The 553980-nt window shown below is 44.8% G+C and overlaps 8 protein-coding genes and 1 long non-coding RNA gene across 36 annotated transcripts; 6 read left to right on the top strand and 3 right to left on the bottom strand.

Annotated features, from left to right (window-relative positions):
* Positions 1-23595: 23595 nt before the first annotated feature.
* C21H3orf18 (chromosome 21 C3orf18 homolog) lies at positions 23596-33516 on the bottom strand. Of its 3 annotated transcripts, none has more exons than XM_006053324.4 (5): positions 33406-33516; positions 29839-30200; positions 26742-26767; positions 26075-26222; positions 23596-24844 (listed from the first exon to the last, which is right to left on the bottom strand). In XM_006053324.4, exons 2-5 carry the CDS (start codon positions 30070-30072, stop codon positions 24764-24766), a joined length of 489 nt encoding a protein of 162 aa, XP_006053386.1. In that variant the 5' UTR covers positions 30073-30200; positions 33406-33516; the 3' UTR covers positions 23596-24763. The 3 variants fall into 3 exon arrangements, with proteins under 3 accessions (XP_006053386.1, XP_006053385.1, XP_006053384.1); XM_006053323.4 differs by lacking the exon at positions 33406-33516 and adding an exon at positions 31694-32093; XM_006053322.3 differs by lacking the exon at positions 33406-33516 and adding an exon at positions 31799-32093.
* HEMK1 (HemK methyltransferase family member 1) lies at positions 33451-44292 on the top strand. 5 transcript variants are annotated; one of them, XM_006053321.4, is made up of 11 exons: positions 33451-33624; positions 35372-35749; positions 36040-36131; positions 36433-36526; positions 40676-40810; positions 41118-41182; positions 41458-41507; positions 42403-42511; positions 43358-43453; positions 43613-43723; positions 43870-44292. In XM_006053321.4, exons 2-11 carry the CDS (start codon positions 35543-35545, stop codon positions 43961-43963), a joined length of 1053 nt encoding a protein of 350 aa, XP_006053383.3. In that variant the 5' UTR covers positions 33451-33624; positions 35372-35542; the 3' UTR covers positions 43964-44292. The 5 variants fall into 5 exon arrangements, with proteins under 5 accessions (XP_006053383.3, XP_006053382.3, XP_044790210.1 ...); XM_006053320.4 differs by having other exon boundaries at positions 43610-43723; XM_044934275.2 differs by lacking the exon at positions 33451-33624 and having other exon boundaries at positions 35569-35711; positions 43610-43723.
* Positions 44293-67221: 22929 nt separating this feature from the next.
* On the bottom strand, positions 67222-72814 carry CISH (cytokine inducible SH2 containing protein). Of its 2 annotated transcripts, none has more exons than XM_006053325.4 (3): positions 72505-72814; positions 69046-69266; positions 67222-68804 (listed from the first exon to the last, which is right to left on the bottom strand). In XM_006053325.4, the coding sequence occupies exons 1-3, from the start codon at positions 72522-72524 to the stop codon at positions 68281-68283; spliced, it is 765 nt and encodes a 254-aa protein (XP_006053387.1). In that variant the 5' UTR covers positions 72525-72814; the 3' UTR covers positions 67222-68280. The 2 variants fall into 2 exon arrangements, with proteins under 2 accessions (XP_006053387.1, XP_006053388.1); XM_006053326.4 differs by lacking the exon at positions 72505-72814 and adding an exon at positions 72345-72483.
* A 12388-nt stretch (positions 72815-85202) lies between these two features.
* On the top strand, positions 85203-113844 carry MAPKAPK3 (MAPK activated protein kinase 3). Of its 2 annotated transcripts, none has more exons than XM_044934344.2 (11): positions 85203-85362; positions 85639-85893; positions 105316-105455; positions 106657-106721; positions 107137-107216; positions 109015-109138; positions 110360-110435; positions 110763-110887; positions 111339-111424; positions 111692-111772; positions 112419-113844. In XM_044934344.2, exons 2-11 carry the CDS (start codon positions 85690-85692, stop codon positions 112569-112571), a joined length of 1134 nt encoding a protein of 377 aa, XP_044790279.2. In that variant the 5' UTR covers positions 85203-85362; positions 85639-85689; the 3' UTR covers positions 112572-113844. The 2 variants fall into 2 exon arrangements, with proteins under 2 accessions (XP_044790279.2, XP_006053389.4); XM_006053327.4 differs by having other exon boundaries at positions 85217-85377.
* Positions 113845-136915: 23071 nt separating this feature from the next.
* DOCK3 (dedicator of cytokinesis 3) lies at positions 136916-426534 on the top strand. 11 transcript variants are annotated; one of them, XM_025271937.3, is made up of 54 exons: positions 136916-137337; positions 160440-160523; positions 175844-175884; positions 179272-179327; positions 194615-194711; positions 245915-246063; positions 262296-262380; positions 268917-268958; positions 269811-269965; positions 311966-312047; positions 317203-317263; positions 318473-318620; positions 327300-327388; positions 333071-333196; positions 342704-342828; positions 344302-344464; positions 345136-345242; positions 345779-345950; positions 346298-346395; positions 348584-348667; positions 349866-349966; positions 351094-351175; positions 356736-356906; positions 359914-360106; positions 366954-367081; positions 369479-369583; positions 371937-372035; positions 373887-373981; positions 375886-375961; positions 376449-376549; positions 376798-376856; positions 378925-379073; positions 383867-383952; positions 386365-386391; positions 386518-386613; positions 388488-388548; positions 389031-389124; positions 391334-391482; positions 397488-397574; positions 398881-398985; positions 402917-403058; positions 404036-404202; positions 404354-404440; positions 405166-405345; positions 406116-406199; positions 406300-406416; positions 408598-408719; positions 409934-410072; positions 410590-410737; positions 416763-416881; positions 418046-418133; positions 422090-422212; positions 422731-422813; positions 423579-426534. In XM_025271937.3, the coding sequence occupies exons 1-54, from the start codon at positions 136953-136955 to the stop codon at positions 424086-424088; spliced, it is 6522 nt and encodes a 2173-aa protein (XP_025127722.2). In that variant the 5' UTR covers positions 136916-136952; the 3' UTR covers positions 424089-426534. The 11 variants fall into 11 exon arrangements, with proteins under 11 accessions (XP_025127722.2, XP_025127724.2, XP_025127723.2 ...); XM_025271939.3 differs by having other exon boundaries at positions 369479-369625; positions 410656-410737; positions 416781-416881; XM_025271938.3 differs by having other exon boundaries at positions 369479-369625; positions 410656-410737.
* Positions 426535-427547: 1013 nt separating this feature from the next.
* On the top strand, positions 427548-431426 carry MANF (mesencephalic astrocyte derived neurotrophic factor). Its single transcript, XM_006044991.3, has 4 exons — positions 427548-427704; positions 428459-428586; positions 429365-429506; positions 430993-431426. The coding sequence occupies exons 1-4, from the start codon at positions 427620-427622 to the stop codon at positions 431175-431177; spliced, it is 540 nt and encodes a 179-aa protein (XP_006045053.1). The 5' UTR covers positions 427548-427619; the 3' UTR covers positions 431178-431426.
* Positions 431427-433503: 2077 nt separating this feature from the next.
* RBM15B (RNA binding motif protein 15B) lies at positions 433504-436647 on the top strand. Its single transcript, XM_006045024.4, has one exon. The coding sequence runs from the start codon at positions 433618-433620 to the stop codon at positions 436300-436302; it is 2685 nt and encodes an 894-aa protein (XP_006045086.2). The 5' UTR covers positions 433504-433617; the 3' UTR covers positions 436303-436647.
* Positions 436648-440114: 3467 nt separating this feature from the next.
* On the bottom strand, positions 440115-541279 carry DCAF1 (DDB1 and CUL4 associated factor 1). Of its 10 annotated transcripts, none has more exons than XM_044933913.2 (26): positions 540898-540942; positions 534352-534449; positions 525331-525448; positions 520756-520832; positions 518639-518712; positions 516228-516341; positions 483297-483434; positions 481797-482309; positions 481406-481507; positions 478595-478753; positions 477258-477437; positions 476578-476787; positions 475590-475759; positions 469470-469594; positions 467207-468470; positions 466288-466486; positions 464748-464830; positions 463834-463918; positions 460960-461193; positions 460318-460411; positions 459803-459907; positions 459507-459580; positions 458973-459074; positions 449393-449499; positions 445292-445544; positions 440115-441096 (listed from the first exon to the last, which is right to left on the bottom strand). In XM_044933913.2, the coding sequence occupies exons 3-25, from the start codon at positions 525438-525440 to the stop codon at positions 445304-445306; spliced, it is 4560 nt and encodes a 1519-aa protein (XP_044789848.1). In that variant the 5' UTR covers positions 525441-525448; positions 534352-534449; positions 540898-540942; the 3' UTR covers positions 440115-441096; positions 445292-445303. The 10 variants fall into 10 exon arrangements, with proteins under 10 accessions (XP_044789848.1, XP_044789850.1, XP_044789847.1 ...); XM_044933915.2 differs by lacking the exon at positions 534352-534449 and adding an exon at positions 531662-531713 and having other exon boundaries at positions 540898-540916; XM_044933912.2 differs by lacking the exons at positions 534352-534449; positions 540898-540942 and adding exons at positions 531662-531713; positions 533992-534182.
* LOC102402398 lies at positions 534330-542913 on the top strand. The gene is made up of 4 exons (XR_006547449.2): positions 534330-534423; positions 534727-534844; positions 535727-539029; positions 539578-542913. It is a non-coding gene; the product is annotated as an uncharacterized LOC102402398 (long non-coding RNA).
* The last annotated feature ends 11067 nt before the right edge of the window (positions 542914-553980 follow it).

Genomic DNA, 553980 nt, shown 5'->3' with positions numbered 1-553980 from the left:
GGTCCCCCATCCCAGAGCCTCTTGGAGTTCCTTCTTTTAAGCCCTCCTGCCTTGAAATCTGCTCCCCCCCCCAACCAGCCAGGGGCTATGCTGGCTGATTTCACCTTGAAGCTCCCTTATCACAGTCTCCATCTCCCGCTGGCCTTAGCTGGAGCAAAATTGTTTTCTTTGTGCTTGCCCTGAGCAGTGGGGCCAGAGTGGGTGCAGGGACAGGAATGGGCTATGGGAGGTGGAAATTCAAGTCCTGAGATCCAAGGGTTGCCCCTCTGCTTCCTCTCCCTGCACCCAAACCCTATCCTTGCCCCACCCCTGCCCTGGACCCATGTACAGGCCTGGCCTACCTTGATTTGCTGCTCATGCCCACACTCACTTACCCTTCTCACCCTGGAATGAGCTGTCCTAGCAGACCCCTGGCATGACCCCTTACCCATATGAACGCACTCCTCCAACCCCATGGACTGGGATCCACACAAATGCATCCCCAGATTCCCCTGGATCCCCATTTTGCATTTGTGCTCCCCTTGGGCATGTGCACACTTCACCACAGAAACATGTGCCCACTTGCTTGAGCATATACATAACACAGAGCTCCAGAAGGTCAGAGCTCAGAGAAGCCCAGAAGTCCTCCACTCCCCCAACTCAGTTCAGATGCCTTATTGTTCAGATGGGGAAGCAGAGGCCCAGAGGGGTCCAATGGAAGCAAACGTCCTGGGCGGGAGGTGGGGTTGCAAAGTCCCAGGGAGGAGTTAGGGGTCCAGCTGGTTTCCCCTAAGCTTTGAAGAGAGGCCTCTCTGCTGGGTCATTCACCTGGGGACATTCTGCCTCCTGCCCAGAGCAATGAAGATCTCAGTGCTCTGCCTGGGGTTCTCCAGGCCCCCTGCCTTCCCCACTCTCCTCTCTATCCCAGCTTTCCTCTCAGAGCCACCTCCCCACCAGGCAAATTGTCTCAGGTCCCAGCCAGGCTCTAGTGTCCCAGTCCAGGACCATGCTCGTGACCTCAGGCGGGTCACCTCACCTCTCTGAATCTCCATTTCCTCAGCAAATAGGGATGAGAGCAGAGCTGACCTCACAACCTCACATGATCTTATGAAGCTGAAAGACTCACCTGGAAGGGACTTAGCACAGAGAACAGGGTCTTGTATGGGGGTGCTCAGTCATGTCCAACTCTTTGAGACTCCACAGACTGTAGCCCGCCAGGCTCCTCTGTCCATGGGATTTCCCAGGCAAGAATACTGGAGTGGGTTGCCATTTCCTTCTCCAGGGGATCTTCCCAACCCAGGGATTGAACCCAGGTCTCCTGCATTGGCAGGTAGATTCTTTACTGCTGAGCCACCAGGGAATCCCAAACTGATAACAGCCAAGATAATAACAAAACTACCCTTTCCTGCTCACCCTCCCCGGCCCCACCCTTGAGGATCTTTTTCTTCTCAGCAAACTCCTTGCAAGAGTTGCCTACACCCCAGCCACCACTTCCTGTCCATGCACATGCTCCTAAACACGCATGCCCTCCCATAGGAGTGTGCCCCTCAAACCCACATCACTGTCTAGTACTTACACGTGCTCACACACACGCACAGACACCAATGGTAAACAGAATATAATTCATTTGTAAAGGAGACTCCAGTCCTGCCATCCATCTTAAGCTAAAATTCAATACTTCCCGGCGCGGCCCACCAGGTCTTGATGAATGGAGAAGACAATGGCTCCATTCCATGAGCCTCATTCTCTGGAACCACCAGGAGGGGCCTGGTGGGATGGAGGGGTGGAGCAGGGTCCCAGCCATCCAGAGACTTCCAGCAGTCCAGTAAGTAGCCCAGGTGGGGCCAAAGCAGGGACTTCGACTTCAGCCTACTATCTCTAGCCTCCCATCGGTTCAGACAGTCCCTCTCTGATTCTAAATTTTTTTTTTCCTTACCCTTTAGGAGCCAGTAAAGCCTGACCAGAGGGTTGGCTGAGCCCCGCCCCCTCCCGCCCCCGGCCTCACTACCTGGATACTAGCCCTTACTTTCATCCCCAGCCTCTTCTTCTCTCAGCCTCCCCCTCTGAAACAAAAGTTCCCCTTCTCTGCTTGCATCCACTCCCTTGGAGCCTATTTCCCAGGTACCCCTGACCTTTGCCTAAGCTATTCCCCACCCCAAATTCCCATTCCTTGTCTTCCTAACCTGGAGAAGTTCCCTACAAGACTCAAAGCCCAGTTGGCTTCCTCCAGGAAGCCAGCCCTGAGCCTCCCTGGAGCAGCCAATTCCCAGGCAGTCCATTTCCCAGGGTGTCCAGAGCCACGAGGTGGGATGGGGTGAGGCGGGCCCACCATGCAAGCCCCTACAGCCCAAGAAACGGGCTCAGATGCAACCCAGACATCCGCGGTGGGACGAGGGGCATGGAAGGAATTTAAGTTCAGCAGCCCGGCCAACGTGAGGTGCCTGGATGTGGCTTTAAAAGGATGATGCCAAGACCTTTCCGCACCCTAAGCCTGGGTGAGGAGCCCGGCCTTGGCCCAGGCTGTCAGGGCCCGGCTCGCTCCGGCGGGCGGCGCAGGCTGTGGGACTCGCTGAGCGAACATTCCTCGGCTCGGGGGAGTTTTATGGCCCGCGGTGCTTCCTCCGCAATGGCCTGTGCTGTTTACGAACCCCTCTCCGGCTTGGAAATAGACTGTCTTTCCTGAACGATTTTCTCTTTTCCCATTTACTAAACATTGATTTCCCCCCTCCTGCGCCTCTAATAGAGCAGAAACCAATACGTCTTTGTTTGCTTTTCTCGCGCGTTCGGGGCGCGGGCGGCGGCGGCGGCGGGGCCAGGCGGCTGCTCCGCGCATGTGCGTCGGTGCAGGTGGCGCTGCCCTCCGCCCGCGACCCGGCCGCCCCGGCAACGCTGAGTCGTGCCCGCAGGGTACCAAGTCCGGGACGCCCGGCTGGGTTGCCGGCGCACATCAGGCCCACAGAGTAGATCAGGACTCTCCGAGGCTGCTGTGAGGACTGGTAACGAGGAGTTATGGGGAAGGCAGCCGGTTCAGTTCGCCTCCCAACTCGTTTCTGATGCAATTCCATCAGCAGTGCCTCACCTCCTCTGGAATGTCCTTTGAAGTCCAGGTGCTTCTGGATCAAGGGCCCATTAGTGCCTGGGGCTGAATTCAGTAGTGGCCAAGTGGGGGTGGGATATTCATTCCTTCTTCCCTTCACGCACTCAGACAGAGCATCTGTTCTGAGCCAGGCCCTGAACTGGAGGCTTGGCAGCGGGGACAGAGAGCAAGACAGGAGTGGTTCCTTTCCATCCCGGCACTGCCCTCCCCCTCACACCACTGAAGCAGTAAGCAGACCAGGGTAGGGAGGAAGGACCACAGCTTGATTAACACATTCCCTAGGACTGGTGGTGCAAGCACTCCCCCTATGGGGGCCCATCTTCCTACCACCAGGGAGCTGAGGAGCCTGGCAGACAGAGCCCCTGAGAGATCAGGATTCACAGGTGACCTTGGGGATGTCTTCCTTTTCTGGGCCTCATTGTCTCCATCTGAAACATGGGTCCAACCTCCATTTGAGCTAAAACCACCGACAAAGGCTGGTGCTGCCCATCTCAATCCTCAGGAGCACCAAGCTCACCAGCACCCAGTGACTCACCCCAAAAGGAGCTGCTAAGCCCTGGGTTCAAATTATACTCTGCCCTTATTATCTGTGAGATCTTGGGTACATCTCTTCCCTCTCTGGGGTTGCCGATGGTCCCTACATCATAGGGTGCGCTGAGGATCAAAGGGCTTGAGGACACTCAGCTGCTGAAACCCAGTAATGACCTCACTGGGAGGGCAGAGAGGCTCAGAGAGGGGAAAGTGGGCCTGGGAGGGATGGGGGAAAACAGCACCTGGCCTCCTTGCCTGCTGGTTATGTGGTTACATGTCCACCCACAACTCCAGTGAGCCTCGCAGCAGCTCTGTGAGGGGCCATACCAAAACTGGTCTATTCCCATTTCATAGATGAGCAAAGTGGGAGCTCAGAGAAGGGAAGGATCTTGTCAAGATGCACAGCGAGAGAGGGGCAGCCCTTGGACAGTCCTACTGACTAGGTTGGGGATCTGTGGTCATTGGATGGGTCAAGGGGAAGAGAGGGCATATCTCCAGCAGGCATACCTGCTGGGAGCAAAGGCCTGGAGGCAAGAGCATGTGTGACCCAAGCTGGGGAAATGGAAGGTCAGGCTCCATTTTGAGGCTTCCCAGGAACTTGGCTGGGGCTCGTCTGTGACCAAGTCAAATGTAGGAGAGACCGCCATGGACTCATGGCTTATGGAGAAGGGAAAACCAGAGGCCTGGTGAGCAGACCCCAGGAAAAGGAACCAGGCCAAGGGAGATGCAAAGAGGGGCCTGGGCAGACTGAGGGGCAAAAGATCAGACTAGGAGACCCGCTGACAGACTGGTAAATAGGCAAACAGATGGGTAGGTGGAGGGAATGTGTAGATAGATAGTAGACGATGGACAGATGGATAAACAAATGGACAGACCAGTGAACAGTCAGAGAGCGCTGGGTGGGATGCAGCAGAGCCAAGAGGAGGAAGGGCATCCAGGCAGGAGGCTGTGTGAACAGTGGGTCGGAGATGAAGCTGAGAGTTACCTCTGGGCCTTGGGCAGTGGGAGAGGAGGCTGGTGTTCCTGTTGTAGTGAATCTCGGAGGCCCAGGGCCAGGAGGAAAGCAGGGTGGGTGGTGAGCTGGGAGCTGGGAGAGGAGGTCGTTATATCTGTACCAACCACAGGCAGCCCTCCCACGACAGGACAAAAGCAAGTTCTCAGGCGGGTCTGGCCATTCACATCCCCATAGGGTCGACGTGGGCTTCCCTGGGGGCTCAGCAGTCAAGAATCTGCCTGCGATGCAGGTTCCATTCTTGGGTCCCCTGGAGAAGGGAATGGTTACTCCTTCCAGTATTCTTGCTTGGGAAATCCCATGGACAGAGGAGCCTGGTGGGCTCCAGTCCCTGGGGTCCCAAAGCGCTGGACACGACTAAGCAACTAAACAACAGGATGACTGCACCCACAGCCCCTGCAGTGGTGCCCCGTGCAGTGGTGCCCACTGTGTGTTTGGAAGATGGCCCCTGATCCAGATGCCCTCTCTGCACCAGGGAACAGCTGTGGGGTCAGCCCCTGGAGCAAGGCTCTGACCCCCCGGGGCCGACTGGGCCAGGTGGCAGGGCAGCCTCAGCAATTCTGAGGAAGCCAGCTGCAGCCACAGTCCAGGGAGCCTCTGTAGGGGCCCGGGCCAATTAGGAAAGAAGGGGAGGCAGCAATAATTAAAAATTAAAAGCCAACAAGACAGCAGTTTAAAAATGGAAGGAGTGAGTAAAAACAATTAGCAGAGATGAGGCAATAGGGCGGGCATGATACAAATGGAGCTGATCACAAAGCGCTAATGACATCGGAAACCTAATTGTTCCAGTGTCAGGACTTCGTGATGAAGCACTGGGCCTGCTCCTCTAAACCAGGCCTCGTGCTGTCTGAGGGTCGAGGGACTCCATCACCCTCCACACGGGCGCCTTTCAGAGGGGCCTGAATGGAGGGGTTGGGAGGCAGAGGATGTGGACTGGTGGGGAGGCTTGGAGGCAGGCGGCCAAGGGCCAGTGCTGGGGGGCGGGAGGTGGTCAGAGCCAGGAGACTGGAGACCGAAACCTGAGTTCATGAGGAGGGTGGTGGTATTGCCCCCTCAGTTTCCCCACCGGCCAGGCAGCAGCGGTGAAGTCGTTGTCTGCCACAGCATCCCGTTGCCGCGGAGACCAGGCGACCCTCCTGGCAGAGGGAGGCTGAGTCAGTTTGAGTAATGGCGGAGAACGCTGCCGCTGATGGGGAAAAATACATCTTCATAACAGGGTGAACCTTTTGGAAAATGGAATAAGTAAAATAATTGAGAGAAAGAAAATTGAGTTTTTATTGCTTTTTAAGTGTTTAAGTGGAGGTTTCATTTAGGGAAATTATCGTTGCTTTTATTTTTAGCCACCCAGTGGGGTGGGGTGGGGTGGTCTGGGGGAGCTTTGATTCAGGGTGGGGCTTCAGTCTCCCCCCGCTCCTAGGAGCCGCAGGGGCAGCTGCCTCTCACAAAAGAGAGGAGGCTGAAGCGGAAGTCTCAGTGAAGGTTCTGGATTCGGCTTGCCTCCTATCTCTCTTGGGTCCGTCAGCCTGACCATGCGCCTCCTCTCTTGTTGGTCCTCTGACATCTTTGAACACCATCGTTCACCTCCAACACCCTCTCAAGTGGGCCTGGAGCCTCCCCTGAGCCCCCTCACTCCCCCGAGCCTCCAGACACTCCCCTTGTCATTTCTGGCCTCTCCTGACTGGTTCTGAGTTTCCTATCCCAGTCCTACATGTGAGGGAGGAGAAAGGGGCTTGGTGAAGCCTTAATGACTCATCTGTTCCATGCGGGGAAGGGGTGGGTGTTGGGGAGGGACTCAGACTCTCTGCGGACCCAGCCTCCAGATGGGTCTTCCCATCCCCACCCTGTTCAAAACCATCTCTGGCTCCCTACAGTCCTCAGGACCAGCCCAAGCTCCTTAGCGGGCCCCCAGGCCCACCCTCTCCCGCCACACCAGCTGCCCCAGCCCCAAGCCCATGCCCTGATCCTGGCCCCTCGTCTGCACAGATACACAAGGTGCCATCTCTTGGGGTTGGGGGATGGTTCTCATCTGCCAGGTGCCCCTGCTGACCCCCATGCCCACTCCTGTCCTTGGATAATTGCTCTTATTCTCCAGCCTTAGCTCTGGGGTGACCACCTCTAGGAAGCCTTCTTTGCCTCTCCCCTGGAGCCAGACTCCTTCGGTCTCCTTTGCAGCTGTGGGACGCTGATCCGTGTACCCGCTGTCTCCCGCTCTACTCTGCCCCCTCAAGGCTAGACGGTGAATGATTCCTCTCCATGTCTGTCTTGCCAAACCCTAAGCCTGGGGTTTAGGGTGTGCTCAGCATACATCACTGAATTAGTGAATGAATGAATGACTTTCCAGTGACGGGGGCTTCCACACATAGGGCCAGTTCTGTGCTGTACAAGCTGTGGTGAGTGCAAACACGCTCCTAGGCACCTGGGCAGAGCCCAATTCAGCACTGTCGAGGGAGTAGGACGTGAGGCGTCCTGGAAGCTGGGTGATAGGTCTCCATCCCAACGACTGGCCCTGCTCCACCGGGAGAGGACCCCAGGGAGCTGGAGGACACGAGCACTTCTTTGAGCTCACTTTGGGCCTTCTTTCCACACTGTCCCTTCTGTCTGCCACCACCCAGTCCTGGTTTGGTCCCTTTGGTTGGTGACCTCGGTCAGAGCTCCCCTCCCCTCCCCTTAGCTTCTGCTCTTCTCCCCAGGGTGCACCCCACAGCCTTCATCTCTGGCAGCCACCCTCTCCCACCCAGCCTCACCACCTCTCCATCCCCTCCCCATGCAGCCTCCGCAGCCTCCATTTCCCACAGCCCTGCCATCCCTCAGCCGGCACGGCTGCTTTCCTCCAAGAAGTTAAGTTGAATTGATCTGCTGTTTAATGACCTGATGTGTTCATTGCCCACGTGGCCTGTTGGCAGAGGCGGTTGAGGTGGTGGGCAGGCGGACAGCTGGGGTGTCTCAGTGCCTTGGTGGACACCTGCCTGCCCACCTGGGAGCGCAGCAGTGCAGGTGTGCTTCCTGGAGAGGCCAGGGCAGCAGGAAAGGAGTGCACCCACCCACCCACCATGCATTCACACACACACACGCACACGCGCGCACACACACACATGCACACACACCTTGCGGAGCCTCCACGTGCATAAACACACGCATGCAGTCACGTCTCCACGCCCGCACGAGCTTACTGTGCTTCCAGCTGCAGCAAACAGCTGTATTACCGCCTCTCCTGGCCCTGGCATTCAAGGCCTCCTTGACCAAGCCTCAGCAGACCACTCCAGCCACACCTCCTCAAGATGCCTCTGGGCACAGAGGAGGGAAGGCGCTCCATCTCTGTCCATTTGTCTATCTGTGTCTGTAGAGGTGTCTGCCAATTTGGGGGAGCCTCCGGAACAGACACTCGGAGCTCTTGTATGGGCACCTTCTCTCTGAGCTTGAGATGGGGTGCACCATCACCCCCCTCCGAGACAGAGCTCCAAGGAAAGAGCCCTCACTGAGCACCATCATGAGCGGCGCTTTCACAGCACTGTTGCCTCTGGTCCTTGACCCCGTCTTAGTCACCCAGTGGTCCCTGCCTGCACACCTTCCATCCCACCTCCTCTCACTTATAAGGAGTGAGGTCCCTGGGGAGGGCCCTTTCAAGTCACACCCGGCCTGTCTAATTCCCTCCAGTGTTTCCTAGCTGTTTGACAGGATGGAGTTTTGTAAATCCCAGTGGCATCTCTTCTCTGGGCCAGGCAGGAGCCGGTGGTGGGCAGAAGAATGGGCATCTCTGTCTTTGTCGCCCACTGCTGGCCCGGGTTCATTTTGCCACATTCAGCTGTCACACTCTGATCCTGCCTCCTGTGGTCAAAGCCCATGTGCCAGGCAACTCCTCAGGTCCTCACAGGCCCTGCTGCTAAGGTGTGCCTCATGACCCCATTTTTCAGTTGGGGAGAGGGAGACTTTGAGAATTTAAGCAACTTGCTCTTGATGGAGCTCACAGGTGAGAAGTGGCTGACAGAGGAACTGACCCTGGGGCAGGTCATCTACTGGGCTGGCTCATACCCCACACCTTCCATCCAGATAGGAAGATGGCAGCCCTGAGGTCGAGAATGCAAGCCCTGCGCCCTGCAGGTATGGGACTCAGCGCCTGGTGTTCTTCTGGAACTAGATGAAACACTGAAGATTCCCTGAGGATCAAACTCCAGATTGCAGGGAGCCTGTGGAGGCTGCTGGGGTGGGACACAAACGCTTCCAGCAGCAGAGTTCCTATTTGCATCTTGTCATATGTTCATTCCCAGCCCCTCCTAGCTCCACACTGAAACAGCCCCCGGGGACCTCTCTTTGTGGGGCGTCGTTAGCAGTTCCTCCTCTTTGGAGGGAAGTGGGCCAAGGGATTTCTGAAGGCTGACCTTGGATGAATTAGTACAGTGGCCACTGTCCACAGCAACCCCCCCCCCCAACTCCTTTTTCTCTCTAATAGAGGGTATGGGGAGGAGGGAGAGGAAGGGAAGGGGGAGGAGGGACAAGGTAGGGAGGAGGGGAGGGGGACGGAGAGGAGGATGGTGCAGGGAGGAGGGGGAGAGGGAGGGGAGGACACACACACGCTGACCTGCAGAGAGGCTGGCAGGAGGGGGAGGCAGGCCGCAGGGGAGTCAGCGATGGCTGCAGGAGACAGATAAGGTTAGGGAGAAAGACACGCTCCACTGATGGGAGCGCAGGGATTAGGGGCTCCAAGGGCCTGTCCTGTGCCTTTGAGTGGAAACTCGGGAAGAAAGGAAGCTGCCCTAATGAGAAGGGAGGAGAGAGAAGAGCGATCCCATTTCAGGGGACCCCAGTGCTGTTTGGGAGCGATGAAAAGACCCCACTCCCACTCCTCCTCAGCTGGCTGTGTGGAGAACCATCTGAACAGGGGGCTCAGGGCTCTGGCCTGGGCAGGGCAGCATGGAAGATCTCCTGAGCTCAGGGCACTCCCCCAATCAAAGAAGACAAGCCATGGCGATGGCCCACGCTCCACACGCCAAGCCGACATGCCTGTAACCTGGCAGGCGTGCTTGCCAGCTCACAGTGGCAAAGGGGGACTGTGCCTGCCCTGGTGGAGCCTGGCTACCCTTCACACATGTGTGCTATCCAGGCATGTGCCCACACACTCATGGTCGGACGGGTCTCTGGGATTCCTATACTCCACTTGGTGCCTGTGGCCTCTCACCTGGCGTAGGTGGAGGCTTGCCCGAACCAGCCGGGCTGGGTCCCTGGCCAAGTGAGGCAAAAGCCTTGCATGGCAAGCTCTCATTCACAGGGCTAGATTCAGAGGACATCTCATGTCCTCAGCCCCTGAGGCAGGATGAGGCTGGCCCCTTGTGGAGGTCCCTGGACTCCCAGACCCTCCTGTTGGGCTCCCTGAGTTTGCTCTGGTCATGGGGCTGGGCCTGAAGCCAAGTCCCTCCTGGCCAGGGGAGCACAGCTCTGCGTGTGTGTGTCGGTGGAGATGGGCCTCTGGCCTCGGTCGCTGTGCTGTGCCTAGTTCCCCACCCATGTGGGCACGCAGAGGGCACTCACAGATGTCAGGGTGCATGCATTCTGAGCTGTTAGAAGTTGGGGCTCCCAGGGGCTCAGTGGGAAGGGGTTCTCCTTCTAGGTCCCTGTAGAACTGTGAGGGACCTACCTGAGGTGGCCTCGTCCCAAGGGAGGAGTCCAGCTGATGAGAATGCAAGTCAGGGAAGGATTGCTTCGTGTCAGTCCCGTGGGATGGAGATAGGACAGGTTGGCCCAGAGCCTGTCTGATGGGAGCGGCTGATGGAGATAAATGGTCCCTGTCCTGGGTGGGGGTCAGGACTGGGTCAGGCGGCCTTGAGTCTGATGGATGACTCAGGGCTGGGCCAGGAAGTTGGGGGAGGGGTAGGGCTGGCCCCACCTCGTCACAGATGTGGAAGCTGAGGCCCTGCTGGGCCCGCCACTGCCCAGGGGGCCTACTTCCCTGGCAGGAAGTAGGTTTTACTCAGCATGTTCATCAAGTAGACCAAGACCCTGCTCATGAAGGCCCTCCTCACAAAGACCTCAGGGCTGGGGCTCGGCTGCTAGAGTCTGGCCCCAGCCTCCTGCGTTCATTCATTCATTCATTCCCATGCCTGCCCTGGTGTCCTTTCTGGACTGCTGTAAGCTCCTCTCCACCCAGGGAGGCGAGGCCCTCCCCCTGTCCTGGCATTTCTTTGCCCATGTCACTGTCTGTCTGCCGCATTGACCTGCTGGCTGTTTCTCCAGGAAGACTCTGGGCTGTTGCTTTCACCAGTGTTTTTTGTCTTCCAATCTCAACCCTCCTGCCCCAACCCATGGCCAGCAACTCTTGACACATGCGTGCCCATGCATCACATGCCCTCTCCTCCCTGACTGCCCGTCTGAAGTTGTCCCCCGCCATTGTTGATTTCCAGACAACCCCAGTTTGTTTCCTTCAGAGCCTAAACATACCTTGTTTGTTGGTTCTTCTGTTTATCATCTGTCTCCCCCAGGCATTGGGAGCCCACCAAACCCTCCCTTGGAGCCAGTCCCAGCTGATTTCCTTACCTGTCCGTGAATGCTCATGTCCCCAGGGCTATTCAGGTCAGTGTAAGGCAGGACCCGTTCATGGACCAGTCACAAGACTGTTTCCAGAGACTTCCCCGGTGGCCCCATGCTTAAGAATCCGCCTGCCAATGCAGGGGACACGGGTTCAATCCCTGGTCTGGGAACTAAGATTCCACATGCAATGGAGCAACTAAGCCTGTGAGCCAAATCTACTGAGCCAGACACAACTCAATGAAGACCGTGCATGCAGCAACTAAGGCCCGACACAGCCAAATAAAGAAATATTTTGTAAAACATGCAAAGACTGTTGCCAGAGTAAGAGGCTGCCCATCTCAAGGGTCCCCTATAAAAGTTTAAAGATTTGCCTCCAGGCTGTCGGAATCCAGATGGCCAGGATCTCAAGAACCATACACAACCAGAAAGCGGGTTCCCTAAGCCCTGCCTGGGCATGGCACTCTGGCTGGAGCCTGGGAAAGAGGCACGTGAAGATTGGCACCAAATCTGGGTCCCTCCACCTCCAATGTGATGGAGATAAATGAGAGATGTCTGGAGCTGCAGAGAATGACAGGGAGGCTCGTGTAGTCTGAGTGATGCAGTTTGGGGAGGGGGCAAGGCAGTTGGAGATGAGATGCTGGGAGAATCTATAATTCCTCCAGGACACCCACCGCCCTCTTTGGAGAGGAGGGGAGATGTGGTCTACAGGTCGCAGTGGGGGTGGGGGGAATGGCTTCAGGTCCCAGTTCAGCCTTCGTCCTCAAGGTTCAGTGCCAGAGGCTTTAATGCCACCCTGGTGCTGAATCCTGGATGGGGAACCAGCCTGGGGTCATGGAACCTCACCTAACAGTCGTGGCTCCTTGCCCCACCTAGTCCAGCCTCTTCTCTCCCCCTCTACACGCCTAGCATCCTCAGACTCTGGCAAGGGTCTTCTTGGTTACTATCTAGGAATCAGCAGGCCTGGCTGGGACATGGCTGTGGGTGTCCCTAGTAGCCAAGTTCCTGAGAATCACCCCAGTCTCTGCTCCTTCCAACCAGCTACTACCCCAACAGCCCCCCACGATCCTGGGGAGGTGTTGTGTAAGGAGCCAGGGGAACAAGCCTCTCATTTTTTTGAGATGGAAAGCGATCTTGTGCCTTGCAGAGAATGTGGCCCCATCTTTCCTCAGCTCCGTGGAAGTCTGGGACCACTGGATAACCTTAGGATCTCTTTGGAGGTTAAATCCATAGCACAGAAGAGAAAGAATGGAGTGGGGCTGAATATGGCTTCCACTGCTGCCACCTGGTGGCAAAATGAGGCAAGGCACCGGCTATTACAATTCCCAGAAGAAGGTGGAGGGAAGGACACTCCTTAGGGTTGGGGGCAGAAGCACAGGGGAGTAAGATATTTACACACACACCTGCCACCCCATCTCCAACTAGCATCCTGGCCAGGAACTTGGGCCTTCACTTGCTTTGGATCAGAGCTTCCCCAGGTGCTATCTGACACGAGCCCACCAGAACCTTCCAGAAGGCCTTCAGAGCAGATCTCGGGTCAGAGATGGCCTGTTTGGCCTTCACTGTACTAAGGGAGGACCCAGGGCCTGGATGACATCCAGGGCCATGCCTGATGGGTCTCAGTGGCAGAGAAGAGGGGACGAGTGGGAGCCAGGCAGGCAGCAGGGAGAAGGAGGAGCAGGGAGATGAGGGCAGCCCAGCCCAGCCCTGCCTGTCCTGGGCTTGCTTTACTGGCAAATGAGCTGCTTCTCTCAGCAGGACTGGAAGTGAGTTTCTGCGGCTGTCCTCAGCACCCGCAGAGTCCCACTTGTGTTGTAATAACGCCCCACCCTGCCCCAGAGTGTACACGGTGGTCGAGGGCGGTGAGCTTGCTCAGGACCCACAGGCCTCGGCCAGCTGGGCTCAGCAGAGGGTCCTGGAGAACAAATAGACTCCCTTTCCTGCTCCTCCTTGTTTCTCCAGGACTCTGCCTGCACCAAGGTTATACCAAGGTCACCAAATCTACTGAAGGAATTACGGTGTGGCAGGCAAAGTTAAAACTGGATACCAAAAATGACCAAGGGGAAAAAAATCAAACGTGTCCCCTCAAGTGAATGTTCTTCTCCCTCTTCGCAACCTCCAGAAGTTACGTCCCACCCTGCCATTCCATTCTCCTAGTCTCTCTCTCTCCACCCACTGCAGAACATGCTGTTTCCCCAGTGGTACCTTTCCAAAAGTCTCAATGATTCAGTCCAGAATAACCTCCAAGAAAAAATCGCTGGATGATAGATAACCTTGCAAGGGGTGGGGTGGGGAGAATTAACTTGGCTCCCTACCTCACACCTTAAAACAAACACCAATATCATTTGGATCAAAGCTAGAAGTACTGAAGAATGAAGAACAAATTCCTAGGAGAAAACAAAGGGATTGTTGTCCAACTTTGATTTGTTATGACCTTTTCGAAGTATAATAAAAAACAGAAAAGCCACAAGAGAAAAAGTTGGATACATCTGGCAACATAAAAAATCAAGCATTTCTCTGTGGGGAAAAAAAGTCAAAGTTTAAAAACAACAAGCTATGGGAAAAAAATTGCAAATTTCATATATAAATATATATGAAATATATGGGCTTCCCTGGTGGCTCAGTGGTAAAGAATCCACCTGCCAATGCAGGAGACACGGGTTCGATCCTTGAGTCAGGAAGATCCCCTGGAGAAGGAAATGGCAACCCACTTCAGTATTCTTGCCTGGAGAATTCCATGGACAGAGGAACCTGGTGGGCTACAGTCCATGGGGTCACAAAAGAAGTTGGATACAACTTGGCAACTAAACAACAAACAACAATATGAAATATATATATGCATATATTCCATATATATATATACACATATATTCCCTATAAATCTGGAAGGAAAAGATCAAAATTCCAGTAAAAAATGAGCAGAAGAGATGAACATATAGTTCATATAAGTTATGCAAAAGGAAATCCGAAAGACTCACCCACTGAAACCACGCTCAACTTCCTTCCTCTGAGAGAAATGCAAATTAAGCGGGCACAGCTGTGAAAGGTCAGTGCACATTTCTGGTAAGCATGGGGGAAGGCAGACACTTGTAGTCGGTGGCTTGTTAAGAGTATAAATTGTGTAACCACTGTGAAAGCAATTTGGCGCTATCTATCAAAATTAAAAATGCACAGATCCTTTGGCCCTAGTAGTGCCCACTTCTAGGAATTTATCCTCCAGATAAACTCACGCATGTGAAATTATACCCCAGGGTGGTCACTGAGTGATGTTTCTAAGAGTAATCTATTGGAAACAGCCTACCCAGAGGAGCCTGGCTAAGTCAATATGGAGCATCCTTGCCATACGTTCTTAATAGCTATCAAAACAGATGAGGGTGATGTGTGATGTGTGAATAAGGTGGCGTGTATATACAGGATGTGAACACCACGTTTTTATGTTTTGGGGTTTTTTTTAGGGTTGGGATTCTTTTTTATTGAAGTGTAGTCAATTTACAATATGTTAATTTCAGGTATATAGCAAAGTGATTCATATATATATATGCATATATGTATATATTTCAGATTATTTTCCATTATAGGTTATTATAAGATATTGAATATTATTTCCTGTGTTTTACAGTAAATTCTTGTGGCTTATCTCTTTTATGCATATAACCTAATGCTTTTATTTTTTTTAAAGGAGAAGGGTAACTGTCCTGGAATCCTGCAGTGCCCTCCACACCTCTCAGCCCCCATCCGCCTGGCCCTGTCCCACGAGGCTGGGCTGCATGGGTGGCATCCATCTGCCCTCTTGGTGTTGATCTGGACAATGGGAGCCCACCAGGAACTTAGCAGGTGGGAAGGGACATGATGTTTATTCCCATGTCCCCTCCCACCCCATCCTCCTCTTGATGTTTCTGAACAGAGAGTTGCTCACATCCCTCCCTGTTTGAAACCCTCTGTGGCTCCACCTGCCCTCTGGCGAGAAGCCAGACCCCCACCATAGAACGTGGACCACGAGTTTCCACCATGGCTTTTGAGGGTCTCCTCTTGCCAGCTGTCCATTCTCTGTTCCTCCAAACCAGCATGGTTCCCTCTGCCTGCCACCTTCTTCCCTGCCCCAGGGGACAGCCTCGAAGGACTGCCTTGTCTTCCCAGGGGTGCTCTGTTCCTGCCCTGACTCCTCCCTGCAGCTTCCTTGTGCTCCTGGGAGGCAGTTTGGGTAAATGGACAGAGGTGCCGAAGGCTCAGAGTCCATATGCTGCAGGGCCCAGCTCTAGTTGTTCCAGACTTTGGGAAGAAAGTGGCCTGTTTGACTCTCCTCTGGGAGGCTGGACCAAAAGAGGCCAGGGAGGACCCAGGGGGCTGTGGACCCAAGGCTGAAGGGAGAGCCCTGGTAGAACAGGCTGTGGGTTGGGACAGAGTAGGCATAGACCCGCATGCCATCAGTAAGAAGCCATGTTTTTAAAAATAACTCTGCTGTCAGCAGTGGTGAAACAATATAATAAATATGAGAAATAAATCTCGTTACCATGTAATGAGCTGCCTTATTAATGTGTTAAACTTGTAAGAAATGCTTAAGTATTTAATTGGCACCTAATGAGGGTGCCAATTAGGAATCATTATACATTTCTTTAAAAAAAATCCTAATTGGCAGGGGGGCATTTCAATCAATGCCACAGAGTCAGCTCCTTGGGGACCCCATCTTGGAGATGCGGCTGGTAGCTGTACCTGCAGGGACACACGTTAGTGGCAGCCACGCTGGAGCCCACAGTAAGGTCAAGGCCACCCAGGCTGGACGTGACCCAGACCGACCCGGGACCAGGACTTAGTTTCTCCTGGGCCACCAAATCCTGCTGCTGATTAGAACTCTTATTAAATGGTGCCTTGTCAGGAGGCTTCTCTGTTGCTCCAGCCAGATGGGGGGACTTGGTCTTTCTAGAGGCTTCCAGAGGCTGAGAGGTCACTGGGCAGTGTGACCCTGGCTCTCCTCCAGTGCCCGGCACACAGAACCTCAGCATCCCTCACTCAACGACATCTCATCCTGGCCCCCTTTACGAGCAGCGCCCTGTGCCTGGCAGGGCCGAGGGGAGGGGGACAGGCAATGGAACTAAGAGTGGACTCCATGCTTCCGGCTTCCAGGAAGACTAGAACAGAGCAGATCTATATTCTAGGCCAGGCCGGCAGAGAAGTGTCCTGAGCAGCCAGAACATGCTTAATTACCAAATAAATTATCAAATTAATCACTCGGGTAATTGCCAGAGGGCTGGGAGGAGCGGTGGGGGGTGGGGGGGTGCCCACCAGGGGCAAGGCCCAGCCAGGAGCAGGGTGGGTGTGACCCTGGCCCAGGCAGGAGGCGCAAGAGGGCAGAGGCCGGACCCTGGCTGCAGTCTGAGCAGATGACTTGCGGAGAATGGGAGGCACCCGGGTGAGGGTCTTAGAAACCCAACTAGTGGGTTCCAGAGTTCGGGGGAAGCCTTGCAGGCCTGTGAGTGGAGGTTAGAGGGGCCCTGGGGATAGCGGCAGGCGTGGTGTGGCTGGGAGCCTGGCTGGGATGGCTGGGAGGTCCAGGAACATGTAGCTGAGGGAGGGTCTGAGCCCAGCTACATGAGTTACACCTCTTCCAAGCCAGGCTGCCTGTGGCGCTCCATCACCAGGAATCATTTTGCAGAGCTGCGTGTTTCCTGCTCTCGGCCTCACTGGGGAGGACGACAGTGCCTGTCCTCCTGGGCTACACAGCCTGGCTGCTGCAGCAAACGCCCCACCTCATGTGTTCACTTGTGAGGATGCAGGAGCTAACAAAGAAGGGGGACTTTCTGTGATGTACCCAGGAACCCACCGAGACCCCAGCCCAGAGTGGGACCCAACAGGAGAGAGGCAGGGATGAACCCGACCCATTCAGAGCATGGCCTCCAAGTCCCACACATCTGGGTGCAAATCCTTTGCGACCTAAGACAAGTCACTCAGCCTTCCTGAAACTCAGTTACAGGTGGGACAGATAAATGATCTCCTAAGAACTCCATGAAGGGAATTCCCTGGCCGTCCAGTGGTTAGGAGTCCACGCTCTCACTGCTGAGGGCGTGAGTTCGGAACTCAGTGGGAAGAAGTCTCCATAATAGAGGGAAGGGAGCAATGTTTTTGGCTTTTCTGTGTAAGACCCTGGTGGACACTGAAAGGAGTTAAAATCTGAGGTACAGATGGGACAGGAATTTGCAGGAGAGGTCCCAGGGTAGGCACAAGTGGCCGTGAGAAAGTTCCAGGAGGGAGTGACCTGCAAATACTCTGAGCTTGGGCGAGGCCCACCACAGGGCATGGCCCCCAGCCTCACCTGGCTCAACCTCCAGCAGTTGGTCCTGCCAGCAGGCCAGCCCTATTGGGGACAGGAGAAGGGGATGTTCTTCCCCCCTATGGAAACTGCAGAAATGGCAACCCACTCCAGTATTCCTGGCTGGAAAATTCCAAGGACAGAGGAGCCTGGCGGGTCACAGTCCATGGGATCGCAGAGTCAGACACGACTGAGAACGCATGCATACGCCTGGAAGCTGCCCGGTGAAGTTGGGGGCCCCAGTCCCTACGCCACCTTCAGTGCTTGGCACAGACCCCTCCTGTCTCCAAGTGCCCGCAATGACTGCTCCCTTGAATGGCGAGCCCTTGGGGTTCAGTCTTTATCCCCTGCTGGGAGAAGCTGTCTAGACACCAGGGCAAGGCCCACAGCTTCCAAAAGCAGTGGGGACCATCCACAGTAAGAGTACAAATAACTGCATACATTTCTTGAAGTCTCCGCATGTGCTTTTTCTGTATTAACTGATTTAATTCTCTTAAGTCAAGAAACCACTTATCAATCCTGCATTCAATGAATAGCCCTGAGCACCTAGGAGGTACCAGGCTCCATTCAGGAGGCTCTGGACACATCTGGGAGTAGACATTCTCCCTGACCCAGACCCAGTCCAGGCCTGCTCCTGGCAGGGAGGAAGCAGCTTTGGTGCACCAGGCACCCAGACTCCCTGCTGCTGCTAAGTCGCTTCAGTCCTGTCCAACTCTGTGTGACCCCATAGACGGCAGCCCACCAGGCTCCCCCGTCTCTGGGATTCTCCAGGCAAGAACACTGGAGTGGGTTGCCATTTCCTTCTCCAATGCAGGAGAGTGAAAAGTGAAAGTGAAGTCGCTCAGTCGTGTCCAACTCTTAGCGACCCCATGGACTGCAGCCCACCAGGCTCCTCCGTCCATGGGATTTTCCCCAGATTCCCAGACTCCTGCAAAGAGGGCCTTCAAGGGGAGCGTCAGGAGAGCTCTTTTCAAACTGGCCCCACAAACCAGGCCCCTAATCTGGGCCTGCAGCGCCGCCTGCTGTTCACATTGGGAAGGGCTCCAAACAGTCATCTCGCCTTCCCGGGCCACGGGAGACTGGTCCCCTCAGCCACTGAGGTTTGGGCAGGTTGCCGCCATTGTCACCTGGTGTCCAAACCCAGCACAATGACAGCCTTGCCTTGGTGCTCACTTTGACAACGCATATACTAAAATTGATATACTTGCTGGAATATATCTTCTCAGTACAGAGATTAGTTTGGCCCCTGTGTGAAGATGACACCAAAATTTGTGAAGCATTCCATATATATATATATATATTTTTTTTTTTTGCAAAGAAGGGAGACACAGGCATAGAGAACAAATGGATGGACACCAAGGGGAAAGGAGGAAGAGGATGAATTTTAGGAGATTGGGATAGACTAACACACTATTTGGAGAAGGCAATGGCACCCCACTCCAGTACTCTTGCCTGGAAAATCCCATGGACGGAGGAGCCTGGTAGGCTGCAGTCCACGGGGTCGCTGAGAGTCGGACACGACTGAGCGACCTCACTTTTACTTTTCACTTTCCTGCATTGGAGAAGGAAATGGCAACCCACTCCAGTATTCTTGCCTGGAGAATCCCAGAGACGGGGGAGCCTGGTGGGCTGCCATCTACGGGGTCACACAGAGTCGGACACGACGGAAGCGACTTAGTAGCAGCCGCAGCAACACACTATTGATACTATGTATAAAATAGATAATGAATGAGAACCTACTGGATAGCTCAGGGAACCCTACTCAGTGCTCTGTGGTGACCTAAATGGGAAGGAAATCCAAACAAGAGGAGATATATGTATGTGCTATGCTGTGCTAAGTCACTTCAGTCATGTCTGACTCTTTGCAACCCTATGGACTGTAGCCTACCAGGCTCCTCTGTCTGGGGGATTCTCCAAGCAAGAATACTGGAGTGGGTTGCCCTGCCCTCCTCCAGGAAATCTTCCTGACCCAGGCATCAAACCCAGGTGTCTCTTACGTCTCCTGCATTGGCAGGCAGGATCTTTATCACTAGCGCCAGGTGGGAAGCCCATATATATATATATATATACACATATGTATAGTTATTTACTTTGCTGTACAGCAGAAATGCAACATTGTAAAGCAACTGCACTCCAATAAAAACTTGAAGAAAGCCTCACCTTTGTCCCTAGTCAGGAGTGATGTCTCCTCCTCCTTCCCATCACCTCACCTGCTTCTCTTGTCACTTCCCAGAGAGGGTTGAGTACTTGCTGTCAGCCTCACTGTCCTGCCTGTCACCCTGGGTGGGACTCTTAGGAGGCCAGCTCGCTGTGGGTCCCCCTCAGCCCCAGCGTCCAGCAGAGGGCCTGGGGTGCAGGAGCTGGGGACGCTTGAAGAGAACAAATGAGTGCTGAGAGGAAGGGGCAGCTCTGTCTACAGAGAACATTTTTATTCTTTTAAGGGGAAGAGGTCTTGGGTGTGAGCTCTGGGGGTAACCTACCTGGCCCTGCTGCTGCGGACTTCCCTTTCTGCTGTGTGCCTATTTCCCCATGTGTGATATGAGGGCATGCCTGGTCTCCATGCTCTGGGGCTGCTGAGGGGTTAAATGGGCTCTGGTATTGTCCGCAAGTCTGCAGGAGGTTCACACACAGGCCCTGCCACCCGCAGGTATTTAAGGCAGGAATCCTGCCCCCCTCCCCACTTCATCCGAGGCTTCAGAGTGTCTGTCACCTTACTGAACTGTTACCGAGTTGCTGCTAAATCCCTTAAGTCCCTCATAATCTGCCGTTCTTAGCCTCCTTCAGGGTAAAGAGCATCTCTGCAAGCTCCACCAGGGAGGGGCCCACACTCCCCTGGCCTCCAGCCTGTGGGCCTGGGAGCGGGGGTGGGGAAGGGGTTCAGTGTCTGTCCCCTGGGATCTGACCAAGGGGGGTCTGCATAGTAGGCTGAAGCACCGAGGGCACAGATTTGAGGGGGGGGCACTCACAAGTGTAGTATCAGCGCCCGAGTGAATGGCTTCTGACATTTGGAACCCTAGGTTCCTACTCATCTCTCCCTACTCCTAGTCCTGCCAGATGAGCCCGCAGGTCAGGACCCGCGGCGTGAAGGTTGCTCTCCAGGCCTCAGGAGGGAGAGGCAGGGGAGGGGTCCGAGGATGGAGCGAGCCCGAGTAGGAAAGCCACCTGCAGTGCTTAAGAGATGCCAGCAGATGGCAGCACAGAACCGCATTTGAGGCTGGAAGGCGGCTCGTGTGGCCAAGTGGGCGGGCAATGCCCACTGGGCGCCCCTTCAGGCTTCAGCACCCTCCTGCTTCTCGGTCTTGCCTGCAACTCCTTTTTCAAGCAGTGTAGAGGGAGAGCCAGTCCCCTGGCTCTCAGCCTGATGGCCCCAGTCTCTGGGGGCTGGGTCTCTTCCCTTGTAAGATGAGTGATGGTATACCCCCCAGAAGGGCACTGGGAATAAACTGAGATTGTGCTGGGATCAAACCAATCAAAAGTGACAGTTGCTGGGACCAGATTCTGGCCCTTGAGGTGGCCCAAGCCCCATTGCCAAGGCCGTTTCTGGCCATGGTCCTATGAATGGCAGTGGAGAACCCTGATTTGGCCCTCCCTCTGTGAGCTTGTCCACATACCTGGCACATGGTAGGAGTTCAATAAACCACACTTTATTTTATTTTATTTGCTGTTTTCTAAAGATTTTTTAAAAGCTTTTTATTTTGTACTGGGGTCTCTGACATGGGTCGCATTCCCTGGTCCGGGGGCTGGGAAAGGAACCCCCCTTCCCAGACAGCTCTCAGCCCCACCGACCCACTGTGTTCCATCCCCCACCCCCTTGGGGCCTGGGAGACAGGAGACCCCCTCACTCCTTGTCCCCCAGCCCACATGCTTGCAGCCCACCCTCTAGCTCCTGGAGGCATTGGGGAGGGGTCTCCACCCGCCATGGGCACAGGCACCTGATCTCCCACTCGTGGAATCAAAGTGCCCAGGGGACGGGTGGGTGGCCGGGCCCACTGCCAAGGGCAGACCCAGGCCCAGGCGGGATGGCCTCCGGCACCATCCCCCACCAGGGGGTCTTCGTGCTCCCCTCCCCCCTCCTCTCCCTGCCCTTGTGATGCGCACACTTCTCACGCCCCTCTCAGCATCTCTGGCCTTTCAGGAGAGTCCTCTGTGTGACCACGGGTGCACGTGGCTAGAGTTGCCCCCTGTCCTGAGCCCTCAGAGGCCAGGACAGTGGCTCCTGGGGTTCCCGCAGATACTCAGCCGAGGCCCTTCACCCCGAGGCTGCTGCGGGGTGCAGCTGGACAGGACAGGGTGGCAGTATGTGCTGCCAGCCTCTGAACACCCGCAGGCACACCGGACCCTCCTCCTGCCTTCTTCTTCATGTAGATGTAGATGTAAAGATACAGACATAGAGTGTGTGTGGATACGCATCACACACACACACACTCATCTTTTCTTCCTATGTGACATCTGTTCCCTCCCATCTCAGAAGGCACTGCCGAGACTGCGCTGGTGTTGCCCTCCCCCAACCCCCAAAGGGTGGAGCTCAGTGATGTTTCTGGAAGGAATCCATTGCAAGGTCAGACTGCTCTACAGGAGTTTCTGGGCTCACCCCCACAACTTTCCTCTATATTCTGAAGGTGTCCCTGGCATCTGCCAGCAGCCAGGCAACAGGATTACTGTATTCACTTTGACTCGAAGCGGACACTTCACCTGATTAAACAAGATGACCTCCTGTGAAGGCATCAGTCCACGTCCACCCTGGTACCACCCACTGCAAGCTGCCGTGGCTTCTGCCTGCAGCCCCGGTCACTGCCCGAGGGGAGGCTTCAGATACTACATGTATGCAAGGGTGGGGGGCCAGGGAGCAGCTCCCAAGGGCCCCTTTGTAACAGTCACCGCAAGAGCAAGAACGGCAGACGCGTGACACTGTGTCATACCGTCCGCCTGGTGAGGGTGGTGAGGAGAGTTCTGGTCAACCCGTTAGGCCATGGGCACAAGGACATATCACCAGGAGCCTTTTATCCCAATGTTTATTGATCCCACGCTCTGTGGAAGGCCTGGGAACTCTGGGGGGAATTCGGTTTTCCTCCAGGACTGAGAAAGAGCTGGAAATCAGAAGGTGGGTGGAAGGGAAGAGGGGGTGACTGTGAGAGGATGAAAGAGAAGGAAGTGGCTCCTGTCACCCCAGAAAGCGGCCCTGTGTCCATCACCTCACCAGACCCACCTGCCAGGGCCGGGGCCTGGGGCAGGCAGGGGGAGAAAATGGTAGGGGTTCCTCGGAGCCCCCATCCTGGGCCCTGGGCCCTGGGGCCCACTTTACTCCACAGGCACCATCTTAGGGTCCCTCACACCTTGGTTTTCTGCGGCTCCCACCTTCTCGGGCTGAGGGACTATCCAACTAGATGGGGGTGCATAGCCCATGCACCCCTCCCCTTCACCCTTGGGAATCCTCTGCCAGCCTGCTGAGGGAAGGAGAGCCCTCCACATGACCAGGGTTGTCACCAACAGGCCCGACTGTCTGACCCCAGTGTGGGAGGCCCATGGGGTGCTTGGGGGCCCCACTCTCACCCAGGGCCCTGTCCAGGAGTCCCCGCCCCCAGCCCAGCCCTCCACCCTGGGACTGGGGTTCACCCCTCATTTCCACTTATGCCAGCCTGCAGGCTCCGTTCTTTAGCGGAGGGTCTGGACGTCACTTAAAGTCCTGGTTTGAGATTGTGCAATGCTACAGCTGTGCAGTCCTGAGAAAACCAGGGCATTTGGTCACCCCAGTGACCAAACCCTCCAAACCCTTCTGAGCCCTGCAGGTGGGTTCCCACCCACCCACTGCTGCAAACTTGTGCTCTGGAAAAACACATTTTTTTTTCTCTTTTGTGTTTCAGACACAGGTTCTATGGGTCTCAAGCCCCCTCCCTCCTCTGGTCCCATAGTTCCTGTCCACTTGGCTCTCCAATCAAGGGGATAGCAGGCGTGGTGACACCATTCCACAGCTGAGGTTCAAGGCCGCAGAACAGCCTTGAACTCAGCACCAGAGGCATGTCATTGGACAGATCAAGGAAAGACAGCCGGGCTGCCTCCTTATGGCTGGGATCCAAGAGATACCCTCCCTCCCCGGCCCCTCACCCATCCCACCCCTGCTGGGGCTTCATATCCTCAGTGTCACAGGCTCACACTCTCTTTGTGTAAACGTCTTAATTACATCTTTAATGCTCTCACATGGAGATGCTGTGAGTTAAATTACAGTTTCTGCGCATCCCAAATTACCCGCAGCCCTCCAGTTGGCTCCAATGCTAACGTATTTATAGCATCTAGAGGAGGAAATAAATCCAGAATCTTCCCCACGAAGGCCTCCTAGGCCCTCACATCCTGAGGGTGGTATTTGTCCAACAGAGGGTTCGTACCTGCCACCTTCCTGTCCGCTCCCACCAGCGGAGGACAGCGGCGGCGAGGCTGGGCAAGACGGGGGTGCTGGCATGCTCCTGTGCGCATGCGTGCCCTGCAGAGACGCGCCAGGCTCTTGGGGTCTGGCTTGACCCAGATGCCCCAGACTGGCAGAATTTCTGTGGGGCACAGCGTGGGCAGACCAAAGGTGATCAGAACCCAGACTAGGTCTCTTCTGATCCGCAAGGGGCCATCCCCGCCCTGTTTCAGGCAGTCTGATCTTGCAACCCTTTGACCGCTGCCCCCAGACCGGCAGCTTCTCCCCCAACCCTGGATCCCCAATAAACACTAAGACAGGGGGACTGTTCCCGAAGCTGCTTACTGGCTTGTAGAGCCCAGTGAAGAGACGCAGTGGGCAGTGGACCCTTGGCTCGGCTTTCCCCCTCCCGCCAGTCCCTGAACGCTGATGTCAGAGAAGGGGTGGCCTGCTTGATGTTCCTCTACACACCTTGGGGTGGGGGTCGGGGGGAGGGTGGAGCCAGTGCGGGGGTCTCCATCCTGCCCTCTGTGCTGGCTCAGGCGCGTGTCTGCAGATGGGCACGGCGATGTGCATGCAGGGGGCCTCGCTGCGGGTCTGGCCCCCGCATCCCTCCGCACCTGCCCCCCCACCTCCCCTCCCCCTCAGCTCTCCTCCGAGCTTAGACTCAGCCCATAGCCGGCCAACGGGGAGGGGTGGCTGGAAGACCTCATGGATCCCCGTCATATGGACAGACCTCCTCTTGGCATGGGGGGCAGTGGGGAGGCCCGTTTTAGAGCCTGGAGAGTCGGCAGCTGGGTCCTCAGAACAGCTGGGGCCTCGGCAGGGCAGGTCCTGAGAGTCGGTCTTAGTGATCTTGGAGTGGGCGGCTTTGTGGGCACTGCAGCAGATGTCTTCATCAGACGTCCAGGCTCATCCCTGGGCTATTCATGCATGGATGGCATTGGCCACATCGGTGAACACCAGCCTACTGGGCCTCTGCACTGGGCCTTGAGAGGGGAGCGTGGTCTGCACAGAAACAGTCAGGGCATCAGGGACCTTGACTGAGGCCAGGCCCTCTCTTACCCAGTCACCTCCACCCTCTGCTGCTTACTTCCACTTGGCACCCACTATGTCTTCTGCCTGGAATGCCCTCCCATACGCTCAGCCAAGAAATATGACCTGACTCAAGTGATTCCTCCCATGACTCCTCCTGACAGCCATCCCCAGTCTTGCCTTCTCAGCCAGAGGCAGTGCTTTCCCTGGGGTCCCAGGATTAATTACACATGTACCACCTTCTCCCAGCAGAGGGGGCTCACCTCTGCACCCCAAGCCCCAAAACTGCAGCACAGGGGCTGGCACAAGGGGTGCACAGGAAACGACTGTCAAATGGCCAGTCGTCCCAAGAGTTGGGTGGACAGAGATTCTCAGCCCAATATTCTGAATATCCCAAGGAGGTGTGAGTCCTGATCCAGGTACACAGAACTGGTAGCCAAACCAGAGGGTCTCTGACTCCCAGCCTGCACTTTTCCTGAATCCAGTCTCCCAAAGCTGCCTCTGTGGGGCTAGATTCCTTAGCAATCTGTGGGATCAAGGCCAGGAGGGATGCAAACGGGCATCACGGTGCAGAGAGGCCAGGTCTCTCCATGGGGCTCTGGCCCCCGGACATCTCAGGGACTGCTGGCAAGTGGCCGGGCAGCCCAGTGCCTCTGGCAGGATAACCACACAGGTACCCAACCCTGTGGACATGGGAGGTGTCTGCCCAGGGTCTGCACCTGCCTGGGGTCTGCCAGTTACTGGGAACCCACCGGTCTACTCAGAGGTGCCAGAATCTGATCCCAGTGACAACTCGCTCAGCATGCAATCTCAGGAAGCAGAGGAACCCAGGGTCTCAGCCTCCCAACATTCCCTCCTGCCTTCCCCCTAGTTTCAGGGGTGCACCCAAAGCAAGAATTGGTATTTTTTTCACTTGCAGATGAGAAAACTGAGGCTCAGAGAGGCCAATGGACCTTCCCAGGTAACCAGGTGATCAGGGGCAGAGCTGGCTGGACCCCAAGGCTGCCCCAGCCTGGCTGTGCAGTGATCTGTGGGGGGCCAAGGAGCAATTCCACCCGTTTCTAATCCAACCTGACAAAGCCCATATAGCTGCCACCTGACCACATGGCAGGTGTTAGAAAGCTGCCCGGGAAAGGAGGGAGGGTGGGGCGGGAGAGCCACGAGTGGCCTGCGGGCTGGGTGGAGGAGCCTGCCAGCGCCCACCTTGCCCTGCATGGCCTGCCCAGCGGCGGCGGCCTGCACAGAGGCAGCGTCCCGCCCATGCTCCAGCAGCTCCTGCTCCAGTTCGTCTTGCTCCTCCGTGGGGTCGAAGTTGTACATAGGCATGAGCTGATGGCGTAGCTTCTCCAGCCTGGGGGTGGGGGCAGAAAATGCTGGGGGCTGGGCAGGCCCTTCCCCTCCCACCAGCCCTCCAGGCCCTGCCTGCGCATCCACAGACACAGTCCTATTTATGGTCCTAAAATTTTCCCCAGGATTCAATGAGAGACATTTCTGCGCACATTTCTGCTCCTCGGATGGGTGGCCTGGGAGGGAGAGTTATCCATTCCTGGGGCCAGATGGGGCCAAGGGTCACAGAGCTGTCATCTGTGGGGGCCATGCGGACTGGCTAAGCCAGGGGCTTATGTGGTCCGCAGCCTCTGGGGGGCCTGGGGTGGGGAAAGGGGAGTCGATGGAAGCAGGGCAAGGGTGGTTCAGCCCTCTCCAAGGGAAAGTGGTCACCCCCAATCCTGAGTGGGCAGGAGGGACCCTGACTCCCTGACTAGGCAGAGGGACCTTCATGGTGGGAGGACTCTCCTTCCCAACCCGTGTCCCTAGAGTCCAGCCCAGCACAGCCCACGGGCTTCAGTCTTGGGGGCAGCCGGGGAGTTACCTCTTCTTCTTCCTGATGTACAAAACCTGCAAGAGAGGGAGGCAGCATCAGATGGCCAGGGAAGGAGGCCCTAATTAACCCAGCAGTCCTTAGGACAGGGGACACACGGAGGCTGATGAATGGGAGACCTCTAGGACCCCTGTCCTCAGTGACCCCATCCCATGGACACCTACCTCCTACCCCATTTGGCATTTACGAGATGCTGAAGAGCATCAGAGGTGGGGAGCAACCCTGCCTGGGAAAACCACAGTCAAGACTGGCCTGGGGACTCACAGGCCCATCCTGCCAATACTGACAGAGGCTGCAGCCACTCAATGCCTGCCTCAGCCTCCTCAGGGCTGAAGTGTGTGTGTGTGGGGGGGGGGGGGGGGAGGGGACTTCAGCACACCCCCTCCTCTCAACTGTCCCCAGGCACAATACTTTTCCCCATGTATAGGTAAAAAGTACAGGTGACAGGCAAAGGCCAGACTCGGCAGGGCAATGGCTCTGGGCAAGGCTCTGGTCTGGGTTCCTGGGGTTTCCGGGGAGGTTGATGGTCCTCAGTGGAAAGGGGTTGAGGAGGAGGACCTGAGGCCCTGGACATCAGCCCAGACCAAACTCCTGAACCCTGATGCTGGAGGAACCTAGGAAGACCCCTGGGTCCTCACCCACGATTGTACAGACTTGGAGATAAAGGCCTGGGCAGCCTGAGAAAACATCCGGGACCCAAGAGCTCCGGGCTGGAGCAGGAAAGCCTGGTACAGGGCAGTAGGGGTGGGGGAGGAGGGGGAGGAGGTGGGAGGAGGGGAGGAAAGAAGTGGGGAGGAAGGGGAGGATGGGGGTGAGACACGGGTGACCACCTGGGCAGGGACCCCAAGGACATCTGCCACTATCTTGCTCATCCCTAAACTGGTGTTTTTTGACTCCCAGGAACATGACCACTTCTGCCTGGGGGAAAGCCCTGTTCCAAGAGTCTGTCCTAAATCCGCTGTGGCTCCTACACTCTTGGTGGCTCATTCACAGCTTGAATCTGGTTTGTTTCCAGCCTGGCCCAGAGCTCCTCCTGCTGCTCATTCCTGGGGGACCCCAAAGGTGGGAAGAAACTGAGGTGCCCCTTGCTCCTCCTTCCACCCCCAGGATGTGAGCAGGCCCCTTGCTCTCCTGTGAGTGGGAGGTGACAGGAGCTCCAGGTCTCTGGCCCAGCCCCTGCCTGCCCTGAACCAGCAGCTCCAGTCCCAGTGGTCTGCACTCCCTGACCTGCCCCATGGCCTGGGATACAGAAGGATCTTCAAGAGATGCTAGAACCAATCTCCACCCTTCATCCTTGCTGCTCCTTCTGCCCCAAATAATAACACCTTCCCCCAACACACCTTCCTTTCCAAATCTTTCCCACCCTTCACTGTCGAGCTGCAGCCCCACCTCTTCCAGGAAGCCCTCCAGCACTGCTCCTCTGATGTGAAGCACACTGCCTGGCACTGGTTTGCTCCTCCTTCCACACAGCATGGCCTGGCTCACGGCTGGCATGAGGGCAGATTCCCTAGTACTCAAGGAACCTACCTCTCTGGACCTGTCCCTGGCCCAGGAGCTGTTTCCTGCCCTCCACTGCCTTTGCCCCATAAGCTCCCTATCTCTCTGCTTTGGGACATAAAGCTATACACCCTGGCCCTCTGAATGTGCCTCCAGAATGAAGAGTAAGGAAGTCTTCCCAAGTTCCCAGGATGAAATCTTTGGGTCTAGTCCCTGCTTTATCCCTGAGGTTCTGGTGGCTCTGCCTGTTTAACCACCACGTGGGTGCCAAACATTGGCTTTCTGCCTTGCCCCTGCCCCAGAAGGCTGTGCAGGCCCTGGCCTTGCTCTGTGTGCTGTGTCCTGGCCCTGCCTGCTGGACAGCAGTTGCTCCCTGGCAGCGATCCGGAACCTGTGGGGCCCATATGGTGACCACGGTTTACCAGCAGCTCCAGCCATGATGGACCATCCACAGCCCTATTTGTCAGAGCAACATGCTCCTAGGTCTCAGGCCGGCTGTCAGGGCCCGTGAGGGGCAGCAGGCCGAATGCCACCACTGCCGGGCCTGCTGGGGGACCTACGGTGCACCCTTACCCTTCCAGGTCTCAGCTTACGCAGTCTCCCTTGGTGACATTCTGAGTGTCCATGCATTGTCTTAAAGAGGGAGTCCATGCCTGGTTTTTTTGGTTGCAGGATCTTAGTTCCCAACCAGGGACTGAACCCGGGACCATGACAGTGAAAGCACCAAGTCCTAACCACTGGGCCACAGGGAATTCCCAAGGGAGAGACCATATTTTCAGCGGCAGATCTCAGATCTGGAAGCATTGTATCCACTCTCAGGGGGACACCTGGAGCCTCAGCCCAGCTCACCTCTACCCTGATTCCTGTCCAACTCTGCCCCTCCTGTGACACTGGGGCCAGGTCTCCATTGTGAGGTCTCAGCCCTAATGTTGCCTCCTCAGCTGTCCCTGACCACCAAGTCTAGGAAGGCCCCCAATCCCCACCCAATTCCCCAAGCCAGTCTGTATGGGCTTCCTTGGCACCTTTGGTTGTATCTATCTCTCACTCCCTGTAAGAACTGCAGAACCTTTTCTCCCTCATCCCTGGGGTCCTGAAGGCTTGATCCAGGGCAGGTGCCCATGAATTAATTGCCAAGGGAACGAATGAACACTGCCAGCAGGCTGCTGTGCCCAGAGCATCCTATCCAGACTCTGCAGCCCATGATCTTTCCCAATTATTTTCTGGCCTCTACTCCTGTAAGGCCCCCATGCTCACTTGCCTCGCTGTCCTGCTCGCTGCTCACAGAGCCAGCTGTCTGCTTCCACACTTCTGCCCATCAAGACCCTCCATCTGAAACACCCTCCGCGACAACTCCTTCACAACCCAGCCCAAAATGCCATGTGTTCCTCAGAACCTTTTCTTTTTCTTCCGATTATAGGCAGCCTCTCTGGTCTCTGGGCCCCCATATAAACAAATCCTTGGGAAAGGGAAGGATTGTACTATCACTAACAGACCATTGTGCTCTGACTAGATTCTCTAAAATCTAACTGCTGATCACCCTTCTGCCAAGTGACAGCCATGTGGGCCAGCCCCAGCCTGCCCCAGCTCTCACCATGGCCACAGTCAGGCCGATGACGGTGATGATCCCGAAGGACAGAAGCATTGTGCCCACACCGGTGGTGCCACCAGCCACGTCAGGGATTCTGGTGTCATTAAAGCTGGTGGCTTCTGGGCTGAGGGTGGTGGTCTCGGAAGCTGGCCCGTCTGTGGCAGGCTCTAGGTCAGACTCAGAGGTGGGAGGGCGGCTGCTGATCCAGCCCCTAGCAGATGGGATCCTGGAGTCCATGCTGATGCTGAGAGACTGCTTGTGGTCAGCCAACCTGCCCACTCACTTTTGACACCGGGGGTGTCCCAACCTGCGGCCCCCACTACCCATACAGGGGGCCACGTCCTTGAAAGGGAGCTCCGTGGGTGCTGGAAAGAAAAAGAAAAAAAACAAACAAACATGAGACTGAGGACAGGACTCTGTGGTGAGATGAAGTCCCCCTAAGTTCTGAAGACACAGGGGAAATCAAAGTCTGAGGGCAAGGGAAAGTTCAGGGACCATCGGGATATGTGCTTCATATACTATAGATCCCACGTGCATTTAGGGACGTGAAAATGAAGCCCTGCCCCCTCTTTGTGGGTAAGATGATCACAGCGACCATACTTGGAAGATGTGAAAGGTAGTGGGGAGGCTTGAAAGAAAAAGTCCACTCCCCACCCCAGCCCCTACTCCCCACGCTCTTCATCTTCATTCGTCCTGCCCCGCCACCATCCCTCACCTCCTGCTTGGAGAAAAAAAAAACAACACAAAACTACAGCTTTTTCCTTGCACAACGATCAGACAGGCCTGTCTGTGAATTCCGGTTCAAGCCACTTAACTGAGTGACCCTAGGAAAGTCAACCATCTCTTTCTGCCTCAGTTTCCCTGAGTCTAAGCTGCAGGCATTAAGGGCACCTCCCTCACAGAAAGGGTGAGAGGGTCACTGACATCAGAATGAAGTAGTGCCTAGAAATGACTTAGCTCAGTACAACCCTTATCCACAGTAAGCACCCAGTAAGTGTAAGCTCTTCTCCCTCTGGCCACTCGGGGCCACAGAAGCCCCTGCACCCACTCTGCTGTGTGTTGTCCAGCCTGTGCTTGGAGGGACAGGGACAGGTGTGGCAAGGCCAGAAGACAAGAAGGAGAGAGAGGCTACATTCAGGGCCTCTGATGGGCTTTCTCTGTAGGCTCTTGGGTCCCTGGACCCCTACAAGGGAGCCAGAGGCTGCCAGGGACCAGGAGACAGTCAAGGAGAGTGAATCTTCAGAGGTAAGAATGGAGCTCCCACTCTGAAATGACTTCTCCTACCCATCCCTCTTCCCTTGGGAGCAGAGGGTGGGCAATATGCCCAGTCCAGGCTGTGACTTTGGCCTTCCCAGGCCAAAAGGCCCTGGATAAGACCGAGTGGAAAGAAGTCCCAGCCAAACTGCAGAAGGGCAGGCCTAGGGAGAGGAGGAATGCACAGATCATGGCTGCATACACACGCTGTGTGCTAGCTCATGGGTATATGTGGGATGCCTCCCGTGTGGGTGCATGGGTGTGTGTGAGGTGGGCACACACCCAGGATGGCCCCTTAGGAAGGGGCAAGGCTGGCATAGAAACATGGGATGGGAGAGGCTCATCGCTGGTCTCTGTCCTCTGCCTCTAGGTAGGCTGGGCTTGTCAGGAGTCCCAGGTTCTTTCTTGGTTCTGCCACTGACCCCGAGATGTGACCTTGGGCCAGACCCTTAACACTTGCTCTGGGGCTGTGTTTATTCTTCCTTCCAAAGGAGAGAAAGAGCCCTGCTCATCACTGTTCAGGACTGCCTCATGTTCCAAAGGGCAAGAGAAGGAATCGGGGAGGAAAAGGGTTGGGCGCTACGACCTCCGAGAACCCACATACCGTTCTCCACCAGGTTCATCATTCCTCGCTACTCCAATCCCCATCCCCACCTTCGCCCCTCTGATTCCTCCATTCTTGCACAGAAGCGGCGACCTCAGCACTTACTTAATCCTCTCTGGGGCGCCGAGCTCAGCCGGAGAGGTTAGGGGTGGTGGCGACCGGCAGGAGGCGGGGGCAAGGTTGGGGGGGGACCCCCCAGGTCCTATGGTAGGGGGCGGCGGGTCCGACCAGAGGTCCGCCCTCCCTGGGTGGACCTCCTGGGCTGTGCCTGTGACGTCGCACCGCCCACAGCCGAGCGCTCGCTCTGCCAGCCTGGACAGGGACAGGCCGGGCCGGGACCCACCGCGGGGGTGGGGCTGAGACCAGCAGCCTGGCGTCTCCGCGATGCTCCAGCTATTCTCCTCCCTGCCAGCCCCGCGCCCCCGGCCCCGGATTGGTTGTCAGGCCCAGAGCCGGCTCTGTATTGGTCCGCTGGCCTGCCGCTCAGATCTGGCTCTGCCCCCAGCGAGAGCCGGAGCCGGGTCGCAGTTCTTGCAGACCACTGCTCATTCTCCCTGGCCCACGTAGAATCGCGCGGGGGACTGTGGGCGGTCAGGCCTTTCTTAGGGCAGAACTCTGGCCACCGGCTAGCCCGGGCTTCATCTCCACCCGGACAGACTCGCGCTTCCCTAATGCAGGTGGGCACAGGTTTGGGGAGAGCACTAAACTAGGAGTCCTTGAGCCAGCGTTGAACTCTGGCTGGACGCTCCATTAGCTTGGTGAACTAGAGCAAGATGCTTCTCCTCCCTGGCTCTCAGCTTCCTGCTCAGATGGGCTCTGGTGTGAGGGCTGTTGGTAAATGGTACCCACCTCTGGCTAGAAATGAGGCATCTTTCAGAGAAATAGGGAGATGGAACGGTATTATTATTGGAGAGGAATTATTGGGCACCTGGACCCAGGAAAACCTATATATACCCCTCCATCCAGAGCTCGATTACCTCTAGAGTGAGGAGCTTCCAGATACCTTCTAATTCTCAGGTTTTCAGAGGAACTTTTGGGGATCGCTTGTTAATAGCTTGTTACAAATACAGATCCCTGGGTCTGGGACGGAGCCTCGGAAACTGCATGTTAACAGTAGTTTAGTCAACAGTGATCTAGTTAACAATAGACTCGAGGGCAGGGGGGAGTGGCATTGGCAGGCCACACTTGAGAGACCCTGCCATGAATTTTATAGGAGCAACTGAGGCACACAGAGAGGACCTGGACAAAGCCCCCCGACGAGTCAGCATTCAAACCCTGGTCTACTAATACTTCCAATTTAGAGCTGCCTGCTCCAAACCCTAAAACAGGGGTTAGAGGGTCAAGAGCGGCCCTGGGGTGCAGTCGCCATCTGGTCCTGGACACTGGTCCTGTACAGGTCCTGAACACTGGGTGCCACTCCTCAAATTAGTGCCCGCCCCCAACACTGGGCTACGCCCACGTGCCGCTCTACCCACACATGGTCTGTTAGGCCACGCCCCTGCGCATAGCGCCCGATCCCTTGAACTCCCGGCCAACAGATGGCACGCCTCCGTTCGGGCGGCCTACACATCTCCGGACTCGGTACCAGTCACCGCAGGCTAGAGCCGTATTCCTGCTGTCACCTTCAGGAAGACTGGGAAGCAACCCTAACACAACGCCATCCTTTCCCACCGTGGGCCTGCGGAAATAGTGTGCAAGGCGTTCATACCCACCCCGCCGCCACTGGCCCGCAGGGGCGTCCGAGTGCAACCCAGCGGCTCTAGGAACCCTGGAGCTGGTCGACGGAATCCGTCCGAGCCCTTTCTCAGGTGAACCAACCCCGGAAGCAGAGCCTCTTGTGGGGCGCTCACATCCGGGTTATGCACATCCGGGAGCCGAACCCAGGGCAGTTTCTTCAGGATGGCGGGAGAGTGGAGTAGCCTATTAGAAAGGTATGAGCAACACCCTCGAGACCTCGAGTTCTTCAGAGTTCTGGTAGCCTTCCTCAGAAAGGCTGTGTCCCCGTTGTACAGATGGAGAAACAGCCTTGGTTAGAGGCAGTCTTTCCGTGAGAACTGAGAGGGAAGAAGCTGCGCCTGGCTTCAGGCCTCCCCTACTCCTTGGGCAGCACTCTGGTAGTCAGAGCTGCCTCAGGAGTCCGAAGGATTTGTGTCTTGCCTGGAACGGTTACTAGCTGGGTAGCTATGGGCAGGTTGCTTCCCGTCCCGCAGTCTTCTTTGCCTCCCTGCTTGTCTGAAGAGCGGCACCTAACAGTTGTTTAATAAAGGCTAGTTTGAAACCAGGTCTTTGTAAGAGGAAAGGAAGCCACTGATTTGAAATCTTCAGCTAAATGTGTTTATGATAATTTTAATATAAAGTTAACAAAAATTGTCATCTAAAAGTTATTTGTGTCTTTATTTTTGTTTGCGCTGGGTCTTGGGTCTTCCTTGCTGTACTCAGGCTTTCTCTTGATTCAGTGGTGGCGGGGAGCTTCTCATCGTGGTGGCTTCTTTTGTTGCAGAGCACAGGCTCCAGGGCGTGCGGTTTTCAGTAGTTGTGGTTCATTGGCTTAGTTGGCCCATGGCGTGAGAGATCTTCCCTGACCAGGGATTGAACCTGTGTCCCCTGCACTGGCTGGTGGATTCCCAACCACTGGACCACCAGGGAAGTCCAACAAATTGTCAGATTTTTAGTTGGCATTTTATGCTGGTGTTTAGGACCATGGGTTAAATTGGGTGGAGGGATGATTTTCAGCATACAAAGCAATGATGTGTATGTGTGCTAAGTCGCTTTGTGTCCAACTCTTTGTGACCCTGTGGACTGTTATCTGCCAGGCTCCTCTGTTCATGGGATTCTCCAGGCAAGAATACTGGAGTGGGTTGCCATGTGCTCCTCCAGGGGGTCTTCCCAACCCAGGGATCCAACCTGTGCCTCCTACATCTTCAACATTGGCAGGCAGGTTCTTTACCACTAGCTCCACCTGCTGCTGCTGCTGCTGCTAAGTCACTTCAGTCGTATCCGACTCTGTGCGACCCCATAGACGGCAGCCCACCAGGCTCCCCCATCCCTGGGATTCTCCAGGCAAGAACACTGGAGTGGGGTGCCATTTCCTTCTCCAGTGCATGAAAGTGAAAAGTGAAAGTGAAGTCGCTCAGTCCTGGGAAGCCCACAAATCAATGACAGTACATGCTAAATGTTGAAAGCAAAACTCCCAAGCAAAAGCAGTCTTCTCCCCTAGTATTAAAAGCAGTCTTCTCCCCTAGTAATACTAGTTAAGAGCATGTAACATTGACTCCCTCTGTGTGCTGAGATGCCTCCCAGGCCCTTGATATTCATTGATTGAGGCACTGCTCACCAGGGAGTTTGTGTTCTGTCTTTCCTCTCTTGTATGGAGGAGGAAACTAAAGCTCAGAAATAATGACTTTCCCAAGGTCATATTCTCTGGGTCAAATAGATCTCTCCAGCCCCAAGCCTGCCAGCCCATTTATTATCAGTGACTGAACCATGGATTCAGATCACTTGAGCCAAAGACCTGAAGAAAATGTCACTGACCAAGGCAAGAAAACTCAAATAGGTGGGTGAGGGTATAAAATGGAGTCAGAGGGAACAGCAAAGTATGCCCTCTCACAGGCAACAGGTCAGAGAAGAGGGAGTCCCGCGAGGCTCAGCTGCTGTCCTGATTCTCCTTCCCTATTCCAGGGCAGCCGCGTCTGAGGACCAGCCATGCTGAGGACCCAAAGCCTGTGACCGCTCCATCTCCTTCCAGCTGAGGCCAGTCACCATCCTCAGCAGCTGACATCACAAGAAAGACTTGGGCACCTCAGGGAAGTACTCAAGGGATCCTTTCCCTGAGACGTGGAGCATCTGAGAATGCTGAGGGCCCTCCTCTCTGGCCTGGGATGGAGGAAAGGCATTTGGGGGTGCGCCTTCAGCTCATGGCAACCCCATCAGCCTCCAGCTGGGTTGAGTGCCACCAAAGTGGTCAGCCACTGGACAGCGGTTTTTGAGGAGAAGGGCATCCCTGAGGCCCGGGAATCCAGTGAGTACATCGTGGCTCATGTCCTTGGAGCCAAAACAGTTAAGTGCAGTGTTGTCAGGAGGGCAGGAAGTGGGGGGAGGGAGGCCCCGGGGAAGGGACATCCAGCCTTTTCCACTCCACTGAGAGTGCTGAGCTGAGAATGATGGGATTTTTCTGAAGGAATGTCTTAGGCAAATACTTAAGTCATCCATCCAAGAAACTATTACAGTGTGTGCCAGGAACTAGGGCTTCAGGGATGACCAGGGTGGCCAGTGTTGGACCCACCAGCATCATCAATGAAAGAAACCTGGGTCAGGGGAGCCAGCCACTCATGTTCTCTATGGGTCAGTTTCAGAGCCTGAGGCCAGGACAGTGGACCCAACCCCTAACCCCTTGGCAGCTACAGTGTATCCAGGAGCTGAGTAGCTACCGATTGCAAAGGTGAGTGCCATGGACCAAACCTGAGTGCTCTGTGTGGGGAGCAGGATCCAGCTTCCTCTAGCCCCACCAAGTTCATGGTCAAGGAGGAAGAAAGTGTCCAAGGACTCAGAAGGTATTGGGATGAGAGTGATGAGAGAGGGGTCTGGTAGTAAATAGAAAGAAGATGGGCTTGGTTAGGAGTTCCAGGGCACAGGAGGCGTGACCGTACCTGACACATTTGGCCACAGTGGTGTCTTAACCGAGACATGGCCCTGTTGGTCCATTTGCTGGCACTGATGATCACCTTCTTCCCCCTCTGCAGGATGCCTGTGCAGTACATCCTTGGTGAATGGGACTTTCAGGGTCTCAATCTGAAGATGGCACCCCCAGTTTTCATCCCTAGGCCAGAAACAGAGGTAGGTGTGCCCGCTGGACTAGACAGGATGGGATGAAGGGGTTCAGGGTGCCTGTCTTGTCCCAGACTTCCACCAGGGGGCGCCGGGGCCCCATTATTGCTATCCTTTAGAGACAGCACCCTTCCTGGCTGGCTGGATCAGTGGGGTCAAAAGGAAAGAGGTCTCTTGCTGGCCTCCTTGATTGTCATCATTTCCCAGCCCACTGTCCCAGCCTTTGGCTGTCAGTGGCTCACGATGGCCCAACTAGTGCTGCCCTCCAAGTACTCAGCCTATTCCCGTCATTTTCCTAGGAGCTGTCCCATGGGCCCATAGCCAACCAAACCCGTGGGAAACAAGTGCCTTCTCTTCCTCAGGAGGCAGGGCGAAGTGGAGAGGGCTCCCGCTGAACACCTAGAAGCCTGGAGCAGCTTTGTGACCTCGGGGAGCTTACCGCCCACCCCCTCTGGACCCAGTTAATGAGAGGGTTGGGGTTCCAGACCAGGGAATTGTTCGAATCCTTTTACCTTTTCCATCCACTCTCTAGTCAGATCACTGCCTGTGTTTCTCAGTTTACTAGGACTGAGGAATGTGTGGTCCCAACATGCTTTCTGTAGGTGAGGCACCTTAATCCTGGGAGAAATGCTTTCTAGGGTCTTGGGCTTCCCCTGACCTTGTAGGTGGCAGAGCTGGGAGCCAGAGAGAGCAGAACAGGTGGCAGGGTACGACAGTGGGGGCTGATAGGCAAGTCAGAGGGCACCAGGTTCTGAGAAAAGGCACACCCATTTCTGGGGAAGATCAGACCTCATCCACCTGCTCCAGCCAGGGACCCAAAGCCCCTTCTCACTTTCCTAGCCTCCCCCCGACCAAGAAACCCTCTGAGCCCACTGCCCTCTACATCATGTGGCTGGGAGGCCAGGTCCTCACCTTACCGCCCAGTGTCAGGGTAGGGACAATAGGGAGTCTGAGACCTTGCTGAGGTCACAGGGCTGCCTGGACAGGGGCATGAGGCAGCACTCGGACATCCTGTCTCCTGGGTCAGGGCCCCTTCCCTCACAGGGGCTGCCCCATCTGGGACTGGATGAGCTGGGATGGGTACAGAGCCAGAGCAGGATGGGCCTGCTACCTGCAGGCTTTGAGGGGGCCAATCTGTCGCTCCTCCAAGCGTGCAACATCTGGCCAGGAGGTCACTTACCATCCCCAGCTGCCCAGGGTCAGGGCATTGGAAGGAAGCTACCACGATGACCTTTGAGTCCCTTTAGAGCTGACCTGGCACCAACTGCATGTTTTGGGGTTCTGAGTGTTGGGTGTGGACTTCCGGTTCCCATGTGCGCGCCCCCCCCCCCACCGGCCCCCCGCCTTTCCTGGGTGGATCTGGGCCAGGAGAGTGGCTCCGCTGTCAAGGGTGGGGGAGGTGCGGAGAGGAGGGAGGCTGTGGTGGGAGGCCAGGTCCTTGCCTCACTGTACACACATTTCTCAGAACTTGCCAGGTTGCCCCAGTGTAAAGCCGCATCGGGGGTGCCTTACCAAGAACTTGAGAGGACGTGGCCTGTGGCAGGGAGTGGGGAGAACGAGTGCACGGGAGGGGCCGTGCTGCTTGTGTTCTCTCCATCCACTGAAGGGTGGTTTCTGATGATGGGTGCAGAATTCTGAAATGCAGAGTCGTAGGCGGCATGTGGCCTGCCCAGTTGGGTTTTCCCTGGGGGTGGGGAGGTGCTGCAGTCCCCAGCCTGGTGGTATATACAGTAGGAAACCCAAGGCTGGAAGCGTGAACTGTTCTTGCCCAGCTTGGTGGGATGTGGGAGGCTCAATGCCCTGTCTGTGATTAGCTTACAGGAGGCAATGCCCCCTTCCTGGGGCACCCCATCAAGAACGTAATGCCAGTGTGGGTGCTCTTGGCAGCCAGGTCCTGCTGAGGCCTTGGGCCAACCTCTTGAGGGCTGTGGAGTCCTGTGGAGGCAGTGGCTCCAGGCAGAGCCAACAGCTGCATGCTCTTTGCCTCCTTCCCACGTTCCGCTCTGCTCCCGTCCTTCTGTGTTCTTGGATTCTTCCCTTGTTCACCTGGAAAAGGTGCCCTGCGCCTGTGACCAGCTCGATTTTCAGTTCTTCCAAGGAGCCACCAACTCTCAGATGAAGAGGCACTTTTCTAGATGAGGAAGAGAGTCTCTGGACCTGTTAAGAGTGATCTCCACCCCTACCCACTGTGCCTCAGGTGGTCCTACAGCCAAAGTGATCCCTCCATGGTTTGGAGTGTGAGAGAGGCGGAGGGCACTGGTGGCCCAGTTTCCCGGATTCATACCTTGCCCAGGGTAGCCATTCACACATGTGGTGTGTGTTTCTGAGGTCGGGGTGTCTCTGTGAGGTGGCTGGCCAGTGTGGTTGACTAAGGGGTCATTCTCCAGCCAGGGTAAGTCTACGGAAACCAAGAGAACTTCACACTCCTGACAAGTTTCATCTGTCCGACTGGCTGCTTAGTACTTGGTCTCACCACTGAGACCGCAGGCTCCCGGCCACAGCCCTAGACTGCTGGCTTTGTGCTGGCCCCAGTGCTGTGGACCCAGCTTGCTGCCAGCACTCCAGTTCCCCAGTGGTACCTGGTACAGGGATGGTGGGAACAAGGGAGGGGAAGCCCTTTCTGGCTGGAGATGGGCTGTCTCACCTTTTCGTAGCAGTTTGGTGCAGAAAGGGCTTGGAATAGGAGAGGTTGGACCCACTGGCCAAGTTCTACCTGCCTTGTACTTGCTACCCTGGTGACAGGTGAGCTTTGCTCCTGGGTTGGGGTGCGTGGGAGGATGAAATACTTCTGGGACTCACCACTGAAGAACTTAAATGGAAAATGGGTCTGAGTGATCTGGAGCCTGCTGCCCTGTTGGGCGTAACTGTTGACATTGAGACTTGGACAGACAGGGGAGTCTGAGACTTGGAGGGTAACTTCCTGCAGCCACTGAGAGCTTGCCCAGCCCTTGGCGAGTAGCCAAGAGGCCTCTCTGGGGGCCAAGCTCTGCCCGTGTGGGACACACTGGTGGGATAACCCCTGGGCTTTGCATCATGGAGCGTCCAGTCTGGCGGGAGAAGCACACCCCACCCTAGACCTAGGCCCATGGTGAAGAAAGTCATGGGGGAGAGCCCAGAGGAAGTGGCTCTCTTTCATATGAGGGAAATACCCAGTTCCTGCTGACCCCTTTCCTCATTCCCTGAGCCAACCCTGCCTGGAACCCCAGGAGTCCTCAGCCCCCAGGAGGCCCTCTCCTGCCTTCTTCCAGAGGGCAGGTCCCTTTGAGAAGGGACCGTACTGCCCTTCCCCTGCTCCACACCTGGCTCCTTGAGCGCCCGCTCTACTGCTGTTTGGAAACATTTGGGCCAATGGGCAGCCGTGGCCTGTCACCCTCACCTTCATGCTATATTGGCTCCATGCACAATCTGCAGGTGGCAGATGGGTAAGTGAGACTTGAAACTGTAGTTTCTAAAGTGACAGTGTCTGAAGCTGTTGCCCCGCCACCAAGGCAGGTACAGTGTAGTTAGGCACCTCCTACTCTGCCATGCCCACTTATCCCATGCCCTGTGTATGCCACAGCCCCCTTCAGATATGGGGCTCAGGTAAGGCTGTATCACCGCCCCCGCCCAGCCCCTCCTGGAGGGAATTCCCTGTCCCTTTGACCTTGGGGCCTCTCTGGGGAGGCTGTGAGGAAGCTGGGGACACATTGGCCCCTTGGCCACCATGAGCTGTAGGCCAGCCTCCTGGTGAGACCTTGACCCCTGGGCCTCACTTTCCTCAGTAGGGTTTAATTAACAGATTAATACAGGGAACGTTCTAGAAGCAGGGCCAGGCACAGAGTGGGTAGCCAGGGACCATCAAGTATGATTCTTAACTTTGGTATAAGCACAAAACAAGAGGCTATCTCTAAAGGGATTAGCTGAGGCTGACTGAACACCTACCATGTACCATGCATGGGATCAATGCTTCATGAATATGCTTCTGTTTAATCTCCATTTGTCCTCAGTGAGGTGTGTTATCGTTAGCTATGCTCATATTTACAGACGGAAACAGAGACATAGACAGTGACCTGCCCATAGCTCCAGCTGACATGAAGTTCAGTCTGGCTTTGGTCATCCCCCTCCTCCATTCACACAGGGGCAGATCAGCACCAACTCTGAGATCTGTCTGCCTTGCAGGAGCTGGTTGAATGGGTGCTGGAGGAAGTGACCCAAGGACCCCGTGTGGTGGGAGCTGAAGGCGGCCCCCTTATCTTGGAGGTGGGCTGTGGATCAGGAGCCATCTCCCTCAGCCTGCTGAGTAGGCTTCCCCAGGTGAGCCCTCTGTGCATGGGTAGACTGACTGGCACTCACTGCCCTTGCTGCTGATCCCTCCCCCGCCTCTCTCTGTCAGAGCACTTGGGAAAATAACGGGAAGTAGGAAGAAGACACCTGCCCTGGCCCACATGGTCACAGCCTCTAAGTCCCATGCCCTTTCATCTGGCCAGACTTTGGCTGCAGAGAGGGAAAAGCTATTGAGCATCCCCTTCCTATTCTAGTAGAGGGTTGGAGGAGGGCCCTGGTCCCCAAGCCTGGCCTCTCTGAACATCCTGCCTCCCATGTACCCTTGTTCTTGGGGCAGAGCCGAGTCACTGCTGTGGATAAGGGAGAAGCCGCCATCTGCCTGACCCATGAGAATGCTCAGAGGTAGGTGGGCTTGAGGGCAGAGGGTCAAGGTGGGGGAGTCAGATTTTAGGACCTGATTTCAACCCCTGTCTAGGTATCAAACCCACTGACCTTCAGGCCCAAGAAGGAGGAGGCAGTGGGGGTGGCCTGGTGTAGGTCCCACAGGGTTACAAATAGACAGTGGACACCAGGTTTCTTGCTGGTCCAAGAAGGGTTTAATCTCCCAAGACTTTGTAGCCAGGGGTAGGAGTCTGTTCCCACCCACCGTGCTCACCTCTCCCTTCCTGTCTCTCCAGGCTTCGGTTGCAGGACAGGATTCAGATCGTCCCCTTTGATGTGACCTTAGGTACCTTTCCCAGCCCTCTTCCCTGGGTGGAGATCCTGGGTCCAGGTGCTGCTGGCTGGATGAGGCACTCTACAGAGATGGAGGGAGGGTTTCTCCGACCTTCATTCACTCACCCACACACACAATCTCAGACCAACCCTTGCTGAGGACAGGCGAGTCCCCTTTGCCTCCTGGGCTGACCTGACCCATGAAGGAACCAGCCAGAAGATCTTTTTTACCTTTTGTATCCTCCATGGTGAATGAGTTTAATTAGGGCTTGCTATTGTCAAGAGGTAAGCAGAAGCTCTAGAGAAACCCTGGGGACCAAAATACTTGAGTGTCTGCCTGGCCCATACAGCGTGTCCTGGGAGTTCTGGCTCCATTTCAGATTCCGTCACATCCCCACAGGATCCTTGAGCTTCATGTACTGTCTCCATGGAGTGTGACACCTGGCACAGGATGGGGCCAGTAAACAGAGCCACTAGAAATCAACTGGCACAGGCCAGGCTTGCCCTCCATATACTCAGTCTGTGTTGGTTTTGAGGCAGAGTGTGGCAAGATGAGTGAGGCTACAGAGAACAGAGGCTCTTGCTTGGTCAGGTAGTCAGAGATGGCTGCCTGAAAATGGCACTTAAACAGTGTTGCTTATTGGGGAGATTTTTAACAGGAAAGAGAAAAGTCAGGAACACTCCAGGCCATGTCAGGGCATATACACTCCCACCCAGGCTGCCGGCTGGCGTCCTAGGACCCTAATCTGCAAGTCTAGTTTATCAGGTCCAGAGATAGTGCCAAGATATGTGACTTGGGGTAAACCCAAGATACGTGACTTGGTGAGAGGGATTACCCAAGGGTCACAGTGCATGGATCTTCCACCTTTCACCTTCCATTCTCTGCCATGTGTTCCCTTTGACCACAGTGGAGAGCTGGGCACACCTTCTACCCTGGGGCCCTGTGGACCTGGTCGTCAGCAACCCTCCCTACGTCTTCCACCGGGACATGGAGAAGCTGGCTCCTGAGATCCTCAGGTGTGGGGTAGACCAGGGAGGCCAGGTCTGAGGACTGTTGGAGTGGGTCTGCTCTGGAGGACCACTCTGGGAGGGAATGCGGAGGCTGGGACTGAAAGGAGCAGTAGTGTTGAAAGAGAGCCTCACTCTGGAACCCACAGACCTACTTGGCTTCAGCACCTGCCTTTCCACTTAAGACCACTGAACCTCTCTGAGCCTTGGTTTCCTGCCTCTGAAAGGGGACTGGTGGAGCTTTGTTGGACCAGGGGGTGGACTCGATGATGACTAAGATTGCAGACAACAGTATACGATACTTGAAAGGTGCTCGGACGGGTGCACCATTTTCCAGAAGACTGAGGCCTAGAGACGGAAGGTGACTTGTCCAAGATTGTTTGGGGGCTTAGCTGGAAAACTGGGACTATGACCCTACTCCAGGCTTTTCACTGAGCCATCCTGCTCTCAAATGAGCTGAGAACCAGGGGTCGCCCAGGAGCCTCTGGAGGAGGCCATGGTAATGTGTGTCAGGGTGCTGGCTGGCTTCCCACTTCCTGATTTTTAGGAGTGATTAGTGCCAGCTCTTGGCTTCCCCAGGCCAAGAATAGGAACATGATTGTGGGAAGACCCTCATGCCCTGAGTACAGTCAGTCAGTGGGATTTGCTGAGCATGCCCAGCACTGCTCCATTTGGGGGGTGCTGGTGTAGGGGGGCATTGGAGCTGCCACCATTTAGGGACCTCTCTCTGGGACCTCAGACTTTGACCCCAGAATATAAGTTCCGTAGAGCCCTCTATGGAAGCCCTGGTCAGCTTCTCCATACTTTCTAGATACCTCATCCCAGGCCCTCACCTCCCACTGTTTTCCTCTTCAGATATGAAGACCCAGTAGCCCTGGATGGTGGTGAGGAGGGCATGGACATCATTACCCACATCCTGGCCCTGGCTCCTCAGCTTCTGAAGTACTCTGGGTATGGAAGGGGTGTCTCCTGGGTCTGACCTCTGCAGCCTTCTCCCCTCTGATGTGTACTGGGCCTGCTTTGGCCATCACCCCTCCCAGCTCAGGCAACCCAGAAGTGCAGGTCCAGCCTTGCCCAACTGAGCTGACCCATTTCTCCCTCGCGTAGAAGCATCTTCTTGGAAGTGGACCCACGACACCCAGAGCTCGTTGGCAGCTGGCTTCAGAGCCAGCCTGACCTGTCCCTCAATGTTGTGGCTGTGCGCAGGGACTTCTGTGGGAGGTGAGACTCAGCCCTGTCCCCAGCCCCCATGGACCACCCATGCTGGTCCTTCACAGCTCTGGCCGTGGAGCAGGTGTGCGCTTCCCACTCCCTGCTCATTCACCAGGGCCCAGGTAGTAACTGGCCGCTTGTCCCTGTCTCTCTAGGCCGCGGTTCCTACATATCAGGAGGTCTGGGCCACAGCATGGTTCCCCTGTGGATGCCTGGCCAGGGCGCCAACCTGCCAGAGTGCCTGGCTGACATTTCTATCAGGAATGCTACTTGGAGGGAGGTAGATGGTGCTGTCCAGAACCCCAGATGCTTGTGGCATTTCCCATGGCTCTGAGATTCTCCATGCTCCGTGATTTCTAGGAGACTGGGGAATAGGAGCAAGGGTGGAAGTGTCCTTCCTGGGTCAGCAAAGGGCAAGGGTGCACAAAGACCCACAGTGCAACTCAGGAGCTGAGCAGATCCAGGTTCCCAGTCTGGCCCCATCATGTCAGTGTGGCCAAGGCAGGTTGCTGTGTCTTTAGGGGAATTGCTCTGGGGATGTTGGAAGATAGGCCAATAAAGTGGCAAGAGACCAGCAAGTGATGGCCTAATGTTTTGTTATTGCGATGTGTGGGTCCCCTGATGCTTTGCCCCTAGGCTCTGCTGGGGGTGAGAGCATCCTTCTGCCTGAGCAGGTCTGGCTGGCAGGCCCCAGCTGGTGGGTTTGTGGGCGGCAGTGTAGAGACAGGCACGTGGTTGCTCCTTCTGGCCTTGAAGCTGGGATGCTTGGCACTGAGTGACTCCCTTCTGATGGCTGGCTTAGCCATTCAGTGGCTCGGGTACACTTAACAGCCCCCCCACACCTCCCCGACTGGGCCTGGGTTCTGAGCACAGGAACTTCATCTGAGCTTGAGCTTGGGGATGGCACCTGCTTCCTGGAGGGGGCACGGCCAAGGGGCCTTGCTGTGCAGTTCTAGGGTCACATTTCCACATTTACTTAATTGAAGGCTTGAGCCAGTGAGGGGTGCACAGGGCTCATGTTTGCTTTTTATTCCCATAGTTTCTAGGTAAAACATCCCTTCCAGTTCAGCTTTGGGGTTTCTGAAAACCCCTCTGTCCCTGGTTGTAGCTGGGAAGAGTGAGAAGCTGAGCCAGAGTGAGACCTGCACCCTAGCTCTGGTCTGCAGACGTGTGGTTTCCAGGAGGCCTAAAGGCCCAGCCCTTCTGACAGCAGTGACAGGAAACCTCCAGGCTGGGAGGTGCTGGCGTTAGCCTGCATCAGGGGAGGTCTCGGGGAACATGGCAGGCTAGGCTCGCTCATTCTGTTGAACTCCCCCTCCCATCCGCCCAGCCCAGTCATTTCAAGGGCCTGACCTGGTGATGTGGTGGCCAGAGGCAGTGTGATCTGGTAGACAGCATCCTCTGATGGAGCCAGGAGGCTGGGTTCCAGGGCTGTGTCTTGCAGTGGGACCTTCCCTGTGAGAAACTGGCTCTTCTGGTTCCAAGGCCACTGCAAGGTGGCAGCCGTATTTTGCTCTCAGCCAGGTGAATTATGTATCTGGTATTGGAGGGCCCACTCCCAAGAGAAGACATGGCCTGCCTGAGTTCCTGTGATGGGAGGAGGCCAAGTGGCAATGGGAAGTTAGGTCCCTGCCTTGGGGGGAGTCTGCTGGAGTCACACCTGGCCTGAGCGACTCCCTCGCTGGTCATGGTATTTGCCTTCACAGAGGCCACACTGCAGTTCCCAGCAGCACCCTGTCCTGCTGCTTACCCAGCCTAAGCTGGGTGGACCTCGAGGTGCCCATGGCTTCCTTTGAGGAGGAGCCAGAGACTCCCCCTTAAGACTGCTCCAGAAGGAGCCTGGAAGGGTGAGGTAGGCTTTCAGAGCCCCCATGTGCTCCCAGACCTCTGCCTACCTCACCAGTATTGCCCTTCCTCTCCTTCTACCCCTGTCCTTTGGCTCTAGCTGTCTTCACAACATCTCAGGGTAGCTGCCCTGACCTAGCAGTCTGTTGCCTCCTTATCCCACAACCCCGGCTTCCCTGATGGTCCTACCCTTCTGGCGTCAGGCCCATTACCGAGGAAGGGCCTTGGCAAGCATGTGGACATGGCTTCCCAAGAGGACAGAATGATGCAGAGTGAGAGTGTAGGAGCAGTTGGGGTCACTGAAGCAGGATGCACCCTTGGGGAGAGCTTCCTCCCATGAGGCCTGAGAACCCTGGGAAAGAAGTTTGTGTCAAGTGAACCTCGGACCTCAAGCCTGCAGCCACTGGCTTGATTGAAACTTGGGTGTTGAGGTCCAGTGTTGAAGCCACACCAGCCTGGGTGTAGAACCTGGCAACTGCCTGTCACTAGGGTGTGAGGGGATAAGTGACTTCCCCTCTCTCAGCCTTAGCTTCCAAGTCTAAGAAATGGAACCAAGTGCTTTATCTTGATATGATTTTGAAGAGACCATGGGTTGTACCTTTCACGGGGCACTGTGAGTGCTTTCATTGCCTTCCTGGGAGGGTAGACATAAAGAGGGCTGTGTACCTGCGTGTGTGTGTCTTGTGCTTGACACCAACATGAAATAGGCAGAAAGACATGGCAGTCTGGAAAGGAGGGAGGGCAGGGATTTCAGTCTTGGGCTCTTGACTTCTCTCTGCCCTCTGGAGATGGAGCTACCAAGAGGCTGGTGGCCTGGCAGCCAGATCTCCCCTCAGTCTCTCCTCGCCCTCCTCACCAGGGCCTGAGTGCCCTAGGGTCTACGCCAGAGAAGCCAGTGGCTCCAGCCCAGGGAAGGCCTCTCTCTCCTGCCCCGTCTCCTCCCTCCTTCCTGGGGCCAGAGTCAGAGAGGAGCCACCTCCTTCAGCCTGTGTCACGGAGCCCTGGAGACGGTAGTGGGAGGATGTGGTGCTAATGGGGGAGTCCAGGCTCTGCAAGCCCGTGAGGTCTTAAGGGATCTGCTTGCTGTCCACCCAGTCTCCTTCAGCTGGAGCCACAAGCATGGGCAGAGGGTATAGGAGCCCCTGATGGTTGTATTCTGGGAAAACAGTTCCATCTCCTCTGACAGTCGAGGAAACCGAGACTTTGCCTCAAGTTGGCTGCTTTTCCCAGCAGCCCATGACTCTCTCCGTGGGGCCCATCTTTACTGATATGTATCCTTTCTGCTCTCCCCACCCCTACCTGAACCCTGGGCCGTTAACTGCTCCCAATCCCTGCCCAAAACCCTTGGCTGGCTCCCCATGACCTGAGTGGTGTCTGTGTCTGGCCGAGTCCAGATCTGAAGGGCTGGGGGAGGATGGCTATGGGAAGGTCTTGGGGAGCCCTACCAAACCCTCATCAGTGCTCTGAGTAGGCTTCCGTTGAAACAGAGTTCCACTGCTGACTGAGCTTGGGAACTGTAACCTGTGCAGGCAGCATGTCCCTCCCTGTCCACCTCTGGATTCTTTTTTCCACTGCCCTAGACTCCAGCTTCCCTGTGTAACTCTCCATTCCCCAAACACCCCTCCTTCCTTTTGCCCCGGCTGTACGTTCATCAGAAATGCCCTTGCCCACCCCTGCCAGTCCAGATAATCCTCTCCTTCAAGCTCCAACACAAATGCTGTCTCCGGAACACCCACCCTGACCTCTGTGTTCTCGCCACCAGCCCCTAGGCCACTTCTACCAGTAACAGTGACATTCTGCCCATGCATTTGGGAGCGTTCCTGTCTCTTCTCTCTGGGGTCTCATGTGGGTCTGGTGTACCCTAAGCCCAACAGATGTCCAGTAATCCAACAGTGTGTGCGTTTGCCAAAATGTAGCTGGAATTTCCCATGTGGCTCACATCACAGCCGACAGTAGCTCTTGGGTATTCTGGTCACAGTAGGGAGGGCCTGGCCTCCCACCCAGGCCTGGCAGCTGTTTGAGTTAAGCCATAGCCAGTTTGAGGGCTCAAGTGCACCTGATCTCTGCACAGCAGCTACGCTGAGTACAGGCTGTCCTTGTTGGCAGCGGGGGCAGGCACCAGGTTTCCTGGAGCTCTGGGCCCCAGCAGCCCCCAGCCAGTGTTGGCCAGAACAGCAGCCTGGTCTCCACCCTCCGTGATTTCTCCGTCCTAGGACAGGCCATCATGAGTGGGGATTGGGTCTGGCAAAGCAGTCCTCCCCCTCCTGTGGTAGGCAGGATAATGGCCCCAAAGATGCCTGTGGCTTCATCCCCTAAACCTGGGGATACATTGCCCTACATAGCAAAAGGAACTTTGCAGATTTGATAAAGTTAAGGGTCTTGAAGTGGAAAGATTATCCTGGACTATTCAGGTGGACTCAGTATAATCACAAGTGTCAGAGAAAAGGAGATGTGATGATGGCAGCAGAGGTCAAAGTGATGCCGTTGCTGGGGAGTGGCCCATGAGCCGTGGGGTGCAGACGGCTCGAGATGCTGCAGAAAGCGAGGGGATGGATTCTCCCCTAGGATCTCAAGAAAGAATGCCTGCCGTCTTGCCAACACCTTGATTTGGGGCTAGTGACACTGATTTTGGATATCTGACTTCCAGAACCTAAGATATGATACATTTGTGTTGTTTAAAACCACTAAACTCATGGTCATTTGTTGTGGTGGTAACAGGAAATTGTTAACAGATTTTGGTGAGTCAATGAGTGAGTGAGTGCTCAGTCGCTCAGTCATGTCTGATTCTTTGCGACCCCATGGATTGTAGCCCTCCAGGCTCCTCTGTCCATGGGATTCTCCAGGCAAGAATACTGTAAGTGGGTTGCCATTTCCTCCTCCAGGAGATTTTCCGGACCAGGGATCCAGCCCGTGTCTCCTGTGTCTCCCGTGTTGCAGACGAATTCTTTACCATTGCTGCTTTAATACCTAAAAGCGCAAGTGGCTCTGGAGTTAGAATTTGGAAATAGGCAGACGTGGAAAGAATTTGAGGTGTGTGATAGATTGCGTTGAACACTTCCTCTGAGCAGTGAGGTGGCTGGGGAAGGGGGAGGGAACCCTTATACCCAGGAGACCTGAGCTGCTTGGGCTCCCTTGAGCTGGCCCTCTGCGGGAGTGAGAGGACTGGAAGCTGCCCAGGGTGGGGCTGAGAGAGGCCAGCCTGGGACCAGGCGCGCTGGGGAATGGGACTGGGATTGGGAGAGAGCAAAGCAGCCTCCATAGCCCTTCTCCAGTCTCCAGAGGACCTCAGAGACTGGATCCAGGCCCGGTCCCGACTGCCACAAAGTCACATGGCCAGCCCAGCACCCAGGAGTATGTGAGAATGAGCAGAGTGCAAAGTGAGCAAGTACCATGTCTGTGAATTGAGCACAACAGCCCTTGACTCCAGGCTGATCCCTCCATGGAAGCTGTGGAGGTCCGACTCCTTTCAGCCCCTAAGCAGGGTCCAGCTCCTGCTACCAGCCTGAGCCGGGCTGTGTGGCTGGGATAGAATTGAGTCATTCCTAGGGATCTCAATGTGGGAGACTGGGGTTCAGTCCCTGGGTTGAGAAGATCCCCTGGAGAAGGGAAAGGCTACCCACTCCAGTAGTCTGGCCTGGAGAATATACAGTCCATGGGGTTGCAAAGAGTCGGACATGACTGAGTGACTTTCACTTAACACTTAGGGTTCTCAGCCTCATGATACCCTGAGCTGAAGTGGCTAACCCGAACCTTCGACACATTAGTCCACCTGCAGCTGTGAGTGTGTGCACAGGCCGGGTCCCATGGGAAGCCCTGCTGGTGGTTGTGAGGAGAGCAGTGTTCCCCTTTGCATCCCTCTCTGAGGGGACTGGTTATCCATCACCACCACCCAGAGAACCTTCAGCATCTTTGGCCTCATAACGAGAAAGCTGCTAGGGAAGAGCTTCAGATTCTGGGACTACTCCCCTTCCAGGACACTTCCCTCAGTCATCCTCCAGGGAAACAGTGGGGAAAGGCCAATTTAACAGTTCACAGAGTAGGAAAGACCAGGGAGCCTCCTTCAGCCTTGCTGGGTCCATGAGCTGGCCTCCACCTGGCCCTGGCCTTGACTGAGGAGAGATAGGGAAGCGGCTCAGAGCAGCTCTGCCCAATGGAAGGCGGGCCTTGTGGCTCCTTCCAGGGGCCAAGGTCTCTCTCGGAGACACTGACTCTCAGAGTAGGGAATGCCACCATATTGCCCCTGGTATGCTGGATCTGTAGCCCTCTCCTGGGACCTGCATTCTAGGGGAATGGCGGGGTCAGACTCCCAGCCTGCTGAGGCCAAGGAGCAGATTATGGGGGCTTGAGGCACCCACAAAGATCCCTGTGTACAAATGAGAGCATTGAGGCTCAGTAGGCCGGGGCTGGGACTCAAACCCAAGGCTGTTCTCTGCCTCCCAGCTTCCAGCCCTTCATCCCCTGCAGACCCCCAACCCGCCTTGATTTCCAGGAGTAGTTCTGTCTGCCATTCCTGGGAGTCAGTATGAGGCCAGGCTACATGGGTGAGCAGAGGGAACCCTGAGCTAGAGCTGCCTGGGCCTTTCCTTTGGACTTTGCAGCTGGGCAAAGTATCTGGGCAGCCCCCCAGGTCTGCCTCCTCTTCTTCCATCTTCTTGCCATCATTTCTGAGGCTCCTACTGGGCATTGAGACCCGAGCAACTGTTTTACACTTGGTGGGGTTAATTCTCACAACCCCACAGACTGGGTTTTTAATCACATCCATGATGAGGAAACCAAGGCTCAGCAGCGTGTAGTCACAGGCCAGGTCACACTGCCGGACTGGAAGGGAGGGGAGGCCACCACCAGTGCCCGTGTGAATGGTCAGACTGAGGTCAGCATAGCTAGGTTCTGGGCTGCCCCCGTAAAGCTTAGTGCAGAGGTCCACCACCGAGGCCTGTAGATCCACAGGGCAGGAGCAGGGGTTACCAGGGCTGTTCCCAGAGGGCTTTTTTTTTTTTTAAGTTTTTATTTATTTATTGACTGTGCTGGATCTTCATTGCTGCACACAGGCTTTCTTGAGTTGTGAGCAGGTGTAGCTGCCGTACGCAGTCTTGTTGCTGTAGCTTCTCTTGTCGTGGAGCACAGACTCAAGAGTGCTGGCTCAGTAGTTGTGGTGCATGGGCTCAGTTACCCTGCGGCATGTGGGATCTTCCCAGACCAGGGAGTAAACCTGTGTCTCTTGTGTTGCAATGTGGATTCTTAACCACTGGACTACCAGGGAAGCCTCCAGAGGCCTTGGGCCCTTCTCCTAGGGTGTGTGCAGCATAGGTTCAGGCCTCAGTCTCCCAAGGCCTGCAATGTGCCAGTCTCGTGGGAGATGACACCCCTCAGAAGAGCCTGGAAAATATGGAGACTGAATGGTACACCCTGAACCAAGTGCTTCTGGGATTATATCATTCATTCTCAACATCCCATAAGGCAAAAAGTCCGTGAACCCTCCCATTTTACAGGTGAGGAAAACTAAAATTGGGAAAGGCTAAGGAACCTATTCACATGCAGGTCGAACTGTTACTCCCTTCCAGGCTGAATAACCCTGGGCCTGATGCCATGGTCATCACACCAGGCTTGAAGAGGGTAGGGCCCAGGACAGGGTAGAGCAGGCCTGGAATGAGGACAGTCTGGGCAAAAGCCTGGGAGCCTGAAGGCACGTGGGCAGGAATGTGTAGTGGCAAGGTGGTGATGATGGTGGATGCCCTTGGAGGAGCTCTGAATGCACTTTGGGAACCACAGCCTAAGGTAAAGAGTCTCAGGGTGAGTTACAGGGTCAGGTAGGCCCTGAGGATATCCTCAGGCTGCCAGAAAGAGGGGTTGGGGGAGCAACTGAGCCAAGGTCTAGAGGCTGCTAGGAGCTAGAGCTGTCGACCTTCTGGAATAGAACAACTCATAACCATTGCTGAGGACCTGGATATAGGTTGGGGGGTAGCCAGTACCACAGTAGAGCCCAAGGCTCTGACTGGAACGTGGGGGCCCTGGAGCCACCTTGGACTGGGGACTAGAATGGACAGGGTATCTGGAGATCCAAATGTGACCCTGTGGGGATATAGCCTAAAAGCAGCCCTTTAAATGGAGTCATGAAGACCACCCTCCCAGGTCTGAGTGCTGTCAACAACAGTAACTGGCCTCTCCATGTGTAACGGTGCCAAGTGCCACAGACACTTTGTCATAAATCCTCTGCACATGAGGTGCACCTTCCTTAGCCCACTAGACAGGTGAAGAGACCCGGGTTTAACTTGCGCAACATGACACAAGCAGGAAGTGGCCATGCTGGGGTTTGAACCCAGTCCTCTGACCCAGCTGGAAGGGGAGTGAGCAGGCCACAGAGGCCAGCTGCAGCCCAGGGCCCTGGGACCCAGCTGGGGTGCCCCCAGGGCCCACATGGGGTTCCAGAGCGAAGAAGAAAGTGGTGAGTCAAACAGAAAGCACCAGATGGGGAGTGAGCTTCCTCCCCTCCCAGCTGCCCCTGGTGCCAAACTTTCACACCCCACTGCAGAGGAGCCCATGGGGGAGGGGAGGGCAGTGAAAGTGGCTGCTGCTGAAAGTAGACTGATGTACTCCGGATGTGGCGGGGGGGTGGGGTTGGGGGGGGGGACACACTGAACAGTCACCCAGACTCTGGTTCCCAGCTGACAGGTGGGTGAGGAAAGTGAGTCCTCTCAGCATAACTTGGTATAAAGCCTACCAGGCCAGAGGGGAGCATTTCAGGTCCCCAGACCTGAGAGGTTCTGGGAGGAGATGCAGGTGGATGTGGATGTGCCTAAAACCCTTCTTGGAGTCATTGCACAGCTCAAGAACTGCTCAGGGCTCCCCACTTTCTGCTGGCACAGAAATCCTCTCTTGTCATTCCACCCAGCCCTCCTGCCCAGATCCCTAGAGCTGTGGAAGTTTCAAACCAACTTTTACATGGAACTCAACTATGTATTTTTTAAAAGACAAAAGCAGTGTCTTAAACGTAAATGGATTTTGTTAGTTCATGTTCTCAACACTTGGCATTAGGTCCATCATGGTGAATAGCGATGAGCACGGACGTTGAAACGGGGGCCTGGGGTGGGAGCTGCAGTCTTCTGTCAGCCTCAGCTTTCAGTTTCTTGCAGTATTTGATTTTGGTGGCCCAGGACCAAGTGACCCCACCAAGTGATTTGCACAGACAAGTGGGTACAAATGGGAGTGTGTTTCTGAAGGCCCCCTTGCAGTCTTATATTCTCAGGGACCTCAGAAGAAGCCTTATGCCTTGCTCAGCCCAGACCCAGGACTCTGGACACAGGGGAAGGAGTCTTAACGTATCATAATTTGGTGTTGTGCCCATCTGAGTGTGTGTGTCATTTTTTAAACTGGGTTTTTTCCAGTAGTTAAAAATATGAACGAAAGAGAGGGAGAGAGAACGGAAAGGAAAGGGGGAAGGGAGGGGAAGGAGAAAGAAGGAATTCAGGCTTCTGAGGATGCCCTCGCTCAGGTTCTTGGTGAGGAAGCCCACCCTGACTGCTCAGCCCCCACCTGCCCTGGAGGTTCCAGTGCCGCCTCTTACTCAGTATCTGTCTCAGCAAGTGACTCTGGGCCACATACTTCTGAAAAGTCTTAGGAGTCCACAACTCCTCCTGGTTTCTGTGGGCCTTCCAGGGACTCAGTCCTGGTTCTGGGCAGGGCAGAAGGCCCTACACGGGGGACAGGGAATAGGGGCTTCCCTGAGCTTTGTGTTGTGTCTCCAGAGGTGGGAGGACTGGGGAACCCAGTGCCCCTGAGAGCCTGGGGTTTCTGAACCTTCAGTTCTGGGAACTTGTTGTGCTTCAGAAAGAGAGAAATGAGAAGCAAAACCCTAGGGCCTCAGCGCCACCAACCCCCCCTTCCTGTCTTCCTTCCGCTGAGTCATAGCCAAGCGCCCAGCACCTCTGCCTCCTTCGGGGCCATACGGGTGGGGTGGAATTCATGGTCACGTGAGGACACAGCATCTGGACAAGTCCTCTTTTCCTGCAAGTGTCTGTGCAGAGCCCTGAGTTGCTGAGTGCTAAAGCTGCCTCCCAAGCTTGGAGAAGGGGTGACTGAGGTCTTTAGTATCCTGTGTCTCCCTGCGATTCCCAGGCCAGATGTCCACCTACAAGCATTGAGCACCAACTGTAAGCCAGACAGGGTGATTCAGGTGGGGCCCTGTCCTTGAGGAACTTGTGGATTTGGACGTGAACTCTTCCTCACAGGCCCCTCATGAGTGACTGGGTCCTTAGGCTTGCTCTGGTCAGTGGGGAGCCATGGGAGCCAGGCCACATCACACATGCCCATCATAAAGACCTGCACACGCTATACAGGTGTCCATAGGTACGTGCATGTGCACAGCTGTAGGACTGGGGCACGTGTGTCCATGCCCATGATCATAGATGTCTACGCAGGCCCTGCATTGCATTGCGGAGCTCCAGGCTCTGGTACCCAGCTCAGGACCTTGTGTGTGTGGCCTCTGTGAGAGGCCTCAGGTTGTTGAGGGCTGAGGCTACCTTCCAAGCTGGGAGAAGGGGTGACTGAGGTTCTTAGGGAAGAGATGTCACCCTGTCTTGGAGGCCCAAGTACTGTCACTGAGTCACGAGAGTCCCTGGGAGTTTGAGTACTGTGCGCCCATTTTGTGGAAAAGAAAGCTGAAGCCCAGAAAGGGCCCCTGACTTGCCCAAGGTCACACAGCAAGTTGGGGGAGATCTAGAAAGGGAACAAGCCAGACCTGGGCACCTGTCTACCTCCTTGACCTTTCTGGCCTGGCATTTGGGGCTTGGCCCCCCCGATGATCACACTGCATCAAACTCTGGGTTGATTCAGCAAACCACCTGGGGCCCAATCACAGGGTCCTCCTGCACCTCGCCATTCCCAGGAACTTTCCCTGCACTGCGTCTTTGTCTGGGTGACCCAGCTGCCTGCAGTTCCCTCTCTTTCTCAATCAGTCTCTGTCTCTCTCGGATTCCTCAAATAAGATCCAAACTTCCAAATTCTGCTTAAATGCTTCCTCTACCTTCTTTGACCCCCTGTGACTTTCCCCTACCTCTATCCTCTCTTGGCCTCTGTCCCCCTCATTCCCACCCACTGTTCACCAACCTCCTAAATATAAAATTAACCCATAGAGCCCTAGGCTGGGTGTGAGGGGTCCTTTGAGGCTGAGACAGTGGAAGCCACACCCAGTCCAGTCCAGCCCTCCAGACTTTGCCAATCACTGAGCTGGGAGAAGAGACAGCAACTCTGCTGGGCCTCACCACCTGCCCCCAACTCTGCCCCTTTGCTCAAAGCCCAGACCTGGAGCACTGTACTTGAGGTGAGATTGGTTCCTCAACCCTCAACGTTTACCATTCCGGGTTGTTTATTCCCCAAAACCTTGACTACCCCTCCACTGAGGGCTTGGCCTGTGTTTCATGGGATGGAGGGTGGGGGTCAAACAAAGAGTGTAGAACCCTCAGATTTTTGTTGGGTGTCACTCTTTCGTTGAATGACTCTGGCCAGAGCTGTCTGCTCCTTTCCAAAGCTCTTTCCCTCCACTTGGTCTCAGGAGATGGGTAGGGTGCTGGCCATCTTTGCCCCATGAGGCTCTGAACCCCATCATGCCAGCTGTCCCCTCACTCCTCTCCAACGATGACTGGGAGCCTAAGATTGATTGTTGGACCTACCCTTGGTGCTGGAGTATGAAGGAAAAATGGACAGAGACACTGCTCATCAGGAGTTGATGGCCAAGTGGAGGACAGAGGCAAGTAAACAGGTCCTTATCCTTGCTGCGTGTGGTGTGTGTTCGATTACTGTCTGCTGGGCACTGTGCCAGGCCCTGGGCATGGGCGGTATTCAGATAAGGCCCTGCTCTCATGGAGCATGTGCTCCACTGCTCAGGTTCCCACTCAGCACTTGCAGTGCTCAGCTTGAGGCTTTCCCTACAGCACAGGCCAGCTTAGGAGGTGGAATGGCCAGGGAGCTCACTCGCAGGAGCAGCCCTAAGCCCACGAAGGGTGGGAATTGGTGGGTACACATCCTAGCTTCCTCACCCCCTCGGGTGGGACAACCCCAAGGAGTGTTCTATGCCACCTGTCAACCGGGGACTGACCTCAGTTGCCCACAGAGGGAACATACTCATTTACACACCTGCTCTGGCTTCCTTTCCTTCCCTGTCACGTCCCCTCTCATCTCCATCAGGAACTAGGAAGACTATGATTTCACCCAGCTCCAAAGCTGCCATATTCCGAGGATGCTGGTAGAAGATACAGCTTGGAAGATACTCCTGCTTGAGAAACAAAGGTTAGTTTATTTCCCACAGTAACAGTAGACAGAGGATCAGCATTTTCTTGAACCACTTTCCTGAACCCAGTGCCTGCAGCTTGACCCTATAAGGGCCAGATGATGCCTGCACACGCAGTATGTTGACAGCAGAGAAACCCTGAGACAAGGGAACCCAAATCTTTTATAACAGACTGTAAGCCAACCTGCCTAACCTTTGCCCCAGAGGCAGATACTATCTTTACTATACTATACAATAAATTAATCTGCCTTTTTCCCTGGAAGGAGACATTATCTCTATCTTCTAAGGCTATTCACTGGAATAATCACCCTTGGAAGTATTGTTTGGAACAAGGGCAGTCAGTGCCTCTGTGAACAAATGTACAGAAAAGGGAGACAACCAGGAAGAACTGTCTCCCAGTACCCTATCGGTGCTGCTTGACGTCACCTCCAAAATAAACTATTTGTGTTTGGACCTGTTTATTAATATTTATTATTTATTTGTTTATTCATTTATTTGGCTGCATCAGCTCTTTGTTACAGCATGCCGGATCTTTAGTTGCACATGTGGGATCTAGTCCCCTGACAAGGGATAGAACCCTGGCTCCCTGCATTGGGAGTGTGGAGTCTTAGCCACTGGACCATCAGGGAAGTTCCCGTGTTTGGATCCTTGACCCTGAGCCTGCCTCTGGGGAAAACCCTTCAAGACTGGGAAGATGACACTAAATGAGTGTTAATGGGTTTTCTGATGTGGCTCTCATTTCTCCAGATCTGTCCTGCGAATAATGCAGGGGAGCCACATGAAGGAAGAAGTTTCCTTTCCCAGAATCAGTACTGTTGTGACTTCATAGGAAGGTGCTCTAAAGGACTCTTGGAGTGTCATTTTTCACATTTAAATATTTAGCCCATCTAGAACATGGTGGTTGCCTCTGTGAGGTAGACATTGGACTTCATTTTTCCCCCAAATCATTCTAATATAACTTATGGGAAATTGTGCCTGGTCCATCACTAGTATCTTCTAATCTGCCTGCAACCTATTATGTAGAATATGTCACAAACACACACATAATCCATTCACAGACAATGGACTAATGAACACATGGGCATCACCATCACTGGGGATTTGATACTCAGCACTGGCACAAAGTAAGACAAGCCCAACCCACTCGTGATGACACCATTCAAGCTCCAGTGAAATGCAGGGAGGCTGCGAACCAGCCTTAGAGTTCACAGAGGGCTTGAAGGTGAATTGGAAAGGTTTCTTTCTAAAAAATACGTAATAATTAATGAAAATTTCAAAAACTTGGGGACTTCACTGGCAGTCCAGTGGTTAAGATTCTGTGCTCCCGGTACAGGGGGCGCAGGCTTAATCTCTGGTTGGGGAACTAAGATCCTGCAGGCAGCATGATGTGGCCACAAAATAAATAGTATTTCTGGGGCTCCTGTCCTTGGGCACATGGTCAAGGGTTAACCCGAGGGGTGGGCTGGGACTAGGCAAGAAGCCCCAAGGAGAAAAATCACCAAACATATATATTCCTCACCATGATTCTATATTGGAGGAGGGCATGGCAACCCAGTCTTAAGTATTCTTGCCTGAAGAATCCCCCTGAACAGAGGAGCCTGATAGGCTGCAATGACATGTTGGGGGAGGTGGCTAGCAGGTTTAGAGCTGTGCTCAGTGAGAGCCAGGAGTGACTGGAGGGCTTAAGGGGAGAGCAGCTCTCTGCCCACACCTCTGTCCAGCCTTGACCAGGGAGGGGTCTCCATTCTTCTCAAGGCAAACAGGTCCTGAGTGGTTAAAAGACTGTTCCAAGGTCACCCAGCCAGTGAGGGAGGCCCTTACTTCCTTTCTGTGCCTGTCTAGACATGCCCCCCAGCACCCCTTCCAGGCCCCTGGGACCCATGATAGGAACACTCATGGCCACTCCTCAGAGTGTGATTAGGTCCCAGCCCAGTCCCAGAACGGGGTCACAGCCTCCATGGCTTCCTGAGGGCCCTGCAACTTGTCCTCTTCATTCTCTTAAGTAAGGACACCGAGGCTCCAGTGGGCCAGATGTGTGCTCAGGACTGCACTGCTGGGCACGGGCACTAGGACCACACCAGGTGGCAGATGCTGCAGCTGGGACCTGAACCCCAGCGAGGGGACAGATGCTGGGGGAACAGACTGGCCTGAAGGGGAGACAGGAGTCCTGGCTGGAGGTTGCCTGCTCGTCAGTGAGGGACTCAGTGCTCAGGGCGTGCGCTGGGGTCCCACCTTGCTCTCCCTCCTGCCCCTCGGCCCATCACGACCTGGCTGTTCACCAGCCTGGCCAGTACTGCCACCGAGCATCGCCCAATGTCCTACTTTGACCTGCGCCCCTCCCCTGCACACCGCCCCTCCTCCCAGGCACACACACCCTTCCCCCGTATTGCTTCCCATTTTCCACTCTGTGCCTGTCCTAGGCTGGGTGCTGGGTACTGTAAGATGTTGTACCAGACCTGGGCCTGCCCTGGCAGACTCAGTGCTGAGACAGAGGAGTCGACAGAGGCACCTGCAGTCAGGGAGGGTTTCCTGGAGGCGTGGATTTCCAGCTGTGGCCGAGGTGCCTCCTCCCCCTCACCTGGGTCACTGCCCCTCCTCTAAGCCTCTCTCCCTGGAGTGGCCAGCGGGTTCCTGGAAGCGTCCCATCGCTCTGCAGTGCTGATTCCAAGAACTGCGGCTCCTGGCAGCACTTGCTCAGGATCCTTTCCTAGAATATAGGCCTCGCCCCACCCAGGCTACTGGGGTCTCACTGGGCAGCTGGCTGAGGGAATGAAGGAGGGGTGCCCTGGGCAGGGCCTCTGTAGGATCCAGACACTGGGAGGTGGGCCTCAGCTGTCAGCCCGGAGAGGGTGGCCGCCTTAGCATCGGGGGCAGGAGGTCAATGTGTGTGAAGGCACTTTGACTCCAGTCAGCTGTGGGGGCGGGCTAAGCCCAGGGAGTTCAGCTTACAGCCTCCCTGCACATACAAGAGGCTCACCCATGGGGCCTTGAACTTGGGCTGTGGTTGCTACACTCCACCCTCAGTCCCCGCCCCCCCCTCCCCCTATCCCAGGGTTCCATCTCATAAGTGCAAGGCACAAGCCTTCCTCTGGCCTCAGAGCAGGCCTTCAATCAGATAACCTCCAGAGGTACGGGCCAGGGCACAGGAGTGTCAGGTTCTGAGCAGTGAAGGGGGGATGGGCCAGGGGGAAGGACAGGACACCTGTGTTATTAATCATGTTATAATTTTACCTTGCTGGATTATGATGGAGGAAGTCACCCCATCCCGCACCCTCAGCAAGGTGGGTGGGGGTTGGGGGTGACAGCCCCCGATTCGTGGGCCAGGACAGGGTCCACCTTCCCTCAAGGTCACTGGGCCTCCCCCTCTGAGGCGTGTCCTCCACCCCCGCCACCTCTGAGCTGGCGACAGGCCTGCCCACCCGCCTGGGACCTGCCAGATCACGTTGAGCAACCAGTTCCTGAGAAGCGTTGAAGGCTGTTTGGTTTAAAATTAACTCCCCCGCTCCCCCTCCCCTGCCTGCAGGCCTCCTCTGAGTTCTTGGAAGAGGCGCTCTGCTCTTTCTTCCTGGGAAGAGGCCTCTAGCCGCAGCTGCTGCAATTCTAGCAAAAACACCTCACCCAGGGTGGGGGTGGGGGGTACCCATGCCCCGCCTTCTCTGCCCTCTGTGAGGACACCCAGGGATCCTTCTGGAGCCTAGCTCGCCCCAGTGCATTCACTGACCCCAAGAGGAGAAAGGGGGTGACTGTCAAGGTGCCAAGAGCAGGTGCTGCTGCCCTAAAGCCCACGCCCCCTCCCATTGGCACCTGCTGGCTCTGAAGAGTAAAAGGGCTACAGAGACCCAATCTGGGCACCTCTGGGGTAGAGACAGTGAGTGCTGATCACATAGACGGCAAACCCAGGACTTTGGTCTACTTTGAGGCATGTTTGGCTCAGAGAGAGAAAGCACTGTGCTCAGGGTCACCCAGCTTTGCCTACCTAGGCTCGTCCTGCCCACTAGATGCTGGGCTGACAATGCTGATCCGGCAAGGATGCCCGGAGGCACGCCCTGGCAGGCACTCACACTGGGGTTAGAGCTCTTCTTGTCTCTTCCCCACACTCTTCTGCCTGCCCTGGGCACCCATCGCCTTCTGGATAAGCCTTCTTTTTCTAGTGTCTCCTTGGGCTCCATGTCTCTGGAACTTTGGAGAAAAGAAACCTGCTGTCCTACAGCTCCTCCTACCATAGCCATCTACCCGAAGGAGCTGAGAAAAACAAAGGAATGTTGGCCAAGTGGAAAGGTCAACACACACACACACACACACACACACACACTGATGTTGTTCAGAAGTAGGGCTGGTGGGAGTGGGAAGGGGAGAAGTGCTTCTTGGGGAAAGGCGGACAGAGAAGAAACACTTTTCAAACAAAGCTCTGCCCCAACCCAAACTGAGTGAAATCTTCACCTCTGCTGGAGGAGGCGCCCGGCTCTGGGGACAGGAAATCCCAGGCTGGCTCATGGGTGCTGGGTGTGGGGAGTCCCTGCACCAGGGCTCTGCCTGGGGAGCATTTGCTGGGTGGTACTCCCCTTCCAGCCACACCATCAGAGTGTGGGTCGCCCTAATGAGGACTGTGCAGTGAAACAGTCCTAGAGGACTGCCTGGAGGAGTCGTGGCCATCCCAAGTCCCTCAGTCCTCAGAGGCCACTTCTTGCACTCTGGGCCCTGCCCGCTTCAACCAGGCTTGAGTCATGGAAGCAGCTGTCCTTCCATTGAACAGAAAGCTTTGGCCATACCAAAAGGCTCCTCCAGCTTTGGGCCTCTCACGTCCCCTCCTGCTCATAGATGAGCATCAGCTACCACTCACCCCGTATCCCCCCACAGCCAGGCACAGCCCCGCTCCAACCACCCTGTGGCAGGGTTCTTCTACATCTCTGTCAGACAGATGGGGAAACTGAGGCTCCAAGAGATAAATCACTTGCCTGAGATCCTTAGGGTGATTTTGGAGGGGCTAAAATTTGAACTCTGCCTGAGTTCTTTCCACTTGGCTAATTTGCCTCTTCAAAGACAAGCCCAGGAGACTTTCATGGGAAGCGTGGTGTGTGTGTGTGTGTGTGTGGGAGAGAGAGAGAGAAATTTAGCCAAAGAATGGTTGTTTTGAATTAGTTGTGGAAATTATGTTTTCTTCTCCCCAGGCTGGAGAGACCTGGGAAAACTCAGCCCCAAGGGGGATTCCCTAGGATGCGGTGGGTACCCAACACAGGCATGAATCAGTGCTAGAGAAGCTGAGGAAGACTTCTCAGAAAAGGAGTATTTGAGTTGGACTTGGAAGGGTGAATAAGAGTTTTCCCTGGCAGAATGAGGAAGAGGCACATTCCGGGATGAATGATATCATGGGGAGGGCTGTTTGGAGAGAAGTACAATGGAATGGGCTGGCAGATTGGGAAGCTACATCTTGGAGTCTGGGGTGAGGCACAGGCAAGATCTAAGGGAGCCTGTGAATATCACTAAGTGAGGAAGGCAGGCCACTATCGGGCTTGCAAGCCCCTCACTCTGGAGGTGGTGGCAGGGCTGAGGGGGCCAGTGAGGAGGCCATTAGGTCAGTGACCCATGGTGAGGCCGGATGTGGGCAAGGCAGCCGTGGGGGGCCACAGGAGAGCAGCCTGAGGAGGACTAGGGCCAGGGTAGAGGGACATGGAGACCAGCAGGTCGGGGGGTGCATGTGGGAGTTGTGGAGGTGTGTCTAGGGGACAGTCTGGACAGTTTGTCCAGGACAAGTCCAGGTCTGGACAGGAGGAGTCCTGAACCAGGCTGTTTGTGTTGCCAGGCAGACTCCTGTTCAAGAGTTCTAGGGTGAGGGGGCCAAGCCCTGGCCTGGGATTCAAAGCCCTGGGTTCCAATCCTGTGTGGCCACTTCTCTGGTGACCGTGGACAAGTCACCCTGCCTCTCTGGATATCGGGCTTATGGCTTTGAAAGGGGACCGATGCAGCTCACCTCCCTGACCTGTGACTCACCTTTGAGGGCACATACCGCTGAGGGCTGAGCGAGTAACAGGCCTGAGGGAAACCCACACACCCCGCCTCCCCCAGGTGTGGGCATGGGTAGCAGATGGCCTAGTTTCTACTGAAGTTGCTAGAGAGTTGGGCTGGTCTGGCCTCTACCCCAAGCCATGCAGACACCATGGGTCTGTTCACCATGATGGGAGCCCAAGGCCTTGGTTGGCAGGTGACGCCTGAAGGTGGAGGCCTGGGCTGGCAGCGCAGCACCAAAGCTGGGGGTGGGGGGCAGTAAGGGGCTGCTTATATTTCCAGGGGGTTCCAGCCAGCTCTCCTGCAGCTCCCCTGGGGACTGCAGGGGCCAGCAGCACCTGCCCAGCCCACCTCTCAAATGGGATTAAAATAAGGGACAAGGACTAGTTAGAGTGGCAGCTGCAGCCGCTGCCGCGTTGGACCCTCTCAGCCTCTCCTCAGTATCGCCTCATAAATCCTGCTGGGTCCCCCCATGTTCCCTCTGAGAGACGTGCTGTCCCTCTTCCCACTTCAAAGCTGAGGAATCTCCTGAGGTTCAGTGAGGTTGAGGGACATGCCCCCCAAATCAAGTGTACAGCACGTAATCCAGACTGCAGGGGAGGTTTGGGTAAAACCAGGGTGTGGGGGACACAGGAGACAGGAGTAAACCTCTGGGGACCCTCCTCCATCTCAGGTCTCAGATGTGAGAGCCCCAGCCTGCCTCAGCTTGTGAGGGGACCCCCCCCTACCTTGCAGTCAGGGTTGGGGAAGGACACCTTCCCCAGGAGAGACTGTTGAACTTCTGGCAAAGCTCCCACTTGCTTTATATTAAAACTGGTCTGACAGGTTGGTGTGAAAGAGCCGCCCAGGCCGCGCAGGTTCCACATCTCAAGGAAGAGGGCCTTTGTGAGGTTTCACAACCCTCCGGCCTCCTTGATCAGGACTTACCTCAGGCTCTCGGCCCCTCTGCTTCACCGTACATCTGTGAGGGTTGGGAGTTTCCCATCTGAGAGTAGAACCAGCCTGGCCTGTGTCCCCAGCCCTATTTAGATCCATGTTCAGCCTTGATCATCCAGCAAGATTTGCTCAGTTTGCAGGTTAGAAGCTGAACCCAGGGGCAGGGGGCCCGATAATGATTGCAAGGGTGTTAACGACACTCGGTGATCATGGGCGAAGTCTCCCAGGAAGACCTCTCATTGAGTGACAAGAGAAATCTGAGTGGCCTATGGCATCTCTGTCCCAGAGTTGTCCATCAGAGTGTTTTAAGTCCAAGGAGGGACACCAGATAAGATCAGTCTCTGAGCCCACCTCCCCTGGTCTGACGGAATCCTCCAGGGTGCAATCCCCAGTCCCCCTCCTCCATAAAGCCCTCCTGAATCGCCCCGCCCTTGTGCCTGTCCCCAGCACCTTGTGAGTGCTAAGGCTTTGGCATGCCAGCCCCTGGGACGCAGTGCAAAGCCGCAGGTACACAAACAAGGTCTTGATTCAGGGTTTGAACCCTGCCTCTGTCCCTCACAAGCTGTGTGACCCTGAGAAAGCCACAACCTCTCTCTGAGCCATACCTCTTTTCCTGTAATGGGGACAGCCTCTATTGGTGTGCAGGGCTGCAGGGAGAACTTAATGGGCATGAACTCCCACCCAGGATCACCTCCCCTCCCCTGGTCTCCATCACACCCCACTCAGCCATATCCCAGACCTCTCAACCTCCTTTCTGGCCTCTGGCCCCCAGGCCCTCGTGGGGTCATCCCCACCCAGCTGACAGGTTCACTGCTTAGAAATGAGCATCGGATCGTAGCATTTCCCTGCCGAACTCTGAAGGGGCGCTCCACCACCAGAACACCATTTGTGGGTCCCCCTGTGCCCTTGCCACCTGCCCTCTGTCTCCTCAGCCCTCCAGGAAAGCCAGCCATCTTCTGGTCTCGCCATGTTTGTTCCTGCCTCAGGGCCACTGCCCTGGAGCTCCTTCCACCTGGGATGTCCTTTCTCGATGGTGTCTAGGCTCAGGGCCACCTGGCTCCAGAACCCTCCTCGACCCCCTCATCTGCAGCGGTGTCCCCCCCACCCCCAGAGCACTCTCTTCCCTGACCTCTGCTCAGCTTTCACTTCACTCTCAGAGCTCGTTCCAAGTGTCCACTTGTGCCCTTGTCTGTTGTCTCTCGCCCACCAGCCCATGAAGCCCACAAGGATGGGGAGTGTGTCCATTTTATTCCCTGCTGTATCCTCAGGGCCCAGATGGAGTCCAGCCCAGTTGGTGCCCAGAGAGCATGTGTGCTGGCAAAGGACTGGGTTGGTAAAGGGTTACTATCAGTTACTGTGTGTATGTCGTGCGGGTTCCTGTGTGCCCACCAGTCAGTTCCCCTCTTCCCCCCTGACCAGTGCCGGTGGGCGTGCCCCTTTCACCAGCCCAGAACCGCCCAGGGGTGACTGCAGTCACCAGAGGATATTTAGCATCTGTTAGGCTGGCTCTCTGACCCAAGTCAGAGGGGCCCGATGACATGCCCTTTACTGATCCTGTTCTAAGCAGGCATCACTCACTCCCTTGATAGGGAAATGTGAGAATGAGATTGAAGCTGACTGGGACTTCCCTGGAGGTCCACTGTTTAAGATTCATGCTTCCAATGCAAGGGCTGTGTTCGATCCCTGGTTGGGAACTAAGATACCACATGCCATATAACGTGGCTTAAAAAAAAAAAAATTGAAGCAGAAAACTATCAGGGGTCAGAGGTAGCTGGTAGCCCCTTTTCAGGCAAGATCCAGACCCCGATTTGGGCTGAGGCAAGGGGGAAGGGGATAGGACCCTGTTGGCCAGGCCAGTAGCTCTAGAGACCTTAGCAAGCAGGGACACAACGGGATAAAACCAGCATTCAAGAACAGCTCACCTGAAAGCCACTCCCACCCCAGCTGCCCATCCTTGCCACCTCACGTAGCAGGGCACGGGCAAGGGGGCGGTTGGGAGCCCACAGCCTTAGCTCTGCTCTGTGCCTCGTCCCCTCAGCTGCCCCCGTGCCCCTTCTGGGCTTGTCTCCTCCTCTGTGGAGTGTGGGTGATATTTTGTTGTTTAGTCACCTAGTTGTGTTCAGCACTTTGTGACCCCATGGACTGTAGCCTGCCAGGCTCCTCTGTCCATGGGCTTCTTTAGGCAAGAATACTGGAGTGGGTTGCCATTTCATTCTCCAGGGGCTCTTCCCCACCCAGGGATTGAAGCTAGGTTTCCTGGATTGGCAGGCGGATTCTTTACCGCTGAGCCACCAGGGTAATATTTAGGCCCACTCTAACCCATTCAGCGTTGTAGTGAGCACTGCATAAGGTACAAAGCCCTTGTCTGTTTCCAGCACCCTGTGGACACCCTGACGTCTCCCCTCTGTGGACAGTGAAGGGCTTCCTTCCACTCCAGCACTGTCTGGGACAGGAAGAGCCTGCCTTTGCCCCTCTGTGTCCACTGCCTACTCACTGGATGACTCAGATCTGGGGGTGGAGCAGACACAGGGGTCATCTCAGGCATTCTGGGAGTCACAAAGGGGCTGGGATCTAGGCTGAAGCAATGAGAAACCACAGACATCCCTGGCAGGGCCATGGTGCCCTGGACGAGGTGTGCTGCTGGACCCTGCAGCCAGCCATGGAAAAGGTGCCAGGCGGGACGCGTGGACCTGGTAAAGATAGCCCTCACCCACTTCTTGCTCACTCTCACCCAACAGCAGCTCCATTCTTTGCCACACCTCTCTCTGTACCCCCAGGGTTTTACACCTCCAGAGTTCTTGATTTTTATTCTGTCCTGCCTCATCTTTGTCATCAACATCACTCCTCACAACTTCCTGTCTTCAATCTGCTGACATTTGCCTCTTTGCATCTGCAACTTTTAATTGTCTAATGGCTAAGAAAATAGAAAGGTTAGAACTATTTCTGAAATGAGGGCTGAAAGGCCATGAGTGAGTTTCAGAGGTACTTTCCTGTGAGGGACTCAATGGTGTAGAAAGTTTCAGGACAGAGTAGGATTCCAGGTGCTGAAGTGCTCCAAAGGCAGACCATCAGATAATGGAGTGTTTTCATTTTACTTGCTCTTTCACCTACTTCTGGTATGCAGGACCCTGATTGAAAGAGTCCCCAAACCCCAGTCAGCCTAGGACAGAACCCCATCAGACCCATCCCAGGCCAGACCCTGTGGCCAGCCACTATCCCCAAGTCAACTGTTCTGCCCCGCTGCACAGAATGACCTTCCCTAGGCCTCCTTGTGATCAGGAATAGAAGCTCCCCGGTCATGCCCTGGTGACTTTGCAGGCCCTGGACCTTCTCCTTGGGATGATCCAGCCTGACTTCTCTGTTAAGCCTTGTCATCTCAAAAGACGCTGCCCCCCGGGAGTGGTCCACAGCACCCATACCCCTAGTATTTTCCACCTACATTTAGTTGGCATCTCCTGTTCACACAGCTTTCAGGTCTGATGCTCCTCTGCTAACCTCCCTCACCTGGCACTGGGCAGTGACCCTGCAGGCAGTCCCCACTAGTGCCCTGCATCCCACCCTCCAAGGGGAAAAGAGGGAATGAGCGGACAAGGGCTTCTCCCTACCCCTTCCATAAAACTAACATCATGGTATCTGGTCCCATCACTTCACGGCAAATAGAAGGGGAAAATGTGGAAGTAGTGACAGATTTCCTCTTCTTGAGCTCTAAAATCACTGCAGATGGTGACTGCAGCCATGAAATTAGAAGACAATTGCTTCTTGGCAGGAAAGCTATGACAAACACAAACAGTTTTTTAAAAAGCAAAGACATCATGTTGACAGTAGTCATATAGTCCAGGCTAATGCTTTCCATTAGTCATATATGGATGTGAGAGCTGGAGAGTAAAGAAAGCAAAACACGGAAGAATTGAGGCTTTCGAACTGTGGTGCTGGAGAAGACTCTTGGGAGTCCCTCAGAAAGCAAGGGGATCAAACCAGTCAATCTTAAATGAAATCAACTCTGAATACTCTTTGTAAGGGCTGATGCTGAAGCTGAAGCATCCAGTACTTTGGCCACGTGATGCGAACAGCCCTGACTCACTGGAAAAGACCCCGATGCTGGGAAAGACTGAAGGCAGGAGGAGAAGGGGATGACAGAGGATGAGATGGTGGGATGGCATCACTGACTCAGTGAGCATGAACTTGGACAAACTCTGGGAGATGGTGAGGGACAGGGAAGCCGGGTGTGCTGCAGTCCATGGGGTCATGAAGAGTCGGACATGATTTGGTGACTGAACAATAACAACCCTCTCCACTCTTCACTGGGTGCCCTAGCAGGGCTGGCTCAGCCACACAGGTCTCTGGGCCTCTGCTGACCCAGATGTAAAGTGGGGGATACTGACAGTAAGATCGAAGGGGACAGATGGTATACGACTCAAAAAAGGCCCCTCTGAGGGCTCCATACATGAAAGGTACAATTTTATTGTCATTACAGAAAAAGCAGTGAAAATAAAAAGACTACTAAACTGTTTTAAGTAGTAATTATTTTATAAAGTCTCATCGGATATGGAGTTTCGTTCCCTCTCTTGTGTGAACGCACTTTCCTGGGCAGGAAGCAGACCCAGCAGAGCTGGACCAGTGGCCCTCCGACGACCATGCTGCTCCCTGACCCGGCCCCCGACTCGTGCAGGGCCTGTGCCCCGGCGAGACCAGCTCTGTGCAGACAGGGCTCGGCCCTGGAGGGGCTGAGTGGCAGGCTCTGCTGGGTGCTAACATGTTGGCTCCATGTTCTTGTTTATTCACACATACTCCCAAAACAGGGCTGGAGGCCAAGGAGAAGGACTCCTTCTCTGGTGGATGGGTTAGTGCCAGTACATGCAGGCCCACCTTGGGTCCAGCAGCACATCTCAGGGTGGGAGGAACCAGAGAAGCTGGGGCCAGTCTGGGGCCTCTGGAGTGCTCAGGGCAGAGAGGAGGGGTCGGCTCACCCCGAGACCAACCCAGGGAGAATAAATAAATAAATACTATATAACTGTGCTGTCCCCCAGTTTGGTCTGTGCCCCCGCCTGGGGACTGTCACCATCAACCTCGGTTCCTCTGGCTGATATACCCCCGAGACAGAGGCTGGCTAGCTGGAAGGAAGGGGCCCGCCCCACCCTGTGGATGGAGCAACCAGGGTCGGCCAAGTCTACGCGGTTCAGGAGTCCGCAGCAGGTGAGTGGGGGACTGGGCCCAGCCCACAGGGCTGAGATAAAGTCCTGCCAGTTCCCTCTCTTTTGACACATATGGCCCACCACAACGGAGTTGTGGGGGAGCGGGGGGTGCTGACCTCCAAGTCGTGTGAAACTTCCCCTGACCCCTCACCCCCAGCCTTGTTCCTGCAGACCGTTCCTGGTCTAGCTGCCAGATGCTCACGGGCACCAGGATGACTGGAGGAGGGGTCGTGGGAGCCCAAGTCCAGCTGGGGCCCATGTCCCCTCCAGGGTCCAGCTGGGTGAGGCCAGGCGGCTGCTTGGCCGGGTCAGAGCTGGAAGGGGTATTGTCGGAGGTAGTCAGCCATGCGCCGGGGGAGTGGCAGGCAGTCCACGTCGGCCACCAGGCGGTTGATGACGAGGCGGCACAGGTGCTGCAGGCTCCGGGTGCTGCTCCTGCGCACAAAGGGCTGTACCAGTTTCAGGTGAACGGCCGTGGCGGGCAGGGCTGGGTCACCGGGCGCATCTTCCTTCGGGGTGGGCAGGGCCGGGGTGGTGGGAAGGTCGGGACTGTCACTCCGGGTGTCTGCAGCACAGGAGGCCACATAGTGCTGGACTAGGCTCACCACATCTGGGAAGGCCAGGATGCGTGGCCTGGACAGGCAGTTGGAGTCCAGGCGGAAGCTGGAGTCGGCGTACTCAATGCGCACGTTGGTGGGCCCGCGGGTAGTCTTGACGGACAGTGTGAACAGGTAGCTGGGGTGGGTGCTGTCACGTACCAGGAAGGTACCCTCTGGCATCTTCTGAAGGTGTTGCCGGGCCTCACTGGCCGTAATGGAACCCCAGTACCAGCCTAGGCAAGTGGACAGGAGAGGAACCAACTGGTTACAGTGGAAAGTAGCTGGGTGCACCAACCCAGGGCATGGCAGGGCTCAGCCTCTTCTCATCACCCCTCCCTGGGGAGGGCTGGGGCCCTTCCCTCCCATCAGGCTCTTCTGGCCAGAGGCTTGCCTCTCAAATTAGACTCAACAGGCAGAGCTAATCTTCCCCCGTCAGACTTCCCAGGACAACTCCTCCTCCCTCCTCAGACTCACCAGATTCCCGAAGGTAGGAGAAGGTCTTGGCTATGCACAGCAGGTCCTCCTCGGGGTCCACCACCTTGGGCTCCCTCTCTGGCTGGGCTGGGGACTCCTCTACTGCCTCCTCCAGGAAGGCGCCAGCAGGCAAAGGCTGCATAACTTGTTGGGGCAGCTCCAGGGACTGGGCCCACAGGGGCCGCTGCCCAATCTGCTCCACGGCCAGCAAAGGACAAGGTCTAGAAGGAGGTGCATGGGCAGTGAGTGGAGGCCCTGTGCTCTCTCCATTTCCAGAGATCCCCTCTGCCCCAGACTGGCTATGTGACCTCTGGCCAGTCTATCTCACTGTGAGCCCCAGTTTCCCCTCTGCTCACTCATGAGACCAGTATTCCACCTCCCACTTGTCAGCACAAAAGGCCCTGATGTGATGGCCTCCCCCACATATGAACCCTCTTCTGAAAGAGACTTTCCCACTCTCCTGCATTTATCAAAGAGCAATTATAGTTGGAGCCAGTATCCATGGGGAGATGGTTCCAGGAGATGGAACCTGTGGATGCTTGAGTCCCTTATATGAATGGTGCAGTACAATGAATACATGGGCTCTCTGTATCCCCAGGTTTCACATCTGCAGGGACAAAGGGCCATCTGTAATCTCTCTTCTATTTTGTACCAACCAAATCCATAGATCATTCCCTGTAGGCATCTCTAGTTCACAGTGGGCAGTTGGGATTCCCACCACATAGATAGGATCCAGTGCAAAGAGGCCCCACAATGGTGCCCTCCTGGCAGAGGTGGCTGATTAAATGCATGGTCCTGGTTGAACCAAGGGATGGGTCACATGCTACCTCCCCATGGACAACAGTGTCTGGCAGAGGGACCTTGGTCTACACTGGCCAGGCCTTAGAGGCTAGAATTATCTCCCTGAACAGGTCAGACTCCCATCCTGTTCTCTCCTCCTCCCAGCTGAGGGTCTGGGGTACACAGTGGCCTCTAAAGGCACTTAAGTCCCACCTCCCATAAATATGAGCTCCCACCAAAGGGCAGGGTACTCATCCCACATTCCAGATCCCACTCTGACAGGCCTGCCCTACCAGACACTGTGATTTTAAGCAAACACTGCTCTTCACTAGAGGTCCACTTCCCCACTACCCCAGTGAGGGGTCATCCCAGCCCAGACACTGAGGGGTTGGGCCACACCATATTCTCAGATGACTAGAATTGGGTTGCTGAACTGGCCCCAGTCTGAGTAGTAGCTTCTCTTTAAGAGAAGCCCACCCAGTGCAGTGATCCTGGGGGTTCTTGGGAGTGAGAGGCATGGCCCTGGTTCCTGTGGAAGAGACTGCCATTCCTCTCCCACTCGTCACAAAAGAAATCCTCGGATCTCAGTTCTGGGTCTGGGTCTCTGCCAGGCCTCAAGACATCAGGATCACGTAACCTTGGGCCCTGCCCTAAAGGAGTGCTCATAACCCAAAGTCATAAAAAAGCAAAGGATGTTACAGGGGAGTCAGGGTCAGCCTGCTCCTGAGCTGAGTCTCAGGCCAGAGGAAGGAGAAGCGGCGAAGGCACAGCAGGCCGAGATGACGACATCGGGAAACACTGCCAGGTATTGTTTACACGGCAGGAAGAGGTAAGCAGGAGCCGGCGGCAGGAGCCAGGGAGAGGATCCAGCTCTGATGTAAGCTATAGGTGACTCTAGAAGATGTTAACAAATCAGGGGGCCGGCAACTGCTCATGAGAAAAAGGAGCCATAAGACCCTGGCACACCATAGCCTGGTGACATTTCTTCACCCCCACTCTGGCTGCACTGTGGGAGCTCTGGACTCCCTCTAGAAGAGCTGGAGGCTGAGATCCAAGCAACTGGCTGAGGGCCTCCCTACTGGGACCCAGAGCTCAGCTCAGGCCAGGGGCCTTCTAGGACTATAGGAGGTGGTTAGCCAGTCAGACTGGATAGAGTCTCTGGGGGTGGCCATGTCCAAACAGCTTAGCATATGTGGGTGTAGAGACCTCTACGGATGATGATATGATATCTGGATGTGTGAGTGGCTGTATTGGTCACCACAAGGTCCTGGTGAGTGACTGCATATATCTGGGGAGGGGTGTGTCCACAGCTGTGTTATTGCGTCGTGGTGGTGGTGGCTGTGGTGCTCCAGGCGTAGCTGGCCAGTATGTGAGGGTGCCTGCAGTGCAGCCCAGCCTGTGCATTCTGTTTGGGCTCATAAACTAGTAAAGCAAACTCAACCCTGAGCAGGTAGCCCTCAGCAAAGCTGACACCCCAAACCTACAGTTGGGAATTCCTGCCCCCTGGCTCAGGAGAGCACTAGCTGGTCTTGCTCCCTGACAAGAGCACTGGCCTGATGCACTGATATTCCAAGGGGGCCTTCAGCTGGAGCAAAGTGAGAGACTGTGGGACCCCAGAATTGGCTGGGGTCCTGTGAACAAAGGCAGAAGCATGGGGGAAGGTGTTCGGGAGTCCCAAAGTGCAGAGAGGAGAAAGAGAGATTCTGGAGATGCTCAGGGAGAAACTGAAGCATGGACAGTCTTCCTAGCACCTCCAGGTGCTGGGAACAGGACTGCTCAGAGCTGGGGGGCACTTCAGCCTTGCCCCACCTTCCACCCTTCCTCACTTGGTACCATAGCAGTTTTGATAACAGCAGTCACTGAGCCACCTAGTTCTCTCTGGCTGTGGAGCACCCACTCACATCTCCTTTCACTCACCCTGGAGCTTCTGAGCTCCTGTCAGATGAGTTTGGAGAGCATCAGACCCTTGGTTGAAGGGGACACTGAAGTTCTGGTCAGAAGGAATGTGTTAAGAATGCTCAGCTGAAGCCAAGACTGTCTTATAAGCCCGCCCCCCGCCCCCCTGCAAGTTTTTGGGAAACTTGGAGAAGGGAGGCAGGAGCCAAGGCACTTCTCACATTGGGATCCCATATTGGACTGAGAGTAGGGATGACGCCATTGTGAGGGGGTGCCTCAGACAGGACTGGGTCAAACCTAGTCTCTTCCAAGAGCTGCTTATTTAGCAGGTGCCAACCTGGGTAGAAGTAAGGATCTCAGATTGGTTTCCCAAGAAGAGCCTAACTGCGAGCCTGAGGCAGGAGAGTGGATGGCAGGACAGAAAGGGTCAAGGGCTAGCCCATGGTCACAGTAGGTTATTGGGCCGGCAGGCCAGGTTAGAGCGCTCCCGATCCAGAACGGCTGGGCAAGTGAGCCACGTCTGGGAGGAGGCGCTGCCTGAAGCGCCCACCTTTTCCAGCCAGAACCCAAGCTTAGCCCACCCTGTGTTTCTCCTGTCGCTAGCTGACCCCCAGTTTCCGTACCCACAGTGCCAGTAGAGGTGGTGACGATGTTGTCACCTTTCTTTGTTATCACACTCCCGAGGTCTTTCTCCGACCTTCTTAATACTCGGTGGCTAGCACGAGGCCAGTTCTCCGCCGCGTCCCGGCGCGGAGCTGGGCTGGGGCAGAGAGCCGCGCTTACCCCTGAACGCAGAGGACCATGTCCAGGCAGCGGCAGCCGTTGCTCCGGAGCTGAGGCTCGGCCTGACGGCGGCGGCTGGAGTGAGCCAGTTGGCGCGGATCGCGCTCGCAGGGCAGGCTCCCGGGGTGCACCGGCGGCGGGCCGGGACTGAGAGGTGGCGTCGCGGGCGCGCCGGGAGGGCGCGGGGGGCGGGCCTGGAGGACAGGGCGGGGCGAACAGCCTAATCTTTTGTCCTCTGTGTCCCAGCCCTTCCCGGAAGCGACGTCTTCCTAGAACCGCCGGCTGTGCGGTCGGGCGGCGAGGGGTGCGGGTAGGGGGGCGTCGGCTCCCCTAGTCTGGAGCCGAGGGCAGCTAAAGGAAACACCTTTGACAGATTTCCAAGAACTTTCCAGGAAAATGGGGCGGGGCCCTGCGCCCCGACCAGTCGCAGTGCAGGAGGTGGGGCCGAGTGGTCAGGGAGAGCCAATTAGAGGGCTTAGATTCGAGGCTGACGTAAGCCAAGGGGGTTGGGCGTGACCTAGAGATCAACCGGTGAAAACCAAGTTGAATGGGCTAGGGAGAGGCCGGTGCTCTACCTACTTGAGCTCAGATTTCCTTCGGGGCACTCCGTTTCGTTAGCGACAGGCCCGCTTATCTCTGAATAGGACCGGTGGCAGCACGAGGGAGCGGCAACGGGCCTGTCCGCCCAGCTAGTGGCTCCTCGAAGGCGGTGTGCTGGTGTGCAGGCGCCCCCTATGGGCTGCACTTGGACCCCTGGACCCAGTGTTGGGGTGGCGGGTGGCATGGGTTGTGGTTTGGCGAGAAACATTAGGGGAGAAAAGGGGTTCAGAGAGAGTATCCAGATCCGAGCAGGTTCACGGATGGCCTGCGGCCACTGCAGCCAATAAGATCCAGGCGAGAAGGTTTCCGCTGGGAGTTGGGGAAGAAGGCGCCACCCAAACCTTTGCACTTTGCGGGGCCATCCAGTCTCAGCCCTAAGCTGGCCGAAATGACTACCGACTTGAGGAGACAGGCAAGGATAAAGAGCCCCCAGCCCACCCCACAGGACAGTTCACATGTGTCTCTGGCTTGGTGGGCCCCCTAAAAATATGGGAGAGAGACCTGGAGCTCCAAACCCCCAGAGATAAACTGAAGCTAGGGGATAAAAGTAGAGAGGAGGAGCAGTGACAGCCTCTCCCATCTACACGGAGCTCTGATACATGCGATCCTCAACAGCTGGTATTTCTCCCATTATTGCTGAGCCCCAGGGAAACATGCCCCTACCATTGATCCTTTCCACCTTTTCCCATTCACTGGACTCACCAGGGAGTATCCTTAAAGGGGCTGCACACATATCCTCGAAGCCCATGGGCCAGGAGATGAGAGAATTGGAGCAGTGGTAGGGTCCACCCCACCTTCCCGGTGTGTACCCCCCAAGTTCCCTGGAAAGAAGATAAGCTTCAGGTCCCCTCGCAGGGATGACAGGCTCCTGGCAGTGTCCAGAGGCATAAATGGTAGTATCCAGGCTTTCCCCAGGGCAAACAGGGCTGAGCTTGTCCTGCCTGGGAGGAGATGGAAGACTGAGGTATCCAAAAGCAAAAGCCTGTGAAGCAGGACAACATGACAAAAATAATTGGTTCACGTGAGAAATGGCTTCATGAAACCCACTTCTCTGTCAATTTCCTTAAAGGAACTTGAACTTCAGTGTAGCCCCACTTCAGTTCAGTCACTCAGTCGTGTCTGACTCTTTGCCAACCCATGGACTGCAGCACACCAGGCTTCTCTGTCTATCACCAACTCCCGGAGTTTGCTCAAACTCATGTCCATCAAGTCGGTGATGCCATCCAACCATCTCATCCTCTGTCGTCCCCTTCTCCTCCCGCCTTCAATCATTCTCAGCATCAGTTTCTTTTTAAACGAGTCAGTTCTTTGCGTCAGGTGGCCAAAGTATTGGAGTTTCAGCTTCAGCATCAGTCCTTCCATTGAATATTCAGGACTGATTTCCTTTAGGATGGACTGGTTGGATCTCCTTGCTGTCCAAAGGACTCTCAAGAGTCTTCTCCAACACCATAGTTCCAAACGTCAACTCTTCGGCGCTCAGCTTTTTTTATGGTCCAACTCTCACATCCATACATGACTACTGGAAAAACCAAAGCTTTGACTAGACGGACCTTTGTTGGCAAAGTGATGTCTCTGCTTTTTAATATGCTGTCTAGGTTGGTCATAACTTGGTCATAACATGGCTGCAGTCACCATCTGCAGTGATTTTGGAGCTCCCCCAAAATAGTGTCTGTAACTGTTTCCATCTTTCCCCCATCTATTTGCCATGAAGTGACGCGACCAGATGCCATGATCTTAGTTTTCTGAATGTTGAGCTTTAAGCCAACTTTTTTACTCTCCTCTTTCACTTGCATCAGGAGGCTCTTTAGTTCTTGTGGTGTCATCTGCATATCTGAGGTTATTGACATTTCTCCCTGCAATCTTGATTTCAGCTTGTGCTTCATCCCGTCCAGCATTTCTCATGATGTACTCTGCATACAAGTTTAATAAGCAGGGTGAAAATATACAGCCTTGATGTACTCCTTTCCTGATTTAGAAACAGTGTGTTGTTCCATGTCTAGTTCTAACTGTTGCTTCTTGACCTGCATATAAATTTCTCAGGAGGCAGGTCAGGTGGTCTGGTATTCCTATCTCTTGAAGAATTTTCCACAGCTTGTTGTGATCCACAAAATCAAGGCTTTGGTATAGTCAATAAAGCAGAGGTAGATGTTTTTCTGGAACTCTCTCGATTTTTCGATGATCCAACGGATGTTGGCAATTTGATTTCTGGTTCCTCTGACTTTTTCTAAATCCAGCTTGAACATTTGGAAGTTCACGGTTCACATACTGTTGAAGCCTGACTTGGAGAATTTTGAGCTTAACTTTGCTAGTGTGTGAGATCAATGCAATTGTTTGGTAGTTTGAACATGCTTTGGCATTGCCTTTCTTTGGGATTGGAATAAAAACTGACCTTTTCCAGCCCTATGGCCACTGCTGAATTTTCCAAATTTGCTGACATATTGAGTGCAGCACTTTCACAGCATCATCTTTTAGTATTTGAAATTTAGTATTTGCAATAGCTCAACTGGAATTCCATCACCTCCACTTGGCTTTGCATTCCAGGATGTCTGGCTCTAGGTGAGTGATCACACCATCGTGATTATCCAGGTCATGAAGATCTTTTTTGTATAGTTCTTCTGTGTATTCTTGCCACCTCTTCTTAATATCTTCTGCTTCCATTAGGTCCATAACATTTCTGTCCTTTATTGTGCCCATCTTTGCATAAAATATTCCCTTGGTATCTCTTAATTTTCTTGAAGAGATCTCTAGTCTTTCCCATTCTATTCTTTTCCTCTGTTCTTTGCATTGATCACTGAGGAAGGCTTTCTTATTTCTCCTTGCTATTCTTTGGAACTCTGCATTCAAATGGGTATATCTTTCCTTTCCTCCTTTGACTTTCACTTCTCTTCTTTTCACAGCTATTTGTAAGGCCTCCTCAGACAACCATTTTGTCATTTTGCATTTCTTTTGCTTGGTGATGGTCTTGATCTCTGCCTCCTGTACAATTTCACAAACCTCCGTCCATAGTTCTTCAGGCACTCTGTCTATTGGATCTAATCCTTTGAATCTATTTGTCACTTCCACTGTATAATCGTAAGGGATTTGATTTAGGTCATACTGAATGATCTAGTGGTTTTCCCTACTTTCTTCAATTTAAGTCTGAATTTGACAATAAGGAGTTCATTATCTGAGCCACAGTCAGCTCCTGGTCTTGTTTTTGCTGACTGTATAGAGCTTCTCCATCTTTGGCTGCAAAGAGTATAATCAATCTGTTTTCGGTATTAACCATCTGGTGATGTCCATGTGTAGAGTCTTCCTTCTTTTGTGTTGTTGGAAGAGGGTGTTTGCTATGATCAGTGCATTCTCTTGGCAAAACTCTATTAGCCTTTGCCCTGCTTCATTCTGTACTCCAAGGCCAAATTTGCCCGTTACTCCAGGTATTTATTGACTTTCTCCTTTTGCATTCCAGTCCCCTATAATGAAAAGGACATCTTTTTTGGGTGTTAGTTCTAGAAGGTCTTATAGGTCTTCATAGAACTGTTCAACTTCAACTTCTTCAGCATTGCTGGTCGGGGCATGGACTTGGATTACTGTAATATTGAATGGTTTGCTTTGGAAATGAAGAGAGATCATTCTGTCGTTTTTGAGATTGCATCTAAGTACTGCATTTTGGACTCTAGTTGATTATGATAGCTACTCCATTTCTTCTAAGGGATTCTTGCCCACAGTAGTAGATATAATGGTCATCTGAGTTAAATTCACCCATTCCAGTCCATTTTAGTTCACTGATTTCTAAAATGTCGACATTCACTCTTGCTATCTCCTGTTTGACCACTTCCAGTTTGCCTTGATTCATGGACCTAACATTCCAGGTTCCTATGAAATACTGCTGTTTACAGCATTGGACTTAACTTCCATCACCAGTTGCATCCACAACTGGGTGTTGTTTTTCTTTGGCTCTGTCTCTTCATTCTTTCTGTATTTATTTCTCCACTGATCTCCAGTAGCATATTGGGCACCTACTGACCTGGGGAGTTTATCTTTCAGTGTCCTATCTTTTTGCCTTTTCATACTGTTCATGGGGTTCTCAAGGCAAGAATACTGAAGCGGTTTGCCATTCCCTTCTCCAGTTGACGACGTTTTGCAGAACTCTCCATCATGACCCGTCCCTACACAGCATGGCTCATAGTTTCACTGAGTTAGACAAGGCTGTGGTCCATGTGATCAGATCGGTTAGTTTCCTGTGATTGTGTTTTTCAGTCTGTCTGCCCTCTGATGGATAAGGATAAGAGGTTTATGGAAGCTTCCTGATGGGAGAGACTGACTGAGAGGGAAACTGGGTCTTGTTCTGATGGGTGGGGCCATGCTCAGTAAATCTTTAATCCAATTTTCTGTTGATGGGCGGGGCTGTGTTCCCTCCCTGTTATTTGACCTGAGGCCAAACTATGGTAGGCTAATGAACATAATGGCGACCTCCTTCAAAAGGTCCCATGCATACACTGCTGCACTCAGGGCCCCCAACCCTGCAGCAGGCCACCCCTGACCCATACCTCCGATGGAGGCTCCTGGACACTCTCGGGCGAGTCTGGGTCAGTCTCTTGTTGGATCACTGCTCTTTTCCCTCCTGAATAGGCCAGAAGCTGCTTTCCTGGGATGGGCATGGGTGTGGAGGCCTCATTACCACATTGATGGCTGGGGCTCCTGGAAGAGCCTGGCATAGGGCCCTTGTGTAAGGTGCTGTTTCTCCAGTAGGAACTATCTGCTACCCCACATTACTGTGAAGACAGAGGGGCTTCACAGCTTTGAACCTGAGTCTCCCTGAGTATAGACCCCAAGCTCTCTGCCCCAAGACTACCCCTACCCTCTACCTGTGACTACCATACTGAACACTATGTGCCAGGTGACCTCAGCTATTTCCAGCCCCATTTCATTGTCTAACTACTACATATTGTCCCCTCTTTACAGGTGATGAAAATGAGGCACAGAGAGGTTAAAATATACCCTAGATCTCACAGGCCCAGCCACCCACCCCCCCGACCCTAGTCCACCCCAACACACTTCCTCTCTAGCTCTTGTGACAAGCCAACTCCTAGGCATCCGTCAGGGTCCAACTTTTAGGTCCTCAGTGAAGCTTCCCTGCCTCCAGGCCAGTCAACACCAGAGCACCCCAGGGTCTCCTTGAAAGCGCCCCCTACAGAAATCAGTGATTGTGCAGTTGTGTGTGTAAACGCCAAGGGTTTTGCCCTCCAGCTGCACTTTGTGAAGGGGGCTTTCCTGGTGGCTCAGATGCTAAAGAATCCGCTTGCAATGCAGGATACCTGGGTTCTATCCCTGGGGTTGGGAAGATCCCCTGCAGAAGGGAATGGCCACCCACTCCAGTATCTTTGCCTAGAGAATTCCATAGACAGAGGATCCTGGCAGGCTACAGTTCCTGGGGTCACAAAGAGTCGAACACAATGGAGCGACTAACACACACTTTTTGCCCCTTGTGACTCTGACAGCACCATGCAGCTCCTCTGCTCTCTGGGAAGAGTGGTGCCTCTGTTTTGCTCCAGGTACCAGCCTGCCCCTGGTGTTGCGGGTCCCTCTGGCCATCTCACAGTTTATTGTGATCCACCCAGTCAAAGGCTTTGGCATAGTCAATAAAGCAGAAATACATGCTTTTCTGGAACTCTCTTGCTTTTTCCATGATCCAGCGGATGTTGGCAATTTGATCTCTGGTTCCTCTGCCTTTTCTAAAACCAGCTTGAACATCAGGAAGTTCACGGTTCACATATTGCTGAAGCCTGGCTTGGAGAATTTTGAGCATTACTTTACTAGTGTGTGAGATGAGTGCAATTGTGCGGTAGTTTGAGCATTCTCTGGCATTGCCTTTCTTTGGGATTGGAATGAAAACTGACCTTTTCCAGTCCTGCGGCCACTGCTGAGTTTTCCAAATTTGCTGGCATATTGAGTGCAGCACTTTCACAGCATCATCTTTCAGGATTTGGAATGGCTCAACTGGAATTCCATCACCTCCACTAGCTTTGTTCGTAGTGATGCTTTCTAAGGCCCACTTGACTTCACATTCCAGGATGTCTGGCTCTAGGTCAGTGATCACACCATCGTGATTATCTGGGTCGTGAAGATCTTTTTTGTACAGTTCTTCTGTGTATTCTTGCCATCTCTTCTTAATATCTTCTGCTTCTGTTAGGTCCATACCATTTCTGTCCTTTATCGAGCTCATCTTTGCATGAAATGTTCCGTTGGTATCTCTGATTTTCTTGAAGAGATCCCTAGTCTTTCCCATTCTGTTGTTTTCCTCTATTTCTTTGCATTGATCGCTGAAGAAGGCTTTCTTATCTCTTCTTGCTGTTCTTTGGAACTCTGCATTCAGATGTTTATATCTTTCCTTTTCTCCTTTGCTTTTCACTTCTCTTCTTTTCACAGCTATTTGTAAGGCCTCCCCAGATAGCCATTTTGCTTTTTTGCATTTCTTTTCCATGGGGATGGTCTTGATCCCTGTCTCCTGTACAATGTCATGAACCTCAGTCCATAGTTCATCAGGCAGTCTATCCATCAGATCTAGTCCCTTAAATCTATTTCTCACTTTCACTGTATAATCATAAGGGATTTGATTTAGGTCATACCTGAATGGTCTAGTGGTTTTCCCTACTTTCTTCAATTTCAGTCTGAATTTGGCAATAAGGAGTTCATGGTCTGAGCCACAGTCAGCTCCTGGTCTTGTTTTTGCTGACTGTATAGAGCTTCTCCATCTTTGGCTGCAAAGAATATAATCAATCTGATTTCGGTGTTGACCATCTGGTGATGTCCATGTGTAGAGTCTTCTCTTGTGTTGTTGGAAGAGGGTGTTTGTTATGACCAGTGCATTCTCTTGGCAAAACTCTATTAGTCTTTGCCTGTTACTCCAGGTGTTTCTTGACTTCCTACTTTTGCATTCCAGTCCCCTGTAGTGAAAAGGACATCTTTTTTGGGTGTTAGTTCTAAAAGGTCTTGTATGCAGATCAAATTTGTATGCAGGTCAGGAAGCAACAGTTAGAAGTGGACATGGAACAACAGATTAGTTCCAAATAGGAAAAGGAGTTCATCAAGGCTGTATATTGTCACCCTGTTTATTTAACTTCTGTGCAGAGTACATCATGAGAAATGCTGGACTGGGAGAAACACAAGCTGGAATCAAGATTGCCGGGAGAAATATCAGTAACCTCAGATATGCAGATGACACCACCCTTATGGCAGAAAGTGAAGAGGAACTCAAAAGCCTCTTGATGAAAGTGAAAGTGGAGAGTGAAAAAGTGGGCTTAAAGCTTAACATTCAGAAAACTAAGATCATGGCATCCGGTCCCACCACTTCATGGGAAATAGATGGGGAAACAGTGGAAACAGTGTCAGACTTTATTTTTCTGGGCTCCAAAATCACTACAGATGGTGACTGCAGCCATGAAATTAAAAGACACTTACTCCTTGGAAGGAAAGTTATGACCAACCTAGATAGCATATTCAAAAGCAGAGACATTGCTTTGCCAACAAAGGTCCGTCTAGTCAAGGCTATGGTTTTTCCTGTGGTCATGTATGGATGTGAGATTTGGACTGTGAAGAAGGCTGAGCACTGAAGAATTGATGCTTTTAAACTGTGGTGTTGGAGAAGACTCTTGAGAGTCCCTTGGACTGCAAGGAGATTCAACCAGTCTATTCTGAAGGAGATCAGCCCTGAGATTTCTTTGGAAGGAATGATGCTAAAGCTGAAAATCCAGTACTTTGGCCACCTCATGTGAAGAGTTGACTCATTGGAAAAGACTCTGATGCTGGGAGGGATTGGGGGCAGGAGGAGAAGGGGACGACAGAGGATGAGATGGCCGGATGGCATCACTGACTCGATGGACGTGAGTCTGAATGAACTCCGGGAGTTGGTGATGGACAGGGAGGCCTGGCGTGCTGTGATTCATGGGGTCACAAAGAGTCGGACACGACTGAGCGACTGATCTTATCTCTGATCTGGCCATCTAATTATGACCCCTCCTGCCCTGTCTGCTGGGCCCACACTGCCACCCAGTGGCAGTGCCTCTCCTAGTTTCACGTGCCACATCTCCATGGATTCTTTCTTCTAGAAAAAACCCTCCCCTGCACCCTAGAGATTCTAGTTGCAGGATCTCTTTGCCCTTCCCAACCCAGAACAGTCACAAGGTGGGTCATGAGAACACACAGCAGTGCCTTCCTCAAGTCGAACTCGTTTGATCTCTAAACTTTCCTGTGTGCAGCCTCTCCTCTCCCCAAAGAACAGTCCACATGCTGTGTGTGTGTGTTGGGGCAGAGGGGGTTCACCTGCCCACCCCCCCAAAACCGCCCCGCAGGCACTCACTGGGCCCCATGGTCATGGTGAGTTATTCGAAAACCTCTCGGCCCCCATCCCCTTGGACATACATTTTTCACGGAGGGTTGTGTGGCCCAGTTTGCCACCTTGTATTGACCTGCTGGGCTTCCCTGGTGGCTTAGAGGTAAAAAAATCTGCCTGCCAATGCAGGAGATGTGGGTTCAATTCCTGAGTCAGGAAGATCCCCTGGAGAAGGAAATGACAACCCACTCCAGTATTCTTGCCTGGGAAATTCCATGGACAGAGGAGCCTGGCAGGCTACCGTCTATGGAATCGCAGAGAGTCGGACACAACTTAGCAACTAAAACAACAGCCCACCTGCCCCAACCCAGCTGTCCCAAATACTGAATCCTCCCATCAATGTGCAGGTGGCAGATGCTTGCTGGAATGTGAGCAGCGAGGGGAACTATGCATCCTGGCTCCCCGAGTCAGTTGCAAAACACGTCTATGATGAGCCCATGTGGAGACTGTGTATGCTGTGTACCCATTGGCTTTGGCGTGGACACTGTGAAACGAGAGGCATTGCCATTGCCTACTTTTTAAATTTCTGTATGGTTCAATTTTATTGTAACAAGCAAGTTTGCTTATGCAATTAAAATTTAATAGAGATTAATTTAAAAATACAAAAGTGTTAAAACAATTGTAATCTAACTCTAGTTTTTAGAAAATAAGAGAGTCCAGAGACCACAGCATGCAGAGATGCCCTTGGCTACAACAAGAGGCCAGCCTCCACCCTCAGCTCTCTGTTGTTGTTCAGTCGCTAAACTGTATCCATCTCTTTGCTACCCCCAATGGACTGCAGCACCCAAGGCTTATCTGTCCTTCCTAGCTCCCTGAGTTTGCTCAGATTCATGTCCATTGAGTTGGTGATACTATCTAATCAACTCATCTTCTGCAACTCTCTTCTCCTTTTGCCTTCAATCTTTCCCAGCATCAGGGTCTTTCCCAATGAGTTGGCTCTTGGCATCACGTGGCCAAAATATTGCAATTTCAGCATCAGCCCTTCCAATGAATATTCAGGGTTGATTTCCTTTAGGATTGACTAGTTTGATCTCCTTGTTGTCCAAGGGACTCTCAAGAGTTTTCTCCAGCACCACAGTTCAAAGACATCAATTCTTCAGCACCCAGCCTTCTTTATTGTCCAACTCTCACATCCATACATGACTACTGGAAAAAACATAGGTCCAACTGTATGGATCTTTGTCAGCAAAGTGGGGTCTCTGCTTTTCAATATGCTGTCTAGGTTTGTCATAGCTTTCCTTCCAAGGAGCAAACATTTTTTAATTTCATGGCTGCTATCCCCATCCACAGTGATTTTGGAACCCAAGAAAATAAAATCTGCTATTTTCTATTTTCTCCTCATCTATTTGCCATGAAGTGATGGGACCAGATGCCATGATCTTAGTTTTTTGAATATTGAGTTTTAAGTCAGCTTTTTCACTCTCTTCCTCCACCTTCATCAAGAGGCTCTTTAGTTCCTCTTCACTTTCTGCCATTAGAGTAGAATCATTTACATATCTGAGGTGGTTGATATTTCTCTCAGCAGTCTTAATTCCAACTTGTGGTTCATCCAGCCCAACAATTTCACATGATGTACTCTACATAGAAGTTAACTATGCAGGGTGACAATATACAGCCTTGTCGCACTCCTTTCTCAGTTTTGAACCAGTCTGTTCCATTGTTCCATGTAAGGTTTTAACTGTTGCTTCTTGATCCATGTACAGGATTTTCAGGAGACAGGTAAGGTGGTCTGGTATTCCCATCTGTTTACGATTTTTCCACAGTTTGTTGTGATCCACACAGTCAAAGGCTTTCTTGTAGTCAATGAAGCAGAAGTAGATGTTTTTATGGAATTCCCTTGCTTTCTCTGTGATCTGATGAATTTGGCAGTTTGATGTCTGGTTCCTCTGCCTTTTCTAAACCCAGATTGTACATCTGGAAGTTCTCAGTTCACATACTGCTGAAGCCTAGCTCGAAGGATTTTGAACATAACCTTTCTAGTATGTGAAATGAGTGCAATTGTCCAGTAGTTTGAACATTCTTTGGCATTGCCTTTCTTTGGGATTGGAATGAAAACTGACTTTTTCCAGTCCCGTGGCCACAGCTGAGTTTTCCAAATTTGCTGACATATTGAGTGCAGCACTTTAAACAGAATCATATTTTAGAATTTGAAATAGCTCAACTGGAATTCCATCACCTCCACTAGCCTTGTTTGTAGTAATGATTAAAAGCTGGCTTTAAACTCAATATTCAAAAAACTAAGATCATGACATCTGGTCCCATCACTTCATGACAAATAGATGGGGGAAAAATAGAAATGTGGCAGATTTTATTTTCTTGGGCTCCAAAATCACTGCGGATGGTGACTGCAGCCATGAAATTAAAAGATGCAGGCCTGAAGACACTTTTGGATACTTGGGTATACAGAGGAGATACTTTCAGTGGGACCGAGGGCACGGTGGGACAGGTCCTGCCAGTGGCCTGTAGATGGCAGCAGAGGCCCACACAGAGATCCTGCCCCAATTCAACCCAACCTTCCCTGTTCCAAGTGAGCCACCTCCTTCTGGGTTGTGGGGTGAGAGAGAAGGGCAGGAGCAGTGCAGGCTTGTTCAAGGAGACAGCCACACACCCTGAAGCTCTAGTCGTTTGCTCTTACGGGCCCTCAGTTTCCTTATTTGTGAAATAAGAGTTAACAGTCTGTGATGGGAAAATGAGTTCAAAATATGTAAGATAATCTAAGATGGGGGCTTCCCTGGTGGCTCGGACAGTAAAGGATCCATCTGCATTGCAGGAGACCTGGGTTCGATCCCTGGGCTGGGAAGATCCCCTGGAGGAGGGCATGGCAACCCACTCCAGTATTCTTGCCTGGAGAATCCCCATGGACAGAGGAGCCTGGCGGGCTGCAGTCCGTGGGGTCCCAAAGAGTTGGACACAATTAAGCGACTAAGCACACAATCTAAGATGGGCTCAGAGTGGAAGGGAAAACCACTTAGCTAATAAAGAATATCTGGCACTAGGGTGGAAGGAGAAGACTTCTTAAACATGACACCAGAAGTTCAAGTCATAAGGTGAAAAGTTGGTGGATATGACCAAATAGGAATTTAGGATTTCTAGTCTTAGGATCGGAGAAGGCAACGGCACCCCACTCCAGTGCTCTTGCCTGGAAAATCCCATGGACGGAGGAGCCTGGTGGGCTGCCATCTATGGGGTCGCAGAGAGTCGGACACGACTGAAGCGACTTAACAGCAGCAGCAGCAGTCTTAGGATGCTGTTTTCCAAGGGAATATGAACAAGAGATGCACAGAAGGGGAGAGATACCAGTGCTAGAAAGATCCCAAGAACAACCAGGAACCAGAGAGACGCGAATCTCAACAAAATTCCATTTCATTCTCCCTGTTGGCAAAAATTAAGACTTTAGACTGGCAGTGGGCAACCACTAAGTTGCAAACCTTACACATTGTACTGGAGGGCCTTTTGGGAGCTTCCAGAGAAAACACTCGATTCCAGGGGCTACCTGGGGCTCCAGGAGAAGATTTTCTGTGCTGCCACTTCCTTGGTGGCTTGTACAATTGGCTGCTCGCACAGCTCACCCGGTAGCCGGCTGCTCTAGCGCTGGGTTTCCCCAGCGGCTGGCGGAGCCTAGGAGGTTTCCGCCCCCTCTAGAAGCCACGCCCCCTATTTCTGCCGCCGCTCTAGGCGGGTCCGGCCCCGCCCCGTCCTGCCTGGGCCAGCCTGGCCCTTTAAGGCTGACCCAGCCCGGCTTGTAGTCGGGGACGCGCGGGGGAGGGGAGCGGTCACGTGGGCAGGCGGCGGCGCGACTATCGGCTCTGGGCGCTCAGGGCCGCGGCCTCTGGCGACCCCTGTCCCTGCCCCTTACCGGCAACCACAGTCCCGTGAGCTGCCGTCAGGTACGCCCTCGTCAGGTACGCCCTCACAGGGCCCCCTCCACCTCCCAATCCCGGGACCTCGCGGCGCTTTCCCCTTTTGACTGGTGGTCGGGGCAGGACTCGCCTGGTGCCCGGCTTGCGTGACCACCGCCCCCTGCCGCGGGTCCGTCCTCTCCAGCAACTCGTTCCTCATTCCCAGCCCTGTCCCCGGCCCGAAGCCCAGTCCGGCTGAGGGCGTCCTTGGCTGGAGTGTATTGAAGGAGTCTGAGCGGAACTCACTCTTCGTCTCTTTCCCAGGTGGCCCCGGACGCGCCAGGCTGGGGCCGCCTCTGAGCGCCCCGCGGGGCCATGGACGTGGAGACAGCAGAGGAGCAGGGGGGCCCTGCGCCCCCGTCAGGTGCACCCTGCGGACCTTGTTCCGCCCGGCGGGAGCCCAAGAAGTACGCAGTGACCGATGACTACCAGTTGTCCAAGCAGGTGCTGGGCTTGGGTGTGAACGGCAAGGTGCTGGAGTGCTTCCACCGGCGCACTGGGCAGAAGTGTGCCCTGAAGGTCAGTGACCCCGCGCTCCCGCATGGGCGGGGGCCCAACAGCAGAGCCCTGTGGATACGGGCTATGCCTAGGGCCTCTGTTAAGCTTCTTAGGCTAAGCATTACCGTTTTCTCTTCTTACTCGTGTGTAAGGCTGGGCTCCTGGTCCCTCCTGCTTCACAGGTGGGGAAACTGAGGCTTAGCTTAGCTAAGCTCAGAATGTCCCAGGGAGCAAGGGGGTGTAGTCAGCTGTGGGTAGAGCCTGCTGTACCCGGAAGCAAGGAGTGAGTAATTCCTGACTCTGGGTTTCTGGTTGGGCCTGTGAGTTTGGGCCTGAGGGGGACCTGCATTCAGCTTGGCTGCTCCTTCTATGAGAAACTCTTCTGACTGGAATGGGTTTCACTTACTTTCAGCCTGAGTCCCCACAAAAGCTTGGGGTGGGGCAATTCTCCTGAGGCCCCTGTCTGCCTAGGCTGGAGTGGTGACATTCTCCCAGGGCTGACTGGTAGGCAAGCCTGACACCCATTGCCCCTGTGGGCAGGAAGCTACTCATGGGCTCCAGATGAGTCAACCAGACCCGTGTTGAAAGGGGCAGACCCTCCTCCGACCTGACCCACCCTGTTTCCTGGGCAGAGGGCGGGCCAGCCATCTAGCCACGTCACATCATAGACTCTCTGTGGGCCTGGTTAAGACCTCGCTGATACAGTTGGAGTCCCGGGAGTCTTGAGGGTGGCTGACCGAGCTATGTAGCCCTGGCTTAGGTCATACAGTTTTGGGCTCAGGACCGTGCCCCGTACCTCGAATCCCTTGACTCTGTCCTCGCTGGGAACTTCACTTAGTTGCAGCCTCTGCCAGCGACCTGGTGGATAGGTAGAGCATGGCAAGGAGCGTGGCTCCTGGAGGTTAGAATACAGCTGAAGATCTTCTCATTTTACAGGTGTTGCAATTATGAGCCCGAGCCCAGAGTCCTGCAGTTGTAGCTCTAATCTTTGGCCTGTATTTGCCAGCTCTGTGACCTTGGACTAGATCTTGGACTCTCAAAAATCAGGTTCCTCTGCTCAAGGGTTGTTAAGATACGGAGTTGGTGTGAGCTTGGAATGGAATCATGCATGTAGAGAAAGTGGCCTGGCACAGGCCTGGCGAGGTTACAGGACTTGCTTAGGGCACAGAGTCTGCAAGTATCTGAGCAGGAACCTGGGCCCAGCTTACCAGGAGTGATAGAGGGGGTCATCTCCCCAGGGTGGTCTTGGAAGGGATCATGAGGATGGGTCTGGAAGATCTCAGGGCTGGGCTGGTGAGGCTGGGTCTCAGGCACAGCTTCTTTGCTTACGAACCCAGCCACGGAGTGGGGTTGGGAGCCCTTCTGGAGCCCCTGGCAGGGGATTCTCCAAGTCCTTCAGGAAAAGGGTGGCTCTTCTGAGGGAAGATGGAGCTAAGGAAGTGAGCAGTGACAATCTTCATTCTCTCCTTCAGCACCATCTTGGCCCTTTCACTCCTGCTTGGGTCAGGGTGCAGCCTGGGTGGGCAAGGGGCCATCTGAAGCCTCTTAATACTGAGGTTTTGGCCCTGTGAGCCAGGGCTGAGCTCTGACCACCCCGTGTGGTACTCCAGAGGCTGTAAGTGAGACAGGGATGGAGTGGGAGGCTGGAGTTCATGGGCCCAGGCAGCACTGGCTTAAGCAGGACTGGCTCTAAGCCTTTTCCCGCAGGTGCTGTGTCTGATAAGTGACTTGGGGGAACTTCTGACTGCAACAACTTTCAGAGCACCTGCTCTTGAATCTAGGGCCTCAGTGGTCCCTGTTGTGGAGTGGAAAGGGGGCAGATGCAGAACAGATTCTCCTGTTGTTCCCCTTTAGGCTTTTTGGGTGAGCATGGCTAGAGATGTTGGCTTGGGATCTTCAGAATTTGGTGTTAGGTTGGCCCGCAAGGGGGACATGGATTCCATGAGGCCCCCACCCCAGCACCTTCCTGTTCTTGCCACCCCCCACCCCACTCCAGTGACCAAATCCCCACCCAACTAGGCAGGTCCTCTCCTGCTTCCAAGATGGGACAACCACAACCTCTAGCACATCATACCTATATTATGAGTGATGGCTCTAGTGAGGCTATAAACCTTTCTGTTTATAGCCTCTGCCGCTGCACAGGAGGGCCAGGACCAGGAGACCTCAGCACATGGCCTGTCTTGGGCCCCGGGAGCTCAGTCAGTCCCTGAGTGGGTCTCAGCCCTCTCTCTGCTTCTGCCTAGCTGTTTCCCCAATTGCCCCTGGTCAGCCTAAGCAGAGGCCCTGGGCTCTGGCCTTTCTGCTTCCCTGGACCTACATCCCTTCCCAGGCAGACCTCTCCTTGTCTTGTAATCTGGCTTTGTCCAGGCCGTCTCTGCCATTTGTGGACCAGGCCTAGTGTCCTGCCCTCTCTTCGTGCCTGTCTTCCTGGCCCTGTTGCTCAAAGTGATAGATAGTGCTTGGCATGAAGCCTGGAACACAGCAGACGCTCATAAAACAGGAAGAGCTGTGGTCAGTGTCCCTGTAGCCGTTGCTGTTCTTTGGGGGCCCCAGAGAAGCAGGCTCCTCCTTCCTGGGGAGCTGGGCCTCTTCTCCTTTCCCTGAGCCCCTGACCACTTGGCCTGATCCGTCTTGTCCTCCCTCACACTCAGCGACTCTCTCCCGAGGAAGCTTCTACCCCCAGTGCCGACATTCCAGTCTCCACACCACCCTTAGCACCTCTGTAGTCCCTTTGGCAGGAACTGGAGGTCTGCCTGCCAAGTGTCTGGGGTAGGGGACTGCCTCCTACTGACCTCTTGTTTGTGATCCCTTCCAGGGCTAACTGGTTCATTGACACCCCATATCTTCACTGCTAAGTGGACGCAGCCACCCCTTCACATGGAGATCCAGTCCCTCAAGCCTTATCCATATAAGAAAGTCAGGACCTGGAGTTAGTTAGTGGTCAGAAGCCACATGACTTGATTGGGATGGGAAATTATAGCAGAGACCAGAATCATCTCCCCTCCTGACTTTCTGCCAAGGACACGTGTGGTCCCTGGCCGCCTGGCAGGCAGAACTGATAGTGACAGTTAGATAAATGGAAACAAAGGCTTGTGGGAGGGAGGTTCCAGAAGGAGGGAACGTATGTATACTTATGGCTGATGCATGCTGATGTGTGGCAGAAACCAACACAATATCGTAAAGCAATTATCCTTCAATTAAAAGTAAATCATAGAAAACAAAAAAACAAAGGCTTGAGTAGCTTGAGGGGATCTGCAGTGGGAGTCTTCTTTCCCAGCCCTGCTCTCTGGCCTCTGGGTCCACTAAAAAATGTTAGGCGCCCCTGGGGCTCCCAGTGCCCTCCTCGTTCTGTCTTTGTCGGAGTGGTGTTTCGGGGTGTTGAATCCACATGCCAGGAGGTCCCTGCGTTGCTCCATGGGTGGGGCTGGCCTGTTGGAGCTGGTGCTGTGGAGCTGGATTTGAGGCCGGGTGGGGCTGCCTGGCAGGCCAGGTACTTTCTCATTTAGCAGCCGCCACCCCTTCACCTACCACCTCCAGACCGGTCAGATCACCGTCTGCAGGGCCTCGTTTACTGCGTTGACACATCAGGAAGCGTGTGGAGGGCTGGCCGCCTCATACAATGGAGTCCCCGCTAGTGGTTTTACTGCATCTCTCCAGGCCGCCCCTCTCCTGAAAGGAAAGAATCTGAGTAACTCCAGTACTACCAGACTCAAGTAGCCTTCTGAACTGCCAGAAGTGGGCAGTTTGTTTTTTGAAATGAGGATCTTAGGGAGGGTGTCAAACCCTATGAAATGCGAATAGCAGGATTTGGGGACAGTTTGAAAATTATTTCTTTATTTTTCGCTATGCTGGGTCTTCATGGCTACACGAGCTTTTTCTCTAGTTGCGACGGGTGGAGGCTACTCTCTAGTGGCGCTCAGGCTTCTCACTGTGGTTTCTCTTGTGGCAGAGCACGGGCTCTAGGGCTCACAGGCTTCAATAGTTGGGGTGCACAGGCTTCTCTGACCTGTGGCATGTGGAATCTTCCCGAATCAGGGGTCGAAACCACGTCCCTTGCATTGGCAGGCAGATTCTCTTCCACTCAGCCACCAGGAAAGTCCCAGAGGGGGATTGTTTTGAGATGCTTCAGGCCCTGCCCAGCTGGCCTCCCTCACAGCTTCAGCAGCTGTGCTCCTAGCCTGCTCTCAGGATCCCCTCTGCTGGGACTTTCAGAATCATTTTCCCACCCCAGGCGGGAACTGATGCCATCTCTCCAGGCTTCAGGCCTTGGTGTTGTGGGGTCTGATACTCCCAGGAATGGCTGACAGTTTTCCGGAGTGTTCTGTCTGTCAGGCCCTGGCCCTGTGCACAATACACGTTATCTTACCTAACTCTTTTCATTCCCATTTTATGGATGAAGACACTGATACTCAGAGAGGTGATCCACTTGCGCAAGACGGCCGGCTGCTGTGTGGCAGGACTGGGACATGTGTCTAGGCAGTTTGATCCCAGAGTCTTAGTGCCTAACTCACCTCATGCCTCATGCAAGTCTGTGGGGACGTAGGAGGCTCTCTGACACTCGGCTCCTGGAAGAAGGCTAACAGCGTCCTCCATGACCGCACTGGGCCCCAGGCGGTCCTGCTGCTGTTTGTCTGCGTCTGTCTAGCTCTCCTTATTGTGCAGGGTGCTATGCTTGGGAGTAGACAGGTGGTGGTACCCCGCCCCCGCCCCGCAAAGCCAGCGCACAAGGACCGTGCTAGCTGTGGGAATGCCTCAGAAAGGGTGTATGGTTCATCTCAAGCCTTGTGAGTCTCAGACAAGCCCAGCCCAGCAAAAGTCCAGGGTGCCACAGGCAGGAAGTTAGGTTGGTGAGTGGGCGAGAGGAAACTGTCAGGACTGGGCCAGCCAGGGGAGGTTTCCTGGAAGAGACTGCCAGCTTTCATGCAGGCCTCTGGTCTGAGAAGCATGTGGATGACAGAGGAGGGCACAGGGTGTGTGTGTGTGTGACAATATGCCTGGTTTGCACAACTCAGCACTTGCTGTGGGGTACTGCTTCCCCACTCCCAGTCTTGTGTCCTCGTAGGATATGCTCATCTCAGCAAGTGGTGTCCAGGCCCTAACAAACTCTGGGGAGCCGTGGAGGGACCAAGGGGCCCTGTGGAAGAAGAGGCAGTTAGGTAGGGTTTGAAGGATTGGGGAAAGGTCAGCGGTGGCTCTCCCTAGCCATTTGTCACAACTCAGATTCATACGTCATCCCACTAGACTAGAAAGTGAAATTGAAAGTGTTAGTTGCTCAGTCGTGTCCAACTCTTTGCGACCTCATGGACTGCAGCCCACCAGGCTCCTCTGTCCGTGAGATTTCCCAGGTAAGTGTACTGGAGTACGTTGCCGCTTCCTTCTCCAGGGGTCTTCTCAACCCAGGGATCGAACCCAGGTCTCCCGCATTGAGGCGTCTGTCTGTCTTTGGTGCCCTCCCTCACTAGGTGGGCAGAAACCTGCCCTCCTTCTCCCAGAACTTTCTTTTGTAGTGTCACCAGGACCCTTGTGAAATGCTATTTCCAGGGATGCTGTAGGGTCTTCTGGGTCACCTGGGCTATTGTTCAGCCCACAGCCTGGTCTCCCTGACAACAGAGGTCTGTTACGTGTCTGCCTGGTCCCCAGGTTTGCCCTTGGGGAAGTTGCTCTCCTACTCGGATCCCTCATCTTCCTCTCCCAGGGCCTCCTTGGGACGTCCTCGTAGGAGGCCCCTGCGAGGGTGCAGCAGGTGGAGCGTCTGGCTCTGCAGGCCCCCAGCCTCATCTGGTCCCAACCTGGCAACTGGCTGCCATGTGTCCAAAGATTATGACCACCAAGCAAGGACTGGGGACAGCGGTTGTCCTTGGGTGAGGCACCTTGCCAGCACACCTGTGCTGTAAAAGTGGGTGCCAGGCCCTATGTGGATGGGTGGGTCTGCTGCTCTAGGGGTATGGAGACCACAGCCCCAGTCAGCTCCCACAGGCTCCTACCTTTTCTGAGGAGAACTTTGCTGCCCTCCCTCCTGCCTCTTTGGGGCCTTGTGTGGCTCCACATGAGAGGCTGCCTGGGCTTGAGAGAGGACCAGACTCTGGGCTTCCTTCCGCCTTCTCCCCGAGTAACCTTGGAAAAAGGCAGTTTGGGATTTTTTTGCAAAACAGTTGTCTTTGTGGCAAGGGGTTTGGATATGTGGTGGGAAGCAGAAGTTGGTCTTGGTGGCTAACATCCCCAGGATCCTGTCATGAGACAGCAAGAGGTTGTAGGTGCAGGGCTCTCATTTGGGGCGGCCTGAGTACATTTCTTTGTTGTTGTTGTTCAGTCACTCAGTCGTGTCCGACTCTTTGTGACCCCATGGACTGCAGCACGCCAGGCTTCCCTGTCCTTCACCATCTCCTGGAGCTTGCTCAGATTGATGTTCACTGAGTCAGTGATGCCATCCAACCATCTCCTCCTCTGTCATCCCCTTCTCCTCTGCCTTCAATCTTTCTCAGCATCAGAGTCTTTTCCAATGGGTTGGCTCTTCGCATGTGGTGGCCAAAGTATTGGAGCTTCAGCTTCAGCTTCAGCATCAGTCCTTCCAATGAATATTCAAGGTTGATTTCCTTTAGGATCAACTGCTTTGATCTTGCAGTCCAAGGGACTCTCAAGAGTCTTCTCCAACACCACTGTTCAAAAGCATCGATTCTTTGGTGCTCAGCCTTCTTTATGGAGCATTTCTTAGCGGCACATTCTTAGCCTTTGTCAGGACTCCCTTGTGTTCACACTGCACCTGGGGCAGCCAGCCGCTTCCAGGGTTGGAAAGAATGGTGTGAAAGAATCCCCTCCCCACCCTCTGCCCTTCGGGAACTAACTGGATTAGGCCCAGTGTAATTGTGATTAAAATCCTTCTGTGTGGGAACTGTGGCGGTGTGTTTAGGGCAGGGGTACCAGGTGGCTCTTTGGGGGAACAGGGCGCTTCAGGAGGCCTTTTTAGCACTGGACAGGTCAGAGACGCTGAGAAAATTGATTTGGGTTTTATTTTTTGCCGGTTTTGGATTAGGATCGCTCTTCTCTTTTAACTGTGGCTTTGTGCTTGCTGCTTTCCCTTTGTGATGCTCTCCCTTTCTGTCTTCTCCGCCTCCTTGTCCTTCCCCTTTCTTCTTTCCCAGCTCTGTTTCTCCTTCTGTCCCTTGGTTGCTCCCCTCTCAGACCCTGCCCCTCTGTCCTGTGGGTTTCTGGCTTGGTTTTGGCTGAGGGCAGGCAGAGGACAGATGGGGGCTGGTCCGGTGCTCAGGACTCATCCTAGTCTGAAAGTCTGCCCCACCCCCAGGGATTGGACGGGGGTAGGACAAGAAGGAGGAGCCCCGCCCACACCCTTGCTGCTCAGTGTTTCCTCCTGATTCCGGCCTTGACCGGGTGCTGCTGGAGCAGCAGCGTCAAACCTGTAACCTGAGGCGTCCCCTTGGGGTGTGGGAAGTCAGCCTTGGCTGTGGCCTCCGCCGGTGGGTCTCCTTTTATGGCTCAATGGTTGAGCCTTTTGCTTGGGACAGTGGTGCAAGACGGGGACCCCCCCAGGATTCCTGGGTTGAAGTTGGGGAGAGAGGGGCTGAAGGAGCTTGGGGTGGGGCTCCGAGACTCGATGGGGCCACCTGTGAGACTGTGCGCCGCCCCGCGCTCCTGGGCTGAGCACCCCTGAGCCGCTGGCCCTCTAGCCTGCACCCGGCACCTGCCCCCACCCCCACCTCAGTGTGGCTCACAGTCTATTTCAGGAGTGTGAAGGGCTAGAGCCTTGACCTGCCACTTTCACTGCCCTGTTCTTAAGGGCTCAGCCTCCGAGGGATTTGCCAGGCAAGAATACTGGAGTGGGTAGCCATTCCCTTTTCCAGGGGATCTTCCTGACCTAGAGATTGAATCCGGGTCTCCCGCAGATTCTTCATCTGAGCCACCAGGGAAGCCCCCAAGGAACTCATAGTTTATTCCATAGCTGTTCCGTGAACCCACACAAGCCCCCTTCTTGGGGTGTGCCTGAGGGCCTGGCCGGTGCTCTCCATGCCCTCTGGCAGGCAGTGGCACAGGGGGTGAGGGTGAGGGTAAGAGCACCCACTTGTCCCTTTGAATGCTTCCAACATGCTGAACACAAATACAGAATCCGAGAATGGGTTGTTATCACCACCTTGTCACTGATACGGAGATTGAGATTCGGAAAGGTGAAGGAACCCTGGAACCCTGGCCTGTCTGGCAGCCAGATGGTGGCTGTCAGCCTTCCTTCCCTGTGTGCCCTGTCAGTGGGGGTCAGGAGTGGGGCCCCTCTTGCAGGTCAGTCTGCCTGTCAGTAATGTAAGGGGCCGGGTGCTCTGCTTCTCAAGGGCCCCCCTTCTAAGAAGGCTATGAAGAGGATGCCCCAAGATGCCGCTCCTGGGCCAGCTTGGCAGTGGTGTTGCCAGGGGAACAGTCAGCTGTGGTGATACCACCGGTTGGGTATGTGTCCTACTAGGGACAGAAGCTGGGCGATTATGACTCAGGTTCGAAGACCCCTCTCCACTGCTCTGTATGACGGTTCACGCCCTGAGTCAGCTGAGCCTGTACTGGGGTGTGTCCTTACCCTTGGAGGCCTGGGAGAGGGAGGGTGAGTCACTTAGCCCATTCCCGTGGCAGGAGTATCCCTGCTGCCAGGCTGTCACCCTGGCTGCCCACAGGGCGGGGCCTTCCTCCCCTTCTACTTCTTCCTCATGGCTGTGGCTCCAGAGACTTCTCCCAGGAGCTAGGGGTCGGGTGTCGAAGGCCTGGAGCCTTGTAACCCAACAGGAGCAGCAGAGAGAAAGGGGCCAGGTGCCAAGTGAGGCTGGAAGCCTGGGCAGCCGGTTTCCCTGCCTCCCCAGGGAGGAGCCTGGCTGCTGGTGCTCACCCAGGCCTGTGTGGGGAGCTGCAGGGACGCAGATGAAGCCAAGGGAAGCGGGAGAGATGCAGAGCAGATATGAGGTTGGCTGAAGCCAAGGCAAGCGGAGAGATGCAGAGCAGATATGAGGTTGGCTGAAGCCAAGGGAAGCGGGAGAGATGCAGAGCAGATATGAGGTTGGCTGAAGCCAAGGGAAGCGGGAGAGATGCAGAGCAGATGTGAGGTTGGCCGAAGCCAAGGGAAGTGGGAGAGATGCAGAGCCACTTTGTGTTCCTTTGTCATCTTCGTCCTCCGGGGGAGAGACCAGCTGTCATTCTTGTGAGAGCTAGGGTGTGCTGGGTGCCTTCTCCAGAGCTGACCACAGCATGGCCAGCTGGGGGCCTCTGCAGGGGTCACTTGGGCATGGCCTCAGTCACCCTCTCCACACCCGCCAGTCCTCTGTAGCCCCGCACGGGCTCTATGGGCACCGCTGGCCAGCTGGGGGCACAGACTTTGTGGCCAAGGTGGGGTCTCTTCATGAGGAGGGACCATTGAAGAGACCCTCCTTTTTTTTTAATTTATTTTTTATTGAAAGAGAATTGCTTTACAGAAATTTGCTGTTTTCTGTCAAACCTCAACATGAATCAGCCATAGGTGGAAGAGACCTTTTTGAGGTTAAACTAAAACACATTTGCTAAGAATTTTCCTGTCTTAGGATGAAGATGTCTTATTTTTATGCTATCACAGAAGAAACAGAACCAGGGTAACATTTCACCGTTATGTAGCTGATTTTGACAGAAAAATCCTCTTTTCCTCTAAGAAGTTAGACAATAAGAGAAGCCAGACCCTCTGAGTATGTGCTCAGGGGCTCGCAAGGCACCTGTATGGCCTCTCCTCACCCGCTGTGGGAAGGCTGTGGGCCAGATGCTGGGGTCTGCCACCTCCTGGGGCAGAGGGAGCTCTGATCCTGCCACTTACACACTGTGTAACCTCTGGGAGCGGAAGGAGGTTCTAGCTCTTTCTGGGCCTCTTTCCCTACCTATGAAACAGGTGCCCATAGTCTCAGACCTGCCTGCTCCCCTCCCCTCAGTGCCATAGGTGAGGAGACTGCAGGCCCATTTCACAGATGAGGAGCTGGGGTTCAGGTCATTAAGGTCAGGGTCACTACATACTCTGCAGAAGGGGACATTGCTTGAACAGAGGCACTAACGAGTCCAGGATGTAAAGGTATCTGCCACCTGGGAGAGTGGGAATGTGCCCCTACCTCCAGTCTGCCCAAGCTGAGGGCCAGGTCAGTCCCCTGGTTTAGGTCCCTAGCACTCAGCCGTGGTTCCTATGCCCCAGGGTCCCTTCCCTGAGATCAGCCCTGATCTTCCCACACCCTGGAGAGTCTGCCCCTCCTCACCGAGTCTTTCACAGCAAAACGGTATCCATAGACTTTTTTTTTTTTTAATGTGGACCATTTTTAAAGTCTTTCTTGAATTTGTTATAATATTGCTTCTGTTTTACGCTTTGGTTTTTTGGCTGCGAGGCATGTGAGATCTTAGCCCAAACAGGTATGGAGCCTGTACCATACCTCTGGATTGGAAAGGCCTAACCACTGGACCACCAGGGAAGTCCCAATATCCATAGACTTTTGACTCGTAGTCTACTTCTGCACAGCCTGGTCCTGCCCCTCTCAGGATCTGTTTCCTGTGACCTGCTGGACTGGAGGGGATCAGCCTCCCTGGGTCCTAGAGGCTGTGCCTGAATTGCCCCCAATTCTGGTGACCAAGGAGGTGAAGAGCATGAGGCCACATCAGAGCAAGACCCAGGGGGACTCGTGAAGCCAAGCAAACCTCAAAGCCCATTTCTACTCTGCACTTGGCACTGTGCTTGTCTGAGCTCTCTGTGTGTTCTCAGTAAGTACTGTCACTGTCCCCATTTTCCAGATTGGTTCGGTACAGATCGGATGTAACTGGCCCCTGCATCCAGTATGCAGGTCTGTCTGACCCAGAGCCCTGTGGCATAGCTGGTCCTTCATATGCATGGGACCCGCACCTGCTCCAGCTAGCGCTTGTGTTCCCACCGGCCCTCCCCCTCCGTCCCTGGGAGCCTGGCTTAGCTTCCTCTTTCCAGAAGCATTCTTCCCCTACCCCAACCCTCACCCAGACCTGGCACTTCTACCTTCGTTTCTAGGTTTTCTGGGGCTGGTAGGAGGCAGACAAACTGAGGCCACCAACATTTAGCAAATTGAAGGAGTCTTGTGTTCTTTAGGTTTTTTTTTAATTGTTTTATTTATTTCTTTTTGGCGGTGCTGGGTCTTCACTGCTGCACAGGCTGTCTCTAGTTGGGATGTGCGGGCTTCCCATTGCAGTGGTGTCTCTTGTTGCAGAGCAGCGGCTCTAGAGTGCAAGGCTTCAGTAGCTGTGGTGCACGGGCTTCGTTGCTCCAAGGTATGTGGGATCTTCCCAGGTCAGGGTTTGAAGCTGTGTGTCCTGCATTGGCAGGTGGATTCTTTACCACTGAGCCACCATGGAAGCCCCCTGAGATTTCACAATTTCAAAATGTGTGTTGGCTCTCCTGCTGGCAGAGCCTCCCAGGCAGATACTGGGCTCAGAGCCCCAGCCACTCCCACCTCCCAGGACTCTGGTGGCAGGTGATTAGGGAGGCTCCAAGCCAGTCAAGCCACTTTCCTCTCATTCCCAGCCATCAGATACCCCAGCCTTGGCCTGGTTTGGGAACAGCTCTTTGGGGGCCCTCCTTGTTCCTGGTTCTGCTCTGCCAGGTTCTAAATCTGGAAAGAAAGAAAAAGAGAGGAGAAGGATCCAGGCCCAGTTCCTTAGTGCCTACATCCTCATCAGGCATCCTGCTGCTAAGTCACTTCAGTCATGTCTGACTCTGTGTGACCCCATAGACACAGCCCACTAGACTCCCTCGTCCCTGGGATTCTCCAGGCAAGAACACTGGAGTAGGTTGCCATTTCCTTCTCCAATGCATGAAAGTGGAAAGTGAAAGCGAAGTCGCTCAGTCGTGTCAGACTCTTTGCGACCCCATGGACTGCAGCCCACCAGGCTCCTCCATCCATGGGGTTTTCCGGGCAAGAGTACTGGAGTGGGGTGCCATTGCCTTCTCCAATCAGGCATCCTAACCAGCAGTAACTCATCCATAGACCCCCAGGTCCTGGGGAACAGTGTGTGGCAGCATTCCCAACTTCAGCTCCAGGCCTGGCCCCCAGGCAGGACCAGTAAATGTTCGTAGAGGTCAGGAAGAGATCTGTAAAACGGGCAGTCCTCCCTGGGCATGAGGGTTGACTCCTGGTTCCCAAAGGACTCCTAGACTCAGAGGTGGCCCTGTGTGAGACTTGTGACCCAGAGAAGCTATAAAACCTTCCTGAGCCTCTGTCTCCTCAGTTGAGAGTGATGGTCAGTGGTGTCCTTGTTGAAGGACAAAAGCTCAGGTGTGTGTAGAGCGCCTGGTATCCAGGAGGCGCTCTGTGAACTGCCGCCGTCGCCGCCGTTGTTAACAATCATTAAATGGCAGAGCCTGGTCTAGCCCCAGGGTTGTGGAGCTGAGCTCCACGCACAAAAGGAGCACAGCAGCTGCCTGCCTTGTCCTCACTGCCTAGAAGCCAGCGGGTCTGGGTCTAAGTTTTGTTTTTTTTCCAAAAAATTTCAGGATAATTCTGATATGCATCTGGATTTTAAAAAGTGATTACAGGTTTTTCTATTAAATCGTAGGTTTGGCAATGTAGAGTTCTGTTATTCTTTCATTGCGGGTCCCAGTTTTGACTCTCACGACCCAGTGGTGTGACTCTGGGCAGGTCACTTCACCTCTCAGAGTCACAGCTTCCCCACAGGAAAAGGACGATGCTGGTTCTCCTCAGCAGATGGTGAGTCCTGAATGAGGTGGTGTCTGTGACCAAGCACTGTGGCCAACGCAGCACTGGCCGAGCACCAGGGAGGGACAGTTGTTGCAAAGGGGGTGTAACTCCGTCAGTCATCCGGCGTTCAGACGGGGCCCAGGCATCTGGGGTCAGGAGCATCATGTGAGCCGACCTCCCTGGAACTCAGCCGCTGAGGAAGACAGGATACAGCCAGAACTTAATGAAGCGAGGTCTCATCTGGCGTGGGGCCAACTCATCCATAGCTGCAAAATTGGTTCCATTAGCTCCCTTAATGAGCTACGAAAGCTGGGGAAATGAGTGCGTGAGAGAGTAATGGCACATGTCTGAGGCTCTAATTTGAGACCGTGGTTAAAAAGTCAAATTTGACGTGACCAACAACTCTCCAGTAGCACTGATGCCCTTGCAGGGAAGGAGAGGGTGAAGCCAGTGAGGAGGGGGCGAGTCTGGCTCTATAAAGAAAATTGTTATTGTTACTTAGTGGCTCAGTCATGTCTGACTCTTTTGTGACCCCATAGACTATAGCCTGCCAGGCTTCTTTGTCCATGGGATTTCCCAGGCAAGAATACTGGAGTGGGTTGCCATTCCCTCCTCCAGGGGTGCTTGACAACTCAGGGGTGGAACCTGCATCTCCTACGTAGGCAGGTGGATTCTTTAGCATCTGAGCCCCCTGGGAAGCCCTTATAATGAAGATACTGAGACCTTAAGAAGGAAATTCCTGCTTAGAACCCTGAACTTGAGGTCAGTCTATACCATTCCATCAGAGGCTATGCTCTCCGTTCTAAGTAGGCAAAGCAGCCAGCACGGGTCCCATGAGCTGGCCAGGGGCCGGAATGCCATGCCTGCTGCTGATGGCACAGGGCGGGTGGTCTCAATATCTGGCTCTGAAATGAATCCTGCTCTTCCAGTGGTGTCTCATAAGGCTAGATATGTCCCCATGGGAAAATAATCCCAAATAATTACAGAGCTCGGAGCCAGAAAGAACCTCAGATATGGTTGAGTTGAAAACTCTTACCAAGAGGGGGTTTAGTAAGTCCAAAGTGCTTTTTCTCACCTGTAACCTCCCTCCGTAGAGAATTGGGGTTCTCCACAGTGGAAAAAAAATGTCGCAAACCTAGATTTCCCCATAACATTCTGTGCAGACCCACTGCCTGAGTGTTTGACACCCAGCGTGCGTGTTGTGGTGTAATCAACAACCCAGAGATGCCACTCCTGAGAATTCCAGCCTACCCCTGCCTGAGGCTGGGCTGAGACCCCGGCGTGGGAGAGAAGGTGTTGGGAGAACTCAGCAGTCCTTCCTGCCTCTCTCTCCTCGGGCACCAAACAAAGTTGGAATTCCAAGAAAGTGGAAATCATGGGAATTTGCTGACCCACAGATCAGTGAGAGGAAGTAGATCCCTGGCCTCTGGGAGGTTCGGGCTGTGGGCCGTCCTGAAATCCAGAGTTCATATTTTTTAATTTGCTGCTGTCTCACTGATGGGAGAGATTATAAACCAGCTATCTTCCCCCAGAAGGAGTGGGTGTTCCGGCAGAGGCCCCAGCAGCTTGGCCAAGGCTGTAGGTTAATTGGCTGGGAGTGTGGAGGTTGGGGTGGAGTGGGAGAGGCTGCTTGTCCAGCCCAGGGCCTTCGGGCGTCCTGTGTGTGCGTGTGTCTGTGGGAGAGAGAGAGGGCGATACTGTGAACATTTTTACTAGAGAAGATGTCCAGGGGTGTACTGGCTATGTGAAGGGGCATGTGGGTCTGGGAAGGTGGCCTTTCCTGGGCTGGGAGATGGCTGAAGAAGGGTGATGGGGGTTGGTCCCTAGGCTGTGTCTTACAGAGTCACTGCAGACACCCCAGATCTGTCTGATGCTCTGGGAAGGCAGACAGAGGGCTTTCACAGCTCTGGGCAACATGAGGTGGAGGGTCCTGCAGTGGAGATAGGATCTCAGTGGGAGAGGAGGTCTGAGCAGAAGGGTCTAGGCTTGGTCACCTGCCCAGGCAAGACTGTCACAGGTTGAGTTGTGGGAGCAAGACCCCAGTATTTCTTGGGCACCTGTCTATGCCCAGTTCTCTGCTTGACACTTCAGAAAAATAGAAAATATTCAGAAAAATAGACAAATAAATGGACAGATTGTTGTTGTTTAGTCACTAAGTTGTGTCCAGCTCTTTTGCGACCCCATGGACTATAGCCCAGCAGGCTCTTCTGTCCATGGGATTTTCCAGGCAAGAATACTGGAGTGGGTTGCCATTTCCTTCTCCAGGGGATCTTCCCAATCCAAGAATGGAACCCACATCTCCTGCATTGATAGGCAGATTCTTTAGCACTGAGCCACTTGGGAAGCCCAAATGGACAGATCGATGGGCCTTATTTTCAAAGTTAATATCACAGAGTTCAGAGACACACACATACCTTGGCCCACACACACTGACACACATTCCTCATACCCATACACACCCATGCACGTACCCCTTGCATGCACGTACTCATGTGTCCAGGTACCCATGTTTCCAAGCACGTGAACACACTTACACACACACTCCCCTGCTCGTGTGCACGCCATGCCCCATGCACACATTTATTTTGGAGCAAGATTCCCGAGTCTTGCAAGCAGTAGTTTTGGCCACTGCCTCTCTGACTTGGGGCCACCCTGGCCTCTCATCCCCGCTCTGGGAGGGGTTGTCTGGATGCTCTGTGTGGAGTCCTGCTCTTCCAGCCTCACCTTACTCCAGCCTGGTGGCCCCAGGGCAGTGACTTCACCCTCCAGAGACTCTTTGCCTCAGTCTGCAAACGGGGGCTGTTGGTTCCCGCCCTGCTTGCCTCACAGGGTGGCACCAAGCATTCCCACGAGATAAAGGAAAAGAGTGTTTTGTAAACTGTAAATTGTTTTCCAAACAGTCAAGTGCTGCAGTTGTTTTCCCAGCTCCTGAACTCAAGAATCCCTCCACCCGCAGTAAACCCTGTGCTTGGGTGGGAAGAGACACTGTGTGGAGGTAGTCGAGCGGTCTGGCCGATTCAGAGGCTCTATTACACCTGGAGAGCCAGAGGGGCATGGGCAGCTGTGTCTCTGGGAAGCAGGCTCCTCTGCCCTCAAGCTGTGAGGGGGTCTGCAGTCTGGTGGGGTTGGTCAGCATCTCGGCTGTCTGACTGTGGGCTCTGGGGGTTGATGAGAAATGGCAAAGGAGAGTGAGGCGAGAAGGGAGAAGTGGAAACCACTTCAGCACAGTCTGTAACTAGAGCATTGTCATTTGATCAAGGAAGTGTCATCTCAGATTCAGTACTTACCTGACATCAGTGGAGGGGGGGGGGGGCGGGGGCACACCTCCAGCACAGCTGGGAGCCGTCCCAGAGGAAGAAGCCAGGGTTCCGTCCCACAGGTGTGCAGGGGAGCCTGTTGGGCACTAGCTGGAACCGTGGAGCAACTCAGGAGACATCACAGACCCTCCCAACTCTGGTGTACCTCTGTGGGGGCTCGGGGGCATCGGGTGGGAGTGAGACCAAGATGTGGATCTGTTGGGCACCCCATCTTCTTTTCTTCCCAGCTGTGACTGGGGACCAGGATACTGAGTGGCCTCCAGCAGTTTCAGGTATTAGGATATGGGGGTCAGTGGAGACCCAGAGACTGCTCAGTGAGCACAGTAATGTTGGAAGGGGGCTGCAGTAGGTATTTTGAGGAGCCCCTGACCAGAGGTCCCCTCTGTGGTTCCCATCCTTCCAGTGCAGCCCAAGCCCTGCGTCTTAACACCAGGGAAACAGAGGCACAGAGAGGCAAAAGACCAGCCCCAGGTCACATGGAGAATAGGAGTAGAACCCAGGCCTCCTGTCTTAGCCCTGTGCTCTTTTCCATGCCTGGGAAGATGGGGCTCTTGCTTGAGGACCCCTTTTATGAAGAATAGTGACCCCTCAGGTACTTGCATGAATGAAGCCTACCTGTAGCCATGGGCTTGTGGGCTGGAGGAGTCAGGATGGGCTTCCTAGAAGAGGTGAAATCTGGATCGCCAGAGGGCACAGGTGAGTACAGCGGAGAGGAAGCTGGGCCGGGTTTTCATGTCTCTCATTTGTTGAGCCTTCCTGGCTCCTCCCTCAGTTTCTTCTTATTCTCTCCTCATGGTGGGTTGTGAGGGTTTCTTCCCTTTCCCCCCACTTGATAGGTTTTTTCATTAAATCCCCAAGTATTATCTGAGCCAGTGCTCTGTGTCAGCACTGGAACCCAGACTGGCCCTGCCCATGGGGGCCCACAGTCTGAAGCCGGAGACGGCCCGGTGCCGGCCTGACTGGGGAAACGGCCGCATGATCTGGGACCAGTTACTCACCTCTCCCTGCCTCCATGGTGGTAATAAAGTCCCTTCCTCCTAATATTTGTAAAAGGCTCAGAACAGAGCCAGGCATATTGAAAGTGTATTGTCTATATGTGTATGTGTGTGTTTATAGAGTTATCAAAGGAACAGGCTAATTGTAGGTCATGAGAAAGTGATGCACAGGAGGGAACAGAAAAGGGAGATGATGCAGGAGCTTTCTGGGGAGCGGGCAATGTTTTCTTAAGATTAAAAAAAAAAATCTGTATTTATTATTTATTTATTTGGTTGCACTGGGTCTTAGTTGCAGCGTGTGGGATCTAGCCACCTGACCAGGGATCAAACCCATCATCCCATCCTTTGTTCTGGAGCTCAGTGTTTTCTGCCAGGCCCCAGCCGGGGACTCCCAGGTTAACCCCACCTCCCTCTACCTTCATGCTCCCTCCGCCCTGGTGGAGGTGCAGAGGCAAAAACCACTGAGGGAGGTGCTGGGAGGACTTCTAAGAGCAGGAGACATCTGAACCAAGCCCAGAACGTTCCTCAACAAGGGAGAGCTGGCCCAGTGGAGAAGGAGATGGAGCAAGAGAGCACAGGGTATGGGCAGAGTGTGAGGCTTGTTTGGGGCCAGTGCGTCCGGTGTTCTGACCTGAGCCAGGTGTTCTGGGGCCAGGGCAGCAGAAAGGGAGCCGGGAGAGGAAGGCGAGCTCTGGATGCCAGGGAAGAAGTTGGTCTTTATCTGGAGCATGAGGGCTGGAGATTTAAGGAGTGAAGGTGGGGATGGGTGGAGAAGAGCCAGAGAGGAGGAGGCGGGACTGAGGACCCCACAGAAAACCTGTCAGCTGTGGGCTGGGCCTTTGAGGAGAGGAGAGAGAGGACCCTGGTACAGGGGTCGGGGTACCAGAAGCAGGACAGAGTGAGGGTCCAGGAACCCTCCTGGAGGCCCTGCCAGGACATGGTCAGGTCAGCTAGGGAAGGTGTTGGGAGGCCAAGCAGAGACGAGGTGCGGAGAGGACAGAGCAGGGAGGGAAAATGCATCTTTGATCCTGTGGTTGAAGCCTGAGGCACCTCAGGACGCAGTGGGGGCAGGGGGAGCCGATGTGACCAAGCCTCTTTCCCCCAGTGCTGTTAAGTAAGAAGCTGGTGCATGGGAGCTGTGTGGGCAGAGAATAGAGGAGGCAAAGGCAGCACGAGCAAGGGATCCATGGTTTCCAGGCTGGGAGCGTCTGCCTACAGCCGCCTCTGTGTGCCCCATTCTGGACTGTTAGCGGAGCGGGAGCCCCCAAGCTGGTGGAGGGGCTTCCCTACCTCCTTGCACTCCACACTAGGGTCAAAGGGAACAGCCCCCCAGACCAGCATCAGACAGATGCGGAGACCCACTGTCTCCCTCTCCATCCCAGTTGATCTTTGCCTGGATAGCTTGGTCCCAGAGGCTGCCCCGCACATGCCCTAGAGGACAGGAGACCATCCTGCCCAGGAGGAAAGCAGGGCCCAGGGTCCTGTGGGTACTGAGCCAGACAGAGCTGGGCTCAGCCTGTCTTGGTCTGCAGCCTTGCTCTTCAGCCGTGTTCGACCAGGAAGCAGATGTGAGCAGCCTTACCGGGGGATGCCTCATCCCTGTTCTCCCCATTCTGGGCCGCCTCCCCCAGAAGGCCAACTTCTCCACCCCCTCCACCTCTGAGCATGACCATTTCAAGGTCTTGCTCATTTCCGGCGATTGGCCTTAAGGTTGGCAGCCACAGTCTGGGGCTGAGTTAACCCGAGCAAAGATCCTGACGCCCACCCACCTGCTGCCTGCTTCGCTATGATGCATCCTGTGGGGATGACTGTTATTACTCCATTTTACGGAGTTGTGGGCTGTGGCTTGGAGCTGTGAATGTTTGCTTGAGGTCACACTGAGTCATGGAGGAATTTAACCCCAAGCCCGGAAACCTCACCCCACCAAGGAGTCACCCCCATCAAGCAGGGTCCTCCTTCCCGCCAGCCTCTACCTCTGGCCCACAACCCTCATGTCATCCCACTGGAAACATGAGGCTCTACGGATGTGTGGCTCCTGGCACAGGGTCTCACACTGATGTGTGATTTGACTACAAAATCCTCTCAATTTCCACCTCAGTTGCTTCCCCTTGGGAAAGGAGGCAGGGGCTTCTCTGGCCTCTGAGCCCTTCCAAGCTTTCAGCTACCTCCCAGGCCTTCCCGAGCTACGAGCTAAGCTTGCTTGAAGCTGACCCTCAGCCAAGTGCAGGGGCTCATTGGACCACGCATCCAACCTGGACTGGGATCTTCCTTTTGCCCTTCATCAGCTGGGTGACCTCAGGCAGGTCACAGGCCTCTCTGAGCCTGTGTGTCCTTGTCTGCCAAGTGAGGGCAGTGGCACTGTCTGGGTGGCTCCTGGGGAAGTGGATTCTGGGCCTGACACTGTCTGTGCCTCCCTGCCCTCAGCTCCTGTACGACAGCCCCAAGGCCCGGCAGGAGGTGGACCACCACTGGCAGGCCTCTGGTGGCCCCCACATCGTGCGCATCCTGGATGTTTATGAGAATATGCATCACAGCAAACGCTGTCTCCTCATCGTCATGGAATGGTATGCCGCCCACCCTCCCTCAGCATCTCATTGGTACCCCTGTGCCCACCCCCCCCAACTCCCGCCATTCTTTAGAGGTCTCTGTTCTTCAGATAGCAGCCCCGGGAGGGCCCCCCAGCCCCTGAAAGGTGATGGACCTGGGCAGCTGGCCCCAAGGGCACTCCTGCACGGGTGGAATCCTCAGTGGCTGTAATATGGCTTCCCTGGGTGTGATTCCCCCTCAGTGAGGAGGGGCTGGGAGAGCTGTTGGAGAAGGCCACCAAGCCCTGAATGTGGCTGGGATGGGGGAAGACTGGGGGAGGAGTGGGATATGCACTGTCCCCTCGGCTTTCTCCTCGCCTGGATTTGCACTCCCATGGCTCCCCCCCGCCCCCCACCCCCGATGTTGGGTGATCCTGGCCTGGACCCAGGAGCCAGCGGCCTCCTCCATCCTAGGCTTCTCCTGTGAACACTGTGGCTCAGCCCTAACCTTCCTCAGAACCTGGGCCCTGGGTCTTGGCCTCCAGCTCCTCCCTGTCTGCCTTTCAAGTTCCCCCTCACCCCGTAGGGTAGCAGCTCTTGAGTCAGATTTAGGGTGCAGATCCTGACTCTGTCACTCAGTAGCTGTGTGACCTTGGGCAGGCCTCTCACCTCTCTGGATCGCTGTAACTTCCATGTAAAGTTACATGGAGGGAGATCTTAGTGTGGCATTCACCCTGTTCATTCTAAGTGCTCTGTGTGTACTGCTGAATCAGTCTTCCCAACTCTGTGAGGTTGGTGCGCTAATCCCTGTTTTATCGAAGAGGAAGCTGAGGCACAGAGAGGAGAAGGGATCACCCAGGATCACACAGCAGTGCACACAAAGGGTTTGCCCAGGGCACGGCACACAGTAGGTCCTCAGAAAATGGTGGTCATGAGGATGATAACTGACATCTCATTCCTCACTTGGGTAAACTTGGATAAAGGAGGGGCTGCCAGATCAAGACAGTGTCCCTGGGAACATAGATGCTCCCTGGGGAAGATCCTCCCCTAGTTCGAAGAGTTGAGTTCAACCCACCCAAGCCAACAGCCCACCACATACCAGGCTCTTCAAGACACGGTGAGGCTGACAGTGACCATCCTCCAGGGGAGCAGCAGCAGGGCTGGAGGCCTGGGCCCATGACCTGGGGCAGGGGCAGGTCAATGCCTGATTCTTCCCCTCTGTCCCCACTTTCTCTGACAGCATGGAAGGTGGTGAGTTGTTCAGCAGGATTCAGGAGCGTGGTGACCAGGCTTTCACTGAAAGAGGTACGTATGTGCTGCTGCATGGGGAGTTTGGGCTGAGATGGGGCACACAGAGTTTCTTTGTGATGCTGGGCAAGACCCTGTCCCTCTCTGTGCCTCAGTTTCCCCACCTGAACAAGGGTTGGGGGGAGAGTGTTCTTCCCCCAAGGGGTTCTGTGCATCTGTGGCAGCTTGTCAGAGATGGACTCCCCATGGGCCTGGGATGGAGGCCTCAATGCTTCTTGGTGCCAGCCAGCAGCTCAGCTGGGGGCATCTCCAGAAGAAACTAGGAGGACCAGGGTTGGGGTCTGAGGTGGGGTCCTGGGTGGCAGGAGTGCACCATCTTGTGCTCTCCAAAGAGGGGTGATGGGGAGGGGCCCCCTGGGTTGCCTGACCCTTGAGTGGCATCCGTGGCCCCCTCCTCTGCCCATGTCTGCAGAAGCCGCAGAGATCATGCGAGATATTGGCACTGCCATCCAGTTTCTGCACAGCCGGAACATCGCCCACCGAGATGTTAAGGTGAGGCTCCAGGACCCATGTTGGGGGACCAGGACAAAGAGTGCCATCCACAAACCCCAGTGGTCCCAGCATCCACTGGATAGAGGCCACGTTCCTTGCTTGGCATTCCAGGCCTCTCCCCGCGGCCCATACTGCATGGCTCAGCCTCTCCTCCCATGGTCCCAGTGTGTTCATTGTGCTTTAGCCAGATAGGTCTCCTAGTTTCCTTCAAGCATATATAATCCCAGTAGGCATAAGAATAAACTAGTGCCTACCTTGAGCCACTGGGTCCTGAGAAGCATCTCATTTAATCCTCTCCCAGCCCTGTGAGAGGGTGCCATTACCCATTTGACAGATGAGGAAACTGAGGCTCAGAGAGCAATTGTCTTGCTCAAGGCTCTGCAGATGCCTCACTGGGGATTCATGCATTCGTTTGTTCACTCAGCAAGAATTTTGTGAAGACAGTGTGCCAGGCTTCGGTGACGGCTACCCAACACTGTTGGAGCTTGTGTGAAGTAACAGCCATAGTTCCCGTAGGCAGAGCCTCTGATGGCAGCATTTTAGGGGAAGGAGGCCCTTTGCTGGGCACTGGACAAAGGAGCGGAGGTGATCCTAGCGGCTGGACCTGCTTGTCCCTCCAGTGGACGGGCTTGAGAATGTTCTCTCCAAATTTCCTGTCCAGGGAGGACTGGATCTTACAGGTGATCAGGATCAGATGGAAGAAACGCAAACCGAGGCAGCTTCACATGCACACACACACTTCACCTGCATGTGCCAGCCACTGTCAAAGCAGAATTACGACTCCTGGATCCTTGGCCCCCTAGGGGGCCTAGACCTAGACCCTGACTGCCCTGTCCCCCAGACTTATTTCCTCCTAAGACCGGGCAGAGGAGACCTGAAGGTCCAGCTGCTGCATCAGGTTCTTCCCCTGGCTGAGTATCACCAACTCTTGCAGTTACCCTTTGATTTTGGATACACGTGGAGCCACAACAGTCTCACCTTCTGAACCATTGCTTTATTTTGGCCCTGGCCCCCTTTTTTTTCCTTAAGGGGAGAAAAGCCTTCTATGGAGAAGATTCCTGTACAAAAACTGCTTCCCTGTTTTTCACCCCAGTCCAAGTTTGGATCATCTCAAATAGAACCTGAGAAATAGCTTTCACTGGCTCCAAACTGAAATTCCATGTGCCACCCCATGCCTCTGCCCCAGCTCTGCTGCTTCCCTCTGTGGGCCTAGGTCCTACCCATTCATTAGAAAGCAGCTTGAGTGCTGCCTCCTCCATGCAGACCTCCCCACTGCCTTCATCCCTCAGACCCTCTGTGCCCTACAACCAGGAAGACTGGCCTCTGTGCAGCTCCCGGGGCCTGAGTTCCCCAAGCAACCTCAGGTAGGGGCCTGTCGTACAGGCTTGTTCTGGGCTGTGTACAGGATATGTGGTTGGCAACACTGGCTCATGAGAAGCCCCCCCGTTCCCCTGGAACCCTCATTTTGGCATCTCATGGTAGCATCACCGACTCAAGCTCAGAAGTTCCTACCCCTGGGCTCTCTGTGGCACTCAGTTATCCCCAGCTTGGTGGAACCACTGCCTCAGTTTCCCCTCTGTGAAACAAGGTGTCACCTCTCAGCCACACTAGTCTCCTCCACCTTTGGCCCACATCATTGGCGGCCAAGACCCAGGTCTTTTTTAGTGAGATGGATCCAGCTCCTCCTGCCTCAGTCTGGATGAGGGAAGGAGGAAGGAAATCTGACTGCAGATCACTGTGGAAATCTGCCCCCACCTGGTGCCTGACTCCAGACTAATGTTTTCTCTCCCTGGCCCAGCCTGAAAACCTGCTCTACACGTCCAAGGATAAAGATGCGGTGCTGAAGCTCACGGACTTTGGCTTTGCCAAAGAGACCACCCAGAATGCCCTGCAAACTCCATGTTACACTCCCTACTATGTGGGTGAGTCCCTGGGATGTGGCTGGTACCTCTTTATTGTACCCCGCCCCCCACCCCCGCCTCACTGTGGTCTGGGGCAGCCTGTGGGACGCAGAAGCCAGAGGGTTAAAGCGCTGTGAGGAGGGAAAGGGAGGGGGGTTCTGTCTGTGTGGAGGTGGCAGCTGGGGGGCCGGAGGCTGCAAAAATATTCTCCCAAACTTCAGTTTTTGCTTTTGAAAATAGATCCAGGAAAATTCTGGCTCTGGCCTGTGAGCTGAATGACATCACAGTGGCTCTAAATATATATGTGATAAAAGGCTGCCGTCGGCTTGGGATGGAGCCCAAGTGCGGTTGTTTTTCTCCGGTTTTTATCTTCCTGGGAGTCATATTCAGAAAGTGGGCAGGCATGCCCTCCTACATGAGAGGGAAGCAGGGGGCTAGCCACCTGCGTTTTGGGAAAGCGTCCCTTAGGTGAGGGCCAGGATGGGCCCCGGGGCTTCACACACACTCATGCTTCCTGGAAAAGCTCCCTGCTCCCCTGTGAGCAGGTAGCCCCTAGACCTGGAGAAGCCACCCCCCCCAACCCCCGGAAAGTGCCCCTTCGTGGAGAGTGGGGTGATGACTTGTTTACAGACTACTCTTCTCCCTCAGGATAAGCCTTCCAAGAGCTGTTGAAGGGGTGGGAAGCCCCCCGAGACAGCTGGAATGGCACTCTGTTTACCAGGACGTGTTTTGCAGTATTTTGACTTAGCAATTTCCTGGCCTACCGATCTCATTGCACAGATGGGAAGACCAAGGCCCCATGGGATGGTCGCCAGGTGAACAGTGGAACCCAGAGCCCTGGCCATGGCCCTTCCTTGCCCATGACCTAGGCTGTCTGTTCAGGAGGCAGGGGATGTGGGGCAGCTGCTGGGCTGGGACCCTCTCTGCTATGGCAGGACCCCACCCAATCCCGACTGTCCTTCTCTCCTTCCCCTACCGCACCATGGCTGAGATTGGCCCAAGGTAGCTAGGAGGTTATCATCTCTCACAGCCCAGCCTGAAAGCGGGTTTATTTTATCTGGGAGCTGTTGTTCCTCCCCCAACTTCACACACATGCTGCCTTCCCAGAAGGTGCCAGACACCAATCTGCTCTGCCCCATCCCCGGCTCGGGCACCTATTCCCACCTTGCCCAGGCTGTAGGCTCCTGCCAGTGCCCCAAGACCCTTGGACTGAGGGTCCTCCTGTGCCCTCTGCTCCGGCAGCTCCTGAGGTTCTGGGTCCAGAGAAGTATGACAAGTCATGTGACATGTGGTCCCTGGGCGTCATCATGTACATCCTGTGAGTACCATTGCTTTCCTGCACCCGCAGGTACCCTTGGAACCACTTCTGCCCCCACCTTGCAGGGTGAAGGGCTCAAGCGGGCCACTCTTCCAGCAGTCTGCTGTTCCCTTCTGGTCATGGGACACCTCTCCTTCAGGTTCCCCAAAGGCCTCCCCATGCCAAGGGCAGCTGGTGTTCCTGGAGATGAATCCCCGAGTTCAGGGGGCTGATATTATTGCCCTGGTGTCTGGCTGCCTGTCTCCCAGTCAGGGTCTTGGGGAGGAGAATGGGTCCGCCCTGGCGCTGCCCCCACACCCGTGCCGAATGACCTCCGCCCTCCCCCAGCCTGTGCGGCTTCCCGCCCTTCTACTCCAACACGGGCCAGGCCATCTCCCCGGGGATGAAGAGGAGGATCCGCCTGGGCCAGTATGGCTTCCCCAGCCCTGAGTGGTCCGAGGTCTCCGAGGATGGTGAGTGACTCTCTGCTTAGCTCGCTCCACCGGACCCCAGCCACCTTCCTTCCAGGAGAGACCACTTAGGTGTCAAACTGACCTGTGTTTAGATCCTGGCTTCCTCCACATCCCAGCTGTGTGATCCTAGGCAAGTCATCTCACCGTTGGAACGTCCTTCTCTATGTCTGCCAAATGGGCTCGAAACCTGCCTCCTCAAAACTTCCCCTAGTTCTTGTCCTTCATTCATGTTTTCCCTTTGGGGACCATGAACAAAGCTGGCCTGTATCAGTTATTTATGGCTGCCTAGCAAATTACCCCAAACACTAGTGCCTTACAGCAAGAAGCCCTTATCAGCGCACTGTTTCTGTGGGTTAGGAATTTGGGGGCACGTTGCAGAGCTGGCGGTCTCTGGGAGGGGGGACTGGCTCTGAGCAGCTCCACAGCCTCACCACTGCCCTCTCTTCCCTAGCCAAGCAGCTGATCCGCCTCCTGCTGAAGACGGACCCCACCGAGAGGCTGACCATCACACAATTCATGAACCATCCCTGGATCAACGTGAGTGCCTCCTTGTCCTTGGCGGGCCGGGTGATGAGCTTGAGCAGGGCTGCTGGGGGGGTGGTCGACGGCTCCAGAGGCCCTGGGGTGGGCCACAGATATGCGGTAGTGCCCCGCCTTCACCTGCTCCTGGTCTCATCAGGCTCCTTCACCACCCTGAGCCTGATTCCCCATGAGCCCAGAAGAAAGGGGTTCGGGGTGGGGGAGCAGCCAGTGCTGTCCCAGGTGCCTGCAGGGTCTGATCCATGGGCTTGGGGCTCCTTCCAGCAATCGATGGTGGTGCCCCAGACTCCACTCCACACGGCCCGAGTGCTGCAGGAGGACAGAGACCACTGGGATGAAGTCAAGGTGGGTGGACCATCTCCCCACAGGTCTCAGGGTTTTGGAAAAAGGGACTGTAGGGTGGTGACCTCCCAGAACCTGGGTCTTAGGCCCCCTCTTGCCTCGTGTCAGTGACCGCATAGTGGTCTTTGGGCCACATTACCCTATTCAGGGCAGTGCTTCTGACTTGTTCTCTCAGTGAAGTGGGGCTTTGGCCTCAAGCTTTGGCCATAATTGCTCTTATGATCTGCAGCGTCTGGGAGGGTGGTCAGCTTGCTTTTAGACTCAGGAGAGGCCAGATTTGAGTCTGTGGGGCAGTAGCTCAGAGCCTGGGACAACCTGGGCACAGTCTTCAGGCGCTGGTAACCTGGGTGCACAACACGATGGTGTCCCCTGAAGGCCTTTGGTCCAAATCCCTGTCCTGCTTACCCCTAGTGTAGTCCCAGGGAGTCACCACACTTCCTGTGCCTTGTCAGGTAAGCTCAGTCTTTACCACAGAGGACTGGAGTGAGGACTATGTGAGGCAAAGCGATGGGCCCAGAGCTGGGTACGTGGGGGCGGTCGGGCAGCAAAGGTGGCCACTGCCGTCACTGACACTATTAAGGGGCCACTCAGGCAGGAGGTGAGGTCTCTTGAGGTCAGTAGACCTGTTCTCTCCCATCCCCATCCCCAGGAGGAAATGACCAGTGCCTTGGCAACCATGCGGGTGGACTATGACCAGGTGAAGATCAAGGACCTGAAGACCTCTAACAACCGGCTCCTCAACAAGCGGAGGAAGAAGCAGGCAGGCAGCTCCTCGGGCTCACAGGGCTGCAACAATCAGTAGCTCCTGCGACCTTGGGGGAGCCAGAGGACACACTGGAGTGGGCTGAAGCCCTGACCTGGAGGGCTCAGGGCCCTGTTTTTTTAACAAAAGAGTTGTTTGTGCTGTGTTGCAATTTGTCACTTGGAACTTCGGGATGGGGGAACATGACCCCAAGTCCTTCAGAATCGCATCCCGGGGTCAGGCCCTAGAGAAGGGCCACAACCTGGGCCCCAGGGAGCCATGTGCTGCAGCTCCAGTGCCTTTGATCACGGCGGCCTGAATGCCCTGTGGCTGCATCCTGCTCAGGGCCTGGCCTTAGAGTTTTAGGCCCCTCGGCATTGTGGTTGGTCTTCCCTCCTGTGAAAAAAGCTCCCCAGAGGGTGGGCAGATGGGCCTGGCCTTGGGAAAGGCATCTGGCCACTGGTTGTCATGGCGACCAGGGACAGAGTTGCCAGTCTCGAATGCTGAGTGAGTGAGCAAGGGAGGGAGGGGGGCAATTGAGGGTCTGCCTGTCTTCTTGGGGAGGATGCTCTCCTTGTGCCACTCACCCCTCTCAGACTCCCCTCCACCCTTCCGTCTTTGGTCTCCCTGAAGTGTCAGGGTCAGTCTGCCTGGCTCCCTGGGTGGTCCAGCGCTGTGTTGCTGCAACCCATCCCACAGGGCCCTTGGAAGTCTCCTTCCACAGAGTGCCTGAGCCTAGCCATCCTGTTACGACACCCCCCCACCCCATCCAGAGTGGCCTCTCATCTCAGTGAGGGGTTTGGGGGGGCAGATGTTTTTAACCCTTTTTTTACTTTGGAAAATGTCACTGTGACAAAAGCCAGTACAGTTACCCTGCCCCCACCTGCTCATCGGATCCCAGGCAGGAAAGCCTGTGCTTAAGGGTTCACCCCCTACTCTGTCCTGGTTGATGACAGGGCTTGTCTCCTGGTGTACTTTTGTGAGAGTGGATGGCTGGAGGCAGGGCTAAGGGGCTCCCCCTTAATCCAGGGCCTCTTTCTGTAATTTGGGTCAGACTCAAGGTAGTGGAGGGCTGCTGTTTAGAGGGTCTGGTCCTTTCTTTTTTGCCTGAGTCGGAGCAGACAGGGCCCCTCCCTCGCTGCTCCAGGCCCACACTTCCCTGGGAGTCTCAGGATGCTGAATGCCTGATATGGGCCTGGCCAGTGCCTGGCCCCAGCCTGCTTCCCGGTTCCTCACCCTTCTCTCACTGGCTGGGAAACCCTAGACCATGTCAGGGAGGACAACACTGCTGGGTTCTATATCCAGGTATTAATAAACAGCATTTTGGCATTTTTCCCTTGTTCCTGGGTTTCTCATCTACACGAGTGAACAAAAGCAGCCCAAGGGCATGTGCTCACACCCACTAGTAATTTCACTCCTGGCGGACAGGGTGCTTCAGGCCTGGTAGACATGCCAGGCTGGCTCCAGGGCCATGGCCTCACCAGCTTGGAGAGGTCAAGGGAGCGAAGAGATGGCAGCTGCCCCGTGTCCCCAGCTCTGTGCCTCCCAGTGCACCGTGTGTGTGACACCCACCCCCGGCTCGGTGTGCGCTGGCGTCTGCCCACAGTGGCCACCCCCAGCTGTGTGCCAGCCTGCTGAAGGGCGGGCAGAGCGCCTGCTGCAGCGCTGAGCTATTTTCAGAAGCTGCCAGATTTCATTTGGCAGCGAGAGTGTCGGGGAGGGGAGGGGGCGGGACGCTGGAGACTGTCTTTTGACTACTCCAGCAACAGAGCACCCTCCGCCCCCTGGGAGCCCTTTTGGGCAGCCCAAGTGGGGCCCGGACTGTGGCAGATGCCCCAGCTTCTGTCCTCCCGAGTCCCCAAGAACTCTGGAACCCGCAGCGTTCCCTCCCCACCTCCCTTCCCCTCAGGCTGTAGGGGAGGGTGATGTTAGAAGGCCGGACAGGCAAGTCGCCTGAGCTGAGTGCCACTTCCTGGCCTGGCGACCTTGGACAAGCCTCCCAGCTTTCCCGCCTAGATTTCCTCGACTGTGTAGTGGGGTTGTCCACCGTGGGGAGGCCACAGGGTATGTAGGCATATGACATATGAAGCACTCAGTGGGGTGCCTGGTGCGTGGCTGGCCCCCATTTGCCACCCTAGCATCCTTAGCTGTAAGGAAGGAGAGAAGAACCTGAAGTTTCTCAAGGGAAAAGCAGTCCAGCCCCAAATCTACCTCTGAGACTTTCCACCTGAAATTCCACCTTTTTCCATCCATAGGGGTCTTACTCCCAAGGGCTTGCTCTCCAGAACAGCATTGTATGGGCTTCCTGGACCTTGGTTCCAGTCCTGGGCTTCAAGGAGGGTGGCCCCTCCTTCTGAAGGGCCCCTGGACTCCCTAAATGAATTCTGGGGACCTCGCAGAGCCTGTGGTTCCGACCAACCCTTGTCATGCACTCAGCTCAGTAAAATGCTGGTCAGATGCGAAGGCAGGTCAAGTCTGTCTAGTACAAAGCTGCAGCAGTAGAGACCGACTCTTTCCCTTGACTGCTCAGTGCACACCGCTGGAGACCCTGTGCTGCGTGCAAGAAAGGCAGCAGGGGAAGCTGAGGATAGAGTCTCAGGGAGTTTAAACACGTGAGGGAGAAGGACAAAATACCTCACAAACGCATGTTGAATCATGGGCTTGATATGATCCCCAAAGAAAGGCAAGGCTTGAGAGGATTTGTCACTGTGTAGTTTAAATTAAAGAGGCAATTTATTTCCCAGGGTCTGGGGAGGGTGCCTGATAGGTTGCAAGGTTGAAGGCAGAACTGCAGGGAAAACCAGGGTCTTAGAGACAGAAAGACTCAGTGTGGCCCTCAACTCTGCCAGTCTGTGCTTCTCCCGGGGTCTCAGTGCTGCTGTCTGTGAAATGGGAGCAAATCCTTACACTTAGCTGTTAACCAGGTGAACTAAGAAGCCAAGGGGCCTCATGTTTCACATCAGCCTATTCAGACACTTGCATTCACATGGACTTCATGTGGCTTCCCTAGGAGCTTTCAATAAAGAATCAGTAAGAAGTATATTCACGTGTGTGTGTGTGTGTGTGTGTGTGTGAGAGAGAGAGAGAGAGAGAGAGAGAGAGAGAGAGAGAGAGAGATTTCTTCCCAGGGATGCTCCCCCTGACCCAGTTGACAGCAGCGTTCTCTGTCTTGCAGACCTGGTGCTGGCCGGTTTCCAGTGTCCTGGCTCATTGCTATTCCGCACCAGCCCCTCTCCGCCCTCGATTCAGCCCCTCCATTGCAGTGTCAGAACTGAGCCTCAAAAACGCAGCTTGCCGCAACCTCTGCAGGGGTCTTGATGCTTCCAGGTCTGCTAGAAGCTCTCTCTCTCTCTGGCAGACATGGGAGGGGCACAGGTCGCTGTCTCCCTCCAGACCTGGCTGTGTTGGTCTGAGCCTTTGCAACCCCAGTGGATTCTCGCAGATGCCCACAAACCCAGCAGCATAAAATCCTCTGCTTTGTCCCTCTGGACAGCCTGCATGTTCACCCTTTGGAATCAAGGCCAGCAGGCAAGGAAGGGTCTGGGAAGCCCCCTCCCACCCTGTATGTAGGGTAGGGTGGGGTTATTTAGTTTAGAGCCAGGATATCTCAGCTCCAGTTTACATGAAGCCTTGGGCAAAGCTGTTTGTTCCACTTTTTGATGTCCCCATCAGTAAAATGAGACATTGATTAATCAGGGCCAACTCTTCTCTGCACTTTGGCGGACATGCTGCCACTGGTTGGTGGATTGTGAGAATGCTCTATGGTCTCAGTCAGGTAATGCACTTTGTTGAGCCTCAGTTTTCTTACCTGTTTAATGGGAGTAATACTCCTAAGGGTGGGGAAGGGCTGCAGTGGAAAGGGGAGTGTTAGTTGCTCAGTTGTGTCCAACTCTGCGACCCCATGGACTGTAGCTCACCAGGCTCCTCTGTCTATGGGATCTTCCAGGCAAGAATACTGGTGTGGGTTGCGTTGCCCTTCTCCAGGGGAATCTTCCCAACCCAGGGATCAAACCCAGGTCTCCTGCATTGCAGATAGATTCTTTACCGTCTGAGCCACTAGAGAAGCCTGGAAAAGGGAAGGGGTGATCAAGCCCCAAGACCTTGGTCACCAATGCAGATTAAGTGTCTACTAGGTGCCACATCCAGTTACGAGGACTCCGCCACTTGGGCCTTCTCTGTTTCCCCTGACCAGGAGGAGGAGCCAGTGGAACCAGTTTACTGGGATTCAGAGGTGCTGGTCAGGGCAGGTTAGTTGGGGTGTGGGGCCACCTGCTGGTCACCTGGTGAGTATTCAGTAGACACCTACTGTGTACCAGAGCCTGAGGCATCTGTGGTCCTGCCTAGGTGGAGGGGGAGACCATAGAATCATAACCAAATGGCTGCTATTTACTGAGTGGCTATTGCATGCCAGGCCCACTTGGGTGCTTTGCCTGGATCTCACATTCCCATCTTACAGATGGAGAAACTGAGCCCTCAGTCTCAGCCGGAGGGGGTCAGAGAAAGGGGTGCTACTTTTGGCTGGGGACAATCATAGAGGGCTTCAAGAAGTGGTGACGTGAATTTGAAGGGCAAATCTGGATAGAAGAGGTTTGGGAAAAGGGCATTCAGGCTGGCAGGTATAGGATGAGGTGAGGCAAGAAGGCAGGAATGGGCTGTGCCATGTGAAGACCAGAGAAAAGTCTGTTTAAAGAGTGAGAGGCAGGAAGTCTCTCATTTTCTCATTCCATCTCCTGTAGGAAGTCAGGGTGGGGGCCTTAGGGGTGAGAAGCGGGCACCTGGTGGCATTCTCTGTCTTAGCACTCCCAGGCCAATCTTGTGTGTGGAGGTTACATTCCCTCCTCCTCATATCCACATCTCCCTCTCCTACAGGGATACCTGGCTCTTGATCAACAATGTGTCCACCTCCTGTTGCTGGTATGGACTTTTCATGTGGCTCCAGAGTTGAATCTTTTCACACTGGCCTTCCTGGACCCTCAGGATGTGGCCTGTGCTTCCAACAGAGCTATTTTCTGTGTTGTATTTTCTTCTGAGGTTTAATTTGAACAAGGGTTTGTGTACTTTAAAAAGCTTACGGGGGACTTCCCTGGTGGTCCGGTGATTAAGACTTCGTTGTCCTAATGCAGGGGACATGGGTTCAATCCCTGGTCAGGAAACTAAGATCCCACATGACACATGGTATGGCCAAAAAATTAAAAAAAAATCATGGGCCATTGAACAAGACACTTAACATTTATCTTAAATCCTGCCATATGACCCCATTTTACAGATGGGAAACTGAGGCTCAGTGTGACTTAGTAGCTTCCTGAGGTCCAGGACTAGGCTCTGATATGGAAAAATATCCTCACGATTGTCCTTTCTTCCACTGTCCTCAGAGGGTCCCGACTCCATGGGGACAGGCAGAGAGCAGCCACCTGCACTGTCCAATGAGCGCAAGTGGGTGCTAAAAAGGGGAACAGAGATGATGTGGTGATCCTCGCTGTCTTAGGCTGGATTTCTTTCCTCTTTCTGGTGGAGAGTTGAGAGAAGGTTGAGACAAAGAGGAAGTGATGGAGATGAGGAGACATTGGGGAGGAATTGTGGATCCTACCTCATCCCCAAATACTTGCCCCTGCTGCAGGGGCTGTGTGTATAAAGCAGACTACATGCCCAGACGCATCCCCAGCCTTCAGCTGTGCTCACGACAAGACAAAGAGACCCACAAACCAGTCAGCCATCAGACCTGGCAGAGATCCTCTGTGCAGAGCAAGGAGGGCCCTTCAGGCGCCCCCTGGAGTCACTCCCAGTGTGGAGAACCTCCCTAGTGCAGCCTCGCTTCTAACTGATGGAACCTCGACCATGGGCCACGCGTCTCCCCACCAAGGAAAGGCTCAGTGAGTGAGGAGCCAGCCTACCCAGCTCAGGGCCTGGCCTGCTCCAGTCACATGCTGGAGCCCGTGCTTCAAGCATCTGGAGTGAGCCAGGATGTCTCATATGTGACCTTTACTTACTTGTCTTTCCTAGGCAGGGGTGATGCTCATCTTACAGATGAAATCACTGAGGCTTGAGTAGCATGGGGGTCAAGTGCCCAAGTTCCTACATGTGGTGAGTGGCAGGGCAGGGGTCTGAACCCAGGGTCTTGGGACTCTATGTTGTTAATCACTAAGTCATATCTGACTCTTCTGCAACCCCATGGACTGTAGCCCACCAGGCTCCTCTGTCCGTGGGATTTTCCAGGCAAGAAAACTGGAGTGGGTTGCCATTTCCTTCTCCATGGGGTTCTATGATCCCTAACAGAAATGCTGTCCCTGCCCAAAGAATGCCAATCCTGCCTGACCTCTTCCCTGATCTTCTGTGCCCCTGGCTGCCAGAAGAAGGGCCCTCGGAGCTGGGGCTCCCCTGCTCTCTGGCCCCACAGCTTTGGCAGGGAGTGCCAGGCACCTGTCAGCATGGTTTTAAGGCCAAGGCATTTCCCTGCAGATGAGATGGAAGCTGAGCTGGGTTACACAGCCCGGGGCCCCTTCCAGCTCTGCTATGACCATGGACAGCTCCCTTAACGCCTCTGAACCCATCTCATTAGAACATGTGGACAGCGACATCTGCCCCCTGGGCTGTGAGACTGGGAAAGGTAAGGCAGGATGCCCTGAAGAGCTCTTAGCCTATCATAGATCCTGGAAAATGTCACGTCACACAAGAGGCCATAGTATCTGATGGTGTCTTGGGATGAATTAGGCTAAAATCTGTCAGAGGGGAGGATGTCTTCTTGGAAGAAGCTGCAGTCAGTATGCTGCCCACCTGCCCTGGTGACCTCTCTTTGGAGGTCCCTGTCAGGCCAGGGCCCAGTGGGCTCTGCAGCGGGTTTGGCCAGGGATGCTGGGGCGACAGTGAGGAAGAGGAGGCCACCAAGGGAGGTTCACAGAACTCTTCCTTACAGGGTCTTGAAGGTATCCAGGGAATGCACGGCACAGGGCTGGTCACCATACCAGCCAGATGATGAGAACAGCCTGGCCTAGAATGTCTGCTTAGGGCAATCCTCTCGGACTATCAACTGGGGCAACCTAAGATGAAACTTCTTCTTTAATGACAAGAGTTCATAACCAAAGTGGGTGACAGACAGGGATAGGAGGGTCAGAAAAGGTTTCTGCAAAGGGGAATGAAGCTGAGGAAGAATGACCAGAAGAAGTTGCTGTGAGATCAGGAGGAAGGGTATTCCAGGCAGAGGGGAAAGCAAGTGCAAAGGCCCTGGGGCTGAAAAGACCTTCAATTATCTGAGGAGCAAACATGAGTGTAATATGCCTGGAGAGTGCTGGTTCAGCCTCTCTTGGACAGAAGTGAGTGTGTGGATGGCCTTATGGGGGCCCAGGAAATTGGGCTTTTTGGAGGTGCCTTTTTATAGGCTCTGCCACTGACCACCCAGCACAGGGTCTGACCCAGGACTCAGGGCAGCTTGGCCAGATGTGAATCAACCCTCGACTCCCCTGAGATGATGGCTTTAATATCTCACCATTGACAATAATTTGAACTCACCAAACTGTGCGTGCAAAACTTTCTGGGGCTGTTAATATCAGCAAAGCCAGTACTGTGTCTATTTGTGCATGGAGAAGATGCAATGACATATAACTTAACTCTGGATATAGATTCTAGAGAGCTAAGGCCCTGACTTCTGGGCCCAGAAGTTAGTTAGTTTCTCAGTCATGCCTGACTCTTTACCAACCCATGAACTGTGTATCCCACCAGGCTCCTCTGTCCATGAAATTCTCTAGGCAAGAATACTGGAGTGGATTGCCACTCCCTTCTCTAGGGGATCTTCCTGACCCAGGGATCGAACCTGGGTCTCCTGCATTGCAGGCAGATTCTTTACCATCTGAGCCACCAGAGAAGCCCTTGGGCCCAGGAGAGACGGGATCAATTCCTCTTAGTGGGCTCCTGTAAATGAGGTTTGATCTTACTGGAATTGTGTGAATGTTTGGGTGGGAGATCCTGGGGTGTAGGCTGTGCAGAGATTCTCGACAATGGCTGTGTACAATAATCTCCATCAGCAGGAGACAAGGTTTTCCCTTCTCTGGCCCAGGAATCAATGCAGTCTAGGGACCTGGGCTGGGAGCACTACCAAGGAATGAGTGGTCCCACTCATTCCTACTTTTTAAGGGTCTGACCTGAAGGCTTTCTTCCATTACTCTGGCAGTCTGGTGGGTCTTCTCAGAGAGCTAATTCTGAGGAATACATCCCACTCACCTGAAGTTGGGAGGGGTGCCTGGAGATGGCGAAGATGCAATAGATGGGAAGAGGTTTGGGAGAAGGACAGGCAGACAGGCTCTGCCCTCTGGAAGGAAGGCAGTCTGGGGTGAGCTGATTTGTCCAAGATCATACATGGTTAATATAGTAATGAAGTTGTGAATAAAAGAAGGCTCCTGGGAGATACCCCTAAATTTGGGGGTAGGGAAAGAGGGCGTCAGGACTGGAGGGACATAAAAGAACTTGTGGGTTCCAGCTTCAGGGATTCTGATGTTTCCTCTTCAGAGTCCAATTACCTGAAGGGAAAAGTGGTAACTCTTGGGCCCCTGCACTTTCTCCCCTCCATGTGTGCCTTCCTGAACTGGCCAACCCCAGCCCTCCAAGGATGGGAGTAGATCCTGGAGTAATGAAAAATCTACACAGGTGTGGTTCAGACATGGCTTTGAGAGCTGGAATGGATGAATAGATGGAATCTGAGAAAGTCAGAGCTGGAAAGTGCCTTATTGCATTTAATCCCCATCTTATAAATGAGTAAATGTAGGCTCATAAGCCAGCCTTTCAACCTAGACTGCCCACCACGTGCAGCCTCCCTGTCTGCTAGCTACCTGCTTTCTAGGAGTGAGATTCTGAGTCCAATAGTCAAGGCCTGGCTTGGTCCTGATGAATGAATCACATCAAATACATACCGTGTGCTCCCAGGCCTGATTTATCCAACCCCGCCAGACCCCATCCATACTATATCCATACTATATCTATATCCATACTATTTGATTTTCAAAAGGAATAGCATTGGGTCTATGATGGGGCTTTAATAACAGCCCATAGGTTTGCTCGCCACTGTTACAGGCAAACGAGTAGCTTCCAAAGTTTGATTCTTTGGTATAATTTATACAAAATAAAATCTTAAATGTAAAATTAAATAATTTTACATATGGTAATATATATGTTTCCATGCTACTCTCTCAATCCTCCAATAAAAATGTTTTTAAAAATTAGATAATTTTAAACTAGTGTATATACGCATGTAACCAGGATCCCAGTCAGGATAAAGAACATTTTCATCACCTCAGAAAGTCTCCAATAACCAACCCCTCATCACAGAATGCTGATCTGATTTCTATCATCACAGATAAATTCTAGACATTCATATCAATGAAGTTATACAGTATGGAAGTAGATAGCTTTTTTGTGTCTGGCTTCTTTTGCTTCATTTGAGATTCATGCATGTTTATGGAGTAGCAGCGCTTTCCTTTTTATTGTTCCTTTTTATTGCTGAAGAATATTCTATTTTACTAAGGTACTACAGTTTGGTGGTTATTTGATTCTGGTTTTTGGCTACTATGAGTAAAGCCGCTATGAATACTCATGTACGTGTCTTTGTAGGGACATATTCTTTCATTTCTTTTAGACTGAAATGGCTGCTAAATACCTAGTGAAGTCTCTGGACATATACTAAGTGTATGTTTAACTTTTTGAGAAACTGCCAGATTTCAAAGTGGTTGTGTCATTTTACATTCACACTAGCAGCTTACGAGACTTCCAGTTACTCCACATCCCCATCAACATTTGGTATTATCGGTCTTTTTTATCTTAACTATTCTGATGGATATGGAATATTATTTCATTGTAGTTTTAGTTTGCATTTTCCTGATGATTAATGATGTAGAGGACTTTTTCATGTGGTTACTGGCAATTGACATATCTGTTCAAGTCTGTAGCTTATTTTCATGCATTGGATTGTTTGTCTTTTTATTATTAAGTTTGGGGAGTTCTTTATATATTCTGGATATACATTCATTGTCAAAGGATATGAGTTAGGGAATGTTTTTTCCTACACCAGGGCTTACCTATTCATTTTCTTATGGTGCTTTTGATGAGAAGGTTTTAATTTTTTTTGAAATTAAATTTATCATTGTTTGCTCTTATGATTAGTGTTTTCTCTGACCTGAAATTTTTACTTATCCCAAAGTCACAGAGATATTCTTCAATTTTTTTTCCCCTCTTCTAGAATCTGTATAATTTTAGTTTTTGCATTTGGGACCATGTGCCATCTGTAATTGATTTCTGAATATGGCGAGAGCTCAGGATTGAGTTTTATATGTTTCCATATGGATATCTAGACAGCAGCATTTTTTTTTTTTTTTTAAACTTTTGGCTGCACTGGGTCTTCGTTGCTGTGCACAGGCTTTCTCTAGCTGCAGTGGGTGGGGCTACTTTTCTTTGCTCCATGTGGATTTATCATTGTGGTGGCTTCTCTTGCTGCGGAGTGCAGGCTCTAGGCACATGGGCTTCAGTAGTTGCAGCTTGCAGGCTCCAGAGCACAGGCTCAGCAGTTGCGGTGCACAGGCTTAGTTGGCCCCACAGCTTGGCATGTAGAATATTCCCGAACCAGGAGTTGAACCAGTGTCCCCTGCACTGGCAGGTGGATTCTCAACCACTGAACCACTAGGGAAGTCCCAACAACAGCATTCTTGAAGAAAAATAAATATTTCTTACTATGGCACTCATCAAAAGCCACTTGCTTGCATATAAATCTGGACTCTCTTCTCCTTCATTGATTGTCTATGTATTTGCCAATACCATACTGTCTTGACTTTGCTCAGTCCATCAACATGGCATATCTTCCTATTTATTTAGGTTTTCTTTAATGCTTCTTAGCAATATCTTATTGTCTTGAACATCTAGCATTATGTTAATTCCTACCTAGTATTTTTAGTTTTTGGATTCTATCGTAAATAGAATTAAAAAGTATTTAATTTCCCAATAGTTTTTCACTATTTTATGAATAGTTTATAAAAATACAACTGATTTTTATATATTAACCTGTATTCTGTGACATTGTTAAATTTTCTCATTAGCTCTAGTAGTTTTCCACTTTCACAATAACGCTATCTGTGAATAATGGGAGCTTTACTTCTTTCTTTCCAATCTTTATGCCTTTATCTTTCTTGCCTGTGCTCTGGGTGGGATTTCTAATACAATGTAGAGTAGTGGTGAGAGCAGAGAAAGAGCGAGTGTGGCTGAGGCTTTGTTTCTTGGAAGGCCATTCTATTGACGCCATGCTGTGAGTTACACTTAAAATAAATTCCTCTGGCTGCCTGGGAAGAATTGTAACAGCAAAAGGGGAAGCAGGGAGATTGATAAGGAGGCTGCAGAATTCCAAGTGAGAGAGGCAGGTCGTTTAGGCTGGAATGATGGGAGATCTGGGATGTATTTGGAGTTGCAGTCACAGAATTCACTGTAGGGGAAGGAGAGGGGAACCAAAGATGACGCGGGAGTATGGCCTTGAGTTGCTGGGGGGAATGGGGATGGAGAGGCTATCGACTGAGATGAGGAAATTGGGGCTGAGGGTGCAGCTTTGACCACTTTCTTTTTTATTTTTGTTGTGCCGGGTCTTTACGGCTGCGAGGGTTTTTTTCTAGCTGTGGAGAGTGGGGGTTACTCTCTAGTTGTGGTGGCTTCTCTTACTGTGGAGCAGAAGCCCTGGGGTACGTAGGCTTCAGTCGCTGTGGTTCCCGGGCGCTACAGGACAGGCTCACTAGTTGTCGTGCATGGACTTAGTTGCTCCTTGTCTTGTGGGATCTTCCCCACCCAGGGATCAGATGTGAGTCTCCTGCATTGGCTGTAGCCTCTCAGTCATGTCCGACTCTTTGCATTCCCATGAACTGTAGCCCACCAGGCTGGAATTCTCCAGGCAAGAGTACTGGAGCAGGTTGCCATTTCCTATTCCAAGGGATCTCCCCAACCCAGGGATTGAACCTGGGTCTCCAGGACTGTGGTCAAATTCTTTACCACTGCGCCACCTGGGAAGCCCCTTGACCACTTTCATTTCCAAATACTGTTAGACTTTCAAGGTTTCAGGAGGGCAGCTGGAACGATGGAACTTGAGGCACAGCTTTTGCGTAACATCATGATTTAGATGGACTCTAAAGCCACAAGACCAGACAAGAGAGGAGAGAACGCAGAGAAGGATGAAAAGGAGACTTCATCCTGGAGTAGAGGGTAGGAAGACCTGAAGGAGCCAGGAAAGTAGACCGCGAGGGGACAGTGAGGTAGGAAGAAAACCAGAAGAGTATAGTTATTTGGAAGTGTCTTGAAGCAAGTGTTCCCAGAAAGGGATGGTCACTGTGTTGGATGCTGTTAACCAATAAAAATAGGAGGTTAGAGAAACACAAGATGTTCTGTTGCAGGCATCTTGGTGACCTCAACACAGGCATTGATATGGAGTAAGGGGGCTGAAAGCCCAGCTGGGGAGGTGGGAAATGTAGACATGGAAGCAGTGGCAGTGAGCACAGAGAAGGGAGTGGCAGCCTTTCTCCAAAGCACCTGGTGAGGAGCCTTGAGGGCTCTAGGCATTTGCTGAGAGACCAAAGCTCTCACTGGCCACATGAAAAGAGAAAAGTGAGCCCTGTGCTTTGGAAGTTACAGCCTGGGCCAGCTGATGTGGATGAGTAGATGAGACAGGCTGGGGAGAGAGGAAAGGATGAAATAGGCACAGGATCCATGCCCAGCACTGTCCCTGGCTTGATATCAGTCCAGCTTTAAGAAGTCCTCTATGCTCATCACCACGAGGCATGGGCTCCAAGGAAGGGGGGGAGGGTGGACTCATAGGGCAGCTCCATGTCCTTTTGTATGTTATTTTCCTGAGAAAGCTGCACTGGTTTATACAGGTTAGTTTGTCCTAAGAGCACCACATATGCATTGGGAAATTGCAGAAAAGAGGGAAAGGTTAACTTCTTGGTGTATTTGACTCTGGTTTGTTTCTGCATGCAATTGTTCTTACATAATTATAGCCATGCTGTGAGCAGAGTTTTGGGCCTGATTATTTTTCACTGAATGTTACATAATAGACATTCTCCATGTTGTTATATAGCTTTCATTGTTGTTATCAGTTGCATAAAATTGTATGTGGGAATGCTCCGTGTCCAGTTAACTCATCCCCTACCAGTGGTCATTGGGGTTACTTCCAGTATTTAGAGACAGTCCTGCATTGGATATCTATGTGTGCGGAGTTTTCCCTGGATCCATTTTTACAGAACTAACTTTTTTGGGGTTTGTGATACCCACTTGCCATATTGCTGGTGGGGAGTCAGCTACACCCACCCTGCTGAGAAAACACTACATGAGGCAGCCTACTCTCATATTCCTAACTGCCTGCACACTGTCATTTAAAATGTTTCTTTTTATTTGATGGACCCAAGATGGGGTCTCATTCCAGCTCCAAGCCGTCTTTTGGGGAACTTCCCTGGTGGACCAGTGGTTAAGATTTCACCTTTCACTGCAGGGGTGCAGGTTCAATCCCTAGTTGGGGAACTAAGATCCCACATGCCTCGCGGCCAGAAAACAAAAAAAACAGAAGCAATGTTGTAACTAATTGAATAAAGACTGTAAAAATGGCCCACATAAAAAAATCTTTTAAAAAAGCTGCCTTTCTTGAAGGTTATAGAAGATACTCATTTTCCTATATGTTCACTTACTGGTTCTTTTTCTCCTCATGGGAGGAAGCAGATCTTATCAAGGGACCCACACCTGTACTTTTCTGAGTGGGCTCTCTGATTCCACCCTCCATGCCCTTCCACTGCCCTAACCAATTTTTGCGGTCACATCTTTCCTCCTCAGGGTCTCATGTAGTTCCTGATGCCCAGTTTTCAGTGTCCCTCCCCAGGCCAGACCCACATCCCCACATCAGGGAACCGTGGAATAGTTACAGCAGTGTCTCAGCCTGCTGCACAGACTCTCCTCTGAGCCATCATCAACTCTGCCCTGGCTGCTTGCCCTGGACCTGGCAGAGTGTTTGGGAAACATGCCTTGACCAACTGACCAATCTAGTCTCTATTGACTGCTAGGAACTCTGTCATCTGCTTCCACCCACCTGCTGCCTGCCCCAAGGACCTCTTGGGCTCCAGTCATCCTGGCCTTATTACTGCTTTCTGCATGTCTTTGCTTCTCCGTTGCTCTGTGCCTGGGTTTGTGAAACCTCCGTCAAGAGTGCCCCTCTTTACGCCTGAGCCGTGTTCAATCACTTTTGTCATCTGTGATCTTGCCTCCTCATCTGAGCCTTACCTGGATTTTTCTGGTCTACCAAGCCTCCTGTTTCCGAATGTCTATAGCATATATAGTTTATAGGGGCTTTTTGAGAGGGTCTTCAGTAAGTCATCCCCTGTCCTCTATTCAGCTTCGGAAGAACTTGGGAAATAAAAATCCAGTTGGAGGCCAAAGCATCACCTTCTTCACTGATGAAGGCTGAGGGGGAAGAAGAAGCTTAGTGTGAGGACACAGGGGCTGGTGAACTAAGCCCAGAACTAGGCTCACCTCTTCCCGGTCCCCTAGTCTCACTTTCCTTGGGTGATTGAGGACTGGGGTACCACAATCCATGGGGACTTGAACGTGGAAGGGAACATCAGAAGAAAGTGAGAAATCCACCCTCCCCCACAGTCCAAACCCCTAATCGTGTCTTGAATTATTTTCTAGTCAATTTCAGGTGGCTCAGATGGTAAAGCGTCTGCCTACAATGTGGGAGACCCAGGTTCAATCCCTGGGTTGGGAAGATCTTCTGGAGAAGGAAATGGCAACCCACTCCAGTATTCTTGCCTGGAGAACCCCATGGACAGAGGAGCCTGGTAGGCTACAGTCCATGGGGTTGCAAAGAGTTGGACACGACTGAGCGACTTCACTTGCTTTCTTTGTCTCTTTACTTCCACTGTGAGCTCTAAAGCTCAGTTATGCATAACTTCTCCTCATAGTGCCTTCAAGTGGATGAAGAGGACTTACTTTAGCAAGCCCCTCCTTCTTCCTGTACACATGCCCCAGCTAAGTTAGAAATTCTGTTCTGAGGGCTTCATTTCTCTATCAATGCCGGCCCTGGTCGATGAAGACCCTATAGGAGTGGGTAGGGATGTAACCACTGTCAGGCCTCCTGAAGGCAGGCTTCCATGGGGGTGCAGGGCATGGGAGTGCAATTAGTCTTGGTGTCCTTGTAGTAGGAATCAGGAGACAGCCAAATAAGCAGTTGGGATGGTACAGACATGCTCCGTTTAACTCACGATTGTGCTGAGAACCTCCTTTGGGCCTTTCCTGGACCGAATGATGAATGACTGGGTCGTCCAAGGTCTGGAGGATTAATTATTTTTGTCTGGGCAGGGGATTCCGTAGACAGAGCCAGGTTACAGACCGTTGTTCCATTGGCTGCTGCTGCTTTCCAGAGGAATCTGAGCCCTCACACAATTTGGAGCCCACCTGGTAATGCTTGGATTCCAGAGCTGTGGGTGCACACACATCATTGCACCATGTAGCGTTAGAAAAAGATTTCTCTAAAAATAACTACCGAGGAATATTTAATTTGATAGCAAGACTGTGACTAATGCATGAAACAGAGAGAGTCTGTGTGACAAGACACAGTACAATAATGGGGAGAAATTCATGTTTGACCTTTCCACCAGTGCAAAATGAAACAGACCTGAGCCTTGGCAGGTGGGGCTCTAGGGGAAGTGGCTGTGAGCAGGGGGTATGATGGTCATGGAGGAAACTGATGGGATATGCAGTTTTCAGTAGTGTTGCATTATGGAAATAGCTCAAGGAAATCAATACCTTTTGGTGTTAAATAGCAGGAAGGGACTGGGGCTGAGCTAAGTGCTGGCTGGTGAGAGGTGGATCCAGGAGGCCAGCCCAGCTGGATGGGGTGACAGAACCAGTTCTTACAGGCTGGCTCGGAGGAGAAGTAGGTTCCCCAAACAGAAGGAGACCCAGTGTTTCTGGGAAGCAATCTGAGCTGATGGGATAGGAGCAAGGTTACAATGTTGAGCGAACAATTACCTTCTGGTAGGCTGGATGCAGGTTTGATTTCTGGGTCGAGAAGATACCCGGAGGAGGAAATGGCAACCCACCCCCAGTATTCACGTCCGGGAAATCCCACAGATGGAGGAGCCTGGTGGGCTACAGTCCATGGGGTCTCAAAGACTCGGGCATGACTAAGTGACTAAATAGCAGGAGCAGGCTCTGTGTTGAAAGCCTCCTAGGCATTCTCCTCAGAAGAATGCCTGATATAGAAGCTGTTATTGTTTCCACTTGACAGAGAAGGAAACTGGGGTCACCCAGCTGGGAAGTGTCTGGAGCTGGGTGCGAAGCCAGAGCCTTCAAACTCTTATTTGCTGTTGCTTGGTCAATGACAACTTGAGAAAGCTCAAGGGCTGGCAGCAGCCTCAAGTGACAGGTCGGGGTCGGGGTTGGGGGAGGCTGAGTATGGGTGATGGTTTTGGCATGAGCCACCTGGTGACAAGTTCTCGTGAAAATTTGCCATGGCTCTTGGCATGGCAGGTTTCCGGGTTGGAGTCACTTCCACGATTGTTCCATAATTCATGACTGCATATTATAAATTCTGATCCATCACCTTCAGTGCTAATTGGAGAACAAAATAATCTACATTTCTTAGAGTTGTTTTTCCTCAGTGGTAAGAGGGTGAGTACTGTTGCTGCTTCTTCGATCAGGGTCTTACACGTTCTGAGTACTCACTTAAGGTTTGTTCTCAGGAAAGAGTCCTTCTTTTTTTTTTTTTTAAAGTTAATTTATTTGTTTGACTGCATTAGGTCTTAGTTAGGGAATGTGGAATATTTTAGTGTGGCATTCAAACTCTTAGTTGCAGAATGTGGGATCTAGCTTCCTGATCGGGCATCGAGCCCAAGCCCCCTGCATTGGGAACTCAAAGTCTTAGACAATGGACTGCCAGAGAAGTTCCACAGAGAGTTCTTTAGAGGTTTTTGTTGTCTTGGTGTTGTTTTTTTTTTTTTGCATCCTCTTCTAAATGTTGGGCTTCCCAGCTGGTGCAGTTGGTAAAGAGTTTACCTGCCAGTGCAGGAGATGCTGGTTCAGTCCCTGGGCTGGGAAGATTTCCTAGAGAAGAGAGTGGCAACCCACTCCAGTATTCTTACCTGGGAAGTCCCATGGACAGAGGAGCCTGCCAGGCTACAGTCCATGGGGTCTCAAAAGAGTCAGACACGACTGAGTGAGGACTCATTATGTTCCTCAAGAAAGAGATTAGCAGTGGTCCCTGATCAGATTCAGGGCCAGTTGCTTCTTGGCATGTTTGGTGATATTCTTGCCCTAACCCCTTGGCATGGGCAGATCCAGGGGATAAACCAAGAGTTGAGGTCACAGTTAACCAGTGGGCCCAGGACCCCTTCTAGACTCTGGGATGTGCTCTGTAGGAGGTAAGTTACTCTTCCCCTCTGAGCCTCAGAGATGAGGGCTAAGTCTCCATTCAGGTGTGAGAGAATCAAGGAACGGTTGACTCAAAGAGGGGAGGGCAGCCTGGAGTGGCCCTGGCTGGGGAGTGGTTCTGACCCACAGCCTGGCAATGGTTGGTGTCCCAGTGTCACGAGACCCAGTCAGGTCCCAGGACCTGGCCCTGCCTCCCACTCCAGCCACATCTCTCCCCACTCTCCACTTACTTGCTTGCTCACTCATCGAATCCTGGTCACACTGGCCTTTCCATTCTTCAGAGACGCTGAACTCCTTCCTTACTCGACCTGCCTCCCCAAATGCTGCTCCCTTTGCCTGGGGCACATCCTCCCCTTCTTTACTTGGCTGGTTTGTCTGCATTGTCAGGTTCCAGTTTTTTTTTTTTTTTTACTTTTGGCTGCGCTGAGTCTTTGTTGTTTCTGCTCTAGTCGCGGTGCATGGCCTTCTCATTGTGGTGGCTTCTCTTGTTAGGTCCCAGTTTAAACATCATTTCCTCCAGGAAGTCTTCCCAGACTTGTCAAACTAGGTCGGTTCCCTTGGTGAATGCTCCCTTTGTAAGTGTACTCTTGTCCTAGTACTTCTGTCTCTAATTAGAGATTTGCTTGTGTGATAATTGGTTCAGGGTTTCTTCCCCCCAACTGAATGGTTAAACTCTGTGACGGGAAAGACTGAACAGCTGCCCTGGACCTGGTCCACAATAGGTGCTCAATAAATATTTGGTAGATGAATGATTAAAATTTTTCATAAACTTCGAGGTAAAAAGTATGAGGAGCTGGTGAAAATGAAGCCTTCCCTTTCTAGCTCCAGCCCCACAGCAGTTCAGAGATGGGGTAGGTGGTGCTACACCAAACAAACAGGCTGCGTTTCGCACTTAAGCGAAATGGTAAAGGCTTTGCAATTGGTTGCTTTTTATGTGTAGAGAAATTACCTCTGTCCTGATTTGCAATATCTGTGCTATTTTGGGCTGTTTTTCTCTTTTGGGCCTATTTGTATTGGAGCAATAATTTCACCCTTTGGCTACGCAGAGGCCCAATTAATATTACAAATAGGGTCCCATAAAATTCACTTCTTGACATTAGAATGTTTTGTTGCTAATTACTCTCCAAGGTTTTTAATTTCAATTCCTCCTTGATGACTTAGTGCAGAAATTCAAGGGCACAGTTATTTCCCCCAAAGGGAAAGGTGAGCTAAGTGATGCCAAGCTTCTATCAACTTGTTCCTCCTTCCAAGGGGTATCTTGTTTTTGATTCTATCTCTTTTTATTTTGCTAGCCAGAAGCAAACAGGAAACAAACAAAAACCATACTGGAACAAAGATTTACATTTCTTGGGGGAGGGGGAAAGCACTTATTCACTAATGCATTCATTCAAGCAATATTTACAGAGTACATACTATGTGTCAGATCCTGTTAAGCACTGAGGAAGCAGAAAAAGAAAAAGCCATTGTCTCTAGGTAGCTCATAGTCTTTATTCATTTATGGCTGCACTGTTGCAAGGGGTTTCTCTAGTTATGGCGCACAGGCTTCTCATTGTGGTCTCTTCTCTTGTTGTGGAGCCCAGGCTCTATGGTGGGTGGGCTTCAGTAGTTGTGGCTCCCAGGCTTTAAAGCACAGGCTCAGTAGTTGTGGCGCATGGGCTTAGTTGCTCTGCAGCATGTGGGATCTTCCCAGACCAGGGATTGAACCTGTGTCCCCTGCATTGCAAGGCAGATCCTGAACCACTAGACCACCGCAAAAGTGCAGGTCAAAGTCCTGAATGGCCAGGAAGAAGGTGCTGAGGTTGTGACACATCCCAAGGTGCTTCCCCTGGTGAGGCTTGATCGCTACAGCCCATCCAGGAGTGTCACATCAATTTCTGGTGGTTAAAATCAGGGAGGCTTTGGTCACTTCTCATTTGAAAGACCCTGGCTAACTGCAAGTAATCTGCATTTTGACGATATTTTGAATGGGTTGGTAAAATAGGAACAGATGGTTAAAGTTTGTCATTTTGGGGAAAATAATGAAATATTGCACTGCTTAATCTGTCTCTTTTTCACACTCTTCCCTGTCCCCTCCCCACTGCAAAGATATTCAGATGCAACAAAATTTAAAGGAAAATACTAATAATATCTTTGTCACTTAGGTCTCTTCACCTGAAAGGACCCTAACTTTGTCAGCCATCTCTGTGTTAACCTACTCTGTTAGCCTTTTATTCTAGTGTTACCTCCCGAGAGAAGGTTTCCTAAAAGATGTTGCTTTGAGGGAGCATAAGGGGTGGTGGTGAAGTGAGACTAGCTTACCATGAAGGAAACCCGCTCTGTAGATGCTTTATTAACCAGAGCAGACCCATTCCTAGTTGAGCCCAGCAGGGGAGAGAGAAGTTGGATAACATGTATTCTGAGCCTCTTAGCCACCTGTCCCCGGGGTGCAGATGGCCCTAAGCTGTAGCTGCAGCACCTCTTGACGAAGAGAAGGCGAACTGTCGCCACCATCACCTGCACTTCGCTTGGGCTTGCCTCTCTACCTGCTGCATTTCTCTGAAGCTTTCCCATCATTCTGCTTGGACAGAGCACCAGATGAGCTCAGCTGCTGGGTGAGGGAAGTGAGTGCTTCTGGCACCATGGCCAAAATCTCTCTGGAGAATGAGCATCATGTACCGCTTGCCTTACTGCTTGCCGACTTCAGTCGCAAAAGCCTCCAGGATGCTCCTGGATAAACATCATCTTTGTGGCCACACATTGTTTTATGAGCTGAGTCATCAGACTGGCTGACTCCTTAAATACTGCTGTCTGATTCTCCAGGCAGCAGAAAATGAGGAGAGGAGATATGAAGTGTAGCTCCTTGAGTTTATAGAGGGCCAGTCTCATTCACCAAAGATAACGAGGGGGGATCATCGTTACGGAATTTGCTTATGTTAAACAGTGGTTGATTAACTTGAGTTCCACTTAAGACAAAAAGATGATGCTGTCCACATTTATGTTACTACAAAATCTGTTCGGTTATGGGCTATTTTTAAATTTTTAAAAATCTTTTTATTTTGTGTTAGAATATAGCCGATTAACAAACAAGGTTGTGATAGTTTCAGATGAACAGCGAAGGGATTCAGCCATACATATACATGTATCCATTCTCCCCCAAACTCTCCTCCCATTCAGGCTGCCAGGTTGACGTTGAGCAGAGTTCCAAGTGATGTACAGTAGGACCTTGTTGGTTATCCATTTTAAATATAACCTTGTGTACATGTCCATCCCAAACTCCCTAGCTATCCCTTCCCCCCATCCTTCCCTCCAGCAACAGTAAGTTCATTCTCTAAGTCTGTGAGTCTCTTTCTGTTTTGCAAGTAAGTTCATTTGTCTCATTTCTTTTTAGACTCCACATATAAGGGATGTCATATGGTATTTCTCCTTCTCTGTCTGACTTACTTCACTCTGTATGACAATCTTTAGGTCCATCCATGTGGCTGCACATGGAATTATTTCATTCTTTTTAATGGCTGAGTAATGTTCCATTGTATATATGTACCACACCCTCTTTATCCATTGGTTTTAGGCTATTTTTAATAGTCACCAGTCTTAAAGAATATCCTGTTGAAAACTTGATTCCCTCTTCACTCATTTATTACAATGTGATTTATTATGAGGTAAGCAGTTCGATCCAAAAGTAATAGTGATGTGTTAAGTCAAACTGTTTGAAAATTCTCCATTTCTCTCTATTTCTTAGATAAATTGCTCTGCCATGTTTATCTTCTGAATAGATACTCAGTAACATGTCTTGATGAATTTTTAATTAAAGCCAATGTGCCTGTATCAGAGAAATTTACCCTAATTAACTCAAGTTTCTGAATTTGGAGATTTGTAACTCCCTGAAGTAAATTTCTCAGTTCTCTTTCCCAATCTACTTCATTACGTTCCTTGAAAACATACAAGATCATCCACCCAAGACTATATACCGAATTCCTGTTAGGTGGCAGGCACCATGTTAGTCTCTGTGTGGGGTAAAAATAAGTGAAGAGCAATCTTTACCACTGAAGGACACAAATGTTTGTCAATGTGTAAGGTGGACATATTTGATCTCTTGGAGGAGGGTGGGATGGGTAACGGCTACAGGAAAATTCCTTATGGAAGAGCAAAATCCCCTTTAGCCAGAGGCAGCTGGGGAAGTTTTCCTGGGGAAAGCAGTCCTTGGAGGGTGAGGAGGATCCATGAGTTTCAAGAGAGGAAAATACACAGGCTGAGGGATACTGTATACAAAGGTCCAGTAAGAGCCAGGAAATAGTATATGGTTGTGTCTGGAGTTGGGATAGCCCCACGAAGAGTTGGCCATGACTCAGCGACTTCACTTTCACTTTTCACTTTCATGCATTGGAGAAGGAAATGGCAACCCACTCCATTGTTCTTGCCTGGAGAATCCCATGGACGGAGAAGCCTGGTAGGCTGCAGTCCATGGGGTCGTACAGAGTTGGACACGACTGAAGCGACTTAGCAGCAGCAGCAGCAGGGACTTATAATTGGAGAAGGAAATGGCAACCCACTCCAGTGTTCTTGCCTGGAGAATCCCAGGGACAGGGGAGCCTGGTGGGCTGCCGTCTATGGGGTCACACAGAGTCGGACATGACTGAAGCGACTTAGCAGCAGCAGCAGCAGCAGGGACTTATATGAGAGCAGTTTCCTGGAGGTGACAGTGTCAGAAACCAGAACATAGGGGACTGAGAGTCAAATACATTGTGCTGAAATAAAGGGGTTCGGAATGGATAATTCTTCTCTGAAGTCAGGGCGAGAGAAAAGGACGCAAGAGGGAATAGGGGATGAGAGTACCAACAGGTGTTCCTGGGACCACAGAAAGAGCCTGTGGAGCACAAACGGTGAAGATGGGGGACAGGGAGCAACAATGGTGCAGTGGTTTCCTGGTGGTCAGAACATATGGAAGAGTGTGTGGAAAGCAAGAGAGGGTGGGGCACTGAGGGTCCTGATTTTCAGAGGCAAGCTGGAAGTCGGTTCATATGCCAGAAGCGGTATGTTTGTGCCGGGTGAGAGTGGATTGAGAGCCTCCGTAGGTGAGTGGACTGAGAACCTGAGGAGAGGCTCAGAGCAGATGCTGTAGGTATAGGAGGGCAGGTGCATTGTCCTGCTAAATGCTGATTTTCCACAACCTGTGCTTTGCCCTTTTGCTTCAACTCAAGACAATGTGCTAAATTTAGTGCAAACAGCAAGACTGTGGGAGTCTGGGACTTATCAGATGCCCTCCCTCTCACCTTGGCCCCCTCTCTTCTCTGCCAATTGGGATTAAAGCCCTCCCACCCCTGAGCTGAACTGTGGAGACATGGATTGGAATTGTCTTTATATGGGGAAGTCATCATCTAGGATGGATTGAGACAGGGAGTACGTGAACTTTGGGAAAACTAGTTCTTAGGCTCTGAGATTATCATCACATATATCAGTCAATGGGAGTAGAACTACGGGATGAAATAAGAGCTCTTAAAATGTTGTTCAGAGGGTCTGTGTAGCTTGGCACCTCTTGTTGGATAGCTCCCTGGAGAGAGCTTTGTGGGAATGGGGCTTCATTCTGTGGCAAACATCCAACAGTGGCCACTGGGCAGGGGTCTAGCTCTCTGGAAGAGAAAGCAACATAAGTGAGGATATGTCTTTTAGTATGTTCTTGGGTCAAAATGTATCAAGCTATTAAGAAACTCAGTCATTTACAGAACATTTTTCAGGGGGCAGGAGTGGGCAGCCTTCATTGGTGGGAGGTGGGGTGTATAGGTGAGGAGATGGGAGTCTGTGGCAATGATCCAGATGAGCACAATCAGGCCTGGGAGGAGTTATGAATCATAAAGAATATGGTGAATGAAGAATCAACAAGATCTGTTGATAACCAAGATATTCTTGTATTAGCCTCACTTCCTATTCAACAAGTGTGTGTCAGGTGCTGGGCTGCATCATGATGGACCAGAAAAGTAACTGTAGCCTGGAGTTTGCCTTTTGGGAGCTGACAGTCTTCCAGGAAAAGTAAGACACAAAGGCACACAGCTTGAATCCCAGACAAAAGAAGGATCCAGTCTGCTAGCTGCAGGATCAGGGAAGGTTTTTCTGGAGGTGATGCCTTGGACTGGCTTTTGAAGAGTCGGAGTGCTCAGGAGTGACAGTGGGGGGTGACACCAGGGTTTTGACTTGGTGGTGCTGGTGACAGCGATGTACGGATCTGCTGTCATTAGGGCTAAGAACACTGTGCCATCCAGATGCAGATGGAAAGGAGAAGTCCTGCAGTTGCCAAGACCTCCCTGGTCTTTGATGAGCCACTGATCTAGGGTCACGAAGTGATATCTGCAGACCTAAGAGTGAATGGATTCTTAGGGAGGAGAGAAAGGAGGAAAGTGTCAGGACCAAACCAGAAACTCAGGATGGCCTGTAAGACAGAGACCTAGGAGCAGCAGAGGCGGTGCCCAGTGCAGGAACAACCACTCCTTATCCCCCACCCCCACGCCCCCAACGAACAAGTGCCTCCTTACTAGGAAGGGTGCAGTGATTGTTCTGACCCCAAACATCTACCACACAGGCCAACGCAGGGTGACAAGAACCAAGGAGTCCCAGAGTCCAAAGAGCGAGGGCCATGAGTGTGCCCGACTTCGTTCACCCACGGCGACCTCGCCCTGCGGGACCAGGGATCTTTCTAGGGATGGGGTCGTGACAGGGCTGTGGATGAAAGCGGAATGGGTCTTAAAGCGGTATTATTCCCTCTTCCTTGCTCTCTCCTCTCCACTTGCGATCTCTGGGTGCCTGGCAGGAGAAATTGGACATCGAAGCCCGTGGGGGCCCGAGGGCATCCCACCTGTCCAGCCCCGCCTCCTCCGGAGCTTGGGGCCACCCAGGGCTTTAGGCCTGCCTGAGAGCCAGTCCTGACCCCGCCGGGCCGTCCAATCGCCTCTTGCGGATTTCCCTCCGCTGGCGCGCGGCGGCGCCGGCGCGTGGGGGCTCGCGCGCGGGCTCGGGCGGCGCGAGCCCCCGCGCGCCGGGGAGCGGCGCATGCGCGGGCATCCTGCGAGCCCGCTGAGGCGAGCCGAACCGCGGCGGCGCCGGGAGCCTAGCAGCGAAGCTGTGAGGGACGAAGCGGCGGCGCGAGAGCGGCGGGGACGGACAGGTGGCGAGCCCTCACCCGCGCCGACCAGGACTGCCGGGCCGCCTGCGGAGCCTCACGGTCCGGACGTGGCGGCGGCGGCATCCCGGACGGCCTGTGAGGGATGCGCCGCCCACTGCCCCGCGCCGCCTGACCTCCCCCGCCTCGGCTCGCGGTGCGCCACAGCCGGGCCCGCGGCCGTCCACGCCGCGCTGTCGCCCGGTCGCCGCGCCCGCGGGGCCGCGCCCGGCCAGGCCATGTGGACCCCCACAGAGGAAGAGAAATACGGCGTAGGTAGGTGAGGCTCAGGCCTGGTCGCGGCGGGGGTTCGGGGGACGCGCCCCTGTTCTCGGCCTCGTGCGGGCCCCGCCTCGACTCGCGCCCGCGCGCCCCCCGCCACGGCCCGCAGGCTGCGCGGCCTCGGCGCGAGGTGTGCGCGGGGTGGGGGCGGCGCGGGCGCGAGGCGCGGGGGTGGGAGCGGGTCTCTAGGCGCGCGGAGGGCGGCAGGGGGCGCTGGCAGCGCAGCCTCGGCAGGTGCGGCCGGCGGGAGGGGCGGGCAGGGCCCCGGCGGCCGCCCGAGGCTTCTGGTGCGGGGCACGGGGCAGTTTTACCCAAGAAGCCAATTTCTGAGAATCTGTTTTCTCTGCTCTCGAACCTCAGTTTTAATGAGTTTCTGACCCTGAGTTGATGAGCCGGATGACTGTTTATTTTTGGACTCAACCTTAAGGGAAAAAAAAAGGGATAAAATACGTTGACATCATTTTCTCTATTCAGAATTTTGCAGACATTTGACTGGAAATGTTTGATCCGTTTTACTTTGTTTTGCCTTCAATATTAGAAAGAGTAATTACGTTACAATAGGAAGTGTTCTTGCACATGCCCCAGTGTTTAGTGTATATTATAGTCATGGTTTTGTTAGGAAACAGATGAATCTGTTTTTAGATGAGACCGTTATTCCTCTTAAAATCCCCTTTAAAAAATCTGTTACAAGTGTTAAACTCCAGAAGCTAAATAATTCTTACAGTGTTGAATTATTTTGAAAAGAATATTCAATAATTTAAGGGCTTGAACATTAGTTTTACAGTGTGTTTTGTGGTGATTATGCAAGAGAGTTCAGCCACATTGCATTATTGTAAGTCACCTGTCATCTTATTTAGTTAGATCGAAAAATGAGTGTACAGGTTTCCCCCCCTGAAGTTTTAATGGAAAATTTTAGATAGTGAAATCTGTCTGAACGTCGACTTTTGTTTCCCATATTTTCTGCAGCTCAATGAAGGTTTAGTTCACAGTTAACTACAAAGTAACTTTTTAACTGTCAGTTGTAACAAACGTCTAGGAATCCCATCAGGCAAATTATGTAGAAATTGAATTATTTAAATTTAAGGACCTGCAGAGAGATCTGTGCTGGTAGAAAATCTTGTTTTGAAAGGCAACTTTCTCAAGTTTTTAATCTGTTATGCTCTAAGGGCACAATGGGACTTCCCTGGTGGCTCAGTGGTAAAGAATCTACCTGCCAGTGTGGGAGACATGGGTTTGAAACCTGGGTCAGGAAGATTCCCTGGAGAAGAAAATGGCAACTGACACCGCTATTCTTGCTTGGGTAATCCCACGGACAGAGGAGCCTGGTGGGTTACAGTTCATGGGGTCGCAAGAGTCAGACCCAATTTAGCAACTAAATGACAAGTGCACGTTGATACAGGCTAGGATGGAAGTGTTGAAAGGAGCCCTAGTGCTAGAGTCTATTGAGATGGGATTGGGAAATGATGTGAAAGCTAGGATTCACCTCTGGGAACGTTTTATCCTTTCTCTTGGAGCATTCCCTAAATACTAAATATATTCTGTGACATGAAGAGTTGGTGGTGTATCTTTCCCATAATTTGCTCTCAGACCTGCTTAATTAGAAAAACAAATAATTGATGTGAAAGTGATCAACTGTCCACTGGCAGCTAAGTAGTAATTTCTTTCCTTCTGGTAGGAACCTCTGAGTAGCAGAGTTGGCAGATTTCTGAGTCCTGGATTCTCTTTACAGGTGTTGTGGGCAAGTTATTTAACATCATTTTCTTCTTCTTTTTTTTTTTAAACATCATTTTCTTAATGTGTAAGTTGGGGATAATATTTACCTACAGGATTGTGAAAACCAAATGAGAGCCTACCAAGTGCTTAATAAATGTTAATTTCTTCTTTTCCCCTTAGTACAGTACTTAGAGTAATAACTGCCCTAGGCATATCCTCTGGTGTGTGGGTTCTGAGATGGAGACAGTGCAAGGTCATCAAGATAGGCATATGTGAATCTCAAAGCACTATGATTTGGTGTGTGATTTACTCAGGAAGATGGGAGGAAATTTCTGCATTTCTGGGACTGTGCGTTTAGCTTTAGAAAAATTTTTCCCTGTGGAGGGGCACAGCATTGGGCACAGGATAGGACTTAAATGCTTCTTAAATGAGAGAGACAGTTATTCTGAAGACATTAGCAATTGTAATTTTGTGTAGTTTATTTGTCCTTTCTGCCAAAGAAACTCCCTTCCTATTTCTCTCATAGCTTTCTTCTACTATCTCTTACTCAGCTGTGGTCTGAAAGTTCCTGTGTGAATTGTTCAAAACCCAGAATACATTTTTTTTCATAGGCATATTAGGGTTACACTTCTTTGCCGTTTCATAAAAGCCAGTTCAGTCTATAAAGTAGCCTAAACATTATATTTATAGTGAGAAAAACAGTCAATTAAAAATGGGAGTGTTAGCTGCATTGTTTAATTGCTAGCCTGAAAATCTGTTATCATTAATTCCTATGAGAAAATGTTTTGCATTTCAACTTTGATTTTTACGAGCAGATTGGCGCACACATTTCTATCTCTGCTTGCTAATCCACAATTCTTAAAGCAAGGAGGGAGAACTTAGACATTCTTCCCACCAATCTGGATAAGTTGCTTAGATGTTGGTGAGGAAAGGAGTCCTCTGTTGCAGCAGGGCCGAGGAGTCTCTCCCACTGCAGCTGTTCATCTGTATTTGACCTCGATAAGATTTTTGAGATTCTGTAGCAATACCTTAATGCCTTTAAAATCTTTTATGATATACAAATTCTGTACAGGTTGTGACATTTTCAAATTATTTGATTTATTCACTAGGGGCTAAGTGATGTCTGAATTTCTCTTTTCCATTGTAATGTTCTGTGATTGAGTTTAGAGGGAGGGGCGGACACTACTCTTTTTTTTTCCCCCCACGAGAGTTAAAGATGTTTATCAGTTTTCACAATAAATAGCCAGACAAAAATGATCATTACAGTTACAAATAATTACATGCAGTTTGGGGGGTTAAGTAGAGTCATGTGGCAAGTGGAAGTGCATACATGCATATGTTTTCATCTGCCCAGTCTATGTCTTTTGGTTGGTGCATTTAAGTTTGGTGCATTTACAGTTAAGGTAATTATCCATATGTATGATCCTATTACCGTTTTCTTAATTGTTTTGAGTTTATTTTGTGTAGGTCTTTTCCTTCTCTTGTGTTTCCTACCAAGAGAAGTTTCTTTATCATTTATTGTGAAGGTCATTTGGTGGTGTTGAATTCTCATAACTCTTGCTTGTCTGGGAAGCTTTTGGTTTCTCCGTCAAAGCTGAATGAGAGTCTTGCTGGGTAGAGTATTCTTGGCTGTAGTTTCTTCCCTTTCATCACTTTAAGTATATTGTGCCATTCCCTTCTGGCTTGCAGAAGAAACTACCCTTTTTTGAAGATCAGTGATGGGCTGGTCAGTGCTGGGGGTGACAGTCCTAAGGTTGTTTTCATTATACAGATGATGAAACTGGATCTCAGAGATTGTTAGTCCTTTTTGTCCTTCAGCAGTTGAATATTCCTGTTAATTTTCTTCTGGTAAGTGGGTAATGTTTTGTCATATACTTGACCTTTTACTGCCATTCTCTAGTATTACAAGGAGCTGTTCTTTACTGAACCCTTGTAACCTGTGTTCTGACTCCTTAGGTCTCTCTCTCCCTTTTAGAGATTCTCTGCTTTCCAGTTCTGTTGCCATAAATAACTTGGAAAGCCTTGCATCTTTCCATTCTTAATTTTACCTTTTCAAGAAGCTTCGTATTCTAAAGTGCATTAGGTGAGAAAAAAATCCAACCATTTTTGTGAAACACCTGTCTTTTCCCATGTTGATTGCACCCAAACTACCAAGTATAGAAACCAAAGAGCAAGCAAATACTTTTCTCACCCTTTAACAGCAGCAGCAGCAGTAAACACCACCAATAGATGAAATGAGAGTTTGTAATTAAACTCCTAGAATAGAATAGCAGGTTTGAGTATATGTGTTTTAGTTTGGCCACTAAGTGGAAGCTACATCATAAGTCGTCTTTTTTATTCTACTGCATGAGGTAAATTTTGTAATGATTTAAGAGTGATTACTGCTTATTCTTTTTTAATCCCCACTTAGCAGTCTATGAAAAAAAATTTCCTCATTACTGACCAGAATACCACTATTTTAGTTTTGGGATGTCATAATTATTTCTTATTTAAAAACAATGCATATTTTCTGCCTGATTTTTACCTGATTTCCTTCTGGTTTGATTTTCCCCAGATAGAAGAAAAAAATAAACTTAAAAAAAGCCCTGATTTTTAAAAGAAATTTAACTTCTAATAAGCCTGTGCTGTAGAGGCATGTGAAGGTAGGAAGGGACTAGGTCTATGAAACCAGATCGAAAGAACCAGTGTTCCCAGAATCTCACTAAGTCTGCTGTTAAATGGACACAACTCTGAAACAGTGGGCCGGCATGGGCTCTTCGGTTACTTGCCTTGTCAGGGAATCCTGTCCTTTGAAGCCTCTGAAAGGGCCCCGTACCTCTCAGAGGTAAAGCATCCATCAGAGGTAGAGAAGATGTCACATACCCAGGACTTAATTTTGTTCTGGAAAGTGGGGATGTGCTTGATGTTTTATGGTCAGGGGTTTAGTGTTTACAGGGAAACTTCCATGTCATGATCCTGCTTGAGCCTGACACCATAATATCACCTGTCCCCACTTTTTTTTAAACAGATGAGAAAGAAACTTTAGCAGAAAGAAATCAAGTGACTGACTAAAGATACTTAAGCCAATGAAGTGCCGATTTGAGATTTGAACCTAGGACTTTGGGATTCTGATCCACAGCTGCTTTTGTTATACCATGTTATCTCTGAAAAGAATTTGTCAGCAGTGTGTGTCTCTGGCTCAAAAAATAAAGGCTTCCAAACTTAAATTGGATAGTTATATTTAAGAACATTTATTTCTATACTAGGCATTTTTATAAGACTGCATAGTATTTATTGTTCTGCTTCTGGATATAATGATTTGCATTGCTGATGGGAACAGATTCAAGGCTTGACAATTCAGAAGGCAGGTTTTTAACAGCCCTGAGGAGTATGTTGGGTACTATTACCCTCCTTTTTTAAAAACTTTTTATTTTATATTGGAGCACAGTTAATTAACAATGTTGTGTTAGTTTCAGGTGTACAACAAAGTGATTGAGTTGTACATACTTTTTCAAATTCTTTCCCCCATTAGATTGTTACAGAATATTGAGTACAGTTCCCTATGCTCTAAGTAGGTCCTTGTTGGGTTATCCATTTTAAGAATAGCAGTGTGTTTAAAAATACATGTCAATCTCAAACTTCCCGACTATCCCTCCGCATCACCTCCCCCTGCCAACCATAAGTTCCTTCTCTTAAGTCTGTGAGTCTGTTTTTGTTTTGTAAATAAGTTCATTTGTATCATTTTTTAAGACTCTCCATATAAATGATATCATATGATATTTTTCTTTCTCTGTCTGTCTGACTTCACTCAGTATGACAATCTCTAGGTCCATCCATATTGCTGCAGATGGAATGATTTTATTCTTTTTAATGGCCAAGTAATATTCCATTGTATGTATGCATCACATCCTTTTATCCATTCTTCTGTCAGTGAACATTTAAGTTGTTTCCATATCTTGGCTTTTGTAAACAGTGCTTGCAGTGAAGGTTGGGATGCGTTTATCTTTTCAGACCATATTTTTCTCTGGGTATATGCCCAGGAGTAACTATTGTCTTCTTTTTAAAGAGGCATTTTTAGTAGAGAAGAAAATCGTTGATTTCAGCAAATGTTTATTGAGTGCCTCCTTAAATCAAGATGGCTTTGTTTTGATCTGCCATTCTGTAAGCAGGAAATAATCAGCAGGAAATTATCAACATTTTAACAGAAAAGTCAATATGGAATAATATTTTATAGACTATACAAATGTTATGGCTAATTTTATCATGCAGTGTTATGAGAGAATGTGCTTTAGAAATAAAAAGCTTAATTGTAAATGACACCGTTTTCTGTCATTTTTAGACACATTCTGAAGCATGATGTCTCAAAAGAATGGTCATTGAAGTTGAAAGTACTTTTTATTCATACCATACTTTTACACTGGTGCTGAATTTCAGTTTTTAATGGTTTGTATTATGAATCTTTTTTGAATTATTGCATCTTTATTCTTGATGAGAAGAATGATCTGAGTTTATTCGCAGTGTGTAAGCATTATTGGATATGCTATATTAGGACTTTAATTGCAATGTTATACTTTTACTATAATGAACAAATCTGTTTATTATGATTATGCTTTAAAGACTCTTACATAGCCCCTCTTGACAGATTTTGTATAGAAAAGCAAGATTTTTTTTTTCCACATAAAGGTTCTGGGAACTTTAAAATTTTTTTCAGAAGTACATTGCCAAATTATTTTAGCTGTGGCCCAAGTATGTGAGTTGACTTGCTATATCACACATTAGGACATTCTAGTAAAAATAATGACTACGTTGGGAACTGTCATTCAGAAACTTTCTGTTTTTCCACTTATCTACAATAGGAGTAAAACCCCAACCTCCTGTTTCCATCTGTTTCTCCCTCTCTTTTCAGAACTCATTCATGAGCTGTTGTCGATTGATGAATGAGAACAAAAATTGATGGAAGAATTACTGTATGATAAATGAAGAACTTTATATTACAGACTTAGTATCGTACTTTGACTTTTCTTCAAATACATCTCATGACAGTGCCCTCACCACTTTTTGAGATGGCCCATTTTATTGTTAGCTGTGATGAGAACATTCTTCCTTGTTGAATAGACTCCTTGTAATTTCTTATAAGTTTGTGTTCTGTGTCTACGTATAAATAACTTCTGTCTTAGCCCTTCAGTTATTCATAAAATTTTAGAATTGTGAGGCATCTTAAAGATGATCTGGTTTAAGGCTCCAGGGATGGTGAATAAGACCAGTGGCTAAGTGTTTGCTGTGTGCCTAGCACTTGCATGTTACGGCTCAGATTTGATTTTTCAGCTGCATTTGCTGACTTGCTTGTACTTTACACTTTAGCCAAACTGAACTTTCCCCAAGTTCTTCTGTCTGGACTTAATTATACCATTGCTGCCATGTGCCGGTACAATCTGTGCCACCTATTAAACCCTTCTTGTTAATTGCTGCTTCATGTCTTTGTTCATTTTATTTTATTTATTTATTTTTTTGGGGGTGCATGTATCTTTTTGTTTTTTTCTTTCTTTTTTTTAAATTTTATTTTATTTTAAAACTTTACAAAATTGTATTAGTTTTGCCAAATATCAAAATGAATCCGCCACAGGTATACATGTGTTCCCCATCCTGAACCCTCCTCCCTCCTCCCTCCCCATACCATCCCTCTGGGTCGTCCCAGTGCACTAGCGTTTTACATGCGGTACCTCCTCCCAACCCCATCTTCGTCTCAGATTCTTTCCTATCTGTTAAGGCTGTGTCGTATATTACTGTCTTTGTACATCTTTTTCTAGACCCTTGACCATACCCCTGTCTTTCTCCAACCAGGTAGATTTTATTCAAGTTCTGTGATACTTCATATCTTATAGTGATATATTTAATTGATCCTCTTCCATAAGATTAATGTCCTTCTAACTTTTGACTATGATCTATAATAAACACATTTAAAATATTACCTCTTATGTGTATATGTTTACACTATACACACACATGAAAAAGTTAGAAGTTTCATGATATAGTACTTTGTAGAGTGTACTCTGGTGTTTCTGTTCGTTTCTACTTCCATTAAAAAACATGGGTGGCAACTCAGTTGATATTGTGACCCATGTTTAAAAACTCTGCTTTAGGCTGTAAACTCTTTTTTTTTTTTTTTTTAATTTTATTTTATTTTTAAACTTTACATAACTGTATTAGTTTTGCCAAATATCAATAGGCTGTAAACTCTTAAAAGTAGGGATTGTGCTGGGACTTCTGGCAGTCCATTGGTTAAGACTCTGTGCTTCCAGTGCATTTCATGGGGCACGGGTTTGACCCCTGGTCGGGACTCTTAAGAGCTAGCCTGGTGTGGTTAAAAAAAAAAAAAGAGAGAGATTATGGCTTATTTACAATTGACTCTTGAATAATGCAGGGGATTGGGGGCAACCTCTCATACAGTCAAAAATCTGTGTTCTATTTCTGTCTCAAGGACAAAGGAGTTGGTAAATGACTCACCCTAGGGCAAGAAGCTGAAACAATTTGAATAGAATCAGAACTTCAACCGTGGTTCCTTTGATTCCACATATTGTGATCTCTAATTAAATACAAATTTTCCCACACATTTAGTTGATTTAGAGATCTGTAAAATGAAAATACAAGTACTGTATTTACTGAAAAAATTCGCATATAAATGGACCTGTACAGTTTAAGCCCGTGTGTCACAGGGGTAACTGTTTCTTTGTGTTCTTGACAGATATTACTCAGTTCCAGGCATGTAGAAGGTTTCATACACATATTTCTAGGATTGAATTGGATGTTTTTTGTTAATGTGGTATAAAACCTGATATTTGGAGACTTTTCATCTGCCATTTCACACTAATTACTCATATTGGTTTCATAACAGCTAAGTTCTAGATTTTATTTCATATGAACTGAAGTCAAGCTAGATCTCTTGCATCCTGAATGTGTGCTATTGATAATAGACATGAATGTAAAACTTTAGTTTCATTTAAAAAAGATTTTACATTTATTTTCGTTACATTTCATTGAGGGAGAGCGTATTTGGCTCCTCATGTTGGTCCTAAGTTGAGGAGTAGGTTCCCTGTATTTGGCTTATTAGTACAACTTGTCAAGTCTTTTGTAGCTTGGGTTTGTCATCCCACCTGTTATTTCCTTGAACTTTTTTACCTGTGCAACTGATAAACCTGCTTTTTGACCTTTTCCAAGTGAGCTGATAAAAATGTTGAACAGAATAGGGAAAAAAAAATTTATTACCTAGAGTGAAGTGTCCAGTTTATAAAGGAGTAGATTCTGCTTTGTTGTGTTTTGAGTGCATATTATTTGGGTGACTTACGGAACATTTCTTGACAGTGCCAGCCGTGCCTGTGCCACCTGTGAACCTGAGAGTGTTTGGGGTTGGGTGGGCTCCTGGCCAGAGTGGGGTTTATGGCCTTGGAGGAAGGGTGCTGCTATGAGGTCTGTGTGGCCTTTCTTTTCAGTGTGGGAAATGACGAAGATACATTAGCATTAAAAAGACCCGAAGTCTGTTTCCATCTTCATGAACTGGAGGAAGGGAGGCACCAAGCCTTTCTTAAGTTTGTTTCTGTTTTCTTTCCACATCGCCGACACCTTAGATACGCTGGACAACTCACCCTTTTCCAGACAAACCTAACACTTTGCTACCTTTGTCACTTTGCTCAGTTCTTATAATATGACAAGAATGCAGCGACTACCTTTCTCTGCCTGAGGAATGCCACCTTAAAAAACTGAAATGTCACCTCTTCTTTGATGCCTTCCCCAGCTCTGCCCAGTAATAAGCACTGCTTTTTGCTCCTGCAGCAGTTGGTACCAACCTCTAGTTATGGCACTTATCCCTTTAGATCATGCTTAATTGCATCTCTTTGCCTTGAGGGATTGAGCTTCTCAAGGACAAGGAATTTTGTCTTCACGTTTTGTAACCCCAGGACCTAGCACATAGTGAGGGATCAATAAATGCTTAATTAGGAGTCCAATTTAGTGAAGAGTTTTATTTTGCTTTGTTGATCCTGATAGTATTTTAAAAGTCAGGCTGTAAGTCTAATAATATTTACTATTAGAAATTTGTGACATGAATACAATTTTTTTTTTTTTCTCAGCTTTTCTCTTTCTTGAACTTATTAGGAAGGCTTACTGCCTGTGGCTGAGTTTAGATGACTGATTTTTGGGTGGAAGCCTGTAGGATTCCAGTGTGAATCCATCTCACCTAGAGTTTCACAGTTATCATGGCAGTGATTCAGAAAACTTGTAGCAGATAATTGGGATGCAGTTTGAACTAACTGCAACAATATGTCTTTCATCTGACACCTTTGGGGAAGCTGTGTTTTAGATGAATGACTTTTCCTGAAAACTAAAGGTTAAACCTTTAAAAATACCAAGAAAAGATTTTTGCTGGAGTTTACTATAAATAATATGTTTTGTTCTGCCCTGTATTGTGAATTCAATATGTTGAATACATTTGAGGTTTTTCTTTTTTGTATAACATTTCTGCTCTGATTACATAAGATACAGGTTCATTATAGATATGTCAGTAAATACAGAAAAATACACAAAAAAGAAAATAAGGGTGATATCTTATTTTTAAGATACGATTTATTTTCAGACATAACCCCTCAAAACATGCTGGAATATCTTTCCAGTCTTTTTTTCTGATGCAGCCATTTAAAATAAATTTAGGACTGTACTGTTTATATTGTCATAGAAGTCTTTTATTTTTTAAAGCACAAGTAATTTATTTTTTGGCCAGGCTGCATGGCATGTGGAATCTTAGTTCCATGACCAGGGATCGAACCCATGCCTGCTGTAGTGGAAGTGCAGAGTCTTAACCACCAAGGAAGTCCCAACAGTTTTTGTTTTAAATCTGTTCTACTACAAACCTTTTCTTATAACTGGAATGTCATTGTTTTAATGACTGCTATTCCATCAGGCATTGTATTAGGTACTGTGATTTATCTAATCTTCTTCTGAGCAGTTGGTTGTTAGAAATTAACTATCCCCAGGACAGTAAGAGTACTTGCTTTTCTGCATTCTCAAAAGTATGGGGCATCATTTTCTCCACAGATTTGTATCTTCAGAAATTTCAAAGTTGATACAGCCTTGGAGGAATAAATTCTGAAGCATTACAAAAATAGTGTCCTGTACTACCATTTCAACTTCTTTGGCATCAATTGTTTAACTGGATTTTCTGACTATTGGATGTTGTTAACGCAAACAAGTCATTATAACAATAATACAGTGATGCTTGTTTGCTTTCTTACTGAAATCCCAAGGAAAATCATGAATTCCAGTCAGTGGTTCTCTCGTTTGTTTATTACTTTTCTCATCTGGCTGTGATGCTTTCTGGGAATTTGGGGGTGGTGGTGGTGGTGGGAATATAGACTTCCCAGGTGGCGCTCAGATCAGATCAGATCAGATCAGATCAGTCGCTCAGTCGTGTCCGACTCTTTGCGACCCCATGAATCGCAGCATGCCAGGCCTCCCTGTCCATCACCAACTGCCGGAGTTCACTGAGACTCACGTCCACTGAGTCAGTGATGCCATCCAGCCATCTCATCCTCTTGTCCCCTTCTCCTCCTGCCCCCAATCTCTCCCAGCATCAGAGTCTTTTCCAATGAGTCAACTCTTTGCATGAGGTGGCCAAAGTACTGGAGTTTCAGCTTTAGCATCATTCCTTCCAAAGAAATCCCAGGGCTGAGCTCCTTCAGAATGGACTGGTTGGATCTCCTTGTAGTCCAAGGGACTCTCAAGAGTCTTCTCCAACATCACAGTTCAAAAGCATCAATTCTTCAGTGCTCAGCCTTCTTCACAGTCCAGCTCTCACATCCATACATGACCACAAGTAAAACCATAGCCTTGACTAGACGAACCTTTGTTGGCAAAGTAATGTCTCTGCTTTTGAATATGCTATCTAGGTTGGTCATAACTTTCCTTCCAAGGAGTAAGCGTCTTTTAATTTCATGGCTGCAGTCACCATCTGTAGTGATTTTGGAGCCCAGAAAAATAAAGTCTGACACTGTTTCCACTGTTTCGCCATCTATTTCCCATGAAGTGGTGGGACCGGATGCCATGATCTTCATTTTCTGAATGTTGAGCTTTAAGCCAACTTTTTCACTCTCCACTTTCACTTTCATCAAGAGGCTCTTTAGTTCCTCTTCACTTTCTGCCATAAGGGTGGTGTCATCTGCATATCTGAGGTTATTGATATTTCTCCCGGCAATCTTGATTCCAGCTTGTGCTTCTTCCAGCCCAGCGTTTCTCATGATATACTCTGCATAGAAGTTAAATAAGCAGGGTGACAATATACAGCTTTGACGTACTCCTTTTCCTATTTGGAACCAGTTTGTTGTTCCATGTCCAGTTCTAACTGTTGCTTCCTGACCTGCATACAGATTTCTCAAGAGGCAGGTCAGGTGGTCTGGTATTCCCATCTCTTTCAGAATTTTCCACAGTTTATAGTGATCCACACAGTCAAAGGCTTTGGCATAGTCAATAAAGCAGAAATAGATGTGTTTCTGGAACTCTCTTGCTTTTTCCATGATCCATCGGATGTTGGCAATTTGATCTCTGGTTCCTCTGCCTTTTCTAAAACCAGCTTGAACATCAGGAAGTTCACGGTTCACATATTGCTGAAGCCTGGCTTGGAGAATTTTGAGCATTACTTTACTAGTGTGAGATGAGTGCAATTGTGCGGTAGTTTGAGCATTCTTTGGCACTGCCTTTCTTTGGGATTGGAATGAAAACTGACCTTTTCCAGTCCTGTGGCCACTGCTGAGTTTTCCAAATTTGCAGGTGGTGCTAGTGGTAAAGAATCCACTTGTCAGTGCAGGAGATGCAAGGGCATGGTTTTGGTCCCTGGGTCAGCAAGATCCCCTGGAGTAGGAAATGGCAACCCACTCCAGTATTCTTGCCTGGAAAATTCCATGGACAGAGGAGCCTGGCAGACTGCAGTCCATCGGGTCACAAAGAGTTGAACATGACCGAGCATGCACGGAGAGGAACAGACGAGGGTGAATTGAGGATGTGTGAGACTCCATCAGCTTGGTATCAGTGACTTGAAATAATAGTTTTGTTTTGATATTCTTTCTAACTCTCTTCATTTCTGTTCTCTGTAGCTACTTCAAGTATTATTCTTTATCTTTCCCTATTTGCCAGCCACTCTGCCCTTTACTTCTTTCCCTAGTTATGCATTTTCAAGCTAAATCTGAATTGAACTTGTGCATGGAAAACTGGGTAATCAACTCTGTGAAAGACAGAAGTGGCCCCTTTGCTTTCCTTTGGAGATTTAGTGCCTTTATGAAAACCTTAGGCCTGTTAAAAGAACTAACTCATGGCCAAGGCTGCGCTCCATAGGAAGACCTGACTTTGGAACAGAGGCAGTGATCTGGGAGTGATACAGCCTAATGCAGATTTGGTCTGTGCAGGGGGCAGTTTCCCCTCTGGATGGCTGCATGTAGGTAAGACATCTGGTACTGTGATAGCCATCTTGTTATCATGAGGAAAACCAGGAAGGAGGAGGAGTTGTTTATTGTTATTATTTTTTATTGGTGTATAGTTGCTCTACACTGATGTGCCAGTTTCTGCTGTACAGCAAAGTGAATCAGCCATATGTGTACACATATCCCCTGTTTTTTGAATTTCCCTCCCACTTAGGTCATCACAGAGTACCAAGTAGAGCTCCCTGTGCTATGCAGTAAGTTCTCATTCGTTGTTTTATACATAGTAGTGTATGTAAGACGGTTCCAGTCTCCTGGTTACCCATTCTTTATTGATGGACTCTTGGGTTGTTTCTTTTACTGTTGTGAATAATGCTGTAATGAACATTTGGCATGCAAGTACCTGTTTGACTACCTGTTTTTAAATTCTTTGGAATTACTTAGCGTTTGGTAATTCTATGTTTAGTTTTTTTGAGGAACCACCCATACTATTTTCTGTATTGCCTGTACCATTTTTACTTTCCCATCAGCAATGCACAAGGATTCCAGTCTCTTTACATCCTTGCTAATGCTTGTTATTTTTTTTAAAAAAGCTTTTTATAAACGGCTATCCAAATGGGTGTGAAGTGGTATTTCACTGTGGTTTTGATTTGCATTTTCCCTAATAATTAGTGAAGTCGAGCATCTTTTCATGTGTTTATTGGCCATTTGTGTATTGTTTTTGGAGAAATGTCTACTCAGTACTTTGCCCATTTAAAACATTTTTATTTTTAGCTGTGCTGGTTCTGTGTTGCTGTGCATGAACTTTCTCTAGTTGTGGCAGGCAGTGGATTCTCATCACAGTGGCTTCTCATGTGGAGCACAAACTCCAGGTGTTCGGGCTTCAGTAGTTGTGGCACATGGGCTTAGTTGTCCAACGGCAAGTGGGGTTTCCCCAGACCAGGGATCAAACGTGTGTCCCTTGCATTGGCAGGTGAATTCTTAACCACTGGACCATCAAAGAAGCCCCTAGAGTGGTTCTTAAATATACTTTAACTTCGGGATGTTTTTTCTGGATAGTCCCTAATTGTTCACTTCATAGAGAGTATGTAGTTTAAAATAAACTCCAACATTGAGAGAAAGGAACTCATGCAATTATTGTAGACTGGTGAAAGCCTTTCAAACGTATTTAAATGAAGGTATAAGTTGATAGACATTATTAAACAATTCAGCTCTGAAAATAGAGTTTGAAATTATTTTCAGTTGTGATTAGAAGGTGGAGGATAAAGATGATACTGAGATTACATGTTACAGGGATTGGCAAGATGGTATCAACTATAGTTTGTTGCAGAAACCACAAAAGGGAAAAGAAAGTTAAACTTTGTTTCTTGACAGAAGTAGAGGAGGAGGTTTCCTGAGGTAATGAAAAACAGGTAGTAACATGAAATTCAAAATACAAGTCAAACTGGAAAGTGAAGATACTTCAAATGGATTCTTTTATTGATTTAGTAGACATTTACAGAAGATCTGGTATGTACTAGGCTCTGGGACACAAAGAATCAGATGCAACTGAGCGACTGAACTGAACTTAACTGAGGTTCTGGGGAACAATGAAGGAAGACTATACAGATCTACCTACTTTCAAGACCTTTAATCTAGATGATTGTGAATATTAGATTAAGGAAGTTTTATGAAATTAGTAGTTAAAACAATGCAAGTAGACAAGAATTTTTAGCTAATAATTATATATTTGGAACTTTAGATCTAGAAGGGACCATAATGTAACACAGTGTTCTTATTTTTCAGATGGCATCACCAAGGTCAGAGGGATTTGGTAACTTACTCAAAGTCATACAGTTTGGCTATTTGGGTCTTGAATTCAGACACTGATCCCCTAAAAAGTCTTAAAAAAAACCCCCAAAAACTATATCATTGAATCTTATGTAAAACCACTGGAAGATAGGAATTAGTCTAGAAATATTTATTGAATACCTGGTATTTGTCTTTCTCTTTTGGACTTTGTTTAGTATGGTAATTTCTAGGTTCATCCATATAGCTGCAAATGGCATTATTTTACTCTTTATGGCCGAGCAATATTCCATTGTATATATGTACCACATCTTCTGTATCCATCCGTCTGTCGGTGGACACTGAGATTGTTCCCACGTCTTGGCTGTTGTGAATAGTGCTGCTGTGGACATAGGGGTGCATGTATCTTTTTACATTATGGTTTTGTCTGGATCTATGCCCAGAAGTGAGATTGCTGGATCATACGGTAATTCTATTTTTAGTTTTCCGAGAAACCTCCATACTGTTTTCCACGGGGATTCTTTCAATTATAATTATTAGAAATCCATCTCAAACTGAAGCAGAAAGGAGAATTTACTGGTTCATATAACTAAAAAAGGCGTGAATGGATCTGACCTCAGAAGACTGGGATCAGGGCCTCAACATATCAGGATATCTGTGTTGCCATTTTACATTTTGGTATATGCCTATGTGTTGAATTATTTTTTGCAGTCATTAACTTCAAAAAATTTACTGTTTTCACTTTGGGGACCATAGCTCCTGGCAGCTCTGGGGTTACATCTTTACACTGCATGATGGGATAGGAAAGAGTTAGTTCCTGTTGGGAAGATTCAGGGAGTGAATGGCGTGGCCCAGTCTACTTTACATGCCTACTTGGAGGCGGTGGAGAGGGTCTGACTGGTAGCCCCACTGAAATCATATAGAGTGGGACAATTTCTGTAAAACATGAGAGTTAGGCATGCTGGGCATACAGAACAGTAAAGTGAGAGGGCTCCTTGATGCACATATACACGAAGCTACAATTAAGGTCAGTCATGTGATAGAAGTAGAATGTGCCAGAGGACCTCAGGGCCTGGAGGATTCATTTCCAAGAGTGCAAAAACAGTCTTGATGAGTGGAGAGGATTTTTGTTAGTGGAAAGGAAGCAGGGGAGAGGATCCAGGCAGTAGGAAACAGTGACGTATGAAAGGGAGGCTCGTGCAAGGTTATGTGCTGGAGACTTGTTCTGCAGAACAGTGACTAGATCACGTCTTCTGTCGTTGGGAGGAGACTGAGAGGGCAGGTTTGGTCAAGAGTGTCAAGGGCCTTGGATGCAAGGAGGAATATGGCTTTTATTCTGTGGGCAGTAGGGAGCCAATGAAACATTTTAATCAAGGGAAAAAGCAATTTTAGGAATGGAAATGGAGGAGCATAAGAGTGATTTTAGATTCAGGAGAGAGAGAGAAAAGAGTAATATAATTTATTTTCACAGGAACTAGGTACTACTGTTCCTCACATGGAAAATCTATAAGGATTGTGAACAAATCACTTAACTACCTTCTATTTTCCTCTTCAGTAAAATAAAATAAATACACTGTACTAATCTTTACTAACTCTAGATGAGAGTTTATGTATAGTTTCAGTAAGAAAATATTGTGTTGTAGTAGGCATTATTGCTTTATAAATGACTTACTAACTTTGATACATATGAGAGTATTTTTCCCTGTGGTATTTGGAGATTGTAAGTTGGAAATAGATTATTGATTGAGGAAATGATCTTTACATTTTTATTAGCTCATAAAGTAAATGGAACTAATACCTTGGGTTGCATTTTCTTTTAAATTCTTTATTTTAATTAGGTAAATGACAGAAACAGGTTCTAAAACTGAAGTATGGTGCTACATGTTAATATTTTTTTCTTCTAATCATATATATATATTTTTTTAATTACTGAGAATTCTCAAGCTGCCTTTGTAACTGAGGTTTTTGATACCTGTGCTCTAAATCAGTGTGTGCACTGCTTGTGCTCCTGAGTCTCAAATTCTTGGAGAGAAAGCTTTAACTCCTTTGTCTGCACTTGTGTGCATGCTCAGTAGCTCAGTCGTATCCGACTCTTTGGGACCCTATGGACTGTAACCTGCCGGGCTTCTCTGTCCATGGGATTCCCCAGGCCAGAATACTGGAGTGGGTTGCCATGCCCTCCTTCGGGGCATCTTCCCTACCCAGGAATCGAACTCATGTCTCCTGCATTGTAGGTGGATTCTTTACCACTGACACACTGGGGAAGGCCCCCTCTGTTTATGCTGCTACTAAGTCGCTTCAGTCGTGTCCCACTCTGTGCGACCCCAGAGACGGCAGCCCACCAGGCTCCCCCATTCCTGGGGTTCTCCAGGCAAGAACACTGGAGTAGATTGCCATTTCCTTCTCCAATGCATGAAAGTGAAAAGTGAAAGTGAAGTCACTCAGTCGTGTCTGACTCTTAGCGACCCCATGGACTGCAGCCCACCAGGCTCCTCCGTCCATGGGATTTTCCAGGCAAGAGTACTGGAGCGGGGTGCCATTGCCTTCTCTGTGTATATCTCTCCCTAATAATTCACTGTCTCTTTGACCAGGATGGGAGACTGACCCCTTGCTGTCCTCTTCCATCTGTCCTTCATCCCTCTACTCTTACCTTCCCTATTTATCACTCTGCAAGCCACCTTTTAAAATCTTTATTCTTCTCCTGTCTCACCAGACATTACCAGCTCTCTTCCCCACCTCATGACTTAATTTTGTTTGGGACTCAGTTGAGATATCTAGCTTATGTCTTATATTAAAACATGTTCACCCTCTTAAAATTTTCTCTTTGCCTGTAGTGTTTTTGAAGCACATTTTAAGAAGATGGTCTTTAATTTGAAGTACTCTTAGCTAGAAATACAAAAAGATCACCCAATAGTTCTTACTTTGTAAGTAGCTGGTTTTCACTTAAAAGTAGAGACTCACTTGCTTAATTTGCTTTACATGGCAGCTACTTTATAGGCTGTGTATGTTAAACTTTAAGAATTACTTGTTGATAATTTTTATGAGATAAAATGGATAAATTTCCTGCTCAAAGAATTTTTTTTGTAGAATAAAATTTAGTGTGTTGTTAAAAAATTAAAAATAAAAGGGAAGACTCAGAATTCTCTTCTGATGGCTAGTGTTTGTACTAAAAGATTTAGCAATGATGGTTTCTTTTATTTCAAGTAGAAGAAAATACATTTTAGTGTTGATCCTATGATATTTTTGTATTACTAGAATTATACTGAAAAGAGTATGACTTTAAAGACATTGTAGAATGCCTTTACATGGATGCAGTGTGCTTATACATGGTATTGGCAAATACAGTGTACATAATTTTTAAAAATCCATACAGCTTATAAAAAACTATAGAAAGTAGTACTCTTAAAGCCTCTTAACTCAATTCCCCCAAGTGTATCCCCACTTCTCTCCTCACCCAGCCCAGGTAACTGCCATAAATGTTTTGATATTACACACTCTTTCTGTGTATATTCAGTTCAGTTCAGTTGCTCAATTGTGTCTGACTCTTTGCCACCCCATGGACTTCAGCACGCCAGGCTTCCCTGTCCATCACCAACTTCCAGAGCCCACTCAAACTCATGTCCATCGCGTCGATGATGCCATCCAACCATCTCATCCTCTTTGGTCCCCTTCTCTTCCCTCCTTCAATCTTTCCCAGCATCGGGGTCTTTTCCAATGAGTCGGTTCTTTCCATCAGGTGGCCAAAGTATTGGAGTTTCAGCTTCAGCATCAGTCCTTCCAGTGAATATTCAGGACTGATTTCCATTAGGATGGATTGATTGGATCTGTTTGCAGTCCAAGGGACTCTCAAGAGTCTTCTCCAACACCACAGTTCAAAAGCATCAATTCTTTGGCGCTCAGCTTTCTTTATAGTCCAACTTTCAGATCCATACATGACTACTGGAAAAATCATAGCTTTGACTAGATGGACCTTTGTTGGTAAAGTAATGTCTCTGATTTTTAATATGCTGTCTGTCTAGGTTGGTCATAGCTTTCCTTCCGAGGAGTAAGCATCTTTTAATTTCATGACTACAGTCACCATCTGCAATGATTTTGGAGTCCCCCAAAATAAAGTCTGTCACTGTTTCCCCATCTATTTGCCATGAAGTGATGGGACCAGATGCCATAATCTTAGTTTTCTGAATGTTGAGTGAAAAAGCCAACTTTTTCTCCCTCCTCTTTCACTTTCATTAAGAGGCTTTTTAGTTCCTCTGCACTTTCTGCCATAAGGGTGGTGTCATTTGCATTGAGGTTATTGATATTTCTCCCAGCAATCTTGATTCCAGCTTGTGCTTCATCCAGCCTGGCATTCACATGATGTACTCTGATGTAAGTTAAATAAGCAGGGTGACAATATATGTATACAATATATATATGTATGTATATACTTTAAAAAGTAAATAGCAGAATAATAATTTCAAACACTTACATAGTACTTTGTACCAGGTACTATTCTGAGTACTTAACATGTATTAATTATGTTATTATTGTTTAGTCACTAAGTCATGTCTGACTCCTTTGTGACCCATGGACTACAGTCTGCCAGGCTCCTTTGTCCATGGTATTCTCCAGGCAGGAATACTGGAGTGGGCTGCCATTACCTCCTCTGGGCTCCCATTTCCTCCTTCAGATTCCTCTGACCCAGGAATCGAACCCGTGTTTCCTGTGTCTTCTGCATTGGCTGGTGGATTCTTTACCACCGAGCCACTTGGGAAGCCCCGTTCTGTATGATACTATACAGTAAACTACACAAAAGCATAACCACTTGTAGAGTATGCACACACGTGACGATGTACGCCAGATGTGAACTAACTTACATAGTTGGACATGCAAATGCACATTTGCATCTTTGAAGGTTCGCAACTTGAATGTCCATATATAGGGAACATAATATATTTTCTGTTGATTCATATGATCCTTATTCCAGTACCATACACTATTTTGATTACTGTACTTTTGTAGTAAGTTTTGAAGGTTGAAAATGAGAGTTGTCCAACTTTGTGAAAATTGTTTTGGATATTTGGGTCTCTTGAAATTCCATATGAATTTTAGGATGTGTTTTTCTATCTTGGGGATTGTGATAGAGATTCCATTGACTCTGTGGACTACCTTAGGTAGTAGTGTCATCTTAATATCAATTCTACCAATCCATGAACACGGGGTGTCTTTATACTTAATAAGATCTTTAATTTCTCTTAGCAGTGTTTTGTAGTTTTCAGTACCTCTTGGATTAAATTTATTCCTAAGTGTCTTGTTATTTTTGGTACTACTGTATATGGAGTTGATACAGCTGCTGGCTGTTTTATTGAGTTTTCCATCTCTTTCTTTTTTCCGTGCAGTGTTTTGTTAAAGAAACTGCATTTTTTGGTCTCATGATCTGAATCTTGCTAATCATATTTCTGTGAATTCATTTAATATGCTCCTTATTCCCAGTATTTCCTCTAAGTTGACATTTCTGTAAGCATCACCATAGTCAGGTTTGAGTTTTATTTTATGATTTCTTCATGTGGCACTTTGTTTAGTAGTTATATAATTTCTTGTCTCCTCTTTTCATGATGTTAGAGCTACCAGTGATCATTTCCTATACCCATCCATTTATTGGGAGTCACCAAATGGATATATTCTACCTTTGCCATCACTTCTCTGTTGTCTAGAGTATTTTTATAGAGAAACTTCTCGTCAACTATGTGGGTGTACTGAGGTCTAGTTTGTGTTAGAAAAGCGTGTTTTCTTTTTTTTTTTTTTCTGTTCTGTTTTTTCCGCTGTTTTGTGAATTTTCATAGTAGTAAATTGATTCCCTAGCAACCTTTGAAAAGTGACCAATAAGCTTTTTGGGGAATCATCAGTCTTATTACTTATGAATGTAAATATATTGATATACTATCCTTTTAGTGAGTAGTGGAACTCTCCTGGTGCTGAAAGTTCTTTTGACCTGACCATAGTAGTTTAGCTGTTAATCATAGCTTCCTTGATTTTTAGTTTGATAAGGTATTCCACGCTTACGTTAAGCATTTTCTGTCCTAAACTTGGCTTTTTCCCAAGGGGCCCTGGTTCCTTTTAGTGGGAAATAGTATATTTAGAAATGACAATTTTAGTGCTAGAGATTTGTCATTATTTGTAGGCCTCATCCGGAACTGTGCATTACTACATTGTCTTTACTTCATAAATCTTACATCTGCATTTTCTATACATTAAAAGGAAATTCCTAAATAATTACTTACCTGATTATTCTCCAGTATTCACACAACAGTCGTAGAATAGCACTACTAATCACTATATCCACAATATGATTAGTGAAAGCAGACTAAGATTTTTTTGAAGTTTTTTTTAAATCCTTAGAATATGTTCCATTAGGGATATATTGTCAAATTGCTTTCTTCTGACACATTATTTGGAAAAGTTCCTCTCTTTCTGGTTATGCCACTAACTTGGCTATACATCCGTGTGTGTGCTCAGCGGCTTCAGTCATGTCCAGCTCTTCGTGACCCTGTGGACTGTAGCTCGCCAGGCTCCTCTGTCCATGGGATTCTCCGGGCAAGAATACTGGAGTGAATTGCCATGTCCTCCTCCAGGGGGTCCTCCAGACCCAGGGATTGAACCTGAGTCTCCTGCATCTCTTCCATTGGCAGGCAGGTTCTTTACCTCTGCGCCACCTGGGAAATCCACATCCTTCATTGGAGGGATGCAGCTGCACCCCAGACCCCTGCAGGAATAAACATCCCAATCTCACCAATCCTCCAGCACCTGACAGTGTTCTCCACCCGCTTTACCCAACCAGCCATGGGGCAGGGAGGAGGCTGTTGATGCTGCCTGTGAGAACAGGCTCCCCTGGGGCATAGAGTGCGGGGGAGGAGGACAGAGAGTGGATCTCGGGGCAAACAGGTCTTATAGCACCATATGGTGGAGAAGGCAATGGCACCCCACTCCAGTACTCCTGCCTGGAAAATCCCATGAATGGAGGAGCCTGGAAGGCTGCAGTCCATGGGGTCGCTGAGGGTCGGACACGACTGAGTGACTTCACTTTCACTTTTCACTTTCCTGCATTGGAGAAGGAAATGGCAACCCACTCCAGTGTTCTTGCCTGGAGAATCCCAGGGATGGGAGAGCCTGCTGGGCTGTCGTCTATGGGGTCGCACAGAGTCGGACACGACTGTAGTGACTTAGCAGCACCATATGGATGGTGCATTTTTTTCCTCTCATCTCACACTCCTTATCCCACTACCACCAATGAAATGATAAATTCTTTGTAGGCAGAATTTATTTTATCTTTCTTTAAAAAATTTTTTTTAAATTTCATATTGGAGTATAGTTGATAAAAAATGTTGTGCTAGTTTCAGGTGTACAGCAAAGTGATTTAGTTATGTATGAATGTGTATCTGTTCTTTTTCAAATTCTTGAAGCTCGCAGTGACCAGTGACATGTGATATACCTGACAGATATAGAGAAGAATAGAGTGAAACCATCTATAATAACAGGTTTATTCTTTGTGATATTCCTGCAAATAGACTATATAGGCCTGAAAACAGTCCCATGATTAGAGAGAGAAAGCTCTACTTTTATTTCAAGCCTTTTGCTTTTCTAGCGAATATAATTGTTTTCTTTTCTATTTATACATTAATTTGAAAAATCACTTGAAAGCCAGTCTTGAATGAAGATAGTTATTAAAATGGGAAGTTTACATAGGTTCTCTAAATATGCACAAAACACCCAGTTTCCAACAATGGAAGCTTGTTCATAATTTTAATGTTCCTGTCAATTAATGACAAAGGTTAAGAAGACAGGAGTACTGAATGCTCTGGAGATTGAAATAATAGCAAGGATCTCGATAAAGAATTTGTTAAGGAGTGGATGATGTGATGATGTTAATTTCTTAAGTGCTAATTCGATTTTTAATTTTACTGTAAGATATGGCTCAGAGATAGCACACTTTTGACCTTAGGAAAGCTGTCTTATTGTTAGTTATGTAGATGCCTGCAAGGAGTTACAGGGGTTTACATATTTGAAAAATGAATTAAAAGAGAGAGCATATATTTAAGAAAATTTAGTGCCTAATTTCAGTGACACAGACCCTATATCAGTATTTAAAAATCCTAATTGACATATTTATCTTTGGTTTTCTAGTGATATGCAGCTTTCGAGGATCTGTTCCCCAAGGGTTGGTCTTAGAAATAGGAGAAACAGTCCAGATTCTTGAAAAGTGTGAGGGTAAGTATGGACCTATAAATTATAAGACACAAATAGTGATCATTTTTGGCAGTATTATATATGTTTATTTTGTAGTACTGGTTATAAGCAATCTTTTTGAAGCCATGATTAATCATATTATGATACACTGCTATAAAATAATTCCTGATCTCTGTTCAGCACAACTGATGAGTAATTTTGGCTCTAATTTAATAACAACAATGAAATAACTATTGTTGGCTGTCAGAACATGTTTTTTATATACTATGTCAAGTAATTATTTTTAATTTCGTACAATCAAATAGATAATATTTTACTCCTGATTATCTGCATTTGAATAGAATTTAATTATAATCAGTTCATTTGTATGTTTCTATCTGATTGGCTGGACATGATCAGTCATAATTAAAACAAGGCAGTATATAAGCTCAAATGAAGTTTGACTTGGCCGTCTTCTGTGACGTTTTTGTGTATTTTTGCTATAATATTTATGCATTATTGAAAAATATCACATTCTAAAAGATTATGCACTGTAGTCAACAAAATATATGGGAAAAATACAGTTATGGAGATATCACACAAAATCAGAGCATTGACAAAAACAAAATTGATGTCAAAATCAATATTCCAAAGTTGATAGCAGTTCAGCAGGACTAGAAACCACCTCAAATTATTTGGAAATTTTGGAAATATTGGAGTGGAAATGTTGCTAGCTGAGCATGGAGATAGTACAGATGGAAGTGGAGCTCTGATATAATTTACCATTCAGATGGGTATGGAGGTAAGTGCAACTTACTATGACCCTGAAACTGTGTAAGTTTGGTAGTGTACTTTTCTGGAAAGGGAGCTCTAGTGCAGGACTCATTTTAATAATTTTCTTAAAATAGTAGTTTAAATCAAAACGACTTCATGATAAAAAAAACTCTTAGCAAAATAAGAGTATAAGGGAATATTCTTAATCTAATAAAGGATATCTAAAAGCCTGCAGCACACATCATACTCAGTTGTGAAATACTGAAAGCTTTCCCACTGAGAGCTAAAAATGAGACTATTATAAAATAAGACCTTGTGGTTTGGAGCAAAGATAATAATGAAACAGAATAGAGGGTCCATAAATAGACCATCATGTTTATCTTCCAGTGATATGAAAAAGGTGGTATTGCAGTGCAGTGGGGAAGTGATGTCCATTACAATAGGTGATGCTGGGCTGATTGGACTGAAGAATGATGGCCTAGTCAATAAATGGTATTGGATCAGTATTGAAACCGGTAAATCGTGAACTTGACTTCACAGCATATAGTACAAACTGAATTCCAGACAGATGGTCAATATAAATGTGCAATTTAGAGCAATTATGCACTTTGAAGGAACCATAGGAAAATATCCCTTCTAGCCTAGGGGTAGACAGAGATCCTTTATTGATAAGTTGTACTTCATTAAAATGAAGATCTGTTGTTCAAAAGATATCATTAAGGAGGGCTTCCCTGGTGGCTCAGTGGTAAAGAATACTTGCCAGGGCAGGGGACATGGGTTCGAGCCCTGGTCCGGGAATATCCCACATGCCGCAGAGCAACTAATAAGCCTGTCTGCCACAGCTATTGAGCCTGTGCTCTAGAGCCTGGGAACCACAGCTACTGAGCTCATGTGCCACTGTTGCTGAAGCCTCTGCTCCCTGGAGCCTGTGCTCTGCAACAAGAGAAGCCACCTCAGTGAGAAGCCCGAGCACCACAACTGGAGACTATTCTCCATTTGTTGCAACTAGAGAAAGCCTGTGCAGCAGTGAAGACCCAGCACAGCCAAAAACAAATAAATAAAATTTAAAGAAAAAAGATACCATTAAGGAGAGGTAAAAGGCAAGTCACAAAGTGAAAGAAATATTTGATAAAGGACTTATATTCATATGGTATTTGTCTTTCTCTTTCTGACTTCACTTAGTGTGATAATCTTTAGGTCCATCCATGTAGCAGCAAATGGCATTATTTCATTCTTTTTTATGGCTGAGTAACAGTCCATTGTATGTATGTACCACATCTTCTTTATCCATTCGTCTGTCAATGGGCATTTAGGTTGTTTCCTTACCTTGGTTTTGTAAATAGCGCTGCTGTAAACACAGGGGGTGCATGTAGCTTTACAAATTATGGTTTTCTGCAGATACATGCCCAAGAGCGGGATTGCTGGATCATATGGCAACTCTATTTTTAGTTTTTTGAGAAAGCTCCATACTGTTTTCCATAGTGGCTGTACCAGTTTATGTTCCTATTAACAGTGTAGGAGGATTCCCTTTTCTTCACACCTTTTCCAGCATATGTCAGACATCTTTTTGGATTTCACTGGTATGAAATTAGAAATTAACTACGAGAAGAAAACTGGAAAAAAAAAAAAGCCCACAAACATATGGAGACTAAACAATCAGTGGATCATTGAAAAGTCAAAGAGGGATGAAGATAAAACCATTGTAAGAGGGAAGTTCATAGTGATACAGGCCCACTTCATGATATAAGAAAAATCTCAAATAACCGAAATGCACATTGAAGAAACTAGAAGAAGAACAAGTAAAACCCAAAGTTAGGAGAAAAAAGGAAATAAAAGATTAGAGTGGAGATAACTGAAATAGAGACCTAAAAACATAAAAGATCAATGAAATTAAGAGTTGGTCCTTTGATAATATATGATATTATTGTTTAGTCTCTAATTCGTGTCTGACTTTTTTGTGAAGTCATTTACTGTAGCCTCTCAGGCTCCTCTGCTCATGGGGTTTCCCGGGCAAGAGTACTGAAGCAGGTTGCCATTTCCTTCTCTAGGGGATCTTCCTGACTTAGGGATCGAACCTGCATCTTCTGTATTGGCAGGCAGATTATTTACCACTGAGCCACCAGGGAAGTCTTGAAAATATATATGAAATTGATAAACTTTTAGCTAGATTCATCAAGAAAAAAGGAGAGAGGGCCCAAATAAATAAAATCAGGGATGAAAAGGGAGAAGTTAAAACTGACACCACAGAAATACGAGTATTATAAGTGATTACTATGAAGAATTATATGCTAATAAAATGGATTGCATAGAAGAAATGGATAAATTCCTGGAAATGTGCAAACTCGCAAGACTGAATCAGAAAGAAATAGAATATATGAACAGACTGATTACCAGTAATAAAATTAAATCAATAATAAAAAAAACTTCTAACAAACAGAAGTCCAGGATCAGATGGCTTCATAGGTGAATTCTACCAAACATTTCAGTCAGTTCAGTTCAGTTCAGTCGCTCAGTCTTTGCAACCCCATGAATTGCAGCATGCCAGGCCTCCCTGTCCATCACCAACTCCCGGAGTTCACTTAAACTCATGTCCATTGATCAGTGATGCCTTCCAGCCATTTCATCCTCTGTTGTCCCCTTCTCCTCCTGCCCCCCAATCCCTGCCAGCATCAGAGTCTTTTCCAATGAGTCAACTCTTCGCATGAGGTGGCCAAAGTATTGGAGTTTCAGCTTTATCATCAGTCCTTCCAATGAATATTCAGGACTGATTTCCTTTAGGATGGACTGGTTGGATCTCCTTGCAGTCCAAGGGACTCTCAAGAGTCTTCTCCAACACCACAGTTCAAAAGCATCAATTCTTCAGCACTCAGCTTTCTTCACAGTTCAACTCTCACATCCATACATGACCAAACATTTAAAGAATAGTTAATACTTTTCCTTTTCAAACTGTTCAGAAAGTTAGTGAGGAAGGAACACTTTCAAACTCATGGTACGAGGCCACCATCGTCCTGATAACAAAACCAGGTAACAACCTGATAACACACACACACAAATTTACAGGCTAATATCATTGATGAATGTAAATGTAAAATCTGCAACAGAATATTATCAAACCAAATATCAAACCAAAATAAATATGTTGAAAGGATCATACACCACGATCAAGTGGGATTTATCCTAGGGATGCAAGGATGGTACAATATCTACAAATTAGTTAATTAGATATATCACATTATCAAAAAAAAAAGATATATCGCATTATCAAATTTAAAAATAAAAATCACATCGTCTCAAGAGATGCAGAAAATGCATTAGACAAGTTCAGCACCTATTTATGACGAGAACTGTCCCTGATAGCTCAGTTGGTAAAGAATCTGCCTGCCCTGGGTCAGGAAGATCTGCTGGAGAAGGGATAGGCTACTCCAATATTCTTGGGCTTCCCTTGTGGTTCAGCTGGTAAAGAATCTGCCTGCAATGTGGGAGATGTGGGTTCGATCCCTGGATTGGGAAGATCCCCTGGAGAAGGGAAAGGCTACCTACTCCAGTATTATGGCCTGGAGAATACCATGGACCGTATAGTCCATGGGGTTACTAAGAGTCAGACACAACTGAGAGACTGTCACTTTCACTTTTCACTGTCAGCAAAGTAGGCATAGAGGGAACCTACCTCAACATGATAAAGGCCACACATATATTAAAACCCACAGCTAACATTATACTCAGTGGAGAAAATCTGAAGGCTTTTGCTCTAAGATCAGGAATAAGACAAGGGACTTCCTTAGTGGCACAGTGGATGAGAATCTGCCTGCCAATGTAGGGGACATGGGTTCAGTCCCTGGTATGTGAAGACTCCACACGTCACAGAGCAACTAAGCCCATGCACTGCAGCTACTGAGTATGTACTCTAGAGCACACGTGCTACAGCTGCTGAGCCTGCATGCTGCAACTACTGAAGCCCTTGTGCCTTTAACCTGTGCTTTGCAACAAGAGAAGCTACCTCAATGAGAAGCCCGTGCATCACAATGAAAAGTAGCTCCCACTTGCTGCAACTAAAGAAAGCCCGTGTACAGCAACGAAGACCCAGTGCAGCCAAAACTAAGTAAATTTTAAAATTATAAAAAACGGAATAAGACAAAGATACTCACCACTTTCATTCAACATAATGTTAGAAGTTCTTGTCACAACAGTTAGGCAAAAAAAAAAAAAAAAAAAACAAACAACCCCAAAGGCTACACACACACATAAAAGAAATCCAAATTAAAAAGGAAGTAATAAAACTATCACTGTTTGTAGGTGACATGATACTGTCAATTTATATAGAAAACCCCAAAGGCTTCACAAAAAACTGTTATTCAATAAGTGAATTGTTATTCAAAAATTGAATTCAGTAAATGAATTCAGGAAAGTTGCAGGGTACAAGCTTAATGTACAGAGGTCTGTTGCATTTATCTGTTTGCACAGTGAAGTATCAGAAAGGGAAATTAAGAAACAGTCCCATTTATAATTGGATCAAAAGAATAAATACCTAGGAATAAATTTCACCAAGGAAGTGAAAGACCTGTACTCTGAAAACTGTAAAACATTGATGAAAGAAGTGGTAAACTAGACAAACAAATGGAATGATGTACCATCTCCATGGATTGGACAAATCAGTATCATTAAAATGACCATACTGCCCAAGATAGTCTATGGATTCAGTGCAGTCCCTATCAAAATATCAAAGGCATTTTCACAGAACTAGAACAGATGACCCTAAAATTTGCATGGAATCCAAAAGATCCTTTATAATCAGAGCAATGTTGAGAAAGAACAAATTTGGAGGTATCATGCTTCCAGGCTGAAACTGTACTGAAGTGAAGTGAAGTGAAGTGGCTCAGTCGTGTCCGACTCTTTGCGACCCCATGGACAGTAGCCTACCAGGCCCCGCCATCCATGGGATTTTCCAGGCAAGAATACTGGAGTGGACTGCCATTTCCTTCTCCAGGGGATCTTCCTGACCCAGGGATTGAACCCGGGTCTCCTGCATTGCAGACAGATGCTTTACTGTCTGAGCCACCAGGGAAGCCCTTGAAACTGTACTATGAAGATATAATTATCCAAATAGTATGGTGCTGGCACAAAAACAGACACATGGATCAGTGGAACATGATAGAGAGCCCAGAAATAAACATATACTTATATGGTCAATTAATCTGTGACAAAAGAGGCAAGAATACATAGTGGGGAAAAAGACAATCTATTTAATAAATGGTGTGTGGAGAACTGGACTACTTTTTCACACATATACAAAAATAAATTCAAAATCAGTTATGAAACACTACAAAAATCAAAATACAGGGATTTTAAAATGTAATATGCTCACATGGACAAAGAAAGTTGGCAAGGCTTTGAAGAGTAGAAACTTTGACTTAACAGACCCAACATATCTGAATCTCAAGCATGTAGTAGGAATATCTTGGAACTACCCTTATTTACACAGCAGATTCTTAAAAGGCATAGGAACTTATAGCACCAGGCATCTTTGGAAATGAGGATGAAATTATATAAGTCTTCTCCCTTCAATTCATCTGATGACTGCTCCTTGTTCATCTGGTAGAGATTTTGAGGTTTATTAGAAAATGAAGGATAAATAGAGCATCTGTGTATTGGGACACTTCATGCACATTTTTGTAGGAGATAGGTTATGTATTGAAAACTGGAGGATTAAGTCAAGCATACCTACTGAATACTGAATATGGAGACTTCTAACCTTCACCTTCCACTTGGCCTTTGAAATCATGGCAGCCAGACATTTACCTTCCAAACAGAAGATTAGAAAACTTTTATCACTTATCTGAACTTGGCATGATGAGAGACCTAAATAAAGATGCTGACTCTGTCAGTTACTGACTTATTATTGCCTCTAAGTCCTTCTAGCCCTTCTTGCGATACTGAAGCTGGAAGCTCTGGAAACCACGTTTCTTCTTTGACAGCTACTCTGTGTTAGACTCTGCCAATAAAGGGGCATTGTAGGGAGACTACTAGGCTGGAGGTTGAAGAAAAGGGTTGATTCTTCCTGTTTTTATTTTATACCACTGGCAAACTGCTCTGAAGACAGTTGGTCCCTGCAGTATTCCTTATGTCAGGCAGTGGTCTTGGTTCTGGTGAATGGCCTCTAGCATTTGTCACTGTGGCAGTGGTTAGCATGTTTTGCAGCAGCCCACTGTTCCTCAGAGATCTGTATCTTAGCCTTTTGGGACCCTTTCTGTAAGTTGTTATTGTTTAGTCGCTAAGTCGTGTCCAGCTCTTTTGCAACCCCATGGGCTGTAGCCCCCCATGCTCCTCTGTCAATGGGATTTCCCAGGCAAGAATACTGGGATGGGTGGCCATTTCCTTCTCCAGGGGATCTTCCTGACTCAGGGACGGAACCTGCGTCTCCTGGATTGGCAGCTATATTCTTTACCGCTGAGCCATCTGGGAAGCTGTACTTGGTGACTACCCTAGAGTTTAAAACATGCATTCTTGACTTACTAGGGTCTACCTTAAAGTTTTACTTATACCACTTCCAACAATGCATGAACTTTACAATGATCCAATTGCACTGACTCCTCTTAATTACATTTGTACCACTGTTGTCATATATTTTCTGTCTGTCTTCGTTTGTCCACATTTTTACCATTTCCGGTGCTGTTTCTTTCTTCTTTTCATGATTCCGTCTGGGATCACTTTCTTTTTACTGTAAGTACTCCTTTTAGTAATGTTTTTTTTAGTGCAGGTTTGCTGCACATTCATTCAACTTCTGTTTATGTGAATCTGCTTTTAAATTTGTCATCATTTTAAAGGGTATATTTTCCCTAGGTGTAGCATTCTAGGTTGATGAATATTTTCTTTTAGCATTTTAAGGATTTGCTTCATTAATTTTTGATTTCCATCATTTCTGTTGAAAAGTCACTATATTATTATTATAGGTCTCCTAAAGGTAATGTTTACCTTGGAAATGAACAGAGATCATTCTGTCGTTCTTGAGATTACATCCAAGTACTGCATTTTGAACTCTTTTTGTTGACCATGATGGCTACTCCATTTCTTCTGAGGGATTCCTGCCTGCAGTAGTAGATATAATGGTCATCTGAGTTTTAAATTCACCCATTCCAGTCCATTTTAGTTCGCTGATTCCTAGAATGTCGATGTTCACTCTTGCCATCTCCTGTTTGACCACTTCCAATTTGTCTTGATTCATGGACCTGACATTCCAGGTTCCTATGCAATATTTCTCTTTACAGCATCAGACCTTGCTTCTATCACCAGTCACATCTACAACTATTGTTTTTGCTTTGGCTCCATCCCTTCATTCTTTCTGGAGTTATTTCTCCACTGATCACCAGTAGCATATTGGGCACCTACCGACCTGGGGAGTTCGTCTTTCAGTGTTCTATCATTTTGCCTTTTCATACTGTTCATGGGGTTCTCAAGGCAAGAAAACTGAAGTGGTTTGCCATTCTCTTCTCCAGTGGACCACATTCTGTCAGAACTAGTCCTTTTAGAACTAACATCCAAAAAAGATGTCCTTTTCATTACAGGGGACTGGAATGCAAAAGTAGGAAGTCAAGAAACACCTGCAGAGAGTGTTTTGCCTATGTTCTCCTCTAGGAGTTGAATCAGTTCTAATGAGGTGGATGAAACTGGAGCCTATTATACAGAGTGAAGTAAGCCAGAAAGAAAAACACCAATACAGTATACTAACGCATATATATGGAATTTAGAAAGATGGTAACAATAACCCTGTGTACGAGACAGCAAAAGAGACACTGATGTATAGAACAGTCTTATGGACTCTGTGGGAGAGGGAGAGGGTGGGAAGATTTGGGAGAATGGCATTGAAACTTGTAAAATATCATGTATGAAACGAGTTGCCAGTCCAGGTTCGATGCACGATACTGGATGCATGGGGCTGGTGCACTGGGACGACCCAGAGGGATGGAAAGGGGAGGGAGGAGGGAGGAGGGTTCAGGATGGGGAACACATGTATACCTGTGGCGGATTCATTTTGATATTTGGCAAAACTAATACAGTTATGTAAAGTTTAAAAATAAAATAAAATTAAAAAAAAAGAAAAGAAACACCTGCAGTAACAGGCAAATTTGGCCTTGGAATACAGAATGAAGCAGGGCAAAGACTAATACAGTTTTGCCAAGAAAATGCACTGGTCATAGTAAACACCCTCTTCCAACAACACAAGAGAAGACTCTACACATGGACATCACCAGATGGTCAACACTGAAATCAGATTGATTATATTCTTTGCAGCCAAAGATGGAGAAGCTCTATACAGTCAACAAAAACAAGACCAGGAGCTGACTGTGGCTCAGATCATGAACTCCTTATTGCCAAATTCAGACTTAAATTGAAGAAAGTAGGGAAAACCACTAGACCATTCAGGTATGACCTAAATCAAATCCCTTATGATTATACAGTGGAAGTGAGAAATAGATTTAAGGGACTAGATCTGATAGATAGACTGCCTGATGAACTATGGACTGAGGTTGGTGACACTGTACAGGAGACAGGGATCAAGACCATCCCCATGGAAAAGAAATGCAAAAAAGCAAAATGGCTGTCTGGGGAGGCCTTACAAATAGCTGTGAAAAGAAGAGAAGCGAAAAGCAAAGGAGAAAAGGAAAGATATACGCATCTGAATGTAGAGTTCCAAAGAATAGCAAGAAGAGATAAGAAAGCCTTCTTCAGCGATCAATGCAAAGAAATAGAGGAAAACAACAGAATGGGAAAGACTAGAGATCTCTTCAAGAAAATTAGAGATACCAAGGGAACATTTCATGCAAAGATGGGCTCGATAAAGGACAGAAATGGTATGGACCTAACAGAAGCAGAAGATACTAAGAAGAGGTGGCAAGAATACACAGAAGAACTGTACAAAAAAGATCTTCACGACCCAGATAATCACGATGGTGTGATCACTGACCTAGAGCCAGACATCCTGGAATGGGAAGTCAAGTGGGCCTTAGGAAGCATCACTACGAACAAAGCTAGTGGAGGTGATGGAATTCCAGGTGAGCTATTTCAAATCCTGAAAGATGATGCTGTGAAAGTACTGTACTCAATATGCCAGCAAATTTGGAAAACTCAGCAGTGGCCACAGGACTGGAAAAGGTCAGTTTTCATTCCAATCCCAAAGAAAGGCAGTGCCAAAGAATGCTCAAACTACCGCACAATTGCACTCATCTCACACACTAGTAAAGTAATGCTCAAAATTCTCCAAGCCAGGCTTCAGCAATACGTGAACCGTGAACATCCAGATGTTCAAGCTGGATTAGAAAAGGCAGAGGAACCAGAGATCAAATTGCCAACATCCGATGGATCATGGAAAAAGCAAGAGAGTTCCAGAAAAACATCTATTTCTGCTTTATTGACTATGCCAAACCCTTCGACTGTGTGGATCACAAGAAACTGTGGAAAATTCTGAAAGAGATGGGAATACCAGACCCCCTGACCTGCCTCTTGAGAAATCTGTAAGCAGGTCAGGAAGCAACAGTTAGAACTGGGCATGGAACAACAGACTGGTTCCAAATAGGAAAAGGAGTACGTCAAGGCTGTATATTGTCACCCTGCTTATTTAACTTATATGCAGAGTACATCATGAGAAACGTTGGGCTGGAAGAAGCACAAACTGGAATCAAGATTGCCGGGAGAAATATCAATAACCTCAGATATGCAGATGACACCACCCTTATGGCAGAAAGTGAAGAGGAACTAAAAAGCCTCTTGATGAAAGTGAAAGTGGAGAGTGAAAAAGTGGGCTTAAAGCTCAACATTCAGAAAATGAAGATCATGGCATCCGGTCCCACCACTTCATGGGAAATAGATGGGGAAACAGTGGAAACAGTGTCAGACTTTATTTTTCTGGGCTCCAAAATCACTACAGATGGTGACTGCAGCCATGAAATTAAAAGACGCTTACTCCTTGGAAGGAAAGTTATGACCAACCTAGATAGCATATTCAAAAGCAGAGACATTACTTTGCCAACAAAGGTCCATCTAGTCAAGGCTATGGTTTTTCCAGTAGTCATGTATGGATGTGAGAGCTGGACTATACGGAAAGCTGAACGCCGAAGAATTGATGCTTTTGAACTGTGGTGTTGGAGAAGACTCTTGAGAGTTCCTTGGACTGCAAGGAGATCCAACCAGTCCATTCTGAAGGAGCTCAGCCCTGGGATTTCTTTGGAAGGAATGATGCTAAAGCTGAAACTCCAGTACTTTGGCCACCTCATGCAAAGAGTTGACTCATTGGAAAAGACTCTGATGATGGGAGGGATTGGGGGCAGGAGGAGAAGGGGACAACAGAGGATGAGATGGCTGGATGGCATCACTGACTCGATGGACGTGAGTCTGGACGAATTCCGGGAGTTGGTGATGGACAGGGAGGCCTGGCGTGCTGTGATTCATGGGGTCGCAAAGAGTCGGACACGACTGAGTGACTGAACTGAACTGAACTTAAAAGTAATGTGACTCTGCCTAGCTCCTTAGCCTCTCAGTTGCTGCAGAAAGCTGGTATTCTTAGAAAATTTCCCTGAATCACCTCTGTAGGAATTGGGCAGTGCCACGAGTGAATATTTTATCGAGTAGCTCTCATTGTCAACCTTTTTTTCTTTAACTCAATGGGACTTTGATTTTTGCTGAAATGTCCTCATGGAGAAACTCAGCTGATGTGATTCTCTTTTCTTAAGGATTATAGTGTCTCATATCTTGTCTTGGATAGTGGCTCTTCATTGCTCTTACACAGTTGTTTCCTGTATTTTTTTCAGGTTTATATTTGTCTAATGCGAAATGTTTTGTCAGCACTAGAACCGGAAGTTAGTAAATGTATTTTATATGTATTTAAATTATAAAAGAGTTTTTAAAATGTCTTATTCAATGGCAGTATTATTGAAACCTGTTTATGGTTCTCTATAAGTTTATGGAGAACCATAAGCTTAAAGGAGCAATAACTCATTTGGGAGTAAAACTTCTCAATTTTTAATGTCCATTTATTTTAATGTCCATTTATTTATTGCCAATTATTATCTTTTATACTTACTGCATATAAAGATTTAAAATAGCATTAAATTATTTTGTATGCAAATAGTACACAAGGTTATTCTTTAACAGTTTGCAGTGAAATAATAGAAGATTTTGAATGTTGACCTTTTGAATAATTATGTCCCCCAATTTTGGGGCTGGATTATGTATAAATTTCTTTTTTTTATGTAAGTGGTTGGTGCTTTCTTCCATGCCTATTAGTTATATAATTGGAAAGAGGATAAAGAGTTGGATGGGCTGTGAATATTTTTATTGATATACCAAAGAAAAAGTTAGTATTTTTAGAAGATTGTAGATCTTTGTTTTGGTCCTTGACTTTACAGTTGGTTCCTTCTTTAAAGTGAATCTCTTTGTGGATCTGCCTTTCATAATGTGTGATAATTTTTTAAAATTGTTTTTAATCATGATATGGAATGAAATAGACATTGTGCCTGTTATCTACCTGTCTTTAATTCAGGGATGAGCAACTGTTAGCCCTAGGATGGGAGTGAGAATGAACACATTTGCCTTGTTTCCCTTTTATCAGACAGTGAAGAATATGTTATACCTTTGAATAAAAAGTTTGAAACTTCTTATTGAAGGGTACTTTTTGTTGGACTTCATTTGGTGTTTTTGATCTAGCTTGATTGGTTTGCACCCGGAATCTTTGTAAAGGCCTGCTGATTGTTGACTGTCACATGGCCTGAATTATATAGAGGCTTCATTCTTTTGGGTTAACACTGCTAACACTGTTCTGTAGCCTCTCTGTCAGCAGCAATTGTAGTGGTACTGTTGGCTCTTTTTGATAGTATAGCCTTACTTACATTGGGAAGGGCATTTCACAACCTAAATGATGATGCGTATTTAACAAAGTGGTATTCAGCTGTGTTTTGAGACTATAGATGTGAAAACACCTGGAACAGGGACAGGTGACCACTATTTTTTTGTCTATGTGTTTAAATAATTGTAGCTTTCAGATGAATTAATCTTCAATATATGTATTTACACACAAGACCCAGAATATTTTCTCTTAATTTGTGTTTCCTTTCTTACTGATTGCTTTTCTAACCTAATAGTGTTAATTTTTTTTAATTTTATTTTTTAACTTTACAATATTATATTGATTTTGCCATATATCAACATGAATCCACCACAGGTACACACATGTTCCCCATCCTGAACCCTCCTCCCTTCCCGTACCATCCCTCTGGGTCGTCCCAGTGCACCAGCCCCAAGCATCCAGTATCGTGCATCAAACCTGGACTGGTGACTTGTTTCATATATGATATTATACATGTTTCAATGCCATTCTCCCAAATCATCCCAGCCTCGCCCTCTCCTACAGAGTCCAAAAGACTGTTCTATACATCAATGTCTCTTTTGCTGTCTCGTATACAGGGTTATTGTTACCATCTTTCTAAATTCCATATATATGCGTTAGTATACTGTATTGGTGTGTTTCTTTCTGGCTTACTTCACTCTGTAAAAGGTTTCTTTTTTCTCTTTTAAAGTCAGGCTTGAACTGACTCTTTAATTTATACACCAAGTATGTTTATACACCAGTTGTGGAAGGTGTAATCATCCAGAATTAAGCTGACAAATGTAAACACTTACATCTGTCTCATTTCATTCACATGGTAAGTACTCACTGAGTATTTATTTAGTGGCAGTAAGCGCACATGCACACACTGGTGTCCTGCTTTTCTATTTCTGTGACAATATAGTGTTCTCAGTTCTGTTTTTTGTACAGTAATTGCCTTTAAACAGTATGTAATGTTTTCTCTCAGTTTTATTTATCTTTGAGAGTATAATAAATCCCTACTTGTCTTTCTAAAATCTAGTGTTTGCTTCCTGCTTTTCAGTCTGATGTGGTCATATATATATATATATATATATGTATTTTAATGTGGTTATATTTTATTTAAAAATCTATTTTCTGTACTTTTTCCATTTCCTTTGTGGAATAATTACTTAAATAGAATACACTTTGAGTAACTCCTGAATTAAAATCACTATGATTTCAGTATAAAATAGGACTTAACATTGCATCTCAATTAGAAATTTTTTCATTTATTACCTTAATTTTTAATCATATTTTGTAAAACAGCATTTTTAGAGTCTAAATTTGTGATATTTTAAAGGTAGACTTTTTGGATATACATATTTGAATTGTCTAACTTTACTGGTACAGAATTAAAAATTTTAGGTAAGATTACCATTTAAAATTTATTTATTTATTTGTTAATTTTTTTGGCTGCACTGCGTCTTTGTTCCTGCACACGGGCTTTCTCTAGTTGTTGTGAAGGGGGGCTACTCTCTAGTGGTGGGGTGTGGGCTTTTCACTGTGGTGGCTTCTTTTGTTGCAGAGCACAGGTTCTCAAGTGCTGGCTCAGTAGTTGTGCTTCATGGGCTTAGTTGCCTTGCAGCACATGGGATCTTTGTGGACTAGGGATCGAAACTATGTCCCCTGCGTTGGCAGTCGGATTCTTAACCATTGGACCTACTGGACCACGGGACCAGGGAAGCCCTTTATATCATTATCTGTCCTGTTTAAGATACTGTAAAGTGTCCTGTTGGTAAGGTTATCACTTTTAAAAAAATGAAGGTAGTGAGACTTTCAGGTATAAATTGAGTTATTCAAATTTATGAACTCAGCTGTTGTACTAAGCAGAAATAAGGGTATTTCTTCTTTTATTGTTTGTTATGATTTCAGGGGAGAAAAAGTTGATTCTTTTCCTCTTAACTTTTTTGTGAGTCTTAAAGGTTAATACATGAAATTAACTCAATTTTAGTACATGGAATAGTAAGCTCTCAGTTAATATTAGTTATTATCAACAATCTCCTCTTTCTTTTTTATTTATATTCCTCCTTTAAATACAACTCTTGGCCTCCTTTTCTATTCACTGGAATTGTTTCCTCTTAAACCTAAGTAGAGAAAGTATAGCAAAACTCTGAAAATAATAGATTGAATTTGATGAATTTGAAGAAAGTTGGCAAAAAAATTTCCTTTCTCTGAAAACTATTTCTATTGTGTAATTGAAACTTTCACTGTTATTACTGTGTATGAATGGTAAGAGAGAATAAATGAAGTGTTGCTGTCAACTTTAGTGGCTGGAAAGCCAAGAAATGAGAGTAGTGTAGTTCAGTGCATGGGAGATTCAGGGAGACAAGGAGATAGAAAGGGCTGTACTCTCCTTATCTGTCACCAAAAAACTGTATGATTTTAGCATTTTCTTATCCTGTAATAGTTTCATCTGGGAGTTTTCAAGGAGTTGAATATGTGTCCTCTGAAGTATTTTCTAATTTTTTTTTTGTCTTTTTCAGTTGAAAGGATGTTGTGTCTTTGATGAAAATTGGGAACGTTATATTTTATTGTAAGATTGCTTCTTTTCGAGTAAACTATGCTTAATAAAGTCATAAAGTGCCTAAAACTTACTAGAAAATTTTGCATTAAATAATTATCCTAAAAATACTCATGTCTTTCATAGAAAATGACAACAATATGATTTTAATATCTTTTGTATGCTTTGTTTTAGGTTGGTATAGGGGAGTTTCAACAAAGAAGCCAAATGTAAAGGTAATTAAAAGTTTATTGTTACCTTTTCTAATCTAGAAAGTGGCCTAGTATATTTGTTTGATATAAAAGCAATCCTTGCTTTCCATCTTTTAATCTTTTATAGTAGCCACACTCATTCTTTCCTTTACAGAACTGTATCAGACTCTTCTCTTTCTCAGCAGTATTACAATGACTTTTTAAAAAGGACAAAATGTGTGTGTAGTAATAGTTGCAAAGCTTATTTTGAAAAAGCCTATATAGGACATTTAGTATTTTTCCTTAAAATAGTTGACAGCAAGTAAATTTACTTTTTTATAGGCCTACTCCTGTCTGAAGCCCTGTGATTAGTAAGATCACTTTATTTCTAAAATGAAAAAAACTTTTAAATAATTTTCAATTAGATACGTCTCTGATCATAATGTTCTTGTTAAAATATGAATTTAAAGAAGACTGTTAAGTGCCACATGCTAATTTTATGAACTAGATTTATATGTTTATTCTCTTACCAAGTAACAGTAATTTGATCAGACCAAATATATTTTAGTTGGCAGTTATAATACATGTAGCAGCATTCTTTTCCAGTAATGTATTTGCGAAAACTTACTTTTCTCTATAATATTACTATTTTTTCTTATATATTTTCTGTGGCTTAATATTTAACATATTATGCTTTTTCTTAAATAGAAAATACCAAAATGATCACATATTAATTTTTATTAAAAATTTTCAGAGTTGTAATCATTCATTTCTCAGTAGAATCACTTACTGGTTTTTAAAGTAGTGATTATAAGAAGACAATACCTTCAAACTTTTAATTCCTCATAGCCAGGATGTCTCATTTTTGTCAGAGTTGACATTTTGGGCTAGATAAATCCTTGTTGTTTTATACATTATGAAAAGTTTAGCAAAATATATGACTTCCACTCATTAACGTCTCCTCTCAAGTTGTGTCTCTAGACATTGCTAAAGGCCCTGGGGCTGATGGGTTGGGTGGGAGGTGGTTGGGGTGGTGGTGGTAAAATTGCCCCTGGTTAAGAACTACTGAGATAAAGGAGTCATATATCAAGAAGATATAATAGTAATAAATATGTGTACACTGGAAATGGAGCCCCCAAATATATTAAGCAAATAGTAATAGATTTGAAGGGAGAAATAGATACCAAATAATAATAGGGCCCTTCAGTACCCCATTTTCTGCACTGAATAGGTCATCCAGACAGAAAATCAACAAGGAAATGTTGGACTTGTACTATAGTTTAAACCAAATATATCTAATAGACATAATATAGAATATTTCATACATCAGCAATAAAGTACATGTTTTTCTCAATTGTAAATGGAACATTCTTCAGACTAGGTCATATAACAAGGCTTTAGTAAATTTAAAAAGATTGAAATCACACCATGCATCTTTCCTGACCACAATGGTATGAAACTAGAAATCAACAACAGCAAGAAAACTGGAAAATTCACATGTATGTGGAAATTAAAGAACACATTCTGAACAACCAGTGGACCAAAGAAGAGATAAAAAAAATCTTGACACAAATGAAAACAGAAACACAATACCCCAAAACCTATGAGCTACTGCAAAAGCAGTTTAAAGAGGGAAGTTAATAGTGATGAATGCCTACAGTAAGAAAAAAAGAAAGATATTAAATAAACCATCTTACTTTACATCTGAAGAAAGTAGAAAAAAGAAGAAACTATGGCCAAATTTAGCAGAGTCAAGAAAATAACAAAAATTAGGGTGGAAATAAATGAAAAAGAGACTAAAAAACATGGGAAAAGGTCAGTGAAACTAAAAGCTGTTTCTTTTTAAAGATAAAATTAACTGAGGGAAAAAAATAGACAAGGAGAAATGAAAGAGCAGACATTAATAATGATACCACGGAAATACAAAGGATTATAAGAGACTGCTATGACAATTGTATGCTAACAGATCGAACAGTCGATAAGAAATGGGTAAACTCCTAGAAACTTAAAACCTATCCAGAATGAATCAGGAAAAACAGAAAATCTGAATAGTCCAATAATCAGTAAGGAAATTGAATCAGTAATTATTAAAAACCTCCCAACAAAGAAATGTTCAGGGCCAGATGACTTCACTGGTGAATACTACTAAACTTTATTCATTTTGATATTTGGCAAAACTGGTACAGTTATGTGAGGTTTAAAAAATAAAATAAAATTAAAAAAATAAATAAATTAATTAAAAAAAAAAAAAAAGAATTAACACCAGTCCTTCATAAAAGCTATTCCAAAAATTGAAGAGGAGGGAACACTTCCAGATTTGTTTCATGAGGCTAGCATTACTCCGATATCAAAGTCAGAAAGGACACTGTAGGAAAAGAAAACTACAGATCATTATCACTGATGAATATAGATGCTAAACTCTCAACAAAATACTAGCAGTATGAAACAATACAATTCATGATAGCATCAAAACAATCAAATATTTAGAAATAAATATAACCAAGGAGCTGAAAGATCTGTACACTGAAAACTGTAAAATGCATTACTACCGTCCAGCTGCTGATGGGCTTGTGTGGTATAGATTGAGTTTATTACTGACAGTGGTGTGGGCCAAAGAGTATTAAAAAAATGGACCATTTGTGTTTTATTTTGAAGGAAGTTTTTTTTTTTTTTTAATTTTATTTTATTTTTAAACTTTACATAACTCTATTAGATTTGCCAAATATCAAAATTAATCCGCCACAGGTATACATGTGTTCCCCATCCTGAACCCTCCTCCCTCCTCCCTCCCCATTCCATCCCTCTGGGTCGTCCCAGTGCACCAGCCCCAAGCATCCAGTATCGTGCATCGAACCTGGACTGGCAACTCATTTCATACATGATATTTTACATGTTTCAATGCCATTCTCCCCAATCTTCCCACCCTCTCCCTCTTTGCAAACCATTTGCAAAGAGTAAAACAAGAAACATTTGTAGATGCTCTCAAATTGATTTATTCTTTGTGAATACAAATGTTACCCAGAGCGTGAGAATTCTTTCTCTAACTCAGAGCTGGATAAGCTGTAAATTGTTGGTATATGATAATGTTGATTTTGTAGATACATGCCAAGCTCTGTGCATAAGTCTATACTATCTAAAGTGTGATTTGATGGAATATTTCTAAAACTTTAAAAAATAAAGTTTTTGTGGTTGCTTAACACTAGTTTTTCCCTTGTGAATAGACTCTGATTGAGAATGACAATGAAATTCCCGTTGAATATAGTTTGTGCAACTTTGTATTCTTAATTAATATGTAAAGTGGTTGCTACCTGAAGAGATCTACTGTTTTGTTGTTAGAGTATTTCCATGCTGAAATCTGACTGTTAATTCGGTCTAAATGAGATATTAAACACAAATTACTTTTTCTAATAGGACATCTTATCTCTTTTATAGGGGATCTTTCCTGCAAATTACATTCATTTGAAAAAAGCAATTGTCAGTAATAGGGGGTGAGTAGTTGGCTTTGCTAAACTTACTTATAATTTTTATTGGCTGCAGAGGAAGACTTTTTTGCTTTTGATTCATAGTATAAAATACGCTATTGTTATGTTTTCCTGCAAAAATATACTTTATCATATATAGTTCTGAGGATATAATTTTATCTTAAAATACTGACAACTTTAATTTCTTTTCCTATATACTGGAAAGGTAACCTGAGTTGTTATGAATTTCATAAAAACAATTATACATGCAGTATATTTTACAAAATGATGTGTTATTTTGAGAATAGTCTTTGATAGGATAGGTTCAGTTCAGTTCAGTTGCTCAGTCGTGTCCAACTCTTTGCGACCCCATGAATCGCAGCACGCCAGGCCTCCTTGTCCATCACCAACTCCCAGAGTCACTCAGACTCAAGTTAGTGATAAACCTGTCATTTTGTTTCTGTGTATGAAAAGTGAGGGAGACTTTTAAGATCTTTCCTTTTTTGCAAGTCGAAATTGAAAAAAACTATGGAAATGGCAATAACTCACTCCAGTATTCTCACCTGGAGAATCCGATGGACAGAGTAGCCTGGTGGGCTACAGTCCATAGGGTCACACAGAGTTGGACATGATTGAAGTGACTTAGCACGCATGCACACTTAAAGGCATACCTTAAGGATAAAATGATAGTGTATATAATGGATATATAGTTTGATCACAAAATTATAAAACAAAAGCAATTGGTGAATAAAAGAGAATCAAGATGCAATTATATAAAAATGTTAATATCAGTTGCTTTTGCATGTTCAGATTGTGGGTGATTTTTAAAAATCGTTTATTTTTAATGTCTTATTTTAAAAAGTAATATGTATTATTATAGGATTGTGATTTTATTTTTAAAAATCAAACATCATTTTAAAGATCCTGTTTAACTATGATTGCTTTGGGGACTAGAAATTATGTTTTTGACCAGAGGTTGAGCTAGCATTGGAGTATCCTTCTGGTAAATTAGGATTTAGTCAGAAAAAGAGAAACTTGTGAGTCATTTTATAAAATAGAGTTTAATATAGGGAATTTTAGACACATATTTGGAAAAGACCCTGATGCTGAGAAAGACTGAAGGCAGAAGGAGAAGAGGGCAAGAGGATAAGATGGTTGGATAGCATCACCAATCCAGTGGCCATGAACTTGGGGAAACTCCGGGAGATGATGAGGGACAGGCAGGCCTGGAGTTCTGCAGTCCATGGCATCACAGAGAGTTGGACAGGAATTGCTGACTGAACAACAAGTTTGAATAGTGAAAGAAAAAAAGGAAGAAATATAGGAATAACACAAAATAATCACTGCAGTAAAGCATTCTGTACTTTGATGCCTGGGAATACAAAAGACAAAGGTTGGGGATACCAGAACCCAGGAACTGTAAGTATTTTAGGATATGTATTATATCTTAGGAAAAAGTACATTCTCTAACATAATCACAGAATAATTATGGCGGTCAGGAAATGTAACATAGATACAATAGTTCAGTTCAGTCACTCAGTCATGTCCAACTCTTTTGAGATCCCATGGACTGCAGCAGCACGCCAGGCCTCCCTGTCCATCACCAACCCTGGAGCTTGCTCAGACTCATGTCTGTTGAGTTGGTGATGCCATCCAACCATCTCATCCTCTGTTGTCCCCTTCTCCTCCTGCCTTCAATCTTTCCCAGCATTGGGGTCTTTTCAAATGAGTCAGTTCTTTGCTTCAAGTGGCCAAAGTATTGGAGCTTCAGCTTCAGCATCAGTCCTTCCAGTGAATATTCAGGACTGATTTCCTTTAGAATGGACTGGTTGATCTCCTAGCAGTCCAAGGGACTCTCAAAAGTCTTCTTTAACATCACAGTTCAAAAGCATCAATTCTTCAGTGCTCAGCTTTCTTTATAGTCCTGCTCTCACATTCATACATGACTGCTGGAAAAACCATAGCTTTGACTAGATGGACCTTTGTTGGCCAAGTAATGTCTCTGCTTTTTAATATGCTCTCTAGGTTGGTTACAGCTTTTCTTCTAAGGAGCAAGTGTCTTTTAATGTCATGGCTGTAGTCACCATCCGTGGTGATTTTGGAGCCCCCCGAAATAAAGTCTGTCACTGTTTTCATTGTTTCTCCATCTATTTGCCATGAAGTGATGAGACCAGATGCCATGATCTTCTTTTTTTGAATGCTGAGTTTTAAGCCAGCTTTTTCACTCTCCTCTTTCACTTTCATCAAGAGGCTCTTTAGTTCTTCTTCACTTTTTGCCATAAGGGTGGTATCATCTGTGTATCTGAGGTTACTGATATTTCTCCTGGCAATCTTGATTCCAACTTGTGCTTCTTCCAGCCCAGCGTTTCTCATGATGTACTCTGCATATAAATTAAATAAGCAGGGTGACAATATACAGCCTTGATGTACTCCTTTCTCGATTTGGAACCAGTCTGTTGTTCCATGTCCAGTTCTAACTGTTGCTTCCTGACCTGCATACAAATTTCTCAGGAGGAGGTCAGGTGGTCTGGTATTCCCATCTCTTGAAGAATTTTCCATAGTTTGTTGTGATCCACACAGTCAAAGGCTTTGGCATAGTCAGTAAAGCAGAAGTAGGTGTTTTTCTGGAACTCTTGATTTTTCGATGATCCAGCAGATGTTGGCAATTTGATCTCTGGTTCCTCTGCCTTTTCTAAATCTAGCTTGAACATCTGAAAGTTCACAGTTCACGTACTGTTGAAACCTGGCTTGGAGAATTTTGAGCATTATTTTGCTACCATACTATAAAATATGTAGTCAAATTTCAAATGTCCCTAATTGTCCCATGAATATTCTTTATATCTGTTTTCATTTGGTTGGTTTTTTGGGGTTTATGGAGTGTGGTTCAGGATTCAGTCAAGAATTAAAAATTATATTTCAACTTTGTCAGCAGTTCTCCAGGCTTGGTTTTCTTTTTCCTTTTTATGCCATTGACTTTGTTGAAGTGCTCAGGCCAGTTGTTTTGCAAAATGTCCCTCAGTTTGTGTTTGTCTGTTTCCTTATGGTTAGATTCGACTTAAGCATCTTAGATAGCAGTACTGCATAAGTAGTGTTATGGATTAAAATGGTCAGATTTCTCCTGGATATCTTCCCAGTGCTTGGTTAGATCAGCAAGACGGAGACTTAGGGGTCTACCTTAGCAAATATCAACCAGGAATTGAGGGTCTTTCAGTCAGAGAACATGCACTGTGTTTCTGTCATGTGCCTTCTTCATTGCCTCCTGCCATACTTGTGAGGGGTATAACTGTACTTTCTGTGCTTTATAGGGTATATCATCTGCTTCTTGAGAAATTTGTGCCATTTTTACTGAAGTACTTGTTTCATTTGGTTGACAAGGAAGTGAAATTGTTTGAATAATCTTATCTGTGAAAATGTTCTTGTGGGAACTTTAAACATTTTAATATTTTCTGTTATCTTCCTAAGTGTTTCTTGATACCTGGATTTTCTCATTTGTAAAATGATTCCAGTATTGTTGCTGCTTTTTATAAAGTTTCACTGAAAAACTTACAAATTTGTAGTAAATTAGAGGGTTTTAGGGCTGATAAAGAAAAAAGACATGACCATGAGATGGTAGCAGCACATAATGGGCTTTATTTAGGCAGAGCACTGACAAGTTGCAAAGGAAATTCCATCACAGCAGGAGACCTTTCAGAGACAGCGGTGCCAGGCCACAACCAGGAGGGGAAAAGAATACTTGAACTCTTCCTGGAGAGGAGTACCAGAGAGGGAGCTAGTGTCTAGATCATATTACTCATTTGTAAGATGGTAAGTCTCTGGTTCAGAGAGCATCTCAGGATAACAGCAGCTTGAAATCTTTTATAGCCCTAAGGCTTATCTTATCTATGGCTAGCAAACAGTGAGTGCAGTTTTGTTAAGTATGTGATGATCAGTGGAGTCCACTGTAAGGAACCTGCCTAACGGTGTTGGCTAATCCACTTGGTGTGTGGTACCATATTGAAGTCTCAGGGTTAACCACTGCTACTGGCCAGTTCTGATTCCACAGTTATGGTACTGTTACTGAACTAAACCTTGGTCTGCCCATGTGCAGTAAAGCCAATCTACTAACACCAGATTGTGGTGAAGGAAATGTAGCGTTTTTCACAGGGCGCCAAGCAAGAGGTCCTGGTAGCAAGTGCCTAAAAGGGCTGAACTACTGGAAGGCTTTCAGAGAATGGTTTTTAGACAGGGTGAGGGAAGGGGGTTGTGGGGTGTGATCGGTTCATGGATAGTCCCCCGAATGGTTGTTGGTGAGATAATTAGGAGTCAACATCATCAACCTTCTGGTTTCAACCTGTCTGGGGTCTGCCTGCTTATAGCAGCATGAGGTTAATTTCTTCCATCTGGTAGGGGTTTCAGTCTCTGCAACAAAGGATATGGCTCATATTATTATCTACAGTGCTTGAGGAGGAACTAAAGGTCCTTGAGTTTGTTTTAATGGCTAAACTATTACTAACTTGTCTTGCTTGACTGTTTTCTTTTATTTCTGTATTTTCTCACTTGTCTGATTAAATTTACTCTTTGGAATTCAGCAGGACTTAGGAGACTAAAGGACTCTTGTCTACAGACAAGAGTCAGGCAGAGGACATTGTGGAGTTTGGGGCAGCATTCTGTTCTGGAAAGGCCCTATAGGGTCCTGCTTGGTTCAGTACCCAATCAGTCTTGAGTAAAACTCCATGGAGCTGATCTCAAGAGCAGCTCCTGGACCTTACACCACATTCATCTTGGAATGGCTAGGAAAGGAAGTAGATCTAATTCATGGTACATTGGGGATAGTTGGTATAAGACATTTTTGTAAATGGGCTTGCTCTGCAAGATTTCTCATTTGAGTGAGCCAGTCTGAAAGTCTTCAAGCAAGGTAAGAACACTCTCATCACAGTAGAGAAGAAAGGCCTTTTTCTGCTGCAAAAGGAGGTTTAGTAGGAGCAAAATTTAGGGTCTTTTGTGTTATCCAGTGTCTCTACTATCTCTACCATTTTTGTCCAAGTCAGTAATTTTGTCTTAATATAGATAAAATAGATAAAAGGCCATAAATCCAACTGACCTTGTAATTCAGAAATGATCAGGATCAAAACTAGAGTTTGTTTTTTGGCTATTTGAGCACTGAAGATGAAAGAGAGAAAACTGCTTTGAACTCTTACACAGAGCATCAGTAAACATTCAGCTTTTGGTAGCCCTGATTGCCTGACTAGAGATGATCCTTCCAATTCTATATTATGTTGTTGTTCAGTTGCTAAGTTGTGTCTGACTCTTTGTGACGCCATGGACTGCAGCAGGCGAGGCTTCCCTGTCCTCCACTGTATCTCGGAGTTTGCCCAGACTCACATCCATTGTGTCAATGATGCCATCCAACCATCTCGTTCTCTGTTGCCTCATTCTCTTCCTACCCTTAATCTTTCCCAGCATCAGGGTCTTTTCCAGTGAGTCGGCACTTTGTATCAGGCAGCCAAAGTATTGGAGCTTCAGCTTCAGCATCAGTCCTTCCAATGAATATTCAGGGTAAGTTTCCTTTAGGATTGACTTATTTGATCTCCTTGCAGTCCAAGGGACTCTCAAGAGTCTTCTCCAGACCACAGTTCAAAAGAATCAATTCTTCAGCACTCAGCCTTTTTTATGGTCCAACTCTCACATCTGTACATTACTCCTGGAAAAACCATAGCTTTGACTGTATGGACCTTTATCAGCAAAGTGATGTCTCTGCTAAAAAGCATATTAAAAAATACACTGTATAGGTTTGTCATAGGTTTCCTTCCAAGGAGCAAGGCATCTTTTAATTTCATGACTGCAGTCTCCATGATTTTGGAGCCCAAGAAAATAAAATCTGTCAGTATTTCCATAGATATTATGGAGTATATCAGATTGTCTCATCTATCCATTCATTCCTTTTATGTGCTAGCATACGAAACTCTTAGTTTGGAATACAGTTTAAAGGAGAAACAGTAAGTCAGCAGTACCCAGAAGGTCTCTTGCTTTTTGATCACGCAGGCCAAGTTATCTTTTGGTACTTTTTTTTTTTTTTCAATTTTCTCTTGACCTCATTGGAGCTTCCCTTGTAGCTCAGATGGTAAAGAATTTGCCTGCTGTGCAGGAGACCCATGTTTGATCCCTGGGTCAGGAAGATCCCCTGGAGAAGGGAATGGCAACCCATTCCAGTATTCTTGCCTGGAGAACTCCATGGAGAAAGGAGCCTGGTGAACTGCAGTCCATGGGGTAACAAAGAGTCAGACGTGACCTCATTGTTGGTCTATTTATCAAACTTCTCTCATCCTAGCTTCAGACTTTCCCCCTAGGACAGAGCTAGAAGACAGTGTTAGACTTTGCTTATAATCATATAGATTTCTGTTTTATGTGTTCTGGGAACCTTGTTATTAAATTACCATTACCACACATGGTTGGGGATCTGTGGCCTTGAGGTAGATAGATGAGAGAGAAAGAATAGGAAGGGGATCTGTAATGGCATCCAGCTCAAATGGTAAAAAATCTGCTTGCAGTGTGGAAGACCCAGGTTCAGTCCCTGGGTCAGGAAGATCCCCTGAGGAAAGGCATGGCAACCCACTTCAGTATCCTTACCAGGAGAATCCTATGGACAGAAGAGCCTGGTGGGCTACAGTCCATGGGGTTGCAAAGAGTCAGACACGACTGAGCGACTAACATTTTCACTTTCAAAGAAATATTGAGAGTTATTGAGAGTCACTTGTCCAGGAATAGTACAAAGGATGTGATCATCTCAAGGACCACGGAATAGAATTGTGCTTTATACAGCATTAGACAGCTTAGAAAACGGCAAGCTATGTCCTAACTTGTCGCAGCTTGACATGGAAGGAAAAGTGGGGACTTTCTGTGATTACGCTTTCCTGCCTGTGTTACTGCAATGCCTTCTAACTGCTCTCCCCACTTGTATTCATGGCCTCCTACAGTTTATTCTCAATACAGCTGCCAAAGCAGTTTTTAAAAATATAAGTTAGATCATGCTACTCCTGTGCTTAAAACCTTTCAATGACTCCCATCTCACTCAAAGCAAAAACCAGAGTTCTTACAAAGCCTTACAAAGTTTTATGATGTGGCTTCTTGTCATCCCTGTGCCCTCATCTGCTGTCCCTTTTTCTCAGTTGACTTCAGTTATTTTGGCTTCTTTCCTTTTATTCAAATGTGTCAGATATGTTCCTGCCTTAAGGTTTTTGCTCATGATGTTTCCTGTGCTTGAACACTGTGCCTGGGTAACCTTGTTACTTTCTTCAGGTCTTTTCTCAAATCTTCTGTATTTAATTAATTCTGCCTCTTGCCCTTGCCTTACCAACTCAAAACTAGATGCTCCTGTAGAAATGTCTGCCTCTAGAAACTGAATGTACATGCCAAAAAGTTGATTTCTTTGTAGTCGCTGCTGCTTTGGATAATTGGTTTTCTTTTCTAAGTCTGGGGTGGATGGAGCTCAGGCCCTGAGCCTGTACTATAGTCATAAGGAGTCTGAGAAATCAAGTGTCCATCGTTTTCCACTCGTATACTGGAAGGCAGCTCTGTCTCTGTGTTAGGGTTTTTCTCCAGCATAGAAGGGGAGTTACAATGCAGGACAGCTAAGGAAAAGAAAATCCCAATTTTCTCTAACATTACCACTCTTTCTTCTGGGATTTATGTTAGGAGTATGTTGGAGTTCTTCTACCTCATCCCCGTATCTCTTAAGTACTCATATATATCTTGCTTCTGACTTTCTTTTGACTTCTAACTGGCATGTGTCCTTTGTGTTGAGGTTCCCCCCCCCTACTTCTGGTACTTTTTATCATTTAAAAAAATCGTGGTAAACTGTGTGTAAAATTTAGCATTTTGACCATTTTAAAGTGTACAGTCTGATGGCATTAAGTACATTCACAGTGCTGTCTTCATCAGTATTCAACTCCAGAACTTTTCCCTCACCCCAAACAGAAACTCTGTACCCTTTAAACATTAACTCTCTATTCCTCCTTTCCCTCAGCCCCTGGTAACCTTTCTTTTGCTATCTGTCTGTATATAAGTGGAATCATTCAATATTTGTTCTTTTGTGTCTGTTTTATTTCACTTGGCTTAGTGTTTTCAAACCTCATCCATGTTGCAGCATGAAAATTTCATTCCTTTTAAAGATTGAATAGTATTCCATTATCTATTTATAATTTCAGTATTCCACTTGGCCATAGATGGATATTTTGACTGTTTTTCATTTGCAGAATTCTTGCTCGGTTGTTTTGCATATTTGTTGACTCTTGGTTTATTTATGTTTGCTTTTATGTCATACTTTTCTTTTTTTTAAATGGAAGTTACTCCTGTCACTAAGCATTGTAAATATTTTAAAATATTTATCAGATTTATAAAATCCTGAGAAGAATTTTTGTTCTAGTTTTAAGCCTTTGGACATCTTTTTTTTTTAATGGACGTCTTTACCTATCTTAGAATTTTGGGTTTCAGAAGTGGGAGATGTTGTTTTCCCTTCCTTTTCTTCCTCTGAACACATCTATCTGTCTAGTGTATGCATCATTGCCTCTATCTGCTTCCATGGCCCCCGTGTACAGTATCATGTTAGGTCTCCTTCCCCAGAGTGACCTTGGGCTTTTGGCAGATCCTGACCTCTGGCTGAGGGAAGGAGGGGTTTAAGCTCCAATCTGTTTAGCCCTAGAGGTTGCTAAAACCATGTTTTGTTTTGTTTTTTAATTTTTTAATTGAAGGATAACTGCTTTACAGAATTTTGTGGTTTTCTGTCATACATCAACAAGAATCAGCCATAGGTACACCCAAGTCCCCTCCCTCCTGGGCCTCCCTCCCATCTCCCTCCCCATCTCACTCTTCAACCTGTTACAGAGCCCCTGTTTGAGTTCCCTGAGTCACACAGCAAATTCCCATTGGCTATCTATTTTACATATGGTATTGTAAATTTCTGTGTTACACTCTCCATACATCTCCCCTTCTCCCTCCTCTCCTCCCCCCATGTCCATAGGTCTGATCTCTATGTTTGTTTCTCCATTGCTGCCCTAAAAATAAATTAATTAGTGCCATCTTTTTAGATTCCATATATATGTGTCAGTATGCTATACTTATATTTCTCTTTCTGACTTGCTTCACTCTGTAGGTTTGAACTCTAGGTTCGTCTACCTCATTAGAATGGATTCAAATGCATTCCTTTTCAAGGCTGAATAGTATTCCATTGTATATATGTACCACAGCTTCTTTATCCATTCATCTGTTGATGGACATCTAGGTTGCCTCCATGATCTAGCTATTGTAAGTAGTGCTGCAGTGAACATTGGAGTATATGTGTCTTTTTCAGTTTTGGTTTCCTCAGGGTATATGGCCTAGGAGTGGGATTGCTGGATCATATGGTGGTTTTATTGCTAGCTTTTTAAGGAATCTCCATACTGTCTTCTGTTGTGGCTTTATCAGTTTGCATTCCCACCAGCAAGACAAGAGTGTTCCCTTTTCTTCACACCCTCTCCAGCATTTATTGTTTGTAGACTTTTTGATGATGGCCATTCTGACTGGTGTGAGGTTGTATCTCATTGTAGTTTTGATTTGCATTTCTCTAATAGTGAGTGATGTTGAGCATCTTCTCATGTGCTTGTTAGCCATCTTTATGTCTTTGGAGAAATGTCTCTTCGCGTCCCTTTTCTACTTTTTGTTTGGGTTATTTGCTTTTCTAGTATTGAGTTGTATGAGCTGCTTGTATATTTTCGAAATTAATTCTTTGTCAATTGTTTCAGTTCAGTTCAGTTCAGTCACTCAGTCGTGTCTGACTCTTTGTGACCCCATGAACCACACCAGGCCTCCCTGTCCATTACCAACTCCCAGAGTTCACCCAAACCCATGTCCGTTGAGTCGATGAGGCCATCCAACCATCTAATCCTCTGTCGTCCCCTTCTCCTCCTGCCCTCAATCTTTTGCAGCATCAGGGTCTTTTCAAATGAGTCAGCTCTTGGAATGAGGTGGCCAAAGTATTGGAGTTTCAGCGTGAACATCAGTCCTTCCAATGAACACTCAGGACTGATCTCCTTTAGGATGGACTGGTTGGATCTCCTTGCAATCCAAGGGACTCTCAAGAGTCTTCTCCAACACCACAATTGAAAAGCATCAATTTTTCGGTGCTCAGCTTTCTTTATAGTTCAACTCTCACATCCATACATGACTACTGGAAAAACCATAGCCTTGACTAGACAGACATTTGAGGACAAAATACTGTCTCTGCTTTTTAATATGCCGTCTAGGTTGGTCGTAACTTTCCTTCCAAGGAGTAAGCATCTTTCAGTTTCATGGCTGCAGTCACCGTCTGCAGTGATTGTGGAGCCCCCCAAAATAAAGTCAGCCACTGTTTCCACTGTTTCCCCATCTATTTGCCATGAAGTGATGGGACTGGATGCCATGATCTTAGTTTTCTGAGTTTAAGTTTTATGTTGAGTTTTAAGCCAGCTTTTTCACTCTCCTCTTTCACTTTCATCAAGAGGCTCTTTAGTTCTTCTTCACTTTCTGCCATAAGGCTGGTGTCGTCTGCATATCTGAGGTTATTGATATTTCTCCTGGCAATCTTGACTCCAGCTTGTGCTTCTTCCAGCCCAACGTTTCTCATGATGCACTCTGCATGTAAGTTAAATAAGCACGGTGACAATATACAGCCTTGATGTACTCCTTTTCTTATTTGGAACCAGTCTGTTGTTCCATGTCCAGTTCTAACTGTTGCTTCCTGACCTGCTTACAGGTTTCTCAAGAGGCAGGTCAGGGGGTCTGGTATTCCCATCTCTTTCAGAATTTTCCACAGTTTCTTGTGATCCACACAGTCAAAGGCTTTGGCATAGTCAATAAAGCAGAAATAGATGTTTTTCTGGAACTCTCTTGCTTTTTCCATGATCCATCGGATGTTGGCAATATGATCTCTGGTTCCTCTGCCTTTTCTAAAACCAGCTTGAACATCTGGAAGTTCACAGTTCACATATTGCTGAAGCCTGGCTTGGAGAATTTTGAGCATTACTTTACTAGTGTGTGAGATGAGTGCAATTGTGCGGTAGTTTGAGCATTCTTTGGCGTTGCCTTTCTTTGGGATTGGAATGAAAACTGACCTTTTCCAGTCCTGTGGCCACTGCTGAGTTTTCCAAATTTGCTGGCCTATTGAGTACAGTACTTTCACAGCATCATCTTTCAGGATTTGAAATCCAAATTCAGGATCTGGAATTCTATCACCTCCACTAGCTTTGTTCGTAGTGATGCTTTCTAAGGCCCACTTGACTTCCCATTCCAGGATGTCTGGCTCTAGGTGAGTGATCACACCATTGTGATTATATGGGTCATGAAGATCTTTTTTGTACAGTTCTTCTGTGTATTCTTGCCACCTCTTCTTAGTATCTTCTGCTTCTGTTAGATCCATACCATTTCTGTCCTTTATCGAGCCCATCTTTGCATGAAATGTTCCCTTGGTATCTCTAATTTTCTTGAAGAGATCTCTAGTCTTTCCCATTCTGTTGTTTTCCTCTATTTCTTTGCATTGATCGCTGAGGAAGGCTTTCTTATCTCTTCTTGCTATTCTTTGGAACTCTGCATTTAGATGCTTATATCTTTCCTTTTCTCCTTTGCTTTTCGCTTCTCTTCTTTTCACAGCTATTTATGAGGCCTCCTCAGACAGTCATTTTACCTTTTTGCATTTCTTTTCCATGGGGATGGTCTTGATCCCTGTCTCCTGTACAATGTCACGAACCTCATTCCATAGTTCATCAGGCAGTCTATCTATCAGATCTAGTCCCTTAAATCTATTTCTCACTTCCACTGTATAATCATAAGGGATTTGATTTAGGTCATAGCTGAATGGTCTAGTGGTTTTCCCCACTTTCTTCAATTTAAGTCTGAATTTGAAATTTAAGTCAGTTGTTTCATTTGCTATTATTTTCTTCCATGAGGGTTGTCTTTTCACCTTGTTTGTAGTTTCCTTTGCTGTGCAAAAGCTTTTAAGTTTAATTAGGTCCCACTTGTTTAATTTTGTTTTTATTTCCATTACTCTAGGAGGTGGGACATAGAAGATCTTGCTTTGATTTATGTCATCAAGTATTCTGCCTATGTTTTCCTCCAAGAGTTTAATAGTTTCTGGTCTTACACATAGGTCTTTAATCCATTTAAAGTTTATCTTTGTGTGTGGCATTAGGTAGTGTTCTAATTTCATTCTTTTACACGTAACTGTCTAGTTTTCTCAGCACCACTTACTGAAGAGGCTATCTTTGCTCCATTGTATATTCTGGCCTTCTTTGTCAAAAATAAGGTACCCATAAGTACATGGGTTTACCTCTGGGTTCTCTGTCTTGTTCCATTGGTCTATATTTCTGTGTTTGTGCCAGTACCATACTGTCTTGATGACTGTTTAGTTCAGTTGCTCAGTCATGTCCAACTCTTTGCGATCTCATGGACTGCAGCATGCCAGGCTTGCCTGTCCATCATCAGCTCCCAGAACTTGCTCAGACTCATGCTCATTGAGTCAGTGATGCCATCCAGCCATCTCATCCTCTGTCGTCCCCTTCTGCTCCTGCCTTCAGTCTTTCCCAGCCTCAGGGTCTTTTCCAGTGAGTTAGCTCTTAGCATCAGGTGGCCAAAGTATTGGCGTTTCAGCTTCAACATCAGTCCTTTAAGTGAATATTCAGGACTGGTTTCCTTTAGGATTGACTGGTTTGATCTCCTTGCAGTCCAAGGGACTCTCGAGAGTCTTCTCCAGCACCACAATTCAAAAGCATCAATTCTTCGGCACTCAGCTTTCTTTATAGTCCAACTCTCACATCCACACATGACGACTGGAAAAACCATAGCTTTGACTAGACAGACTTTTGTCAGGAAAGTAATATCTCTGCTTTCTAATATGCTGTCTAGGTTGGTCATAGCTTTTCTTCCAAGGAGCAAGCATCTGTTAATTTCATGGCTGCAGTGATTTTGGAGCCCAAGGAAGTAAAGTCTGTCATTGTTTCCATTGTTTCTCCATCTGTTTGCCATGAAGTGATGAGACCGGATGCCATGATCCTCGTTCTTTGAATGTTGAGTTTTAAGCCAGCTTTTTCTCTCTCCTCTTTCACTTTTTATCAAGAGGCTCTTTAGTTCCTCTTTGCTTTCTTCCAGAAGGGTGGTGTCATCTGCATATCTGAGGTTATTGATATTTCTCCTAGCAATCTTGATTCTAGCTGTTATATCATGCTTAGGAATTCCACACTAGAAGATGGGATTGTCCATTATTTTAGATGAGGTGGGCAAGGCTTTGAGAGTTCAAGTACCTTTGCCAAAGTAGCATGGCAAGGAAGAAGGGAAACTACAAATTGAGGCCAAGTTATGCAACTCTGAAGTTCACACTCTCAGCTACATTTCTGCGCATTATACATTGAATTAATATATATATATTATTAACATATATATGTGTATCTTCTTACTGCCAATTTTCATTTTTAACAAACTCTTTGTTCTGCATGAATCCAGAATTTTCTTGGAAATCCACTTACTAGTTCACTTTTTTTGGTTATTTTTCTTAGTGGTATGACTGCATTCCACTTGGTCTGTGGAACAATGTATTTTTAAATAACACTTTATCTGAATTTTAAGGATTTTCAGGATATTGATTTTATATTATAGCCAAGGAAAAATATGTTGGTGTTAGTATAGACTTGGATTTGTATAATTTGAGGTAAGTCCAAAGGTTTAGAACTTTAAAATAGGAACAATGTAAATTTCCCATAAAAGTCAATGATTAAGGTAGCTGAAGACCTAGTAGATGGAACATTCCAGAAATTTTATTCCAGTTTATCCTGTACAGCAGTTCTGCATTAATCTTGCTACAACAGCTCCCATGTCCCACGTCTCTATTTCCGTAGTACCAAGTTTGAATCTCAGCCTTGCGCTGAAAATTCACTTCATAAATTTGATGAATATGGACAGTGCTCTGGCATCATTCTAAGATGATTATTTTAAATCTGCTGGAATAAATCACACAAAATAAAAAGAAGGCCTTACAGCATAGATCAAATAATATGTATTGATTGATGCTTAATATTAATACACTAAGTCACCTTTGAACACAATGAGGGTTTGTTAGGCTATGTAGAGAAATGATACTTAATGCTAATCTTTAAAAATTAATTTTCCTTTGCTGTTTCCAACTGGATGATATTCTCTTTGCATAACAAATCAGAATACAGGTTTCATCTACCTCAGTGTATCAGTATATAAAATCTTTGGTCCCAGAAAATATTTCATTAACCCTCAAAATTGGCACAGACATTATAAAAATGTTTTCAAGTCATGCCTCTGCTTTGAACAGCCTTTCAGGATCTTCTCATTCATTTTCCCTGTGTTAAGGTCTGGTATCTTAAGAATCATTTGGAGAGGCCCTATGAGAGCTGGCCTCAGTCAGTCCAGCCTTCTTTAAATTCTTAGATATGTGAAATTCTCATCCATCTCAGTGACTTCATGTATACCGTTCCCTCTGCAGGTGACACCACACCTCTCCTTCATAACAAACTCTTTGATCCTGACCTTTTTGCATTTTGGGGGCATTGCTGTTTCTTCAGAGAAGGCTTCACTGATCCTGTCTTTAAGTCATGTCCCCCAGCTAAAATCTCTGATTGTGCAATTTGGTTTCTTTCTTAGATTCATCATGGTCGGTGTCTGTTGTGATTACTTGTCTAATTTGTTATGCAGAATAAGAGCTCTCTGAAGATACAACTCTGTCTGTTTTTGCTCACTGATAAATCCTTGGCAATTAGCACGAGGATTGATGCCATAATGAATGTTGCTTACAAGGTAGTTGGAAAGAAACCCAGCATCTCTGTTACCAGGATTAGGATTCTTCTGCTCGACAGATTTCTAGGAAAACATACTATCAGTATAAGGGAGAGCTTATAAAACTTCAAAACCCAGTGTCTGAGTCTCCCCCCACCAAACCCATTTCCATCAGAGCATGAGTTAATTTGCATTACTGATACATGTAAAGGACACAAATAGTTTTTAAAAATTAAGCAAGTCTTGGGCAGTGCTGTAGTCTTCCTTTAGAGAAAAAAATTTAAAAACTATCTTTAATGACAGTACTGCTAAAAGTAATATTGAGGATTTTTATAACCTAAATGTTTTTTTTCATTAAATCAGTTCACTTATATTATCATATTACTGCAACAGAGTCTGTATTCAGTTAGATGTACCTCTCTTTATATTTGCATGAATTTAAATTTGATTTACATATGTTGGAAAGGGCAGTAGACAGTATTCTGGTAGTTTATCAAAGATAATGTGGCTGTTTGTTGTGACTCTGGTTCTAGGCAGTATGAAACTGTGGTTCCACTTGAAGATTCTATTGTGACTGAGGTTACAGCAACTCTGCAAGAATGGGCCAGTCTGTGGAAACAGCTCTATGTGGTAAGTAGTTGGTAATTAGTTTGCTAAATCAACAAGTTCCATTGTACCAAGATAAAAAATTATGGTACTTAGCCAATTGCAAATTTATAGACTTTTGAATATTTGCAGATTTTCAAATGTATGTTCCTAATGTTAACTGGAATATAGTAGACTTGAGTTTTGTCCAACCTGAAGAGAATACAGTATTCATATGCCTGCAGTTTTCTCCATCCTATTCCAGCCAGTAGAATGTAAGTTCCATCACATCAAGGATTTTAGCTGTCTTACTCAATTGCTGTATCCTCAGAACCTTTCATAAAACAGATTTTTATTAATTGAATGAACAAACTTCATAGTTATTAGTACATTGTGAACCTAATAGTGGGTAAAGATCAAGAAGCTGTATTACCACTTTCTTACAGCTACTAAGCTTAAATGATATGTCATATATGATACTTTTTGCCAGGCCAATAATTACTAGATAAATAAAACCTCAGTTCGTATCCTCTGGAAACTTAGAGAGTAGAGGGTGATAGAACACAAAAATATAGACTAAAAATAAGGGACGGGGCTTGGGTTCTGAATAAGATGAAGTAAACACATTCTATTTTACTCTTCCTACTAATCACAACAAAAATTCTGGACAAAACCCATAAAATGCCCTATCAGAACACTCTGAAAGTTAGGAAACAGAAGGTGGATGATTAGGGACATTGAAATTCACAGATTGAGTGAGTGCCCTGGTTGTCTTTTTTTCTTGCCTTCCATATATCCTGGACTGGGCTGTAGAGAAGACTACAACCTAGAAATGCTAATGAGTGTGGACAAAATAATAATACCAAGGAAAACCTGTTCTCTCTAGCCAAAGGATGGCCCAGCAAGATAGAAACGTCCTATTCTGTCTGTTCTGTAGGAAAACATCACAATAAAATCTGTACCCCCTCCCATTCCAACAGGCATTAAAGTAGGGGTATTGACAATCAGAGCTTTGTCTCACAAACACCCTTCCCCCACCTGCAGTAACAGGGAGATGTCCCCCTTCAGTGCAGCCTGTGGCTCAGACTCTGACTTCTGCTCTTTTCTGCTCCAGTAATGAGGCAGTGCCCTTCCTCAGCAGAGCCTGTTCAGTTCAGTTCAGTTCAGTCGCTCAGTCGTGTCCGACTCTTTGCGACCCCGTGAATCGCAACATGCCAGGCCTCCCTGTCCATCACCATCTCCCGGAGTTAACTCAAACTCACATCCATCGAGTCAGTGATGCCATCCAGCCATCTCATCCTCTGTCGTCCCCTTTTCCTCCTGCCCCCAATCCCTCCCAGCATCAGAGTTTTTCCAATGAGTCAGCTCTTCACATGAGGTGGCCAAAGTACTGGAGTTTCAGCTTTAGCATCATTCCTTCCAAAGAACACCTGTAGGGAAGACTAATTTCCACCCCACCAGAAGTTTCAAGGTGGCAACTCTCTTCAGCAGAGCCTGGGGGTGAGACTCTGGCCTTTACAACTACACAACATTAACAAGGTGGTACCCTTACCCTGCAGAGTTCTGAGGCAAAACTCAACTTTCCCCCATGCTCTGGAGAAAGGAAGAAGCATTTCTCCACAGAGAAGCCTGTGGTGAGAGCTCTTGATTTCCACCCCCCCTGCAATAATAAGGTGCTACGCTCCCCAGCCAGCCTGTGGGTTGTACTTTAACTTTCACAACTCTCCACTCCCCTGCTTATTACCCTATTTTCTATGACTGCCCTGCTGAAATGAGGCAGTGCTTCTCCCCACTCAAGCCCATCCTAAGGATAATGGGAAGTGGAGTTCTGTCATCTAGATAACATGCAAATAGGGAAAACCAAGGAGTACTGGAGCGACTTTATAAACTAAATTGATATTTCAATCACAGTGCACAAAAGTCCGCAAAAGGGGTTGCAAAGAATTGGACACGACTGAGCAACTGAACATCCCCCACCACCGCAAAAGTGAGCCTAGGATCACATTCTCAATGTGAACAGGTTGACTAAAATAAAAGATTTAAGTAGAAATTAGAGTGTCATAATTCCTACTTAATTAAAATGTCCATCTTACAGCTCCAAATTACTTGTCATATGAAGAAATCAGGAAAAATGCAACTCTAGTAAGAAGGGACAATCAGCAGAAGCTAACTTTGAAATGACACAGATGTTGGAGCCATCAGCAAGGATTTAAAAGCATTTGAGAAAATTCAGCAGTTTCATGATTAAAAACTCTTAGCAAACTAGGAATATAAGATCTCACTCTGATAAAGGGCATTTATAAAAATATATAGCAAACGTCATACTTAGTGATAAAAGTCTGCTTTGGGGAATAAGGTAAGGATGTCTGCTGTCAACAAGTCAGTTCAACTTAGTACTAGAAGACTTAAGGCAAGAAAAGGAAAGAAGAGACATATGGGTTAGAGTGAAGAAATAAAGCTGTTCACATTTGCAAACAATATGATTGGCTACATAACAAATCCCAAGGAATCTACAAACACTAGAGAATACAAAAGATAGTTCTGAAAATAAATAAGTTTGCAGTTACAGGATATCAGGTCAAAATACAGAATCTCGCTCTCTCTGTCACATACACAGACATACACACAATCATATTGCCATATATTGGCAGTGAACAGTTGGAAACCAAATTTTAAAACACATACCATTTACAATTGCTCAAAATGAAACATTTGGTATAAATACAACAGAACATACAATTTCCGTGTACTAAAAACCACAGAAATGCTAATGAACAAAAGTGAAGACTTAAGTAAAGGGCCAGGCATGACATGTTCATGGCTTGGAAGACTCACATATTAAAAATGTCTGTTCAACACAGATTGATCTGTGTATTTAATTCTTGAAAAGTCCTAGCAGGATGTTTTTTAGAGAAGATGATTTAAAAAATTTTAAGGGAATACAAAATAAGAATAAAGTTAGAGGAATCATGTTACCTGATTTTAAGGCTTACTTACAGCTACAGTAATCAAGATGGAGTGGTCCTGGCCAAGGATAGACACAGATCATAGATAAAGGGAGCAGGACAGAGAGTTGAGATGTATCAGTAGGTTTAGTCAAGTAAGGGCAAACTGATTTTTGGCAAAGTTGCAAAAGTGAAAGAAACATGCTCTTGTCAGCAAATGGATGAGTGGAGTAGTTGGGCATACAGAGGCAGAACAAAAACAAAACCAAAACCTTGACTTAAATCTCCTTCCTTATACAACGGACTAACTCACATTGGATGATAGACCAAAATGTAAAATATAAAACTAAAAGTTTTAGGAAAACATATAGGAGAAAAACTTCATAACCTGCATTTAGGTGAAGAGTTCTTAAGCATGACACTGAAAGAATAGTTCATAGAAGAAAAATTTGATAAACTGGATTTCATCAAAGTGAAAAATTTTTGCTCTTGAATGACCCTGTTAAAAGATGAAAAGATAAGCCATAGACTGGAAGAAAATATTTTCAAATCACATATCTGTCAGAAGACTTGTATGTAGGATATATAAAGGACTTTGTAAGCTGAACAGTAATTCTAACAATAATGTCTAACAATTCAGTTAGAGGACAGAAAACTTCATCAAGGAGAAGTCTTGATGAAGTCATCTCCTTCATAAGGAGAGCTAATTAGAACATGACAAGATTTTCCATATAATTAGCCATTGTTGTTGTTGAGTCAATAACTTGTCTCCAACTCTCTGTGACCCTATGGACTGCAACATGCCAGGCTTTGCTGTCCTTCACTACCTTCTGGGGTTTTCTCACGTTCATGTCCATTGAATCAGTGATGCTATCCAACCATCTCATCCTCTCCCACCCCTACTTCTTTTGCCTTCAATCTTTCCCAGCATCAGGGTCTTTTCCAGTGATTCAACTCCTCATATCAGATTGCCAAAGTATTGGAGTTTCAGCATTAGTATCAGTTCTTCCAGTGAATATTCAGGACTAATTTCCTTTAGGATTGACTGGTTTGATCTACTTGCTTGATCTAGATTCCATGGGAATCTCAAGAGCCTTTTCCAGCACTATAGTTCAAAAGCACCAATTCTTCAGTTCTCAGTCTTCTTTATGGTCCAACTCTCACATCCATACATGACCACTGGAAAAACCATAACTTTGACTAGATGGACCTTTGTTGGCAAAGTGATGGCTTGCTTTTTAATATGCTGTCTAGGTTTGTCATAGGTTTTCTTCCAAGGAGCAAGCATCTTTTAATTTCATGGCTGCAGTCACTGTTTGCCCAAGAAAATAAAATCTGTCACTGCTTCCACTTTCCCCACTTCCATTTGCCATGAGGTGATGGAACCAGATACTATGATCTTAGTTTTTTGAATATTGAGTTTCAAGCCAGTTTTTTCACTCTCCTTTTTCACCCTTATCAAAAGGCTCTAGTTCCTCTTCACTTTCTGCCATTAGAGTGGTATCATCTGCATATCTGAGGTTATTGGTATTTCTCCCAGCAATCTTGATTCCAGCTTGTGATTCATCTAGCCTAGTGTTTTGCATGATGTACTCTGCATAGAAGTTAAATAACCAGAGTGACAGTATACAGCCTTGTTGTACTGCTTTTCGAATTCTGAACCAGTCTGTTGTTCCATGTTTGGTTCTAACTGTTACTTCTTGACCTGTATACAGTTTTCTCAGGAGCCAGATGAGGTGGTCTGGTATTTCCATCTGTTAAAGAATTTTCCACAGTTTGTTATGATCCACATAGTCAAAGGCTTTCTCGTAGTCAGTGAAGCAGAATAGATGTTTTTCTGGAATTCTTTTGCTTTTTCTGTGATCCAGCAGATGTTGGCAATTTCATCTCTGGTTCCTCTGTCTTTTCTAAACCCTGCTTGTACATCTTCAAGTTCTCAGTTCATGTACTGCTGAGGCCTAGCTTAAAGAATTTTGAGCATAACTTTGGTTGCATGTGAAATGAGCACAATTGTGTGGTAGTTTGAACATTCTTTGGCATTGACCTTCTTTGGGATTGGAATGAAATTAGCCATTAGGGTAATGCAAATTAATGCTACAGTGAGATGCTACTACATACCTGTTAGAACGGCTAACATAAAAAAATGCCCAAAATACCAGAGATGTGGAGCAACTGGATCTCTCATACATTGCTGATGAAGATATAAAATGATACAACTGCTGGGGAAAAAAAAAGTTGGTGTTTTCTTTTTTTTTAAATTGCAATATAGTTCATTTACAATGTTGTATTAGTTTCAAGTATACAGCAAAGTGAATCAGTTATACATATATCTACTCTCTTTTTAGATTCTTTTTCCATAGAAGCCATTGTAGAGTCCTGAGTAGACTTCCCTGTGCTATATACAGTAGGTTATTAGTTATCTATTTTATGTATAGTAGTGTGTATCTGTCAATCCCAATCTCCCAATTTATTCTTCCCCCTTACTCTCTGGTAACTGTAAGTTCTTTTTCTACATCTGTGACTCTACTTCTGTTTTGTAAATAAGTTCATTTGTACCCTTTTTTTTTTTTAAGATTGTGCATATAAGTGATATGATACTTGTCTTCATGTGTCTGACTTCACTCATTATGACAATCTCTAGGTCCATCCATGTTGCTGTAAATGGCATTATTTTTTCTTTTTTGTGACTGAGTCATACTCCATTGTATACATGTACCATGTATATCTATCTCTTCCTCTGTTGATGGACATTTAGGTTGCTTCCATGTCCTGGCTATTGTAAATAGTGCTGCAGTTAGTATTGAGATGCATGTATCTTTTTGCATAATCATTTTTTTCCAAGTATATGCCTAGGAGTGGGATTGCTGGGTCATATGGTAGTTCTGTTTTTAGTTTTTTGAGGGACCTCCATACTGTTCTCCATAGTGGCTATACCAGTTTATGTTCCCACCAACAGTGGAAGAGGCTTCCCTTTTCTCCACACCCTCTCCAACGTTTATTGTTTATAGGTGTTTTTTGATAATGGCCATTCTGACCAGTGTGAGCTCGTTTCAGTTTTGATGTGTATCTCTCTAGTAATTAGTGATGTTGAGCATCTTTTCATGTGCTTTTTGGCTATCTGTATTTCTTCTTTGGAGAAATGTCTTATTTAGATCTGTCAATTTTTTGGTTGGGTTGTTTGGGTTTTTTTGATACGGAGCTACATGAGCTGTTTGTATATTTTGGAGATTAATACCTTGTCAGTTATTTCATTTGCAAGTATTTTCTTCCATTCTGAGGGTTGTCTTTTTGTTTTGTTTATGGTTTCCTTTGCTGTGCAAAGGCTTTTAGGTTTAATTAGATCTCATTTGTTTATTTTGGTTTTTATTTTCCTTACTCTAGGAGGTGGATCCAGAAAGATCTTGCTGCAGTTTATGTCAAAGAGTGTTCTAGCTGTGTTTTCCTCTAGGAGTTTTATAGTGTCTAGCCTTTCATGTAAGTCTTTAATCCATTTTGAGCTTATTTTTTTGTGTGGTGTTAGGGAGTGTTCTAATTTCAGTCTTTTATGTGTAGTTGTCTAATTTTCCCAACCACACTTACTTTGAGTGCTTACATTGTGCCTGTGCTTCATTTTTTTTACATACATTATCTCATTTTAATTTTCACTACAATTACTATTATTCTCCTCATGTTACTGAATGGAAGCTTTGATCCTTAGAAAGAATAATGACTGTGCCCAAAGTCATATAAATAGTAACTGTCCAGCCAGACCCTAGTCTAAGTTCATTAGACTCCAGGGCTCTTAATAAGTACGCTATCTTCTGAATTAAATTCTTTAAATATATCTCACATATAATTTATTGTGATTTTAGTAGTTCCTTATTGTGATTTTATTAGTTACTTATTACCATTTTCTGATATGGAAATTGGATTAATTGTAATGAATATTATCTGGAAATGACATCGCCTTCCAGAAATTATAAAATAATCATGCCTTAGAAAAATAGACCTTTATTTCTTTCGTAAGTAGGCATAGGCAGTCTGGATTTGGTGTGGCAGCTCTGCAGTCATCAAGGCTTAGTCTGTCCTCCTGCTCTGTCTTCCTCATTACCGTGCTTCAGCTTTTTAGCCCAAAATGACTAGCTCTAGGCAGCATCTTTGTGCTCTAGATGAAGGAAGCAGGAAAAGAAAGAAAGAAGTATGCTCTTTCCTTTAAAGGACACCTCTTCGAAGTTGCTGAGGACATTTCCTCCTGTTGGTCAAAACTCATTCACAGAGTAATCTCTAGCTGAAATAGAGACTGCGAATTGGTCTTTTTAAGATGGCCATATATTAGCCAAAAATGAGGAACTCTATGACTATAGAAAAAGTAGAGAATGAATACTGAGAGACTACTAGCAGTCTTTGCCACAGTGACCATCAAAATTATTCTCATGTAAAGTTCTACTGTATTTTTAATCATTTGCCAAATTTATTTGTGAAATAGTGGAATAAAGCCTTCACCAGCACTTCAGTATATTATATATCTGGAGAAGTGAATTTTAAGTAAAACATGAAAAAGTAATGAAGTTGTTGTTAAAAATCATTAGAATCATCCAAACTTGCGTTTAATATGTTTTGGTAACTTGATGTGCCTTTGTAAGAGTAAATATATTGTAACTAAAAGTTAACATCATACCAATATGACGTCTTCTTTTACAGCAGCTCATCTTACTCAGACATATTATGGGTAAATTAAGCTGCTATTTGAAGCAATATTGTAAAACAGTTAACTTTTGAAAAATCTGTTATGTGTACTTTATGGCTTATATGTTTGCATACAAATTTTCCAGAGATACGGACAAACTTGAAAGTGAGAAGCTGTATTGAAAAGAAGACTACTGCAAATAATGATTTTTATATTTTATACCCCAAATTTGAAATTGCCATTACAGTTTTTAAATTCACTTTTTAATTAATGGAATATTGCCTTTCTTTGCCATTTTAACTAATAACAGTGTTTCTGGTTAATTCTTTTTAATTTATTGTTAATTTGACAAGTGTCAAATGATTGTTTTTATTATGCAAGTTAGGAGGTCAGACATGTAGCCAGTCGAATTCAAAACAAATGAATACAAGTCTTTTCCAAATGACTTTCTACTAGAAGAGAATCAAAATCTGTTATATTATTAAAATTAGAGAGCCTAACAGTCTCCCTTTGTTTCCTACTTAATTTCAGACATTATAGTTCTTTACTTGATCTGACTTTACTAAGAGACAGTTAATTACCTGACTGTCCTCTGAGAAGTATACTTGAGAGCCAGAATGAATCTAGGTTAGCAATGTCTAAAGTTTAATTTATCTGATTTTAAAGACAAAAGGAAAATAATATAAATAAAATACAATGAACTATGAAAAACAAGTCTCAACATATGTGACTATAACGTTAATATCTTTCTGTATATAGAGTGTGTAAAAGTCAATAAGGAAATAAGTAAAAAGCACTGTAAATATTCAGTAAAGGATAAAACACCATTTATAAAGCATTACCTAAGGGAAATACTCAGTTTTACTAATAATCAAGGATATAGCAGTTAAATAAGTGAGATAAATTCTGCTTCAAATTAATAAGTAAGAAAGTGGAAATTATCCTTTGCCATTCAGTTTTTGCTAAAATGAATACGTCTATGCTTTGCTGGTGTATATCAATTTTTTGTTGGCACATTTGAATAATAATTTGGGAAAGTCTTCATTCAGATTCTTAAGACACTAGTAATTCTAATTCTTGGAATTTGTTTTAAGATTGGGCTTCCCTGGTGGCTCAGAGGTTAAAGCGTCTGCCTGCAATGTGGGAGACCTGGGTTCGATCCCTGGGTTGGGAAGATCCCCTGGAGAAGGAAATGGCAACCCACTTCAGTATTCTTGCCTGGAGAATCCTATGGAGGGAGAAGCCTGGTAGGCTACAGTCCACGGGGTTGCAAAGAGTCGGACACGACGGAGCTACTTCACTTTCAATGTTAAATATGGGAGTGGGTTGAATTGCAGTTTCATAAATATTTCCATTAAAGCATTATTTGCAATAGCAGACATAAATTTACTTTCCTAAATGTGCCAACTGTAGTCCAATTAAGACATAGAGAGCTTACGTCTAAAGAGCTGTTAGAAAAATTTAGTTATGTTACATACTAAAATGAACTTATACACAAATTATATTACAAAATATAGCTTCATCTATATTCTGAAATCTTTAATCCAATTTTCTGTTGGTGGGAGGGGCTCTGTTCCCTCCCTATAGTTTGCCCTGAGGCCAAACTATGATAGGAGTAAATAGTTCGGTTCAGTTCAGTCGCTCAGTTGTGTCAGACTCTTTGTGACTCCATGGACTGCAGCATGCCAGGCTTCCCTGTCCATCACCAACTCCTGGAGTTTACTCAAACTCATGTCCATTGAATCGGTGATGCCATCCAACCATCTCATCCTCTGTCATCCTCTTCTCCTGCCGTCAATCTTTCTCAGCATCAGGGTCTTTTCCAGTGAGTCATTTGTTCACATCAGGTGGCCAAAGTATTGGAGTTTCAGCCTCAGCATCAGTCCTTCCAGTGAGTATTCAGGACTGATTTCCTTTAGGATGGACTGGTTGGATCTCCTTGCAGTCCAAGGGACTCTCAAGAGTCTTCTCTAACAATCCAGTTCAAAAGCATCAATTCTTTGGCACTCAGCTTTCTTTATAGTCCAACTCTCACATCCATACATGACTACTGGAAAAACCATAGTTTTGACTAGATGGACCTTTGGTGGGAAAGTAATGTCTCTGCTTTTTAATATGGTGTCTAGTTTGGTCATAGCTTTTCTCCCAAGGAGCAAGGTCTTTTAATTTCATGGCTGCAGTGACCATCTGCAGTGATTTTGGAGCCCAAGAAAATAAAGTCAGCCACTGTTTCCATTGTTTCCCCATCTATTTGCCATGAAGTGATGGGACTGGGTGCCATGGTCTTTGTTTTTTGAATGTTGAGTTTTAAGCCAGCTATTTCACTCTCCTCTTTCACTTTCATCAAGAGGCTCTTTAGTTCTTCTTCACTTTCTGCCCTAAGGGTGGTGCCATCTGCATATCTGAGGTTATTGATATTTCTCCCAGTAGTCCTGATTCCAGCTTGTGCTTCATCCAGCCCGGCATTTCACATGGTACAGAAAGTGAAGTCGCTCAGTCATGTCCAACTCTTTGCGACCCCATGGAGAGTAGCCTGCACCAGGCTCCTCCATCTGTGGAATTTTCTAGGCAAGAGTACTGGAGTAGGTTGCCATTTCCTTATCCAGGGAATCTTCCTGACCCAGGGATCTAACCTAGGTCTTCTGCATTGTAGACAGATGCTTTACTGTCTGAGTCACCAGGGAAGATAGCATAAGATATTTATTTGAGCCCCTTTTTTGGGGGAGGGGGTAAGAATACTGGAGTGAGTTGCCATTCTCTTCTCCAGGAGGTCTTCCAAACCCAGGGATTGAACCCGGGTCTCCCACATTGTAGGCAGATGCTTTAACTCTGAGCCACCAGGGAAGTCAAATATTTCTTTGAGCCCCCTTTTTTTGGAGGGGGCAAACATATAAGTTAAATAAGCAAGGTGACAATATACAGCCTTGACATACTTCTTTCCTGATTTGGAGCCAGTCTATTGTTCCATATCCAGTTCTAACTGTTGCTTCTTGACCTGCATACAGATATCTCAACAGGCAGGTAAGGTGATCTGGTATTCCTATCTCTTGAAGAATTTTCCACAGTTTGTTATGATCCACACAGTCAAAGGCTTTGGCGTAGTCAATGAAGCAGAAGTAGATGTCTTTCTGGAACTCTCTTGCTTTCTCAGTGATCCAATGGATGTTGGCAATTTGATCTCTGGTTCTTCTGCCTTTTCTAAATCCAGCTTGAACATCTGGAAGTTCACGGTTCATGTACTGTTGAAGCCTGCCTTGGAGAATTTTGAACATTAATTTGCTAGCTTGTGAGGTGAATGCACTTGTTTGGTAGTTTGAACATGCTTTGGCATTGCCTTTCTTTGGGATTGGAATGAAAACTGACCTTTTTCAGTCCTGTGGCCACTGCTGAGTTTTCCAAATTTGCTGGACTATCGAGTACAGCACTTTCACAGCATCATCTTTGAGGATTTGAAATAGCTCAACTGGAATTCCATCACCTTCACTAGCTTTATTCATAGTGATGCTTCCTAAGGCCAGGATGCCTGGCTCTAGATGGGTAGGGTAATGGTGACCTCCTTCAAAAGGATGTAGGCAAGGACCTATATTCAGTGCCCCTGACCCCATGGCAGGCCACTGCTGACCCATGCCTCAACCGGAGACTCCTAGACACTCACAGGCAATTCTGGTTCAGTCTCTTGTGGGGTCACTCACTGCTCCTTTCTTCTGAGACCAGGTTTTCTTTGTGCCCTCCAAACTGCAGGGAGGGAACACAGCCCCACCCATCAACAGAAAATTGGATTAAAGATTTACTGAGCATGGCCCTGTCCATCAGAGCAAGACCCAGATTCCCATAACCAGTACCTTCCATCAGGAAGCATCCTTATCCTTATCCATCAGAGGGCAGACAGAATAGACACCACAATTACAGAAAACTAACCAAACTGATCACTTGGATCAGAGCCATGTCTAGCTCAGTGAAACTGTGAGTCATGTTGTGTAGGGCCACCCAAGACAGATGGATCTTGGTGGAGAGTTCTGACAAAATGTGGTTCACTGGAGAAGGGAATGGCAAACCACTTCAGTATTCTTGCCTTGAGAACCCCATGAACAGTATGAGAAAGCAAAAAGATAAGACACTGAAAAATGAACTCCCCAGGTCAGTAGGTGCCCAGTATGCTCCTCGAGAAGAGTGGAAAAACATTTTCAGAAAGAATGAAGAGGCTGAGCCAAAGCAAAAACAACACCCAGTTGTGGCTGTGACTGGTGATGGAAGTAAAGTTTGATGCTGTAAAGAACAATATTGCATAGGAGGCTGGAATGTTAGGTCCATGAATCAAGGTAAATTGGAAGTGATCAGAGAGGAGATGGCAAGAGTGAACATTGACATTTTAGGAATCAGTGAACTAAAATCAGCTGGAATGGGCGAATTTAATTCAGATGACCATTATATCTACTACTGTGGGCAAGAATCCTGTGTCAATGTAACTCGATTATCAGGAGTAGAAAATTTCTATTGTTTCATTAAGTTGTTTGTTATTATTGTTTTTAAACCCACTGCTACATGTTGAACTAGGAAGATAAAAAAATAAATCTGTTAATTTGACAAATCTCAGCCACTCAGATCATCTAAATTAAATTTGACCCTAACTTAACTTTTTGATAACTATGTAAACACAACCCAGGGCATACCTACCTCAGTTGAACAAATCAGTACTTATTAATTTACAAAACCAATAAAAGCTTTAAACAGAAGCCACCACTCAAAAATATCCTAATGTTTTGTGGAAGCCTGGATGGGAGAATGTTTGGGGGAGAATAGATACATGTATATGTATCTCTTTGCTGTCCCCCTGAAACTATCACAGCAACATTGCTAATCAACTATGCTGCTGCTGCTGGAGTCGCTTCAGTCATGTCCGACTCTGTATGACCCCATAGACGGCAGCCCAGCAGGCTCCCCCGTCCCTGGGATTCTCCAGGCAAGGACACTGGAGTGGGTTGCCATTTCCTTCTCCAATGCATGAAAGTGAAAAGTGAAAGCGAAGCTGCTCAGTTGTGTCTGACTCGCAGCGACTCCAATACAAAATCAAGTTTAATTAAAAAAAAGAATACCCTAATTTTTAAAAAAGTTGCTCAATATCACATCATTAGGGAAATGGAGATCAAAAGCACAATGAGTTATCACAGCATACCTGTTGGAATGGCTATCATCAGAAAGATAGGAAATTACAAGTGTTGGCAAAGATGTGGAGGACAAGAAACCCCTGTGCATTACTGATGGGAATATACACTGGTGCAGGCATGGTATGGGCAAGAATCCTTTAGAAGAAATGGAGGAGCCCTCATAGTCAACAGAAGAGTCCAAAAAGCCATACTTGGGAGCAATCGCAAAAACAACAGACTGATCTCTCTTCGTTTCCAAAGCAAACCATTCAATATCACAGTAATCCAAGTCTATGCCCCAACCACTAATGCCAAAGAAATTGAAGTTGAATAGTTCTAGGAAGACCTATAAGACCTTCTAGAACTAACACCCAAAAAAGTTGTCCTTTACATCAGAGGGGACTGGAATGCAAAAGTAGGAAGTCAAGAGTTACCTGGAGTAACAGGCAAGCTTGGTCTTGGAGTACAAAATGAGGCAGGGCAAATGTTAACAGAGTTTTGCTGAGAGAACACACTGGTCATAGCAAACACCCTCTTCCAACGACACAAAAGATGACTCTACACATGGACATCACCAGATGGTCAATACTGAAACCAGATTGATTATATTCTTTGCAGCCAAAGATGGAGAAGCTCTATATAGTCAGCAAAAACAAGACCAGGAACTGACTGTGGCTCAGATCATGAACTCCTTATTGCCAAATTCAGACTTAAATTGAAGAAAGTAGGGAACATCTCTAGACCATTCAGGTATGACCTAAATCAAATCCCTTACTATTATACAGTGGAAGTGACAAATAGATTCAAGAGATTAGATCTGATAGAGTGGCTGAAGAACTATGGACAGAGGTTTGTAACACTGTCAGTGATCAAAACCATCCCCAGGAAGAAGAAATGCAAAAGGCAAAATGGTGGCCTTACAAATAGCTGAGAAAAGAAGAGAAACGAAAGGCAAAGGAGAAAAGGAAAGATATATCCATCTGAATGCAGTGTTCCAGAAAATAGCAAGAAGAGATTAAGAAAGCCTTCCGAAGTGATTAATGCAAAGAAATAGAGGAAAACGATAGAATGGGAAAGACTAGAGATCTCTTCAAGAAAATTCGAGATACCAAGGGAACATTTCATGCAGAGATGGGCACAATATAGGACAGAAATGGTACGGACCTAACAGAAGCAGAAGATATTAAGAAGAGGTGGCAAGAATACACAGAAGAACTATATAAAAGGGGTCTTAATGACCCAGATAACTATGATGATGTAATCTCTCTCCTAGAGCCAGACATCCTGGAGTGTAAAGTCACGTGGGCCTTAGGAAGCATCATTGTGAACAAAGCTAATGGAGATGATGGAATTCCAGTTGAGCTATTTCAAATCCTCAAAGATGATGCTGTGAAAGTGCTGTACTCGATATGCCAGCAAATTTGGAAAACTCAGCAGTGGCCACAGGGCTGGAAAAGGTCAGTTTTCATTCCAATCCCAAAGAAAGGCAATGCCAAAGCATGTTCAAACGACCAAACAGTTGCACTCATCTCACACGCTAGTAAAGTAATGCTCAAAATTCTCCAAGGCAGGCTTCAACAGTACATGAACCATGAACTTCCAGATGTTCAAGCTGGATTTAGAAAAGGCAGAGGAACCAGAGATCAAATTGCCAACATCCATTGGATCATGGAAAAAGCAAGAGAGTTCCAGAAATACATCCACTTCTGCTTTATAGACAATGCTAAAGCCTTTGATTATATGAATCACAATGAACTGTAGAAAATTCTTCAAGAGATGGGAATACCAGACCACCTTACCTGCCTGTTGAGAAATCTATATGCAGGTCAAGAAGTAACAGTTGGAATTGGACATGGAACAGCGGACAGACTGGTTCCAAATTGGGAAAGGAGTATGTCAAGGCTGTATATTGTCACCTTGCTTATTTAACTTACATGCAGAATACATCATGCAAAACGCCAGCCTCAATGAAGAAGAAGCTAGCATCAAGATTGCAGGGAGAGATCAATAAACTCAGATAATGCAGATGACACCACCGTTATGGCAGAAAGTGAAGAGGAACTAAAGAACCTCTTGATGAAAGGGAATGAGGGGAGTGAAAAAGCTGGCTTAAAACTCAACATTCAAAAAACTAAGATCATGGCATCTGGTCCCATCGCTTCTTGGCAAATAGATGGGGAAACAATGGAAATAGTGACAGACTTTATTTTCTTGGGCTCCAAAATCACTTTAGATGGTCACTGCAGCCATGAAATTAAAAGATGCTTCCTCCTTGGAGGAAAAGCTGTGACCAAACTAGACAGCATATTAAAAAGCAGAGACATTACTTTCCTGACAAAGCTCTGTTTAGTCAGAACTATAGTTTTTCCAGTAGTTATGTATGGATGTGAGAGTTGGACTATAAAGAAAGCTGAGTGCCAAAGAATTGATGCTTTTAAACTGTGGTGCTGCAGAAGACTCTTGAGAGTCCCTTGGACTGCAAGGAGATCCAACTGGTGAATCCTAAAGGAATCAGTCCTGAATATTCATTGAAAGGACTGATGCTGAAGCTCTAATACTTTCACCCCCTGAAGTAGAAATCACTCATTGGAAAAGACCCTGATGATGAGAAAAATTGAAGGCAGGAGGGGAAGGGGACAACAGAGGATGAGATGGTTGGATGATATCACCATCTCCATAGACATAGGTTTGAGCAGACTCCGGGAGTTGGTGATGGACAGGAAGCCTTGTGTGCTGCAGTCGATGGGGTCACAAAGAGTTGGACACCACTGAGCAACTGAGCTGATGTTTTGAAAACATACTTGGGGGAAAATGATGAAAATTCACCAAAATATTAATGGAGATTAATTGAGGGGTTAAGATGTTAGATGTCTTCTTTTTCTAATCTTTTTTCAGCATCTTGAATTGTCAGTACATATTATTTTGATTGTTATGAAAAATAACAAAACTTTCATCAAAAATAATGATACTATGCAATAATATTACCAATATTCAGTGAATAATATGTGTGTACAGGAGCTTAAGGTAAGAGATGACAGGACCTAATTTGCTAATTTTGTCATAGCACGAGCAAATCTTTGTTAAATTCTAGGAAAAGGGCTTTGAACTTGGACTCAAATCTTGGTTTTTCACCTTATATGTTAGTCTTGTTATTAGGTCTTAGGTCTCTGTCCCTGGGGAGGATTACAGTCAGTCCCTATGTGCATGGGTGCTCAGTCATGTCGACTCTTTTGTGACCTCATGGACTCTAGCCTGCCAGGTTCCTCTGTCCATAGGATTCTCCAGGGAAGAATACTGGAGTGGGTTGCCATTTTAGCCCCTAGATGTGTGCTAAATTAGCAGTCTGACTCTTGGGCTACAGCTTTTAAGCTATGTAAGAGGGCCTCTTAGGGAAAGGCTTGGAGATGGGCATTTCTGTTCATACCATCTTGTACTGAGCACTGTGGGAGTGGGGAGGGGAATGGCCACAGTAAATTCTTGCAAGCCCACTAAGAACTATTTCTTTGTTTGCTATAGTCTGGTGGGTCTTGTGGCAGAAGCCCTGTTGGCTTTCAGAGCTAGGTATTTTGGGGGTCCATTTCTCAGGTAGAAGTCTTAGAAGGTGAAGTGCCAGATGTGTGGTCCAAACCTTTTATTCCTGAAGGAGATATTAAGAGTTGTGAGTTTCCTCTTAGTTTTGTGTCATTGTGCTAGAGGTGGGGTTTGTGTCTTGGCCTTTCTTACCCATTTTAACCTGGACTTTTTCTCATTCACTTGATGTGTATGGATCTCTCAACTAATTTCTGGGGTTCTTTTGGAGGAAATTGTCCTGTGTGTAGTGCAGTTTTGATATGTCCCATGGAAACACGTTCAGGACCTTCCCATGTTGCCATCTTTTATCAGAACCTGTGTACTTTTGGGCCTGGCTAAAGTATACCAAAGTCTATAATATGCCTCCTGTCCTTCATTTTATATTTTAAATAAAGTATAAAAAAATGAAAATGTAAGTGGCTCAGTCGTGTCTGGCTCTGCGACCCCATGGACTATAGCCTGCCAGGCTCCTCTGTCCATGAGATTTTCTAGGTAAGAATAGTGGAGTGGGTTGCCATTTCCTTTTCCAGGGGATCTTCCTGACCCGGGGCTCTAACCTGGGTCTCCTACACTGCACGTGGATTCTTTACCATCTGAGCAAAAGACAAGGTAAATGTAAACTCAAGAGAGTATTCGTCTAACCAAATATATTTTTGGCATGAAGATTATCTACTGTGGTTTTAGCTTAGTTTTTTGTTTCACATATTTTCTTGCAGATTATGTATATGTGTTGATGGGTTTCAGTTGATTAGGCAGGAAAAGAGCTCCAGATATTTGTGGCTGTTGTTGTTCAGTTGCTAAGTCGTGTCTGACTCTTTGTGACCCATAGACTGTATACCCACCAGGCTCTTCTGTCCATGGGATTTTCCAGGCAAGAATACTGGAGTAGATTACCATTTCCTTCCCCAGGGGATCTTCCCGACCCAGAGATCGAACCCAAATCTCCTGCATTGCAGGCAGATTCTTTACCACTGAGCCACCAGGAAAGCCCAATTATTTGTTTAGGTTGCTTCAAAAATCACGTCACTGCAGCATGTGAAAGAAAGATTCTATAATATTAAATGTGGATAGATACAGATTATCATTTAGCACAGTTTTCTGTGCTGCATTTCTTAAGGAAGCTGAATTTGTTATAAAGGAATTAATCAATCCGCACATTATTCCTAAGAGAGCTGGTTAATTTCTGTTTTAGTGGCAAGGGAGCTGACATGTAGAGAAGTTAAATTACTTGTCCGTGGTTATTTGTGGAGGTGGAAATAGAATTTTGAGCTTATGACTTGTCGTATAACATAAAGGCCAATATGTTCTTTCAAATAATGCATTTTTGTGTTATAGTGAAAATGCTTTTTGCATTCTAATAAAACACCTAGATTCTAGTCCTGGATAACGTTTAATCCTTGTGACCTATATTCTGAAAAATGACCCCTCTTGTGATGAGCAAGCCTCAAACCACTCTTTTACCTGGCTCCTTGTAAGTAAATTGTTGTTGTTGTTGCTGTTGAGTCGCTCAGTCATGTCTGACTCCTTGTGACCTCACGGACTGCTGATACCAGCCTTCCCTGTCCTTCACCATTTCCCAGAGCTTGCTCAAACTCATGTCCATTGAGTCAGTGATGCCATCCAATAGTAAATATTGCTACCTTTCTATTTATAGATTAGCAGGTTGAGTTTAGGTTAAAAGCATTTTCAAATGTTGCCTTCAAATGAATGAAACTAAATTTTTGAATGGGCTTTTAAGCAGTCATGCTCACTTTTGTGTCCATCTTATGAAATCATTCATTTACCTTAAGAAGGATTTAAATATTTAAAAACAGGTTTATTTGATGAATATTTGGAAAATTTGTAGAGAGTCTAAGAATCGTAATTTAGGTTTGCTTATTTTCTTATGGATAATTATTGAACTACCAGTCCAAGTATGTTGGTTAAGTAGATCTAATAGAATAAATAGTACCATACAACATATTATGGCTGCCAGTGGCACTTGACATGTACGTGTATGAAACTCATACCTTCCCATTAAGCTTGAGGAAGGGTTTACTGGCTTAATTAGTGGTGACATTTCCTGCTAAGTAATTGGTTACATATAGTAACTGTTTAAACATGCCTGCTATTGCCTTGATTTCCCTGGTAAATGATAATAAAATTATGAGAGATAGCTATTTAACCTATTAATGTTAGACTGCTGTGATAATAGATGGATCTGATTTCAAGATATTTTCACTAGGTCTTGAATTAAGAGGGACTTTAAAAAGCTGTGTGTGTGTGTGTATGTATATATATATATATATAATTTAATACCTCCTCCTCTCAGGTGGTATTAACAATACTCTATATTAACACACACACAAAAAAACTGACTTTCAAAGAAGAAAGATGCCTGACTTGCAGTCACTTGGCTGTTAATGGTGGAGTCTTCAGCTGTACAGAGTACATGTGTCCTCTGTCATATCATGAGACCAATGCCAGAAGTCATGCCAAGCTGGTGGCTGATTTAAGGTTAACTGAGGTATGATGTACTTTGAGATTTTGAACCTGGAAGAGGTCACTTCTGATAGGAAAAGAGCTGTGTGGCATAGGGAGAATTCTGGAAGATTCCAAATACAGCTTAGCATTAAGATGGGTTCTAGAGCATGGATGGAAGGGAATTCAGCTGGTAGAACTGAGCTGTTCTCCTTGCTTCTGTTTCCTAATCATAGAATCCAGGTAAACACGGCAGTGGGTTGATTTTAAATAGTTTTTATATGATGTAATCATTTTAGTGGTTTTTATTAATTGGCGAAGGACAAGCACAACTTAGGAACGATCTTCCCCACTTTTTCTTGAATAAAATTGGACACAAATGTTCAAAAGTGGCACTTGGCTATCTTTAATTGTAATTCAGTGTTTGAAATTGGCCGCTGAAATCCCCAAGATGAGGGTATGATTGAGTCTGTCTTGGAGTGATTGTGGCCACAGTGTGACTGGGTGGCAGCAGCAGAAGGGGTATCTTGCCATTGTAACTTCCCACGGTGCACAGTGGAGGCGACAGTTGTCAAAAGCTGTGCTTATCAAGAGTGTCAGTATCTGCAGGGGCTGCTCCCCTCTCCTTGAGTCCTTGGGGCTCATGCTTCACATTCAGTCTTTATCAGCTTTCTGACTGACATTATAGTCTTGGCTTTGTTTTGTGTTTTTGTGTCAGACAAGCACAGTTCTTTTCTTGTATGGTTTAGTATTTTTATTGGTAATATTTTTTTCCTTTTCTTAATTTTACCTGGGATATCCCAAATCTCATGAATGTATGGAATCTGAGCTTCACATGTATAACATTGTTGGAAAGAACATAGTTCTCATAATTAAATATGCCTGGGTTTAAATCCTGTTTAGGCCACTCATGTGCTTTATGGCCTTGATGTAGATTTATAATTTCTCTGAGTCTCAGTCTCTCTACCTACAGAATAATGAATGCAAAACCTTGTGGATGGTTTGCTGTACAGATTGCATTGTTTCTATAAAGCACCCAATACAGTGGTTGGCAGTCAGCGGTAGCAGCTGCTGTCATCCTCACCACCCACTCTAAGTAATGACTCTTCTGTGTGTGTTTCTGTTAGTTTCTCCATGCCTCTGTGGATGATGGCACTTGTATTGCAAATTATTATTTCAAATCAATATTTAGTCATTCCTGGGACTTTCCCTTTACCCACAGCAGAACCTGCCTTGACTATGATCCTAACTTTTTACTCAAGACAACTGTTTCTTATTTGCTATGCATCACTTTTTTTTTTAAGCTGGTTAATTCATCATCCATTGTTCCATTTGTATTTCAGAATTTGTTAACAGACTTTGCAGCATACTGATGATATTAAATCTATCTGAACCTCAAATTGCCTTTTATAGAAGGTATTTTGGGGAAATATTTGAGAATAGGAAAACATCCATGATTGGAGAGTAACTCCAATTTAAAAAAAAATAAGAAACTTTACTATCCATGGACTAGATGTTAGAAGATTGTATTGGTGAGCACAGATATTTAAGAACCACAAATTGTCAAATCTCTATTCCCTATGTCTTTAGCATAACTCCCTGTATAGTAGGATCTTTTATCTTGTGAGACAGAGTTGAGCTTAATTCATTTTGGCTATTTATGAGATGAGATTGAATAAAAATAAGCATTCTAGTATTTAATTGTTGAAATACAGGTTGAATTTTGGTAATGATTATACCACCACATGCTTGGTTTTCGAAATATTGCAGCTCTGGTGCTTGGCATCCATTTTTCTATTTTATCTCCATTACAACCTGTAAATTCAGCAGGAAAGATTGCTTTTCTCCCCTCCCTTTGTTTTGTAGGTTAAGAAGCTGAGGATTAGAGAATTAAAATATCATAACCAAGCTGAGGAAGATGGAGTTTGTCTAGCTGAGGAGACAAAACAGGACTAGAATTTACATGTCTTGCTTTGACTCCAGGTTTTCCATTCTAAGAGATTTAGACTCAATTAAATTGAACATATTTGAGTACTTGTTAACCATTAATTATAAAGCTTTTTAAATGAAAAAGTTATTTTATGTTAATCAATTTTTCATTGTAATGTCTGGATGATACTAATACACAGACAAATTGTAATATTGTACTGAGCCTTTTTCTTTAATATTTATACATTTATTTCATGTGTTTATATTCTAAGAAAACTTTGATACATGATATTGCAAGTGAATAGCTATTGTTTGAATATAGAAACAAACAGAAAGGAAACATTTGTAGCTAGGTATTGATATTGAAATTAATTTTGTTTTAAGTTGATATTTAATATAAAATAACTGTCTTTTAAAAACTGATATTTAGTGAACATTAGGTTTCCTCTTACTCTGTTAACCTCCATAATCTAGAATTACCTAGTTGGTTTTGCAAATCTTGGATGTCCTTATGACTGCCTTATTCTGAAAATTACTCTGCTAATCTGCCAGAACCAAATGCTGGGACACTTTTCCATTGGGTATTACTATTATAAAAACAGAGTGCCAGTTTTTTTGTTTGTTTCCTTTTTCTGAGTATTTACATAGGAATACATTGTTGAGGTAGAACAATGTATTTCAGGGAAGGATTTTTTTTTAGACAAATACCATTTCTTTTTACTAAATCTGTGGCTCTCAGGTATTTTAAGGAATGCTTATATGTTGAATACCAGCCAGAATACCAGAATACACCAGATGGATCCTTTCAGGTTTTCATCCAGAAACTTTCTGATATTTGACAGATTGTTTGTATTATTCTCTGTGTCTTTATTAAATTTTAAGTATTTATATTAAAACATAAAACTGAGCAATGTGTTAGGGTAATTCTGTTTCTCATTTGTTCATTGACTTGGTTCATTTAGAAGGAAGGGTTTCTAAATTGCTTAAATTACCTAAAGTCAGATTACCCATTCCATAATTTCCTCCCTTTATTCTCTTTTAGTCTGTTTGAAAGATTATTTTCAGGTTAATGGTGTTTTTTATTTTTGTTTCGGTTTTATGGCCTCTAATTTTTATTTATTTTTAAAAATTTAAGTATATTGATTTACATATTGTGTTAATTTCTGCTATATAGTAAAGCTACACACACACACACACACACACACATATACGTTCTTTTTAACATTCTTTCCTGTTATGGTTTATCCCAGGACACTGAATATAGTTTCCTGTGCTATACACTAGGACCTTGTTGTCCGTCCATTCTATATGTAATAGTTTGTATCTGCTAACCCCAGATTCCCAGTCCATCCCCCCTACCTCTCCTTGACAACCACAAGTCTGTTCTCTATGTCTGTGAATTTGTTTCAGCTTCATAGGTAGGTTCATTTGTGTCATATTTTAGATTCCACGTCTAAGTAATATCATATTGTATTTGTCTCTTTCTTTCTGACATACTTCACTTAGTATGATAATCTCTAGTTGCATCCATATTGCTGCCAATGGCATTATTTTGTTCTTTTCTATGGCTCAGTAGTACTTCATTATATATATGTACCACATCTTCTTTATTCATTTATATGTGAAAGACATTTACATTGTTTCCTTGTTTTGAGAATTGTGAATAGTGCCGCTATGAACATAGGGCTGCATGAATCTTTTTGAGTTGTAGTTTTGCCCAGATATATTCCCAGGAGTGGAATTGCTGGGTCATGTGGCAACCCTATTTTTAGCCTTTTGAGGAACCTCCATACTGTTTTCCATAGTGGCTGTACCTACTTACATTTCAACCAACAATGTAGGAGGGTTCCCTTTTCTCCATGTCCTCTCAAATTGTTTGTAGAATTTTTTAGTGATGGCCTTTCGGACTGGTGTGAGGTGATACCTCTTTGTAGTTTTGATTTCCATTTCTCTAATAACTGATGATGTTGAGCATCTTTTCATGTGCCTATTGATAGCCTCTAATTTTTTTTTCCCTTTAGATTCCTCCTCTCTCTGTACCATATCCATTTGCAGTCAGTCTCCACTTCCCCACTCCCATTTTCTTAATATGTCTTTTGAAGTAGAGTTTTTTAAGAAAAATATTTATTTTGTATTAGGTCATTGTGGTTATCTTTTAATTTTGATGTCCAGTTTATCCTTTTTTTTTAATGGCTTATGTTTTTGGTGTCAATACTTAAGAAATCTTTACCTAACCAAAGGTCAGTCTGTGTTTTCTCCTTAGAGTTACAATTTTAAGCCTTATGTTGAGACCTATTATCCATTTTTAATTAATTTTGTGTATGACAAAAGTCTAAATTAATCTTTTGTTTGTAGATATGCAATTGTTCCAATATTACTTGTTGAAAAGAATTTTGTTAATGTTTTATACTCACGAGGATTACTGTTTTTCTGTAATGTCTGCTTTGGGATCAGGATGATATGGGTCTCATAGAATGAGTGGAAAAATATTTATTCCTCTTTCTGGAAGAATTCATGCAGAATTGATATTATTTTTTCCTGGAAGTATTCATGTGGAATTACATTAATTTTCCTTTAATATTCATTAAAATTTACCAGTGAAGCAAAAAAAAAAAAAAAAAGAATATTATTTCCTCCATTCAAGGGAAACTTTTGAACTCTTAGTCCTATTCCCTTGTCTATATTCCTATCTTTATGCCAATACCACATTGTCTTGATTATTATAATTTTACAGTAAATTTTGCAATTGAGAAGTTTGAGTCCTTTAACTGTTTTCTTTTCCAAAATTGTTTTGGCGGTTCTGAGTCCTTTGCATTTCCTTGTAACTCTCATATTCAGAACCTAGAAAAGAACAGTGAATTTTTTCACAAGTTTTTGTTAACTAGAATTTTATACTTAGGTGAAATATGCTATTGTTTTCATACTCTTGACCATCAAAGTAATGATATTTACTGACAGTTTATCCATAGATTTTTTTTGTTGGACATTTTTATTTATAAGTTGAGTTTTTTTTTTTTGAATTTATGTGTAGCCACCAAATAATAGAATCACAGATATATTCAGTTGGAAAACAATAAAACCATGCACATCTTTGATATGAATATGTAATTTAACCTGTGTGTTCATGTGATCATATTTTATCCAGTGAGGATACAAGGAAAATGATGATTTAAATAAAAGTGTGAATGAAAATTAAAACAGACTTTTACAAATGAAATTGATGTTAGTGTCATGTGTTACTATTTACAACTAGTAAGCCTGCTATACATTTTAATTGTACCTCCTGTTTGCAGTTATAATATACATAGTCCTTGCCCTCAGGAAGCCCACACTCTTACTAGATGGACCAGCATGCAGCTAATAGTGCTATGTGATGCATGCTGTTTAAAAAAGATACGGAAAAGAGGGAAAGAAGAGAGAGGTTGGAGGGGGCACTTAACTGTGTCTGGAGGTGATAAAGAAGAATACCAAAAGGAGCAGAACCGTGAGCTTTCTCGTAGATAGAATTCTGACTAGTGGAGGAAACAGGGATAGTTTTCTGCAGAAGGAGCATGACATAGAATGTGAAAAAATGCATGGACACTCAGAAGATACCATTGTAGATGATTTTGTATGGCATAATCCTGAAGGGAAAAAAAGAAGCTAACCATTCTGTTTAGATTTTCTGTCAGGAATGGACTCTCTCAGTTATTACTTTAAATAATGGAAGTTTATTACACAGAAACCCAGTAAAATAAGCAGTGTTCAGGTCTCAAAAAGATTGGGAGTTTGGGATTGGTTCTCCATCCAGAGTGATTCTAGATTGGGTTTAAATACTGGAGTTCCCTCAAGGCTCAGTCTCATACTCCCTTTTCTTCTCTTCACTCTTCCTAGGTCAGACCCACAGCTTCAGTATGTATTTATTGAACTGTATCTCTGGCCTGGACTTCTCTCTGACATTCAGACCGATATATCCCACTGCCTACGAGCCACCTTTAATTATAATAAAGCAGAGGTCTTATAATCTGTCTTACAATTCAGATGCTTGTTTATTGTTTTGAAATTTCATTTGTGGAGATATTTTAAGGCCTAGGATAAAAGAGCCTTCCTCTAGAGAAAATGTGCATTTACATCTGCTATCTCTAGGGATACTAGCATGGAATCATTTTCAACAAAACTAAAATTGAGGTTTTCTAGACGGTATCAGTGGTGCACACTGAACATCAAATTTACACAAAGGAACTATAGTGGTGGTTACAACCTAGTCCATCTCTATAGCACTAGATCATCTCCTCAGACCCATAGGGTAATATGATTCACTTGTAGTTTTCCTATATCTGGAGTATAGCCCTTTGCAGTACTAGCTTAATGTGGGAGTTTCTCTGATTAGATTCTCCACTTGGGTGAGCTCTCATATCCGTCCCTGTAGCCCCAAGAGGCCGTCAGACGGTGGTTTTGTCTAGATTAGCTTTGCTCTTAGGGGAAAAAGCAGTTTAGGTCATTTGGTTTCTTTCTCTGGGTTTTTTATTCCTTTCAGAATTTGGCTTAATAATTTCTTACCATATTGTTGGCTCTCTGATGCTTTTAAGAAACTGGATTTTTGAAATATTTTATGTAGTACTTTTTAGATATTTTTAGCAAGAAGATTTAAATAATTTGGTCTTGAATAACTGGAAATTGAAATCTTCCTACTTATCTCCCTTGGATCGTTTCAAGGCGTCTCAAACCTGGCACTTACTTCCAAAATAAGACTCTCCCGGCCTCCTTTGCTTTTCCAGCTTGATCTTTTCCCAGTGCTTACCAGCTTATTCATGCACATGACAAATCCATATGAACTCATCACCTCATTCTCTACCCTTTATTATTCAATATTTATTTAATCTCTCCACCTCCATTGCTTCTACCCTGATCCACATATCTCTTTGCAATACAACTGTAATAGAAACTACTCCTCCGTTTTAGGCTTCTATAGTCTATCCTTCAAACTATAGCTGAAATGACCTTTTGAAATTGATGTGATCATGCCATTGCTGTGCTTAAGATCTTTTAATGGCTTCCCATAACTTTCAGAAAAAACACCCTAATCCTTGGTATTGTTGACCACGTCCTGTAGGGTTTGATTTGTGCTGCCTCAGCCACAGGGTCTTGGTAGTAGTCTATAATACATGACTTCAAAAGGCTACTAGTCCCAGGTTATGAAGTTGCTTTTTATCGTTTAAGGCTGTGAAGAGCCACAACTTTTTTTTTAACCAATGGAAGGATATAATTGTATCTGCTTTTGCAGCCTTGATGGTGGAGTGGAATGAAGTGTCAAGGCTGAGGAATCAGTGAAAAGGAGAAACAGTGAGAGCTTGAGCCAGGAGAAAGGCAGAGAATGCAGGAGATGCATGCAAGAAAGCTTTTAGAAATAGAATTAGTGAGACCCAGTGACTAACCATATGTGGTTGTTAAAGGCAAAGGAGAAATCATAGAAAATTGTAATACACTATTTCACGTGTAAATTTATCAGGCAGTTACTATATATTGGACACTGTTATAAAAATTTAGCATAGTCTGTTTTTCCTCACAGTCATCTTATGGGATAGGTATTATTTATATACTCAGTTTTTCAGTAAAGGAAGCATTGAGATAGAGAGATGACTTTGCCCATTTCAAATAGCTATTGTGCGACTAAGATTCCAAACCTTTCTCTTACTCGAGTAATCCAGTGGGCAATAGTTGTGTTATCTAAGGTATAAAACATAAGATGGGGGCAGATTTTGAGGAGCAAGTCTGTATATGTATGAGAATGAGGAAGAAAGTGGAGAAATAGAAGATGAGTGTATTTCTGGATATCCAAATGGGAATGTGGTTGTGGATTTCCAAAGGGAGAATGTAATTGGAGATGAGGTTGTGTAGTCATCAGCCAATGTTTAGAGCCATGGATGGGCCCAAGATTACCTGAGGAGAAAGTGTGACCTTGTGTCCGAGTTCAGAGACTTTGTCTGAGGCCTTGTGTGACCTTATATGAGGGTTTAATTACATAACATGTAAGTAAGGAGCACTTGGCACAATGCCTGGAGCACTTTCAGTGATCAGTGTTATCTATTATAATTATTATTTTGTAGTATAAATAGAGAATACAGATGAGAATGCAACAGAGTTTTTGGCATTTTATTAAACATACAAAGCATGATTTTCTTAAATTGAATTTTGGTATTAGATGTGTTGTGAAAGGTCAAACATTCTATAAGGAGGTAAGTAAGTCTATAGTCCTGAAATAGCAAAAAGGGTTTGGATTCTCATCAGTTTTATTTTTTATATAGTGTTTTGTATTGATGTGCATAACTGTGGCTGTCACTTTAAAAAAATAGTCTCAGTAGGAGAAATATGTTTCTTCAGGTGATTAAATTCATTTGGAAAAGTCAGCTGATTTAAATAACTCTGACATTTATAATAAAGAAACTAAGCAATAATTGTCTGGCAGAGGAGTGACTGCTGTTAGTTTTTGTCTCTAAACAAATTGAGATATGAATTTTTTTAGCAGTTTAATCAGTGTCACCTACAAAGCTTATTTAATATTTAATGAGGAGGCGCAGTCTTTAGCAATAAGGCGCTGCAGTGTCAGTGGTGCGCTGAGGTGTGTTCATTGTTCATCATTCACGTGGCTGAAGGGGTGGAGGCCAGGTTACCAAAGAAACGACCAGAGCTAAAGCATGAGGTCTGCAGTTAGAAGATGTGAAGGCGTATTTTTAGGACTCCATGAAGCAAATAGGATGGCTAAGCCATCTATGACTGTGAAGCAACAGCAGGAAAGAAACCATCAGGTCTGCAGCAAAAAATTTGTCATCAGCCATCATTTGTTGCACTCCTCCTCCTCCAAGCTCTGCATTTCGCAGTTGAGGGAAAAGAATAGGATGGAGTGTAGAGAAGGCACTTAAGTATAAAATATGGCCCCAGACCTCCAAGTACTTTTAGACTTTGGAGAAGGGAAGATAAATAAATGAGGTGATAAAGAGCAGTAAAGACGATTGCTACTCCCTAATGAGTAGTAAAGATCGTGAATACTGTGGGTTTTGAATGTTAAGAGAGATCAACCAATTTCTCCACTTCCGAGGATCACTTCAGGAAGGATGCTCAGGAAGAGGAAGTATATTTGAAAAATAAAAAGATTGCAAGAAAGTAAAAGCTAATAGGAAGAAGTGTTCTGACCTAGAGAAATTCGGCAGTGTCATAATGCCATCCATGCACTAGTCGTGTTTATAGGTTCGTCAGTTTATTTAGACGTTAATCTCTCATTAAGAGTTGTGAGACAGCAAAAGAGACACAGATGTATAGAACAGTCTTTTGGACTCTGGGAGAGGGAGAGGGTGGGATGATTTGGGAGAACGGCATTGAAGCATGTATAATATCATATATGAAACGAATCGCCAGTCTAGGTTCAATGCATGATACAGGATGCTTGGGGCTGGTGCACTGGGATGACCCAGGGGGATGGTATGGGGAGGGATGTGGAAGTGGGGTTCAGGATAGGGAACACGTGTATACCCGTGGCGGATTCAATGTTGATGTATGACAAAACCAATATAATATTGTAAAGTAATTAGCCTCCAATTAAAATAAATAAATTTATATTTAAAAAAAAGAGTTGTTGAATTCCTGTTTGCAAGTCACTGTTTGGACTTTTGTGATAATCATTTCCTTTCTCTTTTTCTCTACAATTTTCTTCCTATGTGAAGTCTTTGTAAGCTTTTCATTCATTCATTCATTCCAGAAAGATTAATCACTTGTTACAGGTTCTAGAGCTGCAGCAGTAAATGAAGTATATATCAGATCAGATCAGATCAGTCGCTCAGTCATGTCTGACTGCTTGCAACCCCATGAATCGCAGCACTCCAGGCCTTCCTGTCCATCACCAACTCCCGGAGTTCACTCAGACTCACGTCCATCGAGTCAGTGATGCCATTCAGCCATCTCATCCTCTGTCGTCCCCTTCTCCTCCTGCCCCCAATCCCTCCCAGCATCAGAGTCTTTTCCAATGAGTCAACTCTTCGCATGAGGTGGCCAAAGTACTGGAGTTTCAGCTTTAGCATCATTCCTTCCAAAGAAATCCCAGGGCTGATCTCCTTCAGAATGGACTAGTTGTATCTCCTTGCAGTCCAAGGGACTCTCAAGAGTCTTTTCCAACACCATAGTTCAAAAGCATCAATTCTTCAGTGCTCAGCTTTCTTCACAGTCCAACTCTCACATCCATACATGACCACAGGAAAAACCATAGCCTTGACTAGACGGACCATTGTTGGCAAAGTAATGTCTCTGCTTTTGAATATGCTATCTAGGTTGGTCATAACTTTCCTTCCAAGGAGTAAGCGTCTTTTAATTTCATGGCTGCAGTCACCATCTGTAGTGATTTTGGAGCCCAGAAAAATAAAGTCTGACACTGTTTCCACTGTTTCCCCATCTATTTCCCATGAAGTGGTGGGACCGGATGCCATAATCTTCGTTTTCTGAATGTTGAGCTTTAAGCCCACTTTTTCACTCTCCACTTTCACTTTCATCAAGAGGCTTTTGAGTTCCTCTTCACTTTCTGCCATAAGGGTGGTGTCATCTGCATATCTGAGGTGATTGATATTTCTCCCGGCAATCTTGATTCCAGCTTCTGTATCTTCCAGTCCAGCATTTCTCATGATGTACTCTGCATATAAGTTAAATAAACAGGATAATACCTGCCTTTGTGAACTTTGCAGCCTAGTACATTTTATGATTAATTTTATTAAGATACCGCTCAGAACCTAGAAGAAGATTTTTTAGGTGGCATCATATCTATCCATCACCAACTCAATGGACATGAGTTTGAGCAAATTCTGGGAGATAGTGAAGGACAGGGAAGCCTGGTGTGCTGCAGTCTCTGGGGTCGCAAAGAGTCAGACATGACTGAGGGACTGAACAATGACAATAATCATATCTATAGGTTATTAATAAAGTTTTTTCTGCTGTGTCTCATTCTTTTATTCATTTTATCAGATATTTATTTTGTACTTGAACTGCATTAAACCTTAGAATTCAGTGGAGAGCAAAAACTGACAGAAGTCCCATGGCCTTATAAACATGTTGGTAAAGGAAATTAGTTTTCCTTCTTAAAGACAATTTGCAGGTTAGGAATCATTCCTCCAACTGTTTCAGCTTATTTTAGCAGCATCAGATGAATCTGTCACATGTGTTAAGCCAAATCATTATCTGCTATGGTCTGAATGTTTATGTCCTCCTAATATTCACAGATTGAACAAAACCTAATACCTGATGTGATGGTATTATTAGGAGGCAGCGCCTTTGAGAAGTTCTTAGGTCATGAGGGTAGAAGCCTCATGAATGGAATTAATGCTCTTCTGGGGTATAAAGACACCCCAGAGAATGTGCTAGCCCCTTCCACTGTGTAAAGACCCAGCATGAAGTCTGTAGTTTGCAACTGGGGTGTCTTTGCACTGGCCATCTGATTTTACACATAGTAATGCATATGTTCCATTGCTACTCTCAATTTTTCCTACCCTCTCCTTCCCCCTCTGTGTCCACAAGTGTGTTCTCTATGTCTGCATCTTCATTGCTGCCTTGCAGATAGGTTCATCAGTACTGTCTTTCTAGATTCCATATATATGTGTTAACACACAATATTTGTCTTTCTCTTTCTGACTTACTTCACTCTGTATAATAGGCTCTAGGTTCATCCACCTCATTAGAACTGACTCAAATGCATTCCTTTTTTAAAAAAAATTATTTATTTTAATTGGAGGTTAATTACTTTACAATATTGTGGTGGCTTTTGCCATACATTGACATGAATCAGCCATGGGTGTACATGTGTTCCCCATCCTGAACCCCCCTCCCACCTCCCTCCCCATCCCATCCCATCCCTCTGGGTCATCCCAGTACACCAGCCCTGAGCACCCTGTCTCATGCATCAAACCTGGACTGGTGATCTGTTTCACATTTGATAATATATGTGTTTCAGTGCTGTTCTCTCAGATCATCCCATCCTCGCCTTCTCCCACAAAGTCCAAAAGACTGTTCTATACATCTGTGTCTCTTTTGCTGTCACGCATATAGGGTTATCATTACTATCTTTCTAAATTCCATATATATATGTGTTACTCCTTGGAAGGAAAGTTATGACCGACCTAGATAGCATATTCAAAAGCAGAGACATTACTTTGCCAACAAAGGTTCGTCTAGTCAAGGCTGTGGTTTTTCCTGTGGTCATGTATGGATGTGAGAGTTGGACTGTGAAGAAGGTTGAGTGCCGAAGAATTGATGCTTTTGAACTGTGGTGCTGGAGAAGACTCTTGAGAGTCCCTTGGACTGCAAGGAGATCCAACCAGTCCATTCTGAAGGAGATCAGCCCTGCGATTTCTTTGGAAGGAATGATGCTAAAGCTGAAACTCCAGTACTTTGGCCACCTCATGCGAAGAGTTGACTCATTGGAAAAGACTCTGATGCTGGGAGGTATTGGGGGCAAGAGGAGAAGGGGACGACAGAGGATGAGATGGCTGGATGGCGTCACTGACTCGATGGACGTGAGTCTGAGTGAACTCCGGGAGTTGGTGATGGACAGGGAGGCCTGGCGTGCTGCGATTCATGGGGTTGCAAAGAGTTGGACACGACTGAGCGACTGATCTGATCTGATCTGATACTGGTATTGGTGTTTTTCTTTCTGGCTTACTTCACTCTATATAATAGACTCCAGTTTTATCCACCTCATTAGAACTGATTCAAATGTATTCTTTTTAATGGCTGAGTAATATTCCATTGTGTGTATGTACCACAGCTTTCTTATCCATTCGTCTGCTGATGGACATCTAGGTTGCTTCCATGTCCTGGCTATTATAAACAGTGCTGTGATGAACATTGGTGTACACGTGCATTCCTTTTTATGGCTGGGTAGTATTCCATACCACAACTTATTTATCTGTCTGTCTGTTAATGGACATCTAGGTTGCTTCCATGTTCTAACTATTGTAAATAGTGCTTCAATGAACATTGGGGTAGCAGGTATCTTTTTGAGTTAGAGCTTTCATCTTTTCTAGATATATACCCAGGAGTGTGATTACTGGATCATATGGTAACTCTATTTTTAGTTTTTTAAAGAACTTCCATACTGTTATCCATAGTGAGAAGACACTGGCTTTTTATTATTCTTCCTTGCTCTTAACCATTGATGAACTGGCACAAAGCAACAGTATTGTACCAACTACCTAAGTCAGTCATTTCTAAGACTGAATATTTGTAAGGAAGGAAATTGGTCTAGGTAAGTGAAAAATAACCATATGATTGCTAAAGAGAAGTAGTATTATTTTTAATGTGGGAAGGAAGAGTAATTTGGCATAGATCTCTTGAGCTTTTGTTTCTCTTATCAAGTCTGAAGGGAGTTAAGAAGTTGGGCATATGTTGATTCATTGTTAATTACAGAGTGTAGTGATAACAGGTTTGGGTATTAGTCACTGTTCTCCTAGTCTTTGACAATAGCTCTTAATGCAGAAAGAAAAGACTTTTTCCCCCTTTCTTTCTTTTTAAAATAGAATTAAGAGCATTTCCACTTCCATTTCTTTGCATATGGCAGTGCCTTGGATTTGTGCCTTGAGATCACTTTAACTGGGTATAATTCCAAAATAGGCTTTTGTTTATTCTTATTCTCTGTATTTGAAAGTGTTATTGCTGATGAATTAAACTTACTTTTTATGAACAACTTAAACATGACATGGTTTCTTTACTGTAAGATGCATATAGATTGATTCTGTTGTTAAAATAAGGACCAGTGGTGACAATAATAATACAAACCTTATTATTTTCTCTTGTATTGCTTCCTACTTAATAGAAGTATAATTAAAATGAAAACTTGGTGATATTTAATATCATTTCATCTTATTAATTCCTAGTCCCAATTATTTCATACTTTCAGCTAAATGGAAATTCTTGATTATCTGCCTGTGACCCTTGAACTATGAAATAAAGCTGTCATATGAGATGGCAGGTGACGTGCCATAAAGATGCCATGTCAGATGAGTCAAGGGTCCCCTAAAAGATATATACTGATTATGAAGAGAAAAGTTTTGAAACTGGGAAGGAATTCATTGCACCTGGCAAGTCATTGACTGTAGGAAATGTCAGTAAGAGGCAATTCAGAGGCCAGATCTAATTTAAATGCTACATCTGGCTTTCTTACCAAAGTGTCCAGCACACAGTAAGGCCAAACAATTCAAAATGTTGGAGTTTGGAGCAGAGAAAAATTTATTACAGGGCCTTAGTAGGAGAGAAGGCCAGAGACATCATGTTGCTGACAAAGGTCCAGATAACCAAGTTAGATCAGTCGCTCAGTCGTGTCCGACTCTTTGCAACCCCATGAATTGCAGCACACCAGGCCTCCCTGTCCATCACCAACTCCCAGAGTTCACTCAAACTCACGTCCATCGAGTCAGTGATGCCATCCAGCCATCTCATCCTCTGTCGTCCCCTTCTCCTCCTGCCCCCAATCCCTCCCAGCATCAGCGTCTTCCAATGAGTCAACTCTTAGCATGAGGTGGCCAAAATACTGGAGTTTCAGCTTTAGCATCATTCTTTCCAAGGAACACCCAGGACCAATCTCCTTCAGAATGGACTGGTTGGATCTTCTTGCAGTCCAAGGGACTCTCAAGAGTCTTCTCCAACACCATAGTTCAAAAGCATCAATTCTTTGGCGCTCAGCCTTCTTCACAGTCCAACTCTCACATCCATACATGACCACTGGAAAAACCATAGCCTTGACTAGATGGACCTTTGTTGGCAAAGTAATGGCTCTGCTTTTGAATATGCTATCTAAGTTGGTCTTAACTTTCCTTCCAAGGAGTAAGCGTCTTTTAATTTCATGGCTGCAGTCACCATCTGCAGTGATTTTGGAGCCAAAAAAATAAAGTCTGACGCTGTTTCCACTGTTTCCCCATCTATTTCCCATGAAGTGATGGGACCAGATGCCATGATCTTTGTCTTCTGAATGTTGAGCTTTAAGCCCACTTTTTCACTCTCCTCTTTCACTTTCATCAAGAGGCTTTTTAGTTCCTCTTCACTTTCTGCCATAAGGGTGGTGTCATCTGCATGTCTGAGGTTATTGATATTTCTCCTGGCAATCTTGATTCCAGCTTGTGTTTCTTCTAGCCCAGCGTTTCTCATGATGTACTCTGCATATAAGTTAAATAAGCAGGGTGACAACATACAGCCTTGACGTACTCCTTTTCCTATTTGGAACCAGTCTGTTGTTCCATGCCCAGTTCTAACTGTTGCTTCCTGACCTGCTTACAGGTTTTTCAAGAGGCAGGTCAGGTGGTCTGGTATTCCCATCTCTTTCAGAATTTTCCACAGTTTCTTGTGATCCACACAGTCAAAGGCTTTAGCATAGTCAATAAAACAGAAATAGATGTTTTTCTGGAACTTCTTGCTTTTTCCATGATCCATCGGATGTTGGCAATTTGATCTCTGGTTCCTCTGCCTTTTCTAAAACCAGCTTGAACATCTGGAAGTTCATGGTTCACGTATTGCTGAAGCCTGGCTTGGAGAATTTTGAGCATTACTTTACTAGCATGTGAGTGCAATTGTGTGGTAGCTTGAGCATTCTTTGGCATTGCCTTTCTTTGGGATTGGAATGAAAACTGACCTTTACCAGTCCTGTGACCACTGCTGAGTTTTCCAACTTTGCTGGCATATTGAGTGCAGCACTTTCACAGCATCATCTTGCAGGATTTGAAATAGCTCACCTGGAATTCCATCACCTCCACCAGCTTTGTTCGTAGTGATGCTTTTTAAGGCCCACTTGACTTCCCATTCCAGGATGTCTGGCTCTAGGTCAGTGATCACACCATTTTGATTATCTGGGTCATGAAGATCTTTTTTGTACAGTTCTTCTGTGTATTCTTGCCACTTCTCTTGATATCTTCTGCTTCTGTTAGGTCCATACCATTTCTGTCCTTTATCGAGCCCATCTTTGCATGAAATGTTCCCTTGGTATCTGTAATTTTCTTGAAGAGATCTCTAGTCTTTCCCATTCTGTTGTTTTCTTCTATTTCTTTGCATTGATTGCTGAGGAAGCCTTTCTTATCTCTTCTTGCTAGTGTTTGGAACTCTGCATCAGATGTGTATATCTTTCCTTTTCTCCTTTGCTTTTCGCTTCTCTTCTTTTCACAGCTATTTGTAAGGCCTCCCCAGACAGCCATTTTGCTTTTTTGCATTTCTTTTCCATGGGGATGGTCTTGATCCCTGTCTCCTGTACAATGTCACGAACCTCAGTCCATAGTTCATCAGGCACTCTATCTATCAGATCTAGTCCCTTAAATCTATTTCTCACTTCCACTGTATAATCATAAGGGATTTGATTTAGGTCATACCTGAACGGTCTAGTTGTTTTCCTTACTTTCTTCAATTTTAAGTCTGAATTTGGCAATAAGGAGTTCATGATCTGAGCCACAGTCAGCTCCCGGTCTTGTTTTTACTAACTGTATATAGATTCTCCATCTTTGGCTGCAAAGAATATAATCAGTCTGATTTTGGTGTTGACCATCTGGCGATGTCCATGTGTAGAGTCTTTTCTTGTGTTGTTGCAAGAAGGTGTTTGCTATGACCAGTGTGTTCTCTTGGCAAAACTCTATTAGCCTTTGCCCTGCTTCATTCCGTATTCCAAGGCCAAATTTGTCTGTTACTGCAGGTGTTTCTTGACTTCCTACTTTTGCATTCCAGTCCCCTATAATGAAAAGGACATCTTTTTTGGGTGTTAGTTCTAAAAGGTCTTGGAGGTCTTCACAGAACCGTTCAACTTCAGCTTCTTCAGGGTTACTGGTTGGGGCATAGGCTTGGATTACTGTGATATTGAATGGTTTGCCTTGGAAATGAGCAGAGATCATTCTGTCATTTTTGCGATTGCATCCAAGTACTGCATTTCAGACTCTTTTGTTGACCATTAGGGCTACTCCATTTCTTCTGAGGGATTCCTGCCCACAGTAGTAGATATAATGGTCATCTGAGTTAAAATCACCCATTCTAGTCCATTTTAGTTCGCTGATTCCTAGAATGTCAACGTTCACTCTTGCCATCTCCTGTTTGAGCACTTTCAATTTGCCTTGATTCATGGACCTAACATTCCAGGTTCCTATGCAATATTGCTCTTTATAGCATCGGACCTTGCTTCTATTACCAGTCACATCCACAACTGGGTATTGTTTTTGCTTTGGCTCCATCCCTTCATTCTTTGGAGTGTCTATCTCCCGTAGCATATTGGGCACCTACCGACCTGGGGAGTTCCTCTTTCAGTGTCCTATCATTTTGCCTTTTCATACTGTTCATGGGGTTGTCCAGGCAAGAATACTGAAGTGGTTTGCCATTCCCTTCTCCAGTGGACCACATTCTGTCAGACCTCTCCACCATGACCCGCCTCTTTTGGGTGGCCCCACACGGCATGGCTTAGTTTCATTGAGTTAGACAAGGTTGTGGTCCGTGTGATTAGATTGACTATTTTTCTGTGATTATGGTTTCAGTGTGCCTGCTCTCTGATGCCCTCTCACCACACCTACCGTCTTACTTGGGTTTCTCTTACCTTGAACATGGGGTATCTCTTGACGGCTGCTCCAGCAAAGCGCAGCCGCTGCTCCTTACCTTGGACGAGGGGTATCTCCTCACCACCGCCCCTCCTGACCTTGAACGTGGAGTAGCTCCTCTGGGCGCTCCTGTGCCCGCACAGCCACCGCTGCTTAGACGTGGGGTTGCTCCTCTCGGCCACCGCCCCTGACCTCGGGCGTGGGGTAGCTCCTCCTGGCCGCTGCCCCTGGCCTCTAGCGTGGGGTACCTCCTCCCTCCCCCCACCCCTGACCTCGGACGTGGGGTAGCTTCTCTCAACCGCTCCTGCTCCGTCGCAGCCTGGCACTCTCAGCCGCCGCCCTTTTTCTAGTAGTCATGTATAGATGTGAGAGTTGAGCAATAAAGAGAGTTGAGCACTGAAGAATTGTTGCTTTTGAATTGTGGTGCTGGAGAAGACTCTTGAGAGTCCCTTGGATAGCAGGGAGATCAAACCAGTCAATCCTGAAGGAAATCAACCCTGAATATTCATTGGAAAGACTGATGCTGAAGCTCCAATACTCTGGCCACCTGATGCGGAGAACTGACTCACTGGAGAAGACCCTGATGCTGGGAAAGATAGAAGGCAGGAGAAGGGGTTGGCAGAGGACGAGATGGTTATATAGTATCACCAGCTCAATGGACATGAATTTGAGGAAAGTCCAGGAGGTAGTGGAGGACAGAGGAGCCTCGTGGGCTACAGTCCATGCGCTTGCAAAGAGTCGGACACACTTAGCAACTAAACAGCGACAACTTGGTAGGAGATAAGTGACTTTCTCCTACCTGCCAAAACCGTGAGCTCTCTGAAGTGTTTCAGCAAATCACTTAGAGCAAGCTGATAGAGGGGTGTGGTTATTTATTGCACACTTCGTGGTGCTGGAATCCTTTGTTCTTGCCACTGTCCACGTAGGTGAGGTCAGATGTTTCTGTAAACATCCAGCAAAACAACTGCGATTCTCTGTTCTGCAACTTTGTATCTGTATGTGAATAGACTATTAAAGACCAGCACCCTAAGAATAGGCTATCCTATATATTTCAGGCTATAGGCAGCATTATTTTATAAAAGGTACTGAGCAAGCATGAACTAAGCACAGGCATCTAATATGGAGTCAGATTTGTTCTTCCCTTTTACAACATTAAAGTCAGTAAAAGAAGGTAAAAATGAAGCTGTCATCCCCAAGAAGTTTTGAAATAAATTTTCCCTTTGGGAGTTAGTAAAAAAGGTAATAAATAATTGTTCATAGTATAGTTGCAGTTACCTTCGAAAAGGAATGTAGCCTACTGGACTTTTTAGGAACCAGTATGAATTTATCTAAAGAAAAGTGTGTTAGCCAAAAGAGTGATTTGTAAATGATAGAAACATAGAAAAAAGGAGAACCACAGAGTCAGATGTTAGTACTGCACATCCAGATCCTTGAGGGGAAAAAGGGAGTGTTGTTAGGCTGGCCCTGCCCTTTCCTTCCTTGGGGCACATCCCTCCTGGTTCGCTGGTGTGTCTATGTGGTGGGTGGGCAAGCTTCCAGGATCTGGGCAGGAAAGAACTGATTTTTCAAGACTCAACTACGAGATAAAGTGGATTGAGCCAGAAAGGAGTAAAAACCAAATAGTGCAGCATAAATCACCTATTCAGATGGAGGCAGTGGACATTTCATAAAGCCCAGTCTATAGAAGAAGTGGCATTTATACAGCAGAGAGAGATCTGGTTTCACTACATTGTGGAGATGTGTGCATCAGACCATCTGACTGTCCTCTCAATATCCTTTGATGATTGATATGACACCTCCATTTTGCCTTGTTAGAGTTCACTGCAAGTGTGTGACCTTCTGATGTTTTGCTTCTTTCTAAGTGTTGGTAAGGCCAGTACCAATATCAGGCCCTCTTACTATTTTTCGTTGTAGAGTGACAAGTTGACATACTGTTTTGTTTATTATATTTTCTTTTGGAGCTCAAGGGAGGGTTGAGATATTTATACCCCCTTGTTCATGGCACACTGTAATCATCAGTACAGTTAAGACTCCTCTCTTCTCTTATTTTTCCCCTTATTCTCTTTCTCTTGTTCCCAGTTTTGCCTCCGACTTCCTGCTGTTAGAAATACTACTGTGATAAATAAACATCTATAAATTCTCTCAGGGACCTATGTGAGGATATCTCTGGGAGTGGGGTTGCTACATTGCAGAATATACACCTGTTTAATTTTATTAGATTACTCTCCCAAATTGCTGACTGGGTTGTACGTTCATGATTTTTTAATAATTCTGTTAGATATAAAAGTGGCATCTTATTTCATTTTCCTTTGCTGATTTTTTTAAACTAGCAGCATTGATGACGATTGCTTAGTGTATTTCTTTTTAGGATTTCCCTTTTTGTTAATTATTATTCATATCATTTATCTTTTTCACTTGGGATTTTTCTTTTTCCTGTTGATTTATAGAAGTTTCTTATACTTTTTACATCTTCTTTTTTTGATGAAGTAGAGTTGACTTATTAGTTTCAAGTGAACAACACAGTGGCTCAGTGTTTTTATAGATTGTACTCCATTTAAAGTTATTATAAAATATTGGCTAGGGCTTCCCTGGTGGCTTGGTCATAAAGAAACCCACTGCCAATGCAAGAGGTTTGATCCCTGATCCAGGAAGATCCCACATGCCTTGGAGCAACTAAGCTTGTGCACCACAACTACTGAGCCTTTGTTCCTAGAGCCTGTGCTCTACAAGAGAAGCCACCGCAGTGAGAAGCACCCCAACTGGACAGTAAATGTTGCTTGCCACAACGAGATAAAAGCCTGCTCAGTAGTGCTGCTGCTGCTGCTGCTGAGCCGCTTCAGTTGTGTCTGACTCTGTGCGACCCCATAGACGGCAGCCCACCAGGCTCCCCTGTCCCTGGGATTCTCCAGGCAAGAACACTGGAGTGGGTTGCCATTTCCTTCTCCAATGCATGAAAGTGAAAAGTGAAAGTGAAGTCGCTCAGTCGTGTCCGACTTTTAGCGACCCCATGGACTGCAGCCCACTAGGCTCCTCCGTCCATGGGATTTTCCAGGCAAGAGTACTGGAGTGGGGGGCCATTGCCTTCTCTGGCTCAGCAATGAAGACCCAGCCAAAAATGAATTCATAAGTAAATAAATAAAATTTTTAAATGTTTTAAAAATAATTGGCTATATTCCTCATGTTGTACAATATATCCTTGTAGCTTACTTATTTAGTAAATAGTAGTTTGTACCCCTTAATTCCCTACCCTTATCTTGCCCCTCCCAGTTCCCCCTACATAGTATTTACCATTCATTTCTCCTCTGCATTTGTGATTCTGTTATTGTTTTGATAGATTCATTAGTTTATTTTTTTGATTCCACATGTAAGTGATATCATACAGTATTTGTTTTTCTCTGACTTATATCATGAAGGATAATACACTCCATATCCATCCATGTTGTCACAAATGGCAAATTTTCATTTTTTATGGGCAAGTAATATTCCATTGTATATATACCATATCTATCCCTTCATCTGTTATTGGACACTTAGGTTGCTTCCATATCCTGGGTATTGAAAGTTATGCTGCTGTGAACATTGGGATGCATGTATCTTTCTTGAATTAGTGTTTTCTCCTTGAATATATACCCAGTAGTGGAATTGCTTAGTTATGTGGTGGTTTATTTTTAGTTTTTTGAGGTACCTCCACACCATTTTCCATAGTGACTGCACTGTGTAAACTGTTACATTCCCACCAGTGTACTAGGGTTCTCTCTTCTTCATACTTTGCCTTCAGCATTTATCATTTGTAGACTTTTTGATGATTAGCCTTTCTGACTGGTTGTGGTGGTTACCATGCAAAATAAACAAACAGCCTACACAACACAGTAGTATAAAAGCAAACAACCCAATTAAAAAATGGTCAGAAGACCCGAACAGACATTCTTCCAGAGAAGATATATCGGCACATGAAAAGATGCTGAACATCACTATTTGAGAAATGCAAATCAAAACCACAGTGGGATAACACCTCACAGCTCTCAGAATGACTGTCATCAAAAAGAACACAAATGTCGGTGAGGATATGTTTTAAAATTTATTTTTAATTGGAGGATAACTGCTTTACAGTATTGTGTTGGTTTCTGCCATCTGGTACATCAGCATGAACCAGCCATAGGTATGCATGTGTCCCCTCTCTCTTGAACCTCCCTCACACCTCCCACCCCTTCCCACCCCTCTAGGTTGTCACAGAGCACCAGGTTTGAGCACCCTGGGTCATCCAGCCAATTCCCACTGGCAAAAAGTGAGGATACTTTTTAAGGGATAACATACATAGGTAGTTAAAACATGAAAGAGCAAAAGGGTACAAATCAAGACCATGTTTACTAGTAGAAGATTGAAAAGGATTGTTATTAGGCATGTGCACATAGTGAGATTCAGAGGTTAAGGCCGGATGTAGTACACTGGCAGGGGTGCTGTGATCATAGTTTGGAAGCCCATGTACATGACTTGGTGATGTTTGGTAGCCAGGTTTGTAGAAGAATGTCTATTGGAGGGAGGGCAAAGAATATATTATGGTAAAAGCTGTACTTAAGAGAACTTACTAGATTTCAGGCAGTTAACTCCTAAAATAATCCTAGATAGATGCTCTTTTTGTTGTTGTTGTTATTGGGTGAGGCAACCACACTCACACAGAGATTAGTAAATTTGCCCAAGGCACAGCAGTTCACAGAGTTAAGACAGAAAACTAAGTCTAAATTCTGACTCTAGAGCCAGTACCCTTATCCACTATGCTGTATTGTCTTTACTTCAAAGAACTATGAGACCCCAGAGCAAGGGGTAGGTCATAGGAAGGCAGGAAATGGTCTGGGTAAATTACACAGATTGAGTGTTTTTAATGGTGATAAACATAAATTGTAAGAGTGGAGTGGTGTTGTGAAGTAATTTGTGTTTTTGTTTGAAGTTCCCAGCTGTTTTGTTGGTTTCAGTAGGTAAGAGAGAATCTGTAGGTAAGACTGGAGCAGAGAGGGGTAGAATTTGGCACAGCAGAATCCCTTAATGTCCTTGGAATTTTGACCTTGCCTGAAAGTACTGTTCATGCAGCATCTCTAGATAACTTGGATGCAAATGTGTGCCTTCTGCCTTTTCCATTCTTTGCTGAAGCTGGTTGCCTCATAGTCTGAAGGGGCTTGTTTGGCAGGGTAGCTGCTATCATTTCTGCCCTGTATATACTGTCACCAGATGTGGAAGCCGTGAACCGACAGATGCTATGCTGTAGTCAAGAGACAAGGCTTTCTCCAGGGCGTTTTTCTTCTGTGGAATGTGTTTCATTTTTCATTCACTCTGGGAATGAGACGTATAAATGATCTAGCTTTTGTGTTGATTCTGGCAGGGAATCACTGCACTTGTGCAGGTTTGGCTACTTTCATTTGTTAATATTTAAAGTAATAAACAGCAGTGAAAGCTGAATTGAGACTCTGTTTAACTTTGTGACCCAGAGAAACACACTTAGGGTAGGGGAGGCTTTTAATGGTAAGGGTTATTTAATTTCATTTTTGAAGATAATCAAATATGTTTATATGAATTTTTAAATAATATATTAAAAATAACCAGGCCTTTAGTGAAAAATAGTAGTTTTTGGCCTTATCTCTTCCCATTCCTGATTGCCATTCCATACTTAAGTTTTTAAGTTCTTTTAACTATTTCTTCTTTTATTTCATATGTCTAAATATTCTTTTAACATATATTTTGATTTTTCTATTTAGATGTTATTTAATTATTTCTTACTATAGAAGATAAGAATTAATCTTTGAACGTTTTTCTCCATACATATATACTGTTTCCATCCTCCAGCACTTCCGAAATAGTTATATCACCTTTTTATTTTTCGTTAAGTCAGTATGTAGCTGTAACTATGCCTGTATAACTTCTTTCACCTCTGAGCCATACAGCAAATTAAAGTTACATTTCCTTTCTTGTGTGAATTTGTTTTTTTAATATTAATAATTGTTGCTTTTTGTTTTGTTTCATGTGTTTTCCTCCTAGTCTTCTGGCAGAAATGAAGATCTCCTTTGAATATGTTCAGATACTTTAGGGTGTTTTTTTTTAGTTTAATTTTTTCCCCCAGTGACAACCTATATGGAGCCCTCCAACCTCCTGTGTTAATCTGGCCTGAGGATTTCTTTGCCCCTCTCCTATGTTCCTTTGTCTCCTGCATTAAACCAATCTCACTTTGATTCCTGGTTTACTTCCTCATTTGATGAGTTACTTTCTCTATAACTTCCTGAGAAAAGTGTGTAGGAGAATATTTTTTGAGATTTTGCATACTTGAAATGTCTTTAGACCACCCTTACCTTGATTGATGGTTTGGCTTGATATAAAATTCTTGATTACAAATAATGAGCAGAAGTTTTAAAGTATTACTTTATTATTTTCTAGCTTCCAGTCTTGTTTCTGAGAAGTCCAATGTCATTCTAGTTCCTGAGTCTTTTATTGACTGTTGTTTTCCATGAAAGATTTTAGGATCATCTCTTTGTCCCCAATGGTCTGCAGTTTTACAGTGATATGTCTTAGTTGTATTTTTCCATTGATTATGCCAGCTATGCAATGAGTTCTCTCATTCCAGAAACTAGTTTACTTCAGTTCTGGACTAGTGTACAATACAATATTGTACAATAATTATTGTATTACTTCTTTGGCAGTTTCTTTCTGTTTATATAACTTTTCTTCCTAGAAATTATTTTATTAGAATTGGACATCCTAGAATGATTCACTAGTTTTCTTATATTTTCTCACTCATTTATCCATTGTATTACGTTTTTTGTATTACTCTGTGGCAGAATTCCTCAAAGTTTTAGTCATTATTACTGAATTTTGTTTTAAATTACAGCTATCCTCTTTCTACCTGCCACAAGCTTATGGGGCTCTAGATCTTTTTCTCCTGTTTTGTTATCTCCTGTTCTTTTTTCAAGGGTATACTATAATCATTGTGCTTTCTAGAATGTTGATTATTGTTTCTTTGAAATGTTCTATTCCTGGAATGCTTTCTTTGTTATATTAATATATTGTTTTTCCCATTAATATTTAAGAATGATGCATCAACATTTTGACAGAAGTTAAAGGAGTAAATAAAGCCACCTCAGTTCAGTTCAGTCGCTCAGTCATGTCCGACTCTTTGCGACCCCATGAACTGCAGCACGCCAGGCCTCCCTGTCCATCACCAATTCCCGGAGTTGACTCAAACTCATGTGCATCGAGTCGGTGATGCCATCCAGCCATCTCATCCTCTCTTGTCCCCTTCTCCTCCTGCCCCCAATCCCTCCCAGCATCAGAGTCTTTTCCAATGAGTCAACTCTTCCCATGAGGTGGCCAAAGTATTGGAGTTTCAGCCTCAGCATCAGTCCTTCCAATGAACACCCAGGACTGGTATCCTTTATGATGGACTGGTTGGATCTCCTTGCAGTCCAAGGAACTCGCAAGAGTCTTCTCCAACACCACAGTTCAAAAGCATCAATTCTCCAGCGCTCAGCTTTCTTCACAGTCCAACTCTCACATCCATACATGACTACTGGAAGAACCATAGCCTTGACTAGATGGACCTTTGTTGGCAAAGTAATGTCTCTGCTTTTCAATATGCTATCTAGGTTGGTCATAACTTTCCTTCCAAGTAGTAAGCATCTTTTAATTTTATGGCTGCAGTCACCATCTGCAGTGATTTTGGAGCCCCAAAAAATAAAGTCTGACACTGTTTCCACTGTTTCCCCATCTATTTCCCATGAAGTGATGGGACCAGATGCCATGATCTTCATCTTCTGAATGTTGAGCTTTAAACCAACTGTTTCAGTCTCCTCTTTCACTTTCATCAAGAGGCTTTTTAGTTCCTCTTCACTTTCTGCCATAAGGGTGGTGTCATCTGCATATTGGAGGTTATTGATATTTCTCCCATTTATATAAATAAAAGAGTGAAAGTAAGAGATGAAATGGAGAGAGGTCTGGGAATCTTCCCTTAACCACTTAAACTTGAGGTGCAGTATTTACTTTCTATTAAATTGATTTTGACCTAAAGTTTTTAGCACTTATGGCAGCCCCTTTATTCTCTTTGACAAGAGTGGTACTTTTGATGTAATTTTTAAGTTAGATTTTTATAGTCCTATTAGTGTATGTTAAACAATCTGTGCATATATAGCTATAAAATAAGGTTAGCTTGGTTTGTGATGGATACTCTACAGCTTTGCTCATTTACTGACTTAGAGGCATTATTGCAGCAAATTTTTTCCTTCAACACTGAGTTACTAGCAGTTTAATAAAAATAATTTTTAAATCAGGAGTATTTCTGCAGAGCTCCAAAAATTCTTTCACAATGATAAGGTAAATTCTACCTGCTTGTGCTTGCACAGTAGTTAAATTATTCTAAATGTATGGTTTTTGCTGGCTCTTCAGTGTACTTTCCAAACATTCTGTGACCATTCTTGACAAATATTAGAGCTTTTGCAGAGGGTAAATATGTTACTAAGATTTCTTTTCTTCTCCTTAAAAAAAACTTTTTTTCCTTTTGTTTTAGCAATGGTAGTAACTAGGGATAATTGTGCAGGAAGGCTAAATTTTATTGCCAGTCTGATTACAGGCATACCTGGTTTAATTGTGCTTTGCTTTGTTGTGCTTCATGGATACAGTGTTTTGGTTTTCTTTCTTTTTTTTTGCAAATTGAAGTCTGTGGCAACCTTGTGCAGAGCAAGTATGTTGGTGCCATTTTCCCCACAGCATTTGCTCACTTCATGTCTCTGTGTCTCATTTTGGTAATTCTTTTAATATTTCAAACTTTTCATTATAATATTTGTTATGGTGATCTGTGATCAGTAATCTTTGTTATCATACTCCTCTTCCTCCTCACAAAAGGCTCAGATGATGGTTAGCATTTTTTAACATTAAGATATTTTAAATTGAGATGTATACATTGTTTCTTTAGACATTATTGCTATTGCACATTTAATAGACTACAGTTTAGTGTAAACCTGGACATGGAACAACAGACTGGTTCCAAATAGGAAAAGGAGTACGTCAAGGCTGTATGTTGTCACCCTGCTTATTTAACTTGTATGCAGAGTACATCATGAGAAACGCTGGGCTGGAAGAAACACAAGCCGGAATCAAGATTTCCGGGAGAAATATCAATAACCTCAGATATGCAGATGACACCACCCTTATGGCAGAAAGTGAAGAGGAACTAAAAAGCCTCTTGATGAAAGTGAAAGAGGAGAGTGAAAGAGTTGGCTTAAAGCTCAACATTCAGAAGACGAAGATCATGGCATCTGGTCCCATCACTTCATGGGGAATAGATGGGGAAACAGTGGAAACAGTGTCAGACTTTATTTTTTTGGCTCCAAAATCACTGCAGATGGTGACTGCAGCCATGAAATTAAAAGACGCTTACTCCTTGGAAGGAAAGTTATGACTAACCTAGATAGCATATTGAAAAGCAGAGACATTACTTTGCCAACAAAGGTCCGTCTAGTCAAGGCTTTGGTTTTTCCAGTAGTCATGTGTGGATGTAAGAGTTGGGACTGTGAAGAAAGTTGAGTGCCAAAGAATTGATGCTTTTGAACTGTGGTGTTGGAGAAGACTCTTGAGAGTCCCTTGGACTGCAAGGAGATCCAACCAGTCCATTCTGAAGGAGATCAGCCCTGGGATTTCTTTGGAAGGAATGATGCTAAAGCTGAAACTCCAATACTTTGGTCACCTCATGGGAAGAGTTGAGTCATTGGAAAAGACTCTGATGCTGGGAGGGACTGGGGACAGGAGAAGGGGACGACAGAGGATGAGATGGCTGGATGGCATCACTGATTGGATGGACGTGAATCTGAGTGAACTCTGAGAGTTGGTGATAGACAGGGAGGCCTGTCATGCTGAGATTCATGGGGTCACAAAGAGTCGGACACTGAACAACTGAACTGAACTGAACTTTTATGTGCACTGGGAAGCCAAAAAATCTGTGTGACTCTCTTTATGTTCATATTCACTTTATTGTGGTGATCTGGAACCAAGCTCACAATATCTATGGTGTATCCCTTATATACTGTTAGTTTGGTCTACTGAGGAGCAGGTTTCTCAGAAGAAAATAATTTTTCAGCCTGAGTGGGATATTTAGCTGTCCTGTGTCATCAGGTGCTTGCAGGTAAATTGTGTGCTCTTGAGTCAGTCTCCCAGATTGTTCACGTTGAATGGTGTGTGTTCTCTTCTGCTAGGTACTGTGTGGTGTCTGAGCAATGCTGGTGGAGCCTCTAGTGCTAGGACCTCTGGTCAGAGAGGCCATTAGGTTGGCCTGGAAAAAGAGGTTAGCACCACCTTGATTATAATAATAGGGCTGCTTTCTGATTGTATGATCTGTTTCTTTCTTATTGCAGATTAGTATTCCCAGCTTTATATAATTAGAAACAGTAACTGATTTTTCTATTGGAAAAAAATACCATACAGTTGTGCTGGTTTATGTACATAACAAACTACTCCAACGCTTAGTGGCTTAAAACAGCAATTTACTATATTTCATTCTCTGGATATAGTGAGGTCAGCTGGGCAGTTTCACGTAGGGTTTATCATTCTGTTGTAGTCACATGTTGGTAGAAGCTGTACTCTTCTGAAGGTGTGGCTCGGCTAGGTGTCGTATCTGACATGGCTCACGCCCACAGCTGAGATGGCTTAGTGGAGTGTCTCCTTGTGGCCTCTCCACATAGCTTGGGCATTTCACAGCATGGCAGCTGGATTCTGAGAGGCAACCTCCCAAGAACATGTATTCCAAGAGACAGGATACAGAAGCTGACAGACTAGTTAAGGGCTGTGTCTAGAACTAGCCTACTCACTGCTGTGCCCGCTCACCACTGGATTGGTCAGAGCAGTATTAGGGCCTGGCCAGATTTAAGGCTGTAAAGAAATAGGCTCCATGGACTTCTCTGGCAGTGCATTGGTTAGGACTCCATGCTTTCACTCGGTGGCTCAGGTTCAATCCCTGACTGGGGAATGAAGATCCTCCTAGCTGCAAGGCAGAGCCAAAAAAGGAAAAGGAAAGAAAGAAAGAAATGCGCTCCAGTTCATTCTAGGGGAGTGTCAGATTCATATTTTTGCAGAAGAGCACTTGGGATGGGAGGTATTATTGTCATCTTTGGAAAATACAATCTATTAGAAACTCTTGATTTAAAAAAATAAAAAACCATGTAATGCCTTAAAAGAATGTATTAGTATATTCTTGCATTGATAGTATATGTATGTGTGTGTGCATATTTGTTATATAGATATTGTATGTATGTGTATGTGAATATATATTATGTGTGTGCATGTATATATGCATACACATGTATATGAAGTGATGTGAAATCGCTCAGTTGTGTCCAACTTTGCGACCCCATGGACTGTAGCCAACCGGGCTCCTCCGTCCATGGGATTTTCTAGGCAAGAATACTGGAGTGAGTTGCCATTTCCTTCTCCAGGGGAACTTCCCAACCCAGGGATCAAACCCAGGTCTCCCGCATTGTAGGCAGATGCTTTACTGTCTGAGCCACAAGGGAAGCCCCCTCATACGTATATATGTGATGTTTCAGTATCAATATACCTCATTGTATGTGATTTATAATAAACGCAAAACTGCACTTTTAGTTAGTGTTCACAAAGTCAAAACCATCTAACAGTTGAGCTATCTTTCCCCTGACAATTTGTTACCACTCTCTATGAAACTTTTTTTTAAGATCTTTTCTTCTGTTCTCAAACCTCTAACACCCACTCCCACTGTACTCACTCTCAGCTGGTGACCTTGCTTTTTATTTCCTTGAGAATAAAACATCCAAAGGGAAAATTTAGTTCTGTCACCAAATCTCCTGACTACTGGTGTCATTACTCAGTTGTGTGCCTTTCGTTTCTGTAAGAATGGAATATCCTGCTTAAGCAAAACCTCCTCTTTTAACCTGGGACCCATCTCTTCTTGACAACTCAAGGATTTAACACCTGCATCATCAAATTTTCCCCTTTACCAGATTATTCCCTTCGGCATACAAATAGCCTAAAATTATGTTTTGTTTTTAAAAATCCTGCCTGGTGGCTCAGATGGTAAGGAATCTGCCTGCAATGCAAGAGACCTGGGTTCGATCCCTGGGTTGGGAAGATCCCCTGAAGGAGGAAATGGCAACCCACTCCAATATTCTTGCCTGGAAAATTCCATGGACAGAGGAGCCTGGTGGGTTACACTCCATGGGGTCGCAAAGAGTTGGACACCACTGAGTGACTAACTCTTTGCTAATGGCACAGCGCTGCTTTGCTACTCTGTTTCTCTGCTTCCAGTTAGTGAGAGTTCTACAGAAGTGTTGTCTGTGCTCTGTCTGTTCTGTCCTTTCCCATTAGTCTTGAGATCACTCTGGCCATCCCATCAGTGGCCACCACAGTGCCAAGAACAGTGGCCAGTTCTCAGTCTATGTTTTATGTAACATCTCAGTACATGTAACAAAGTCTTTTAACTCCTGTTTTCTGTACTCTCTTGCTTTTCCTCTCACCTCACTGCTTGCTTCTTAGTTTCCTTTGCTAGATTCTCCTCACTTTTCTGACCTCTAAGTGTTGAAACTCAGTGTCAAACCTAGCATGTCCAAATTGAGCCTTGTTTGCCCCTTCTAGGCCTGCTTCTCTGTCTAGGAAAAAGAATGGTCCTTGACTCCATTCATATCTCACATCCAATCTATCAGCAGATATTGACAGCTCTAACTGCAAAACATGTCAACGTTCCAAATTCTGAAATGTTTACCTTTACCATTCTTACCTTTGTCCTGTCAGCCATCATCTTGTGGATTGTTGCAATAAATAGTTTCCTATCTGGAACCCCCACTATCTCTTTGCACAGAGCACTCAAAGTAATGCTTTCAGGACTTGTGTCACATCACATTACATGTCTGCTCCAAATCTCCAGAGGCTTCCAATTTTGCTAGGAATAAAAGCTAAAGCCCTTAACATAATTAACAAAGACCCAGCCTAATCTGGTCCCATGTTGCCTCTCACTGCATGATCACCACTTCCCCCTTGTTCACTTTGCTTCAGGTGCACTGATCTGTTTATTCTCTGTGGATATGCCAGGTCTACTTCCACATTGAAGCATTTGCTCTTGCTGATTCTCATGTCTGAAAATTGCCCGTTTTCCTAAATGCTGTCACCATATTTCATTCAGGTTTCTACTTAAAGTTCAGCTCTCAAAGAAGCCTTTCCCTGACTATTCTACCTGAAGCAGTACCTTCTTCTGTTCCCCAGCCAACCCACCCTTGGTCACCCATTGTTCCTGTTCTGCTTTAATTTTTCTTCTTAGAATTATGTATTTGTATATGAGATATTATGTATATCTCACCACCATTATGTATTTGCCTATGTGGTCTGTCTCTGCTCACTAGAATGAAAGCACCATGAGCGTAGGGACTTAGGATCACAACAAAGTGATAGCTCTCAGCAGGTGCTCCATAAGTGTTTGTTAACTGAGTGAATGAATACATGCTTATATGTCTCTATAGTGGATTGTTGCATGTGGCTTGATGGGCAAGTATTAATCCTAACTTCCTATTTTAAGTTTAGACAGGTGGCCCTGATTGGCCAAAAAGAAATGCATGTGCTGGAAGAAAATAGCACATTGCCACTGTTGCTTCAAGCTCTCAGTTTTGCAGATGCAATTTGCTTAGGCTTTGTTGCTTTTGAGCTGTCCGTCTGCCAGCATTGTGTACCATCAAGGTGCTTAACTTTTCTTCATATGTTCACTGAGTAAAGAAAGAACAGCTTGATGGAGTTAGAGTGGGTGATTACTAAGGTTTTCTATTAATAGTTAAAAATAATTTCTCTTTAAAATGGACCTTTATAAATCTAATGCTCCATTAGATGATTTCTGAGTAGCATGTTGTTCCAAACATTGTAATCATAAGATCAGGGCTACTTAAAAACATTAGCTGATTCTACGAATTTTTAATTTACTTTGTATAATTTTAATTATAAGTTTATTTATAGCCAGCTTATTTTGAATCAGCTTATTTTGGCAAGTGTCTCTTTAGGGGAAATCCCAGATAGAGACTTTACTAATACTATGGTAAAGATTGATCTGTCCTTAAAAGTGTTCTTTTGGACTAGTTACATTTGAGGAATTTTAATTATCATATAAAATTGTGCTTCTCTATAATAGAAACAGGAATCAAAAATTCCAAAATCAAGATTTCACTTCTGAGCAAATAGAACTGTAGTTTTTAAACCTGTGTACTTAAATGATTCTTTTTGATAAGCATCTGTGTACTGTCATAGCATTTACAGTTTTTACTTGTAAGGTTAAAAGCACTGTGATGTCCATAATTAAGTTCATTAAGATGTTTCCACTTAACTCTTATAAAGGTGAGACTTTTTATTGAACTAAAAAGAGTAGAAATCTGTGACACTGGGGACACATACTGTTTTCAAAAGCTAATTAAAACTAGATGAGGCCTGGAAACCTGGAATGAATCTCACTCCAGAGACTGTAACTTTATGTTGGAGCAGTTCCTTCAAAATAGGGCAAGTGATTCTCTCCCTCCCTCCCGCAACTTGAGTATCCTTCTGGAGAAACCAGAGATGTTGCTGGATGGTTGAAATCTTCCTTGTAACATACAGAGTAACTTCTGTCAGTGAAAACCTCTCTAGGCTTCTTTGTTTCTTTTTGTTGTGATTGAGTTTAGTAACTTACTGGAAAATTAATAGTCCAGGATAGAGTAAACAAATGGCATTTTACATGAGCCAGGTCAATTATGTTGTTAGGTATCACTTTATAGAGATTTTTAGACAGTAGGAACTAAGGACATTGTTTTAAGATGCTTAAATAAGCTTCTCTTTACATTGCCTTTTTATTTTTTTAGAGGTTCAGAGAAATGAGCACTTTTCATAGTTTAACTGTTTCTCTTTTTTTTCATTCCCTTTCCATATCCCTTTTTTATTTCACCCAACACCAAAAATGCCCTTTCAGAAACATAAAGTAGATCTTTTCTACAAGCTGCGTCATGTGATGAATGAACTTATTGACCTTCGAAGGCAGCTCCTGTCTGGTCACCTGACCCAGGATCAGGTGCGGGAGGTTAAGCGGCACATCACCGTGCGCCTGGACTGGGGCAATGAGTAAGTATGAATACCATTCGGGCATCTCTCAGTTTCATTTACGATAACTCGGTCCTTACAGAGTTTGTACCTGATCAAAGCTTATCTTTAGGAATGAAAAGACATGGTTGTATTCTCTACTAAGCTTTGATCATTTTTACAATGAGTAGTTGTTTCTTGTACTTCATAGCAAAGGATATTCACTGATTGGTTCTACTCACTGAAACTCTGTCAGTCTCTGTTTTCAGCCTCTTTTTCACTTCCAGAAAATTAAATAATTGGACTGCATTAGCCTCTGGGCTTTCTTCCAGCTCAAATTCCTTGGTCGTAGACCTCAGTAATCAGAATACTCTTTTGTTTCATCCTTTAGTATCTTTTAATTTCTTGTGAATTTAGTGTCCTTTACATCTTACAGTCATATAATGAATCTGAGTAAGCATATACTACAAATGGAAACTGTCTACATCTATACTTCAGAATATTCTTAACTAATTTATCATTCAGAAATAGTCCTGTATTTATGCAGTGGGTATGCTTATTTGCTATTGCCATACAAGTAAAATTATAAGACTTTGACATGGGACGCTAGAGTAGATGGTACTCAGGTTTTATTTCCTCCAGACTTAATAATTGATATAATTCTCAAATGCTTTTATCGTATTCTCTTAAAATTGGGCCCATTGAACTTTGAAGTGACTAGATTGCTTCCTATTTAAGATATACAGATATCTGAAAGTATATTTTAGAACAAGTGTTTAGCTCCTCTCAAGACATGATTGAAATGATAAAAAAAAAAATAAAAAGAATGGGAGAAGCCCAGCAATAAATGGGAAATATGAGCCCATTTCTAGAAGCTGAAAAATAGATGGAGGATTAGTGACAGAAGACGCCTATAATATGGAGGAAACCTTAGTTAATGAAGGAGCTGGTCTAGGGAGTGTGTATGGGGAGGGAGGAGGGAGGAGGGTTCAGGATGGGGAACACATGTATACCTGTGGCAGATTCATTTTGATATATGGCAAAACCAATACAATATTGTGAAGTTAAATAAAATAAAATTTAAAAAAATAAAAATAAAAGGAAAAAAATAATAAAAGGAAGAGAGAAAAAAAAAGTATGTAAAGTAATAGTTGACCGCCATGAGTGGAAAGCCTGGCAGCCAGCTGTTTCCCCTTTAGATGAACGAAGACCAACTGCCTAGTGGGAAACTGGGCAACGGAAGTTTGAACTGGGACTTTATTGGAAAGCCTTCCATTGTGAGGCATTTAAGGGTTTCAGAGTATAATGACCAGATCCCTTCTACCTACCAGAAAGAGAAACTTGCTAGACATTCACCCATGTATAAAATCTCTGCATGTCTCTAGTGCCTTTTCAGAGAAGGCAATGGCAATACACTCCAGTACTCTTGCCTGGAAAATCCCATGAACGGAGGAGCCTGGTAGCCTGCAGTCCATGGGGTCGCTAAGAGTCGGACATGACTGAACGTCTTCACTTCCACTTTTCACTTTCATGCATTGGAGAAGGAAATGGCAATCCACAGTGTTCTTGCCTGGAGAATCCCAGGGATCGGGGGAGCCTTGTGGGCTTCCAACTATGGGATCGCACAGAGTCGGACACGACTGAAGCGACTTAGCAGCAGCAGCAGCAGCAGTGCCTTTTAAATTTGAATGGACAATCGAGTATTACCAGGTATTTGAAGAAATACTTTCACAGGGAAAAAAGGGAGATGAATAAAATATCTGGCCCGAGAGAGAGCTTGGGATTAGCAAAGAACGTTAAAAATTCCTGAGTATCCTCAAAGAGAATCAAGAAGATTCATTATGTATTATAAAATGCTATGAAAAAGGAAGAGAGAGTAGGACTTCAAAAAAGAATTCAGGAAGAGAACAGGAAGATAAGATTTTTTCCTTTATTCCCAGAATACTGAAATATCTTTTTTTTTTATTTTATTTTATTTTTAAACTTTACATAACTGTATTAGTTTTGCCAAATATCAAAATGAATCCGCCACAGGTATACATGTGTTCCCCATCCTGAACCTGAAATATCTTTTTTTAAACAAGTTTATTAACATTAGCTTCCCTGGTGGCTTCCCTGGTGACTCAGATGGTAAAGAATCTGCTTGCAATGCAGGATAGGATAGGATAGGACAGTCGCCCAGTCGTGTCCGACTCTTTGCGACACTGTGGACTGTAGCCCACTAGACTCCTCCGTCCATGGGATTCTCCAGGCAAGAATACTGGAGTGGGTTGCCAGTTCCTTCTCCAGGGGATCTTCCTGACTCAGGGATTGAACCCCTGGTGGTTCAGAGGTTAAAGCATCTGCCTGCAATGCGGGAGACTTGGGTTCAATCCCTGGGTCGGGAAGATCCCCTGGAGAAGGAAATGGCCACTCACTCCAGTATTCTTGTCTAGAGAATTCCATGGACAGAGGAGCCTGGTGGGCTACAGTTCATGGGGTCACAAAAAGTCGCACATGACTAAGCAACTAACACACATTAACATTAGCAGTTTTATTCACATACAGATCCCCAGTTTTTTATTTTTTAATTTTAATTAATTTATTTTTAATTGGAGAATAATTGCTTTACAATATTATGTTGGTTTCTGCCATACATCAACATGAGTTAGCCATAGATATATATGTGTCCCCTCCCTCTTCAACCTCCCTCCCACCTCCTGCCCCATCCTACTCTTGTAGGTTGTCACAGCGCACCAGATTTGAGCTCCCTGCATCATATAGCAAATTTCCACTGGCTGTCTAGTTTTACGTATGGTAATGTGCATGTTTCAGTGCTATTCTCTCAGTTCGTCCGCCCTCTCCCCCCATCTCTACCCGTGTCCACAAGTCTGTTCTCTACGTCTGTGTCTCTGTTGCTGCCCTGTAGTTAGGTTCCTCAGTGCCATCTTTCCAGATTCCATATGTATGCATTAATATATGATATTTGTCTTTCTCTTTCTGACTTACTTCACTCTGTATAATAGGCTCTAGGTTCATCCACCTCATTAGAACTGACTCAGATGGGTTCTTTTTTATGGCTGAGTACAGATCACCAATTTAAATCAGACAGTTTAATGATTTTTAATATATTCACAGACTTAATACAACCATCACCAGAATCAATTTTATCACCCCTAAAATAGCTGTGCTTTTTAGTTATCATCTCCCTCATCTGTCTCTAAAGATTTGCCTATTCTGGACATTTAATATAAATGGAATCATATAATTGGTCTTTTATAACTGGCTTAATGTGCCCTGCTGTGGGTTTTGGTTTTTCTTCTCCCATTTATTATACTAGGTGTTTGATAGGCTCTTCCAGTCCTAAGTCACCTGGTCTTTGGCTCTGGGAAATTCTCTTCTATCATTTTTTCAGAATTTCCTCTTTATTGCCTTTGTTCTTTTCCTGGAAATATAACATCTGGATGTTGGATCGCCTAGACTGAATCTCTGTTTACTCTTTCCTCAACCATTTCCTAGCTTTTTGTTTTATTTTCCTAGAGATAACAATAATAATTTTAGTTATTTGTGACCTTTTGAAGTGACAATATCCTGTCCTTATTTGTTTCATTAAATTATAGTCTCTCTTGACTGTTAACAGGATTGCTTGGCACACATCACAGATTCCTTGTATGATATAACATGGATTCAGATGTACCATAAATCAGACAATATTCTCTAAATCTAACTTTGGGCAATAAAAATCTTAGCAAATGTAATGTGCATAGCTGGTGATCCTGTCTCTTCTGCTCAAGACAGTAGAATATATATAAAATGGTATCATTGTATTTATTTTAAACCATCAATAATAGTAGTAATTTGCAAACACATCATCCCTATGTGCCAAGCAAATTGTTAGTCTTGAACTGATGGTAATAACAGTTATATAAATCCTGTGTTGCAGTTTCACTGCACTATACATATCAGTAAATGAACAAGAGAAATATTTTAGAAATATCAATACCTCTTTATGATGAAAGTTACAAAACAGACCAGTTATATTTTGCAATCAAATCTTAAAACTTAAAGATAATAGCTTGGAAACAAGTTCAAATTATATTTCAAAAAGACAGAGAACACTGAAGTATCTATCAGTGAAGTACAGAGCTGTTTCACCTTCATTAATAACTTTTTCTCAGCAAAGTAGGAACGTGCTTGTGTGTGTGTGAGTTTGAGGGAGTGTTTATATGTTCATTTTAATAAACAAAAACCAGGAATGTAGTTCCATCCCCCCACACTTTTTAACCTTCTCCCTCCTTTCTCCTATAATCCTCCTCTCCAGGTGTTTCTGTATCTTCTTCCCCCCTTTCTCCCTCCCCTTACACTTCTTTCTTTCCCTAGTTTTTCATTCTATTTTCCCCTCTACCCCTGGTGGAAAATACAGTCACTTAAAAAAACTCAAATGAGAACTTTGTAGGTCTACTGTTATTAAAGGAAAAAGACAAACTGATGGGACTATTCTCTCTGGTTCTCACTTGAACTAAATAATCCTTGTAAAAATATTCCTTCTTAATTTGAAAGAAGAGATGGTGTACTGCAAAATGAAGTCATTCCATACCATTAAGTTAACTAAAGGAGACTGTTCCATGCAACAGCTGAGCACTGATAACCATATCCGTTGTTCACCTTTTATGCCGTCATAGCTCTACGCTTCTTGTTCCACTAACACTTAAAAATACCATAAAATATTGAAGCTTAGCATATGTTGGCATGTTGTGAGTGCACAATCAATATTTTCTGAATGTATTTTTACATTGTAATTGATGTAATGAAGTATTAATCATATATAATTTTAAACTTTGTAACTTTTTCTTTAGACTCTTAGACCTTACAGTTCTGCCTTTTCAGAATCTATTTCAGAAGCTCTTAATAACAGCTATTAATAGTTTCTTGAGTACATCAACCTGTATCACTGTGGCAAGTACCTGGTCTAACCCGTATGCATGGTTATAATGAAATGTTATTATATTCTTCCAAGACAAGAGCTCTGTTTTACCCTGTGAGGAAAGTAAGGCTCAGAAGCACTTTTTTTGTTGCGTAGTGAGTGGTAGAGTTGGTGTTTGTACCCAGAACTGACACCAAAGCCCATATAGTTTATGCAGGGCCTTACCATGATTATTTTTAAGTGTGAGTCTTAAAACCAGGAAAATTATTGTCGGTATCTCTAGTCTGTGGGTTATTTGATCTTTGTTTTGTTATCTATACTATATGCCCATAATATATATATGCTTTAACATGAGTTTGAACTTCCCAGGATAAAAACTAAACTGGTACTATAGTCAATATTTTATTCAGAGTTTAAATTAAATGCAGAGCTCTCCACATCTATATAATAGCCATTTTAATTTTATTCCCTGAGATTAGGCATTATTATTTATTTGGCTGAAAATTTGAAGATTCCAACACTAAATTTACATGGCTTATACTTGTTGGCCTCATCACCTATGTGCACACTCATTCTATAAGTGAGAATTATTAAAATTGTATTAGGTACCAATCAGCATTTATAATATTATGTCCTAAAATACAGGAAGGGCATTAAAACAAGGCTGTATTCAAATTAACTAGCCATCATCTCTACTAAAGTCTTCTATTCAAAGAATAAGTCAGTTAATTACATCTTCTCCAAGGGAATTTTAAAATAATTCATCTAGCAATGTAATTTTAACATGTTAATTTAATATTTTTGATGCCTTCCATAAAGATATTGAGAAAAATTTCTTCTCAGTCTCTAATATCATCACCACAGTAAATACAGCATAGCTGAGTTAAAGTTACATTAACCCAGGACTACTGACACAGCCTAATTGATCTTTGCTTTAGAAAAATACCTATTCTAAGAGTAAGAAATATTTTACTCTTAGAATAATTTATGGGATTTTTGTATTTCTTTTTTAGGTAGAAAGTACAGACTTGAATAAAATGTAAACATTTATAAGCTTTTGTTGAACTAGAATGATGTTTCTATAGATTTCAGGTATCAAATGAGAAAATTGGTTATCTTTTTATTGTAAAGTGTCATCATTTGAGACAAATCACCAATAAATGTATACTTTATAGTTATTTTGTTCTGTCTTTCTCTTCCTCTCTATCATATTACTGGGTTTCTTACAGAAAAACCCAAATGAACTTTTTGGCCAATCTAATATTTCCCTCCCTTGCCTCTCTTTTGCACCTTCTCTTAGGTTTTCAAAGATCTCAACCCACCCATATCTCTTTCTTCCCACTTAGTTTATGTTTTTCGCCAAGGGAATTGCTCTTGGAGGAAGCAACACAAGCAATAATTTGGGTTGTACTATGCGAAAAATACAGCTACTCCCGAGTTTCCTCTGAGTAGATTCTTAGCTAGGACTTGGATAGGTTTATGGTTTAGTACTTTCTCTTTGGGCTTCCCTGATAGTTCAGTTGGTAAAGAATCCGCCTGCAATGCAGGAGACCCTGGTTTGATTCCTGGGTTAGGAAGATCCCCTAGAGAAGAGATAGGCTACCCACTCTAGTATTTTGGGGCTTCCCTTGTGGCTCAGCTGGTAAAGAATCTGCCTGCAATGTGGGAGACCTGGGTTCAATCCCTGGGTTGGGAAGATCTCCTTGAGAAGGGAACAGCTACCCACTCCAGTATTCTGGCCTGGAGAATACCATGGACTACAGTCCATGGGGTCACAAAAAGTCGGACATGACTGAGCAACTTTCACTTTCACTTTCTCTTTAAGGGCATAGTGATATTTTCTAGCTTCAGGACATCTGAAATTAGTAGAAGCTTCCAATGCCTTCTTGGAGTTCTAATATAAGATGTTGTGCCCATCATCATTCAGTAGCTTGTCATACGTAAGTCTGAGATAACTGTGTTTAAAGTATGTATGTGTCAAAACTCTTCTGTCAAGTTATCATGTTCAAATAATTACCTTATACTCACACGCACACGTCATACTTATTCTTTGTGCATCTGTTTTGCTCATCGGCATACCCTGCACTTACCACAGAACCTGCATTTGATAGGCACTACGTGAAAATACCTAAGTAGCAGGGTAGGTTTTTCTTATGCCTGTTGGCTGCTCATTCATCAGTGTATTTTTTTTTTTCCTTTCTGGACTGATCTATTGACACAAAATTATTCTTCAAACTATTTTGATCAAATTGATTATAGTCACTGATAGCCACTAGTATTTAACTTCATTGTTGTTATTAATAGTGGAAAGGTGACAGGCATAGTGGAAATATCATGGGTTCAGAGTAAGACAGACCTAGCTTGAGACAAGCTCAACTGTACTTCCTTAATAGGCTCCTTAGTAGCCTGGGCTTTGGTTTACTCAGTTATAAGATGGGTTTAAAACTGTGTACTTCTCATAGTTCCTAGAGGGGATATACATAAAATCCTATGTAAAATGCCTATTCCAAGTAAATGTTCAGTAAAAGGTAGCTGTTATTAGTTACATGTTACATTTTATTATTATGTAAATATAAGTATACCATGCTTTCATTTGTTACATATATATGCTCCTTTTAAATATTAGAAAAGGTCGCTGCCCACAGAAAATCTTAGTATCTCTAGCTTTTCTCAGTTGAATCTGTGGAAGAACTATAAGATTTGTGCAAAAGTAATTACAGTTTTGGACCATGAATTTTAAATCATTATAACTAGGCTCAAACACATCTTTGTTAGTCAAAATAGGAATCATTACAATCAACACATTCTTGCCAATGAGAAATAAGGTAGCTTATTCCTGTAGTGTAAAAATCCATGCTTTGGGATTCAGTGAACTCTTGAAAAGCATTTTCTGCATCATGCTGGTTATGGAAACATTTTCCCTGAAAAAGTTGTCAAGATGCTTGAAGGAAGCAGTAGTCAATTGGTGAGATGTCAGGTGAATATGGCGGATGAAGCAAAACTTCATTCAACTTTAGAAGCATTGGTTGTATGACATGTGGTTGGGCATTGTTATGGAGAAGAATTGGGCCCTTTCTGTTAACCAATGCCTGGCTGTAGCCGTTGTGATTTTCAATGCTTTCATCAATTTGCTGAGCATATTTCTCAGATATAATGGTTTCCCCAGCATTCAGAAAGCAGTAATGGATCAGACTAGCTAACAGTGACCATGACTATGACCATGAGTAGTGGATCAGACCACCAAACAGTGACCATGACCTTTTTTGATGCAAGTTTGGCTTTGGGAAGTGCTTTGGAGCTTCTTCTCAGTCCAGCAACTGAGCTAGTCATCAATGGTTGTTCTATAAAATCCACTTTTTGTCACAAGTCACAATCTGATCAAGAAATGGTTTGTTTTTGTTGCCCAAAATAAGAGTTCAGTTCAGTCACTCAGTCGTGTCCAACTCTTTGCGATCCCATGAACCACAGCATGCCAGGCCTCCCTGTCCATCACCAACTCCCAGAGTCCCTCCAAACCCATGTCCATTCAGTCGGTGATGCCATCCAACCATCTCATCCTCTGTCCCCTTCTCCTTCTGCCCTCAATCTTTCCCAGCATCGGGGTCTTTTCAAATGAGTCAGCTCTTCGCATCAGGTGGCCAAAGTATTGGAGTTTCAGCTTCAACATCAGTCCTTCCAATGAACACCCAGGACTGATCTCCTTTAGGATGGACTGGTTGGATCTCCTTGCAGTCCAAGGGACTCTCAAGAGTCTTCTCCAACACCACAGTTCAAAAGCATCAATTCTTCAGCTTGCTTTATAGTCCAACTCTCACATCCATACATGACCACTGGAAAAACCATAGCCTTGACTAGATGGACCTTTGTTGACAAAGTAATGTCTCCGCTTTTTATTATTTATTTATTTATTTTTGTGTGTGTGTGTGTGTTTATTTTATTTTTATTTTTTTAAATTTTATTTTATTTTTAAACTTTACATAATTGTATTAGTTCTCTGCTTTTTAATATGCTGTCTAGGTTGGTCTTAACTTTCCTTCCAAGGAGTAAGCATCTTTTAATTTCATGACTGCAGTCACCATCTGCAGTGATTTTGGAGCCCCCAAAAATAAAGTCAGCTACTGTTTCCACTGTTTCCCCATCTATTTGCCATGAAGTGATGGGACTGGATGCCATGATCTTAGTTTTCTGAATGTTGAGCTTTAAGCCAACTGTTTCACTCTCCTCTTTCACTTTCATCAAGAGGCTCTTTAGTTCTTCTTTACTTTCTGCCATAAGGGTGGTGTCATCTGCATATCTGAGGTTATTGATATTTTTCCCGGCACTCTTGACTCCAGCCTGTGCTTCCTCCAGCCCAGTGTTTCTCATGATATACTCTGCATATAAGTTAAATAAGCACGGTGACAATATACAGCCTTGATGTACTCATTTTCCTATTTGGAACCAGTCTGTTGTTCCATGTCCAGTTCTAAGTGTTGCTTCCTGACCTGTATACAGGTTTCTCAAGAGACAGGTCAGGTGGTTTGGTATCCCCATCTCTTTCAGAATTTTTCACAGTTTATTGTGATCTACACAGAATAAGAGAGGATGATACTTCAAAACAATGATTTTTAAAAAATTTTTAGTTAGCTCATGAGGCACCCACTTACCAAGCTTTTTCACCTTTCCAATTATCTTCAAATGCTAAGGCTTCCCTGATAGCTCAGTTGATAAAGAATCCACCTGCAATGCAGGAGATCCCAGTTCGATTCCTAAATAGGGACGATCCCCTGGAGAAGGGATAGGCTACCCACTCCGGTATTCTTGGGCTTCCCTTGTGGCTCACTGGTAAAGAATCTGCCTGCAATGCAGGAGACCTGAGTTCAGTCCCTGGGTTGGAAAGATCCCCTTGAGAAGGGAAAGGCTGTGCACTCCAGTATTATGTCCTGGAGGATTCCATGGACTGTATAGTCCTTGGGGTCACAAAGAGTGGGACATGACTGAGCAACTTTCACTTCACTTCACTTCGAATGACAAATGACTGTAGAATGGTTGAATGGTTGATGTTGAGTCCTTTGGCAACTTCTCATGTAGTTTTAAGAGGATCAGCTTTGATGATTGCTCTCAGTTGGTCACTGCCAACTTCCAATGGCCAGGCACTGTGCTCCTCATCTTCAAGGCTCTCATCTCCTTTGCAAAACTTCTTGAACCACCACTGCACTGTACGTTCATTAGCAGTTCCTGAACCAAATGTGTTGCTGATGTTGCAAGTTGTGTCTCCTGTTTTACGACCCATTTTGAACTCAAATAAGAAAATTACTCGAATTTGCTTTTTGTCTAACATCATTTCCATTGTCTGAAATAAATATAAAACAAAGTAATAAGTCATTAGCAAAAAAACATAGAGTAAGAAATGTGCTTTAAAATGTTTTTTTTAATGTAATGTATTTTAAATGATGTAATTAAAATAACATAATCACATTTATTAAGACTGTATTCCAATATCAAATGGCAAATTTTAGCAATGCAAAAACTGCAGTTATGTTTGCACCAACCTAATAAGTCCTAAATGCCTTTAAACATTCATCATATATTATTAGTTAACTTCAGGTTATTTTCTGTGTTCTGTGGTTCAGATGAGGAAACCCAGAAGGAAGAAGATACAATAGAATAGAGGGTGTCCCTGTTCTAGTGGTTAAGAATCCACCTGCTAAGGTAGAAGACTTGGGTTCGATCCCTGATCCAGGAAGGTCACACATGATGTGGAGCAACTAAGCCTGTGTGCCTCAACTATTGAGCCTATACTGTAGAGCCTGGGCGTCACATGTACTGAGCCCACGGGCTATACAACTACCAAAGCCCATGCAGCCTAGAGCCTGTGCTCTGCAGTAAGAGAAACCACTGCAATGAGAAGCCCCCACAACACAGCTAGAGAGCAACAAAAACTCAGCACAGCCAAACAGAAATAAAGAAATAAAATTATATTTTAAAAAGAAAATATAATATGGAACATTCAAAAGGCATGTAAAATTCAAAGAATTTGTTAGATTAAGAACTTTTGAGAGGCACACCTAAAAGAATGTAGGAACAGAAATATGTCTCATTCACTTCTGTGTCCCTTAGTTCAGCATGAGCTTAGCATAGAGTAGGTGCTAAGAAATATTTATTGAATTATTGAAATTATTGAATGATGAATCCATTAATTATTGTGATTAATAATATTGTGATCAATGGCACCCCACTCCAGCACTCTTGCCTGGAAAAGCCCATGGCTGGAGGAGCCTGGTAGGCTGTAGTCAATGGGGTTGCTAAGAGTCAGACACGTCTGAGCGACTTCCCTTTCACTTTTCACTTTCATACATTGGAAAAAGAAATGGCAACCCACTCCAGTGTTCTTGCCTGGAGAATCCCAAGGACAGGGGAGCCTGGTGGGCTGCCGTCCATGGGGTCGCACAGAGTCAGACACGACTGAAGCGACTTAGCAGCAGCAGCAGCAGCAGCATAGTGATTAATAACAAATGGTGAAAGAAGACTAAATATTTTTATGAAGACTGTTCACCTAAGCTTTTCCAATGGGTCAGAGGGTAAAGAATTTACCTGCAGTGCAGGAGATATAGGTTCAATCCCTGGGTCGAGAAGATCCCCTAGAGGAGGAACTGAAGACCCGCTTCAGTGTTCTTGCCTGGAAAATTCCATGGACAGAGGAGCCTCGTGGCTAAGTCCTAAGGGTCACAAAGAGTCCAACACCACTGAGCTACTAAACACACAGTCACCTAAGCCATTAGTAAGACCATTTTGGAAGCAGTTCTATACTACATCTATTTGTTGTTGTTGTTGTTGTTCAGTCACTAAGTTGTGTCCAACTTTTTCAGCCCCATGGATTGCAGCATACCAGGCTCTTCTATCCTCCACTATCTCCCAGAGTTTGCTCAAATTTATGTCCATTGAGTCATTGATCCTGTCTAACCATCTCGTCCTCTGTCACCCCCTTCTCCTTTTGCCTTCAGTCTTTCCCAGCATCATAGTCTTTTCCAATGAGACGGACCTTTCCATCAGGTGGCTAAAGTATTGGAGCTTCAGCTTCAGTATCAGTCCTTCCAATGAGTATTCAGGGTTGATTTCCTTTAGGATTGACTGGTTTGATATAACCTTGCAGCCCAAGGGATTCTCAAGAGTTCTCCAGCACCAGAATTTGAAAGCATCAATTATTCGGCTCTCAGCCTTCTTTATAGTCCCACTGTTACATCCATACATGACTAATGGAAAAACCATAGCTTTGGTTAGACGGACCTTTGTTGGCAAATTAATGTCTCTGCTTTTTAATATGCTGTCTAGGTTTGTCATAGCTTTTCTTCCAAGGAGTAGATGTCTTTTAATTTAATGGCTGCAGTCACTGTCTGCAGTGATTTTGGAGTACAGGAACCTAAAATCTGTCACTGCTTCCATTTTTTACCCCTTCTATTTGCCATGAAGTGGTGGGACCAGAATGCCATGATTTTAGTTTTTTGAATGTTGAGTTTTAAGGTAGCATTTTCACTCTCTTCTTTCACCCTCATCCAGAGGCCCTTTAGTTCCTCTTCACTTTCTGCCATTAGAGTGGTATCACCTGCATATCTGAGGTTTTTATTTCTCCTGGAAATCTTGATTCCAGCTTGTGATTCATCCGGCCTGGCATTTCATATGATGTACTCTGCATATAGGTTAAATAAGCAGGGTGGCAATATACAAACTTGTTGTACTCCTCTCCCAATTTTGAACTATGTCTATATGTAGATACATATGTAGTTGTATGCCTCCTGCTTGTGTCTGTCTGTTTAGGAGTCTTTTTTTGGACATTCTCTTTAATCACAATCCTTGTACTTTAAGTCATATTTTAGCTAATGATGTAACACATAATGGTAATTGTAACATTGGAAGCAGTTCACAGTGTCTGGAAGTGTAGTGAGTGCTTTACATGGATTAATCCTTACACTAGTCTATGATAGTAGAAAAGAGTCAAGAAGAGTCCTACTTGTGGGAGAGTCAAGATACAAACTAGGCAATCCAATATCAGAGCGCATGTGCCTAACTACTCTGATGCACTACCTTCCTTTGCTATGAGAAGAGACTAAGTTGACTATCCCCTGTGCTTAACTGTTCACTATTTTTAGAATATTCTATAGGAAGAAATAGCCAGGAATCTCTTTTACAGGGTGAAATTTTAGTGAACATGTGTTGTTTCTCCCTGTGCACCATCTCTGCCTTCTTTCACTGAGGACAGTTCTTCACTTTAGCTCTTGGAAACTGCTCTTCTTCCATTGAAGATGATCTTAGAAGGAAATCAGCATTTGGTTTAATTAGATCACCTGTTAATCATTTTATTACTTCCTAAGATAATGAATGGCAACCCACTCCAGTACTCTTGCCTGGAAAATCCCATGGGCGGAGGAGCCCGGTAGGCTGCAGTCCATGGGGTCGAGAAGAGTTGGACAGGACTGAACGACTTCACTTTCACTTTTCACTTTCATGCATTGGAGAAGGAAGTGGCAACCCACTCCAGTGTTCTTGCCTGGAGAATCCCAGGGACGGGGGAGCCTGGTGGGCTGCCGTCTATGGGGTCACACAGAGTTGGACACGACTGAAGTGACTTAGCAGCAGCAGCAGCAAGATAAGGAAACAGGAAACAACGGTACTATGTTCTAGCGACTTCTAGGAGAGGGAAAGCACTTTGCTTTTAGGGGAGAATTAACATGCTCAATATGAACATTTGCTTGGCTCAAAACTACTCTTATTTCCTATATCTAACACCATTTTATGGTACATGATAGATCCTCAGCCAATGTCTTTGGTATGAGTTGATGGATATATGGGTGAATAATTGAATGGACAAGCCAGCTAAGGTTTCACAGTGCTAAGGTAGAGTTTTCATAGATGCCTCCAGACAAGCTCCTGGAGACTGCATGTGGTGCACTACCACTGGGCACGTGTTCTCATAGCCTTACTGACTTAGATCCATGTGGATTTTTTCTTAAGTTATTGTAATGAAAACATCTGTTTTGATTGGATTATTTGTACAGTCTTTCTATTTGTTACGTTATTGTGATATTGAGACTACCTCCTGCATTTTGTGACCACCAGTGGTTAAAGAATATGCATAAAATCTTTATTTTTGTATTTAAAGAAGTTTTCACAGCATGACTACAGAAAATTTGTAAAATGTTTTAGGTTGATAAATTGTCTAATTTCACTTTCTTATACAAATTCTATTATCATTTTTGTGATCTTTCCACTGTTTTTCCATATGCATGTAAAAGTATTCTGAATATTTGATATCATAACTTCATTATCTTTAAATTATAAATTGCTTTTTAAGATGAGAGAGAAAGGATGGGCTTCAACTATATCTTGCTCTCCATGACACTACTGCCTTTACATGCTATAAGTATTAGAAGCCAGAGGCGTGAAATTATTTCAGAGAAATTAAGAATAATTAATAAGAGCTGATTGAATGGAGTACCTCTTTGATGAATGAAGACAGGAAATAAAATCTCTTACAGATTTAAGAGCGTTAACTTCAGGAATCATATTTGATGGCGTGGTTTTACCTTTAAACTATGAACTATTGTAGTTAAGGCCAACAGCGTATTACTGATTTTCTCATCATGAAAAAGTAGATATTTATTTTTTTTAGCATTTAGTACCAAAAAATTGTTTCCTCTTTAAAAACTCACATTTCTCTATTGTAGAATAAAACAAATTATAGTAATAGATAACGGAAAAATAAAAGATTTTTATCCTTTAATAGGAAAATGGTTTTCTTTTTTCTTGCCTGCCAAAAACTATACATCTAAATTTTAATTTTTGATCATAGTAATCATACTCGTCTGTGTGATTAGTGTATTTACTTATGGCTTCTTCATGTAGGTTTTAGTTCCCATTTGTATTTTATCAGTCTTATTTCTTATTACAATTTCTTGAACTTCTTGATATAAAATATAAAAATATAAAAACCTTTTCCTATAAAATAAGGTATAAATTATAATAAAGTACTTTTGCATTTTGGATGTATACATGGCTTATTTCAAATAAGAGTTTCAGATTTCAGTGTAATGTAGTAAAGGTTTATTTCTCAGTGGGAGTTTTATGCACAGAAAGAACCTAGAGAATTTGTTAGCATATGTTAGCATTCGAAACATAGTTCATAATCTAGATGAAGAGAAATATATATATATATATATTTCTCCTTCCATCATCTATGGAATACTTTGCTGGGTGCAGTAATTCATAACACTTGTTTTAGAGTAGGGTGATTACAGAGCATCTCTGAAACCCTGATGAGAGTTATAGGCCCTCTGCTCAGAGAAAATGAATACATGAACACATGCACATGCTTGTATAAGTAGTTGCAGGGTTCCACAACCCCCTAATTCATTGGCCTCCAGATTTAGAGCTGTTGTTCTAGAGACTGGAAAGGACCTAATATGTATTGGAAAGAAATTATGTACCATATTTGAACCTAAGAGCTCTTCCTGTACAGACTTATTTCCAGTGTCCTATATTGCCTCCTAACCAACCATTAATCATCATCACTTGTTCCTTCTGCCCAAGTTACACCAGATCTTTGAAGTTTTGTTTTCTTCAGTAGTAGTGCTCCCTGGTTAAACTTCCATCTAAAATGTCTTAAGATATTGGCTAATGTGTGGTGAAGTCTTTACTATAACCCAATGTCAATATTAATTAAGTTGAAAATGAGATAAAACGCAACCAAAACATGCATTTCTTTGAGTTTAATACTTTTAGGAGTAATTGTTTTCCTTTTTTTGTGGCCATACCACATGCCTTGCAGGATCTCAATTCCCTAACCAGGGATTGAACCTGTGCCCTCAGCACTGAAAGTACAGAATTTTGGACCTCCTGGAATTCCCAGGAGCTTATTTTTGTATTTAACTTTGAATTCCATATCTACTTGGACATTAAATAATTTTTTTTATCCTAGTGAAAGTAATGCATAGATTGAGCCTTGTTCATACTTGTAGGATAGGGGGAAATAGAAAAATAAACGAGACTTATTAATGATAAGAGAAAAGAAAATCCATCCATAATGAACTCAAGCAATCTGTTAACAAATGTGATACTGAATGAATCCTGTTTTAGCATTACAGGGAGAACTGCTTGATGACTAAAATTGTCACAGTCTTAATATTCCTAGCCTCATTTATTTATCTAAAGGTGAACATTGTTGTTCATGTCTGACTCTTTGTGAGTCACAGTTAAGCTGGATAAAGGCATGTTCCTGCTAAGGCAGCATCTGAACCTCTGTCCACAACATCATGGCTGGCATAGGCTTCCAGGCATATAAAGAGAGGTGAGTAATCTGAGGACACGGCATGCTGAACATCGTCTTTTTCTTTCCTAGGCATTTGGGCCTGGATCTGGTGCCTCGAAAGGACTTTGAAGTAGTGGATTCAGACCAGATCAGTGTCTCAGACCTCTATAAAATGGTAAGAAATATTACACAGGGTAGTTTGTTCCTGCACACTTAATTTTTTTCTCTCTTATTATCTCTAATTACATTATGAAACAGTATTGCTAAAATCATTCACCTTTGTTTCAAGTGTATTTAAGGGGGTCTTCCTTATCAGGACAGTACCTATCATACTCAATCTCTAAAGGGAATTACTGTGTAGGGCTGTTGGGCTTACTGTAATGTCTACGGGTCCTTTCTCAGTTGGTGTTGCTGGTGAAGAGAGCTCCTTCAGCATGAAGAAGTTACTAAAAGAGAAGATACTGAAGCTGAAAAGAGCCAGTTATTAGTTAATGTAGTGATTAACCCTGGAAATAAAGTACCAGCATTTCTTTAAAACATTTTTTTATTGAGTTATAGTTGATATACATTGTTGTGTTAGGTTCTGGTGTATAGCAAAGTGATTCAGTTTTATGTGTGTATGTGTATTCTTTTTCAGATTCTTTTCCATTATAGGTTATTATAAGGTATTGAATATAGTTCCCTGTGTTATACAGTAGGATGTTGTTTATCAGTGTACCAGTACTTCTAAGATAAATCTTTAACTATCTGTTGGTTATTATAAAAGTATATTGAATTGATTGATGACCAGGGTGGGTGACATTTTGCATGCTGAGTGAGAAGAAGTAACTAAAACAAAGGTATGAAATTTTAAAGTAAAACAAATAAACATAAGAAATCTCAGGTGATTATTAAGCTTAGACTAAGGGACTGAGTCAAGCCTCACTTTGAGGAGAATATATTTGAGGTGAGACTATATTGGCTAGAATTACAAGTTTTAGAAAACATTACAAATTTCTGTTAAGAAAATGTAATATTTTTAAGGGAACGCAGAGGATGCAAAGTATGTTGCTTGGTCAAGGACCACAGAAAATTTGCCTAAATAAAATATACAAATAACATATCAATTGCTTCTGTATATTTGCTTATGTATATTTATAAGAATACAAAAGCATTTGTGTTCAGTTGTCATAAAGTGATAGGTATGAAATTAAAGATGATCATGACATTCTTTTTCTTAAGAATATCACCATCTAGGATATTGGTTGCTCTTTCTAGGTTATAGAGGATCAGATAATATTTCTTCCCAGGACAATACAAGTATGATTTTGCATACAAAATTCTACACTCAATTTTAGGGAATTGATAGTTGCCTCTGAAACCCATGCATGGTCCCCATGTTTAAAAATTACTCTAGTGGGATCAGATAGACCACAAACAAGAATGTTTATGAGCTGCATGTAATAATTAAGATATACACTCCTGCTGTTAGAGGGAGTGACTGATATCCTGGGGCTGGGAAAAATCTATGAAAACTTCCAATTAAAGCCTCCAAGCAAGTGATACTTAAGATGAGTCTTGAGGGATGAGCAGGGCTTCAACAGAAAGACAAGCCAAAAGAAAAGACATCCCAAAATGGCACAGAGCATAGGGAGGTAGTAATTCCAGCAAACTGTAAGATACTTGGTAACTTTGACATATAAGTACGTGTTAGTAATTGTGAGATAAAATCAAGAAAGAAACATCAGCCAGATCATGCAAGCCTTTGTAAGCCCCAAATTGATAGAACTATTACTCTGATAGAACCATGGAGTGATGTGATTGGATGTGGGTTTTAAATGCTGAGAGAGTATAAAATGCAGAAGACTGGAATGAGGGAGGAAAGAGACCATGGAAATGATTCAGACAAGAAATAATGGCTAGGCAGCAGTAGGAATGGAGAAGAAATACCATGGAGAATGCAGATGAATTTTGATGATCAATTAGATGTGGAGAGTGAAGGAGACAGAGAATCTTGAAAGTAGTAAGAAAAAAAGAAATTTGTCACTTATAAGAAAACCCTTATAAGACTAACAGCATATTTCTCAGCAGAAACTTTGCAGGCCAGGAGAGAGTAGGATGATACAAAGTGCTGGAAGGAAAAAGCTACCAACCAAGAATATTTGTTGTCCCAATATGCTGGGTGTCCCAGCAAAGTTGTCCTTAAGAAACAGAGGAGTTAGGAAGATTTTCCCAGACACAGAAACGCTACAGGAGTTCTTCACTCCTAGACCTGCCTTACAAGAAATGCTGAAAGTTCTTCAGGCTGAAATGAAAGGATGCTAACTAGTAGCATAAAAACATATGATGATGTAAAATGCAATAGTAAAGATAAGTATATAGTCAAATTCAGAATACTCCAATACTGCAATATGGTGATATATAACTCTAATATGAATAAAAGATAGAAAACATAAAAATAAGTATAACCACTGTGGAAAATAGAATAGAAATTCCTCAAAATATAGAAAGTAGAACTACTGTATGATCCAGCAACCCACTTCTGGTGATAGGGCCAAAGGAACTGAAATCACCATCTCAAAGAAATAGCTTTACTTCCATGTTTATTAAAGCATTTTTCATAGTAACCAAGACATGGGAAAAACTTGTGTCTTCATTGATGGATGAGTGGGTAAGAAAAAGGTGGTGTGTACATACAGTGGAATTATTATTCAGTCATAATAAAGAAGGAAATCCTCCCATTTGCATCTTGGATGAACCTTGAGAACACTATGTTGTTAGGTGCAGTAAGTCAGAGAATGGCAAATACTTTATGATCTCACTTGTATACAGAATTTTAAAAAAGCTGAATTCATACGAACAGTAGATTGGTGGTTGCCAAGGGCTGGGGAATGGGAGAAATGAGGAGGTTTTGTTGAAGGGTACAAGCTTCCAGTTATGAGAGCATTGATTTCTGGGAATCTAAAGCATGGTGATTGTAGTTAACAATAATGCATTATGTACTTGAAAATTACCCAAGGAGTAGATCTAATTGTTCTCACCATAGTAACAACAACACAAAGGTAAATGTTAGATGAAGGAGGTATTAACTAACGTTGTGGTATTCACTTTGCCATATATACAGCATCAAATCACCACATTGTATGCTTTAAGCTCATACAATGTTTATGCCAATTGTATATCAATAAAGCTAGAAAACATTTCCCAGAACTTTTAGATAGGAGTACTCAAATTAAAAAAGCCTGAATATTTATCACTTAATGGTGACATTTCAGCTCACTAAAGCTGAAAGTTTCTGGAGAGAAAAATAGGTCACCTGCGAAAGGATTTGTTGTAAGAATAGCATTTGTCTTCTTAATACCAATATTGAAAACTAGAAAATAATGAGAAATTGCCTTTAAAATTCTGAAGGAAGATAAAATTTAACCTAGAATTCTGTATTTACTCAGCCACACTATCCATCAAGTAGGGAAGTAGCCTAAAGTAAACTTTGGTTGCTCAAAATCTCAAACCTTATTCTTTGATCCCTTTTCAGGAAACAACAGAGAAATAAGTTATTTATTTGACATGAAGAAGTAAATGAAAAGATGCTTAAATGTCCCATCCAGGAAAGAGATTCTAACTCAAACAGGAGGAGCAAAGAATTCTTAGGTTCACATCAGTGGAAGGTGCAGGATGACAGTTGTGTGATAGACCTAGAGAGTAACTGGTCCATGATAAAGCAGGAGGGCAGCCAGGTGGGATCTGCTGCTGAAAGGTGTTTATAGAGCTGTGGGCAGGGGGGTGGTTGTAGAAAAGACCCTGTAATTTAAATAAATCCAGTACAAAATCATAAAGTAGTAGAAGAAAGAAAATTTAATTGAAGTACATTCCTTGGCTCAGAAGTGAACTATATATAAAAGTTATAATACTATAAACTAGTTTTAACCGTATTTGTGAGCTACTGGGAAGATGGATGAAGGGAAATAGATGTAAACAAGTGTTAAAATCTTCAGCTACCATAAGAAGCCAGTAGATAAATCTCAGACTGGATTTAAAAAAGAGCCAGTATGAATATGACATTTTGAAATATATGATAAATGCTAGAAAAAAACACAATAAAGACTAGAAATTGCTTATCTCTGGGGAATGGGATTGGGTGAATGGAGGACTGATTTTTTTATTGCAAGCCTTTAGAGCTATTTAACTTTTAATCAATTGATGTTTTTTTGAAAGATCAATGTTTATACTTCCATTTCTAGATTTAAATCAATTGATTAGATTATTTATTATAACCATCAAGCATCATTTCGTTGGTGATCTTGACCAGATATATATGTCTTACATTTCCTTGTGAGACCCACAGTATCGAACACAATTCCCAGTGTATATAGCAGGCAGTTAATTGTGTTATTCAACTGAATAGAATGCCTCAAGCTACACTCCCCTCCCCCACCATGTCGTTAGACCTTTATGAACTAATGTACCAGAGACTCCAAAGGGCTAAAAACGACTTCTCTGTGGCGTAAAATTTGGCAGAGGCAATAGTGTAGTCCATACATTACTTAATTAATGTGTGTTTTGTATGTATATTGCCCTTAGGATATAAAGATGATTAAGATAGGTACTTCGTGCACTGGTAGGGCAAAATCTGGAGTTGGGCAGTAAACATGGGAACATAATACATTAGAGCTCTAATACAGGTGATGATGGTTCTGAAGAGGGAAGTACTAGCTGGCCAGCTGACCGCTTCCTGCCAGCAGGGTAGTGGTTTTTCCTTACGGTGCAATGAAAGACATTCCAGAATGCCGGTTCTGATGCCATTCTCTGGCCACCCGTGGGTGTGCCTTCAGACTTGGTTGAAGAGTTCTTCCCAGATTTGATACCTCTGAAGTCTAGAATGATGTCTGTTACTGTCAGCCGGGATGAGTTACACTGAAATTAGCTGTGAACTCCCATATATAGTTGTAAGTGAATATGAATTGGTAGTCACTTTTAAGAGCTAGTCAGTAAATTCACTTGAGAAGAATGACTTAATGTAGCCCCTAAAAATAAAATAAAGCAGTGGAAAGAGTTTCAGGCCAGTAACTTCTTTCCCAGTGGGATATGGGTCAGTAAACCATAGAAAGCTTGCTTTTTTTTTTTAAAGCATGATTTTCTTAAAGCTTTTTTGTGACCTATTTTATATATGGGGTATTCTTTTGTACATAGGCATTCTGTGTGCTGACCTCCCCAGCTGGTGGAGACCTGTTTTAATTATACTTAATATGTATCATGGGAACATGTATTCCCATGGATGAACATTAATAGTCGATAATAATTAGCTACTATAGCTAATAATGGACATGAATATTTAATAACTACTACAGCTAGTGAGATGCACTTAATATTTAATTGTACTTCAGTTTTATTCAGGGTTAAATATATTTGGTAAAAGAACAAAACCATTCTAATCAGCAGCTGTTCTTCTTACCCATGTGATATGAAAGAGTCCACCTAAGCAGTGCTATCTCACTGCCTCTGGGGGCCAGAAGGAAGCAGGATAGAAACTCTCATTGCTGAGTCTGCCAAGACCAGGGACCTGAAGAATGGCGAACTTACCATTCTTCCTGGCATTCAGGGTTTACTTCTGAATGTGACAGACTTTTCTATAATAACTAATTTTAAAGAACACTACCAATAATAAGAAGAATACTAATGACCATAACAGTGATCAGCCATTTACAGTGTGTACTGTGCTGGGTTAATCTGCACAAGACCCTGTGAGGTTCAGCACAGAATGTCATCCTCACTTTACAGATGAGGAAAGTGTGAGTCAGGATTTAACCAGGAGTTCTGACTCTTGCACTTAGGTCCCTAACTGCTGTGTCATGCTGCTTCCCATTATGTCATTTGAACCTCACAGTAACCTTGTGAGGAGGACAGTGAAAGCTTTTATTTCATTTTTATAGTCGAGGGGAACGTCCCTTGGAGAGCATAAGCAATTTGTCTGAAGTTTCACAAGCAAGTGCCTGTAGCTGGGATTGGAATCCGCTTCTGCTGACTTTAGCCAGCTGCAAAGGAGCAGCATAAAGAGATGTTTGGAAAGGAGCCACTTGGGGTTAAAGGCTCTGCCTCCTCCAGTGGAGAGCCCAAGGAAGCTGTGTCACACAGTGCAGGATGTGGTACAGTGTGTGGAGAGGACAGTGGTAAAGCAAAACTCCAGTATCAAGCACCGTCTTGTGACTTGGCTGATACTCTAAGCTAGAAAGGCCTGGGTTTGAATCTAGACTTGCCACCTTCCTGCTGTGTGGAATCTTCAGCATCTCACTTCCTTATACTAAGCCTTAGTTGCCTCTGTCAAATACAAACAACATTTGTCTAACAAGGTTATTATAATTAAATGAGATCATATATGTAAAATATGCATCAGAATGCCTAGCATATAGAAGGTGCTTTATTTATTTATTTTTTTAAAGGTCAATTTCTCTTTTTTTTTTTTTTTAAATTTTATTTTATTTTTAAACTTGGTGCTTTAAAAAGTTAGTTGCTATATGACTCAGGGAACTCAAACAGGGGCTCATGACAATCTAGAAGGGTGGGATGGGGAGGTAGATGGGAGGGAGGGGACATGGGTGTACCTATGGCTTATTCTTGTTGATGTTTGACAGAAAACAACAAAATTCTGTAAAGCAATTATTCTTCAATTAAAAAATTAAAATGGCAACAGAAGTTAGTTTCTTTCCCAGTTGATCTTTTTCTTTCTTTCCATAGCATTTATCTAGCCGGCAGAGTGTACAGCAAAGCACATCTCAGGTAAGCAACTTAAGACAGGCCTCCCAGTCTTTTCCCTGAATTCTTTCTTTTAAGCAGTTATAAAATAGGTATGCACCAGGAAATTGTTGACTTCTTTTTTTTTTTTAACCACTGACTGCTTTATTGTGACCTGTGCGAAGAGCTGACTCATTGGAAAAGACTCTGATTCTGGGAGGGATTGGGGGCAGGAGGAGAAGGGGACGACAGAGGATGAGATGGCTGGATGGCATCACCAACTCATGGACGTGAGTCTGAGTGAACTCTGGGAGTTGGTGATGGACAGGGAGGCCTGGCGTGCTGGGATTCATGGGGTCGTGAAGAGTCGGACACGACTGAGCGACTGAACTGAACTGAAGGAACTCTGATCTCCTAGCAAACTTGGCTAGTCTCCACTCCTCTGTGCAAATTTACACAAGCACAATTGAAGTGAAATAGACAGAGACACTAAAATGAATCAGTCTGAGAAAATAAAAACGGTATTTAGAACAGTAACAATTGCTATCTAACAGTGTAAACCAAGTACGTCAGGATCGTGACAGCATCTCCAAGAAGTGACTTTGAAAATGGTTCTCTGGAGAATTTAGATGTATGTGGCCTGGTGGAGATTTTGAGTTCACTCATCAACTGGAATTACTGTTCCCATGTCTCCTTTACTCTGTTTACTTTTCCCAGTTGTGTATTTGCCTGCCTCAAACCAAGCGTATTAACGCAACACCTGTTAGTAGCAGAGGCAACACCTCTCATCTCTCTTTCTCTTACATGATCCCCTTCAGCAACATGAGGAGAGTTAGTCATTTCATTTAGGGTCAATACAATAAAATAGAAGTCACTGTCTTTTGCCCTCCTTGTCAGGTGGATACTGCGCGCCCACGCCATGGGGAAAGCTGTCGGATACCAGTTCCACATCACTTCTTCCTCAGCCTGAAGAGCCTCACCTACAACACCATTGGGGAAGACACTGATGTCTTCTTTTCCTTGTATGATATGAGGGAAGGCAAGCAGATCAGGTAAAAGTTGCTAGAAGCTCTCGCGAGGTTGAGACTGTATTCAAATGGTATGTCCTGGATCATGGGCATCTCTAGACTTCAGAGAAGATAGATGCACAGAGGAGGAAAAACAAGATGAAATAACTTACTCTTATTTGGCTGAGGGTTTTCCTTCACATCCCAGTTTTCCCTAAAGTCACAAGGGACCTCTTTTGTATCCTGTGCCTATTTCCCCCTCAGTCTTGGCCACCACCAGCTCAGGGAAAGAAGAGGATGCATCTGTCTATTCAGTGCCAGAGAAAACACAAAGGAGAAACATAGAACAAAGCAAATTCAGCAAAGAGACCCTGCTCTTGAATGCAGGAAGCCTTGGACTCTATGCTGCTTGTGTGAGAGAGGGTTCCCAAGGAAATAGGCTAACGTTGTTCTGTCTGAGGGTAGTCCCAGCCCTCATTTTCAGCCTGGCCCTGTAAGAGGAAGAACATCTTCTGGACAAAAGGAAAAGTTATACTGACTCCATCATTCCTTTTTGCCTTGGGTTGGAGGAGAAGCCACATAAAGAGGCTGACATGCAATAGACCATGTGTCTTGACAGAGCAGTGAGGCCCTTAAGCATGAGCCACTGTGGCAGTGCTTTTCCCCTTGAAAGGTAGGGAGAAATCAAGGCGATACTAGGCTTCTCTTCCTCTGCAGTTCAGCAAGGCTCTGATGGGGTCAGAAGACCTTTGTGGGAAGCCCTGGCTTTTCTTTGTGGTTATATTCTAGGTAGAACAGAGAGAAAATAAATCTTGGGATACTTCTATATTGGTTGGAAACTTTCTGTGATAAGACTACTTTATGGGTGGTTGTTGTTGTTTTACTTAAAATTTGAAAACATCTGTTTTACTTTTCCAATTGCATGCTATACATTTGAGAAAGTTTAAAATGGAAGTTATAACAGAGTACAGATAAAGCAGTTAATTTGTATGTTCCATGGTACCTCTAATCTTGACTATCCTGCCCTGCCTGCCTCCTTCCAAAGCCCTGTGCTTCACTTTGACATGGGAGTAAAATGATACACTCACTGATGAGAGCATGTGGAGCCTTGTCACCAGTGGCTCCCAGCATGTGTCCCAGTAGATTCTGACTGCCCTTATTTTTCCACTACACCAGAGGTTTGTAAACTGTATTATTTATATTTGTGTATGGAAGAATCCTTTCTTCAAGCTAATTTCTATAAGGAAGTCCAATAAATGAAACAGATAAAATAGAACTACTCAATTGTTGAAAGGGAAAGTAATAGGAATCTTGACAATGTCCATGCCCCTATCTAGTGGGTACCCTGTGAAACCACTGAAAGTCCAGAGGTGACAGTTTGAAAACCAGAGCACAGTATTTGTCATCTTTGAGTGCCAGGGACTATGTCTTCTCTCTCCATGACCCTAGCACCACGCACAGTGCCTGTGCCTAGTACTTTTTTTTTTAATTGGATTTACTGTACAGAGAAGACTCAAACCCAGTCGAGACACCCCATTGCTCTGGTTTGTAATTCACATAAAATCATCAATCCATGCAGTTGTTTTATCTTTGGAATTATTGTTTATAATAGTCTCAAGAAACAACAGAACATTTTAAAAGAAGAAATATTTAAAAATGTTTCACAGTTTCTGGACATTATTAGGTCATTTAAAATCCCTATATATTAGAGAACTATACCACCTTGAGATTCATGTAATAAAACTGTAATATTCTTAGTTGAAAATATACACTTTTTTAGTTTTAAGAGTGAACTATTAAGTAGATTTTAGACCTAGGTTTAATCAGTAAACACTCTTCTTTCTATTAGGATTTGTGTAGTGTGTAAGGTCTTAAAATTTTTAGGTCATTGAGCTGGTATTATCAGATAATTCTGGTTTCATTATGATTAGTTGTCAAATTGATTGCATGTTACTTTTCTCGGAGCAGTTGTCAGAAGTTGCAAGAGATTAGGGAGATATATTACATCAGACGTACCAAGAATTGGTACAGAGCAATTGATTTGTTTTTTTCTCCTCAAGATAACTCCTTGAGTGACTGTTTTTCCACTCAGATATTTCGAGTCTCGTCTCCAGTCGCATGGTGCTAGTGTTCAGTAGTGCCAGAACACTCTCCCCTCTGTGCCAAAGAGTACGGGAGATATTAGCTAAACTAAAGACCCGTTATTCCTCTCCTCTGAGTCTCATTGCTGATTTCACAGGCAAATCTGGAGGGGCTAAAGTGAATGATAGATTGCCAGTCCACATCATGCATTTTGATACATGTTGACTGATGAGTATTGGATAGTCTGCTGTAGGTCAGAAGCAGCAGCTGGCAGGGCCTTGGTAGCTCTATTTTTCATTCCAGTTCATCATTCCAGAATCATAAATATTTAGCCTTGAAATCTAAATCTGTAATTAAGACCTCTCCCCTGAGTTTCACGTCCTCATTTCTTTTTTCTTACCAGACATATGCCCTTGGGTGTCCTTCAGACATCCATCATCATTCCTAAACTGCATTCATTTTCTTTTCCTCACATATCTACTTTCTCCTTAAATCAAGCGAAAGGCATTTGCTCAGAGATCCATGTCAGAAACTTAGGGAGCCTCTTAGGCTCCTCCATCTCTATCTCCTCTCTGTCCCTTCTCAATTAATCACTGTATCCTCTTAACATCTGTCTCCTAATGCCAATCAAATAACTGCCCTCGCTTTATCCTTGCTGTCACCCCAGATCCTTCACGTTTCTCCCCAACATAGACTCCTTGAATCTGTCTTCCTTTCTTAAGTTATCCTCCACACCACTGCCATACTTCTTTTTTAAAAATAAAAACTGTTCATGTCAGCTCCCACTTAGCCTTAAAAACCCTTGTTACTTAGCATGGCATAAAAGACTCAGCATAATGTCATTCTGCCTATTTCTCTCACCTTGTCTCCTGATGACTTATTTGGCTTTTTCTAAACATGCCTTGCTGTTTCATACCTCTCTACCTTTGTTGGCTTGGTAAGCTCCTGTTCTTTGTTTACAACTCAACTTTATGAAACCTCCCTCATTCTATTTATGACTAGAATCAGTCGTGGGGCTTCCTTGTGCACATGATGTCATCCTGCACCTAACTTTCTCCCGTTTCTAGATATTATGTTGTAATTATACACATGCATATAGATTTCCTCCACTGGAATGGGAGCTTCCTTGTATGTCTTTTGTTCGATTTTCTCCCTAGTGCCAAGCACAGAACTTTGAATATTGGAGTGTTAAATAGTTATTGAATGAATGAATGAATAAGTCCATCTATCAAATAAGTACCAATAAATCTCCTGTGAATCCAAGAAATTTTCATGTAATTGAACAGTTTAGCAAGCATTTACTGAGGCTTACTTGTTTGTGGACCCTGGGAGCCTGATGGGCTGCCATCTATGGGGTCGCACAGAGTCGGACACGACTGAAGCGACTTAGCAGCAGCAGCAGCAGCAGCAGCAATACCAGCTGAGGATTTAGATGAAGAAAAAGAAATGTCCCTGCTGCTAAACAGGTCTGAACAAGGCATTACAGAATTCCTAAAAGATGTAAAACATGTTATTCCCAATTTTAAGTACCAAACAAGCTGAGTGGAAAAGTAAGATGGGCAGATGTCTTATTGACATGTGGTAAGACTTTAAGCACAACAAGAAGCCAGGGGAAAACAAACAAAAAAATAGAACCTATTAAGAGAGAAAGAAGTTTTTATAGAACTTCTCAAGCTGAAAAAAAATGAGAAGTCCTATCCAAATCCTGGTTGGTTTATATATTTTTTCTAATTAATTATATTTTAGACTGATTTATATTTATGATTAAATTGTATGGTTTGGGAAAGAAATACAGCCAGCTTTTCAAAGATATACTGGGAAAGATGGCTTTTTCTTTCATGGTGAGCTAGGTCAGTTGTCACCAGGGTTTTGAATTCAACATTTGAAGAACTATTTTTTTTAAAAGGAAAAGAAGTCAGGGAAGAAATGGGTCTTTGAGAGACTGAGAATACCTCAAGAATTCTTGGAGAAAATTAAAGTAGTTGAAAAAGAGTAGCCAGTATCCAGATAAGGTATTAACTCATTTGTTCAACTGATATTTATTAAGCATCTGCTGAGTATTGTTTTAGATGCTAGGTACACTGGGATGGGCAAGAGAAATCTGCTTGTCTTCCTGGAGCTTATGAACTAGTAGAGAGACTAACTCTTTCTAGTAGAGAGACTGTTGAACACATGGTCACATGAATAAGTACAAAGTTTAAAAATTGTCATAAATGCTATAAAGGAAAAGCATGCATGGTGCTGTGAAACCTCATGTATATTGGAGTGCGGGGAAGGAAGCTCTTATGGCATCCAAACTAAGGCTTAATGTTTGAGTAAAGAAAAAAAGAGTGGATAATGTGATCTAGGCAGAAGAAGGTTTAGATGCAGCGAAGAACTTCGTACATTCAGAGAACTGAGAGGCAGTCATCACTGGTATACAGTGAGTGAGAAAAGGAAAGGACATCATAAGAAAAGATAATCAGGGACCAGATGATGCAGGGCCTTATGGCCATAGAAAGATTTTGGATTTTATTGTAAGTTCAAGAAGAGAAGTTACTTAAACATAAGAAGCAGCAAAAGCTTGAGTTAAAAATAATAAAAATATGAATGCATATATACAGGAAATTGGAAGAGGGTATTAGAGCTAAGAAAAAGTTGATGTTGAAAGTAAACTCCAGGTCTTGAATCTGTTTCTTTACCCTTCTTTGTTCATAGTTTCTTTAAGAAAGAAAGAGCTCAGTAAATAATTAGGAAATAAATGCTAGATTTAAGATAAAATAGGTCAAAGATAGCCCTGAAAACCCTGTAGACTAATTTAGACTTGAAGCATTAGACAACCATTGGGATTCCTTGAGTGGGTAACTGCCATGTTGAATGTGGTGGTTTGGGATTATCCCAGAGGCAATGTAGAGGTTAAACTGGAAAATGAATGAGATGAGTTGGAAGCTGTTGCCAATACGAGTTGATAAGGCCTCAGGATTAGGGGACTAATAGTAAGATTAGAGAAGAAAGAGCATCTTGCTGTATAAGATCTGGACCCAGACTCATCACCTCTATAATTTAATTTCCTATCATTCCCCCTTGATCACTCTACACATAGTTTCATTTCCTATTATTCCGCGCCTTGATCACTCTACTTTACAATGACCTTCTTGCTGTGCCCTAAAACACAACACATGTTCCTGCCTTAGGGCCTTTCTTTGCACCTGCTCTTTTCTGGATAGCCTCATGGTACTTACATCCTGACTTTCTTCAAGTTTTTACTCAAATGTCACCCTTTCAGGCTTTTCCCAGCTACCCTATCTAGAACTGAAACCATCATGAACATCATCTCCCATATACACATGCATATTCTCAATCCCTTCCTTGCTTTATATTTTACCCAAGCATGTATTATCATCTAGTATACTGAATAGTTTATCTGTTTACCTTTTTTGTTTGTTTGTTTACTGTTTTTATTGTCTGTGTCTCGTCTCTAGGCTGTTGTAAGCACCATGAAAGCAGAGGGTTGTTTTTTTTTTTTAATTTTTCTTTATTTTTTAAATTAAAGTATAATTAATTTACAACATTGTTTGTTTCATGTGTACAGCAAAGTGATTCAGTGAAACACACATGTATATATCTATACATCCATACATGCACACTTATATTCTTTTTCAAATTCTTTTTCATTATAGATTATTATAAGGTATTGAGTGTAGTTCCTGTGCTATATAGTAGGTCACTGTTATTTATCTATTTTATATGAGAACAGTAATTTGTTAATCTTATTCACAAGCAGATCCCTTGAACCTAGGAGAATATTGGTATTTGGTAGGTACTCAATACTTACTCGTTGAGTGAATAGTCAACTAAGTACAGCAACAAACTTAGTTATTCCTCTTATCTCTTTTCTTTCTCTTTTTAAAACATATAACTCAATGGTTTTTTTTTTACCTTGGAGACAAATAGAGTGGTACTATAATTGTTGAATTCAGCCAAGTGAAAGAAATGATGAGTTCAGTTTGGGCTATGTTAAGTTTGAAGTGATAGCTATGCAAACCACAGGCCATGTAGTGGGGGCATCTTGGATGCAGGCAAGGTGTCACAGATGAAGATAATAATTTTCATAGAAGTAGCTCCTGTGTGCAGAAAGAAAGCTATCTAATGCTATCTAAAACATGGGAATATTTCAGTCATTAAGAAAAACACTTTATGCACCTGACATGCAGTGTGCTGTCAGGTAATGTAAGAGTTCTTTAAGATTGGGAAGAAGTGCCAGTGAAGGAGAAAAAACAATTGAACAAAACTGAAGGTATCACACTTCTTTGTTTCAAAGCATATTACAAAGCTACAGTAATTAAAACAGTGTGGTGCATTCGTGTGTGCTCAATCACATCCAACTCTTTGCAATCCCATGGACTGTAGCCTGCCAGGCTTCTCTGTCCATGGGATTCTCCAGGGCAAGAATACGGAAAAGGGTTGCCATGCCCTCCTCCAGGGGATCTTATGTGTCTCTTACATCTTCTGCATTGGCAGGCAGAGTCTTTTCCACTAGTGCCACCTGGGATACTCATGTTATCACTGCATTGTTTACAGCAGTTAAGGTATGGAAACAATGCAAATGCCTATCAGTAGGTGAATGGATAAAAAGATGTGTTCTGTATCCACAATGGAATATTGTTCAGCCACAAGAAAGGAGAATATGGCATTTTCAACAGTATGGATGAAATGAGCACATTATGCTAAGCAAGTTAAATGAGACAGAGTAAGTATTATATCACTTATATGTGGAATCTAAAAATGTCAAACCTGTGAAAAAACAAAGAGTAAAATAATGGTTACCAGGAGATGGAGGAGCAGGGGTCGGGGATAAGATTGATGGTGTTTAAAGGTATGAACTTGTATTGAGTAGTAAGTAAGCCATAGAGAATTAAACATAATTAATGAAAGACAGTAATACTGCACTATAAATATGTAACATGATAAATATACTTCAGTGGCAATCAAATTAATATTACAGTACATGTGTATCAAAGTAACACACTGTATACTTTAAGTTTATAAAATGTACTGTGTCAAATTTATCTAATTTTTTTAAAAGATTAAAGTTGGGGAGGCTGTGGAAGAAAGAGAACTCTTTTTTTTTTTATTTTATTTTATTTTTAAACTTTACATAATTGTATTAGTTTTGCCAAATATCAAAATGAATCCGCCACAGGTATACATGTGTTCCCCATCCTGAACCCTCCTCCTTCCTCCCTCCCCATTCCATCCCCCTGGGTCATCCCAGTGCACCAGCCCCAAGCATCCAGTATCATGCATTGAACCTGGACTGGCAACTCGTTTCATACATGATATTTTACATGTTTCAATGCCATTCTCCCAAATCTTCCCACCCTCTCCCTCTCCCACAGAGTCCATAAGACTGTTCTATACATCAGTGTCTCTTTTGCTATCTCGTACACAGGGTTATTGTTACCATCTTTCTAAATTCCATATATATGCGTTAGTATACTGTATTGGTGTTTTTCTTTCTGGCTTACTTCACTCTGTATAATGGGCTCCAGTTTCATCCACCTCATTAAAACTGATTCAAATGTATTCTTTTTAATGGCTGAGTAATACTCCATTGTGTATATGTACCATAGCTTTCTTATCCATTCATCTGCTGATGGACATCTAGGTTGCTTCCATGTCCTGGCTATTATAAATAGTGCTGCGATGAACATTGGGCTACACAGAAAGAGAACTCTTGTACACTGTTGATAATGTAAACTGATGCAGTCACTATGTAAAACAGTATGATGATTCCTCAAAAAATAGAAAATAGATCTCTCATATGATCCAGCGATCCCACTTTTGAGAGTATATCCAAAGGAATTGCAATCAGCATCTCAGAGAGGTAGCTACACTCCTGTATTCATTGCAGCAATATTTACATCAGCCAAACAAGGAAGCAACTTCAATGTCTATCAGTGAATGAATGGATAAGTAAAATGTAGTATTTACATAAAATGGAATATTGTTTACCCTTTAAAAAGAGAGGAATCCTGCCATTTGCAGCAAAATGGATGAACTTGGAGGATATCGTGCTTCATGAGATAAGCCAGACATAGAAGGACAAATACTACATGATACCACTTAATGAGGATTCTAAAATAGTTAAATTCAAAGAAAGAGAGAGTGAAATAGTGGTTTCTGGAGCCTGGAGACAGAGGGAAATGAGAGGTATTAGTGAAGGGATACAAATTTTCAGTTAAACAAGGTGAATAAATTCTAGAGATCTATACATCATGGTACATACAGTTAACAATACTGTATTTCACACTTAAAAATTTGCTAAGAGTTTATATCTGTAGTTAAGTATTATCTCACACTACAAATATAAAATAATAAATAGAATGGGAAGAAACTTACAGAGATGATATATTTATGATAAACTTATGGAGAATATGTTCATGGTTTACATTGTGATGATGGGTTCACAGGTATATATTTATCTCCAAACTCATCCATTTGTATATATTAAATATATACAGCTTTTTATTTGTCAATCATACCTCAAAAAAGTGATTTAGAAAAAGAGAAATGTGGGGAGAGGTGAATTTTCCTAGCAAGTGTTACACCTTATATAAATGCAAGACTTACTAAAATGTGTAGTATTTTCTATGTCATCGTATAACCAGTATGACGAACATTATGTGGATTTGACTCACTTATGCTCTGAAACAGAATTTTCTAAGATAATTAATCAGTTATCACATTATAGGCAAATAAGATTATCTTTTTTTGAAATTAAAAAAAAAGCAGAAGACATTGCTTTACTCTCCTGTTTTTTTTTTTTAAATGACATTTATCACCTTCTGCATTCTACATGATTTAGTCATTTGTTGTGTTTATTACTTATTGTCTGTTTCCTCAGTTTGTCTTTCCTGAGCAGAGAGATGTCTTTTGTTCAGTAAGGTACTCAAGTGCCTAGAACAGTGCTTGCCACATGGTAAGTGCTCAATAAGTGTTTGTTGAATAAATGAGGATAACCATCCAGAATGCTGAAAGGAGATGAAAAATATGAAGGACATATTAAGGGACATGGAGAATACAATGAGAGAAGGTAATAAACATCTAATTAGAGAATCACAGACAAAGAGAAAAGAAAAAAAAAAAGAGAGAAGATATACTCCAAGAGATTATGGCTGATAATTTTTCATCACTGATGAGGAAGATACAAATATAAGGCTGTGTATTTCCTTCACCCCCATGAGATTCCTCTTTGGGACCAATGTACTCTTTGGCAATTATCAGAGGATGAAGAAGCCAAGGTTATTAAATAGAACTTGTCCTCATCTCCACCACTTCATTCAATGGTAATGGTAAATTTACAGTGTCCAGTTTGGGCCACAGTACTGTATTCTTAACAAATACAGTGTAAGTTGGGAAAAGACATGAAGTCCACTGATGGTTTATGGTATCTTGATTAAAGAAGGGTTTACCACCGCCAACAACAAAAACACTTTAAAACAATTTGACTTTTGAAAACTCTATTGCACAGAGATTAAATTTAAAAATAAAGGTATTCACAGAATAAATCCTCAGATTCCCTAATCAAACTTAGTGTCAGATGTGACCTTAAGTACTATCAAAGACTGCCATTGACAGAGCAACCTTATGGCAGAACCATGGTATAGCTGTTCCTTTAGCTGCTTCCAAAAACTGTCCAATATTCCCTGAGAGTTTGTCAGCAAATGGATGCCTTCATGTGCTCCTCAACTTTTTTATTGAAGGTATGGTAGATTTACAGTGTTCAGGTATATAGGAAAGTGACTCAGTTATATATATTCTTTTGCAGACTCTTCTCCATTATAGTTTTTTTTATTCCTTGTTTTAATCTATTTTATATATAGTAGTATGTATATGTTAACTCCAAATCCTAATTTATCTCTCCCCTCCCTTGCCTCTTTGGTAACCTTAAGTTTGTTTTCTATGTATGTGAGTCTATATCTATTTTGTGAAAAAAGTATCCTTTTTTTTTTTTAGATTCCACCAAAAAGTGATATCATATGATATTTATCTTTTTCTGTCTGACTTATATAACTCTGGGTCCTTCAATGTGTCTACAAATGGCATTATTTTATTCTTTTTATGGTCAAATAATATTCCATTATGTGTGTGTATGTGTGTATACACATCACACCTTCTTTATCCATTCATCTGTTGTTAGACGTTTAGGTTGCTTCCATGTGCTGCTGTGCCCCTCAGTTTTACTGAGCATCTCCTCCATGTTTACACTTCAGTTGTCAAGAAACCAGATCTTTGGTGAATCCATAGTCCCCAAATGAATACAAATAAATAAGTCATATTTTCAGTTTAGGGTGCTAGGAAAAGAAAAGATAAAGTAGAAGAAAAATATAATAATATAATAATAGAACATAAAGAAATAAACATACAGCAGAAATTAATGCATCCTAAATCAACCGTACTCCAGTAAAAATTGAAATAAAAAAGAAATGAACAATAGAGAGGATCAATAAAATAAAGACTGATTCTCTGAAAAAGCAAACTTTATTTTTTTTTTGTTGTTGTTGTTTTTTTTTAATTTTATTTTATTTTTAAACTTTACATAACTGTATTAGTTTTGCCAAATATCAAAATGAATCCGCCACAGGTATACATGTGTTCCCCATCCTGAACCCTCCTCCCTCCTCCCTCCCCATTCCATCCCTCTGGGTCGTCCCAGTGCACCAGCCCCAAGCATCCAGTATCGTGCATCGAACCTGGACTGGCAACTCCTTTCATAAAAAAGACATACTAGTAGCAAGAGTAATCAAGAAAAAAGATAAATACTAAAAAATATATGGAACACATTTTTTAATTGAGGTAGGATTCATATAACATAAAAGTACCATTTTAAAGTAAACAGTTTAGTGGCATTTACTACATTCACAAGGTTGCTCAACCGCCACCTCTGTCTAGATCCAGAATATTATCATCACCCCAAAAGGAAGCTATGAACCTGATAAACTGTTGTTCCTCATTCTCCTCCCCACCCCACCCCTGCTTCCACCCCCTGACAGCTACAAGTCTTTGTTTCATCTCCCTGAATTTAGCTATTCTAGATATTTCATATAAATAGAATCCTATAATTTGTGACCTCTTGCATTGGATTGTTTCACTTATCATTGTGTTTTTAAGATTTGTTCATGTTGTAACATGCATCAGTATATCATTTCTTTATACGGCTGAGTAATATTTCATTATATGGATATGCCACAATATCTTTTTCCATCCATTCGTCAGAAGATAATTATGCTGTTTCTACCTTTTGGCTACAGTGAATAGTGCTGCTAGGAACATGTTGTATGCCTATACTTGAGGGCCTGTTGTCTGTTCTTTTAGGTGTATATCTAGGAGTGGAGTTGCTACATTGTATAGTAATTCCATGTTTAACTTTTGAGGAACTGCCAAACTGTTTTCCACAGCAGCTGAACCATTATACATTCCTGCCAACAGTGTATGCGATGTCCAGTTTATGCACATGCTCATCAGTGCTTGCTGTTTTCTGGGGTCTTCCCCCATTGTGGTTTGATACGCATTTTCATGATGACTAGTGATATGAGCATCTTTTCATGTGTTTGTTAACCATGTGTATGTCTTCCTTGGAGAAATGTGTAGTCAAGTCTTTTGCCCATTTTTAATTGGATTATTTGTCTTTTTGTTGAGTTGTAAATGTTCTTTATATTTCCTAGATACTAAAACCTTATCAGAGATATAGTCGTATCTGTCTCTTTGTGACCCCATGGCCTGTAGCCCACCAGGCTCCTCTACCATGGGCTTCTCCAGGCACGAATTCTGGAGTGAGTAGCCATTCCCTTCTCCAGGGAATCTTGCTGACCCAGAGATCGAATCTGAGTCTCCTGCATTGCAGGCAGATGCTTCAGCATCTGAACCACCAGGGAAGCCTATCAGAGCTACAGTTTGCCAATATTTCTCCCTTCCTGTAGGTTGCCTTTTTCACTTTCTTGATAATGTTGATGCACAGTACTTTTTAATTTTGATGAAGCCCACTATATCTGTTTTTTATTCTGTTGCTCGTGCTTTTAGTATCATAGAACACATTTTTTAAATTGTGTACCTATACTGTGACCAATCTGATACAAATAAACTTGTGTTTATATGTGTAAAAATCTTACTTTTGTAATAGCAAAATGTTCATAAGAAGAGAGATGACTAGATAAATAATACTGTTACCTTTGAAAAGATTGAGGTGAAAAGAAGTGAGAGAGGGACTGAATTATTTTTCTGTTGTTGCATAATGAATTACAACAAATTTAATTGACTTCAAAATTTCCCAGTTTTTTAGTTCATAGTTCTGTAGGTTAGAAGGCATTACTGGGTTCTTTGTTCACTATATTACAAGGCTGAAATAGTGTCTGTGTTGTAATGTAAAAGCTGTAGTGGAAAATTTGCTTCCAAGTTCATTGGTTGTTGTTGGCAGGATTCAGTTTCTTTCAGTTATGGCACTGAGGTTTTGTTTCCTTGCTAACTATTGACTGAGAACTGCCATTAGTCCCTAAAGGCCACAAGCCTTTCTTGCTTTGTAGACCCCTCCATATTCAGGTTAGCAAAAGTGCAGTGAGTCTTTTCCGTGCTGAAAATCTCTTACTTCCTCTTCTGTGGGAGAAGATGCCATGCCTTTAAAGGACTCGTGGGATTAGGTCAGGTTTACCCACAAATCTCCCTATTTTGTGGTCAGCTGTGTTGTATAAGATAAGCTGATCATGGAATTAGAAGTCACCGTACTTATAATCCCAAAGGTTAGAACCTCTATAGAGGGGAAGTTTAGGGGACATTTGTAGAGTTCTGCCTACAACAGAGACTGCATACGTGCCTGTGTAGTCACTCAGTTGTGTCTGACTCTGTGCCACCCTTTGGACTGTAGCCCGACAGGCTCCCTCTCCATGGAATTTCTAGGCAAGTTGCCATGCCCTCCTCCAGGGCATCTTCCCAAATCCAGGGGTCGAACCTGTATCCCCTATGTCTCCTACATCACAGGAGGATTCTTTACCCCCTGAGCCATCAGGGAAACTTCTACATAAACATGTTCTTTATATGAAAGTTAATGAGTTCAGTGAAAACAGCAAATTTACAATTGTGAGTATAGCATGACTTGACTTTGTGGGGGAAAACCACGTATGTCTATATGCATATAATGTATTATAATTACAAATTTTTTAAAAGGCTAAAATTTTTCAAAATTGCCCTTGAACTGACAGATTCTTGATGTTTTGGTAGTAATTCTTTTTTAAAGTAGCTGGCAATAATCTTAAGGAAAAGATAGTTATAAAAATTATAGGAAATACTGATTTTTCTGTATGAGGAAAAAAATATGAAAAAAATTTCTCACTTCTACTTCTCCCTTCTTCAAGCCTTCTGGCTTGGCAGTCCAAAATAAACATCTGCTTGCTTTTGAGTGGTAATGATTTAAGAAAAGGACAAAGCCTGTAAATGGCCAGGATTTTAAATATCCTTAATATCTTTCCCTAATATCATAGATCCCACTTTTTACAAGGAACTCGTTGTCTTTGTTTAAAAAAATTTTATTCTATTAAAAAAGAAAAGAAAAAAATATTTCTCTGTAAACTTGTTACGATTCACTGTTATCTTAATATACTTAATAATTACCTCGCCAAATAGTGTAAAGAGTATTCTTTTAGAATAGAATTTGTGTTTTGATCCTTATTTGATTTTTTTATGGATACAGTTATCTTTTCTTTTATGTGAGTTTCTTTATTCACAGGGGGAGTATTATTGTTTAACTTTCTCTACTGGTGTGCCTCTTAATATGCCTCATTCTCTTGCCTCTGCAAGTTTAGAAGAGTGCTTTGAAGCCTTTGGGTGCTAATGATTGATTTTATAACTCAACTGGCTTTCCCTAAGGCGTCTTCAGTGTGCCAGGTTTTTCTTCTAGGCCTTGGGAATACAACGTTGCCCTCAGAAACTTAACCTCTCTTGATTATCATGCGAAAGCACTTGTTAACCATCTTTTCATGGATGCTGTGCAAATCAAGCTAAAAAGGCTCATTTCTTACTCTCCTGGAGTTGGCTCAGCATTCAGAACACGCTTGCATAGAATGTACTTTTTCTTGAAAATCAGCTGCTTCTGTAATTGAAATAGAGGGCTCTGCCTGAGAGGCAAGTTTTCTACCCAAAAGAGAGAAAATCGCAGGTAACCTGAGAGAGAAATTTTCTTTTGAAATGATGGCTGAGAACTTTGTTAATTAAATCAAGCAGTTTTTCTTTTCTCTGCTAAAGAGGTCATGTCTTACAGGACAACTAGAGCTTATCTGCAGGAGCTCCAGCAGCCAGTGAAGGACCTGCATATCAGTCTGTCCACTCAAGGCCACATGGTATGGTCTGACCTGTTTTAACTGGGTCTAGGACATAGACTCCAGCTCACTACCCAACATTCCCTCAAGAATTTTCTGTCAGTCCCAGCAGGAATAAGTGGAGCTAGTACCCTGGCTCTGGTGACAGTCAATTTCAGTTTCTTTTCCTACTGTGCTCTCATTGTCAATATGCATATCTTCCCTGGAAATTACAAATATCTAGAGAAACTAAAAATTAGCTTTCTCTCTCATACAAAGAAAGCCAGGATCCTGTGCCCTATGGATGCTGAGGCCAATATCTGAATATTTAAGTGAAACACTATACTCTATCATCTTGTAAGTTTTCTCTTACAAGAATACATTTTTCTAACCCCAAACCAAAAATATAGACAGAATGAATACAAATACAGTTTGAAGCTAAATGTATTTCATTTCAGTGGCCAGGCTAACTCAACATGCTTTTATATACATGGCCAAGGCATCACATCTTGCTCTGAAATAATACAGTGAAAATATACTTAGAGATACACCTGGTGAAACTTTCATTTTAGATATATACTTTGATCTTTGGTTAAATGTATATTTTTTTCATCTGAGAAAAAGGCCAGAAATTGTTCTCCTGTGTGCCATCTCTTAATTATGTTCTGAGTCTAAGTATCAGGCTGGAGAAAAATTTTTTTTTTTTTACAGTTTTTATTTTTATTTTTTTTTTCGTTTCATACATGATATTGCACGTTTCAATGCCATTCTTCCAAATCTTCCCACCCTCTCCCTCTTCCACAGAGTCCATAAGACTGTTCTATACATCAGTGTCTCTTTTGCTGTCTTGTACACAGGGTTATTGTTAAAACAGTGTACTACAGAATCTGTACAAACACAGTAAAAGAAATGGTCAATTTTCTTTAAAAAGTTCTTTGTTTACAAGAAATTTCCCTTCTGCTCTATCTAGACTATAACACACAGTGCAGAGTAGAATAGAATAACTATGCTTCTGACATGAGTTCGTGAATATTCATCATGACATCAATCCTGAATATTCATTGGAAGGACTGATGTTGAAGCTGAAATTCCAATACTTTGGCCACCTGACGTGAAGAACTGACTGATTTGAAAACACCCTGATGCTGGGAGAGATTGAAGGTGGAAGGAGAAGGGGACGACAGAGGATGAGATGGCTGGATGGCATCACCGACTCGATGGACATGAGTTTGAGGAAGCTCTGGGAGTTGGTGATGGACAGGGAGGCCTGGCATGCTGCAGTCCATGGGGTCTCAAAGAGTCGGACAGACTGAGCGACTGAACTGAACTGAACTGACATGAGTTCGGAAAAACCTTCTGCCTGGAAAAGAATGTGGAAAATTAAGAGGTATCAGAGGTAGATGTCATAGTCGATTGTTATAATCAAAGATTTATTTTTCACCTATTATGTGCTCCCACTGGTATAGGCTCTATAGAGACATGCCAGTGAAGAAAACTCAACAAAAATTCCTGCTCTTGTGAAACTTACATTCTTGTAGGGGGAGTCAATCAATAAATAAGTAGTTTGTATAGTATATTTGGAGGGATAAATGTTAGAATAAAAAAGTAAAGTATGAAGGGAAAAAAAAAAAAAGAAAAAGGTATTCAGTATAGGCCTTACTGTTCTCATCTGGTAAACATACCATGGGGCTATCTTCCAGGGGAGAGACTTGTTTTCTATCATCTTTTCATCCTTTACCAGCTGAGCCTCCAGGGAAGCCCAAGAATACTGGAGTGGGTAGCCTATCTCTTCTCCACCAGATCTTCCCGACCCAGGAATTGAACCAGGGTCTCCTGCATTGCAGGTGGATTCTTTACCAACTGAGCTACCAGGGAAATGCTTTGAATCTCAAAATGACTTCCAAATTAATGAAGTGGAGCCAAGGGATGAAATTACAACCAGGCTTCTCACCCCTGGTCACATAAAGATAAATAAGGAAACTAGAATAGGAGGCCTTTGCAGTAATTCAGATGGGAGATGTTGGTGGCTTGTATTTGGATTATTTTTTTGAGGTAGAACCATGCTGGTTTCATTTCTGGTATGGTAGAGTGACCTCCTAACAGGCTAGCCCTCTAAACAGAATAGATATGACACATCATAGTCTAACTAAAATTCTTAAAAGTAGCTAGTAAAAAATGACAAATTGCATGCCTGGGAACAATAATTCAAGTGATTGTGAGCTTTTTGTCAGAAATCACAGAGTCCAGAATGTAACAGAAAAACATCTTTAAAGTATTGAAGGACAGACAAACACAAAGTTTTATATTTAGTGAAAAAAATCTTTTAAGAATGAAGACAAATGAAAGAATAATGAAGACAAAATAAAGACAAATATCTTTATTTTAAAGACATTTTCAGATGAGGGAAAACTAAGAGAGCTTGTCACCAGGAGAACTGTACTTGAAGACTTGCTAATGGAAGTTCTCCAGGCTAAAAAAAGAATCACAGGGAAGCTCAGATGCTCAAAACTGAATGAAGAGCATTGGAAATGATAAATATATAGATGAATAGAAAAGACTATTTGTCTCTTAATTAAAAAAAATACAGTACTGTATAAAATAAAAATAACATTTTCTTGAGGGATTCTAATGTATGTACTTATGACAACTATAGCGGAAAGGATGGAAGGAGTGGTAATGTAACCTCTACATTCGTAAGCTTTCTACATTTTTTGTAAAATGGAAAAATACTCATTTGAAATTGATGGTGAAAAGTTAAGAATTTAGAAAATAATGCAAAGAGATACAGCTAAAAAGTCAGTAGATAAATGAAATTTTAAAATCTACCCAATATTGGAAGATTCCTGGAACTGTTCTGGTTCTTTATTTCCTCACATTCCAAAGTACATGTTCATGGTGTCTTAGGAGCCAAATCCACTTAAAGAGTATAATTTCAGGTATCATTCAAAACAGTAATGAGTTGCCTCAGAGGTTAACTTTAATTAGTATTTCTTCAGTTCAGTTCAGTTCAGTCACTTAGTCATGTCCAAATCTTTGCGACCCCATGGACTGCAGCATGCCAGGCTTCCCTGTCCATCACCAACTCCCAAAGCTTGCTCAAACTCATGTCCATCAAGTCAGTGATGCCATCCAACCATCTCATCCTCTGTCGTCCCCTTCTCCTCCCACCTTCAACCTTTCCCAGCATCGGGGTCTTTTCAAATGAGTCAGTTCTTCATATCAGGTGGTCAAAGTATCAGAGCTTCAGCTTCAGCATCAGTCCTTTCAATGAATATTCAGGACTGATTTCCTTTAGGATTGACTTTAGATTTCCTTTAGTTTGAGCTCCTTGCAGTCCATGGGACTCTCAAGAGTCTTCTCCAACACCACAGTTCAAAAGCATCAATTCTTCAGCACTCAGCTTTCTTTATAGTCCAACTCTCACATCCATACATGGACTACTGGAAAATCATAGCTTTGACTACACAGACCTTTGTTGTCAAAGTAATGTCTCTGTTTTTTAATAGGCTGTCTAGGTTTGTCATAACTTTTCTTCCAAGGAGCAAGCATCTTTTAATTTCATGGCTGCAGTCACCATCTTCAGTGATTTTGGAGCCCCCCCAAAATAAAGTCTTTCACTGTTTCCATTGTTTCCCCATCTATTTGTCATCAAGTGATGGGACCAGATGCTGTGATCTTCATTTTTTGAATGTTGAGTTTTAAGCCAACTCTTTCACTCTCCTCTTTCACTTTTTTCATCAAGAGGCTCTTTAGTTTTTTCTTTGCTTGCTGCCATAAGGGTGGTAGGGAAACTTTCTATACAGTAGAGATCAAGATTATCAAGACAGCAGAGAAGAAGACATAACTTAAAATAGAAGGAAAATCCTTTGTGAATGAAGTGGCAGTAAACTTTTGAACAAGTTTTTCAACTTTAGTTGAAAACTAGAAAATTGCCATAAAATGCACACACTAATTCCTTGTTCAGTTCTTTTTGTTTAGAGTATTATATGTGCAAGGAGAAATGTTGCAGAGCCTACAATAAGCTGGTAAAATTTATTGAATGAAAGAATGATTCATTATAAAATCACAAGCATTGAGTCTGTAGTTGCAGAAATGTGTAAAATTGGGCAGAATTCATATTAAAGACATTCTTCCCTTTATCCCATTTCTACTTCTGCCTCAAGGCCACAGCCACAGATAGAGCCATGCAAGCAGGTTAAGTCATCCCTACTCTTTTTCCAGATATCCACTTGGCTCCATGCCCTGGACTGATGATTCCCTCTAGGTGCTAGTCAACAGAAGACAATTCTCAAAGGGTTCACTCCAGCTGTCCTGATCTGACAGATCATGTAACCACTTTTATCTTCTCAAGTACAACTACTGAAGATAGCAGTCTGCTAAAAACCAGTAGAGAGTGTCTTTCAAAGATGTCAGAGGCCAGGTTGGAATATCCACTGATCATCACTAAGGGCTTTGTTAAAGAAAAAAGAAAATATTTAGACACTTTTAAAGACAGGCAGACTTTATTCAGGACTATTGCAGTAGGTATAAGGACCACTACAGTGAACTCAACTATGACTACAATAAGAGAAAGTAGGAATTTATAGGCAAAGAGATCCTGATCACTGGTTCAAGACATGGTTCTCAGATGGTTCAAGAAGAGTTTACAAGAGTTTACAAGAAGATCTCAGATGGTTCAAGAGATCTTGAACCAGAGATCAAATTGCCAACATCCGATGGATCATGGAAAAAGCAAGAGAGTTCCAGAAAAACATCTATTTCTGCTTTATTGACTATGCCAAAGCCTTTGACTGTGTGGATCACAAGAAACTGTGGAAAAGAGATGGGAATACCAGACCCCCTGACCTGCCTCTTGAGAAACCTGTATGCAGGTCAGGAAGCAACAGTTAGAACTGGACATGGAACAACAGACTGGTTCCAAATAGGAAAAGGAGTACGTCAAGGCTGTATATTGTCACCCTACATATTTAACTTCTATGCAGAGTACATCATGAGAAACGCTGGGCTGGAAGAAGCACAAGCTGGAATCAAGATTGCCGGGAGAAATATCCATAACCTCAGATATGCAGATGACACCACCCTTATGGCAGAAAGCGAAGAAGAACGAAAGAGCCTCTTGATGAAAGTGAAAGAGGAGAGTGAAAAAGTTGGCTTAAAGCTCAATGTTCAGAAAACTAAGATCATGGCATCCAGTCCCATCACTTCATGGCAAATAGATGGGGAAACAGTGGAAACAGTGGCTGACTTTATTTTTCTGGGCTCCAAAATCACTGCAGATGGTGAATGCAGTCATGAAATGAAAAGACGCTTACTCCTTGGAAGGAAATTTATGACCAACCTAGACAGTATGTTAAAAAGCAGAGACATTACTTGGCCAACAAAGGTCCAGCTAGTCAAGGCTATGGTTTTTCCAGTGGTCATGTATGGATGTGAGAGTTGGACTGTAAAGAAAGCTGAGTGCTGAAGAATTGATGCTTTTGTTTGTTTGTTTGTTTTAATTTTTTTTTTTTTTGAATTGATGCTTTTGAACTGTGGTGTTTGGACTGCAAGGAGATCCAACCAGTCCATCCTAAAGGAGATCAATCCTGAGTGTTCATTGGAAGGACTGATGTTGAACGTGAAACTCCAATACTTTGGCCACCTCATGTGAAGAACTGACTCATATGAAAAGACCCTGATGCTGGGAAAAATTGAGGGCAGGAGGAGAAGGGGATGACAGAGGATGAGATGATTGGATGGCATCACCGACTCAATGGACATGGGTTTGGGTGAACTCCAGGAGTTGGTGACGGACAGGAAGGCCTGGCATGCTGCGATTCATGGGGTCGCAGAGAGTCGGACATGACTGAGCAACAGAACTGAACTGATAGGCAAAGAGCAGAGTAGGAGTCAGTGGGTTGAAAAATTACTAAAAAGAAGCATCAAGGGTTTGTTGGGGGCGGATTCTGGCTAAACCAACCTAAAAGATACTTGTTGAAGACAGGCCAGGGTGATCAGATGTTGCCCAAGGGTGATGGCGAATGAGTAGTCTGATTGATATCAAGGTGGGGAGTCATATATTCAATGTGAAGGATTCTGGCTAAACCAACATAGCAGGATTTTGTATGGATTGTCTTAATTCTAAAATTGTCTAATACTACAATTAGACAATTAAGAGAGGGACATGGGACTCTAAAAATTGAGGTCTAGTTGAGAAACTTAGAGGAGCCTGACTAGAGTTTGATCAAGGGGATAATCTCTTGTCAAAATCCTTCTCAAAATGTACAGTCTGTGTTTGGCCAAAGGATTTGACCTAGTATCTGTTGTGTTCCTGATCAAGAGAACCCCTGCTCTCAGAGAAGCACAACTGGTAAGTGTGTAAACAAGATAGTTTCAGGTACTACTTCAGCGGAGGAGACTGCTCTCTAAGTGGAAATTCCGTAGCCCCAAGTACTCTGTGAAGCCTTTTTTGAGCCTTGTGATGAGAAAGCTTTGGGAAATACACTGTCAGGAAGTATTTAAAGGTGTGGGAGTGGAAGTCCCATGATTCAGTGATTTGACAATAGCTTAGCATTCCTTTCTTCCAGAGAGGTGCATAGACTTTTCTGTGAAAGGGGACTTTTACTCTTCAGACACATAGAGTGCCAGCTAGGACCTGCTCTTTTCTTAGGTTGTGGAAGGTTCCCTTCTTTCTTGCTGCTCTTGCCAACTTAGATACCAACACAAACTAATGTCTTTCAAGACTCTAAATCTCAGATTTGCAAAGTCCAACTTAAAATGTTCCAGAGAAATGAATGATGGGAAATACAAAAAGATGAAAGAAAATACTAGATTGAAATTTGCTGTATTTCTTTTTTCTTTCAAAAAACTTTTTTGTTGCTAAACTATTTTTAGCTGGGAGACATTGTAACTTATCTGTGTTTTCTCTGGAAACCAGATGGCTAGAGAAATGCTTAATTGTAAGATCTGTGGCTGCTGTCCTTAGAGGCACAGTCCTGATGGATCTCTGAGGCTATATGCCTTCCGGAGACAAGTTGTGTAAGACACAACTTACAGTGATTGGAGGCCTTTCTGTCAGAACCAGAGGCATGTACTCACAAAGAAGGGGTTATTTTCTCTGCCTTCACAAAGCAGTGTGAAACATCTGCCTGGATTGAGACCTGAAGCTGGAGCAAGATTTTAAAAATGAAATCTTTGAATCCTCACATGGAAGTGGTAAAACACTAGGTACTTTTAATAGATCCTGTCAGCAGATCAGTCAATGAATTAAGACTGTGTTTTGAAGGATTTGGTATGTGTTGTTTAAAAGCAAACAGTTGAGACTCATGAGAGAAAATGGAAAACTGAACATGGCATGTATGGGGCTTGCTATCCATGGAGCAAGATGTGTGGCTGTTGTTAGGGTAACTAGAAATCAGGCACAAAGGAAGAGAAGAAATAGTAGAGAAATAGCATAGATGGGATACTCTGAGACTGATTCAATCCTTTGCAGTACGTGGGAACCAGGAAGGTCCACAGTTATAACTTAATAGACAAAGCTAAATGGTATGCGAGGAAAAGAGACATTTAGAATTTCAAATTCAACATATAAACAGTTACAAATTTTTAAAACTCAGTTCTTCAGTAGCAAACAGTGAAGAATATTTTGTCCCAGCACTCCTGTGTAAACTTACTTTATCTTAATATGGTATCTAAAAATGTGGCTGCTGCTTTCCAAGGGAACACTCCAAGTAACTTTCCCTTTGAGCATGTTTAGAACAGAGACTCATATGGAAATAGGTCCTGCTACTTGTTATTCTTGAACTCATGTGCTCGTGCTCAGTTGCTTCAGTCGTGTCTGGCTCTTTGTGACCCCATGGACGATAGCCCACCAGGCTCCTCCGTCCATGGGATTCTCCAAGCAAGAATACTGGAGTGGGTTGCTGTGCCCTCCTCCAGGGGATCTTCCTGACCCAGGTATTGAACCCTCGTCTCCTACACTGCAGGCAGATTCTTTACCCACTGAGCCACCTGGGAAGCCCACCTTGAACTCAGTTAATTATTATTAACACTCGTGGCACCTTCCCCCAAAAGCTGTATTACACTTTATGTGGACTCTTCAAATCAAAGTGTAAAACTCTCTTATTATGCCTACCTGATTGTTACCCTTAAGTTTTGAACTGAAGCACATTAAAAAAAAAATAGGTTTTTCTTTCAAGGGCTTTTAATGGAAAATAAAAATATTTCAGTACCTCAAGACAGACTGGAGAGACTTGCCTAGCAGATTATTAAATCAAGATAATGGAGTCCCAGGAACAGGAGTCTGGGCTGAAATGCATCTGTAGAGTGAAATGGATGAGATGCTTGTATAGAAGAAGGGGACAGACAGAGAAGAGAGATTCCACCATCTGGAAAAATGAGAGCAAAATTAGTTTATATGTTTCACGGGAAAACAAGTATTGTAGTCACTCTTTGTTTATTAGACAAAAGTATTATCCTTTGTTATTATTCACTTTTTCCAGACTTAGCTCTGATTACTTTTTGGAGTGACTGTTGACTGTATGTTCAGGCCATTACCATAGGAGGGAATATAAAAGGAGTGGACAGATTGAAGGGAACTGGTCTTAGACCGGCATTTCTTAACCTTGGTTGCACATTAGTGCTAAAGTTCTCTATGGCCAGGCCACTCCCCATGTTAATTAAATCAGGAGTTCTCTAGTGATTACAAGGTACTGGGAAAGTTACCAGTGGTGTACCTGTGGTGGATTCATTTTGATATTTGGCAAAACTAATACAATTATGTAAAGTTTAAAAATAAAAAAAAAAAAAGAATAACTGAAAACATAAAAAAAAAAAAAAAAAAAAAATCACTGCCTGGGACTGCCGAGTTTAAAGAAATGTCAGATTTTCGGTAGAGCTACTGTGTGCAGAAGGCAGTAGGAGAGTGTTAGAAATAATTTGTTAGTAATGTAGTTACAGTACTGACTTGAAAATCATTTACTTTTTATAGAGTAGATTCATGGTTATATCAGTCTTGTTAATTTATTCAGCACACATTATACAACTGCCATGTGTAAGAGGTTGTTCCAGGTGCCAGGGAATCAGTGCAAAACAAGGCAGAGAAAAATCCCTCTCCTCTTGTAGTTTACATTCTAGGGAGGGAAACAGATGATAAGTACGTGTATACTACATAACTAGGAAGATATAAATACTTTGAAGAAAACTAAGCAATTGAGAATCACAAAAATGAGACATAGGACTTTTAATTCAGATGCCTGGGGAAGATCCCTGTAAAGAGATGACACTGACGCCTCAAGGTTGTTTAATTGCTGACCCTCCCAGGCCCTCAGCATTTGACTCCCCCTCCAACAAATCCCCTTCACTTTCTGAGCTCAGAAGACTTCCTCAAACATTGATCTCTTTAAAAACAAACAAATCATAGCACATTTGTGTGTGCTGTGCTAAATCGCTACAGTTGTGTCTGACTCTTTGTGACCCTATCCTCCTGTCTCCTCTGTCCATGGGATTCTCCAGGCAAGAATACTGGAGTGGGTTGCCATGCGCTCCTCCAGGGGATCTTCCCCACCCAGGAATCGAACCTGCATCTCTTATGTCTCCTGCATTAGCAGGCAGGTTCTCTACCACTAGCATTGGGCCCCGAATACTATCATTGGAAGCTTTACATCACTCAGAACTTTTAAGCTTTGCAAGCATTTTCCTACATACCCTAGTCACTAATCCTTCCAGAGTGGCTCACAGCACCTCATTTGACTGTAGGCCAGACAGACTCTCCGGTAATGAGACACACAGGACCACGAGGAAATCACTGGACCCACACAGAGGATGTTTAGAGGGGAGCATGAAGATAGAAGAGCCAGTAATGGGGCATGTCCCACAGGGACTGGGGAGGAGGGATGGTAATGCCTGGAATCATAAATAAGTTGCGTTAGGCTGTGATAAACTGGAAGACATTCATATCCAATGATTTTTATTTTCTTGTGAGGCTTAAGGGGAAAGGTGGAGGTTTGGATTGGTCTCTGTGGGGAATAAGGGCTAGAAAGGAGCAGGAGTGAACTCTCATGAGTATATGTGATGTGCCAAGCCTAAGCCACCAGCTCTATGTATGTCACTTAATTTAGTCCCTGCATCAACTCTGAAGTCAAACAGATTACTGGTTTCCCATCTAGGATTCAAGTCCTGGTCTATCCCCTGCTTGATTCCCATCATACCATATTTTTAAAAAAAATTATTTAATTGGAGGCTAATTACTTTAAAATATTGTAGTGTTTTTTGCCATACATTGACATGAATCAGCCATGGCCTATTATACCATATTGCCATAGAAGTTCATGAGAGACTATCCAAGCAATTACAAAATCAGCATGACATTGAAATCAGAAACTTTTAAGGGGCTCTAATGGTCATCATTAGGCTTCCCTGCTGGCTTAGTGGTCAAGAATCCACCTGCCAATGCCAGAGACACTGGTTCAATCCCTGGGTCAGGAAGATCTCTGGAAAGACCTCCTGGAGTAGAAATGGCAACGCACTCCAGTATTCTTGCCTGTAAAATTCCATGGACGGAGAGGCCTGGTAGACTACAGTCCTTGGGGTCACAAAAGAGTCAGACATGACTGAGCGACTAAACAATAGCAACAGTGGTCATAGTCATGAATTCCTGCAGGCCAGGGATCTGTGTTTGGTGGCTGCTCACTGTTACTTCCAAACAACAACAAGCAGGCTTTCCTACTAGCGATGCCCTGAGATACACATTCTTGATGCCAGAATGTTATATCACTGAAACCACAGCAGGAATCCAAATTTAGGAGACAAGTTGAGAAAGAAGCTTACTGAGATCAAAGTTAAGCATTATCTCCCTCAGAAACCCTGAAATGTAAGTTGTTTGACTTAAATAGTTTGCCTTGAATTTTTGCATTAAAACATCTTTTTACTTCTACTCCAAGAAATTTGTGGAGTATATTAAAGCTCATGCTCATAAGGGTGAGCACCGTATAGATGGCTTCAGAGGAATAGTTAGCCTAGTTTATAACTGATTAGGGGCATTGGTGTAGGGTCAAAAATCAAAAGGTATGGCATTAGAGGAAATGGAGGCACAAGCTTGCAGTCAGCTTCCCACTGCCTGGAAGAGCATCCTAGCCTGTGTCAGGAGCGTGCAAGATTCTGTGAAGACACAGAAGTAAACCAGGGAGAAGCAGCCGAGGACCTTTTGATACTCTTTCCTTGGAAGATTGCGTGTACCCAAAGATGGATACGTGCCCTCTTTACATCCTCTTTCTGAGGATACACAAAGGGTCTAAGACCTGTCTGACCTCAGGCTGAGAAGTCTCCTTTAAGGTATGAAAAACCCACTCTGGAAATAGTCCCCTTGCTGTTTTGTGACCTGTACCTTGGCTTCTACCTCATCCCATCTACCTACACTGGCTCCACACTCTGTCCCTCACCAGGTTGTGGTCCACCAGGATCAGTCTGAGGCTTCATCCTCCTACCCCTGAGGGTAATCCAGTCCATCCATGGCCCAGCCCCAGTACCTACCCTGCTTGAAATTCTTCAGCTTCAGCCTTGTAAATCAGGAGAACTCAGGATTCCTGGACTCGACCTTTTAAAAAAACTATTTTAAATTGGAGGATAGTTGCTTTACAATACTGTGTTGGTTTCTGCCATACATCAACATGAATCAGCCAGAGGTATATATATGTCTCCTTCCTCTTGAACCTGCCTCCCCGCTCCCAGCCCATCCCATCCCATCCCATCCCATCCCTCTAAGTTGTCACAGAGCACCAGTTTGAGCTCCCTGCATCATACAGCAAATTTCCACTGACTATCTGCTTCACATATAATAATGTATATGTTTCCATACTACTCTGTCAATTAATCCCACCCTCTCTTTCCCCCATTGTTGGATTTGACCTTTGAGGTCTGTCCTTGGCCTTGTTCTAAGCTCCCTGAATTTACACTCCTGATAGAGCCTGCCTGCCTTACCACGGTTCATTTCAGTTCAGTCGCTCAGTCCTTTCCGACTCTTTGCCACCCCATCAATCGCAGCATGCCAGGCCTCCCTGTCCATCACCAACTCCCGGAGTTCACTCAGACTCACGTCCATCGAGTCAGTGATGCCATCCAGCCATCTCATCTCTGTCGTCCCCTTCTCCTCCTGCCCCCAATCCCTCCCAGCATCAGAGTCTTTTCCAATGAGTCAGCTCTTCCCATGAGGTGGCCAAAGTACTGGAGTTTCAGCTTTAGCATAATTCCTTCCAAAGAAATCCCAGGGCTGATCTCCTTCAGAATGGACTGGTTGGACCTCCTTGCAGTCCAAGGGACTCTCAAGCGTCTTCTCCAACACCACAGTTCAAAAGCATCAATTCTTCGGCACTCAGCCCTCTTCACAGTCCAACTCTCACATCCATACATGACCACTGGAAAAATCATAGCCTTGACTAGACGGACCTTTGTTGGCAAAGTAATGGCTCTGCTTTTGAATATTCTATCTAGTTTGGTCATAAATTTCCTTCCAAGGAGTAAGCGTCTTTTAATTTCATGGCTGCAGTCACCATCTGCAGTGATTTTGGAGCCCCCAAAAATAAAGTCAGCCACTGTTTCCACTGTTTCTCCATCTATTTCCCATGAAGTGATGGGACCGGATGCCATGATCTTAGTTTTCTGAATGTTGAGCTTTAAGCCAACTTTTTCACTCTCCTCTTTCACTTTCATCAAGAGGCTTTTGAGTTCCTCTTCACTTTCTGCCATAAGGGTGGTGTCATCTGCATATCTGAGGTTATTGATATTTCTCCCGGCAATCTTGATTCCAGCTTGTGTTCTTCCAGTCCAGCATTTCTCATGATGTACTCTGCATATAAGTTAAATAAGCAGGGTGACAATATACAGCCTTGACGTACTCCTTTTCCTATTTGGAACCAGTCTGTTGTTCCATGTCCAGTTCTAACTGTTGCTTCCTGACCTGCATACAGATTTCTCAAGAGGCAGGTCAGGTGGTCTGGTATTCCCATCTCTTTCAGAATTTTCCACAGTTTCTTGTGATCCACACAGTCAAAGGCTTTGGCATAGTCAATAAAGCAGAAATATATGCTTTTCTGGAACTCTCTTGCTTTTTCCGTGATCCAGCGGATGTTGGCAATTTGATCTCTGGTTCCTCTGCCTTTTCTAAAACCAGCTTGAACATCAGGAAGTTCATGGTTCACGTATTGCTGAAGCCTGGCTTGGAGAATTTTGAGCATTACTTTACTAGCATGTGAGATGAGTGCAGTTGTGTGGTAGTTTGAGCATTCTTTGGCATTGCCTTTCTTTGGGATTGGAATGAAAACTGACCTTTTCCAGTTCTGTGGCCACTGCTGAGTTTTCCAAATTTGCTGGCCTATTGAGTGTAGAACTTTCACAGCATCATCTTTCAGAATTGGAAATAGCTCACCTGGAATTCCATCACCTCCACTAGCTTTGTTTGTAGTGATGCTTTCTAAGGCCCACTTGACTTCACATTCCAGGATGTCTGGCTCTAGGTGAGTGATCATACCATCGTGATTATCTGGGTTGTGAAGATCTTTTTTGTACAGTTCTTCTGTGCATTCTTGCCACCTCTTTTTAATATCTTCTGCTTCTGTTAGGTCCATACCATTTCTGTCCTTTATCGAGCCCATCTTTGCATGAAATGTTCCCTTGGTATCTCTGATTTTCTTGAAGAGATCTCTAGTCTTTCCCATTCTGTTGTTTTCCTCTATTTCTTTGCATTGATCGCTGAGGAAGGCTTTCTTATCTCTTCTTGCTATTCTTTGGAACTCTGCATTCAGATGCTTATATCTTTCCTTTTCTCCTTTGCTTTAGTGCTGCCAAATAAGCCAGGCTGCTTAACCTCTCTGTGCTTCCGTGTCCTCAAACTCTGAAATAGTAATCTCTGCATCATCAAGGTGATGCTACATGTGAAGTCCCTAAATCAGGCCCTGGCAGACAGTAAATCTCAGTAAATATTCATAATTATTATTGTTATCATACATGTCAGAACTTTGCTCTTGAGTCCAAATATCAGTGTTTTTATGTGCTTTAGATGGGCTTCTGAAAGACAGGAAAAGCAAATAGAGGTCGGTGGCCACTGCAGAGATTTTCCCCGCCGCAGAGGCCCTGCTTTTGCTGGGTACCTAGCAGGTACCCTCCCCTGGGACTTCAAGTGACAGAGTCTCTGTTAGCTTGAGCAAGATACAGAGTCTCTTGTTAGCTGAGTAGCAAGATGGTAGAGAGATTTCATTAAACTAAGAAGTCATCAGAGCCCTGTGGCAGCAGCAGGTACATTCAGAATACTCATTTATTGCTGTGAAGCCCATGAGAGCCTTTAAAGCAGGGAAAAGCTGTGTGTATATAGACAGGGGCCTTTGGGGAAAACTGCCCCTTTATTATTTTTCATTTTGCCCTTAGCTACTTTGGTGTTTTAATTGTATAGTCCTTCTAAAGTTATTAAAGTCAAGTATCTAGAAACTAAACCCCTGTGCTCGATTCCTTGAGGATCGCAGAGATGTAGGAGGCAGAGTCCCTGCTGCTTTACAGACAAGGACATCGGACTTAAAGGATGTGTTGAAGATCCCAGGACAATCCCAGTGTTTATTCACTAGAAGGACTCATGGGACTCAGAGTTGTACTTGTGGCTGATATTTATTATAGCAATGGAGTAAGGATACACTGGTGGCTTATTAGGAAGAAGAACCAGGTAGAGTCTGAAGGACTCCACACACAGGCTCCTTATGCTCCCTCCATCACATTAGGGGTCACACAGAGCACTGTCTTCAAATACTCGTTTCTAGTTAAAATGCAGTGACAGATGTGCAGTGTTTCTGCCCTAGGAAGCCCACTAGAGATCTAGCAACCAACATTTTGGGGGGCTGGTTGTATAAGAACCCTTTGTTTAGCATATACAAAATGCCCAGAAGGGAAGCAAGTGTTCAGTATAAACCATATTGTTCACATAAAAAGTCTAGGCACAGTGTTGGGAACACTGCAAGACAAGAGTCAGATCCCAGATGCCAGCCAGAGGCCAACTTTGCCAGCAGGTCTTTCTAAGGATAGCAGTCTCAGGCCTGCTATGTTAATTCTTTTCTGTACAGAAGAGGTGCCACATAAACACACAACCAGCTCTAATACTAACCCATCAGAGTCACTGGTGTAAATGATTAAATATTGAGGAACAGGTCCCTTCTGACTGCTGGGTCACAGAAACCTTTATACCACACATTTGAGCTGGGCCTCAAAGGTTAGGCAGGTTTGAGCAGCAGTAGAGAAGTGGGGAGAGAGGACACAGTGGGCAAAAAAATAGTAATTTAGGGAAAGGCAAGCAGGCTTATCTGATCAGAAACAAGATGTGTTGATGGAAATAGGGGAACCTAGGAAGGCAGGGAGAGGACAAATGCCACAAGACCTGGATTAATAAGTGGAGGATTATGGGTTTTATATGCAGAGATGGAACACCATTGAAAGTTTCCTTTTTAAGACAGGAAGTCATATAGTTCAAGGCATGTTTGCAGGAGATATGTATTTGATGGTAGATAGTCTGGCCTGGAGGTCAGAGTCCTAGAGATGGAACGCAGCAGAAGATACCTGGATATGTTTCCCAAAGGCCTGGGCTTCAGAAGATGCTCATTAGTTTGTGGCCCACCTCGGTATACAGGAAATACATAAAATAAATGAGGAAGGCAAACTCTGACTATGTGTTGTGGATTACCCTTTAGTACCTTGGCAAGCAGGCCAGAGATGACTCAGTTCAGTTCAGTCACTCAGTCGTGTCCTACTCTTTGCAACCCCCATGAATTGCAGCATGCCAGGCCTCCCTGTCCATCACCAACTCCCGGAGTTCACCCAAACTCATGTCCATCGAGTCACTGATGCCATCCAGCCATCTCATCCTCTGTCGTCCCCTTCTCCTCCTGCCCCCCATCCCTCCCAGCATCAGAGTCTCTTCCAATGAGTCAACTCTTTGCATTAGGTGGCCAAAGTATTGGAGTTTCAGCTTTAGCATAATTCCTTCCAAAGAAATCCCAGGGCTGACCTCCTTCAGAATGGACTGGTTGGATCTGCTTGCAGTCCAAGGGATTCTCAAGAGTCTTCTCCAACACCACAGTTCAAAAGCATCAATTCTTCGGCGCTCAGCTTTCTTCACAGTCCAACTCTCAACCATACATGACCACAGGAAAAACCATAGCCTTGACTAGACGGACCTTTGTTGGCCAAGTAATGTCTCTGCTTTTGAATATGCTATCTAGGTTGGTCATAACTTTCCTTCCAAGGAGTAAGCGTCTTTTAATTTCATGACTGCAATCACCATCTGCAGTGATTTTGGAGCCCCCAAAAATAAAGTTTGATGCTGTTTCCACTGTTTCTCCATCTATTTGCCATGAAGTGATGGGACTGGATGCCATGATCTTAGTTTTCTGAATGTTGAGCTTTAAGCCAACTTTTTCAGTCTCCTCTTTCACTTTCATCAAGAGGCTTTTGAGTGCCTCTTACTTTCTGCCATAAAGGTGGTGTCGTCTGCATATCTGAGGTTATTGATATTTCTCCCGGCAATCTTGATTCCAGCTTGTGCTTCTTCCAGCCCAGTGTTTCTCATGATGTACTCTGCATATAAGTTAAATAAGCAGGGTGACAATATACAGCCTTGACGTACTCCTTTTCCTATTTGGAACCAGTCTGTTGTTCCATGTCCAGTTCTAACTGTTGCTTCCTGACCTGCATACAGGTTTCTCAAGAGGCAGGTCAGGGGGTCTGGTATTCCCATCTCTTTCAGAATTTTCCACAGCTTATTGTGAACCACACAATCAAAGGCTTTGGCATAGTAAATAGCACAGAAATAGATGTTTTTTATGGAGCTCTCTTGCTTTTTCTATGATCCAGCAGATGTTGGCCGTTTGATCTCTGGTTCCTCTGCTTTTTCTAAAACCAGCTTGAATATCAGGAAGTTCACAGTTCACATATTGCTGAAGCCTGGCTTGGAGAATTTTGAGCATTATTTTAGTAGTATGTGAGATGAGTGCATTGTGTGGTAGCTTGAGCATTCTTTGGCATTGCCTTTCTTTGGGATTGGAATGAAAACTGACCTTTTCCAGTCCTGTGGCCACTGCTGAGTTTTCCAAATTTGCTAGTGTATTGAGTGCAGCACTTTCACAGCATCATCTTCCAGGATTTGAAATAGCTCAACTGGAATAACATCACGTCCACTAGCTTTGTTCGTAGTGATGCTTTCTAAGGCCCACTTGACTTCCCATTCCAGGATGTCTGGCTCTAGGTGAGTGATCACACGTTCGTGATTGTCTTGGTCGTGAAGATCTTTTTTTGTAGAGATGACTAGGCCTATCTTAACTTGTGCAGTGAATTGGTACCAACTGGTGCAACATTCTACATGCAGAGAAGAGACTCTATTTACTTAAAAATAATATGCAGCCTGTACTGACTAGAGTACTCAGAAGCTCCCAAATCCGCAGTTCAGGTCTGCACAAGTATGATTGTCTTGCACCATCCCTAAGCTTAGGTAGAACAAATCTTCCATGAAGCTGCAAATTACTCTCTGCACACATCTGTATTTTAAGGCTGCTCCACTCTCAATGTAAAGTTCAGAAGGGGCCAAAGGGCAGACCACATGGAATGTGCTCACTGGTGATGCCTTATATTCTGACTTCTAGACTCTTGTCCCAGATCCCTGGCCATTGACATCTCAGACTGCTTCACTTGGGTCCTGTACTCCTGGCTCACAAAATTTTGGTCCAGCTCATCTGTGTAGACTTCCTCATCTGGCTGTTTGATTGCTACACTTTCAGAAGTCTACTTGCCTCTCACATAGCCATTTCTGAGACCAGGAATGCCTGCCCAGAGGACTGCCATTCCTGAATATGGCCCTCTGAACAACTTTCCTTCAACCCCAAAACCCCAGCTCTGTATCCTGGCCCTACTGTTGACAGCATTACAATTTTGTGCTTTGGAGCAGTGCTGCTGTGCAGGAGTACAGAGCCCTTTGTCTCAGTGACCACCTCTTCCCCCAACCCTAAAGAGTTGTGCTATGCAATAGAAGTGTCTGCTGCTAAGCTGCTAAGTCACTTCAGTCATGTCCGACTCTGTGTGACCCCCTAGACGGCAGCCCACCAGGCTCCCCCGTCTCTGGGATTCTCCAGGCAAGAACACTGGAGTGGGTTGCCATTTCCTTCTCCAATGCATGAAAGTGAAAAGTGAAAGGGAAGTCACTCAGTTGTGTCTGACTCTTAGCGACCCCATGGACCGCAGCCCACCAGGCTCCTCCGTCCGTGGGATTTGCCAGGCAAGAGTGGGGTGCCATTGCAACAATATAAATGTTCTATATATGGCAAAACATTATGGTCTGCAAGGTAGCTACTAACTGCATGTGGCTGTTCAGCACTTGGAATATGACCTGTAACTGAGAACTGTTTCTAATATTATTAATTTTAATTAAATATGGATAACTACATGTGACTAGTGGGTACCATATTATAATGGCACAGCATAGATCCTGGTGGGAGTAATCTGGTGAACTGGCTGTGCGGGGTAGATTTAATCTGTGTGCACAGGATATCAAGAGGAGGGCAAGACATGACACAAGAGAGGAAGACCAAGGAGAAGGTCCTTTGTGGTCTCAGATATATCCATTTGTGTACATTCCTAGGTATATAATATTTAGAGATGCACTAATTTTAAGTTGGTTTATTTTTTTGATCAATATTGAATATTATTTTTGCTATTTAAATATGTATCATGAAAGACAGTTGACTACAGAAATTAGTATAGGCTTTGAGAGTCCCTTGGACTGTAAGGAGATCAAACCAGTCAATCCTAAAGGAAATTAGTCCTGAATATTCATTGGAAGGACTGATGCGGATGATGAAGCTGAAACTCCAAACTTTGGCCACCTGATGAGAAGAAATGACTCATTGGAAAAGACCCTGAGGCTGGGCAAGATTGAAGGCAGGAGGAGAAGGGGACAACGGAGGATGAGATGGTTTGATGGCATCACCAACTCGATAGACATAGTTTGAGCAAGCTCCGGGAGTTGGTGATGGACAGGGAAGCCTGGCATGCTGCAGTCCGTGGGGTCACAAGGAGTTGGACACAACTGAGTGACTAAACTGAACTTGAAGAATCCAGACTTAAGTTGTAGTCTTGTCTCTATACCATGTCAGCTATGTCACTGTAATACTGTTTTTAAACATATCATCAGTTTTTCAGTATTAAGGGAAAGTAAGAAAGATTTTGACATAGTGCAGTGAACACCGTTCTTATCTTATACTTTAAAAAAAATTAAAGTTCTCAAACACTTCATTCAAAATTTTAGTACTTATGAAATCTTTATTTGCTATTGTTTCCTGAGATTATTCTGCATTTCTCAGTCTTATACTTTAAAAGCCTAGAAAATATCTAGTAAAATGTCTGACAGATAAAAATATTTATTTAGTTTTCAGATTGGCTGAGTTTTCTAGCTTCCATTCAAGAAACAATCAAGGTTTTTCTATTTCTTCTGTATATGTTTATTTTGGTTTTTGTAAGCTCCGCTGTTCCAGGGACTCCCTCATGATCTATTAAACTGTAAGACTTTGCTTCATTTGCACAGAAACAGCAGAAATAGTGACAGGAACAAGTTAATAGGTATAAATAATATGTATTCTGTTATCTTTAACTGGAGGACTTATGTAGGTACAGCAGGCCAAATCTGTAGATGTGTGTGTGTATGTGTGTGTTTTGTTTGACAGACCAGGAAAAACCTTAGACAAATACTATGATTTTTCTTTCACTTGTGAATATATATTCCTCTTATCCTGTATTATGCTAATCAGAGAAAAACATGAGTAAAGGAATGAAATTAAAAAGAACAATAATGTTCACATCATGAACAAAGAGTGGGAAATCCCAGAACAAGAGATTATCAGTATGAGGGAGGAGGGAAGCAAGATCTGGAAGATAGAATGAGAGTGGCTCATGGCACCTACTATTTTAACATTGCTTTTTTGACATCATGATTACTTTTCTACAGTACTTCAGACTGCTTGACCTTTAGCTGAGAAATGTAAAAGTGCGGGGCTTCTTTAGTCCCCATAGGTGTGATTAGCAAATTAAAAGAAAGCAGGGCCAACCCTCTGCCCCCTGGCTTTCTCACATGGAGGTACAGCTTCCTCAGAAGTATTACGGCTTTAATGTTGGAGGTGGCAAAGATGAGCTGACTCCGCATGGTGCTGTCCTGTCAGTGGAGTCTCACCCTCACTTCAGCCTCATATGTTCATTTACATACTTTTTATTGTTAAAATTTTTACTGTTAATTTTAACATTATTGTTTTAAATTTTTTATTTTTTTATTTCATTTTTTTTTAATATATATTTATTTATTTATTTGGCTGCACCAGATCTTAGTTGCAAGCGTGTGGGATTAGTTCCCTGACCGGGGATTGAACCTAGGCCCTCTGCATTGGGAGTGTGGAGTCTTAGCTACTGTACCACCAGGGAAATCCCTAAAATTTTTATTTTTAACATTGTTATTTTAAAATTTGTATTGGTGCTTCCCTGGTAGCTCAGCTGATAAAGAATCTGCCTGCAATGCAGGATACCCCAGTTTTATTGCTGGGTCGGGAAGATTCCTGGGAGAAGGGTTAGGCTACCCACTCCAGTATTCTTGGGCTTCTGTGGTGGCTTAGTCAGTAAAGAATCTGCCTGCAATGCGGCAGACCTGGGTTCAATCCCTGGATTGGGAAAATCCCCTGGAGAAGGGAATAGCTACCCACTCCAGTATTTTTGCCTGGAGAATCCACATAGAGAAGCCTGGTGGGCTGCATTCCACGGGGTCACAAAGAGTTGCACATGACTGAGCGACTAAGCACATTGTTAAAATTGGAAGCCTGATCCCGGGGTGAGAACGTAAATCATTTAAAGTAAAAACAACTGTTTGTAGTTCCCTGTGTAACTGATAATTAAATTACCATTGAGTTCATTTTCTTGAGAGTTCATGATTTCTAAAGACCCTGTGCGTGCATGTGTGCTCAGTCACTCAGTCATATCCAACTCTTTGTGACCCTATGGATTGTTATGGGATTTTCCAGGCGAGAATATTGGAGTAGGTTGCCATTTTCTCCCCCAGGAGCCCTTCCTGACCCAGGGGTCAAACTCACATTTCCTGCCTCTGCTGCATTGACAGGCAAGTTCTTTACCGCTGAGCCACCTGGAAAGGCCAAAGACCCTGTAGGGCCTGTATAATTATAGAAATGCTATTGTAACTTTGAGACTGTGTGATAACAGATTTACCCATGTGTCTCTTTTGCTTTAGAGAAAATGAAAAGAATCTGTTTTCTGGGATTGTCATTCAAGAGCCTCTGCTTGTTCCAAATCTGACAAAGTGTTGCCCCCTCTGATCTCCAAGTCTTTTGGGTGGGAATGCCATGAACCTCAAAGAGACTCAGTGCCACCGGGAGTGCTGGAGTCGGGGCTTGGAATGGCCTTTCTAATTGGAGGGGTCAGGTGCCCCCTGTGGGTGATTGGGATCCTGGCACTAGCTGGGTTTCATTCACACAGCCCCTCTGGGGGCCTCTGCGACACGGACACTCTCAGTTCATCTTTAGGACAGGATGTGGTTTGCAGCATTTCCCAGATATATTTGCCCAGCAATCCCCTCCTCCCTTCCGTCACACACTTTTTTTTCAATGTTCATTTCATAAGATGAAATACAGATAAAGCATGGGCTTGGAAGTCAAAGAGCTTTAGATTTGAATTCTAACTTTACCACTCCGCTTTTTTATCTCAAGTCAGAAACTTTGACTCTCAGTTTCTTCAGAGGTGAAATAACTGTTAAGAGAATTAAATGCAATTAGGCAAGAAAAGAAACACTTTAAACAATGCCTGGTACACAAAAGACACTCATTAAGTGGCAGCTGTTAACAGCTGCTGCTGTAGCAAGTTGAGTGCAGGGCTGTATCCCCCTACCACACCTTTTCCCTGAGCTTCACACTTGGGCTTTCAGCTGCCTGTTTTTTGTTCACCTGCATATCCAAGAGACCTCAAATTCAGCATGCTTATCTGAAATTTTGGCCACCTGATGCAAAGAACTGACTCATTTGAAAAGACCCTGATGCTGGGAAAGATTAAAGGCAGGAGGAGAAGGGAACAACAGAGGATGAGATGACTCAATGGACATGAGTTTGAGTAAACTCCGGGAGTTGGTGATGGGCAGGGTGCCCTGGTATGCTGTAGTTCATGGGGTTGCAAAGAGTCAGACACGACTGAGCAACTAAACTGAACTAATCTGAAGTTTGTATCTTCCTCCTTGTACCTTCTCTGGTCGACACTACTGCTCCATCTGGTCAGCTTTGTCATCTAAATATACCTCACATCCTTTCACCTTTCTTCAGCCCCAGAACAGTATTGTAACTTGCCAGGGCTGCTCTTCTCTGTCTTTAGAGTGTTTTCTATGTCACAAGCCTGCCTTCCACACAGCAGCTGAAGTGATCATGCTAAAAACTTATGAGATCAACATTGCCTCTCATAGTTTAACTTTCAGAGCTCCTGTAAGGCCCATAATGGGGTTTTCCAAACTTGTTAATCCTGACAACCAACTGAGACCTTTTTAGAAATACAAATTCTTGGACTCCCTCCAAAAGTCCTCCCCTCTAGAGATTCTGGTCCAGATCTGGGATGGGGCACAGGAATCTTCACTTTTAATAAGCTGGGAGGTACACCTTGTGATGGCCAAGGGGGACAACCCTCACATGTCATCCACACCGTGGGTTTGTCCTCTCTGCATTGCCCAACATGCCCCAGCTCTCCAGTGCCCTCTTCCACTTCCCCACCATCAAGCTGCCTTGGTGCACACTTCTCCTGGAATCCCCTTCTCTTCCTTTGTAACTTTCCCTTACCAAATGCTCAGAGTCTAGCAGTATTGCCAGAAGGTGTCCCAGTATCTCGCAGGCAGCCTGTCTTCAGTCCATCGGAGCTTGTCAGCCCATTTCTGTGCAGTTAATTATAGAATTCTCACATTGTGTTGTCATTTTTGTTCTGTGTCTCCTTCTCCCAGTAGACTCAGAGCCTTGAGGACAGGGAACATTTTATTTCTCCATTTCCATCTTCTTGCTTAGATTCTGGAACATGGTAGGGGTTCATGAATGCTTGTTGAAAGAATAAAAAGAAGAGAGGGAGGTTGGAAAGAACTCTTGAATTGTACTAGGAGGTATAAAAATATTCTTTGGAGCCCTGATGTGTCTCAGGCACAGGTGGTGGTTAGGAGGGAGGCCTAAGTAGGGAGGATTCCTGCTCCTGTCCCTTCTCTCTGCCTCTGATTCAACCAAAGTAGCTCTATTATTAAATTTTTCATGTGTTGGTGAATAGTGTAAGGTTTTGTTGAAAAGAAGGGAAAAGTTGGTACTAAAAATAAATTTGAAAACTGCAGCACTGATTTACCTTAATGAAATCCCTTTATGCATCTCTACTCTCTGTGATTTAGAATGAAGTGGGAAAACTTGAAGAACTTGAGAAATAAAACCAAGGATCTAAATTGGCAACTGCAACTGTGAGGCAAGATTAGAAATTTCCTAATCTGTTGGGTTGTGCCATGTAGTATGGCCTTGGGGCCACTTGCTGCTTTCAAGCACCTGGGGAGTTATCATGAGAGAGATGCTAAGTGGCTGGCATCCATTTCCACAGAGGCCAATGTGAAGAAGTGTGAAGATTACATTGAAAGAGCTGTGAGAATTCCTCTGAATTTATTTGAGGTGCATGCTTGTATTTCTAAAGCAGAGTCTTCAGGAAATAGCCTCCCTCAGGAATAAGACTTTGTCCCTGCCTCAGCACCTGGCGCGGACTACCTCCTCATTGTTGGGCATCAGACATTCGCTGTGGGGATGCATGAATTACCATCAGTGGAAAAGTGTGTGAAATGCACTACCACCCAGGAATTAGGACTCTCATAAAAGCAAATGATCTTAAAATTAAGACACTATTAGACTTGCCACAGATTCAAATTATGGATTTCATTTGTAAGAACTTGCTCAATAATATGAAATTAATGTAGTTTAATATACTGTTCATGCATAGCTCATCATAAAGACAAGTAAATGTAGAACAGTTCTCTCATAACATTGCTTATTAAAGAATCAGAATTTAACCATCTCTTTTTTTTTCTCTTGAAATAAGAGTTTTTTTACCCAGAGAAAACTGACCTGTCGCTCTCATATAGAGGTGTGGATATTTGTAAAGTCTTCTAAATAAATTTTACTCTTTTTGCCACAGTTCCTTTCCCACTTTTAGGATATATGAGGAGTTGTGCCTCTGGTTGGCAAATAGATTCACTCAGCATTTACCAAATTGTATCCATACAGATTCCATGGTCTTATGCAGAGGCAGGTTGTGGGGTCAAAGGTCACCTGTCCCATTGATACTTCAACACATAATAGCATTTCAAGACTCTGAGAAGTCCTGGGGGACAGAAACCTAACTGTGTTTAATACCATATGTCCTAGCAATGTTGACCACTTCTTTTGCAGAAGAGCTGTTGCCAAATTAGGAAACATTGGATAGATATTTGCCTTCAAATAGTTTGAATGTTAACAGAAAGCACCATTTATCTATCATACCCATTGGCGAAGTCAGCAAAACAGGAAATAATTTGATTTATACCTAGGGCTCTTTGAAATGAAAAAAAAAAGTCATTTTGTCTCTCACAAATTGTGAAGATACATTATTTTCTTAGGGTTAAATAATAACCCAATGTGGATATACCTACCATGTTTTATTCAGCCATTCATTTGTTGGTAGTTTGGTTGTTTTCATCTTTTGGCTATTATGAAAAATGCTGCTATGAATGTTCATGTAGTTTTTTGTGTGGCCATATATTTTCAATTCCTCTTGTAAATATATACGGAGAAGTGGAATTGGTAGATCCTACGTTAAAACTATGTTTAACCTTTTGAGAAACCACCAGACTGTTTTCCAAAGTGGCTATGTCATTTTACATTCCCACTAGCATTATATGATGGTTCCAGTTTCTCCATCTTCTTGCCAACACTTGGTATTATCTGTTTGATTAAAGTCATTCTAGTAGAAGTGAACTAGTGCCTTCATTGTGGTTTTAATTTGCATTTCCCTAATGGCTAATAATGTTGGACACCTTTTCATATCCTTATTGGCTCTTTGTTCATCTTCTAAACAGAAATGTCAATTTAAGTTCTTTTATTATTGAGTTGTAAGAGTTCTACAAGTCCCTTATCAGATATATTATTTGAAAATATTTTCTTTCATTCAGGGAATTATCTTTCCCTTTCTTGATGGTGTCCTTTTTAAAGAAATTTTAAAATTACTTATTTATCTATTTTTGGCTGCACTAGGTTTTTGCTGTTGAACATGGGCTGTCTCTAGTTGTGGTCCATGGGTTTCTCATTGCAGTGGCTTCTGTTGTGGTTCCCAGGCTCTAGAGCACAGACTCAGTAGTTACGACATGCGAGCTTAGTTACTGCACATGTAGAGTCTTCCTGGACCAGGGATCTATGTCCCCCGCTTCTCTTGAGCTTATTTGCCATCCCTGTATATTCTTTAATGAAAGGTATGTTCAGATTTTTTGTCCATCTTTGAGTTGTTACTTATTGAGTTCTGAGATTACTTTATATGTTCTCAGTACAGTCCTTTCTTAGAATAGTCTGTAAATATTTTCGCCCAGTCTATAGCTTGTCTTTTCATTTTCTTAGCAGTGTCTTTCAAAGAGAAGATGATTTTAACTTTGGTTAAGTCCAATTTATTATTTTGTTTTGATTCATAATATTTGCTTAATAATCTAAGATCACAAAGATTTTTCTACTGTGTGCTCAATATAGAAAAACAAATGTGAACAAGATACACAAAGGTACTTGTCTCATTTTTCTTGTGTGTATTCTTATAGTTTTTAGCTCTTAATATTTAGGTCTATGATAAATTCAAGTTAATTTCGTGTAGGCAGGGATTATGGTTCAGTTTTTTAATATGGATTGTTCAGCACCATTTTTGAAACTGCTGTTCTCCCTCACTGAATTTTGATACTGAAAATTAATTGAATATATATGTGTTACCACATTTTTAAACAAAGATCTCCCTCACCTCAACATGCCCATGTCACTGAAAGCTTATCACTTCTACATCTTCATCTCTTCAAAGAGCGGTCTAGACTCACTGTTTCTGCTTCCTTCTTTCTTACTCTCACACTAAGCCTCTTTATCATTCCACAAAAAGGGTTCTTGCCAGAATCACCAGTGATCTCTGTTATGACATCCAGTGGATACTGTTTTTTTGTTGTCTCATGTGATTCTCAGTGTCCTTGGGCCTCAGTGATCCCCCCGCCCCCTCTTTCATATACTTTTTTCCCTAACTAATACAGCAGCCCACCACTCTTCTTATTTTTCTTCTGTTTTTCTTTTTGATCCCACATGTCTACTCTGCAAGTTCTTCTCCTTCTACCTATTTCTTTTATGTCAGTGTTTCTCAGGACTGTCCAGAGCCCCTTTTCCCTCTCATTCTGTGCATGCACCCTACTATTCCCATCTAATTCCCTGGCTTAAGAATCTCAAATTTACATCTGGCCCATATCTTTTCTGAACTTCATGTCTGCCCATTTAGCTGCCTACCAGGACCGTGAGCTCTAGGAAGAAAAGTGCCCTGTATACAGTTGTGTTCATATTTGTATTCCTGTGCTTAGCACAGAGAACTTAATGACTATTCATTGGCTAAATGAACAAATGAATAAGTGAACAAGTTAAGCCACCTGTGCGTTTGATACAGCTTATCTTATAATTCTAGTCCAGTGCTTCAGTATTGGCCCTTTTACTGATACCTGACACATGCAATGAGTACGTGACGCTGGGCACGGGAGAAGCAAATTACTTTTAGAAGCACATACTTTGTGTTTGCCATGACTCAGTTTTCCTGCCACAATTGGTAGAGAACCTTGGGATGCTGAGATAGGAATCAGACCCTAGGTACAGGCAGGAAAGAGGTAAGAGAGCAGGGAGACATTTCTCCAGATGTTGCAAACACTGTTTCTAACATTTTTCAGTTCAATAATTTCCTTCAAGAATTAACCTATATTGTTTGAGAAATAAAATATATTAATGGCCCTATTGAATTCTGAGTACATCTTTATAATTACCATACATTATTTCTTTTTTTACTTTTCACTCAAGCTTTTGTAAGTCCCTGTAACATTTTTTCTTCACTCTAAAATGATTCTCAAAAAGTTATGCGGTAAGATGTAAACTGGGTAATGTAGACTCTTTCAGACCTAGTGTTATGATCCTTTTGTGATGATCTGAGTGTTCACATCAAAGAATGTGTTTGCTTCTTATGGGCTTATTATTATGCCAGAGCTTTGAGGGTATTTGGGAAGAATACAAGACACAGTCCTCATTGCTGCCCTCAGGGAACACACACCTTTAGGGAGAGAAAAGCCATAACTGGCAGGTAGACAGCAGCATCTCTGACGAAGTTTGTTGTGTCTATTGCATGCTGCTTGGCAAGAAAGATAGTCTCCTGCCACTAGACATGTACTTTTGGCCTTGCTTTTCTCTAATGGGCTGTCCTGAAAGTGTCTAGGGTCTCTTTATGAATGCCCTTTTTATTTGTTCTGGAGCATGCAGTCCCTTACATTTCTCTGTCTCTCTCTCCTACATTTCAGTGAGCGGTTTCTGGTGAGACTGAACAAGAATGGTGGGCCAAGGAACCCAGAGAAGATAGAACGAATGTGTGCCCTTTTTACAGTATGTGCAAATTCTCTTTCCCTTCTCTGCTGTTGACTCTAACTAGGGTCCTGCTATGTGGATATTGTTGCCCTGGAAACAAGCACTAATTCTTACTTCCCCACACACTGGTGAGAATAGAATTTGATTTATGTGTCTATCAGGTTTTAATGAAATATTTAAGAAAACTGAAATAAGCTTCAGTTTTTAATTGAATTTATTTAAAAAAAAATACAACAAGTACCTCTTACTATGTACATTTTAGATGCAATTTAATATAGTAGACACTTAAAACTTGAGAACAGTCTTTCTTTCTATTCTTCTTCAAGACCACTGGGGATTTCTCTGATGTGTAAGTATAGTTTCTCTCAAGGCATCCACCAAACTTACAGCTTTGCAGTTTTTTTTATTAAAAAAAAAAAAGAGTTTATAAAAAGAGATACAGACTAATTAGCCCTCCTCTTTCAGACACCAAACAAAGTCTTGTCATGCCATGATCCATACTTTAGTTTTTTCTAAATAACCATGCTGTTATTCGTGCTCTCTGAGATCATGGATCCATCAGCTCAGAGAAGGCTTGGTAACCTGCTTATTGAAAAGTATTAAGCATCACAGTACCATATTGTCTTTTGTATTCTTCAAGTTGATTCTGATTTACTAATTTTTTTACCCAGTTATGAAACTTAACTGCCCGGCTTTATTTATTTCAGTTAATTTATTTGCTTAAGAAGAAAAGACTGTCACAGTTTTTAACCACTTTTGACTGTCATAGATTCTTTGATCTGTTTCAGTGATACTGAGATACATCAAAACTCGTTGAGTGCAGGGTGTCACAGTGCCACTGCCCTTGTGTGTGGTGCATGGTTGATGGGTAGGTAACAGTCAGGTGTCTCAAACCTTACCAGTGTACCTCAAACACAAATGGGATTTATCTAGGACTCTGATATGTGACTTTCTCTGAGAGATAAAATTGGATTTGTTTACCTGAATTTTTTGTTCATTTACTACAACATTACTGCAGAATCAAAAGCCACTCTACAGGGATAACTTGTTTTGAAAGTACTCCAGATGTACAGAAGGATTTCTAAATCTAGCTAAGCTAAAATGAAGTTTTGTACATTCTTGAGGTCAGCATTCAAAGCTTAGGAGATAGTACAGGAATAGAAAGCAAGAAAAGCAGACACATGAAGATGGCTAAGGGAACTGAGACCTTTTAGCCTGGAAAGATCAGTGCTCTGTCTTCAGTTGGAGAAGAACAAGGGAAAGAGTCCCAGTTGCAGGTAATGGGATGTAGGTTGGAATACTAGAGGAGAGAGTGTGATGTGAGAACACCTGAACACGGAGCTGGTTCCTTGGGGCCGCCTGTCTTAAACCTGATTAGGATGAGATGAGACACCCATCTGTCTAGAATGTCTCAGTAACCTTAGGAGTCTTTTTAGATCCTGATTCTCCAATATTGTTTGGTTAAAGCAGCAAAAGAAATTGGCGATTCCTTGTTCCTTGGCATTGTGGGAACAGAGGTGTGTGTGTGTGTGCGTGCTGTCCTTGAATATGATGAGTGCAGTCCTTGTCTCTTGAAAAATGAACTTAATTATGAAGATATTCGAATGTAATTACAGTAAATCAAAATTTTCATTTAGCAGCATTTTAATTATCTGTATGGGCCCAGAGGCCTAAGCTGTAGCTCCAGCTTTATAAATCAGAGATGCACATAACACATAGGATGTGCTCTTACTCTGCCACAATGGGAAGGCGCAAGGTTGCTAAAAATATCTACTTTTATACCTCCCTTTGAAGTACAGCCCTGGAGTTTTTTTTTAAGATACTAAAAAAAAGAAAATGATTTGAGGAATTTTTTCAAAGCCCAGAAGAGTTTTGAGCAAGATTGTCCCAACCAGGGTTTTTATGTTTTACTTTAAGCTTATATGAAATAATAATTTTGACAGAAACTATTTTCTGATTATCCAAGGCTTGAGTTCCTCCTGTGGGCCAAAGGAATTTTCCAGATTGGCATATGTGTTAACAGAGTTTCAGAGGAAACGCAAGAAAATGCAGCTACATCTGTGGTCCATGCCAACCTGTTAGCTTACTTTAACATTAGGAAAAGGGAATCGTACAAATGGAGCACTTTTGCAGGATTACTTAAGCTTACCTCAGAGCCGTATTACAGACAGTCATGTTTATCCATACACAGTCTTGCTCTTGGTAAATCCTGTATTTTTCTGACCAGGTTAGATTTCAGAGCTTCCTATGCAGGGAGAATTTTATCCAAGAAGGAAGTGTTTCATGCATTTATGATTGTCTAATACAGGGAAGACTTTGATGACTTTCATGATTAATAGTGGCTGTGTGGTATGAGCACAAGAGAGCATGTCTGTGTATTTATTCCACAACCCCATGGACTGTAGTCTGCTAAGCTCCTCTGTCCGTGGGATTCTCCAGGCAAGAATACTGGAGTGGGTTGCCATTTCTCCTCCAGGGGATCTCCCCCCCCAGGGATCGAGCCTGCATCTCTTTTGTCTCCTGCATTGGCAAACGGGTTCTTTACCAGTAGTGCCACCTGGGAAGCCCAGATATCCAATGCCTCACACACAGTGCCTGGCAAATACTAATCATTTGTTACATAAATAAATTAATAATGCTTATTTTCTATTATATTTTGAGTGACCAACTCAGAGAATGAACTTGTATCGTTTTCCCTGCTTTAGTTGGCATTACATTTTTTCCATTTATTTATACACTTTCATATTTCAAAATAGAATTTTAGGTAGTGATTTCTTGGAATTAAGAATGGACTTAATTATTAGCATAATAACATCATTTATTAAAATATTGCCTCCTTTTATACAGCATAAGAATGAATGAATTGGCTGTGTTTTATATTTGTAAATTCCATTGTCTCTTCAGAAAAAGGGTAGTCCAGGCATAGGAAAGTAAATTGACTTTTCTGTGTTTCAAATGGAACCTTAGTGACTGAACCAAGATGCTGATCCCTGAGTCACTGTCATTTCTACCCACCAGGTGGTTGGAAACCAGCTATTTAGTTGTAGGATCAGAGGGTATGATCCAGTGAGTATATCTAAATTCAAACCCTGCTCACCAGATGAATGGTGGATGAGTCACCTCTCTTCCTATCTTGGTTTTTCAGGCCTTGTGACATGGATAGCCACACTTGGTACTTAGTATCAAGAGAGTGTATGTTTAGTATCAGAGAGTGTATGTTTAATAACTTTATGATAAAGTGTTTAACGTTGCTCTTATGTTTAATATGGTAGCTATTACATTGAATTTTGACAATGAAATTATGTGGAACTCAGCAAATAATTATACCTAAAATATTTTCTGATACTGATTATTATCATTTTATTTTTATTGACCTCAAATAAATACCACAGAGATTTCTGGGTACCATGTACAAAATGGTCAGAAAGAACCCCTACCCAGCCATTCAGAAAATACTGTAAATTATATTTTAGGCTTCTTTATCTTCTTCACCTCAACAGAATCAAGGGAGAGGTCCCATGCTCTTGGGTACAACCCGTCTGGTTAGTATTTGGTCATCTTCGGTAATTGGCTTGAATTCTCTAAGTATATTGAGATTTATAATTATACCAGTTATTTGATAGTTTGGATTAATAAAATCCAGGCTGTGTAGAAGGTCAGTTTACTTTGAAATGTGATCTTTCAGTAACAGGTATGTTTCAATTCCCATAAAATGGTAATTTATTTTTTAATTTCATTATTTGTTATTTAGTAGCCATCTTAATATTTGTCAAAATATATAGTACTGTTTTGAAGATATCACTTTAAAGGAGTTATTAAAATGGAGTCTGAAACATCATTTTTCAATATCAAAAGATAACCTTCATGCAAAAATGTATCTTTGTGATTCCAGAAATACCAATTTATGTTGAATTGTTTTGTAACCCATTTCATTGTAAGTGTATTTCATTATTCCATCAAGAATTTGGCAAAATATTATGACCATCTAATATCTAAAAGTTCTAAGGCCTCCTTTTCTTTCATATGTTCAGGACCACTCTACAGGGCAGAGCTGGGATTGTGCTGAAGCAAGCAAGGCATAGGATCCTGAGAAGGAGACCTTAAATTTTGTCACTTAGATGCCTTGCTTGCCTCGGCATAGATCTAACTCTGCCACAGGGTATAAACATACAGCAAACATGGTGGTTCTGGATTCAGAGCTCATGCACAGTCATGATTGCTGCTTGATCATTTGTTTTACTGCCTTACTGAAAAGAGACAAGCATCTGGGACTAAGCAAAGGATGAAAGATGAGAAGGAAATGGAACTAAGGGAACTTTCCCTGGAAGCAAAAGGGAAATCATGGGAAACTGTCCCATTAAAATAGAGGTTACCCCTTCAGTCATCGTTCATAACAATGGCTGGGAGTGAGCAGTGAGTTAATAACCTGGTGAAAGTCAGAAACAATGTATATTAAAGGAAGTTTTATTACTTCAAGTATAATGTGTTAAAGTGTAAAAATACTCTCTTTCAAAATGTGTTCTCAACATAAATAATGCATAAAATTATTTTTATTAATGTAACTCCAGTTTTAAAAGTGTCTAATTAAAAGAAGCCCTTAAAATTTTCCAGATAAAATTCCATTCACTTTATACTTCAGCATAAATTATATATATCTAAATTTAGAAATGGGAGATCTAATTATTGAGGTTTCACTAAAACCAAAGTAGTCTGTTTTCAAGGGAACATATCTAGTGTGTGGGCAACAGAATGAATGTACAGTTAATAGAGAGTAGACTTTCAGAATTTGTTGTTAATGAGCCTTTTGGTGTTTTCCCTTTTTTTTCTACATTGGGAATTTCTTTTGTTACAAACTGTTCTTACATGATTTTAGAATAAACATGGATAAGCCAATGTCATGAAGATTTCTAATGTGAGAACTTTTAGAGATAGGTGGTCTAAATAAGAGCTGAAAAAATAGTCAATGTAATAAACTTCCAAAGACATTTAAGATATATAAACTTTCACTATAGGAGTCTTATAAACACTTAGCTTCTTTGTGCTTAAACCCCTTCTCCCATCTATAACATATGCTAAAAGCAGCAAAAGCAATCATTATGAGGTTCGAAGTTTAATTTTAATTATTTTCTGTGTATTCATTGCCTTACTTTACTTACTTTTTCTCTTTTCTTAGGATCTGAGCAGCAAGGATATGAAGAGAGATTTATATATAGTTGCCCATGTGATACGAATAGGTACGGTCCATTTTATCCAGTCACGTGACTGAGACCAGCCCAACTTGGGATAAGTATCTACTGTTTGACCTCTGTCTTCTCCTGAGCGCTTGCCTTTTAATTCAGATCTAAGGATTAACTCCAGCTTGTATTGTGGCTGTACCTTAAGTTTAGCTGCTAGTAATGGCTGAACTTGATAGAAATGAAAGCATTTTCAGCTCCCTATTTGTTTTTGGACCCATATTTTTTATTTGAAGTGGTCTTTTTCTTTCTTTTTTTCTTTTTTTTTTTTATGTTTGCTCCATCTAGTGTTCTGCCTCCGATCAGCCCTCTACCTCAGGGATCTTATAATGGGTTGCCAACTTAACAGGTAGTGAATAGCCTTTGCTGTGTTTTGTATCCAAAAGTATGTGTCTGTGATATTTTTTCACAAAATTAGAGTTACCATCATTACTACATGAGACGGATGGTATCTCCCTTCTACCCGATCCAAGATTTTTGCTACCTGTGGTGTGTTTGCCCAGTCTTATTTCAAGTTTATGACATAATTTGGGGGCCAATGCCTGACCAACTCTTCCTTCATAGGTTTGAGTTCTGGCATGTCTTGTTTAGCCAACAAAACAGCTCTTTTGCTGTACTGCTTTTTGTTTTGCTGTATTTTGCCTTTTGTTTTGCTGTGTATAATAAAGCATCTGTTGAGGTTCCAGTTGTGCATTTGCAAGTCTTGCCACTGTAAGCACAGCCTTGGTAAGCAGGACAAGCAAGCTCCCATACGGCTCTTGCTCCTGCAGTGGTTCAGGAGCGGCTTTGGATGGAAGAACAGTATATTGTCCTGCTTATCTGTGAACACATAGCTTTTACCTGGCAGCTACAACACTAAATTGTGTATCCTTAATATACCCAAGAAGTTTAAATCTGTTAGCACTGTGGTTTTTCTAAGAAATTCATGAAATCACTGTTTCATTCTCATATGATTAATAAATGGACTGTTAGTGTTGAGACAGGTAGTAAGGAATGTGGTGCAGGGGAGAAGCACTGGCCAAGGGCCTGTTTGTCATTCCTCTGAATGAATATCCTTGCATCCTTGGATGGCTCCCTTCATCTTTAGTCTTCCAATTTAGAGGATCTCTAAGGTGCCTATAGCTCTGGCATCCTTGAATGACAGTTCAGTGATGCCTTAGAGGAGCACAGAGTTCCCAGTCTTGACTGGTGTTTTCTGCTGTGCCTCAGGCCGGATGCTCCTGAATGACTCCAAGAAGGGGCCTGCTCACCTGCACTACCGGCGACCATATGGCTGTGCGGTCCTCAGTGTCCTGGATGTCTTGCAGTCACTCACAGAGTTAAAGGAAGAAAAGGATTTTGTTCTTAAGGTTTACACGTGAGTAATGAACATCAGAGATATTGATGATCTGCAGCATAAGACATCCCGGCGTTGCACCTGAGAGCAGAAGCTCTCAAGCTTTGCTGGACACAAACTCATTGGGATATGTAGGACAGGGAGTTTTTGGAAAATGCAAAGATTTCCATCTAAGGTTTGGGATGGGCCCAGGCAACTGCGTTTTTAATAAGCTCCCTAGGTGCTTCTGAAGCAGCTGAACTTGGAGCTTTCTATCCTGAAGTAAAGGTCTGATACACTTTTCCTCTTCTCTCCAGGACTAGCCAGCCTTAGTATGTGTTTACAGGAAGCTAATAGTCTAATTTCTCCTGTGTTTCGGCTGTAAAAGACTCCTCTGTGTCTAATGCTGTTGTAACTGAGCTGGCTGCTGATGTAAATTGCTTCAGAGAATGATCACGAGTCAGGTTGCCCTGTCCTAGAAGAAAAGCCAGTTTCTCTGAGAAGCTGAGGCTTTACTCTTCATTTTTTGCCACTACCGATCTGTAAGTCACCAGCCAGGCATGGCATTATTTTCAGTGTTCAGCAGCCAAGGGTTCTGCCTTACAGAAGCAGTGCATCTCCTCCTGACTCTCATTAAGCACTATAAAATAAAAACAAAGAGTAGTAGTACAGAATCCAAACATATCTGTCTTTGCTTATAGAGACTTAGGCATGAATCACGGGCTTCCCTGGTGGCGCTAGTGGCAAAAAACCCGCCTGCCAATGCAGGAGACATAAGAGATATGGGTTTGATCCCTGGGTCTACATGATTCCCTGGAGGAGGGCTTGGCAACCCACTCTGGTATTCTTGCCTGGAGAATCCCATGGACAGAGGAGCCTCGTGGGCTACAGTCCATGGGGTCATGAAAAGCCAGACATGACTGAAGTGACTTAGCACGCATGCGAGCATGAATCATAGTGCTGAAAACATGATCAGTGGTGGGTCTAGTGAGTTTCTTTTCCTCCCAGAATATTAATATTTTTATTAAGTAAATGTAAACATAGCCAGAGTAGGAAAAAGCATTCTTTTTTAAATTAATTTTTATTGGAGTATAGTTGCTTTATAATATTGTATTAGTTTCTGCTGTACAGCAAAGTGAATCAGTTATACATATACATATATCCATTCATTTTTAGATTTCCTTCCCATTTAGGTCACCACAGAGCATTGAGTAGAATTCCCTGTGCTATACAGTAGGTTTCCATTACTTACCTATTTTTAACACCATAGTGTATATATGTCTATTCCAGTCTCCCAATTCATCCCACTCCCCTTCTCCTCTCAGTATTCATACATTTGTTCTCTACATTTGTGTCTCTATATCTGCTTTGCAAATAAGTTCATCTATACCATTTTTTTAGATTCCACACATAAGCGATATTCTGCGATATTTGGTTTTTCTCTCCTTGACTTACTTCACTCTGTATGACAGTCTCGAGGTCTGTCTGCATGCATGCTCAGTCGCTTCAGTCGTGTCCAATTCTTTGCAACCTACCAGGCTCCTCTGTCCCTAGAATTCTCCAGGCAAGAATACTGGAGCGGGTTGCCATGCCCCACTGCAGGGGATCGTCCCCACCCAGGGATCAAATTTGCATCTCCTGCATTGCAGGTGGATTCTTCACCCACTGAGCCATCTGGGAAGCCCCCTAGGTCTGTCTACATCTCTGTAAATGGCACTGTTTCATCCCTTTTATGGCTGAGTAATATTCCATTGTATATATGTGTACCACATCTTCTTTGTCCATCCCTCTATTGATAAGACATTTAGATTGCTTCCATGTCACTATTGTAAATAGTGCTGCAGTGAACATTAGAGTCCATATATCTTTTTGAATTATGGTTTTCTCTGTGTATATGCCCAGGAGTGGGATTGCTGGGTCATAGGCAGATCTATTTTTAATTTTTCGAGGAACCTCCATACTCTTCTCCATGGTGGTTGTGCCAATTTACATTCCCACCAACAATGTAAGAGGGTTCCCTTTTCTCCATATTGTCATCAACATTTATTGTTTGCGGATTTTTTGATGATTGCCATTCTGACCAGTGCGAGGTGATACCTCATTGTAGTTTTGATTTGCATTTCTCTGATAATTAATGCTCTTTCCTGGAAAATCCCATGGATGGAGGAGCCTGGTAGGCTGCAGTCCATGGGGTTGCAAAGAGTCGGACACGACTGAGTGACTTCACTTTCACTTTTCACTTTCATGCATTGGAGAAGGAAATGGCAACCCACTCCAGTGTTCTTGCCTGGAGAATCCCAGGGACGGGGGAGCCTGGTGGGCTGCCATCTATGGGGTCGCACAGAGTTGGACACAACTGAAGCGACTTAGCAGCAGCAGCAGATAATTAATGATGTTGAGCATCTTTTCATGTGTCTGTTGGCTATATGTACATATTCTTTAGAGAAATGTCTGTTTGGATCTTCCATCCATTTTTTTCATTGGGATGTTTGTTTTTTTAATATTGAGCTGCATGAACTGTTTGTATATTTTGGAGATTAATCTCGTTGGTTGCTTCATTTGCAAATATTTTCTTCCATTCTGAGGGTTGTTTTCATTTCATTTATGGTTTCCTTTGCTGTGCATAAGCTTTTGAGTTTAATTAGGTTCCGTTTGTTTATTTTTGTTTTTATTTTCATTACTGTAGGAGGTCAGTCAAAAAAGATCTTGCTGCGATTTTATGTCAAAGTGAGTTTTTAAAGCAAGTGTATGTCTGAAATTTTCTTTTAAAAAGCTCCTCTTTTGGTTTTAACTCAATATTTTTTTTTTCAAATTAAATCTAATATTGTCAATCACCAGGTTAATATATCTTCACCATATTTATGGGAATTTTTCTGTACTATCTATTGTATCTGAATCAGGCATGAAGTGAACTTAATTCACAATTCTGGTTAATATGGGCCTCTGTATAATCAACTACAGTCTATTAATTTTTTTTAATTTTATTTTATTTTTAAACCTGAAACACTGTATTAGTTTTGCCAAACATCAAAACGAATCTAATTTGAAAATAAAAGCCCAGATACCCTTATTACCTGTTTGCCTTAAGTTGTGTTTTGTTCAGTGTTGTGCACTTGATGGGATGAGGATCTTCCTCTGAAATAACTTACAAAGGAAATATTTGTGGGTTTTCTCTTCCTTTCATGCATCAATCACAGCCTTTCTCCATTTACAAAATCTCTTCATTGATGGGTAGTGGGACCTGGTTCTTGATAAAGCTTCCTCCCTTTGAAAAGGACTAAATTTTAATCCAAAATCATCATCATTATCATCTTACTCCACTCTGTCCAAGGGCAGGGAGTTTATAGATAGCACTCCAGAGTTGCATCTCTTTGCACATATCAGCTGTTCCTTGCTTCTGTGCAAATTTTCGTTGTTGAAAGGGGCTTGCACAGCACTTCTCTTGAAATCATGCTGTCAAGCTTAATTGGCCTAATTCCTTCAAAAACAAGAGCTTTCAGTACCAACATGTCACTTTTCAAGAAGTGGGATTCTTGTGTAACTTATTCTTAGCTCCTTGCTCTGAGCTGTGCCTATTATATCAGTTCTAAAAAGCCAAAGAAAGATGTTTTTTTTTTAAACAGAGAAGATAGTTTTTTAATAAATTTTTGAAGGAGTAATAGAGTTAAAATGTAGGATAGTTTTTCCACTTGACAGTGTTAACAGACTTTCAAAGACACGTCCGTGTTTGTGAAATAATCGATTTTGTGCATGGTATGGAATTCCTCTAGGATTAGTGTTTTAAATCCATATCAGCACAGTGAATTCAGCCCTCAGGAGAAGTAATATTTTCCAGTAAGTTTTAGAGGATATATTTGGTAGACTGAATTGGGAGCTTAAAGGTTTTACTGATTCTGATTGTACTTTAGCTTTTGCTAGGACTGAAGTTTGCAAGGATAAAAAAAAAATCCTCTTGTATAGTTTTAATTAGTGAATTGGCAAAATACATCATTAATTGTTGACATTCTCATCATTTCCTATGTTGTTCAGAGTCAACCTCAAGCCCTGTACTTCTTTTGCCATGATCACTGCTCTGGCTTTATAGATGTTTAATATCATGTGTGTTATGAAGGCAACACATCCTTTTAAAAAAATCAGAACAAGAAGCTGAGGCGTAAAAACTAGGTCACTTTTCAGTGAACCAGAAACCTTAAAAATCACAAATGAATAACCACTGTGTGAAGTTTATTCTGATATAGACATCATGTTTCCTCCTGTCCAGAGGGGCAGGAGTTGCAGGGAAACACAAGGCTTTCTGAATCTGGAGCCTAGGATGGGAAAGGAGAGAATGCCAAGGAGCATTGAGATGGGGTGGGGATTGTCTGTAGATAGTACATTTGATCAACGCAAGACACCTCTGAATATGTGACGACCACTCTCCAACTTCACATTGAAAAAGTTCAAACATTTTTAGGCCAACTTTAATGAAATAGATAAATAACTACTTAGATAAAATATTAAATTTATCACTTTAGTCATATTTTTAAATCATATAAAATGTATATTACACATTATGTGCTCAATCACAGGTGTAGAATTGAGGAGTATTACTATTACTTAGGGCTTCCCTGGTAGCTCAGAGGATAAAGCGTCTGCCTGCAATGCAGGAGACCTGGGTTCGATCCTTGGGTTGGGAAGATCCCCTGGAGAAGGAAATGGCAACCCACTCCAGTATTCTTGCCTGGAGAATCCCATGGACAGAGGAGCCTGGCGGGCTACAGTCCACGGGGTCGCAAAGAGTCAAACACGACTGAACGACTTCACTCACTATTACTTATTCCCTGGGGCTTCCCAGGTGGCGCTAATAGTAAAGAATCCATCTACCAATGCAGGAGACCTAAGAGAAGCGAGTTTGATTCCTGAGTCAGGAAGATCCCCTGAAGGAGTGCATGGCAACCCACTCCAATATTCTTCCCTGGAGAATCCCATGGACAGAGGAGCCTGGCAGGCTATTGTCCATAGGGTTGCAAAGAATTAGACTGAAGTGACTTAGCACAGCATGCACACTTATTCCCCACTCACATTTTATGAGGTTTTTTTTTTAACTTTTTATTTTATATTGGAGTATAGCTAATTAACAATGTTCTGATAGTTTCAGGTGAACAACAAAGCAGCTCAGCTATACATGCATATGTATCCCTTCTTCCCCAAACTCCCCTCATATCCTGGCTGCCACATAACATTGAGCAGAGTTCCCTGTGCTATACAATAGGTCCTTGTTGATTATATATTTAAATATAGCAATGTGTCCATGTCAATATCAAACTCCTTAACTGTCCTTTCCCCCCACCCTTCCCCTAGTAACTGTAAGTTCATTCTCTAAGTCTGTGAGTCTATTTTTATTTCATAAATGAGTTCATTTCTTTTTAGATTCTGCATATAAGTGATATCATAATGATATTTCTCTTTCTCTGACTTATTTCAATTAGTATGATAATCTCTGGGTAGATTCATATTGCTGCAAATGACATTATTTTATTCTTTTTGATGGCTTAGTAATATTCCATTGTGTGAGAGTGTGTGTGTGTATGTGTGTGTATGTCTGTTTGTGTGTGTGAACACCATATATATACCACGTCTTCTTTATCCATTCATCTGTTGATGGACATGTGGGTTGCTTCCATGTCTTGGCTATTGTTAAGAGTGCTGCTGTGAACATTGGGTTGCATGTATCTTTTCGAGTTAGAGCTCTCCCAAGGCATATGCCCAGGTGTGGGATTGCAGGATCATATGGAAGCTGTATTTTTGTTTCTTAAGGAACCCCCATACTGTTTTCCATAATGGCTGTACCAATTTACACTCCCACCAACGGTGTAGGAAGATTCTCTTTTCTCCTCACCCTCTCCAACATTTATTGTTTGTAGAGTTTTTGATGATGGCACTTTTGTCTGGTGTGAGGTGATACCTCCTTGTAATTTTGATTTGCATGTCTTTAATAATTAGTGACATTGTTACTAATTATGAGCATCTTTTCATGTGCCTATTGGCCATCCGTAAAATCCCTGGACGTGTCGTGGTGAAGTGCTATGTCATTGCCTGTGCTGGTTGTCTCCTCTGTGGGGAAGGTGTGCCACAGAGGCACACAGACCTCTTTTACATTACAGTCCCTTGTGTGTTTTATGATTGAGGACAAACCATAAACATCAGTAATCATGCTCTAAATATTAATTTGATTGGATACAAGATAATCATGCTTCATTATAATCATAACTCATTTGGTTAATAAATGCTTACATTTTTTTTCCTTAGAGAATATCCTAGTGATTGGTTAAAATATGCTGATGACACCGAGTTTCAGATGATTTGAGTAGATCCCTTGGCATTCTAGAAAGGAAGAGAGTCGAAAGGCCAGTTAAGAGGTGACTACACTGGTCTGAAAGAGAGATGATAATGGCTGAACCAGGGCCATGAAGAAGAGAGGTCATTTGTGACAGATTTTAAGAAAGCTTCATGAGCTAGTGGGTTCTACTCAGAAGCAATCTCTCAGAGCAGACAGGTGGATAGGAAAGGTCAAGCTGTCTTGTGGCCATGCAGGTCAAGAGCTTAGCAGGGCGTCTGGGCTGGAGACACTGTGTTGGATCTTGGCAGCTTTTGGTGGTGGTTGAAACCATGGGAGCAGTTGAGATAGCCCAGAAAGCTTATATGGTAGGATGGAAATGGGCTTCAAATGCAGAGCTCTGAAGGCCACTGATAGTTAAGGGGTGTACAAAGGGAGAAGAATATGACGGGCAAGCCATCGAGTGTCTGGCATCTGAATTGTGTGTATTGGCTGGAAAGGTAGATGTCAGTGAAGTAATACACATTGTCACTATTGATGTGGTTGGAAAAGCACCAGCTTCAGTATACTGCCAAAGAACCGGTGAGTATTTTATTGGAGAAGCACTGAAATTATACCACCCATTGAGAGAGGAAGTTAATTTACAAGACTCTTTTTGGTTTTGTTTATTTAGAGGAATTCTTTTGTTTGTGTATGTGTGTGTGTGTGTATTTTATACCTGTATATTTGAGATGTATAATGTGTTACTTTGATGTATTTATATTTTTTAATGTTTGTCAGTGAAGCAATATTTATCATGTTGCATTATTATAGTACAATATTATTATCTGTATTCATTATAGTGTGCATTAGTCAGGACTCTTACTTTGAAGTGAGGTGGGGGAGTACACTATTTATGACAAACCGTAGTCAGATTTCTGTTAAAGAAAGGACTCCTGATCTTGTAAACCTAGAAAGTGACAGGAGTCTGACTGCAAGACTAGTCTGAGTCCTCACCAGCTGGGCACTTCTCTGGTGTGGTGACTGGTTGGAAGAGATGCGATCGTGTGCGTGTCAGACAGGGAGGGCGAGGTGTGCTGCTGCCAGCACCTCTCACTTATGACTTCCAACTGAGTTGTTAATCACAAGCGATCATTTTAAAGAACACTGTCTCCCTTCCTCTCCTTGGAAGGAATTCTGTGAGCAGAAGTTATCCTCACAGCTCTGGACTGTGAGAACCTTGTCTCTCACACTTCTTTGCAACATCTCTGAGCAACTGAGGCTTGTTTATACTGACGGAGAAGTCAGAAGAGCTACTGGTTAGAAAAAACTTAGTCTAGTGACCAACCTCCTTTATCTCTGAATGGTCTCTATACAAAGCCTTTTATTTAGAAACCAGTTGTGCTTCATTCACACCACTGGATGGCACATGATAGAACTCTTGCTGGAGTTTCCGCCTGGAAGTGGCTGTGCCGGACCACACACTTCTAAGTAACCATGGAAAGATCTTGTGGGTTTCCCTTTGTGCATGAGCTCTGTTTTCTGGGGTCAGTGGTTCTCCCTATCCAACAGGAGAAAGGAGGGGCTGAGGCTATGAAGACTCCCAGTATCTCATGGAATTTTCAAGCATGGCCCTAATCTCATTTCAGTGGTTTCATCAATGTGTCTACTTTCAGATGAGGAATCCCTTCCTAGTCTCTGTTCCTAAGCTGTACCAAATGGTTGTGTGACTGCAGCTTTCTTGGAAATGTTCTTTAGAGGGGAAGACTCTAAAAATGTCAGAAATTAGCAGAGGTGCAGGTCTGTTCCTCCATTCTCTCTTTTCTTCCACTCCTGAAATTCCTCTTACATATTTAGGCATCCAGACTTCTCTCTAAGGCCTCCTTTCCCTTGACTACAGAAGATTTCACAGCTAACCAAGCCACTACTCTCTTAAACTTTTCTTCTTAGCCTGATCTAGCTAAAATAAAACCACAGGCAAATATGCACATTGCCCTGAGGTTAGCAGGATTTTTCTCTGAGGCCATTATAGTGACAGTTGAATGACAGTATAAAGCCAATGCAAGACACGAGAGTTTCTAAACAGCAGTACTTTTTGAGAGGAACTGTTTTTTTCCTCTGTCGGGAACTTTCCTCTAGTGCCTAGTTGCAAGTATGTGTAAGGAACTAACAAAAAAATTGTCAGGCGGGAAAGTGCTACTTCAGACAAAAGCATATTTTGCCACTTAGAGATATTTGCAGAGATTCCTTTTTGAGTTTCTACTCTTCCCCCAAATGTGAATCTTCTTGTGCCTTCCAAGAAAACAAACCTTGTCTAATTTAGTAAACTTTAAGTTCATTTCTTTAGGAAAGTGTTGTTGCACATTGAACATCAGACCAGATGTTTAAAACTCTTGACTGTCATGATGCCTGTCCTTCTGTTACAGGTGCAACAACGAGAGTGAGTGGTCCCAGATCCACGAGAATATCATCCGCAAGTCCAGCGCCAAGTACTCTGCCCCCAGTGCCAGTCATGGTAAGGTGCTTCTCTGGCTAGAAGACTTTGTGTTGCATTTGCAGTTGCTTATCATACACACCTTAGTTTATTTGTGCTGATCAGTTACCAGATATAAAGTTGTTTCCTACAGACATTTATTCTCCTTTTCAGGCAGTTTCTATTTCCTTGTGTGATGATTTGAAACCTTCTCTAGTTATTAATACTTCTTTTAAAAAAATTTTTATTGGAGTATAGTTGATTTACCGCAGAAGGCAATGGCAACCCACTCCAGTACTCTTGCCTGGAAACTCCCATGGGCGGAGGAGCCTGGTAGGCAGCAGTCCATAGGGTCGCGAAGAGTCAGACACAACCGAGCGGCTTCACTTTCACTTTTCACTTTCATGCATTGGAGAAGGAAATGGCAACCCATTCCAGCATTCTTGCCTGGAGAATCCCAGGGACAAAGGAGCCTAGTAGGCTGCCCTCTAGGGGATCGCACAGAGTCAGACACTGAAGCGACTTAGCAGCAGCAGCAGCAGTTGACTTACAATGTTGTGTTAGTTTTAGGTGTACAGCAAAGTGAATCAGTTATACATATACATATATGCATGCTTTTAAAAATTCTTTTCCCATATAGGTCATTACAGAGTATTGAGTAGAGTTCCTTATGCTATACAGAAGGTCCTTATTGGTTTTCTGTTTATACATAGTGATGTGTATGTCAATCCCAATCTTTCCTTTCCCTCCTAGAATCCATAAGTTTGTTTTCTACATCTGTGACTCTATTTCTGTTTTGTAAATAAGTTCATTTGTATCATTTTTTTAGTCTCTACATACAAGTAGTATTATATAATATTTGTCTTTCTCTGTCTGACTTATTTCACTTAGTATGGTAATCTCTAGGTTTATTCATGTTGCTGTAAATGGCATCATTTTATTCTTCTTTTGACTGAGTAATATTCCATTATACATATGTACTAAACTTTTTTATCCATTCCTGTGTCGATGGACGTTGAAATTGCTTACATGTCTTGGCTATTGTAAACCATGCTGCAGTGAACATTTAGGTGTGTGTATACTTTCAGATTATGTTTTTCTCCAGATATATGCCCAGGAGTGGGATTGCCAGACCATATGATTGTCCTGTTTTTAAGTTTTTTAGGGAACCTCCATATTGTTCTCCACAATGGCGGTACCAATTTACATTCCCATCAACAGTACAGGAGGGTTTTATTTTTTCCACACCCTCTCCAGTATTTGTAGACTTTTTGATGATGGCCATTCTGATTGGTGTGAGTGATAAATACCTTGTTGTAGTTTTGATTTGCATTTCTCTGATAATCAGTGATGTTGAGCATCTTTTCATGTGTTTTTTGGCCATTACTTCCGACCACAGTGCATTTTCTGCTCTTTCTGTGGTGAATTCCTTGTGCTTTGATAGGTAACTTGAGTTGCAGTTTGAATCCAGAGTGAACAGAAGTGTTGCAGGGTTTGTCACATTGTGAAGTCTGTGTTTTCCTGAACAGAGACTACATACCCAGCCCTCCCCCCACAAAAGACACATATTAATATCACTTTTCAGTGTTGGCATCACCGAGAAAGCCTGACACTAATGAGAATCAATGATTAGTCTGCCATTATCAGTCATTTGGAAACTAAAATAGAAAATCTTTATTTCAAGCAGCTTTCATCTTAGTTCAACTTCTCCTTTTTTTCCCTGCTTTTATTTTAAAACTGTGTTTAATATGTATCTAAATCTTGGTGTAATTGTACATGTTAGCATTAATTCTAAACTGAATATGAAATGTTTGATTAAATTAGAAGCAGTGTTTAAAAATCTATAAGACCTCCTGAATAGATATTTTTCCAAAGAAGACATACAGATGGCCAACAGACACATGAAAAGATGCTCAATATCATTAATCATCAGAGAAATGCAGATTAAAACCACAAGGATATATCACCTCAAACCTGTCAAAATGGCTGTCATCAAAAAGGACACAAATAACAAATGTTAGCAAGGCTGTAGAGAAAATGGAACCCTCATATCCTGTTGGTGTGAATGTAAATTGGTGTAGCCACTGTGGAAAACAGTACGGAGGATTCTCAAAAAACTAAAAACAGAACTACCATATGACCCCACAGTTCCACTGCTGGGTATATATCTGAAAAAGATTTAAATGCTATTTTGAAAAGATACTTGCACCCCAGTGTTCATAGAAGCATTATTTATAATTACCGAAGTATGAAAGCAACCTGTGTCCATCACCAGATGAATGGATAAAGAAGATGTAGTGTATATGTACAATAAAATAGTACTCAACCTTAAAAAAGAATGAAATTTTGCCATTTGCAGCTACATAGGTGGAATTGAAGGGTATTATGCTAAGTGACATAAGTTAGAGAAAGACAAAATACTTACATGTGGAATCTAAAATGTAAAAAAACTAGTAAGTATAACAAAAAAGAAACAGACTCAGATATAGAGAACAAGGTCTTGCTTTCCAGTGGGGAGAGGTACATGGGGAGGGGTCAGGGACTAAGAGGTACAAACCACTATGTATAAAATAAACACACTACAACAATATAACAACACAGAGAATATAGCCAATATTTTATAATAACTACAAAAAGAACATACCTTTGAAAGTTGAGAATCACTCTGTTATACACCTGATACTTACATAATATTATACACCTGCTGCTGCTGCTGCTAAGTCGCTTCAGTCAGTTGTGTCCGACCCTGTGCGACCCCATAGACAGCAGCCCACCAGGCTCCCCCATCCCTGGGATTCTCCAGGCAAGAACACTGGAATGGTTTGCCATTCCCTTCTCCAATGCATGAAAGTAAAAAGTCAAAGTGAAGTCACTCAGTCGTGTCCAACTCTTAGCGACCCCATGGACTTTAGCCTACCAGGCTCCACCATCCATGGGATTTTCCAGGCAAGAGTACTGGAGTGGGGTGCCATTGTATCTCAATTAACATATAAATAAAAACCTGTGAACTTTTAATATACTCTTGAAGATAACTATCAAATTTACATAGAACCATGTTTCCCCAGATAATTTTTACCTTGAAACTATTTCATAACCTGTTTTATATAACCTTCTTTGTTTTAATGTTATAAACCTGTTGTAAATAAAAAAGTTTCCCTTGAAAGTGAAAGTCAATCAGTCATGTCCAACTCTTTGTGACCCCATGGACTATACAGTCCATGGAATTCTCTAGACCAGAATACTGAAGTGGGTAGCCTTTCCCTTCTCCAGGGGATCTTCCCAACCCAAGGATTGAACCCAGGTCTCCCACATTGTGGGTGGATTCTTTACCAGCTGAGCCACAAGGGAAGCCCAAGAATACTGGAGTGGGTAGCCTATCCCTTCTCCAGAGGATCTTCCTGACCCAGGAATCGAACTGGGGTGTCCTGCATTGCAGGCAGATTGTTTATCAACTGAGCTATCAGGGAATCCCCCAAGTTGCTCTTAAATGACAGTGTAAAGCCACTGCAAGGCATGGCAGTTCTTAGAGTTGTTGAGAAGAACCTCTATCAAGATCAGCATATTTTCAGCTAGAAGGGTCCTCAGAGCAGTTCCAACCCAGAGGCTATAAAGTTTGAGATGCTCAGCTGGGAGTACTTGAATTCTCTCAAACTCTGTAGCGTGGGGTTCCTCAGGGCTGCTCTCACTGGTTTTAAGAGCCCGTTTTTCCTCATATGTGCCTGGATGCCAAGGAGCTACATACATGCAGTGTGCTGGAAGGTGAAGGGAGTTCATATCCCTCACCTAAAGCCGGACTAAAGCAAGAACCTTACTTTTTAACAAAACAAGTTGCAATTTGGAAGACTGTTCATGCCCATATTTATGGTGTTTTTTGCTGTATTTATGTATTTTATTTATAAAAAGCTACCCTTGGCTACAAGTTGGAAAGCATTTTAAAAGAGGGATAGTGGTAATAATACATTAAAAGAAACAACCAAAAAGCAGTTTCCACCATCACCTAACAAGGTTAGAATGCTGAATTTTGTCTTACTTCCCAGAATGACCAAAGTTTCCATGCCATTGTCAGTGTCTTATGATTTTTGTCCATGACTCACAGACACTGGCCACTTAAACAGTGTTAGAAAAGCACCCCTCCCTCTGTGCTGGGAGCACCATAGACTTCAGAGAGCCTCAATTAGGATGGCCCTACTGAGGGCAGGTCTTCGTGCACTTATGGGAAGCCCAGGAAGAGAATAGGCTGCTTTACTTTAGAGTGTGTATCTGACTGCTTCTTGGCCAGGCTTAACTTGGAAGCTGTTTGGAAATCATGTTTCAACTCCTTCATTGAGTAAATGAAGAAAATGAAGCTCCATCAGATACTTTAGTGGCTAAACCAGGGAGGCCAGATTTCGGGATGCTGGGAAACAGAGAGGAGGGCAACTTAATCTCCTAGACCACAGTCTGAGTTTTAATAGAATAGTCCTCTGGGTTTTTGAGATGGTTTTGACTTAGATTCTTTTTTTTTTTTAATTAAAAATTTTTATGTTTAACATATATTAATGTGAAGCATCATTTCAGGTCCAGGTGCCATATGGAAAGTGATCGATGTTTCAGGGATGGGAGAAGGGTGAATACTGGGAGACATCCAAATTATAAACATTTGAAAAATCCTGGAAGAATACACATTTTCTCTAAGAATAGACCTACACAAAGAATCTAATTTTAATTTGTTTGTTTGTTGCTGCATATATTCAAAGTAATATTATAAGCAGTTTTAAAATAAACATAATTAATCTTTGACCCTATCAAATTAACTATCCACTTAGCTTATCTATCGGAGAAGGCAATGGCACCCCACTCCAGTACTCTTGCCTGGAAAATCCCATGGACGGAGGAACCTGGAAGGCTGCAGTCCATGGGGTCGCTGAGGGTTGGACATGACTGAGCGACTTCACTTTCACTTTTCACTTTGATGCATTGGAGAAGGAAATGGCAAGCCACTCCAGTGTTCTTGCCTGGAGAATCCCAGGGATGGGGGAGCCTGGTGGGCTGCTGTCTATGGGGTCGCACAGAGTCGGACACCACTGAAGTGACTTAGCAGCAGCAGCTTATCTATATTTTTGTTTTACTAAAAATATCAACAACATATTTTAATGTATGTAGTTCAATACCATTTACCTTCTAAGCATGTACTACTTCAATATAAAAAGAATTTTTAAAAAATTTATAAAATGTTAAATGAAATATTTTACTTTAGAAAATATTAGAAAGTGAATTTTAGAAGGGAATAAAATTAAGGTTTTTTATAAAATCCACCTTTAATTTCAAAAGTTAGTATATATATATCTTGATACACAGACTTGAAAACAGTATCTAAGCTTTGTAGTATGCAACCTAATAAAGTGAGACAACTTAACTGATAAATATTACTGATGATACCAAGTAAATCATTGGGTAGCATATTCAGAACAAAAATTTAAAGCCATCTTAAAAAACATCAATTTTGGGGGGCTCAAATATGGTTATAGGCTCACTGAGAAAAGTTACTTTTACGATACTGTTTTTCTATTAGCTTTCTAGAATATCTCTTCAGAATAATATATACTTTCTGCCTCAAAACTTTTCTCAATAAAAATGCTGAATTTTGCACATTTTTCTCTGGGGGAAAAAAAAAACCTCTTTATGTGTTTTCTAGGGTAGAAGTGTGATTCTGAGTTTAAAAAAAAAATGCTTTTGTTTTTGTAGGTCTTATCATTTCTCTGCAGCTTCTTCGTGGAGACATGGAACAGATTAGGAGAGAAAATCCTATGATATTTAATAGGGGATTGGCAATTACAAGAAAATTGGGATTTCCTGATGTCATCATGCCAGGTAGGCAGAACCTCTTGGGGCTGGGGTGGGAGAGGGGTTAGGAGAATGGAGTGTGGTGCTCCCCTTGTGAGCAGGTGGCACACCACACTGTGGAGGAGCCCCGCAGCCATTGACAGCCTCTGCAGCCAGAGTCAGGTTGCTGACTGCAGTCTGCAGCCAGTGGCTCCTTTGGCTCTTGTTGGCATTTGTTCTTTTCCAGAAGCCCCCACATACCTTCACCAGGGCAACACAGCACAATCTGGCACTTGAACCTTTTTGTCTCTTGTGGAGACTGGATGTTAGGAATCAACACAGAGCTCCTCACAGGGATGCCTTATTTATACTCTTCTCTTCAGTTACATATCTTAGAAGAGAATCCCCTCATACATCGTCTTTAAGGAAAATAATGCCTATAGTGTCAGTGAATCCCAGTTCATGTAGAAGTAGCAGATTTATTTGTATCAGAAAAATGAATCATAACAATGAAAACACTATACCACATCAGGAAAATGGATTGGCAAATGGTATAGGTTAGGCAGTGTGAATAGTACTACGTGGCCAGTTTCTCAGCAAGTGTCCTAACCCCTTTCACCTAATGCCCGGTGGAAAGCCAGAGCGGAAAGTGGGAATGCATTGGCTCTCAAGTGTGGTTCCAGCAGGTTAACCTAAAGCTCGTGCTTCCTAGTGAGGCAGATGTGGGTCAAGCTAGAGCAGTGGATCCAAACAGGCCATCAGAACCAGGGGGCTGTGGGGAATGAGGGAAGGATAGAGGTGTGGCTCTGATGGATGGGAGGCAGTCAGGAACCAGAGAAGATGGGAACAAGGAGAAGGAAGGAAGAACAAGGAAATAGCTCCTTGTCTGGATGAATTACAGGAGGTATGACCCTACCTTTTCCATTGAGTTTCATTCAGTGTTCTGCTAAAATTAAAAGTGTATTCGCTTTTGTTTAAAAGAGCCAAGCCAGGCTAGACTAAACTGATAGTGACCACTCTAAATAATCACCTCTTTGGAATTCTCCATAGTGCTGAAAGCTCCTCTTATTGGAAATATATGCCAGCATATACCCAGGGAAGAGTATGGCCTGAGCATACAGAAGGCCTTGTGATGGATTCCAGCTGTCCTTCTGCTCCCCATACTATGCCCAGACTTGTTTTCTGTCGCTTTTATTCTCTCTCCATAGACACTGTGACTGCAGAGCAAGCTGCTGTGAACAGCCTTTGTCTCTTGCTCATGCATACAAGAGGATCTTTTGAATGACAGTCCTAGGGTGATGTCCTCCACAGGACATGTCTCCCATCCTGTCCTGACACTGTTTCTCAGCCCTCTGTAACCCTAGTGATCAGGAGAAGAGCCCAGACATCATCCCTAGCTTCTTGGCAACATGTCACTGAAGAAATAATTGGTGATTACCAAAACTGATCTGATGATCATTTTTAAATGAGCTATCCAGGCTCATGATATGGAGTCATATATTCTGAAAGATATGCTTGAAGTCTTTTCTCTCTTTTAAGAACTAGTTTGTCTAAGATTTGGACATTGCCTTCCTCTTAGCCCTCACATAGTCATAGAATCAAAACAAAGTGAGCAGAGACTAGAAAGAAACAAGCTTCAGTCAAAAATCTTTAAGCAGACTAAATTCAAGAGTTACAGCGTCCATACCTCTCCTGTGGAAAGAGATCTTTTTGTGAGCACTCTGAATCTCTGTGTCATTGGCACACAGGTTGATAAAGGGCTTCTGAGAAAGTTGGACATGACCTTGGAAGTAAGCAGTATCAGTATCATTGGTGAGGCAAGCAGAGTGTCAGGAGCATTTCCTCCATTGGGCAGCTGAGGCGTCACCGTCTGATTTGCCCCACAAGACAGAGACACTGGCAGTCCTAGGGCGTCCAGACTGGGGCTGTGAATGTGCTCTTTGCTGAGTTGTCTGCCCTTGAAGTATTGAGTGCTGGAGCTGAGAGTGAGGATTGATTCACAGGCAGGAAGCAGTCCTCTATGTGTCTCTCCTCTCTTTTACCTTACCTCCTCTCGAGGAAAGACTTTTTTTGCACAGATTGTGTGCTAACAACTGACAGGGCCTTTAATGCCCCCACAAGATACTATGAGAGTGGGTTTGCCCTCCTTGGGTGAGACGATAGGGCTGGCCCTGAAGGTTCTGCTAGAACAGCAAGAAAAGTGTGCAGCAGTGTTTCCAGTTGTGGCCCACCTGTCCTGGGAAACCACGTCTGTGACAGGAAGCCCCTTTGTGAGATCACCCTCCACCTGCAGCTGGTCCACTCTTCACCCGTGGGAATACTGGATCTGGGCTGCAATGGTCCCTCAGCCCTCATGGTGCTGGTATGACCGAGTTACAAGAAATTGCAGCTTCTTGACACATGGTCGTAAGAGAAATGAACAATAAAATGAATTATGTTAGTAACTGTGAGCGTTTCAGCACTGAAGTCTGAGAAATTAGAATACATGGAAAAATTAGAATGGTTCATATACTGTGGCTCTTATTTTGAAACTACCAGCATTTGGGAGAAACTACTAGATACTCATTTGGAGAGGTCCTTTATGTCAGATGGCCCAGACAGGTCCTTGTCAAAGCATATTGACAGAGCTTATAGGTCTGAGTTACAGCATTTAGACAAGTTCTAACCACACCAGTATCTGACACACAATTTCAGAAAAGGGCTTTCCAGTGGTCTATTGCTTTCCATGAATGTGTAAGGTACACCATGTGACTACTGTGAACAGGAGATGTCCTACTCTTTGCCACAGCCACGGCCCTGACTGCATAGGCATCCAGCTGTGTTCATGACTCACGTTAGTGAGCACGAGGCAAGACCACCATTGCTCGTGGTGTTCTGGGAGTCGCAGAGAAGGCACATAAACCCAGGAAACTCCATCCAAGATTACAGAAGAAGAAACCGACATGGGAACTTAAGCCTGATTTTGAAACTGAGCACCTAATAGCCTTTTGTTGGTTTATTGCCATATTTCTGTGGGTAGTTCCTCCTTCCCTCCCAACTTATTTTAGTTCATTACAGAAACTAATAACTCTACAACACACTTTTACTCCTTGAGATTTTTTTCAAGAAAATGGAGAGGAAATACTGGAGCAGGGCAGACGTTTCAGGTGAATGAGCTTTCTGTGACTCACTTGTCAGCATTAGCCCAATTAGAACTTTCAAGAAAACTGTCAGCCAAAAGACTGTAAACTGAAAGGGAATGATTTAAAACCTCTCGCTCAAGAGTGGTCTGTACCCTCCTCCAAACCTCGTCTAAGCCAGCAGGGGTGTGCCACCAGCTTCTGTGCCGTTTTCCAAGTGTCAGCTTTCTAGGAGAGTCTATTCCCTGGAGTCAGTAGGAATGCAGAGCTGTCATGGCTCTGTGGGAAAGAAACCTTTTAACTTGTTTTCTAAGCCTTGAATTTGTAAGGTTATCATTTACCGTGGGCGTTGTGGGTCAAGTTTCATATTAGTTAAATGAGCTTCTCTTTTGTCAGAAGAAATCTGCCCTGTGATTTTAATATATTCTAGCTGATGGCTAAGATTTTTTTTCCCTAAACCAGTACTGCTCTAACTTTAGTATGTATCAGAATCACCTGCAGGGCTTGTGAAAAACACATTGCTAAACCCACCTCAAGAGTTTCTGATACAGGAGGATTGGGGTGGGACCGAGCATTTGTATTCCTCACAGGCTATCAGGTGATGGTTTAGGGCCCCCTTTGAGAACCGTGTCCTAAAGAGTACTCTGCTTTAGGGATGCTTTGCCCCTCTCTGAATCAGACCTGGTACAAGCTCCTCTCTGGGTTGCCCTGACCTTGCCCTTTAGAAGGCAGCTATGCTGGCATGGCAGCCCTCAAGGGGGCCCCCCGACTCCTGCCCTTGTGCTCAGAAATACACTCTGTCCTTTGCTTTGACCCCTGATATAAAGTGCATGCTTCATCACCAACCTGCAAGTGATGTTTTTTTCTCTTTTCCTGTTTGTCTTAATTGTTCTTGTTTCTCTCTGTGCTGTCCCCTCATTCTCGCCCCTTTCTTTCTGGTGCAGAGATGAAGATAGTTGGGTGTAAGTTCCTGCTTTTGTGTGTCCTGTCTGCTTTTGCCTGCTTTGTTTCCATCTTCATTTGTTTCATGGAATGTTGCAATACTGGGGTGGGGTGTCATTTACATTATTAATCCTTCATCAGCCTCACCTTTTGGGATAACTGACACAATGTTAGAGAAGCTACCAGCTCAACCTAGAGACTGTGTATTACTTTAGGTGTTTATTAAGATCAGAGAAAACTAAGGACATGTTGGAATATTTAGAAAACCTTACAAAGCCCTAGGTGAATAGATACAGGAAAGGATTTTTATGAGACAGATCAGCTATTCCCATTGAAAAGAAAATGAGTAGTGCTTATCCCAAGCTGTGAAGAATTAGAAAGGCAGAAAGCTGCTCTTATCAGCTCTGCTGGACACATCTCATGACTTTTGAAAGAAAAGTTCTCCTCAAAAGAGTGATGACAGTATTTACCACAAGTAGATTCAAAAGATTGTGGTCAGTCTGAGTGTCACATGAAGCTTTGGCCGTATTTCTAAGGGATGGTTTAGGAATGATCACATGTGGTCCCACAATGGGTTGGAATAGCCCCACATTCCTGACCCAAGAAAGGAATAACCATGCACAGTGATGTCACACTATGTCCATTCCTGTCATTCTGTTAGAGCAGAGAACGTCACTGACTTAGTAGCAATAGAAACCAATAGAAGTGTGACATTAAAGACTTGGTTAGAAAAACAAAGAACCTGTCTTTCCTGGGTACTTTAAAGAAATCTTCCCAAGAGCTTTTTTAAGTCTCTTCCTCAGAATAAGAGCTACTCCAGCATATAAAACTTTGGTCGCATGTCTGAAACTGTCCATACAGGATGGTAGTTAACATCTCCACATCTCCGTGAATGCTGTCAGGAGACTCCTGTTCTGCCAAGAAATAGAACTGGCCCTATCCCGAGCAGGCTGCAGTGTCTCCTTGGAGAAGATGCGTTCTAGTTTTACGTGGTCTTAAGGGAAAGAAAGCACTATCCACAGAAGCTCTTTCTAATCCTGTCTCGAATTGGACAAGTTCTAAATAATGTAGTAGTTAACACTATTATCCTTGAACCCAGAGCCTCACACGTGGTGTGAGTCATTTATACAGAAGGAACATGAATGTAATAAAGAATCCAAGCAAGACGTAGTGCCCCCCAAACTCCAAGTAAGGCTGGCGTGTCTGGCAAGAGACGATCTTGCTAACAGAGACTCTGGTGCCTGAGCTGGACCTCGAAGACTCTGAAACCTCTGTAGAGACTGCTTTCAGAGGAGACCTGCAAACATGTGATGAGCTGTTTCTCCAGAGTCGCACTAGGATGCAGGTCTTTGGATGATCAGGCCCGGCCACTGAAGCACACGCTGTTCTCTCTGCTGGATGCAGCTCTGTCCCAGTGCTTCCCAGCCCCCTGGGATTCCGGTAGCTGCAAAGCACTGCTTCCTTCTGAGACCTCTCTCTCTAAGGACCCCAGAATGTTTCAGGCCAATCCCTGACATCATCAGACGGCCTCAGGTCCCTGACCTGGCTCCCTCCCCAGCAGCTGTTTTGTGTCGACTTCTAGGAATCTGGAGTGTTGCTGGGTCGTGACGCTGCTCTAGACAGTTGAACACTGTATCAGCAAACTATAGCCCACAGGCCAAATCCAGAAGCCTTTCATACTGTCCGCCAACTCAGAATGGTTTTTTACGTTTTAAAAGGGTTGTGAAAACAAAGAACATGTGGCCCACAAAGCCTGAAAGGTACTTACTATCTGGCCTCTTCCAGAAAAAGTTTGCCAGCCTCTGCCGACTCTTAAGTCCCTAGTTCTCTGACATGCAGCTGTACCAACAGCTGTCACTGGCTGCTGTGAAACTGAAAAAGGGACAAAGATTATTTATTCTGAAGCCCTCTTACAAGAACAGCCTCATTCATTCATCTTCCCATTCAAGAAACTCTGTTGCGTGTCAACTGAGCACCAAGCATTCAGAGATGTAAGGCACTGCTGATGCTCTTAGAGGTTCTGCCAATCTTAGGAAGCAGAGGACACCTAGCAAATGGAATCAGGGCTGCCCTCCACAATACACACTCCCACTTGCTTCCAGAAAGCCTCCCCCCTCCATACTCATTCCATCAATCCTCCATGCTGTCTAAGAGCTACCCAGTTCCACACCCCCAGACAGACTTCACTAGCATCTTCCCAGCAGACCCACACTTTATGGTCGCCTGATGTTAAACCCTGGAGAGCATCAGAGTTACCTGATGCTTTTTAAAGATACAAGTACACAAGCCCCACCCAAGACCTACTAAAATCTCTAAGGGTGAATATTCGAAATCTAGTTCTAACAAGCTCCCTAGATGATTCAGATATACGCAGTGGTCTCCAAACTAATCACAGAAACCGCTGCTCAGGCCTTCTCTTTCCCATCCTTATTGTAAGGTGCCTGTCCTCATGCCTCTCCTGGTAATATTTCCTGGCCACTGGTGCTAAAGTTTACACAAGCCTCCTGGAGACAGTATTAACCCATGATCCTACTAGTAGTCTTTGTAAACATGTAACATGCGATCAGGATAGCTGTGAACAGCGGGGACCCTGGGAAGCTCTCTGTAAGGCAGGCCTGGCTCATTACATCCTGGAGCTCTTCACATTTGTTTCTTCTAGTTCCTTGAGAATTAGTGGAGAGTTCAATTTAAATGATCCTCCAGAGAGCTTTTGAGGAGAAGGCCCCAGCTACATTAACTGTTACAAAGAGCTGTTTTCAAAATTGAGGCCATAATTTACAAAATTGCAACTCTTCTGACTGAGAATGGCCTTGGTTCTAGACAGATCTATTCTCTAAATAAAGAGGAAAGATCTGATGAAATCAAGCTGCTTCAGTGTGTAACTCAGAGGGTACAGTTATGTGTATTTACACATTTTCTAGATGATCACAAAAGGCATTCTATTTAAATAGAAAATTTTAAAAGAATGAAACCTGTAGGAATATCTAGCTCAGTCCTTCATTTGAAATTGGCATTCTGGTTTAAAATACCCTGGAGAAGCTGCCCAGAAACTATGAACTCACTCTATAAAACCAAAACAGGCCAAATTCTGTTATTATCCATCTGTAAGATGATGTTCAATTTGATATTAGTATTTTATATCATACAATGCTAGGAAAAGTTTGAAATATTCCATTTAGGGACATACTTACTATAATATGTTACCTTTTGTATAGAGCCACAGAAATTTAAAATGCTTGTACAAGCTAGAATACTGTTGCTGGTAGCCAACATCTGCTTTGAAGAGTCACATGAATTGTCTTGAGAATAACTTCCAGAGAGTGCTGATTTAAACCAGGGTAATTTTAAACAAAGCACCTATTCTTTAGATATTAAAATTCTCTATTCACTTTATGCCAAATCATCCTAGAAATTGAATAATTACTTAAGTTCCATAGAAAAGCTAATATGTAACTAAGAGGCTATTATCAGGAGAAAGCTCTGAGGTGTCTGTTCCAGTTTTTAAAAATTTAAGGTGTAACCAACTCTGATTTCCCCCATTATAATGGCAATAACCTATAGTTAAGTTCCCAGTAATTTTGAATTTTACTTTCAGGGCTGATTTTTTTCATCCTCTGTTCTGACAGTAGCAAACTGATGAATTTGAGTTTTCCTTCTCCTCCTGCTTGCCTTCCCCACCCTACCTGCGCACATGAGTGCTCTTTTTAATGACCTGCTGCTGCTGCTAAGTCACTTCAGTCGTGTCCGACTCTGTGTGACCCCATAGACGGCAGCCCACCAGGCTCCACCGTCCCTGGGATTCTCCAGGCAAGAACACTGGAGTGGGTTGCCATTTCCTTCTCCAATGCATGAAAGTGAAGGAGGACCCAAGTAGGATTGTTCAAAAGAGGAAGATTAAAGTTCCAGACTCATCAGAATTCAAAGTAGAGGTTCTGCTCAGCCCAGGAGGAAAGTCTGTACAGACTGCAAGGATGGACCCCCTGAAGTCGGTCCCACGTGCCCAGCAGTTGCATTTGCATGTGATTTTCAAGAACACATTTTCCTCTTCCCTTCGTGAAGCCTCAGGGCTATTTGTTTAGGGAAATAGCTTTCGCATGTTAAAGTTCTCTGCATTGTCAGAGAATAATCGTTTCTCATGGACTGCTCTTTTGAGAGTATTATGTGACCAAAAAAAATGACAGTACTCATAGGGTAGGAAGGCAATATGAAGAACAGAAGGTTTGGGCATAAAGACCCCTAAAGCCCAAGATATGGGCCAGTCGTAGTCTATCACTGTTTCATGTGGAAGAGACACTCAGACACCCACAGTTAGAGAAGTGGGCAGTGCGGAAAAGAGGCTCTCATTAAGTACCTGGCCAAACCAGAAAGCTAAGTAGCTCACTAAAAACAAAACCTCTTTATGTCATTGTGATTCCAAGTAATGAACAGACTCAGATGTGCCAGTTTTTGTAGAAACTGAAGTAGAAAGAATTTGATTTCTGAACTGGTTTGCTTTGCAAGTTAATAAATTGTTCCATTAACTTTCAGTTGATTTCTTCAGGCTGCCGACACATCTCACTTTGGCCTCACCTGGTTTCCCTTGTCATTTTCTTCCTTTGAAATTTACCCCCCTCCACAGGCTTTACTTTTTTTTTTTTTTTTTTTTTGCAAGTCAAAAGTCCTTCTTAGTTTGTGTTAAGTAAAATTGGTCACTTTGTGGGTTTAGAAGCTTAGATCAGCCCATATAAGCTCCTTTTATACATGAACAGACAGTTCCATCCCTCCTTAAAGAAAAAGGCATTTGAGACTTAGGTCATTTCACACTTGCAGCTGGCTCTGCTCCTGCCCACTCTAAAGCAGCCAGTGTGGGCTGCACGGGCTGGACTCAAAGCACAGGAGCACAACACTGTTGCCCCAGTGCTTTGGCACCTGCGCTTTTGGGGAGTCATCTGCTCCCAGAGCACTTGCTACAAAAAGAAGAAAACTTGCCCATCCAGTGACCTCTGCTGGCACCCCAGCAGGGAATGAAACTAGGTAAGCCTCCAGAAGGAAGGAGCAGTGTATCCTATAGGCAGACTCAGAATGATGGAGGGCTGCCAAAAGAAAAGGTAGCAAAGAGAGGGAAAGGATGAGGAATTAGTGGTTAAGACGTAGATATGATTAAAGGAAGTGCTATTCCTTTTGATTGTAAAACCTTTCCTCTTTTGGAGGATTAGATTACAGCCATTCTCTTGGAGGGGAGAGAGGTTGAACAGTCCCCCACAGTCTGCCTTTTCCCACCCTAGCCAAGCTGTGGTGAACAGCCTTAAGATTCAGACTTGGAGGGCACATGACTAACCCACCTGAGTACTGCTGCACTGATACTGGTGGAACGTCCATTGTTATTAACCAAGCTTGGAATGCCCTGAGCACCTCCCTGAACCCTGGAGGATCCAGATGCTAGCCTTAATCCTCCACGCACATGGGGCACAGTGGCTTCTGCAGTCATGAATGCGTGACACTTCTTTCCCCGCAGGTGATATCCGCAATGACCTGTACCTCACCCTGGAGAAGGGGGATTTTGAGAGAGGGGGAAAGAGCGTACAAAAGAATATTGAAGTGACTATGTATGTGCTTTACGCAGACGGCGAAATCTTGAAGGTAAGGTTTGCCGGTCAGTTTGAAATGGCAGCTAATCCTGTAATAATTTTAGTGTTTTTGTGGACTTTGTCCAGAGACCCATCCTCCTCAAGAGGGACTGAACTCAAATCACTTCCTAAGACTCTTCTCCACCTTAGCTTCTCTTCAGGGAAACCCTGCAGTATGCTCTGATAATGACTTCCAGGGTCATACAGCCTTTTCAGAAATTCTTCCTAGTGTCTGACCTGAATCCTTCCTGTCCTCATTTAGACCTATTCCCTCCAGTTCTGTCCTACATGTTACTTTTTCAGCCACCTGTCTAGCATCCAGCTGCTTAGTTTTGGTAACTGTTATTAGGTCCCACTCTTTTGGACCTGTTATTAGGTCCTAGAGCTAACATAGAAAGTTATATTTGCTTTTTAGTAAATAGGTATACCCACTTGCTGTTACCAGGTTATGTGACAAGGAACATCAGACTCAGGCCCCCAAAGGTGATTTCCAACCAGTGCAGCACAAGGACCCTCTGACACTCTTGATTAAAAGAGAAGACCTGGAGTGCTGTTTTCCTACTTTCATTATGTCAGTTTTTCCCTCAGTCAAGTCATGGTCAAGTCCTTGGTAAATGAGAAGGCTTTGTTTGCATGCCACATGGTAGAAGGCAAATCAGTCTTTTACAAACCTTGCTTCTGTGTGTTGACAGCAGCCTCATGAGGTAGGCAGAACAGCAGTGATCATCCACATTTTACAGAAGGAAAGAGGTAAAGTTAGTCACAGTCATCTCTCAAAGCTATTTAATAGAAAGAAATGGAGGGTAGATGTGGTATTAGAGATATGTGTGTCATTAAAAAAACCCACCTCAAGGACTAAGGCAATTCTTGTTTGCATGAATAATGTGGGGGTCAGCAGAGCTCTCAGCTGTTCACTCTGCCCTGTGTGGACAGGGAGCTGCTCCGGATTGTATTGCCTGCAGCTTCCCAGGGGGGCATGGGACTGCATTTTCACAGTAATATTTGGAAACTGGGGTCAAGTTAAATCTGGTCTACCTTGGTTATGTCCAAGAACAGTCAGCCACAGGCAACATAAAATGCCAGTGCACCTTTGGGCTGAAGATTAGAAAACCGGTTCTCTCCGTTTTGTTATTTAATTATTTCTCTGATGTGGAAAGCTCTGTGTACGGTTGACTTCACTGAGTCCATTTCTTTCTTAATGAGGATGAAGAGTCTGCCTTAGTGATTCAGATGGCACCACTCAGCTTCCTTCAGGTGAACTGAGTGGTGTGTGTGGTTGCCTCTGCTCCAAGGAGAACAAGGAGCACTGTGACTGCTGGCTCCTTATGCCATCTTCACAGTTGCCCCTAGAGTCTGAATTTCAGTCACCTGATAGATTTGGCCTGATGGAAAAATGAGACCCTCACAAAGGAAGACGTGAAATGTCCAGAGAAATCCAAGGGACCCCTGCAGTATGGTGGTATGTTGCTCTGCTTCTCTCCTCCAGGACTGCATCAGCTTGGGTTCAGGAGAGCCCAACAGGAGTTCCTACCACTCCTTCGTCCTCTACCACAGCAACAGTCCTCGCTGGGGAGAGATTATCAAATTGCCCATCCCCATCGACCGGTTCCGGGGCTCCCACCTGCGCTTCGAGTTCAGACACTGTTCCAGTGAGTGAGATTTCTCTCTCTACATTGCTTTGAGAATATGAATATAACTCTTCCTTCTCTGGGACAGCAATAAGAGTTTTATTAGTATCAGGGCAAGAAAATGAGGAGTTGTGTACGCAGAGGTGGGATGTCATCAGAGACTCTTCTTTGGATGGTGATCCAAAAACGTGGGATCTGGGGACTTCCCTGGGTCCAGCAGTTAAGACTTCACATTCAGTTCCAGGGTTGTGGGTTCAATCCCTGATTAGGTATTGTAACAAATTCAATGAAGACTTTAAAAATGGTCCACATCAAAAAGAAATATTTTTTAAAAATGAGATCTGATGTTGTTGGCCTTTTGTAGTGTCTGACTTGGACAGTGGATAATTGCCAGGGTCATTCCTCTTTGGGTGTTTCCTTTGTATATAGTAAACTCTTTCTTAAAGAGCCCCTGGTTTATCAAGACTAGCCATGTAGTTTCTGTTTGGTTCTAGGTAGCCTGTGTACCTTGTGATATAAATGGAAACTCAGCCCAGTACATTTCTGATCCTTCTTACCATCAGGTTGCTACCTATTTAATGAACAAAGTAAGGAACAAAGAAGTAAAGCACACAAAGTGCTAAGGTAAAGGGGAATTTCTGTTGGAAAGGGAGGTGTGAGGCAGAACAACTCATGCTTGGCTCTGATTGCAGCAAAAGACAAAGGGGAAAAGAAACTCTTTGGCTTTGCATTCTCACCCTTGATGCGGGACGATGGCACCACCCTCTCCGATGACATCCATGAGCTCTACGTGTACAAGGTACGGAGCCCGAGTCTGTCCCCTGCTCAGATCACTCTCACATGTGGTTCTCGGTCAGGTGGTTCCCCCTGAGTGGGCCAGAGAATCTAGGGGGCAGGTGGAGACAGCAGGACACCTGTGGGCAGGCTTTTGTCTTTTCCCACAGATCACGCCAGCAGGGCCTTTGTTTCCAACTTCCCATTCCACTAGTCGTGGAAATCTGTTATTCAGCGCCTTTGTGCCATTACGGCCTTGGCTTGTACATTTGGAGACCTGCCATTTGAGACTCTGATTCTGTCAGCTATCACAGCAAAGCCAACACAAAGTTTTCTGCACAACGAATAGAGGCCATGAGCTTCGCCATGTTTTCTTTAAAAGCCATGTGAGCCATTCTGGGTGAAGAAATGGAAAACACTTTTAAAAGTGCTTAGGAAACACTCTTCTAACAGGACCTGAGGTCCAAGGTCCAGCCTCAAGAACCCAAAAATCCCTGGGACTGATGTTTTACATGTGGCATGGTTCCAGAAATATTCTGTGTTCTCTACTTATGCCTACAGTGTGATGAGAATAGCACGTTTAACAACCACGCTCTGTACCTGGGCCTGCCCTGCTGCAAAGAGGATTACAATGGCTGCCCTAACATCCCCTCAAGCCTCATCTTCCAGCGCAGCACCAAAGAGTCTTTCTTCATTTCCACGCAGCTCTCTTCCACCAAGCTCACCCAGAACGGTAGGCCAGGGTGCCTGCAGGGTGGAGCCCTGCACTGTCCCCACTTGCTGCTTCATGTTGCTGGTATTTGTCAAGAGACAGAAATTGTTGCTTCTGCTTTTTCATGCCATAGTGAGGGAATTCTTCTCATTCGAAGTTTAAGGAATCACTTGGTAATAGCAAGCTAAGGGGTTTTCCATGGTTTTACAGATGTGTCTGTAGCCTTGATTGCAGCACTCTGGAGGCTGTTTCACTGCTTCCAGCTATTTCTGTCTCTCGAGATCCCACCCACCCTTGGCAGGGGGAGTCTAGGCTTTACTTGCCCATGACATAGCCAGGGTTCACCATTTTTGGGGCTTGCTTCCTAGTGGACCTCCTTGCTCTGCTGAAATGGAAGGCCTTTCCAGACCGGATCATGGACATCCTTGGGCGGCTGCGGCATGTCAGTGGGGAGGAAATTGTTAAGGTATGGCTTTCACCCAATTCACACGTGCTAGCTGAGCAAGAACCTGGGCAGAGGGCCTTACTTCCCCTTGATTTCTGCCTATAAGCCTCTGAGACCACTTTTTAAGGTATATAGTTAAGTGAGTAGAGATAAAGTTATTTTTCTTTTTTTCAATTAGCTTCTTTCTTTAAAGTAGGTATCACATCAGGTTTATTACCTTTTAGAAACTATATTTAAGTTTTAAACCCTATTTTCTGGCTTGTTTTTCTTCCCAGAAAGCAAAGTGATAATTAAAGGGCAGCCTCTCAGAAACAATCCCAGTGTGGGCTGCCGCCTGCATGCCTCTAGGTCTCCGCTTGCTTCTTCTCTTCGCTTACTCTGTAAACCTCTACCACAAACCCAGCCTGGTGTCCTCCTGGCCCCACTCTCTGGATTATCTAGAATAACTCTAAATATTCTCCATGAACTGGAACTCCTGATTTTGCCCAGTCTCTCACTTAAGAGTCCAGACCAGGGAGCTCGACCCTCCTCTCTGCTTCGACGGCTTTCCCATGTGCTTTTGTGACACTTCCCATCTAACGGCCTGAGCAAACTGACAGCAACACTGCCCAACCCCAGTTGTTACCCTTAGGGCTTCTCCACACTGTGTAGAAGCCACGTGTTTGCCCACCTGACTTGAGCTCAAGCAGAACCCCAGGCACTTCCCGATGGTGAAAGCCTGGTAGGTGGATTCTGCACAATGGACTGAACTCAGCTGAGGAGAATGGACGTGCTTTGGGTGATGAGCAAGAGCAGTGGAATGTAGGCTAGAGACTGAATTTCAGAAAGGCGCCTTGTCCATGAGTGGGCAGTCTTGGCTCCGTCATTGCAGGGATCAAATCTGTCACCACTGCACTGTCTGTGCTTTCATTTTACAGCCCCACTGACTCAGTAATACACAACATGGTGTCTCCACATGACAAATAATTTTAAAGTCTGTGTATTTCTTTGTACTTTTATGAAGTCTTGTATGAATTTTGTGTTAATTGATCAGAGTATCATAAATTTTTTAAAAGAACCCTTTATACAAACAAGCTTTTGAAACTTTATACAAACTAGTTTTGAAACTTAAGATAAATTTACACTCAGGGCATTTTTTCCTTCTAAACATATTAATAATTTCACCAGTAGAACAGACCACATACTATGAAAGCTCTGTGATCTTTTTAAGGATGAGTTGTTACATTCCTGACAAGAGAACATCCTACCAGCATTTCTGGTTTTAGCATCAGTATTTGTCTCAAGCCAGCCAGGAGAGAATGTAAAGGGAATATGCTATCATTTTAATTATTTTTTACTTTTTATTGGAAAATTTCAAGCATCCAAAGATGCAGACAGAATAAATAACCCTACATGTCCCTGTCATTCATCCCTGACTGTCACCAACCCCTGGCCAGTCCTGCCCATAAATCCCTCATCCATGCCTTCTACCTTATGTTGTTTTGTAGCAAGTTGTAAACATTATATCATTAAATTGCATTTTGACCAACGGAGTATTAGGTTTGATTTTTGAAGACTGGGAGCATCCATGAATATTTATTATTCTTTGCCTGGACTTTTGCATCTTAGAAAGAAAAAGGCACCTGCTCAAAAAAAGAAAAATGTTGCCTCCAGATCTTTTACCCTCTTTGACATCCCTCATCAGCTGCATTCTCTCTTCTCCTGGGATACTAATTTCTAGACCAAAAAATAAGTTTCTGTAGGTAAGGCCTAGCTTGTCACATCCTTATCCAGATGTCCTCTACAGAGTTAGGTCATAGTAGACAATAAGAGACTACTGAATTTTGGGGTCCCAGGAAAGGAGGCACTTTTTCTCAAAATGAATTTGACATCAAAATCAGTTAGATTGCCTTCAAGATTGCTGTTCTTCATGGGTGGTCTAAATTTTTTAGGTAATTGCTCTTTCTTATAAGTTTAGCCCTTACCCAACAGGAAGAGCCTCTTTAGGTCTCTCTTAGGGCCCTTTGGGCTGTAATCAAACACCCAGAGTTCACCTAGTTATTTCTTGGCTAGGTGGAGATGGAATACCAGGTTATTTTTAAGTGGTAGTTTGAGGTCTTAGGAGATCTTTGATTTTGTTTGCTTGGGAGATAAATTCATTGGTGTTTGAATGTCTGACCATGTGTCCAAGGTCCTAGACCTGAGCCCTCTGGTTTTTATGCTGTTGCAGTTTCTGCAGGACATCTTAGATACACTCTTCGTGATTTTGGATGATAACACAGAGAAATATGGCCTGCTGGTATTTCAGTCTTTGGTAAGTCTTACCTTTCCTGATTTCTATTCATTATTCCTGTCACATACTTTTTAAAAATCTGAGGAAAGCAGTTTATTTGAGTGAGTCAGCACAAGATGTAGATGTTCCCAACAGGAAAGGGACTGATGAGTGTCACCAAGCAAGACCAACAACCTGCCTACCTGGAACATCTCTATATGAGCTAATCTGGACCTCTGCTTTGTGGTTTTGATACTCACTCTCATACTATCACAGGGTTGCTGAAATAGTGACCTACACCAACAAAAGGCCCAGAGACCAATTAAGGAAACAAGACAGCTCGTTTTCCACGTACAAAGTAGGATACAGAAATTTTTCTGGTGGTCCAGTGGTTAAGACTGCACTCCCAATGCAAGGGGCCTGGGTTCAATACCTGTTCAGGGAACTAGATCTCACATGCCACAACTAAAGATCCTGTGTGCCACAACTAAGACCCAGCACAGCCAAGTAAATAAATATTAAAAACAAAAACAAAGGATATAACCACCAGAAAAGCAGAGACTCTCTGTGCTGGTCTGAGCATCACACCCTCTCCCTGTAAACAGTTGTCTGGGAACCAGAGCCTCAGAAGGTTGCTCAGTGAGAAAAGACAGTGATCTGAATATTTAGTGCATTTTGTTGAACATGTCCAGTCCTCCAGGAGGACTATGTATTCAAGGACAACTAGATACTCTAAAATATGTATGATAGATGAGCAACAGAGGCAAGAGTTACAGTGGTATTTTGCGAAGTTTGTTTCTCTGACTTTTCTTCTTGCCTCCCTGGCCAACCAACCCTAATTGCTGAAGGGTGCAACCTTTCGTAGGATGATTTGGCTCAGAGGACAATATTTTTTTCTCTCTTTTCCAAGTGTTTGAGACACCTTAATGTTTGTGCCACAACACAGATATTGTTTTGTCTTCCCTTGGTCCATATTGTACCACTGAGCATTATTGTGAAGAGAGAAGGTCAAAGTCACTGGTGTTGACAAATGAGTCCCAAGTTTGGAATGGGAGGCCAGGGTTGTTAGCAATAGAACAAACATGACAGAAATACATACCCAGAGTGGCAGTCTTACATTCACTGGAAACACTGGAGAAAACACTTGTAGTTTGCCATTCCTTGAAGAATCAAGAGTTGTTTCCTTCTGGGGGTAGGTTTGAGGCCTCCGCTGAATTCTGCTACACCTTGTCTCTCCCAGGTATTCATCATCAACCTGCTCCGAGACATCAAATATTTCCACTTCCGACCTGTAATGGACACGTACATCCAGAAGCACTTTGCTGGAGCCCTGGCATACAAGTAAGTTGCATTTGGCATCATCATTGGGACTTGTGTTTGACTAGAAAGACAGGCTTTTGCCATTGAGAATGATGTTAGCTGTGGGCTTTCTGCTGACATTCTATACTATAGTTTATTGCATAGTTTTCATACTTTTCCTTCTAAGAAATGATGGAAGAGCTGCTAAAAATGTCTTGTTTTTTCAGTGAGAAGCATGTGAATAGCTAAATATAGCATCCACAAATAATATCAAAGGAAAGAAAAGACAGTCAATAAAAGAGATAATACAAAGAGTAAACATGGGAAGCACTCACAGGTTATCTAAAGCCATTAGAGCAATTTTAAAAGTCACCATGTTATTCTATGGAATGAACATAAGTTTTGAAGAGATAGAACCTGAAGGGTGGTGAAGCTGTGGAATCACTGGACTCTGATACTTTGATGTCACTTTGGAGAGAGCGGGCCCTGTGCTATATATTTTACACATGTCATCTCATTAGAATTCACAATAATTTGAGATGTACTATTGTTGCCTATATTTTAAATGAAGAGAGTGAGAACAGAGAGCTCACATAACTTGCTCAAGGATGCAGAGCTCAAGACTGATATGCCCCAGATGTGAACCCTGCTGTCTGCAGAGGGCCTGTTCTCTTGACCTCTGAATTCTTTGGCCATGTATATGTGCAGACTTTCTGACCCTGTAGTCCCATGCCACTCAGATAACTTGGTCCTAAGGAAATAAGATGATTGAGACAGCAAGGAAGGGCACACGGGACCACACACCTTTATTCAGAGCCTGCTATTTACTAGTCATTGTTGTATATTCTGGAGACTTAGCAGTTTTCAACAAAGAAAACACACATCCAGCCCATGACTTTGGGAAAACTTTATTATAATCAAAAGAAATGTGTCTCAGGGGAAGTGGGAAAGAATGACTCCAACTGCTGATTGAAATGTGGCATCTCTTGGTCAGGAGTGTTGTCTGGTCTCAGGTGGTCTAAAGATTCCACAGCTGTAATGAATCCATCGGTCCATTTTAGCTCATCAGCAGTATATTATTTCCTCTATGGCTAATTTAGGGCTGCAGGTATTTCAGGCTGCATTGCTTTTGGATTAAAGTGGGGTTTCTGGACTGTTGTTTTTCCCAGGGAGCTAATCCGCTGTTTGAAGTGGTACATGGACTGCTCAGCAGAACTGATTCGTCAGGACCACATTCAGGAAGCCATGCGGGTAATGTCCTGAGAAGGGCCCACCCCTGCAGAACTTTGCAAGTAACCTCCGTGGAGTAGAGTACAGGACAAGTGTAGACAGCGTGGGATGACTGCCTTGATCCACCTAACTGCCCTTTCCTCACTTTGATTTTGCCCTAAAAGGTCTTTATTCCTCATAATTTTATCTGAGAGCAGGAGGGAGGGATGATGTACATGCGGCTCGTAGTCATCCCCACTGCCTCATTTCTACCCTTAGTGTCAGTCTTTGCTTCCACTGGCTGAAGTATCATATCTCCTTCTAAGCCAGTGTTGGTTAGAAATAAGCCAGCATTGATTAGAAATAAGATTATCTAATACTTTCCCCTTCTTCAGTGTTTACTGAACATGGTATTTTATATAACTGTTTTAAGTAAAAAGAACTGAGTGAATGCACTGTATGTGGATATGTTGAGAAGAAGGTAATCTTAAAGCCATAATCAGGCAGCCCTTTGCAGTGCTGGACAGCTCCCCTTTCCAGGGGACTGTCCACACTGTGAGTTAACTACACTTTCTGGTAACTCGTTTTCTCATGACTGCTGCTTCTGCTGAGAGAACCACCTATGAGAATGTTGATTTCCCTCTTGCTCAGCAGTTCTCCATATTAACAATTTTTTTTAAGAAAAACTCGTATCCTCTGAGAACTCACTTAAAGCAAGTTCATGTTTTCTTTCTTTCCTTTCATCACTATCTTTTCTTGTTCTTGAGTCACTTGTTTTAAGTTTATTTTTAACCATGTCTTTCCCACCCTTTCTAGTTAGTAATAAAAGAAGAATGGCAGCAAAGTAGTTCTGCTTTTTCTCTGTCCTCTTTGAATATATCACCATCTGCTCTAAGTACTAGTGGGCCTATGCTTGTGTTATTCGTGTGGTAACAGTTCAAACACATGTTCTCCTAAGCATCATCAGTTTAAAGAGGCAAAATCAAATCATAAATCTGTATTTTCCCTGCCTGTTCTCAGCATATTCTATAAAAACCTGAGGCCTCAAGTCTCACTTCTGACCTTCATGCAATACGTGTTGGCTGAGCAAACAGCATGTCATGGCTGCTGAGATGCAGAGAGGAGTAAGACTGCCCTTTCCCCTGGAAGAACACATCCCCTGTGTCCTAAAGGGAATTAGGCTCAAACACCAGTGTAGAACAGAGTGCCAAGTGTGATGTGAGGGTAGGGCCTGGGTTCTGTTCTTCTCTGAACCCCAGCATCTGTGAGGTTCCCTGCATAATTGAGGGGTACACGTGGAGTTAAATGCAAAAAGTTCTGTGTGAGTTCAGAAATTAATTGCTTAAAGCCTTGGAGATGGTATCTTAGTTTTCTTCTAAGAGTCATTCATTCAGCCAATATTGCTTGATACCTGCCATGTGTCAGACATTGGGTTACCCACTGGGGATTCACCAGGAACCCACACAGAAAGGTTTGGCTTTGATAGCACCTCCATTCAAGTGGGGAAAAGGCAGACAATAAACATGTCCAACAGATAAACCATGCAAAGATCAACATACAAAGTCAGTGAGAAAAAAATTAATTATGCTATTAAAGAAATAAATAGGATTTTGGTATAGAATGGCTGGAAAGAAGGTTTTACTTCACATCAAGAGTTTAGGAAAAGCTTCTTTGAAGAGGTGGCCAGAGCTCCATATTTCATCCTTGATTAAGTTTCTCTTCAGTGCTTCATGACTCTGCCTTTCCAGTGTCTGGGAGATCTTTAGCCTTTCTTTGATTAGAATGTATAGAATCTTGAATTCTCTTAAAAGAGAATTACTCAGCTCATAAGCATGGGCCAGCCTCCAGGGGCTCCTCAGAATCAGATTCTGCTCCCAACACGTGTTATGGGAGTTTTGTCTCCTGTATTGTTCATAAACTGTTGATGGCAGGTGTCCTGGTCTGGGAGAGGATGGTGAATGGGTGTGTTGGGTCTGCTAGCTCCTGTGCAACTAGAGGCCAATTTTCTCCAAACTGGACCCCTGGTGAGATGGCTGGCACATGTCAGGTGCCAGCTGTTTCTCAAAGATGCACAAGACTTCTTAAAGTACTCTTCCTTCTTGGAATGAATTTAAGAGAGGTTCTTATATCATTGCCTTTGTAGCCTTTTATTTCTAGACCTGAGAAAAATGAGAGAAATTTAATTTTATTTTGATCCTGTATCTTCTTGAATTCAGCTGCTTCCATAATAGTCTATGGTTATTCACTTCCATAGCTACATGAAATAATTTGGCAATTCTCTCAGTACATAGATACTCACTGCTCAAGGACCATTTGGACTTTTGAGGAAAGGTTTTAAAAATTAAAGTAAAAAACATTTTTCTAATTTAAAAGATTAAAGTACTTCCCTACTATGTATAAAAGAGATAAGTAATAATAACCTGCTATATAGCACAGGGAACTCTACTCAATACTCTGTAATGGCCAACGTGGGAAAAGAATCTTAAAAAAAAAAGTATCAGATCAGATCAGTCGCTCAGTCATGTCCGACTCTGCGACCCCATGAATCGCAGCACGCCAGGCCTCCCTGTCCATCACCAACTCCCGGAGTTCACTCAGACTCATGTCCATCGAGTCAGTGATGCCATCCAGCCATCTCATCCTCTGTCGTCCCCTTCTCCTCTTGCCCCCAATCCCTCCCAGCATCAGAGTCTTTTCCAATGAGTCAACTCTTCGCATGAGGTGGCCAAAGTACTGGAGTTTCAGCTTTAGCATCATTCCTTCCAAAGAAATCCCAGGGCTGATCTCCTTCAGAATGGACTAGTTGGATCTCCTTGCAGTCCAAGGGACTCTCAAGAGTCTTCTCCAACACCACAGTTCAAAAGCATCAATTCTTCAGCGCTCAGCCTTCTTCACAGTCCAATTCTCACATCCATACATGACCTCAGGAAAAACCATAGCCTTGACTAGACGGGCCTTTGTTGGCAAAGTAATGTCTCTGCTTTTGAATATGCTATCTAGGTTGGTCATAATTTTACTTCCAAGGAGTAAGCGTCTTTTAATTTCATGGCTGCTGTCACCATCTGTAGTGATTTTGGAGCCCAGAAAGATAAAGTCTGACACTGTTTCCCCATCTATTTCCCATGAAGTGGTGGGACTGGATGCCATGATCTTTGTTTTCTGAATGTTGAGCTTTAAGCCAACTTTTTCACTCTCCACTTTCACTTTCATCAAGAGGCTTTTGAGTTCCTCTTCACTTTCTGCCATAAGGGTGGTGTCATCTGCATATCTGAGGTTATTGATATTTCTCCCGGCAATCTTGATTCCAGCTTGTGCTTCTTCCAGCCCAACGTTTCTCATGATGTACTCTGCATATAAGTTAAATAAGCAGGGTGACAATATACAGCCTTGACGTACTCCTTTTCCTATTGGGAACCAGGTCTGTTGTTCCATGTCCAGTTCTAACTGTTGCTTCCTGACCTGCATATAGGTTTCTTAAGAGGCACATCAGGTGGTCTGGTATTCCCATCTCTTTCAGAATTTTCCACAGTTTATTGTGATCCACACAGTCAAAGGCTTTGGCATAGTCAATAAAGCAGAAATAGATACTTTTCTGGAACTCTTGTTTTTTCCATGATCCAGCGGATGTTGGCAATTTGATCTCTGGTTCCTCTGCCTTTTCTAAAACCAGCTTGAACATCAGGAAGTTCACGGTTCACATATTGCTGAAGCCTGGCTTGGAGAATTTTGAGCATTACCTTACTAGCATGTGAGATGAGTGCAATTGTGTGGTAGTTTGAGCATTCTTTGGCATTGCCTTTCTTTGGGATTGGAATGAAAACTGACCTTTTCCAGTCCTGTGGCCACTGCTGAGTCTTCCAAATTTGCTGGCATATTGAGTGCAACACTTTCACAGCATCATCTTTCAGGATTTGAAATAGCTCAGCTGGAATTCCATCACTTCCACTAGCTTTGTTCGTAGTGATGCTTTCTAAGGCCCACTTGACTTCCCATTCCAGGATATCTGGCTCTAGGTCAGTGATCACACCATCGTGATTATCTGGATCGTGAAGCTCTTTTTTGTATGGTTCTTCTGTGTATTCTTGCCATCTCTTCTTAATATCTTCTGCTTCTGTTAGGTCCATACCATTTCTGTCCTTTATCGACCCCATCTTTGCATGAAATGTTCCTTTGGTGTCTCTGATTTTCTTGAAGAGATCCCTAGTCTTTCCCATTCTGTTGTTTTCCTCTATTTCTTTGCATTGATCACTGAAGAAGGCTTTCTTATCTCTTCTTGCTATTCTTTGGAACTCTGCATTCAGATGTTTATATCTTTCCTTTTCTCCTTTGCTTTTCGCTTCTCTTCTTTTCACAGCTATTTGTAAGGCCTCCTCAGACAGCCATTTTGCTCTTTTGCATTTCTTTTCCATGGGGATGGTCTTGATCCCTGTTTTTTGTACAATGTCACGAACCTCACTCCATAGTTCATCAGGCATTCTATCTATCAGATCTAGGCCCTTAAATCTATTTCTCACTTCCACTGTATAATCATAAGGGATTTGATTTAGGTCATACCTGAATGGTCAAGTGGTTTTCCCTACTTTCTTCAATTTAAGTCTGAATTTGGCAATAAGGAGTTCATGATCTGAGCCACAGTCAGCTCCCGGTCTTGTTTTTGCTGACTGTATGGAGCTTCTCCATCTTTGGCTGCAAAGAATATAATCAATCTGATTTCGGTGTTGACCATCTGGTGATGTCCATGTGTAGAGTCTTCTCTTGTGTTGTTGGAAGAGAGTGTTTGCTATGACCAGTGCATTTTCTTGGCAAAACTCTATTAGTCTTTGCCCTGCTTCATTCCGTATTCCAAGGCCAAATTTGCCTGTTACTGCAGGTGTTTCTTGACTTCCTACTTTTGCATTCCAGTCCCCTATAATGAAAAGGACATCTTTTTTGGGTGTTAGTTCTAAAAGGTCTTGTAGGTCTTCATAGAACCGTTCAACTTCAGCTTCTTCAGGGTTACTGGTTGGGGCATAGGCTTGGATTACTGTGATATTGAATGGTTTGCCTTGGAAATGAACAGAGATCATTCTGTCATTTTTGAGATTGCATCCGAGTACTGCGTTTTGGACTCTTTTGTTGACCATGATGGCCACTCCAATATATATATAAACCGAGTCACTTTGCTATATACCAAAAACTAGTATAACACAACATTGTAAGTCAACCACATGCCAATAAAAATTTTTAAAAATATTAAAGTGCTTATCTCCAAAGTTAGAAATGTCCATCTCTCAATTTTAGTGTATAATTTGTGGGTACTCTACCCTTCACTCCTTCATATATTAGTTCCTGACCATCTTTATGTGCTAAGTTGTTTCAGTCATGTCCAACTCTTTGCAATCCTATAGACTATAGCCTGCCAGGCTCTTCTGTCCATGGGATTCTCCAGGCAAGAATATTAGAGTGGGTTGCCATGCACTCCTCCAGGGGAATCTTCCCGACACAGGGATTGAACCCACATCTCTTATGTCTCCTGCATTGGCAGGTGGGTTCTTTACCACTAGCGCCACCTGGGAAGCCCATCTTTAACACCTCTCTATCCCTCTTTCTCCCACACTGCCAGGCGTTGGAGTACCTTTTCAAGTTTATCGTGCAGTCAAGGATCTTGTACTCACGTGCCACCTGTGGGATGGAAGAGGAACAGTTCCGGTCCAGCATCCAAGAGCTTTTCCAGTCCATCCGGTTTGTGCTCAGTCTGGACAGCAGAAATTCAGAAACACTCCTTTTCACTCAGGTCTGTGAGCTGCAGGAAAGTTTTGCTGCTGGATTCTTTCTGTCTTAGCAGGTGGTTTCTTTGTCCTCTGGCTTCCAAAGTCAAAGCCCAGCCAGGTTTCTAGGTTTCAAGTAAGGGTTGAGGTATAAGGAAATACCTGCTAGAATAAAATGCTGTTTTTACTTCAAAGCCAACTGTGTCCCAGCTTCCAAATATAAAACAACCCCGTGTCTTTATGGTGGAGAAGAAGCTTAACTTTGCCCTCTTTTGGCCAGATTTATTTAGCTGCCATACTATTAGTTGTACATGAACATCTTATTTATAAAGGATATTCAGAATGCAAAGAGAATTTTATTTCCTAGTCACTGTATTAATTTTAACAACTTCAGGTTAGCATTGATCCATTCTAGAAGTTAAGCATGAAATTGGTTGAAAAACAGCAGAAATAACTAGAAAACTTTGGCTAAGAATTAGGATTAGATTCTATTAGAAATAGTAGTGTGGAAAGGAATTTTGCTTCCTTATATTAAATATGTCTGGTCAGTTAATCAGTTACCTTTCCCATGCACCCATACCCTAGAAGGGATCAAGGATATTGTTCTTTACCCCAGTCACAAAGAGGTTATTTTTTTTCTTCCAGATAAATGTCAAGATTGTATCTAATGAATTATACTTCTTTGATTTCTTGAAGGCAATTATTACATCAAAACTTATGAACAGGGACTAGACAGCCTCTCTCACGTCCATTCATTCAGTCACCACTAGGTCTGTCAGCACAGATATATGTTCAAATATCTCCTTTAAGATTAGAATAGTCCCAATTTTTTTTGTTGTTTGTTTCCCACTTGCTCTTGTGTTGCCTCTAGATTGCAGTTGCCCATAGGCCCCTTGGCCCAGAGAACAAAAGAACAGCTGGGCTATAGCCTCTATAAAAGTGGAATACATCAAGGTCACCAGGTATCTCGATAAGAAAACCTCCTTCCATGGTCTCCCCTCCTGAATACCCCAGGCCAGTCATCTCTCTCCCCCAGCCTATCAGTTCCTGCCAGCCAAGGCCCAGGACACCTACTCATCTCTGAGCCTGTGGAGATCTGGGGACCTCAGAGGTAGCTAGCAGAGCAAGGCAGATTAGCTTTCTGAGAACTCAGCAATGCCCTCTTCTCAATACCATGTTCCTCCCATTTCGGGATAAATAGCTTAGATCTATTCTCAGCTTAGGCCTGAGTCAGAATCAGACCTGTTCCTTTGGTACCAGGCTCATGTTTCATGAGTTTCACAACCCTCAGCAAGTATACAATTCAGTCAGACTTTATGTCTTTGATTCTGACCACTAGGAGATGTTATGGTGCAAGTGTCCTTCTGTCCTGGTGCCATGAGATTAGAAAATTTCACCATTTAAGAGGGCAAATCAGTTACTGTTGGTTGTTGATTGTGAAATATTACCTGCTTTTCCGGGAATTCTCTAGCAGTCCAGTGGTTAGGACTTGGCACTTTCATTAACATGGCCCCTGGTTTCACTACCAATCCCTGGTCAGGGAACTAAGGTCCTGCAAGGTTTGTGATGCAGCCAAAAGAAATACCTGATTCCTCCCTTTGTCTTTGTGTCTAGTTTTTGTGCTGGTTCTCATTACTGAGAAATGGTCTCCTTGATATCTCAGGGAGTTATAAATCTGCAAATAGAATTCACAGTTCAGTCATGGTCCTGGCCTGAACATAGAGTGCAGTGTGACAGACCTGTTGCCCCATATAAATTTTCACTCAGTCAAGGACAGTGTCTTACTGCCTGATGAAGCAATCAGGAAAAACAGCTCTCCTCCCCTACCCTGCCACTTAGAAAGAGTGCACTCTCACCTCGTCTCAAGGCAACACTCCATTTCCCTTTGTAAATCTTGGGTTAATAATCTAAGAGGACTGAGCAGCGTGAAGAGCCTCCCATGCTATTTCCATTTAGATGAGAGAGATTGAACAAGAGCCAGCATTTATTGAAGGCCTGGTATGTGTGCCAGGCAGTCTACTGGGAATTAACCTGGTGCACCTAAACTTCTTCTTCATACCAATATGAGGAGATAAGTGATAGCCTCATCTCCATTTTATAGATGAGAAAAAGGAGGACTAGGCAGTAACTCACCAGGGTTATGTGGCAGGTAAGTGGTAATGCTGGGATTTAAACTCATGTCTGTCTAATTTCAAAACCCATTCTCTTTCTTCTCAACTACTCTGCCTCCCAGAGGCTCTGATTGTTCTCAAGAGGCCACCTCCTGGGTCTTCCAGAGCTGAGATCCTAGGAGAGAAGTCTCCATACACACACAGACCACTTGTCTAGGCAGTCGAGGTCACTGAACTCTAGGCCAACATCAGCAGCAGTCTTCAGGATTTCATGGCTGACTGAATCCACACATTCTCCCTCCATTTTGGGTTCACACTTTAGACTGCCAGGCACCGCATGTGAAGGAAATAATTTACAAAGTCTTCAGATTTTATGGTTTCCAATAAATGTCACTATTCTGGGGAAATGGTCCAGTTTTCAGAGCTGGACTGCTGGCTGCAGGACTGTGAATGGAGTTCAGCTACTGCTGCTTGATTGTGCTCAGTTATGTTTGACCTCCTTTCTTTGAGAGTTTCCCGGCTTGAATTTGGGGCTGAAATTGGAAAGTCAAGAACTTGATCATAGAGACAGACAAAAAAGTTAAATCCATTTTATGAGCAAAAACAGCTATGGATGTTAAGCTATGGAGTTAATTTCTCTATATAATTCCTTCCCTTGCCAACAAATGCCTTGGCAAGTTCTAAAGCTTCTAGTGGCCTGGATCCCAGTAAGTTCTCTTGTTTTGGATTCCTTTTTGGTTCTCCTGCTTCAGCCCCAAGACTACTACAGAGATGGATAGAATCACAGGCCAGGGAGGAGTCCATTCAAGACAGGGGTGCTGCAATTACCTCTCAACCTCTCACCACTGTGTGTCATTGTCTAAGCACACAGATAGATGCAAACCTAACTCTGAGCTAACCAGACCTTCACATGCTTCTGCAGGCTGCACTCCTCAACTCCTTCCCTACTATCTTTGACGAGCTCCTGCAGATGTTCACTGTGCAGGAGGTGGCGGAGTTTGTGAGAGGGACTCTGGGGAGCATGCCCAGCACGGTGCACATTGGGCAGTCGATGGATGTGGTGAAGCTGCAGTCCATTGCTAGAACTGTGGATAGTCGCCTGTTTTCTTTCTCAGGTAAATCAAGTTTCTATCTCAGGTAAATCAAGTTGGGATGAGAGTCAGACTCACCTTTCTTCCTTATGAGGGTGTTGGCCAAGTGGTAAGCAAAGGATCAGTTTTACCAGCCATCATGTGAGAAGTCAGTGGACCTTAAAATGCAGAGTTTTTGGTAAACTCTGTTAGAGAATGCAGCCGAAACCTAGGCCTACTGCCTCCCTCACAGCTTATTTCTAGGGACCCACATGAGGTGGCCTGCAGAGCAACCTCCAGGCCCACAAATCTAGCCAGCTGCCAAGAAAGGGGTCTGCCACGGCCCCAGCAGGATGAAAAAGCAGAGGGAAAGGAGGGGGAGCAAGAGAGAAATGTCTAGCCCAAGAAGGTAGGATGAGTCAAGGAAAGAAAAGAAACCCTGAAAGGAGGCCCTGAGGACCCACTGCACTTCGTTTCCTTGCCTTGCCAGACAGACAGATTCCTTTTCATCTCTTTGGAGGAGCCTCTAAAGGTCAGACAAAGAGATAGACAGGGAGCCCTCCACACTTTAAATAGTGGTAAAAAACCTGCCTGCCAATGCAGGAGATGTAAGAGACGCAGGTTCAATCACTGGGAAGGGAAGTTCCCCTGGAGGGGGAAATGGCAACCCACTCCAGTATTCTTGCCTGGGAAATCCCACATCCAGAGGATTCTGGCAGGCTACAGTCCATGGCACTGGTGGCGGGGAGTCAGAAACTACTGAGCAACTGAGCACACCACACTCCAAAAGAGATCAGGAAAGCCTGACAAACAATACAATCCAGGAGTTCCCTGTTGGTGGTCCGGTGGCTAAGACTCCACACTCCCAATGCAGGGGGCCTGAGTTCAATCCCTGGTCTGGGAACTAGATCCCACATGCCAGAACTAAGACCCGGTACAGTCAGAAAAATTAAAAAAAAAAAAAAAAAAACTAGGGGGAAAAAAAAAGCAATATAATACAATCAGCAGCCTAGACTGTCTTTCAGAAGGAACCTCTGGATTCATACCTGAAGCCACAATCAACATGATCAAATATTCAGTAGTCAGATGTTACAATCAGCATGAGTCTTGTCCTTTAAGCAGAATATCACACTGTGGAATAAACTTCTAGGGCACAGAAATAAATCTAAAATGCTAACAAAGCAATTATTATTAGAATGTTTATAATTAGAACTTCTTGGTGGTCAAATTTTTTTTGAGTTTGACTTTCAAAGTATGAGAACAATCATTTCTCAGCCCAGAGCTACACATATCTGCAGTATAAAACAAATACCCCCTTTAACTTAACAATGCCTGTATAAGGAATTACTGAGACTAAATCTGCCGCCAAGAAACTCAGCTTTTCTCTACCTGTAACTGTTCATGGTAAGCACTTCTCTCTTCACCACTTCCTGGACTGAATATAAAATCAGTGGTTTGCACAGACTTTCACAGAAGCCACTGCATTCACTCAAGCTGTGAGCGTTGCTTCAAGCAGGTGCTTGCTTTCTTTTTTTTTTTTTTAATTTATTTATTTTTTATTGAAGGATAATTGCTTTATAGAATTTTGCTGTTTTCTGTCAAACCTCAACATGAATCAGCCATAGGTATACATATATCCCCTCCCTTTTGAACCTCCCTCCCATCTCCCTCCCCATCCCACCCTTCTAGTTGATACAAAGCCCCTGTTTGAGTTTCCTGAGCCATACAGCAAATTCCTGTTGGCTGTCTATTTTACATATGGTAATGTAAGTTTCCATGTTACTCTTTCCATACATTTCACCCTCTCCTCCCCTCTCCCCATGTCCATAAGTCTATTCTGTGTCTGCTTCTCTATTGTTGCCCTGTAAATAAATTCTTCAGTACCATTTTTCTAGATTCCATATATATGTGTTAGAATACTGTATTTATCTTTCTCTTTCTGACTCACTTCACTCTGTTTAACAGGCTCTAGGTTCATCCAGCTCATCAGAACTGACTCAAATGCATTCCTTTTTATGGCTGAGTAATATTCCATTGTGTATATGTACCACAACTTCTTTATCCATTCATCTTCGATGGACATCTAGGTTGCTTCCACGTTCTAGATATTGTAAATAGTGCTGCAGTGAACCGTGGGATACGTGTGTCTCTTTCAGTTTTGTTTTCCTTGGGGTACATGCCTAGGAGTTGGATTGCTGGGTCATATGGTGGTTTTATTCCTAGTTTTTTAAGCAGTCTCCATAACGTCTTCCATAGTGGCTGTATCAGTTTACATTCCCACCAACAGTGCAAGAGTGTTCCCTTTTCTCCACACCCTTTCCAGCATTATTGTTTGTAGACTCTTTGATGAGGGCCATTCTGACCGGTATGAAGTGATTTCTCATTGTGGATTTGATTTGCATTTCTGTAATAGTGAGCGATGTTCAGTATCTTCTCATGTGTTTGTTAGCCATCTGTATGTCTTCTTTGGAGAAACATCTGTTTAGGTCTTTTCCCCACTTTTTGATTGGGTTGTTTGTTTTTCTGGTATTGAGTTGTATGAGCTGCTTGTATATTTTGGAAATTAATCCTTTGTCAGTTATTTCATTTGCTATTATTTTCTCCCATTCTGAGGATTGTCTTTTCACCTTGCTTATAGTTTCCTTTGCTGGGCAAAAGCTTTAAGTTTAATCAGGTCTCACTTGTTTACTTTTGTTTTTATTTCGGTTACTCTAGGAGGTGGGTCATAGAGGATCTTGCTTTGATTTATTTCTGCCTATGTTGTCCTCTAAGAGTTTTATAGTTTCTGGTCTTACATGTAGGTCTTTAATCCATTTTTACTTTATCTTTGCGTATGGTGTTAGGAAGTGTTCTAATTTCATTCTTTTACATGTAGCTGTCCAGTTTTCCCAACACCATTTATAGAAGAGGCTGTCATTGCCCCACTGTATATTCTTGCCTCCTTTGTCAAAAATAAGGTACCCATAGGTGCATGAGTTTATTTCTGGGCTTTCTGTCTTGTTTCATTGGTCTGCATTTCTGTTTTTGTGCCAGTACCATACTTTCTTGATGACTGTAGTTTTGTAGTATAACCTGAAGTCAGGAAGCTTGATTCCTCCAGCTCCATTCTTCTTTCTCAAGACTGCTTTGGCTATTCGGGGTCTTTTGTGTTTCCATATGAATTGTGAACTTTTTGTTCTAGTTCTGTGAAATATGCCATTGGTAATTTGATAGGGATCACATTAAATCTGTAGATTGCATTTGGTAGTATAGTCGTTTTCACAATATTGATTCTTCTTGCCCAGGGACATGAAATGTCTCTCCATCTGTTTATGTCATCTTATTGCTTTCATTACTGTCTTATAATTTTCTGTGTACAGTTCTTTCATCTCCTTAGGTAAATTTATTCCTAGATATTTAATTCTTTTTGTTGCAGTGGTGAGTGGGATTGATTCTTTAATTGCTTTTTCTGATTTTTCATTGTTAGTACATAGAAATGCAAGTGATTTCTGTGTATTAATTTTGTATCCTGCAACTTTGCTAATTCACTGATTAGCTCTAGTAATTTTCTGATACTATCTTTAGGGTTTTCTATGTACAGTATCATGTCATCTGCAAACAGTGAGAGCTTTACTTCTTTTCTGATCTGAATTCCTTTTATTTCTTTTTCTTCTCTGATTGCTATAGCTAGGACTTCCAGAATTATGTTGAATAATAGTGGTGAAAGTAGGCACCCTTATCGTGTTCCTGATCTTAGGGGGAATGCTTTCAGTTTCTCACCATTGAGAATAATGTTTGCTATAGGCTTGTCATATATGGCCTTTACTGTGTTGAGGTACGTTCCTTCTATGCCCATTTTTTGAAGAGTTTTAATCATAAATAGGTGCTGGATTTTGTCAAAGGCTTTTTTTGCATCTATTGAGATGATCATATGGTTTTTATCTTTCAGTTTGTGAATATGGTGTATCACGTTGATTGATTTCTGTATATTGAAGAATCCTTGCATCCCTGGAATGAACCCAACTTGATCATGGTGTATGAGCTTTTTGATGTGTTGCTGAATTCTGTTTGCAAAAATTTTGTTGAGTATTTTTGCATCTATGTTCATCAGTGATATTGGCCTATAGTTTTCTTTTTTTGTGTTGTCTTTGTCTGGTTTTGGTATCAGGGTGATGGTGGCCTCATAGAATGAATTTGGAAGTGTTCCTTCCTCTGCAGTTTTTTGAAAGAGTTTTAGAAGGTTAGGCATTAGCTCTTCTCTAAATGTTTGATGGGATTCTCCTGTGAAGCCATCTGGTCCTGGGCTTTTGTTTTTTTTGGGAGATTTTTGATCACAGCTTCAATTTCAGTGCTTTTAATTGGGTTGTTCATAATTTCTATTTCTTCCTGGTTCAGTCTTGGAAGATTGAACTTTTCTAAGAATCTGTCCATTTCTTCCAGGGTATCTATTTTATTGCCATATAGTTCTTCATAATAGTCTCTTGTAATCCTTTGTATTTCTGCATTGTCTGTTGTAACCTCTCCTTTTTCATTTCTAATTTTGTTGATTTGATTCTTCTCTTTTTTCTTGATGAGTCTGGCTAAAGGTTTGTCAATTTTGTTTATCTTCTCAAAGAACCAGCTTTTAGTTTTATTAATCTTTACTATTGTTTCTTTCATTTCTTTTTCATTTATTTCTACTCAGATCTTTATGATTTCTTTCCTTCTACTAATTTTGGGGTGTTTCTTGTTCTTTTTCCCGTTGTTTTAGGTGTAAAGTTAGGTTGTCTATTCGATGTTTTTCTTGTTTCTTGAGGTAGGATTGTATTGCTATAAACTTCTCTCTTAGAACTGCTTTTGCTGCATCCCATAGGTTTTGAGTTGTCGTGTTTTCATTGTCATTTGTTTCTAGCAAGTTTTTGATTTCCCTTTTGATTTCTTCAGTAACCTGTTGGTTATTTAGAAACGTGTTGTTTAATCTCCATGTGTTTGTGTTTCTTACAGCTTTTTTTTCTTATAATTGATATCCAGTCTCATAGCGTTGTGGTCAGAGAAGATGCTTGATATGATTTAAGTTTTCTTAAATTTACTGAGGTTCGATTTGTGACCCAAAATGTGGTCTTTCCTGGAGAATGTTCATGTGCACTTGAGAAGAAGGTGTATTCTTCTGCATTTGGATGGAATGTCCTGAAGATACCAATGAGATCCATCTCATCTAATGTATCATTTAAGACTTGTGTTTCCTTATTAATTTTCTGTTTTGATGATCTGTCCATTGGTGTGAGTGGGGTGTTAAAGTCTCCTGCTATTATTGTGTTACTATCAATTTCTCCTTTTATGTCTGTTGGTGTTTGTCTTATGTGTTGAGGTGCTCCTATGTTGAACAAGCAGGTTCTTTCTGAGTGTATGGGAAGGCGGACAGCAGACTGCCCTCACTGACATACTTTATTTCTAATACTTTTGCATGTACTTGCTGCTTCTCATAATCACTTAGGAAAAATTGTTTTTATGTGGCTGGAACTATGTAATTGGATTTGGCGATAAGAAGCCACAACCAAATTTTCACTTGCATCTCATGCCTGAGCTGCAGCATCTTTCCTAAGGCCAAAGGACTTTTACCAGTGATGTCTTAAAGCCAACCCTTACATTTCTCAGAGCATATCAGTTTGGTTTCTTCATCAGCAGATTCCAATAACAAACTGCTATTTTGTCTGCAGGCAGCTATTGGTTGTTACAAATCCTGCTCTGTTGGCATTTTGGTCTACAAAGGACAGCAGGGACTTCTCTTTTATCCAAGCATCCTTTTAAACATAGAATAGTTGTCACTCCATCTTATTTCAACATGCTCTAAATATTTGACAAGGCAGTTCCCCAGATCTCCTGTACATCACGTAATTTGTCTTTTGCCGATAAAGATTTTCATTCTGAATTTCATCTAGAATACTTAATTATGATCAAATATGAACAACAAATCCAAAATACCGTGACTTGCTTGTGTTACTGGTAGTCTGACTGAATCATGCTGACTGGCTGTGGTGCCACTTTAATCACACAGTCATTGACCACATAGGAGTGCAAGACACCAGAAACATGTCCACACTTATATTTCACCTTGTCTTCTCACCACACCTGTGAAGTAAATGCAGAAGGGGGCTGTTAGCACCTCATTGTAGAGATGGGAGGAATCAAACCTGTAGAAGGAATCAACCTGCCTAAAGTCTTAGAGTGAATTGATAAAAGAGCTTGATTTAGTATTTAACCTTCCTGAATTTGGAGTTCTAAATATAGTCACCCCCTGATGAAGATACTTTTAGGCAGCATTGAAGAAGAAAGAAAAGAAAACTATTTTAATGTATGCAGTAGGACTGGCAAAGAGGTTTAGCTAATTATCAAAGGCTTATGACAAGGTGGAAGTCCTCCTTCTGTCCCTTTCATTACCGTGGATTCACACAGCGTCCCACGGGCCAGAGGGGGAAAGTACAGTAAAGGCTTAGGAGGGTGGAAGTGCCGGGCCACCATCAGGGCATCATCAAGAGGGACCATTTATAATCCATAGCAAGTCTGCTAGTTAGTTCCATCAGCCTAGTTCATAGAACTAAATGTGTCATTTAAATTGAGTTTAATTTGGAGTCTAGTCAATAAAGAGATTTCATTTGGAAGCAGTCTCCTAACATACATCTGCATAAAAGGCCCTAGATAATTGAGGCCTGAAATGTGAAAAAAGAAAAGAGAGAGAAAGAAAACGCTGTGACGTGTCTTCAGATGTCTGAAGTGGGCTGTTAGACCTGCCCACAGGCAGGGACTGGTTTCTAGCGTGGCTGCAGTCCCAGCCCCACCTGCCTGGAGACCAGCTGCATCCTGTGTTGCCCCTGGCTTCCAACGGTAGCTGGTTCTTCTCCAAAGGGCTACTTCACCTCTGTGTTTTCTCCCCCAGAATCCCGCCGCATTCTGCTTCCGGTGGTTCTCCATCATATCCACCTTCACCTGAGGCAGCAGAAGGAGCTGCTTATCTGCTCAGGGATTCTCGGCAGCATCTTCTCCATCGTCAAGACCAGCTCTCTGGTAGTGACCCTAGCTAGACCTATGCCACCTCCGGCCCTAAGCTCTGTCCCCGTCCTGTGTCAGTTTAGCCAGAGGCAGACCAACAAAGATGATTTTGTTCACTTCCCAGTCAGAGAAGCTTTCATCAGTGACAGGAAGGTGCCCAAGTGAATGGAGGCCTGCCTATGTGTGCCCAGCAGGCTTTTCAACACAACACAGTCTTGCTATTTAAAACAAAAAACAAAAAACAAAAAAAGTACTGCTGTAAATACACCCAGAAACATAGTCATCTGTAGTACCAGAAAACCCCATCCCGTACTGCTTGCTCTGTTTCTATCAAAAGACATTACTTCTGTATTCCTGGGAGTGTTCTGAGGATACTCAGGCACGAAGGAGCACAAGGAGGCAGGCCCAGGCTGAGAGGCAGCTTGCTCATTCAGACTTTCCTGTCAGCTTCCTGGCAGCTTGATTCCACCCATATGGCATTCCTATACCACGCCAGATGAGACAGGGTGTACGAGCGATACATGTTGCCCACAATAGTTCTCAGCCTCATGGGATGCTGGAATGGTACTTCAGGGCTCAGGTTTCAGCTGGTAGTGCTTTTGCCTATTTTCTTTCTTCTTTATTTTTAGTTTTTTAGAAGAGACCCATCTTAGAAGGGAGGGGAGATAAGGAAGGCAGAAAAACATGTATCAGGCAAGGATAAGGGTAGGAATTTATTTTAATTATCTTTATGTTATATGTTTATACTATGGAAGAAATGAGTATTTCTTTTATAAAACTTGAAAACTTGAGGAAAGTATAAGAAAATTTAAAATAAGACTGAGTCTTTATTTACACAGTCTTCCCAAGTTGAGATAAGGTTTCTGGAGAATAAAATTTCAAGTGCATTTAAAATAAATACCAGGAACCAAGTGATACAAACATAGGAGGTTAGGTTGTCTGTGAAGATGGCATGGGAGAGGTGCAGAGAAGAAAAAATGTGCTTGGTTTGAACAGGATGCAAGGACTCAATAGGGTGCTCTGATATCTGGTATCCAGACTTAAAGGACCATCTGGTGATAGCGGCCCACCTTGGCAGAGCGGCTGCAATGGCTGTAGTGGCCCTTTCGTTTGCTCTTGGCTCCAGGCAAGGCCTGGCAGCTCTCCTTCCCACCAGGCCTCAGAGAAGCAGCACCAGGCACATACGGTGTACTGGTGACCCGGGGTCAGCTTGAGGGGATGGGAGGCTGGTTACTAAAGGAAAGAGAGAAATTGCAGGGGAAAAGCAAGGGGAGGGGAGGGATGAAAGAGGAATGGGAACAAGTGAAAATCTGAAGGAAGTGATCTCAAAGAGCCATCACAGGTTTTAAAAGCATTATAATTAGCTCAACAAATGAGGAAGAAGACTGTGGTCCCAAGAGCCTTTCAAATCTTTCTTGAGGAATGGGACTCAGTAAAACTACATTGAATGGATAGCTGGCCGGGGCTGGGGGGATGGATGAAATTTAAGCTCCACTAAAGCAGAGATCTTACCTTTCTTGATCACTTGTGTATGCTCAGGTTTTCAAAAGTTACTGGCCCATGGTAGATACTTAGTGAATGGTGGGTTGATTGATGGATGGACATTTGGACCAGTAATAGTATAAAGGGACTGGAGAAGAGGCAATGGGAATCTCTTTGTGAGATCATGAAAATCAGGCTGTAGGATATGGATTGCATGTGAGAGGTCTAGAAAAAGAGCATAGACTCTTCCTAAAGTCAGAACTTGCTGACTGGGAAGCAGCCCTCAATGAGGAAGCGTGCTCCATTATTTTTGTGAGGCTGCCTAAGAGGGAAACACCGAGACCAGGGTCTTTCTGGTGGACCAAAGAATGTGAGCAGGAATGCCAAGGAGCTAGAGGGAGCATGTCTGGGCAGCAGTCAGGCCTGGCAGAGAGTGAGGTCACGCACAGAGAAAATGGTCCTGAGGAAGACTGAGATACTTCTGTGTGCATTAGCAGTAGGGAAGGTGCTGCCTGCACACCCTGTGGTGTGAACTCGACCATTTTCTCAGAGTGTTAGTCAGCAGTTCTGTGCTCTCTCCTAACTTTTCTAGGAAAATCAGAGAAGACATTTAACTTAGGATCTTCGTTTCGTCCTTGTGTATCAAGACTAATGTATCTGCCTGAGGTTCAGAATTGCAGGTGTCAGGGTGTTGCTGTGTTAGGTTCAGTCTCCAGCCCCCAAACCAGGGCAACAGCGGCAGGTGTGCCTCCCCTCCTCGCAGAGCTGTTGTTCCAGGTTCCTTGACACTGCATGCCAGTGAGGCTGGGGGCTCGGTGTTGAGAGTTAAGTCAGAAGACCGCTCCTGACCCTGGCTGATTTAGTAAGTACTGCCCACTGCGTGTCAGCCAGCCTGGCACTAACGCTGTGCTCTCTCGCTGCTCGCTCCAGGAGGCAGATGTCATGGAGGAGGTAGAAATGATGGTGGAAAGCCTCTTGGACGTGCTCTTACAGACTCTGCTCACCATCATGAGCAAATCGCACGCTCAGGAGGCGGTAAGAGGGCAGCGGTGCCCGCAGTGCACAGCGGAGATCACTGTTAGTAACTAACATTCAGGTTTTCTTGCTTTCTTTTCTAACCCGGGGCTCCTCCACACGGAACGTCATCTCACATCACACCACCCTCATCTCAGCTTACCTCCCTGCATGGTTGTCCGCATGCTGCCCTTTTCCCCTCTCCAGTTGGACTCCATCTCCACTCTGGGTTCATACTCAGAGGAGCGTACTTAGGGACAGGCCCAGGGATGCTTCCGGTCCTGTTTTCCTGTACACAGTCTGCACTGACTTTTGCCTTTGAGCCAGGTCTCTTTCTGTAATATGGAATAAAGCAGAGAATGAAGGTGACAGCTGTCGACTGTTCCTTCTAGGAGCAGGCTCTCGCCAGTGATGTGTGCACCACAGTAATTTTCTCACAGTCTGCTTGTACCTACAGATTAGTTGCTTTTGGCCACAGTTCAGTTCAGTTCAGTTCAGTCGCTCACAGTATTTGTATCTAAATGTCGAGCATCAGGGAAAACATGACGAGGTAGAATGGCACTGGCATTGTTGGACAGTGATCTCCCATGATCTAACTAGGAGAGAAACAGACTGGGAGAGCCTTGCAGGAGAGGCAGAGAGACACCCCCCAGCCCCCGCTGCTCCATGCAGTGTGCACTTCCTAGCCCTGATGTTGGGACATGATAAGCAGCTTGCTGGGGATCTTCCTGTTGGCAGGTGGGAGACTACAGTGATCCGTTTGTAGAAAAGCTCCTGTGGGAGCAAGTCAAGCTCCAGCACGTTAGGGAGAGCAGAGAGCAGATGTGTTCTAGAGCATATGGGCTTGGAAAGAATGTCTGCTCCCTTAGGAACTCCTATGCAGGACACTGTCACTATAGGTAAGAACATATGTTCCCTGGCATGTCCTGGTAGCCCGTCCTTCTAACCAGCAAAGACACAGTGCTGGCTATGGGCCAGACCCTGCTTTATCCACTTTATAAACAGTAACTCACTAGCAATACTAAAGAAGTGATTTATTTCATATACATCTAATGAAGATAACAACAGTTTATTGAGCACTTCTTATGTGCTGGCCTTTTTACTTAAATGCTTTATGTACATTAATGCATCTGATTCTCAAAACAAATTATGGCTTATGTCCATTTCTTCAGATAAAACTGAGGTTCATGTACCTGTTATATATTTTGCATACATATATGTCTAATAATTTCATGAGTCGCAAAAGGATTTGAGAGACTAAAAAAGAGTTGTCATAGTCCCACAAACTTAAAAACATTTGAAAACTGCCCATATGAAGTCATTTTTCCTCCGTCTCTTCCGAGGAGGCAGCCTTGTAAGAGGAAACCGTGCTCAGCGGCCCCATGACAGAAGTTTCCAAGAGATGGTAAAAGTCTTTGAAGTCCTTAAGCCAGCGTTTTCATCTGCATACCCCAGTTGGAACCTGAAGAAATTTTAAAGACTCATTTTTTTTTTATCTTTAAATTTTTACTTAGAGCCGTTAGCTCATCTTCTCAGAAAGGTCACTTTTGACTCCTCTGCTTTCCCGAGGGTCATGTTGATCTATTGTGTTCCATCTCCAGCAATCACATGTCAGCTCTGGGAGTTGCCAGAGGAGATCCTTGTAGAAAGACTGCTCCAGCCCAGCAGGATGGGCAGAGTCCAAATTCTGTCCAGAGAAGTCTGAGCTCCCTGTTCCCAGGGGCCCCTCCAGACTTTAGTATGGTGCCCTGGCAGCATATAATGACAAAGGACTATGCAGCCGAAAGTTCCCTAGGGAAAAAACTAGAATATCTGTCTCATTTGGCAGTACTTCTTTCTTATGGGCTAAGATTTATCAATTAGCCCCATGCTGCAGCAGTCTTTGGAGAAGGCAATGGCACCCCACTCCAGTACTCTTGCCTGGAAAATCCCATGGACGGAGGAGCCTGGTAGGCTGCAGTCCATGGGGTCGCTAAGAGTCGGACACGACTGAGCAACTTCCCTTTCACTTTTCACTTTCATGCATTGGAGAAGGAAATGGCAACCCACTTCAGTGTTCTTGCCTAGAGAATCCCAAGAATGGGGGAGCCTGGTGGGCTGCTGTCTGTGGGGTCATACAGAGTCGGACACGACTGAAGTGACTTAGCAGCAGTAGCAGCAGCAGCAGCAGCAGCAGTCTTATTAAAACTCCCAAGCCCTCCAGGCACCCCTTTAGCAGAAAAGAAAATTCATTTTCAGGGCCAGAGTTGTCACCTTCCCTCCCATGATCATTGGGGCCATCTCAGACCCTTCCTTCTCTCCTTGCCCTCTGTGGATTGGGGGAACATAGCTCTTGTTATTGGCTTTGCTAAGTGTATTTTGCGTTGTTCCCCAGGGTGAGTATGTGTCCTGCCTTCTCTCGCTGCTCCGCCAGATGTGTGACACGCATTACCAGCACCTCCTGGACAACTTCCAGAGCAAAGATGAGCTCAAGGTAGGCCGAGAAACACTGACCTTTCACCTAGGAAAGGAAGCACACAGCTAAGACTGCCCAGCAGTTTTTCCCCCTGCCAGTAGAGAAGTGCAAGAGGCCTGCCCTGCTGAGAGTGGAAGATTTACCAGCCTCACTTTATAGCTGACTGTATGGCTTCTAGAAGCAGATAGCCAGTGGTATTCCCATACAGCCAGACCCCAGGAACACTGGCAAGTCTTCCCTGACTGATCGCAACCCCGTGACCATATGCCTCTAAGAGACACTTCTCTGGGCCATACTGATTATCAGTCAGCCAGGACTCTTCCCTCTCTTATAAACACAGCAGTTGAGTTGTAGGTTACCCATGAAACAGGCTTCACTGTTTAATAACTGTAGTAATAATAATAATGACAACTTTTCTTCAGTAAAACATATTTCTGAAAGATTCATGTTTGTAGAGAGCAAATACAAACACTGTCCATTGGCTATCACTATGGATCAGAGCACCGAGGGCAGATAGTCCAGAGAAATGGGCCCATGGTCCAGATGACAGGAGAGTGTTCCCAAACTGTGAAGGTATCAGCTGCTGACAGACTCCAAGGGCTTGTGTGTTTGCATTAGACCATGCTACTGAGTTCATCCCTGGATAAAGAAACTGTTGTAAACTTTATGTCTATGCTTTGCCTCCATCCAGAGTCAAGTCACTTGTCAATATTTCATAGTAATACACTATACTGTTTTCCATTTGTGTAATCTTTATTAATCATATGAGTTAATCAGTATCACTAACACTTTAAAGTATCAGTAACACATTAAAGTATCACTAACACTTTCTGGTGTTTGATCTGGCCTACCTTTCCACAAATGTGGGTCTCTGCAGATTGTTGTCCCTAACTTACTGTGGTGAGGCCAGCCTATCTTCTCAGAGGGATGAACTTGACAGCCCTTGAAATGAGCCATAAGTTAACCAGGGCCTGGAGCTCATATCCAGGTCAAGCAATGCTTGAGCTGGGGTGTAGAGCTTGAAAATCCAGTCCTGACTGTTCTAGATCATTTTCATTGTATGTGTATGTGTTTGTGAGAGAGAGAAGGACACTAACCAATTCTCAATCAGAAGCATCATTCCCTTACTTTTTAATTAAATGTTTGTTTTTATCGCAGCAGTATGTATATACAATTTTAAAAGCCAAAGCATCTTATAAAGTGTGTAATATAAAACTGGTTCCTTGGCTCAACCTGACCACGTCTACCCACTACTCCCGCAAAGCAGCCACTTTGAACTCTTCTTTTGTTCTTCAAGTAGCTTCTACTGCCATTTAAATCTTTAAAATTTTTAGTTATTGTTTATTTTCTTCTTCCCACGGAAAGTGAGGCTGAATTCTCCTGAGTCAGCAAGCCTTTCATTAACCAGTCTTTGCAGTGTTCTCATTGCTTTCATGAGGAAGCACGTTTTTGGAGATACTTACTCATCTATCCCTGAAGTGCTTCTCCAGTCCATGTGTTCTTAACACCCAAGAAAACAAGTTCTTACAATCAAGTGCTCAGGGGCCATCCCCCACAGATTGAGACCAGTGGACTCAGTTGTCAGTTGGATGCCATGTCTGCTGGACCTCCTCTGTTTTGGCCTTTAGGCACTGGGCTGAGCAGGTATAGCACTGCATCTCTTCTCCCCAGTTTGGGACTGGCCTGGGGCAGTGGCCAGACCTCACTATCACGCAGCCCTCTAAGAGAAAAGCAACTCATGAAGGGAGCCAGAGTATCACCCACTGGTCCCCTCCATTCTTATGATCTAGAGGTCAGAGAACCTGTTGAGGAGGTATGTGCTGCCGTGGTAGAGGTGGCGCCTCACATCAGATTTTCCCCTCGGCCCAGGAATTCCTGTTGAAGATTTTCTGCGTGTTCCGGAACCTGATGAAGATGAGTGTCTTTCCTCGGGACTGGATGGTGATGAGACTTCTTACAAGCAAGTGAGTGTGGAAGGGCCCTGCGCCAGCCTCCACGCAGCTGTCCCCAGAATATTACATGTGAGAGAAGAAGCTAGATGGAAACTTGTCAAGGTCAAAGCTGTGGGGACAGAGAGGAGAGGGTTTAAATGTGAAAGTGTTTGGAAGCGCAGTCAGCAGGACTTTGCCATTTACCAAAGTTCAAGGAGGAGAAACAGTTCAGAAGTAGAGTCTAAGTGCCTGGCAGATGGTGTCATGGTAAGGGTAGGAAAGGAACTTTTATGAATGTGAGCTGTGATACCAGAGGAGGGCTCCTGCTTGAGGAGGGCCTGATCATTGGCCTCTGTGCTCTGTGGTTTCAGGCAGCATCCCAAGCCCTCCTCTTGACTTGATTTGTGTTTTCTGCCAGACACTGCTCGTCCCCCACAGCTAGTGCTAATTACTCACCCAAGACTGTGAGGCTCTGCCCACCTCTGACACTGGCCACAGAATTCACTCCAAGGTTGACCCTGCTTGTCTGCCCCATTCATATTTCTGCCCTGTGGTTCTCACTGGCAAAGCGAACAAGTCATGTGGGTGGTAGGGTGCTTGTTGTTGGGTCCCCTTGTGCTCAGGAGAAGGCCACTTGGCATCCACTCTCTAGCCTACTGCCTCCTCCCTCTGATCGGCCTTTTACATCGGCATTATGCAGAATGTAGTGAAATTATTTGTGTTAGATTTATTAGCAAGGTATCAGGATGGTCTTTCTACTCTGTACCTTTTATAGTGCTCCTTTTTTTTGAAAACTACAAACGTTTCATACAGAACAGAAGAATGGTTATAAATAGTGTTGCAGAGATATTTCCTTAAATAGTGGATTTTCCATTTGACCCCCTCTTGTTTCTGTCTCTTAGTTCTACTCAGAGCACTTCAGGCTCTCCAGCCCATTCTGCAGGAGCAAGCCTCTTCTTTCAAGGCTTTTACTTTTCAAATTTATTTGCTGGTAATGAGTCTCTCTAATGCACTGTTTTTGCCTTGCCCCTCTTCTGCACCAGAGCTTAGGTGGTCATTGTTAGGTGTAAGCTCCTTTGCCAGGCATCCAATGCCCTTGGTAATTAAACCCTTACTCGCCTGTCTCACTTCACTTTCTCTCTCCCTTAACCTGTGCTCTTGACTGTAGCAAGCCAGCCTCACATTAACCCTTAAACATGCCCAAGCAAAAATTGAGAGTGATATTCTAGATCAAAGGCTGAAATCAAATTTCTTACACATGAAAATAACAGTATATGATAAAAGTAGAGATTTAATAACTAAACCCCTGTTAATCAAGTGGAGTAATAGAATGATACTCTTAAGTCCTCTGTTGGTCATAATACAGGTTCATTTTCCTAAGATTCCCCCAAATACTAGAATTACTCTTTGAACTGGAAGAAGCCTGAAAGAACCATGAAACCTTACTCCCCTCCTTTTATAGGGAAACTGTGGCCAAAGAAAAGTAGTGCCAAGACCAGGTATCAGCAGAGCTTGGTCTAGAACCCACTGGTAGGGCACTTCTCCACAGGGGGTTTTTTGTAGGGTTTGTGCCATGTATTCCTCTCAGTTGGGCTTCCAGGTGGCTTAGGGCTAAAGAATCCACCTGCCAATGCAGGAGACATGGGTTCTATCTCTGGGTTGGGAGGATCCCCTGGAGAAGGAAATGGCAGCCCCCTCCAGTATTCTTGCCTGGGAAATCCCATAGGGAGAGGAGCCTGGTGGGCTGTGGTCCATGGGGTCGCAAAGAGTCGGACACAACTGAGCACGCACACACATCCTTCTCCCTTAAAATCACATCTTACACGAGAGCTACTTGTACTCAGGAAGCTTGCACATGGGCCGCAGACCCCGGATGCTCAGCTGTAGGGTGCCATTGTCAGTCCTTTAACTCTGCCGGCACCTTGTCCCCACTGCAGCATCATAGTCACCACTGTCCAGTACCTGTCTTCTGCGCTGCACAAGAATTTCACAGAGACAGACTTCGACTTTAAGGTAGGAGCTCCTAAGATCCGTCACTATCTTTGTAATAACCATAGAAAGCCAAAAACCAGACTCCCTGTTTTCATTTTTGTTTTTGTTTTACTTAAAACAGCTGTTTTATTTTGCTCACAGGTTTGCAGGTCAGGAATTTGAGAAGGATTCAGCTAAGTGTCTGATAGGTGGCAGGGGGCTTTCTTAATCTGTTCATAGTATCAAACAGCTTCCAGGCTTGATAATGATTAGAGTATAATCTAAGAAACCCCTGTTGGAGACGCTGGGAGCCAGAAACCCATGAGTTTGTTTTCCAGTCCAGAATCAACACTGTTGGTTTCAGAGAAGTCAAGAAAGCAGGGGAAAGTCCTGTTTGCAAAGATATTTTCTAAAAATCAAGATCTTAACACTGAAATGAATTCTGTGCTACATGCATATATTTAGACTCTCTCCTTGCAAGGTTAAGAACTCAGGCTGTCACATATTTCCTCTTTCTCTCTCTCTCTAGGTGTGGAATTCTTATTTTAGCCTGGCAGTTCTGTTCATAAATCAGCCAAGCCTTCAGCTAGAAATCATTACTTCCACCAAGAGGAAGAAGATTCTAGATAAGTAAGACATATGTCCCTTATTCATCTTCCTACATGTGCCCAGATGGGGTTATGTTTCCAGGAGGGGCTCCTAGAGACGTCCACAAGGTTCTCATTGAGGTGGCTTCCCAAGGAGCCAAGTGAGAGAGCTCAACTGAGAGCAAAATGACTTTGTCTTTTGGAAAGCGCTAGAAACAGAGCTGAAATGCTGGCCTCCTGTCTTCCTGAACCTTCTCGTGCTAATAGCTGGTTCCTGTGTTCTGTTCCCAGGTACGGGGACATGCGTGTGATGATGGCTTATGAACTCTTCAGCATGTGGCAGAATTTGGGTAGGTCTTTTCTCCACACTCTTCCCTTACACATATTGCATGGCCAAATAAGAAGTTACAAGACTAATTACTTCCCCCAGGTTTTATGAATGTTAATTCAGACCCAAGAGAGCTTCACATATCTTTAGCATAACACCTCAGATGGATGGTATAGTGTAGCACATGTGCACAAAGCCCTTGGCAGGGAGAGTTAAGCAGAGAAATAAGACCCCAGCGATACATATGCACAGACCCTTTTTTGAGAACAAAAGTCAAAAGGAGAAAAAGATGAGGCTGTAAGAATATAATGTCTGAGGCTCTAAGAGTATAAGATCCTCTGAGCTGTCCATGTCCCAGTACAGATGTCACAGGCCCAGAAGCCCAGTCAGCACATGAGCAAGGGTAGCTGTTCTTTTTAGTAAAGATTGAAACCCTTCATGGGTCTCTGGCATTCAGGCATCCAGACGAGGTTCCCACTGCCAGGTACATGTACGAAGGGAACTGCTGCATCTAGGTGAGACTGATTTTAGTCTCCTTTCTTTCGACAGCTTCTCTTTGCAGCATCTCTAATATTCAGCACTTTGAATCTTGAAATTGTCAGGTTTTGGTGGAATCCTTGGGGTGCCCTGGTAACTAGGTGGGCCGTCCTTTGCTTCTGTCGGCTTCTTAGATAGGCCTGCCTGGCTGCCAGAGAAGCTGCTGCTGTTCTTCCCAGTGAGATCTGCTTTCAACTAAGCTCATGACTCTGAAGTCTTAGGAAGGATGGCCATAACATCTCATAGTCCTCCATCAACCATCCTGGTCACAACCCTAGAAGCAGCAAGCAAGATGCAAGGCATTTCTGCCAGCCCTGGGGCCTTGCATCCCTGAGTGGGGCTGCATTTCCCCAAACCAGCTCTCTAGCTTCAGTGCTCATACCCTCTGCATCCAGCACTGTCCAGATATAAATGTTCACCCTGAAGTTGATTCTGAAATTCCCAGAAACACAAGGGACCAGCTATACCAAATACCAAGATTGGAATATGCAGAATCTGCCTCCAGGCTAGCTAACACTTGCTCCTTAGGTAGGCTTTCAACATGGAAGAATTCAAAAACCATGTCAGATTTCCCCCAAGAAAGCCATTCCTGCCTCATTGTTTTTGGTGGAAATGACATTTTCTAGTTCTCAGGAACTGATTTTGCTTGACTGTAACAGTCACTACACAGGCCCACAGTTTGTTCCCTGAGTCTCTGAAGGACTGAAAACAGAGCTCTGGAAGATGGTTCACTCTGTTTCACCTTTACAAGGAAGAGAAAAGTTCTGGCCCGTAGTCTTCAAGACTGGCCCTGGATTCTGGGAACATGCCCCAACTGACAGGCTAGTCACAGGGAAATTCATACTACACTCTTCCCGTGGGCAGACCTCATTAAGAAAATTGAGAGATGAGCCAAGCTGGTTTGAATAAATACAGTGCTACCATCAAAAATACAATGTGAAGGCAAGGGGTGGGATCGGAGGTACACGTAGAGAGTCTCTCAGCCAGTCTGTCAAGGTACGGCTGTGCAGGAGGCTCCTGCTAACTCAAGAGGGGGACTCTTAGGCACATTTGAGCACCGATGATGAAGAGGCTTGTGGACTTCAGACGTCTAGCAGACCGAACATCCTCATCACTTAAATGCCTCTGGGTACAGGCAGAAATCCCAGGGTCAGTGCATTGTGTTTAAGCAGAAATTGATGAATTTTCCTTGCTGAATAAATACTATGAACAGACTATCGGAAACTATTGCAGGATACTCAGAAATCCTATTCTATCTAGAGTAGTGACTCTGCTCCTGGACTCAGGATGATTTTCAGATAGTCTGTAGAACCTCCCAGCAAATTCTTTGGAAAGAATTTGTACCTGTTGAATTTTCTTTCAACTGGACTGAGCCAATTTAGTCTGCAAACTCTTAAAAAGCCAAGGGAAGGGAATATCTCAGAAGCCCATAGAGGAGAGCTTTCTGTGTCCTCTGATGCTCCCGGTAAAGGTCAGATCATGTGCTGTGGCCCTACTCGGGAAGCTTCTGTGGCTGGAGCATATACTTCTATCTGCTGGGTTGTGTTGTGCAGGTGAACATAAGATCCACTTCATTCCGGGAATGATTGGCCCGTTCCTGGGTGTGACACTGGTCCCACAGCCTGAAGTGCGGAATATCATGATTCCCATCTTTCACGACATGATGGACTGGGAGCAGAGGAAAAACGGCAACTTCAAACAGGTGAGACCCCCACCCCCCGCCAGTGGTGTTAGGGTACTCTTCCCTGGAATGGACCCCTTTTACCCTGGCACATGATGCAGATTGCCAGGCTGTAGTTCTAGTGTAGTTCTTGGCCGTCTTGAGTCCCATCCAAGGGTTTCCCTCCCTTGCTGGCCAGAAGTGATTTGTGGATTTTCTTCATAAAGTGCTATCAGAGAAGAATCAGAGGAAAAGAACTGAACATCATGTGAAAGGACTTTTCTGATCAAGGAGAGAGTGACTGAGACTGTAACCTCCCAGCTTCACTCAGAGGGCGGTCCCAGGAGCATGTTGTCTTTTCTCTCTCAAGGTTCCCCAGTGCATATGGTCCAGGCATTTTCTATGGCTAGAGCCCAGACCAGAAAACTTATTAGAGCTGAGAACTTCACAGACTCCTGCACAGAGGGCTGGGCCCATGAGGGATAAGTGCTTGGTTTCTGACCACGTGGCTTCAGGCTGTGCCTCTGGGCGGTTCCTCTGCCACCCCTAAAGTGGAGGAGAGGTCCCCTGCCCTTGTATCTGTAGCTCCAAGGAATAGGACTAGGAACAACAGATAGAAAACAGTGGTGGTAATACCAGTTTTAGCCAATAAAAGGAATAACTTGCTCGCAAAAAGTGATTTGCTATAAACTGGCCTGGTTTCAGAGATGCGGAACTCCTCTCTGTTGGTGGTTCTCAAACAGAAGCTCCCTGGAGTCCTCTAGGGAAGAGTTCTCTGTTACCTTGGGGACTGTAATCACTCCCCTCTAAGCTCCCTCCCAACTCTGTGATTCTGGGAAGAACCAGTGGTCTTAGAGTGAGTGATTCTAACACTGAGCAACAGACAGGGCAAACAGTAATTTTTTAATTTTTATTTATGTATTTTTATATTTACAAAGAGTAAAATTCACTCTTTGGGATTTACAGCTCTGTAAATTTTGGCAGACACATGAAAGTCATGTAACCACCATCACAATCAAGATTTAAAAAAAAAATTTTAATTCCTAAAATTTCCATCTCGCTACCCCTTTATAGTCAAACCCTTCCCCTACCTTTAACCTGTGGCAACCATTGATCTTTTCTCCATCACTGTCATTGTGCCTTTTCCAGAGTGTCATGTAAAGAGAATCATGTAGACTGTAGCCTCTTGAGACTGACTTCTTTCACTTAGAACAGTATGATTGCATCAATTATCTTTGTTGTTATTCAGTCGATCAGTCGTGTCCAATTCTTTTCAACCCCTTGGACTGCAGCACACCAGGCTTCCCTGTCCTTCACCACCTCCCAGAGCTTTCTCAAACTCATGCCCATTGAGTCGGTGATGCCATCCAACCATCTTGTCCTCTGTCATCCCTTTCTCTTCCTGCCTTCAATCTTTTGCAGCATCAGGGTCTTTTCTAATGAGTTGGTTCTTCACATCAGGTGGCCAAAGTATTGAAGCTTCAGCTTTAGCATCAGTCCTTCCAATGAATATTCAGGATGATCTCCTTTAGGATTGACTGGTTTGATCTCCTTGCAGTCCAAGGACTCTTATGAATCTTCTCCAACACCACCATTCAAAAGCATCAATTCTTTGGTGCTCAGTCTTTTTTATGGTCCAACTCTGTCACTGTTTACACTTTTTCCCCATCTATTTGCCATAAAGTGATGGAACTGGATGCCATGATCTTAGTTTTTTGAATGTTGAGTTTTAAACCAGCTTTTTCACTCTCCTTCCATAAATAAAAATTTCACCTTCATCAAGAGGGTCTTTAATTCCTCTTCACTTTCTGCCATAAGGGTGGTGTCATCTGTATATCTAAATTCCAGCTTGTGCTTCATTCAACTGGTGTTTCACATAATGTACTCTGCATATAAGTTAAATAAGCAGGGTGACAATATACAGCCTTGATGTACTCCTTTCCAATTTTGAACCAGTCCATTGTTCCATGTCCAGTACTAACTGCTGCATCTTGACCTACATAGAGGTTTCACAGGAGGCAGGTAAGGTGGTCTGGTATTCTCATCTCTTTTTAAGAATTTTCCACAATTTGTTGTGATCCATACTCAAAGGCTTTAGCATAGTCAATGCAGGAGGCAGGTAAGGTGGTCTGGTATTCCCATCTCTTTTTAAGAATTTTCCACAGTCAAAGGCTTTATAGTCAATGAAGCAGAAGTAGATGTTCTTCTGGAATTCTCTTTTTCTCTGATCCAGCGGATATTGGCAATTTGATCTCTGGTTCCTCTGCCTTTTCTAAAGCCAGCTTAAACATCTGAAAGTTCTTGATTCATGTACTGTTGAAGCCTTGCTTTTAGAATTTTGAGCATTACTTTGCTAGCATATGAAATGAGTGCAATTGTACAGTAGTTTGAATGTTCTTTGGCATTGCCCTTCTTTGGGATTGGAATGAAAACTGACCTTTTCTTTTCAAGAATATTGGTTTTATAAAATAAAAGTAACTCCACAGACCTGAAATGTTCAGTATTACCAATTATGACGTTATATTTGAAGACCTTAGCATTTTGTGTAACCTAGAGACATTGATTTTGCATACATTGATCTTTAGTGTCACATTTTAAATTTCTCAGTTTCTCTTAGTAACTTCTCCCTTTATCAGCACTACAGGGAGTGAAGAAGTACTGTCCCTAAATCCTTCCATCACCAGCTCCTTTGCCTAATATAGAAGTTCTGACCCTGGAATAGGCCTCAGAATGACCTGAGAGCTTGTAAAAACACAGATTGCTGACCCCCCACAACCCCTGAGTTTTTGATCCAGTGGAGCCTGGGAATTTGTGCTTCTAATAAGATCTCTGGTGACTTGCTGCTGCTGGCCAGGGAGCCATTTTGAGAACTCCAGGAAACGGCTGTGCCCATTTTTGCACCGTCGTACCCTCTGCTGCTCCAGGTCCCCTCCCACCTTTGCCCTGTTCTGGAAAGCACAACCTATACCTGCGTGTGTGAAGAGAGATCCCTACCTGACTTTGCATGACCCCAGGCAAGTCCCTGCTGGCACCTTTTCTCCTCACAGAGAAAGGCAGATGACCTCAATCCCAAGGACTGCAGTCCTCAGACTTTGTGTGTCTTCCGAAAAGTATATTCAAGCAGCTGACTCATTAGGCCAAATGTAGATGTACAGCCATCTCCACCCTGGCCGTAGCAGACCGCTATAAAAGGGCCATATTTATTCATCCATTTTCATTTTCCACTGATAGGATTTCAAAAGCCATAATTGCCTTCAATGACTTTTCTAATTCAGTTATTCTTTTACTACTTCATTGCCTTAGGACTCTGGCCTTGTGTAGAATGAGAAAATGCCTTTTGTTATAGCTCATTATTAAATGGAGCCATACCACTTTTTGTTGATATAATATATACAAATAATTGCACAGGACCACATTTCAAAGGTTAATGAGCAGTTTAAAAGATTTTTTTTAATCTTATATCACTTTAAAACTTATTTCTCACTTCAGAGTAAATGCATTGAGGCCTATTAGGAAAGTGACTGAGCACTGTTGAAAGCCTTGCAAATTAGTGGGTTAGGAATGGATGCAGTGTTGCTCCTCACAGTTTGGGAATCCAGTAACAAGTGCAAGGGCCCCCAGTGACAAGGCAGCTGCAGGGGCAGCAGCAGTCCAAGGGTTCTGGGTCCTGTGAGGACAAAGAATGGAGCCTTTTCTCCTCAAGGACAATCTCTGAAGGAAACCCATCTCCCTCAGTGCAAACGAATGTCAGCCATTAAGGTCAGGACCAGCCCCCAGCAAGCATCCTTTGTGACTGGCTGACGGAGGGTAAAGTTCTAACCAAATATGTCTTGGGAAATAGATAGGGAAACAGTGTCAGACTTTATTTTTGGGGGCTCCAAAATCACTGCAGATGGTGACTGCAGCCATGAAATTAAAAGACGCTTACTCCTTGGAAGAAAAGTTATGAGCAACCTAGATAGCATATTCAAAAGCAGAGACATTACTTTGCCAACAAAGGTCCGTCTAGTCAAGGCTATGGTTTTTCCTGTGGTCATGTATGGATGTGAGAGTTGGACTGTGAAGAAAGCTGAGCGCCGAAGAATTGATGCTTTTGAACTGTGGTGTTGGAGAAGACTCTTGAGAGTCCCTTGGGTTGCAAGGAGATCCAACCAGTCCATTCTGAAGGAGATCAGCCCTGGGATTTCTTTGGAGGGAATGATGCTGAAGCTGAAACTCCAATACTTGGCCACCTGATGCGAAGAGTTGACTCATTGGAAAAGACTCTGATGCTGGGAGGGATTGGGGGCGGGAGGAGAAGGGGACGACAGAGGATGAGATGACTAGATGGCATCACGGACTCAATGGACGTGAGTTTGAGTGAACTCCGGGAGTTGGTGATGGACAGGGAGGCCTGGTGTGCTGGGATTCATGGGGTCGCAAAGAGTCGGACACGACTGAGCGACTGAACTGATGTCTTATACATACAAATTCTGTTGAATGAGAATTTTTAAGAAAGAAAAGCAACACTTGACAAATGCATCTTTTGGATCCAAAATACTTCTCTTTCCAGAGAGTCCTTGCCTTTTGCCCCTAGTCTGGGAAAAGAGTATCTGAGATGTACGTGTAAGCTCCAGCTCTTACTTAAACCCCCAGAGTGGGATCCCTTCCTGATGGGGGGAGACAGGGTGGCCTCCCGGTGCTGTAGGTGAGATCCCACCTTCTCCAGAATTTCTTTGGTACAAGAACAAAAGCAGGAAGCAGTTCCCCAGTGTCCTCACCCATCACAGAAGGCTGGATTTCGCATCCTTACCCTGAGCTCATTTCGGGTTTACAAAATCTCTGCTTCCCTCTAGGTGGAGGCCGAGCTGATTGACAAGCTGGACAGCATGGTGTCAGAAGGGAAAGGCGATGAGAGCTACAGGGAGCTCTTCGGCCTGCTGTAAGCTGCTTCAGCCCGAGGCACCCCACGTTGGAGTAGAGGGTGAAGTGGGCTAATGAAGGGTAGGGGTGCAGCCTGTTCTGGGCAGGCTTCAGAGTGTGGGTATCAGGAGAGACCCAGGTTGTTGCTGGTGGTAGCAATGCTCACCTTCTGTCAACAGAAAAGAGACTTCATGACAGCAGGCTCTCTCAGGGATTATCGTAGTTAACTGAAAGATGTAGACACAGATAGTAACTCTGAGCTCTTGGGTTTGCCAATAGGAAGAGGATCATCATATGTCTTCATGCCATGTACTGTATCCTAGTTGGGCAAACAGCTCATGGGGACTCAATAAGGGCTCAGTGCTGGCCTTTCTGAGGAGGGGAAGGGGTTTAAATCTCAGCTTTGTAAGATTGTACAGTCAGCTTGAAAAATGCTACCATCCATTTTGTGATTTAAACAAGTTATACCCCCTTTCCAGACCAGTTTCACTTGTGAAACAGGGTGGCTATACTGACTGAATGTCAGGGCTCCCAGGTCCACCACTATGGCTTCTGTCCTTAGTTGATGGGGCCACAAAACCTGACAAGACCCAGCTATAGGGCTCAGTCTAAAGGAGGGACATAGGAGAGCCGTGGTCCTCCCACATAGGCAGTAAATTGGGTTTTTTATCTTCCCGAAAAGCAAAATGTGAAGACATTTACAGCTTTAGAGCCCCCTCCCATCTCATTCATTGTTTCTAGCTGTGAGATTTTCTAGCTGTAGCATTTTGAAGATAAGCTTATAACATATTTTCTGTTAATTATACTGTACATTTGCTTAGAATTTTACAGTGGACAAAATATGTTGACATTTCTGATTTAATCCTCACAATACATCTGTGAGGTGGGCAGGGCAGAGAGTATTCTGATGAGTAAAAATAATGCAGCTGAGCTTGGAGAGCTGGTGGCATTGCCCTCAGTTGCGTGGCCACTAAGAAGCATGTCTGGGGATACCACCCAGACATTCCAGTTTCAAGAGGGGGAAATCTTTCTCCTGTACCCTGTGTATGTAGTTTGTTCCTTGATGAGTCATGGAATAAAATGTGAATTCATTTGAAACTTAAATAATTTTAATTTGTGAAAATGAATCCATCCTTAGGGTTTCTCTTTTGGCCAGAGATGTTTCTAATTATGGAAATAAGGAAGCGAAGTCTCTTCCTAAGCCACTCACTGATGATTTTACTACAAAGGAAAAAGCACAAAAATAACTTGGAGTTAGTAATTACCTGGCAAAGAAGTGTTTCATAAACTCTTTTGAGTCATGTCTGAGAACTAAAAGCCACTGATAACCGTGGAGCAGCATTTCCCAATTTATGTTTAGGAGAAGATGTTTGTGTAGGTACACTGGGGGATGTAGATCATGGGCTAATCAGTTTAGAAAAGACTCAGTGAAAGAAAATTAAACAAAGCTCTGTATTATAGAACTTCTCAAAGCCTTCAATATGCAGAAAGGTGTGAAAAATCTCTTCAGAGGAGGGTGTAGTGATCTACCAGTTTCATGCTTGTTTGCTCACAGAACACCTCTTGTCCCCCAGGACAGCAGAGCTCTGTAGAACATAGTTTGGGAAATGTGTACACAGTAGCTTTTCCCACACAGCTCAGAGGTGAGAACCAATGATCCTGCCATCTTGCTGCAGGAAGATGGGTCACCTGGGAAACCCTCACTGTCTCAGAGGCCCCATCTCAGGTTAGATGCTCTGTGCAGGGAAGACAGTTGGCATCACTATAGCATTAACAACAGTCAGGCTATGGGTGTGAGTCCCCACTTCGGGTCCCTGGCTGAGCCCTCTACTCTAGGGGACTCTCATGACCTCAGGGAGCTAGGGCCAGTGTACAAAGGAGTCAGCAGCAAGACCTGCACCTGGGATCATCAGTGGGAAGGTAGAGGATCTCAGAAGCCAGGTTCTTTGGAGTAATCAGAGCCTACCTGGAGATAATAGGAGCACGGGCTGACAAGTGAGAAAAGGACCCAGGCATGTAGCTCTTGGCTCTGGCCGTTTTCTATGGAAGTCTCCTGTGACAGTGGAGATGACCAGGTATAACTCTTGGACTCACTCTCTGTCCTTCATGCTGGGCCCTCAAGACTGATTGCAGTCTTACCCTTGGTCTACATGAAAAGGCTGGTCAGCGTGTTTGCTGAGGATGGTTCTGAGCAGTGATAGAGGCGGCCAGCCAGTTGGCAAAGCCAGGTCTCTCCCTCAGTGGACTGGTCCTCAGCTGCTTCCTCAGAACAGCTCTCACAGGGTGTACCCCTACAGGGGCTGGGGCTCTGAAGCTTCTCCCTCAGCTCAGGGGCATCCTTACAAGCTCACACAGGACAATGGAAGACATGTTCATTTGTTGCTGTCCATTCAGTAATTGCTTTGTCTTTGCTTTCTGCTGCATGGAGTAGAACCCAGCTGTTTGGGCCCTACCCCAGGTAAGACTGCCATGTGGTAAGTCTGCCGTCTCCAGATCCATCACAGGCCCCCTGGGCTCTGGGACCTCACTCTGGTGCCCCCCGGGAAGCTCATGAATTGTGCGTTTTGTTTGCTTCTATCAATAGCCTGCTGGAGAAGGTTGAACAGGAAACATGGCGTGAGACCGGCATTTCCTTTGTAACCTCAGTCACCCGCCTCATGGAACGCCTTCTTGACTACAGGTATCTTCTCAGGAACCTACCTGACCTCTTCTCTGGTCACGTGCTCTCCCCAGCAGGAGGATCCCCTGACCTTAAAATTGAGACCACGTGACCACAAGAGGCAGGGCTGTTCTGGTGTTGTGTGCCATCACCAGTCATTAGGAATCTCCTGATTGCCAAGGAGGCAGGGGTGAAAGCCTTCTCTCAGGGGTAGACCAGGGTTTCCTGAGCTTACCACTGATACGTGGGCACATGTACCCTGGAGGTGTCATAGGGACATGTAGCCATCCGGCTTTTCATCCAGAAAAGTCAAGGCTCAGAGGGGTGGGAACAGCAGAAAGGAGGAGAAGGGCTGTCTCCAGAGTGAGAGGGGACCTTAGTACAGACCTTCCTCAGAGCCGTATGGCAGGTGGGCAGAGAAATATCACCCAATACAGAACTGTTGTACTTGTTTGGACTTCCTTGGTGGCTCAGCAGTAAAGAATCTCCCTGCAATGCAGGAGATATGGATTGGACCTCTGAGTTGGGAAGATCTCCTGGAGAAGGAAATGGTAACCCACTCTAATATTCTTGCCTGGAAAATCCCATGGACAGAGGAGCCTGGCAGACTGCAGTCCATGAGGTGGCAAAGAGTCAGACACGACTTACCAATTACACAACAACAGAATTGTGACCCAGGAGGACTTTCACTTCTTTTTTCCAGGGCAAGGGGTAATTTTCCCATGCCTCCATTCTTTGTGTAAAATCTATTTATTTCTGTCCCTTGACCCTGGCCAGGTGTAGATGAGAGGAGGCAGCGTGTGAGCTCAGAGATCTTTATGATATGTGGAGTCTGGGAGTTCACATGTAATCCATTTTTTCCTGAAAGCCTGCCTTCTCAGTCATATCATGGCTTTTGACTTAGCCTAAAAGGAATACTGCCACTGCCACTGGGGCCTTAGTTGTTCTCTCAGTAGAGTTCAGGGGAGCCAAGAGGGCCTTTGGGGAGGTTACAGGGGAAGGTGATAAGGAATGAGGAGGGTATTGATAGAGAAACCAGCCCCAAGCAGTGGTTGTCTTCTCTGTGCTGTGTCTTGTGCAGGTATCAGGGGGGTGCACCTGGGACTCAGGTAGCTGTGTGTACAGGAGGCTTCTTACTGGATTCACAGTCTGGTCCTCATTCTTTCATCTCCTTGTGCTAGGCCACCCCTCCTTGCTAGAGGAGCATGGATTTGATCAGTTCCCACTCTCCTTTGGCAAGGATCCATTCTCAGTGTTCCTGTGTTCTGTGTCTGGCAGGCCAGCCGTGACCCCTCCTGTACCCAAGCCTGTTCAGCAAAAAATGCAGCTCAGGCCTGGCTGAAGCTACCCCTAAATCCTTCCAGTTGGAGGGGATTCCAAGTACTAGAGCACAAGAAGGACACCACAGGGAGAAAAGTCAGTGAGATGATTTATGTGGCGGCTGTGCCATGGTTGCTGGGCTACTGGGTTCTGAAGGCAGGTCCCTGGAGTAGAGTGTATTGGCTTCTCCTAAAAACTGTCCTACAAAATGAAAACTGCCCTTTAAGGACGGCTCTGTGGCTCCCCTTCAGGGAACTTGAGGGTTTAACCTTCTACTTTACTGACATACTTAAGCACTGAAGACGTTGGTAGGTGCTCCTGAATGCCCTGATATAGCCTCTGGGCTCTGTACTCTGCCACCAGAACAAGGGTCCAGCTGAACAGAGATATTTGAGCCCTAGGAATGGGTCCACAGCCTGGAGGAAACACACAGTACAGCCCCATCCGTGGACAAGTTTCTGTTGGGGAGCATCTTCCTCTGGGGTTTGGACACACTGAAGCCTCGGGGACACTGCAGGTCTCTGAGTTGTCCCAGAGGCACCACTTGGTGCATTCATCTTCACTCTCCCCTCCAGGGATTGCATGAAAGGAGAGGAGACAGAGAATAAGAAGATTGGCTGCACTGTTAATCTGATGGTGAGAGAACCTGGGCTCATCCTCCTCTCTGCCTCATGGAGTGGCTTCTGTCCCGCCATGTGTTCGCCTTGTCGTTTCTGCAATACATGGCTACAAGCCTAAGGGTTTGCATCAGGACATTAGCCCTGTCCCTGGAAACTCACATTCCCACTCGGGAAAGGAATACAATGAGCCTCTCCTGGGACAGAGCTGTAGCCTGGCCTCTTAGCAAGGTCCCACCAACCCTGACATCCTGTTTCCACCACTGATACTCTTCCTCTTTCTCACCACTCAGGACCCCTGCAGACGTGCCAGAGGTTTTGCTCCCAGCAGGGGTGCTTTATGACAGTCCCTTCTCTTTCTGGTGCTGGCCGCCCCCACGGCCTGTCTCCTCCTTCCTGTCCAGCACTCCCAGGGTTTTGGCCAGCTGCCTGAAGCTTAGATACAGCCTCCAGAGGGGGCATCCCCTCTCGCCTTCATGTGTACTTCCTCCTCTCTTACAGAACTTCTACAAATCGGAGATTAATAAAGAGGAGATGTATATCCGCTATATCCATAAGCTCTGTGACATGCATTTGCAGGCAGAAAACTACACAGGTAAGCAGGAAGGGAGAGCCAGGCCTCCTCCTGGGAAAGGACTGGACAGACACGCGCAGCTGACAGGGGAAAGCTCTGAGCTGGGGCCCGCCAGGTGTCAGCGGAGTGTCAGCGCCCACGATGCCCATCCCCTCACCCCTTGCCCTCAACTCCTTTGTAACGTGTGGTGGAGAGAAAGCAGGGGGACCTTGCCCTTGTGCCTGGCTGCCGAGGTTCTTCCACTCCCTTTGCCTCCCGTTCCCCCTCATCTGAGGGTGACCTCCAGATCCCGGGAGCCAGGTTCAGAGCCTCCTGAGCTCTTTGTTGCTCCTCGTGAGCAGAGCCTTTCCGAGGACCTCACAGCTGGGCTGAGTGAGGCCACAGCCCAGGCTCTTCGCCTGACTCGGGGGCCTCCAGAACGTGCTGGCAGACCTGCCTTGTGGTCTGGGCTCTTCCCCTGCAGCCACCCTGCAGCCCCACACTGAGCTCCCAGTGGAGAGGATGGACAGCGTGCACCTGACTTTCTGACAGGCTGGACAAGGGCCCTTTCACTGTATCACAGTTTCGCCCATTACTAAGGCCTTTTCTAAAAGAAAAATTAAAAAACATAGCTGTCACTCTATTTACTGAGTGCCGCTCTGAGTCAGGAAGACAAGTGTACCCACATGTGCCCTGGGTGATCACCTTGTGCCACAGTTCCCCCCAGATTAACCACTTCTTCACCATGGTAACCAGCCACCACATCTTAGCCCTTGAGCCACAAGTGGTGTGACAGGCCAGGAAATTCAGGCTGTTCTTGTCCACGGTGTTACTAGAATGAGATGAATTTGTAAAAATGCAGAAACTTCCTTCCCTATTTTCTGTTAGATGTTAGAGAGTGTTTCACGGAGATTCCACCTTTCCTGACACAGCTTGGCAAGAATTAACTCTGAAATAACTGGGCTGAATCTGCCATCCTCTGCATCCACTTCCACCCACGATCCCAGCAACCCTTTGAGGGGGCAGTGAAGTGATAGACTGAAAAGTTCCATGTATCAGTAGAGGCATTTACTAAACTCCTAGAGGACTGGGATGAGACTGAGAGGCTAGGTCGGGAATTCGGACAGAGAGAAGGTGCTAAGCCTTGCTTCTGGTGGCCTCCAGGAATAACATCTAAAAAGAATATTGACAGAGAAGAAAAAGATTCACATGATTTTCTAAGTTCCACAGAGAGGCCTTGCAGGCCTCACAGGCTTGTCCCCACAGTCAGAAAGGGCTTCGCAGCTCCAGTGAGGAGTCACGTGCGTCCCTGGGCAGGAAGGCTGGTCGCCAGAGCGTAGGTCTCGGAGAGGCAGAGGTGAGCAGGGCCTGGGAAGGCTGTGGGCAAGCAAGCCTGGCTAAAACTGGAAGTGGGTCACAAGATAATTAGAAAAGAGATTCTCCACAGTCATGGGGACCAGATTTGAACGGGGCCTTGAAGGCCAGACAGAAGCTCAAGCTAATTAAGTTGCCAGTAGGAGATGCCCGCCAAAAAGGAGCAAAAGAACAGGATGGAGCAGGCTGTGTGATGAGGACCCAGAGCAGCAGCTGTAATTCAGTGTGACTCACTCCTGGGGGTTAGGAAGCCACGGTATTGAGCCACGGCTGTTTTAGAAACCCTCCCTAGCAGCTCCATGTGTACGGGAGACGTCACCAGTCCTCGGCCCTGGGCCCAGCATCAGCTGTAGTTTCCTCTATGAGTGGAGCCCTTCACACAGTTAGCACCAAACACTCCTGCTCTCTGGTCCCTTTAGAAATGGTCAAGATGAGGAGAAAGGGTCATTCCCAGGGCCATGCTGAGGTCAGAAAGTGGAGCTGGAGGTATGGAGGCTGGCTGTGGGATGGCCGAGGAAAGCCTGTCAGAGCTCACCCCTCCGATCCAGTTCTGAGTAGGTTGGGAAAGAAGCGCTAGTCCCTTGAGCAAAAGGGAACCCAGGAGCTCTCTCTGACATGGCAGTGTGCCCCAGAGCAAAGCAGCCTGTGCACCAACCCTGGGGTACCTGAGCCACACCTTATCCAGAGCCCAGAGCAGGTGACCAGGCTGAGGAAGGACGGTATCCACTAGGTCCCTTTGTGCTGTGGTCAAGGGCTGGTGGGTGGCTGGACAGCCCCTCTCTCAGGTGTGGTACCCGGCATCCCTGACCTGGGCTGTGCACACCAGGTCCCCGGGCACTTGGCTGCCCCGGGACCTCGCTAGAGCCTGTCCCCACAGAAGCTGCGTTCACTCTGCTCCTCTACTGCGAGCTGCTGCAGTGGGAGGAGCGGCCCCTGCGGGAGTTCCTCCACTACCCATCCCAGACGGAGTGGCAGCGGAAAGAGGGGCTGTGCCGCAAGATCATCCACTACTTCAACAAAGGCAAGGTGAGTGTCCCCAGGCGAGACTTCGAGTGCCTCGGCCCCTACTGGGCTCCATGGCACCTTAACCCTGCAGGGGTGGCAATAGCTGCAGAGGGTGCTGTGAGGGGTGGTGAGGAGGTGGGTGCCCATGTGCATGCATTGGATTTGGAGGCAGCATGACTTTCTCCAGGGAAAAAAAATAACAGCTTAATTCTGTGGCTTGGAAGCCAGTCGCAAATTGAGAGTGTAAAAGACAACCCCACATGCCAGTTTTGCACATCTGTAAATACTAATGCTCCAAGATCAGGGGCTTCTGGGCCCCCTGCTTGTGTGTATTAGATTTACTTAGGTTACTGGAGCATTCTGATCCACCATAGAAAATGTGAGCCATAAAAATGAATGGATTTTAACCACAGCCAAAGGAGGCCCTTACTGCCTCCTGTCCATGTTCTTGTCTTGGGTCTCTCTTCCTTATAACACCATCCAGGTTCCTCTCACAGGCTTGTCCCCTGTTAAACTTGACTCTCTGGAATTAGCAGGCATCGTCAGCATTGGTTCAGACTTCCTTGGAACTTCCCTACCATCCTGCTCCAATCTCTGGGAGAGTTCTTGTGGGGCCCTCTGACCACCTGCTGTTGGGTGTGCCCCATACACTGGAAAGGCTAGGTTTGTGTAACTTGTTGAAGCTGTTCTCTCATTACTCAGCTTTGAGCACGTCTTAGAAAGCTAAACTAGGATCATGCAGGGATCTATAGTGGCTGAACACCAGACTTGAATGAAAAAATTTTTTAATGAGTTATTTCATCATAAAAAAGATTAAAACATTAATACCTTTTGCCCATAACTCAGAAAACATTCATCAGGTTTATACAGCATGGGAGACTTCTGTTTGTCAAAAACATCCACCCACGTTAGGGAATGCGCTGGTAAGTAGGAACCTGTCCGAAACCTCAGGAGCTCTCATTCCACCCAGCCCGGAAAGGCTTGCTCTCAGCCAGCCACACATGACTGAGCGACAGAGCCAGCCCAAAGCATCCTCTCCTTGCTGGTCCAGAGATGGACTGAGGGCTCCATGCCAGCTCTTCCTGGCATGCAGTCCACCTGGAGCTGCCACCTACCCATGTGCCCAGTGAGCCCTCCCAGCTCAGAGGCACTGGCGTAAGCAAGGTGTGAGCGTGCAGGAGTGCTGTTAGTGTATTAGGTCTCTTTTCTTGCCATGAGCATAGAGCACAGAGAAGAGCTGTGCTTATATGACTGAGCCTACCCGTGGATCATTTGAGCATTCATGGTCCCCTTTTCACTCCACACTACAATAGTGTTAAAAAAGCAGATTTAACGCTAAGTATGAACAAGGGAAGGGTCTCACAGATGGCTCAGTGGTAAAGAATCTGCCTGCCAATGCAGGAGACATGGGTGCAATCCCTGGGTCGGGAAGATCCCCTAGAGAAGGAAATGGCAACCGACTGCAGTATTCTTGCCTGGCAAATCCCATGGATAGAGGAGCCTGATGGGCTACTGTCCCTGGGATTGCAAAAGAGTCAGACACCACTTAGCAACTAAACCACAGCAGCAGCAACGTGGACAAGGGAGGGTAATGCAAAGCCTGCCTGAAGATTGTGAATGCGCAGGAAGGGGAGAAGGACTGAGAGGCTCTGTAGGCCACCTTCTCAGGAATCTCCCACTCCTTCTGCCTTTGCTGTGAATTGCTGGGGGAGGTGCTTCTGTGCTCAGTACAGACCACTCAGTGAGCCCTTCCATGAGCTCATCCTCTCAGGGTATTTATCAGAGGCCTTCTCCTGGGCTTGTATAGAAGGTGTGACTTTTCTGTTTCTGTTCCTCCATACCTGATGGAGTCAGTGGATAGGGCTAACCCATTCTCTTGAAAGCATTCAGGGCCTTTTTTCTAAAGGCTCCAGAAAAGCAAACCCTGGCTGATACAGAAAAACTTCCAAAGGGTTCTCAGTGCCAGGAGGAAAGTGAGCTTGGCAGTCAGAGGAGGGCAGGAAGAGAGAAGACTGCAAGGGAGCAGGGGCAGGCAATGAGGTTCTTGACCTCAGCACTTCTAGCACAGCCCAGCTCACAGCCACTTTCCTCCCACTCCTAGTCTCTCTGTTACCCGCCACATACAGACGACCCCATCTCCTTTGGTCCCACGTTTCTCTCCTGAGTATCTAGAAGGACTGAACCAGAAGTCCAGCTCGTGGCCACAGCTTTGCCCGGGGTCATTCCCTCCAGTGGTAAGGTGGTCAGCCTAGGAAACTGGGCCAAGGTGATTTGGGTTGTGGTCACAGAGGTCAGCTCTCCCAGGCCAGACAAGGATAGAGGGACATTCCAAAGGGTGTGCCCAGATGGGAGTTAAAAGAATGAAGGGAAGATGAGAAGATGGGAGGCAGTCCTTCATCCCAGGGAAGAGGGAGCAGATAGGAAGGGAACCCCTGCATATCTGGCACACAGACCATCAGGTATGAACCAGCCCTCCCTGTGGGGGTGGGCTTGGGCCCTGCTGCCCAGGGCTGCTGTTGCTCACACTCCTTGGAAGGAAGGACAGATCTGTTACTTCTGATACATTGTGTGTAAACAGAAGTACAGAGACTGCCCGTCTGGAGTCCTGGCTTTTGCCTGCCTTTCCAGTTTGAGCAGAGTGAGCCAAGTCAGTGCAGCTTCCGTTCCTGTGAGTGAGGGCAGCATGGATGTACAAACACACATCTGCCCAGGTGGGTGGAAGTGACTGGATTTGAGACACCAGTTAGGAGTTGTGGGCTGCTTTGCCTCCTGCCTTTCTGGCAAGAGAAAAGAGGTAGATGGTATGCATCATACCTGCCAAGCATTCCCTCTCTGTGCTCTGAGGTTGCCCTCAGAACCCCCAGTATTCCAGCACAACCCTAAAAGCTCACCCTTTGGGTGGGATGTAGGTGCAGGCTTGGAGCAGCAAGGCTACAAATGAGGACAGAGATGCCAGTGAGGCAGATAAGCACTGATCCTCGTAGGAGAGGAGATCAGCTTTCCTAGGAGCTGCTGTGTCAGCAGGCAGAGCGCCCTGAGGCTCACATGGGGCCGTCAGCACCTAAATGAGCAGTTCCCCATGGGGTGCTCCTTGCAAGCTGGCCGGCTGTCTGCACACACACTGCTTAGCCAGGCTCTGTGGAACTGCCTGCCAGGCAGACCCTTCACTAAAACCTGCCCAAGCAGCACTTGGAGCTAGAGAGAGGACAGACACGTGCCCCCTTTAAAGCTGCAGTGTGGGGGCACAAGAGGCTTTCTAGCTCCCTGAGGCAGAGGAACTGTATTGGAGCAGAGAATCAGAGTCTATTTAAAATTCTCTTTGGTTTGTTTCAACATTTTTAATTGGTCCTTCAGGTCAAGCCATATTGCATTAATTTCTTCAAAGGATAGAAATAATGTGCTCTTTTTAGGAAACACAGTCCTGAATAAAATAGTGTTGTCCTTCTCCCTGATGCTATTTCAAATCTATGTTTTTAATAAAGTCCTTATTAAACATTCATACTAAAACCCTGATGGGTGAAATTACATGATGTCTGAGATCTGCTTCCAAAACTGTAGGGAGGAGTAAGTGAGATGTGAATGATACAAAACTGACTCTGAGTTGGTCATGGTTGAGGCTGGGTTATGAGTACCTAGGGGTTCATACTTCTGTGTTTCCATATGCTTAAAGTTTTCCTATAATAAAAAATTTTAATTAGTATTTAGAAGTTGGGGAGAAGAGCCTATCTAAAATACCAAGTAAACCTTTGATTCCCAATCTCCCTAAGAGAGAAAGCACTATATTAAAAAGAGGAGGAAATGGACAGTGTTGGCCCTTGGTGAAAGCTGCCATTAGATGGGCCTGCCACCATAATAGGAGCCACACCACAGAAACAGCCTGAGACCTGATTAGACAAGGATTATCTGAAGCCTACTCTAAAGAGTAGAATATCTCTATAAAGGAAATTGTTGGACCTACTGCCAAATCCTTGGGTAGCTACTTCCTTCTTAGCTTCCATACTTCTTTCTAAGCTTAAATCATCTTAACTTAAAAGTCATTATTTCCTGCATTAACTCATTAAATAAATCTTGATTGAGTACCTGCTCATGCCTGGCCTGGTTCTAGGCTCTGAAGATAAAGGATATAAACAGACCCTGCCCTCATGCAGCTTTTCATCTAATTATGACTAGCACAACATAAAAATAAATACTTCTTAGCCCAGAAATAAACCCATATACCAACAGTCAATTAATCTTTGACAAAGGAGGCAAGAATATACAATGAAGAAAAGACAGTCTCTTCGGCAATTTGGTGTTGGAAAAGCTTGACAGCCACATGGGGACCAATGAAGTTAGAACACTCCCGCACAAAAATACACTCAAAATGGCTTAAAGATTTAAATGTAAGACGTGACAGCATAAAGCTCCTAGGAGAGAATATAGGCAAGATATTCTCGGACATAAATTGTAGCAATGTTTTATTCAATCAGTCTCTCAAGCAAAAGAAATAAAAGCAAAAATAGATAGGGCCTAATCAAACTAGGAAGCTTTTGCACAGGAAAGGAAGCCATAAACAAAACAAAAAGATAACCTATGGACTGGCAGAAAGTATTTCAAACTATGCAACTGGCAAGGGTTTAATTTCCAAAGTGTACAAACAGCTCATAGAGCTCAATATCAAAAAAGCAAACAGCCCAATCAGAAAATGTGCAGAAGACCTAAATAGACATTTCTCCAAAAGAAACATGCAGATAGCCAACAGGCACATGAAAAGATGTTTAACGTCACTAATTATTAAAGAGATGCAAATCATAACTTAATGAACAACGGGTATCACCTCACACTGGTGAAAATGGCCATCATCAAAAAGTCTACAAATAATAAATTCTGGAGAGGGTGTGGATAAAGGGAACCCTCCTGCACTCTTGGTGCAGCCAGTAGGGAGAACAATATGGAGGTTCTTTAAAACACTGAAGACAGAGTACATTTAGTTACATGATCCAGCAGTCCCACTCCTGGGCATATATCCAGAAAAGAAAATAACTTGAAATCAAAAAGATACATGCACCTAATGTTCACATCAGCGCTGTTTATAATAGCCAAGGCATAGGAGCAACCTAAGTGTTCATTGCAAAGAGTCGGACATAACTGAGCTACTGGACTGAACTAACCAAAGTGTTCATCAGTATACGAATGGATAAAGATGTGGGGGGGGTGTGTGTGTGTATAAGCATATGCAGTGGACTATTACTAAGCCATTAAAAAGAATGAAGTACCACCGTTTGCAGCAACATGGATGGACCTAGAGATTGTCATACTAAGTGAAACAAGTCAGAGAAAGAAAAATACTATATGATATCACTTATGTGTGGAATCTAAAAAACTATACAGATGAACTTATTTATAAAACAGAAACAGACTCACACACATAGAAAACAAACTTATTGTTAGCAAAGGGGAAAGAGTAGAGGAGGGATAAATTAGGAGTTTGGGATTAACAGATACACAGAACTATATATAAAATAGATAAACAGCAAGGACCTACTGAATAGCACAGAGAACTACATTCAGTATCTTATAATAATCTATAGTGGAATCTGAAAAGGAAAATATATATGTGTGTGTATGTGTTTATATGTATGTATATAGTCTTATTTATATAACTGGATCACTTTACTGTATACCTGAAACTAACACAGTATTGTAAACCAACCATATTTCAAGTTTTAAAAGCAAATGCTTTTTTAAAGAAGATAGCTTCAGAGTAATGAAAAGAGAATAGATAGGGTGGGTGCTTGCCCTTGACAAGATAAGTCATAAAGAGGCCTCTTGGAGGTGGAAACATTTGAGTAAAAACCTGAAAGCTGTGCACTGAGCCAGAGTGTCATAATTCTGTGTGTTCTCCACAAATTGGTTTTGAGCATGTGTTCCTTGTGACATATGAGTTGCTGGAGGCCTTTAGTTGTGCCTTCTGATACGTTTGGCAAGGCTTGGACCATTCTGAGGATGCCTTCCGTGCTTCAGCCTCATTCCTGTTTCTGTTGCAGAGTTGGGAGTTTGGGATCCCACTGTGCAGGGAGCTGGCGTGTCAGTATGAGAGCCTCTACGACTATCAGAGCCTCAGCTGGATTCGGGTGAGCTTCGCCCCTCCCCCTGCCCCAGCCCTGACTGGCAGTGCTCATGCTTTTCTGGCATCAGCTTCTAAGGGAGCACTGACTGAGCAATTCAGCACTGGGTTGAGTGCTGTGGACAGTGCAGGAGAAGCAGAAGCCAAGGTTCCTGCTCTTAAGACGCAAAACACACACCTGACAGATGACTGCATGATCCAGACCCCGAGGGCCACTGGTGCTCAAGGAAGGGAGCAACAGCATATGCCGGATGGGATGGGGGTGGTTCAAGGAGGAGGTGGCAGTCCACCTTCAAGAAGAAGCTTCTCCTGAAATAATTTCGTTCAGATACGTCTTATCTTAGTGTTTCCCTGCCTTGGCTTGTGGTCACTCCTAAGCATCCAAGTAAAGAAAGTTCTTCCTGTCTTTGATGCAAAACATTCAAAATTAAGTGAAATGGACTTTGAAGGTCTCCACCAAATTTTTCCTTGTTTCTGGTGCTGGGTTTTGAATTATAATAGCTGGTTAAGTCTCTGGCAAAGAGAAATCAGTTCATCCGCCTCCTGCACCCTTGTCAGTGTGTTCCCTGATCCTGATCAGGCTCTGTGTAATAGATGAGGTTCTACACCAGTAAATTTTTGCTCTGGTCTTTGAAGGTCACTGCTCCCTGGCAGCCTGAATTGATTGAATGGATTAGGGACATCTTCTCAGTCAAATTTCAGTGAGTTTTTCTCAATCTGAAGCCAGGTTAGCCAAGACTAAAAAACTTACCAACCTGGGTAATGCCAGACATCATGGATAGTAGTTCCACTTTTAAAGTTTAAAATCTCCGAAATTGGGACCAGTACAGTGACTCTGGTAACTAAGCCTTCCTCATTTTGTTAGCATCTTGAGTCAGATGGTAAATGAACTAGAGCAATGCAGTTGGACTGATGGTATCACCTATAGGCAACACTTACTGTCAGTTGGTGTAGTATCATCAAAACCAGAAATTCCTGAACAAAAAAGAGGAAGTCCATGTTAAATGTGTGCCCCTGAAAGTACAGGAAGTCTGAGTCTGTGTGGGGCTGGGTCCACTCACTGGGCAGAAGAGTCTGAGCAGCCTCTCGGGGCTGCCCCACCTCCAGGTGATGATGGGGAGGGAAGGTTTCCTTTCCATCCAGCAGCTCCCCGGCGAGGGGTTGATCGTGGCTAGGGGCTCACTTTTTATCTAGACTGAGTCACCACATTCTCTTCCCAAAAGGCTGTGTCTGCTTAGGCCTGGGAGAACTTGCTTTGGACACACCACTAGCAGTCAAGCCAACCTGCAGGCAACTGCCTTTCTCGTTCACAGAAAATGGAGGCTAGCTATTACGACAACATCATGGAGCAGCAGCGCCTGGAGCCTGAGTTCTTCCGGGTCGGCTTCTATGGCCGGAAGTTTCCTTTCTTCCTTCGGGTGAGTCCATTCAGGTAGTCACAAGAACTTCTATCATATTTTACACATAATTTATAATCTGTTTGTTTTTTTCTTTTTTAACCTTTTTTCCTATTGCACTGAATAGTTCCTTACGAAGAACTGATCAGAATATTTGAATAGTTCCTCACGAAGGACTGATCAGAGTGTTTGGCTTTATTTGACTGAACTGGGTACCAACTTTAGACTGTCTTTCTCTCTGCAGTTAAACTGTTTTGCAGCTACCTGGAATATATGAGGGTGGTTTTCTTACCAAATCAACCAGGATCCTGCAGGAAATGACCAGGGTTTGAGAATACCCCATAGATAATATTTAGAAACCTTCCACCTTCTGTTTCCACGGTCCGGAATCCTCCGTTGTGACTATTCTCTGCCAGACAGGACATCGGTGCAGCCCTGACCTCAGTAGTAGGCTTCACAGTCAGGGTGGAGAATCACTGAGTTGAGAGATCTCCCTTTTGAGGATAGTCCCTTTTGCTCCTGGGGTTTGTGGAGCAAACCAAACATTGGGTTTGGCTTGAGAAGAAGGCCTTTCCAAGGCAGCCAGTTCTCTGGCCAGGGTGACTACAGCCATTTTGCTCCACCACTGCTGGAAAGGCTGGGCAGGGATATAAACAGAGTGGAAGGATTGCCTGAGCACAGACATACTGACACCAGTTGAACAGTTGTGATTGTTTTTTGTCTTTATTTAGCACAATCCAGAGGCACCAGGAGGAGTCAGCCTGGGCTTGTAGGCTGTAGCCCATAAGTAGCTGTTCTCAGATGACCTAAATGAAGCCTTGCTGATGGAAGGACCCAGAGGCTGCAGTTGAGACCTAAGATTAGCTCTGATTGTCCCCAGCTCCAATATCATACTAAAGTTCAGTGTCCACAAGTTTCAGGAAGCTGCTAGGAAAATTTATAGGATTCCTTTGATGTTCTTGGGAACTGTCTTACCAGGCCCAGTAAGATAGTTCTTGGGATCCTATCGTACTGGAGAAATTGCTTTAGCCAATGAGCAGTAATAAGCTTGGTATCTCATTGAAGGTCAGCAGAACTTAATGGCTTCTTTTAAAAAGAAGCCAGTCTGCTAAGCGAGAGTCCAGGCTGACCACATTTTGGATATAAGGCAGGTCAACACGCACATTTCCTGGGCAGCAATTAGTCTAGGCTAAGAAGAATAATGATTTCTGTAGGAATTAGAATAGTGACAGGGACAGCAAACACACCCTGCCTGACTGTGATTCCCCAGAAGGCTCGAATTCTGTTCCACAGAAGGGTTGCCAGTAGCAGAATGTGCCTCAGTAGAGGCTCTCCACAGGCTGCTGGACCTCCTTCACTCTCTAGGAGCATCCAGCCCAGGCTTATCAGACGGGGCATGTTTGTTGCCCCATCTACATAGATCATACAACAGTAGTGGGGGTAGAGGTCAGCAGAAGAAGGAATAGTGCAAGAATCCCTGGGTCGGGAAGATCCCCTGGAGAAGCGAATGGCTTCCCACTACAGTATTCTTGCCTGGAGAATTCCACGGACACAGGAGCCTGGCAGGCTACAGTCCATGGGGTCGCAAAGAGTCAGACATGGCTGAGTGACTGACTCTTTCTTTCCCAGAACCAAAAGCATCTCTAGGAAGCCCTTCAGTAAGCTAATGATTCTAGCCTTGTAACTTCTTTCTCATTTTATCTTTGCAAGTTATGCTTTATTGCCATTTTACTCTCCTTGTTTAGTCCCACGATTTGTAACGTAATCAACTAGATTTTACTCCAAAACATCGTTGTTTTGGCTCTTACAAAATCAAGCACTGGTGTGCCCCATTTCTGTCCCTGTCAAGCAAAGAAGTCTCCACCATGGTTCCACCTGGCTCCAACCCCCCATGCTCACGTCACAGGGAGCATCGGTGTCTCAGGGCTCTGAGAGCTTTCTGACAGGTAGGACCTGGCATAAAACCTGCATCTGAGCCAGTTACAGTCTAAATATTCAAACATGGTTTCCAGGGTGCCAGTGATAGAGGAAGAATAACCAGGAAACGTCACCCGTCAGTCCATCCTCATCTCCACACCAGGAGCTATGTTGCAGGCATACAGGTCTGCTTGGCCTGGCCGCATGCTGTCCCCCCTCCCTCAGCTGTTCAGTTCATCTGCAGCAGATGGAATAAGGCCAGCAGAGGTAGCCGTTCGCCTTGTAAATGGAAAGGACAGAGGGGAAAACAGTGGCAGCCAGATCCGTCCTACATGGGGCTGCTGGGACCCTGGCCTGAGCAGACTGGAAACCAACAGCTAGCCTCAAGGTCAATGCGCTGTGCCATTCTCCTGCTGGGTCCTCCCCGGAGCACTAGGCTGCTCTTTGACCTTCCCTGAACACAGAGACCGTCTATTACTCCAGCTCTGTCAGCTTGAATCCTCTGGACCATCTGCCCGTGTTGCTTCACAAATGTGATTATCTGCTAATCTGCATGGAGACAGGAAAACATCCAGCTCTCCTGTCTTGGGGGAGTTTCTTTTTCTCTTCATTTTACCCATGAACAGAAACTGACGAGGATTGTACATTTTGCATGAAAAGGCCAGTTCTTCACAATTAACCTTCTTTGTCAGTTCTGCTTATCAAGCAAGGAGCTTGTAAATGTCTCTGTTCTCTGACTACTGGTCTGTTCCACTGGGGAGGCCGGCCTGCTTCCTGACCTTGACTTTCCTTTCTACTGTTGCTCTTGCATTCTGATCCATCTGGACATGTGGCCAAACCGTACCAGAGTTCTCCCATAGTAAGAGAAGAAGTGAAAAGTGGGCAAAAATCCTATTCCAGAAAGATTGAGGTTATACTGTATAGCACAGGGACTCTGCTCAATGTTATGTGGCAGCCTGGATGGGAGGGGAGTTTGAGGGAGAACAGATGCGTGTATGTGCATGGCTGGGTCCCTCCACTGTTCACCTGAAACTATCACCACATTGTTAATTGGCTACATTCCAATACAAAACAAAAAACTTTTATTAAAAAAAGCTGAGGTCACCCACGGCCTAGCCTGTAATAACTCCTCTACCAAGAAGCATAGGGCTGGCCCTGTGGAACCTCTCTCTTTCTGAAGACGCGTCAGTGCCAACACCATTTGCCAGAGTGAATCTGGTGAGGCAGACAGAGGCCACCAGAGGGCTTCCGAGGAGCCCCCTCCAGCCAAGCAGTCTGGACCAGCCGTGAGGCAGGCAGAGCAGAAGGGTTCAGGGTGCCTTCAGTCCACAGAGAGGAAAACTGAGACCTAACCCAAACCAAACATGACATAATGTGAAGTCTTAAGAAGCATGTAGTTGGAATGATGGTCTGCGGACACAGTTGCAGAGGAATTGCTGCTAGAGGAGTTGATAAATGCCCACGAAGCACTGGGCGGCGTTTAGACTGCTTCTCCCAGTTGACAAAAGTCATCCTACAAAAGCACACATCTTATTGCCTTCCTGTTGTAAATTATCTGGTGGCTCCCATAGCGGTACTCGTGGACACACACCAGCAGCCTCTTCGTCACCTCCCACCAGCGCTCCACAAGCACCTTCCTTCTAGCCGTGCCTTTTCCTGTCTTGGCTTGTCGCCCTGGTTGTCACTGTATGCACATAGATTGACCCCTGCTTCTCTACTCCGCTGACCCAGGTGGACCTTCCAGGACTCCTTCCAGGCGTGGCTGTTTTCCACAATCCCACCCCCGTCCCCCCACTAGCATCCCTTCACATGTGAAAAGCCCTCCCCACCCCCCACCACGAGCTTCCTGCAGCTTCCACCGCAGCCACCACACCACACCACACCACTGCTGTCCCTCACCCTTCTTGACTGTGGTTTCCCTTAGGGCAGCGTAGAGGGCAGAGTGCTGTGCCCCAGGCCTGCCCCAGGGGCTCCCAGGTTGAGGAGCTGAGGGTGGGCAGGCGAGGCATGGTGTGTGCTCTCTCCTTTGTGGCAGAACAAAGAGTACGTGTGCCGGGGCCACGACTACGAGAGGCTGGAGGCCTTCCAGCAGAGGATGCTCAGCGAGTTCCCGCAGGCTGTTGCCATGCAGCACCCCAACCACCCTGACGACGCCATCCTGCAGTGCGACGCCCAGTGTATCTTTTGACCCATGGAGGGGAGGAGGACTGGGACCGTGGGAGGGGAGGCCCACCCAGTCGGTTGCCCCTCTGTGACACTGTTGGCCGTACAAGCCAGGTTACCGCCCAAGTCCCAAAGCAGAGGGTGCCACATCACTCACTGACCCTTAACGGGGCACTTGAGCCTCACAGAGGAGGCGGGGGCATGCCCTTAGCCCTGGGGGGCCTGGTCATCAGCTAGCTTTTATCCCTCTGGTGGGCCACTGCCAGCACCTTAGTCCCCACCCTGCCCGTGAAGGGTCTCCTGGCACCCAGCTGCAGACACTGTGGATTCTCCCAGTATCCACAGGGATGCTCCACTTCCATGACCTGCTCCACTCACACGTGTGTCTGTCGATACCTCGAGCCTTTGTCAGGACTGAGGCACAGGATGAGGAGGAAGGGGTAGGGGAAGAGATGGGAAATTCCTGTGGTTTTGGGGGCACTTGGAAGTCTGAATGCAAACACCAGCCTGCCCCTCCTTCCCCGTACTCAGCTTCCATGACAGTCACCGTGGCTGTGGCTAGTCCACATCTCTCTAAGAGAGAGGAGGGCAGGCAGACACCCATGTTTGCTCTCCACAAAGATCCTAAAGAGTATCTTGTTAAAATGTTGTTTGGCAGTGAATACTGTGCAGTTTACCTGCAGTGGGCCGGCCTAGGCCCTTGCACCTTTTTCGTTCCTATGGGGGATCCTCCTGACTCCTTTCCTTTGCTTCTTAAAGGGGCACTAGGGAACCACTGGCTGCTGACACCACACCTTGGCTGAGGGCTCAGGGCACTCACTGCTGGATAGGGAGTCAGCCAAACCGTGTTTGGTCCCATCTGCTCTTGAAATGCTGCTGCTGCCCCTTTGAAGGGCTCTGTTGGTCTCCTCTCCCTTGGCGGGGGTGACAGGGGTCATCCACTCACATCCGTCTCTCTTTCACGTCCGGTTTCCCTTCACTTCCTGCCCAGACCTGCAGATCTATGCAGTGACGCCCATCCCAGAGTACGTGGACGTCCTGCAGATGGACAGGGTCCCGGACCGCGTCAAGAGCTTCTACCGCGTCAACAACGTCAGGAGGTTCCGGTATGACCGGCCTTTCCACAAAGGCCCCAAGGACAAGGAGAATGAATTCAAGGTGAATGCATCTAGGGGAGCAGGGTCAGTGCTCGCAGCAAGGCTGGGGCCGGCCCCGCTTTCTCGGGAGCTCATCAATGACTCCCCCATGGGCAGGTGGGGCGTGGGCAGAATTGCTTCATGGCTTGAACCTGCCTGTACCCTCCCTGCAGAGCCTGTGGATTGAGCGCACCACGCTGACCCTGACCCACAGCTTGCCAGGCATCTCTCGGTGGTTCGAAGTGGAGAGGAGGGAGCTGGTGAGAAACGATTCCGATGGGGCTGGTTTCACAGTGCTTCCTCAGTCCTCGCTTGGGGGGCCGTTCTCTGAGGAAGAAGAGAAAAAGAGTGCTTCAGCCACGTGCCCGCCTGGGGGAACCACAGGCAGTCCTGTGTTGGAGGCTTTGCTCACCTTCCTTCTCTCCTTTAATCTCCACAGCACCCCTAGGCAGCAGGCATTTGTGTTCCCCCACCCCACTCCAGTACTCTTGCCTGGAGAATCCCATGGATGGAGGAGCCTGATAGGCTGCAGTCCATGGGGTTGCTAAGAATCGGACACGACTGAGCGACTTCACTTTCACTTTTCACTTTCATGCATTGGAGAAGGAAATGGCAACCCACTCCAGTATTCTTGCCTGGAGAATCCCAGGAATGGGGGAGCCTGTTGGGCTGCCGTCTATGGGGTCGCACAGAGTCGGACACGACTGAAGCGACTTAGCAGCAGTAGCAGCAGTTTACAAATGCAGAAACTATTCCCTGAAGCTCAGGAAGCCAGAGACCTCTGCGTTCAGAACTGATGTTGTTTACTATTCACTGTACTTCAGAGTGCCTACAGATCAGAAGAGGGAATTAGAAAGGGTCTCAGGTCCACAGGAACAAGAGTGGGGACTCAGTGGCATGGGTCACAGCCCCTTGCTGTCAGGCCTGTGAGGAGGGAGGGATTGTCATTGGGCCTGGGCTGACACCACGTGCTGTGTGCCCCCAGGTGGAGGTGAGCCCCCTGGAGAATGCCATCCAAGTGGTTGAGAACAAGAACCAGGAGCTGCGCGCCCTGATCAGCCAGTATCAGCACAAGCAGGTGCACGGCAACATCAACCTGCTGAGCATGTGCCTGAACGGCGTCATTGACGCTGCTGTCAACGGAGGCATCGCACGCTACCAGGAGGTAAGCTGGCCCAACCAGACCCGGCCAGGGACGTGAGTCTCCGTGCCTCTTCCTGAGGGTCCAGCCTCTGAAGGCAGCCTTCCCAGCGCGCCCTCCCCGGCTGTGCCTCGGCCAACCGAGCATGGTCCTGAATAGTGTGTATTAGTTGCTCAGTCATGTCTGATCCTTGGCGACCCATGGACTATAACCTCCCAGGCTCCTCTCTCCATGGGATTTTCCAGGAAAGAATACTGGGGTGGGTAGCCATTCCCTCCTTCAGGAGCTCTTCCTGACCCAGGGGCTGAACCCAGGTCTCCTGCATTGCAGGTGGATTCTTTACCATCTGAGCCACCAGGGGTGAGGCTTTAGGCTCCCCACTGTTCCCTGTTTCCATGGCTACAGCTCTCCCGTGGGAACTTTTCTTCCTTTTTATTCTCTGAACTCTGACAGAAAGGGTAATCCATCTGATCATGGAATGCACCCTAGAGCCCAGCCCTTGACAAGGAGCGCGTTGTGGTCTGGCTGGGAGACTAACCCCCTCATCCTGGCCACCAGCCCTGCCTGCCCTGCCAAAGCCATTTGGGACCAGCATTCAGGCTTAGATTACTTGGCCACCTTCAGTCCTCCTCAGACGTAAAAAGCACGTGTGATTGCAGGAGGTTTAGCAGGCCGTGCTAGAGGAGTGTTGGTGTGTGCACCTGTTAGGAGGCAACCCAGATGCCTTCCAGGTGGGACCTCAGACTGAGTGGTCGCCCTGGGAAGTCTTCCAGATTTGGCCTTTCCTTTCACAGGCCTTCTTTGATAAAGATTACATCACCAAGCACCCAGGAGATGCTGAGAAGATAACTCAGCTCAAGGAACTCATGCAGGAGCAGGTATGCCTTGCCAGAGCTGTGTGGAGGCACCACAGGGTAGCTGCAGCACCCACTGTCTGCTCCCGTGCTAACAGCATGGCCTTATTTATCACCCTGATAGGTCCATGTCCTTGGAGTTGGGCTGGCAGTTCATGAGAAGTTTGTGCATCCAGAAATGCGCCCTCTGCATAAGAAGCTGATTGATCAGTTCCAGATGATGAGGGCCAGTCTCTACCATGTAAGCTGAGCCCTGTCCTGGCCCCGCTGCAGTCTAACCAGTGTCACCTCCTTCAGGCCTGGGACCTGTGCAGCCAGTCAGAGGAAAGGGGTGGGGAGGGGAGTAGGGAGAGGTGAGACTGAAGGAAGATCTGTTCCTGCCACAGAACAGCATGAGGCAGGGGTGGGTGCTCAAGGCAGGAGAAAAATACCCAGAACCCCCTTATCCACTTTCCCTTTAAGGAAGAGCCGTATTCAGGACAGAGAATGTGTTTTTCAGTGCACTGTGCTGATGAACAGAGGTTTTCACATGAGGAGGAAAAGAGCTAAAGTGTATGTATGGCCTATATGCAGGAATCTCCTCAGGGATACTTTTCATCCCAGGAACCTACAGAAGTAAGGCTTAGCTGGATCAGCCTTCTCTCGTCCGTCTCCCTCTCTCTCCATCCCCTTCCCCTTTAACTCCCTGCACCCGCCCCCACTTCCTCCTGTCTGGCGACCCAGGCTCCCACCTGAGAAAGCCTGGGGTGGCAGTACTTTTGTACTGGCTTCTCTTCGAGGGCCCAGGCCCTAGAAGGTCTCCCTGACTCTGACCTGGCTCCTCGGTCTCCCTGGCAGGGTTTGACCCAAGGACTGATACACACGAGCAGAAGCAAGGCCTGTATCCAAGACTGGTGTCCTTCCAGGGGTCTTCCAGGGAACGCTAGCGGGCTGAGAGTAGGGTTCAGGTGGCCTTTTATTTCCCCTTGGCTGGGTTGGGTCTTGGTTGGGGCACGCGGGACCTTCACTGCAGCACGTGGACGTCTAGTTGCGGCATGCGGGCTCAGTAGTTGCGCCGCACGAGCTCCGGAGCACGTGGGCTCAGCAGAGGCAGTGCGCAGGCTTAGTTGCTCCACAGCATTTGGGATCTTAGTTCCCAGACCAGGGATGGAACTCATGTCCCCCGCACTACAAAGCAGATTCTTAACCACAGACCATCAGGGACGTCCCTAGGTAGTCTTGAGCGCAGTCCTCTGGTCTCTGTATGTAAACTTCCCCATCACAGCAGGTGGCTCAGGCAAGCTAGAACCTGGCCACTGGGGGAATGGGAGCTCCATAGCATGCAGGCTGTCAGGTCACTGCAGGAAAAAGCACAGAACGCTCACTCACATATCTCAGGATCTCCAAGGCACACATGGAAGTGTCTTGTCCAGCTGCAAAAGCGTAGTTCCACCTTCTACATGCTTTGAAAGAAGCAGGTGGAAAACTTCCTGCTCTTTCAGACCAAGCTCAGAAACATCCCCAGTGGATGTGGGGACCACAGAGTGTGAAGGGCTTCTGGAAACTCGAGCAGTTGTGCTTTGTTGCCTCAGAGTTGCAGGTAGTGACACAAACCAATGTGCTGTCCCCTAGGAGGATTTGGGACCAAAATTTCTACCAAGATGTCTACGTACTTAATTTAATTATGCTGAAATAGAAGCGTGCTGTTTTTCAGTTATCTGCATCAGGATTTTGTGTCCTGACACCCCATAGACTGTGTCACAGACAACTTAACCAAGGTCACTAAGAGTGGGGCCATTTAGCAGTCCAGTAAAACTCCAGTCCTTACGTCAGAGGTGCCCACTGCCTGACGGGTGATCACCAGCTCTTCTTCTCCTGTTGCCCAGCTCTTCTTCCACTTTTTCTACAGTAAGAAAGCCTATTAACACATTTTATGAACTCAGACCAACTCCACAGCCTGCTCCACATGTGCTCTCAGGGGTCCACCTAGGCCTCATGGCCTCTGGTCTAGGCTGTGTTGTGGTTAGGAGGGTACTTTAGTCGTGACGGGGTCACTGCCCAAAAAAAGCCAGTAGTTTAGGTTCAGCCAATGGTATATGATTCTTTTTTTTTTTTCTTTTACATTCTGGCTACCAGCCTGCCTCTTCTCTTTTACTCCTTAATTACTTGGGGAAAAAAAAAAGTGAAGTGAAAGTGTTAGTCACTTAGTCATGTCTGACTCTTTGTGACCCCATAGACTGTAGCCCACGAGGCTCCTCTGTCCTTTGGATTCTCCAGGCAAGAATACTGGAGTGGGTTGCTATTCCCTTTTCCAGGGGATCTTCCCGACCCAGGGATCACACCTGGGTTTCCTGTATTGCAGGCAGATTCTTTAACGTCTGAGCTACCAATTACTTATTTATTCCCAATTATTTATTATGAAGGGGCACTCATGTCTCAACAGGAGTTTCCGGGTTTGGACAAGCTAAGTCCTGCGTGTTCGGGCACCAGCACCCCACGGGGAAATGTCCTAGCATCCCATAGCCCCATGAGCCCAGAGAACATCAAGATGACCCATCGGCACAGGTATGGCCTTAGGGCTGAGTAGGGTCCCCTCCACAAAGGTAAGTCCGGATGTCAGAGATCAGAGCAAGGGCGTCCAGAACGCTGCTTGTGTGCACTCATGTGACCCCTCACCCACACACAGAGAAAACACACAGCTCCTGCCACAGGATCTGCACTGCGCATCTGGTCATCCAGGGTGACAGAGGAGTGTACATGGGGCATCAGGGTGAGTCCTGAGGGGTGAGTAGAAGTTTGCTGGGTGGAAAAGAACTGGTGTTAGGAAGCTGATGGAGCAAGATTCAGGCAAAGTGAAAAACATGTACAGACACCTCAGAATCCTCATGCAGGCCAGTGTGGTCAGCGCTGCAGGTTGAGCCAAGTGGCCGGAATGCAGGGCCTGGAAGGGGGCCAGGATTTCTCTGGATGGGTCCTGTTCACTCAGGCCTTGGGACCTGATCCCAGGGGAACGAGGATCCCCAGTGGGTTTCAGGAAGAATAGCATGGTGGTGAAGGCATCAAGGTGTGCCTGCTCTGCACTCAGCAGACCTGTTACTGGGGCTCCGCAGGGAGGCTGCAGGTTGCCAGGGCAGGAAGGCCAGGCAAGCGAAAAACCTAGAGAGGGGCCCTCACTGGGGTTTGTTTTCCACTGTGACCAGCAAGTCAGCAAAGGGTGGGCACTCAGCAAATGAGAAGGAGCAAATGAATGGGGGGACCTGCTTAGAACTAACAGAAACTGCTGGCAAGCCTGTGGCCACAGCCGTGGAAGGAGGCCAGCAGACGGTTCACAGGCAGCTGCTATGACAGCTTCCTCAAGTCAGGAAGACACCCTGAGCTGGGAGCAGATCCCAGTGCAGGGTGGGCGCCAGCTTAAGTACACAGCCCATGGCTAGGAAGACCTGGGGTCCTTCACCTGATTCAGTGGACCTCCTTCATTCCTCCTGAGACACTGCTGATGTCATCAGACTGAGTGGCCATAAACCATTTAACTCTAGGTTAAGGCTCTGCCTGGCTACTGTTGGCCTCCCAGACCAGGGGCCCCCGCGCAGCAGGGTGGGGTTCAGGACGGCTCCAGGCCTCAGACAGGTATGAACATTGGCTGTGAAACCTTCACAACCAGAGAGGCTGAGGCTTGGGGATGACTGTTTTACACACACCCATGACTCTTGCCCCCGCCATCTAGCAAAGCACCTCAGCTCCAGCCCTGACTCCTGGCCATCTCCCGCTCTTGTCCGCAGCCCCATGAACTTGATGGGCACCGGCCGCCATTCATCGTCCTCCCTCTCCTCACACGCATCTAGCGAGGCTGGAAACATGGTGATGCTGGGCGACAGCTCCATGGGCGAGGCTCCCGAAGACCTGTACCACCACATGCAGGTACCAGCGCGGCCCAGGAAGAGCGGGCCAGGGCCCGCACCTGGAGGACTCGGCTCTCTGCTTGCTGGTCTGGCCTGAGGACTGGCGTTGCTGCCTAGTTCTTCAGTTTCTGAATTCAGAACACCCAGAGCTAGCAGAATGGCCTTCCCTCCACACTTCCCCATATTGTACTTCCCAGGCCTTATTTCCCAAGAAGGAAATCTGCCTTTAGTCCTGGCTGCTCTTAGAGATCCCATGGGAAAGCTCCTCTGCCAAATTGCTCTCCTGCCTGGCATTCCTGATGGCTCAGTCCAGTCTCCTCTGTGGGTGCCATCGCTAGAGTCTACCCAGCAGGCCTGTACCATCAGGGTTATAGCTGACCCTTAGTGCTGGCCATCAGCCTGGCCTTCATCAGGGCAAGGGTACAGCATCAGACACTGGATCTGGGCACCTGGTGGCATGAGGAAGCCAACTCTGGGCCAGTCCTACCATCCTGGCCGTTTGGACCTCTATCCTGCTAATTTTTCTCCCTTTGCAGCTCGCGTATCCCAACCCCAGGTACCAGGGCTCAGTCACCAACGTCTCTGTTCTGTCCTCGTCCCAGGCAAGCCCTTCTTCCTCCAGCCTGAGTTCCACTCACTCAGCACCATCCCAGATGATTACCTCTGCCCCTTCCAGTGCCCGAGGTAAGGACGGCAGGGCGCTGCTCGCAGAAGGGAGAGGAGAGAGCCTCATGGGCGCCCCTTGTCCTGCTCTCATCTGTGGCTATGTCTTTCAAAGCGGCCCTGAGACTTAGCGAGTGCTCACCTATGCTTTTAGCATCAGGGACTCGAGGGCTCCTACCTCCAGATCTTTTTCTCTGGCTTCAGACCCTGCTCAGGCCAGTGGTTGCAGCTGTGCTGCACCGAGGTAACCAGGCATCACGTCTCCACTTCAGTAAGAGGACACACAGCCCAGGAGAAGGCTCAGCTCTTTCTCACTGAAGTGTTTGTGAGAATAAAGCACAAAGTTAAGGCAAAAGTGAGTTTTGTCTTGAGTAATCAAACGTGATGAAAGAGTATGAAAACTAAATGTGAAGACTAAAATTAAGCCTGGAAACCATTATTCTAAATGGTAGCAGCAACCAAAAAAACTTTGTTCAACTGGCAAAGGCTTAATCAGGAGAGATGGCTCTGTAAAAGGCTACTAGTTGTTATTTGCTTGATTTCTTATTCAATCGAATAAATACTGTTCTCTGAGAGGCAGCAGCTTTTCCTGACTCTAGTTCCTGCAGTCAGGTTTGGTTCTCTGTCCTTTTAGACCGAGATACTTGCAGTGGAATGGAAATGAGCTGTGGTGACGAAGACCTAGTGCCCCCAGGGCAGTCTGTGTAGCACAGCGGCAGTAGCCAGCTACTAGCTGTTGCTTCCAGGCTTCAGACAGATGGAGTCTGTTCTTCTCATTATTATGAAGACAGGGAAATAACACAGCTGTATGACATAGATGATCATTAGGGAAAAAAAACAAAAACCCTCTTCTTTCAAAGCACACAAACCTGAATGAAAAGAAGTTGCTTAGTCGTGTCCAACTCTTTGCAGCCCCATGGACTGTAGCCCCCCAGGCTCCTCTGTCCATGGAATTCTCCAGGCAAGAATACTGGAGTGGGTTGCTATTCCCTTCTCCAGGGGATCTTCCTGACCCAGGGATCAAACCTGAATCTCCTGCATTGCAGGCAGATTCTTTACCATCTGAGTCATCCATGGCCCACAATAGGAGTGATGGAGAGAGAGATGCAGTGGCCAGTGGGGCCATTGGGAGAAACCTCAGCAGACAGCAGAAGGGGGTTTGAGGTCACAACGAGAGCAGTTACAGACTTTCCCCAACACTGGCCCAGCCCCTCATTTCCTGTGGAAGAAAACAGGTCCGATGGGGGACTTAAGTCTATCCCATCAGTTCGTGGCCAAGTAGAATTTGGAGCTTTGAGTCTTTACACTTGCAAGCCCCCAGTCTGGTGCTCATCCCACTTTGGTGATTGCCTTCCCAATGTGGACTAAGGTGCTAAAAAAGGGGACCCAGCATCTTGGAGCAGGTATTTCTAGTGTGAAAGATGAGAAATGACCCACCAAATGGTACACGTGGAAGATGTGTCAGTATGTGAGGGCTGCAGACGTAGAGAAGGAACAGTGATTTGTATTGGTAAAGACGGCACATCAAAAGGTGGTTTGTGGAATGAAAAGGAAGGAAACCCTAAGTAGGCTGTGAATGCTCTAGTGCAGGTTAGCATTTGCAGTGCCTAATGAGAGCTCCTGAACAAAGCAGAAACAGATTTTGTAATCTAATCTATTGTGTGGGTTATTTCTTAACCTGAACACTGTCTCAGTTATACTCATCTAAGTCATCTCTGACCCATGATTGTTGATTAAAAAAAAATAAAACAGAGGCAGCGAGAGGTGAGCATTGTACCTCACTTCCACTCTGAGTGCTCAGACACTTCCTCTAGGCAGTGCCTGGCACTCGGTGCCCTGGAGAGGACAAAGATGCCATCAGGGACCTCACAAGCTGGCTGGTACCACCTTTGTCCTTCCAGCTAACCGTTTACTGGTGCATTCACTCATCAAGCTTTTACGAGTGCTCAGTGAGAAGTGGGCATTGCTCTTGCACCGTCAGGGTTGAATAGACAGAAGTCATGTTCTCCCTGTTTGGAAGTAATACCTCTTTATTTCAAATGACTTGGCTATCAATTGTTGTTGTTGTTCAGTCTCTAAGTCATGTCTGACTCTTTGTGACCCTGTGGACTGCAGCACTCCAGGTTTCCCTGTCCTGTAAAACCACCCACCAAACCTTAGTGGCTTGAAACAATTTATTATCATCTCGCATGGTTCTGTGGGTAGACAGGGCTTCCTGAGCAAGTTCTCAGTTGCAGTCCCTCATGAGCTTGCTGTCAGATGTGACTGGGGGCTGGAGTCATCTCAAGACTCAACTAAACTGGACATCCAAGACAGCTCTCTCACGTGGCTGGCAGTCAGTTGTGCCTGTCCACCGGGAGTTCAGCTGAGGCTGTCAACCTGAGTCCCTACGTATGACCTCTCTGTCGCTTGAGCTTCTCACAGCATGCAGCTGACTTGCCCAGAGCAAGCATTACAAAACACCCAGGCAAAAGCTGCAAGGCTTCTTACTCCCCAGCCTTGGAAGTCCCAGAACATCCTTTTTGCCACATTCTGTCAATCCCATCACTAAGGCAATCCCATTCAATACCACGCTAAAGAATAAGACTGTACCTCGTGATGCAAGGATGACCTGTGTGTTTTAGGGAAGGAAGGCATCAATCGTCACCATCTCTGGAGTCAGGCTATCATGATGGCCACACTCCAGAATATCATATAATGAAAGGCTGATTCAAAAGGAAACCAAATGGTTAACTAGGTGGTGGTTGGTGGTTTAGTCACCAAGTCGTGTCTGACTCTTGCTACCCCATGGACTGTAGCCCGCCAGGCTCCTCTGTCCATGGCATTCTCCAGGCAAGAATACTGGAGTGGGTTGCCATTTTCTTCTTCAAGGTTAACTAGGACTGGGCCCAAAGCAGGGTACTGTGATAAGAGCAGAGGTTATTAAAAAGAGCAGGCAGTCACTTCCAGGCTACAGCATCCATTCCATCTATGTGCAGGCCCATCCGGAGAAAACCATGGGTCCAGCAAGTGTCAGGCCTACATGCAAGAGAAGATAAAGACCAGACCCAGTGTCATAGAGGAAGACTGAATTTGTTATTGTTCAGTCCCGTGGACTGTAACCCGCCTGGCTCCTTTGTCCATGGGATTACCCAGGCAAGAATACCGGAGTGGGTTGCCATTTCCTTCTCCAGGGTATCTTCCCGACCAGGGATTGAACCCGTGTCTCCTGCATTGTCCCTGGGAGGCCCAAAATGTGGTGGAGGCAGTAGTAGGTGCACTGGGGGCAAAGAGGAGATGGGATGGCCCACGCTTGGGTTTGTGTCTGATGTTACAGATGAGGGGAGCGCTTTCATGGAGAAAGTGTTCCAGAGAGTCCTTCCCATTGGAGTCACTTTCCCCACTCCCAGGAGTGGTCATGACACCAATAGCTTCCTTGCTGCGCCTGTTGATGTTCTGCAGTGGTTCTTGTTGCTTGGAAACCTTCAAGGTGAATGGCCTGCAAGGCACAGTCTTGTAAGTCGGCAGCACCCCCTGGTGGTCAAAAGGCTGAGAGAGGCTAGGAGATTTTGATTGAACCTTGAATATATTCAGGACTTTCCTGGTGGCTCAGACGGTAAAGTGTCTGCCTACAATGTGGGAGACTGGGGTTTTATCCCTGGATCAGGAAGATCCTCTGAAGAAGGAAATGGCAACCCACTCCAGTACTCTTGCCTGGAAAATCCCATGGATGGAGGAGCCTGGTGGGATACAGTCCATGGGGTCGCAAGAGTCAGACACGACTTGGTGACTAAACCACCAACCACCACCTAGTTAACCATTTGGTTTCCTTTTGAATCAGCCTTTCATTATATGATATTCTGGAGTGTGGCCATCATGATAGGCCATGGGGTTGCAAAGAGTTGAACATGACTGAGTGACTAAACTTTCTTTCTTTTCTTTGAATATACTCAGTCATGCTGGGGACTCAGCCTCCCTGGGGTTCACCAGACTACAACTGAAATAGTCTGGAAGTCCTGTGATGCAGAAGCCCTTGTGGTATTTAAATGTTTTCATGAAAAGTAGCCGCCACTCTCACCTACTGTGGTTTTGGCTGCCTAGGGAAAAACAGCAGTGAGAAGGAAGCTAGAGTTGGAAAATCTAGTGTTTGCACAGAGCACCTGTCAGCCCTTGGGGCTAGGTGCTGCCCTCCAGCCTCACCCTGCAGCACATATCAGGATGCTGAGTGCTCAGATCCAGGGTTGGCCTGGTGAGCCAGACCGTGAGCTGTCAGGTCAGGGACCAGGGCCAATGAGCAAGGCAGCACGCCGTGTTCCAGCCACGTGCCTGGCACAGGATGGGTATGTGACATGAGTTGGTGTAAAGGGCTGCCTCTCTCTGCATGCTACGTGCGGGCAGCCCTGTCCAGGGCTGTGGCCAACGAGACCCAGGGAGCCTTCCGAGTTTCTTGCTGGGAAGGTACTGTGAAAATCAGTGGGATTAGGAACCCTTTTCTTTTTTTCTTTACACAGCCATCTTTTTGAGATTGCCTCAGAGCACAAGTTCTGAAAGAAAATATTGATTGGGGAGAAAAATCACCAAATAGTAGAAATTCAGGGCTAGTTTATTTGTTTATTTTTTAAATAAAGCATAGTTTACTTATTCCCTTATCAATGAAGGATAGTTTTTAAAACCAGGCCTTAAAGCCAGTTCTGAGGCTCTACAAACAGTATCACTGAGACCAGCTATGAAGGAAGTTTACATTAATAATAGCTGCATTATTGGTTTTTGGTATGCTGACTTCTTCAACATACTTAAGCCTCATCTTTGGGTCTAAAATGAGTATTTAAAAGGCATTTCTTAAGAACTCCTGGTCACCTTTTTAGTTGTGCCCTGACAGTGCCTAGAGGGCACCCCCACAGGAAGGCCCACACAGAGCCTGCAGAGCTGCAGGTTCACCTCTCAGATGAGCTTCACTAAGAGAACACTACACAGAGGGAGTTCACCCACTTGAACCAGCCAGAGGCTGCCAGTGGACAAGTCGACAGCCCTGGGGTCCAGGTGACCTTCCCATGAGGAATCTAGAAGACCCCACTAGTTTGACATGGACATGCCGCTCTCTGGTACAATGAGTGATGCAAATTTGGAGGGCCTTCTAAATTATATATTCCCAAGGGAAGCGTGCAAGTTTTTTCTCACCACTTCTCTGGAAGGTCCCTTTGAGGACCACCAGTTGACAGGTTACTGGGCGTGTAACCATAGCCTGCATCGATGAGGACTAAGCCACACCACATCTGGCTTCCATAACAGCCCCTCAGTCCTGAGGGGGTCTCATAAGCGAAGAGCATGAACCAAGTCAACTCAGGAGCCTGGGTTAAGGCCCCACAAGTCCCAGAGTAGCTCCATGACTCCTGAGTTCACTGAAGGGCAAGTCTCAGAGTGAGGAACCCTGGAGAGCCCCCTGTGTGCAGTGCCCCTGGCCCTGAGCCGCTTGGGCTGAGTCTGCAGTAAGATGGCCAGAAGGCAGAGGCCAGGCACAGGAGGCCTGGAATCTGGGGAAAGGTGGTAGGGGCCAGCTGAGACAGGGCCAGTGGTGTCTGGAGAAGGTAAGTGTGTGGAAACCGTGTCCAGTAAGAACTGTGCTTTTCTGTTACCTGAGTGCGTCTGTTTCTGTGTGACGGCTCCATTGCAAGCTCGCCTGGGCCCTCGCCTGGGCCCCGAGAGAGCCCAGCACCCAGGCCACCCCCATTTCCCCTGAGTGCTGGAGACGCAGGGCTCCCGGGGCCCCAGCTCCAACCCCCGGCTCTCCTCACTATCTGCCCCCGAGCAGGGACAGGGGGCCGCGCCAGCGAGTCCACATGACCCTAGTCTGCAATGTGCCTGCCTCGGCTGGGATGCCCAGTGCAGCCCCCTTACTACCACCCAGCCACCAGGCTCCACTTCATTCCTTCTGTACTTGCCGAGCTCATCCTCACCCCAGCTGCAAGGGGATACCGACCCTGGGTCACTGGCTCCCCGGGATGCATGCCCTCTGGGCCCTCCATCCGTGGCGTGTCATCTGTGCGTGATTGTTCTCACTTGGTTACAGGCTCTCCCTCTCTGCCAGATAAGTACCGCCACGCCCGGGAAATGATGCTGCTGCTGCCCACGCACCGGGACCGCCCAAGCAGCGCCATGTATCCAGCAGCCATCCTGGAGAACGGACAGGTAACAGAGCCAGCCCATTGACTGCCCTTTGCTGGGACTCTGCTGGCCTGAGCTCACCTCGTTGCACTCGCTAGGCTTTCTGCATTGTCCGTGCCTCCCTCGTGCTGCCGTGAAGATCCTCCTGGATGGAGCGGCAGTGAATGTGGGGACCAGCATCTGTACTCAGTCCAGACGGAGTACAGCTATGGGCAGAATGGCGGTGGGGTTGGACCCACCACTGTCTGTGTGGCTGTCTGTCCTTCTGGCCAGCATCCTGAATTCCTCATCTAAAAACAACATGGCAGAGAAAACTGGTTCTTTTCTGTCCAGAGAAGGCAGTGGCGGACATGGGTCTAGAGACTGGCCTTCCTCCATGTGTGCATGAAGGACATCCCCATGGGCAAGCTCTGCCTCTTCCATCCATCCGTCCATCCGTCTGTCCATCCGTCCACCCGAAGCCCCTCTCTTCCCACCGGGACCCTCCCTACACCATTTGCAGAGCTCTGCAGATGTCCTGTATGGGGCCTTGAACAAGAAGCTGCAGCGACTAGCTCCTTCCCCCATCCAGTCTGCCCTGCCCTTCTCTCAGGGGCCATGAGAGTCACCTCCAGTGACTGTTACCCAGTCCCAGAGTGCCAGGATCTTCTCAGCTCCCTGTGCCTGGGCAGCCCTGCCAGGTGGAAGGAACAGGTCTGCCTGGCAGCTACATGGAACAGCGGGTCATGTCTGTGACCTCAGGCCTGAGTGCTGCCCTTCCCCTCACACGGGCCTGTGCGCACGGGGCGTCTCCAGGAGGCCAAACCTGCCAGGGCTCAGGGGTGCGAGGGGTCCCCGTATCCTTCCTGCCCATGGGTCTCCTGGCAGGACAGAAGGATGCAGTTAGATGCCCTCAGGTGCTTGTGTCCTCCTTGTTGGCCGTGTACAGGACAGCCTGGAGCCCAGCCAGGCCCGGGGGCGGTGGGGGAGCCCCAGACATTGCACAGTTGCACAGGGCAGGACTCGGAGCCAGACAGCATGGACAGTTTTCCAACCAGCCTGACATTCTCAGCACATCTCAAGCATGAGCTGTCCCACTGCTTTGATTTTCCTGGTCTGGTCCTAGAATGCCCTGGCTCCTGGGGCCCATGACGCCCCCAAGATATAACTGATTGTTGTCACCTTTTGATACTTCTCTCCTTCCCTCAGCTGCCAAATTTCCAGCGGGCCCTGTTCCAGCAAGTGGTTGGAGCCTGCAAACCCTGCAGTGATCCCAATCTGTCTGTGGCCGAAAAAGGTACGATTCCTCTTCCCAGGTGGCCTCCTCTCCAGTCTGTCCTCATCCTGAGCGTCTGACTCTTGTCCCTGAGCACCAGCTGGCCAAGGCTAAGCCATACTTTAACACCCAGGCCACTCTGTCCGTCCAGAGTCCTGACCAGTTCTGTGTTCATTATTTAACCCATGTTTGGCTTGATGCTGAGGTCTAGATCTTGTTTGTTTGTATCTCCGGCTCCCCAGGGCCCACCCTCTGAGACGCCCCAGCTGCCACCTGCTCTGAGCTCACCTTCATGGAAACTCAGTGGGCACCCACACCCCAGGGCTCCTCCCCACCAGCCCCAGAATTCAGCAGGCCCTGTGGCTTTGGTCCCTCTCCACTCAGGCCCACAGGGACCTCTCCTTGTTGTTCAGAACAGGCCTGTGGCCAAGCACGTCCACAAGCATAATGAGAAGGAACAGGTCATGGCAAAGTGAATTTCCCAGAGACAGTCCCAGGCACCCTGCGGGACTTCAGTCCTCCTGTAGCCGCCCAGGCCTGCAACAGCTGAGCATCCCTTTTCCACACTGCAAGTCCATCAGCTATACCATTAAACCAGGCAATACTTAGAACAGAGGCTGGTTACAGAGAGTGGAGTTCTACTCTATGTTCTGCTCCAGCCAGCTGATGGAAGAACCAGACTTGGGCCCATATAACCCCAGCCCAAAGTCCCAGACATGGAGAACTGAGTTCCTTTTAACACAGGACAGTGCCCGTGTGGGGCCTATGCCCAGCCCACCTGCCACACACAACCAGGCCAAGCCTATCAGCCCCTCTCCCTGCAGGTTCCCCTCTCCTCTACCTAGTAAGTTTAGGGCACTCTTGGTCCCTAGCATTGCGACCTGCTGGCCCATCAGGACGTGTCCCTCCAAAGCTATTGTCATGTCATCACACCTCCTCACCACGTGCTGTCTGCTGTCTGCTGTCCCCACTGTCACTGCTCCTCCTCTGCTCAGCATGGAGGACGCGCCTCCCCGTCATATTTGAGACTGCACCCGGGCTCCACGATCTCAGTGCCTGGGAGGCCTCAGCGCCTGGTGCTCGGCCACAGCGGGCGTGGAGATAAGATTCTGGCTGAAGACGCCTTCCTAGCCTCAGAGTTGCACATCCCCAAAACACGTGGCGTTCCTGGACCCCTGCACTTGTGCCCCCAAACCAAGTGCTCTTGTGGCCTTGAGGGCCGGGAACCACAGTGGCTTCTCTTTGCCGGAGTTGTGGAGCAATCGCAGATCTAGCTGAGAGCCCAGACGGGCTCAGAGCTCAAGTGGGTGCTGGCGGCCAGACCAGGACCTGACGCCCACCAGACCCAGAAGAGCTTCGGGCTTCAGACCAAGCTGCAGCAAGAAGCTGGATACGCCCACCCGCCATGTGTGGGGAGGAAAGAGGGTTGTCTCAGAGTGAAGGCTGAGCCCAGAGCAAGCCCATTTGAGCCACAAGGCCAGAGCTTAGTAGGCATTGAGCTAGACATTTGTCTTGGGGGACCCAGAGCCAGAGTCATAACTCCCCAGATCTCTGCTGGCTCCTCCAGAGCAGGAGCTGTGCGCACTTGTCACCATTCTCTCATCATCAGGATCTTGAGTCCCATGAGGGCTCCACTTCTCATTTTAAGGATCTCTCTTTCCCAGGCAGTGACTCCCAGACCAGGCCAGTTAACTCTCGAGGCTGCTGTGCACAGGGGACCTCAGACTGGTGGTGGTCCACAGCAGAGAGAGAAAAGGCCAGGACACAGGCGGCATCAGCGCTCTTCTAGGATGGGTGCTGCATCTGAGATTCTCCACTAGCCCCTATGCACTGGTGTGTGTTCATGCATATTCTCACGTCTGCAACCCCATGGACTGTAGCCCGCCAGGCTCCTCTGTCCATGGCATTTTTCAGGCGAGAATACTGGAGTGGGTTACATTTCCTTCTCCAGGGGATCTTTCCGACCCAGGGATGGAACCACGCATCTCTTGCATCTCCTACATTGGCAGGAAGGTTCTTTACCACTGAGCCACCCAGGAAGCCCTGGTGCTATATGGCAGAGGTTCACTGGCCTCACTGGTCAACAGGAGGCCGAGGGCAAGCTGGATGATTTCTGATTGATGTGGAGTGGCTCTCGCAGGTGCCGTTTGTAAACCACTGCAGCCTTGCCAGCTTTCTTTCCCTCCAGCGTTCCTGCCCGCTGTTTCCTTTGGGCTCTTGTGGGTGAATTTGTGCAGTCCTGATGTCTTCTAGGGCCAGGATGTGCACATGAGAATTCAGGCTGTCAGCCCCTTTGGGGAAGCTGCCTAGACCTGCCTCCAAGCTTCTTACTCCTCGAGGTGTGATGGCTTTTTGTGGAGATGGAACTTTTCCTTTTCAGGAGAGGGCGCCTTAGTGCTGAGGACCAGGAAGCTCCTGCCGCATCTTGGGGAGAGCCTGTTTGAGAGTAGGCCTGTCCTGGTCTCAGGATGGTTCAGGCTCTCTGAGGAAGGCTTTCTGGTGGAATCCATCTGGCACTCAACCAGAGTCAGAATGAATGCCTGTCCACCCAGTCACTGCCCCCTCTCCCTTCTGCCCCCACCACTGTCAGCCAGTCTGTGAGACTGAGCCACGCTCCTGAGACATGAGGCTGTGAGGCAGCCGAGTTCCAGCCTGACGTTCTTCACCAGCAAGGAGGACCAGGGTGGACGTCTCCCACGACCTCATCCTTCGACCATGTGGGGCCCAGCCCCTGCTGGCCACATCCTCCTCAAAGGCCAGGCTCCTTCCTTCCCAGAGCCTCTCAGGTGCCCTTTAGGCCCTGGCATTGCATTCCCCACTCAGGCCCTGGAGTGGGAAAAGCCCAGTCCTCAGCCTCCTCAATGCCCCATTTAGCTGTGACTGCCTCAAAACAAAGCCAGTGGGTCTGCCGCTTGTCTCTTGATACCAAGAGCTCCGTCAGAGAAAGGGCATAGTTCTCATCAGTGGCGGTGGTTCTCTAGCAGTTGGCCAATGGCATTCACGTATCCGCTGCTGCTCCTCAGACCCCGGGGTCCAGCCATTCCCCCCCACCCCTCCCCTCCTACAGTCCTTCTCCTCAGCTGTTGCTGAAGGGCCACTGTTCCAGCCCTGGACTCCTTCCCATCCACAGATGGACAACCTGTGTTACTCTTTGTCCAGGGCCCACTCTGTCCACAGCATGTGGGTTACAGGAACTGGGCCTCTATGCTTCAAAGCACCCAGGGGCTCCACCACCCTCCATCCTCTCTGGAAGCAGAGGTCCCTGCTGGACCCAGCCTGACCCCTGGCTTCATACTCTTTCCCACAGCAAGCACTGTATGAACTCCAGTCCTGCCTAGAAAACTCCCGAGCATCCCAGGCCCAGCCAGTGGGCTCAGAAGCAGCAGGGGTGGGCAGAGCTTGTAGCTTACCACAGGCTCTTTGAGGGCCCAGGCCACATACTAGCTGTGGACACCGGCATCTGCTGCTGCCCACCCATCCTGCTCCCTGCTTCCCCATGGGGTCAGGCCCTGGGAGAGCCCTGACTCTTGGCTTTGGTCAGAAGCTGTAGGGTGCGCAGCACACCTGTTCTCGCATGTGCTCACTTGCCTGCATCTCCCTCCCCCCTCTCCCTCTTCTGTCAGTCTTACCAGCCCGCTCCACTCTCCTGTTCTCTTTTTTTCCTCCTAGTAAGCCCGGGAGGCTGCCTCCTTGCTGTACTTCCTCTCGTCTTGCCTCCTCTCAAGTGCTTTTCAGCCAGCAGCTGACTCTGTAGCCATCCTCTTCAGTGGTGTCTGCCGCGGCCACTCTCCCCGTGGGCCACCACCGTGCCTTGCTGGGCCAGTGTTTTCTGTCTCAGGAGCTGGCATGCCATGCCTGTGTGTGCTGTACCGAGTTCACACCTGGAGAAGGCCCAGGCAGTAGTAGAGGACTTTCCCCCCACCCAGAGGCTGCTCAAGAAGTAACCTCCCTTCATGCCATCTGTTTTCGCCCTTCAGCGGTGCCAGCAGCCCCCAGCAGCTGGAGCCTGGATAGCGGAGCCCGAGAGGCCCAGCCCTTCCTGTCTGCCCACACGGGGTGCATCCTGGCCCCCCCAGTGCCTCCCCGAAGCCTGCTGCATGGTAAGAAGACCTCCAGCGGGTCCCCCAGGTAGTCCCCAGTCTCAGATCCTGCTCAGGGGTGAGGGCAGGAGCCCTCTGGGCTGAGAAGACGAGCCGACTCAGCCGAGGAAAGAACCCCCCCACAGCAGCCTTGGGGTCAGTGAGGTCTCCAAATGCAGCAGGTACACTCAGTAAGGCCTTTCTGACTGCGGAGGCTGAAGACGTCGGAAATGACTGTGCCAAGCGCGGGACTCCCCAGACTGTCGTCGCCCCGCAGCAGGCAGGGGCCGCTGCTGTCTGTGGACTGTCATTCTGTGGGCTCTGATGCACTCGGACTTCTCGGTCTCCTGTGTGGCATGGGTGTCTTTACTCCAGCAGCCTGTGTTTTGAAGAATGTCAGTGAAGAGAGAGGTTTTCCCATGGCTTCCAGTGCCGAGGGGTCGCGGGAGACTCCCGTCCATGCAGTTGGCCCCGCCAGCTCTGCTGTGATGCAGTCCAAGAAGGGCCCAACTGAAGCTCTGCTTCTGTGTCCTCTGCAGGTCATTACTCCCTACACTTCGACGCCTTCCACCACCCCTTGGGTGACACCCCCCCAGCCCTCCCCGCCCGGACCTTGCGCAAGGTAATGTTCTGAGATGACAGCCCCCAGGCTGTGAGGGGAGAGACCCCTGAGGTCTGCCTCCCCTGTTCCTCCCGACAGCCCAGCCTGACAGAAGCTGGGGGAATCCAGAGACATACTTGGGGTACAGGTGACCCACGTGTCCTGTAACAGACGTGATGGGGGTGGAGAGGTCAGAGGGTCCTCAGACAGCAACACACAGCACCCAGTGTGTGAGCCAAGAGCAGTGAGAAGCCAGGGGGTAGGTATTAACACACCACAGTTCACAACGTGAGGAAATGTTAACTGTGGGAGGTCATAGAGCACTTTAAACTGGAGTCCACTCAAAATGAGAAGCATCAGATACCAAACCTTTATGCGAAACTCATTAAGTTTTCTGCAAATTGGAAAAGACTGTCAGATTTTAGCAGAAGGCACTCATCTGGTCCAGGGCCCTCTAGGGTTCTTTCTTCCCTCCCCAATGGGCCTGCCAACCCAGCCCTTCTGTCTGTGCCCCTAGACCCACAGCCAGAAGCCTGGGACCTGGCTTCATGGGGCACAAAGGCAGGGCCATTTTGGGGCCACAGAAATGCAGGTGATTCTGGGGCTGCATAGGCTTGCTGGGGCCAGGGAGAAGGCAGGGGCTTGCTGATGGCGAAACAAGAAATACTCTGTTGATGAGTATTTTAAAATTCATTAATATAGGAGACTCTTGGTCTTCTCGTCCCGGGGCAGGCATGTCAGCCTGTCTGGAAAGAGGGATTTTCACACTTCTCCCTTTTCTTTCAGTCGCCCCTGCACCCTATTCCAGCCTCCCCGACCAGCCCCCAGTCAGGCCTGGATGGCAGCAACTCTACACTGTCTGGCAGTGCCAGCAGCGGCGTGTCCTCCCTAAGTGAGAGTAACTTTGGGCACTCCTCGGAGGTCCCTGCTCGAACCGATACCATGGACTCCATGCCGAGCCAGGCCTGGAACGCTGACGAAGATCTTGAGCCACCTTACCTCCCCGTCCACTACAGCCTCTCTGAGTCCGCCGTCCTGGACTCCATCAAGGCCCAGCCGTGCCGAAGCCACTCGGCCCCGGGATGTGTCATCCCTCAGGACCCCATGGACCCGCCTGCGCTGCCACCCAAGCCCTACCACCCCCGCCTGCCAGCCCTGGAGCACGACGAGGGTGTGCTGCTGCGAGAGGAGGCCGAGAGGCCTCGGGGCCTGCATCGCAAGGCCTCGCTGCCTCCCGGGAGCACCAAGGAAGAGCAGGCACGCATGGCCTGGGAGCACAGCCGAGGGGAACAGTGAGGGGCAGGGAGGCAGCTGGGACACCACCGTCAGTGAGCGGCTTGCCCAACCACTCCGGGTCAGAAAAGCAAGTCCCCCCACAGGGAGCCCGAGGCCTAGCACTCAGGAGAGAACCGCCCGAGTCTACGTTCTACTGCCGTGAACTCGTGTGTTGCCATGTGCGGAGGCCACAGCAGCATGAAGGGTTGTGGCTTCTCTTTTTATTTCATTTTCTACATTTCCATTTCTATGGGTTTTCCTCTTTCCTTTGTGCAGTAGATGCTGTCTTCCTCCTGCAGCTTCAGACCACATGGAGCTAGATGGAGATACTGCACCACAGAACCGCTTTGCAGCTTCACGGGGCCCCTGCCTGGGGCAGGAGCCCAGGCCCTCCCTCCAGGGCAGCAATGCACAGAATGGAAATTGCACTAGGGACCTCTTCCTTTGCTGTGTAGACAGAAGAGCTCATGGTTGTATTCAGGGATTGCAAGGACCACGTGGACTATGTCACAGGTGGACAAGGGGGCTACCAGCCATTTTGCACAAATGCCTGCTCTTCCATCCAGGAGTGTGCCCCTGAGGGGCTGGCGAGGCCAACCTGCCGGCACAGGCATGTGACAGCCTAACTGCATGCCCCGGGCGTACTGCCAGGCTTCTGTGGGCCAGCCCTGCCTCCTCCTCTACCTTGGATTTCCCCTCCATCATTTTTATTTCTGACCCTTCGCTCCCCTCCACTCTTAACATACCCCATGCCCTGCAGGAGCCCCCTGGTGCATGGATCTGCAGTGGTCATCTCCTAGCCTCTGGAGCTTGAGTGAGGGTTGGAGCCAGAGGGACTGCCGTCACCACCTTCCTCCCCAGGGCCCAGGCAGCCATGTGTTGAGAGACAAGCCGATAGAGGAGTGAGGCTGGGGTGTGGCAGGGCCGGAAATCCTCTGAGCTTTCAGAAGTGGCCAGCGTGCCTGTCCTCCAGCTCCTGAATCAGGGATTTTCAGCACTACCTCTGAGCAGCGGGGTGGCTGCCCAGCCAGGCTCCGAAGGCCTGAGGACTTGAAATCAGGTTCAGCAAGCTCCTGGGTTAAAAGCGCAGTTGGAGGGGAGAGGGACTTCTCCTCCTAGAAGCAGAAAGCCACGCAGGTTGAATTATCCCCTCCCAGTAGCCAAGTGCACGATCCCAGCTCCAGGCCCATGGGACCACCACTCAGGGTTCAGGGTGAGCAGGAGGGCAGTTTCTCCAGCCTCCCCAGTCTGTTGGGCAGAAGGCAGTGGTGTCTTTATAGGAAACTTTCAGGTCAGGGTACTGATTTTCCTCTTGGTTTATTAGTTGGGGGAATAGGGTGGAGTGGCAATAGTATTTTACCAGGGTGCTTCTAAGTTACTTTTAAAAAGTCTACAAAACATTTATTTGCTTGAGTTCACGACTTGACAGTCACAAGGCTGCCTTCTCCTCGTTGAGCAGGTACGTTCTCCGTTAGTTCCTCTTCCACTGGCCCATCTGACTTCCCTGGTTAGGGTATCTTTCACTTGTAAACAAATGGCAACTTGTTTAACAGGAATGCCAGCAAGTAACTTATGCGCTAAGATGGGGGCCACGTTACCTTCAGGGTGTCTGGGCGTGTTTTATCACCAGTGTAGGTCCTTTCTGATACTTGAAGGGTGACTCCAAGCACAGTGGGTCAGTCCAGGCAGGCCTGAACCATCTGGTGTTCGCAAGTGTAACAGTCGGGGACTAGCTTTGGATTTCTTAGATAGTTCGTATTTAGGTTTTAGGGCACTCCTGAACCTCAATCCCTGGACAAGGCAGTCCTCATGTAAGAACATCTTCCTTCTCCACCTGGTGGCATGAGAGGGTAGAGAGGGGAGTGTGGGTTTGTTTGGTCTTGCCTACTACAGGGTGAGCCAGGTTTGTGTTTTCCCTCTCCATTTTCCCAAATTCAATGAAAAGGACATATTCCAAATTCCTTTCCTTGGAGAATCAGCCAGTCTGAAGGGAAGTGGGAGGCCAGAGATGAGAATTCTCTGAAAAGATTGTGAAATATTGATTTTCATTCTTTCAAGCTTATTTGTAAATACCTATTTGAATGCTGTGTATTTGTACAGGAATTTGAGCAAAAAAATGTATAGAGTGTGCTGTCCAATTGGTATTCAGCCCTATAAATGTGTTTTTAACCTCTGGCATTCTGTGCTTATTTAAAATAAGAAAACTTCTAACCATTTCTTTTGTGTATTTATGTTTAAAATAAGAAGTGACTTAATGGTCTTACCTGTATCAGAAAGCAAAGTTAAAAGAAAAAAAAATTTGTACTAGTGTCCCGAAAAAGTATTTTACTGTATATATTGTGGTAGCATGTTCTCAATCCAGCAAGTACTGTGAATTTTAGATGTAAATATCTGCCACTTGATTTCCCCGCTTTCCCCACTCCCTTGACTGCTGTTATGTGAATTAAAGATGAATACCTGATACTGACCCACTGAATTCACTGAATGGGAGCAGCCGCAAAGTGCCCCCCTCCAACCCTTGTCGCTGGGCTCCAAGCCCTTTTAGCCCCATAAAAATCTTTTCCGTTCTGAGCACAGTGCCAACCTTTCCCACGTCCGGCCTTCAAGCACAGGGAGCCAAGACTCGCACCGGAAAGGAGGGCAGCCGAGGGCGCAGAGCGCTCAGCTGGAAAGCAAGAGAGAGAACCAGCCACCTCGGTCAGGCTCCCGAGGCTTGTGAGTAAAAGGGGGAAGAAGGGGTCTTCCTGGCGTGGGGGACAAACCTCCGAAGCCGCCAATCTCCCCAGTAAGGCGGGATGCTTCCGAACTCAAAGCCAGGCAACCAGTCCTGGCCCGGGCGCCCCTCTGAGCTCTGGGAAGGCAGCCTGGAGGGGAGCCCCTCTTACGGGCCCTGCTCCTACCCGACATCTGTCCGCCCCGACTGGGTCCTCCTGTCGGGGCAATCCGGACTCTCTTCAGCGGTTCCCCAGCCCACGTGGTCCCTTAAGAAAAAGGAAAGAAACCTCTTCGGAGCCTTGCCCGCGGCCGGCCGCCCTCCCTCCCTGCCTGTTGGGTTGCGGCTGACCACAGAGCCCCTGACCTGCGCCACGAATCGGGACCATAGCGGAGAAGTCCGTGGGATTCTTCGGGAGGACTTGGGGCCCAGAACAGAGGGTACACAAAGCAACTGAGCAGGCGCGGGGCAGCGGCCGAATTCCACTCCAGGCTGATGGTGCTCCGCTTCGGCCTCAGCCCCTGCCCCTACCAAAGATGGCGACTGAGCCGCTTCCGCCGCCTCTCGGCCTCTTCCTGCGAGCAGCCCCGGTTCAATCAGCGGTCGACAACTGTCTAGGGCGGAGGGCGGGCGATGCCATCGGCCAATGAGGAAGGGTAGCGTGGAGCCGCTCTTCTGGGCTCCGAGGCGCGTGGACCAATGGGGGAACGGTGTGTGGGAGAGTGTGGGGGGCGCCAGCCAATAGGGGGCCACGGCGCGCGGCCAGGACCTGGGGGCTGCGCCGCACGGCGGGCGCGGTTCAGTCCGGCGAAAGCGGCAGCGGCGGCGGGTTGTGGAGGATGTGGGCTACCCACGGGCTGGCCGTGGCGCTGGCTCTGAGCGTGCTGCCGGCCAGCCGGGCGCTACGACAGGGTGACTGCGAAGGTAAGGCGGAGTTGGGGGTCCGAGCGCTGTGGCCGGCCTGGCGGCGGCGCTGAACTCAACCAAACCACCGAAAGGCTGAGAGGCCGGGGCTAATGCGGGCGAGGGCGGCCGGCCCCAGCGGGGTCTGCTAGAAGAGGGACCAACGCCGGGTCTAGAAAACATTTTCTGGGCCTAAAAAACATTGGTCTGACGAGAAAGTTAGGACTAGATCGTACAGACAATTTGGCCTGAAACTGAGATAACGCCGGAGTTTTGGTCCTTTACCATCACTGGGCAGAAGCTCCTGGGAGCGGTTCTGGCTCAGGTGGGGTGTCCTGAGGGCCGCCCGTGGGCACCGCGCCTTGTGTGATAAGGTTGCAAAGATTCACGTTGGGGTTCGGTGTTGCATTTGGAAATGAGTAGCATTTGCATCGTTTTTTCCTCTTCGGCCTCTAGTTTGTCCATTTATGAGGTCACAGTGAGCCTATCTCAAGGACACGTGTTCAGTCTCGGTTTAAACTTTACGGGAAGAGCAGGGAAGAGCCGTTTGTGGGTCATTCGGTGATGTTCGTTCCCCGCATCCCCTGGGTGTACTCGGGGACCCAGCAACCCGGAGCACGGTTCTGTCTACCTGTGGGCACCCGAGAAAATCCAGTGGTAGAAAAACTCCCCTTTCTCCGTGTCTCTTATTAAAATTGCTGCTGGAGTTCCCGCCTACTGAATTGGCTTGCAACTTGGTGATGACTGGAGCATCTTCCTTCTTTCTCTTTTTCAGTTTGTATTTCTTATCTGGGAAGATTTTACCAGGACCTCAAAGACAGAGATGTCACATTCTCTCCAGCCTCTATTGAAAAAGAACTTATAAAGTTCTGCCGTGAAGCAAGAGGCAAAGAGAATCGGTTGGTAAGTAGCTGTTTGGCCCTCCCCAGGCTGGCCCTGGCCAGCGTTTTAAGTATCCACTTGCCAGGCCTGGAAGTACAAGACCCCGCCCACTTGTCTATTGAGGAGACCAGCTGTTCTGTCAGTGAACTAATGTGGGTCTGAAGTGCTTTCTGTATTCCGCCTTTGGGATGTTATCCTCTTAGTGTTGATTAAGCACCTATTGTGTGCTGGACACCGGAAATATCAGGGGAGAGCAGTGACAGGCAAATGATGTGGTGGGATGCAAGTTGTGCAGAAAATGGACCAGGAGGGTATGGTAGAGAGGGTGGGTGCTAACTTAGTAGTCAAGAATTTTTCTGAGACAGGGTCATCATTATGGAGGAGGAAAGAACGTTACAGGCAGAGGGAACAGCCAATGTGAGTGCCCAGAGGCCAGAGCAATCTTGGCATGAGTGAGGACCGATGATGATGGAATGGGCACAGGGGAGGCTAGGGCTGAATTCTAATGAAACAATAGTTTTGGTAGCCTCAGCTTCCCTGGCAGTCTCTGGTTTGTCTGTCTTTCTGTTTAAAGGTTTGAACCTTGGTGACTTTTAAATTCATCTGGTGGCTGTCAGCTCTGGGACCAAGTGTGTACTAAAAGCCTGGGGTTTACGCTGAATCTGACTGCCAGTACAGGCGGGGTGTAGGAAAATGAGGTCCTGGCAGAGACAGAAGATGTTTTGAGATGTCAGTGTGCCTTGGAGGAGATAGCTCTTAAGGGGCACCTCCTGAAGGCCATTCTCCTTTCTTGCCACAGTGCTACTACATTGGGGCCACAGAGGATGCAGCCACCAAGATCATCAACGAGGTGTCCAAGCCCCTGTCCCACCACATCCCTGTGGAGAAGATCTGTGAGAAGCTCAAGAAGAAAGACAGTCAGATCTGTGAACTAAAGTATGGTGAGTGTGGCATTATTTAACCAACGCTGAACCCTCTCTGTGCTCAGGCATTAATGAAGTGTACTTTCTAGCTGGGGAAGGCGGGTGATAAACTAGAGTCTTTATGAGTGAGTTACGTAACAAGGTCGGTGGTGGTAAATGGGCAGGGGCACAGACTCAACCTTGCGTCCTGGTGGGCGGAGGTCAGAACAGGCCTCAGTGAAAGTGCAGGTCACTCAGTCGTGTCTGACGTTTTGCCACCCCATGGACTGTACAGTCCATGGAATTCTCTAGGCCACAATACTGGAGTGGGTAGCCTTTCCCTTCTCTAGGGGCTCTTCCCAACCCAGGGATCAAACCCAGGTCTCCCACATTGCTCCAGCAGATCTTCCCGACCCAGGAGTCGAACTGGGATCATTTCAGGTGGCTTCTTTACCAACTGAGCTATCAGGGAAGCCCAGGAGGTGACATTTCAGCAGACTTTGAAAAGGAGGTGGGGGATTAGCCACTGGCACAGCTCAGGGAAGAGAATTTCAGTCAGAGGACACAGGCAGATGTAAAGGCAGCCAGTGCCATGACAGGTGTGTGGGCAGGTCATAGAGGGCCTTGCATGTTGGTGAAGATTTGGTTTTAGTCTGAGGGAAGATGAGAATTTTGGGATTTGAGCAGAGAAGGTATGTTGTCTGACTTGGCTTTAATGAGCTTGTCCTGACTGCACACTCTGAAGGCTGAGTGACTTTTACTATTTTGAAAAGAACAGCTGTGTCCCAACAGGAAAGCCTAAGGTTATGGGCACACAGCACCTCTTTTGCTGAAGAAGTTTCCAGTGGGAAAAAGAGCTCAGGTTTTCAGAAAGAATTGGAGCCAAGAAGAGTTGTTCTCTTCCATAAAACTGAAACAGCACCAGCATGTTTTACCATGAATTGAGTGTCCAAGGGCTGCATTTTACCCCATTGTGTCAAGGATAACTGGTCTTCTGAGAGTGATCCTAGTTCAGTGCTTCTGGCAGAAGGTCTCTCTGTGATCACAGGTGGTCATGGGGAGTAGGCTCCTAATTCAAGAGCCCGACCAGGGTCTGTGTTGGGAAACTGAGGCTAGGGGATCTGTCTGCTCTGTCACCCTAGAACTCTCATTCTCCAGTGCCGTGGGCTCTACCGTGACTTTTAGTAAGAGGCACTTGGAGTGGGCGCCATATTCCTCCTAGAAGGTTCCTTCTGTAAGGACCACATGGCCTCCATCTGTCCCTGCTGACACTGTATGTCTGGGGTTACACAGACTGCCAGTGAGTAACTGGGGTTACTCACACTGCCAGCGTGAGACCCGCCTTCTGGTGAAGGGGCTGGGCCAGTTCCCCTCCTGGGGGCACCAGGCACTGACACACCTGCATGCGTCTCTCCCTACAGTCAGTAGGTCTGCTGGTTTTAAGTGACAGCTTGGCTGTGCAAGGACTGCTGGGGTCCACAGTTGCTCCCACCCAGCTGGTTATTCTCCCTGCTCTTTCCTCCAGACAAACAGATCGACCTGAGCACAGTGGACCTGAAGAAGCTCCGAGTTAAAGAGCTAAAGAAGATCCTGGACGACTGGGGGGAGACGTGCAAAGGCTGTGCGGAAAAGTCTGACTACATCCGGAAGATTAATGAACTGATGCCTAAATATGCTCCCAAGGCAGCTAGTTCACGGACTGATTTGTAGTTGGCTCGATCCCTGCTGCTCCTGAGGGAGGAAACACTTCATTTGTGTCTACCCCAAACAGCCTTTTTGTAATTTATTTTTTAGGCAGACTCCTGACAAAGTCAGGTGTGAAGCCTGGAGCTTTCATGATGATGCTGGGTGTACAGCGTCCCCTTGGGGGAGATTCACTTTGTTCTGTTGCCCATTTACTCTAGGACTTCAGAGTATGTCTGGGATTTTTTTATTAAAGGAAGAAAATTTCTAGCTGTCCTTGAAGTATTAAAGTGAATACTGAAATAGGGTTTTACCCATGATGACGATTTCACCGGTTTATGCTTTCCGGTTTACAAAGAGTTTTCAGGTATATTCACATTTGTCCCTCAACCACCAGTCAATGCTGGGATGCCAGGACAGGGCAAGGGGCCTGTGGGGCTGTGCAAGAGTGGAGAGGTTCTCAGAGAGGAGGTGGGTCTTGATAACCCCCAGCCCATAGGGACTATCTAGAGAGGGGGCTGGGTTGCAAGCAAGACTGAGGTTTAATGCAGTTTTCTGCAATGATGACTTCAGTAACTGAGTAGTTCAGTACTGTCACATTTCTGAAGATACTCATGGCCTGGCTACCTCCATCAGTCACTGTCCAGATCTGGCCATCTACTTGCTCAACTCAGTTTGTGGTCCAGTGTCAACCCTAAGCCTCTGGTACCTAGTCGGAATTTTGCAAAACTGGCAGGAGTTGGTTTGTACAAAGAGCCAGAGGGAGGCTGTCTTTTGCCTTTGTTTACCTAAGATAAGCCTAACAGTTGGAAGTCCTGAAAGGATGTCCCTGGAGTCTGGCTTTTACTTGCTCTTTTGGGGGTTGGTGCGTGGGAAACCCAATGACCAGCATGAACTGTGACTCAGTGGACTGCTCCTCATGCCCTCAGAGACCACCACAAGGGGAGGACTAAGAAACTGCGTACATGCTCTGACCTCAGGTCACATCATTTGTGCGGTTCCTAAATTCAGGTTGCCAAGGTAGAGGGCCCTCAGCTGGCTATGGGGTCCACTAATGGCTGTGAGCAGCAGGCCCACAATTCTCATGTCTGAGAAACTTAAGAATGCACTTCTTAGGCCAGGTGCTCCCTACTTGGAGGAATTAGATGGGCTGTTATGATCAGACAAGCAAAGTTTTCTGAGCCCCTGAAAGGTGTTGAGAAATTGCATGGCTAGAACCAGAAATCTTAGTAGATGGAGCTGTTTCAACCTAGCAGCTGTGTTCTGGTGGCCTCTGTGTCCTCCAGGCTACACCAAACAGGGAAGACAGTCCAACTGCTACCAGAGGGTGATCCCCAAGGTTATCTTTAAAGGGGTTAACTCCTGGAAGCCGCCTAGAAGGAGACCTGGAACGTTAACAGGTGTTTCTTGTAAGACGTTAATCTAGTGCACCTGCGTTAGCTGCTGCAGGCTCTCCTCGCAAAGGCTTCTGGTCGTGGGAGGGCAGAAGACGCCCATGCGCTCTTCCCATGCCTCGGTTTCTGTGGCTTAAGTTGGGTCAGGTCCTGTGAAGCCTCCGGTTAACTCTCCATGGAAAATGAAAGTTGCCCTGAGGGGGCTTGGCACCCGAACAGGATTTCCCCTTCATGTCACCACCATGGAGGTGGATACGAGAGCACTGGCCAAGGAGAGGTAAGCATGGCAAACTGGGTAGCCGCTGAGTTCGGCCTTCTCTTTGCCCTTGGCTCCGTGACCCTTCCCTTACAGTCCTCAGTGTACTCGAATGCCCAAGCGGAGGGTGGGCCCCGTTGCTCTAAGGAGCCTGTTCCCACCCTAGAAACCATAGGTTTTGGATTTCTGTGCCCAGCCAGGGATCCAACAGGTCTCGCCGTCTTCTGAGTGCATAGCCATGATTCTCAAGGCCTTTCGGGCGGCTGCCACAAGTGAACATGAACGCAGGGGATACTGGAGATACGGGGTGTGGGTTTGGGTTGTTAATGCCGGACCCAGTCAGTAGATGCCAAGGCAGGGCTTGGGGGTGGTCACCCAAACCTAGTCCTGGGATTGGAATATCCCATAAAGTTCAAGGCCTGGCATACCCGCGCCTGCGAGGCCTCTGTCCCGCTCCAGAGCTCCACTTACTGTGGAGCCCCGAGCCTCGGCCACGCCATCCGCACGGTGGCGCCAGAGCTCACAGTGCGGGCGGGTTCGCCCCCTAGCCACAGGGTCACGTGGTACGGGGCGGCGCAGCCCGATGACGCACGCCCGGCGCTGCCTTCGCCCCGCCCTTCATGGGGTCACGTGGTAGGCCGGCGCAGCCTGATAACGCGGCGCCCAGGCCCTCAGCGCAGCTCCCGCCCCGCCCCGTCGCCGCGCCGAGTCCTTTTGTCCAAGATGGCGGCGCCGGGGGCGCTGCCTCCTCGGCCGCCGCCGCCGCCGCCGCTGTGAGGGGCCTGCGGGCCGCCCGCCCGCCAGCCGCGCCGGCGCCATGAAGAGGCAGAGCGAGCGAGACTCTAGCCCGAGCGGGCGCGGCTCGTCATCGTCGGCCAAACGGCCGCGGGAGCGCGAACGGGAGGCGGAGGCGGGCGGGCGGCGGGCGGCGCACAAGGCCTCGGGCGGCGCCAAGCACCCCGTTCCAACGCGGGCCCGCGACAAACCTCGCGGTAGCGGGGGCAGCGGCGGTGGGCATCGCGACGGCCGAGGCGCCGGGGACGCGAATCACCGTGCGAGCAGCGGCCGCTCCTCAGGCTCGGGCGCCGGCGGCGGGGGACGCGGCGGCAAGGCCTCAGGGGACCCAGGCGCTTCGGGCGCGTCGCCCCGCGCATCTCCACTACCGCCACCTCCGCCGCCGCCCGGGGCCGAGCCCACGGGTCCCGGCTCCTCAGCGGCTGCACCCGAGTACAAGACGCTGCTCATCAGCAGCCTGAGCCCCGCGCTGCCTGCCGAGCACCTCGAAGATCGGCTCTTCCACCAGTTCAAGCGCTTCGGCGAGATCAGCCTGCGCCTGTCGCACACGCCTGAGCTGGGCCGCGTGGCCTACGTGAACTTCCGGCACCCGCAGGACGCGCGTGAGGCCCGCCAGCACGCCCTGGCCCGCCAGCTACTGCTCTACGACCGTCCGCTCAAGGTGGAGCCCGTGTACCTGCGAGGCGGCGGCGGCGGCGGCGGGAGCAGCAGGCGAAGCAGCAGCAGCAGCGCCGCCGCCTCCACTCCGCCCCCGGGCCCACCCGCGCCCGCCGACCCGCTCGGCTACCTCCCGCTGCACGGCGGCTACCAGTACAAGCAGCGTTCACTGTCCCCGGTTGCCGCCCCTCCGCTGCGGGAGCCCCGCGCCCGCCACGCTGCCGCAGCCTTTGCTCTAGATGCGGCCGCGGCCGCCGCCGCCGTAGGCCTGTCCCGGGAGCGGGCCTTGGACTACTACGGGCTATACGACGACCGCGGGCGACCCTACGGCTACCCGGCCGTGTGCGAGGAGGACCTGATGCCCGAGGACGACCAGCGGGCCACGCGCAACCTCTTCATTGGGAATTTGGACCACAGCGTGTCAGAGGTGGAGCTGCGACGGGCTTTCGAGAAGTACGGCATCATTGAGGAGGTGGTCATCAAGAGACCCGCCCGTGGGCAGGGCGGTGCGTATGCCTTCCTCAAGTTCCAGAACCTAGACATGGCCCACCGGGCCAAGGTGGGCATGTCGGGTCGGGTGATAGGCCGCAATCCCATTAAGATAGGGTACGGCAAGGCCAACCCCACTACGCGCCTCTGGGTGGGTGGCTTGGGACCTAACACCTCACTGGCGGCTCTGGCCCGGGAGTTTGACCGTTTTGGGAGCATTCGGACCATTGATCATGTCAAGGGAGATAGCTTTGCCTACATCCAATACGAGAGCTTGGACGCAGCCCAGGCCGCCTGTGCTAAAATGAGGGGCTTTCCCTTGGGGGGTCCTGACCGCAGGCTGCGCGTGGATTTTGCCAAAGCAGAGGAGACTCGGTATCCCCAGCAGTACCAGCCCTCCCCCCTCCCTGTGCACTATGAGCTACTCCCCGACGGGTATACCCGGCACAGGAACCTGGATGCCGACCTGCGGGTGCGGGATAGGACCCCTCCACACCTCCTGTACTCAGATCGAGAGCGGACCTTTTTGGAAGGGGACTGGACCAGCCCCAGTAAAAGCTCTGACCGCCGAAACAGCCTCGAGGGCTACAGCCGCTCAGTGCGCAGCAGGAGTGGTGAGCGCTGGGGAGGAGATGGGGACCGGGGCCTGCCCAAGGCCTGGGAGGACAGGCGGAAGCGCCGGAGCCTCTCCAGTGATCGCGGAAGGGCCACCCACTCCCCTTATGAGGAGCGGAGCAGGACCAAGGGTGGTGGGCAGCCTACGGACCGAGGCTCCGACCGCACCCCGGAGCGTAGCCGCAAGGAAAACCATTCCAGTGAAGGGACCAAGGAGTCCGGCAGCAACTCCCTCAGCAACAGCCGACACGGGGCGGAGGAGCGGAGCCACCACCACCACCACGAGGCTCCCGACTCTTCCCACGGGAAGAAGACCCGAGAGAGCGAGCGCAATCATCGGACCACTGAGGCCGAGCCCAAGCCTCTGGAAGAGCCAAAACACGAGACCAAAAAGCTCAAGAATCTTTCAGAGTATGCCCAGACGCTGCAGCTGGGTTGGAACGGGCTTCTGGTGTTGAAAAACAGCTGCTTCCCGACATCTATGCACATCCTAGAGGGGGACCAGGGGGTGATCAGCAGTCTCCTCAAAGACCATACTTCCGGGAGTAAGCTGACCCAGCTGAAGATTGCCCAGCGCCTTCGCCTGGACCAACCCAAGCTCGATGAGGTCACACGACGCATCAAGCAGGGGAGCCCCAATGGCTACGCAGTGCTCCTGGCCACCCAGGCGACCCCCAGTGGGCCTGGCTCTGAGGGGATGCCTACGGTGGAGCCTGGCCTACAGAGGCGGCTTCTCAGGAACCTGGTCTCCTACTTGAAACAGAAGCAGGCTGCAGGGGTGATCAGCCTGCCAGTGGGTGGATCCAAGGGCAGAGACAGCACAGGCATGCTCTACGCCTTCCCGCCCTGTGACTTCTCACAGCAGTACCTCCAGTCAGCGCTGAGGACACTGGGCAAGCTAGAGGAGGAGCACATGGTGATAGTTATAGTGAGAGACACAGCCTAGCGCGAGCCTGGCTTTTCCAGCCTGTTTGTCACTGAAGCAGTTATTTTAAAATCTGACCACCGCTGCCCTGCACCCCCGGCCCATCCTACACCCTTGATTTGAATTCTCTGCTGGGTTACTCCATTTCGTTTGGTAGGGGACCAAAGTCCTATCTCCCCACCAAAAACTAAGTTCTTAGGTTTGGGTTTTTTGGGTTTTTTTTTTTTTACCGTGATGAGAAGGGACTCCTGTCATGTCTGCTTCTAGTGTATGAAATACTGTCTGCTGTGTTCTGTATTTTTTTATTTTTTGACTAACTGTATGGAAAATTGTCAGTAAAGCCTTTGTCAGAGGATGGATTTTTAATCCTGTTTAGAGTCCTGGTTTAATCACATGATTTTCTCGAAGGATGGAAGACTGTCCCCCGCTGCCTGCACACAGATGCCTTCCGGCATCTTTCCACTGCCGGCGTGTCTCCCAGCCCTGCTGCACTGGTGCCTGACAGCCCCCAGCTCGTGGGGCTGAGGCGGGGCTCCATTCACAGGGGTTTCTAATTTGGTCTGAGAGCAAGTGGGTTTCATTTCAGACCCTGCCATGCCAGCCTCCACAGAGCCCATTGCACAGGAAGGGGTTAAGCCGAAGTCTAGCTAGCCGCTGTGGTAGTTTTTGTGTTCCTGCCATGAACAGTGTGTGTGTCCGTGGGGTTGAACAAAGCACCTGGTTGGCAGGCGTTTCTGAAAGCAGGTAGACCTTAGTCGTGGTGTGGTGGTCATGGGAGGAGCAGTGCAGTATTGGGGTCTTGGTGCCTGGATGTGCCCAGCTTCCTCCTCTCGTTAGCCTCCCTTCTCCCCTTAATGCAGCAGCCCGGGGATACCCAGGTGGAGACAGCGCTCCTTCGGACTCCCAGGGGCACTGGTGGTCAGACGTTGGGGTGGAGGGTGGGAGGCCACTTTTCTTGGTTAATCCTTGAACTTTTCCCAGTGCTTGTGAATTCTGGCTTTTCTTATGATCGTTCAGGGCTGGTGTGGGCCTCTGCCTGGCCACTGGAGCAGAGTGAAGGACACGGGATCCATGGCCTGAAGAGTTTTTGACGGAAGACAGTGGGTTAGGAAGATGCTCTTATAAACTGACATAACTTCCTCAGGTGCAGGGTGGGCGCAGGTGCCTAGGGCCTCCTGCCCTGATACTGCTGAGGTGGGGACCACTGGGAAATGGGGTCCCTCTCTGGGGAAATGTCACAGTTGCTGAGGTGTCGGGCAAAAGCCATGCAGGCTGGGGAGGGAAAGATGGCTTGCAGACAGCCCTGAGTTCTCTGGCACGTGTCTCTACAGGCAGCATGGCCAGCGTGGCAGATGAAGCCCGCAGTGTCAGGGACCAGGGAGGGACATCAGTCACAGCAGTGGCCACCATAGGACAGCCCACTTTTTCGAAATGTTTGTGGCAGTTTAGATGGTCCAAAAGCTTCACTGTCAAGGCTGACGAGGAAGAGGCGCTCCAGGAAGGGAAATGAGCCCCCAGGAGACCAGAACCGCGGGTTCTGTTGACGTGCTGTCCCCTCTTTAGGTTTGATCCACTACCCTGGCTGCCGCGAGACAGCGCAGGTGACAGCAGAGATGTTTTGAGAGCAAGTTTGTGAGATGGAGGCTGGGGCTCACTGCGGACCTCAGAGAATACAGGCCTCTCTCTCCACAAGAACAGTGCAAGAGATGACTTTTTGAGACCTTAGAGATTTAAACGGGAAGGAAGGTGCCTGGGGAAGTACTGCTCCCTGGGCTTCAGCTGTTGCTAATGAACAAGCGCGTTCATAATGTGAAACACAGGAAGTGTTGAATGTGTGTTTATACTTGAGTTTCAGCCACATCTGCCAGGTATCTGAGCAAAGCAGTGTGGGATGCAGACAGGCAGTGGGAAGCACTGGAAGCCGGAGTGGCCTCATCGTGCCTAGAACAGGCGGTGGCGTTAGTCGTGTCCGACTCTGTGCGACCCCATGGACTGTAGCCTGCCAGGCTCCTCTGTCCCTGGGACTTCCCAGGCAAGAATACTGGAATGGGTAGCCATGCCATCCTCCGGGGGATCTTCCCGACCCAGGGATCTCCTGTACTGGTAGGCGCGTTCTTTACCACCAAGTCTTCAGGGTTAAAGCAGGTGAAATTGGGACAAATGCCCAGATCACAGGCCAGAGCCGCATTGCTGCCCTGTCTTTGGGCTGTTCTTTCGTAGAGCAGGTGGTCAGGACCCAGAGCACTACCTGGCTTTCCCCAAACAGAAACCTGCTATGAAGTCTGGTTGGAGAGGACACGTGAACCCGTGCCTTGTTCACCCTTTTTCAGGGATAGGTGCTCTCTGGCCCCAAATTGAACTAGTTTTCCTGCATTGTGATCATTCTCCGCCTCAGACTCTCAATTCTTTCCTTCCTTCCGCTTTTGTCTTTTAAACGGGAGGATAATTGCTTTACTACTGGCTTCTGCTGTGCAGCAGAACAAATCTGTCCTAAGTGTGTATGTGTGTGTGTATCCCCTCCCTCCGCCATCCCCACAGATTTAGGATGCTTCCCCCACAGGGAGAACGATTTAACTGCAGGCAACCAGTGCCTCTACCTGGGGTTCCTACCTGAGGTGTGGCTTAAAGGCAGAAACCAAGAGGAGGTGAAATTTGCCTCACTGGTCGTTTGGTACGTTCTGCATGTTTCTTCCTAAGGGACTGAGATCTTCGGCCTTGGCAGATAAGGAGGAGGGCTGATGTTTCTTTGCGCCCCCCCCGGGGCGCTTCCCTAAGGGCGTGTTGTCAGGTCGACCAGGATCCTGCTTTCTCACTGCAGGCCCCCGTCTCCACCCGAGAGACCTGTGGGTGGGTGCTCCCGAGGGCTGCTGGCGGAGTTCAGGGAGACCGGGGCTCGGCTGAGTTAATGACTAGAATAACAGTGCTTCTAGTGCTTCTTGACTTTTAGCCTTTTTTTCCTGTAATGCACCATCAGTCAGACCAGTCTACAGGTTAGGTGTTAGCAATCCATTTCAGCTGAGGCATGAAGCAGTTTACGAGCCGAGGCCTCTGCCCTCCCGAGGATCACGAGGTGCCTGGCGACACAGGCCCGCTTCGGTGTGTGAGCGCTCTGTGGTGTTCCGAAGCCCTGCGGGGATTTCTTTACCGGCCCCCAGTGAGGTTTAGCCGTCTCGTCTTGTTTACTTCACAGATTTGTCCTCTTATCTCAGCAAACGGAGAAAAATCTCTTAACAAATGCCTACAACAGAAACTGGGTAAACTTGGGGAGAGAGTAGGGTCTCCTACTTGTGGGAAAGAAGGGGATGAGGGGGTGAGTGAAGAAGTTAAGAGCGTTTGGTGCTTTACTTGGTGGGAACAGTTTAACCGCAAGGCCAGCTGTGAAGCCAGTGAATACCTGCTAACCCAGCCTCAGCTGCCCCCAAACTGCCAGGGTCTCTGCTGGTACTCCTTTAAGAAAACTAACGGTGATGGCCACCAGGCTTCCATTCCTTAGGTCCGTCAGCTCGTGGCTCACAGCATCCCAGGAGGGCCCCTAACACTCCGGCTCCCCCACACCGGAATCGGGATCTCGCTTCAGAGCCCAGGATACACGGCGGGGGCAGAGGGGCGGCACATGGTGGGTGGTGCCTTGAGGACCCCCTCTGCCCCATGCCAGCAGAGCAGGGCTAGGTGCTGACGAGGCTGCTTCTCTCCCCAGAGTGCTTTGGGCAGAGCGTGCGCTCACCCCGTCTCGGGCTGCCTCTCGGGGAGGCATCTTCTATGTTGCCTGGGCTAGAGCTGCAAGGTAAGGGACCCCACCCCACTTCAGTAAAAGAGAACAGGGAAAGGCCATAAACAAGCAAAGACAGACTTGTAGTTTTATTTTGTATTTTTTTTTTTTTAAATAAATACACTTTACATTAAAGAAAAAAGGCCTTTGATTTGTAATTTCCACATTGGGGAGAAAGGAAGAAAAAAAGATTTTTGAAAAACTGAATCACAAAGAAAAATAGAGGGAGTGAACTTATATCCTAAGCTCCCTCAACTCCACAAAACCAATATCCACAATGACCTTGCTGCCCCCAAGCCATGAAGGTCGGTGAACCCAGGCATTTACTCAGCAAACAGGCAGCGCCTCTCCCCACCTCTGGCACGAAGGAAAACAGATTAACCTGGCGGCATATGAGGCAACAAAACAGGTTAAAAAATCATATATTATATTTATAATAAAATATTCTTAATCCTTATCAATTTAAGAAACCACGATTTTCCTTTTCATTTAAATATGTGTGTAAAAATGCCTCTCTATTGTTCTTTAGACATCATTTTCTTTCATAGAAAATGAAGTGCAGGGACAGACCTGGTGGATATAAGTTCATACCCTCAGTTATAAATGCCTTTTTTTTTTTCTTTTTAAAGTTTTATAAAAAACTATTTCTTGTTCTTTAAGTAAAGAACATTATACAAAGAAAATATATTGTGAAATAACCCCAGAGACATGGTTTTTTTTTTTTTTTTTTTTCCCTTGAGGAAAGATACGTCCATCCTAGGAGAAGGGGAAAGCAGAGTAGGGCCTAACCCCTGTTGTCTTTTTGTGGTTATTGTTCTTAGAAGGACTCTCAGATTCCAGTGAGACTCTAAACCATAATTCTCTGAATGCAGGGCCAGGGCATGCAGTTCCTTAAGAGAGCCCTAGGAGAAAGGGAACGGAGGATGTTCTGAATTAATCTGACTCAGTTTCTCTCCTGCCAAGAATCTTCCACGTGGTGCTGACTCCTCACTCATTTAGAGATAAGATGATGTCATCTTCCAAATCAGAGTTGTCAGAGCTGTCGGCTGAAAGGTAAGGAGGAGAGAGACTAGATTACACACCAGGCTTCCAAGAAGAAGGCACCTGCATACACATTTATGCCTGAGCAAGGTTCATTACCAGGTTCCAGAAAGAAGAAAACACTCCAATTATCTCCTTGGAGCTGGCTCTGGAGACTATACTATTTTGGCAGTGGTGGTTACCCCTGGGGTCTCTTGCTTCCCTTTCAAAAGACTTGGCTCTGTGGTGCCATCTTGCTTCCTAGAGGTTCCTCCTGCCTGAAATTCAAGCCCTAGAGAGGCAGGCAAGCGCCCTCTGGAGCTCTTAACCCCTGGTGCTTCAAGTGGCTGCAAAGGGGGGTGAGTGACTGAGCCCAAGGGGTCCTTTGGCCTCTGGAGTCCCTGGGCAGAGGCTGCCAAGCCCCCAGGACCCCTAAAAAAGGCAGGCTGATCCCAGTCAAGGATGACATTCAACTCCTCAGCCACTCTGTTCTCAAAAGACATCATAAAGACACAGGTAGGCAACCTAGGATTCATAGGAATTTCTCAATAGAATCTGCAGGGAACGTATTTGTAAAAAGATACAGGCCAGAGTAAGCAGCACTATCAGAGAAGGGTGCCTAGAAGCTAGACCAGCAGGGAGTACGTGTGACACCTGACGGGTGGCACTGTGTCTCTGGCCCTCTGCTTGACCATCTGCCTACCAGGCAGTGAAGAGACCACTGAATCCCTCTGGAAGGCTCAAGGAAGAGGTGAAAGTAACAGAAAGAACCCTCAAAATTACACAGATGCACCGTGTGCCAGTACCTAGCTCTAATATTTACTGAGTGAAGGTAAAAAAAAGGTCTTCGTGCCCAGTTTGATTGCTTACAGCTCAGGAAGCTGTGGGACAATTTTAACAAGGTTTTCAGGGAAGCAGGCCAACAGGTCCTGAGCTGGACCCCTGCAAATGCCCACAGGCCCTGGGGTTCCCACGAGGAGAGGGACAGCCACTGATTCCAAAGAACCCCTCACTGGCCCTTTGCCAGGCACCTTAGAGCCTCCTCTGGGGGACAGCTGAGGGAGAAGGGCATGTCCCCAAACCTTCACTCGCTACAGTCTCCTTTAGGAAGACAACTGAACTGGACAAAGTAAAATGGAGAAAAGTGTGGCTGTGACACAATGAAATCCTGAAGGTGAGCAAAAGTGATGGCTGAGTGTTCCTGGCTCTGACAGGGCACAAGATGGCCTGACTTTACTGGTAAGGAGCGGGGAGGACAGGACAGAGACCAGACTACTATCGGACATGGCTAAACCACAAACTACTCCTCCGCAGCTTCCTTGCTCCAGGAGGAGATGTCAGCAGGGAAGCGGGTACCCAAGGACAGCACTGTGTCCTGGGCCCATGGCAGACCTTGGGAGAGCGCCCCGGTGTGTGATCTATGAACCCACAATGCCAGACCCACCTGCCTGAAGCTATCTTAACCATCAGCTGCAGAGCTATTAAGAATCTTAACTCATTACTGACCAGGAAATTTTTGCAGAAACTTGACGCCTGTAGCTGGTGATTTTTAGTTTGGCTGTCCAAAAATTATTTCTGTTATTCCACCAGGGAAGCACACCTATAAATCTTCTCCATCACCATTTTCACTTTCTCTATCAGAGTCAAATCACTAAGGTTTTTTGTCTTTGTTGGTCTAATATCCATGCTGTCTGAATCAAAACTATATTCTGAAGAACTATCATCTGAGACACTAGTATATATGTCACTTGGACAATCATAGAAACTATGTATACATTTTAACAGTAATAAATGTACGTTTATAATAAACAAGGCTGGGGGGGGGGGGCAGGGAACCTAATGGAGCAAAATGTGTATGATGATAATCCTAAGTTTTATAATGAACCCTTAATCAGTTTTTTTTTTTTTAAGTGTGGAGCATTTTAAAAGTCTTTATTGAATTTATTACAATATTGTTTCTGTTTATAGTTTGGTTTTTTGGCCACAAGGTATGTGGGGTCTTAGCTTCCTGACCTGGGATTGAACTCACACCCCTGCATTGGAAGTACGGAGCCCTACCTCTGGATCACCAGGGAAGTCCTATCCCTTGATTAGTTTCAAGATCTAGCAACTATGGATGGTGATGTTAATTGTATCCCTCTCTAAAAATGTATTTATATGTCTCCGGTCAATAATATGTCACATGTAAGGACTAAGTGTAGCTGGATGAGGAGAACACAACCTTCTTTAAGCAAGTGACTCTAGGTAGAAGGTCTGACAACCCTCAGGGGTCAGGCACCGATCTCCCCCATCGTGGGCAGGTGACAGGACTTCTTTTTCTAGCTTCCTCAGCCTTTGCTCACCCTCCAGAACAGGAGAGTAGGGCACACACTTGGCACAAGCCATCTCGATGTCACCACAATTCTAGAGCCCAGCTTGTCATCTGTAATGGCATTTTCACGTTATAAACACTCCCACCAAGTTAAAGTAACATTCTCTGATTGACTCAGGGTTTTCCAGATTACCTCTTGGACTTGAAAGAAGGAATTTCCTAGAATGAACAGTAAAACGGTAAAAGAAGCAGGAATTTTACAGACCAAATGAAAATGTTATATTAACTGAAAATGGAAAAAGATTAGTGATACTCTTAGGTCAGTCAGGGGTACCAGCTGTTCCCCTGACTACCTAATTTTAACTGAAGGGAAACAAATCAGTAAAACTTTCCTTTTTATTCACATCAATATTGTCATTTTTCCCTTGCTCCTTAGTCCCTCTTATCTAGCACTCTGACCATCACTAGGGAAGAGAAGTCTTCCTTCACCGAATCACCTCAACTTCCAAGTATGAAAAAATGGAAGTTGGCAAACAGCAGATGGGCAGATAGATACAAGGTACACCCTCCCAGCCCCATAAAGCGTCCTCAAAGTACAGCTTGGCCAAGAGGACTTAATGTAAGAAAGACAGTCTCCTTTCAGTCAACTGCCTTCAATCCTAAGAGCTAGATGTGTAAGATCCCAAAGAAAACAGATTCAGGTCACTGTGGAATAGGAGACTCACTCACACACACACAACCCCTCACACCTTATACACACTCCCTATCACCCCAGCACCAAACACCAATGACTATAAGGACCAAACGCCTACTATGACGAGGCCACATTGGTTGGGTTGGACCAGCACGGTTGTCTGACGGTGTAGATGTTCTGTGCCTGCGCTGCACACCACTGTAACGAGCACCTGCAGTGTGGACATGGAACGAGGGACTGGGCATCCTAATGGCCTAGGTGCTTACTGGCCACCTGATACCTACCATGGCTGTGAGAATGCCCGTGCGCTGTGTGGAAAGTGGCTGGCTGGCACAGGGTTACGCCCAGGTAGGCAGGGCAGCACTGGGAAGAGCCAGGACCACAGCAAGCACGAGTGCGTTCCCAGTGACACACGTCACCAGTGACGCTGCCAAACATGTCCTCTTAAAACACGGGTACAGCTGCAGAGCTCGCAGACCCCTCAGGGTCCATTAGTATACTCAGGGGACAGTCTGACCCCAGAGACAGAACTGTTCTAAGGGGGAAGGACAAGAAAAACTGGAGTGTGTTCTTTAAAACTTAGAAAGAGGGGCAGGGGGAGGAGGAACAAAACAAGCCAAAAAGAACATTTGTCCCCCAGCCTTTAAGAGGGAGTAGGCAAAAGCACAAAGTAGGCATTCCAACGCGCAAGACGGCTTTTATTTCCCGCAGCTTTGGGACGGAGTAGGTACAAGCTCCCTGTGAGCAGCTGCAATCGACAACCTAGCTCTAACCTCTCGGGAGAACTCCACTTTCAGCCTTCCAGGCTAAGGCTCATCCTCTGAAACAGGTCAACAAACTCCAGCTCATGGGCCAAACCAAGCCCATCAGCTACTTCTAGAACAGAGCCACAGCGTTAATTTACACCTTGTCTCTGGCTGCGCTCTCACTGCAATAGCAGAGAGGAGGAGAGAACGGCCCACAAAACCTAAATGATTTACTGTCCAGACTTTACAGAAAGTGCCAACCCTTGTTTTAAAGAGATAAGAGACAACTGGTGCCAGATGTCACGACAGGAACACAGCGGAACAGAGACATGAAAGGATTTTTCCTCAAGGGCCTGGGCGGCGACTCGTTCCGGGCACAGAACCCCAGTGCGGCTGCCCTTGGGGCTGGGTGGGCACAGGGAAGGGCCCGTCCCCTGGGTGCCCAGGCTCATAGTTAGCCCCAGACTTACTGTCCCCCAGGATCAGTTCCACTTCCTCATCTGCATCTGAGTCTTCGTCCTCCGCGTCCTCCCCCTCCTCCAGGAGGTTCGCCAGCTCCTCATCAGAGGGCGAGAAGTCATTGTCCCCATCCTCCCCCGCGTTCTCGTTGTTGTCGTCCTCCTCGAGCTCTGCCTCCAGCAGCTGGTCTGTGTCCAGCTCGTCCAGATCATCAGTGTCGTCGTCGTCTTCGTCGTCGTCTTCTTCCTCCTGCTCTTCCTCTTCCTGGTAAGAAAGCATGAGGTCCGTTAGCCAAGACACCAAGACCCAGTCCACCTCGGCCACACAGGGAGTCTCTCCCCTGCTTCCCAAAGGGCAGCGGTGGGAACAAGCAGTAGCGAGCGCGGTGATCCAGGTTTCAGCACAGGCCTCATGGGCCAGCGAGACCCGTCAGTGATGGCTGAGACAGGCACACACGTGTCCCCCAAGGCCCCAAGCGCTCCCTCAGGCAAGGATGGCCACCCACAAAGGCAGTACTCGTCACGCAGCCCTTCTCCAAGGAGATGGATAACACACTCCACAGAGGTCTCTGCCGTCAATATTCTATGTTTCTAACTAATAATAAACCCAAAGAGGCTCTTCTCTCTCTTGCATCAACCAAATCAAATGAAATCAGCTGAGGTACTGGAATAAAAGCTTCTACCTGGAATCTAAAAAGCAATGCTTAATAAAACAAGACAAATACAGTTGCGTCACTGGCTCCTAAGCCCTTTCAATCCTTGTCCTCGATCTTTCATAATCACAGATAAACCGTGGGTAAACCTCTGACACCGCTATCACAAGCATCCCATGGTCTGAATAGTCAACAAAATAGACTTTTACCATGTATATAACACTTAGATACCGTATTTTCTGTTACAAGCCACATACTAACCCCCAGTATGCAAGAGAAACAGTCCATACTTCGTTCTTAAGAGATCTTCCCAAAGGTAAGAAGATACCAGAAAACTAATGAAATGCTTGGCCCTAGATACCCTGGGCTTTGGAAATGATACACTTTGGCATCTGCCGCATTTCAGTTTTGCACCAAAATCCAAACTGTTTCCCTTCAACCAAGAGGACACAAAGACACCTCTGCTTTCCGAGGGATGGCAGCTGTTCCCAACATTCAATCACTAATCCTGCTGCTCAAACATCAACTGTGAGCACTGCCCGCAGCTACAGGATGCTAATTCCTGCAGTAATAAAATACAAGATTCACTGAACTGGAGCCTAATGAAAGGCACGACAGAACAAGCCATACACAGCAGAAAAAGTATTTTTAAAACATGGGTGAAAGTGCCGCTTCATGCCAATCACTTAAAAACCAAGCACACAACTCATCCAGCCACTGCTGCTCATGAGCTGTCGTGTGAACCAGGCTCACATCAGCACAGCGGCTCTGCTCTACGAACCTTTGATAACTGGACCCACCATTGAGAGACTTTTTGATTTGCTGTTTGGCCACTGATTGAGACTTTTCAACAATTTCTGGCAGCTATATGGGAAAAACTTTCAATACCCAGTCCAGTATTCCTGATGCCTGTACAAGTACGTTCCATACCAGAGTTTGTGTGTGTGTGTGAACAGAACCCAGGACGACCTGCAACCCTTGCTGAACAGCCTCGCCACACATCACCTACATGTGAACAGCTACTGAGTGTTTATCCACTGGAAATGAACCGACAGTGCTTGGAGGCAGTAAAAATAAACTGTCGCACAGACACGCTTCTGGCCCCAAGCACATCAGCTCATACAAATAACTGCGAAAGGAGAGAAGGGTCAAAACTCAGGGAACTAATTCAAAGTGTTCACCAGATTACAAACTCTCGCACCTCTTTTTCCAGGCATGTTTTCAGGGCCTTGGCCAAAATTATTCTAATTCATCAATAAAGTACCACAGTTAAAAACAAGTACATTAAAAAAAAGAGTATCCAGGGCCCTGTTTCTTAGGCTCTGGAACAGAAGATATGTATGTTATTCCACATGCAGATAGTACTATTTTTGATTCAGAAGTGAATACGTAGTGAATGATACACACACTCGTCCCTGTATTCAGAGTACATGACAGGAAAAGACACCCAGGCTTTGGGATCCAACGAGCATGGGTTAGAATCCTGGCTCTGCCAATTATGTGTTGTATGAACTTGGGCAATTTATATAAACTTTAAGTGTCTCAGGATGGCATAACTTTTAAAGACCCGCAGTTGAGTAAATAAAAGGGTAAACTGTTCACACAGGCATCGGTTATCCAGCAAATTTAAAGAAGATCAATCTTCATTTCTAAAAACATCAAAGCTCAGCTGATCCAGGAGAACTAAGAAAAAGCTCCAAAATCAAGAGCAAATCTAGAAAATAGGTCAACCAGTCTATTCACCATTCCAGATTCTTCCAGGGGCCTACAAACCCAACCTTTAATCTTGTAGCAGAATAATCTGTATTTCTTCATCCCAGAAGGCCATGACAATGTATGTGACCACAACAGAAAAAGGGAAATAAACAGGAAGGAGAAATCTACCAGAACCTCCAAACACATCACTTAGTCATTTATACTCTGGATTTAATGGCCAATGCTTTAACATGTATTTTGTTATACGTGGATATGACCATCAGCTCACTTTCTAACTTTTAAATCTGAAATCTGGAGCATGAAACAGAAGCTCACAAGATCTATTCAAAATGCTGTGGTAAAATCTAATCCTGTGGTTGAACCCAAAAGAGAGTTGAGGAAGCAATTTTAAGAGCATTCTTGCAGGTTTCAGTACCTGCTTTGTAAAATGAGGCCCTCACCTTCGTATCTACAGAACAAAGCTTCCACTAATTGAGTGGCCAAAAAGTGATCCAAAAATTATTACTTAATGAAAGAAGCAACTTGCCAGAATCCTGACTCAACTCCAGCCACATTCAGATCAAAGAGTATTGTTTTAATTCCCTAAAACCTCTCTTTCAGGGCGTAGAAACATGAATTCAGAGCCAGGCTGTTTTAAACTAATAAATTCTACAGAAAGAATTTCAAAGCTCATCCCTTCTGGGTTCCATCTTAAGTCAATTTCATGGTTACCCAAAAGCCCCAAACCCCTGCAGATAAACCAACCCGCTCCCCTCTCCTGTTCAGGGAACAGATCAACTGGTGTGCAATCCCTCAGGTGCCCTCTCCAGCCAAGCATGGGTGTTTCCTGACTCAACCCTCGTGTGAGGAAGAAGCCAGCCTTCCTTCCTGTTGCTGACCTCAGTCCAGCCCAGGTCCTTATTACCACACCGCACCTTTCTCATGCCCACTCCACTCACAACCACCCTCACGTCTGTCTGCACTAGCTTCTCATCTCTGAAGAGATTCGGCTTCCCCAAGGCTAAACTTCGCAGTCCACACAGGCTTCAAACTCCTTCCACCTAGACTTTTGAAAAAGGTGACCTGAACCCGCCCTCCTGGCCTCCAGGTCCTCAACTTGCTCACTCATCCGCTCCTTCAGCCTTCTATTCCTCTAACACTTGACAGTCCGGCTTCTGCCCATAGCACTCCACGGGAGATGGTATGTGCCCTGGAGCCAGGCTGCTCCGAAGAATCCAAACTACTGGCACTGTGTTGACTGTGGGCAATCAACTTAGCCACACAGGGTTGTTGGGGGCGGGGGGGAGCGATATATGTATGTAACCTCCTTGGAAAGCGCCTGGCATATACTAAGTGGTCAGTAAGCCTGTTGCTCCATTATAGTAACTAGAATCTTCCTAAAGGAACACAAAAGCCTGAACGGCCAACCACGGGGCTTCTCTACAGTGACTAACCCTGACCAATCCTGGCCTCTGCACTGGGCTGCCAATCTTGACCTCATCCTGACCAGATCTCCTAGGCATAAAGGTTCCTACAACTTTAAGTCAAATCCTGAAACTCTCATTAGATAGCTCTACCCATCTGTACCACAGAAACTGACTTCTAAAACTGAACTCAAAGCACCTTCTAAATCTAGCCCCTTTTCCATACCTCTTCCGGTAACTAGATGAAATCTCAAACAGCTGTCCCCCTGCACAGCTTAACACCCAGTGAACTACCATTGCCCTCACACAGGGGTGCCCAACACTCCTCTCGTTGCACTCACCTACTGCATTCTCCCCGCTCCTGTCTACCTCCAGTCTCTCTAAATCTCTGTGGTCTTATCCCTTCCCAGAGTGAAAAAACCAGGATCGCTCCATAATGCTGCCCAGGCTGCAGAATTACAACAGAAGCAGTGATTACTAAACAGTCATTTAATGCCAACTTCTCTAAATACATCTTCATTTCTTGTCACATAACCTGATTTAATTACACTAGTGCTTCCTACTCATGTATGCCCATCAGAATGCGTATTTCAGGGACTGGGAAAGTTCTCCAAAGTAAACATGGCCTCAACTCCACCCAGCGTCCAGGCTGACAGAACCAATCTTTACAAACGAGGCCTCCACAGGAGGATTTGGGAAAGGTGCCCAGGAATTGTGGTGTCGCCATAAGGAAGAACCACTTGACAAAATGGATCTAAGTTGACCTCTGGTTCTAGGTCGCGCTTTTCTGTAGTAACATATCCTACCCAAAACCCCTAATGACAGAACCAAAAAGGTGAATACAGGCATACCTTGTTTTCCTGCAATTATGCTGTGGTTTCTTCGTGTTTTAAAACAAATTGCTGGTTTGAAGCAACCCTTTGTCAAGCAAATCTATCACCACTATTTTTTTCTAACAGCATTTGCGCACTTCATGTCTCGTGCCACATTTTGTAAATCTCAGAATTTCTAACTTTTTCATTTTTATTATATTGGTTATAGAGATCTGTCATCAGTGATCTTTGAAGTTACAACTACGACTCACTGAAGGCTCAGATCATGGTTAGCATTTTTTGCCAATAAAATAAGCTATGTACACTGTTTTTTTTAGACACAGTGCACACTATTAATAGACATAGAACAGTGTAAACATAACATTTATATGCCCTGGGAAACCAAAAAACCTCACTTAACTGTGATATTGCACCACCGGCTTTAATGCAGGAGTATGGGCGTGAACCCACAGTGTCTCCACGGTATTCCTCCACAGGTACCAACACCTACCTGCCCTCCTCCTCTCAAGCTGTCTTCTTGCTCTCTAGGACTTAGTATGGGTTTTTAATTAGTGCAGCATTTGTTTCTACACCATTCAACATTCTTCTTAAATAGATGTCTATTTTCAAGAGAAATAGCTTTTAGCCTATACTGCCTTCAAAAATATAACCAATCTCTTAAAAAACCAAATCTCTGGTCCTACTTTTAAAACCGTTTATGTAAAAACTAGGATTGCTTTTTTAAAAATATAGTTAAAACCTAAGCCTACTGTCCTGAAATGGCAACATGTCATATTTGCAAAATTTAAACTCCTGCTTCTACTTCTGACACTTGTTCTTGGTGTTAACAATCTTTAAAAGCTATAGATTCACTTCAGGATCATAAAACGCTTGTGTTTTTCTCTCCTCACCAGCAGAATCTAATTCACCTACATTTGAAATTTCTTAGGGTGGGCAGGGGGAGCTTTTCAGGAACCCCAACCAAGCTTACAGCCCGTGTGTAATCAGTAAAGACTCTCACCACCCGCTTCTAGGCAGTGGAGAGCACAAAGGAGGCACAGCTCACAGTGCGCCCCAGATTCCAGAACGCAGTGGAGAAAAGAAAGTAGTGTTCCCTTGTTTTGTTAAAGAAATTTAAGATTAACTATAATTCGTTGAAATGTATTGGCTTTTCAAAATCTATGAACAAATGATCAATTCTAATGCTTGGTTTTATAATTTTCCTGAAAGCCAACATCAAAGTTGACAGAATTGATTAAAACAAAAAAACCACACATACCAAAATTGGATAATATGAGTTTTAGTAAGTGAGTAGCTTATCTGCTTTCATCAAATGCCTGAAGACTGGCAAACTAGCAGCCTCAGGAATCAAACATTTACATGTTTTAATTCAGCAACACAGTGGTACAGTTCATCCTTTGTTAATCTCCAAGCTGATTTAAACATAAAGGCAAAAGACAACCATTTTTGATATGTAAATTATATCAATAAAGCTTTTTCAATCAATAAAAACCATTTGTATAGGCACCTTATGCTGGCCCATCTCAGCACGTGGCAGCCGACCATTCAGGCTTTTAAGTTTATTTTGCTAAGGTGAAAAGGCAAATTCAAAGGTTCCAGTCACAGGTGCCTGCACCCCTGAGCCATGTAAGTCATACCTGGAACATCTGAGAAGACCTAAGAGTAGATATCTGGACTAGGACAAAATTTTGAATAGCAAATGACATATGAAAATGAAGTCTCCAGTTTTAAAATCAGATGAAACAAAGGAAAATGAGTTAAAAAAAAAAATCAACCTGATACATGGAAGAGGTGATGAGAAGAAATCTGAACACCTTAAGTGTTCCTCTGTGGTGATCTCTGGCTTCCACACCCTGCCACCTAAGATTCGCTTCTCATCTGTCACCCCACCTCTGCCAGAAGAGTGAGGCCAGTCCCAGGAACAGCCCCCCAGCATCCGTAATACCTAGCTTCTCTTTTCTTGACCATCTCCTCAAACACAGACACCAGGAATCACCCACCTGAAAGCTCCTAAAGAAGACTGTTGCCCACTGCTTTGTAAACTGCAAGGACGTGGAAGAGCAGGAATAATGGTATTGGTAAGTAACCAGATAAACCCAGCTTTTGCTGCACATTTACAGTTCAACATGTAAAATTCAGGAAGCTTGAGACAAAACTGTTATCTGTAGTGATCTACAGTGATGGGGTAGTGATGAATGAACAAGAACGTTAGTCTGCAGCCACCTGTGCCAACAGGTGTACTAACACACCAACTACAGCTTGACACCAACACCTTCTGTACCTACTCAAGAATAAGCTACATCCTGACCCATGATAGCTGTAGTGGAAAAGAACATGCACTAGAGAAGGTGGTGTCTAAGAAGCAAAAGGCCACAAGAATAAAAGACCAGTCACTATTAAAACCCTGACTCAAAGCAACCACACAACATGAAGAGCATCTAATACCACTTGCAAGCTCTGGTACCAAGAAATACCAGCAACACGTCCAAGTTAAATACTGCTGCAGTCAAGAAAACATGAAGATCCGTGTCACAAATAAACCCAAGGTCTCAAGTATCCATGTGAAGACCTCTCCCTTTCACCCAGATCTCATAACTGAGGTTTAAACACTGTGGGACCCTCTCATCCATGACACCAAGGACAGGCATGAAGCCCAGAAAGCATTACCAGAAACCTTTCTATTATAGGGATTTCCTGGCTGCATTTGGTGAAGTGGTTTAAACTCTGGAGCCTAATCGTCCTTTAAAATAAATTCACCATTTAAGAGCCAGAAGCCTGAAGTGGTCACTCCACCTTAACAAGTAAAAAGTTGAACAGATTAAAAAAATCAGTAAGTCTCACATTTGACAAAGAAGTGGGGTGACAGGGCAAACCACTGCCCCTAAAATCGGAGGGACCAACATGCAAATACAGAGAATTACAACTTGCCACAGCACAGACCCAGAAACACAAACATCCATAGGAACCAGTGCGAAGGTAGGAAAACCTGAACTAAAAATGACCAATGGCTAAAGACAGGTCTGAGCAATGAAAGATAGTATATGGGTTTTACCTCCAGAAGCTTGACCTGGTTCTCAGGGTGAATGTTAGAGAAAAATTCCCTTGTGCCTCTGGCAGGGGGAAGGGGAAAAATAACATGAAATGCATCAGAATTCTGTTCTTCCTAAGGAGGGCTGCCCTCAGGAGAAACTATCTAACCAGACCCTGATCTATTGGGGAAAGGGAAATACCCAATTCCAGCCCATTCCAGCCATCTGTACTACTGAAACAAAGCGGAAGAAACAGATGTGTAAAGTTCACCGTACTGAGGTAGAGACTCATTAAAAGACTAGTTATAAGACCATAAACTGCTTTCCTTCCTCCACATATTACCACCACATTACTAAAGGCCAACAACAGTTTTTTTTTATCCAGCACATCATGTCCAACTGTCAAGAAAAATTATTAAGACATACTAAAAGAAAAAAAAAGTTTAAACAGACAATGTAATAAGCATCAGAAACAGCTTCAGATATGGGAGGGATTAATAGACCAGGAATTTAAAACATCTATGGTTAAGAAACTAAGGGTTCGCTAATAGATGAAGTAGACAGCATGCAACAAGAGATGCACAACAGAAGCAGAGAATGGCAATTCTAAGAAAGAACCAAAAAGAAATGCCAGAAATCAAGAAAACCGTGACAGAAGTGAAGAATGCCTTTGATGGGCTTTATTAGTGGATGGACACTGTTAAGGAAAGAATCTCGGAGCATCAGGATATCTCAAGAGACAACACCAAAACTCAAAAGGAAAGAGAACAAAGTGAAAAATGCTGAACAGAATATCCAGTAACAACTGTGGGATAACCAGAAAAGGCATGATGGGGAAACGGTGTCTTTATTTTTCTGGGCTCCAAAATCACTGCGGATGGTGACTGCAGCCATGAAATTAAAAGACTCTTGCTCCTTAGAAGGAAAGTTACGACCAACCTAGATAGCATATTGAAAAGCAGAGACATTACTTTGCCAACAAAGGTCCGTCTAGTCAAGGATATGGTTTTTCCTGTGGTCATGTATGGATGTGAGAGTTGGACTATAAAGAAAGCTGAGTGCCGAAGAATTGATGCTTTTGAACTGTGGTGTTGGAGAAGACTCTTGAGAGTCCCTTGGACTGCAAGAAGATCCAACCAGTCCATCCTAAAGATCAGTCCTGGGTGTTCATTGGAAGGACTGATGTTGAAGCTGAAACTCCAATACTTTGGCCACCTGACGCGGAGAGCTGACTCATTTGAAAAGACCCTGATTCTGGGAAAGATTGAGGGCAGGAGGAGAAGGGGATGACAGAGGATGAGATGGCTGGATGGCATCACCGACTCAAATGGACGTGAGTCTGAGTGAACTCTGGGAGTTGGTGATGGACAGGGAGGCCTGGCGTACTGTGGTTCATGGGGTCGCAGAGTCGGACACGACTGAGCAACTGAACTGAACTGAACTGAACTGAACAGGTAATGAGAATTCTAGGAGAAGAAAAAAAGGAACAGAAGAAATGCTTGAAATAATGACTAAAAATGCCCCCAAATTAATGGTGGCCAGAAACCAAACCAAAGATCCAGGAAGCTCTGAAGAGACTAAATGCCCCCAAACCCCACACCTAGTCACATCATTTTTAAATTAGAAAAAAATCAAAAAAAAATAAATAAATAAATTACAGAAAATCAAAGAAAATATCCTGAAATAAGCCAGAGACAAAAAACACCTTACCTATAAAGGAACAAAAAGTTACATCCCACATCTCCTCAAAAACCATGAAAGCAAGAGTAGAGTGGAAAAGAATATTAAACATGTTTAGAGACCAAAACCACCAACCTATAACTTCATAACCAGTAAAGGTGTGCTTCATAAGAGGAGTTACTTTTTCAGATAAACAAAAACTGAGAAATTGTTGCCAGTAAACTTGTTTTGCAATAAATGTTAAAAGAAAGTTTTCTGAGAGAAGGAAGATTAGGTTAAAAACTCTGGAGGAAGAGCACTGGAAAAGGAATAAGTGAAGGTAGAATAAACAATTTTCGTAACTGATCTTCATTCAAATTAACAGTAGTTTGTTCAAAATAGTAATACCAACAATGTATTCAATTATGCATGCTTCTATGTAAGTGAAATGAATGACAGCAATGAAACAAGGGACAGGAGAAAAGAATTAGGACTGTGTGTTTTGTTATCCTAAGTTACTTGCACTATTCATGAAGAGCTACGGTGTTATTTGAAAGGAGACTTGGATTACCTGTAAATATAATCTTACAACCTCTAGGGTAACCACTAAAGAAAATGGTAAAAAAAAAAAAAAAAAAAAAAAAGAAAAGAAAGTATAACTAACATGCTAATAAAGAAGAGAGAGGAATCCTATGAAATACTCAGTGAAAACCACAAAAAGGAATCCCTGGCAGTCCAGTGGTTAGGACTCTGTGCTTTCACTGCTGTGAGCTCGACCCCCTGGTTGGGAACCTAGGATTCCACATGCCATGTGAAAACAAAGAAAGGAAAGGAGCAGGGGAGGAGGGAAGGCAGGCAGGCAAGAAAGCTTAGAGTTATCAGAGACAAAGCAAGGCATTATATGGGATGTAATATTTGCACAGCAAAACGTACCATAAACAAAAAGGCAACTTACAGACCTGGAGGAAATATTTGCAAGCAATGTGACCAAATGTTTCCAAAATATACAAAACAGCTCATACAGCTCAATATCAAAAAAACAACCCAAGGTGAGCAGAACACCGTAATAGACATTTCTTCAAAGACATACAGATGGCCAAAAGGCACATAAAAAGATGCTTAACATCAAGTATTAGAGAAATGCAAACCAAAACTACAATGAGATATCACCTCACACGGCCATCATCAAGAAGTCTACAAATAATAAATGCTAAGTGAGGAGGGTGTAGAGAAAAGGAAACCCTCAACACTGCTGGTAGGAGCGTAAACTGGTGCAGCCACTAGGAAAACAGCATGGGAGTTCCTTTAAAAACGAATAACTGAGTTACCATATGATCTACCTATCCCACTCCTGGGCATATATCCTGAAAAGATGAAAATTCTAATTAAAAAAAAATACATGTGCCCCAGTGTTCACTCGTAGCAGCACTATAGCCAAGACATAGAAGCAACCTGTATATACAGTATATATACTATAATATATAATTATATATAATAAATTATATAAACAATACATATACCACTAAATATATAAACATAAAATATAATACATATACCACTAAACATCACTGAATCACTTTGTTGTCCGCCTGAAACTAACACAACTTTATGAATCAACTATATTTCAATTAAAAAAAAGAAAACAATCCAAGAACTAAATTGCTTTTCACTCAAAAAAAACTTAAACCATACTTTTTGATTATTCAACTAAAGGAATAAAAGTCTAAATTAATATTTTAAGTATATAGTGAGACAACTACATATCTATTAAAAAGGCCAAAATGGAAAACACTAACCATACTTCATACAGGTGAGCACATGGAGCAACAGGAACTCTCATTCACTGAAGGCAGAAATGTAAAATGGTACAGCCGCTTTGGTAGATAGTTTGGAAGTTTTTATAAAACTAAACGTACTTTTTATCATACAATCCAGAAATAGCACTCCTTGGTGTTTACACAAAGCAGTTGAAAACAGCTGTCTACATAAAACCTGCGCGTGGTGCACAAGGGCTGATTTGTTGCTGCTGTTGAGGTGCAGTTATATAAGAGCTCTATTTTGAAGTGCCAAAACTTTACTCAAATTATGCCAGATAGGCTGTGATACCAAACAATGGAATATTATTCAGCATTAAAATGAAATGAGGTACTAAGTCATGAGAAGATATGAAACAAACTTAAGTGCATATTACTCACTGAAAGAAGCCAAGCTGAAAAGGCTACATACTGTATGATTCAACTATAAGACACTCTGGAAAAGGCAAAGCTATGGAGACAGTAAAAAGATCAGCGGTTGTCAGGGGCTGGGGAAGGGAGCGATCAGTCAGTGGAGCACAGGATTTTTGGAGCAGTGAAACTACTCTGTACACAGTACAATGGGGATAGCATCGTCACACCTTCATCCTAACCACAAAACGTCCTCACCAAGATTGCACGTTAATGTAATCTATGGACTCTGGGTGATAATGATGTGTGGAAGTAGGTTCACCAGCTGTAACAAATGTACCACTGTGGTGTGGGATGCTGTTAATGGAGGAGGCTATGCACACAGCAACAGGGTATTTATGGGAAAACTCTGGACCTTCTGCTCAGTTTTGCTGTGAACCCAAAACTGCTCTAAAAACTAAACTCTATCCAAGAAAAAACAAAACTTTTGTACTAAGGATGTCATTTTCAGTAAAGTGCTTTATAAAGTAACATTTCCATGGTATCCAAGAAGGATCCTGACTCTCTTCATCTGTGTGTGAGGAGAGGGGCAGACGGAGCTGGGAAACCGCCCCTATCAGGGCCTCCCGCAGAGGGGAGCGCTGGTGCCTCTGGGTCAAGAAGCAAGGCCTGCAGAAGGCTCTGCCCTGATCTCACAGTGACCGCTAACCCCAACACATGCAAGTCTCCTTCTCCTCGCTCTATTCAGAAACACGCTTCTTGAGATTGTGAATTATCTCTAAGCTCTAATAAAATGTATACTTAGCCAAGTTGGAACATTCTACCAGAGACAGTGGAGACTAGACAGCACACACAGAGACTGTAAGGTAAGTCTGTTTGAGCTTGTTGACCCCAGGTGACAAGGTTTACTCAAGAGGTTCATAACCTATAAAGCCCAATAGTGGAACACACACCTAAATCTCAAACTGGCACAACAAATCACCCTTGCTTAGTCAGTGCTAAGCCCTGTCAGAAAAAAAAAACATGAGTCATGAGCCCATAGTGTCCGACTTGCATCAAAAAAAAAAAAAAAATACTCATAAAATTACCACTTTCAAAAATTTTACTCTTAAAAATTATTTTAAATCTGAAGTACAAGCTGCTGGGGAAGGATGCCAACAGAAAGCTATTCCATGAGCCCTAAGCTCATTGAGTGGCATTTACCAAAGAACCAGGGAGGGATGAGGATGAGAGCAAGGGCAGAGCAAACAGAAGGAAGTGTGTGTCCTCTTGTCCTGTGGTGGCCTCTGCCCTCACTCGGGGCACCTGTGTGGCCTTTAAAGAGGATACAGAGCACCAAGACCAAACACCACCGCAGTGGAAGAAAAAACGGAAATGAATCCAAGATCTGGAAAAAAGACATTTTATCTATTTTGTTATCTACAACAAAAAAGTAAAACTCCACTCATTTTCAACTTTATATCACTCAACAATAAATATTTCTCAGATTTGTCTGAAGAATCAGGCCAAGAAAAAGAATGTAGTGTGAGCCTAGTAGACAACAAAGAGCTGCTGAAAGTCAGTAGTTTGAGAAACTCTTCTTAAATGGCATCAACTGACATTCTGCACAGATAAGCACCCAGCATAACATGACCATAAATTAAAATCCCCTATAAAAAAGGAAAAGCTAAGATTCTGTGCGACATGATGCCATCTACCCACATTTTACACGTTTAATTTCTCAAAAACATCACTATTTCCTATCTGCAAGCTCCTTTTAAACTCTGAAAACAGGTTATGGCATAGAACTGAGAAAATGCAAACCAGAACTTTACAGAGGTTAAGCCATTTCCGCGATACAGCTCAGCAGAGTGACGTTTCTGTTGTGTACTGACACTGAGAAAATGGGGGCCTGCCAATACTGAAGTCAGACAAGGCACTGGTTCTGATGGTGAGTTCAAGGAAATCTCTAAAACAAAAGCAGAGATTGCTGACCTGCAAACTAATCTATAAAGGGAACTCACAGGACCATCAGGTACTGGTTAAAGTCTTATAATAACAAAAATCTGCTTTCATCTGATGAGTTTCAGTGATCAACACATGACAGCCCTTGAGAATATGCCAAGAGGTTGCAAACACACCTATACCAAAAATCTTTAAAAAGAAGGAAAGAAAGAAAAAACCCTAGAGCTAAAAGCAGAAGTGCATAGTATCTATAAGCAATTTTCAGCAGAAAGAAACCTGAAAGGCACTGACCTGGTCCTCCTCCTCGTCCTCGTCCTCCGCCAGACGCTGCCTGCCCACTTCATACAGCCTGCACACAGTGTCCATGTTCAGCGCGTCCATACTGCCTTGGTTCTGAAACGGGACACCCGGTCCACAAGGAGAAATTAGTTTTCAGAAGGCCCACAGCCACATCTCAGCTATGACAGACCCTCAGAGAGGGAAAGAAATACATGAAGAAAAGGGCTGGGCAGCAAAGGACAGGCCACCATCCCTGCAACAACTTCTGTTCCAAGGATGCTCAAGCAAGAGAGCAACTCCTCTGAGAAAGGTATGACAGTGAGTCCAGGATAAGCGGAGATGGGACAGTTCACAATGCTCTGTATCAGAATTTTCCTATTACTTCTCTTAGACTGTGTATCTCCCCGTCAAACAGATTATCACAGTCCACCATGAATGCATCAGCTTTAAAACACATCTTATATCAGACAAAATGCCTGGAGTATAAGTTGAAGATGGTCTTAAATATCAGAATAAAACACTGAGATTTCTTCTAGCTCCCTTTACCTCGATGACAGCAAGATAGCAGTCTTTGGTGTCTGTACACAGGTCAAAAATGTTCCTTTTCACGTCAATTGTTGCTGGAAAACAGAATGTGACAACACTTAGGATTGGACTACTGCTGTGCTTGTAAAAACCAGTCTTTCTGTTCAAGGAATTCAACGTGACTGTTCATAAATATTTCCATAACTCATCTGCTTTTCAAAAACAGAAAAATTACAGTTCTCTTAGAAAACGGAGGATCTTAAATAAGGAACACCAATACAAGGCAAAATCATCAATGCCTGACACTTCACACTTACCTATAGGTTTGTAGTCAGTCGCATTAAATGTTCGGAAGGATGATCCAAAAGGGCTTTTCATCCTCTCTTCCAATAGGTCATCTTCATCATCTGCCTGCAACATAGCTAGTTGGGAGGGGAAGTGGGACAGGGGAGCAAAACACTATTAGAATCAGAAACATCCCCTATTCACAAATGAGAAAATATCAATGGACAACCAAGACTTCAGAGCATCCTTCAGAAGCATACTATGCTTCAGAGCATAGTAAATTTCTCTCAAAGCATCTTCCTTGCATATCCAAACAACATCCTCAACCTCTCATCTAGATTCCAAGCACTGTTACAGCTGAAGGTGCACAAAAATTGCAAGACAGAGAAGATTTTTCTGTAAGTTCATAATGATACACATGGGTAATTAGTCATAAAATTTCTTTGTATACAAGATTTTATCATCAAAGCCAGTGGCCTTTCACGACAAATCAACATTATTCTCATCAACAAATTTTTTCACCATCTGTACTACTAAAGCTTATTACCTCCATACATCACTGTCCCCGTGTGGTTGAACACCACACGACACTGATCGAGAGCAGGAACTGTGTGTAAAAGATGGAAGGTTCGAAGGTCCCACTAGGAGGGGAGTGGTCAAGGAAAACTATTTTTCCCAAAACTTCTTATCTAGTTTCATGAGGGAAATTCTGAAAAATATGAAATTCTGAAATATTCTTTTTCTCCTCCGTCTAGGTAATAACACTTTAAAAATCAATGAGATCAAGGTAAAATAAAAGCACACAGAATGTCTATTTCTGAAGAATGGCCTGAACATCTCCTATGATAGCCTCAGGAGTTCCCTTTCTCCCAGTAATAGCACTTCACTTGACTCTTCTGACTAGCATCCTTCCAGAGAGAGAGAAAACTCAACCTGACACCAGGGGAAGAGGGAGGCAGTAATCTGGTCACTCTTCCCAATAAAAAAAAAAAAGCCAGTTAAAAGTCATCAATAATTACCAATATCAGTAAGAATCCACTAGAGATTCAATAATACCTCAAACCAAAGGGAAAAATCAGGTTATTTACCTGTATGGGCACTTCAACCAGGTATTGGTAGGAAGATAAAATTATTTCTGCATTATAAGCTAGATAACAAATGGCAACACAGGCAGGGGTGCAAAGGATACAATCTCAGTATTAATGATGACCTCCAGCCCGTTCGGATGGAAGACGCCACTGATGTTCATGTTGAACTTGTCGAACTTGTGGATGGCCTGTGCAGAGCGGACATCCCACAGGACGCCATCATTTAAGACAAGATCGTCTGTAGGATTAAAGGTGGCACAGTTCCTCTTGTAGTTGTTGGCAAGATCTGGGTTAAACAGAGTCAACAGCTTGTTGCCAGTCTGAATATCATAAATCTTTAGAGAAGAAGGGGTGGGAAGAGAAAAATCAGACCAATCCATCCACTGACAAATTCAAACAGATGCTGCATAAAATAGATCCTCCACACTTTTCAAAAGCCCATCAAAATCATAAAAGCCCTAATATTGAAAATAGCTAAAAAATAGGAAGACCACACCCATCCAAGCAAAGTTTATATGCTTTGAGTCCCATTTCAGGTTTTTTGAGAAGTCTCTTTCCCACAGGTAAGAAAATGAGAAGTAAAATGGCAACAGGGGTAAGAAAACTCTCTTCTTCTCCATCCCCCTTTCAAGAAAAAGAAAACGTTTCTAAGATTGAAACTGAGAAACTCTCCATGTGGACAAACCAACATTACTCAGAGAATACTCTTATACAGGTTACTTTTTGGAGAAGGGTATCAATGAAATACCCTTTTCTCCTTAAAATCTCCCAATTACTCTTTTAGTGCCCTACAACACTAAAAGTTCCAAAGTTGACAATGTGCAACCCATACAGAGACCAGCTCTTTCCCATCAGCTTACAGACATGCTGTAATATTTCCAGTCTTTAAAAAAAAAACCTCTTTTAACAGAGCAACAAATAAGGAGACACCACAAGGAAACGAACAAATCCAGATCATGGGACAAGACAACTAGCCTGGTCTCTTCAAAAGTCAATGTCATGAAAACTGGAGAAATGGTTCTTGGCTCTAAAACATTAGTGAGACACAACAACCAAATGCAATATGTGAATCTTGGCTGGATCCTGGTTCAAAAAACAAAAACAAAAACATTTGAAACCAAACACATCAGGAACAATCGGGAAAACTGAGTATGGGATGAAAATTAGATGGCATTTGGGAATTACTGTAAATTTTCTTATATTTAATAATGAGTGTGATTATGTAATAAAATGTCATTAATGCTAGGATATACACGCTATAAGATATGAGATAAAATGTCACAGTGTTTGCAACTTACTTTCAATGATTCAGAAAAACACACACATTTACACAGAAAATATGGCAAAACACTAAACTGATTAATCTAGGTGGCAGTTACTGGTACTACTGCTTCAACTTGTCTGTGTATTTTAAAACTTTCCAATTTAGCTTGGGAGAAACCCTCCCTTCACCACTCCATACCACCACCCTACCGCAAGCTACTACCCTCACATCCCTGTTTTTCAGCAAACCTGTTTTTCTAGCTCTTTCCTCCTGCTCTCCCGTGAACACACTGTAATCAGATTTTCACCACAGTGCACAGAACTAGCTCCTGACATGGTTAACAATGACCTCCACATAGTTACTCAAAGATCATGTCTCAATTCTTTCTTTTTTTGTCATACCACATTGCTTATGGGATCTTAGTTCCCCAACCAGGGACTGAACCCAGGCCCTGGGCAGTGAAAGCCTTGAGTCTTAACCACTGGACCAACAAGAAATTCCCTCCATTCTCATGTTATGCAACTTATCAGCAGTTTCTAACCCAGACCATCAATCCTTCCTCTAGAGTTTTCCCTTGCCTTCAATGGCATGTCTTTTTCCTGAGGCCTCCTGCTACCTAACTGGCCACCCTTTTTGTCCTCCTTCCCGAATTCCTCCTTACACTGCAACTTCTAAATACTGGCCCAAGCCAGGACTCTGTCCTCACACTTCTCTTCTCCCGCCTCCTTAATGATCTCATCCAAGATCATGGTTCATGCTATCAATACGTAGACAACGCCCACATTTGTATCTCCCATCCCAGACTTTTCTCCTGAACCCCCAATTAGTAATATTCCCTATGTGAATGTCTAAGAGAATCACAAACTCCATGTATCAAAAGCCAAGGGCCCAACTGTGTCACTTCTCATTGCCTCCCATGCCCACCCAAGCCCAGCTCCATTGCAGCTCTCACGTTAGCTGGCACAACACCCTCCTAACTGGAAAGCCTCCTCTTGCTTCTCTCACAGAAACTAGACTCACACTTTAGGAATTTTACATCCAATCACATGCCTTCTTAGTCACCCTCCAGTGTCCATCTCATACACAGGAAAAGCCAAAGGTCTGAAACAACACACTGCTACAAGAGGCTACAGGGTATGCCCCCACTGACTTCGGTTATCACCCCCTCCTTCTCCTTCCCACCTCCCAGGTATGGGCTTTTCCCTTGCCATTCTGCATCTCAGATCACTTTCCCCAAGGTATCTGCATGACGCCCACGTTTCCTTCAAGATGTTGCTTAAACATTATCCAATCACTGACACTTATTTCCTAGATGAAAAAGAAGGCCCCCACACCACCACCAAGCATTTGCTATCTCTTACCCTGCTCTCTTTCCCTTGGTAGCACTCACCACCTAACATACCATATATTTGCTTCTTTTTGTTTATTGTCTCCCCATATGGATCCACCAAGACAGGAACTTTACTTCACAGTGTTTCAAGGTATCTTTTGTGCTAATGAAACAGTTCTCAAACTGTAAGATTGTTCAGTCTTTTTACATTTTTCCCATATAGCTGAAACTACTTCATTACAATTCTAGATTTTCTCTGGAAAGAATCATCACTGAGTAATTTCTGGTTGCCCACAGGACTTAAGTAATCAGACTCAGTCCAAAAAGTTTCAGTATAAACAGACAAATCACCCTGAAAAATGTGGATTCTTAAATACTTACATGGGCGATGTCTCCCTTCGTGCCTATGACCCGGTCCTGAGAATGCTTACTGAACTCAACATAATGATCTTCTGTAAAGGAATGCCTACGAACAAACAACAGAAGTACTGATGTAACTGATCTTCAGGACATAATTATTTAACTGACTAAAAAGAAAGTGATTCTCAGCCCCTTGCCTGACTATACTCACCTGAAGATTCTCAGCTCCCAAAGAGGAAAAAATTGTACATGTAAGATTAAAAAGAAAATTCTCTCCATCAATTTGTCCAAGAAGATTCAAAATAAATGAATGGGAACTACTTGGTTAAAACAATGGCTAACAGGGTACATATGCCTCTGAAATATGCCCCAGCAAAGAGCGCCACTGGAGAAGGCAATGGCACCCCACTCCAGTACTCTTGCCTGGAAAATCCCATGGATGGAAGAGCCTGGTAGGCTACAGTCCACGGGGTCGCTAAGAGTCGGACACGACTGAGCGACTTCACTTTCCCTTTTCACTTTCATGCATTGGAGAAGGAAATGGCACCCCACTCCAGTGCTCTTGCCTGGAGAATCCCAGGGACGGGGGAGCCTGGTGGGCTGCAGTCTATGGGGTCGCACAGAGTCAGACACGACTGAAGCGACTTAGCAGCAGCAGCAGCAGCAAAGAGCGCCACTATGATAAAATAGAAAGATGTGCCCTTCTGGATCAGTGAAGGGTCTGCTGTCTGATGGGAATGTATATACTTGGGTAAGAATACCCAGGAACCAAGAAAAAAAAAATCTTATTAAACATGTACCACAGATGAGGAAGAGAGAAGTCAGCAATAAAACTTACAGCATTCCTCTCTTGCCCCAAAATGCTGAGTCAAAGAATCAGATGAAGGGGATAAATTGTAAAACAGAGACACTGAATTATAAAAGTAGATACATACTTCATATCAAATACGGATTTCATTCCCCACAGTGCAGACAGAGGCTGGCTCCAGGTAGCTGATGTCAGCAGCAAGGATCCATCCTAAAAGAAGATGGGAAGCCCAACGTGGCTAATCATGTGTTTATATAAATGCCATCTTTCATTAGCATTCTAAAATATAACATATATTGTTGGATTATAAAGAAAACAGAAAAACTTTTAGGAATCAAGAAATGGTCAGAAGCTGCTAAGATTTAATCAATATGCACCTCCTATGTCACAAAAAATCACTAAATTTGAGAATATTTAATCCTCTTGAACTAGTAACATGAAATACAATAGTTTCAAGGGTGTGGTGGGTGGGCGATGATGAGACTTAGATGTCAAACATGGTTTCTCCTTTCTTAATATTTGGCCTTATTTCTCTATCTCCCTCATCTGAAGTATCAGTAAACTGAAAACAGCTGTTAGACTCTGTAGCTAAGGATTCTTAAAAGATTTTTCAAAGAGAAAGCCCAATAAAAGATCAACTTGCTTTTTTTTTTCTTCCCAGCTCATCACCAAATTAAATTAATCTATATTCCTCACGATTCCCACATTATAATTTTTTCAAACTTTTTGTTTTGTGTTGGGGTATAGCCAATTACCAATGTTGTTACAGTTTCAGGTGAACAGCAAAGGGATTCAGCCATACACATACGTGTATCCCCTTTCCCTCAAACTCCCCACCCATCCAGGCTGCCACATAACATGGAGCAGAGTTTCATGTGCTATACAGTGGGTCCTTGTTGGTTATGCATTTTAAATATAGCAACCTCCTTCACTTTAAATTGAGGAAAATTATCCTTGTCATCTTAACAGTCTTGACTTGTAGATACAGCAAAAGCATTGATTTCATCCACAGAACAGTACTAATGACACAGTTATATTTACAGTGGATAACCAACAAGGTCATACTGTATAGCACAGGGAACTCTGCTCCATGTTATGTGGCAGCCTGGATGGGAGGGGAGTTTAGGGGACAATGGAAGCATGTATACGTATGGCTGAGTCCCTCTGCTGTCCACCTGAAACTATCACAGCATTGCTTATCAGCTACACTCCAATATAAAGAATGAAAAGAAATAGTACTACTAGACTATGACCTACCACTGGGATCATACAATACTTGTTTTCCTAAAAATTCACAGTACTTACAGATTTCCTTCCAACACAAAAACTTTTGTGGTCATAGTTGATAGATAATCTCAAGTTTCTAAATAAAGCACATTAAAAATCTATCCATCTATCCTTAGGTCTGGAAAACATAAGGGCCAGATACCAGACAGTACATACTATAGGTTTTGCAGGCCACATGGTCTGTGCTGCATGCAACCACAATACTCAACTCTGCCGCTGTAGCACAGAGCAGCCAGGACATAATACATAAACATATGAGTATGGCTGTGTTCCAAACAAACTTTACACACAAACACGGGAAACCGGTCAGCCCACACACCTGCAGTTCACCAACCTATCCTAGAAGCATGACTGAGCACAACCTAGGAAGGGAGCTTTACCCTGGAGGGCTCCAGGTGTGTGATGGCTGAGTTGTGACAGTTGTAGCTGGCCTCCTCCTGTCCACTGAACACGTTGTAGAGCTTCAACTGCCCGGTGCAGGTGCCCAGCATCAGGAAGCGCTCTCGTGCGGAGAACGCACAGCAGGTGAGGCCACTCTCATCCTCGTTGGCTTCCCGGAACACTGAAATAGGACGGAACCTGAACAAACAAGAGAGAGTCAGAGACAAAGAACATGCAAAGACTCGGAAAAACAAAAGTTTGTTAGGAGGACAGAAAGAAAAACAGCCTTTCTGTTTCAAGTGGGTTCTTCCAAATTATCAGTGACTGTCAGTGGTTCATCTTCATTTTACAAGAGAGAACTGGACCTTCACTTAAAAATGTTAACAATAACAAAAATTCCCATGACTTGTATGCAAGATTTTTAAAAAATATTTATTTGGCTGCACTGGATCTTAGTTGTGGCATGTGACCTCTTAATTGCAGCATAGTTCCCTGACCAGGGATTGAACCCAGGCCCCCTGCATTGGGAGTGTGGAGTCTTACCTACTGGACCACCAGGGAAGCCCCAGTGTAAAATTTTTAAGGAATCAGAAGAGGTAACAACTTGGACCAGCACAAGTACAAACTTGAGAGCCTCGTTAGGGACAGAGTGTTGCATGGGCTCTAGGAAACATACTAATATAACAAGAACAGAGTATCTTATATTGCCAGTAACTATACAAGGAACCCCTGGGTTCCCCTTGACAAAAGGGGGTATAGTCACATTGCTCAGGTATTCACACAAAATGGTAATTCCTGGTATTTCAGGCCAACAAATGGTTTTCTGGAGTTATTACTTCATGCTGATACTGCCCACATACTCTGACGTAAACAGAAAAATCATTCCAATTCCCAGGGAGTGAGGTAACCTCTCCTTACCTGCTAAAGATAAGGTGCCTATCAAAGCACCCGCCATCTACCCCTCCATACTTTGGAAATGATGCCCTGCGGTTTAGCCTTGAGGTAAAGTTTATTGGCGCTTGTCGCCTCTGTTTTGGCTCAGGACACTGGTGAGGAGTAAAGAGAGAGAAGGGTGGGCAGGTGGCAACTGGGTTCTTGCAGCGGGCATGCTGCTCTCTAAGATATTCTGTGATGATACTGTCCAGCGTAGGCGGGGAGGGAAGGTGTCTGTCCAGCTGCTTTTTTATGGCTGGGCTCTGGCTGTAGGCGCCATGGTCCGACTTCTGCCGCAACACTCTGATTTTCCTGCCATTGCAGGGTGATGGCCTCTCTCTGATAAAACTGATCCTACCAATCACAGGGGAGTTTCCTGCATGAGATGGACCAGGCAGAGCTAGTGAACCCTGGGGCACCCGCGGCTGAGGATGAGCAGCGGGGGCTGAAGGGGCAGAGGTACCCACAGCAGCATGGCTACCCAATCGAGTTGCAATGCCATTGGCGATGCGAGGGGTGCGGGGAAGAGAAACAGGAGAAGCAGCAGCAGTGACCGGGGTGAAGGCCGAAGAATGGGAGGCAGCAGTCATGGGCAGGTCGGCCTCTTTAGTCAGCACAGTGGCTGTCTCCCCAAGGCCTTTAGAAATGAGATGGTTTCGGATCAGTAGAAGCAGCTCTTTCTCAGGAAAGGAGATCCGTGACTGGGCAACAACGTCAGCTTTCTGCAGACGTGCCAGGGACACATCGGTGCCAATGAGAAGCGGCTTTCCCGACACCCGTTCAATGAGCTCAGCGGCGTACTTGCAGAACTTGACGTGGTCACTGCGCTTGTCCTGCAGCACAGGCTCTTTCATCAGCTGCTGGATCTGGCAGCTGCTGAAAAGGGGCAGCTTGCTGATGATCTGCCGCACGGTGCTACTGCGAGACAGGCCCACCAGGGCCTTGCAGGCTAGGGCCCGGATCTGGTCTGCATCTGTGATGGGCATCTTGACAGACAGTAAGGACAGAAGCACCTTGATGCCATTGTTGGACTGCACCACGTTCCACATCTTGGCCAGAGTGTGCTCACTGCTTTTGGGTGTCTGAGGCAGCTTCCTCCGAGGCGTTCCAGAGATAAACTTGCCAATACTAGAAATTCTGTTATCCGGGCCACACACACAATTGATGATAATCTGAAGTGCTGACTTCTGAATTTCAGCATCATGAATAAAGAACTCACCCTCAGCCACTCCCAAAATAATGCTGATACCTATAGGGGGGAAAATTTTTTTTATATTATTCCTCATAACACTAATGGAAAACTTCAATGGTTATTTCAGAGTCAAAATTTACAGTTCTATTCATTGTGTCCAAAAACCACTACAATATTGTAATTAGCCTCCAATTAAAATAAATAATTAATTTCTTTTTAAAGTGTAGCAGTTTTCTCTTCAATTCAGTTGCTCAGTCCAGTCGGACTCTTGCGACCCCATGGACTTAAGTGTAAGGAATAGTTTGTATAAAATGCAGCCAGTTCTACTACAGTGTATCTTTATGACAGAAGACCTCATATGCAGTTTTTAAATTCGGGAATGATGCGGAAGTCACCAAGGTTCATGTACAAGCTTTCCTAGGTAAGGAAAGCAAAAACAGTGAGAATAAATAAAAACTTCCAGCAGGAAAGAAAAAGTCCTCAGCCTGGCTGCTATAGTGGCAGCAGAAACCCTTTCTTCTACATATGAATTAACTTAAAAACAAGTGGCTAAGCCTCAGGCTTTCTCCCCAGGGTAGTGCATTCTAGGGCCCACAGCCACTCACATGACTTGCATGCTCACCTTAGCAGCAGCCCTCATCAGCCCTGATCTTAATAAGGGTTTTTCCCCTTTGTTTTTGTGTACAATAACTTATTCATTTGCGCTGCTTGCCAATTATTCATTTTGAGTTGCTTAAATTTTTTGCTGTCTGCCCCAACCCATGTTTCTTCTAAATTCTGTTTTTAGCATAACACTTTGAAGAGTGGAAGGTTTTCAGGAATGCACTTGTACTATTATAGCAAAAATGCCTGTACCACCCAGAATACCTGAGTTCACTAACATGACTCCCTTATTTGAAACTGACGGCATGACTTAAAAGAACTTAAAGGGTACCCTCCTTTGCTACCTTCTGTTCTAGTACTGCAAAATTAGGTCAGTTAAGTAACCACAACCAGAATGGCAGAGGAAAACAAATTAAAACCACGCAATGACAAAAATGGCAAGATACAACCTACCTACAGTGGAGACGGTGGAGCCAGCCTCATCTAGTACATCCACTGATTCTGCCAACTGGAGCTGAATTTTTGGCACAACAGTGAGAATAGCCAGGACATCCAGAGCAAAGCGCACAGTGTCATTCCTGGACAGAAAGAAGAATTAGTCAAAGGGAAACTCGGATACAGCCACAAGAAACAGTCTCTGTTAAAAGAGAGACAGACAGACACAGACAGTGGGTCAGAACTACTTACTACCTGAATGACTCTGTCCCTAGCCATGGCATCACGAGAGGATCTGTAAGTCACCACAACACTAATTTCAAAAAACATGGGTATGGAATTTTCATCTATCAAACTGCTAAGATTAAAAAACAAAGGATAATCTCCAATGCTGGTGAAGATGAGCAGAGACAAATGCTCTCAAACTTTTGGGAGGAGAAAAAAATAGGATACTCCTCTTAGAAAATAATTTGGAAATATGAAACAAGGTTCTTAAAATGTTTGTAACCTTTGGCCCAGGAATTTTACCTTTAGGAATTTGCCCTAAGGAAATAATCAGAAGTACAAACAAGTATTTATGGATTAAGATGTCCATTATCACATCATGTAAAACAGCAAAAGAATTAAGAAAATTTACACAGGAAACAGGAATACCTGTGTTAAATTCTGGACAACTTTGCAGCTACTGACAATTATTTCAAAAAAACTCCTAAGGACAAATGAAAAGGCTCAAAAGACAACAAAACCAAGATACAAAATTTTAAAGCCAACAATACCAAGCACTGGCAAGAAGGGAGAGAAAATGAAAACTCCCATAGACTGCTGTGGGAGAAGTCAACAATATGAGCATTTTCCAAACAATTTGGCAACATCCACTAAAAATAAGATGCAGCCGCATTACAACTCAAACTGTACACATCACATCCTCAAGAGAGACCTCAAAAAGAAGTTCGTGGTACCACTCATTTGACAGGAGAAAAAAAAGAGAAAAAAGGCACTAAATGCCCATCAGTAGGAGAATAAGCCATAGTATAGAAATGTGCTTAGTCACTCAGTCATGTCTGACTCTTTGCAACCCCATGGAGCCCACCAGGGTCCTCTGTCCATGGAATTTTCCAGGCAAGAATACTGCAGTGGGTTTCTATTTCCTACTCCAGGGGATCTTCCCAACCCAGGGATTGAACCTGTTATCTCCTGGGCCTCCTGCATTGGCAGGCAGATTTTTTACCACTGCGCCACCTGGGAAACCCAATATGCAAATATAAGAATTCAAATACGTATCAACACATAAATCTCAAACACTTAAGGGTGACTGAATACCTGAAACTTACATTAAAAAAATAAGTAAAAGTAAGGGTGAAGAAAGCAAGCACAGGTAAGACTTTATACAATTTTAGAATATAAAAAGAGTACTAAATCATTGATTACACACCCACACATATGCATAGCTTAAAAAAAAAAAGAATGGAAAGAATGCGTATCAAATTCAAGGAAACTGGTCACTCTGGGCTGGGGGGCAGAAAATGGAAAGGAACTGAGAAAGCAACATGCCAACCCTGAGTATGGAGTAGTTGTTATATTATTCTCTGTATCTTCATATAACTTGAGGTATTTCATTTAAAAGATGAGTTTAATTAAACACTATAATCTTAATTATGTCTATTTACAGAATTATGGAAAAGAGATTAAAGAAATTAACAGAGGCTAAGAATAATTTCCACTTCTAAGGTTTTGTATATTCTAAGCAAGACCTTCTAGAACAAAATGATGTCCTTTTCATCATAAGGGACTGGAATGCAAAAGTAGGGAGTCAAGAGACACCTGTTTGGCATTGAAGGGACTTCAAAAAGAGGTTCATGGTACCACTCATTTGACAGGAAAAAGAAAGAAGACACTAAATGCCCATCAATAGGAGAATAAACTACAGTATAGATATGTTTGGCCTTGGAGTACAAAATGAAGAATGGCAAAGGCTAACAGTTTTGCCAAGAGAATGCACTGGTCATAACAAACACCCTCTTTCAACAATACAAGAGACGACTCTATACATGGACATCACCGCATGGTCAATACCAAAATCAGACTGATTATATTCTTTGCAGCTGAAGATGCAAAAGCTCTATATAGTCAAAACAAGATGGGGAGCTGACTGTGCCTCAGATCACCAGCTCCTTAGTGTAAAATTCGGGCTCAAAATGAAGAAAGTAGGGAAAACCACTAACTAAGCCATTCAGGTATGACCTAAATCAAATCCCTTATGATTATACAGTAGAAGTGACAAATAGATTCAAGGGATTAGATCTGGTAGACAGAATGCCTGAAGAACTATGGATGAAAGTCCCTAATATTATAAAGGAGGTGGTGACCAAAACCATCCCCAAGAAAAGGAAATGCAAAAAAGAAAAGTGGTTGTCTGAGGATGCCTTACAAATAGCTGAGGAAAGAAGAGAAGAGAAAGGGAAAGATATACTCAACTGAATGCAGAGTTCCAGAGAATCGCAAGGAGAGGTAAGAAAGCCTTCTTAAGTGAAAATGCAAAGAAATAGAGAAAAACAATAGAATGGAAGAGACTAGAAATCTCTTAAAGAACATCAGAGATACCAAGGGAACATTTCGTGCAAAGATGGGCACAATAAAGGACAGAAACAATAAGGACTTAACAGAAGCAGTAAAGATTAATAGGAGGTAGCAAGAATATACAGATGAACTGTACAAAAAGTTATTAATGTCTTGGATAACCATGATGATGTGGTCACTTACCTAGAGGCAGACATCATGGAGTGCAAAGTCAAGTGGGCCTTAGGAAGCATTACTACGAACAACACTAGCGGAAGTGATGGAATTCCAGCTGAGCTATTTCAAATCCTAAAAGATGATGCTGTGAAAGTGCTGCACTCAATATGCCAGCAAATTTGGAAAACTCAGCAGTGGCCACAGGACTGGAAAAGGTCAGTTCTCATTCCAATTCTAAAGAAGGGCGATGCCAAAGAATGTTCAAACTACCACACATTTGCATTCATTTCACATGCTAGCAAGATTATGCTCAAAATCGTTCAAGCTAGGCTTCAGTAATATGTGAACTGAGAACTTCCATATGTACAAGCTAGATTTAGAAAGGCAGAACCACCAGAGATCAAACTGCCAACATCCACTGGATCATAGAAAAAGCAAGAGAATTCCAAAAAAAAATCTACTTCTGCTTCACTGACCATGCTAAAGCCTTTGACTGTGTGGATCACAAGAAACTGGAAAATTCTTCCTAAGAGATGGGAATACTAGACCACCATACCTGCTTCCTGAGAAACCTGTATGCAGGTCAAGAAGCAAGAGTTAGAACCAGACATGGAACAATGAACTGGCTCAAAATTGGGAAAGGAGTATGTCAAGGCTGTATATTGTCACCCTGCTTATTTAACTTATATGCAGAGTACATCATGCAAAATGCCAGGCTGGAAGCACAAGCTAGAAACAAGATTGCCAGGAGAAATATCAACAACTTCAGATAGGCAGTTGATACCACTTTAATGGCAGAAAGTGAAAACTAACTAAAGAACCTAAAGAAAAGTAACTAAAAAGCTGGCTTAAAACTCACCATCCAAAAAACTAAGATCATGGTATCTCGTTCCATCACTCCATGGCAAACAGATGGGGACACAGTGGAAACAGTGGCTGACTTTATTTTTTTGGGCTCCAAAACCACTGCAGATGGTGACTGCAGCCATGAAATTAAAAGACACTTTACTCCTTGGAAGGAAAGTTATGACCAACCTAGACAGCATATTAAAAAGCAGAGACATTACTTTGTCAACAAAGGTCTGTCTAGTCAAGGCTACGGTTTTTCCAGTAGTCATGTATGGATGTGAGGGTTGGAATATAAAGAAAGCTGATCACCGAAGAATTGATGCTTTTGAACTGTGGTGTTGGAGAAGACTCTTGAGAGTCCCTTGGACTGCAGGGAGATCCAACCAGTCCATCCTAAAGGAGATCAGTCCTGGGTGTTCATTGGAAGAACTGATGATGAAGCTGAAACTCCAATACTTTGGCCACCTGATGCGAAGAACTAACTCATTCGAAAAGACCCTGATGCTGGGAAAGATTGAGGGCGGGAAGAGAAGGGGACGATAGAGGATGAGATGGTTGGACGGCATCACCAACTCAATGGACTTGAGTTTGCGTAAACTCCGGGAGTTGGTGATGGACAGGGAGACCTGGTATGCTGCGGTTCATAGGGTCACAGAGAGTCGGACATGACTGAGCGACTGAACTGAACTGTCCCTTGGAAGAATAGCTATGACAAATCTAGACATCATATTAAAAAGCAGACATCACTTTATCAACAAAGGTCCATATAGTCAAAGCTATGGATTTTCCAGTAGTCATGTATGGATATGAGAGTTGGACCATAGAGAAGGCTCAAAGTCAAAGAATTAACGCTTTTGAACTGTGGTGTTGGAGAAGACTCTTAAAACTCCCTTGGACAGCAAGATCAAACCAGTCAATCCTAAAGGAAATAAACCCTGAATATTCACTGGAAGGACTGAGGCTGAAGCTGAAACTCCAATACTTTGGCCACCGTATGCGAAGAGCCGATTCACTAGAAAAGACCCTGATGCTGGGAAAAATTGAAGGCAAGATAAGAAGTGGGTGACAGAGGATAAGATGGTTGGATCGCATCACCAACTCAATGGACGTGAGTTTGAGCAAACTCAGGGAGACAGTGAAAGACAAGAAGCCTGGCGGGCTACAGTTCATGGGGTCACAAAGAGTTGGACACAATTTGGCCACTGAACAAGAACAAAGAATAATTTTTATTTCTAAGGTTTTTGTATAGTCTAAGCAAAAACAAGTATTTAATTCTATTTTTAAAAATTAACTTTTAAAGGATATATTTATTTTTTCTTAAGTAATCCACATATGGATTTACCATTCAAAAAATGTATTTATAACCTTTTTATCCTTTGAGTTTTCATCATCTTTAAAGTAATGGTCTCCAAGTAAATATAATAACCTCCTTTAATACTCTAAAAACAGTGTTTCTGAAAGTGTGCTTGGGGACCCTAGGAGTCTCTAAGACCTTTTCAAAAGGTCTGAAGATTTAAGAAATTTAAAAAATATTTTCATAATAACACTAAAATGTTATTTTTCCTTTCTCACTCTCCTTCTCTCATGAGTGTATAAAGAGCTTTCCAAAGGCTATGTCATGTGTGATGTCACAAAAAGGCTGAATACAGAAGCAGATATGAGATCTATTGAGCCAGATACTTGCTGAAAATCAGCTGGCTTTATTTTGGAAACTTTTCATAAAAAATGCCAATAAGCAATGGGTTCAGATTATTTTTAAATAAGTTGGTAAATATATTTACATTTTCAGTTTTAATTTCTAAAATGCTAAATATCAATAGATTAAAAAACAAAAGCTCTTAAGGGTCCTAATAATTTTTAGTACAGTAAAGGAATCTTGAGACCAAAAAGCTTGAAGATGGCCACCAAAAGTATTCCTCTAGATTTAACTATCCCAGGAATTAGAGTAAGAAACCTCCTGTCTTTATGGCAGTGGGTGGATAGGGCAAGGAGGTCAAGAACCACAGCTTATAAACTTTTTTACTTTGTACCCTCCAGACTCCTCCTTATCCAAAACATAGCTTTCTTTTTGCATCAGCCTCAAATAGAACCTACCCAACTGCCTGATGCCATTAGCTGTTTTTCCCTGAGCCTTGTCCAGCTCTGTTCTAATGGTGAAAACCCTACCAAAAGCAAAAAATACAGCTGTATGTGAAGGTCAAATAAACATCATATATGGTTGCCAAGCAGCAGAGAGACATTTAACATTTAAAGTCTAAGTACAAAGAATACTAGACTCCAGTCTCAGGACGACTTCAACACACTTCTGCAAGCTGTAGCCACATAGATTGCATAATTTCTCTAAGAGTACAGACATGATTCTTGTCTATGGTGCAGTATTTATAATCACCAAGACCAAGCCTCTATACATTTAAAGATATTTATCACACTTAATCTAGTTTCTCAGATTCAAGTCCAAAATTTTAATTCAACAAATATTTGTTAAGCATACACCATGTGAAAACCAACATGAATATTAGCAAAAAGCCGATCTTTGAAACCTCTCTCTGGTCCCACCTTGCATAATAGGTCTTCCAATTGCAAGCAATAGAAATAAGCTGCAATAAGAGCTGGACACAAGACAGCTTGAGGAAGACTTCAGCTGGCTCCCAATACAGCTGCGCTGGGCCATATTCTATCAGAAACTCCATCATTTCCACAATCTGTTCATGAGTATATGAACATGCCTAAAAGGACAGAGATATATTATTAAAGAACTCTATCAATCTGCCTGCTGTTTTCTCCAGCACAGCTCAATGCTCTAAAGATTTTAATAATAAAGCTAAATAATAGTCTTGACACACACTTCTTGAGTCCACAGCCCACATGTGAAATAATAAATGATGCTTCATCTTTTATTTGTAACTAGACTCATAATACATTCTGCCAAAAAAGGTAACAAAATGTTCAAATTATTGGTGCATGTATTTCACACCTTAAGAAGAAAAAGCACCACATAAAATAATTGATTTCTTTTCAATATGTGACTTTTAAAACATGCAGATACTCATCTTTGTTCTAAAACATACTAATTTCAAAAATGATAGTGAAGTAAATTATTGATATACCAGGTTTCAGAAGAAAATTCCACATAGAAGCAGCTAGAATATCTATCTAGTATTTTCCACAGAAAAAAGTCCTTTCACACACATCTCAGTTTATCTTTTAGTTTAAGTATCCCAGCGAAGTAGTAAACTTACAACTGGGAGCAAAGTAAGTTCTCGATACATCTATTTTCTTTTTTTTTCCTTTGGAGCGTGCAGCTAGGATCTTAGTTCCCTGACCAGGGATTGAACCTGGGCCACTGACGTTGAGTCATATAACCACTGTACAGCTAGAGAAGTCCCTACACCCCTACATCCATTTCATTCTGCCTCCTCACAGTGCAAGTATAATCCATTAATGTACATCCCACCTGGACTCCACTGATACCAATGTGCATTTCAGGCCCAAGATGCTACAGACAATACTAACAATGTTTCTTTTTTAGACAAGGTTCTCTCACCTTGTATGGAGGTTGAGGATGAACAAGAATGCCACCTTCAGTCCTCTGAAGAGACTGCTTCACTTGTTCCAATTTAATGGCCAGGTGAGCTTCAAAGTACTTGCGCAAGGCCATGCAGGTGTGTTTACCAGTTTGCCGGCTAGCGAATATTTCATCATCACTCAGAAGTGCACCCTGATCTTCCAAATTTAGAATCTCCAAAGTACTGATCTATTAATAAAGGGGCAAAAGAAGGGGGCAAAAGAGAAGAACAAAAAGGAAAAGGAGAAAAAAGTAAAAAGATTTCAGTAGATTTTTATGCTCAAGAAGATTGATAAACATCAAACATCTGTCTGTACATCATGTTAAGAGCAGACATATGAAAACAAAACACTAAACCTATATTGAAAAATGACACAGCTTTCAATCATGTTGAAAGACACAGAGGCACAAAACTGCTTTTAGAACAAGCAATTCTCCCTGTAAGATTACTATCTTCAAGGCAAGTCTACAATGGCATAGTCCTCTGACCACTTAAGAGGAAGAAAAAGTTGTGAATGAAGGAGGGAAAAAGACTTTATCCATAAAAATGACAGAAAAACCCCTCCAGTCAGAAGCTTCCTCTCTTCAGTGCTGCTGAAGGGCAGCCACATCAAGCAGGACCCCACTCCTCACAAAGAGAAGCCACTGAAGAACCTCACCAAGTTCACCAGACGACGAAGACCATCATAGCGGTCAAAGAGTTCCAACACAGCCCGGAAGGAGAAGCAGATTGAGAAAAACATGGTAGCATGGCAGCATCCTGAGGCGTGTGAACATTCCATTAGCCACAGGGTGTAGTTCACCACATCAGACAGAACATTGTGCGGATGCATGCAAACCTGCAAAGGACAAAAATAAAACACAACTTTTTAAAACGTGGGGGAAAGGAACTTCCAGAAGGTATAAAAAATTCACCAGTGTACATAGGTATCTGCAAAATACAATAATCATTCCTGAGTAAGTCATTCTGATTTAAAGCTTAAGCTGTAAATAAAATTTTATGACTATCTATTCCAAGGCAGAAAACAATCTAAATTTAGAGAAATGTTTAAATTCCACCTAAGCTTTTGGAGTGTCAAACTTTGCAAATATTTTTATCCTTTAATGCTCACAAAGCTCTGTTACACAGGTATTAGGATCACCACTTAACTAATGAAGTAGCTCAAAGATGTAAGGGACTTTCCCAGGCTGATAAAAAGTTGATAAAAGTAAGGGAGCTGATAAAAGTAACTGAGCCTTCTGATACTGAAATCTACAAGTTCAGTATCCATTCACTCACTGATTTGTTTACACACATGATGCTGACTCCTGTCAGACAATGAATTCTGAAGCATTACCCAGGTTTGTTTGGCACTTTTAACCACAATTAATTCTGTACAAATACACACAGATTAGGTTACTACTCTCAAAAGATTACATATCTTTGCAGAAAGCTAGATCTTAATGAGTAAAAAAATTAAAATCAGAAGATTGCCCCATTAATAAATTTGCACAGAAGAATAAAGACACCACCGAGAGGAATTTACCAACTTCACTCTATCAGAAAAGCTACAATTGCATAAAATACAGAAGAATGCTCCAGATATAGAAACAAGGGTTGCTGTGGTGTCTAGGGACCCATTTCTTTTCTAATGTATAACCCACTTACTTTAAAAAAAAAAAAAAATGAAATAAAAAATCTTAACTGGAAAAACAGAAAAACCAGAGGGGTACAGTACCTCTAGAGCCCTAAGAACAACTGGAATGATTTTACTATCTCTACCACAAACTGTCCTGTTAACATACACAAAGCATCATCTGTTGTTTTTATAACTGACTCGAAAATGCAAAATGTAACTCTACTGGGGGACACCTGAGAAGAGCCTGAAAATAGAATGCCCTTTCATTAAGGCCTAATCCAACTGTTTAATTGTCTCATCCAAATGCTTTTCTGTGAATGCATGAGAGTAGTCCCCACCCTATAACATTCCCATACATCTGAATGGACTGGACTTACTCTTTCCATGGCATCCTGGTTGTAAGACAGGTAATACAAGCACATGGATACACCAGTTGCAGCCATAGAAGGACGAGGAATTTCCAGTAATTTCTGTACTCCACCGTGCGCAACAAATTCTGTGGCAAACTTATTGTGGAGCAGGAGAGATGCTAGATGCTACACAAAGAGGATACATATTACCATGGAACAATCTAGAACAAATATCTCTTCACAGAATATTAAGTTGCTAAATACAAAGACTCCTTAGAAGTAGACAACCACCCCCTCGTAACAGAAGTAAAACCAATACTGCTTAAGGGAAACAAAAAAATAAGCAAACAAAAACTAGAATTCGGTAACATTGCCTCCTAATACCAAAGTTTTCATGATGGTGAAAAACAAGAAATGAAGAATACTACTGTACATTATGACACACTCCTGTAACTGTTTTATTATTACATATCTTCCCTAATGGATTTTTGTCACCCTTTCCATTTTAATCTTTTTAAACATAATCAGCTTTATGTTTTAGCTTTGGCCCAGTCACTGATTTACCCAAAACTCTGCTTTCTTTTAAACTGATACTTGCTTATATCCTCAAAAACAAACTTCAAAAAACTAGTACATTTCTGGTACTAATCAGAATGCACTTTAAATAGACTTTATCAATAATACATTTCATAGCCTCTCTGGGTGGACCTGAACTGGGCAATTTAAGGGCAGGGAGTGCAATGCAAGCAGCAGGCTACTCAATGACTTTGAATCCAGGCCAACATGGATGCAGCCTCATAACTAGAGCTCCCCCTCCTGTTTCTCACACCAAAGTGTCTTCTGGGTCATGAGACAGGCAGCAAGCAGGTACAGACAAAACGATACAGATTTGTAACTGATACTTGTACAAATTTCACCAAGGTCAATAGGTGTGTACCCTCTTCAGACATTCTCTCAATACACAGACTCGGACTAATCCTTGTATGTAATTCAAACCCCTTCCCTATTAACTTTTCTTACACAAACCTCTACCACCAAGCCTTTCCCTGCTGCTGCTAAGTCGCTTCAGTTGTGTCCGACTCTGTGCGACCCCATAGATGGCAGCCTACCAGGCTCCTCCGTCCATTTTCCAGGCAAGGGGGGGATTTTCCAGGCAAGAGTACTTTCCCTAAGGAACAGCTAAGCCATGTATGGTTCCCTCCCCAATACTCAGACCACTGCATGTGCTTTTTTCTCAAAACCACTACCATAAATTGGCAGTTCCACTGCCAGAATCAGCAGCAGGGAAAACAGAGAACAAACAAAAAGGTTCTTGGTAAAGATTGAGCCTAATTCTAGTTGGCTCAACATAGCCCATACGTGGCTCACCTCACTCTTGTGGGCAAAGACTCTATTTTCACTCCTTATACTGTACCTCCATATAAGGTCTAGTTCTTCATTTACTATTTTAACCCATTTTGTTTCTACTAACTTCAACACTTACCCCTTCTCCTGCACAACTGAGTCTTCCTTTTGAACAAAACCGTACATATAACTTTCTACACTTTTTATTTCCTCATAAGAAAGATCTCTTATCTGGTTTTACCCTGTTCATCCTTATTCCATTTTCTCTAACCCCTTATATGATTCTGCATAGAAACAGGTGAATAACGACACCCATTATAGGTTCTCATACAAAGACCTACAGAAATAGCAACTGCCCAAAGCCCTTCTTCCACTATTTCCTTTTCAAGACAGGATGCTGCATATGAAAGCAATACCTTGGGCCACTGGAGACAACTCTGACCTCCAGCTTCATCCCACTGTTCAAAGTAAGATCATGAGTTTGCAAACTTTATACACATACACACACTGCATTCCACACACAGGATACATGTTACTTCAATTTATGTCTGACCTCCTCCAAACTTAAAATTTCTGGGGTCTGCAAGTCAAATTTCATCATTTCTATTTAATTCCAATACACTTTGGAACTGTGCTGGCCAACACAGTAGTCATTGGCTACATGTGGCTAATTTCATTAAAATTAAGTTAAAAACTCAGGGGCTCAGTGGCACTAGCTACATTTTACATGCTCATTTGTGGCTAGTAGCCACTGTACTGAAAAGCACAAAGAATATTTCCATCATCACCAAAAGTTCTATTGGACAATGTAGCTCTGGAATATCAGGAATGAAATTATACCTTTAAAGAGCGAGAACATCATCTCTTTTTCAGAGGTTTTGTCTAGAAGCTACTATTTCTCAAAGAGAACAGACCATTCCTTCCTTTGTGCCCCAATACTTCTGTCACAACCTCTGTATTTAAAAAAAAATCATAGGCTTACATGCCTGGCTCTCTCAACCACATGATAAGCAGCAGAGACTTAATTTATTTGTCTAATATTATAAACATCACAGAACAGTACTGTGTCCATTAGTTACCTGCTAGGTAGAACTGTAATAGCCACAATGTTATTCATTCAACTTAACCTCTCTCCCTTCAGATTACCTTAATCATGAAGAGGTATGGATTTAGTGGGCTACACATACCTGCCCACCTATACTTAGCCCTTTTGCAGCCTAGAAATTCCTTTACTTTCACTGAATTTGGGTATGTCTCTATTTCTTTATTCATTTTCTGATTTATACTCTAGATAACCTAACATCATACAATATGTATACAGTTAATAACTTGGTAAGGCTCAACTCTTCTATTTAAACAAGAAATGTGTTGCTACTGACACATCTGGTAATAGAAGCATTCTAAACAATAAAATCCAGAGATGTTATATACCAAAACACACAGACAATCCACATTAATTAAATGCTTGGTAACTAATATTTTCAAGAACTTTACCTTGAGTGCCTCAAATGTAAGCAGGACATCATTAGTTTGTTTTAAGTCAATGTAGAACATCATCAACTCCCGTGATCCAAGCTGCATGAATATGGGAAGTAACTGAAATGAACACCAAAAACATGTCTTAACATTTGAATTTATTTTCACATATTTCCTGACAGAAGACTAAAGAAACCCTTCCTCCCTCCTTTATAAAGATAAACATATAAACACATTTTGTTCGAAAAGACCTTATCAGGAGTGACTTCCTTAAGACTTTACCAGTTTGACACAGACTTTTCTGTATTAGAATGAAAACACATCAATGTATAATATGCCACCACAAAATACCCCAGAAATAAACACAGTAATCTTAAAGCATGAACACTACTTTTCCCAGTAAGCTTACCTCCTGATATTCTCCTAAAGGGGTCAAATACTGGAGAATAAGTCGCTGCTCAATAGCAGGAGTCATAGGATAAAGGGTATAATTGGTGCCAATCACCCAGGGGGACATTTCTGACCAGCTGCTATTAGACAATTCAACAAACATGCGGTCTGGATCGGATGATGAAAAACCCAACTTTTGCTTGGCTTTCCTGAAGCTCTCTCTGTCAGCCTGTTTTGTTGACTTGTTTTTCCTCAATGCCCCTTCTTCAAGTTTCGTTGCTGAGTTCACTCTGCTACTGGTCTTGTGGCCTGACTCAAGATGAAAGGAGATCTCCATGTCTCCAGAAGCTTCCTCTTGTTCGCCATCCACTACATCTACAGCCATGTCGCCATAGTCCATATCCACAGCTTCTTCATCCAGAGGCAAAAGGGGTTCAGAGGAGAGCTTTCGTGGGCTAGGACGCTTGCTTTCTTGCCTTGAACCTACTTCTTGAAGCTGCAGCTCCCTCAATCTTCTAAGCACTATTGCCACCTATCAATAGATATTGGAATAAAACAGATTTATCTCTTCTGTATCTTAAAAGAGTCAAGTAATTCTTACTTCCATTTAAGGATACTCAGACAGTTATCTCAATGACTGATAAGAGTACAGATCTGACAAGCATGTTGACTTGATTCCCACAGCTTGATGAAATAAATAATGGCTAAAAGTCTCATTCCCCATAAAATTTCCAAGAATCTAAACCTAAATCTAAATCTAAATCTGCAGATAAAACCTAATTCACAGCACATCTGTCTGGATCATGCTGGACCAGACCATCACATTTGAAGGGGCAGACACTAGGTATATTCAAAGTTTTTTACAAGTGTCTTTGAAAATGAAACATGAAGGTTTTTCAAACTTTTATCTGTATTCTGTTAAATACTGTCATCCACATTACACATAATTACATAAGCTATTTTTCAAGTTCACCACTTATGTTTTCCTTTAGGTACTCATTTTTTGGTCTGATCCAAAACTGTAGTAATATGGTTAGTTTAAAAAAAAAAAAAAAAAAAAAAGAGTGATCAGGCCTGCAACTTAAACTGCATTTAAAAAAAAACAAACAATGGTGACTAGACGAGAAGAGGGGTGAATGGATGGATGAGTATGTCATAAATATAAATATAGTAAATGTTCACAATCAATGTAAGTGGTCTATATACAGGTGTTTGCTGTTAAATTGTATTTTGCTATATGTTTGAAATTTTTCATAATCCAAATGTGGGAAAGGAAGAGGGAATGGTACTGTTTATCTGGTACAAACTATCATGATCTTTGACAAAATGAAAAACTGCTATATTCAAGTTAAAAAAAAGGTACAGTCAAAACTCTTACATAAGGTAAGAGTTAAAATACTGATATTATAGCTATACTTTAGTAAAATGAATAAGATCTACTGACTCAACTTCAGGTAGCAAGAAAGAATGAGTGAATATACTATCTTACATGAAAAAGTCACTCTGACACGGCCCTTACCAGCTGTGAGTTCTCATCCCTGTAGTTGGCAGCGATGTCTTGATTCTCCATAGCACCTCCTAACAGACCAGTAGAATATGTCCTCAGTGGCTGATCAGCCTCTCGGGCCCATTTGAAAAGGTTCTCAACAATTCCTTCCTTTAGTAAAGGAAATGAAAGAGTACAAATCAGATGGGTCAAGATCTCATAATTCCAGATATAAGCAATGACTTCAGTTGATAAAAAAAATTTTTTAATAAAATATTTCAATATTGCTCATAAGATTACAAAATCTAAACAAACTAAATGTACTACAGTAGGTGGTTTAAAATAGCTGTGCATCTGTGAAACAGTCCTATTTATCCACGAAAACTCAAGCTAAAGATCAACTATCACATAATGTAGCTATTAAGTCCCAAAAGGTTCCATAACCAAGCGTGGAGTACTAAAAATTCTACGTGCCTCTTTGAAGTTCACAACGCACAATTAACATTATCAATGTCTAAGAAGTCCTCCATCAAACAAGTGTTTAACTCCACATATCCCACTCTTAGTGTTTATTATGAAATAAAATACATAAACATGTACAGTCCAAAGAAAATGAAAATCACCTCTGTGATTTACCAATGAGTTTAAGAAACAGAAACCTCCCATGTGTCCCTCCCTACCATTTACCTCCTTCCTCTCCAAAGGGTATCTACCTTCCTAAATTTTAATAATTTTGTTGTAGAGCTTTTGTTAAATGTTATAGGCTTTGACCTGTATAAACTGTGTGTGTCATATGTATTTTTCTGCAACTTGTTTCTTTTACTCAACTTTATGTTTTTTACATTCATCTATACTGTTATGTGTAACTATCACAAACAGTACCCAACATAAGACAGGCCTTACATACAATTACTTAATCCTTGTATCAGCTTTGTATGATGGACAAAGTACTATATTTACAGAAGAGAACACTGTCACAATGAGGTTAAGTAACTTACCAAAGTCACAAAACTAGTAAGTAGCAGACCTGGGGTCTTATCCCAGGCAGCATACCTCCAAATGCTCTTCACCTCCATGTTCTGCTGCTATTTTGTTCACTTAACTTTTACTTTTTGTATGCAAATATGTTCCTAGAGTAGACACCTAGGAACAGAACTACTAAGTCACAGGTGTGTATGTTCAACTTTACTAGAGGCAGCCAAACTATTTTTCAAAGGGATCACAACAATTCACATTTCCAACATTGAATAGTCCATTTCTTTTAATACATCTTTACTAAAAGTTGACCACTATCAGACTTTTTATTTTTTGTAATACGGTGGATATGAAAATTTAATGCTTCATTTAACTTGAATTTTCTCATTTACTAATGAGGTTTAGCATTTTTTTCATGCCTTGTGATCATTCATACTTCCACCTTCTGTGAAATACTCATGTCTTTTACCAGTGTTTCATGATAAGCACAAAGTCTTAATTTTATGTAATCATATATAATAATATTTTCTTTTAAACTGTGTGCACTTTATATCTTAAATTCTTCCCTAAGGTCATGGTGTTATTCTCCTATATATTTCTAAGTTTTAAACTTTCTTCAAAAAAGTTATTAATACTCTGAACAATACACTTTGAGAAACTTTGTTTTAAAATACTTACTGATGTGAAAACAAACATTATCATCTACTTTAAGTGTCTTCCATTCCTCTTTCTGAACAGCATAAAAACCTTTAAATACTAACTCCAACTATTCCATCTACATGTTACCCAGAATTTGTTCCCTCTTTTGTCCCCCAAAAACTGTAGTCAATATTTCTAGGTTTATAGAAGTTGTCTGAAGACATTTTCTACTATGGCCTCTACTGATGCTGTGGCAAAACTTGCTGTTAATTTGCAGGAATCTTTTTTACTCTAGTTGCTTTTAAAATCTTTTGTCTTTGGTATTCTTCTTTGGGCTTTCTGAATCTGAGTGGTCATGTCTTTCATTTATTAAGATCCTAGCCTCATCTCTCTGAATACGGCCTTTCTATTCCGTGCATGCATGAGAGAGAAAGAGAATCTGAGTGGTCACGTCTTTCATTTATTTGTTAGATCCTAGCCTCGTCTCCCTGAACACTACCTTTCTATTCTCTTGTGTATATGTGCATGTGATCTTTGTGCCCTCACCACACAGCATGTGGGATCATAGTTTCCCAACCAGAGTTAAACCCATACTCCCTGCAGTGGAAGCGGGGACTGTTAACCACTGGACCACCAGGGAAGTTCCTTCTTTTTCTGAAACTCCTTTTAGATATGTTCAAAATTTTCTAATTCTAGTCTCCATGTCTCAACTTCTTTCATATTTTTCTTCTCTTTTCTATGCACTTCATTACTGATTATCCTGTCAGATATCCCAGTTCATTAATTCTATCAGTAGTTATGTTGAGACTTTGGTCTATGTCTATTAAATTTAAAAATTCAATAACTGTAATTTTCCTTGGTTCATTTTCCAAATGGCCATTTTTCCCAGTCTTATAATTCTGATTTTTCTTTTTTTACATTCAATGATTTTTAACTATTTTAACCATTTTAAGTGTGCAATTCAGTGGGATTAAGTACATTCACAATGCTGTATAACCATTATCACTATATTTCTAGAATTTCATTATCCCAAACAGAAACTCTTTATCCCAGTTTTCAATAATGGATAGAACTGAACAGAAAATCAAGAAGGAAACAGAGAAGCTGAACAACACTGAAAATCAATTCAATCTAAAAGACATAGAGATAATACTCTATCCAACAAGAGCAGAATATACATTTTTCTCAAGTACAGGTGGAACATCTCCCAGAATAGACCATATGTTAGGCCACAAAACACATCTTAATAATTTTAAAAGGGCTGACCTCTTACAAAGAATTTTTTTCAATCACAATGGAATGAAATGTGAAATCAATAACCCAAGAGAAAACTGGAAAATTCATATGTGGAAATTAACAGTCATAACCAACCAATGGGTCAAATTAGAAATCACAGCGAAATTAGTACCTTGAGATGAATGAAAACAAAAACACAACACACCAAAACTGATGGGATGCTACCAGAGCAGTGCAAAGGGCAAAATTTATAGCTACAAGTACATAAAAAGAAAAAAGGTCACAAATTAATAACATAATTATATACTTCAAGAAGTAAGAAAGAGCAAATAAAACCCAAAGATAACATATAAAAATAATAATAAAGTTTATAGTGGAGATAAATAAAATATCAAATAGAAAAATATAGAAAATTAATGAAACCAAAAGTTGTTTTTTTGAAAGGATCAAAAAAAATCGACACAGGGCTTCCCTGGTGGTACAGTGTTAAGAATCCACCTTGCAAAGCAAGGGACATGGGTTCGATCCCTGGTACAAGAAAATCCCACATGCTAAAAAGCAACTAAGCCCATGTACCACAACTACTGAAGCACGTGAGCCTAGAGCCCACGCTGTGCAACAAGAGAAGCCACCACAATGAGAAGCCTGGGTACTGCAATAAAGAGTAGCCCCAACTGGCCACACTAGAGAAAGCCCAAGAGCAGCAACAAAGACCCAGCACAGCCAAAAATAAATAAGTAAATAATTTTTTTTAAATTGACAAACCTTGAGCTAGATTGACCTCAAGAAAAAAGACGACAAATTACTAGAATCAAAAATAAAAGGGAAGACATTACTACCAATTTTACAGAAACAAAAAGGATTATAAGGGAACTCACTGGCAGACCACTGGTTAGGACTGTGCTTTCATGTTTGAGAGTACAGGTTAGGTCCCTGCTCAGGGAACTAAGGTCCTGCAAGCCATGTGCTGCACAGTCGAAAAAAAGAGGGGAGGGAGGATTTCAGGAGAACACTATAAACAAAAAATTCAGTAACTTAGGTTAAATGGACAAACTTCTAGAAACACAATCTACAAAAACTGACTAATGAAGAAACAGAAAAACTGAACAGACGTACAACCATTAAGGAGGGTTAATCTGTCATCAAACCCATCCCAAATAGAAAAATCTAGGACCAGATAGTTTACCTGGTAAATTCTACCAAACATTTAAGGAATTAATACCAAGCCTTTTGAAACTCTTCCAAAAAACTGATGAAAAGGGAAAACTTCCCAACTAATTCTATGAAGCCAACATTACCCTGATATCAAATACCCTGATACAAAGACAGTACAAGAAAACTAGATATCCTTTATGACTATTGCTGCAAAAGTTCTCAAAACATACTTGCAAACTGAATTAAACAGCATCGTAAGAGATTACTGTATATACCACAACCGAGTGAATCTACCCAAATGTGCAAATACGGTTCAAAATGCAAAAATCAATCTATGTAACAGACCACATTAACTGAATTCATGTGAATTAATTTTTGTGAATTAGTAGAAAACCACATGACAGTGTCAACTGATAAGAAAAAAATATCATTTGACAGAAGTAAATTTAAGGGCCTAGATCTGATAGATAGAGTGCCTGATGAGCTATGGACTGAGGTTCGTGACATTGTACAGGAGACAGGGATCAAGACCATCCCCATGGAAAAGAAATGCAAAAAAGCAAAATGGCCGTCTGGGGAGGACTTACAAATAGCTGTGAAAAGAAGAGAAGCGAAAAGCAAAGGAGAAAAAGGAAAGATATAAACATCTGAATGCAGAGTTCCAAAGAATAGCAAGGAGAGATAAGAAAGCCTTCTTCAGCGATCAATGCAAAGAAACAGAGGAAAACAACAGAATGGGAAAGACTAGGGATCTCTTCAAGAAAATTAGAGATACCAAAGGAACATTTCATGCAAAGATGGGCTCGATAAAGGACAGAAATGGTATGGACCTAACAGAAGCAGAAGATATTAAGAAGAGATGGCAAGAATACACAGAAGAACTGTACAAAAAAGATCTTCACGACCCAGATAATCACGACGGTGTGATCACTGACCTAGAGCCAGCTGGAATGTGAAGTCACGTGGGCCTTAGAAAGCATCACTACAAACAAAGCTAGTGGAGGTGATGGAATTCCAGTTGAGCTATTTCAAATCCCGGAAGATGATGCTGTGAAAGTGCTGCACTCAAGATGCCAGCAAATTTGGAAAACTCAGCAGTGGCCACAGGACTGGAAAAGGTCAGTTTTCATTCCAATCCCAAAGAAAGGCAGTGCCAAAGAATGCTCAAACTACCGCACAATTGCACTCATCTCACATGCTAGTAAAGTAACGCTCAAAATTCTCCAAGCCAGGCTTCAGCAATATGTGAACCATGAACTTCCTGATGTTCAAGCTGGTTTTAGAAAAGGCAGAGGAACCAGAGATCAAATTGCCAACATCCACTGGATCATGGAAAAAGCAAGAGAGTTCCAGAAAAGCATCTATTTCTACTTTATTGACTATGCCAAAGCCTTTGACTGTGTGGATCACAATAAACTGTGGAAAATTCTGAAAGAGATGGGAATACCAGACCACCTGATCTGCCTCTTGAGAAATTTGTATGCAGGTCAGGAAGCAACAGTTAGAACTGGACATGGAACAACAGACTGGTTCCAAATAGGAAAAGGAGTTCGTCAAGGCTGTATATTGTCACCCTGTTTTTTTAACTTATATGCAGAGTACATCATGAGAAACGCTGGACTGGAAGAAACAAGCTGGAATCAAGATTGCCGGGAGAAATATCAATAACCTCAGATATGCAGATGATACCACCCTTATGGCAGAAAATGAAGAGGAACTAAAAAGCCTCTTGATGAAAGTGAAAGTGGAGAGTGAAAAAGTTGGCTTAAAGCTCAACATTCAGAAAACGAAGATCATGGCATCTGGTCCCATTACTTCATGGGAAATAGATGGGGAAACAGTGGAAACAGTGTCAGACTTTATTTTTCTGGGCTCCAAAATCACTACAGATGGTGACTGCAACCACGAAATTAAAAGACGCTTACTCCTTGGAAGGAAAGTTATGACCAACCTAGATAGCATATTGAAAAGCAGAGACATTACTTTGCCAACAAAGGTTCGTCTAGTCAAGGCTATGGTTTTTCCTGTGGTCATGTACGGATGTGAGAGTTGGACTGTGAAGAAGGATGCGCGCCGAAGAATTGATGCCTTTGAACTGTGGTGTTGGAGAAGACTCTTGAGAGTCCCTTGGACTGCAAGGAGATCCAACCAGTCCATTCTGAAGGAGATCAGCCCTGGGATTTCCTTGGAAGGAATGATGCTAAAGCTGAAACTCCAGTACTTTGGCCACCTCATGTGAAGAGTTGACTCATTGGAAAAGACTCTGATGCTGGGAGGGATTGGGGGCAAGAGGAGAAGGGGACGACAGAGGATGAGATGGCTGGATGGCATCACTGACTCGATGGACTTGAGTCTCAGTGAACTCCGGGAGTTGGTGATGGACAGGGAGGCCTGGCGTGCTGCGATTCATGGGGTCGCAAAGAGTCGGACACGAATGAGTGACTGGTCTCATCTGATCTGAAAAGCCCTCTCATTAATAACACTTCATAGGGCTTCCCTACTGGTCCAGTGGTTAAGAATCCACCTTGCAATGCAGGAGACACTGGTTCAATCCCTGGTCCAGGAAGATCCCACATGCCGCGGAGCCCATGTGCCAACTATCAGGCTCTAGAGCCTGTGAGTTGCAGCTACTGAGCCCACGTGCCTAAAGCCCGTGCTCCACAACAAGAAAAGTAACTGCAATGAGAAGCCTATGCACTGCAACAAAGAGGAGTCGAGGGTCCCCTGCTCACCTCAACTAGAGAAAGCACATGCAAAGCAACAAAGATCCAGCAAAGCCAAACAAACACCAAACAAAAACCACACTTCATAAACTAGGAACAGAAGAAAATTTCAACAAAATTAAGGACAGTTATGAAAAACAAACAAACAAACAAACAAAAAACCAGAGCTAACATTGCATGCAACAGTAAATTAAAGACTGACAGGCTTTCTCCAAAGATAAGAACAAGACAAAGATGTCTGCTTTCACCACGTCTATTCAACATAGTTGTTATTCAGTTGCTAAGTTGTATCCAACTTGAAAGGGGCAAGAAGAAGAAATTCAAGGCATTTATTTTGAAAAGGAAGAAATAAAATTAGCTCTGTTCACAAGTGACATGATCTTATACATAAAAAAAAACTACAGATTCAACACCCCCCAAAAAAAAACTTATTAGAACAAATGAATTCTGCAAAGTTGCAGAATACAAAATAAATACACAAAAATCAGTTACATTTCTATACGGTAGTAATGAAAAATCTTAAAAGAAAACACATCCAATCACTATTTAACTGGTGACTCTTACTCATAAAGGATTATTTGCTGGGATACTTTGTAATTTTTTTGTAAACTCACTTTTCCTGAAAATTGTTTTTTCTGTGAGAATCCCTTCTGGATTGTGAGAGCTTCCCCCGCAAGAGTTTTATATTTGCTTCTTCCAGACAACCAAAGAACATCACTGATCCAGAACAACGTTGTTACTGTTGTTCATCGACTCTGGGGTTGCCAATCATATAACAAAACTTTGAAACATATACCCAAGTAAGGTCCGTGCCCAGAATCGGTCAGAGGAGACTACCTGCCTTGCCCCTTAGACTGAAGTGAGAGACTGAGAAATCTGTCATCTTCCCACAGCATAAAGCAGATATTTTTCTTTTCCACTGCTTCAGTGAAGGTCCCTTGGGAGTCCCAGTTTTATGTGGAGGTCAAGATCCCTGTTCTAACTCCTCACCCAAGATTCTGTCTCTTGTCCTCAATTATCACTTCTGTTTTACAGTTCCATCTTCATTTCTGGCACCTAGGGATTTCACTCTAAGAGTTTTTTTTTTACAGTTTACCTGGAATTTGAATTTGTGTGCAATAGGAGAGTTTATAGGTTACCCTGGTGAGTCAGCTTGACAGATCTGGGTCTCACCCCTTCTGTATTAAAACCATTTCTTTTCTCTCTCCTTCTGAAATACCATAGATCATGCTTTTCTTCCTACCTCATGGGATACTGTGAGAATTAAGTGATAGATACAAATAAAAGGCTCAGCACAGGCCTGGCACTCAATAAACAGGAGCCATTTACCTAACTGACCCCTAACATGAAGGATAGTTTTATCATAAAACACCTATTAAAATTTTAGGGTAATCTTAATGTTTCAGAGTATGAAATCTTAGAAATGTTGACCTAAAAGTTACAATTTCTGAAATTTCATTCTCTTCAATTTTATCCCTCTGACCAATTCTCCAAGCCAGGTTTCAGTAGTATGTGAACCATGAACTTCCAGATGTTCAAGCTGGTTTTAGAAAAGGCAGAGGAACCAGAGATCAAATTGCCATCATCCTCTGGATCATCAAAAAAGCAAGAGAGTTCCAGAAAAGCATCTGCTTCTGCTTTATTGACTATGCCAAACCATCTGGCTGTGTGGCTCACAATAAACTGTGGAAAATTCTGAAAGAGATGGGAATACCAGACCACCTGATCTGCCTCTTGAGAAACCTGTATGCAGGTCAGGAAGCAACAGTTAGAACTGGACATGGAACAACAGACTGGTTCCAAATAGGAAAAGGAGTACGTCAAGGCTGTACATTGTCACCCTGCTTATTTAACTTATATGCAGAGTACATCATGAGAAACGCTGAGCTGGATGAAGCACAAACTGGAATCAAGATTGCCAGGAGAAATATCAATAACCTCAGCTATGCAGATGACACCATCCTTATGGCAGAAAGTGAAAAGGAACTAAAAAGCCTCTTGATGAAAGTGAAAGAGGAGAGTGAAAAAGTTGGCTTAAAGCTCAACATTCAGAAAACGAAGATCATGGCATCCAGTCCCATCAGTTCATGGGAAATAGATGGGGAAACAGTGCAAACAGTGGCAGACTTTATTTTTTTGGGCTCCAAAATCACTGCAGATGGTGACTGCAGCCATGAAATTAAAAGACGCTTACTCCTTGGAAGGAAAGTTATGACCAACCTAGATAGCATATTGAAAAGCAGAGACATTACTTTGCCAACAAAGGTCCGTATAGTCAAGGCTATGGTTTTTCCAGTAGTCATGTATGGATGTGAGATTTGGACTATAAAGAAAGCTGAGTGCTGAAGAACTGATGCTTTTGAACTATGGTGTTGGAGAAGACTCTTGAGATTCCCTTGAACTGCAGGGAGATCAAACCAGTCAATCCTAAAGGAAATCAGTCCTGAATATTCATTGGAAGGACTGATGTTGAAGCTGAAACTCCAATATTGTGGCCACCTGATGAGAAGAATTGACTCAATGGAAAAGACCCTGATGCTGGGAAAGATTGAAAGCAGGAGGAGAAGGGGAAGACAGAGGATGAGATGGCTGGATGGCATCACCCGACTCGATGGACATGAGTTTGAGCAAGCTCTGGGAGTTGGTGAAGGACAGGGAAGCCTTGGTGTGCTGCAGTCCATGGGGTTGCAAAGAGTCTGAACTGAAGGAGAAAGCTGAGCTCAAGGTAATGAATAGCAGAATGAATAATGCAGAAGGAAGAATAAGTGATCTGAAAGAACACTGGAAATTACCCAAAGAGACAGAAAACCAAAATTTTTTTTTAAAGGGAAAGCAACATAAGAGACCTATGGGATAATATAAACCAAATCTATGCATAATAGGGTTTCTAGAAGGAGAAAAAAGAGAAAAGGAGACTGAAAATGTATTTAAAGAAATTATGGCTGAAAACTTCCCAAACCTAAAGAACATCTGAGAAGCACAGACGGTCCCAAACAAGATGAACCCATACCTACACTAAGACACATGAAAATAAAAATGGCAAAAGTTAAAGATAGAGGATTCTAAAAATGGCAAGAGAAAAGCACGGAGTTAATTACAGGGAAATCCCTAGAAACACTGCAGGCCAGAAGAGAGTGGCAAAATATATTCCAAGTCTTGAAAAGGAAAAATCTGCAACCGAGAATATTCCACCAAGCAAAATCATTTAGAACAGGATGAAAAATAAAGAACTTATCAGGCAAGCAAAAAGTAAAAGAACACAGCAATACTAAGCCTATTATCATATAAAAGAAATATGAAAAGGTCTTCTCTATACAGGAAAGAAGCAAGAAGATATAGGAAGATCACACTGGAAAGTCAGTCACTTAAATTACCCAGTATACGATCAAAAAGAAAAAAAAAATCCTATTTGAGAAAGTGATGATAAACATAAGGAACAGCAAAAGGATAAAGTTGAAGATATTAAAAAAAAGACATCAAAGTCATAAAATGTAGGGAAGGAGAGTAAGAAATACATTTTTTTTTTTAGAATGTGGTCAGGCCTGTATGACTGTCTAAACGAAGCAAATAGGAAAGGTTAACATATACGTAAAACAAGACAATCACAAATCAAAAATATACAATAGATTCACAAAAACCAAAAAGAAGAGAACATAAATGTAAAATAAAAGGAAATAAACCAAAATAAAAAAAAAAGAAAGAAAAAGGAAAATGGAGCAAAGAACCAATTGGAAAACAAGGTTTAAAATGGCAATAAATATATATGTATCATTAATTACCTAAATGTCAATGAAGTGACTGCTCCAATCAAAAGACACTGAGTAGCAGACTGGATAAAAAAACAAGAGCTTTGCTGCCTGAAAGAGACTTACCTTAGGGCAAAGAACACACACAGATTGAGAGTGAGAGGACTGAGAAAGACATTTCAGGCAAACAGAAATGCAAGAAAACAGGAGTCAATATTTGTATCAGACAAAACAGACTTAAAGGCAAAGGCCATAAAGCAGGACACTATATAATGGTAAAAGGATCAATACAAGACTTTACATCCATCAACATACATGCACCTAATATGTGTGTGTGCTTAGTCACTTCAGTTGTGTCCGACGCTCTGCAACGCTATGGACCTTGGTCTGCCAGGCTCCTCTGTCCATGGGATTCTCCAGCCAAGAATACTAGAGTGGGTTGCCATTTCCTTCTCCATGCACCTAATATAGGAGTTCACCCAAATACATAAAACAAATACTAACAGATATAAAGGGAGAAGTTAATGGGAATACGATAGGAGACTTAAACACACCACATACATCAATGAACAGATCCTCTAGACAGAAAATCAAGACGGCAACAGAGATCAAAAATGATATAATAGAAGAGTTAGACTTAATTGATATTTTTCAAGACATTACATCCAAAAACACCCAGGTCACACTGTTTTCAAGTTCACATGGAACCCTCTCTAGGACTGACCACATACTAGGGTAGAAAATCTCAACATTTAAAAGAAATTATTTCAAGCATCTTCTCTGATCCCAATGGCATGAAACTATTAATAGAAATCCAGCAAAGGAAAACAAATGAGAAAATATTAACAGAAATTCACCATGAGAAGAGAAATGAGAAATAAACAATTGCATGGAGACTAAACTATGTGCTACTAAAAAGCCAAAGGGTCAACAAAGAAATCAAAAAGGAAATGATAAAATTACCTTGAAAAACACAACAATGAAAACACAACCATACAAAATTTATGCCATGCAGCAGTTCTTAAAGAGACATTCATAGAGATACAGGCCTTTCTCAGTTTAAAAAGAAGAAAAATTTCAAATAAATGACCTATCACCTAAAAGAATTAGAAAAACAAACAAAATCCAAAGTCACCAGAAGGAAGGAAATAAAGATCAGAGAGTAAAGGAATAAAATAGAGGTTTAAAAAACAGGGAATTCACTGGCAGCCCAGTGGATAGGACAGCACACTTTTACGGGCCTGGGCTGATCCCTGGTTGGGGAACTAAGATCCCAACCAGAACAGTACAACCAAACAAAAGCAAAACAGAAAGAGAAACTAAGAGCTGGCTCTTTGAAAGGGTTAAAAAAAACATTTGACAAACCTCTGGCCATGTTCACCAAGAAGAGACAGAACACAAGTAAAATTAAAAATGAAAAAGGGGAAATCTCAACCCATACTGCAGAAATACAAAAGAACTGTACTATACAAAAGAACTATACAGCCCAACAAAATCAAATCAAGAATAATTTGAGCCAATTGATCACTAGAAGTGAAACAGAATCTGTAATTAAAAAAAACAAACCTCCCTACAAAGAAAAGTCCAGGCCCAGGTGGCATCACAGGTAAACTGTATCAAACATAAAAAGAATTTATACCAATCCTTCTCAAATTCTTCCAAAAGACAGAAGAGGAGGGGAAGCTCCCAAAGATATTCTAAGAAGCCACCATCACCCTGAGCACAAACCCCCAAAAAAAGATACCACAAAAGAGAATCACATGCCAATATCTTGGATGAATATAGATGAGAAAAATCTCAACAAAACAGCAGCTGAATCCAACAACACATGAAAGGTCACTCACTATGACCAAGTGGGACGCATCCCACATTCACAAGAATGGTTCCACATGTGCAAAGCAATCAATGCAATACACCACAAAACAAAAGGAAAGTAAAAACCACATGATTATCTCAAAAGATGCAGAAAAGGCATTTGACAAAATTCAACATTCATTCATGATAAAAACTCTAATCAACGTTGAGTACAGAGGAACAAATCTCAATACGATACAAGTGATTTCTGACAAACCCATTGTCAACATTATGCTCAATGGTGAAAACCTGAAAGCATTCCTGCTAAAATCTGGAACAAGACAAAAAATGCCCATTCTTACCACTTCTAGTCAACATAGTATTAGAAGTCCTAGCCTCAGTAATCAGGCAAAGAAAAAGAAATAAAAGGTATCCAAATTGGAAGGGAAGAGGTAAAGTTGTGGATATATGCAGATGACATGATACAATATATAGAAAACCCTAAGGACTTCACACAAAAATTACCAGATCTTATAAACGAATACAGCAAAGTAGTAGAATACGAGATTAACGTGCATAAATCAGTTGTGTAAATTTCTTCACACTACCAACAAAATATCAGAAAGGGAATGTAAAAAAAAAGTTTCTTTTAAAATTACACTAAAAAGAAAAAACAACCTAGGAATAAACCTGATCACAGAAGTGAAAGACTGAGAGGTATAAAACATTAATAAAGGAAATTAAGAGAAATGAAAAGATATCCTATGCTCTTGGACTGGAAGAATTAATACTGTTAAAATGGTGATACTACTCAAAGCAATCTACATGTTGAATGAATCCCTATCAAATTACCCATGGTATTTTTTGCAGAACTAGAATAAATAATCCAAAAATTCATATGGAACCATGAAAGACCCAGAATTGCCAAAAGAATCCTTGGGGGAAGTGGGGAATCAAGAGACATAACTATCCCAGAATTCACACAACACTACAAAGCTACAGTAATCAAAACAATGTGGTATTGGTACAAAAACAGACATCCACATCAACGGAACAGAACAGAGCCCAGAAATAAACCCACATACTGATGGTCAACCGATCTTCGACCAAGGAGGTAACAACATAAAATGGGAAAAAGTCTCTTCAGCAAGTGGTACTGGAAAGGTTGGAGTCGTAAATCAATGAGGTTAGAACACAGCCACACATCATGCACAAAAATAAACTCAAAACAGTTAAGACTTAAATGTAATTCAGGACATCATAAAACTTCTAGAAGTTTTGCTAAACATTCTCTGACATAAACTGTAACAATGTTTTCTTAATCTACCAAGGCTTCCTGGTGGCAAACAATCCTGGAGACCCAGATTCAATCCTTAAATTGGGAATATTCCCTAAAGGAGGAAATGGCAACCCGCTCCAGTATTCCTGCCTGGAGAATGCCATGGACAGAGGCACCTGGAGGGCTACAGTCCATGGGTTTGCAAAGAGTTGGACACGACTGAGCAACTGACATTTTCACTTTCACCAAGGTAACAGAAATAAAATCAAAAATAGACAAATGAGACCAGATCAAATTTAAAAAGCTTTTGCCCAGCAAAGTAAATCATAAAAAGAAAAGAACAAATAGAAACCCTACAGAAATATTTACAATGATGCAACCAACAAGGAATTTATCTCCAAAATATACAAACAGTTCATACAACTCAACAACAAAAGACAAGTCAATTAAAAAAATAATAATAATAAAGTAAAATAAAACAAAACAAATGGGCAGACCTTAATAGACATTTCTCTAAAGAAGACACACAGACGGCCAGTAGGGACATGAAAAGATGCTCAACATCACTAATTATTAGAGAGAGAAATCAAAACTACAAGGAGGTATCACCTCACACCAGAGATGTGTGAATGGCTTCTTTAAAAACTCTACAAATACGATGCACGATACTGGATGCTTGGGGCTAGTGCACTGGGACGACCCAGAGGGATGGTATGGGGAGGGAGGAGGGTTCAGGGTGGGGAACACATGTATACCTGTGGTGGATTCATTTTGATATTTGGCAAAACTACTACAATTATGTAAAGTTTAAAAATAAAATAAAATTAAAAAAAAAAACAAAAAACAAAACTCTACAAATAGGACTCCCCTTGTGATACAGTGGATGGGAATCCACCTCACAATGCAGGTGACACCAGTTCAATCCCTGGTCCAGGAAGATCCCACAAGTAAGCACACGCACCACAATTACTGAAGCCCACTCACCCTAGAGCCTGCAACAGGAGCGGCAAAACCACAATGAGAAGCCTGTGCACCACAACTAGAGAGTAGCCCCCACTCTCCACAACTAGAAAAAGCCTGTATACAGCAAAGAGCCAGCACAATCAAAAATAAATAAGTAAATAGATTATTTTGTTTAAAAGTCTACAAATAAGAAATGCTAGAGAGGGTGTGGAGAAAACAGAACCCTCCTGCACTGTTGGTGGGAATATAACTTGATGCAGCCACTACAGAAAACAGTATGGAGGCTCCTCAAAAAACTAAAAACAGAGTTAACAGGATGCAGCAAGCCCACTCCTGGGCATACATTCAGACAAAAGATACATGCATCCTTACGTTCAGGGCAGAGCTATGCACAACAGCCAAGACACGGAAACAACCTAAGTGCCCATCAATATATGAATGGATGAAGAAGATATGCGTCTATATACAATGGAATACTACTCAGCCATAAAAAAGAACAAAATAATGCCATTTGCAGCAACATGGATACAACTAGAGATTTTCACATTAAACGAAGTCAGACAGAGAAAGACAAATACCATATGAGATATAACTTTCATGTGGTATCTAAAATATGGCACACAAATCCTGGGAATCCCCAGGGAATCTGCCCTTGATGGCCAGTGGGATTTGATTATAGGACTTCCATAGACTGGGGGAAACAGAGACTTTAGTCTTGGAGGGCACAAACGAAATACTGTGCACACCAAGATCCAGAAGAATGGAGCAGTGACAAGAGACTGAACCAAAACTACTGCGAGTGCTGGAAGGTCATCTGTGGAGACGTGGGTCAACAGTATGTGTGATTACACATAGTAATCAAACCGACAAAAATTAAAGACAAAGATAATATATTAAAAAGAATTGATGCTTTTGAACTGTGGTATTGGAGAAGACTCTTGAGAGTCCCTTGGACTGCAAGGAGATCCAACCAGTCCATCCTAAAGGAGATCAGTCCTGGGTGTTCATTGGAAGGACTGATGTTGAAGCTGAAACTCCAATGTTTTGGCCACCTGATGTGAAGAGCTGACTCATTTGAAAAGACCCTGATGTTGGGAAAGATTGAGGGCAGGAGAAGGGGATGACAGAGGATGAGATGGTTAGATGGCATCACCGACTCAATGGACATGAGTTTGGGTAAACTCTGGGAGTTGGTGATGGACAGGAGGCCTGGTGTGCTGCAATTCATGGGGTTGCAAAGAGTCAGACACGACTGAGTGACTGAACTAGAACTGGAATATATTAAAAGCAATGGGGAAAAGGACAAAAAAATATACAAAGGAACTCCCATTGGGCTATCAGCTGAATTCTCAACGGAAACCCTACAAGCCAAAAGGGAATGGCACAATATATTTAAATGATGAAAAGGGAAGAAGCTATACCAAGAATACTCTACCCAGCAAGACTCTCATTCAAATTTGATGGAGAAATCAAAAGCTCTCCAGACAAGTAAAAGTTAAGAGAATTCAGCACCACCAAACCAGATTTACAACAAATGCTAAAGGCAAGAAACACAAGAGAAGGAAAACACCTACAGAAAACAAACCCAAAACAATTAAGAAAACAGTAATAGGATCATACATATGGATAATTACTGTAAATGCAAATGGATTAAATGCAACAACCAAAAGACACAGACTGGCTGGGTGGATGAAAACATGTGCATGTATGTACCTCCACTTACCATATCACTGAGCTTGACCCCTGCAAACTATGTAGTTATTTTATATTGTTAACTTAATCATGTTCCCATTATTGCTTGCAACTGTAATTATCTTTTATTTTTATTTTTTCTAACTATTGACTGTGAAAACTGATAAATACCTTTTACTACTGTGATTATGTAATTATTACTCACTTATACCATTGTGTCATAAGTGGTCAACAGAAAAATAGAACTCTGTATCAAAGGTACAATAGGAAAAAATGTAATCATTTTTTAAAAATCCAGATAGATGCATATCAGAATTATCTTCAAATTTTTAAAAAATACAAATGCCCAGGTATTGCTTTTTTTCCTCCAGAGATCCAGATATGTTTCTAATGAGCAGTCATGTTTAAAACCAACAGGACTGTATGATGATCTTTTACTTTTACCTAGTTTGCTTCACTTTTTCTATTTCATATTCAGTGCTCCCATTTCATTTAGTTTATGTTTTCCAATATCTCCATCTCTTTTTTTTTTATGTTCTTTCTCAAGTCTTTATCAGAAAGCTTTCCAATATTTATGTTTCAGAAAACTTACGAATTTTTGCCTAAAAAATTCATGACATTCTGATTCCACTTGTTTGACTTAGTATTAACAGAATGCTAGCTTTCTAATTAAAAAACAGATATGCAACAAAGGTTTACTGTATAGCATAGGGAACTATAATCAATATCTTATAATAACCTATAATGGAAAATAATTTCAAAAATAATATGTATATAACTGAATCACCTTGCTGTGCACCTGAAACACTGCAAGTCAACTATACTTTAATAATATATACAGTGAGGGAAAAAATAAATATAGCACAAATGGACCTATGTACAAAACAGAAACAGGCTCAGAGAACAGACTTGTGTTGCCAAGTGGGCACGTGGGAGGATGACAAGGGACAGACTAGGAGTTTGGGGGTAGTAGATATAAACTATTACATTTAGAATAAATAAACAACATCCTGGTGCATAGCACAGGGAACTAGATCCAATCTCCTGAGATATACCATAATGGAAAAGAAAATGGAAATTTACATATACATATAAAAGAATGTATATATGTCTATCACTGAGTCACCTTGCTGTATAACAGAAGTTAACATGTTAAATCAACTATACTTCTACTAAAAAAAAAAGCAAGCATAAACAAAAAAATGAAACAAAACTTAAAGGTATTCCAACACCTCAGAAAGTGCAAGCCAGCAACTTTTTTTTAAACAACAGCTAAAATAGAATCAGTTTAGGACCTTACAACCAGTTTTTAAATAAAAAGAAACTATAAGGACATATAGAACAAAGGGATAAACAATGTTCAAGAAAACTCTTCCATACATATAATATATGGGTCCCAATGTAAAATGTGCAACTATGGGTTCACAAAGTCTGAGAAACATAGCTCTAATGAGCCTTAACAGTAGCTCTGTGAAACACCAGTAGCCAATGTGTCCAAAAATAATGATTTTTTCTTTTTTGGCCATGCCCCCACAGCATTCATGGAGAAGGCAATGGCACCCCACTCCAGTTCTCTTGCCTGGAAAATCCCATGGACGGAGGAGCCTGGTGGGCTGCCATCTATGGGGTCACACAGAATCGGACATGACTGAAGTGACTTAGCAGCAGCAGCAGCAGCAGCCACAGCATTCAGGATCCAAGTTCCCCAACCAGGTATTGAACCCATACACCCCACAGTGGAAGCAGAGTCTTAACCACTGGGCAAGGAGCAAAGTCCCCTAAAATAATGATTTCTGACTTATTAATTTACACTCAGCAGTGCCCACAGAACTGGAAATGGTCAGTTTTCATTCCAATCCCAAGAAAGGTCAATGCCAAAGAATCCTCAAACTGCACAATTGCACTCATTTCACATGAGAGCAAGGTAATGCTCAAGCTAGGCTTCAACAGTACATGAACCAAGAACTTCCAGATGTACAAGCTGGATTTAGAAAAGGCAGACAAACCAGAGGCAAACAAACCAAATTACCAACACCCCTGGATCATAGAAAAAGCAAGAGAATTCAGAAAAGCATCTACTTCTGCTTCACTGACCACACCAAAGCCTTTGACTGTGTGGATCACAATAAACTGTGAAAAATTCTTCAAGAGATGGGAATACCAGACAACCTTACCTGCCTCCTGAAAAACCTGTGTGCAGGTCAAGAACAACAGTTAGAACCAGACATGGAACAACGGGCTGGTTCCAAATTGGGAAAGGAGAACATCAAGGCTGTATGTTGTCACCCTGCTTATTTAACTTATATGCAGAGTACATCATGTGAAATGCTAGGCTGGATGAAGCACAAGCTGCAATCAAGACTGCTGTGAAAATTATCAATAACCTCAGATATGCAGATGACACCACCCTAATGGCAGAAAGTAAAGAGGAACTCAAGAGCTTTTTGATGAAGGTGAAAGAGGAGAGTGAAAAAGCTAGCTTAAAACTCAACATTCTAAAAACTAAGATCATGGCATCCAATCCCATCACTTCATAACAAATAGATGGAAGAAAAATGAAAAAGTGACAGGCTTTATTTTCTTTGATTCTAAAATCACTGCAGACGGTGACTACAGCCATGAAACCAAAAGATGCCTGCTCCTTGGAAGAAAAGCTATGACAAACCCAGACAGCATATTAAAAAGCAGAGACATCACTTTGCCGACAAAGGTCCCTATAGTCAAAGCTATGGTTTTTCCAGTAGTCATGCATGGATGTGAGAGTTGGACCATAAAGAAAGCTGAAGCCAAAGAATCTATGCTTTTGAACTGCAGCGCTGGAGAAGACTCTGGAGAGTCCCTAGGACTGCAAGCACATCCAACCAGTCAATCCTAAAGGCAATCAGTCCTGAATATTCATTGGAAGGACTGATGCTGAAGCCGAAACTCCAATACTTTGGCCACCTGATGCAAAGAACTGACTCACTGGAAAAGACCCTGATGCTGGCAAAGATTAAAGGTGGGAAAAGGGGACGAGAGGATAAGATGGTTGGATGGCATCACTGACTCAATGGATATGAGTCTGAGTAAACTCTGGGAGCTGGTGACGGACAGGGAGGCCTGGTGTGCTGCAGTCCATGGGGTCGCAAAGTGTCAGACATGACTGAGCTGAACCGAGAGATGATTTGCCTACAGTGACAACCAGGAAACTTTTACAAAGACTAGTAAACACATCGGTAATCATCTACAAATCTTGTATATACAGATACACTGTTGTAAATGTCTCATTTTCATCATGCTTTTCAAAAGAACTCAACATTAAAACATTTTTCACAGAAGATAGATTTTTTTTGGTCTCCCACAATGGTAACTAATGAGAAATTTTTAAATCCAGTCTACATAATACTGCAAACTATAGCATTAATAACAATGTTATTCTCGAAAATGCATTATATGGTACAATTACATAATAAAATTCTTAACTGTTAAGAAAAATCTATTTCCAGATCTTTTGCTTGGTTTATACATTTAACTATATTGAGACTTCCAGATTGCTTCAGAAGATTAAATTTTTAGTATCTAAAGAAAGCTAGGTGGCATACCCAATTCACACTGCAAATTCTTAAAGGCAAGGGACAAAATATTCACATTACTTCTAAAATTGAGCAACTAACATTTTATAACTCAAGTATACAGTCATTATCAAATTACCATTTTCTGGTTTTCACAGCATTCTTATTTGAAAGTATCAGTTTGTGTTTGTCCATCCAAATACATATATAAATATAAGCTCTTGCTGACAAATTATTCTCAGCACATAACATAAAACAGCACAGTACACCCTTCAAATGTTAACTAAGTGAATATAAAATACCATTAAGAACAGGATAGGCTTCTTCAGAATGGAATGTCCTTCATCATTGGGGAAGACTACTCATCATTAAGAGTAACAGTTTGAATTACTACAGAAATGCAAATCAAAATTACAATGAGGGGCTTTCCTGGCGACTCAGTGGTAAAGAATCCACTTGCCAATGGAGACACTGGTTTGATCCCTGACCTGGGAAGATCGCACATACCAGGGAGCAACTAACAGTGTGCGCCCCAACTACTGAGCCTGTGCTCTAGAACCCAGGAGGTGCGACTACTGAGCCCACACACACCACAGCTACTGAGCCCACGCTCCTGAGAGCCTGTGCGCCACAGGAGAAGCCACTGCAGCGAGAAGCCCGTGCACAAAGTGATGAGTAGCCCCTGCTCCCCAAAACGAAAGGCCCACATATCAACAAACATCCAGCACAGCCCAAAATAAATTATTTTAAAAATATCTTGAGAAAAATGACAATAAAACACAACCATTCAAAATCTATGGGATGCAGCAAAAGCAATTCTCAGAGGGAAGTTCAGAGTGATGCAAGCATTCTTCAAAAACAAAATAAAAATCTCAAACAAGCTAACTTATCACCTAAAAAAATTAGAAAAAAAGAACAAACAAAACTCAAAGTCAGCAGAAGGAAGGAAATAACAAAGATAAGGAAGGAAATAAATACAATAGAGTTTTAAAAAATAGAAAGGGAATTCTAAGGAGCCCGTGCACTGCAACAAGAGAAGCCACGGCAGAAGAAGCCCAGTGGTCCAGTGGTTAAGACTCTGCACTATCACTGCCAAGAGCCTGGGTTTGATCCCTGGTTGGGGAACTAAGATCCCACAATCCTCGTGGCCCAACAACAACAAGAAAGAAACCAAGAGTTCATGCTTTGAAATAGTAAATAAAACTAACAAACCTCTGGTCAGGTTCACCAAGAAGAGAGAACCCAAATAAAATAAGAAATGAAAAAAGAGAAACCTTAATCCATACCATGCTATGCTATGCTATGCTAAGTCACTTCAGTCATGTCCGACTCTGTGTGACCCCATAGACAGCAGCCCACCAGGCTCCCCCGTCCCTGGGATTCTCCAGGCAAGAACACTGGAGTGGGTTGCCATTTCCTTCTCCAATGCATGAAAGTGAAAAGTGAAAGTGAAGTTGCTCCATACCATATAAGTACAAAAAACCTTAAGAGAAATTTACAATTATATGCCAACAAATTTGACAACCTAGAAGAAACAGGCAACTTTCTAGAAACATACATCCCTCCAAAACGGACTAAGAAGAGACTATTTGAACAGACTGCTCACTAAAAGTGAAATAAAATCTGTAATTTAAAAAACAACAACAAAAAAACTCCCTACAAACAAAAGTCCAGGACCACATGACTTCACAGGCAAGTTCTACCAAACACACAAAGAATTTATATTGATCCTTCTCAAATTCCTTCAAAAGATTGAAGAGGAGACTCCCAAAGACATTCTATATGAAGGTACCATCTCCCTGATAGCAAAACCCAGACAAAGATACCATGAAAAAAGAAAATTACAGGGCTTCCTTGGTGCCTCGGGGGTGAAGAATCCACCTGCCAATGCAGATGACATGGGTTTGATCCCTGATGAAGATTCCACACGCCACTAGAGAGTAGACCCCACTTGCCATAACTAGAAAAAAATTCACACAACAACAAACACCCAATACAGCCAAAAAAGTTTTTGAGGAGAAAAAAAATATATATATATTACAGGTCAATATCCTTGATGAATATAGACACAAAACTTCACCACAAAATATTAGTAAACCGAATCCAACAACAGCTGAAAAAGATGACATACCACAACCAAGTTAGGATTCATCCCGAGTTAACAAGGATGGTTCACCATATGCAAACCAGTGTAATACACCATATAAACAAAAGAAATGTTGAAAACTACACAATCATTTCAATAGATACAGAGAAAACATTTGAGAAAATTTAGTATCATTCACGACAGAAACTCTTTCTGGGGCTTCCCTGGTGGCTCAGTGGTAAAGAATATACCTGCCAATAAAGGAGATCCCACATGCAGCAGAGCAACCAGGCCTATGCACCGCAACTACTGAGCCTGTCCTCTAGAGGCCAGGAGCCGCACCTCCTCAGTCCAAATGCTGCAACTATTGCAGCCTGAACACCCTCTAACCCATGCTCCCCAATATAGAGAAGCCACTGCAATCAGAAGGCCATGAACCACAGTGAGTAGCCTCCACTCACTGAAACCAGAGAAAAGCCCATGCAGCAATGAAGACCCAACAAAGCCAAAAATAAAATGATTAAATAAATAAATTTTTTTTTTAAAAAACCCTCTTACCAAAGTGAGTACAGAGGGGAATATATCTCAACATAATAAAAGCTATTTCTGACAGTCAGTCAATATAAAGTTCAACGGTGAAAACCTCAAAGCATTCCCACTAAAATCTGGAAGAAGGCAAGGATGCCAGCTCTAACCACTTCTACTCAACATAGTATTGGAAGTCCAAGCTTCAGCAATCAGACAAAAGAAAGAAAGGAAAGGTATGCAAACTGGAAGGGAAGAGGTAAAGCTGTCACTATATGCATATGACATGGTACAATATATAGAAAACCTTCACACAAAAACTACTCAATCTTATAAATGAATTCAGTAAAGCAGCAGGATATAAGATTAACATTTATAAATCAGTTGTATAAATTTCTTCTCATTACCAATGAAATATCAGAATGGGAATGTTAAAAAAACAATACTTTTCAAAATCACACCAAAAAAATAAAATACCTAGGAATAAACCTGACCAAAAAAGTGAAAGACTTATACACTAAGAACTGTAATATTTCAATAAAGGAAATTAAAGAGAATTCAAAGAAATCAGAAGATATCCTATGCTCTTGAACTGAGAAAATATGCATTGTTAAAACAACAATACTACCCAAAGCAATTTACAGACTAAACACAATCCCTATCAAATTAAATTTTTTGCAGAACTAAATTATTTGGAATAAATAATCCAAAAATTCACATGGAACCATAAAAGAACCAGAATTGCCAAAGGAATCCTGAGGGAAAAAAACAAACCAGGAGACATAACTTTCCCAGACGTCACACAGTACTACAAAGCTACAGTAATCAAAACAATGTGGTATTGATACAAAAATAGACATCCAGATCAATGGAACAGAACAGACAGCCCAAAAATAAACCCACACACCTAACATCAATGAATCTTCGACCAAGGAGTCAAGAATATAAAATGGGAAAAAGACAGTCTCTTCAGCAACTGGTATTGGGAAAGTTGGAGCTGTATGTAAATCAATGAAATTGGGATACACCCTCACATCATGCACAAAAATAAACTAAAAATGGCTTAAAGACAAACATAATACATAATGCCATAAAACTTCTAGAAGGGAGCATGGGCAGAACAGTCTCGAACATAAATCGTACCAATATTTTCTTAGGTCGGTCTACCAAGGCAATAGAAATAAAAACAAAATAAACAAATGGAAACTAATGAAGCTTAAAAGATTTTCCATAGCAAATGAAATCATAAAAAAATGAAAAAACAACCTACAGAAGGGGAGAAAATACATGTTGCTGTTGCTGTAAGTCGTGTCCAACTCTTTGCAATCCATGGATTATAACCTGCCAGGCTCCCCTGTTCATGGGATTTTCCAGGCAAGAATACTGGAGTGGGTTGCCATTTCCTTCTCCAGAGGATCTTTCCAACCTAGGGATCAAATTCGGGTCTCCTGCTTGGGAGGCAGATTCTTTACCACTGAGCTACCTGGGAAACCCAAAAACGACATAAAGGGGCAGTAAGTACATGAGAAGATACTTAACGTAACTATTAGAGAAATGCAAAAGAAAACTACAGTGAGGGCTTCCCCAGTGGCTCAGGGAAAAGAATCCACCGGACCATGCAGGAAACAGAGGTTGGATCCCTGATCTGGGAAGATCCTGCATGTTGAACAACTAAGCCCATTCGCCACAACTATGGAGCCTGTACTCTGGAGCCCAGGCGCAGTAACTACTGGGCTTGGAAGCTTCAACTACTGAAGCCCTAGAGGCCATGCTCCTCAAGATAAAAAGCTACCACAATGAGAAGCCCTGGAGCACAACTAGAGAGTAGCCCCTGCTTTGCTCTACTAGAGAAAAGCACAAACAGCAACAAAGACCCAGCATGGCCACAAATAAATAAATACAAATAAAGTGATAAAAAAAAAACAACAATGAAGTATCACCTCACACTGGTCAGAATGGCCATCATTAGGGGGGAAAAGAATGGTCATCATTAAAAAGTCTATAAAGTAACAAATTCTGGAGAGGGTGTGGAGAAAATGGAAACCTCCTCAAGTGTTGGGAAGAATGTAAATTCATGCAGCTACTATGGAAAACAGCACAGAGGTTCCTCAAAAAATAAAAACAGTTACCCCAATCCAGCAATCCCAGTCCTGGGCATATACCCAGACAAAAGTATAATTCAAAAAGATACATGCAACCCTATGTTCATAGCAGTACTATTCACACAACAGCCAAGACAAGGAAACAACCGAAATGTCCAGGGACAGATGAATGGATAAAGATGATGTGGTGCATATACACAATAGAATACTACTCAGCTTAAAGCTCAACATTCAGAAAACAAAGATCATGGCATCTGGTCCCATCACTTCATGGGAAATAGATGGGGAAACAGTGCAAACAGTGGCAGACTTTATTTTTTTGGGCTCCAAAATCACTGCAGATGGTGACTGCAGCCATGAAATTAAAAGACGCTTACTCCTTGGAAGGAAAGTTATGACCAACCTAGATACCATATTCAAAAGCAGAGACATTACTTTGCCAGCAAAGGTCCGTCTAGTCAAGGCTATGGTTTTTCCAGACGTCATGTGTGGATGTGAGAGTTGGACTATAAAGAAAGCTGAGCGCCGAAGAATTGATGCTTTTGAACTGTGGTGTTGAAGAAGACTCTTGAGAGTCCCTTGGACTGCAAGGCAATCCAACCAGTCCATCCTAAAGGAGATCAGTCCTGAATATTCACTGGAAGGACAGATGCTGAAGCTGAAACTCCAATACTTTGGCCACCTGATGCGAAGAGCCGACTCATTGGAAAAGACCCTGATGCTGGGAAAGATTGAGGGCAGGAGAAGGGGAAGACAGAGGATGAGATGGCTGGATGGTATCACCAACTCGATGGACGTGAGTCTGAGTGAACTCCGGGAGTTGGTGATGGACAGGGAGGCTTGGCGTGCTGCGATTCATGGGGTCACAAAGAGTCGGACACGACTGAGCAACTGAACTGAACAGGCTCAAAGACATAGAGAACAGACCTGTGGTTGCCAAGGAGGGCGGGTCGAGGGAGCGGGAAGGACTGGGAGTTTGGGGTTAGTAGATATAAACTATATGGGCCATAGGGTTGCATAGAGTTGGACTCAACTGAAGCAACTTAGCACCCATGCACGCATGCATGCATATTACATTTAGAATGAATAAATAACAATATCCTAGTGCATAGCAAGGGAACTAGATCCAATTTCCTGGGATATACCATAATGGAAAAGAATATATATATATATTAAAAAAGAATGTTTATATGTATATAACTGAGTCACCTTGTTGTATAGCAAAAATTAACATAACACTATAAATTAACTATACTTCTACTAAAAAGAAAGCAGCAAGCATAAACAGGAAAAAAAGGAAAAAATAAAACAAACTCTTCTGTCTTCTGCATTGGCAAGCAGATTCTTTACCACTAGCACCACCTGGGAAGTCCTAAAATTCTTTCAATATCTCTAAAGTACAAGCAAGCAAACTTTTTTAATAGCAGTTTGAACAGAATCAACTTAGTAATTACAACTAGCTTTTAAATAAAGAAATAAAACATGGAGAAGGAAATGGCAACCCACTCCAATACTATTGCCCGGAAAATCCCATGGATGGAGGAGCCTGGTAGGCTACAGTCCATGCGGTTGCAAAGAGTTGGACACGACTGAGCGACTTCACTTTTCTTTAGAGGAAAGAAGTTGTTAATTTTGATTAAATTTATTGTATTCTTTTATATTTGTTATTCTTTGCTGCACAAAAAGTTTTGCCTGCACTCAGGTCATGTAGATATTGTCCCATGTTTTCTTCTAGAAATCTGATTGTTTTAGTTTTATATTTAGGTCAAAGATCAAACTCAAATTAATTTTTGAGTAAGGTATGCGATAAGTCTCAAGGTTCATAATTTTTTCATGTGGTTAACCAGTCATTCGGGCATAACTTATAAAGAAGCCTATCCTCTCCTCTACTAATAAGGTGACTAAATCAGGTTACTCTGTGGGTGTGGATATATTTCTAGGTGTTCTTTTCTCAACTGATATATTTGCCTAACATTGTGCAACTAACTCCTTCCTTAATTAATGAACCTTACAATTTCCTGAAATTAGGAGTGTAAGACCTCTCAGAACTGCATTTTTAAAGACTGACTTAACTTTTCTAGGACTTTTACATTTTTGTGTAAATTATGTGATAAGTTCAACCTACAACACAAAGACTTGCTGAGAAGTTGACTGCAACTGCATTGAATTTATATTTCAACTTTGGGCTATTTGACATTTTAACAATATTGAGCCTTTATTGAACTCTCTAGTAATAAGAATTCTTTAGTTTCTCTAAATGTTCCATTACTTTCAGTATGTGAGTCTTTCACATCTTTTACTAGAATCATTTTTCAAGTATGTGTATTTTTTGTAGTATTTATAAATGATTTTTAAAGTTTTCATTTACAAATGCTTCTGGCCAGTATATGTAAACACAAATAAATTTTTAGTATTAAAAATAATAATAATAAATAAATAAATAAATAAATAAATAAAACAAAACTATAAGGACACATTGCCCAAACAGGTAAACAATGTTCAAGAAAACTCTTCACACATATAATATATGGGTTCCAATGTAAAATTAAGATCATGGCATCTGGTTCCATCACTTCATGGCAAATAGATGGGGAAACAGTGGAAACAGTGGCAGACTTTATATTGGGGGGCTCCAAAATCACTGCAGATGGTGACTGAAGCCATGAAATTAAAAGATGCTTGCTCCTTCGAAGAAAAGTTATGACCAACCTAGACAGCATATTAAAAAGCAGAGACATTACTTTGCCCACAAAGGTCCGTCTAGTCAAAGCTATGGTTTTTCGAGTAGTCAAGCATGGATGTGAGAGTTAGACTATAAAGAAAGCTGAGTGCCGAAGAACTGATGCTTCTGAACTGTAGTGTTGGAGAAGACTCTTGAGAGTCTCTTGGACTGCAAAGAGATCAAACCAGTCAATCGTAAAGGAAATCAGTCCTCTATATTCATTGGAAGGACTGATGCTGAAGCTGAAACTCCAATACTTTGGCCACCTGATGCAAAGAACTGACTCACTGGAAAAGATCCTGCTGCAGGGAAACACTTAAGGCAGGAGGAGAAGGGAATGACAGAGGATGAGATGGTTGGATGGCATCACCAACTCGATGGACATGAGTTTGAGTAAACTCCAGGAGTTGGTGATGGACATGGAGGCCTTGGTGTGCTGCAGTCCATGGGGTCACAAAGAGCTGGACACAACTGAGCAACTGAACCGAATGTAAAATTACTGCCCCCCAAACTCTAGGACTGGGCTGCCACAGGCCAAACTACAGGGAGAGAACACAGCCCCATCCATAAGCAGGAAATTGGACTAAAGATTTACTGAGCATGGCCCTGCCCACCAGAACAAGACCCTGTGTTCCCCACAGCCGGTCCCTCCTATGAGAAGTTTGCACAAGCCTCTTATCCTCATCCATCAGAGCACAGACAGAATGAAAACCACAATCACAGAAAACTAACCAAAATGATCACATGGCTCACAGCCTTGTCAGTCAAACTATGAGCCACCCAAGACGAACGGGTCAAGGTGGGGAGTTCTAACAAAACGTGGTCCACCAGAGAAAAAAATGGCAAACCACTTCAGCATCATTGTCTTGAGAACCCCATGAAAAGTATGAAAAGGCAAAAAGATATGACACTGAAAGATGAACACTCCAGCAGGTGAGCAGGTGTCCAATATGCTACTGGAGAAGAACGGAGAAATAGCTCCAGAAGGAATGAGGAAGCTGAACCAAAGCGGAAACGACGCCCAGTTGTGGATGTGTCTGGTGGTGAGAGAAAAGTTCAATGCTATGAAGAGCAATATTGCATAGGAACCTGGAATGTCAGGCCCATGAATCAAGGTAAATTGGAAGTGGTCAAACAGGATGGCAAGAGTGAACATCGACATTTTAGTAATCAGTGAACTAAAATGGATGAGAATGGGTGGATTTAATTCAGATGACCATTATACCTACTGTAAGCAAGAATCCCTTAGAAGAAATGGAGTAGCCCTCATAGTCAACAAGAGAGTCCAAAATGCAGTACTTGGGTGCAATCTCAAGAATGACAGAAAGATCTCTGTTCATTTCCAAGGCAAACCATTCAATAATCCAAGTCTCTGCCCCAACCACTAACGCCAATGAAGCTGAAGTTGAACGGTTCTATGATGACCTATAAGACCCTCTAGAACTAACACCCAAAAAAAGATGTCCTTTTCATCATAGGGGACTGGAATGCAAAAGTAGGAAGTCAAGAGATACCTGGAGTAAAAGGCAAGTTTGACCTTGGAGCACAAAATGAAGCAGGGCAAAAGCTAACAGAGTTTTGCCAAGAGAACACACTGTTCATAGCAAACACCCTCTTCCAACAACACCATATGTCTACATATGGACATCACCAGATGGTCAATACAGAAATCAGACTGATTATATTCTTTGCAGCTGAAAATGGAGCTCTATACAGTCAGCAAAATCAAGACGTGGAGCTGACTGTGGCTCAGACCATGAGCTCCTTAATGCAAAATTCAGGCTCAAATAGAAGCAAGTAGGGAAAATCACTAGGCCATTCAAGTATGACCTAAATCAAATCCCTTAGGATTATATAGTCAGATCAGATCAAATCAGATCAGTCGCTCAGTCATGTCCAACTCTTTGCGACCCCATGAATCGCAGCACGCCAGGCCTCCCTGTCCATCACCAACTTCCAGAGTTCACTGAGAATAGAAGTTACAAATAGATTCCAGGGATTAATCTGACACAGAGTGCCTGAAGAACTATGGACGGAGGTTCCTAATATTGTATAGGAGGTGGTGACTAAAACCATCCCCAAGAAAAAGAAATGTAGCCAAGACAAAATGGTTGTCTGAGGAGGCCTTACAAAGAGCTGAGAAAAGAAGAGAAGCAAAAGACAAAGGAGAAAAGGAAAAATATACCAAACTGAATGCAGAGTTCCAAAGAATAGCAAGGAAAGATAAGAAAACCTTTTTAAGTGAACAATGCAAAGAAATAAAGGAAAATAAGAGACTGGGAAAGACTCGAGATCTCCTCAAGAAAATTAGAGATACCAAGGGAAAATTTCATGCAAAGATGGACAGAAATGGTATAGATAAAACAGAAGCAGAAGCTATTAAGAAAAGGTGGCAAGAATACACAGAGCTATACAAAAAGGTATTAATGACCCTGATAACCAAGATGGTGTAATCACCCACCTAGAGCCAGACATCCTGGAGAATGAAGTCAAGTGGGCCACAGGAAGCATTACTACTAACAAAGCTGGTGGAGGTGATGGAATTCCAGCTGAGCTATTTCAAATCCTAAAAGATGATGCTGTGAAAGTGCTCCACTCAAGATGCCAGCAGATTTGGAAAATTCAGCAGTGGCCACAGGACTGGAAAAGGTCAGTTTTCATTCCAATCCCAAAAAAGGGGAATGCCAAGGAATGTTCAAACTACCACACAATCGCATTCATTTCACATGCTAGCAAAGAAATGCTCCAAATTCTCCAAGCGAGGCTTCAACAGTACATGAATGAAGAACTTCCAGATGTACAAGCCAGATTTAGAAAAGGCATCAAATTGCCAACATACATTGGATCATAGAGAAAGCAAGGGAATTCCAGAAAAACATGTACTTCTGTCTCACTGACACCGCTAAAACCTTTGACTGTGTGGATCACAACAAACCATGCTTCTGCTGCTGTTGCTAAGTGGCTTCAGTCGTGTCCAACTCGACCCCATAGATGGCAGCCCACCAGGCTCCCCCGTTTCAGGGATTCCCAAGGCAAGAACACTGGAGTGGGTTGTCAGTTCCTTCTCTACAACAAACCATGGAAAATTCTTAAAGAGATGCAAATACCAGTCAGTCCACCTTACCTGCCTCCTGAGAAACCTGCATGCAGGTCAAGAAGCAACAGTTAGAACCAGACATGGAACAAAGACTGGTTCCAAATTAGGAAAGGAGTACATCAAGGCTGTATATTGTCACCCTGTTTATTTAACTTACATGCAGAGTACATCAGAGTACATCATGCGAAATGTCGGGCTAGAAAAAGCACAAGTTGCAATAACCTCAGGTACACAGATGACACCACCCCAATGGCAGAAAGCAAAGAGGAACTGAAGAGTCTTGAGAGGGTCAAAGAGGAGAGTGAAAAAGCTGGCTTAAATCTCAACATTCAAAAAACTAAGATCATGACATCTGGTCCCATCAGTCTCATCACTTCATGGCAAATAGATGGGGAAAAAGTATAAACAGTGACAGATTTTATTTTCCTGGGCTCCTGATGTCTGCTGACAGTGACTGCAGCCATGAAATTAAAAGACGCTTGCTCCTTGGAAGAAAAGTTGTAACAAACATAGACAGCTTATTTAAAAGCATAAACATTACTTTGCTGACAAAGGTCCATATTATAGTCAAACCTATGGCTTTTCAAGTATTTATGTACGGATGTGAGAGTTGGACCGTAAAGAAGGCTGAGCACTGAAGAATTGATGCTTTTGAACTGTGGTGTTGGAGAAGAGTCTTGAGAGTCCTTTGGATGGCAAGGAGATCAAACCAGTCAATCCTAAAGAAAATTAATCCTGAATATTCATTGGAAGCACTGATACGGAAGCTGAAGCTCTAATACTTGGACCACCTGATGGGAAGAGCTGACTCACTGGAAAAGACCCTGATGCTGGGAAAGACTGAAGGCAAGAGGAGAAGACTGTAAGACTGTACCTAACATTACTAACTAAACCAATAATTGCTAGAAATAATTATGATCCTGCTACACCATGATGATACCACATAAGTTCTTCTGCCACTTTAAAGTCAAATTCCCTTCAAACAACTCAGAACCACAGAGCCCACATGTCGCAACTTAAGACTGAAGATTCCTCATGCCACAACTAAGACCCAGCACAGCCAAAAAAATAAGTAAATAAAAAAAGATATGTTTTAAAACCTACAACGAGGTATCACCTCACACTGGTCTGAACAGCCATCATCAAAAAATCCATAAAGTATAAATGCTGGTGAGGGTGTGGAGAAAAGGGAAATCTCCTACATTGTTGGTAGAAATGTAAATTGGTACAGCTACTATGGAATATGGAGGTTGCTGAAAAACCTAGAAATAGAGCTACCATATGAGCCAGCAATCCCACTCCTGGATATATAACCAGAGAAAACCGTAATTCAAAAGGATGCCCACACTGCAATGCGGCACTATTTACAACAGCCAGGACATGGAAGCAACCTCAACATTCATCAACAGAGGAATAAAGAAGATGTGGTACAAGTATACAACAAAACATAACTCAGTAATAAAAAGGACTAAAATAATGCCATTTGCAGCAACATGAATGGACCTAGAGACTGGCATACAGAGTGAAGTAAGTCAGTATGAGAAAGATAAGGATAATATAGCTTATATGCGGAATCTAGAAAAATGTTACAGATGAACTTATCTGCAAAGCAGAAACACAGTCACAAATTACAGATGTGGAAAACAAACTTACGGTTACCAAGGAGGAAAGGGGAAGGTGGGATGAAATGGGAGACTGGGATTGACATATATACTATATGACATATTACTATATATAATATAGGTAACTAATGAGAACCTACTGTATCGCACAGGGAGCTCTACTCAATGCTCTGTGGAGACCTAAATAAAAAAGGGTGGCTATATGCATACACATAACTGATTTATCTTGCTGTACAACAGAAACATAACATTGTAAAGAAACAATTAAATTTTTTCAACTAAAAAAAAAATAAGAGTTTGGATAGGATCAAAAATCCATTCTAAAAACATGATCTTAAGATTTTAAAAATACTGTACACACAAGTAGCAAATACTATTTAAGTACTAAATAGTTACTTTAATTTTTTCTTGTTTTCTTAAGTTTTTATAATATAGATTGCTATTATAATAAAATATAATAAGAAAAAACTGTTAACAATTATTTTAATAAAGAAAAATCAAACAGAGCACCATTCAATTAAATAATAAAATGATGGGACTTTCCCCTGGTGGTGCAGTAGTTAAGAACCCACCAAGCAATGCAGGGGATGCAGGTTTGATCCCTGGTCAGGAAACTAAGGGGCTTTGTGGTGGCTCAAGCAGGAAAGAATCTGCCTGCAATGCAGGAAACCCAGGTTCAATCCCTGGGTTGAGAAGATCCTCTGGAGAAGGGAATGGATCCCCATTCCAGTATTCTTGCCTGGAGAACTCCATCGACAGAGGAACCTAGCAGGCTACAGTTCATGCAGTGGCAAAGAGTCCGACACAACTGAGCAACTACCACACACACACAGACAGGAAACTAAGATTCCACATGCTGCAGAGCAACTAAGCCCGCGAGTCACAACTACGGAGCTCACCAGCCACAACTAGAGAGCTTGTGCGCTGCAACAGAAGATCCCACAAGACGCAATAGGGACCCCACGCACCAGGTACCATAACTAAGACCTGATGCAACCAATAAATAAACATTTTTTGAAAATTTAATGAAACGATGACTTTTCTTTTTAGTAAGTACCTTTTCTTGAAAGACAACAGCAGTTTCCAGCCCGGGCATGATGTCCAGTAGGAGTCTGCAAGCTGCAGTGTTTAAAGGGGGCTCTCGGCTTGTCATCACATATGCATTCACCAGCTGTAAAGAAGAGCGATACTTTTCATCTGAAATTCAACCCAATCAAATTAATGAAGTCTAATAAATCCATACCATATTCCCATAGCTTGCCTAAAGAATATTAAAGACTGTAAGACTATACCTAACATTACTAACTAAGCCTGTAATTACTGGAAATAATTATGATCCTGCTATGCCATGATACCATAACAAGTTCTTCTGTCACTTTAAAGTCAAATTCCCTTCAAACAACAACTCAGCAACCACAGAAATTAAAACTCAAGAGTTATCACAAAAAAATCACCTCCCATCCTTATACTTTTTTATAAAGATAAAACAGGGCAAGACAAGCCTCCCCTCACCCCTCCCTGATTCTTGACAATGATTAATGAAAAAACTTTGAGTTTTATATTTTATATATTAATAATGCTTTCTTTTTGGCTCTCATCAGATAAAAAAACACTGGATGTCTAAGTGGCACCGTGTTCTGTTACTGGATATACAATAGTGGATAAGACATAGTCCCATCAACAAAAGGTTCATAATCCAAAAAAGGTGACAGCTGGGAAAAACAAGTATCATAAGCACAGGATGCCACAGAAGCCTGGAGGAGATCATAAACCTTGCAAAGGAATCAGAAAAGGCTGCAGAGAGGAAGGGGCTCCAGCAAGAACATGAAGGACAAGGAGGAACAGCTAACGAGGGGTGAAAAGGAAAGGAGGCAAAGAGCAAGAACTAAAAATTGAAAGAACAAAGGCAGTGACAAACAGGTTTATAAACCAAAATAAGAAATTTAAAGTTCATCGTGAGAGCAATGGGAAACCACTAATGCATTTTAAGCAAGACAGTGAGTGCCATGATCACTTTTTGCATTTGATAAAGAATGGGTTGGAGGAAGACAAGATAAGAAGAGAAACCAATTAAGAGGCTATTGCAGTACCAACAGAGATATGGTGGTGGTTAGCCTAAGGTCTGGGAACAAGGGCAGAAAGAAGTCGAGGGATTTGTGAAGGCTAAGGGGTAGGGATCCATAAGAGCTGTTAACTTCACTGAATAAGAGAGCTTAGAGGAATAAAGGGGGCTTTCCCGGTGGCGCCAGTGGTAAAGAATCAGGAGATGCCAATGCAGGAGACTCAAGAGATGCAGGTTCGATTTCTGGGTCGGGAAAATCCCCTGGAGGAGGAAATGGCAACCTGCTCCAGTATTCTTGCTGGGAAAAATCCCATGGACAGAAGAGCCCAGTGGGCTACAGTCCATGGGGTCACAAAGATGAGTCAGACATGACTGAGCATGCACACACGCTAGAGGAATAAAGGAACTTCTAGCTGGTTAGGAAAGGACACCATTACTGAGCTAGAGAATAAGAGAAACAGACTACGGGGCAAGCAATTAGACATGCAGAACTCAAGGTGCCTTTGGGAAATATCCATGTGGGGATTAGAAGGTAAGCTGGAAGTGATGTGAAGCAGAGGAGAGCTACCAGTGAAAGAGAAGTAAAACTGAGAATTAAGATAGATAGTAACTACTGAGCCCTCATGTGCCAGGTTCTACACCAAGCACTTTTCAGACTTAATTTCATTCAAGGATTACAAAAATATTTTAAGGTTAATCACTACCATCCCCATTTTATAGATTAGGGAAATAAAGCTTGGAGAGGCTTAAGCTGCCCAAAGATCAAAATGTCAAAGAAGAGTAGAGCTGCATTTAAACCCCAAACATGGACCCCAAAGCCCATGCTCTCAAGTACCATGCTATTTGCCTCCAAAAACAAACGTAATTATTACTATGAATTATTACTATGTTTAGGGGCTGTAATACATACTTTTTCCCCGTCATTTACTCAACAGACCTGAGTGAAATAACTCAGGTTATTTAACTTCCTTTTCTTCCTTTCCTCCCTCCACTTGTCCAGTGCACAGCATGCACACATACAGTGTGCACACCCACAGTGTCAGTGCAGAAGCATGCTGCACACATCACTCTTAATTTTTCTATTCAGGAATCCAAGAGAACTTCTATATTTCCAAATTCAAAATCATCTCACTCCAGTATGAGCATAGATGCCTGGGGAACCCTCATCAATATGCAACTGAACACCAAAGAGAAAATACCCTGGCCACAGCCAGGACTTTGGTAATAAAGAAGTCCATAATTAGTCTTCTTTTAGTCTGGTATTGAACCAATACCAGATTAAAAAATCTATGCACTCTATTCCCAACTTTGTCAAGGCCTCAGGATAAAGTAGACAATTTACAGAAAAATAAAGGTAAAGCATCTGTTGATGATAATCTCTGGAGAAAAGTAAGAAGGAAACCTACTGCATTCATGAAATCATCATTCTTGAAGAGTATTCTCAGCAAATGGCCCAGCATACACTCTGGATCAGCTCGACCTGCCGAAAGAAGAGGGGAGGAGCAAAGGAATGAGTAAGTCATCCCAGTTAAGCAACTCAGACCTCTGGAAAGGAACCAGGGTGGTTTTAAGTACCATTAAAAGGCCAGCAAAAATTAACAGAAACGAAGAAAAGATTCTCTTGATGAACTAGATCTCATAAGAAGCATTCTTTAAAACTAAAAATGACAAAAACTTCAAACACTGCTTTCTAACCTTCCCATCTCCCAGTATACTGTCTACACATCAAGGCCAAATTAAACAAATGAGCACAAGACCCAGAGTAGCGTCACTCAGAGTACACAAGGTCTATGGAAGAATCATAAAGGATCCTAAGAGAATGAAAACGCCTGACGTCCCAAAGAGAAAAAAGAAGGAAGCATAGCTTCTCATGATGGGTGGCCTGGAGTGAAAACAGGCTCCAAGCCCAGTCTCTCAACTATAATGCCAACAGCAGCAGCAGTACATCCTCAAACCTGTAACAACAGGCCAGGTTTGAGGGAGAAGGGAGTCCCACCAAGCAATCACCAATGCTAAAGATAAAGTGAACTTGGTCATCTTAACTTCTGAGCTCCTAGAAATACAAAGGAGGCCAGAAATCTAGGATTTACTCAATACACAGCCTAAAAATGAAAGAATTTGCTAATCGTTGGGAAAATTATTGGTTTGCTTTTAAAACAGGTATCATCTATTTTATTTAATTTTCCTTTTAGAGTGTCAAGTTTAGTCAAAGGATACAGTTTCAGATGAAGATATAAGTTGCTGATAAAAAGTTTTTACCAACCTGTAATTAATACCCCAAAGTACTTCACAAAACAGAAGTTAGAGAATGGCATCAGAAAAACAAATGTAGACCTCAGATTACCTAACTTTCTGTTTATAAATTATGAAACTAAGACCCTTATTCTTTTTCAAAGAAATTATGCCTAGTGACAAATATGTTTTAATATAAGAGACAGAGAGGAAATAAATTGTTTTTAAATCTCTACTGAAAAAAGGCATTCTTCTCTCCCTTCTTCCTTGTTACCATTTCATCCTTTCCAAGGCAATGTCACTAAGCATGATCATCTCTTTTAATTCTTTTCACAATCCCATGAATTAATTTATTTTCACTCTCCCACTTTTTCTTGCTCTTACTGCCTTACTGAAGATGTGAGTTCATTAAGCAAATAGTTCTCAAAGTCACAAGTGGGGATATCTAGGACAAGAGCAGCAGGTAACATCACATAATAACTAGACACTCAATCTGAAATGCCTAGCTTACTTACATTTGGGAATAAAAGTCTAAGAAACAGAAGTATAACACTGGTACATTCAGGTAAATATACAATGTTCTTATTTTTATTAAGTTCCACTCATTCTCACTGTCTCTCCAGTTACAAGATCTGTCTCTTCTCTCCAAAAAGAACTGCTTCTGGTTTTATAAAGAGAAAATTTATATGACTTAAGTTGTGCCCCTGGTAATCTGCCTTCGGACATAAAATGGCAGTCTCAAGTCCCACATAGTTCTGTACTGTAGCAAATTCCATGCCAAACCAGGCTGGGTCTTCATGGCTCACTGACCCAAAGAAAACCACGTTAACCTGAGGTAGCATATTTTAGCTATTGGAACATTGAAGTAGACACCAAGAAGTCCATTTATTATTCAAGGTTCCAAGTATCAATTTCATAACTAAAAGGCATTAAATGCATTCTCAACCACATATCCCCAGTAGTAAAAGGATAATTATTGTTGTTAGAAAAAAGAATGCACACAGAGTATAACATCTTCTGGTTCAAAAGTCAAAAAGAGAGAACATTTGTTTTCCTTTTTAATCTTTGTAATCATTTCAACTAATAAGGTATATCCATATAATCTAATTCCTTTAAGTACTTGATAAATATTAAAAATATTTCCATTTTTCCAGGAATGTATTTTTTCTTGCTGCCCCCATCTTGAGCGATATTTTAAGAAATTCTATTTCAACTGAAAAATAGTCCTTATAGTAAGCAGTTTTCTTTTGTAAGAAAATTAGAACCAGAATTAAGAAAACACAGATCTCACCAGGATGCCGATCATCAAATGGGTCTGGATCCCCCTTACGATATTCTTCAGTTTCTTTTTCAATCAATTCAGACATCCTAATACAAAGGGAAGACAAGGTCAATGCTAAACAAGCATACAAAAAAAAGATGTACCACCACCTACAATAGTCAACGCAACCGTCAAGGTACAAAATAAAAGCAAAAAATTAGAAAGAGGGTGTTGTCCTGACAAACATAAAGATCTAACCAACCATCTCATAAAACAATTTCCACTCCCAAATTCATTCTTCTCTCCACCTCTCCTGTCTCAAAAAACAGCACTACTATCCCCTCAGAAGCCAAAAACCCAGGAGACATCCTTAAATCCTTCCTTTTTCTCCCATTCCCCATTGCAGTAATTCTTATTAGCTCTACCTAAGAAAATATCTCCTGACTTCAATCATTTCTTTAAGTCTTGACCAGAAATGTCCAGACCATACTGTTTTGGACTCGCTACTCTCAAAACAGCAGACTTCAGACCTCTTCTACTGTTTCTGACTTTTTTCAAATTACTTACCCTCTCTGTGCCTAACCTGTAATATGAGGATAACAGTGTCTATCTTAGAGTTTCCCTGAGGTTTAAGTTGATATATATGTACTCTGCTTAGAACAGAGCTTGACATCAGAACTACTTAGGTGTTGTTCCTATGAAAACTGGGAATCAAAAACAAAGGGAGGGTTCATGAGGGAGGGGACATATGTATACTTATGGCTGATTCATGTGGATATATGGCAAAAAACAATACAATATTGTAAAGCAACTATCCTCCAATTAAAAATAAACAAATTAGGGGGAAAAAAAAGAACAAATGGGGCTCCTTCAATGGCTTAGTGGTAAAGGATTCACCTGCAAATGCAGGAGACATGGGTTCATCCCTGATCCAGGAAGAACCCACAAGGTCCCAGAAGACTTGGAGCAACTGTAAGTCCATGCGCCACAATTATTGAGCCTGGGAGCTGCAATTACTGAGCCCATGCGCCCTAGACCTGGTGCAACCCAAGCGAAGCTCACACGCTGCAATGAAGACCCAGCACAGCCAAAAATAAATAAATAAAATTATTATTTAAAAAAAATAGAAAACCAGTTAATCTAAGGCAAATACTGATGTGATGCAGCAGGAGGGAGCCTTCTGGAGGTAGTTCTCAAGTTCTATAACTTGATCTAGGTGGTGGTTTTACAAGTAAAGATTCTATCAGAGCATTATACAACACACAGTCATAGCTTGGCATCTGTAAGGAATTGGTTCCAGGACCTCCCAGGGACACTCAAATCCTCTGTCAAGTCCTTTACATAAAAATGGCAGAGTACAGTTGGCCCTCCACATTCACAGATTAAAGCAACCATGGGTCAACTATAAATTACTGCACTGGCCAAAATGTTCATTCGGGTTTTTCTGTAACCTCTTACAGAAAATACTGTAGGAAATGACCAGTGAACTAACAGACCCACAGTCTGGAGGACGGTAGGCATTCTGCCCCATCTAAAACATACTTTTAACTCATCCTACTGCATCTTTAAATTCTCAGTCTAGCCTTGAAGATACTTTTTACGATCTTGCTCCATGTAATTTTAGCTTCCATTCCTAACATATATTCACCCTGCACTCTGGTGGAGCCCATTTCCTCCCTCCCACAGAAACATGCCGTTCATTCTCCCCTAGATAGATACCCTTTTCAGGCACATTTTCACTTTTCCTAGAAAACCTTGTCTTCTTTGCTTTTCATCAATATATATTCTAACAACTTTCAAGCCCCTGTTCCAAGGTACCTTTACCACATACTATATTGGAAAGCCCACTGGATTTGGAGTGAAAACCCAGTACCCAAACCTTAGCTTTCTACTGCCTGGCTATACAGGCAGTCTTTTTCAAGTAGCTCAGAGGATGGCTACCTTTTAACAATGTGGCTGTCAGTGATACTTTTACTAACAAATGAAGAAGCTGTCCTGATAAACAAAAGGTCCTCAAACACTTGAGTGAATAGAAGAAACAGGCTTATTCAAATTCTTTCCATTTTTCTAACCCCCAGAATATTCACAAACCATCTGCCCAATCTAGCACTTCACTACATACTATTCTGTACCACTACCCACTTTTTTTTTAGATCCATTTAGTTGCCTCCCAGATAGTTATCTCCTTGAACATAGGGTTCTGCTGAATACCACAGTATAATGACAAAGTTCAGGGTCAAATATGATAAATAATATGAAATAATCCTGAAAATACAGTTACTTGTTTTTGGCCTCACCACACAGCATGCAGGATCTTAGTTCCCCAACCAGGTATTGAACCTGGGCCCTTGGCAGTGGAAGTGCTGAGTCCTAACTACTGGATCACCAGGGAATCCCCAAAAATAAAACATTAAAAAACATTTTTTGAGAAATGTAGTGAGTCTACCATGAACAGTACCATTTATCACTCTTTCCTTTCAAAATTACACCAATCAATAATCCGCATGTTAAATGCACAATATTTAAGATTCTTTAATTCATATGGCTACATTTCAAGTAGCTTGTGATTAGTAATTCTTAATCTCCAATGCCTCTACAAATGAAAATCCACTTTCCACCAGTCAGCAAAAATCCTTTCCCTAAAATAAAAAACTGTACTTTCACATGTTTCGCATCTATCAAGAGCAGTTATGAACAAAGCATTTATCCCTGTTTAACCTTTCATAAGACCATAGTTCTCTTTATCTCTAGAGAATAGATCATTGCATAAACAAAATTTTTTTTCTGTTATATCAAAGATTAGATATTAAAGAGCCTGTTGTTTCAAAGGCTTCCTGTTAACAAAAATCATGGGTATCCCTCCCTAGTCTATTTTTCACTCTCTCTACTCAACACAGTCATTCAATAAAATCATGTACTACACAGTTCACTATGTACCAGGCAAAGGGCAAGTCTTCACTGTCTGAAGAGACACGAGGAGACACCAATAAAAATGGGAAGTACCTGCCCTCAGAAAACTTAGAGTTTAGTAAGGAGACACATGTAAAATGATAATTACAGTACAAGTGGTAATTAAAATGAGAGAAAGATTTTTTAATCAAAATATAGTTGATTTACAATGTTAATTACCACTGTACAGCAAAGTGATTCAGTTATACATATTTGTACATGTATTCCATTTTTAAATATCCTTTTCCATTATGGTTTACCATATGATATTGAATATAATTCTCTGTGCTACAGTAAGACCTTTTTGTTTATCTATTCTATATATAAAAGACTAGATTTGCTAACCCCAACCTCCCATTCCACCCCTCTCCCAACTCACTCCCCTCCCCTCAGCAACCACCAGTCTGTTTTTCTATGTCCATGATTCCATTTCTGCTTCATAGACAGGTTCATTGGGTCATATTGTGTCATATTTTAGAATTCATGTATAAGTGGTATCATATGGTATTTAGAGACATGATTCTTGAACTGCTTCCTGAAAGGACTAGAGCTTGCCAGGCAGATATACCAAAGAAAGGCTTTTCAAGCCAAAGAAACAGCAAATATAAAGGCAAACAGACACTGGAAAACATGGTACTATTCCTCACTAAAAAAGAACAACACTATGAGGCAGAAAAAGGAAGTAGGGGCCAAATTATAAACAGCATTATAAGCCACTCTAAAGTTTACATTTCATTTTGTAGGAAAAGAGAGCCAGAAAAGAATTACGAGTTGAGGTATGACAATCAGATTTGTGTGTGAGAAAGATAAATCTTTCAGCAAAGAGGATGTTGTATTAGAAGAGGGGTAAACTGGAGACAGGGATAATGCACACTGCCTAATAAGTCAGCCAAGATATGATCAATACCTAATGAAGAGACAGGGAAGGGGAACAAGAGGAAGCAGAAATCCTCAGGGCTTTGGTGACTAGGTTGTGCTAGGAAAGGAATACACTAGGGAGGATGGTTTTCAGATTTTAGTTTAAAACCATTTGCACCAAGGCAGGGAGTACAAAAGTACACGCTGTGAATGAAGACGGAGGCAGGATGATGATAAGAAGCTCTATTTTGGACACAGTGTGTTTCAAGTGTCTGTGGAACAACCAGAAAAGGATGTATACACCAGTAGCTGAGAAATGGGTCTAAAATTTTTATAAAGAGGAGCCTGAGGTAGAAAAAGAGACTGAGAATAATTTTTTAAATCATGGACAGAGGTGAAACTATCTAGGTAAAATATCTAGCGTGAAGAGAGAAAAGAACCACCAACAAAACTCTGGAGCTAAAACACTGGCAGGAGAAGAACCTAGGAAAGAGCATGACAACAAAAGAGCCTGAGAGGAAAAGGAAGCAATTTTAAAAGCTTCAAGACAGAGACATAAAGACTAGTTCTGACAGGGAAAAAAAATGTATTTAGAATTCACAAAATGATAATGTTCTACACTATTCTCCCATGTTTCTTTTTTCTTTTTTGGCCACGTTGCACAGCTTGCAGGATCTCAGTTCACCAACTAGGTGCTGAGCCTGTGCCCCTGGCAGTGAAAGCCCTGAATAATAACCACTGGACCACCTGGAAATCCCCAAATTTCCTTTAAAAGAAAAAACACTGAATTGGTCATACCTGGTAAGGATGGGTACCATGTCCTGCCCACTGCCATGTTCCTTTTCCCACTGCTCCAACAGGGTAGTGAGCTCAGCTTTGGAGTCCACATGGACCGCTACTGTAGTCATGGCTTGACCTAGGAAGAAGCAAAACAAACACACAAATGAACACAGGCAAATAAACCTGACGGACTTTCTACAAAAGGGAAAGTGAGGAGGGAGGGAAAAAAAGGATGAACAAACAAGGAAGATAAAAGTATGCGAAATTTAACCCTTGGATAATTTTATTTGTGGTACAGTGCAAAATCTGGGACTGGGGACCTGGATATTCATAAAGGTCTGACGAACAAGTCTGTTCACCTTTCTCAAGCTGTTTGCTAGACTTTGGGAACTGGATCAAAATCATGATTTTTAACCTTTCTGTGAGCAGGAATTCCTGAGAATCAGGCAAAACCTATGGTTTCTCTCTCCTCTCAGAAACACACATACATGTATCCCTGCTTTTCAGAAGTTCACTTTATGCCACATCATTTTTATGGCATCACTGACTCAATGGACACGAGTCTGAGCAAACTCGGGGAGACAGTGAAGGACAGGGAAGCCTGGCATGCTGCGGTTCTCTCAGCTCAGAGAGTCAAACACGGCTTAGCAACTGAACAATTTTTATGAAAGACCTATATTAGTATGTTTTTGCTAACCCAAAGAAATCTGAAGAGGATATTGTGTTGGTTTCGCAGCAAGCCATTCTCACTGCTGCAACTCCAAGCAGAGAAAGGCGCCACCAAGCTCCTTTCATACGAACTACACTCAGCAATAAGCTACTACAGCTCTGAACTGTGGCTACAAGCATCTGGGCTTTATCTCAATTTTTGTGCATCCGTTAGCAAGACGTGTCCTAAGGCATCTGCTTCACTTTACGTCATTTCAGTTCATGAAAGGTCTCACAGGGACACTCTACAACCTGTATCTGTACATTATTATGTACAATAATCCCAAATCTAGATCTGAGGTCCAAACCTGGGAATCCCAAATCTAGATTTGAGGTCCAAACCTGTGAAGCTGCTCTTTTTTTTAAGACACAAAATACAGCAAATACTCCCAGAAAGACTGTGTTCTTGTAAGTCTTCAGGGGAAAATTCTATGAAAGATAAGCAACACATTCCTGTTAATTCTTAACAAAAGATCAAGAAATGAAGTGGTTATCATTACCAACATGAAAGCTGGGAAGGAATATTATCAACTAATTTGTTCCTCAGGCTTCCTAATCTATCTCACAGCTCCTGGAAGGAGAATAACAGGCTGGAGAAAGGCAGAAAAAGTTGCTGAGCTGAGTGATGAGCCCAGGGGTGCAGGACAGGGAGGTGAGACAGGCTCTGGAGGAGCCATATGAGACATCGACTTGGGGAAGAGGTTTACAAGTGATTCCAGAAGGGATAAATGAGACCCAAATGTTCAGATAGTTTACTTCTCTTGCCAAGTCTTAGGATCAAAATGTCAAATCCTGACATGCAAATGTATATTTTCACAGACACAGCAACCATTCTATAAAAAGCTTTGTCCAAAAAAAATCACTAGCTCATCTAGGATTATTTGTTCTTTCTTCTAAAGGCATCTAATGTAAAACCAAAGAAATACATTTACCATCAACCCTCTAAATTTTGGGCTTCCCTCATAGCTCAGTCGGTAAAGAATCTGCCTGCAGTGCAGGAGACCTGGGTTCGATTCCTGGGCCAGGAAGATTCCCTGGAAAAGGAAATGGCAACCCACTCCAGTATTCTTGCCTGGAGAATCCCATGGACAGAGGAGCCTGCCAGGCTGCAGTCCATGGGGTTGCAAGAGTGGGGGACACAACTTAGAGACTAAACCACCACCACCACTCTAAATTTAAACATTTATCTTTTAATCAAATTGAGGCAATTCTAATAGTTGACAGTGATTCATGTCACCTGAGCTAACCCTAAATCCAAAGAATATTTTCAAAACAAAGTTAAAATGCTTCTTTTCTACAAAGAATCCACATTTTCAGTTTTCTAGCCAAAGACACAAGAGAAATACTGCAAATGTGACCAAATAATATGGACTTGTGACTTCAACTTGAGAAGACCCAAGGTATATTTTTGACTGCAACCTAACTATAAATGCATTTTTAAAAATAAATTTACTTAGAATGAAGTGTAGTCGCTCAGTCGTGTCTGACTCTTTGAGACCCCATGGACTGTAGCTTGGCAGGCTCCCTGTCCATGGTATTCTCCAGGCAAGAATACTGGAATGGGTCACTGTTCCCTTCTCCAGGGGATCTTCCAAACCCAGGGATCGAACCCAGGTCTCCCACACTGCAGGTGGCTTCTTTACCATCTGAACCACCAGGGAAGCCCCAGAATCATTACAGGTTTATTTTTGTTTTAAAGTTGTGAAAACAGCAAAGAGAATTCCCATATACCCGTCGCTCAGTTCAGGTTCCCCTAATGTTATCTTATAGTAACATGATGTCAAAATTAAGAAACTGAAAATCAGTACATTACTTTTAACTAAACTCCAGATCTGACTCACATTTCACCAGCTTTTCCATTCACATTCTTTTTCTGTTCCAAGATCTCATCCAGGACACATTACTTTTAGTTGTCATGTCTCCCTAATGTCCTTTGGTCAGTGACAGTTTTTGAATCTTCCCTTGTTTTTATGACCCTGACAATCTGGAGGAGTATTAGCATTAGCCAAGGGGTAGAATGGGGCGATGATTTTATCAAAGTTTCCCCCAATTTTATCAATGTTTCCCTCAGTAAAATTTTATGCTGAGGTAAGAGATCTAAAGACTGAGGAAAGTAGTAACATATGGTAACAGCAAAGTTAATCTCTTACAACACATCCTAAAAGTGCAGGAGAAACGGCTTTACTGGTGCATTCTACCCAACACTTTAAAGAATTAAGATTACTCCTCAAATTATTCCAAAAAATTGAAGAGGAGGCAGACTTCCTAATGTACATAAAGCCAATACTACCCTGATACTAAAGACAGATAATGATATCACTAGCAATCTACAGACCGATATGCTTTATGAAAATAGATGTAAAAATCCTTAACGAAATACTAGAAAGATGAAAACAGCAGGACATTAAGAGAATGAGATACCACAACCAAGTGGGATTTAGCCCAGGAATACAACGGTGGTTTGATATATGCAAATCAATTAAAGTAACACAATACATTAATAGAATGAAGGGGAGGCGGTGAGCCTGTGATTGATATAGAAGAAGCATCTGACAAAATCCAACATCCTTTTGTGAAAAACACTTGCTAAACCAGGAACAGAACTTCCTCAATAGGGCATGGTAAAGAGCATTAATTACAAAAACTCACAGCTGACATGGGCTTCCCAGATGGCTCAGTGAGTAAAGAATCCACCAGCAATGCAAGAAACATGAGTTTGACCCTGGGGCGGGAAGATCCCCTGGAGGAGGGCAAGGAAAGACACTCTAGTATTCCTGCCTGCAGAATCCCACGGACAGAGGAGCCTGGAGGGCTACAGGGCCCATAAGGTCGCAACTAACAGCTAACACATGCTCAATGGTGAAAAAACTGAAAGCTTTCCCCCTAAAATCAGAAACAAAACAAAGATCTCTGTTTTCACAACTTAAGCACTGTGCTGAAGTTCTAGCCAAAAGAATTAAGACCAAAAAATTAAAAAGCATCCAAGTTGGAAAGGAAGAAGTAAAATTATCTTTATTGACAGATGATATGACCCAATATATAGTCAATCCTAAAGAACTGACAAATAAATACTACTGGAATTAATAAGTTAGCAAAGTCATAGAATACAACATTAACACAAAAATTACTTGTATTGCTGCACACTAGCAATAAATAATCAAATATGAAATTAACAAAACAATTTCACTCAAAATAGCACTAAAAAAAGTAAAATGCTAAGGAATCAATTTAAGCCAAAAAGGCAAACAACTTCCTCAAAGAAAATTACAAAACATTGCTGGAAAAAATAAAATTAAAAAAGACCTAATAAATGCAAAGACATCCTGGAGTCAGGGATTAGAACACTTAATATTGTGAAGATGGCAATATTCTCCAAAAGGGGCAATTGTCAACATAATCCCTACAAGATCTAATGATCTTCTTTGCATTAGAGCAAATATCAATTCTAAAATTTATGTGTAACTGCAAGGAATCCTAAATGACCAAAACGATCTTGAAAAAAACAGAATTCATACATCTGACTTTAAAACTACTATGTAAAATAATCAAAATACTATGATACAGGCATAAGGAAAGATATATATATATCAATGCAATGGAACTATGAGTCCAGAAATAAAATCTCACACTTATGCTCAACTGATACTCAACAAGTAGGCCAAACCCAGTCAACAGCGAAAGAATTTGTTGAAAGACCATTACTAGAAAGACTAATGGTTTTTCAACAAATTGTGCTGAGACAACTGAATATTCACGTACCAAAGAATGAAGCTGGATCCTTGCTTCACATCACATACAAAAATTATCTCAAAATGGGTATAAGAGTTCAATATAAGAGTTTAAACCATAAAACTCTTAGAAGTAAACACAGGGGTAAATCTTCATGACCTTGAAATTGGCAAGAGATGTTCATCTGACATTAAAATAAGCAACAAAGAAATAGATAAATTGGACTTCAATATTTAAAACTTTTGTGCCAAATACATTATCAAGAAAGTGAAAAGACAACCCACAGAATGGAAGAAAATATTTGCAAATCAGAGCTGATGAGAATCAAATATTCATAATATTTAAGAACGCCTACAACTCAACAACAACAAAGAAACCTGATTCAAAAATGGGCAAAGAAGTGGCCAAAACAGCTCAGGTGGGAGAGCATCAGACTGAAAAAATGGGCAAAGTACTTGAACAGGCATTTCTCCAGTGAAGATGTACAAGTAGCCAATAAGTACACAAAAAAATGTTCAACATAGTTAGCCATTAGGGAAATAAAAATCAAAACTACAGTAAGATACCAACCATACCTACTAGGATGATCAAAACCAAAAAACTGTAAAGGTAGCACTAGCAAGGATATGGATAAACCGAATGAACACTGCCGACAGGAATGTAAAACAATACAACAGCTATAGAAAACAGTTCGATGGCTCCTCAAAAAATTTATAAGAAAAAGTTAAACAGAATTACCGCGACCCAGCAGTTCCACTTCAAGGAACATAACCAAAAGAATTGAAAACATATTCAAACACTTGTACACAAATGTTCAAAGCATACTCAATACAATATTGAGTATGTTTTGAATATTTGAATACAATATTCAAAAGAGGAAAACCCCAAAGGTTCATCAACAGATGAATGGATAAACAAAATGTGGCTATATTCATACAATGCAGTTACTATTCAACCACAGAAGGGAATGAAGTACTGAGACACGTTACAGCTGTGGATGAACCTTTACAACAATACGCCAGGCAAAAAAACCCCAACAGAAAAGGTCACATATTCTATGATTCTATTTCTATGAAACATTAAGAATAGGTAAATCCATATAGAGAAAGCTGCCGAATGGTTGCCAGGAGCTTGGGGGAGGGAGAAGTAGCGAGTAACTGCTTAATGGATATAGGGTTTCCTCGTGAGGTGATAAAAATTTCTTGGAACTAAAGGAGGTGATGGCTGCACAACACTGCTAATCTACTAAATGATTAATGGTTAATTTATGGTATATGAATTTTACCATTTTTTTAATGGGGGGGAAAAGGTCCAAGAGGGAATGCCTCTTGGATAACTTAAGCACTCAGCCTAGTAGGGCTTATAAAAGCAAAGTTTAAAGGAAATAATATCTCTAATGAAGGTCAACTCAAGTGCATTAAAATAGTAAAATTTTAGAGTTCAATTTCAAAACACACATGGACTTCTAGTATCATTTTCAAATTTTCAAATTAACTATGCCCAAATATAACTATAACTTTGGGAAAATCATTTGCCTAGAGAAAATATAAACTTCAACTAAGATAATAATAGAAATGAAAATTCATTTTACTCTCTATAAAAGACTATTAACAAAGCGCAAAAGGTGTAGCCATCTTGTTATGGACAAGCCAGTGAAGGTACATTACTCATTCCATGTTCCAAAGTGAGCTCTTCCAGTGGTATGCAGAATTTATGGCCAGTCTAATGATACAATAGTTACCAATCGCTGAATATTAGTATGAAATAAACACTTACTATCCTGAAATTTTACAGCCATATTGTCCTTATTTTACAGATGAGGAAAGGGGCTTAGAGAGGTCCCCAAGGCCATTCAACTGGTACTTGGTAGAAAAGGGGTTCAAGCATTCAAATCCCAACTCTGCCAACATACCTGTGAGATCTTGGTCAAGTTATTTAACTTCTCCAAACCTCAATTTCCTTATCTGTAAAAGGGAAATGGTTGTTGTAAGAGTTAAACAATAATCCTGTCCACAAAATGGAATAATACAAAGCTCTACAAAAAATACGTAGAGGGAATTTACTGGCGATCCAGTGGTTAGGGCTCATGCACTCTTACTACCAGGGCCCTGGGTTCAATCCCTGTTTAGGGAACTAAAATCTCTCAAGTCGCACGATGAAGATAAAAAGTGGAAACCCCTTTATCCCAAAGGATGCCTGCCAAAGTATTTAGGGGTGCTGTACCTGCAACTTATTTTCAAATGGTTCCACAAAATACATACCACATCTACAAGGCAAAATAATAACAACTGTTGACTCTAGATGGATAAACAAGTATTCATTTTACTATACTCTCAACTTTTTAATACACTTCAATTTTTTTTTCTAGTTAAAAAGCAGAAGAAAACTAAGAAGCATTTCCTTTCCTATATGGAACTCAGTACACTGTTAAGTGATAAAAGCAAAGTGTGAGTGTGTGTGTGTCTGTCTGTCTGTCCCTGGAGGAATACGTAAGAAACAGAAAATATTACTTTTTGGCAGGTAACTGACTTTCTGAAGGATAAAGGTAGAAGAAAGATTTTTCACTATGTCACTATCCTAGCTCTACCACTGTCCCACTATTTTGTTACCTTTGGTAACTTTTGAATTAAACCATAACATCTTGTCTTTTAGTAATACACAGTACTGTATAGCCTATTAGCTTAATTAAAAACTACCCCAAAGCCTAAAAAAAGTTCACTGTAAAGACAGATCCCATAAGGTTACAATTCTGAAACAAATACTTGTACCCAATCTTCCTTATTTAAAACACACACACACACCGGGGAAAAAAACAAATTTGGAGCTTCAAGTAAAATTTACCTAATAATTAGTACGACATGTGAGTTCCTGTATAGCAGTAGTCTATTACTGTCCATAACCGTGACAGAAACAACATAAATAATTTGGTAAGAAACCAACTTACCTCAATCACTTCAAACAAGTGGTTCATTCTACCAGATTCCTCCTCTATTAAGTCTCACTACTGTACAACAGAATAGTAAAACACTGTGCTTAACAACTAAAATATTTTGAGCATAAAAGGATTTCCTTTATAGGTCCTAAATTCTGTATCAATTTCCCTTATATTAAAAAACATATTACCACTAGAAAATGGATAACTGCAATATATAAAACCCAAATTTTGACAGCATCAAGGAGAAAAACAGCAAATTCCTAGAGTCTAATACAAGCTTACATAAACCTTTTAAGGTTTAATGAGACAAGAAAATTACAGAACACTGCCAATGAACCTCACTCCGTGCACTAACAAAGCGTTTAGAACAAGAAGATGTTACTAATAATTAAAACACGCAGACTAATTTAAAGGCTTCATTGAAAAGACAAGAGTAAGGAAAAACTGAGGCCAACGTGACATGGACGAGGCATCTGGGACTCAAAAAGAGCCTCTACAAACAGCCCCAAACTACTTCCTCAACAAAAACGATCCCGAGCGCTAACAGTGCAATAAGAGGAAGTGAGACGCAAACCGTCTAAGAAGAGAGAATTAAGCAAACGAATGACACTCAGTTGAAAACAACTATAACCCTCGTTAACAGGATCCCAGGAAGGTTGGCGGGCGCTCCAACGTTTGGCTCTAATCTGCAGAACCTCACACCTCGCCTTCCGCCCCTCCCCTCCACCAGCGGCGTGGGAGGAGTCCCGGGAGAGCCCCGCCCCACCTCGCCCGAAAGAGAGCCGGGCGGGTGCAAGAGGGAGGTGGCACGAGGCCGAGGGAGGAGAGAGCCCGCCCAGGTGACTGGAGCTAGAGGCGGAGACACAGAATGGGAAGGGGGCCGCCGTAGGGCAAAGAAGATGGAGACCACCCCCCACACACACCCTCCACCCCGTACAGAGCGAAGTCTAGGAGGACTGGGAAGTAAAAGGTGATGAGCGGAATGAGAGGGGCCCCTCCCCCAGGCAGGGGCGGGCACACCCTTGCCCCCCACTCCGGGCGGAAGAGTTACTCTTGGGAAGCTTCTTTTGCGGACTGGAGGAAGAACGTGGAGGCCCCGCCCCCGAGCCCAAAATGTGGAGGAGTAAAAGTCTAGTCAGGCCCTGGACCAAGCCTCCCGGGAGGCCCGGCCCGCCCCCTCCCAGCCGGCGGCCCAGGCAGGTGCCGCCCCTCCCCCAGCCCGGCGCCCACTCTCCCGCCCGCCCGACCACGCGTCCAGTCTCCCCGCGCCCCTCTCAAAGAGGCCTCTCCCTTCCTTCCCCACTCACCTTCCGGGCGGCTCCGCCGCTCCCCCCTGACCCCGCCAGCGGCCACAGTTCACACACACCGCCTCAGGTCCCGCACTCACTCTCCCTCACTCACACACAGCGCGACCACGGCTCCGGAGCGGCCCACATATTATGCGTCACTCGCGTGCTACGTGCCCTGCGCGCGCGCGCGCGCTCCTCCCGACTTGGCGCGAGGACCGACAGCAGGAGGCGGGAGGAGAGCACCAGGGCGAGCCCCGGCGCCGCCTGGGAAATAAAGTTCCGCCCCTAGGGGCGGGACCCACCGAGTCGTGGTTGGCGCGCCCCGCGCGTTGACTTCTGGGGTTTGTAGTTGTAGTATAAACGCGAACTGCTACGTACTTATTGGCTGCTCAGGAAGACGGAAGCGAAAAGTGAGGCTCGATCCTCCCAGACCAACACCGGAACTGCTGGGTACCTTCTCAGTACTTTATTCGGCCCTGTGTGACATGTAGAAGTCTTTTAGTCTCCCATTTGCTCCATTGGACCTAGACCATACCAGGATCTAAGAAAATATTTCCCAAAGCGTGTGAGAAATCACGGCACTCATTAAACAAAAGGCTTTGGTTTTTGTCTTTCTGTTCAAGACCTAGCCTGTAGAATCAATAAAAATTCATCCTAGGTATTATATGTGAAGCAGAGAAAAGGAAAGAATCAAAAGGAAGTAGATTAAGGCAGAGCTGACTTCGGACGTCATCTAATTTCTTTATTTTGCAGCTGGGAAAAGTGAGACCGAGAGAGTGAGTGACTTGACTAACATCACACAACCAATTAGCAACAGAACCAGAACGACTCCTGACTCTGACTCGGGGATTCCTTTTTGGAGACGTGAAAGGTAAGCCCCACAGCTGAGCATACTCTCTCCCTAAGGTCCTGCTGCTGCTGCTAAGTCGCTTCAGTCGTGTCCGACTCTGTGCGACCCCATAGACAGCAGCCCACCAGGCTCTGCCGTCCCTGGGATTCTCCAGGCAAGAACACTGAAGTGGGTTGCCATTTCCTTCTCCATTGCGTGAAAGTGAAAAGTTAAAGTGAAGTCGCTCAGTCGCGACCGACTCGTGGTGACCCCATGGACTGTAGCCCACCAGGCTCCTCCATCCATGGGATTTTCTAGGCAAGAGTACTGGAGTGGCTTGCCATTGCCTTCTCCTACCCAGCCTTTATTCCTAGGAGTCCTAAGTTCCTACGCATTTTTATGGCGTCCTCACAGCAATTTCACATGGGAAACATGGGACACAGCAAGCTTGCTGCCATGCTCAGGTTCCATAGCTAGTAAGAAGCTAGCCAGAGCCTGGATGCTGAGTCTCTTAGTTCTGTTGCTCACAGGACCCCATTACCCGCCTTTAAGAAGAGACCTCCCTCCTTCACTTAGGTGTGTAACTTTAAACAGCTGATGCTCAGGCACAAAATTCTAGAATGTTGGGTGGCAGCACGCAGACATGTCACCTCTCTGCAATGCCACACAGTTCTGTTCTCTGTGCTTCTGGGATTTTGCCTATCTCAGTAATAGCCACTAGCATTTCCTTTGACTTCATAGCTCTGAGCCGAGTGTTTTACCCACACTTTTTCATATAACCCTCACTACGACCCCCACAGGGTAGGTACAGTTAGCCACCTCCACAGAGGAGAAATCTGAGCCCAGACTGGTTCCCCACGGAATGGGGCCCAGGTTTGTGGGTGCAGAGACTGGACCAATAATTTTCCTACATCCGTCTTCCAGCACTCCTTCAGCTGACTTTCCTGTTGTGATTCCGTGGACCATGAACCAAAAATGCATGAGCATGGAGCATTCAAGCCTTAGATACCCTCCCTCTATCCATGATCCAGCCAGTGCGGTGCAGCTTCCTCGCTGACCGGGGTCCTGAAAGGCCGACCTCTTGTGGGAACCCAGGTTCCCAGCTCCTCTATGCCTGTCACAGCCTCAGCCTGCCACCAGATGGCGCTGCTTATCTTCAGAAAATCAGCCTGGGGTGCTGGGTAAATGATGGGAATAAGGGGTATATCCCAGAGGGCCTTTGGAGAAACCAGGGCCCAGGGGGCCGCCGAAGCAGAACAGGAGCTATACAGAGCCTATCTAGCAACTGCTCCCTCCATAATCTGTTCTGTAATGCCTGCGGCATCCCCATCTCTACCAAAGCTCCCCACGTACGCAGCCACACACCTGCAGGCACTCCTAGACTCCCCTGGGCTGCAACACACATTTCATGCACACTCACTGACACATTTCATAGGTCAAGCACAGGTGCCAGAGACTCAAGGACTCCCGCGCACTGGCACCAATCCTCACAGCCAGCCTTTCACATTTAAGTACATGCGAACACAAAGCTACAAATAATCGGGCTCACACTCTCAGCTTGGCCTGGCACATCACGCCTGAGTCACTGGAAAAAGAGATTCCTTGGCCTCTTTGGAAGAACATTTCTGCTCTGCCTGTGCCCGTCTTCCGCTGTGGTACACCTCAAAAAGAAGCATCCAAAGGGCAAGAAGTCATGCTTGCAGGGCTGCCCAGTGGCAGAGGGAGGGCAAGAGCAGCTCAGCACCGAGTCCCACAGACTTAGATATGTTCCATCCGTCCTTCCTCCCCACACATGCCCATGCACGGGGCTAGAAAAAAATTGATAACATCAAGTCCTCTGCATTTTGGCATTCTCCTCCCCTTTCCCTTGTCTCCCCTAGCCCTCCCTTTTCCCTTTTCCACCTCCCCTTCTCTCCCATCACATGCTTCTGTGTTCACTGGACCCAGGTGCTCCCATCACCCACTCCCACCCTGGTGCCATCACAACTCCTGTGCCGCCTCCTCTCCCCCGCATCTCTTCCCACTCTGCTGTTGGTTGAACAAGACTACTGCAAGTGTCCAGGAGTAACAGGTCCAAGCTCCGGGGACACCAACCTCAGCCAAAAGGGAATTTGAATCATTCCCTGGGTGCCTTCCTCCTTCCTGGGAGCCCCCTACAGCCCCCTAGAAAGATGGAACACTGCCCTCATTGCAAAGGTGGTGTGCAAAGCAAGCACCCCTGCATGACTGCATCCAAGTCCACTAATTCCATTTCACAGAGTGAAAACCAACGAGGCTGCACCTCATCCAGTGGTCACAGACACTGCAGTCTACAGAAGTCAGCCCCCTGCCCCTGCCTCCAGCCCACAGAGTCAGTTAAGAAATGAAACAGCAACCCCCTCTTCAAGCCCTGCCATAACTCCCATGTAACCAGGGCCCCAGCCAGAATAAGGAGCTCCCTGCAATATTTAAGACAGACTTCTCTATTTTTAGTTCTTCATCTGAAATTAAAATGGAATTGGACATGCTATATTTTATCTAGCAACCCCACCTCGGAACCACTGCTCAGCCACAGACCACCCCCAGGACTCCCCTTGGTGATTCCCCTGGTCTCGCTTAAATCATCTGCAAAATAGTCAGGAACAGCTGCCTCCCAGTGGGTCTCGTTAAAGGTTAGACCGGCCAGGCAGTCAAGGCTGCCTTATCCAAAAGCTCATCTGGGTGATATCAGGTTCAAAGTCCTCTGTTGTCTCTTGAACGCTGTCACTGATGGTCACAGATAAGAAAAGTTTCTTTTCCTCTTCATTGGGAAGTTTGCAGAAGGAGATAGGTCATCAGCTGAGTCTAGCTTTGGAGGTCCACAGCCCCGTGTCCTAACACTGCTGCTCCCATTGCCCGGATGTGGGACCTTGACCTTCACCTCTCAAGCATCAGTTTCTCCAGCTGGAGAAAGGGAATAGTGCCTTCTTCCAGCCTTGCTATGAGGACCAAGTGTGATCATGTCTGTGAAGTGCTCAGCTTGGGGCCTGGTGCACAGGAAGTGCTAGCTAAGTGGTGGCTATTTCTATCGTAATTTTTCTTGGCCTCCGGCTGTCCCTGCTGCCATCCTGCAGGACCACATCAGCCCTGGTTGATTTCTGTTTGCTCCCGGTATTACTGCCTGCTGGAAGAGCTCAAGCTTTTCTCATCAAAATGAGAAATGAGCTCCTTTCCAGAAAAATCCTAAGGCACATTTTCAGATGCACTGGGAAGCAGTGGAGTAACCATCCTTAGGGATCATCTGTCCCTCTCTGGCCCAGCACAGAATTCTGAGTGGGTCAGAGAGTGGATTTACGAGGATCGGCTCCTAGGCCTCCTCATGCCTGAAAAGGCTGCCATCGATCAAGGATGAGGGCGGTCAAGGCCATGTCGCCCTCCCCAAACCAGCCTGTCGACCCTGCCTCCCTGCAGAGATGAAGCCTGCATCTGGAATCCTGCCCAGGGCACACTTACTCCTTTCCCTGGGCTCCTCTGGCTGGATGGCTATGTCACAATCAAAGTGGAGGCCACGGGGATGGCCAGAGATTATGTCCCCGGGCCACCCTCACAATGGACCTGCCCAGCACACACACGGGCTGGAGCATGCAAAGGCCCAAACTCTGCCCTCCATGTGCTCCTGGGACCTGTCAGATCCCAAAGCCTGGCTGCCCGTCATCATCCTTCCTGACTCCTGGGGCTCTGCTCTTCCCAGAGGCGGTGCTCCAGGTAAGAGTTCAAGGTTGGCGAACAGGTACAGGCGAGGTAGGGAGAAAGCAGCCCCAGCCTCTTTTGCCTTAGGTTTCTAGAATTGTAAATCCTTTGGAAAAGAAACAACAGTGAAGTCAGCATTGAGGAGAGACACTGTTGCTCTTTTGACAATGCCCGTTTGTAGCTATGAGACTTCTACAGGATTCAGGACTCTCTGGCCTTCAAGTTATCACTTGAAGGTACTCTGTGGACTGCTCGGGGAGACCTCAATGAAGACTCAGGTCAGATAAAGCTTCCCACCCCATCAGTTCCTTCACTGGGAGGGGAGGCTAGGAGCAGAATGACTTTGTTTGATGAGCGGAAGCTGGTCTGACCCCCAATTCAGAGAGACCCACCACCACCACCTGGAGTAATCACCAACTGCCCCACCCCCAAGCTCAGCGGCGACGAACCTGGACCCCAACGAGATACTGGCAGATGTGGGCAGGAGCTCAGTTAGACCTGGGAGCCGAAGCCATCAAGGTATGTGGGGCCGGGCGGGAGGGAGGGTTGCGGTGTGCTTCGAAGTGCAGAGGATGTCCGGGGCTCTTACCATGAGGCACTTCCTCTTCATTCCCTCAGAGGTAGGGGGTGTGTCTCCATGAAAAGCCACATGATGTTCCTGGGGGGAGCCCCTCGGCCCACCTCCTGCTTCACCAGCCCAGACTTGTCACAGGGGGCCTTTTGTGAAGTCACAAAGCTAGCTGCCTCCTGCCAGGACCAGAGACCAAGACAGCCAGGGACTACTGGGCATGACTTGGGGGTTTGGACGTCTTCATTCAGAAATGCCCTTTGGACTCTTGACAGGGGTCTGGAGAGGCTCAGGTTGTAGGGAATGAGGGACTCTGTTGGAGACCCGGGAAAGCAGACAGTGTCTCAGATCCTGGTCATTGCCAGGAAATGAGAACAGCTGGGGCTGTTTGGCTGTGGGTTTATCCCTCAAGGGCCAGGGGTAGTGGGGAAGGAGCATAGGCCGCAGCTGAGTGCATACAGAGGTCCTGATCACTGATGTTCTGGGGGTTTCGTGGCAGAGAAGTTAAGACCTCCGTCTGAATGGGGGACCAGATCGGCGCAATCCATCCATGATCATCTGCTTATCGATTCCACCTGCTTCTTGAGCAATGCAGCCAAATTCTGCTGCATTAATAAGCAGCCTCGATGGCCTTGGCAGGCACCTTCGCCTGTGGGATTGCTCTGAGGTAGAAGACTGTCAGAAGAAATGCAAGTCCCCAGTGTTCACTCTCTCCAGAGTGTTGACATTCCCGCCCCCAGAGGAGCCAACCCAGGAGAGGAAACGGGAGAGAGGAGAAAGCCTCACTCCAAGAAGTGTGGGAAGTCAGCCACTATTGTCAAAGGTCACGGTGGGTACCGGGAGGGTGGGGGAGCCACTTGCCAGGAGCCCTGTTCTAAAAACTGATGAATGAAGTCTTTTTCCATGAAGGATTCCTGTGCCTAGCCCTATAACTGAGTCCCTTGGACTGAGAGGCTGCAGCACCCAGTGGAGACGACAGGTCCTGTCCTCAAGGGCCCACAGTCTAGGAGCTGAGTGACCGAGCCTGGCTGCCCCCTTACAGAGAAGGCAAAGGTCCCAGAAAATGGGGCAGCCGGGAATCAGGGGCCCCGCCTCCCAGGCCAAGGCCTTACATTTCCCTGAAGATAAGAACAGACTAGAATCTTGAGGGCTTTTAACAGTTAAACCCAGACAGCTTCACACCACCCCTGAGCGTCTGCAAGTCTGGGTCTTGGGGTCGCTCATTCTTTGGAGAGTCGCTCTTTCCCACGTGGCTCCTCTCTTGGCCATTTTTGTTGCTGCATTCAAGTCAGGCCTCCAGAGAGAACCTCCTGCTGTCTGCTCCATGAAGCCCATGGGGTGCTGTGGGGATAGACCTGGCCTGAGGGGTGAGTGACTACAGGGTGACTCTGGGCGAGTTTCCCCACCCATTCCTCATAACTTTACTAGATCCATGGTTTTCAAATTTTGGTAGCGTTATTTCAGCACAGAATATTTTTTTAACCCAGTTAAATCATGTCCTGTTCATTAAGTAGGTAAAGGAACCATATTGGAAGTTGCAGGCAATAGTGTGCCCGAGTCCCTACCAATTCTGAGGAACCGCCTACAATTCCAATAAACTAAGTTTTGGAAAAACACAAGCCACATGACTTCCAGACCCTTCCAGGTTTGGCCTGCCCATGAAGCTTCAGAGCCCAGGCTTCAAGGAGGATGAGAACAGGAAATGCCATGTTTAGTGGCCACCTCGAAGCCCTGCCCCGAGTAGATTCCCCACAACCACTTCAGGTTTCTGGTTCTGACTTATTTACAACTGCCTGTGCATCCCTAGCCCCCCTCTTACCTGACCTTCTGCGAACTTTGCTTCTCCATTGCAGGCTCTGAAGTCAGCATCCAACCCTCTGTGGCACAAAGCCCACATAAGAGTCCTAAGTCAGGAACACACCAGGCACCTTTCTGTAGCTGAGGTCAGTAGGCAGCAAACAGGAGACTCTCTTCCTTCAAGCTTTGCTTTACTCTCTCTGACACCCTTGTAGCTTCCAGAATTGTCTTTTTTTTTTTTAAATACAGAATATATCCAATTTCATGGGGCTGATAGTCTCACCTGAGAGCCAGGAAAGGCCCAGGGCAGCCTGAGTTGGGGACAAACCCTGTCTTCCCCATTTCTCTTCCCCTAAAATGCAGAGCAGAGGGGACATGGGCAAGATGGGCTCTCCATGCCACAGGCCACTAGAGGCCTGGATTCCAGGTGCTTTTGTTCCAGAGAATCTCTGAGAAGCATCACATCCTTGGCTGCTCTCAGGAGGACCACAAATTCAGGAGAGCGGAGTAAAGATGCTGTGGTGCTCGTTCCAGAGAAACGCAGCTACATGGTGGCTGAGAACAGAGGCTGCTCTGCCTGCCTTCGTGGGTGGGGCTTCAGGGCAAAGAGCAGACACTCGCTCTTGCCAGTATGGTGAGGGAACAAACAGCGACCCTCAGTAAGCAGACGGACTAATGCCGGTTTCTAGCCCTGGTCACACATTTGAATCACCTGTGGCACTCTTCTGACCAACCAGTGCGAAGACCTTATTACTTCCACACCAATTAAACCAGTATCTTTACAGGTGGGGCTCAGCCATCTTTATTTTCCAAAGCTCCCCAGGTGACTAATTCACAGCCGAGGCAGAGAACCCATGGCCTAGGAGGGGAGATTAGCATCAGACAGGATTTGGGTGTAATGGTCTTCACCCTGAGCTGGAGCCTAGTGGCTTGAAATCCTGGAGGCCAAGTAAGCTGGGCTCTACTGTCACTGGAATCTGTGGGGCCCCCTCTTACCCACCTACCTTCACACCCACCCACCTGCCACACAGACTCCAGAGCACCTCTTTGGGGAAAAGCAGGACAAATGGCTCAAGGATCCAGCCCCAGGGAAGGAGAGTGTGCACTCTGGTTTAGAATCTTTTCTTCTCCAAGATTCTTTGATGTGGCCCACTTTTAACATCTTTGTTGAATTTGTTACGACAATGCTTCTGTTTTGTTTTGGCTTTTTGGTGGAGAGACATGTGGGATCTTAACCTCCCCTACCAGGGATGCCCAGGGATCGAACCCACACCCCCTGCATTGGAAGCTCAAAGTCAACCACTGGGCCACCAGGAAAATCCTCTCTGGTTCAGAATCTTGACCATTTCTTTCTAGCTGTGTGGCCCTGACAGCCTTTCTGAGTCTCCATCCTCATCTGTCAAACGGGGCAGTATTGAGTGTGGTTGCAAGGAACATCCAGCTCATAGGAAGAGCCCCAGAGATGGGGCTGTTAGCAGCAGTTAGCCCAAACTCAGTCCGTCACCCCAGACAGGGCCCTAGTGATCACCTGTCTAGACCCTTGCTTTTTGCACGAACACCTGAAAGTCCAGAGGGGAGAAATTTTCCCAGGCCATGCAGCCAGCCAGATCCTTAATCTTCCTCCACCCAGGCAGCTTTGCATCAGAGCGCCCTTCCTTAGCTCCTCTCATCCAGCAAAACTCCAAAAATGATTACTGGGGCTTCTAAAGAAGTAAGTGAGGATTTTAACACATCTTTCTAATGTCTTAATTGAGATGCCGGGTTGACCTTTGGGGCAGAGGGTGTACTCTGCTCATTTGGCCCCTTGACCCTAATGTGCTGTTTGTCTCCTGTTGCTTTTTGACATTCTTAGTACTCTGATGCCAACTGGGTGGACCCCTGGGTATGTAAGATGGATGCCACTGGGGCCTGGGCCTGAGGTTAGGAAAGGCAGAGAGGTCAGGGAAGAGGTATGGCTGGTTTTCCATATAAGCCTCTTTTGTACTCTGAAGCCACTGAACTTGTACTAATAAAAATAAAATTGGTATTGAAAAATAAAGCTATGCATGTCATTGTACATTTCTCAAAGCCCAGAGAATGGTCAAGCACCAAGAGTGAATGCTAACATAAACTGTGGACATTGGGTTACAGTGATGTGTCAATGTAGGTTCATTGAGTGTGAAAAGCGTACCTCTGTTTTGGGGGATGCTAATATGCGGGAGGCTGTTCATGTGTGGGGAAAGGGGTTTGGGGGCAACCCTAGTTTCTGCTTAGTTTGGCTGTGAACCTAAAATTGCTCTTTAAAAAGAGTCTAATTTAAAAACAAGCAAATACAATAAAACTGACAAATTCAGAGACTGGTACCCTCCCCCCAGTGCTTGCAAGGATTACACGATCTAATGGACATAAAGGGCTTGGCCTGACCCCGTGATTGCTCAACGTAAACTGACTCTCGTGTTTTATTCTGAAGCCATCTCTGCCGCATGGTTCCCTCTCAGGTGCCACACTCGTGGGAGGAAGCTGGTGGGAACAGGCCCTGCCCACCCTTTATCTCAGGATGCTGAAACACCAGAGGCTTTGTCACTAGCTCAGTCATGTGGTTGAACTGGTGATGCTACAGCCAGGCCTCGGGGGACAGTTACTAACCTCTGCTGGGGCTGAAGTTCTGCACTCGGTCCAGGCTCCTGCCAGGCACGGAGCGCTACTTTGTGCGGTTCTTCGAAACCTCATCAGTCCTGGAAGGGTAGGCATCAGGCTCCATTTTGAGAGATGAGTAAGCTATGGCTCGGTCACACACTGTGTGACTCAGTGTGCAAGACTGCTCAGCTCTGTGGACAAAGAGAACAGAGTTCCTGTCTGGAGAGGAGGCACTGGAGGTGGGCCTTCAGCCAGCACATCAGGGACTTCTCGGCCCGTAGCACTCAACCTTCCCCCCTGCCGCCCAGCGGCCTAGTGAAGATGCCACCTTGGACAACAGCTTCTTCCCAGAGGGGCTGAAACAGCCCAGTGACCTCCACCAGGTGTTGGGACACCTGTCCTGGGGAGGCATGAGAAACATGCCAGCTCCCCGCCTTTGAGGGCCTGGGATTGAAGGTGCTGGAGCAGGAAACCTGACTTCCTCCAGGCTTTCACACCCATTGTAGGTGGCTCATGCCTCCTTTTGTGAACCCTTGCCGGCTGCCTTCTCCAGGTGAAAGGGAGATGAGGAGGAGGAACTCTGCTGGAGAGCCAGACCTTCAATGTGGTAGCTCGGTGCAATCTGGGAAGGCTACCTACAGGTGGTGTGAGGACTAGGCTGCGAAGGAGGGAAGAGAAACTGATGAAGGGAACCACAGGAAGAAGCCCAATTCAGATTTCCCTGGGCCGCCTTAGAACTGCATCTCCCTCCTGCTGCTCACTCATTTGCTGAGTCCTTCATTGATTCATTGAGCATCATGTGCTGGGCAGGAAACAGGATTCTGCCTGATGTTCATAGGCTCCTAGGAGAGACAGCCACACAAACAGTCGTACAAAATGACAAAGATTGCAATTAATGTGTTCTGGGACCCCCAAAGGCTGCCTGAGGGGTCAGAGAATCCAGGACAGTTGGCATGTAGCTCTTGAAAGACCAAGTTTATGTTTGTGCTTAGTTGCTCCGTCACGTCCGACTTTTTGTGACCCTTTAGACTAGCCCCACCAGGCTCGATAGGATTTTTTCCAAGTCCATAGGATTTTTCAGGCAAGAATACTGGAGTAGGTTGCCATTTCCTTCTCCAGGAGATCTTCCTGACCCAGGGATCAAACATGCATCTCCTGTGTCTGCTGCATGCAGGCAGATTCTTTACCCACTGAGCCATTGGGAAAACCCAAGTTTATGTTACTGAACTCCCAAATATGCTTACTAAGCAAATGAATCCTTTTTATAGGAAAAAGATGGTACTTTGCTCTTAAACAATATTGAGTTCCCCAATGTTTGTAAGCTCCACATACAACTATAGAACATTGTTTCTGGATCCTAGTGACTTAGCTTTTCTTTTTTCCATTTAGAATTGTGATAAAGTACACACAACATGAAATTGACCATCTTAGCCATTTTAAGGGTTCAGTTCAGTGGCATTAAATACATTCATAATGTGTAACCATCACCACCGTCTGTCTCCATAATCTTAAGTCTTTTCATCTTGTAAAACTGCAACTCTGTACATATTAAACAATGCTTCCCTGGTGGCTCAATTGGAAAAGAATCTCCCTGCTGTGCAGGAAACCTGGGTTCAATCCCTGTGTAAGGAAGATCCCCTGGAGAAGGAAATGGCAACCTACTCCAGTATTCTTGCCTGGAGAATCCCATGGACAGAGGAGCCTGGCAGGCTACAGTTCACGGGGTCGCAAAGAGGCGGACACGACTGAGCAACTTTCACTTCACTTCACTTCATCCCATTCTCTGCTCCCCCCAGCTCCTGGCAACCACTGTTCTTTCTGTTCTATGAATTTGACTGCTGCAGATGCTTCATGTGAGTGGAATCATACAGTGTTTGTCTTCCTGTGACTGGCTTATTCATTAGTGTAATGTCCTCAAGGTTCATTCACGCTATAGCATATGTCAGAATTTCCTTTGTAAAGTTGAATATATACCATATTTTTGTTTATCTGTTTTATCTGTTGATGGACACTTGGTTTGCTTCCACATTTTAGCTATTGTGAGTAATGCTGCTATGAACATGGGTATGTAAATATCTGCTTTCCGTTCTTTTGCGTACATACTCAGCAGTGGAATTGCTGGATCATATGATAATTCCATTTAAAATTCTTTGAGCATCAGCCATACTGTTTTCCATAGCAGCCGTACCATTTTACATTCCCACCAACAGCATTCAAGGGTTGAAATTTCTCCACATCCTTGCCAACGCTTGTTATTCTTGTTTATTTCATTGCTACCACATAGAAATACACAGTTGTGTATTCAGTTTGTAATTTTCTGAATTCATTTATTACTTGTGACAGTTTCTTGTATGGAATCTTTAGTGTTTTATACACATAAGGGCCTACCATCTGCAAACGGAGATTATTTTACTTCTTCCCTTCCAACTTGGATGCCTTTATTTCTTTTTCTTGCCTAATTGCTCTGGTTATCAATTTCAGTTCTGAAATGGCAAAAGCAGGCATCATTGGCCTTTTCCTGATGTTAGAAGAAAAGCCTTCAGATTTTCAAACATTGATGATTTTTGCTATGGGTTTTGCATTTATGTTTTTTTTATTATGTTGAAGTAGTTTCCATCTGTTCCTAGTTTGCTGAGTGTTTTTGTTTTTAATTAATTTATTTATATATTGGCTGTAGTGGGTCTTTGTTGCTGCATGGGCTTTTCTCTAATTGCAGCTAGCAGGGGCTACCCTCTAGTTGCAGGGCCCAGGCTTCTTATAGCGGTGGCTTCTCTTGTTGCTGAGCACAGGCTCTAGGGAGCTCAGCCTTCAGTAGCTGTCACTCTCGGGCTCAGTAGTTGTGGTTCCTGGGCTCTAGAGCACAGGCTCAGTGGTTATGGTATATAGGCTTAGTTGCTCCTCGGCATATGGATCTTCCCAGATCAGGGATTGAACCCATGTCTCCAGCATTGGATTCTTTACCACTGAGCCACCAGGGAAGCCCTGTTGAGCGGTTTAATCATGAAAAGGTGTTGAATTTCACTGAATGCCCTTTCTGCAACAATCGAGATGATCATGTGTTTTTCCCCCTTCATTCCGTTCATGTGGTATGTTACATCGATCCATTTTAGAATGATGAAACACCTTGCATTTCAGAAAGAAATCACACTTGGTTGTGATATATAATCCTCTTAATAGGCTGCTAAATTTAGTTTGCTAGTATTTTGTTGCAGATTTTTACATTAGTATTCATATGGGATAGTGGTATGCAGTTTCCTTGTAGTGTCTGTATCTGGATTTGGTATCAGGGCCTCATAGAATGAGTTAACAAGTGTTCAGCCTCTTCAATTTTTTTGAAAAGTTTAAGAAGGATTGGTATTAGGTCTTCTTTAAATGTTTGGTAGAATTCACAAGCAAAGCCATCAGGGCCAGGGCTTTTCTTTGTTGGAGACTTGATGACTGATTCAATATCCTTACTAGTTATAGGTCTATTCAGATTTTCCATTTCTTTATTATTTCATCTTGGTAGGTTTTGTGTTTCTAAGGAACTTAGCCATTGCATTTAGGTTATCCAAGTTGTTGGCATACAATTATTCATAGTAATTTACTCTTAAAATCTTTTGTATTTCTGTGAAATTGGTAGTAATATTCCCACTTTCATTTCTGATTTTAGTAATTAGAATCTTCTTTTTTTTCTGTGGTCAGTGTCGCTAAAGGTTTGTCAGTTTTACTGATCTCTCATACAACCAACTTTCAGTTTCATTGACTTTCTCTGTTTTTCTGTTCTCTACTTATTTTCTAGGTCCTTAACTTGCTATCAGAGAATGCGATGACACCCCCACTCCAGTACTCTTGCCTGGAAAATCCCATGGATGGAGGAGCCTGGTAGGCTGCAGTCCATGGAGTCACTCAGAGTCAGACACGACTGAGCGACTTCACTTTCACTTTTCACTTTCCTGCACTGGAGAAGGAAATGGCAACCCACTCCATTGTTCTTGCCTGGAGAATCCCAGGGACGGGGGAGCCTGGTGGGTTGCCGTCTATGGGGTCGCACAGTGTCAGACACGACTGAAGCGACTTAGCAGCAGCAGTAACTTGCTACGGGTCCTCTCCCCAGAAAACTGCCAACGTACATCAAAGACTGCATGCACATTCAGTCTCCACAGATCCCTGAAACCCAAGGATCTCCATTTACAAATTCTGGTGCTGAAGGGATTAAAATTCCATTGGTCCCTGGAAGATTAAACTGGGTGAAGGGGAAGGCACGAGAAAAGTGCAGGGACCAGCACCGACAACTCACCAGGTGCCCCGTCAGTGAGAACCTCTTGCACTTTATTGTGGTTGGGTTGGGACCTAAGTATCTGCATTTCTCAAAAACGCCTGCGTGAGGCCAGGCTGTCTGTTCTGCTCATGTTTGCCCCTCTTTAGCTCTGCTTCTCAGGTAAGTTCCCCTCAGCACAAAAGGCATCCTCAGGTAGGCAGGTGTCACTCTTAACCCCATTTTCAGTTGCCCAGCCCTGACAGTGCCATTTTCTAAACATCTCTGGCTCCGTTTGTCCCCTTTGTGCCCCCCACTTCAGTTTAGTTCACCCACGTCCCATGCCTGGACCATTGTCCAAGGTCTCTTTACCCCCAGGTGTGATTCCCCACCACCACCTTTGATGCAATTTCAAAGACAAGTTGTCTTAAACTTTTAACGTGACTTACCAGAGCCTGTGTGACCCTAGCCCTGTTCATATCTCCAGCCTTGTTTCTTTGCCTCTTACTCATGCAGTTCCTACCTCTCGGCCTTTACCTATCCTGTTTGCCCTACTCAGAACCCTCTTACCCATTTTTTCACTGAACTCCCACTCCTGCTCCTGACCAGGCTTGCCTGTTCCTTCCCTCCTTTCACTCCAATCTAGGCTGAGAGACTGCCTGGCCAATCCTGTCTGAATTAGAGCTGTTGTGATGATATCCAAAGCCTCTGATGTTCTTTTAAACAAAACAAGGACCTGATTATAAGAGAAGGGAGAGGAGTATTTTTTGGACTCCACAGGCTGGGACCCTGGTTCTTTCTTCCCTTTCTCCTTCAGGACTCTAAGCTCAGTGCCCTTTAACTGGTCACTTCTGCATCTTTGAAATCTGACTCCAAATTTAGGGGGTCACAAAATCCAATTGGTCTGTCTGTAATTAGGTATTCTCCCTGGGCCAATCAACTACTGCTAGGGAACTGACAGACTGCGAACCTGCTCTATAAGCCTCGCTCCTGAGTGGGTAGGCACTATTGGAAAGAAGATTAAGAGCTAAGTAGACCCTAAAAGTGTCTCCTTCCCCGCTTAGGGTATTGACCCTGTGTTTCCCTCTTGTGTAACTGCCTTCTAATGGGCTGCCTCCCCCAGTGGACACAATCTCTTAGGACGGATGCCAAGTTGTATGTCTATGGGGCCAAAACAGAATGTGCCCAATAAATATTTGTGGAATGAAGTGCCAAGAAAGCCCAAAGAAAGGACTGGCCTTCAGGTTCATGGAGGCATCACAGAAGAGATGACATTTGGGCCAGGCATGAAGCATAAGTGAGAGTAGAGGTTTAGCAAGAGGGAATGGTGGCCCTGAGGCCTGAATTGGTCCAGCCACACACTATTGAGCACCCAATGATGAGCAATATATTGAGTGATGTTGTAGAAATGAGTGCAAAGTAGCTGAAGGAAAGATTAAAATTCTGAAGTGTTTGAACCAAATGTTTCCTCCTCTTGAGCTCCTGCTGACAGTTGGTTCTCATAGGAGTTAAGACTGTATTATAATTATGTTTGTGTGCCTGTATCCTCTAGCCTCAGGGCCTGTGTGCTTTTCATCTTTCTATAACAAATCTCCAGGGCCTTTTTTTCCCCCAAGGGTTTTTTTTGTGTTTTTTTTTTAATGAAACTGAATACCCTCATGATAAATGGGGGCTGTGGACAACTCTAATATTTATTCAGTACGTGTTCATGTAGCCCAGTCATGTGGAGACTTTGAGGCTACTGAGATGGGCCAATCTGGTTCCATCTGCAAGAGTCAGAAACAATCCCAGAAGGAATGAGGTTGGTCCTATAACAAGATAATTACAAAAGTACAGCTGAGTCTGGGGAATCCCAGCCAATCTCACATCGAAGTAAGAGCTTAGAAGTCCTCTAGAAGGAGATGGTGGAATTGACTTAAAACAGCAAAGATGTTAGCCAGATTTTTCTCTGAACTAAATAAACCTGAACATACATTTGGCACTTTCAAAGACTGTTTATAGCTATCCTTCCATTTCTTTCTCACCATTTCATGTATGTTATTCCCATTTTACAAATAAAGAGCCCATCCCAGGGAGGTGAAGCGATTTGTCCGAGGTCATACAGCATATAAGAGGAGCTGCCTCTACCCCTCCACCACTGTCCCTGAGGAAAGATCCCTCCCTGCCTGGAGGGAGTTTCAGCTCCTCCCAGACTCTCCCAAGTTCTTTCCAGACCTTGGAGTCTGTGAGTGGGGACCATTCTTCCTCCTTGACTCAGAAAAACATGTATTGATCATCTAATACGTGGAAGGCATCATCCTTACCCGCTTATTGTAACGTGCTCTCAGAAAAGCACCAGCATAAGTCATCTACCTCTAGTGCATGATTCCATTCATAGGAGATATTCAGAATAGGCAAATTCATGGAGACAGAGAACAGATTGGTGGTTACCAGGAGCTGAAGGAGGTGGGGGTGGTGCACAATGGGGAATAAATACCTCTGGATTAGTAAATACTTTGCTCATTGTGTAGCTTGACAATGTATATAGATTCTTAGATTGGGTTCAGATTCGAACTCCATCAGTTACCAGCTGTGTAAGTCAACCTCTCTGAGCTTCCATTTCTTTTAAATTGAAGTAAAGTTCCTGTAACATAAAATTAACCATTTTCAGTGAACAACTCAAAAATTATGTATCTGTGTGTAACCAAGTCACTTTGTTGTACACAGAAATTAATACAACATTGTAAGTCAACTATACTTCAATAATACTTTGGCCATCTAATGCGAAGAACCAATTCTTTGCATTGGAAAAGACCCTGATGCTGTGAAAGATTGAGGGCAGAAGGAGAAGGGGGCGACAGAGGATGAGATGGTTGGATGGCATCACCAACTCAATGGACATGAGTTTGAGCAAACTCCAGGAGACAGTGAAGGACAGGGAAGCCTGGCTGGCTGCAGTTCATTGGGTCACAAAGAGTCAGACATGACTTAGTGACCGAACAACAACACTTCAATAAATAAAATGAACAACTCAGTTGGATTTAAAATATTCACGTTATGAAATCACATATCTAATTTCAAGGACTTCCCCGGTGGCTCAGATGGTAAAGCATCTGTCTACAATGCAGGAGACCTGGGTTCGATCCCTGAGTCAGGAAGATTCCCTGGAGAAGGAAATGGCAACCCACTCCAGTACTCTTGCCTAGAAAATCCCATGGACGGAGGAGCCTGGTGCAGGCTACTGCCCATGAGGTCGCAAAGAGTCGGACACGACATGACTTAGTGACTGAACAAGAACAACACTTCAATAAATAAAATGAACAACTCAGTTGGATTTAAAATATTCACGTTATGAAATCACATATCTAATTTCAAAACATTTTAATTGCCCCCAAATGAAGCCTCGTACCCATTAAGTACTTATTCTCCATTGTCCCCCTTCCTCACCACCTCCTTCAGCTCTTGGCAACCACCAGTCTGTTTTCTGTCTCTGTGGATTTGCCTATTCTGAATATTTCACATAAATGGAATCATGCAGTATGTGACCTTTTGTGTCTGGCTTCTTTCACTTAGCATATTGTTTTCAATATGTTGCTATATGTTGTAGTTCAGTCACTCTGTAATATGTATCTATTTCATTCCTTGTTATGGATAAATACCATTTCATTCTGTAGATATAACACATTTTTTTTAGTCCATTTATCCGTTGATGAACACTTTGCTGCTGCTGCTGCTAAGTTGCTTCAGTCATGTCCGACTCTGTGCGACCCCAGAGACGGCAGCCCACCAGGCTCCCCAGTCCCTGGGATTCTCCAGGCAAGAACACTGGAGTGGGTTGCCATTGCCTTCTCCAATGCATGAAAGTGAAAAAATAAAGTGAAGTCGCTCAGTCGTGTCCAACTCCTAGCGACCCCATGGACTGCAGCCTACCAGGCTCCCCCGTCCATGGGATTTTCCAGGCAAGAGTACTGGAGTGGGGTGCCATTGCCTTCTCCGATGAACACTTTACCTTTTGGCTATTGTGAATAATGCTACTGTGAACATTGGCATACAAGTATCTGTTTGAGTCCCTTTTTCAGTTATTTTGGGTATATACCTAGACGTGAAATTACTGGGTCATATCATAATTCTGTCTTTAACTTTTTGAGAAACCACTAGTTTTCCACTCTGACTGTGACATTTTATATTCCTATCAGCATTATGTGAGGGTTCCAATTTCCCTATATCCTTGCTAACACTTGTGATTTTCTGTGTTTTTTTTTACATTATTATTTTATAATAGCCATCCTAATGGGTATAAAGTGGTGTATCATTGTGGTGGTTTTGATTTGCATTTTCCAAATGATTAATTAAGCATCTTTTAACATGTTTATAGGTTATTTGTATATCTTCTTTGGAAAAATGTCTGTTCAATTCCTTTGCCTATTTTTGAAGTGGCTTGCTTGGTTTATTTACTTAACATTTTTTTAATTGTAGCAATTCTTTATATGCATTCTAGACATCAATTCCTTATCAGATATATGATTTGCAAATCTTTTTTTTCCATTCCATGGGTTGCCTTTTCACTTTGTTGAGAGTGGCTTTTGATGCACAATGGTTTTCATGAAGTCCAATTTGTCTGGTTTTTTTTTTTTTTCTGTTGTCTGTTCCTTTTTTGGTGTCACATTCAAGAAATCATTGCCAAATCCAATGTCCTAAAGCTTTTCTCCTTTGTTTTCTTCTAAGAGTTTTACGGTTTTAGATTTTACATTAGGTCTTTGATCCACTTTGAGTTATTTCTTGTATATAGTGTAAGGATGTATTTTCATTCTTTTGTGTGTGGATATCAATTTCCCAGCGTCATCTGTTGAAAAGACTGTCCTTTCCCCCACTGAATGATCTTGACATCCTTGTCAAAAATCATTTGATTATATATATAAGGGTTTGTTTCTGAACTCGATTCTATTCTGTGACTGTCTATATGCCAGTACCATGCTGTTTTGATTACTATAGCTTTGTGTAGTAAGTTTTGAAATCAGGACATTTTGAAATCAGCTTTGTTTTATTTGTTTTCAGGTTGATTTTGGCTATTTGGGGTCCCTTGAGACTGCATATGAACTTTGTGAATGGATTTTTCTATTTCTGCAAAGATGTTGGAAGTTGATAGGGTTTGCATTAAATTTGCATACTGCTTTTGATGGTATTGTCAATCTATGAGGGCTTCCCCAGTGGCTCAGTGGTCAAGAATCCTCCTGCAAAGCAGGAGACTCGGGTTTGATCCCTGGGTTGGAAAGCTCCCACTGGAGAAGGGCCTGGCAACCCATTCCAGTATTCTTTCCCGGAGAATCCCATGGACAGAGGAGCCTGGCAGGCTGCAGTTCATTGGGTTGTGAAGAGTCAGATATGACAGTAGCAACTAAGCATGCATGCATGCATGACAATCCATGAACACAATGTCTTTCCAGTTACTTATATCTTCTCTAATTTCTTTTAGCAACATTTTCTAGTTTTTTTGGTGTGTGTATACTAGTCTTTTCTCTCTTTGGTGAAGTTTATTACCAAATACTTTATTCTTTTTGATGCTAGTGTAAATAAAATTGTTTTCTTAATTTCCTTTTCATGGTGTTCAGTGTTAGTGAATGAATACATAACTGATTTTTTGTATGTGGGTTTTGTATCCTGCAGCTTTGCTGAATTCATTTATTAGTTATAACTCTTCTGGGTGTAATCTTTAGAGTTTTATATATATAAGATCATGTCATCTGTGAACAGAAGTAATTTTACTTAATTTTCAGTTTGGATGTCTTTTATTTCTTTTTATTGGAGAGAATGGAATTATTCTCTGTAGACATTTTTAAAAGTATCTGTTTCTATGACATCTATTTATTGACTTGGCAAATGTACATGGTCCTTTACCAGGTACTACAGTAACCTCTGCTACTTCCCTAGAAGTCTATCAGCAATATCTTTCATATTTTCATGAAATGTGGGAGCAGAGCTACAGGCTACTTTTCCACTCTCCATGGCAGTCACCTGGAGGTTCTTACCCCACCCTTTGCTACTCTTGAGCTCTGGTCCTTCTGCCTAGAATTGTCCTTCCTGGAACCTTCACGTGCTTCTCTGTGTCATTCTTGACATTCAGATTTCAGCTCACAGGTCGCCTCACCAGGGTGGTCTTACCCAATTCCTCCCTTTCCTGACACCCTCTCTCCCATGTAGGTCTCCAGTTTTATGTTCTTTTCAGCACTTACTAGAATTTTTAAAATTTAAGTATTTGTTGACTGGCTGCACTGG

Source organism: Bubalus bubalis, chromosome 21, assembly GCF_019923935.1.
Source record: "Bubalus bubalis isolate 160015118507 breed Murrah chromosome 21, NDDB_SH_1, whole genome shotgun sequence".
NCBI classification, from domain to species: Eukaryota; Metazoa; Chordata; class Mammalia; order Artiodactyla; family Bovidae; genus Bubalus; species Bubalus bubalis.
Note: the sequence above shows the minus strand (reverse complement) of the source record. Positions and strands in the feature narration are given on the sequence as shown.

Coding starts and splice junctions, on each gene's coding strand:
- C21H3orf18 (XM_006053324.4), bottom strand. CDS start 30,072: ATGGACTCCAGGATCCCATCTGCTAGGGGCTGGATCAGCAGCCGCCCT. Junction 26,768..29,838: donor TCGGCCTGACTGTGGCCATG/GTGAGAGCTGGG, acceptor CCTCTCTTGCAG/GTTTTGTACATCAGGAAGAA. Junction 24,845..26,074: donor GGCAGGCCATGCAGGGCAAG/GTGGGCGCTGGC, acceptor GTTTCTGTGCAG/ACCACGCTCCCCTCTCAAGG.
- HEMK1 (XM_006053320.4), top strand. CDS start 35,543: ATGCTGAGGGCCCTCCTCTCTGGCCTGGGATGGAGGAAAGGCATTTGG. Junction 35,750..36,039: donor ATGTCCTTGGAGCCAAAACA/GTTAAGTGCAGT, acceptor TCTATGGGTCAG/TTTCAGAGCCTGAGGCCAGG. Junction 36,132..36,432: donor AGTAGCTACCGATTGCAAAG/GTGAGTGCCATG, acceptor CCCCCTCTGCAG/GATGCCTGTGCAGTACATCC.
- CISH (XM_006053325.4), bottom strand. CDS start 72,524: ATGGTCCTCTGCGTTCAGGG. Junction 69,267..72,504: donor ATGGTCCTCTGCGTTCAGGG/GTAAGCGCGGCT, acceptor ACCTCCTTCTAG/ACCTTGTCCTTTGCTGGCCG. Junction 68,805..69,045: donor CTCCTACCTTCGGGAATCTG/GTGAGTCTGAGG, acceptor CCACTTGCCTAG/GCTGGTACTGGGGTTCCATT.
- MAPKAPK3 (XM_044934344.2), top strand. CDS start 85,690: ATGGACGTGGAGACAGCAGAGGAGCAGGGGGGCCCTGCGCCCCCGTCA. Junction 106,722..107,136: donor CCAGGCTTTCACTGAAAGAG/GTACGTATGTGC, acceptor CCATGTCTGCAG/AAGCCGCAGAGATCATGCGA. Junction 111,773..112,418: donor ACCACTGGGATGAAGTCAAG/GTGGGTGGACCA, acceptor CCCCATCCCCAG/GAGGAAATGACCAGTGCCTT.
- DOCK3 (XM_025271934.3), top strand. CDS start 136,953: ATGCGCGGGCATCCTGCGAGCCCGCTGAGGCGAGCCGAACCGCGGCGG. Junction 137,338..160,439: donor GGAAGAGAAATACGGCGTAG/GTAGGTGAGGCT, acceptor TTGGTTTTCTAG/TGATATGCAGCTTTCGAGGA. Junction 342,829..344,301: donor CAGACGGCGAAATCTTGAAG/GTAAGGTTTGCC, acceptor TCTCTCCTCCAG/GACTGCATCAGCTTGGGTTC.
- MANF (XM_006044991.3), top strand. CDS start 427,620: ATGTGGGCTACCCACGGGCTGGCCGTGGCGCTGGCTCTGAGCGTGCTG. Junction 428,587..429,364: donor GAGGCAAAGAGAATCGGTTG/GTAAGTAGCTGT, acceptor TTCTTGCCACAG/TGCTACTACATTGGGGCCAC. Junction 429,507..430,992: donor GATCTGTGAACTAAAGTATG/GTGAGTGTGGCA, acceptor TCTTTCCTCCAG/ACAAACAGATCGACCTGAGC.
- RBM15B (XM_006045024.4), top strand. CDS start 433,618: ATGAAGAGGCAGAGCGAGCGAGACTCTAGCCCGAGCGGGCGCGGCTCG.
- DCAF1 (XM_044933908.2), bottom strand. CDS start 540,975: ATGTGGGCTTTGTGCCACAGAGGGTTGGATGCTGACTTCAGAGCCTGC. Junction 520,833..525,330: donor ATGGTACCCATCCTTACCAG/GTATGACCAATT, acceptor CCTTTGTATTAG/GATGTCTGAATTGATTGAAA. Junction 482,310..483,296: donor GGGATGAGAACTCACAGCTG/GTAAGGGCCGTG, acceptor ATCTATTGATAG/GTGGCAATAGTGCTTAGAAG.